Source organism: Homo sapiens, chromosome 1, assembly GCF_000001405.40.
Source record: "Homo sapiens chromosome 1, GRCh38.p14 Primary Assembly".
NCBI classification, from domain to species: Eukaryota; Metazoa; Chordata; class Mammalia; order Primates; family Hominidae; genus Homo; species Homo sapiens.
In genome coordinates this window covers 20,793,588-21,365,840 of record NC_000001.11, presented here as the reverse complement: position 1 = coordinate 21,365,840, position 572,253 = coordinate 20,793,588, and the positions used below count along the sequence as shown (strand labels likewise).

Sequence of the window (572,253 nt, the reverse complement as noted above, 5' to 3'; positions counted from 1 at the left end):
GGATCTCTCTATGTTGCCCAGGCTGTTCTGAAACTCCTGAACTCAAGTGATCCTCCCACCTGCGGCCTCCCAAAGTGCTGGGATTACAGCCATGAACCACCATCCCCAGCCAGCATTTATTTATTTATTTATTTATTTATTTATTTATTTAGAGACAGGGTCTTGCTCTGTTGACCAGGCTAGAGTGCAGTGGCATAAACAAAGCTTACTGCAACCTCCACCTCCCAGGTTCAAGCAATTCTCGTGCCTCAGCCTCCCGAGTAGTTGGGACTACAGGCATGCACCACCATGCCCAGCTAATTTTTGTATATTTTGTGAAGACAGGATTTCGTTGTGTTGCCCAGGTTGGCCTTGAAATCCTGAGCTCAAGCAATCCTCATGCTTCTGCCTCCCAAAGTGGCTGGGATGACAGGCATGAGCCACTGTGCATGGCCATGTACAACATTTCATGTACATATTTGTCAACTGATAGATATTTGGGTTATTTCTACTTTTTGGCTATTATGAATAGTGCTGCTTGATCATACATGAACATGTTTTGTGTGGACATAGTTTCATTTCTCTTGGGTATATACCTAGGAGTGGAACTGCTAGGTCACATGGTAACTCTGTTTAACTTTTTGAGGAACTGACAAACTCAAAGTGTCTGCCTCATTTTCCATTACCACCAGCAATATATAAACATTTTAATTGCTCCATCTCCTTACCTTTTTGATTATAGCCATTCTAGTGGGTGTGAAGTGGTATCCCATTGTTGACTCAGCAAGCTTTTACTGAGCACCTACTATGTGCCAGGCTCCATTCTAGTGCTGGAGACTTAGCTGTGACCAGGACAGAGATGACCTATGCCTTCATGGGGACTCAAGATCTACGATAGATTGAGACATTAAAGGAGTAACAAATACAAAGATAAGACAAGTTCAGGAAGTGGTAAGAGCTAGGAAGACTTGAAACAGCGTAATGCATTGGTGGTGGGGGGTGTAATGCAGGGGGTCAGGGGAAAGGGTCCCTCTGGGGAGGTGACATTGTGATGAAACTTCACAGGTCAGGAAGAGCCACCTGCTGAGCCATGGAGGAAGAGCATCCCAGGTACAAGGAGCAGCAAGGGCAAAGGCCCTGAAACCCGATGACTCCTGTGTTCCAGGAACATCCAGGCAGCCGGAGCTTAGTGAACACAGAGCAGAGTGGGGGAGAGGATGTGGCAGAGGCTGGTAGAGGTAGATCTCATGGGCCTTTGAAAGCTACCATAAATAATTTGAATTTAGGCCGGGCACGGTGGCTCATGCCTGTAATCCCAGCACTTTGGGAGGCCGAGGTGGGTGGATCACTTGAGGTCAGGAGTTCGAGATCAAGCTGGCCAACATGGTGAAACCTCATCTCTACTAAAAATACAAAAATTCACCAGGCATGGTGGTGGGTGTCTGTAATCCCAGCTACTCAAGAGGCTGAGGCAAGAGAATCACTTGAACATGGGAGGTGGAGGTTGCAGTGAGCCACGATGGCACCACTGCACTCCAGCCTGGGCAACAGAGTGAGGCTCTGCCTCAAAAAAAAAAAAAAAAAAAAAAAAAAAAAAAAAAAATATATATATATATATATATATATATATATATATATATATATATATATATAATTTGAATTTAATTTTAAGCTTGACAGAAAGCCACTAAAATTTTGAGGGCAGAATATTCGCACTTTAAAAATCTCCTTCCTGATATACCTATTAGAATGGCCAAAATCAAGAATACTGATAGCACCAAATGCTGGGGAGGATGAAAAACAACGGGAATGCTCATTCGTTGCTGATGGGAATGCGAAACGGTACAGCCTCTTTGGAATACAGTATGATAGTCTCTTACAAAACAAACATACTCTTAACGTATGATCCAACAATCGCAGTCGCTGGTATTTACCTAAAAGAACTGAAAACTTGTGTCCACACAAAAGCCTGCACACAGGTGCTTCTAGCAGCTTTATTCACAATTGCCAAAACTTGGAAGCATCCAAGATGTCCTTCAGCAGATAAATGGGTAAAGAAACTGTGGTACATCCAGACAATGACAAGAGAATGTTTTCCAGTGCTAAAAAAAAAAAAATGAGCTATCAAACTATGAAAAGACACGGAGGCCAGGTGCAGTGGCTCACGCCTATAATCCCAGCACTTTGGGAGGCCGAGGCGGGTGGATCATGAGGTCAGGAGATCGAGACCATCCTGGCTAACATGGTGAAACCCCATCTCTACTTAAAAAAAAATACAAAAAATTAGCCGGGCGTGGTGGCGGGAGCCTGTAGTCCCAGCTACTCGGGAGGCTGAGGCAGCAGAATGGTGTGAACTCGGGAGGCAGAGCTTACAGTGAGCCGAGATCGTGCCACTGCACTCCAGCCTGGGCGACAGAGTGAGACTCCGTCTCAAAAAAAAAACAAAAAACATCTCCTTCTTGCTGCGTGTGGAGGAGGCAGAGCCAGGAGACTGGTAAGGCCATCCACACGGTCCAGGTGAGAATGCTGGAGGCCGTGGTGGAGGGGCTGGGGCTGGGGCTGGGTGCACTCTGGAGATCGAGCAAAACGATGTGCTGGTGGATTGGATGAGAGAAATGCAGGAAAGAGAGGCATCTTCCTCCTTCTGACCTCTCTTATTTACAAATATGCCTTGAAGGGCTGGGTGCAGTGGCTCACGCCTGTAATCCCAGCATTTTGGGAGGCTGAGGTGGGTGGATTGCCTGAGCTCTGCAGTTGGAGACCAACCTGGACAACATGGTGAAACCCCATCTCTACTAAAATACAGAAAAAAAAAAAATTAACCGGGTGTGGTGGTGCACTCTTGCAGTCCCAGCTACTCGGGAGGCTGAGGCACAAGAATCACTTGAACCCAGGAGGTGGAGGTTGCAGTGAGCCGAGGTTGCACCACTGCACTCCAGCCTGGGTGACAGAGTGAGACTCCATCTCCAAAAGAAAAAAAAAATGCATCGAGGCCTCCATGTGCCAAGTTGACCCACTGGATTCACCAGGACCAAGACAGATACATCTCTGCCCGCAGCCTGGAGAAGCAGGACGCTCTGATGGGAAATTCCATGGTGGTGGCCAGTCTTTGTTAAGTTCTTACGGCATCTGAGGTCTTACCCTTGGCACTATGAGGGCCTGAATAAGATGCCCATCCCTGTCCTCAGGCGTTCAAGCCTCACACCAGCCTCACTCTGGCTACTGGTCATCCAGAACATGCAATCAAGTTCATGTCCCACCCCCGCAACCCCACCCACAGCCCCTCAGCAGTCCCCCAGTCCCTAGCAGCACTTCCCAAATGAATGATTTACAAACAGGCTCTCCAAAAGGATGAAGGTTCTTCTGGCCAGACAGTGCTGATTCTAATTATTTTGATTATACTGTTCCTTAAAACATAAAACTAGGTACAAACTCTTCAGGACTCTACACTGCCATAAGACCAGATTAAATACAAATATGGCCACAAATTTAGATAAACAACATCCATTGAATGTGCTGGATGACATCACTTTGCAGAATCAAAATCACATCCTTTGAATGATGAGTGTTTTGCAGGCTGTGCCAGCGTGCTGTTTGCTGCCTGGCCTTTGTTTTTCCCTTGGCACTCCTGCACTGCTGCGTATGCTGATTCAATTTGCCCAGTTCTTTTCCAGTTTGGGTGAAGGGGAACCACTAAGGGGGTGAGCACAGCAGTTCGCCATTTGGCCTTCTTTGCTGGGATTCTATCCACCCCTCTATGCTTTAAGGAACTTCATAGTCCTCCAGCATCCCTACCTTTGGAGACTCCACTTCTCCCCTTACCAAGCATATTAAAACACACCCACATTCCACATCAAATTTTTTTTGCCATGAAAATATTCATTTGTATACTTTTGCAATTGAAATGATTTCTATTCAATTTTATACTTTCACAACTGAAATGATTTCACATGCAGGGTGTGCGTGTGTGTGTGTGTGTGCATGCAAGTGTTATTTTGGTCATTGATTTTGGTACTGTAGAGTCATTACAATTCTTTTTTCAAGATTGGAACATCTTTCAGGCCCTTGGAATTCTCCCAGGCCCAAGCGCTGAGCTCATGGGGCTGGAGAATAAACCGGCCAAGCTGAGACCTGCTCCTTTCTTTCCTCATCTGCCCAAGACAATCAAAGTGGGGCAGCTGGCATCAACCTGACCCCAGGCACAAACCAATCCAGGCCCTGAAATTACATTGGTGGCTCTGGATTATGGCTGAGTCATTCAGAGAAGTCAGGATATGCTTGTACTCACTGTTTAGAGACGATCACTAAAATGAAGGCCCCAAATTATGAAAATCTTGGAACCAGATTCCCGGGAGTATGCTTGAGGCTCCCCAGTGGCCATGGACCCCAGTTTGAGGCCCCATGGCCTTCAAGGTCAAGTTGCAGCTCCTCGGCCTGGCACTCAAGACCTACCACCTTGCCCCCAGCTCCCCTTTCCAGCAGTTTTTCTTCCCATCCTTCTCCTGTCTGATATCCCATGTTCTGGCAGCTTCTCCACAGCCAGGCCTTGGCCTCTGCTGTCGTCTTGGCCTGGAATGCCCCCTCTACAGCTTTTCTATATGCCTTTTTTGTTTTAGGTTTTAAAACATTGAACAGGTAAGACATGTTCACCACAGGAAAATCAGAAAATATAGATATGCAAACGTAAATAGGAAAACAAATATAATCAGTCATCTCATCACATGGAAATCATCATGATTATTTGATACATATTCTTTGTTTTTATTTATTTTTTTTTTGAGACGGAATTTTGCTCTTGTTACCCAGGCTGGAGTGCAGTGGTGCAATCTCAGCTCACTGCAACCTCTGCCTCCCCGGTTCAATCGATTCTCCTGTCTCAGCCTCTCAAGTACCTGGGATTACAGGTGCACGCCACCATGCCCAGCTACTTTTTGTATTTTTATTAGAGATGGGGTTTCACCATGTCGGCCAGGCTGGTCTCAAACTCCTGACCTCAGGTGATCCACTCGCCTCGCCCTCCCAAAGTGCTGGGATTACAGGTGTGAGCCACTGCACCTGGCCTTGCTATACACTCTTTAAATTACAGTTTTTCCGTTCATTCGTTTATATTAACAAGAAACAATGAAAGCTGTTTTTCAGATGAAGTATTGTAAGCAAACAAAAATCCAGAGACTACTATAACATACACTCATACTCATAAACAAGTTTTGACAAATCCTAACATTTTTAGCATATTTGCTTCGGCTGTTTTTTTTTTTTTTTTTTTTTTTTTTTGAGATGGAGTCTCACTCTGTCGCCCAGGCTGGAGTGCAGTGGCACAATCTCAGCTCACTGCAAGTTCCTCCTGCCGGGTTCAGGCCATTCTCCTGCCTCAGCCTCCCAAGTACCTGGGACTACAGGCATCAGCCACCACGCCCGGCTAATTTTTTGTATTTTTAGTAGAGACGGAGTTTCACCTTGTTAGCCAGGATGGTCTCGATCTTCTGACCTTGTGATCTGCCCGCCTCGGCCTCCCAAAGTGCTGGGATTACAGGTGTGAGCCACCGTGTCCAGCTTTTTTTTTTTTTTAAATAAAAACTAACAGATACGGTTGAAGCCCCCTGGGTGCCCCTTTGCAATCCTTCTGCTGTATTCCTCCCCAGAGTAAATCTCTCACAAATTTGGGGTTTATCATTCTTATTCATGCACTTGATATGGTTACGCTTCAAATAAATGGCATGGTTCCACACATATCCTTTTGCTAGTTGGTATTTGGGTTTGACATTATGTTGTAGAGGTGTGTTCACATTCATCTGTGTTCATTCATTCATCCTAGTTCATTCCTTTTGCTTTTGCAAACTGTGCTACACAACATTCTGGCACAAGTCTTTATTTGTGTGTGTGAGACAGGGTCTTGCTCTGTCACCCAGGCTGGAGTGCAGTGGTGCGAATATGGCTCACTGCAGCTTCAACCTCTGGTCCTCCTGTCTCAGACTCCTGAGTAGCTGGATCTACAAGTGCACAACATCACATCTGACTAATTTACTTTTGGTAGAGACGGGGTCTCACTATGTTGCCCAGGCTGGTCTCAAACTCAGCCACTGCACCTGATTACAAATCTTCATATGTATTAAACACAAGAATACAAATTTTTCTGAGATAAAGACCTAAGATAGAATTGCTAAGTTGTATGGCACATGCAATATAAAAATTATCCTTTTGCTTAATTCAACCACAAATCATGAACTTTCCATTTCTTTTTTCTTTTTTTTTTTTTTTTTGAGACTGAGTCCCACTCTGTTGCTGGGCTGGAGTGCAGTGGTGCGATCTCGGCTCACTGCAATCTCCGCATCTCGGGCTCAAGCGGTTCTCCTGCCTCAGCCTCCCAAGTAGCTGGGATTACAGTTGCCCATGCAATGCCCGGCTATTTTTTTTCTATTTTTAGTAGAGCCAGGGTTTCCCCATGTTGGCCAGGCTGTTCTCGAACTCCTGACCTCCAGTGATCCGCCCACCTTGGCCTCCCAAAGTGCCAGGATTACAGGCGTGTGCCACCTAGCCCAGCACATTTTTCCATTTCAATAAATAAATGACATCAATATATTTTAATGGCTGTGGAGATTCTGCCAAAAATTACTCAACGTTATTATGATAGGCATAATGAGTTTCTATTTTTTTCTATCATAATCTAGTCTGTGAGGGCAAATTTTTGTAGTTATACTTTTATGCATACTTTTAATTATTTCCATAATTAAAGGAATTCCTAAGTAGAACTTCTGGGTGAAAAGTGATATGTTTTTAAGACCAACTGTCCTGAGAATTCTTGAACCAACTCTTCCTTCCACCTGTAGGGTAGGAGGGCCTGTTTCCCCCAAATCTGCTCCACTTACCTCCTGACAAGCATTTGCCTCCGGAAATCTTGCCTATCCTTACGCTCTCACCTCTCCCGTCCCTTCTCCTGTTCTCAGCAGATTCTGAGCTGTGGACTCCTGCAGCCCTTACTAATTGCCAGTGCAGTGGTACAAACATGGCTCACTGCAGCCTCGGCCTCCTGGGCTCAAGCAATCCTCTCACCTCAACCTCCTAAGTAGCTGGAACTGCAGGCATGCACCACTGCCCCAGCCAATTTTTTTTTTTTTTTTTTTTTTTAGACGGAGTCTCACTGTCGCCCAGGCTGGAGTGCAGTGGCGCGATCTCGGCTCACTGCAACCTCCGCCTCCCGGGTTAATGCCATTCTCCCGCCTCAGCCTCCTGAGTAGCTGGGACTACAGGCGCCCGCCACCACGCCCGGCTAATTTTTTGTATTTTTAGTAGAGATGGGGTTTCACCGTGTTAGCCAGGACGGTCTCGATCTCCTGACCTCTTGATCCGCCCGCCTCGGCCTCCCAAAGTGCTGGGATTACAGGCGTGAGCCACCACGCCCGGCCCGGCTAATTTTTTATAGAGACAGGGTCCCACTATGTTGCCAGGCTGGTCTCAAACTCCTAACCTTGGATGATCTGTCTGCCTTGGCCTCCCAAAGTGCTGGGATTACAGGCATGAGCCACCGCACCTGGCTCCATTTATGTGAAATTTCTAGAAAAGGAAAAACTAGAGAGACAGAAAGCAGATCAGTGTCTGCCTGGGGATGAAGACAAAAGCAGGGATTACCTGCAAGTGGCTAGGAGGGATCTTTAGGGGGCGATGCGAGTGTTCTTTTTTTTTTTTTTTTTTTGAGATGGAGTCTCTGTCACTCAGGTTGGAGTGCAGTGGCGCGATCTCAGCTCACTGCAACCTCCGCCTCCTGGGTTCACCCCATTCTCCTGCCTCAGCCTCCTGAGTAGCTAGGACTGCAGGCGCCCGCCACCATGTCCGGCTAAATTTTTGTATTTTTTTTTTTTTTTAGTAGAGACGGGGTTTCACCGTGTTGGCCAGGATGGTCTTGATCTCCTGACCTCATGATTTGCCTGCCTCAGCCTCCCAAAGTGCTGGGATTACAGGGGTGAGCCAGCCGGCAATGCGAGTGTTCTAAAACTGGCTTGTGGTGATGATGGCACAATTCTGTGAATTTACTAAAAATCATTGAACTATACACTTAACATGGATGAATGGTATGGTGTGCAGGTTACACCTCAATAAAGAGACATAACGAGTCGGGTGCAGTGGCTCATGCCTATAATCCCAGCACTTTGGGAGGCCAAGGAGGGAGGATCACTTGAGGCCAGGAGACAGAGACAAGCCTGAGCAGCACACTGAGTCCTCGTCTTTACTAAAAATTAAAAAATTAGCCAAGTCTGGGTGTGGTGGCTCACGCCTGTAATCCCAGCACTTTTGGAGGCCAAGGCAGGTGGATCACTTGAGCCTAGGAGTTCATGACCAGACTAGGCAATATAATGAGACTCCATCTCTACAAAAAATAGAAAAAAAAAATTAGCTGGGCATGGTGGCACGCACCTGTAGTCCCAGCTGTGTGAAAGGCTGAGGTGGGAGGATCACTTGAGTCTGGGAGGTTGAGGTGGCAGTGAGGTCGACCTGGGAGCTCAAGGCTGAGTTATAATTATGTCACTGCATTCCAGCCTAGATGACAGAGCGAGACCTTGTCTAAAAAAAAAAAGAAAAAAAGAAAAAAAATAACCAGGCGTGGTGGTGCCAGTTACTCAGGAGGCTGAGGTAGGAGGATCGCTTGAGCCCAGAAGTTTGAGGCTGCAGTGAGCTGTGATTGCACCACTGCACTCTAGCCTGGGTGACAGAGTGAGACCTTGTCTCTCAAAGAGAGAGAGACATGACAACATGACAAAAGGACAGTCCCTACATTTGCTTTGTAATCTGATTGGAGAGCTAGACAAGTAACGAAGAAACTAAGTGTAGAATTAGGAATTCTGATAAGTGGCTGGGTGTAGTGGCTCACACCTGTAATCCCAGCACTTTGGGAGGCCGAGGTGGGTGAATCACCTGAGGTCAGGTGTTCGAGACCAGCCTGGCCAACATGGTGAAACCCAGTCTCTACTAAAAATAAAAATTAGCCAGGCATGGTGGCACGTGCCTGTAATCCCAGCTACTCGGGAAGCTGAGGCAGGAGAATCACTTGAACCCAGGAGGTGGAGGTTGCAGTGAGCCAAGATTGTACCATTGCACTCCAGCCTGGGCAACAAGAGCAAGACTCCGTCTCAAAAAAAAAAAAAAAAAAAAAGAAAGAAAGAAAGAAAAAAGAAATTCTGATAAGTACAATGAAGGAAATGAGGTGGGTGCAGTGAGGGAGAAGAAAAGGAGAGTCCCCTTAGAGAGGGTCGACAAGAAAGGCCTTTCCGGACAGTGACATTTGGACTGAGACCTAAAAGGAAAAGTGATGGGGGAGTCAGTCCAGATGAGGGGCAGCCTGGTCTGACTCTGTTGGGGGAAAGAGCTTGGTGTTCTGGAGCTCATGGGAACCCCATGAGCCATGCTTTTACACACATGTTATAGACTGTCAAAGCGGTGCAGGGACTTGCCCAAGACCACAGGGCACAGGAGCGATGGGGTGGGTGTTTGGGAAAAGGTCTGCTTGTGCCTTGAGTTGGCATCAGCCTTCCTGTCAGTGTGTTCTTGCAGCCAATGCCAACACCCCAATCACACACAGGCTGGCCAGCTTGTCCACACTGGCCTGTCACTGCCCAGGGCTTGGGGCACCATAGGTGGTGGAGGTGTCTGGGCACGTGCTAGGCTAGGAGGCAGCAGAGGTGTGAGAAGCGTGGGAGGTGTGGGTGACTTCATGCTGCCCCAACACCTGCTGTGAAAACAGTGTGAGTCACAGGCAGGGATGGCTTTGGGATCCCCAAGACAGGCCCCACCCAGCTCTCAGGTCTGCCAGTACAGACACAGGCTCCAAGCGGACCTACCTACCCACCCACACCTCCTCTCTTTGTCTAAGACCCTCCTCAATATCCTGCAATTGCGGAGCGCAGACCGGGATTGAAACCTCCACAATGCCACTTCTTCGCTGCAAGACCTCAGACTTCACCAGCCTTGCTCTCCTCTGCTCAACGAGGATGTTGATGTATACGAAAGAACAGACCTGGGATCAGAACCCATGCCCACTTGGCTCCACAGCCCTGGTCTTTCCATCATGCCAGGTCGAGGGGCTTCCTGCAATGGGCCTCACTGAGGGGCGAGTTTAGTGTTCTTAGCCCTCTCCAGCATCCAAATCACCTGGGGGGACCTGCCTTCAGTTATTTTGGTTTAATTGACCTGAGGTGGGATGCAGGCATCAGTACCTTTTAAGAGCTCCCCAGGTGATGCAAATGGACCCCTAGAGCTGACAATTGCTGATCCAACCCCTTCATTTTACAAAGGAGGAGACTGGTGAGGTGTGGTGGCTCACACCTATAATCCCAGCACTTTGGGAGGCCAAGGTGGCTGGATAGTTTGAGCCTAGGAGTTGGATACCAGCCTGGGCAATGTGGCAAAAACCCGTCTCAACAAAAAAGTACAAAAAATTAGCCGGGTGTAGTGGTGTGCACCTGTAGTCCTAGCTACTTGGGAGGCTGAGGTGGGAGGATCACTTGAGCTCAAAAGGTTGAGGCTGCAGTGAGCCATGATCTCGCACTGCAGCCTGGGTGACAGAGCAAGACTCTGTCTCAAAAAACAAACAAACAAACAAACAAACAAATAAAAAAAAGGAGAAGTCTGAGGCCCAGGGACCCTGAGTGACTTTTCCCATGCCCCAGGCCCCCTGATCCCCCACTCATAGGCAGCTGTAGCTGGAGTCCTCAAGTTCTTCCCTCCACATGAAAGAACTACAGTGATGATGTACAAAGCCATGGTGGAGAGCAGGAACTTTAAAATCAGACAGAGTTGGGTTCACATCCTTCATTGCCACTTACAGGCTGTGTGACCAGGAGCAAATCAATTCACCCCTCTGACCCTCAGGATCTTCATCTGTTAAAATAGTGGTCATGTGAGTGCCCCATGAGATAGTGTATGCAGAGAAGAGGTGCTTATTAAACAAGGCCTCATTTCCTACAAGAGCCTTTCTGTAGAGTTTGATAATTTATGGAGCATCAACTATGTGCTGGTCCCTGTTTCTATAGCTGGAGTTGCAGAATTGGGCCTAGGTAGGGGAGACAAAGAGAGTAAACAGACTGAAGAAGACAGAGAGAGGTGCTACATTAGCAGTAATGCAGGGGGCTGTGGGGGCACAGACGGGGAAGGCTTCTTAGAGGAGGAGATGGTCTTACATTCAGATAGCTGTTTAGTGTTAAAGCAAACATTATAAAACATTAATCTAAAAAGACAGATTGAGGCGGAGGGTGGTGACTCACACCTATAATTCCAGCACTTAGGGAGCTGAGGTGAGCGGATAACTTGAGGTCAGGAGTTCAAGACCAGCCTGGCCAACATGGCAAAACCCCATCTCTACTAAAAATACAAAAATTAGCTTAGCATGGTGGCGCTTAGCTGATTACGACTGTAATCCCAGCTACTAAGGAGGCTGAGGCAGGAGAATCGCTTGAACCCGGGAGGCAGAGTTTACAGTGGGCCGAGATCGCACCACTGCACTCCATCCTGAGCCACGGACTGTGACTCCATCTCAAATACATAAATAAATAGAGAGATGGAAAGCCATTGGAAAAAGATAGAGATAAATCTATCAGGTGCCTGGACTGAGTTTGTTACTGAGGTTGAATATATAACCTACCTAAGGGCTTCCTAGCAGCAAAGGCAAAACAGGAAATATACTTTGTTATAGTAGTTTGGCTCTGGGGGAACTTGTTTCTTTGAAATAACGTATTTTTACTCCCTCAACTTGGAAGGGCTATACATAAAAGAGCTGATATTGTAGTGAGGGCATTTGAGGAAATGGTTTTCCACTCTGCCTGCATTCCTGTCCCCTCTGGCAGTCCCCCTGTGCTCATCCCAGCTAAGTCTCAGGAATTCCTTCCCCTTCACTGCTCCACCCTGGCCTACTTTCTCAGCTACATTCCCCTCCTCTGTGCTCTCTGCAAAACCAAGTCTCCCATCAGCGGAGGTGTTCACACGTGGGCCAGGTGACACCTGTGGAGGAAACTGCAGTGGAGCTTCATAAACTAAAACAGGGACTGGAATGGATAACTTTGGACATCTCGTCCAGGTCCAGCCTTCAGGGTCTGTGAATCTGTACCAGGGTAACTGAAATGCAACCCTACTCCTCACCGTAGTAATTCCAGCTTCTGTATGATTCTTCAGAAAAAAAAAACAAAAAAAAAACAAAAAAAAAAAACCGCCCAGTTCAAATCCCACAACTTAAAAGCTGCCTTCTCTAGATTAGTGCCCACGTCCCCCCTCGGCTTCAGCTTCTTAACACAGATAACGGCAAGGAGTTGTGGGGTGGCTTCATGATGGTGCATGCCTATTATTTAGGTATATCCTTATTCTATCACGAACAGAAAGGCATTTGCAGCAACTCACAAAAAACAAATAAAACAGAGCCGGGCGCAGTGGTGGTGCATGCCTGGAGCTCCAGCTACCCAGGAGGCTGGGGCAGGAGGATCCCTTCAGCCCCAGAGTTTAAGATCAGCCTGGGCAACATAGTGAGACCCCTCTTCACTAAAAAAATTAAATTAAATTTAAAAATAAGAATCTTCTGGCTGGGCGCAGTGGCTTACAACTGTAATCCCAGCACTTCGGGAGGCTGATGCGGGCAGATCACTTGAGGTCAGGAGTTCGAGACCAGCCTGGCCAACATGGTAAAACCCTGTCTCTACTAAAAATACAAAAAAATTAGCCAGGCATAGTGGCACACACCTGTAATCTCAGCTACTTGGGAGGCTGAGGCAGGAGAATCGCTTGAACCTGGGAGATGGAGGTTGCAGTGAGCCAAGATCACATCACTGCACTCCAGCCTGGTCGATGGAGTGAGACTCTGTCTTAATCAATAAGAATCTTCCTTAAGGTTCTTACAGCAAAATTAATGAGTTAATTAATTTAAACAAAACAACTGTGTTTACCAGAAAGTTAAGATAATAGACAAATTGCCTCATCCCAGCTCTCCCACTTGGAGGCTGTGTGATCTTGGGCAAGTTGCTTCATCTCTCTAAGCCTCAGTTTCCTTGTCTGTAAAATGGGATAATAGTAGTAACCACCCCCATTGGGCTATTGTAGAATTAAATAAATGAATACAGAGGAGTACTTAGCACAGTGCCTGGCATACATTACTTAGACAAGATATTTTATCAGTTTTTATTTTTATTTTTATGATGATGATGTAATCTAGCTTTCTGTGTATAAAAATGTAATCTGGGTAAAGCTGAGCCACCCAAAGCCAGTCTCAGCCCCCTGTTGAATTAGAAACACTATTTCCTCCTCTGAACAAAACAAACAAACAAACAAACTGCAAAGCAATTTAACTATTTATTCAGTTCTTTTGAGAATGTTAAAGCAGACATCATCCATAATCTTAGTAAAACTTTCTCCCGTGTCCTGCCTGCTGCTCTCTCTCTCTCTCCTCCGCCTGACCCCTCACTCTTTTTCAATATCTCACAGCACAGCAGCCCCCAAATCTGCGTCTGGATCCCCCAAACACTCCCTCAAAGCTCAGCCTGCGCTGGCTTTGACCCACTTCATCCCCTGCTCCAGCCTCTCCCCATCTTTCCCACCCCACAACCTCTGCCCTTTCTCTTGTAGTTTGTTTCTTTCTCCCCCACCTCCACCCATTACCCAGATTCACAGGGTAAAGCCCGGGCTGCAGCTGCCTGACACACCAAGTTTCCTTCCTCAGAGAGGACAGGGAGGAAGGAGGCTCTGAAAACGTTAATAACGTTTTCCCTCTTCCCAAAATGGACATAAATCTGTCAATTCAGCTAAATACAGAATCACATCAAAGAGTTTCCAATGGTTAATATCTGAGGAGCGATATTATAGGGACTATTTCTTCCCATTGTATTCATTTCCGCATTATCTATTTTACTTTTTTCTCTGTTTTTTTTTTCTTTTTGAGACAGGGTGTCGTGCAGCAGTCTTGAACTCCTGGGCTCAAGTGATCTTCCCACCTCAGCCTCCCCAGTAGCTGGGATACAGGCTTGTGCCACCATGCATGACTTTTTTTTTTTTTTTTTTTTTTTTTTTTTGAGACAGAGTCTTGCTCTGTCGCTAGGCTGTAGTGCAGTGGTGCGATCTCAGCTCACTGCAACCTCCGCTTACCAGGTTCAAGTGATTCCCCTGCCTCAGCCTCCGGAGTAGCTGGGACTACAGGCGCATGCCACCATGCCCAGCTACTTTTTTGTATTTTGGTAGGACGGGGTTTCACCATGTTGGCCAGGATAGTCTTGATCTCCTGACCTCGTGATCCGCCCACCTCGGCCTTCCAAAGTGCTGGGATTACAAGTGTGAGCCACCGCGCCCAGCCCCAACTAATTTTTTAAAAATATATTTAGTAGAGGCCAGGTGTGGTGGCTCATGCCTGTAATCCCAGCACTTTGGGAGGCTGAGGCGGGCGGATCACTTGAGGTCAAGAGTTCGAGACCACCCTGACCAACATGGTGAAACCCTGTCTCTACTAAAAATACAAAAATTAGCTGGACGTGGTGGTGGGCACCTGTAATCCCAGCTACTCTGGAGGCTGAGACATGAGAATTGCTTGAATCTAGGAGGTGGAGGTTGCAGTAAGCCGAGATCACACCATTGCACTCCAGCCTGGGCAACAAGAGCGAAACTCCATCTCAAAAAAACAAAAACAAACAAACAAAAATATATGTATGTATATATATATTTATATTTAGTAGAGACAAGGTCTCACTGTGTTGCCCAGGCTGGTGAACACCTGACCTCAAGCAGTTCTCCTGCTTCGGCCTCCCAAAGTTTTGGGATTACAGGCCTGAGCCATGGTGCCTCGACCCTATTGTCTGTTTTACAGTGACCATGTATTACATTTGAAATTTGAAAAAATAGAGATTTTTTTTTCAAAATTAATTAAGGAAATCAGGGCAGAGGGAAGAAAAAGTAAGGTAAAAGCAGCGATAAAGTAAGTATCCTAAGTATATTCCATTGCTCTTGTATTTAAATCAAGTGAAGTTCGAAGTATGGCGCCTGGAACAGACTCAATAAATAGCAGTGAGTGCTGGACTTCATGGGTCTCTGTCCTTCACAGAAACTCAACTGCCCAGTTGAATCAGAGTAATTGGTGGCCCAAGGAGACACGAGAGGGGGGTCAGGGGGGATAGCCTGATCTCCAGTCTTTCACCAGGGGCCCAGGGCAGGGGGAAGGGTCCTGGCTACCTCACTGCAGGGTTGGATGAGTCAGGAAGAGCCTCATTGGGCCTGACAAGCTCTGCCTGCCTGTACCCTGCCTGCACCCTGCATCTGAGCACGGAGTCCCCTCCCCTGCCAGCCTCTTCAGAGCTTCTTCTGCCATTTTCATGACTGTATCTTCTTAGACAGGCTGGTTACTGTTCCTTGGAGAGTCTGGTGATTTCCTCGGGTGCCCTAGACAGTATTTCAGCTCAGTTACGGAAGACAAAACAACATTAAAAATTAAAAAGCTCTTACAGCGAGTCTCATTCTGTCTGCATGCCTGTGGGTCGCTCAGTGTGTCCAGCCTCTGTCTGACTTGGCACGTGGTATTACTCTCAAAGCAAAAAATCAGCCAAACAAAAGGGATTCTCTGGGCACCTACTGTGTACTAGTCATTACCAAACACCTATTCTGTACAAGACGATGACAGAGGCAAAGCGGAGGAAGAATAATGCCAGTGATAGCCATGGCCACATATATTGAACGTCTGTGACTCATGTCTCTCCACACATTCTGGGAGATTCCTTTTGGATCCTGGTGAGTCCTGAGGCTGCATGGCTGGAAACCCACACCTAAACTACAATGCCAGGTATCTCCAGGGTCTCACTTCCTGGCTAATCAGAACCCTTGGCCACAGTGATTGGCAGAGGAATTGACACATGTCTCAGTGACAGTCGACAAGACTCAGTTTTGGGAATGTTAATTAGAACTGTAGGAAAAAGTGAGTCCCTGTTTCCGCTGGGAGTTGATAAGAGAGTAGGATGTGAGCCACTGCTGAGGGCAGCCATCTTGTCATCATGAGGCCAAGAGGTGAGGCCAGCAGGGAGGGAAGCGGTCTTCAGAGATGGAGTAAATGAGACTGAATCCTAATGTCATCATCTGAGCTCCTCTTGGAGCCATGCCTAAAGCTAGCTCTGCCCCTGTACTTTGTAGTTACACAGGCTCTGTGTAACTCAATTGGCTCTGGCCAATTCAGGTTGGTTTTCTGCGTTTGAGCCCTGATGCTCCGATGGGGCAGACCCTGTGCCCAGAGGCTTGAGTATTTGGAAGGGGCAACTCCCCACATCTCATCCAGTCTCCAGCAGTCTAACAGGGGACACCTTCTCCTGTCATGAAACCACTTGTGTCTGTCAGAGGGCATGGCGAGCCCATGAATACCAACAGAAGCAGCTGCATGCCAGCAAAGGAGCAAAGCCCCTCAAACTAGCTGTGTCTTCTCGGGCAAATCACTTTCCCTCTCTGAACATTGATTTTCTCACCTGCAATATGGAGGTGATGTGGGAATCCTAGCACCTACCACATAGAATTGTGAGAATCACTCAGATAATGCTGCAAAGCACCTGCCACCATGTCTGGCACATAATAAATGCTTAGCATTTGTTATGGCTGGCCGTTCCCAGAAAGCTGTTTGGATGAGGTGATCTCTGAAGATCCTGGAGGAGTTGGAGGTAAGGGTCAGAGTCGGCAGCAAACCTCACTTGCTTGCTTCCGTTTGAGCAGCATAAGACCAGGGGCTGCGTTTTCTGGAGCAGCCTGGTAGAATGGAAAAGACTCAGCCATCACCTTGGGAGGCCTTGGTTCTAGTCCTGATTCTGCTGTCAAGCCGGGTGAGTGGCTTTGGAGTGGGTTTGGGCATGCTGCCCCTCACTCCCTGCCCGCCCCGCCCCATCCTTAATGTGCCCCTTTCAGAAGCAAGAAAGCCACAGCCTTTCTCCTCTGCTTTCTTCATAGAGCCAGGAGAACCACACCTTACTCAATATAGTGTCCCCAGTACTCTGCCCTGAGCTGATACAGCATTCCAGAATGTCCATTTTATGAGTGATTAAAATGTGGTCATAATACCTATACCTGACCTTCTGATTTTTTTTTTTTTTTTTTTTTTTTTTTTTTTTTGCCGGATTCTCACTGTCGCCCAGGCTGGAGTGCAGTGGCTCGATCTCAGCTCACTGCAACCTCTGCCTCCCACGTTCAAGTGATTCTCCTGCCTCAGCCTCCGGAGTAGCTGGGATTATAGGCACCCGCCACCCTGCCCAGCTAATTTTTGTATTTTAGTAGAGATGGAGTTTTGCCATGTTGGCCAGGCTGGTCTCAAACTCCTGATCTCAAGTGATCCACCACTGAGCCCTGCCTTTTTTTTTTTTTTTTTTTTTTTGAAATGGAGTCTCTCTGTCACCTAGGCTGGAGGGCAGCGGCGTGATTCAGCTCACTGCAACCTCCGCCTCCTCGGTCCAAGCGATTCTCCTGTCTCAGCCTCCTGAGTAGCTGGAATTACAGGTGCCCACGACCATGCCCGGGTAATTTATTTGTATTTTTAGTAGAGACGAGTTTTGTCATGTTGGCCACACTGGTCTTGAACTCCTGACCTCAGGTGATCCGCCTGCCTTGGCCTCTCAAAGTGCTGGGATTACAGGTATGAGCCACTGCACCTGGCCCTTTTTTCTTTTGGAAACTTCTTGTTAGAGAGTAACAGAGACAGAAAAGCACATAGATCCTAAGGAGACTGCTCAATTTTTCACAACTGAACTACTCCCTCCTCCGTACCTAACCCTTACTAGCACCCAGAAGCTTCCCTGGTGCCCCTTTCCAGTCATTCCCTCCCCAAAGATAACACAAACCTAACTTCTGACAGCACAGGTCTAATTTTGCTTATTTTTTGAACTTTTTGTAAATGGAGCAATGCTTAAAGGCTTTCTAGCGGTTTGTTAAGTTACAAAAGGCCCACGAGGTATATTAACTCCTTAAATCTTTACAACAGTACAGTGAGGTGGGTAAGAATTATGAACACCATTTTACAGAGGCAAAAACGGGAGCTCAGAGAGAAGAGAACATAATCACATTGCTGGCAAGTGGAGTGCCAGGATAACTGGGTTTCATTTTTGTGTGTCCCTGGATCTTCAATGTCTCTGCAGGCATCAGGCTATGATTCTTAGGAAGACACTTGAGGAATAGTCAGGAATCGGACACCAGGCCAGGGCAGCTGATAGTTTAAGTACCCCATGATGGAGGGGGGCTCTGGACCTTCAGGTCTGGTCACCTTGCAGACACGGCCAGACCCTCCCCCCTTCACCATGCTCCCAACTGCTGCACTCAAGGAGCTTTTCGACCTCCCTGAGTCCTCCACACTGAAGAATTTGGAATGCTGCTGGAAGGAAGGAGCAACATAGAGTTATTTCCACAGAGCCCCTCCCCGCCCTCCAGGTTCCCAAACAAACTGCCCAGGAACAGATGGTCCGCTTTAGAATGACTCTGTGTGCCCAGACGCATCCAGGGCCACTCTGGGTCAGCACCTGGGCAAGGGTTGCAGTCAGTTGCTCCTCCTCTTCCTTGCTGGCAGTAGGTTCTGTTTCCAAATTCACCCTGGTCACCCACCACTACAGCCTCCTCACCCCCGTTGGCTGATAGGCAGGATTCCCCGGATCTTTCCCTCTGGCCTCACGAGCATTCTGTCTGGCCTAATGAACTCTTAGACATCCTTCAAAGCCCAAATCCCAATGCCGCCAGGATGTCTTTCTCCTGAACATACACTCATTATGCCCCCTACACAGTAGTTTCTCTTTCTCAGCCCAACCCAAATATAGATGATCACAAAAGTCACACAACAGTCACACACAAAGACCACAGTGTCACCACACACACAATGTTTTTATCTCGATGTCTCTTGCAAACTGGGTTACACACAAAGTTGTACCAAATCACAGCCATGTCCCTCTTTTGTGTGGGCACGTACAACACACGCAAACTACACCACAAAAACCCAGGATTTTTTCACAACTTGTTTACAACAGGGACACCACATTTCTTTCTACCACATTAACATGCATGTACAACAGGACCCAAAAGTGGAGATCACACATCACACACACACACAGGCAGGCTGTCTTCTGTTCCTTCCTCCTTCCCTTGACCTCACAAAACCTACACGTGGAGACAGTGTCTCTCCTGGACCTGCAAATTCACACGCCTAGAGAGCCACGGCTCCTTCTCTCTGCTTTGCTACCATTCCCTCCCTCACCCCTCTATCACGGGGACACACACACACACAGCAACAAACCCCAAATACAGCGGACACACACACACAGCAACGAACCCCAAATATAGCAGACACACAAACACACAGCAATGAACCCTAAATATAGCGGAGACACACACACAGCAACAAACCTCAAATATAGCAGACACACACACACAGCAATGAACCCCAAATATAGTGGACACACACAGAACAAACCCCAAATATAGTAGACACTCACAGCAACGAACCCCAAATATAGCGACACACAGACACACGGCAACAAACCTCAAATATAGCGGACACAGGTTGTCCTGAAGTCCCTGGACGGCAACGAATCCCAAATAAATCAGTCAGGGCTTTCCTTCACATATAAACACACGGGCACGCGGAATCCACCCCTCCCCCACTTTCTGTCTCCTCATCTCTCTTCCTCTCTTACACACACACACACACACACACACACACACACACACACACGGCAACAAACCCCAAATATACCGGACACACACACACAGCAACAAACCTCAAATACAGCGGACACACACACAGCAACGAACCCCAAATATAGCAAACACACACACGCACATATACACACAGAGCAACAAATCCCAAATATAGTCAGGACTTTCCTTCACACATAAGCACACGGGCACGCGGAATCCACCCCTCCCACCGTTTCTGTCTCCTCTTCTCCTCCCTCTTACACACACGCGCGCGCGCGCGCGCGCGCGCACACACACACACACACACACACACACACACACACAAGCAGCTGCAGCGCCCCGGGTCACACTCCAGTGCAGGAGCCAGGCAGGAGACAAAGGTCGCCGAGGCTCCCGGCGGCCCCACCGGACACAATCGAGCCTCTTCCCGGTTCTGCTAGCTCCCAACGCCGGTCTCGGCAAGGTCTGGACCCTGCGCCCCGAAGCAACAACTCCCGCCTGCTCCTGCCCTCCAGGTTCCCCGCGCAGCCCGGGCAGCCGACTCCCAGCGCGCCAAGGGTTAAGGGCCCGCGCGGGCGCGGGGAGTGCAGCCTCAGGCCGTGATTGGCTGCGCCACCCAGGCCCCCGCGCCCTGCCATTGGCCCCGCGGCGGCCCCGCCCCTCCGGCACTCGGCGCCGAAGCCGCGAGCTCGCCCGCTGGAGCTGAGCGCGCCGCCTGGGCCAGGCAGCCGAGCCGTCCGAGCAGCTGGGCTGGGAGCAGGGAACCCGGAGCTGGGAATCGGGAGCCGGGCGCGGGGAGCTGCGCGAAGCCGGGGCGGAGCACGCGAGCTATGGTGAGTGCTGCGCGCGGAGGTCTGGTCCGGTCCAGCCCAGCCTCGACGGTCGCGGGCAGCGGTGCCGCGGGTGGCACCCGGGGCCGCCCTGGCTCGCGGGGGGCTGGGCGCCGGCTGCAGCAGCAGCCCCCGCCCGGCTCTCGGAAGGCGTGGAGTCGGGGAGCGCCCGGGCAGAGCGCGGCTCTCCCGGCGGCGCTGCGCTTGGTCCCGTCGGGGGCGGCCGCGCCGAGCTTGGTTCTGGTCCCAGCCGGATGTGGGGGGCTCGGGGTCCCCGGTTCGCTTTGGGGACGGTTGCTGCGGTCTGTTTTGGGTTGTTCTGAAGTCCCTGGACTCAGCTTGGCTTGGAGACCCAGGGCAGCCGGGCTGGGTCGGGCTCGCGGGTGGCGGCGATTTCGAGGTGCCTGGATGCAGCTGGACCTGAGCGTCCCGGGACACTGAGGTCGGTCTGGGGCTCGCCTTGGGGCACTGTGGGTGGCCACGCCCGGCGCATTCGGAGGGCTAGGTTGCGGCCCTCTGGGACTGCTGATCCAGCTGTGGCCTAAGGGGTGTATGTGGTGGCGACGCAGCTAGGTCGGTGCTGTCAGAGACCAGGGGACACTCAGGGGCCCTGCACCCAGCGATCCGGTCTCCCCAGCATCTCCCGGTGATGGGTCCTCAGAGGAGGGGCTTGCTGAGGCCGAGTGCTGACTGCGATAGGCAGGAGTACCAGGGAGAAAGGGAACTGGGGAGGGGCGTTTCATGGGGCTCTCTAAAGCCCCAGAAGAGAAATCCATTTGATCCAGGCTGGGCTTCCTGGGGGGGGGCTGTTGGGAGGGGCATTGTCCCTGGACCCCAAGAGCAAAGGCCCTTTGTCCACTTGTCCAGGGCCGGGTGCCGGCCTCTCCATCACGGGAAGGGAGCCATCTACTTCTCTTTGGTTTCTTTCCCTATAGACGAGCCACTCGGATTCCCTCTCCTAGTTCTGTTCTGTGCCCTGTGAAGTGGGTCAAAGTCACCATGTAGGGCTGAGGAGGGCATGTGCCTGGGATGGTGGCTGCCAGTACCTGTGATCCAGCCCCTCCACTTCTCTGTGATGATGCTGCCAAGCCCGAGGGCGCCTGGATGGGAGCAGGATGGGACCCCCTGTAAAGCCGAAGAGTCCCACAGTGGTTCCCAGCCCCTGCTGTGCCCAGAGCTGGAGTCCCCTTACAACCCGCCCCCCCATCTCTCCCTTCCAAGGCCTCTTCTCACCCAGCTAGGGTCTTCTTTGCTTAGGCACCGCCAGTTGCCTCACTAGAGTCAGAAGTGGTGGAATTATGGCTTAGTTCTATACCTGAAGGTGCTTAGAGACCACGTGAGACTCAACCTACCTCCTCCATTAGGAATCTCCCCTGTAATGCCCCACCCAGACCGTTTCCGACACAGGGAGTGCACTATCTGTGGACCAGCACTGGATTTAAAGTCTCAGTGTATGGGCACCAAAAGGCCGTGAGACTTTGAGGTTGTATGATCCCCTCTGCCTCTAAGCCCACCCTGAGTTACTCATAAAGAAAATTTTTTCTTCCTTAAAAACCACCAAAAAAAGAAAGAGGTCCCCTCACTTTGCCTTGGTGACACTTTATAGATCCTTACAACTGAAGAAGCCCACCAGCCTATTGTGAAGAGTCCAGGCTTTGACGTCACACCAATTTGTGTTTGAACCCCATCCCCTCCACTTCCCCACAGGGACTTTGGTCTAGGTGAAGCATCACCCTTGAGTTTCAGTTTCCTCATCTGCAAGATGAGATGATAACACTTACCTCCAAAGGGTGAGATAACCCAAGTGAGAGTGCTTTGCTTCAGTACTGCTTAGTTTTCTTTTCCAAGCTTGAGCCCACGCTGGGAAGTTCTACCTAACATCTAACCTATTTGCCCCAGGGGTTGTCTCTGGAATCCAAAACAAAAGTCTGTCATCCATCTGTCCAGGGCTATGGGCTGGCTTTTCCAGCACAGGGACAGAGGCCACCTATTTGCTGGTCTGGAAGACGAATGAAAGTTTATCATGTTGTAGGGAGGAGACCGTGATACTTTCGTCTGTCATTTAGCCAGGACGTGTTGAACACTTACTCTAAGCCAAACCCCATGTGAGGGAGGAAAGAATTGACTGAATAAACAGTGTTATGGGAGCTTCCACCAGGCCATAAACGTCTGCACTGGTCCTCAGACTTTTTGGCACGTCCTTGGAGAGGTAGAAATATGCCAGGCAGGGGCTCTCTCCAAGCTGGAGAGACGAGAGAAAGCTTCATGGAGCAGGTGACATCTGAACTGGAAGGGGTGTCCCGGGAGGGGGACCTGTGTGACAGAGGAGCAGAGGTGTGAGTGCACAGGACAGGCTCCTGGAAAGGCCAGAATGGGGCTGGTCTGGCACCTGGCTATGAAAGGGTCAGGAAACAAAAGAGAAAGAGGGCAAAAAGGTTGCTGGGGCCAGAAAGTACTAGGCTGAGGAAGTCCACGGTGGATTGTTGACCGGCGGTGCATGCATGGGGTGGCGGCTGATGTCAGGCCTCCCTGGCTCCTGTCATTTTAATTTCCTCTAAACATTGGTTCCTGTGCTGTCATTCCTGAGGCAGGGGTGATTCGGGACTGATCAAGTGTTTATTCCCTGGATCTCCTGCTCCGCGGCTTTTAAACAAATCCAGCACTCACTTCTTTGCAGTGTGGCCAAGTTGTCCTTGGCCCCTGGGTTCCTAATGCGGCGCGTTTGCAGGGCGTGTGTGTGTGTGTGTGTGTGTGTGTGTGTGTGTGTGTGTATCTGTGTGTGTCTGTGTGTCTGTGTGATGTGTTTCCTGTTGTCCTCACTGAATCTCCCTGATGGTCACCAGCTCCCCACCCACGTCTCTAACCCCTTGGCAGGGAGTCAGTGCTGTTCTTAAGGGCCTCGGATGGACCGTCTCCCCCTGTTTTCTCCCAGTGCAAGCCGTGGGCCGAGGGTTCTGAGGAGGCTTTTTATGTCTCCTGCCTCCGGTTGTACTCAAACCACCCTGCAGCAGGCACAGAGAGGTGAAGGAGGTTGCCCAGGGTCACAGAGCAAGATAGTACCAGAACAGGCACAAACCTCCTGGACTTTTGGAGGGGTAACCTGGCAGACAGTTGGGGGAAGGAGACCCAACCCATCATCCCCCATCTGCAGCTGTGGCACCTTGAGAATGTTCCTTCACTTTCCAAGCTGGGGCTGAGTTGAGGCTACCGCTGAGGGTTGGGAATGCTCTTTACTATACAGCAGTTGAGTTGAGAACAGGGCCCAGGGTTTTGGTTTGAATCCTGATGTACTACCAGCTTGCTGTGTGACCTTGGGTCAGCCATTCCCCGGCTCTGTGCCCCCTTTCCTACAAAGTGGGGCAGATTTGCTCCACTTCTCCAGATATTGTGAGGGTACAATGTATGTAGAAACACTGTGGGAACTATTAAGAATGTGAGGGAGTCCGGGGGCAGTGGCTCACGCTTGTAGTCCCAGCATTTTGCGGGGGCGAGGCGAGAGGATCACTTGAGGCCGGGAGTTCAAGATCAGCCAGGGCAACATAGTGAGACCCTATCTTAAAAAAAAAAAAGGTAGGGAGAAGCGTTACTGTTTGAAGATAGGAGACTAACCACATGCCCCCACGTCACTCTGGTGCCTCTCAGCCACTCCAGATGGGGCTCCCAGAGCACAGTGCGTACTTCACCCTGGGCAGCCTGTGCCCCTGCTGGTGACTGGGCTACTGAGGCCTCCTTACATTGCTACACTCTTTTGGTAAACAAGGATGTTGTTACCTTTTGTTAAAGAATAAATACATTGTTTTCCCTGCAGAGTTGGGGAGGCCAGGGGAAGAACAGGATTTGAGGCATGAGAGGGCTACAAGGTGGGCTTGGCAGAATGTTCTGGGCGTTAGCCCAGAAAACCAGCTTGGCCAAGTCCACACTTTCATGTCTACGGTGAGAGAGGAACCATGAGCAAATGTTTACAATTTTTTGTGCTTCTGCTCAATTTTTTTCTCTCCAATTGACTGGGTAAGCCTCCTGCCATAGTCAAAGGGCTTCATTCATTTGTTCATTCACTCACTCACCAAACAAGTCTGTCTGGCACAACACGAGGCATGGGGGCCGTGGTCAGTGTGAGTGAGACTGATAGGTCTCTCTCTCCCACAGTCTGATGGACAGGCAGGCAGACAGATACAGAGCAGGAAATTACAAGCGCAATTACTGTTGTCAGGGAGACACGCGGGGGGCTGTGGGATTGGACCGGGAACCTGACCTGAGGATCAGAAAAGGCTCCCTGAGCACATGGCATTAAAATCATAACCTAAAGAGCGAGTGGGACTGGGAAGAGTGTTGGGGGGCGGGGGGTGGAGGGAGCAGAATGTGCAAGAGTACAGACCGCTGTGCCTTCAGGGATGGTTCATCTGGAGGCACGGAGGACTGTGCTTAGGAGGTGGCCCGGAGGGTGCACTCAGGGATGGTCATATGAAGGACCTGGGGCTCAATCCTTAGGGCAGTGGGGAGCCACTCAGGAGTTTATTTTTTAAATTTAATTAATTTACTTATTTATTGAGACATAGTCTTGCTCTGTCACCCAGGCTGAGTGCAGTGGTGCAATCTCAGCTCACTGCAGCCTCAGCCTCCCTGGTTCAAGTGATTCTCCTCAGTCTCCCGAGTAGCTGGGATTACAGGCGTGCCACCATGCGACTAACTTCTGTATTTTTTTAGTAGACACCGGGTTTCGCCATGTTGCCCAGGCTGGTCTTGGACTGCTGACCTCAAGTGATCCACCCGCCTCAGCCTCCCACAGTGCTGGGATTACAGGTGTGAGCCACCGCACCCAGCCTACTGAGGAGTTTAGAGTCAGGGGAGTGACACGGTCGGATTTGCATTCTGAGATGGTCACAGGCTGCTTTGTGGTGATTGAGTAGAAGGAGTGAGGCCGAAGGCTGGGAAACCAGTGAGGAGGCACCTGAAGTGGCCCTGGGAGAAAGGTGGTGCTGCAGGCACCATCCAGTCCTCCTCTAGCCCAAACCACGCCCCTGGCATGCTGCCCAGAGCAGTCAGTGAAGACAGAAGGAGGCTGTGGCCCCAGACAGAGGTCCCAGACAGCCCCTTCTCCTGAATGTATTGACCCTTCCCCTCATCCTTTCAGGCAGATAACCAGCCGAGGGCCCTGGTCTCCAGAGCCTTTAATAGAGGAGAAAGAACAAGTTCCCAGATCGCTCTGAAATAAGGTAGAAAATGCTATGTGCCAACCTGGGGATGCAGCTCCAGAGTCATCCTGCCCATAGGTGTGTATCAGGGAAGCCTTCCCAGAAGAGGTGTTAACACTTGGTGGAATGCTTCCTAGACGCCAAGTTTTGGACACATAAAAAATTAGGAGGGGGGTTCACTTGTCCTTGAAGAGTTAATAGTCTGAGGGGCACAGTTTAATGAACAACCAGTGCTGGCGGAACCCCACTGTCAGGGTGGCACTGGAGTCCAGGACCTGGGGCCTGCCCTTTCCTTGGGCCCCTGAGGGCAGAGTGGCTGGGATGCCCCAGGCCTGTCTTGGTGGGCTGACAAGCCTAGGAATGGCTCCCTCCTCCCAACAGGGCCCCTTTGGACTTCCTGGGGGGAGGTGTAAACAGGGGAGCAAGTTTCTAGAGAGCATTCAGGAAATCGGCTAGGTGGGGATCTAACATCAGGGAGGTGGGCCTGGCTTCTGGGCCTTCTAAAGACGCTAGAGCGCTTGTATGAAAAGGGGATTAGGAACCACCAACTTCGAGGCCCCTGTTTGACAAGTGGGAAGACTGAGAGACAAAATGAGCATCTACTATGTGCCTGGCACTTAAATGTAATCTCTGCTCTTCACACCAACCCCAGGGAGGAGGGTGAGCCTTATTTCAGAGTTGTAAAAGCTGAGGCTCAAAGGTCACTTAGGGAATTAGGGACGGGAGCTAGACAGTGGCTCCCCGATTCCTCTAGATTATTATGGCTTCAGTCCCAAGCTGCCACTCAGTTTGGCAGAAACTTGGCCTTCCTGGGAAAGCCCACTGGGACAGGGATAGGACTGTTGAGCCGGTAGCCAGAGGCGTTGAGAGCTCACTGGGGCTGGACACTGGCCAGGCTCAAATGCTGGTTATTTATTGTTCACCTTTGCACCGCACTTGACAGTTAGACCTTTTCTTCCCCATTCACCGACTGTTCTTGGATTCCCACTGCCAATCAGTAGCAGAACTAGAACTTGAACTCAGGCCTTGTGACTCCCAGCCCAGTCCCCCGCCCTGAGATCCCCAGCTCCCCAGCTCAGATAACAGCCCCTCCCTGTCTGGCACCACCTGGTCCCCTGGCCTGGGTCTCCACTAACCCCCACCCCTAACACCTGATGTCCCAGCCTTTCTGACCACATAGCCCTCTAAGCAGGAGGAGCAGCCCCTGGCCCAGAAGCCTCCTCTCCCCATCCTCCTCCCACAGCTCCCTTCCCTCCTTGGCTGGGAAGGCAGGAGGGTGGGCCTGGGGCAGCAGCCAGGCAGAGTTAGGTTACAGCGTAAACACAGTCATGTCAATATTTACCTCTGCCTGGAAGCAGAGCCTCCCACCTCCCTGCCTGACTCCCTCCAGCTGCCCATCCAGCTGCACATGGCCCGCTCCCAGGCTCTGATCTGGTCATTGAAAGCAAGGCCAGGGTGGCTTCCAGCCCAGGCTCTGCCACTAATCCTTGTCCTCCTGAACCACGGTCTTCCTTCGTGGGCCTCAGTCTTCCCATCTGTGAAATGACATGGCTGGAGCAGACTGACTCCAGGGCCGTCTTCAGTAATGACATGCAGGATGACAAGTATAATACTCTCATTCAGAGGATAGACTCGAAGTTGTGCAAATCTGGGTTTGAATTCCAGCCCCACCACTTCCTCACTGTGAGACTTGGGGCAAGGCACCTAACCCCTTTGAGCTCCACTTTCTTCCTCTGTAAAATGAGAGCCTAGCAGTACCCATTTTGTTTGCTGGTGAGGATTCATGAGCTATGTTTGTAGCACTTGGCACAGGATAAGGTTTGATTAAATGGTCATGGTGGTGGTTGTGATTCCAGATAAACATTTTGCGATTCTCTGAATCCAGACACTTGGTTGCGTCACTTGGAAACTGGAGCCAAGGGTGGGGACTCTAACCTCATGTCCTCCTGGTCCTCTGAGAGGCCACAGGCTGGGCTGGGGTGTCCAGGGGTTGAGAAAGCTCCTTGGTCAATACCACACACACCCCCAGCTGCCTGGCCATTGGAGTCCCTTCTTATTGGGCGGAGGTCCAGGGCTGAAATGTCCTCAGAGCTATGTGGCCATGAGAGGGATGAGGGAGGGCAGAGGGGGCAGAAGGGGAAGGAAGGACTCATTTCCTCAGCAGCTCTTTCACAGAAGCTTCGAGTCCATTACACACATGAGCTGTTCCTTCCAGCACTGGAGAGGAGGGGGCGAGGGGCGAGGACTGGCTGCCTCCAGGTGCCACATCTGAGCAGGCAGTGTGGGGAGGAGAGGGCAGGGAGGCGGGATCTGCCCGTGCAGCAGGAGTGGGCCTTGGAGACTGATGGGCCCAGGTTCAAACCTGGCATCCTCACTTTTTGCATTGTCACCTTGGACAGCGTGTCACCTCTCTAAGCTTTATTCTCCTGTCTCTAATATGGAGCTCCTGGGGCAGTATTTTGCCCAGTAGTTAGAAACGCTCAATCAGATCCTGTTTCAGAGTAGCCCAGCTGAGGGCTGGCACATACAGAGGACTCAGTCGGTGTCACCTGCTGTTATTGTCATGACTGTTACGATGATGACACAGGATGCCAGACTGGACCTCATGAGGGCAGAGATTGTACGTTTCTAAAAATTGTGGTATAGTATAATTTACTTAAGTAATGTATGCATATCTTGTACAGCTCACGTTTTACAAATGCACACACCTGCATACTACCTGGACCAAAGTGTGAACCATTCCCACAGTTCCCGTGTGCCTCCTCCATCAGTCCCCTGCAGCAGGTGGCCACTGGCCCTCTAGTTTGGCCTGGTTTTGAGCTTTCTCTGTGTGGATTCATTCATGTGTGCTCTTTTGTGCCTGGTTTTCTTCAGCTTTGGACAGCAAGGAATGTTTGAGGTTTGTCCGTGTCGCCTGTACCAGCATCTGCTCCTTTTTAGGCTGAGTCGTGCCGCATTGGGTGGATGTACGTGTAAATGTCCGTGGCTGACATTTGGGTTGATTCCAGCTTGAGGCTGCTGTGACATTCTCGTATGTAACTCTTTGCAGACCTCAGCACTCATTTCTTTGGGGCACATACTTAGGAGTGCAACTCCTGGGTCAGAGGGGCAATGTGTGTTTAACTTTCTTTTTTTGTTGTTGTTTTTTTGAGATGGACTTTCACTCTTGTTGCCCAGGCTGGAGTGCAATGGTGCAGTCTCGGCTCACTGCAAGCTCTGTCTCCTGGGTTCAAGCGATTCTCCTGCCCCTGTCTCAGCCTCCCAAGTAGCTGGGATTACAGGCGTTTGCCACAACACCAGGCAAATTTTTTCTTTTTTTTAGACGGAGTCTCGCTTTGTCCCCCACACTGGAGTCTCGCTCTGTCGCCCAAGCTGGAGTGCAGTGGCGCGATCTCGGCTCACTGCAAGCTCCACCTTTTGGGTTCACGCCATTCTCCTGCCTCAGCCTCCTGAGTAGCTGGGACTACAGGTGCCCGCCACCACGCTTGGCTAATTTTTTGTATTTTTAGTTGAGACAGGGTTTCACTGTGTTAGCCAGGATGGTCTCAATCTCCTGACCTCGTGATCCGCCCACCTCGGCCTCCGAAAGTGCTGGGATTACTACAGGTGTGAGCCACCGCGCCCGGCCACAGCCGACTAATTTTTTGTATTTTTAGTAGAGACGGGGTTTCACCATGTTGGCCAGCCTGGTCTCGAACTCCTGACCTCAGGTGATCTGCCCACCTCGTCCTCCCAAAGTGCTGGGATTACAGGTGTGAGCCACCACGCCCGGCCTCAGTGAATGTTTTTTGTTGTTTTGGTTTTGAGACAGGGTCTCTCACTCTGTCACCCAGGCTGGAGTACAGTGGCATGAACACAGCTCACTGCAGCCTTGAACTTATGGGCTCAAGTGATCTTCCCACCTCAGCCTCCTGAGTAGCTGGTACCACAGGTGCACCACTACACCCAGCTAATTTTCTGATATTTTTTTGTAGAGACAAGGTCTCACTAGTTGCCAAGGCTGGTATTGAACTCCTGGGCTCAAGTGATTCATCCACCTTAGCCTTCCATGGTGCTGGGATTACAGGTATGAGACACTGCCTGTCTCAAGTGTTTTTTGAAAGAAGGAAGAAATTTGAGTCCTTTCTTTGTCTTAATGCCCCAGATTCACTCTGTAGCCCTGCCCCTGCCCCCAGGGCCTGGCAGTTCTGGGCTGGCACTCTGCCCAGACCCTGGGCTTTGGGCTTCGCCTGCTGTTCTGCAGGGTAGGGAAGGGCCTCCCTCCCTGGAGACCCACTGATTGGCTGTGTGACCTCAGGCAAGTCCCTTCCCCTCCATAGTCCTCACTTTCCCCTTCCGTCAAGCACTGGGTGGGTCGAAGCTTCCCAGCTCCCTGTGTCTGTGGTCTCCCTCATTTGGGAGCCTTTGCTCCTGGTGTTTGGTGCCTCTTCACCCCCAGGGTCTCACCCACCCCAGGCAGGAGCTCAGCTGGCCTGTAGCTTGCAGAAGGACCATTTGGGAAAGCTGGTGGGCCCTTCATTCTTGGTACCCGCCCTAAGAGCCTCACTGCGACTCTGTCCACCCTGGGTGAGAGCCCTCCAGAGTAGGCCCCCAGCCGTGAGAGCCCCCCACCCACTGAGGCTTGGCATCAGGTCGCCCTCGGTCTGAACCCTGCTATTCCCTGGCTCTGGGACTTTGGGCGGCTCAATCCACCTCTCAGGGCTGCAGCGTCCTCATCTTCAGGGTTGTGAGCACCCAAGGAGGCCCTGCCTCATTGTGGGGACAGAAGAGAATGGAGCAGTCACATGCCTGCCCCTAAGGAGCTGCACTCTAGGGGAGGAAGCTGGAGACCAAACAGGCAAAGCCACCCACCAGAAGGATCGCTCCGAGAGAAGAAAGGAGACAAAACAGGGCGATGTGGTGGAGAGTGGCTGTGAGGGGAGGGGGCCGCTCTAGAGGAGCGGCCAGGAAAGGAGGTGATGTCTGAGCTGGGACATGAAGGTTGAGGAGGGGGCAGCCGGGCAAAGACGGGGGCGGGGGAGATGAGAGTTCCCGGCTGCCGGAACAGCAAGTTTGGCACATGTAGGGGGTGAACGCTGGTGTGGCCGGGCAGAGGCAGTGGAGGGTGGAGGGAAGGCTAGGGAGAGGTGGGCCTGGAGGGGCAAGCCATGGACAGCCTTGTCTGTGGGGCAGGGGTCAGCATTTCGTTCTAATAGTGGTGGGAAGCCACTGGAGGACCCCACGTTGAGGGGCGACTGGGCTTGGTTTCTGTTTGGAAAGACCTTGGCTGCTGTGTAGAGCATGGACTGTAGGGGGCAGGAGGGAGGCAGGAGCGCGGGCCTCAGGATATTCGTCTGTCCTGAGGCTGAGGAGGCGTAGGTTTCTGCAGGATCTGGGATTTTGGCTGCTACTTCAGGGATGGGAGAGAGGTAGCCAGGCATCCCAGATGCTTCGAGACCTTGCTGGCAGCAGAGCACAGTGGGCAAAAGTTACCTGTGGAGCCAGACAGACCTGTCTGAACCTCCACTTCAACTCAGCCTTCCGGGGTGGGCTTGGGATTCTCCCAGAGTGACCAGTTCCCACCGTCCCAGCCCCTGGGGACCCAGAGAAACAGAGCCAGAGGGCATTGAGCTGGAGCCTGCCTCCCTCGCTTCCGCACACCCTGCCGAGAAGTGAGGGCATAGGAAGTGATGGCCGCAAGGGGATGCCCAGCCCCTCTGCTCCAGGGCTGCTGTTCACACGGCCACGCTGGAGGGAATCCTGTGGCTTTGTGGTTCCTTGTTTCCTGGGCTGGTCTGGTGGAAGATGGCCATGAGAAAGCGGCACTTCATCTTCCTTCGCCCCTGAGTGTTCAGTGGGTGGTTACTCGGCATCCTGTTGGGCTTCCGGTGTGGTGGCTGGGAGCCAGAGAGAGGAGGGCATGAGAGCTCACAGAGTCACAGGAGGTGGGACTTGGAGGTCATCTAGGCCAACTTCCTCATAGGGCAGACCAAGGCTCACAAAGGGAAAGAGACTTACCTGAGGCTATACAGCAGGTTAGAGGCAGGACTTAGACCCTGATTCTAGACTCCTCATCCAGCACTCTTTCTAGATAAGATGGAGGTATGGAGGTTTTGGAGCCAGACAGATGTGGGTTGTAGTCCCAGCTCTGTCACTTAGTCCCAGCTGGGTGACCTTTGGTGAGTGACCATCTCTGAGCCTCGGTTTTCTCCTCTATGAAATGGGATGATGGTAGCACCTTTCTCATAGTGGTGTTGTGAAAAGTGGTTGATAATTTATGACAGGTTGTAAAGCTCACAGGACGGTGCACGGAGTTGGCCCTTGGGAGGTGGGAGCTGTTATTACCTTTGTGGCTCCGTCATTTTTTTTTTTTTGAGACGGAGTCTCGCTCTGTTGCCCAGATTGGAGTGCAGTGGCACGATCTCAGCTCACTACAACCTCCACCTCCTGGGTTTAAGCAATTCTCCTGCCTCAGCCTCCCAAGTAGTTGGGATTACAGGCAGGTGCCACCATGCCTGGCTAACTTTTGTATTTTTTAGTAGAGACGGGGTTTCACCATGTTGGCCAGGCTGGTCTCGAACTCCTGACCTCAAGTAATTTGCCTGCCTCGGCCTCCCAAAGAAGTTGGGATTATGGGCGTGAGCCACTGCGCCCAGCCCGTGGCTCTGTCATCCTAACCTCCTGAAGCACCGGAAAGAATGGCTGCGTGCTGGCCCTCACATATGCTGTTTTCTGATGAACGCGGTTAGGGAGGGAAGATGAGAATGGGCCATGGTTGGCCCATCTCTCTGCTACTTATTTTATTTCCCCACTATATTTGAGAGACTCCTTAGCCAGGCCACACTACTACCCACCCACCCCCCCGCCCCCCCCACGGCTCTGGTGGGCTGGAGCTGTGCTGTCTGCCTTCAGCCCAAATAGGGGTGGGGGAGGCGGAGGCACTAAGTGCAGGTCCCGGGTGAAAAACTGGGCAGCTCCCCCCACCTTCTGCATCAGATCCCTACCACGCACCACCAATACCTGTTTGTTCAGTGTGACCTAGTGGTTAAGACCAAGGGCCATGGGATCAACTTGAGCTTGAACCCTGGATCTGCCATTGAATTGTCACCAAGGACTTTTAGCAGGCGTGTCTTCCTCTCTGAGCCTTGGATTTCCCATCTGTGAAGTGAGGATAAGTCCCTCCCAGGAAGACTGCAAATATTCAGTGAGAGGAGCAGCACTCAGAGCATGCATGGTGCATATCTGGTGCTAGACTCCAAGAATTGGATGGCACTAATATTGTAACAGTGTTGACACATGTCCCAATTGTTTCTCTTTCCATAGCTGTTCTTAGAAACTTACTTCACCATCCGCCCACCCCACCCCCATCCTGTGTTCCCGCAGCCCCCTTCCCTCTAACTCCTCGCCTGACTGACTTCTCTCAGGGTCACCTTGGACTGAAATCTTTCTCCCCCTCCCCTCCCCTCCCCTCCCCTCCCCTCCCCTCCCCTCCCCTCCCTCACCTCCTCTCCCCTCTCCTCCCCTCTCCTCCTGTCTCCTCCGCTCTCCTCCTGTTTCCTCCCCTCCCCTTCCCTCCCCTCTCTCTCCTATCTCTCTCCCCCCCTCCTCCCCCCTCCCCCTGGACTAACACAGATCAAGAGTTCAAGCTCTGGCCCAGCCTGCCTGGGTTTGAATCCCAGCTCTGCCATTTACTGGAGCAGCCTCAGGCAAAGTACTTAATTCTTAGCCTCTATTTCTGCATAAGTAAAATGGGAATAAGGATAGTGCCAAGCTTAGAGAGTTGTTTAAATAAGCGACGAGATTCTTGTAAAGTGCCAGGATCAGTGCCTGCAGTACACTAAGTGCCTAATAAATGTCACCTGATTTATTACTAGGCAGGGTTCTGATGGAGCAGAGCCCCTGCCTTTTCACCTCTGCGTTCCCAGTGTCTGGCAGGGATGGGACTGGAAGGGATGCAGGCTCTCTAGGGGTTTGTACTATGGCATTGGAGAGTTGCCTTCCCAGTGAAGCAGGCCTCTCCAGAAAGGGGAAGGGACTCGGGCCACATCTTAAGCATGTCTGTCTGGCAGATATTTCCCACAACCCTGCTGCACACCACTGGGTGCTGAGGATGGGGTGGGGGAGGGTGCAGTAAGGCTGCCCTTAGTGAGCTCAAGTCCACGGAGGAAAGTGGGACAAAACGGCCCTGATACTATCAGAGAATGACCAGCCCAGGGCTGGCAGGTTGCTTCTGAGGAGGCTCCTGGGAGTGGTGATGTTTGATGTTTCCTTGTGGGAGTGACATAGTAGTAACTTCTGTCTGCATTAGGGCTTTATTCAGTAATCCTCCATTCTTTCCTGCCCGCGGTGTTTTACTAGTCTTAGCAGTAATAATAATAGCGTTTCTTGAGTGTTTGCTGTGTGCCAGGTACAGCACTAAATATTTTATGTTATAAATTTACTTAATCTTCACATCAACCCTGTGAGGTACTTATTATTGTTATTCCTGTTTTGTAGGTGGGAAAACTGAGGGACAGAGAGGTAATGTATCTCTCCTCTCAGTCAGTAATTGGCAGAGCTAGAGTGGAACCTGGGCAGTTTTGGCTACAGAGTCTATGCTTTTTTTTTTCTTTTTTTTAGCGAAGTCTCACTCTGCCTGTCACCCTGGCTGGAATGCAATGGCACCATCGTGCATCATGGCTCACTGCAACCTCAACCTCCCAGACTCAAGCGATCCTCCCACCTCAGCCTCTCGAGTAACTGAGACTACAAGCGTGCACCACCATACCCGGCTAAGTTTTTATTTTTTAATTTTTTAATTTTTTTGAGACAGAGTCTCACTCTGTCGCCAGTCTGGAGTGCAGTGGCATGATCTCGGCTCATTGCAATTGTCACCTCCTGGGTTCAAGCGATTCCTCTGCCTCAGCCTCCTGAGTAGCTGGGACTACAGGCGCTGCACCACCACGCCCGGCTAATTTTTGGATTTTTAGTAGAGATGGGGTTTCACCATGTTGGCCAGGGTCGTCTCGATCTCCTGACCTCAAGTGATCCACCCGCCTCGGCCTCCCAAAGTGCTGGGATTACAGGCATGAGCCACCGTGCCTGGCCTAATTTTTTTGTAGAGACAGGGTTTGCTATGTTGCCTAGGCTGGTCTCAAACTTCGGGCTCAAGCGATCGTCCTGCCTCGGACCCCCAAAGTTTGGGATGACAGGCGTGAACCACCACCCCTGGCTGAATCCAACTTGTGCTTCCTCCATAACTGACTTCTACCCAGCTGGTCGTAGTCCTTATGATCAGCCAGTCTCATGGACTCTGAGTGCCTCACCTTCCATGAGAGTCCTTTGCAGCCAGCAAAGGGAAGAAATTAATCTTAGGTCTTCCTGTACAGCCTGTGTTCAGCATCAGCTCAGGGGTGAGCGGATAGGGACCTTCAAGGAAGGGGGTGTGGAAGTTTAAGACCCAGAAAGGAAAGGACCTGAGTCAGGGGGAGGAAGAAGGATTAGCCTAGGAAGCATTTAATGGGGAGAGAAAGGAAACTCAGAAGGCTGAAAAAGTTGGCATTCAAACTGAAGCAACATTTGCTGAGTACGTTTCCTGTGCCAGGCATGGCAGTGTCTGTGCCTTCCAGGAGCTCCCAGGCCTGTGGGAGAGATAGATAAATTAGCAGGTAAATTGCTGAATAGTATTTGGTGAGGTCAGCTAGGGGCGGTAGCTCACACCTGTAATCCCAGAACTTTGGGAGGCTGCGATGGGTGGGTCACTTGAGGCCAGGAGTTCGAGACCAGTCTGGGCAACATGACAAAACCCCATCTCTACAAAAAATACGAAACAATTAGCTGGGCATGGTGGCACGTGCCTTTGGTCCCAGCTACTCAGGAGGCTGAGAATCACTTGAACCCGGGAGGCAGAGGTTGCAGTGAGTGGAGATCATGCCACTGCACTCCAGCCTGGGTGGCAGAGGGAGACTCTGTCTCAAAAAAAAAAAAAAAAAAAAAAAAAAAGTATTTGGCGAGTATGTGGGCAGGAGCCTTTAAAGGCCCAGAGGAATAGGACCTGGGAGACTCTGTCTCAAAAAAAAAAAAAAAAAAAAAAAAGTATTTAGTGAGTATGTGGGCAGGAGCCTTTAAAGGCCCAGTAACTTGGTCCAGGGAGGTGATGTTTGAGTTGGGTCTTGAAGGATGGGTAGGAGTTTGCCAGCCAGGCAAAGCTAGTAGTAGCAGAGCCAAAATTTAAACCTGAACAGTCTGGCTCCAGACTCTGTGTTCTTTCCTGCAGCATGCTTGGCCCTGCTGCCCTACAAGGCCTAGCCTTGGGAGGTGAGACTCTGGGTCCTGGGTCACTCCACGTGAGCCCTAGACCATTTTCCCATCCAATTCCTGCTTTTGCTCTTCACAAACTCCCACTCTCTCCCCCTTCTGCAAAGGTGGTTGGGAGTTGACTAGCCTTGTAGGCAGTCTGTGTCTCTCTAAGTGACTAGGATTTGTGGTGTGCTGAGAAGGGTACACAGATTCTACCCTCAGTTCTCCTGTGGCAGGTAGGAGGCACAGACAGACAGAGAAGCATTTCCTGGTTTGTTTTTCCACTGTTTGCCCCGAGCACATGAACTGTGCTTTGCATAAGGCACCTCCTCAGATCATTGCAACAACCCTGGCAGGTAGAGGTAATTTACTGCCGTTTTAAGCATGAGAAAGGTGACTCACAGAGGTTGAGCCATGTGTCCAAGGTCACACAGCTAAGCCAGTAAGTAGAGGGACTGGAATTTGCACCTCAATCTAACTGCAAGGCCTGTACTCGTGTTTTTAAGCCATCAGGAAGAATACCAGGTTATGAAGGCCACGCCCCTTTCTGGTGAGTCTCACCTCTGTGCTGGTAATCAGGACACCCAGGAATTGCAAGTCGGCGGTAGCAAGCATAAGGTTGCATTGATTTCAGTGCTTCTCAACGGACATGTGCATGAGAATCATCAGGAATGCTGGTTACAAATGCAAGTTTCATTGCCCTCATCCTAGAGGTTCTAACTCAGTAAGTGTCGGGGGGAGGGTCCAGGAACCTACATTTCCAGCAGAATGCCTGATTCTGATGCTGGTGGACCATAGAATATGCTAGAAATCTAATTTATTACATGTCTTCTCTGGGTCCAACACTATCCTGGGCATTTTATTTGGTCACTTCAGCCATCAGAACATCGCCTGGTAGGGGGAATGGATGCAAAGGGAGGTGGGAGTCTAGAGAGAGATTCGCAGCAGTCATGATGAACAGCCAGCATGTCCATTCCACCTTTAGATCAATTGGATAAGGAAACTGAGGCTCAGAGAGGCGGTACCTTGCCCAAAGCTTGTGGTGGCAGAGCTGGGATTAGAAAGCAGACCCTCAGCAGCCGAGGCCTGTGTTCCTCCTAATACCCAACGTGGTTGCTTTTGCAGACTTCCACACAGAGATTCTTTTTTTTTTTTTTTTTTTTTTCGAGATGGAGGTTCGCTCTTGTTGCTCAGGCTGGAGTACAGTGGAGTGACCTCAACTCACTGCAACCTCCATCTCCCAGGTTCAAGCGATTCTTCTGCCTCAACCTCCTGAGTAGCTGGGATCACAGGCGCCCGCCACCATGCCTGGCTAATTTTTTGTATTCTTAGTAGAGACATGGTTTCACCATGTTGGCCAGGCTGGTCTGGAACTCCTGACCTCAGGTGATCCACCCACCTCGGCCTCCCAAAGTGCTGGGATTACAGGCGTGAGCCACTGCACCTGGCCTACACACAGATTCTTGGGGACATCTGCCAAATATCAGCATAGGTAAATGTGGGATGATCAGTGGTGGCAATATCTACCATTTACTGAGGACCCACTATGTGCCAGGCACAAGGTCTAGAATGGTTAGCAAGCAGGCATGGTCTTGGACAGTTGCACAGATCTCTAACTATAAGCAGGTTGCTATGGGAGTTTATGTCAGAGGAGCCATCCCTGGCAGAGAGCAGGAGCAGGGAAGACATCCCTGAGGAAGAAGGATTTGAGAAGAGATCTGAAAGATGTGTTAAGTGTTAACCAGGCAAATAAATGGAGAGAAAAAGAGTCTAGGCTGTGAGAACAGCATGTGCAAAGGTCCTGGGGTGAGTGACCTATAGCAGCAATCTCCAACCTTTTTGGTGCCAGGCTTCGTGGAAGACAATTTTTCCATGGACAGGGTGTGAAGAATGGTTTCCCTTATGAGAATCTAACTAAGCCCGATGATCTGAGGTACATGAAACTGTTCCACCTCAGTTCATGTTAGTTAGATTCATCACCTTAGTTAGATTCTCATAGATTCTCATAGGAATGCACAGCCTAGATCCCTCGCACGTGCAGTTCACAATAGGGTTCGCGCTCCTACGAGAATCTAATGCCACCGCTGATCTGACCGAAGGCAGAGCTCAGGCGGTAATGTCCACCCACAGCTCACCTCCTGCTGTGCGGCCCGGTTCCTAACAGGCCATGGACTGGTACTGGTCTGAGGCCCGGGGGGCTGGGGACCCCAGCTGTGTAGCTGGAGTAGAGAGGAAGGGTGAAGCTGAAGGGTGGTCAGGGCTGGGTCCCGCAGGGCCGTGCAGACCAGGTGAGGCTTTATTTTCCTCTATACCAAAAGACTCCATTTGTGCCCTCAAAGTAAGAAAAGGCAAAAATGTGTAACAAGCAGGGTGGAGGTCTCCCGGTTCTCGAAGGGGTGTCAGCAGGGAGCTAAGATGATCCAACTTGACTTGAGTGGGGAGGGCAAGAGTGGCATCAGAAAATGGTGGTGGCTTTGCCCAGGCCAGTGGTAGTGGTGAGGGAGAGGCAGACAGAGAAACTGAGTAGAGTGGGCAGGGCCTGGTGATTGATTGGAGTGGGGCAGGGGATCAGCCCGTCGCTTTGACAAATGAGAAAACAGAGCCCAGAAAGGTTGCATGAGCCACCGGAGTCACACAGTCCAAGCGTTAGAGCCAGACGCTAAGCTGGAGCCTCCCATCCCAGGGCCTTCCAGCCAAACATGGACTCCAGGCCCCAGATTCCTGGCAGCTGCTCTGGCAGAGTCCCTCTTCCCAGTCTCCTGGTGGCTTCGTCCCTCCCCATGCCCTGCTGCCTGCAGAGTCTGGCAGCTTCAAGGGAGTGGGGTGCTTTGAAGCATCTACAGGGAGGGCAGTGCTGTGACCTCCAAATTCTTTCCATGTGACCTATGCGACCCCAGCGAGACCAGGGCCCTCAGGACCCTGCCCTCCCCAGGCTTTGACGGAGTCCACAGAGGTGGGGTTTAGGGGCCAGAGCCACTGTGCAAACACAGCCCCTTGCTGGGGAGCGGGGGTGTTTCCAGGGACCCGAGCTGATGCCCTGTCATGAAGAGAAAGGAGACGCAGGGGCCAAAGGCTGGGGAGACCCTCTCTGTGCTCAGTGGGGTCTCCCCAGCAGCGGGGAGCTGCTTCCCCATCCAGGCTCCGTAACTGCAGGCTGCTGGCTGCTGTCTTAGGATTTCTGTTTTCTTCCCTGATGTCACCCCAGTTGGCACCTAAGACCTCTGAGATGCTGCTCAGTTAAATGGATTCTTAGCTCTGCAGGCCTCGCCCCACCTCCCTACGCTGCTCCAAACCATCCCCCTCCTGAAACCAGAAATATAACCCCCCTATTATGAACCTCATCTCCTCGAACCTGAGCCCCTATTTTCCTTAAGATTTGGATCTCTCTTTGGGGTTCAGGCCCCCCTTTTTTCTCACTAGGTTCTAGGACCTGCTTCCTGCTTAGGCACCTTCTTCTCCCTGGACCCCTTCTTCACCCTTAGACCCTGGACCTGGGTCTGATCCCTCTCTGGGGACTGGAGGCTCTGCTGTCTTAGAGACCAGCACCCCCGACACACACACCCCACGGTCTCCCAGGTTTCTCTAACCCCCAGGGGCTTCACCCTTCTCAGCTTGACACACAGTAGGCACTCAAGAGACAAGCTTGATCCTGCCACCCCTTCTCCCAGCCCTCCCCATTTGTGGCCCCTCCTGTACCTCCCCACCCTCCCCCGCATGGGTATTTTTGCTCAGGGAGCTCGTGCTGTGTGGCAGCTGAGTCTGGGAAGCAGCTATTGTTGGCTGAGAACGTGGGGCGGCAGAAGGATGGGGGCTGAGAGGAGGCAGGAAACATGCTCATAGGTCCAGGCCCAGCCCCCTGGTCCCCACACCCCACTGGGTCCAGGTGAGGCCATTTTAGGACAAGTCAAAGAAAGCCCCCTTCCCACAGCCGGGAGCTCCGTTGTGGAAATCACTGCGCTAGGGGAAGCTGGCAGCAAGTTTGGAAACAAGGTGGCTGGCGAAAGTGCCACCGGCAGCTTCGGAGAGCAGCCGGGGCACCCCTTGAGCCTCTGGGTGGCGTCGGGACAGTAGGCAGGACTCCCTGTGTGTTGATGCTCTGCTGCCGCCCCTTCTCGTTGCTTCTCGTACCTGTTTCATGTCTGCTCCGTGGAGCAGGAGGTGGGAACCACAATTTATTGAGCATTAACTTTGAGCTAAGCTGTGTGCTGAGCAATGAATGCATTGACTCAATTCATACCTCAGTCAGCTCCAAGGAAGTGGGTCCTATTGTGTCCCCATTTAATAGGTGAGGAGGCTGAGGCTTGGTGAGGTGAGGTGACTCGGCCAAGGCCACACAACTCCTGACTCTGTTTTTGCAGGCTTCTGTAGAGCATCTGACTTCAAGGCTGAGTGTGTTTTGCTTGTGGCTGAAAAAGACCAGGGACAGCGAGGAGGGAGGAGGCCAGCAAAAGAGGATGAGAAGCCTGCATGGGGAGCAGGGAGTGCCCTTTCTGGTGTGGGGACAGGCAGCTGGAAGCAAATTTCAATCTGGATGAGGAACTGGCACTGTTCTGTCCTCTGGCCCCTCTTGCCCCTTAATTGTGACGTTACTTCTCACCGCTGAAGGGGAACCGCTCGAGACGCTGGCTTGTCCTGGCACCTGCCTTGAGCAGAAGCTCAGAGAAAGATGCATGGAGGGAAAGAGTGGGGAGCAGAAACAAGCCATCAGGTACCAGGTTGGTGGTCCTGGAGCCAGTTTATGGTTCATCTAGTCACAAGGGCCCCGTCTCTGTGTTTAGTGTCAGCTAATGAAGAAATTGAATCCAGTACACAAAATTGGATTTTGCAGTTTTGCAACCAGTCTCAACCCCCCTCTATTGTGTAACGTGTTTCTTTAGAGAAGGAAACCCACAACAAAACATGTGTGCTTTCCTCCTGGCGACCTCTGATACCTCCATTGAAGACATGGCTTAACGAGAACTGTTTTTCTCCTTCTTTCGTGATTTGTGACTTTTCTTGCAGGCTCCAGGTGGCAGTGAGTCAGCCATAAAGCTCGTTCAGGAAAGTCCAGAGGAATTTTTCTTCTGCATCAGGTTCAACTTGAGCAGTGCTGGGTGACGCCCAGTGACACACTCGGTTGGGGAAGGAGAGGCTGGCACACTCCACTAGCTGCTTATCTCTGCCACCTCCGCCTCCATTTGTCCCTGGCTTCCTGGGGCCCAGAGCCATCTCTGCCAGAGCAGGGAGGCCGATTAAGTGACCCGCGGGCTCCTTCTGCCTGACTCAGCTCAGCTCCAGCCCTCTCTGGGGAGAATGAGTCATTTTTTCAACCCTGAAATGTTTCTCTTCATGTGGGAAAGGGGCGGGGGTGGGGAGAGCCCCTCCTGGTCCTCTCCAAACTTGTTCCTCAGCTCTGAGGGACACTTCAGCCACAGACAAAGGGATTCTAGGGCAGCTCTGGAGAGGGCAGTCAGACCTGAAGTCAGTAAACCACAGCTGTGGCAGCCGTTGGAGTCTCCCTGGACAGAAGCACACTGGGCTGAGTGGGTGGAGTGTCCCTGTCAGTCCCGCACTGATGGATGGTTTCTCCCTTGGGGATGGGCCTCTGCCCCCTGCTTCCTCTGCCCACCCAGTTAAGAAGCTATATGAGCCCGGGTGTGGTGGTGCACATCTGTAGTCCCAGCTACTTGGGAGGCTGAGGCAAGAGGATCGCTTGAGCCCAGGAGGTCAAGGCTGCATGAGCTATGGTCGAGGCTGCATGGGCTATGGTCAAGGCCGCACTCCAGCTTGGGCAACAGAGTGAGACCTTGTCTCTTTAAAAACAAAACAGGCCGGGTGAAGTGGCTCATGCCTGTAATCCCAGCACTTTGGGAGGCTGAGGCAGGTGGATCACTTGAGGTCAGGAGTTTGAGGTCAGCCAGACCAACATGGCAAAAACCCATCTCTACTAAAAATACAAAAAAATTAGCCGGGCATGGTGGTGCATACCTGTAATCCCAGCTACTCAAGGAGGCTGAGGCAGGAAAATAGCTTGAAACCCGGGTGGTGGAGGTTGCAGTGAGCCGAGATTGCACCATTGCACTCCAGCCTGGGCAATGGAGTGAAACTATGTCTCAAAAAAAAAAAAAAAAGAAAGAAAATTGCCCCCATCTCCCATTTTCTGTCTCCCTTCACTACCTCATTGCTCCCCTTAGCCCCTCCCACAGTCTAACATGCTGCATATTTGATTTGTCTTATTTATTCTGTCTCCTACTAGCATATAAGTTTCATGAAGGCAAGGCTTATTTTATTTTATTTTATTTTATTTTATTTTATTTTTAGTTTTTTGGGACGGGGTGCCACTCCGTTACCCAAGCTGGAGTGCAGTGGCACAATCACAGCTCTTTGCAGTCTCGAACTCCCAGGCTCAGGTGATCCTCCCATCTCAGCCTTCCAAAGTGCTGGGGTTACAGGCATGAACACTGCACTTGGCCCAAAGGCAAGGATTTTGTCTGTTTTGTTTCCTGCTATATCTGTCGAGAACAGTGCTAACACGTAGTAGGCACACGATTTTAAAGAGGGTAAGAGGAAAATGAATGAGTGAATGGATGTGAGCCCCTGGCAGAGTATCCGGCCTGCAGTCAGGGCTATTGTGTATTTTGATCCATAACCCTCCCCCCGCCGGTTCCAGCTGTGTTGTTCTGGGAGGCTAGGGCCTTTCTCCACCTACGCCCTCAAGGTCAGCTTATCCACTCTTGAGGTTTCATGCTTAATTTTTATATTTGAGCTTCTCATACCAGTGTGTGAGATTGCCCTGGGGATCAGAGTAGGGTACTTGCATCATAAAATAAAAAGGTACTATTTTGGAGCAGAATGCAGAATTGGCATGAATTTTTGAGATTCAAAAGGAAATGAGACTTAAGCTTTTTTCACAGCTTTTAGCTGTGTCCTCAGTCCTGCCAGGGCACAGGTTGACTCTCCTCTGCCATGTGGGTGCTTTGGGAAAGTGTAAGCAGCCTTGTTTTTGGAAATGACCCCAACCCCTGAGCCCTGGGACCTGCCCTCCCTCCAAAGCCCCAGTGAGGGGTTTTCACCAAACATGCACAAATTCCAGCAGAGGGCGGATCCATGTGCGTCCTCTTCCGGGGGCCATGCCCACTTCCCTTCCCGGCCTCCCCGTTTCTTTCTCTCAGCAGAGTGCTAGATCAGAACCTCTTGTCCTTCCTGACAAGAGGCCCTTGTCTGTCTGCCCCCTTTCCTGTGCCTCTCCTCTCCATCGCTGGGTTTTCTTGTCCTTTTCCCCAGCTAGGTGGTTAGATCAACTTCCAACCCCTCAGGGCCAAACAGTGCCACCACACTGGTGTCCCCATCCCCTATGCCAGCAGTGGCACTGCCATTTTGGTCACAGGCCTGGGGCCCTGGAGTGTGACACATGTGGGGGGCCTGGCACAGCCCCAACCTGTGCCTCAGCCTGCGCCTTGCACTGGCCAGGTGAGAAGGGCTGGTTGCTCTCCTGCCCCCAAAGAACCCACTGGTGTTTCCATGGCAACTGTGCAGCCAGGCTGCCTGGGCGTCTGCTGGGCTAAGGGCTACCAAGTCCTCCACAAGGTGCCCATGGTTGTGGGAATGGAAGCATTTGCTAGAGGTGGGTGGCACTGACCTGTCCCCAGCCGTTAGGGAGGGAGCTGCACTCCGGGCTCAGGTGGGGTGTGGGGTCTCCTGGTTTTATCCACACCCCCATCCCCACTCCATCTCACTGAGAAGCCGCCTTGCCACTTCTTTCTGAGCCCCTGTTTCTTCATCTGTAAAAGGGGCATATAATGCTGACTTCAGAAGTTGTTCCAGCTCCTGACATGAGCCAGGTGGGGCAGCAGTGAGGGAGCTTCAGGCAGAGGAGGAGGGAGACAAGACCAGACCAAAGGGTGGCCGGGGACGCAGCTCTGTTTCATTCGGACCTGGGAATCACACCAACTGGCCCCTTCCAAGCGGTCTTAGATCCTGAGGAAGCATTCTTCCCTCTCTCAGCCTCAGTTTCTCCTTCTCTAAAATGAAAATAGGGTGGGCACGGTGGCTCATGCCTGTAATCCCAGCACTTTGGGAGGCCAAGGTGGGTGGATCACTTGAGGTCAGGAGTTCGAGATCAGCCTGGCCAACATGGTAAAACCCTGTCTCTACTAAAAATACAAAAATTAGCCGGGTGTGGTGGCACGTGCCTCTAATTCCAGCTACTTCGGAGACTGAGGCAGGAGAATCGCTTGAACCCGGGAGGCAGAGGTTGCAGTGAGCCGAGATTGCGCCATTACACTCCAGCCTGGGCAACAGAGCGAGACTCCATCTCAATCAATCAATCAATCAATCAATCCTGTGTGACAGGACTGCAGAAAGAATGGAGAAAGATAATAAGTGCATGACAAGCCTGGTGCCTGGCCCAACACACCGTAGGTGCTCATTCCATATTGATTACTTGTGAAGGCACCCATGGGCCACTGCACTGGAAATTGTCTTTCCTGTGGTCAGGCCTAGGTCCCCAACAGACCCTCTTCCAGGACATGGCTGCTGGGGGCCCCAGGGCTGCTCCTCCCAGTGGAGAATTCCTCTTATGTTATTCACACAGAGATTTCCCCAGGAAGTCTGAGCCCCTCTTTGTGTATCTTCCCAGCTGTTATCTGGGCCTCCTGAAGGCCTGCCTGGCTTTCTGGTTTATGTTAGGGTTGTTTATATGGGGTCTTATCTCTCCCAGGAGCAGGGGCCAGCCTGGGGAGCAGCAAGATTGTGGGCTTTGAGTCAGAGCAACCTGGGTTTGAGTCCCCAGCTCCGCCACGCACTAGCTCTGGGACCCTTGGCAAGTGACACCACCTCTTGGAACCTCGGTTTCCTCCTCTGTAAAGTGGGGATGGTAGTACCTCCAGCACAGGGTGATCATGAAGATTATGTGGGAAAATATCTGCGCGGTGCCTGGCATGGGTTAAATGATGAGTTACAGACAGCTCCTTTCCCCTTTTCCAAACCAGGAGGTTCTGCAGCAGCAGGATCCTAGAGGCTCAGACCCAGGGCAAGGGAAGACCATCACAGCTCCTCAAGGCACCACCTCGGCAGTAGGCAGGGGAGGCTGCACAGCCGAGCTCCACGCTGCTGGCAGCTCCCAGGACTCCATGGCCTAGAGGAGGCTGGGGACCTCAGGAACCCTCCGCAGAATGAAGGAAGGGTGGGGAAGAAAGACACAGAGATGAGGCTGCGGCCCCTATAGGAGCTTGGGTGAGTGTGGAAGATAAGAGCACAGGCTCTGGAACAGACACGTGCGTCCTTCAGGGAGCTGTGTGACCCCCTGTGAGTGACTCAACCTCTCTGAGCCTCAGTTCCCTGTCTATGCAAATGAAGGATGATGGCATACCATATCTCCTGGGGTTGCTGCGAGGCGTTGATAATACATGGAAAGTGCTTAGCACAGTCTGGCCAAGAATTTTCTACTTATTTTTAGGTTGTATTCTCAGGACCCACTGACTTCTGGCCAAACTCTTCAATTACTCATAAAACAGTATTAAATTTTTTTTAAAAAGCTTATTTCTCCAGCACCTTCCATGAGCCCTGCAGGCAACGTGCTTAGCGCCTACCTCTCATTATCCCATTTGATCGTAGCAGTCCTCTGTGGGGTTGGCCCTGTCACCATCCCCATTTTATAAATGAGAAGTCCGGTGACCTGTTTGAGCCCATACAGCTGTTGACGGCTGGAGCCTGGAGATAGTCGTGGGCGGGGTTAGTGTCTCACCAGGTATCAGCTGGACGCAGCAAACCTCAAACAGAATCCATGGGGAGAATCTGTGAATGAGCTTGTCCAACCTGCGGCCCGTGGGCCGCATGTGACCTGGGATGGCTTTGAATGCGGCTCACCACAGATTCATAAACTTTCTTAAAACATTCTGAGATTTATGCATGCACCTTTGTTTTTTAGCTGATCGGCTATCGTTGGTGTATTTTATGTGTGACCCAAGACAATATTTCTTACATTGTGGCCCAGGGAAGTCAAAAGATGGGACGCTGCTGCCGAGTGTAAACAGAAGATCTGGAGTGGGGTGGGGACACCTGTGGACTCAAGACAGCCTGGGTGGCGAGTGGTGTGTGGGGGCTGGCACTAGAAGCCATGGGACCGCGTGTGTTTGTTCAGCCTGTCTCAGCTGAACTAATGTAAACACCCAGACTGCTTGTTGGCCCTCTGGGGGACCAAGACAAACTAGGGAACAGTGAGCCGTGCCTCCCGGTGCCTGGTAGGGAGTGGCGAGAATGAGGAGCCAGGTCTCAGGAGAGGCTGAGGAGAGTTGGACAGGGATGGAGCCTGGCTTTCCTGCCCAGTTCACAGAGGGGAGGGCACAGCTGCTGGCTTGGAGGGCTCCCAGGAAGGCCAGGAGCAGAAAGTCTGAGAAGCAGATTGGGGGCAGCAGAGGGAGTCTGGCCCTTGGTGCCGGGGGTGCCCTGGTGGACAGAGGTGGGGGCAGCATGGAGCCGGCATTTATGGAGGCCCTAGTATGTACCAGGCCATTTAGACACGAGGTCTTATCATGTCTCTAGAAAAGCCCTGCGTAGTCCACTTTATGATTATGATTATGATTATGATTATGATTATTATTATTTTGAGACGGAGTCTCGCTCTGTCTCCCAGGCTGGAAAGCAGTGATGCGATCTCGGCTCACTGCAACCTCCACTTCCCGGGTTCAAGCGATTGTCCCACCTCAGCCTCCCAAGTAGCTGGGATTATAGACGCACACCACCACGCCTGGCTACTTTTTTGTATTTTAGTGGAGACGGGGTTTCACCATGTTGCCCAAGCTGGTCTCGAACTCCTAAGCTCAGGCAATCCACCCACCTTGGCTTCCCAAAGTGCTTGGATTACGAGCTTGAGCCACCGTGCCTGGCCTCACTTTATTATTTTGACTTAGCTGATGAGAAAACGGAGCCCGGGAGATTGTACAGACCCAGCTCCACTGAAAACCCACAGAATTTGGCTTCCTGGGAGGGTGAGTTTACGGAAGCATTTTCGGATAGTATTCCTTCGCATCTGCCTCTGCTGACGTCACATTTCCCATGCTGACTTTCTTCTGACCCTCGCTCAGCGTCTCCCCCGACAGAAGTGCGGCCTCTGGGGAGCTGTAGCTCTTGCTGCAAATCCCCTCCCCCGTCCGCTTTTTGGCACACTGCCTGGGGGCCTGGCCAGGCTGAAGTGACTGTCAGGTCGGGTTAGCTCCTTGGAAGGCTGGTGTGACCAACTCAGGGGTGTCGCCTGCCTCTCACCCAGGGAGGAGGATTTTGCCACCTCTGCTTGGATAGGCTTGTGAAGTGGGCCTCAGGAAGGCTCACTGGTTCTAAATCTTCAAAAAATGGGATTTTAGAAGTTGCTAAGGCCTGAAATATCACCCCACCCATTTTACAGATAGAGAAACTGAAGCCCAGAGCGGAGAAATGTCTGCCCCAAAGACAGTGAGAGGCTGAGGCACAAGGGAGGGGAGGTCTCCAGGGAGGACACCCCTAGGCCAGGCTGACCTTTGTTAAGGGAGTGGGACAGGGTCAGGAAAGGGCAGGGATGAAGGAAATAAGTTCCCCAACTGCGTCATGACCTGAAACCCAATTTCACAGCTGCTCCCACTCTGCTGCCCTCCCCAAGCTGTGCCCTGGAAATGTCCTTGGGCCCTCAGGAACGCTGATCAGTTCCTGCACATGCGCCAGCAGGGTACTTGTTTCATTGGGTTTGGGTCTCTGCGAGTCCACACGAGGGCCTCCTGCTCCCCACTTGCCACGCCAGGTCTTGCCCACTGCTCTCCCCCACCGTTTCCCTCACTCTTGTTCATCTCCGAGTCCAACAGCTATCACTTGAGTTGTGCAGAGCTGGGAAGAATCGTTTAACCGTCACAGCAGCCAGCGAGGGGACCTCGTCCATGCCGTCTGATACCTTCAAGGTGCACCTTGGAGGGGCAGGCCCTGCTTTGCATGTGTTTTGTCCCCACTTCGAGAAAGAGATCGCGGTGGCTCTGATTTAAGTTCAAGAACATTGGGGTCACACCCCGAGCCTGGATTTGAACCAGGAGACAGACACTGGCACCCCACACCTTCGGCCACACCTGCTAAAGCCAGGGACCTACAGAAGTCACATGACCTGTCTGAGCCTGCACAGCTCTTGACTGCCCTGACCCACTCGTGCGTCTCCAGAGGATCTGTTTGGATGCAAGGTGGTTAGGACCCCACCTTGAGTTGGGGAGCAGGGGCTCAGGAGAGGCCGAAGAGAACTGGGCAGGAATGGAACCGGGCTTTCCTGCCTAGCTCACAGAGGGGAGGGTGTGGCTGCCAGCCTGGAGGGGTCCCAAGAAGGCCAGGAACACAAAGTCTGAGAAGCGGGTGGGGAGCAGTAGAGGGGCTCCAGCCAGCCTGGGCCCATGACTCCATCCCGGTCAGGGGACCAAGATTGCTCAATCCCCAGAGCTGCAGATGCGTCACCAGCTCAGCGTCGCCGCGGGCTGGACTGGCCTTGTGACAAGCAAACCCTTTTCCCCATCTGAGGCCTGCGAGCTGGCCTTCCCCTCTGTCTGTTCATTTTGGGAGACCCTCCCAACAGCAGCAGGAACAATGGCAGCCACCGGATGCCAGGCCCTTTGCAGACACGACCTTGTTTAATTCTCAGAAGAGTCCCGGGAGCTAACAGTGGGCGATAGGATTCCCACTTCACAGAGAAGACTAGGATCGCATGGCAGCAAAGCACAGGGCTGGCTCGAAGCCCAAGTCTGTCTGACCTATTCTGGTGGGTAGCAAAATATCTCAGACATATTAAAAGCATCAGGCTCAGTAAAACCAAACACTGGTATGTAAGTGTTCAGCTTAAGGAATAAAACATCCCAAATGCAGTTGAATCCCCCATACCCCCACACCCCCAGTCCGTTTCTTACCACTCTCTCTCCCAGGGGAAGAGACTGGGAGAGACTCTTCAGTGACTGTCTTGATACTGTTACTCCTGACCTCAGGTGATCCGCCCACCTCGGCCTCCCAAAGTGCTGGGATTACAGGTGTGAGCCACCAAGCGCAGCCTGATTCTGCCTCCCTAAATGATACATAGGTATGATGTTGCTCACTGTTTTTGAACTTTCAATAATTGATTGGAGGCTCCATGTTGACTTCTGCAGCTTTTCTGTCTTCCTGTTGTTTGAGTTGCAGCCACTTGGTTTTCATTACCGTGTAGTATTCCATCCCATGATGTGGCTCTCCTGTGGTTTATCCAGGCTCCTATAGATGGGCATTTAGGCTGTTTCTCATTCACAACCACAGCACATGCTGTGTGGGACTTCCATATTCATGTCTCTTGGCGACCACAGGAGAGTTTCTAAGAAGTATGTGTGTTATGTATGTTAAGAACTGGAATCAGGCCGAGGATGGTGGCTCACACCTGTAATCCCAGCACTTTAGGAGGCCGAGACGGGTGGATCACCTGAGGTCAGGAGTTCGAGATCAGCCTGGCCAACATGGTGAAACCCCATCTCTACTAAAAAAAAAATACAAAAATTAGCTCAGTGTGGTGGCGCACGCCTGTAACCCCAGCTACTCAGGAGTCTGAGGCAGGAGCATTGCTTGAACCCAGGAGGCAGAGGTTGTAGTGAGCCGAGATCGTGCCACTGCACTCCAGCCTGGGCAACAGAGCAAGACTCTTTCTCAAAAAACAAACAAACAAACAAAAAACTAGAATCAGATAAACCCACGGCATCATGGGATTCCTCACTGAGAGAACAGGCCAACAATATTGGGGTTGCTGTTCTGAGGGTGAAAAACCCCTTAAGGACAGTAATGTTCTTCTGATTTGCTGCTGTAAACAGCACCAAGAACAGTGTCTGGCGCATTGTGTGCGTGTAGTAAATCTGTTCCCTAGACAAGAGGACATGTGCCAGCTACTGTGGCAGGTACTCAACTTACACAGCCGCACTCAGTCACTGTGAGGAGGGGTTCTCCCAAATCACAGGTAAGCTGACTGTGGCACCAGAGAGGTTAAGTCCCATTCTTAAGGTCCTACAGCCGGTACCCAGGTTGACTGACTCCAGAACCAGCACTCTTTCCTGACGCTGCCTGTGTAGACAGAGGGAGTGGATTCATAGAGCCCTAGAATCCTAGAATATGGGGAAAATAGGGCCAGCTTTTTTTTTTTTTTTTTTTTTTTGAGACAGAGTCTTGCTCTGTCACCCAGGCTGGAGTGCAGTGGCACACAGCTCACTGCAACCTCTGCCTCCTGGGTTCAAGTGATTCTCACACCTCAGCCTCGCAAGTAGCTGGGATTACAGGCATGCGCTACCACACCTGTCTAATTTTTGTATTTTTAGTAGAGATGGAGTTTCACCATGTTGGCCAGGCTGGTCTCAAACTCCTGACCTCAAGTGATCTGCCTGCCTTGGCCTCCCAAAGTGCTGGGACTACAAACCTGAGCCCCCATGCCCGGCCAGGAGCAGCTTTTAATGCCTAGTTGCCTATATACAAGCCCCTAGGACTTTCCAGGTTGTCCTAGACGCCGTGAGGGTGAGGTGGCACCAGCTGGTAGATCACCTTTGGCCTGGGATACCCCAGACATTGGGGCTGAGTGACAGCTCATCTCTGAGGTTGATCCATTGGGGAACTGCAAAGGTTGGGACCCCAGTAGGCATCGGATTCAGCTGCAGTTGGATGGAGGTGGCAGCCTGAACCAACCAAAGAATTATTTGCTTGGGACATGAGCAGACCTGGGCTCAAATTACAGATCTGCCACTTATTAGCTGTGTGATTTTAGGCAAGCCTCTTAACCTTTCTGAGCCTTATCACCCCCATCTGTTAAATAGGTATTGACTCTGGCTTGCAGAGAGATAGATTTGAAATTAATGAGTGTGACAGTCTTAACACAGTGCCTGGATAGTAGTTATTAATTACAGTACAAGGGAGGGTTTTCTACTGGGGATACATACAAATCACTACAGATACATACAGATGGGGCAGCATGGGACACAGAGGAAGACTTCATAGAGGAGATGACATTTCATCTGGGTTTTGGAGGGTGAATAGGAGTTCTCCAAGCCAAGAAGCAGACCATAGGTCAAACAGTTTCTATGCGTCCTGGACTAGATTTGGTATTGAGAGGGATAAGCACAGTGTTGTTTACAAAAACAACAACAAACAAACTCAAGTTGCTTGCAGTAGATAAAGATACATGATCCCATGGAAATGGCACAGGCCAGGTACTGACTGAATAGACAAAGAATCAGTGGCGTTGGGGTCTTAGGAACACGTGAAAGCTGTGAGCCAGGACAGTCAGGAAGTTCCCTGGAGGGGAGGTTGGATTTAGATGACAAAGGAAGATGGAGAGGGGCTGTCTGACCCTTGATTTCCTGACTGGGCTGGGTTAGGAAAGGGGTCACCCAGCTTGGCAAGGGGCTGGGGACATACCTAGTAGGTTCTGTCAGAAGCCCCACTGTGTCCCTGTCACCAGGGCTGGGGCCGATCCCTGCCTTGGAAGAAAAGAAAAGTTGTTCCTAATTGTTAATTGTGCAATGGCAGATTGGCTCCCGAATGGGACTGAACTGAGCCAAGCCCTGGAGGGAGAGGAGGAGCTCAGGCTGTATCACTACCGAGCCAGGAATTTGGGGGCCCGGGAGGGGGTTTGGGAATGTGGCTGCGTGAGTGTCCCAGGAAGGGCCTAGCCAGCGCCCCCTTCCCAGAACTCCCACGCCATTCTGCAGGCTCCCATAATGCCTGAGTATCGGGTAGAAATTGGGTTCAAATTTGATCCCATCTTTTTACCAGCTGTGCAACCTTGGACTTGTTACTTAACCTCTCTGTGTCTCTTATTCCACATCTTTCACGTGGGGTTGCTGTTATGGTTAATTAGAAAACACACGTAAAGTGCTTAGCACGGAACCTAGAATGAAGTCATTGCTCAAGATGTGGCTTTTGCTGGTGCCATGTCGTTGGTGTTACCGTTTAGCAGCTGCAGCCTCAGCACTGTCATCATTGCCCCTACATCTGTAACCCAGGCCACACTACTGCTCAGGTTGAACCCAGGGTCATTCCAGCTGCTCGTACCCGTTCTCCGTGAGCCGGGACATTCCTGTGCCACAGGCATTACCTTGGCAGTGCCTCTCTTTAGGAGGCAGCACTTGAATTCCCCATGTGCCTTTTCATGGATTATCGCCTTAATTCCCACCATAGCCCAGTGAAGTAGGTTCACATGTCCCCATTTTATAGATGAGAACACATGCTCAGAGAGGTAAGGCAACTCACCCAGGGTCACACAGCAGTAAATTACAGAGAGTCCAGCTGAGGTCTGTCTGTTCCAGAACCTTTGTTCTTTCCACTCCAAGGTTGAGGGAGCAGCTTGTTCTCATTGGATCTGAGCCTGGTGCTCAGCCCCCTGCTCCCCCACTCCCACCTGCATCATGTATTCCTCTCCCTAGTTCTCATCCCCGCCCAGCTCTGCTCTGGGCCTGGGACCACTCTGGACCAAGACTGCAGCTAGGGCAGCTCCTGTCCTCCTGAGCCAATGCAGTCATCATTCCCCCACTGTCAGCTGGAATCAGCCCTCCTCTCCCCAGCCAGGCGTTTCCTCCCGGGCTCCCTCCATCCCCCCAGGCAAGCATGACACATGTGTCTTGAGGGGGATGGAGTGTACTGGGGACCAGATGGGAAGCTGAGCCTGGGGTGGGCTTGTCCAGCAGATATGCCTGGTCACCGAGGCAACGCCAGCTCAGCAGCATCTGGTTTGGCTGCAGGTCCACCCTGATTGGCTGGGGCTAGACAAGGGGAGTTGGCCTTGGCATTGTGGGCAGGTGAGGGGACAAGCACAGAGGCATCAGAGTCCAGGAGGGAATAGTGGGGCGCAGAGGGCAGAGTGGAAACAATAAGTAGTTTAGAGTCAGACAGACCTGGTGTCCAGTCCTGCCCTGTCACTTTCTGGCTGTGTGATCCAAGCAAGTCACTACCCCTCTCTGAGTTGCAGTTTTAGCATCTGCAAAATGAGAGACAATGATAGTATTTACCTTACATCTGCATGAGAGGATCAAATAGCAGTGCTGGTGATCACAATACTTTGTGTCTTTGAACTATTTTAATTCTCATAGCTACCTATGAGAGTGGGGCTATTATTAGCTTTGTTTTTTTAATGATAAACCAAGGCACAGGGAGGTCATATCACTTGCCCAAGTCAAACAAATAGTAGTAGGCAGAGCTGGGATTTGAATACAGGCGGTATAGACCCATGTCCACCACACTCCAGCCTGCTGCATCCTCCTACCTCTCAGTGACAGGACAGCACATGGGACACGTGCTGTGTCAGCTGGGGATGCTGCTTGCTCTTTTTATTTATTTATTTAAGAGACAGGGTCTTGCTTTGTCACTAAGGCCAGAGAGAAGTGGCGCAATCATAGCTCACAGTAACCTTGACCTCCCTGAGCTCAAGCGATCCTCCTGCCTCAGCCTCCTGAGTGGCTAGGATGATAGGTGTGTGCCACCACACCAGGCTAATTTTTTAAATTTTTAAAATTATTTTTTTGAGACAGGATTTTACTCTGTCTTTCAGGCTGGAGTGCAGGGATGCAATCACAGCTCACTGCAGCCTCAGCCTCCTGGGGCTCAAGCAATCCTCCCACCTCAGCCTCCTGAGTAGCTGGGACTACAGGTGCCCCCCACCATGCCCAGCTAATTTTTATATTTTTTGTAGAGACAAGGTTTTGCATTGTTTTCCAGGCTGGTCTTGAACTCCTGAGCTCAAGCGATCCTCCCGCCTTAGCCTCCTGAGTAGCTAGGACGATAGGTATGTGCCACCACACCAGACTAATTAAAAAAAAAATTTTTTTTTTTTTTTTTTTGAGACAGAATCTCACTCTGTCGCTCAGGCTGGAGTGCAGTGGCATGATCTCAGTTCACTGCAACCTCCGCCTCCTGGGTTCAAGCAATTCTTGTGCCTCAGCCTCCCCAGTAGCTGGAATTAGAGGCATGCACTGCCATGCCCGGCTAATTTTTATATTTCTAATAGAGATGGGGTTTCACCATTTGGCCAGGCTGGTCTTGAACTCCTGACCTCAAGTGATCTGCCCGCCTCAGCCTCCCAAAGTGCTGGGATTACAGGTGTGAGCCACTGTATCCGGCCAATTTTTTAAATTTAAAAAAATTTTTTTTTGAGACAGGATTTCACTCTTTCAGGCTGGAGTGCAGTGGCACAATCACTGCTCACTGCAACCTCAACCTCCTAGGGCTCAAGCAATCCTCCCACCTCAGCCTCCTGAGTAGCTGGGACTACAGATGTGCACCACCACGCCTGCTAATTTTTATATTTTTTTGTAGAGTTGGGGTTTTACAATGTTGCCCAGGCTGATCTTGAACTCCTGAGCTCAAGCGATCCTCCCACCTCGACCTCCGAAAGTGCTGGGATTGCAGGCATGAGGCACTACACCAGGCTAATTTTTTTTTTTTTTTTTTTTTGTGGAGACAGGGTCTCACTATGTTCCCCAGGCTGGTCTCAAACTGCTGGTCTCAAGCGATCCTCCTGCCTCAGCCTCCCAAAGTGCTGGGATCACAGGCGTGAACCCCCATGCCCGGCCCGCATGCTCTTTTCTCACTTGCCCTGGAAGCCTGCGCTGTTGGTGGTGCATGGGACACGCCTACTGAGTTTATAAATGGGTGGACAGAGGAGGGCACAGATGCTATGAACATTCCTGCATGTTGGGCAACAAAAGGGAGGCACTGGGGGTGTGACCCTGCAGGCCCTGTGGTGTGGGCAGCCAGCCAGACCCAGCCATGGCCCTGAGCTGGCCAGGGAGCCCCACTCTGAAAACAACAGCCCCCATTCATCAAGTCCCTATTGTGTGCCACACACTTTGTCTACATTCTCTCATTTCATCCTCACTACCAGCCTGATTGCCCACGATGGCAGAATGTGTCTTTGACAGAAGCTGGTTTTGAATGTAGGTCCAGCTTTCCTCACAGGGGCACTGAGCTGGGGCCATCTCTTGCCTCCTGAGGGGTGGGTGATGGTTTCCTTGTCAACATGTTTTTGTAGGATATGTTGCTGATTGTGGGTTGAGGGAGGAGGCTGCAGGGTAGGGTTGGAAGAGCCTAGATGAAGATTTTCATCCTGGTTGGCCCCTTACACAACCCCTTCTATTCCTTGATCCTTCGTTTTCTTCGTTCGTCAAAAGTAGTTTATGATCAGGGACAGAGCAGAGGGCTGGGAGAGCCAAGGTGACCAGAGTCTTGGCCCTTTAAGACTTCATCGTCCAGTGGCAGGGACAGTCACCCATACCCAAGTACCCAAATCATCCCTGGAAGCTCGGGTGGGGTCTGCTGGGGGTGTGTGCAGAGTGCAGTGAAAGCACAGGGCCAGAGGTGGCAGGAGGGATGATGTGGACACAGGTTGTTTTGCCTTTCTTCTGCTAACAGCAACCTCCTTCCTTTGGGAATTGTTCCTCCCCAATTCCTTGTGGTGCATGGGACACGCCTACTGAGTTTAGCCGATTAACCAGGCTGTCAATCACAGCATCAGGCCCCACCTCTACTAAGTCACAGGGGAGGGCACAGGAAACAGGCCTGGCCAATCAGAGTTCTTCCCTGGGACTTTCTAATTCAGCCCAGGGAGAGAGAAGGTTTTTTTTCTCTAGGGCTCTCAGCTACCACAAGGTAAGCCTGGCCGAATTCTCTGGGTGTGAAGGATGTCTAATCTCAGAGATGAGAGTGAAGGTAACACACAAGGGGAAGATGAGGCATGGAAGATGAGGCAGGGGAGAGAAATCTAGCAGCAGCATCTGAACTCCTGGATCGTCTCCTGCCTGATGATCCTCCCTCCCTCCCTCTGAGGCAATGTGAGCCAAGATGTTTGTTTTGTTAGAAAATCCAGCTGGGGCCTGGCACAGTGGCTCACGCCTGTAATCCCAGCACTTTGGGAGGCCGAGGCGGGTGGATCACGACACGAGGTCAGGAGATCGAGACCATCCTGGCTAACACGGTGAAACCCCGTCTCTACTAAAAATACAAGAAATAGCCGGGTGTGGTGGCGGGCGCCTGTAGTCCCACCTACTCGGGAGGCTGAGGCAGGAGAATGGCGTGAACCCGGGAGGCGGAGCTTGCAGTGAGCCGAGATCGCGCCACTACACTCTAGCCTGGGCGACAGAGCGAGACTCCGTCTCAAAACGTCTCAAAAAAAAAAAAAAAAAGAAAGAAAAAAAAAGAAAATCCAGCTGGGTTTGGTTTTTATCATTAACAGCCCTGAGGGTCCTGATTGAAGAGGCTTCAGAGAGGAGGTGGCATTTGAAGCATGTGTTGAAGGAGTTCTTGGGACTAACAGCAATGGTGAGGTTATGCCAAGCCAAGGAAGCTGGTGGGAAGGATGTGATCATGACCTGCTTGGGACAATGGCAGGTGCTGATGTCCGGGCAGATCCTGAAGGGCCTCGTGCCACAGAGCAGAGCTCCGACGCATTGACTCATTCCTTCATGCACCCATTCATTCACCCAACCAAGCCAGCGCTCACTGCATACCAGGCACTACTCCAAACACTTTCTGGGTAACTAACTGCATCCTCCCAACAACTTGGTGGGACGGGTACTGTGATTCACCACTTTACAGGTGAGAAGACAGAGGCACAGAGAGGTTAAGTAACTCACTCAAGGTCACAGTTGGTAAATGACAGAGCCAGGGTTTGAACGCCAGCAGTCTGGCTCCAGAGTTTCTGTCCTTAACCACAGAGGGGGAGTGACCATCCTCCCCTGACTCCAGCCCAGGGTTCTTTCTGTGTCTCATATCCCAGTGGGGACAAGACTGCAGTGCCTGTGTCTGGGATGTGGCCCTAGAACTCTGGAACCCCAGTGTGCCTGAGTGAGGGGAAAGGAGAGAGGGAAGGCCCTGTGGATCCTTTTAGAGGACACGAGGTGCTGTCCTGGCCCAGTTCCAGTCCCAACTAGCGAGGAGCCTGTGCCAGATTCCTGCTAGGTGCCCTGCTGTTTCTGCAAACTGTGATAATCTCCAGAAACAGTGAATGATGGGCTCTGGCTCAGTCCAACTAAGCCTGCTGCAGGAGATGGGGAACTTTAAGAAGCTGTGGCTCATAGCCCAGGTACTGGGGAGTTTTAAAACTGCTCCTAGCAAGGGAAACCCTGGGCAGGCAGGAAGGGGAGGGGGCTCTGAGACACGGCATCAGAGAAGGAGCCCTGGGGGACTTGCAGCATTCGCTCAGGCCCCAGCTCGCCCCTCAGTACCCAGACTCAAGCCCCTCCCATGCACAAAGGCTGTTCACCGTCTCATTCAGAGGTTGGGGGTACTAGCCCTGTTTCACAAATGAGGAGGTTGAGGCTCAGCAAGGGCAAGTAACTTGCTTGAGGTCACCCAGCCAATTTTCCTGGGTCCATGTCCAGGGCCCTGGACAGCCTCATGAAGGCTGCCTCTTTGATCTTGTCTCTGATCCCAAAGGGTTTCTGGAACACACGCCAGAGCTCCCTCAGGCCTCCTGGCCCCTCCCTCTCACAAGACGCCCTTCCTCCCTTCCTCTTGTTACTCCCAATTCCAGAGAAGGGCTGTTCCCCCAAATAGAGAGTGCTTTGCCGTTTGTGGGGAGGATCCTGGCAACCCCTGGGGGTCCTACACAGGTGGTCTCCGGGGTGGGGGCTGGAGGGTAAGACTTCCGGTTGTCCCTCATTGGCTAGGCCCTAGCAGGGTGTATGAGGGCAGGACAGCCCATCTCCAGAGCATGCACAAATGCTTGTTAAACTAAAGCTGGGGCAAAGGGAGTGCCATTTCAGCTGAGACTCAAAAGGTTGGCCATTTTCTGACAGCACAGCAGAGAGTGAGGTTTACCAGGTGGAGGAAACAGCATGAGCAGAGGTCTGGAGGTAGAGAAGTGGAAAATGTCTCCAGGGGAAGGGCAGCTGCTTTCCATGTGGGTGGGAGCAAGCTCGTTCATGGTTCCAAGCTAAGAGTGAGCCAGGGAGGTTTTGAGGGGTGACCCCATTCTAGACCTTCTGGGGGGATCCAGAAGGCGTGTGACCCATTGGGATCGCAGCAAAACTGAGCCAGGCACCTCCTCTCTTCTGTCCTGCCCAGATCTCTGCCTGACAAGGATGCTCAAGGCGGGGCCAACCTCTCAAGGGGGCAGGGCCTCCCTCTCAAGGGGGCAGGGCCTCTTTCCTGTGCCTGGCCACCTTTCATAGAGGCTTATCTGTCCCTTCCCATTTTCTGTCTGGAGCCCAGTGCCCTAGGAGCAGTGGCCCTGCGTGGGTACAGCCTGGCCGCCACAACAGGTCTGGTCTTGCCAGCCAGGCAGAGCTTCCACTTTGTACCTCAGAGGTACAAAGAAGCCCCAGCCCCAGACCCAGTGGGGACAAATGACAGGAATGCCTCCTGGGGTGCAAGAAAATGTCCTCTGGAGGCCCCTCTGCTGCTGACGTCCTCACATCAATGACTGTAGTGATCATGTTTAAAACTTGCTTTTTATGAAATACTTAATATGTGCCAGCCACTGTGCTTGGCACTTTACACAGACTCTAGTGGTGTCTCACTAGATGCTCATAACCCCCGGCAAGGAAGCCACTGCCACCCTCACCATGCAGAGGGAGGAAATTGAGGCTCCGAGAGGTGACATGACTCGCTCAACATCACACAGCTGCTAAGCAGCCAAATGTGTCTGACCTTGAGATCTATCTTCCACCCATGATGTGGAGATGCTAGCTCCAGCCCCCCAGAGTCGCTGTGAAGAGCAAAAGTGAATTAAAGGGAACGAGCCCGCTTTGGAAATGTTAAAGCCAGCATTACAGGGCCCGGGCTGGGGTAATGTGGACAGGAGTTCTAAGCAGGGAGCAGTCTGGGAGCTGAGACCCATGCTGGACCCAGAGGAAGGGGAGAGTCTTGAGTGCAGGGAGACGAGGGAGTCCTCGGTGGACCTCAGTCATCCTAAGCCCAAGAGTTGGCTCAGTCCTCGCTGCCAGGCCCTTAGCATTTGTGGCACAGTTGCAGGGCTTTGGAAGGAGCACTGGGCCGGGAGTATAAAAGCCTGGCTTCTAGTCCTGACTGTGTCCCTGACTCAGCATGTCCAGGGGGCCTCAGTTAGTTCATCTGTAGATTGGGGGGGTTGGTCAGACAGGGCTCATGGAGACCTTCCTCGACTCCTCCCCAGAGGCTTGAGCACACCTCGCTGCTGCCCTGTCTTTGTAACACTCATCGCTCTCTGCAGTGAGGCCATCACTGTACTGGTTAGGGTCAAGTTGGAGTCATATTGCCTGGGTTCAGATCCCAAATGCCTTAGAGCTGGATGATCTTGACTGTAACCTTTCTGTGCCTCAGCTTTCTCACCTACAAAATAGGGTCAATAATATGGCCGGGTGCAGTGGCTCAGGCCTGTAATCCCACTTTGGGAGGCCGAGGTGGGCAGATCACCTGAGGTCAGGAGTTCGAGACAGCCTGGCCAACATGGTGAAACGCCGTCCCTACTAAAAATACAAAAATTAGCCAGGCGTGGTGGTGGGCACCTGTAATCCCAGCTACTCAAGAGGCCGAGGCGGGAGAATCGCTTGAACCCAGGAGGCGGAGGTTGCAGTGAGCTGAGATCACGCCATTGCACTCCAGCCTGGGCAACAAGAGCGAAACTCCAAACTCCATCTGAAAAAAAAAAAAACAAAAAAACACTTAACATATAGTATGTGGCACACAGTAAGCACTCAATAAATGTAAGATGCTATTGTTAATATTGCGACTCTTAGTAACATTGTTTATTGTCTCTCCCTGTATTACAATTCAAGCTCCTGACAGCAAACGCTTTGTTTTGTTTAATGTATTCCTGGTGGGAAGCTCATTTTTTGGCACATAGTAGGTACATAATAAATATTTGTTGAATGAATGAATGAGCAAATGAATACACAGACAATGACATTGACATCCCCAGCGTCCAGGAGGCCCCATATGGCTGGATGTGGAGAAGGATGGATGCTGGGAAGACAAACCCAGGCCAGCTGCTTGCTCAGGGCCCAGCCAGCCCTCTTTGTTCCTAGCAGCCCTTGGGGCAGGCCCTGTATCAGTCTGCCCTGATGGGGGGTCCATTCCACTCAGAACAGAGGGTTCTCTCTGGGGATCGAGGTGGCTCCCTGTCCTGCCACCATGACCACAGCGGTATTTGTGGGTGTCTGATGCTGTTTTCCAGCTCAGATTCCAGCCACCAGGCATGGGGGCGAACGTAGATTTTTCCCTGTGCTCAGCAGCCCTCCCTCCCAAACCCACAGAGTGGAGCCCAGCCTGTTGTCTCTTTACCACCCGTACCCGCCCTTTCCAGAGGCCACTCTCACGAACTGAAATGCTCCCACTGCCCCTTACACAGCTCCCTTGCCTCCCTCCTGTTCTAGAATTTCCAGATGGGACTGCTGACACAGCGGTTCTCCTGTGAGTCCTTCTTGGCCCCGGTGGTCTGAGCGACCCTGAGGACGTTGGTGTATGTGCCCAGTTTTGAGAGTGAGGGACAGATTGTTATGCCATTCTCTATACAGAGAAAACGAAAACTCAGAGGAGAGGTTTGCTGGAACATTTACAGTTGTCGGAGGCCTGAGTTGGGATTCACTCAAGTCTGTTTATTTCTTTTGCCTTCATTCATTCATTCAACTCGTATTTCCTGAGTACCTGCTCTCTGTCAAGCACTGCACAGCAGTGTTCATGGTGCCTGCCTTGCCCAGGGATCCAGATGTTAATCAGACCAGAAGTTAGCCTGGCTTTGTAGACTGTGTGTACACCAGTGTTGTCCAGTGGAACTTTCTGGGATGATAGAAACGGCCTGTGTCTATGCTGTCGAGCCTATGTGTGGCTATGAAGCATTTGACATGTGGCTAGTGCAAAGGAGGGTTGAATTTTTCACTTTATTTTTAATTAATTTGATTGAAATAGCCACATGTGGCTCATGGCGCTTCTATGTTGGATGTCGTAGTTCTGCATAGATCTTTGAAGATGTCGTTCAAGGCCTTAACCTGTGGGTCTCAAACTCAAACGTAAGCAGGGACCAAGGATGGGACCGGGCTGATTTTGCAGAGGCATCTTCAGTTGTGTCTTCTTTCCCAGTCGTCAGTATGTTCAGCACTACAAAGGAATCAGTTTCTGTTTTCCTTGAAACATGAGCCCCTCCAGACCTATCTTTCAGTTTTCCATTTTTTTTTCTTAATAAGGTGTAATTTCCATTACAGTGAAATGCACAAGTGAGGGCTGAGGAGTTTTGACAAATGTAGACACCTGTGTAACCACAGAATCAAGATAGAGGGTATTTCCAGGACATTCTCATTCCCCAGAACATTCCCTCATGTGCCCTTCCAGTAAGTCTCATCCTCGGAGGTGGCTGCTGTTCTGATGTCTGTCGCCATATGGCTTAGTTTTCTTGTTTTGAAGCTGCATGTAAATCATTTCACTTTTGACCAAGACAAGGATATGAGAAATATTTCTCTCTTTTTTAAAAGTAAGAAACAACATTGACATGATGAAAATTGGCAGCTCACCCTGGGGCCACAGTGAGGAGGAGATAAGGGGTTGGGGTGGGCTGTGGAACCCCAGGGACTCGTGGCCTGTCCAGAGGAGGTGGCCACTCCTCAGCCCCAGCCACCACGTGGAGAATGTGGTCCCAGCATTGGCGTATCTTTTTTTTTTTTTTTTTTTTTTTTTTTTGAGAGGGAGTCTCGCTCTGTTGCCCAGGCTGGAGTGCCGTGGCGCGATCTCGGCTCACTGCAAGCTCCGCCTCCCGGGTTCACGCCATTCTCCTGCCTCAGCCTCCCAAATAGCTGGGACTACAGGCGCCCGCCACCACACCTGGCTAATTTTTTGTATTTTTTAGTAGAGACAGGGTTTCACTGTATTGGCCAGGATGGTCTCGATCTGCTGACCTCGTGATCCGCCTGCCTCAGCCTCCCAGAGTGCTGGGATTACAGGCGTGAGCCACTGCGCCCGGCCCTTTTTTTTTTTTAAGGAAAATGGAAACTATTCATTTTTTTGAAATAATATCCCCAAAGTGTTACATTTCAAAAACTTTTCTAAGCCAGGCACGGTGACTCATGCCTGTAATCCCAACACTTTGGGAGGTCGAGGCAGGCAGATCACTTGAGGTCAAGAGTTCGAGACCAGCCTGGCCAACATGGCAAAACCCCCTATCTATTAAAAATACAAAAAATTAGCCAGGTATGATGGCGCATGCCTCCTAGTCCCAGCTACTCGGAAGGCTGAGGCAGGAGCATTGCTTGAGCCTAGGAGTCGGAGGTTGCAGCGAGCTGAGATGGTGCCCCTGTACTCCAGCCTGAGGGACAGATTGAGACCCTGTCTCAAAAAACAACAACAACAACAAAATTCCTAGTGCCGTAGGCCAAATAATTCACATCTGTGGGCCAGATGGCCAGTTTGTGAGTTCTGCCTTGGGCCAGTTGGAATGTTAGTAATAATCACAGCTGGTATTTCCTGAGTGCTTCCTTTGTTTCAGGTCCTGTCCTAAGTGCTCTCTATTAGTAAGTCATGTAATCCTTGTAACAATTTATTAATAGATCCACTTTACAGATGAGTAAGCTGAGCCATAGAGAGGGATTAAGTGATTTGCCCAAGGTTATGGAGTGAGTGCTTGGGAGAGCCAGGATTTGAATTCTGACTGTTTCTCCACAATCTGTGTTCCCCACCACTACAAATGTTCCTCTCGAGGGCAAGGGTGGAGGGTGAGGCCGCTGGGGATGGTTATGCCACTTGGGCGGAGCTTTGACAGCCACCACGGTGCCACCTCCCTGAACAGGTGAGGAGAGAGTACCACGGCCCCACCCTGCTGGGATTGCCCTGGCTCGGGCACTTTGCATGTCTGGGCACCTTGGCTATCAGTTGGTGGAGCCCAGTTTTAGGGAGTTCTGGGAAAGCAGCCAGTGGTGGGGCTGGGTAGATGGAAGCCTAGTGGATGAGGAGCCATGAGAGGCATAGAAAGCACTGGGCAAGTGGGGGCAGAAATAGCAGGAGCCTGGCTGGGTAGAGCCCAGGCCCGGGGGGTGGCAGGGGAGAGCTGGAGATGAGGATAGAGAAATCAGCCAGCCCAGGCCCAGGGCCACGGCAGGCTGCTGCTGCCCAGGGGCCAACAGCTGGGGCATTCCTGCCCCCTGGTGATTCATCTGGACAAGCCTGTCATTTGGGGAAGGTACGGGAGGGGAATATAAACATCACCAGGCAAAACACTGCTACATTTCCGTCATCACCTTCCACCTCCAAAGGGGGCAGGGCGGGCCAGGGGAGGAAACTGAGGCCCAGGGAGCACTCGGCTTGAACTCATGCCAGGACTTCTGGCTCCCACTCTGGCGTTCTGTGCATTCCTCAGGGCAGGGGGTTGGGAAAAGGGTCTGTGGTCATTTCTGGAGCCTGAAAAGGGGCATGGCAGGAAGGGGCCAGCAGACACATCCAGATCCTCTCTGGCCCTTATCTTACTTGTAAGTCACCGAGTCAGGGCCTGATATGCAGTAAGTGCCAAATAAGTATTTGCCATTATTAACGGATTTTCCTAATTTGATCCTCACACCCAGTTCTGAGATATGAGCTGTTATCATCACCGTTTCACCAATGAGAAAGTCGAGGCTCAGACAGGTAGACTCCCCGGGTCACAGAGCCAGAAAGTTGTTGGCAGGATTAAAAAGAGTGATGTGTGTAGGGCGCTTAGCACCACCCTGGTGCACAGCAAGGGGCTTGGTGTGGGGCCTGGGCCAGAAGAGGGGGAGGTGGCAGGACTGTTCAAAGAGGGCCTCCTGGAACAGGTGGCGTGGGGCTGGACGTGGGGAACTTAGCCTGTTAAGCTGCTGGTTCCTTTGGGGCTAAGGTTGGTTTCTGACTAAGACCTAATACCCGCTGGGTCTCCCCACTCTGAGAATGCACTGCCTGCTAGAATGCCATGCAGTTTTGGGCCGCACTTGGGCCTCACGTGCTTTCCTGCAGCTCCACATCAGGGGAGCCTAGTGAGCCTGGCCTGGAAGGGGCGGTCTGGCCTCAAGGTGGCCATGTCACCTCTCTGAGCCTCAGTCTCCTCATCTGTCAAATGGGAACAGTGCTACCTACCACACAGGGTTGTGGTGAGGGCCTGGCATCACAGAACTTGCAGGAGATGGCTGTTGAATTGGCCTTTTTTTTTTTTTTTTTTTTTTTTTTTCTGAGACAGGGTCTCACTCTGTCACCCAGGCTGAAGTACAGTGGTGCAATCTCGGCTCACGGCAACCTCCACCTCCTGGGTTCAAGTAATTCCCCTGCCTCAGCCTCTTGAGTAGCTGGAACCACAGATGTGAGCCACCACGCCACCATACCTGGCTAATTTTTTGTATTTTTTTTTTGTAGAGATGGGTTTTTGCCCTGTTGCCCAGGCTGCTCTCTCCTGAGCTCAAAGCAATCCTCCCACCTCAGCCTCCCAAAGTGCTGGGATTATAGGTGTGAGCCACTGCACCCAGCATGAATTGGCTTTTTGTTTGTTTGTTTGTTTGTTTGTTTTTTGAGACGGAGTCTCGCTGTCGCCCAGGCTGGAGTGCAGTGGCGTGATCTCGGCTCACTGCAGGCTCCGCCCCCTGGGGTTCACGCCATTCTCCTGCCTCAGCCTCCCAAGTAGCTGGGACTACAGGCGCCCGCCACCTCGCCAAGCTAATTTTTTGTATTTTTAGTAGAGACGGGGTTTCACCGTGTTAGCCAGGATGGTCTCTATCTCCTGACCTCGTGATCCGCCCGCCTCGGCCTCCCAAAGTGCTGGGATTGCAGGTGTGAGCCACCGCGCCCGGCCCATGAATTGGCTTTTTAAGAACAGAAGTCAGACATAGCCCCAAGCCAGCCTAGGGAAGCTTGGTCCATGTGTGAGCTCAGAACCCAAACATTCTCACTCCTGCTTTTCACCTGTGTACTTTGAGAGGGTCAGGAGGAGACACACCCTCTTCAGCTTTGTCTACACTGGGTCAGGAGGAGACACACCCTCTTCAGGTTTGTCTACACTGGACATGAGTGCTAGGGAGCAAGTTTGCCATTATTGTCCTCCAAACCCAAGAGCAGCAAACACTTATGGAGCACTTGCTGTGTACCAGGCACTATACAAAGCACCTTATATTTTCATTGTACTCCTAGGAAACAGGCTCAGTAGCTGGATGTTGAGCAATCAGCTAGTGATGCTGGAGTGGAGACTTGAACCTATGTAGTCTGGCTTCAGAGTCTATGCTCTTAAGAAGAAAAAAAAGTCTACCAGAAGGGAGCAAAAATAGTAATTCAGGGCTGGGCACGGTGGCTCACACCTGTAATCCAAGCACTTTGGGAGGCCAAGGCGGGCAGATCACTTGAGGTCAGGAGTTTGAGACCAGCCTGGCCAACATGGCAAAACCTCATCTCTATGAAAAATATAAAAAATTAGCCGGGTGTGGTGGAACATGTCTGTGGTCCCAGCTACTTGGGAGGCTGAGGTAGGAGAATTGCTTGAGCCCAGGAGGCGGAGGTTGGAGTGAGCTGAGTTTGCACTACTACACTCCAGCTAGGGCAACAGAGCAAGACTCTGTCTCAAAAAAAAAAAAGTCATTCAGGGCAGTCTTTCCGTTGCAAAGCCTTTTCACATGTGTGATGCAATTTTGTCCTTAGGACCCCTGATGAGTGCAGTGTTACCATCCCTCTCTTAGAGGTGAGGAAAATGGGCCCCAGAGAGGGACACGACCTGCCCAGAGCCACCCACCTGACTCCAAGCCTGGTGTTCTTCTCCCTGCTTCTCAGCCGCCTCCTGGGGATACTGTTGTCCAGCTGGAATGGTGGCAGCCAGCAGGCCAGCAGCAGGGAACCCTGCGTGTCCCACAGCCCCCATGTGCTGCCTCCAGTGGGTGAGCAGCATCCTGGCCCATGCCATGGTTTCCTGCTTCCACCCGACCCTGATCTCAGCTTAGAGCCACCAGTTCTCAGAGACAGTTGAGTGATTTTTCAAACTCCATTCCTTAGAACCCCTGAGGGAGCTGGGTTCAGGGTCAGGATATGAGCTCATTGAGTGCCTAAGTGGCAGCTCCACTTACATCTCTTTTGTATTTTGGGTTGCTGTGTTTAGTTTTTTAAATAAAGGACTCTATGGAATGAAAAAAAATCTGTTTGCAAACCACTGTTCAGATCCAGCAACTACTTCCCCATTTTACAGATGAAAAATGGACAGCAAAGCTCATTTTTTCCCCATAAATGACAATAATATTCAGGCATTGTTCTAAGTCTTGTTACTCGTTTTATCTTCACAAGCCTATGAGGGAGACACTGTTGTCATCTCCATTTTACAGATGAGGACACTGAGGCTCAGATGGTGAAGTAGCTTGCCCAAGGATTAGAATCCAAGGAGCCTAGCTCCCAAGTCCACACCCTCAGCCGTCTGCAACCTGACAGACATACTATCTCTTTGTATCCTGAAGAGGGATGCTACTTGCTGAGGCCCAGGGTAAGGCAGTGTTAGAACTGGGACCGAGATGTGGATCTCCAGCCTCCCAGCCCTATTCCTGTTCCTTCTGCTGTCCAAGACATCGCCTGGGCTGAAGAGGGAACCCTGGCTCTGTCATTTTCTAGCTGTCTGATCTTGGACAAGTGAATGGACTTCTCTGAGCCTGTTTTCTCACCTTAGAAGAGAGATAACAGTACATCATGAGGTCATCATGAAGGTTAGACAGGATCAACCACATGAGTTGGCTGGCATGGGGTTCATGGATCCAAGGAGTCCCCAGAGCTTCCTGCCCCACCCACTTCCTCCTCCCTCTGCCCAGCCCTCACCCACCCACTCACCTGTGTAACACAAATACTAATTACAACTGACTCCATGAGCTGCTTCCTGGTTGAGCACAATTACTGGGCAGCTCAGTCATCACCATTATACCATATCATTCAATGAGACGGGTTAACTTTGTCTTAAGTTGTACGTGATTAGATCAGCACATTGTCAGAGAGCGCTTGGTCTCTTCAGATTGGGACTTCCCCAGCCTGGTCATCACACAGTCCAGGACATCACACAGGAGCACAGGAGCATGAGGAGGTGCAGGGGCATCTGTGGGTAGCCCTGGAGTCAGGACCAGCTGCTTTCTGGTCTGCTTTGCAGTTTGTGCTTGGAGAAGATCAGAGTGGACAACTCAGCCCCTTAAACCCAGCTGGGAGGTGACACCTGAAGTCGTAAGGATGGAGCAGGTGAGGCAGGGTGGGTTAGAAGGAGGTGGTGATTGCCGTCTTATCTGATGTCATGGGAAAACCTGGGTTCAAATCCAGGCTTTGCTGTTTACCAGATGTGTGACTTAGGGTGAGTTACTGATGCTCGCTGCACTCCAGTTGTTTCACACTTGCAAGGAGCTGACATGTGCCACCGAGCCCCAGGTCTAGTGCCTGGCACACCACGGGTCTTCTCTGGTCGTTCCTTCCCTCCCATGTGCTGCTTCTCTGCTAGGCACTGGGCTGAGGCCTTTCCGTGGCTCACTTTTTTAAGACGTGTAAGGATCCTTTGGGGTCGGCACCATGATCATCTCCATTCACGTCCGTGGAAAGATGTGAAAGCCAAAGCATAAAATTGAAGTGAAATGACTTGGTCAGGGCCACACAGCCGCACTTGGCTGCTCTTCACTGTGTTGGGATGAGATGCCAGAAGCATGCTGCCGCGGAGCACCGAGGAAGGGTCACTGCGAAGCCCGAGAGAGCTGCCTGGAGGAAAGCGCGTTAAGCTGAGGAGCCAGCCGGAGAAAGAAGGCAGACTCGAACTCCTGAGGGAGTCGGGAGGGAGGGTTTAGCAAGCCAGGCCAAGGTTCATGGGCTTCATCCTGCCAGCTCCAGGGAGTCTGTGTGTGAGGCAGTTCCACTTGAGAAAGTCCTGCCCAGGCCAAGCATGGTGACTCATGACTGTAATCCCATCACTTTAGGAGGCTGAGGCCGGAGGATCGCTTGAGCCCAGGAGTTAGAACAGCCCGGGCAATACAATGAGACCTTGTCTCTACAAAAAAAATGTTTAAAATTAGCTAGGCATGGTGCTACCCACCTGTGGTCCCAGCTACTCAGGAAGCTGAGGCAAGAGCATCACTTGATCCCATGAGTTTAGAGGCTGCAGTGAGCCATGATCACACCACTGCACTCCAGCCTGGGTGACAGAGCGAGACCTAGTCTCTTAAAAAAAAAAACAACAACAACAAGAGCCATGGCTCACATCTGTAATCCCAGCACTTTGGGAGGCGGAGGTGGGTGGATCATCTGAAGTCAGGAGTTCGAGACCAGCCTGGCCAACGTGGTGAAATCCCATCTCTACTAAAAATACAAAAATTAGCCGGGCATGGTGGCGGGCGCCTGTAGTCCCAGCTACTCGGGAGGCTGAGGCAGGAGAATTGAATTGCTTGAACCCAGGAGGCAGAGGTTACAGTGAGCCAAGATTAAGTGACTGTACTCCAGCCTGGGTGACAGAGTGAGATTCTGTCTCAAAAAAAAAAAAAAAAAAAGAAAAAGAAAAAAGAAAGTTCTGCCAGGAGCTAGCCAGGAGCTGAAAGACTAAAGGGAGCTACAGTAGGAGATCAAGGGGGTCAGGGGGTCACCGGGGAAGGCATGCCGAGGGGACAGAGCCCAGTGGGCCTGGACAGAGGACCAGAGATGATTGATGGAGGTTGCCAGGCAAGTGGACAGGGTGGGCAGGTCAGTGGCCTGTATCAGGTAGGAGTGAGAGGCTGCTGACCAGGTTTGGGGCTTGGGCATGGGGTGGCCTCCACAGCAGGCACTGAAGAATGGGCCAGCAACACTAGGTAAGATTCCCGGTGCCCCCCAGGGCCTCTGGCAGTTGAGTCAACACTGGGCCATGTGAGTGAGTGCTTCCCAGCGCTGTGTGTGTGGAGGCAAGTCTCCTGCTGCCAGCACATTCACGGGAGCCCAGCCCTGGGACTCGGGGCCACGCCAGAGTGGTTGGCTCACAGGCTGGCAGGGCTGCTGCCTTCTCCAAGGGGCAGTTAGCAACCTTGACCTCCTACCTCTGCCCTGTGCCCTTGGCCTTCCAGTGTCTCCCTGAGTCTCACCTTGAGGCCTCCCCAGCCCCTGCCCACCTGCTGCCTTCCCCTGCACAGGCCCTCAGTTCCATCTGAGCCCTTGGTACAAAGGGGAGTCTCCCTCTCCAGGCCCCAGCAGTTATATCTGTCCCTATTTCCCACATCCCAGATGGGTGGCCCGTAGCCTCTAAAGGAAGTTAGCCTACAGAGCCAGGCCCCGGGTAGGAGGCACAAAAAAAGGAGGTGAGGCCCTGAGATAACCAGGAAGATCTGGGTTTGGGCTCCAGCTCTGGCAAGCTGCTTCCTTTCTCTGAGCCTCAGTCTCTGCATCTGTAAAATGGGGATCCCAGGACTTATCCCACATGGTGATTGTAAGACACAAGAGTAAAAGAGCCTTGAGAACTGGGCAATGTCAAGGTCAATGACTCTGTTTTGTTTTGTTTTACTTTATTTTATTTTATTTCTCTCTCTTTTTTTTGTAGTTGAGACAGGGTCTTGCTCTGTCACCCAAGCTAGAGTGCAGTGGCGTGATCTCAGCTCACTGTAGCCTCAACCTTCTAGGCTCAAGCAATCCTTCCACCTCAGCCTCCTAAGTAGTGGGGCCACAGGTGGATGCCACCACACCTAGCTAATTTTTTTTTTAAATTTTTTGTAGAGACAAAGTCTCACTGTGTTACCCAGGTTGGTCGCAAACTGCTGGGCTCAAGCAATCTGCCCACCTCGCCTCCCAAAGTGCTGGGATTACAAGCATGAGCACCCGGCTGAAGGGTACATGATTTCTATTAATAACTCGTATTTGACTTCTTGCTGTTGATATTAACCTCCATCACCTGGGCAATCTGTTATTTTCACTGAGTTTACAGCAGGGCTAGAGTAACAACAAATGTTGGCTGAACAAAGGCCAAGACTGGAAAATCTGGATGAGGGCAGAAGCAAATGGGAGGGGTGGTGAGGAAGACAAGAAGAAGCAAGCAGAAAGAGGTGGCCTGCGCAGGATGTCCCTCTGGTGTGGTTCACGCAGGCTTGGGCTGCTGGATGCCAGGCAGTTCATGTTCTAGCTTACTCGGTATTTACAATGGCCCTTTTACGGATGAAGAAACTGAGACCTGAGGGTGAAAACAACATGTCCGAGGTCACATGAGCCAGGAAACCTGTGAGTGGGCTCAGGTCTGTCTTAATTGCCTGATAAATGTTGTTTCTAACTCTGTTCCACAAAGGATTCATGATAGGTTATAAATAAAATACATTCAGTAAAACGACATGCAATACCAAATGGAAAATCAGAATCACGGAAAACAGAGTGGAAAATGTGGACAAGGAAAAAGCTGAACCTAAAGGCCAAGAAAGTGCCCATAGGCGAGTTTCTGATTTGGCTATGAGTTTCCTGGCAGCCAAAGAAAAAAGAGATACAAGCTGATTCCTGTTATTAAAAAGTAAAGAAGCAGTTTACACTTTCAGGAACTTCATAGTAAATTTTAAAATAAGCTAATCACATGGAAATTTCTCTGGTGAAAAATACTGGGAAATATAATGGATAATGTAATAATAATAAATGTCAAGTGGCATATCTTTAGAAATGATAGCCATATTTTTATATCTTATCCCTTGCCCAAAGTTGTGTTACTTGGGTTTGTTTTTGTTTTTGTTTTTTTGAGACAGGGTTTTGCTGTGTTTCCCAGGCTGGTCTTGAACTCCTGGCCTCAAACAATCCTCCGGCCTGGGTCTCCCCAGGTGCTGGGATTGCAGGCATGAGTCACCATGCCCAGCCAAGCACTTTATCTATATTAACTCATTTAAGTGTCACCACAGTCCTATGAGGGAGGTACTATTGTTATCATCATCCTCCTCATTTGACAGATGAGTACTGAGGCACAGAGAGGCTGAGTCACTTGCTCAGGGTCACAGAGTTGGGAAGTTCAGACTGGGGATCTGAAATGAGGTTTAGATCCAGAGATTTTACCCACTACATTATAGCATCTGTGAAATATAAGTGTTTAGCTACCAGATAATATGAGTGTGTTTTAGATGACATGTAAAGATTGAACAGATCCCAGCCAATTACCAGCACCAAAAGTAGTAACTGATGGGGACTTCGGCCACAAAGGGCAGCGTCTCTAAGGAGCTGAGGCTTAGAGACAATGTGAAAGTAGCTGTGGAGGGTGTGGCTCAGTCCCAGGCCTCAGAATTTCACATGTGGGGCTTCCCTTTTCCACCTCATCACCCCAAGATGACTTAACAATCCCCCGCCTTTGGCCAACCAAACGCAAGAGCCATATGAGTGACTAATGTCGTCTGGGCAAAGGGGGTCATGCCCAGGTGCTACCAGGCCAGGAGGCTTTTGTCGCCAGAAACCTGTGCGTGTTTATATTTCTCGTTTCTGCTCACCACAGGCCTTTGATTTACAAGGGTGGAGTTTCCAGAGCTGGGCACTGTTGCACCTTCATCTGGCTGTCATCACTTCCTCTGTGCAGCTGGGGCACCGGGGACTGAGGACGGGGCAGTCCACAGGGAGCTGTGGTTCCACCCCTTCACTCTTGGTTTCTGCCAGGCCCTCCTCTTGAACACTAGACCCAGATTCAACCCAGATTTCTCCTCCACGGCTGCACAGTGCCAGGAAGGGAACTGAGAAGACCAAAGTGGAGGTTCTTTACCTTCCCCAACACACTCGGGGCCAGGCGTGGCACCCACAACTGCAAATGAGACAATTAGGGAGAATAAGTGCTGGCTGCCCTGTCAGCCCAGAGCCTCAGTCTGCCCAGGGCACCCAGACTCTGTGAGGTTCCCACCTGAAGAAGCAGTTCCATCTTCCACAAGGAGCACAGGACCAAGAGTCCAGGACCCAGGTTCGAGGCCCAGCTCTACCACTTTCTCGCCGCGGGGCTCGGGTTCTCTGGAGGCAGCGTAATGGAGTCAGTGGGTTTGGCAAGGGGAAGATTCGCATTATGGCTCCCTCAGTCTCCAGGCAGGTGACTCAGGGCTGGGGGGAGGTCCTTTCTCCTCTCTGACCCTTGGTCATCTCATTTGTAAAGCGGAGGTGATGATTCTCATCTCAGGGACGAGGCACTGTGGGGTTAGGAGAGAATTTGTCAAGTGGCATGGTTGGTTTTTGGTCTGTCTAGGCCCCTCCCCCTCTCTGTAAGCTGGAAGCGGTACTTGTGAGGCTGAGGCTCTAGGTGGGTGTGGGGAGCCATTGGGGTAGTGAATGGAAGGCCCTGGGCGAAGGGCCCCAGGCAGCTGTTGAAATGTCACTCACCCACTGTGGACTTCCCACCAAGCAGAGCCCGCCAAGCCTTTCCCGTCTGAGGTGGGTTCAGTTTCACTACCGGGCTGAGGCAGGCATCTCAGGAAGGGGCCCTCGGCTTTTGTGTGCTGAAAAATAACCAGGCTCCATCTCTGCTGATTTCTGCTTGGGAGTTCCGTGAGCTTCCTGCATCATCTGTCCACAGACAGGCTGCCGCAGGGTGGACATCAGAGTCCCTGGGGTGGCTTCCGGCCTCCCTCCCTTGCCTCCCGCCTTTGCTCAAACATCTGTAGAGGCTCCAGCCCCAGACTAAGCCCTTAAGGAGACAGGGTCCCGTGAGACCCAGCCTCTGCCATCAGGGTTCTCCTGTCTAAAATGCTGTGTGCCTCAGTAAAAGGCAGCATGGGGTAGGGTGGCTGTGTGGGGACACAGAGCCAGGGACCAAATGCTGTCTGGGGTCCCTGGAGGGTGGTCAGGAGAGCTTGCCAGAAGGGGGAAATCTCTGAAATGAGACAGAAGGAGGAGGAGCCATCGCTTAACCACACCTGGGCGAGTTAACTTCCCCAAGCCTCAGTTTCATTCTCTGTAAAAGGAACCAGTGATACCTGCTTCTGAGGGAAGGGTGAGAAGCTTAAAAGAGATGGTATAAAAGAACTGACAAATCCCGTACACCAGCCGGGTGAATCCCTTACACCACCCACATGCCCCGGGGAGATGTTCTGTGAACTGAACTTCTTTTTCAAAAGTCTTTTCCTCTGGCAATCGACACCTGGTAACGTAGTGTAACCAAGTGTCCTGTTCTAGAAAAAGCCCAGCTGCAACCCAGCAGTAAGTGAAGCAGCCTCAGAGTCCCCTCTCTCTCTGGGATGGGTAATGGAAACTCCTCCACCCAGTGGGAGTGAGGCAGAAGTCTCCAGAATTCAGAGCTTTCCCATGCACCCTGCCTCCCCAGGGCCTGTGACCTTTAGATGTGTTCCCTGTTTCTGTAGGCATTATGAAGTTAGATGCAGGAGAGTTCTTGAGAACTTGAAGGCACTTCCCCTCTACTTGTCCCCCCTTTGATTTTAACAACCGTTTGTTGAGCACCTACTCTGTGCCGGGTGATGGAGAGTCTCTGTTGGACAGGCCAGACAAGGTCCCAGCCCCAGTAAAGCTGTGGATTCTGGAGAGGGACAGAGACAGTGATGATAAAGACATGGAAACAAAACAGTCTGCAACAAGTACTGTAAAGGAAAACAAACAGGATGCTGTAACAGAGAATTTGGGGGACTGCTTAGGGTTCCTGGGACATTTGAGGAGCTGGTAGGCTGAGATCTGAAGTTGGAGCTGACCATGGGAAGAGTAGAGAGGAGGAAAAAATGTTCCAGATAGAGACAACAGCAGCTACAAAGGTCTTGGGGGAAGAAGAAACTTGTAGAAACTGAGGAGTTGTGTGAGGAGGTTGGTGGGGGAGGGGGCGCTGGCAGCACAAGATGAGGGCCCAGAGTGGGCAGGGGCCATGGGGCCTGGTGAAGGGTTTGGATTTCATTCCAGGACAGTGGAGGGTTTTTAAGCAAGGGAGTGGTAATATCAGAATTTTTTTTTATTTTATTTATTTACTCAGACAAGATCTTGTTGTGTCGTCCACGCTGGAGTGCAGTGGTGCAATCACAGCTCACTGTAGCCGCCACCTCCTGGCTTCAAGCGATTCTCCCACCTAAGCCTCCCAAGTAGCTGGGACTACAGGCGCATACCACCACGTCCTGCTAATTAAAAATATATAATATATAAATATATATATATATATTTTCTTTTTGTAGAGATGGGGTCCGTGTTGCCCAGGCTGGCCTAGAATTAGACTCAAGTGATCTCCTGCCTCAGCCTCCCAAAGTGCTGGGATTACAGGTGTGAACCACTGAACCCAGCCAGATTTCTGTGGTTTGTTTGTTTGAGATGGAGTCTCACTCTGTCACCCAGGCTAGAGTACAGTGGCACAATCTCAGCTCACTGCAACCTCGACCTCCTGGGTTCAAGCGATTCTTCTGCCTCAGCCTCCTGAGTAGCTAGGATTACAGATGCATGCCACCAGGCCCAGCTGATTTTTTGTATTTTTAGTAGAGATGGGGTTTCATCATGTTGGCCAGGCTGGTCTTGAACTCCTGACCTCAAGTGATCTACCCAACTTGGCCTCCCAAAGTGTTGGGATTACAGGCGCGAGCGAGCCATGGTGCCTGGCCTCAGCCAGATTTCATTTTAAAGGCTCATCCTGGCTGCTGAGGGGGCTGTCAGAGGGCAGGAGTGGAAGCCAGGAGACCATCTGGAGCCATTGCCCTCACTGTCCCTGTGACGTCAGGCCCCTCACCCCTCTAAACCTGTTTATTCACACATATGTGTGACTGTGAGAATCAAATTTGGAATGAGCAGAAATGCACTTTGCAAAGCTGAAAAGTACGCATAAATGCAGGGATTCCCGCCTTGCTAGAAGCGGAGAGTCCTTTGGAAATCTGCTGGGTTAGACCTCTCTGGGGTTCTTGGTTGGGACAGTGCTGGGCCTGAGTCCCTAACTGAACACCTCATATCCGAGAGAGCCCCCTTTCCCTGCCTAGGGTTATAGGAGAGGGCTCAGGGGCTGGGGAGGGGGGCACCTGGCTGAGGCTCCGAGTCTTGAGGGGGAAGATGGGAAAGAAGGGTCCCCTTCCTGGCTTCTGACTCCCCCTGGAGCAATGGTTCTCTTGTGTTGCAGGGAGGGCGACACCTTTGAGCACGGGGGTGACCACCGGACCACCCTGCAGCCATCCAAATGCACACACACAGCTCCTTTCATCCCGTGTCAGGGAGTTCTCTGAAATTTTCTGAAACTCATTCACGAACTCTGGCTTAAAGGCCTCTGAGCTAGAAAGGGGAACTGAAAGGGGACACCTACCTTTTTACCCCACCTTTTTTGTCTGGTCTTTCTAGCATTAACCCCCTAGACACACCTAAGGGCTGATGCCGGGGGGAACCTGTCTTGATTGCTCTGGGCCACATCGAGGGCACCTTCCTGATACTTTTGTTATCTGCCACTGGGGACCCGGTTGTTGAAGGGGGACTTAAGATTTTCTCGAAGGAGGGGTCACTGTGAGGGCCTTTCCTGCCTGCTAGGGGCTTCAGTTTGGGGGCCCCCACTCCCGACCTCCGGGGAAGGGAGGGGTCCCCATCTCCCCCGGGCCTCTCGGGTCTTGGGGTCTCCCCGGGAGGCCGGAGGTTGGGAACCGGGCGCCGGCGAACCGATCAGGCCCCGCCCGCGAAGGTGGTGCAACGCCTGGCCCGGCCCATCCCATCCCGGCCACCCGGGCAGCGGGACCAGGCGTCTGGGGCACAGCATGCGGGGCGTGTGGCCGCCCCCGGTGTCCGCCCTGCTGTCGGCGCTGGGGGTGAGGCGGGCGCGGCCTGGAGGGCGGGGGCGGGAGGCGGGCGGGACCCCTCCCCGCGCGGGCCGCTCCGTGGGCCGGTCTCGGTCTCGGGTGTCCAGGCCGGGGCGGGGCGCGGCGGCGGCGGCGCCAGGGTCGGGGCCGCTTCCCCATTCGGGCGCGAGAGCCATGGAGGCGCTGAGGGAGTCCGTGCTGCATTTGGCCTTGCAGATGTCGACGTACAAGCGGGCCACGCTGGACGAGGAGGACCTGGTGGACTCGCTCTCCGAGGGCGACGCATACCCCAACGGCCTGCAGGTAGGCGCCCTCCGCTCCCTCCCGAGGTCCAGGCGCCCCGGGCCCGGGCATGCGCGCTGCCGCTGCCGCGCCCCCCGCCCCTACCTACCCCGCCTCTTCCCCTCCCTTCCCCTCCCTCGTCCCGGCATCCGGGAGGGGCCGCGCCTCCCCGCAGCTGGAGCTCCGCGCTGAGAAGCCTTCCGGAGCCCACCAGTCTCCCCTCACCTGCCCCCGCCATCCCTAGAGCCTCCCGGCCACCTGCTTCTGGGGCCACAGCCCAGGTGGCAGAGTTGAAAGCACCCCCGAGACCCGAACTGGTCCAGTTCCCTTTCCACAGAAGGCACAGTTTGTGCATGTCCCGGGACTTGCCCAGGCCCTTTACCGGCAGAGTCTACGGCTGTTTCTGTTTTAGCGTGGAAAGCCCTGCATCCCTGGAACCCACTCCCCCAGTCCGGGGCAAACTGGGAAAGTTGGTCACCTTATCCGGGAGGCAGTACCACCCTCTTCCTCTTGCCCTCCCAATACCTGAGTTTCCTGGGGCCAGAAACCTGTTCTCTGCCCCCTCTCCCTGCCCCTTTTCCAGCCTACTAAGGAAGTCCAATTCCTCCCCTCCCCAGGGTCTCCGCCCGTGGGCATCCCATCTGCCCACTCCTGGGGAGGGCCCCACCCCCGTCCCTGCCTTGTAACAGGACATTGAGCAAGGCTGCTTTCTGCCCTCCCGTCCCTGGGGGGCTGCACTGGGACAGTTGTGGCCAAGACCTCAGTGCTGGAGGGGTTTGGAGCCAGCCAGGTGCGTGGGAAGGTGCTGGAAACGCTGCGGACACCCTAGGAGACCCAGTGATCTGGCTCTTGAGAAGCCAGTGTAGAAAGAGGAGCTGGGGCACCCCAATTCTCGGAGGACTTCTGCCAGGTAGACCAAGGGAAGTATTTGGGAGAATCTTGGGGCCACTTGGTGAACTGGCACACAACTCTTCCCAAAGGCGAGCTTAGGATGAATGGACGCTTAGTTGCCAGGCCCACTCCACTCAGATACGCCTCTTAGAAGCGGGAATAATCCTCCCAGCGCAGGGAGACACCATTGATGGAGTTCCTCCTCCAGGGTCACATAGGCCCAGGGGACCCAAACTCACAGTCCCAAGGGCTCTACCCACTGGGATGTGTGGTACCCCTGCTTAACCTTCAGGAACACCCCTGAGACCTGTAGGGATTACTGTCCCCACTTACAGATGTGGAAACTGAGGCTCTGAGAGGGGCAACCACTGGCCTTCGGTCACCGAGCTAAAAATCCGAGAGCGACACGTCAAACCCTGTCTGTCTCAAACCTCTTCCCAGTGGACTCTTCTTAAGAGGCTGAAGCCAGCAGGAAATTAGATTTCTGGGGCAGGTGCTTTTCCCTTCTCAAATCAAAACAGAATCTAATCAGCAATGTTTTTCAGTCTCATCTTCCACAGAAGGGTCTAAATATATCAACACAAAAGCATTTCAGAATTCACAGCAAAGTAATAATGCCATGTTGCTGTTATCCTCACAGCAGCCTGTTTGGGGTATAACCTTTTTCAGATGAAATAGCACATTTCTCTGGGGAGGGCCCCCGGCCAAGCAGGAGGAGCCCCGTCTCTGAAGCCAGCGACCCGGGTTTGAGTTCTTACTCCACTCACGACCTTGGGCTAGTGGCTTAATCTCTTTCAGTGGTGATGGCCTCACTGTGAAATGGATGTTAGAGAAAGTGGATGTCATACATATTATATGCAGCCTGCTAGGATTATTGTTTTATGACCCATGAAGTAAGGGCTGGCGTGGCCACATTATTGATGATAAAGGTGAGGGACAAAGAGAGGTTAGAGACATTCCTGGGGTCACGTCGCTGTTGTCTATGGTTGGAGTTAGTGTCCTGTCCCCAAATGGATACATTTTCCACTTTCCTTGCAGGAAAAGGCAAAGAGGTTATGCAAGGATTTGGGGCATTTTTGTGGGTACCCAGCTTGGCTTGTGTGGTGTTGCCACAACTTCCCCAAAGTGAACATGAAGTAGCCAGTGCTTGCTTTTCTGAGTCAAGGACCCATTCATCTCCATTTATGAGGCAGAGTATTCTATTAATTGAATGTTTTCAATCATTGTTTTTTTTTTTTTCCCCAGTGTAAAAGCTTTATATGCTCACTTGGGGGAGAAAAAAAGATAGTCAAGTATAAAAAGGAATTAAAAACGGAGCAGTAATCCTGCCACTTGGAGATAACGGTTTCTAGTTTTTCACACTTGTATGTATGTATTTTTAAACATAGTTGAGCTCACTGTAAATACACAATGTTATATCCCGCATTTTTCATTCAGCATCTTCTACATTGTCAGAAACTTCCGAAACATGCTGCCATTAAAAATCATAACACCTCATGGTACCAACATATAAAAATATATTTATTCAATCCACTGTAGTTGGACACTTAGGCGCAACTGCTGTCACTCTGTGGGTGACCCATTTTTAGCTTTTCAGATTATTACCTTTGGGCCGGTTGCTAGCGACACAACTTCTCTCTCAACTTTATTTATTTATATTTATTTATTTATTTTGAGACAGAGTCTCTCTCTGTTGTAGAGGCTGGAGTGCAGTGGCGCGATCTCAGCTCACTGCAACCTCCGCCTCCCAGGTTCAAGCAATTCTCCTGCCTCAGCCTCCGGAGTAGCTGGGATTACAGGCGCACGTCACCACGCTCGGCTAATACTTGTATTTTCAGTAGAGACAAGGTTTTGCCATGTTGGCCAGGCTGGTCTCGAACTCCTGCCCTCAGGTGATCTGCCTGCCTCGGCCTCCCAAAGTGCTGGGATTGCAGGCATGAGCCACCACATCCAGCCTGTGCTCTCAATTTTAGACTTTTTAAAACAGACCCTTCATCCCAAATCTTTTCTCTTGATGGACAGCTAAAAAATAAGCTATTTGATTTTTCAAGATTTTGAAGTCCATTCGTTTTAGGAAGTCCCAAGTGATCAACACCAATAACTAATAAATGAACACTTCCATTTTTCAGCCAAACTTGACACATTTGTTACTTTATTACTTGCCACATTTATTTATTTTTTATTATTGGACCTGCTGGCCAATGTTGAATTTAACCAGAGCAAAATTCTACCTGTACCTCACCTGAAAGGGTTTTTCTTTTTCTTTTTTTTTTTTCTTTTTTTTGAGACAAGGTCTCACTCTGTTGGCCAGGCTGGAGTGCAGTGGCGCAATCTGGGCTTACTAGCAGCCTTGACCTGTGATTCTCTCACCTCAGCCTCCCAAATAGCTGGAACTACAGGCATGTGCCACCATGCCTGGCTAATTTTTTGTATTTTTAGTAGAGATGGGGTTTTGCCATGTTGCCCAGGCTGGTCTCGAACTCCTGGCCTCAAGTGATCCTCCTGCCTCAGCCTCCCAAAGGGCTGGGATTACAGCCACCGTGCCTAACCTGTTCTTTTTCTTTATCCCATATTTTAGGCACAGATTACTTGCAGTCTACTAAAGTGAGTCACTCTGAACCAAGCACAGAATTCAAAGGAAGCTGGCTCTAACTTGGAGCCCCAGCTCTGTCTCTCCTGCGCTGTGAGACCTGAAAGCAACTCACTTCCACAGCTTTCTTTGTAAAATGGGGTTAATATTATTAGCCCACCTCTCAGAGCTGTTGCAAAGGCTCAGTGGGACAGTATGAGGGAAAGCATTTTGGATAATGCTTAGAAAATGGATTTGGTTATTAGGTTATTACAAGGATTATTACAGAAACTCACTATGAGTGACATGATATAATAATATACATCTAAATATGCTAGCTTTTGCTCTGAAGCCTCTTGCTCTGCCAAAGCCAGCTGCCTGATCTTCCCACACCTGAACATACACCATTTTCAGCGGCAGGAAGGGATATAGCTGAAGTTACACCTGCAGCCTGAACTGAGGAGCAGATGGCCATGTCTACCAAAACCTTTGAAATTCATTCAATTACTTCTAAAAATCTTTTTTTGTTGTTGTTAAGAAAAAAAGAAAGGTGAGATATTAAATTCTTAGTTATAGTTTTCTCATTTTTTTCCCACCTTGCACAGGGCTCTCTTCTCTTCTCTTTTTTTTTTTTTTTTTTGAGACAGAGTCTTGCTTGTTGTCCAGGCTGTAGTGCAGTGGCACAATCTCAGCTCACTGCAACCTCCACCTCCTGGGTTCAAGCAATTCTCCCACCTCAGCCTCCCCAGTAGCTGGGATTACAGGCGTGCGCCACCATGCGTGACTAATTTTTGTATTTTTAGTAGAGATGGAGTTTTACCATGTTGGCCAGCCTGGCCTCAAACTCCCGACCTCAGGTGATCCACCTGCCTCGGCCTTCCAAAGTGCTGGGATTGCAGGCATGAGCCACTGTGCCCAGCCTTTTTTTTTTTTTTTTTTTTGAGGCAGGGTCTTGCTCTGTTGCCCAGGCTGGAGTGCAGTGGCGTGATCATGGCTCACTGCAGCCTTGAATTCCTGGGCTCAAGCGATCCTCTCACATTGGCCTCCCAGAGTGCTGGGATTACAGATATGAGCCGTCATGCCTGGCCAAAGCTGTCTTTCCAGGGTGATTTCAGGGACAAGCCCGCTCAATACTTTAAAAAGACATGTCTGTTTACCTGGAGTTGTTATCAACTCTGTTTGCCTATTATATAGCCTTGAGGTTTGAGAGTCTGAGAAGTCACACCTGGGACCTCAATCAGCCTCCTCATTTTAGAGATGGGAGACTGAGGCCCAGAGACTGCCCAGCAACACACAGTGGGATATTTGACTTCTCAGGGTTACCATCTTTCTCCCATGCTGTGGGGAGCTGGGTGTTCCTTCTGGGAAGCGATGAAAGTTGGAAAGTACTTGTAAATATTAGCCTTTGATTCTTGCTAAGATGTGAGGAGTGCCCTCCCCTACAACGGATCATATTTTAAGCTGTTACCAGTCATTTAAAGTCAGGCATCTGGGTGGGGTAGCAGACAAGGCTCAGGCAGAGACAAGAGGACACAAGGACTTGAGAATTTTGCTCTGGACTGACCCCATTGCCTCAGCCAGAAGGCCACCTCATGGAAACTTTACTGGAAGAAACTTCCCCAAACTGACTTTGGGGAACTTTCGGAGGCAGGGTTCCTCGCAGGCTGGGCTGTCACAGTCGACTTGCTCTCAAAGGCTTACTCCAGGGAGCCTGGTGCCCCTGCCAGCGCTCCCAGGTGGCTGGGTTTCTGGGCTGCAGAGGGGTGGGATCCCTGCCAGACCCTTGCCCAGACCACTCCCATTGCTGCTTCGTGCAGCCCAGGTTGCTGGGTTCTGCCTTCCCTTCCGACCTGACTCTGAAAACCTGGCTTCACCTGGCTCCCCACCCTTTCTGCTCCCGGCTTGTCTCGTGGGCCCCAGGCAGCAGGCCCCATCCTCACCTGCAGAACTTGTTCTTGCTGTAAGCCTAGGTGAGCCAAGCACTCACTTCTGTAACCAAATATGTGTCCCGGATTAGGGCTTTGTTCCCTTGGCTGTGGAAACCCTGGGAACTCCTGGCTGGATAGCGCTGCTCTTTTTCCCTTACTCTAGCTCTCTCGCTCTTTCTGTTTCTCTGGCTCTCTCATTTCTTTGTCTCATTCTCCACCTCTCTCTTTTGAGGGCACCCCCTCCTTCTCATTCTCTTTCTGCCTCCCACGACAATAAGTAGGAAATTAAGCCCACCAGCGAGCTGAGCATCTGCAGTGATTCTGCATCTTCCAGGCATCAGCGCTGCCTCTTAGCGGATGGCCATTTCACAGTCCCCTCTCCTGAGATGGACTGGGCTGCCTGCCACCAATCCTCCTACCCTCCAAGCTGCTTAGGCCAGTCTCCCATGCTTGACGGGACCTCATTTCCAAAAGAAACGTAAGAAACCAGTCACATCTCCCCATGCTGTGACCTCATCTCACGGATCCCCTCCACAGTCCCATGAAGGAGGCTGGGCAGGTGCGACAGGGATGCAAAGAAGAGACTCAGCCGAGGCCAGCGGCCATTGGAAGCAGATCGGTGCCCTGACTCACGGCCCAGCCCTTTCCATTGCACCCAGGAATTGGCCACCCTGCCCTGGAGAGGCCTCCTGATCCTGGCCTAGTACCTCTAGGTGACTTCTCCTGCCCCAGGGTGAGGCATCTGGATTCGTTCTGCCTTTAGAGACAAGGCTTATCCAGAAACCATGAGGCCCGTAGCCGATAGTACAAGTCAAGCAAAGAACAAGACAAAGGTTAAAAACTCCATTTTCAAACTCCATTTGCCATTCTTGCCTGGAACTATGAATTTTTAATTCAATTCTGGCTTAATTTTAATTTAATTTTGCAGTGAACACCATCTGTTTAGATTCAGCACTTTGCATCAAACAGTGAGGGTCAGCTCCACTTCCTGTGGTAGGTCTGCGGCTGCCAGTCCTGGAGACGTGGGTTGCCTCACTGTTCTCTCTCCTCTCTCCTTGCCTTCATGCCCCGACTTCCTGGGTTTCTTCTGGAGCTAACGCTAATACCTACTCTTAGGAATGTTGTGAAGATAGGCTGGGTGCAGTGGTTCACGCCTGTAATCCCAGCACTTTGGGAAGCTGAGGCGGGCAGATCACCTGAGGTCGGGAGTTTGAGACCAGCCTGGCCAACATGGTGAAACCCTGTCTCTACTAAAAATACAAAAATTAGCCCGGCGTGGTGGCGGACACCTGTAATCCCAGCTACTCGGGACGCTGAGGCAGGAGAATTGCTTGAACTCGGGAGACAGAGGTTGCAGTGAACAGAGACCTCTCCACTGCACTCCAGCCTGGGCGACACAGTGAGACTCTGTCTCAAAAAAAAAAAATTTAAAAAAAATTCAAAAAAAGGAATGTTATGGGCCGGGCGCTGTGGCTCACGCCTATAATTCCAGCATTTTGGGAGGCCAAGGCGGGTGGATCACGAGGTCAGGAGATTGATTGAGACCATCCTGGCTAACACGGTGAAACCCCATCTCTACTAAAAATACAAAAAATTAGCCAGGTGTGGTGGCATGTGCCTGTAGTCCCAGCTACTTGGGAGGCTGAGGCAGGAGAATCTCTTGAACCCGGGAGGCCAAGGTTGCAATGAGCCGAGATGGCGGCACTGCACTCCAGCCTGGGTGAGAAAGCAAGACTCCGTCTCAAAAAAAAAAAAAAAAAAAAAATAATGTTGTGAAGATAGAATTGCACTATCAAAATAGAATTAATATGATCCCAGGCCCTTAGCACTCAAGTATTTATTTGCTGCCATTGTTCTTTTTTCCCTTTCCTATCCCTCTGTTTCTTTCATCTTCCCCTTCTGTTCCTTTCTTCTCTCCCTTCTCTCCGCAGATGGCTTTGCTCCTTGCTCTTAGCTGTCTCCTTGTCGCCCACACCATGACATTTCCCTGTACATTTAAGGTGAGGTTTTCCTGCATCCCAAGCCTAGTGGCTGCATCCTTTGGCTCCCTGGAGCCAGCACCAGGCACAGGGGTACCTCTTTTCTTTTCTTTTCTTTCTTTTTTTTTTTTTTTTCAAGACAGCGTCTCACTCTGTCACCCAGGCTGGAGTGCAGTGGCGTGATCTCTGCTCATTGCAGCCTCCAGCTCCCAGTTTCAAGTGATTCTCTCACCTCAGCCTCCCCAGTAGCTGGGATTACAGGCATGAGCCACCATGCCTGGCTAATTTTTATATTTTTAGTAGAGACAGGGTTTCACCATGTTGGCCAGGCTGGTCTCAAACTCCCAACCTCAGGTGATCCGCCCACCTCACCCTCCCAAGGTGCTGGGATTACAGTCATGAGCCACTGCGCCTGGCCTCTTTTTTACTTTTTTGAGATAGGGTCTTGCTCTGTTGCCCAGGCTGGAGTGCAGGGGCACAATCATGGCTTACTGCAGCCTCGACCTTCCGGGCTCAAGCAATCCTCCCACCTCAGCCTCCCAAGTAGCTGGGACTACAGGTGCATGCCACCATGCCTAGCTAATTTAATTTAATTTTTTTTAAGAGATGGGGTCTGACTGTGTTGCCCAGGCTGGTCTTGAACTCCTGGGCTCAAGCCATCCTCCTGCCTCAGCCTCCCAAAGTGTTGAGATTATAGGCATGAGCCACCATGCCTGGCTGATGGGTACCTCTTAAACCAAGGTCTCATCCAGGTGCAGTCCAGCACTTTGGGAGGCTGAGGCGGGTGGATCACGATGTTAGGAGTTCGAGATCAGCCTGACCAACATGGTGAAACCCTGTCTCTACTAAAAATACAAAAATTAGCCGGGCGTGGTAGCACATGCCTGTAATCTCAGCTACTCAGGAGACTGAGGCAGGAGAATCGCTTGAACCCGGGAGGCAGAGGTTGCAGTGAGCCGAGATCGTGCCATTGCACTCCAGCCTGGGTAACAGAGGGAGACTCCATCTCAAACAAAACAAAACAAAACAAAACAAAACACTGTCTCACGGCCTCCTTGTGCCCTGTGAGCTGAGCCATGATAATGGGGACATGAGAAGCCTAAAGGAGGAAGGATGAAACAAATTAGGGGCAGCAGGACACATACGTCAGTGTCCCTAGGCAAGGCAGTCCCTGCTTCAAGTCCTTGGGACCCCTCTGAGTACCAGAGACCAAGGTAAAGTGTGTGAGATAACTGATTACTCTGAAAAAGCACTTTATAAACATTTGAGTACAGTGTACATGTTAGCATCATACCAGGCTGTCTCTCTCTGCACCAGGCCCTCACAGCCTGAAGTTTTAATTCATGGTCTGAAACTTTCATTGCTCACTTTTTCAGAAGAGATTCTTGAGGGATTTGAGCGGGCGGCATCCCTCCCACTGCCTGACCCAGCTGCTTCAGTGTCTGAGCCTCCTGGGCCTCCACGGAAGTGTCTCTAAGCCCCAAGATCCTTTGCTCAGTTTTGTTTTGTTTTGTTTTGTTTTGTTTTGTTTTCCGAGACGGAGTCTTGCTCTGTCGCCCAGGCTGGAGTGCAGTGGCGCAATCTCAGCTCACTGCAACCTCCGCCTCCCGGGTTCAAGCGATTCTCCTGCCTCAGCCTCCCGAGTAGCTGGGATTACAGGCGCCTGTCACCACTCCTGGCTAATTTTTGTGTTTTTTAGTAGAGATGGGGTTTCTCTATGTTGGCCAGGCTGGTCTTGAACTCCTGACCTCAGGTGATCCTCCCACTTCAGCCTTTTAAACTGTTGGGACTACAGGCATGAGCCGCCGTGCCCGGCCCCTTTTCTCAGTTTTGGAACCCAGTTTTTTTTTTTCCACAGAAAGTGCTTGTGTTCCTCCATCTCTGGTGCAGCAATTCCCAGTCATTTCCTGCCCAGTAAATACCTAACCATGGCCACGTGGCTTCTCAGTACCCTTCCCTCAACTGACCCACTTCAGATCCCCGAGTGCCAGGGTGGGACTCCCTCAGGGCTCTGACCCGGCACCAGGGGCACCCCTCAGGCTGTTGGTGGGGCCGTTGCAGGTCAGAGTCTGAGTCTCCTCATCTTCCCTGACAGCTTCCCCTCTTCCTGGCAAGCCTTGCTCCCTCCACCCTGCCCTTCCCAAAGGGTAAATCTAATCATGTCACTCCAGTCCTCAAGAGGAAGTCCAGGCTCTTAACCTGGCTTTCTGTGCCCCTTAGGATCTAGGCCCTCCTCTCCTCTCCACTTCCATTCCTTCTTATCTGGCCAGCTCCTACTTATTCTGACTGACCCAGGCCAGACATCACCCGTTCCAGGAAGCCCTCCCTGATTGAACCCCTGCCCACCCCAGTCTGTTTCTTTATCTGCCTCCCTGCTGGGCTGTGTATTTCCAGCATGGCCCTGAGTTGGTGCTCAGCTGTTAGCACATGACACGGTGTCACTGAACACGTTACCCCACCTTCAGGAGACCCTTCCTGTCTTGTGGGTGTGGGTTTTGCAGGAAGCATCTCTTGGAACAGAGGAGAACCCCAAGCTGCCTTGGGTGTGAGAGGCCTGGGCTGTCGGCCCCCATTGCTGCTGGCTGGTGTGTCCCTCCTCGGGCAGGGAGGGCCCTGCCACACCCTGCACTTCCTCTCATTGTGCCTCCCTTCCTGTTTAGCTAGACTGTTAGGCTGGAGGGATTTTTCCTCCCTTTCAGGACCTGAATGGAGCTATTTCTCCTTGCATCTCTGCCAACATCTCCCAGGATCCACCTCTGATCCACTGGTGGGCTCGGGCATCAACAGCTTTGGGTTCCAATCCCAGCTGTCCCCATTCAGCTGGGTGGTGAGAAGCCAGGGTCTCACCTCTCTGGACCTCAGTTTCCTCACTTGTAAAAAGAAAAATAACAAGGTGGCTCGCGTGTTTTTGCGTGGGATTATGAGGGTTTAATGAGCTAAGGATGTCTGTGCTTCTGGGAAGTGTGAGCCATGGCTGTGTCACCCTTGTCCCTGACCCCGCTGATGTGGGGGCTCTGCAGAGAGCCCAGCTGGGTACTCACTGGATGCCTGCAAGTCCAAACATCCTGTTCTTTTTTGAACTCCTCACTGGAGAAACAGGGAAAAGCTGTAGTTTTTTCCTTCCACTCATATCGAGTGACACAAAAAAACAAGCCTGTCGGGGCCGAGCTGCTTGACTCTCTGATGTTTGGGAGCAGATCCGAGCAGCTGAGCAGGGTGGCTGTTCCTTTCCTGGATTAGGGCTGAATCTGTGGGAACCAGACCACCCCTGAGACAGGAGGCAGCCCTGATGCCTCTCCAGGGCCTGGGCCTGCAGCGGAACCCCTTCCTCCAAGGGAAGCGGGGCCCGGGGCTCACGTCTTCCCCGCCCCTCCTGCCTCCTTCCCTGCAGGTGAACTTCCACAGCCCCCGGAGTGGCCAGAGGTGCTGGGCTGCACGGACCCAGGTGGAGAAGCGGCTGGTGGTGTTGGTGGTACTTCTGGCGGCAGGACTGGTGGCCTGCTTGGCAGCACTGGGCATCCAGTACCAGACAAGTAGGTGCCTTCGTGTTGCATGGTGGGCTTGACTCACTCCTGCACCCGGCTCCGTCAGCTCGGGCGAGGGGGGCTTCCCTGCTTAAGCCGGGGCAGGGCTCTGAGGCTAAGGAGGGAGCCAGGCCCAGGGGGGTCTGGGTGCTGAGATAGACCAAGACCCGGGAAGTGGGCAGCGTGGGTGATATAAAGGTCTCGCACTTGAGTCCACATCCTGTCCCAGCAACTTACTGGCTGTGTGACCTCGGACAAGTCACTTATTCCCTCAGCCTGTGTCTTCTCTAATTTAAATGGGAAAACAGTACCCAACTGGGGGATGGGTCTGCGGACTAGAGATAACATATGTCCCATAGCTGGTGCCTCGTAGGACTTCTTCAACTTTAGCTCTGGGTACTGTTGTTGCTAGAATGTGGGGTAATTACACACATAGGCTGACATTGTCTGCTATCTCTAGTTCCAATAAAATAACAATAATGCCCTCTGTTTACTGAATTATTTCCTCGGACCAAATACCCAAATACCACACCCCTCGCTTCAGATGCAATCTCATTTCCTCCTGGAGGCAGCCCTGTGAAGTGTGGTTACTTTTGGCCCCTTTTCCATATTAGGAAACTGAGGCACTGAGATAGAGTGACTTGCTAATCCAATGCGGAAGTTGGAATTCACCCACAGGCTACTGGGCTCAAGCCCAGGCTCCACCTCCCTTTGTAATCCAAGTACGCTCCAGAGCGCATTACACCCCCAGGAGAGCTGCCCTTCCAGATCCAGCTGCCCATCGTGTTCCTTGATCGGTGCCTTTGTCCCACTTTGAATGGTGATACAATTGGGCCACTCTGATCCTGCTGTAGGGGTCTGAGACTGGTTCTCTGTTTCCAACTAAGTGGATCTAGCCAGCTGCCTCACACAGAGTTGATGCTCAGTAAACACTTAAGAAGTGCGAAGGGGTGGATCCAAGTTAGAAATAAGAATGGGGAATTAGCCAAAGCCAGGGCCTCTCAGTCCCCTGTGCCCCAACATCTATTCTTCTGATGGCAGATGGTTCACCTAGTTGAGCAGCCTCTGGGGGCTCTGCTCAGCATCCCACCCACTGACTCGGTCGCTCACCCCATGAGAGAGATTAGGAGCTTTCACAGGATCTTGGAACATCCACTACAGGCTGTGTGGAGCCTTCCCTCTGTGAAGTTGCTGGTCTGTGAGGGTGGCCACGCTGCGCTGGGGTGGGGAGGGGACTCAGGGGCCTAGAAAAGAGCAGGGCCTTCATCTGAGCATTCTTCCATCCCTCCTGGGTAAGGCACACAGGTATTCATTCATTCCACAAAGATAGGTTGTACTTAAGAAATAATTGCTTGATTAGTTAACTATAATGGTTTGTAGGTGTTTTACCAAATGTGCCTGGCTCAGCAGGTGCTTAATGCATATTTGACTAATTAATGACTAGTTTTCAGGCCCTTAACCAGATGTGCTTAGCATAGTGCCTGTGCCATAGGTGTGCAGATAGTAAAATGAATAAATTAATGTTTGAATGAACGAAGGGGTAGGAAGGAAGATCAGGCTGGGAACAGCCTTTCTCTGCTGAGTGTATGTATATTGTGTGATCGTGTCCTGGTGTGTGTGTGTGTGTGTTTGTGCCTCCTCTGCTAACAGGACACAAGCTCGTCATCCTCTCCTGCCACTGCCATGTCGCCTCAGCCTAAATCAGCTCTAGTTCTGAACCCCCTCCTGGTCAGTGTGGACCCTGGCCAGCACGTCTGCACAGCTCTTGGCTCAGAGCAGCGGGAGCTGGCCAGACTCCGGCAGCCAGTGTTACCCTGAGACTGCCCCTCGGAGCTCCAAAGATATGTCTTCACCAGAAACCAGGGGGGAGTCCCCACGGGCCAGCTCCTGATGATCAGACCCAAAACATTTCTGTTGTTATTGCCCAGTGGGGCCCCTTGGGAGGAATCCTGCTTCTGCCTCTGTTGTGTCCCTCTCTGGGTCTCAGAAGGGTTTTCTCCAGCCTGGACCTGGGAGAGGAACATTCTTCCCCTGGAGTGGAGCTGGGCAGAGTATCAGGTGACCCCTGAGCCACCTGGGAAAGCAGTGACCACCCCAGATATTAACAGTAACCTCATTACCCAGGAGCAGGTGCTGGTGCTGGCCACATCTGAGCAAACATCAGGCCAGTCAAAGCAAATCTGGCCGGGCGCAGTAGCTTACGCCTGTAATCCCAGCACTTTGGGAGGCCGAGATGGACAGATCACCTGAGGTCAAGATGTTCGAGACCAGCCTGACCAACATGGTGAAACCCCGTCTCTACTAAAAATACAAAAATTAGCCAGGGATGGTGGCGCACAACTGTAGTCCCAGCTACTCAGGTGGCTGTGATGGTGCACACCGGCTACTCGAGAGGTTGAGGCAGGAGAATCACTTGAACCTGGGAGGCAGAGGTTGCAGTGAGCCAAGATGGCACCACTGCACTCCAGCCTGGGCGACAGAGCGAGACTCCGTCTCAAAAAAAAAAAAAAAAAAAGAAAGCAAATCTGATGATTCTGAAGGCCAGCCTCTGGGAATGTCTGGACACATAGTACGTGTTTACTTACCTTCCTGCTATGCTTCCTTTCCAGAAACATGCTGGTGCTTTGCAAACAGAGGCAGCAAAACAAACAATACATTCTCCAAGAACATATTTTAAAGAAAGCATTCTACACAGTTTTGAGGCCAGGCTGTCCAGATGAGTGTCTGTAAATTAAATCTAGGATCTGTTTCTGCTTTCTCAATTGATCACGCATGTCCCAACGGAAAGAAATGTTTGCTGCCTCTGCAGGTGGTGAACAAGTGCTGAATAAGGCCTTTCATTCATTCGGTTGTTCATTCAAAAACACGTATTGAGGCCGGGCGCAGTGGCTCACGCCTATAATCCTAGCCCTTTGGGAGGCCGAGGCGGGTGGATCACCTGAGGTCAAGAGTTCAAGACCAGCCTGGCCAACATGGTGAAACCTCGTGTCTACTAAAAATACAAAAATTAGCCAGGCGTGGTGTTGGATGCCTGTAATCCTAGCTACTCAGGAGGCTGAGGCAGGAGAATTGCTTGAATCCAGGAGGCAGAGGTTGCAGCGAGTCGAGATTATGCCACTGCACTGGGTGACAGAGCAAAAACTCTGTCTCAAAAAAAAAAAAAAAAAAAAAAAGCACGTATTAAACAGCTGCTAGTTGCCAAACACAGTACTAGACAATGGAAATATAAAAACGCATAGGATATTGGCCTGCCCTGAAGTTCACATTCTAGTAGGAGAAATGAACAAGGAGATGGTCGTGACATAGCACAGTAGCAGAGCAGGCACCCAGGCCGCTGAGGGGCCCAGAGAGGGAAGGGGGTCGATGAAGGTTTCCGTAGGAAGAGGGGGCCTTAGATGAGGGGGCCTGGAAACCATGAGGTCATCAAAATGCATGAAGCACTTCCTGGGCCAGGAATATTTCATGAAGTTTCTGCAAACCATTAAATAGTTAAATAATCAAGCCATTGCTCCTTAAGCACCTCGTAGGTCCCTAGCCCAATGTCCAGCAAAGTAGGCACTTAGTGAAGAACTCAAATTTCTGAGACTGCTTTATTTATTTATTTGAGACAGAGTCTCACTCTTGTCGCCCAGGCTGGAATGCAGTGGCGCGATCTTGGCTCACTGCAATCTCCGCCTCCCGGGTTCAAAAGATTCTCCTGCCTCAGCCTCCCAAGTAGCTGGGATTACAGGTGCCCCCCATCATACCTGGCTAATTTTTGTATTTTTAGTAGAGACAGAGTTTCACCATGTTGGCCAGGCTGGTCTCGAACTCCTGACCTCAGGTGATCCGCCCACCTCGGCCTCCCAGAGTGCTGGGATTACAGGCATGAGCCACCGAGCCCGGCCTCTGAGACTGACTTCTGGGACTAGTTTCTTGTTTTGTTTTTAAACCCAAGTCCCTGTGTGATAACAGCAAAAACCTTTATCAGTTAATTAATCAGTCTGTCTCTCTCTCACACACAGACACATACACACAGATTCTGATGCGTCTTCCCGCGTTAGGCTCACTCTCAGCCTGTCTCCTGGGCATCTCCACCAGCCAAGATGTTGTAAAATTTTCCTTCCTGTGGTTCGATGTGTGAAAACAATAGGTATTCTTTTCCTTCTCTAAGTATGGAGTTATATCGTAATACTCAACAGGCTCTTTCAACCTACATGGAAATTCTTTCCCTGCCCCATAAAGATTCTGGTGCCTTCCCCGAGTTTGGGAGTGGAGCATGCAACTGTGATTAAGATGATTTGATTTAGAGATATTTAAAATGGCACCATCACCCCCACCATTTCCTTTCTCTGTTTTCATGTGTAATGGCTCCATAATTTTTTTATGGCACACCTCTCGGCTGTGAACAATAATTTTTAATTGTTGTGTGATTATCTCAAAGTCAGATCACCCTGATTTTCCTGCTGTTGTGCAGCTGCTCTGAGCCCTTTGTCAGCCACCCATCTGAAGGACTATGTGTTTGTCATCAAATGTTACTAATTCCACAAATGAACCTCTGCCCACTGGCCTTATGTTCCTGAGTGAGGGGAACACTGCCCATACTAGCTCGTGCGTTCTTTGCTGCTCTCTAAAGACTGGCCTGAAACTTCAGACCCTGAGACTTGAGGAAGCTGAGCCCCCGTGCCCAGCCATGGCCATCATCACTGTGAAATCTGTGAAATTGGTCCTACCTTTCTTCCTAACTTTTAGATGGATAAACTGAGGCATGGAGCGATGAGGTCACTTGCCCAAAGCCCCACTGGCAAACGTAGAAAGCTGGATTTGAACCCAGGTCTAGTGGCCTCCAAAGCCCACCCTGCCTCACTGCCTCCCTGTGTGGTGGGGAAACGGATCTCAGCAGTCAGGCTGCACCAGCCCCTCGTGTGACTGGCAGAGAGGTGGGGAAGGAAAGCAGAAAAACACAGCCTTGGCATGGCTGGACCAAGACAGGCCTGGGCCCAGCTCTCAGCTCTCCGCCCTCCCACATAGCTGGGCGACCTTGTTCCGTTCACTCCCTCAGTTTCCTCTTTAACTAGGGACATGATGCCTGCATCTGATGACTTGTAATGAGTTAAATGAGATCCTGAATGTGTGCAAAGTGCCCAGTACACGGCCACGTTCAGTAAAGTCCCTTTGGTCATCAGCACAGCCTGGGTAAACGGACGATGGGGCTGGGCCTGTGATTCTCGATCCTGCACAGTCAGCTTCATGTTGCTGCCTCAGGCCAGGCCTCTGCGTAGGCCACCCAGGCTTTGGGTCCTTTGGGAGAGCTCAGCCGCCAACCTTGAGGCAGGGCTCTGGCCCTTTCCTCTTGCCTCTGGCAAACCAGTCTCCTCGCTCTTATCCCCCAGGATTGAGTGCAATGGCTCGATCTTGGCTCACTGTAACCTCCATCTCCCGGGTTCAAACGATTCTTCTGCCTCTGCCTCCCAAGTAGCTGTGATTAAGTCGGCCTCCCAAAGTGCTGGGATTACAGGCGTGAGCCACGGCACCTGGCGTAGCCTTTGGGTTTTTGAGGATTCCCTGAGGTCACTCACTCTCCTGCTTGTACGTAGGAGTGATTTTTCCTATTTCCTCCTTCTATTTCTAATAGGCTTTCCTCCTTCCTATGTCCTGTCATCCATACTGTCTACATCACCCTTTTGGCACATAGTAAATGTTCAGTTTATTTTTGTAGAAAGGAGGACAGACATTTCTCCTACTGTTCCATTTTGATTTATGTGTATATCCCCAACTGAATTGTTAGCTCTTGGATTAAAGGACTCTGCCTTTTTATGCCCAATACCCCAGTACCCTACACACACACACACACACACACACACACACACACACGCACACACGCACGGGCACACACTTTCACGCAGGTGCACACATGCACACACACGCACTCCATACTCAGCAGAGAACCTGGAAGGTAGTCATTATCTTGCTGAATAAATGAATGCATGCGTGAATGAATAAATTTGTTGAGCATCAAGGAATAATAAAGAGTCAATGAATATTTATGGAGGAGAAGGTTGATTAAGAGAAACACCTGGGTTCTGGGTACCTTTTAGCCACAGGAAGGATTTTAGACAGCTGAGTAGAAGTCTTGTGTTATAAGCGGAAATCATTTCTCTGTAGGGGTCTAGTGACCGTCCAGTTCCAAATCTGTGTGGTCAGGGCCAGGGTGGGACATGTGGCCCCTGGGCCCCAAGCCCCCTTCTCTGCCCTCCCTGCTTCTTCCCTGCCTGCCCTTCACTGGCCTCTTGTCCTTAACCCTTCCAGGATCCCCCTCTGTGTGCCTGAGCGAAGCTTGTGTCTCAGTGACCAGCTCCATCTTGAGCTCCATGGACCCCACAGTGGACCCCTGCCATGACTTCTTCAGCTACGCCTGTGGGGGCTGGATCAAGGCCAACCCAGTCCCTGATGGCCACTCACGCTGGGGGACCTTCAGCAACCTCTGGGAACACAACCAAGCAATCATCAAGCACCTCCTCGGTAAGCATCCAGCATGGAGACCAATAAATGGGCCACAGCGGGGAGCTGTCAGCTGGCCCAGCCAGCTTCCCAGCTGCGCCTGCTTAAAGGAGGAGCTTGGCAGAATGGGCCGGGCACGGTGGCTCACACCTGTAATCCCAGCACTTTGAGAGGTCAAGGTGGGTGGATCACTTGAGGCCAGGAGTTCAAGACCAGCCTGGCCAACATGGCAAAACCCTGTCTCTACTAAAAATACAAAAATTAGCTAGGCATGGTGGCGTGCGCCTGTAGTCCCAACTACTCGGGAGGCTGAGGCAGGAGAATCGCTTGAAACTGGGAGGCAGAGGTTGCAGTGAGCCGAGATCGCGCCACTGCACTCCAGCCTGGGCAACAGAGTGAGACTCTTGTCTAAAAAACAAGAAAAGAGGAGCCTGGCAGAATGGAAGACCATAGACTTGGGAGTAGGTGAAGCTGGGTTAGAATGTCTGCCCTCACTCATTGTATGATCCTGAGTAAGTCACATATCTCTGAACCTCAGTTTCTTCATCTGTAAAATGAGACTAATAAGACCCAAGGTACAGAGTTTTGAGAACTAGAGAGCACATGTGTAAAGCATTAGCATGGTGTGTGTGGCATGTAGGGTGTACACAAGAACTGGTGGCTGTGGTCGTTACTTTTGTGGCTTCAAGCTTGGCGTAGCTTTTGACTAGTATTGACTGTGAGTTTTGAAAGTTATGAGCAAAAGGGATCGAGACTGAACACACTAGATCAGATTCTAAGGTTGTGATCCAATGAAAGTTCTAACAACAGCTTATCAGAGGATTAGTTATTCAGTGTAGGCGGGAATCATCCTTAGCCTCACGGTGATCGGGCTTGCACGATAAGCCCTCTGGTCAGAGTTCTCTTTGCACTTCACTAGGCCTTGGGCACCTCTAGTTCACCCCTGTGTTGATGGTTTTTCCTCAGATTAGAGCTCCACGTTGTCTTGTTTGCAGCTGTATCCTTAGTTAATGTTTGTTGGATTCCCGTCTGCCCACTGGGCTCCTCCCCCAGTGTGAAATCATGACACCTGTGCTGTACCATAAAGCTGCCCACCTTAACCCTCCCACAGCTGGGACCATGGCTGTCTCCCTCTGCTGCTGTCCCCTGCTCCATCCTGGGACCCTAAATGCTGGGAGAGGCTGCATTCTGAAAAGTCAGTCAATTTATCCATCAACAACAGAACCTAGATCCGACAAATACTGATTGTTTTAAAAAACTTTAAGATATTCAAAGGCAGGTACAATAGAAGATACCCAAAAGGGGACAGATCTTCTTAAAGGGACACGAATCTTAAGAGACAGGAAATGATTCTAAATGGACAATTAACAATTTAAGGCAACTGGGTCTTTTAGATTACAGGGAAAGTAGGCAAACCAGGTGAAGGAGACCTTTCCTTTCTTTCCTGCCCCAGCCCCACAGAGCAGAGCCGCCGCTAGGTAAAACACACCCACCCTTTCTCCTGGCCTCCGACAGCTCCTGAAGCAGCAGCAGCAGCTGCCTTCAGCCTAACTTCCTGAGGATGAGCAGGGTGGTGTGTATGGAGGTAGGGTTGAAGCTCAGTATGTCCGAAGCAGCAAAGCCCCAGTCTGAGATGTCCCCCTGCCTGCCTTATGCCACCAAAGTGCCTTTGAAAGGGCATGCAGCTTTTCATTTTAGAACCAGACACTTAAAAGGCAAATATGTCTATCATTGCAAGACTGGAACTCAAGGACGACCCTTCTCCAGTGCCTAACATCACAGCTGGGGGCTTGGCAGGGCCCATAGTCCAGGTAGTATAACAAGGTGGGTCGGTTCCTCTGCTTCAGACTCACCAGGACCTGGGTTCGAATCTGGACTCTGCCACTTACTATGAGGTCTTGGGTCAATTACATCACCTCCCTGGCTTGTTTTCTCATGAGTACAGTGGGAACCATGCCTCCTCTGAATTTTGAAAATTAAATGGGAAATACATTTAAATGTATTTAAACCATGCCTAGGCTTGGCATGTTGTGGTGGCTGCTGTTTGTATTGATGCTACTGTTATTCACCCTTGACCTTTGCACAGCATTTGACAGGTTACAGAGCTGTTTTGTAGACACCATCCCACTTGATCCTGCAGGGTGGAAGCTGGGAAGGTGTTGCTCACTCTGTTGGTAGATGAGGAAAGCGAGATCCGGAGAGGTCCTCATGATAGGCTAGTGAGTGGCAGAGCTGAGACTTGCTTGATGCCTGGTCTTGTGCCCTTTCCTCTGTCCCACACCACCTCCTTCAGGTACAAGGGACAGACATTAGCTCCCTTTCCGCAGTGCCTGCAAGAACCTGCAGGGGGCGCAGAGCCTGAGGGCCTGAAGGAAGGAGAGACACGGATGTCCGCCGTGCGCTGTGCACTGTACCATGCTCTTTAGAGCCACTGCTTCCTTAATCCTCACAACCCCAGACTTCGGAATTGTTGTTCCCATTTTATAGATGCAGCAACTGAGGCTCCCAGAGGTTAAGTGACTTTGTCAAGGATATACCACCAGTCCAAAATGGTGAGGGGCTCACTCTCTGGGGAGCAGTTAGCATTTAGAGGGGATGGGGCAGGACAGTGGACAGGCCCTCTAGCTTCCCAGTGAGGCCCAGAATGGGCTCTTGTGCATTGTGTGGGTTCTGGTCTGACTGGTTCTGGGGCTGGTTCTCACTGGGAGAACCTTAGGTCTGAGCCAAGATTGAGTCCATCCCCACTGTTCCTGACAATCAAGCCGTGGGTGGGGAGCTGCATCCAATGGGCCATGGAACAACCCAAAATCATGCATTCAACCCTGACCCCGAGGCCAAGGTCTGGTGATACCAGGAGGCCAGACCGCAGAGTTCTGAAGTCAAGCAGTCCTGGTGTGCTAGCTGCTTATCACTCGTGTGGCCTTGGACAAGTGACCTGGCTTCTCTCCCACTTAGTTTCATTATCTGTACAGTAGGGATAATGATGCCTCCTAACACATACAGTTACTGTGAGTATTGACTTGCCTGGGATGGTTCAAAGTGCTGAGCACTGGAATACATCGGAATACTAGCCTGGCACCTAGTAGGTGCTCGTCAAAGCACAGCTGCCCTCCTTGGTGGTGGTAGGTGAGTTCCAACCCAGACTTCTTACAAACAAGCTGTATGACTGCAGAGAGGTCACCCAGATTTTTAGGTCCTCGGCTCATCACCTATAAAGTGGGAACTAACTGAAACTCAGCTCATTAGTAGGGATGCTCTAAGGGTTAATTGGGTGGGCAAAGAACAAAGTCATTATTTCTTATTTATTAGAGAAGCGCTGGTATGTGGACCCAGTTGTCAGGAAGGAGGTGCAGAATACAGCTATGACACACTGAGCATCTCACTTGTATTATTTCATTGAATTCTCATAGTAAACTCATGGAGTAGGCTGCATTTGCACATTTTACAGATGAGACTCATGAATATGAAGGAAATGTATTTCCTAGGAAATGGTGAGGCTGGGATTAGACCCAGAGCTGTGGGACCTCAAAGCCTGTATTCTTTCTCTACTCACTCTACTGTCAGATTCAGCAGGGAGAGGCCCTGGGTCGGCACTGCTGGCAGGGAGAGCAGCCGAGAAGTGTGGTTCGCCTGCCTCCTTTCCCCAGCGGCTGCTCCACAGAGTTCTCAGCCCAGGCCAGCCAAGCCCCAGCCCAGGTCCAGTGAACACAGGAGCTGGGGTCACCCCCATGTCATACTGACTAGGGGCTTCCCCGGAAGACATATCCTGGGGTCCTCTCCCTCAAGGCTCAGTCCTCGGAACTAGTCTGGAAATGGCCCCTCACCTGTGGGCTTGATACCTGGGACTTTGATACATGGAAACTCCTGAAGAGGCAGATGGCAGGTGAGTGGGTGACAAAAAAATGCAGGAGTGTGGGCCAGTGCATTCTTGGGCTTAAGGCCAGGCTGGGTTCAGCGTCTCCAAGACAAAGGGGTCAGCCAACAGGCGTCGGAAGGGAGCCAGAGCTGATGGGCACGGGAACAAGCCGGAGGTGCCCAGGCCACTCTGACCTGCTGAGGCGAGGGCTTCCCTCTAGGCGGAGAGGGGAGAAGGGACATTTAGAGTGCCAGTGTGGATTGTGTCAGCCGATCCGGCAAGATAGTTATTACCATCTGCTTGTGTGACCTTGGGCAAGCCATGCATTTCTCTGCCAGGTGAATTCATGCTAGGCTCCTCAGAGGCAATCCAGGCAGTTCTGTAGCAGGTGGGCCGAACTAGGCCAGGTGCCACTGTGGCATGACCTGGCAGTCTGCCAGCTGGGGATGCTGACCTCAGCTGCAGGACACACAGATGCCTCGCACCTCACTCTGCCACTCCCCCAAGTGGCCAGCATGGGCTGTCCTTGTAGGTTTTGGGGAGATGAGAGTGGGTGGCCTCACTTCATCAGAGGAAGGAAGCAGCCAGGCCCTTCAGCCCTTAGACTTGGCCCTGCCTTGGACTTTCCAACTGTGCTTGTAGCTCAGATTATTCTACCAGCTAGAGAGCCTACACCACCCCCTCCAAAGCCTCCGAGACTTTTCTCAAACCTGCTGCCTCCATTGTCTTCTGTGGCTACCAAAGGGCCTCTCTAGGCTTGAGCTACAAGTACACTGTGTGCACCTGTCCTGTTTGCTTTACTGTATTTTATACTGTAAGATGAACGCATACAAAAAAATCAATGCGTGCTCATTGTGACAATTCAAGCAACACAGATTCCATAAAGAAAAAACTAGCAGTCTGCCTTCCAGTCTCCCTGGGAGATAGACATACAATATTCCAATAGCGTTAAACGTGTCCATGTCGGTGATGTGGCAATTAATCATGTCACCCTGTGACATCGCTCGTATTTTTATTTTGACATATTTTCCTAATACCTGCTGTCTAATTGAGTTTCATCTTCCTGCGCATATTGGAAGGAAGCCATCTATGGACAGCATCTGCATCATGAATGCTTTCTATCCAGTATGGTGTCTACAGGAGTGGGTGCTGCCTTCCTGTTTGGGGAATGGTTACGTGGATTGATTGATTCTTAGTCTGTTTGTGCTATTGTAACAAAATACCACAGACTGGATGATATGGTTTGGCTGTGTCCCCACCCAAATCTCATCCTGAATTGTAGCTCCCTCAATTCCCACATTTTGTGGCAAGGACCCAGTGGGAGGTCATTGAATCACGGGGGCGGCTCTTTCCCGTGCTGTTCTTGTGATAGTGAATAAGTCTCACAAGATCTTATGGTTTTAAAAATGGGAGTTCTCCTGCACAGCCTCTCTCTCTCTTTGCCTGTTGCCACCCATGTAAGACGTGACTTGCTCCTCCTTGCCTTCCACCACGATGGTGAGGCCTCCCCAGCCACGTGGAACTGGAAGTCCATTAAACCTCTTTCTTTTGTAAATTGCCCAGTCTTGGGTATGTCTGTATCAACAGTGGGAAAACAGACTAATACACTGGATAATTTGTAAACAACAGAAATTTATTTCTCACTGTTCTGGACGCTGTGAAGTCCAAGATCAAGGCACGGGCTTGTTCAGTGTCTGTTAAGGGTTGCTCTCTGCTTCCAAGATGGCACCATGAACTGTGTCTTCACATGGCATATGGGACTGAAGAGGGGGGAACTGGCCCCCTCAAGCCCTTTTATAAGACACTAATCCATTCATAGAGCAGAGCCCTCATGACCTAAAGGCCCCATCTCTTAAAACTGCTCCTTAAGGATTAAGTTCCAACATGAATTTTGGAGGGGACACAGACATTCAAATAATAGCATTGACTCAACGATGTGAGGATGGGAGGGAGCGTCCAGGGCTTCTTAGGGCCAGCTGGGCTGCTTCAGCTTCACCTCCGGTTTTCTGAGCCAACCTGCAGGAAAGGACAGGGAAGCAGAAAAGGCTTAGGCTCCAGTCCTGGCCACAGCCACTTTTGCGACCTAGGACGAGTTACCCAACCTCTTACTTGTAAATGGAGTGTGATAACAGCCACTGTGGAATGGTCAGGACAAGATGCACACACAGCCATGCCTATGCCCATCTCAGAGGAAGCAGTTCACTTTCTCAGGAAGGCTTAGAAGTCCAGCATGCTACCCGCTAGCTCTGCCTTGATAGGCCAGTTTCTTCACGCACCTGGGCCTCATTTTCCTTGTCTCTGAAATGGGATGGTGATATCCGCCTCAGGGGACCAGGGTGAGGTTGTGACAGCAGCACAGGGCCTGCTGTAGATGCTGTGAGCGGTGGCAGTGGTGGAATTATTTTTGTTCTGCAGAGCAAGGCGTCTCCTTTATCAGCACCCCTTCCCCCCAGCACAGGATGGGGCTCCTGAGGCCTGTGACTGTCTGAACGGAGTCTAGTTTTATCTAAAACAAACACTGGTCCTGCCCTGGTGTGGAGTCAGGGCCCCACAGGCTCCTGGCCAGATGGTCCCACTGCATCAAGGGAGGCCGCACGATTCCCAGACACCCCTATCCCAGCAGCATGTGGGGGATTCCCAGACACCCCTATCCCAGCAGCGCGTGGGGGATTCCCAGACACCCCTATCCCAGCAGCATACGGGGGATTCCCAGACACCCCTATCATACCCCACAGCTCTGCCTGCCTGGGCGTTCATTTCCTCCCTGAGGAGTGATGTGGAGAGGGCATTCCAATGAAAACTCCCAGAGGAAGAAGCGGCCGATGAAATGGTGCTCTGTCTTCCTCTCTGGGACTTTGGGGTAGGGACTGAGGAAGCTTCTGGAACTCGGGGCCCCTAGAAGGAAGTACCCAGGCAGTGTGGAGCTCTGTTGTGTGGCCCTAGGCTGCCAAAAGATCTTCATAGTACAAGGAGGCCGCAGAAGTGCTGCTGTCTCCAAAATGTGTCCCCAGCATAGTGCCAGGAGCCACACTGTTGGGTGTTGGCTTCTTCTTTGCCTCCATGAAATCTTCTGGGAAGTAAACATGAGCCAGGGGTGTCTTAAAGGAGACCACAGCATCAAGCCCTGGTCTTGCTGAACTCAGAGTGACAGCCCCGAAAGGGGACAGTGCCAGCCTGGGGCTAGTCTGAAAAAAGATACCGAGACGAGCACCCCTTGAGAGGCAAGGTTGGGGGCCTGAACGAGGGGCTATGGAGGGTTGGCACAGTCCTAGAGACCTTTTTCTTATTCAGAAAAAGGTCTGTGCCTGATTTCACTTTGTTTTGTTTTGTTTGAAACCAAGTCTCGATCTGTCGCCCAGGCTGGAGTACAGTGGCGCTATCTCGGCTCACTGCAACCTCCGCCATCTGGGTTCAAGCGATTCTTGTGCCTCAGCCTGCCGAGTAGCTGGGACTACAAGCACCCGCCACCACACCCGGATAACTTTTGTATTTTTAGTAGAGACAGGGTTTCACCAGGTTGGCCAGGCTGGTCTCAAACTCCTGACCTCAAGTGATCCACCCACCTTGGCCTCCCAAAGTGCTGGGATTACAGACATGAGCCACTCATTTCACTTTGAAGCCCAGTCACCTCCCGCAGGCTAGAGTGCTACGTTTCTCTGTCATTCATTCCTTTATTCACTCACCAATTATGCATCAGACACTTTCTGTGTGCCAGGCATTGCTTGGGGCTGGGGATTATGTAGGAATAAGACAGTCTTTTCTTGTGGAAGTTACATTCCAGCAGGGAAGACAGACAGTAAACAAATAAATGACTAAATACATGATAGGATTGTAAAGAGAAGGGCTCAAAAACATCAAGTAGGGCATGGGGCCAGAGAGGGAAGAGGCGATTGTAGCTGCAGCGATCAGGAAGGGATGGGCTTTCTCAGAAGGGATGTCTGAGCAGATGCTTGAGTTAAGGAGAGAAGAGACCAGCCAGCCATGGGGAAGAGTGTGGGGCAGGAGCTGGAGACAGGTGGGAGCGCAGACCCCGTCACCCAGGGTGGCATTTCTCAGCCTGCAGTTATCATTACGCCTCCATGAAATGTTAATGCCACAGGTACTCTGGATGTCTGTTGCTATTCTTAGTCTGTATACACAGAGTAAAAAGCGTGAGATGCTTTGTCCTGCAAGAATAAATTCCTGGGGGCAGTATTGCCCCTGTTGGGGATGCGTGATATAGAGCCTTCTGGCCAATTTCAGGAATTGGGGCTGGGTGCGGTGGCTGACGCCTGTAATCCCAGCACTTTGGGAGGCCGAGACAGGCAGACCACCTGAGGTCAGGAGTTTGAGAACAGCCTGGCCAACACAGTGAAACCCTGTCTCTACTAAAAATACAAAAATTAGCCGGGCGTGATGGAGGATGCCTGTAATCCCAGCTACTCGGGAGGCTGAGGCAGGAGAATCACTTGAACCCAGGAGACGGAGGTTGCAGTGAGCCAAGTTCGTGCCACTGCACTCCAGCCTGGGCGACAGAGCGAGACTCAGTGTCAAAAAAAAAAAAGGGGGGGGGGGAATTGGTATATTCCAGTGCCTATTTGGACTAAAAGGAGTTCAAGACAATGCACTCTACAGACTCCCCAGACCAGGGCTCCCCTTGGGTGTCTCATAGAGGCCTCAAACTTCGAGTGTCTGGAGCTGAGCTTTAGGCAGTAGCTGTGTGCACTGAAGCTCCTTCCTAAGCCTGCCCCTCATCCTCAGGCTGCGGTTCCCCAGTGTCAGCAGCTTCTCACTCAGGCCAAAGAAACTTGACTCCATTCTTGACTCTCCTTTCTCTCATGTTCCAAATACTTCTCGCCCCCTTCTCTGCCGCCATCCTGGCCAAGCGCCCACCTTTGCTCACCTGGTCCCCTGCAGCAGCCTCCCGCCTGGCAGCCTCACTTGGGCTCTTGTCCCCTGGAGCCTGCAGGATAGTAGGTGCTCCCTGAGTGAGGAGGAAAAAGAAGAGGTGGGAGAGTGTGCCGTGGGTTGTCCCCGTGGGCTCCTGGAACCAGGGGGAGGAAGAGGAACCGTACCTTCTACCAGGGCTCCTGCCCCAGCCAGCATTGGCAGTGGGGATACTGATGACACACACAGAGGGGGCATGAACACCAACTCCTGGCGGGGCCCCCTCATCCTGTCCACTCCTGCCCCACCTGCCCGATTTCCTTTAAAAAAAAAAAGGGAATCTTGGCCAAGCATGGTGGCTCACGCCTGTAATCCCAGCATTTGGGGAGGCTGAAGTGGGCAGATCACACGTCAAGAGATTGAGACCATCCTGGCCAACATGGTGAAACCCAGTCTCTACTAAAAATACAAAAATTAGCCAGGCGTGGTGGTACACGCCTGTAGTCCCAGCTACTCGGGAGGCTGAGGCAGGAGAATCACTTGAACCCAGGAGGTGGAGGTTGCAGTGAGCCGAGATTGCGCCCCTGCGCTCCAGCCTAGTGACAGAGCGAGACTCTGTCTCAAAAAAAAAAAAAATAAATATAAAAAAAGGAAACCTTAGGTGGGCATCCGGCCTCATCACCCTCTCATCTTCCAGATGTCCTTCCTCTCCAGAAAGGGACACTGGGCTCTGTTCTTGCAGCCACCACCTGTTGCTAGGGGCCTACTAGGTCCCTATCCAGGGCTGGTTCTGGGGCTGCAGGGACCACTAAGACATGGAATGGCGGAGGGGCAGCCCAGGCACAGCCCCTGCTTCTACTCCACATTGAGTTCATCCTTCAGCCCGAAGCTCAAACGAAGCTTCCCCGGGGCCTTGCTTGGCTTCCCTGGTCTCCTCCCGCCCTCCCCTTCAAGGCCTCTGGGATGTTCTCACAGCGTTCACCCCGTGCGTAATCAGATGCTCCCGCGAGTCCTTGGCTGCCGTTTGCCTCACTCACCACGCTGCATGCCTCACGTGGACAGGCCTCCAGTTATGTTGCCCACTGTCCCCCACACCCGGCCTGGCGGTTGCCAGGCAAAAGGAACTTTGTAAACAATGTGGGAAAGCAAGTGAGCGTGGCACCCAGGTGGTGGGGGCCAAAGGAATGGAGTTTGAACCTGGCCTGTGGCAGCCTCTCAGCGAAGGAGCAAGGGAGGCTGTGTCTGAAGGAGGCATTCCTTCTCCCTCCCGGTGATAATTTGGGGCTTGCAGACAGGTGTTAGGGAAGAGGGCCTCGGAACTCGCTGTGATTAGCACAGCCAGGCTGCTCCTGGGAGCTGTTCTTTAGGCCTCTTATCTTTGTGGCCTTGGGGGAGGGAGATGCCAGGCTCACTCATGGGCCAGAGCACACAGAGTGCCTTCCCCAGCGCTGGCCCTGGCATTTCAGGGCTTTGGCCGGAGCCAGATGTGGAGGGTGAGACGCTGCATCTGAGGCCTGGGGAGCAATGACGATTCTCCTGCTTTTTCTTCCAAGAGCTTCATTGGGAGTGTTGCCATAGGAACGAGGCCCCTGGGAGGGGCGAGGCACTCCCCTTTTGCTCTCCCTGATCTTCTGTATCCCAGCTTCCCCATTTCCGCCCTCCCCTCACAGAGTCCTCTTCTCAGAGCTGCCGTGGTGCCTGGGGGACATGCAGGTGTTTCCAGCACTTAGCAACCCAGTAGCCCATGGTCTCCAGGGCTGTACGAACCCTCCATAGCCCCTCGTTCAGGCCCCTGACCCTGTCTCTCAAGGGGCTCTCTTGTCTCTGTGTCTTCCTTCAGACTAGCCCCAAGCTGGTCCCGTCCCCCTTTCAGGGCCATCACCCTGAGGTCAGCAAGACCGGGGCTCGATGCTCTGATCAGTGAAAGCCATGGTGCTATTTATGGTGAGGATCGGGGGGCAGGGAGCTCTCGGGGTGAGGCTGGGAAAGCTGATGAAAGACTGGCCAGGAAGTGACTCATGTCCTTTGCTCCAAGTGACTACGCCAGACAGCTTTCTTTTCTCCAAGCAGTCCGCCTGCCCTTTCAGGCATCCCCGCTTGTCCCCACACTGTCCTGTCCTGCTCCGCGCAACCCAGTGGCCTCTCCCCTCCCTTCCACCTGGTGAACAACTTCAGCTTTCAGAACCAGCTCAAATGGAACGCCCTCTGGAGACCCCTCTTCTCCCCACCCCTCCGAAGGGAGTGACTTTTCTCTGTGTTCCATAGCCACGTGCGTTGTTCATAGCACTGTCGTGTCTTGTGGTCATTTCTTTGAGTTTCTGCTGGGTGCCAGGCACAGGGCTGGGCTCTGAATTTTATAGGCATAAATAAGACCCGCTTTCTGTCCCAAGGAGCTCACGGTCTAATGGTGGACACAGGTATGCAGAGCGGTGAGGGCCTTTGGGAATGAACATCTTAGGAGAGCCTTCATCAAAAAGATGTCCCCGTAGAGGCCTTGAGGTTGAGTAGGATTTTAACAGGGTCCCATGCAGAAGCTCCTTGGGGACAGGGATGTTTTCTCTTGTGTCCCACAGCTTACACAGGGCCTAGCATAGAGTAAGCATCTAGTATCTGGTCAGAGGGTGGATGGATACAGTTCTGCCAGGAAAGTCTTTGTGAAGGAGCTGGGGTTTGAGGGATCTTTGAAGGAGGCAAAGGAAGGGGCTTCAGGGCCAGAGAGAAATGAACATGAAATGAGGGAATGTGTCTGGAGCAGTGAGTTTCCCAGAGGAGGCAAGAGGGACAGATGGAATTGAGGGGTTTAGAGTATCTGGCATGGCCTGGAGCAGGGCTCTGAGAAGAAGGCTCATGCACAGAGCCCCAGTATATAGTGGGTCCCTTGTGGACCTGAGTGGCAGGAAGCGGTCATCTTCACCAGGTGCACCCACCGGAGCATTGCCTTTAGCAGGTGGCATCTGGACCAGGGCACTGAGGTGAGGGAGAAGGGAACAGAATCTCCGGGTGTCTGGGGTAAGGTCTGAGAAGCCACTGCAGGAGGGAGATGCTGCTTGCTGGAGTTGGCAAGGGCGGTGGAAAACGGCCCCAGGAGTTGGCTGTAAGCCTGGTGAACGTGCCTAGCCCCTCCAAGGAGGAAGCAAAAAGTAAATTCATAATGAATGAGCCTTTTGAGTTTCCATCCAACTTCAGTCTTTATCACAAGAAAGATCATCTGGTATCTGAAAACCAAGACCGGCCTCTGTCCCATGCACCAGGCAGGGGTGTTCGTACCACACGTTATCCACAGGGGAAGAACACTGTCCTGCTGGTGGGCACGTGCGGTCAACCCGGGGACACGTCTGTGAACCCAACTGGCAGAGGGAGAGAAACGTGGTCGATTCTTTTTCTTTGCAGTCAGCAAAATTTCGGGAGCGCCTTCAGCTTGCCAGGCTCTGTCCAGGGGCCCTCACATACTCACGGTGACGGCATTCCTCACTGCCACTCCGACAGGCAGATGTCAGAGCTCCTTTGCAGCTGAGAACACCAAGGCTCCGAAAAGAGGGACTGCCCCAAAGCCACCCAGTGGGCAAGTGGGGCCGCATTGCAAACTCCACTGTCTGTTGTTCCAGAAAACTCCACGGCCAGCGTGAGCGAGGCAGAGAGAAAGGCGCAAGTATACTACCGTGCGTGCATGAACGAGACCAGGATCGAGGAGCTCAGGGCCAAACCTCTAATGGAGTTGATTGAGAGGGTGAGTGCCTCGGGCTCTCCCTCCCCAAGCCCCGGCCCATGCCACCTGCCCGCCCCCTGGCTTCCACTCCAGCCTTCTGGTACCACTGGCCCACCTCATACGTCCAGCCGGTAGCACCAAGAGAAAGACAGAAAGAGAGAGAGCGAGTGTGCGAGAGCACATGTGAGTGTGAGCACATTGCGTAGCTGCGTGGGTGGGTTGTCTGTGCATGTGTTTGTGTGAGAGTGTGTGTCAGCATCTGTTGTAGATGTCTGTCATCTGTCTGTGTGTCTCTCTGTGCATCTGTGTGTGGGATGGGGGCCATGTTTAGAGGGAAAATATTCCTCCACGTTGCTGCTGTTTTTTCCTCAGGGGTTATGTTTGTGTGTGTGGAGGGGTGTGTGCCTGTTCCAGAAAGACCCACAGAGAGTCTTGGCCCAGAACCAGAGCCCTCCCCGTGAGCAGGGACCCAGGCCACTCTCCTATACCTGCTTACTCCTGAGCAGGGGAAGACATCTTTCTTGCTTTCTTGGGCACTTCCCAGACTCTGAGGCTTCCTGGTGCAGACAGTAGGTGTCTGTGGATGTTTTCTGCCTGCCTCGTGTTCCCTGGACAGCCCTGCCTCTTAGCTTGGCTCCAGGAAAGCATTGCAGCAGGGTTGGTGGCTGCATGCGCTGGGGACTATGCTAGTCCCCTCCTCTCTGGACAGGTCCCATGTGCCAAACCAGGGAAGACCAGGGAGATTTTTTAAAATCCCAACTTTCTCGGGAGGCTGAGGCAGGAGGATCACTTGAAGCCAGGAGTTTAAGACCAGCCTGGGCAGCATAGCAAGACCCCATCTCCAAAAAATTTAAAAATTAGCCAGGTGTGGTGATACACACCTGTAGTCATAGCTACTTAGGAGGATGAGGTGAGACAATCACCTGAGCCCAGGAGGTGGAGGCTGCAGTGAGTTGTGATGGCCCCACTGCACTTCAGCCTGGGAATCAGAGCAAGACTCCATCTCAAAAAAAATTTTTTTAAAATCCCAACTTTGAGACTAAAGTAGACCGTAATTTACCAACCTTCTTAAACATGTGGAGCCTTTTTTATCCCAGAGGCACAATTGAATTTATGTTTTGATATAATCACATTCACACAATTCATTATCCAAAATATAAACCGTGAACCGGGAAAAGTCTCTTTCCCATTCTCATCCCAGCCACCCAGGGAGCGGCTGGATTCATGCCTGGCTGCTTGGCTTGTCTAGGATAAGCCTTTGCTCCATCCATGGGTCTCCAGCTCATGGGTCGGAAACCCCCGATGAAGACCAATCCTTTCCTTTGCTCTTGAGGCTCAGAGAGGTCAGGCGACTGCTCCAGGGTCACAGAGCAAGTCAGCGGCAGAACCAGAATTCACATCTGGGTCTCCCCGCCACCTCATCACCTCCCTGCCTGCTCTCCCTCCCCACAGCTCGGGGGCTGGAACATCACAGGTCCCTGGGCCAAGGACAACTTCCAGGACACCCTGCAGGTGGTCACCGCCCACTACCGCACCTCACCCTTCTTCTCTGTCTATGTCAGTGCCGATTCCAAGAACTCCAACAGCAACGTGATCCAGGTGAGCTAGCTTGAACCTGCAGCGGTCGAGGGGGCGGGCACGACCTCTTCCTGTTTTGAGTTTAGCAGGACCTGGGGTGGGAGAGGGGCTTGCCCTGGGTGGGACGGCGGTCTTCTAGTTTCTGAGCCTGGGTTATTTCCAGAGGCCCCACTGGTGAGATCTTTGCAGGCTGCTGGCCTTGCGTAGATGGGCACTGCATACAGGTGAAACTTTGGGTGCTGATGGGTTTCCGTGGGCCCCAAGAATGATGTCAACTCCTGGGCACAGCTGAACCCACATCCTGGTTTCCCCCTCCTTAGCGTCTGCTCTTTGTAACTCTTCTTGGAATGGGTTTGAATCCATCTCTCCCTGTCAGAGCATGCCCCAGACAGAGGCTCAGCCTGCCCAGGGGAGCTCCAGCACTGGTCTGCCCCAACCTCCAATGCAGAAGTGAGAAACCCAGGCTGGGGGTCCTAAAAGCTGAGTTCCCAGCCCATCTCTACCATTCAGTCACTGTGTGACCTTGGGCAAGTGCCTCAACCTCTCAGAGCTACAGTTACCTTATAAATCAAATGGATTGCAATAACACCTGTCCTAGGTATGCCAAGATGTGGCCATGGGTGCCAATAGTAGCAAGCAGAATTTGACCCTCCCCTCCTGCTTGGCAGGCACTTGACCAGCACTGTCTTCTTGAATCCCCATTCTAGCTCTGAAGGTTAGGTTTTATTTTCCCTATTTACCTGAGAAGAAACCTGAGAATCAGAAAGGTTCAGTAACTTGGCCAAGATCACACAGCTTTTGAGTGACTCTTAACCACCTGGAAAGCGTTGGGGAGATAGAGGCACTTTGCCGAGGCAAGTAGCTGTTTAAAAAGGAGGGTGGCTCTGTCCAGCCCTTCTGAGGAGCCCAGGAGCCCTGCGGGGGGGGGCCACGTGGACAGGCAGGAATGTGTCATCCCGTCCCTGAGTGGGCTTCTCAGTGACTGTAGCCAGCAGTCCTGCTTCTCCAAGGGCCTGAGCTGGGCCTCTGCTGCCATGTGCCAGCCATTCCCAGGGCAGGAGGCCGTGCAGTGGATACACGCATTGCAACACGAATTCCCTCTCATGCCTGCTTCTCTTGCCAGGTGGACCAGTCTGGCCTGGGCTTGCCCTCGAGAGACTATTACCTGAACAAAACTGAAAACGAGAAGGTAAGCGTGCCTCTCCCCTCCCAGCCTGCCTCCCAGCACGGTCCTTCCTGCTCCGTGTCCACACCCACACCTGTGCAGGTCTTTGAAGCTAGGGGAGCCCAGGGGTGTCAGTGACCTGATGGGTGAAACAGGCAGACCCTGGCAGGGGAGGGACACCCCTAGGCTGGCTGTGTCACTCAGGCATCATGGACACAAGGGGCAAGAGACAGGTATCATTTGTCCTGGTTCTAGAGAGAGGCAGAGGCAGCAATAACAGCTACCACAATTCGCCTGGCCCTTTATACATCACCTGTGACCCTCCCATTAACCCTGCAGATACTGAACTTCATTTGCCTCATCTGTCAAACAGGAATTAGTTTTGTCTTGCCTTTTACAGAAGAGGGTATCAGGCTCAGAGATGCTAAGTGATCTGCTCAAGGTCACATAGCCAGTAAATGACGAGCCTGAGATTCACATCCGGATCCACGTGCTCCGAAGCCCATGGCTCTCCCTCCCCCTGGCCTGCCTCTTGTGATGCCTCTTGGGGCGACCTCACCTGGAACTCATTCATCTGTCCTTTCATCCTTCCGCCGGCATGTACTTGACCAAGCGCCCACAGAGTGCCTGATGCTGGGGAGATGGTAGCAGACAAGACCACCATAGCCTTCGTCCCACAGGGCCTGTGGTTTGGTCGGCGAGGCGGATATTATTTAACTAAGAGAAAGTGAAGCTGAGAAAGTCTACCGTGGAGACCTAATTCAGATCTTGGAACACGGGTGGGGGGTGGTCAGAAAAGATGCATTCTAAGAATGGAAAGACAGCCCCAGGACAAGCCCTGGAAGACAGGGACCAGCCCAGGTGGGGACCTGTGAGACGAGCCAAGACTTTGGGCTTTCTCCTGGAGGCTGTAGGGAAGCAGCAGAGAGACACGGCCCCGAGATCATTCTCAATGCTGTGTCTCCCACGGGTGTCTTCTTCTTTTTTTTTTGAGACAAAGTCTCTCTCTGCCGCCCAGGCTAGAGTGCCATGGCGCACAATCTGGGCTCACTGCAACCTCCTCCTCCTGGGTTCAAGTGATTCTCCTGCCTCAGCCTCCTGAGTAGCTGGGATTATAGGCACCTCCCACTATGCTCAGCTAATTTTTGTATTTTTAGTAGAGACGGGGTTTCGCCATGTTGGCCAGGTTGGTCTCAAACTCCTGACCTTAGGTGATCCACCCACCTCAGCCTCCCAAAGTGCCAGGATTACAGGCGTGAGCCACCACACCTGGCCCCACGGGTGTCTTGGGGGCACTGTGCAGCCCCCTGGCTCCCTGTGCCGGACTTGGCTGGCCAAGCCCCCCACCAACTCTCGTCCAGTGGATAGTGGGGGGGCAGCCACTGACAGTTTGGGGTATGGGCCCTGCAGGTGCTGACCGGATATCTGAACTACATGGTCCAGCTGGGGAAGCTGCTGGGCGGCGGGGACGAGGAGGCCATCCGGCCCCAGATGCAGCAGATCTTGGACTTTGAGACGGCACTGGCCAACATCACCATCCCACAGGAGAAGCGCCGTGATGAGGAGCTCATCTACCACAAAGTGACGGCAGCCGAGCTGCAGGTAACTTGAGCGCCGGCTGCTAGGGAGGCTGGGATGGCCTCCAGGTTTCAGACAGGGCCCTGGACTGGGGGCTTTTATACTCATTTCATCTAGTCCTTGAAACTATGTGACAAAGGAAGGATGGTTGTTATGCCCAGTCCACAGATGGAAAAACTGATGCTCAGAAAGGTCAAGTTACCTGCTGAAGGGCACACAGCTAGTAAGTGACTCCAAAATAGGCGCCTGGCCGACACCAGGCTGCTTCTCTGTAATTAATAGTGTTTACTTGGAGGCTCGGGGTCATGACCACACCAGCTTACATTGACAGCGCCTTTCCAGTCTCTCCAGCACCAAGCACATCGAACTTGGTTACAGTGAGCACTTAATAAATGCATGGTGTGGATTCTGTCATTACTTTTCCCTTTTCTGAGCCAGATCAAGGTCCGGAGGCTCCTAAGTGGCAGAGGAGCCAGCCGCAGATGGGCTCACTGTACAACAGGGCGTTAGATCTGTGATGCTCTCTGTCACCCATTGGAGAAGCCCAACGTCCAAGGGCTCAGCCTCTGCCAAAGGCTGCCCTCTGGTGGCTGCTTGGTTCTTGAGGGTCCAGAGAGAATAGCTTGCTGGTTCCTTCTTTCCAGAGCATCAGCTGGCATTGCAGAGGGATCAGCAGAATGGCCACCACCGATCTTGCCGTTTCTTGACATCACCCAGGAATGCGTGGCCAGGCCTTGCTTCTCTGCTGAGGAGGGGCTCCCGCAGAGTGTCATCTCCCTCCTTCCTTACCTTGTGACCAGCCGAATTTGACCTGTTGTCCGTTCCTTCTACTTTCAGGAAGAACACTAGGTCCCTGCCCTTTACCCTCCTCCAGCTGACAGGTGTATATGGGTCCGTCTTGGGACCTTGCGCTTCATGTGCTTCCTGGCTAGTGGGGGACACCAGCTAGAAACAACCCTGTCTCATTGCTGAGTGCTTTGGGCAAAAGCAGCGGGCCCTGGGAGCCAGGGGTGGGGAGAAGTCAGGGAAGGTGAGTCTAACGATAGATGAGCATTTCCAGGCCAACTGGGTGTCCCAGGCGGAGATGCAGGCCGTGCTAGGGCCCACGATCAGGGTCAGGGGAGCCTGGCCTCCTGCTGGTGCTGGCTGCCCTTCAGCTCCCAGAGAAACTGGCCTGAGGCTCAGTGGTGCTGCTCAGACCAGGATGGAGATCAACAGCTGCTGTTAGATACCATCTGGCACTCTTTTCCTGCTCTGAGGCCAGGAGGCTGAGGGTGATGTTGTTTGTGCATTATAATTTGGTTTGTTCCAGCCGATTTCTCAGCCTGAGGGGCCCCCGCAGTGCCTCAGCCCCCTACCGTGGCCATGATGCCAACTGTCTGTGCCAGGAATAGCGGAGAAGGCACAGGAGCCCTGAGCACATCAGCCCAGCATGGCCACCAGGTTCCCCCCAGGCATCCTATCACCACTGCTTCTGCTCTCTTCTTCCAAGCAGAGGAAGAAAGGCTTTTCCTGCCTCCCAGCTGCACAGCTGCCAAGGTGGGGGGAGTTTAGCAGACTCAGCAGCTTGTAGTACACAAGCCCTGGGCTTAGATTCAGAGGACTGTAAGCCCCTTGGAGCTCTAAGTGCTGGGATTATAAGCATGAGCCACCACGCCTGGCCAAACAGCCTCTGTGTTCTAAGTACCCAAAGTTCAATTAAGATCTTTAGGAAATATATGGATTCTCTCGAGTTTTTACAGATATTTCTGATTAAATTCTAATGTGAATTTGGCTGCCTTCCTTGTAAAATGGGCTTGGCTCGTTCACTCACCCCAGCTGTGTGCCAGAACACAAATGAGACATAGCCCTTGCCCTCACAAGGGACTGTGGTTCCTCTTTTTTTTTTTTTTTTTTTTTTTTGAGACAAAGTCTTGCTCTGTCGCCCAGGATGGAGTGCAGTGGCATGATCTCAGCTTACTGCAACCTCTGCCTCCCAGGTTCAAGCGATTCTCCTGCCTCAGCCTCCTGAGTAGCTGGAATTACAGGCAGGCACCACCACGCCCGGCTAATTTTTGTATTTTTAGTAGAGTCGGGGTTTCACCATGTTGGTCAGGCTGGTCTCGAACTCCTGACCTCATAATCCACCCGCCTCGGCGTCCCAAAGTGCTGGGATTACAGGCATGAGCCACCGCACCTGGCCTGTGGTTCTTTTTTTTTTTTTAATTTGAGACAGAGTCTCGCGCTCTCGCCCAGGCTGGAGTGCAGTGGCGCCATCTCGGCTCTCTGCAAGCTCCACCTCCTGGGTTCACGCCATTCTCCCACCTCAGCCTCCCGAGTAGCTGGGACTACAGGCACCCGCCACCACGCCCGGCTAATTTTTTTGTATTTTTAGTAGAGACCGGGTTTCACCGTGTTAGCCAGGATGGTCTCGATCTCCTGTCTTCGTGAGTTGCCCGCCTCGGCCTCCCAGAGTGTTGGGATTACAGGCGTGAGCCACCGCGCCCGGCCTGTGGTTCTTAACTTTAAGTCACAGAGTCCTTTGAGAACAGATCAAAAACCATGGACTATCTCCCAGAATAAATGGGTATATATGCATATTTTTAAAATTATGTCTGACATTTAAAGACGTCCTGGCCGGGCATGGTGGCTCAGGCCTGTAATTCCAGCACTTTGGGAGGCCGAGGCAGGTGGATCACCTGAGGTCAGGAGTTCAAGACCAGCCTGACCAATATGGTAAAACCCCGTCTCTACTAAAAATACAAAAATTAGCCGGGTGTGGTGGTGTGCGCCGGTTGTCCCAGCTACTCGGTAGGCTGAGGCAGGAGAATCACTTGAACCCAGGAGGCGGAGGTTGCATTGAGCCAAGATCACACCACTGCACTCCAGCTTGGGTGACAGAGCGAGACTCCGTCTCAAAAAAATAAAATAAAATAAAATAAAATAAAATAAAATAATAAAGAAGTCCTGGCCCCCTGAAGCCTGTGTTCTAAGTAAGAATCTCTTCCTGGCCTGCCACACAGGGTTGTTGGAGAATAAGTTGAGGTAAAGGATGAGAGTTCATTCAGTAAACTCATTTGCACAACCCAGTACAAGCATAACATATTATATTCATCATTATTGTTACTATTCCTTTGTTATTAGCGATGTCACCCAGGAACCCAGCACTAAATCAATTTGATTCATTCTACTCTGGGACAGAGAATGTCTTGTTCCCTGGTGTCTGGAAATGGGGTTTTCTTCCCATACTCCAGGTAACTTAGGGAAAAGCACGCCAGGTTTCACAGTGTGGTTCTAGGCTAGCCCTGCTGGGGTACAGAATGCTTCCAGGCTAGTCCCCAGCAGAGTCTGAACTCAGAGCTGTGAATCAGACACTCTTCCATTACTTCTGGGGGCCTGAGGACCTTCCCCTTCCTTTCTAGGACCCTCACGCCAAAGGCTGTTTGGGCCTGAGCCCCATTTTCTACCCCATTTCTCCAGCTGAGATGAAGCTCAGAAGCATTCTTCTCTTCTCTCCCAGTTTCAAACCTATTTGAATTGGTTGGTTTGTGACCCACAGTACTCCTTGGCTGCAGGTGTGGAAAATGGAGCTCACTGGTGTGCCCCAGAGGGTGTGAGTCACAAGTGGAATGTCCTAGTCAGTTAAAACAGCCGTCTCCATGGAGATGGAGCTAGGCACATGTGTTTAAGATAGGAGTTCACTAAAGCAGCCAGGATGGAAAATGTGAAAATCCTGGTATTCAACACATCTTATCTGACAGTCATGGGAACTTCCCTGCACAGAACACCTGCTTTCCCTAAAGGGCCAGGGTTGTGTTGAAGAGTACACAGGGATTTCTCACCGTCTTATATCTGTACCTTGATCAGAGAGTTCCAGTTGTCTGCAGTTTATGGAGCTCTCGTCCACTGTGTAAACACTGACAGTTTGTAAACTTGTCGATTTTCCCAAGGCCTTTGCCAACAGGTCATGCAGTCAGGTGGCTCTAATGGTGGAACCCTATTTGAGGATCTCACAAGCACAGCTCCAGTTTTTGTAGTCACAGAAATGTTAAAGATTAGCCTCAGAGGTTACCTGCCTGAGGGCCTCCTACCAGGAGGAGGGCAGAGAGGACAAGGTAAAGAGAAAAGAAACTCAGGGTTATTGGGCAAGCAGGTATAAGAGGCACAGATCTATCAGCTCTGGGAGGGGAGGCTGTTTTCCCCTTTTTAGAGAAAGAACGGAAAAAGGCTGGAGGTCCCAGAGCTGGTTCCTCCTGGGGATGCTGATCCAGGTCTGCTCATTCTTAGCTCATTCTTAGCCCAAGTGGCTCTTCCCAGCTCACCTAGCTGGCAGGGATGCACTGGAGCCCCCTGGCCCCCAAGTCCGCTGCGCACATCTCTTACCAGCTCCGCAGGTATTTTACCATCAGCCACGGTGGGAAGAGTTACCCAGAAACTGAGAGCCAGTTGTTAACTGTTTTGTTTTTGTTTTTGTTTTGAGACAGAGCTTCGCCCTGTTGCCCAGGCTGGAGTGCAGTGGCATGATCTTGGCTCACTGCAGCCTCCGCCTCCCAGGCTCAAGTGATTCTCATGCCTCAGCCTCCCAAGTAGCTGGGATTACAGGCGTGCACCACCACGCCTGGCTAATTTTTTTATACTTTTAGCAGAGATAGGGTTTCATCATGTTGGCCAGGCTGGTCTTGAACTCCTGGACTCAGGTGATTCTCCTGTCTTGGCCTCCCAAAGTGCTGGGATTTACAGGCATGAGCCACCGTGCCCGGCGCAGTTGTTAACTGTTTACCAGCACGCCACTGCCTTCAGGACCTGCCCTCCTCACAAATTCACCTGTCCTTTGAGGTCCTTGTTCCCCAGCAGCTGAGTTGCCCTTTTAAACCCAAAGAGATGAGTGAACCTGGGTTTTAGACCTCCACAGTGGCTAGTTAACTATGTGACCTCAGGAAAGTCACCTTACCCCATCTGCAAATTCAGCATCTCTTTTTTTTTTTGAGACTGAGTCTCGCTCTGTCGCCCAGGCTGGAGTGCAGTGGCGCGATCCCCGCTCACTGCAAGCTCTGCCTCCCGGGTTCATGCCATTCTCCTGCCTCAGCCTCCCGCGTAGCTGGGACTACAGGCGTCCACCATAATGCCCGGCTAATTTTTTGTATTTTTAGTAGAGATGGGGTTTCACCCTCTTAGTCAGGATGGTCTCCCTTTCCTGACCTCGTGATCTGCCCGCCTCGGCCTCCCAAAGTGCTGGGGTTACAGGCGTGAGCCACCGCGCCCGGCCTCAGCATCTGTTAAGCGGGGGTTTATGGCTACCTCCCTCACAGAGGGTGTCATCAGTATATACCAACAGGCTATAGACTGGTCTTACATTACAGATCAATTTTACTTTATTGATTGATTTTTCCATGTGAAGGCCATATGTGGAGCCTCTCTCACCTCCTTTGTCTTGCATTTTGTCCTTTTTCAAGAAAACAAAAGAGAATTTGGAATTGGACAGGCCCAGGAACATACATGGGAGACCTTGAACAAAGATTGTAATGGCCAATATTGATGAGTTGCTTGCTAAATGCCAGACATATCCATCTAAGTGATCGACATGTACAGGCATTTTTGCTGTAGCAGTATATATAATTCCAAAAAACCTTGTGTTCTGTAAAATCGCACACTAAAAATAGCAGTACGTGTGGGGAAAATAGAACAAGAGCAGAACAAAAGTTATGCAACTTTACTTGAGGATACTGTGCTAAGCGAAATAAGCCAATCACAAAAGGACAAATACTGCCTGATTCTACTTATATGAGGTACCTAGAATAGTCAAGTTCATAGAGACAGAAAGTAGAATGGTAGTTTCCAGGAGTGGGGGTTGGGGCCAGTGGGAAGTTATTGCCTGATGGGTAGAGTCTCACATTTGCAAGATGAAATCTGTGGGGCCAGACGCGGTGGCTTATGCCTGTAATCCCCTCACTTTGGGAGGCCAAGACGGGTGGATCACCAGAGGTCAGGAGTTCGAGACCAGTCTGACCAATATGGTAAAACCCCGTCTCTATTAAAAAAAAAAAAAAAAAAATTAGCCAAGGTGGTGGCATGTGCCTGTAGTCCCAGCTACTTGGGAGGCTGGGACAGGAGAATCACTTGAACCCGGGAGGCGGAGGTTGCAATGAGCTGAGATCGCACCACTGCACTCCAGCGTGGGCAACAGAGTGAGACTGTGTCTCAAAACAAAATAAATAATTTAAAAAAGCAATCTGTGGCTGGATAGTGGTGGTGATGGTAGCACTGCAGTGTGAATGGACTGAATGCCCCTGAACTGTGCTCTTTTTTTTCTGAGGCAGGGTTTCACTCTGTCAACCAGGCTGAAGTGTAGTGGTGTGATTTCAGCTCACTGCAGCCTCGACCTCCCAGGCTCAAGCAATTCTCCCACCTGGGACTACAGGCTCAGACCTCCATGCCTAGCTAAGTTTTAAATTTTTTTTTGTAAAGATGGGGTGTCACCATGTTGCCCAGGCTGGTCTTGAACTCCTGGGCTCAAGCGATCTGCCCACCTCAGTCTCCCAAAGTGCTGGGATTACAGGCATGAGTCACTGCTCCTGTCCTTGAACTGTGCTCTTAAACATGGTGAAGATGGTGAATTTTATATGTATTTTACCACAGCTTTTTTTTTTTTGAGATGGAGTCTCGCTCTGTTGCCCAGGCTGGAGTGCAGTGGCGTGATCTTGGCTCACTGTAACCTCTGCCTCCCTGGTTCAAGCGATTCTCCTGCCTCAGCATCCCGAGTAGCTGGGACTACAGGCATGTACCACCACGCCCAGCTAATTTTTGTAATTTTGGTAGAGACAGGGTTTCACCATGTTGTCCAGGCTGGTCTTGAACTCCTGACCTCAGGTGATCCACTGGCCTCGGCCTTCCAAAGGGTACCACAATTTTTTTTAAGTTGCGCAACTTTGTAATCAGAATCCTAACAAAACAATAATTAGAAACTTGAGGAGTACCTCAGCATGGCTGGAGGCTGCCGTGGGGAAAGCACCAGCTGGGAAATGCTAGCTGTGGACACCAAGACCCTGCAGATAAGACAGGGAGCTCTGGCCAGGTGGGGTGGCTCAAAGTGCTGTTAATCCCAGCCCTTTGGGAGGCCGAGGCAGGCAGATCATGAGGTCAGGAGTTCGAGACCAGCCTGACCAACATGGTGAAACCCTGTCTCTACTAAAAATACAAAAATTAGCCAGGAGTGGTGGCTCACACCTGTAATCCCAGCTACTAGGGAGGCTGAGGCAGGAGAATCGCTTGAACCTGGGAGGCGGAGGTTGCAGTGAGCTGAGATCACGCCACTGCACTAGAGCCTAGACATGAGAGCAAGATTCCATCTCAAAAAAAAAAGAAAAGAAAAAGAGAGCTCTGAACAAGCGCCTTTAGGGTCACAGAGAAAGTGCAACCTGCTGGAGGCTGAGAGTTACAGGTCTGGAAGGCGCCTCTGTGAGGAGAGGAAGCCCCAGGCGCGAGCGCTCATTTTCAGTCATCTTAAAATAGAGCAGACCAGGCTGGGTGCGGTAGCTCATGCCTATAATCCCAGCACTTTGGGAGGCTGAGGCAGGCGGGTCACTTGAGGTCAGGAGTTCAAGGCCAGCCTGGCCAAGATGGCAAAACCCCATCTCTACTAAAAATACGAAAATTAAGTGGGCATGGTGGTGGGTGCCTGTTGTAATCCCAGCTACTCGGGAAGCTGAAACAGGAGAATCACTTGAACCCTGGAGGCAGAGGTTACAGTGAGCCAAGATGGCACCACTGCACTCCAGCCTGGACAAGAGAGTGAGACTCCGTCTCAAAAAAAAAAAAAAAGTAGAGCTGACCAGCCTGCTGTGTGCATTAGCTGAGCTGAGGGCTTTTCCTTTCTTGCTGAAAGTTAATGTTCAACCCTTCCCGATCCCATGCCTGAGAAATATCACCTTCGGACCAATGCAGCTCAGAAGTTATGCTGCTGTCTTCCTGAATTTACCAATCATGTAGAAGTTCACTGATGTTACTTACAGAATCCCATGTTGAATAGAACAAACAGCATAAGCTTGTTCAGTCCTCACAAATAACCCAGTGAAGTGGGTTCTGTTATTATGGTGATCCCCACTTCTCAGACAAGATACTGAGGCCCAGAAGGATGCATTAACTTACCCAGGGTTACACAGCTAGCAAGGAAGAGAGCTAGAAGATGAGCCCAGGCAGTTTGGCTGCAGAGTCTACAAGCTCAACTGTTTCAGGCCTGTCTAAAGCTCAGTCTCCTCATCCATGAAGCAGGGATAATAGTACCTACTGCTTGGACTCGCGTGAGGACCAGGTGGAATCATATGCATCAATCATTTGCCACGGCTCCTGGCACACAGGAGACGCTTGCTGAATGGTAGCGGCAGCTGCTGCATCTTCTCATTGCATCCTCATTCCATTTCAGGTTAAATTTTGGTGTTGGACTCCTTAGAATTCTACCTACAGCATCTCTGACAAAAGCCCGCCAGGCTCCGCTTGACTCTCTGCCCGGTGCGCTGTCAGATGGCGCCAAGCCCAAGCTCTTTCCTTTGCTTCCTGTAGAAGCCCGTCCTAGAGCCCTGGGCTGTGAGGAGGAGCAGCCCCACAGGGTCACACTGTCCTTTTCCCTTGCAGACCTTGGCACCCGCCATCAACTGGTTGCCTTTTCTCAACACCATCTTCTACCCCGTGGAGATCAATGAATCCGAGCCTATTGTGGTCTATGACAAGGAATACCTTGAGCAGATCTCCACTCTCATCAACACCACCGACAGATGGTAAGAGGACCCCCAGTGGCCTGGGGCACGCCTCTCACAGACAGCCCTCTTCTTGGGCAGGTGGGCAGGGGTGGGGATGACAGTCTGACTCAGGAGAGTGGGACCTGGGCGGGCTTTTACGAGAGGCAGCAGGACATCCTGGTTACAGGCACAGGTTTAAATCCCAGCCTCTTTCAAACTACCAGCTTTGTAGCCTTGGGCAAATTTCGTAACCTTTCTTAAGTTCATTCTCCTCCTTCATAAAATGGTGATACAAATATCACCTGTGGCCGGGCATGAACGCCCGTAATTGCGGGACTTTTGGGAGACAGAGGCAGGAGGATCCCTTGAGTCCCTGCGTTTGAGACCAGCCTGGGCAACATGGCGAGACGGTGTCTCTACAAAAAATAAAAAATTAGCCAGACATGGTGTCGCGTGCCTGTCACCCAGCTCCTTGAGAGGGAGGCTGAAGTGGAAGGATCTCTTGAGCTCAGGAGGCAGAGGTTGTAGTGAGCTGTGATTGCACTGTTGCACTCCAGCGTGGGAGACAGAGTAAAACCCTGTCTCAAACAAAAAAACCTAGCACCTACCATTTAGGGCTGTTGTGAGAATCAAGTGAAACAATCCATATGAGGTGATTTAATAGAGTGCCTAGCATATACTGGGACTCAGTAAATGTTGGCTATTATTTTTAGTTAATACTTACGATTTTCTTTCTTTTCTTTTCTTTTTTTTTTTTTTTTGAGATGGAGTCTCACTCTGTCACCCAGGCTGGAGTGCAGTGGCGCGATCTCAACTCACTGCAACCTCTGCTTCCCAGGTTTAAATGATTCTCCTGCCTCAGCCTCCCAAACAGCTGGGATTATAGGCGCCTGCCACCACACCGGCTAATGTTTGTATTTTTAGTAGAGATGGGGTTTCACCATGTTTGCCAGGCTGGTCCCCAACTCCTGACCTCAGTTGATCTGCCTGCCTCAGCCTCCCAAAGAGCTAGGATTACAGGCATAAGCCACCACACCCAGCAATACTTATAATTTTTAAAAAATTTTTTGAAAACTACCAAAAAAATAGGGAAAAAAATTTATCGTATTTAACTTATTTTTTTCCTAACTCCCCAAACTTACTTGTTAAAATTTTTTTAATGAGATGGGGTCTCACTATGTTGCCCAGGCTGGTCTCAAACTCCTGGTCTCAGGCAATCCTCCCACCTTGGCCTCTCAAAATGCTAAGATTACAGGTGTGAGCCACCTCACCAGGCTCTGAAAAAATTTTAAATGACTCCTGTTGATCTTGTGGTATGTGTGTGTGCATATGTAGAGAGAAAGCATGGGGGAGGGCAGGAGAGAGGAGGGAAAGAGAGATCGGTTTTCTAATATGTGGTCTTTTTTTCCCATTATCATAACTAAATGTCTAGTCTCCTTTTCCCTTGACCTGTATCCTGAACATTTTCCCCCTTGTCATCTCAAAACCTCTGCAAACATCATTTTTCATGGTTGCATAGTACTCCGTCGTGTACAAATACAGTTCTTTACTTCCTCCTTCTCATTATCAGGCATTTTGGTTGATTCTGATTAGAGGTTAGATGTTCACTACAGTCTCAAGGTGACTTCTTGGCAACGGTGGCAACAGCTACAGATAGGTTCCCTGTGCCCTGCAGGTGGGGCAGTAGGAGCTGTCATCATGGAAAGCTTGGCCTGGCTGGGCTGAGCTTCTTTTCCTGCCCCTGCTATTCTTAGCCTCTCTGGCCTTCTGGCTGGGGCACCTCCAAGCTGTAGAAGTGGTAGTCACCTCTCCAGCCCAGCCCTGTAGCATACACCATTGGGGTGGGTCTCCATGCTGGGGCTTCATAGCTTCCAGACACAGAGCAGCTAGGCAACAAGCATTTATTGAGCACCTGTGGTATACAAGTGACTGCACTCAACACTGAAGCGTTTCCTATGGTAGAAGACCCAGGCTTTTCCCTTGAAGAGCTTACATTGCACGTGCTTAGGGAGCAGTAACCCACCAAGCCCCCGCAGGCTGGAAGGGGCCTGGGGTCACAGGCCAAGTTTGAGAGCCCCCTAGGGGCCAGCAGGGGAAGGGCCGCAATCCTCCCTGCCTAGGTGTCCCTGAGCCTCTCTGGCCTCCTCTCCCCGCAGCCTGCTCAACAACTACATGATCTGGAACCTGGTGCGGAAAACAAGCTCCTTCCTTGACCAGCGCTTTCAGGACGCCGATGAGAAGTTCATGGAAGTCATGTACGGGACCAAGAAGGTGAGCCTGCTACTGCGTATGCCTGAATATGGGCTGAGCGCCTACTTTATGCCAAGGTGTCTATGGGAGCACAGGAAGGGACCTCAGCCAGCTGGGGGTGGGTAGAAGCTTCCGGAAGGAGTGCTTATGCCAAGTAAAGGGTAAAGAGGAGTCCTAGCCACTCAGCCAATTTATAGCAAAAAGTAGTTGCCAGTAGTGATGATAGATGCTCCCCTTGAACAACTCATGATCCTCACAATGCCTGTGAGGTGAGTACTGTTATTAGCCCCACTTTGCACAGGGGACCACCAATAGTATTACTTCTTCCCCGGAAACGTAAAACACAGAACAGCACCTGGTCCTTAGAAGCACCACGCGACTGTTCAGTGTTATTATTTTCCTCCCAGTTTGTATTCTGGGAAACCCCAGGCCAGGTGGGCTCTACCTGCCGTTAAATGCCCCTGCCAGGAGCCCTGAGGGTCCATTCTTCCAAAGGCTTCAGGGACCTTCCCTGCCCTCCCACAGGGGAACCTACCCCCAGTGGAAAGTTCCACAGCCACTTCCACCTTCTCCCCAAGGAAGTGGCTGTCACCCTCTCACTCATGCAGCCGACTAATGGTTACTCATTGAACTCCTGCCATCGCGTGCCAGGCTCTAAGCCCAGTACGGGAATACTGAGACAGGTGAGCTGGGGTCTGTACCCCGAGAGCCCACACCGGCTGAGGGAGGTGATAGGAAATGACCAGTTCTCGTATGTGCTGATGGGATACATCACGCTCGGGCCCCAGAGAGTGGCTGGAAGAGGCCCCGCTACAGAGCAGTAGAGGCTGGTGTGCCAAGCTCACCTGGCACAGCTTCCCCAACCCAGACAGCAGCTAGCAAGACCCCAACAATCCTCCCCAGAGAGGAGGCAGAGCTGACTCCAGCTGGACCCCACTCCTGCAGCCCTTCCCAGAGTCCAATCCAGATGAGGATTGGCAGAGAATGGCAGGATGTGGGCTCCTGCTTCGAGCCCTGGAATGCATCCTACACGTCCTCTCTCCCATCCCCATGCAAACCTACCTCTGGCAGGAAGGGGACTGAGGGAGAAGGTAGCTGGGAACAAGCCCCATTTCTAACCAGAGGCACTTCCAAGGGCACCACCAGACCTTGGCCACAAGAAGCATACTGCCCTGCAGAGGACAAAGCGGGAGCAGTGGGTTGGCTGCCCTGCCTGGCCAACTTGCCTTCCTGCTCCTCCTGCATCTACCTTGGACTGGCCCTGGGTTAGAGATGGGGCCAAAGCCAGGATTCTGTTCCCTGCAGAACTTGGCCTCCCAGGGGACTTCCTACAGAGAGATTTGATCAGGACCCAGGATGATGGTTCCAAAGATGGTCTGTGTGTGGAACATACACCCACATATTCTCTCACCTTCCCAGGTTACAGATGAGGAAACTGAGGCTCAGGGAGGTGAAGGGACTTTCATAGTCACCCAGCAAGAAAGCAGCAAGGGCCTGGTGTGGTGGCTCACGCCTGTAGTGCTAACACTTTGAGAGGCCGAGACAGGTGGATCACCTGAGCCCAGCCTGGAAAACAGCAAGATCCTGTCTCTGTTTTTTTTTTTTTTTTAATATATTTATGTGTTTATTTTAAGAAAAAAGAAAGCAGCAAGCTTGAATGAAAATCCCAGATCTGATATTTACAACTTTGAGGCACTTTCAGCTACTCACTTACATAATGATGATAATAACCAAAGATACCATTATTGGATATCTACCTTTTATAGGCATTATGAATTCCTACTACCGCTGTTATCCTCTTCCATTTTACAGATGATGAAATCGAGGCTCAGTGAGGGAAAGGGACTTGTTCAAAGTTGCTTATAAGTGGAGAGGAGGCTCTGAAATCCAGCCTATCTGATTCCATAGCCCTGAGCTCTGTACCACTCAGCCTCTGCTCTGCAGGAACCAAAAGTTAAGGTCAAGCTTCCCTGTGGTTGCCAAGGGCTGATATGGAGGAAGAGGGATGAGGAATTATTGTTTAATGAGTATAGAGTTTCAGATTTGCAAGATAAAAAAGTTCTGAGCCAGGCGCAGTGGTGCATGTCTGTAGTCCCAGCTACCCTGGAGGCTGAGGCAGGAGGACTGCTTGAGCCCAGGAGTTTAAGGCTGCAGCGAGCTATCACTGACTGCACCACTGCACTCCAGCCTGAGCAACAGAGCAAGACCCCATCACTTTTTAAAAAATTAATTAATTAGTCAGTAATGGAGTGAGCTTCCCTGGGCCACCTTCAAAGCACAGGGTGCTGCTTGAATATGGCACTTGGAGCAAGTGGGGCACAGGGAGGCCTCAAGAGAGGCAAGGGCAAGTGGGAACCCTGAAGTGGGAGGGTCTGAGCAGGGGTCTCTGGATACCCCAGGGCTGATGGGTGAAGGCTGCTGCTCACCTGTTTCTTAATCTCCAGCCCTCCCCACTCCCCAACTGTGACAGAGTCTGGGCCCAGGCCAGGTCCCTCCTCCTTGTGTTCAGCCCAACTCAAAGCCACCTCCTAGCTGTGTGACCTTGGGTAGTCCTTACACCTCTCTGAGCCTCAGTTTTTTTAATCTGCAATTGGAGATCACTCCTGACCTCACCTCACAGGACTTTTGTGAATGGCCTTCATTCGGGAAAAAGCATAGAGCATGGGAAGCAGTGTGGTGTGTGCGTTTGTTCATCCTGGCAGGGAGGGAGCCTGCTGTGAGGAAACGGCATGGAATTTGGAGTCAGAAGATCCAAGTTTGAATTGTTTCTTCTAATCACACCTTAGGCAGATTGCCTCACTGGGGCAGGGGCTCAATCTCCCATCTGTAGAAAGGGGTAACAGATCCCTGCCTTGCTTATCCAAGGGCCGCCTAAGATTAGACGAGGGGATCCCTGTGAAGTCTCTTCTGACTGCTCAAGCGCTGCATGCAGCCGTTTCTCATCAGCTATCACCCATTTGTGACTTGAGACTTCCAGCAGGGAGGAAGGAACCCCTTGCTGAGTGCTCCTTGTATTACAGTGAGGAAGAGGTTAAAAAAAAAATTGCAGCCAGGTCAGGGTGGAGGAGGCTGCCTGGCTGCTCTTCATCTTCCCAGACCTGACTCATAGATCTCCTGCAAGATGCAGGCTTCCTGACCGGTCAGATCGATCAGACCCTCGCTCCTTTTGGAGATTTTCTCACCATCCTGTAGTACTTCCAGGACTTCGTGACCTGTAGGCAGAGAGCGTGGCCTCTTTGAAGGAAGACATTGGAGCCGGACTTTCTGAGTTCAAATTCCACCTCAGGCCGGGTGCGGTGGCTCATGCCTGTAATCCCAGCACTTTTGGGAGGCCAAGGCTGGTGGGATCACCTGAGGCCAGGAGTTCAAGACCACCCTGGCCAACACGGCAAAAGCCCGCCTCTACTAAAACTACAAAAAATAGCCAGGTGTAGTGACACACACCTGTAATCCCAGCTACATGGGAGGCTGAGGCAGGAGAATTGCTTGAACCTAGGAAGCAGAGGTTGCAGTGAGCCGGTATCACACCACTGCACTCCAACCTGATAGACGGAGCAAGACTGCATCTCAAAAAAAAAAAAAAAAACACCTCAACCACTTACTCCCTGGGTGATCCCTTTGGCCAAGTGATTTAACCTCTCTGTGCCACAGTTTTTTATCTGCAAAAAGAAACAGACTGGGTGCGGTGGCTCACACCTATAATCCTAGCACTTTGGGAGGCTGAGGCGGGCAGATCACCTGATGTCAGGAGTTCGAGACCAGACTGGCCAACATGGCGAAACCTTGTGTCTACTAAAAATACAAAAATTACCGGGGGTAGTGGTGGGCACCTGTAATCCCAGCTACTCGGGAGGCTGAGGCAGGAGAATCTTACTGTGAGCAGTATATGCAGTAGGGCCCGCTCTCACTCCACTGCTACACTTCACTGTGATTACTGCTGTGGATGGTGCAATTACATGTCTGTTTCTCTCACTGGATGTTCTGGGCATTTCAGTTGAGACCCAGGAGTACAGGCTCACTGTTGATTCATCTCTAGCTTCGAAAGACCTAGCACAGTCAGGATGCAGGGCAACTGCTCACAGAACGCTGGATGCGTAAATGAATGAAAGCTCGTGTGAAGGAATGGGTTTATCCAGAGAATCTCCAGAGAAGACGACACATAAGAAAGTCTGTCTGTGATTCAGCCCTCACAGCCTGGAGCCTCCACGGAGCTTCAAATTAGAGTCCCCCTCGTCCTGACATCCTGTGTGGTCGGCCTCGGCCAGACACAGACCATGTGTCCAGCTTTGGGCTTCTCAGCCGAGGGAGGGTAGGCGCGGGAGGGAGGGAAAGGCTGAGGGCAAGGCATCCAAATGGACACGTAGTTGGGAAAACTAAAAAGAACATGGGTAAGAAGAAGAGTGGCCCTTCCTTTCTTTCTTGCCTAGAAGGAATTTTTGTAGCTAAGGCATAATTTACATACAATAAAAATGCAGTGTACATTAAGTATTCAGTTCAGTGAGTTTTTGGTTTGGTTTGGTTTTGAGACAGAGTCTTATTCTGTCACCCAGGCTGGAGTGCTGTGGTATGATCTCAGCTCACTGCAACCTCCATCCCCAGGGTTCAAGCGATTCTTGTGCCTCAGCCTCCCGAGTAGCTGGGGTTACAGGTGCCTACCACCACACCCGGCTAATTTTTGTATTTTTAATAGAGATGGAGTTTCACCGTGTTGGCCAGGGTGGTCTCGAACTCCTGACCTCAGGGGATCCACCCACCTCAGCCATCCAAAGTGCTGGGATTACAGGTGTGAGCCACCATCCCGGCCTTTTTTGTTTGTTTGTTGTTTGTTTTTGTTTTCAATTGAGACAGTCTCGCTCTGTCACCCAGGCTGGAGTGCAGTGGCCTGATCTTGGCTCACTGCAACCTCCGCCTCCCAGGTTACAGCTATTCTCCTGCCTCAGCCTTCTGAGTAGCTGGGATTACAGGCATGTGCCACCACGCCTGGCTAATTTTTGTATTTTTGGTAGAAACAGGGTTTCACCATGTTGGCCAGGCTGGTCTTGAACTCCTGACCTCAAGTGATCCACTTGCCTCGGCCTCCCGAAGTGCTGGGATTACAGGCATGAGCCACCACACTTGGCCTCAATGAGTTTGACCAATGAAGTCACCCATGTAACCATCACCACAGTCAAGATAGAGAATATCCCCTTCTGCCTTGGGCATAGCATGCTAAAAAAAAAAAAAAGAAAGAAAAAAATGTATAAAAAATTTTAGAAAGATAGAGAACATTCCCATCATCCATTTGTCCAGCGCCCTCTGAGCAGCAGGTACCCTCATGCCCCTTTCCTGTCAGCCCCCAGCCCCCAAGGCTGGTGCAGCTGGGTGTGGACGGAATTATACACGATGTGCCTGGCTGCTTTTGCTCAGCTTGAGTCTGTGGAATTTATCCATGCTGTCGTATATATCAGTAGCTAGTTCATTCCTTTTTGTTGCCAAGTAGTATGTTGCTGTATAAAAATACCACATTTTGTTGATCCGTCTGCCTGCTGATGGGCATTTTGGCTGTTGTCAGTTTAGGGCCATGATGAATCAGACTGCCCTGAGCGTGGGTGGTTGTTAACCACCTGTTCTTTGGGGTTAAGAGGACATCACTTCCTCTGTCGTACGAGGGATTTATGTGAGCAGGGCCACCACACGTGGTCATATATACTGTCCACAGAGGGATGCCTGGCCGGGGAGTGACTGGGGCTGACATTAGCCCAGCACGCGTCCCTGGGCCATGCCCAGGAGGTTGCAGCCCACAGACGCCTATTTCCGGTTTGCACAGAGGGGTTGTATGGACTGTTGGGGCTTGTAGGCAAGACCAAGAAAGAATCAAGGCATTGCAATCCCGCGGTGAGCCAGGTGTGGTGGCTCACGCCTGTAATCTCAGCACTCTGGGAAGTCAAGGCAGGTGGATCACTTGAGCCCAAGAGTTCTAGACCAGCCTGGGCAACATAGTGGGATGATGTCTCCACAAAAAAAAAAAAAAATTTTTAAATAGAAAAAATTAGCCAGGCATAGTGGCCTGCACCTGTTGTCCCAGCTACTCGGGAGGCTAAGGTGGGAAGATCACTTGAGCCTGGGAGGTCGAGGCTGCAGTGAGCTGTGTGATCGCACCACTGCACTCCAGCCTAGGTGACAGAGCGAGACCCTGCCAAAAAAAAAGAAAAAAAGAAAAAAGTCCTGCGGTGTTGCTGTGGTGTTCTCATTTGAGGAGATCTTCAATGGCATTGGAGCCCTGGCCCTGGGGCAGTTTTTTCTGTGACTCAGGGTAGACCAGTCACTCTCCACCGCTCTTTGCCTCCAGGACTCCTGCTCTTCCCAGGAGGCAGGACGAGATGGGGGTAGGTAGGAGCATAGGATGTGGAGTCAGGCACGTCTCAGTTCTCATTCCAACAACACTTGTCACTCGTGGGGCACCCTGGGCCAGCAGCTGCTCCGTGCCGAGTGTGTTTCCCCATCAGTCAAACGGCTTGTAAGCCCCGAGGGTCATTGAATGGCTCAACGGGACACTATTTGTGAAGTCCCAGCACAGAGCCTGGCATTCAGGAAATGGCAGGGGGTGGGAGTGAGGGTATCAGTGGCCTCTTGGTCCGGTGACTAAAATAACTTTACTGGGTCGGAAAGCTCTCCCTGAACTTCCAGAACAAAGCATGGGCCCCACATGGTGCTACCTCCCAGCAAGAAAGGGGTTGGGAAACAAAGGGCTGGGGCCCAGCGAGCCCCCTGACTTGTGTTTTCCAGACCTGTCTTCCTCGCTGGAAGTTTTGCGTGAGTGACACAGAAAACAACCTGGGCTTTGCGTTGGGCCCCATGTTTGTCAAAGCAACCTTCGCCGAGGACAGCAAGAGCATAGTAAGTGCCTTCCCCGTGGACACAGGCTGTGAGGTCACACTTGTTGTGGCCTGCACAGACCTGCCAGTTCACACTCCAGCCCACCCTGGGCCTTTCCTGCTCCTGGGCAGGGGACCTTAGGGCCACAGCCTCAATGCAGAGGCTTCACTTCCTCGAGCCCTGGGTAATGGGAGTCTCACGAGGGCAGCTCTTCAGTGCCAGGCCCTTATCTGCACGAGCTCATGTGATCCTCCCAGCAGCCTGCAAGGCTGTGACAGCCATCCCCACCTCCAAGGGCTGTGAACGACCCAGAGAGAATGTTGGCAGAACAGCTCTGGCCCAGAGGGTGACATTTTTCTTATTTTGTGGGTGACAGGTTTGTTCTAGACAGGCAGAGGAGTGCCATGGCAGAGCGCCTTGGAGACAGCCCGGCCTAAGCTCAGATCCTGGCCTCACCGCTGGTCGGGTGGCCTGGGACAGTTCTTACATCATCTGCAATGTGGAGACGGGGGCATTCCTCCCACAGAGAGAGATTAAATGAGATGCCACACACTGGGCACCGGCATACAATAAGGGTTCAGCTAATGGGAGTGGTCATTTTATTGTTACAATCTTGATGACAAATAGTATTCATTATGTAGCTGTCATCTGCAGCCGGAGGTGAGCCAACCGCAATTCAAATCCATTACAGTGACTGGCCTGTGAGCAGCTGGGCAGGGTCTGAGTTGGGGTCTGCTGGCCCCTCTGCTCTTGTTGCCGCACAGCTCTGCCTTCCCCTTCTCTAGAACCTTCAACTTTCCATCTTCGAGCTTGTCTGCTCATGACATTGTCTCCCTCAAGAACACCTGTCTATATCCAGCCTGAGCATGGTATTTCCGAAGCTGCTCCTCGGAACATGAGTACTCTAGATCTTAAAGCCCGCTCCATCAAAAAGGAATGCTGTGGTCCAATAAGGCAATAAGGCTGGGAGAGGCTGTGTCTTCTCCCCTCTCTGGAAGAATCACGGTGCCTATTATTACCATATTAAAGGCTCTGAAAAGTACCACAGCAGAGACTTTTCCAACTTTCCCGAAGCTCATCCTAAGCTTATTGGAGCATGGAGCCCTGTGTGTGGAAGGCCAGTCCTGTCTTGCAGGGTGTTCACGTTAGGAGCGTGGTTTGGAAGCACAGCTGTGGCTCCCCTTCTCACCCAGCCTGACGCTTGGAAAATTGAGTTTAATCTCTGGCCATCATTGTTCTGCACGGGGTGCCTGTTGCATTTACCTGAGACCAGTGCGCAGACCTTACTGCTGTGATGTGTATCTCCTCAGGCCACCGAGATCATCCTGGAGATTAAGAAGGCATTTGAGGAAAGCCTGAGCACCCTGAAGTGGATGGATGAGGAAACCCGAAAATCAGCCAAGGAAAAGGTGAGGCTGGCCAGGCACTTGGAGGGGGTGCTGCGGCGTCCAGCACAGATAGAGGAGGGTGGGGGAAGGAGAGGCCGGTTTTTTTGTTTGTTTTTTGAGGCAGAGTTTCGTTCTTGTTACCCAGGCTGGAGTGCTATGGTGCGATCTTGGCTCACCGCAACCTCCGCCTCCCGGGTTCAAGCGATTCTCCCACCTCAGCCTCCCGAGCAGCTGGGATTACAGGCGTGCGCCACCACGCTCGGTTAATTTTGTATTTTTAGTAGAGATGGGGTTTCTCCATGTGGGTCAGGTTGGTCTCAAACTCCCGACCTCAGGTGATCGACCCGCCTTGGCCTGCCAAAGCGCTGGCATTATAGGCATAAGCCACCGCGCCCGGTGAGGCCAGTTCTGTCCGGCAGCACAGCCTGGATGCTGTCTCGCCTTCAGCGGGTGAGCGGTCTAGGCCTAGCAGGATTCGGGGTAGGCCTCAAGCACATGATTGCTTGGATGTCTGTAGAAGACAAACCTCGCTGAGTGTACGGGGAAAAGGTGCAGGAAAACGCAGCACGTCCCGTGGGTCGGGAAGGCTCTGGCACCCTCCAGTGGGATGGGAGTCAGGGAAGACTTCCCTTGGGAAAGTGACATTTAAACAGAGACCTAAGGGATAAGTAGAAGTTTTGCAAGGGGGAAACCTTTCCAGAAAAAGACATGAAAGCCCAAGGCAGGCAGGGCCTGGCTCTGGTTCCCCTTGGCCCAGACTATGAGCCCAGCACCCAAGTTGCTCAGGCTGGCCTGGTCGATGTTGCCGGGCACTCACTTCCTCTGTCTGTCCTGTCCAGGCCGATGCCATCTACAACATGATAGGATACCCCAACTTCATCATGGATCCCAAGGAGCTGGACAAAGTGTTTAATGACGTGAGTAGCTGCTGCCCTGCCCCCTTGCGTTCCTAAATGCCCCCTTAGAAAAGGGCCGAGGCAGGGCTGGGTCCAGATGGGGTGCTAGAGGCAGCATGGTTGTCAAAACACACAGGGATGATGTGGTGTGGGGCTTGGGTATGGGTCAGGCATGAGGAAGCCTCTTCTTCTTCTTAATTTGGCTCCTGGGTCAGCTGGAGGCCCTGCCTCCCCATAGCCACCATCCATCAGCAGTGCCCACCAGTCAGTACAGAACCCGTGCTGTGTGCCCCCTGGAAGTGGTCAGCTCCATTTAATATGTGGGAAATAATGGAGGAAACAGACCCCAGAAGGTGCAGAGAGAATTGGTGGCCCTCAGACATCAGGGGTGGGGTATGAAGTGGGAAAACCCCCACACCACCTCCTCCCTCCCTGGTCGTGCTTCCAGTTACCTCCTGTCCCTGCGGCCCTCCTCCACCTCCCCAGAAACCCGGACCTCTGATTTTGACTTTGAAATGCTAATGGGAAAGAAGCAGCTTAAATCCAGGTGCATTTTTAAGCTTGGTTTGGGCAATGGAGGTGGTTGATACATCCCTGCTTATTAGAACTTTTGGCAAATCACTCAGTTAGGTGGATTGTGCTTCTGCCTCAAATTATGAAGTTTTATATCTTCTTGTGATTGAAATACTTGAATTCAGGTATTTAAGAAAAAATTTTTTTTGAGACAGGGTCTCATTCTGTTGCCCAGACTGGAGTGTAGTGGTGCTATCTCAGCTCACTGCAACCTCCGCCTCCCAGGCTGGCTCATATTCATGAGCCACCATGCCCAGCCTGAATTCAGGCATTTAAAAATCTAATAACCTCTCGTCATGGTTATATTTAGAACCTAAGACTATAAAGACTCATTCTGAGATCATGAGACTCATTCTGCTGCCTTTTCCTTGAGAATCATTTAAGATGCTCCAGAGTGTCATGACGCAAGATCCTTGGGCCTCTGGAGGCATCCTGGGCAGAGCCCAGGATCCATGTCCTGTCCCTGAGGCTCCAGCGTTTCACCAGAACCAGGGAGAATTTTGCACCTGTCAAGAGCTGAGCCAGGCGCAGTGGCTCATGCTTGTAATGCCAACACTTTGGGTGGCTGAGGTGGGGGGATTGATTGAGCTCAGGAGTTTAAGACCAGCCCGGGCAACATAGTGAGACCTCATCTCTACAAAAAATGTAAAGATTAGCTGGGCATGTTGGCATGTGCCTATAGTCCCAGCTACATGGGAGGCTGAGATGGGAAGATCACTTATGCTCAAGAAGACAAGGCTGCAGCAAGCTGTGATTGCACCACTGCACTCCAGCGTGGGCGACAGAGCAAGACCCTGTCTCAAAAAAGCAGAAAAAAAGCTAGAAAGCTGGGCCGAGTAGTGAAAAGGGTGTACAGTGATGCCCTTGACAGTTCAGATAGATTTCTACTTTACTTATGAGATCTAGTATGGTAGCTACTAGCCACAGGTGGCTATTTAAATAATTAAAACTTAAATTAGTTTAAATTAAATTTAAAAGCCACACTTGCCACATTTGAAATGCTTATTAGTGGCCGGGCGTGGTGGCTCACGCCTGTAATCCCAGCACTTTGGGATGCCAAGGTGGGCTGATCACCTGAGGTCAGGAGTTTGAAACCAGCCTGGCCAATGTGGTGAAACCCCGTCTTTACTAAAAATACAAAAATTAGCTGGGCTTGGTGGCATGCGCCTGTAATCCCAGCTACTCTGGGAGGCTGAGGCACGAGAATCACTTAAACCAGGAGGTGGAGGTTGCAGTGAGCCAAGATCGTGCCATTGCACTCCAGCCTGGATGATAGATCAAGATTCCCGTCTCAAAAAAAAAAGAAAGAAAGAAATGCTTAGTAGTCTGCCATACTGGACAGCGCAGGCATAGAGCACAGAACATCCATCATCGCAGGAGGTTCTATTGGACAACATGGGAGATATTTCTTGCCTGGGCCCAGGCACTGCTGTAGGCACATCCTGCAACGGTGTCATTCCATCTCGTGCCCCAGGGTGAAGGCCAAGAGAAGAGCTGACCCTGCAGCCCCAAGCCCTGCATTCCGGTCTCCAGCCTGCAGATTAATCTCTTAACCATGACAGCCCTTGGCTTCCTGTCTTGGAAGATGCACACCACCGAGGGCACACTGTGATTGACTCCACTTCTTCTTTTCTAGTACACTGCAGTTCCAGACCTCTACTTTGAAAATGCCATGCGGTTTTTCAACTTCTCATGGAGGGTCACTGCCGATCAGCTCAGGAAAGCCCCCAACAGAGATCAGTGAGTTCCCCCAGGCCCTGCCGGCAAGGTGCCAGCTCCCCACCTGTGGGCAAGCCTTGGGACGAACTGGCCTTCATTGCACCCTCACTGTGCACCCGATCAGCTATCACGAGAGCCGTCTGAAGAGTGGATGCCCTTGTTATCCCACTTTTCAGATGAAGAAACCAAGGGCAAAAGAAGTATGGCCCAGCTAGGAGCTGGGATGGGCTTGAGCCTGCCCAGCCTGTTGGCAGGGTGAGCCTGGCCTCTGGAGCGGAGCCGATCTGGCACCTTGTCTCCGCTCCACTGCTTTGGGATTTGGAGCCTTCATTTCATTTTCCGCAGAATAGGATGGGAGGAGCTGGTTCTGGGGTCCTCATGGCAGTCAAATGTGAGGACCTCTGGGGAGCGCCAGACCCCAAGGAGGCCCCAGCAAGAGCAGCTTTCCCATTGTTCCTCACTACCACGAATGGTGGGATCTCAGGACAGGGAGCCCACAGAGGCCTGGGGAAGGTTCTGGATGGGCTTGACAGCTGTGCTTCCCAAAGCTCACTGCACATCAGAGTCCTCTGGGGAACTTTTTCAAAGATACAGCTTCCTGGCCGGGCGTGGTGGCTCACGCCTGTAATCCCAGCACTTTGGGAGGGCAAGACAGGTGGATCACCTGAACCCAGGAGTTTGAGACCAGCCATGGTCAACATGGCAAAACCCTGTCTCTACTAAAAATACAAAAATTAACCGGGTGTGGTGGCGCACACCTGTAGTCCCAGCTACTCAGGAGTGAGTAGCTGAGGCACGAGAATTGCTTGAACCCGGGAGGCGGAGGTTGCAGTGAGCCGAGATCGTGCCACTGCACTCCAGTCTGGGTGACAGAGCAAGACTCCATCTCAAAAAAAAAAAAAAAATACAGCTTCCTGACCTTAAATCAGGATAACCTAGAATGAGACCTGGTCTTTGTCCTTTTTATTACTGTCTCCTCAGGTCAATCACAGTAGCTCAGGCCTGCAATCCCAGCACTTTGCAGGCTGAGGTGGGCAGATCGCTTGAGCCTAAGACTTCAAGACCAGGTTGGGCGACATAGGGAGATGTGGTCTCTACAAAAAATTTTTAAAATTAGCTGGACGTGGTGGCACGAACCTGTAGTCCCAGCTACTGGGGAGGCAGAGGTGGGAGGATCACTAGAGCCCAGGAGGTCGAAGCTGCAGTGAGTCAAGATCATGCCACTGTACTCCAGCCTGGGCAACAGAGCGAGACCCTGCCTGAAAAAAAAGAAAGAAAGAAAAAAAAAAACTGTCTCCTCAAAAAAATTAGATGTAGTCAGCCCAGTTCCAGTCTTCAGTCCAAGGTCCTTCCATTCCTCAGTGCAAACATTTGGGATAAATCTTAGGGAAGGGTGCAATCAACTTCTCTTTGCCTCTGGTGCCCCCTGGTGGACTATAGGGGTTCAAACATCTCTATTTCCTTCATTTCCAGCCTCCAACCAGGACACCCCGCTATGTACAAGAAGGTGGGCTTTTACCTTCAGAACATGGCATAGGCTCTGTTGCCAGTTTATCTGAAGTATTTTAACTTAGCTTGAATGTTTTTATTTAAATTTCCTTGCCTACCCATTGAAGTATTTGTGATTATTTGAATATAAATATGATGTTTTAAATTCCTCCATATGGCCAGGTACAGCGGCCCACGCCTGTAATTCGAACGCTTTGAGAGGCCAAGGTGGGAGGATCTCTTGAGCTCAGAAGTTTGAGACCAGCCTGGGCAACATGGTGAAACCCCATCTCTACAAAAAATTTAAAAAATTAGCTGGACGTGGTAGCATGCGCTTGAGCCCAGGAGGTTGAGGTTGCGGTGAGCTACAGTTGTACCACTGCACTCCAGCCTGGGCTACAGAGCAAGACCCTGTCTCTAAAATAAATAAATACATAAATAGAGTTCTTGGCCAGGTACGGGGGCTCACACCGGTAATCCCAGTACTTTGGGAGGCCAAGGCGGGTAGATCACTTGAGGTCAGGAGTTCAAGACCAATCTGGCCAACATGGTGAAATCCCGTCTCTACTAAATATACAAAAATTAGCCACGCATGGTGGTAGACACCTGTAATCCCAGCTACTTGGGAGCCTGAGGCAGGAGAATCGCTTGAACCCGGGAGGCAGAGGTTGCAGTGAACAGAGATTGCACCACTGCACTCCAGCCTAGGCAACAGAGTGAGACTCCATCTCAAAATAAATAAAGTTCTCAGTATGTTCCCATGGCTGTGGGGCTCACCTGGAGGAGGCAGAGTGACTGTCTAGGCTCTTAGAGGAAATGTGGTACCCATCTCACTGCACTCCTCACTCACCCTTCCCCTCTGTACCAGAGAAGTCATTGAAATGCCAAATACCTCATGACTATATACCATTACTTTCAAAACCTTTTTTGGTCTTGGGATCCTTCTACACTCAAAAAAATTATTGCTGGGCGCGGTGGCTCACGTCTGTAATCCCAGCACTTTGGGAGGCCAAGGCGGGTGGATCACCTGAGGTCGGGAGTTCAAGACCAGCCTGACCAACATGGAGAAACCCCATCTCTACTAAACATACAAAATTAGCCAGGCATGGTGGCACATGCCTGTAATCCCAGTTACTCAGGAGGCTGAGGCAGGAGAATCGCTTGAACCCGGGAAGCAGACGTTGCGGGTGATCCAAGATGGTGCCATTGCCACTGCACTGGCCCTGATTTTTTTTAAATTTTATGGAAAATAACTATTTTCAAAAAATTAATGAGAAGAGAGGTATCGTTTTACTTTTTGCAAATTTCTTTATGTCTGGCTTAATCAAAGACAACTGGATTCTCATATCTGATTCTGCAGTCAATCTGTTACCATATGTTGTTTTTATATATAGAAAGAATTCTTGGCCAGGCGTGGTGGCTCACGCCTGTAATCCCAGCACTTTGGGAGGCTGAGGCGGGTGGATCACGAGGTCAGGAGTTCAAGACAAGCATTGCCAAGATGGTGAAACCCCATCTCTACTAAAAATACAAAAAATTAGCCAGACGTGGTGGCGGGTGCTTGTAATCCCAGCTACTCAGGTGGCTGAGGCAGAGAATTGCTTGAACCCTGGAGGCAGAGGTTGCAGTGAGCCAAGATCACGCCACTGCACCCCAATTGCCCTCCAGCCTGGGTGACAGAACAAGACTTTGTTTCAAAAAAAAGAGAATTCTTGCCTCACATAGGAATTTAGTTGGGAAAGGGAGGGATGAGGGATATTTTAATAGTCTTTTCTGGTACTTGTGCACGTTCTTCTGATACTACACCAAAACTCGAAAAGTGATAATTTTTTAAAGGTTAATTGCACTATGGAATCTGAAACCACATCCATGAACTTTATTTTTTTCTTTTTTCTTTTTTTCACTGTATCACCCAGGCCAGAGTGCAGTGGCATAATCTCAGCTCACTGCAGCCTCAACTTTCCCAGGCTCAGGTGATCCTCCCACCTCAGCCACCTGAGTAGCTGGGACTACAGGTGCACACCACCACACCTGGCTAATGTTTGTATTTTTTGTAGAGACAGGTTTCACCATGTCACCGGGGCCGGAATTTTTGTAATTTTTTTTTGCCCAGGCTGGTCTCAAACTCTTGGGCTCAAGCAGTCCTCCCACCTCGGCCTCCCAAGGTGCTAGGATTACAGGCATGAGCCACCATGCCCAGCCTTCATGAACTTTCATACTCTGTTACACTAAATTCCATTGGTCTGTCCTGCACTTTGAATGGATCTTTTACCCAGGCGTGATTTTGTAACATCATGTCTTAGTCATTTGGAAAACAATGGTTCACTGAGTCTTACAGATCTTCCAAATGGTTATACTTCCAATATACAATAGCAAAAAAATCCACATTTGTTAATATCACTGCTGACCTCTTGAGAAAAACCTTCCATTATTATTGGTAAGGTGTCAAACTTGTGGTGGCCAATATAAGTTTTTCAAAATTTTAATTTTAGCCTGAAACTTCAACATTTTTTTAAATCTCATATTTTTATCATTGGCAACAGATGGCTTGAGTTGTTTTCCTTGAGGTGATAAGCTCACTTTATTCATTTTAAAGAAAATGTCTGCCAGATGTCCACGTCTGAAATTCCATAGTTTACCAGTCATCCTAAAAGTACCAACAGGGTTCCAGGAAAGAAGCAGAATGCTTTATATGTGGATTTAATGTTACTCCACCTCTGTAACATTAAAAAAAAAAAAATTAGCCAGGCATGGTCACGAGTGCTTGTAGTCCCAGCTACTTGAGAGGCTGAGGTGGGAGGATAGCTTGAGCCCAGGAGTTTGAGGCTGTAGGGAGCCATGATCATGCCACCGCACTCTAACCTGGGTGTCACAACAAGATCTTGTCGCTTAAAAAGAAAAAAAAAAAAGTCTTGTATTCAGGGGTTGAGATGTAATGAAATTAATCATTATGACGGCGCAGTGGCTCATGCCTGTAATCCCAACACTTTGGGAGGCCGAGGCAGGCGGATCACGAGGTCAGGAGATCGAGACCATCCTGGCTAACACGGTGAAACCCCATCTCTACTAAAAATACAAAAAATCAGCCGGGCAAGGTGGTGGGCGCCTGTAGTCCCAGCTACACGGGAGGCTGAGGCAGGAGAATGGCGTGAACCCCGGGGGGCGGAGGCTGCAGTGAGCCGCAGTCGCACCACTGCACTCCAGCCTGGGTGACAGAGTGAGCTCCGTCTCAAAAAAAAAAAAAAAGATACTCTTCAGTGGTGACTTTTCAAAATCTTTTTCTTTTCTTTTTTCTTTTTTTTTTGAGATAGCCTTGCTCTGTCACCCAGGCTGGAGTGCAGTGGCTCAATCTCAGCTCACTGCAACCTCCACCTCCCAGGTTTAAGCAATTCTCGTGCCTCAGCCACCCACGTAGCTGGGATTACAAGTGTGCGCCACCACGCCTGGCTAATTTTTTTTGTATTTTTGGTAGAGACAGGGTTTTGCCGTGTTGGCCAGGCTGGTCTTGAACTCCTGGCCTCAAGTAATCCACCCACCTCAGCCTCCCAAAGTCCTGGGATTACAAGCATGAGCCACTGTGTGCTGATATTTCAAAATCTAATGGCCCTTCCTGCTCTTTGTAAGAACCTCAGTATTCCACCGTGTGATATGACATCATTAATTAACTGATTCCTTATTTATAGACAGTCAGGTGTTTTCTAGTTTTCTCCTAAAAAGCAGTCCTGCACCCAGGCACAGTGGCTCACGCCTGTAATTCCAGCACTTTGGGAGTCCGAGGCAGGAGGATGGCTTGAGGCTTAGAAGTTGAGGCTGCAGTCAGCCATGATCACACGACTGCACTCCAGCCTAGGCGACAGAACGAGACCCTGTCTCAAAACAAACAGTCCTTCTGTAGATGTCCTTGTACTTGTGTGCACTTGGGCCTGGGGTCAAGGAGAGTCTGCATTTTTAATGCCCTTATTCCCGATCCCCAAGCAGCGCTCCAGGCAGGCTGTCCCCACCTGCCTCCCGCCCTGTGCTGAGACCTCCTGCATGTGTGTTGCTTGCAGGTGGAGCATGACCCCGCCCATGGTGAACGCCTACTACTCGCCCACCAAGAATGAGATTGTGTTTCCGGCCGGGATCCTGCAGGCACCATTCTACACACGCTCCTCACCCAAGTAGGCTGCCTCTGGGGCCCCTACCCCAATTCTTTTCCCCCAGCCCAGCCCTGGGGCCCATACGACCTAAGCCAGTCTCACCATGTGATCTTTGCCCCAGTGCTTCAGGTTGCAGATGTCAGAGATGTTGCAGAGGAAGCAACATCCTCACCCACTTTCCTTCCCTCCAGTGAGATCTGGAAGCCCTGCACAGTGGGGTATTGGGAGCATCTCATGGAATCAAGAGCCCTACCTCAGGGAAACGCCCCTCTGACAATGTTATAACACAGTCAGAGCTGGGGAGTGGGGAGGGTTAAGGCTGCTGTCTCAGTTTGAATCCCAGGTCTGCTATTGGATGATTGTGTGGTCCTTGGGCAAAGCAATTGACCCATTCCCAGCCTTGGTCTACTCATAAATAGAGCTGGTCAATGGCGACCATTGCTAACGCTTTCGCAATGACTGAAGAGGACAGTTAGGTCTGTAGAGCATCTAGCACAGCGCATGGTGCCCAATAGGCACAGCTGACCACACAGACTGTGCCCAGCCTCCCTCTGGCTTCAGGGGCCTTGCTGGAGACTCAGGCCATGACCACACCCTTATCCACACAGAGCCCTGTGGAATTTTGCTATATCTCTAAGCCCAGGAAGTGAGGGTCACATACCTGAGCAAGAGTGAGAGGCCCTCCTCTCAAAGCATCATCTCTACCTTTGTGTCTTTCCCTCCAGGGCCTTAAACTTTGGTGGCATAGGTGTCGTCGTGGGCCATGAGCTGACTCATGCTTTTGATGATCAAGGTACGAATTCCAGCTGGGCACGATGGCTCATGCCTGTAATCTCCGTGCTTTAAGAGGAGGATTGCTTGAGGGCAGGAGTTTGAGACCAGCCTGGGCAACATAGCAAGACCTCCATCTCTACTAAAAAAAAAATTAGGCTGTGCATGATGGATTATGCCTGTAATCCCAGCGCTGTGAGAGGCCAAGGCTGGTGGATCACCTGAGGTCAGGAGTTCGAGATCAGCCTGGCCAACATGGCGAAACCCTGTCTACTAAAAATAAAAAAATTACCCGGGCATGGTGGCGGGTGCCTGTAATCCCAGCTACTCAGGAGGCTGAGGCAGGAAAATCGTTTGAATCTGGGAGGCGGAGGTTGCAGTGAGCTGAGATTGCGCCACTGCAGTCCAGCCTGGGTGACAGAGCGAGACTCCATCTCAAAAAATAAAATAAAATAAAATTGTATCTACTAAGAAAGTAAAAATTTAGCCAGGTGTGGTGGCAAAATTTTAATAGTCCTAGCTACTTGGGAGGCTGAGGTGGGAGGCTCACTTGAGCCCATGAGTTTGAGGCTACAGTGAACTATGATTATGATTGCACCACTGCCTGGTACAGGTTCCTTGGTCCCCTTTAGACTGGGCCAATCATCTTCCAGGCCCCACTGCCTCTGCTTTCTGCATCCTTCACTTCTAAGGGTCTTAGCTTTGGAGGCAGAAGGATCTGGGTTCAAATCCTTGCTCTGCCACCTGCCGATTATATGAAGTTTAGCAAGCGCTGTCATTTCTCCAGGCCCCCATGTCTTGTCTGTAAAAGGAGCGTGATGGTTCCACCCTCCCGTGGTGATTGGGAGGACTGTGTGAAGTGTGTAGTGAGGTGCCCTGCTCGTGGAAGTTGTCCCGCTCTTGGGGTTCCTATTAGGTTTAGCAGAGAGTGGACATTCCTCCACCACTCCAGAGACTTCTCCAGTCCAACTGCAGTCAGGGGGCGTTGAATCAGTCCCTCCTCTCCAACTAATGTCCAAAATCCTCCTCATTGCCTCCTTCCTTGGGCACTCCCGGGCGGAGATGGAAGAAGCAGAGACCTGGGTGGCCTGGGCCTGTCTTGTGATCCTAGGTCAGCTGGCTCCATCTGCCTCTTCCTAGGCATCTGTTACTCAGGGTCAGGGGCCCTTAGCCAGTGTTGAAAATAAGCCAGGCACGGTGACGCACACCTGTAATCCCAGCACTTTGGGAGGCTGAGGTGGGCAGATCACTTGAGGTCAGGAGTTCAAGACCAGCCTGGCCAACATGGTGAGACCCCATCTCTACTAAAAAAAAAAACAGAAATCAGCTAGGCATGGCGGCATGTGCCTGTAATCCCAGCTACTCCAGAGGCTGAGCACAAGAATTCCTTGAACCCAGGAGGCAAAGGTTGCAGTGAGCTGAGATTGCGCCACTGCACTCCAGCCTGAGTGGCAGAGTGAGACTGTCTCAAAAAAAAAAAAAAAAGAAAGAAAACAAAGCAAGCCCCACTGAGCCTCGGGCCACGCTGGAGCTTTTCCCGATTTCTCTCCTTCATCCTCTCCCGCCTCTGACTGGCCACCACATCCACGTCCCTCGGCACTCACAGGGACCTCGTCTCCCCATGGTGGCTGGAGGACGGGGGTGGACGGATGAACCGCTTCTCACCAGGAGCAGGGAGGAGCAGCAGGTCCCTGCTGTGCCCCTCCCTCCCTTGACATGACGCCTCCCTCTGACCCACAGGACGGGAGTATGACAAGGACGGGAACCTCCGGCCATGGTGGAAGAACTCATCCGTGGAGGCCTTCAAGCGTCAGACCGAGTGCATGGTAGAGCAGTACAGCAACTACAGCGTGAACGGGGAGCCGGTGAACGGGCGGCACACCCTGGGGGAGAACATCGCCGACAACGGGGGTCTCAAGGCGGCCTATCGGGTGAGAGCCCCGCTCCCCACACGCGCACGGTCCCAGTGCTGGCTCCTTCCAGATGCCTGTCCGTAGAGGATCATCACGGACAACCAGGGCAGGCGCAGCAGCCGTGCGAGCTTCCGTTTCCTCTTCTGCGAAATTGGGGGTGGCGAGGACCAATCGCGATGCCGACCGTGGAGGCTCCCCCACCACAGGGCTTGGCACCAGAAGGCTTTGTGCTCTGAGTCTGGCCTGACAAAGACACAGGAAGGGGCTCGGGCTTCATCCGCCTGAAGAGCCTGCCTGTTCTCATCTCTGCAGGGGAAGCTACCACCAAGTCAGCCAGCTGTGGGTCTGGGAGGCCCCTGAGGACTAAGCAGCCAGGGCAAGGAGCACTGGTCGTGGAGCCAGTTCTGGGTTCAAGTCCCGGTTCTGGAGTAAGTCACAGAACCTCCTTGAGCCTCACTTGACTTGGCTCTGATTAGCTACTACCTGCATTATTGGGTTGTTGGGAAGATAAAACAAGATGATTTAGACACGGGCTGACCCAGAGAGACACTCAGAGATGCTCGCGGAGTCAGATGGGAGAGTTAGTAACAGAGGCCACGAGAGAAAAACAGTAGGTGTCTGTCAGAGAGATTAAGACAGGGCTTCCTCCCAACCACGGCAGTAAGAGCAGAAATCCATAGAGCTGTCATTTATTGAGGCCTTCTTAAGTGCCAGGCTTGGAGTATTCCCAGCAGCTTTACAATTAGGTATTATAATCCCCGTTTTGCAGATAAGCACACTGAGCCCAGAAACCTTGGATAGGTTGCTTAAAGTCCACGAGTCAATGAAAGGTATTGAGAATCTACCTAGCAGGGGCTGTGTTTGAAGCTCATCCTGCTCTCTAAAAGCTTATACTCTTAGTGGAGGCTGGAAGGGGAAGAAAGGCAAATAAATACATCATAAATCTGTAAGATAATGTCAGCTATTGAAAAGGTGACGAATATAAACTGGGGCGAAGTAATGAGGAATAACGGGGGGTAAAAGGAATAATGGGGAGGACGCTGGCCACGGCAGGCCTTCTCTGGGGTTATGACATTTGCATAGAGACCTAAATGATGAGGAAGAGCCTGGGAAAAGCTGGGGAAAATGGTCTCAGCAAGAGGAAGAGCAAGTGCAGAGGCCACGAACTAGACACAAGCCTGGCACGTCCAAGGATGGGAAGAAGGGCAGGGCAGAGTGTAGGGAATGCGGGGACCAGACCACTCCAGGCTTCTGTCGGCTGCGGCTAAGGAAGGACCTTTGGTTTTGTCCTGGTTATGATAGAGAGACACAATATAGGGTTTTAAAATAGAGGAATGACATGATTCAACCTACCCTTTAAAACAGGGGTCAGCCGGGCGCAGTGGCTCATGCCTATAATCCCAGCACTTTGGGAGGCCGAGGTGGGCGGATCATTTGAGGCCAGGAGTTCAAGTCCAGCTTGGCCAACATGGTGAAACCTCATCTCTACTAAAAATATAAAAATGGCTGGGCACGGTGGCTCATGCCTGTAATCCCAGCACCTTGGGAGGCCTTGGTGGGTGGATCACGATGTCAGGAGTTCAAGACCAGCCTGCCCAAGATAGTGAAACCCCGTCTCTACTAAAAATACAAAGATTAGCCAGGCGTGGTGGCAGGCGCCAGTAATCCCAGCTACTCGGGAGGCCGAGGCAGGGAATTGCTTGAACCCGGAAGGTGGAGGTTGCAATGAGCCAAGTTCGCGCCACTGCACTCCAGCCTGGGCAACAGAGCAAGGCTCCATCTCAGAAATATGTACATATTTATATATAAAAAATAGCCAAGTGTGGTGACGCATGCCTGTAATCCTAGCTACTTGGGAGGCTGAGGCATGAGAATCTTTTAAACCCAGGAGGCAGAGGTTGCAGTGAGCCAAGATTGTGCCACTGCACTCCAGTCTGGGTGACAGAGCGAGACTCTGTTTCAAAAAAATAAATAAATAAAAATAAAACAAGAGTCCTCTGGGTGCCGTGGCTCATGCTTGTAATCCCAGCACTTTGGGAGGCCAGGGTAGGTGGATCACAAGCTCGACTTCAAGACCAGCCTGGGCAACGTGGTGAAACCCCGTCTCTACCAAAAATACAAAAAAATTAGCTGGGCATGGTGGCGTGCATCTGTGGTTCCAGTTACTCAGGAGGCTGAGGTGGGAGGATCGCTTGAGCCTAGGAGGTGGAGGTTGCAGAGAGCCAAGATTGTGCCAGTGCACTCCAGCCTGGGTGACAGTAAGACCCTGTCTCCAAAAAAAACAAAAACAAAAACGAGTCAGCACACCTACAGCCCATGGGCCGAATCTAGCTGTGAGGCTGTTTTTGTAAATGAAGTTTCTTGGCGTTGCAGCTGGCTCCATTTGTTTCCATGTCTGTGGCTTTTTTTTTTTTTTTTTTTTTTTTGAGACAGGGTCTCACTCTGTCACCCAGGCTGGAGTGCAGTGGCGCAATCTCGGCTCACTGCAACCTCTGCCTTCCTGGTTCAAGTGATTCTCCTGCCTCAGCCTCCTGAGTAGCTGGGATTACAGTCATGTGCCACCGCACCTCGGCTAATTTTTGTATTTTTAGTAGAGATGGGGTTTCACCATGTTGGCCAGGCTGGTCTCAAACTCCTAACCTCAGGTGATCCACCTGCCTGGGCCTTCCAAAGTGCTGGGATTACAGGTGTCAGTCATCGCACCCGGCCATGTGGCTGCTTTCATGCTGCAATAGCAGAATTGAGTCATTGCAGCGGTGACCATTAGCCCACAAATCCCAATGTGCTCACTCTCTGGCCATCCACAGAAAAGGTTTGCCAGCACCTGCTTCCTAAGGTTCACTGAAGTTGCTTTGCCAGGAGGGGAATGGAATTGAATCAGCCTGAGTCAGAAGACTGATTAGAAAGCTGTTGTGAGGTTGTCCAGGCAAGAGACAGGGTAGAGCAATGGGAAGGGGGAGCGGAGCAGTGGTCAGTGTTTGATCTGAGAGAAAGAGAAGAATTGAAGAAGCGTTCTGGGTTTGGGGCCTGGGATGATGGATGGTGGTACCATTGACTATGATGGGAAAAGTTGTGTGTATGTGTGTGTGTGTGCATGCACACACACGATGTGGCTCTGTTTATACCATGTTAAGTTTGAGATGCATCTTGGCTGTCCAGCTGGCACAGTTGAATATACACATCAGGGAAGAGGCTGGAGCAGAAGGTGTAAATGTGAGAGCCATCAGTGCGTAGAAGGTATTTTAAGCCATAGGGCTAAACGAGTGCACATCAAGAAGAGGGCTCCCCTAGGCTGAGCCCAGGCCCAGATCCCCAGAAACTAGTCCTTGCCCCAACACGGGGGAGCTCCCTGAGACCTCCATACCAGTCCCCTCCTTCACCACCTGCCATGGGAACCCCTGAGCTTTGGTTTTCTCTCCTCCCAGGCTTACCAGAACTGGGTGAAGAAGAACGGGGCTGAGCACTCGCTCCCCACCCTGGGCCTCACCAATAACCAGCTCTTCTTCCTGGGCTTTGCACAGGTGAGTCCATTAGGAAAACATGCCACACATGGTACATTCTGCCATCTTGATGTTTCAAGAGCCCAGAGAGCCGAAAGGCAAGTTCCCCACAGATTGAGAACTTCCCAAGTCACTGGACTGTGCACAGCACATGTGCCCTGTCATTAGAGAGATGCACGGAAGGGCCCAAAGTACCAGTGAAGGGATTCCTGGATCTGGTGAATGAGAAGACGAGGTGATCACCCAGGGCCCTTCTGGTTCTAGGGTTCTAGAGGTTTCTTAAACTTAAGATGACCAGCCAGGCACAGCAGCCCACGCCTATAATCCCAGCACTTTGGGCGGCCGAGGCAAGTGGATCACCTGAGGTCAGGAGTTTGAGACCAGCCTAGTCCACATAGTGAAACCCTGTCTCTATGAAAAAATACAAAAAAAAAGTCAGGCATGGTGGTGGCTGCCTGTAGTCCCAGCTTCTTGGGAGGCTGAGGCATGAGAATCACTTGAACCTGGGAGGCAGAGGTTGCAGTGAACCAAGATCACGCCACTGCACTCCAGCCCGGGCAACATAGCAAGATTCTGTCTTGCTGTGATCATCCCAGATCATCCCTTCAGTCGGCATTCATCTGGTAGCCTTCTGCTGGCACTCAGAGCTACCAGGCCATTAGACAATTTGTTCTGCCCAGGAAATGAGAGATCTGGACTAAATCCAAGCTTTTCCAACTGGTGTTTGGACACAGTCCTTTGTTCAGATGGAATCGAATGCAGTTGCCTCAGAGATGCTGCGCTGGCTGAAGGAGAACAGTTTGGAGACAACTGCGTTAGAGGCTGCTGGCATGGGGGGTGGCACACCAGCCCTACACCAGCCCACTGTCTCTTCCTGACCCGCTCAGGGGACCCTCCTGACTCCCCGGGATCTCAGGATCAGGTGGGGGGCTTATCTCCCTGGTGTTGTATTTTCTGGGTTTTGTTTTTTTGGAGCCGGAGTCTCCCTCAGTCACCCGGCCTGGAGTGCAATGGTGTGATCTTGGCTCACTGCAACCTCAACCTCCCGGGTTCAAGTGATTCTCCTGCCTCATCCTCTCATGTAGCTGGGATATAGGCACGCACCACCACGCCCATCTAATTTTTGTATTTTTAGTAGAGACAGGGTTTCACCATGTTTGTCAGGCCGGTCTCGAACTCCTGGCCTCAAGTGATCCACCGCCACCTTGGCCTCTTAAAGTGCTGGGATTACAGGTATGAGCCACCACACCCAACCTTGTTTTGCTTTTTGAGACAGGATCTCACTCTATCACCGAGGCTGGAATGCAGTGGCACAATCACAGCTCACTGCAGCCTTGACTTCTCCAGCTCCAGTGATCCTCCCACCTCAGCCTCCCCAGGAGCTGGGACCATAGGTGTACACCACCATCCCTGGTTAATTTTTTTTTTAATTTTTTGTAGAGATGGGGTCTTGCCATGTTGCCCAAGCTGGTCATGAACTCCTGGGCTCAAGCAGCCCTTCCACCTTGGCTCCCAAAGTGCTGGGATTACAGGTGTGAGCCACCGCACCTGGCCTCCCCTGCTGTTATAATGGGGGCAGTCTGGCAGCCCGAGGGCCCCACAGTGACCCTGGCCTCTCCCTGTTGCCCCTTCAAAGGTCTGGTGCTCCGTCCGCACACCTGAGAGCTCCCACGAAGGCCTCATCACCGATCCCCACAGCCCCTCTCGCTTCCGGGTCATCGGCTCCCTCTCCAATTCCAAGGAGTTCTCAGAACACTTCCGCTGCCCACCTGGCTCACCCATGAACCCGCCTCACAAGTGCGAAGTCTGGTAAGGACGAAGCGGAGAGAGCCAAGACGGAGGAGGGGAAGGGGCTGAGGACGAGACCCCCATCCAGCCTCCAGGGCATTGCTCAGCCCGCTTGGCCACCCGGGGCCCTGCTTCCTCACACTGGCGGGTTTTCAGCCGGAACCGAGCCCATGGTGTTGGCTCTCAACGTGACCCGCAGTCTGATCCCCTGTGAAGAGCCGGACATCCCAGGCACACGTGTGCGCCACCTTCAGCAGGCATTCGGGTGCTGGGCTGGTGGCTCATCAGGCCTGGGCCCCACACTGACAAGCGCCAGATACGCCACAAATACCACTGTGTCAAATGCTTTCAAGATATATTTTTGGGGAAACTATTTTTTAAACACTGTGGAATACACTGGAAATCTTCAGGGAAAAACACATTTAAACACTTTTTTTTTTAAGGAAAGAATTGGTATATTTATTATGTTCTGTTTTTCTAAATAACCTGTGGACAAGGGAAGCCCCACTGATTTACTCCCTCTCTTCCCCACTCCCTGTGAGGCTGGGCTGAGGCACGGATCCCTGGGCCACAGAGCAAGTCTCCAAATCAGACAGCTGCCTCAGCCCCTGGGATGTGTGATTTCAGCTCCTGTCACCTCATGCAAGGGCGTGGAGACCAGTAGAGGTGTGGAGGCCAGGCAGAGAGAGGAGCCTGCTCTGCGGGGGGCCCAGCTCATGGGCACTGCCCCTTCAGCTAGCCTGCCTCCGTCCCCTGAGTCCAACAGTGGGAGCCCTAGCTGGGAAGTTCTGATCCCCAAAGCCACAGCAGGGGACTGATGGCTATAGCAGAATGAGGTCGGGTCAGGACCCTCAAACACCATCTGGGAACACCAAGCACCCTGAATCGAGACTGCAGGAGCCCTGCGGGGTGAGACTGTGTCAGAGATACACTGCTGGCCACAAGTGTCCCCTCTCAGTCCCACCTTTTCGGGCTGTCCCATGTCTATCTCAGGGGCCCGTTACCTCTCTGCAGCAGTCCCCCATCCCAGCCACACCAGGGTCTGTCCGGCCAACCCTCTTCCCCAGGGAAAGGAGAAAAGAGAAAACAGGCTGGGCCCGGTGGCTCACTCCTGTAATCCCAGCACTTTGGGAGGTTGAGGTGGGCGGATCACCTGAGGTCAGGAGTTTGAGACCAGCCTGGCCAACGTGGTGAAACCCCATCTCTACTAAAAAAAATTACAAAAATTAGCCGGGAGTGGTGGTGGGCACCTGTAATCCCAGTTACTCGGGAGGCTGAGGCAAGAGAATCTCTTGAGCTCAGGAGGCAGAGGTTGCAGTGAGCTGAGATTGCGCCACTGCACTCCAGCCTGGGTGACAGAGGGAGACTCCGTCCCAAAAAAAAGAAAAGAGAAACAGCTGTCACCTCCCGCAGGACCCAAATCCTCTCTCTGAGCACCGTCATCCACCACATGGCTGGGCCTGGCTCCCAGGACCAGTCCAGTCCTCTAGTGCCTTATCTGAGGCTGCAGCCGCCAGTCTCCACCCCAAGGAGACAGCCCCTGCTCCTAGATGCCCTTGGCCTCCGCAGTGCAGCCCCCAGGTGTCCTGACTGAAGCACAGGCCATAGCCCCATTTCCCCGGTGCCTGCAGGGCTAACCTCCACGGGAGCCCAGGAGCTCTGGCCGGCAGGTCCATGGCACAGGGCATCGGAAGACTGCAAAACTGCTGGACTTACCCTGGGCTGCAGTCCATTGTCGGCCCCTGGGTTGAATCAAGATAGTACTTGCAGCTAGATGGATGCTTTTAGCCAGGGGACATTGTGAGGGGAAGATTCCTCCACCCAGTCTGGCCTGTGGTGTCTGTCTCCTCCCTGAGACCACAGCTTCTCCAGTAGCAGACTCATGGGCGCCACCAAGTGGAAGCACCTGGAGCGGCCTCTGCCATCCAGTGGGGAAGCCAGGCCCCGAGACGGAGGTGGGGGCAGCACGTGCCCTCCACAGCCACCGCTTTCCCGCCTCAGCAGCCCAGGCCTCCTGGCCCAGCCCTGCCTGGACAGTGCTCTCCCCTCACCCGGGAAGCTGGAATCCTCCTGCCCGAGAGGAAGCAGACGGCACAGGGACACCCCTGCCACCTTGGGATCTGCCTCCAAGCTGGTGCAGGGTATCGAGAGTGGATTCCAGATGGAGGTCCTGGTCCCAGCACGCAGCAGTCCTGGTAGCTCTGCAGAGGAGACAGGAACCCGAGAAGTAGCTGAAGCAGAAGCCAGCCGCAGTCCCCTTGCCACATAGAGGCGGGCTTCTCCCAGCCATGGTGTCCCCTCTGCCTCCCCTCCCCCGACCCTCCTGCCTTCCGCGTGGAGGGTGGTGGTCCTGTAGTGTCAGCACCAGCACCATGGGCTTGGACCCCCTCCCTGGACACAGGCAGGTGTCCTAGGGCTGGGGGTGCAGCCCGAGGGAATGGAGACCACACTCATGGCTCAGGTCTGCCGGGGCCGGCAGGGGGTTGGGGAAGAAGAGGGCTCAGGCCCAGCAGGGGTGGAAGCCCCTGCCACTGCCACTACCCGCTCCAGAGCTTTAAGGAAAATGAAGTGAGACCCCTCCCCTTAGGCCTGGGGAGCCATAGGGCTGGCTTCTCTGTGGGTGCGTGGACGTGGGGTTGGGAGCTGGGAATCTATTTTTTGTATTATGTTTTGAGCTACTGTAGTTTTGGCGTGGCACTATTGTAATGGAAATAAAATACTTGTACGGAGGGCCATGTGTCTGGGTGTCTGTCCTCCCAAGGTGCTGTGTGTCCTTTGAGGCCGGCACAGGGCTGTCCACCCTAGCTTCTCCAGGGCTGGGCGCATCTGTCCCTGAGAGCAGGGGTCTTGGACCCTGACAAATGCCAGAAGGTTGCTCAGTACCTGTGCCCCCAGCCACCCTTCCTTCACCTACAAGTGTGTGAGCACCCCCTGCTGGTGAGAATGATGCACATCACCACCTGGGTCCAAGAGGCCTCCTGGTAAAAATAATTTTTCTGTTATCTTCGAGCAAGGGAGTTTCCAGGTCTCAGATGTTTGGGCAGGGCAGGCAGTAGGGAAAATCAAAGAAAGGTTCAAGGAGGGCCAGGTGCGGTGACTCATGCATGCAATCCCAGCACTTTGGGAGGCTGAGGCAGGTGGATCACCTGAGGTCAGGAGTTTGAGACCAGCCTGACCAATGTGGTGAAACCCCAGCTCTACTGAAAATACAAAAATTAGCCAGGCATGATGGAGCACACCTGTAATCGTAGCTATTTGGGAGGCTGAGGCAGAAGAATCGCTTGAACCTGAGAGGCGGAGATTGCAGGAGCTGAGATTGCGCCACTGTACTCCAGCCTGGGCAGCAGAGTAAGACTCCATCTCAAAAAAAAGAAAAAAGCAGGGCACGGTGGCTCACGCCTGTAATCCCAGTACTTTGGGAGGCTGAGACGGGTGGATCACTTGAGGTCAGGAGTTCGAGACCAGCCTGGTGACCATGGCGAAACCCCATCTCCACTAAAAATACAAAAATTAGCTGGGCACAGTGGCGCACGCCTGTAGTCCCAGCTACTCAGGAGGCTGAGGCAGGAGAATCACTTGAACCTGGGAGGCAGAGGTTGCAGTGAGCCAAGATCATGCCAATGCACTCCAGCCTGGGTGACAGAGCAAGACTCTGTCTCAAAAAAAAAAAGGAAAGAAAAGTTCAAGGAAGAGTCTCTGATGTACACTGTGCCTCCTGGGGTTTGCGTGTGTTCTTCACTCTGCCTGGAATGTTCTTGCCTGATAAACTACCCATCCTTGAAACCCCCAGCTCAGCTTCTCCTCCTCTAGGAAGCCTTCCTAACCTCCCAGTCAGTATCAAACTCACACAAGGCTTCCTTCTCCTATCACAGTGTATGGGTTTGCTAGTACCTAACAAAGTACCACAAACTTGGGGGCTTGCACAACTCTTAGTTCTGGAGGCTCAAAGTCCAAGATCAAGGTGTTGGCAACATTGACTCGGTTCCAGGCTCTCCTAGCTTCTGGCAACCTTTGGTGCTCCTTGGCTTGTAGAAGCATCACCCGGGCCTCTGCCTTCATCTTCATATGGCGTTCTCCCTGCACGCGTGCCTGTCTCTGTCCAAATTTCCCCCTTTTATGAAGACACCAGTCATACTGGATTAGGGCCAACCCTAATGACCCCGTTTTAGCTAATTACATCAGCAATGACCCTATTTTCAATTTTTTTCTTTTTTTTTTCTTCTGAGACGGAGTTTCATTCTCATTGCCCAGGCTGGAGTGGGGTGGCGTGATCTCGACTCACCGCAACCTCCACCTCCCAGGTTCAAGCAATTCTCCTGCCTCAGCCTCCTGAGTAGCTGGGATTACAGGTACGCGATGCCACACCCGGCTAATTTTTTGTATTTTTAGTAGGGATGGGGTTTCTCCATGTTGGTCAGGCTGGTCTCGAACTCCCAAACTCAGGTGATCCGCCCGCCTTGGCCTCCTTCCTCTTCCCCGCTCTGAGACCCTGGGACCTCTCACTCCTCCTCTCCTCCTTTTCCCTTCTTTGTTAACAATAGATCCTACCCCCTCCCCACCCAGCTCCGTGCCTGCCCCACTCCCCAAGCAGGAATTAAAACCCCAGCCTGGCCCTTCAGGGATTTACCCTGCAGCTAAGCAGATGGAAATACGTGCAGGATGCAAGTTAGGAACAAATGGAAAATAATAAATTGTATAAGGAAAAGGGAGCAGCAGAGGCTATCCGTAAGGGTGAAGTTGCTGCAGAAGGGAGGGACCAGAGAAGAGTCCACACTTTGAGAATCTAATACAAAAAGAAACCCAGTGAGAAATGGGCAAGTCCTTTATAAAGGAAACTATGCAATTTTCCTGAAGAACATAAAAGAAGACCTGAATAGGCCGGGCGCGGTGGCTCATGCCTGTAATCCCAGCACTTTGGGAGGCCGAGGCAGGCAGATCACGAGGTCAGTAGATCGAGACCATCCTGGCTAACACGATGAACCCTCATCTCTACTAAAAATACAAAAAATTAGCCGGACGTGGTGGCGGGCGCCTGTTGTCCCAGCTACTCAGGAGGCTGAGGCAGGAGAATGGCATGAACCTGGGAGGCAGAGCTTGCAGTGAGCCAAAATCGCGCCACTGCACTCCAGTCTGGGCAACAGAGTGAGACTCCGTCTCAAAAAAAAAAAAAGAAGACCTGAGTAAATGCAGGTAAACACCCTGCACTTTCCATGGATGGAAAGGTTCAATATAATAAACAATACCTGCCGGGTATGGTGGCTCATGCCTATAATCCCAGCACTTTGGGAGGCCGAGGCAGGCAGATCACCTGAGGTCAGGAGTTCAACACCAGCCTGGCCAACATCATGAAACCCCGCCTCTACTAAAAATACACACACAAAAAAAAAAATTAGCTGGGCATGGCAGTGGGCACGTGTAATCACAGCTACTCGGGAGGCTGAGGCAGGAGAATAGCTTGAACCCAGGAGGCAGAGGCTGCAGTGAGCTGAAATCGTGCCATTGCACTCAGCCTGGGGGACAATGCAATTATTTGCAGATTATTATTTATTAGATTTATTATTATTTGAGACTCTCTCTCAAATAATAATAATTCTCCCCAAAATTAATTTGCTGTTGCAGTATACTCTCAACCAAAATCTCAAGGTAATTTTTCATGGAACTTGAAAAACTGATTCACATAGAAGATCAAATGCACAAGAGTGGCCAAGCAGACCAGGCACGGTGGCTCACGCCTATAATCCCACCACTTTGGGAGGCCGAGGCAGGCAGATCGAGGTCAGGAGATCAAGACCATCCTGGCTAACACGATGAAACCCCATCTCTACTAAAAATACAAAAAATTAGCCAGGCGTGGTGGTGGGTGCCTGTAGTCCCAGCTACTTGGGAGACTGAGCAGGAGAATGGTGTGAACCCGGGAGTGAGCTGAGATCGCGCCACTGCATTCCAGCCTGGGCGATAGAGCAAGACTCCATCTCAAAAAAAAAAAAAAAAAAAAAAAAAAGGAATAGCCAAGCAAAGACAATTCAGAAAAAATAGAACAATGAAGTAGCTGGCCTGATCAAAATATGTTATAAAGCGATAGTGAATTACATATATGGTATTGGTGTGGGAATAGAGAAACTGAACACTTAGAATGGATTAGACAGCAAGAAATACTTCTGTGTCTGTGTGGGAATTGGTATAGGATAAAGGGGGCACTTGTGCAGTGGCACACACCTGTAATCCCAGCACTTTGGGAGGCCGAGGCAGGAGGACCACTTGAGCTCAGGAGTTCGAGACCAGCCTGGGCAACACAGCAAGACACCTGTCTTTACTAAAAATACAAAAATTAGCCTGGTGTGGTGGCACATGCCTGTAGTCCCAACCACTCAGGAGGCTGAGGTGGGAGGTTTGCTTGACCCAGGATGCAGAAGTTGCAGTGAGCTGAGATCACGCCACTGCACTCCAGCCTGGGTGACAGAGTGAAACCCTGTCAAAAAAAAAAGGGAGGCTGTGACTCCATCTCTTTAAAAGAAAATAGGGAAGCTGGGTGCAATGGCTCATACCTGTAATTCCAGCACTTTGGGAGCCTGAAGATTGCTTGAGCCCACGAGTTTGAGGCCAGCCTGAGCTTCATAGCAAGACCCTGTCTCTACAAAAAAATACAAAAATTAGCAGAGTGTGGTGGCACGTGCCTGTAGTCCCAGCTACTCTGGAGGCTGAGATGAGAGGATCACTTGAGCCCAGGAGGTCAAGGATGTAGTGAACTGTGATTGCACCACTGCACTCCAGCCTGGGTGACAGTGAGAGTCTGTCTCCATCAATCAATCAATCAATCAATCAATCTAGTAGGAAAGACAACTAGACTCAGGCTAAAGAAAAAAGTTTTAAAAATCATGGAAGAATTTTAATTTTCCTCATTGATATCCTTAAACCACACTTCATTTCCAAATACACACAATAACAAAGTCATACTTAAACCTAACATGATACAGCTATCCTGGATGCAACCAAAAACACACCAACCCTTCCCCAGGAGAAGATGCAAAATCCTTGGATAATGCTCATTCTTCTCTTTTGATATCCTGTAACCTAAATACCATAATATAAAGTTTACTATTATTTTATTTATTTATTTATTTTGAGACAGGGTCTCACTCTATCACCCAGGCTGGAGTGCAGTGGTGCAATCTCGGCTCACTGTAGCCTCCACTTCCTGGGCTCAGGTGATCCTCCTGCCTCAGCCTCCCCAGTAGCTGGGACTACAGGTACACGCCACCACCCCCAGCTAATTTTTTGTATTTTTTGTAGAGACAGGGTTTTGCCATGTTGCCCAGACTGGTCTCAAACTCCTTGGCCTCAAGCAATTGCCTGCCTTGCCCTCCCAAAAAGCTGGGATTACAGGCGTGAGCCACCACACCCAGCCTAAATTATTAATATATCTCATGTTAGATGATAAGGGAATAAGAGGGAAGAAAACAAAAATATTTGGCTAATCTATATACAAACATTCATAACAAAATAAGGAAGAAATACTCATAGTTATTACTGTCCTCATTTCTGCAACTGGTCATGTGGTCAGAGCTGGTCTTTATAATTCCTCTTCCTCCACTGCCCTTTCCATATTCCTTTTCCCTTAGCAAGCACCTCATCTGGTCATGGTTCTTTGCCTGGTGGGGTGACCCAAACCTTCATTCCTGAAATTCCTGGACCGTTAATAGTCCTGCCTGAACTGGGCTGTTGTCGCTTTTGTTTACTTTAGTCACAGGACGTGGTACTGATGCTCTCCACTTGCAATGAGGTTATGTCCTGATAAATCCATCTTCTTTTTTTTTTTTTTTTTTTTTTTTGAGATGGGGTCTCACTCTGTCACCCAGGTTGGAGGGCAGTGTGCAATCTTGGTCACTGCAGCCTCAACTTCCCAAGCTCCGGTGATCCTCCCACCTCAGCCTCCACGCACTATCACACCTGCCTAATTTTTTTGTATTTTTAGTAGAGACAAGGTTTCACCATGTGGCCCAGGCTGGTCTCGAATTCCTGGGCTCAAGCGATCTGCCTGCCTTGGCCTGAGTGCTGAGATTACAGGTGTGAGCCACTGCACCTGGCCCTGATAAATCCATCTTAAGTTGCAAATATCCTAAATTGAAAATGCACTTAATGCATCTAACCTACTGAACATCATAGCTTTGCCCTGAAATGTGCTCAGAACACTTCCGTTAGCCTACGGTTGGGCAAAATCATCTAACACGAAGCCTATTTTGTTGACTAGATATGTTGACTATCTCACGTAATTTATTAAATACAGCACACTGTAGATTACAGTATCAGCTGTCTACCCTCGTGATCGTGTGGCTGACTTGGAGCCGCGGTCGCTGCCACTGCCCAGCATCATGAGAAAGCATTGTACTCCATATTGCTAGCCCAGGAAGAGATCAAAATTGAAAATTCAAAGGATAGTTTCTACTGAATGTGTATCACTTTTGCCCATCATAAAGTCAAAAAATCATAAGTCAAATCATCGTAAGACAAAGACTGTCTATATTAACAGATGCCCTAAGGGAGCTCATGTATTCCAGATATACTCTCCCTTACCTCTGTTGTGTAGCAGCAATACAATTTTCCCTTAGTAATCAAGACCAGTCATCCCAGCCAGTACAGTGACCTCCTTCTTTGCCTGTTAATTTTGGGTATGGGGAGCGCAACGCGACTGAGTGGCAGCCTCAACCTCCAGTTCAGTGTAATCATTGTGTTGCCTAGTGGAAGCATTTCTCCCTTTGGAACCAACCTCTAAACTAGCAGAGCCTAAGGTCATGGGGACGGGAAGCAGAAATGCTGCTAGTGCATCAGTAGGGATAAAAGTGATTGGGGGCCAGGCGCGGTGGCTCACGCCTGTAATCCCAGCACTTTGGGAGGCTGAGGCAGGCAGATCACAAGGTCAGGAGATCAAGACCATCCTGGCCAACATGGTGAAACCCCATCTCTACTAAAAATACAAAAATTAGCTGGGCATGGTGGCACGTGCCTGTAATCACAACTACTCGGGAGGCTGAGGCAGGAGAATCGCTTGAACAAAAGAGCCGGAGGTTTCAGTGAGTCGAGATTGCTCCACTGCACTCCAGCCTAGTGACAGAGCGAGAGACTGCCTTAAAAAAAAAAAAAAAAGGTGATTGGAGTCACTCCTAATCTCCTAATTTCTACCCTTTGACTCCTGGCCCCATGAAACTTGGATGGTCTCGATCTCCTGACCTCGTGATCCGCCCACCTCGGCCTCCAAAAGTGCTGGGATTACAGGCGTGAGCCACTGCACCTGGCCCCACTTGATTATTAAAATCCTCTTCTGCTAACTGGGTGTGGTGGCTCACGCCTACAATCCAGCCTGGCCAACATGGCAAAACCCCATCTCTACTAAAAATACACAAATTGGCTGGGCATAGTGGCGCATGCCTGTAACTGCAGCTACTCAGGAGGCTGAGGCAGGAGAATCGCTTAAACCAGGAGGTGGAGGTTGCATTGAGCCAAGATCACGCCATTGCATTCCAGCCTGGGCGACAGAGTGAGACTTGGTCAAAAAAAAAAAAAAAAAGGAGAGTAGTTATCCACAGAGGATGGTGGGGCCGTGCTTCAAAATCCTAAGGGTCTGCACTGTGATTCACCTAGAGGGGTCTACCGAAGACTGAAGACAACTCTATCTGCTAATGACACTCCAAGTGCCATTGGATCTGCTGTATCCTATGGCCCAAGTGGCAGTGCAGCTTGCACGGCAGCCTGGACCTGTTTCAGAGCCTTCTCTTGTTCTGAGTCCCACTCAAAACTAGCAGTTTTTTCCCATTCCAGAGAGTGTAGCTATAAATAAATAAATAAATAAATAATCTAAAACTAGCAGCTTTTCAGATCACTCAGTAAATGGGTCAGAGCAAAATACCCAAATGTGAAATACATGGTCTCCAAAATCCAAAGGGACCTACCAGGCCTTGTGCCTCTTTCTTGGTTGTAGGAGGGTCCAGCTGCAACAATGTATTCTTCATCTTAGAAGGGTTATCTCCTTGAGGTCTGCAGTTCAAGACCAGCCTGGCCAACATGGTAAAACCCAGTATCTACTAAAAATTCAAAAATTAGTCAGGCATGGTGGCACATGCCTGTAATCCCAGCTACTCAGGAGGCCGAGGCAGGTGAATTGCTTGAACCCAGGAGGCAGAGGTTGCAGTGAGCCAAGATCACGCCGTTGCACTCCAGCACTCCAGCCTGGGCAACAGAGTGAGACTTCATCTCAAAAAAAAAAAAAAAAAAAAAAAAGGAAGGACTAACTCAACATGCCTGAGACCACTGGATCCTTAGAAATGTCACCAGAGTAGAAGGCCCCTGAATTTTAGTTACCATGCAGGCTGAGCTCCCAACATGAACTGGGTGTTGAATTTACCAATAAGGCTAGAGTAGTTGCTGCTTCTTGCTAACTAGGTGCATTCAGCACAGTATCATCAATGTGTAGGCTGATATGGCATCTTGGGTAAAAGGGAAAGCAATCAAGATCCCTGTGAACAGCTGGGTGTGGTGGCTCACGCCTGTAATCCTAGCACTTTGAGAGGCTGAGGCAGGAGGACTGCCTGAAGCCAGAATTTTGTATAGATCCCTGCCAAAAAGAAGGAAAAAAAAAAATCTGTGAACTAAATTATGACAAAAAGGTGGAGAGTTGGCCAGGCATGGTGGCTCACACCTGTAATCCCAGCACTTTGGGAGGCTGAGGCGGGTGGATCACCTGAGGTCAGGAGTTCAAGACCAACTTGGTGGCCAACATGGTGAAACCTCATCTCTACTAAAAATACAAAAACTAGCTGGGCGTGGTAGCACACACCTGTAATTCCAGCTACTCGGGAGGCTGAGGCAGGAGAATCACTTGAATCTAGGAGGCGGAGGTTGCGGTGAGCCGAGATCACGCCATTGCACTCCAGCCTGGGTAACAGGTAAGACTCCATCTTTTTTTTTTTTTTTAAATTGTGACAGAGTCTCGCTCTGTCACCCAGGCTGGAATGCAGTGGCACAATCTCAGCTTACTGCAAGCTCTGCCTCCTGGGTTCGCACCATTCTCCTGCCTCAGCCTCCCAAGTAGCTGGGACTACAGGCGCCCACCAACACACCCGGCTAATTTTTTGTATTTTTAATAGAGACAGGTTTCACTGTGTTGGCCAGGATGGTCTCGATCTCCTGACCTTGTGATCCACCCGCCTTGGCCTCCCAAAGTGCTGGGATTATAGGCATGAGACACTGCGCCCGGCCGAGACGCCATCATAAAAAAAAAAAAAAAATGCTGGAGAGTTGAAATATCCTTGAGATAGGACAGTGAAGGTGTTGCTGAAAGCAAACTGCTTCTGGTGGTCTTTATGGACAGGGATGGAGCAAAAGGCATTTGCCAAGTCAGTAGCTGCATACTATGTATCAGGGAACATGCCAATTTGCTCAAGCAATTAAACCATATCTGAAACAGCCGTGCAATTGAGTTACTGTCTGATTAAGTTTACGATAATCCACTGTCATTCTCCAAGATTCATCTGTTTTCTGCACAGGCCAAATAGGTAAGTCGAATGGGGATGTGATGGGAATCACCACTCCTGCATCTTTTAAGTCCGTGATGGAGTACTCATCTCTGAAGTCTCTGCGAATGCAGAGTGGTTTTGGTTTACTAATTTTGCGAGTAGAGGCAGTTCTAGTGGCTTCCATTTAGCCTTTCCTACCATAATATCCCTTACACCACAGGTCAGGGAACCAATGCAGGGATTCTGCCAGTTGCTGAGTATGTCTATTCCAATTATGCATTCCAGAGCTGGGGAAATAGCCACAGAATTGATCTGAGCATCCACTGGGCCCACCATAAGTAGGACCTGAGCTAAAACCCCATCAATCACCTGACCTCCATAAACCTTTACTGTGATGATGGACCACAGTGACATTTTGGGTCTCCAGAAAAAAGTGTCAATTCAGAGCCAGTGTCCAATAATCCCTGGAAAGTCTTACTACTTCCTTTTCCCCAATATGCAGTCACCCTGGTAAATAGCCACAGGTCCCTTGGGGAAGACTGGGAGAAAGACTAAAGGTATATGTTTTTGGCAATGTAGTAGATCTTTCTTAGAGCATCTGTCCTCCCTTTCATTCAAGGGATTCTGGTCTCTAAGTCAAGTGTAGAAACTGGTTGAGAGGCCATGTTTCTCTGTTTTGGTGATTCAAATTAGACTTCATTCATTCCATAACTCTTCTGCTTATTCAGCTCAAGTAAGAATTTAATAGGACATGTGCAGTGGCTCATGCCTGCCTGTAGCCCCCAACACTTTGGGAGGCCAAGGCGGGAGGATCAGTTGAGGCCAGGAGTTTGAGACCAGCCTGATAAATAAAGTAAGACCCTGGCTCTACAAAATATATATAAAAATTAGTGGCCGGGGGCTAGGCGCGATGGCGCATGCCTGTAATCCCAGCACTTTGGGAGGCCGAGGCGGGTGGATCACCTGAGGTCAGGAGTTCGAGACTAACCTGACCAACATGGAGAAACTCCATCTCTACTAAAATTACAAAATTAGCTGGGCATAGTGGCACATACCTGTAATCCCAGCTAGGCTGAGGCAGGAGAATCACTTAAATCCAGGAGGTGGAGGTTGCAATGAGCCGAGATTGTGCCATTGCACTTCAGCCTGGGCAACAAGAGCAAAACTCTGTCTCAAAAAAAAAAAAAAAAAAAAATTAGTGGCTGGGCGCAGTGGCTCACACCTGTAATCCCAGCACTTTGGGAGGCCGAGACGGGCAGATCACCAGAGGCCTGGAGTTCGAGACCAGCCTGACCAACATGGAGAAACCTCGTCTCTACTAAAAATACAAAATTAGCCAGGCGTGGTGGTGCATGCTTGTAATCCTAGCTACTTGGGAGGTTGAGACAGGAGAATTGCTTGAACCCGCGAGGCAGAGGTTGCAGTGAGCCGAGACGGTGCCATTGCACTCCAGCCTGGGCAACAAGAGTGAAACTCTCTAAATATATATATACATATATATATACACACACACACATATATATGTGTGTGTGCTTGTGTGTGTGTATGTATATATATGTGTATATATACATATACGTATATGTATATATACATACCGTGTTAGCCAGGATGGTCTCAATCTCCTGACCTCGTGATCCACCCGCCTCAGCCTCCCAAAGTCCTGGGATTATAGGCATGAGCCATGGTGCCCGGCTGAGACTCCATCTTAAAAAAAAAAACATAACTGGAGAGTTGATATGTCCCTGAGATAGGACAGTGAAGGTGTTGCTGAAAGCAAACTGCTTCTGGTGGTCTTTATGGACAGGGATGGAGCAAAAGGCATTTGCCAAGTCAGTAGCTGCATACCAGGTATCAGGGAACATGCCAATTTGCTCAAGCAATTAAACCATATCTGAAACAGCCGTGCAATTGAGTTACTGTCTGATTAAGTTTACGATAATCCACTGTCACAGATGAATCTCCAAGATTCATCTGTTTTCTGCACAGGCCAAATAGGTAAGTTGAATGGGGATGTGATGGGAATCACCAGGATCACTTGACCCCAGGAGGTCAAGGCAGCAGTGAGCCATGATTCTGCACTCCAGCCTGGGTGACAGAGCGAGACCCTATCTGGAAAAAAAAAAAAAAAAGACTTTAATAGATTACTCATATTCTTCTTTTCAAGGGATGCCGTGATCAACTAGCCAATGCATGCATAGGTCTCTGTGAGTCAGATCATTCTGGTTACTACTTTGGCTCTGTGTTCATTACAGTACCTGTGCACTGTGGTTTTGGCAAGTAAGTACTGCCACTTGACCCCTGCTATCCCAGGATCTCATTATCCACATTGTATTTAGGGATCCCAGTTCAATGGGAAATTATAGCAATTCCCACTGTAATTTCTTTCTTTCTTTTTTTTTTTTTTTTGAGATGGAGTCTCACTCTGTCGCCCAGACTAAAGTACAGTGGCAGGATCTCGGCTCACTGCAACCTCTGCCTCCCAGGTTCAAGCCATTCTTCTGCCTCAGCCTCCCAAGTAGCTGGGACTACAGGTGCATGCCACCACGCCCGGCTAATTTTTGTATTTTTTTTTTAGTAGAGATGGGATTTCACCATGCTGGCTAGGCTGGTCTCGAACTACTGGCCTCAGGTGATCTGCCCGCCTCGGCCTCCCAAAGTGCTAGGATTACAGGCGTGAGCCACCTCGCCCGGCCCCCACCGTAATTTCTAACTAAAAGAGAAAAAGACCACAGAGCTCTTCAAGGATGCTGAAGCTCCTCTCAGAAATGTATTCACCACAGTGGTGAAAGGTGTGTCCTCTGGATCCTCCCACAGTGGGTAAATAGGTCTTCCAAGAAGAATGCACTCTGCATTCCAACCCCCCTAAGCCTTTGGATCCTTCTCTTTGCAGGATAGCAGGGCAATTCTGGTATTTCAGCTTCATTTACTCATTTACCTTCGGGTCCACATTTCATACAACCAACCAACCAACCAACCAACCTGCAAGGGCCTTTTTTTTTTTTTTTTTTTTGAGATTATTTTCACTCTTGTCACCCAGGCTGGAGTGCAATGGCACAATCTTGGCTCATTGCAGCCTCCACCTCCCGGGTTCAAGCTATTCTCCTGCCTCAGCCTTCCGAGTAGCTGGGATTACAGACATGTGCCACAATGCCCAGCTAATTTTTGTATTATTAATAGAGATGGGTTTTCACCATGTTGGCCAGGCTGGTCTCGAACTCCTTACCTCAGATGATCCACCCACCTCGGCCTCCCAAAGTGCTGGGATTACAGGCATGAGCCATTGCGCCCAGCCTGTGAAGGCCCTTTAACCCCTTGAGCAAAAACACTGATTCCAGAATCTCTGCTTAGTGGACCCATAGTGCACTGGTTGGCAAACATTTTCTCTGTAGATGGCCAGATAGTAAATATCTTAGGCTTGGCAGACTATTCTGTCTCTGTCACAATTACCAGGTTCTGCTGTTGGAGGACAAAAGCAGCCATAGGCAATACACAAATGAGACAGCACGTTCCAATGACATTTTCCTTATGGACACTGAAATCTGAATTCCATATGATTTTCATGTGTCATAAAAGATGATTCTTCTTGGCCGGGCATGGTGGATCATGCGTGTAATCCCAGCACTTTGGGAGACCAAGGTGGGTGGGTCACCTGAGGTCAAGCGTTCGATACCAGCCTGGCCAACATGGTGAAACCCCGTCTCTACTAAAAAATACAAAAACTAGCTGGGGCGGTGGCAGATGCCTGTAATCCCAGCTACTTGGGAGGCTGAGGCAGGAGAATCACTTGAATCCAGGAGGCAGAGGTTGCAGTGAGCTGAGATTGTGCCACTGCACTCTAGCCTGGGTGACAGAGCAAAACTCCATCTCAAAAAAAAAAAAAAAAGAATATTCACAATTCATCTCTTTCATCTTTTGTGTATTATTGTCATATATTTATTATTTATTTATTTATTTAGAGATAGAGTCTCACTCTGTCACCCAGGTTGGAGGGCAGTGGCACGCTTTTGGCTCATTGCAACTTTTGCCTCCCAGGTTCAGGTATTCCTCCCACCTCAGCCTCCCGAGTAGCTGGGACTACAGGTGTGTGCCACCATGCCTGGCTAATTTTGTGTTTCTAGTAGAGAGGGGTTTTGCCATGTTGCCCAGGCTGGTCTCAAATTCCTGGGCTAAAGGGATCCTCCTGCCTCGGCCTCTCAAAGAGCTGTGATTTCAGACATGAGCCACCACACCAGGCCAAAAATTGTATACATTTATGGTGTACAACATGATGTGTTTTTTTGTTGTTGGTGGGGTTTTTTGTTGTTGTTGTTGTTGTTGTTTGAGACGAAGTCTCACTCTTGTCCCACAGGCTGGAGTGCAATGGCGCGATCTCGGCTCACTGCAACCTCCACCTCCCAGGTTCAAGCGATTCTCCTACCTCAGCATCCTAGTAGCTGGGATTACAGGTGCCTACCACCAGGCCCGGCTAATTTTTGTAATTTTAGTAGAGACAGGGTTTCACCATGTTGGCCAGGCTGGTCTCGAACTCCTGACCTCAGGTGATCCACACGCCTTGGCCTCCCAAAGTGCTGGGATTACAGGCATGAGCCACCGCGCCCAGCCCAACATGATGTTTTGATATGTGTATACATTGTGAAACTGCTACATCAGATTAATTAACATATGCATTACCTCTCACACCATTTTATTTGTGGTGAGAACTTTAAAAATCTACTCTCTTAGCAATTTTTAAGTATACAATATATTGTTGTTAACTATAGTCACCATGATGTACAAAAAAAAAAAACCTCTTGAAATTACTCCTACTAACTAAAATTTTCTGTTCTTTGACCAATATCTCCCCTATATCTCCACCCTGCTCGTATTTTTCCACATCTATAAATCAACAATACATTGTTATTATTATTATTATTTTGAGACCCGGTTTCGCACTGTCACCCAGGCTGGAGTGTAGTGCCACGATCATAGCTCACTGACACTTCAGCCTCCTGAGCAGCTAGGACCACAGGTAGGCACCACCGCACATCCAGCTAATTTTTAATTTTTTTTTTTGTAGAGACAGGGTCTCACTGTGTTGCCCAGGCTGGTCCTGAGCTTACGTGATTCTCTTTCCTTGGCCTCCCAAAGTGCTAGTATTACAGGCATGAACCACTGAGTCCAGCCCACATTGCTGTTATTTTTGCTTTAGATTGTCAATTATCTTTCAGGGTAATCAGAATTTTTTTTTTTTTTTTGAGATGGAGCATCTCTCTGTCGCCAGGCTGGAGTGCAGTGGTGCAATCTCAGCTCACTGCAACCTCCACCTCCCAGGTTCAAGTGATTCTCCTGCCTCAGCCTCCCAAGTAGCTGGGAATACAGGTGTGCATCACCACACCCAGCTAATTTTTGGCCAGGATGGTCTTGATCTCTTGACCTCTGATCTGCCCACCTCAGCCTCCCAAAGTGCTGGGATTACAAGCGTAAGCTACCGTGCCTGGCCTAGAAATAATTTAAACATGTCTTTTGGCAGGAGGTGGTGGCTCACACCTGTAATCCTAGCACTTTGGGAGGCTAAGGAGGGAGGATCACTTGAGCCCAGGAGTTTGAGACCAACCTGGGTAACATAGGGAGACCTCACCTCTATAAATAACTTTAAAAATTAGCCAAGTGGCCAGGCACGGTGGCTCATGTCTGTAACCCCAGCACTTTGGGAGGCCAAGGTGTGCAGATCACCTGAGGTGAGGAGTTCGAGACCAGCCTGGCCAACATGGTGAAACCCTGTCTCTACTAAAATTACAAAAATTAGCCAGGCATGGTGGTAGGCGCCTGTAATGCCAACTACTTGGGAGGCTGAGGCAGGAGAATCGCTTGAACCTGGGAGGTGGAGGGTGCAGTGAGCCGAGATCACACCATTGCACTCTAACCTGGGAGACAGAGTGAGACCCTGTCTCAAAAAAAAAAAAAATTAGCCAAGTGTAGGGGTGCGCACCTGTGGTCCTAGCTACTCAAGAGGCTGAGGCAGGTGGATCACTTGAGCCTGAGTGGTCAAGGTTGTAGTAAGCCATGATCACGCCTCTGCACTCCAGCCTGGGCAACAGAGCAAGACCCAGTGTCAAAAAAAAAAAAAATATATATATATATATATATCAAAGCATGGTGGTATATGCCTACAGTCCCAGGTGCTTGAGAGACTGAGGTGGGAGGATCACTTCAGCCCAGGAGGTGGAGGCTGCAGTGAGCTATGATCGTGCCATTGCACTCCAGCCTGGGCAACAGAGTGAGATCCTGTCTCAAAAAATAATAATAATAACAAAATAAATATACCTCTTTATTTTAAAATAAATGAATCTATACAATAATTATAGATTCATAGGAAGTTGCAAAAAATAGCATCAAGAGTCCTGCTTACCCTTCATCTAGCTTCTCCTAATGGTAACATTTTACATAACTATGTACAACATCAAAACCTGATATTGTCAATTCAAGAAACTGACATGAGTACAATGATTTTAAGCAGAATACAGACCTTATTCAGATTTCACTTATGTGAGTTTTTATATGCATTCCAGTGTGTGCATGTAGAGTTCTGTGCAATTTACACCATGTATGAATTCGTTACCAGCACCCTCATTTTTCAAATCAATTCTTGCGACATATAGAATTCTGGGTTGATGGTTTCTTCAGCACTAAAGATGTCGGCTCATTGTCTTATGCTTGCATGGATAGTTTCTGATAAGAAGTCAGCTATAATTCTTTGTTCCTCTGTATGTAATAATGTGTTGTTTTTTTCCCTTTGGCTGTGTGATGATTAATTTTAGGTGTCGACTTGACTGAGCCATGGGGTGATCAGATATTTAGTCAACAATTATTCTGGATGTTTCTGTGAAGGTGTTTTGGATGAGTTTAATTCAGCATCAGATTCAAATCAGTAGACTAAGTAAAGAAGTCTGCCCTCCCTAATATGAGTGGGCCTCATCCAATCAATTGAAGGCCTCAATAGAACAAAAAAGGTTGACTCTTCCCTGAGTCAGAGAATTCTTCCCATCTGACTGCCTTCAAACTGGGACATCAGCTTCTTCCTTTCCTGCCTCAGATCAGAACTGAAATATCAGGCCAGGCGCAGTGGCTCATGCCTGTAATCCCAGTACTTTCGGAGGCCGAGACAGGCAGATCACCTGAGGTCAGGAGTTCGAGACCAGCCTGACTAACATGGAGAAACCCCGTCTCTACTAAAAATACAAAATTAGCTGGGCATGGTGGCGCATGCCTGTAATCCCAGCTATTTGGGAGGCTGAGGCAGGAGAATCTCTTGAACCCGGGAGGTGGAGGTTGCAGTGGGCCGAGATCGTGCCATTGCACTCTAGCCGGGGCAACAAGAGAGAAAAAAAAAAAACTGAAAAATCAGCCCTTCCTGGGTCTCAAACTTGCCAGCCTTTGTGCAGAAACCATACCGTTGGCTTTCCTGATTCTCACGCCCTCGGACTGGAACTAAACCATTGACTGTCCTGTGTCTCCAGCTTGCTGACTCATCCTGCAAATCTTAGGACTTGTAAGCCTCAATAATTGCATGAGGCAATTCCTTATAATACATCCCTATCTATCTACCCATCCATATCTTATTGGCTCTGTTTCTCTGGAGAACCCTGACTAATACAGGCTGCCTTCATAATTGTCTCTTTATCTTTGTTTTTTTAAAAATTTTTAAAATTTTTTATTTTTATTTTTTGAGACAGAGTCTCCTTATGTTCCCAGGCTGGAGTGCAGTGGTGTGATCATGGCTCACTGAAACCTCTGCCTCCCAGGCTCAAGGGATTTCCCATCTCAGCATCCCAAGTAGCTGGGACTACAGGTGCACACCTCTACTGCCAGTTATTTTTGTGTGTTTTGCAGAAGCAGGGGTCTCGCCATGTTGTCCAGGCTGCTCTGGAACTCCTGGGCTCAAGCAATCCACCCACCTTGGCCTTCTGAAGTGCTGGGATTACAGGCGTGCACCACCATGCCCAGCATATCCTTGGTTTTTAGCTTTTTGACTATGATGTATCTAGGTATGGTTTTTGTTTTTTGTGGGGATGATATCTATACTATTTAATATTCTCTGTGATTTTTGGACATATGTTTTGATGCCTTTCACTATTTTTGGAAAATTCTCAGCCATTATCTCTTCAAACATTTCTTCTCCCTATTCTCTTTCTCTTCCTTCTGTGAGTCCAATTACATGTATATTTGAAAACCTGATGTTGTCCCACAGTTCTCAGATGCTCTGTTCTTCGTTTTTTCACTTATTTTTCTTTCTTTCTTTCTTTCTTTTTTTTTTTTTTTCAAGACAAGAGTCTCACTCTGTCATCCAGGCTGGAGTGCAGTGGAGCGACCTCGGCTCACTGCAACCTCCGCCTCCCAGGTTCAAGTGATTATCCTGCCTCAGCCTCCTGAGTAGCTGGGATTACAGGTGTGGACCACCATGCCCAGCTACTTTTTGTATTTTTAGTAGAGACGGGGTTTCACCATGTTGGTCAGGCTGGTCTCAAACTCCTGACCTCGTGATCCGCCTGCCTCAGCCTCCCAAAGTGCTGGATTACAGGCGTGAGCCACCGTGTCTGGCTTTATCTTTCTGTTTGTATTTCAGTGCAGGTAATTTCTATCAACCTATTTTTCAATTTTTTTAGATTCTTTCTTCAATTTTGTGGAGTCTGCTGATATAGATACACCCTTAGAAGGCATGCATCCTCTGTTACCATGCATTTATTTCCAGAATTTCCACTTGACTCAAATAGTTTCTGTCGCTGCTGAAATTGCCCAGCTGTTTATGTTTGTGGTCCATTTTTTCTACTAGCATCTTTAACATATAAATCATGACTAAAATTCCTGTCGCTTTCAACAACTGCATCATTTTTTAGCATTGCTGGCTTAGTGGATTACTTTCTATATTGTTTGTTTATTTGTTTGCTTGTTTTGAGACAGAGTCTTGCTCTGTCATCCTGACTGGAGTGCAGTGGCATGACATTGGCTCACGGCAGCCTCGACCTCCTGGACTCAGGTAATCCTCTCATCTCAGCCTCCCAAGTAGTTGGGACTGCAGGCATGCATCACCACACCCAGCTCTGCTTTGTATCTTGATGGTGGATTGTTATTTTATTTCTTGATTTTTAGTGTTTTATAATTTTTGAATAAGTGCCTGACATTGTGTGTAGGACAGTTGAGACTTAAATAGTATTCATTCCTGGAAACGGGCATGTAGCACTTAGTATTGGAGCTGAAGTTAGTCTAGTCAGGAGTTGGGCAGGGTTTGGATTTCGTTGTTGCTATGGTTACCTTCATTGTTGCTATGGTTACCTTCATTGTTGCTATGGTTACCTTCATTGTTGCTATGGTTACCTTCATTGTACCACTGGCTCTCCAGTCTTTTAGCATCATCCCAAGCTGAGGATGAGGGCTGGGTTGCTGGAGGGATTTACTCCGTGTTACTGCTCTACCTGCCAGCTTTCCACCCCTAAGTTAGATTGCTAGTGCTTGTTACTTGATGCTTGCTAGCCTTAGAAAGCGGGGGTGTCTGTTGTCCTGGTTCAAATTCAATCTTATGCAAACTCCGTCGCCCTAGGTCTTGAGAGTGGGGCTTCCTCAGTGATCTTGCTCCTTCCCCCTTTCCACAGCACCAAAACTCTGCCTAGTACGTTTGGCAGATCCTATGTGAGAGTTTCTTGCCCCTTTCCCAAAAGTAGGAACCTCGTAATGGTATTGGCATACAATCCTGGGTCGAGGATAGTTTTCCATCCCTCCCTCTTCTCCCAGCTGCAGTGGGTCTTCACATGTGCCCTGGGGGTGAAGGTTCACTGCCATTTCCCTGCAGCCTAACACTTGTGTTCTACAAGGGGAAAGGGCCTTGTTGAGGCTGAGACCTCCCTGCATTCCTGCAGCAGCAGCCCCTTCCTGCTGCCAGACCTGCATCTGATGGTGCAGAAATACAGATGCAAAGTGGCCACCTCTCTAACTTCAGTGGTGAAGACTGTATAGTTAGTTGTGAGATAGTGGGAGACCATAAAATAAGGTTGCCATGGTCATTCGCTGGCTTGTTCTGGGTGATGATACAGTCAGTTCATTATGAGATATGAGGGAAAGTAAGTTCTGGAATAAACTCCCGTGGTGCTGTGGTGAGACACAATCTATTTTTACCTAAGGAATAATACCTTGAGCTAATATAATAGGAAAGTAACTAGTTCCTGATTATTAGCCACGCATATGACTTTAAGCAATGGATAAACTGCAGCTGAGACTTACACGGATGAGATATTGCAGGATCCCAAGCGACTTCTGAATTCTCAAACGGCTTCCAGTTCTTTGGCTTGCTGTCTTCACTCACTTATTCATTCAACTAATATTCAGAACCTACCATGTGCTAGGAATTGTGCTAGGTGTTGGGAATACAACATGGAATGAGATAGGGTTCTTGTTAGTTATGAAGTAAGGTTGGGCCGGAACTGGTGGCTCACGCCTGTAATCCCAACACTTTGGGAGGCCAAGGCAGAAGGACAGCCAGGAATTTGAGACCAGCTTGGTCAGCATAGTGAGGCCCCGTCACTATAAAAAAATTAAAAATAAGCAAAAGGCAGTCACCAGACAAGTAACTACAATTCCAAAGAATACTCTAAAACTGGAAGTGCAGGGCAATATAAAAGTGTATTTCTGGACTGGGTGGGGTGGCTCACACTTGTAATCCCAGCACTTTGGGAGGCCAAGGCGGGTGGATCACGAGGTCAAGAGATCGAGACCATCCTGGCCAACATGGTGAAACCCCGTCTCTACTAAAAATACAAAAAAATTAGCTGGGCATGGTGGCATGCGTCTGTAGTCCCAGCTACTCGGGAGACTGAGGCAGGAGAATTGCTTGAACCCAGGAAGCGGAGGTTGCAGTGGGCCAAGATTGCACCACTGCACTCCAGGCTGGTGACAGAGGGAGACTCCGTCTCAAAAAAAAAAAAGTATCTCTGCCAGTTGTAGTGGCTCATACCTGTAATCCCAATACTTTGGGAAGTCAAGGTAGGAGAACCACTTGAGGCCAGGGGTTCAAGACCAGCCAGTACAACATAGGGAGACCCCCGTCTCTACAAAATCTTTTTAAAATATTAGCCAGGAATAGTGGCATGCACCTATGATCCCAGCTACACAGAAGGCTGAAGTGGGAGAATCACTTAAGCCTGAGAGGTTGAGGCTGCAATGAGCCATGATCACACCATTGCACCCCAGCCTGGGTGAAGAGTGAGAACCTATCTCAAAAATTAAAAAAAAAAAAAGTGTATCTCAGCCAGGCATGGTGCCTCACACCTGTAATCCCAGCACTTTGGGAGGCCAAGGCAGGTGGACCACGAGGTCAGGAGTTCAAGACCAGCCTGGCCAAGATGGTGAAACCCCGTCTCTACTAAAAATACAAAAATTAGCCAGGCGTGGTAGTGGGGGACTGTAATCCCAGCTACTCGGGAGGCTGAGGCAGGAGAATTGCTTGAACTTGGGAGGCAGAGGTTGCAGTGAGCCAAGATCGTGCCACCGCACTTCAGCCTGGGGGACTGAGTGAGGCTCCATCTCAAAAAAAAAAAAAAAAAAAAAGAAAAAGAAAAAAAAAGTGTATCTCTAGGGAAGTACCTTTAAACTGAGACTTGAAGAACAAGTAGGAATTTTCTAGGTGTGCCAGGCAAAGGGAACAGCATTTGTAACGCCGAATTAGGAAGAGGCTTGGACATATGCAAGCAACTGGAAGAAGGCCCAGTGCAGCTGAAGATGATGGAGAGAGGGGGGATGGAGAGAGAGAGAGGCAGGGGCCATTCGCTGCATCCTACGGGTCATAAGAGGACGACTGGACTTTATCCTGAGAGCAATGGGAAGCTACTGGGGAGTATAGGCAGGGAGCGAGTCACATGATTAGTTTGGGTCTTTGAAAAGCTGTTCAGCAGGCTGCACAGAGAATGGATCGGAGGAGAGCCAGAGTGGAAATGGGGAGAACAGTCAGGAAGCAGAGAAAAAAGGGGAGCATGGCACATCCAGGGCAGCAGGGAGACTGAACCTCAACCCTTTTTTATTTTACTTTTGTATTTTTATTTATTTATTTATTTATTTATTTAGATGGAGTTTCGCTCTTGTAGCCCAGGCTGGAGTGCAATGGCGCCATCTCAGCTCACTGCAACGTCCGCCTCCTGGATTCAAGCGATTCTCCTGCCTCAGCCTCCTGAGTAGCTGGGATTACAGGTGTCCACCACCATGCCCAGCTAATTTTTATGTGTATATATATATATTTTTTTTTCTTTTAAATTAGAGTCGGGGTTTCACCATGTTGGTCAGACTGGTCTCGAACTCCTGACCTCAGGTGATCCACCTGCCTCAGCCTCCGAGTTAGAATTACAGGCATGAGTCACCATACCCAGCCAACTCTTTTATTTATTTATTTATTTATTTTTATTTTTTTCAAGACAGAATCTTACTCTGTCACCCAGGCTGGAGTGCAGTGGCATCTCAGCTCACTGCACCCTCCACCTCCAGGGTTCAAGCAATTCTCCTACCTCAGCCTCTCCAGTAGCTGGGATTACAGGCGCCTGCCACCATGCCCAGCTAACTTTTGTACTTTTAGTAGAGACGGGGTTTCACCATATTGGCCAGGCTGGTCTCAAAGTCTTGACCTCAGGTGATCTGCCCGCCTTGGCCTCCGAAGTGCTGGGATTACAGGAGTGAGCTACTACACCCAACCTATTTATGTATTATTTTTTTGAGACAAGGTCTCGCTCTGTCACCCAGGCTGGAGAACAGTGTTGCAATCACGGCTCACTACAGCCTCAACCTTCTGGGCTCAAGCAATCCTCCTGCCTCAGCCTCCTGAGTAGCTGGGACCGCCTGGCTAATTTTTTAGTTGTTATAGAGATGAGGGTCTCACCATGTTGACCAGTCTGGTTTTGAAGTCCTGGGTTTAGGCAATCCTCCCACCTTGGCCTCCCAACGTGCTGGAATTACAGTGTGAGCCACCATGCTTGGCTGCCTCAACCTCTTGTACCATTTCCATTTTTTTTCCCAGAGCACTAAGGCAAAAACTTTGTTCTACAGAGGAAGCGTGCTGGGAAGTTCAGGCAAGCTGTTTCTTGCTAGTTTCAAGATTTACCACCAGAGGGCAGAAAAACCCAAAGAGACGCTTGGAATAGGCCCCGGGTCCACCTCCTGGAGACCGAATCCTGGGATGCAGACAGCTGAAGGGCGTACCCTCTCCTTGCCCAGTGAGATGGCTGACTCGGGCTGACAGGAGCCAGTCTTTCTGTTTTTTAGATGTTGGTTAGAAGGCAGTGAGTAAGCTGAAGGAATTCTGGACTGGGTGCCTGAAAATGTGAGTTCTAGTTCTTGCCCCTCAGTTTCCTGACTTGGGCAAGTTACTTCACATTTCTCAGCTCCTGATATCTGCAAGAATGGAGCTGATAATCCCTGCCCCACGCCCTTGGCCCTAAGTTCAGAAGGAGACTGAGTAATGTGTTCAGAATCTGGTGTTTGAGTGACCTGGGTTTAAACCCCACCCCAACTATAAACTAGTTCTATAAACTTCATCAAGTGACTTCGTTTTTTCTTTTTTTTTTTCTTTTAAAGACCATCTCACTCTGTCACCCAGGCTGGAGTACAGTGGCGTGATCTCAGCTCACTGCAACCTCTGCCTCCTGGGGTCAAGCGATCCTCCCACCGTAGCCTCCCAAGTAGTTGGGACTACAGGCACATGCTACCAAGCCCAGCTAATTTTTGTATTTTTGGTAGAGACAGGGTTTCACCATTTTGCCCAGGCTGGTCTTGAATTCCTAGGCTCAAGTGATTCTCCTCTCCTCAGCCTCCCAAAGTGCTGGGATTACAGGTATGAGCCACCACGCCCAGCCTTCAGAGCTGCAGTTTCCCTTTTTGTTAAATGGGAATTCTAACACATCTTTTGCATATTTTTAAATTGTAAATGAGATAATGTCTATGAAGTACTTAGCACAGTTGCTGGCACGTAATAATTGTTCAATATATGTTTATTATTCACATAGAAATTTAAGAAATTTAACTCACTTATTAAGTGCTTACTTAATGGATTTCTGGGACTGGAGTTCTGCTGGCAATTTCTTTTGTAGCTTTTAACAAGATTCCTTCCCTTTTCTGAGCCCCAGTTTCTCCAACAGAAAAATAAGGGGTTACCATCAATCAATGAGTGGATAAAGAAATACACACACACCACACACACACACACACACACACACACACACACACACACACACACAATAGAATACTACTCAGCCATAAAAAAGGAAAGAATTAATGGCATTCACAGCAACCTGGATAGGATTGGAGACCATTATTCTAAGTGAAGTAACTCAGGAATGGAAAACCGAACATCGTATGTTCTCACTCATAAGTGGGAATTAGGCTACGAGGATGCAAAGGCATAAGAATGACACAATGGACTTTGGGGACTCAAGGGGAAAGGATGGGAAGGGAGTGAGGGATAAAAGACCACAAATTGGGTTCAGTGTATACTTCTTGGGCGATGGGTGTACCCAAATCTCACAAGTCACCACTAAAGAACTTACTCATATAACCAAATACCACCTGTTTCCTAAAAACGTATGGAAATAAAAAATTTCTAAAAAAAAGAAAGAAAGAAAAAGGGCTGGGCTTGGTGGCTAACACCTGTAATCCCAGCACTTTGGGAGGCCGAGGTGGGTGGATCACAAGGTCAAGATATAGAGACCATCCTGGCCAACATGGTGAAACCCCGTCTCTACTAAAAATACAAAAATTAGCTGGGCATGGTGGCGCGCGCTTGTAGTCCCAGCTACTCGGGAGGCTGAGGCAGGAGAATCACTTCAACCCGAGAGGCGGAGGTTGCAGGGAGCCGAGATTGTGCCATTGCACTCCAGCCTGATGACAGACCGAGACTCCGTTTAAAAAAAGAAAAAGAAAAAGAAAAAGAACAGGTTAGATTAGACTGGATACTCATAGGAGCCCCTCCAGCTCTGACATTCAGGCTGCTTCTCTTCCTCTCTTTCTCCCTCCCAGTCTTCTACTTACCCATCAATTACCCATTCCTTCAACAATTATAAACTGAGTATCTACTAGTCCAGGTACAGGAAACAAAACCGACCCACATCAAAACAGGTGTAATCAACGGAAGCCAGGCCTTTGGAAGTGTATTTGTTCAAAGCCTTTATCGTCTTTTCTCCAGCAATCAATCCTTGTAGGTTATTTCATGTTTGGAACAGGAAAAAATTGTGCCAAGAGTTTATTTCCATGCATCTCTGTGTGACCATGTACACACAGGAGCACACACACACATTTATATATAACATTTGCAGCAGTGTTGTCATGGGAACCATTTTTTGGTGTCTCTAGGCATGAGGGATGCCTGCGAGTGGAGGAGCTTTTATGGAACACCCCCTGCATGCACTTTTGTATGGCATGAAATCCCGCTGGGATAGTTGCCCCAAGAGCCTTGGTCGGCCCTTTTGATCATCGCTGCCTATTTTTCTCATTGATCTTGTCAAATGTGAGTGAATTTGACTGAGGGAGCTGAAGGTCAAACTTGGTGACTGGCAGAGCAAGATCCTCTGGGACATTTGCCAACAGAGTGGTCTGGATAAGTCAGCTTGGGCTTTTTGTCTTTTGAAACCCTTGATTTGGGGATGTTTAAAGGTTTGGGGAAGACTTGGATGGAAAGACAAAAGCAACCAGGGGTGTATTTTCAGAAACGACAGCTGCAGCAGCCGCTTTTGAACTTGGTGGGCAGTGCCAGAGTGGGGAGGGGGCAGAATGGCAGCAGGAGAGTGAGGAAGGGAGTCACTGTCCCCCAAGCATCTCCTCTGGACCTGGCCCCATCCCGAGTGCTTTGCATATGTTATCTCCTCTAATTCTCAAATCAGCTCTGTAAGATAGACGTTGTTGTTCTTAGCAGGAAACTGGAATATGGAGAGGAAAAGGAACTCAGCCAGGAAGCTGCAAAGCTCAGATTCCAACCCAGGTTGGGCTGGACTCCAGAGCCTGGGCTTTGCCCACTATTCAGTGTCACTGGACAACTTTCTGCAGCTTGGTTTTCCTTTACTTCTAGGCCAGAAATAGGGTGAGCGGTCAGGGAATGGCAGTCCAGAGATTCAAGTCCTGACAAACCCAAAGTCACTGTGGCAGATCCAGCCATGGGCGGCTATGAGGATGACCAAACTGAGTGTATGCGAGGTGTTACATTCACCTTGAATACAAGAGCTGGCTCAAGTCTTGGTTTTGTTAGGGCTTACTGCACACAAGGCACTTTCTCACTTACTCATTACGAAGTCTTATGAGGCCGGGCGCAGTGGCTCACGCCTGTAATCCCAGCACTTTGGGAGGCCGAGGCAGGTGGATCACGAAGTCAGGAGATTGAGACCCTCCTGGCTAACACAGTGAAACCCCATCTCTACTAAAAATATAAAAAATTAGCCGGGTGTGGTGGCAGGCACCTATAGTCCCAGCTACTCAGGAAGCTGAGGCAGGAGAATGGCGTGAACCTGGGAGGCGGAGGTTGCAGTGAGCTGAGATTGCGCCACTGCCCTCCAGCCTGGGTGACAGAGCGAGACTCCATCTCAAAAAAAAAAAACAAACAAAAAAAAAAAAACCAATGTCTTATGAGATCAATGCTATCATTATCGTTACTATAATGCAGATAAAGAGACTGAAGACCGGGCGCAGTGGCTCACGCCTGTAATCCCAGCACTTTGGGAGGCCGAGGCGGGCGGATCACGAGGTCAGGAGATCGAGACCATCCTGGCTAACACGGTGAAACCCCGTCTCTACTAAAAATACAAAAAAAATTAGCCGGGTGTGGTGGCAGGCTCCTGTAGTCCCAGCTACTCGGGAGGCTGAGGCAGGAGAACGGCGTGAACCCGGGAGGCAGAGCTTGCAGTGAGCCGAGATCGCGCCACTGCACTCCAGCCTGGGCGACAGAGCAAGACTCTGTCTCAAAAAAAAAAAAAAGAAAAGAAAAAGAGACTGAAGAAGGCCAGGTGCAGTGGCTCACACTTGTAATCCCAGCACTTTGGGAGGCTGAGGCGGGAGGATCGCTTGAGCCCAGGAGTTCAAGATCAGCCTGGGCAACATGACAAAACTCCTGTCTCTACCAAAAATACAAAAATTAGCCAGGCATGGTGGCATGTGCCTACAGTTCCAGCTATTTAGGAGGCTAAAGTGGGAGGATCACCTGAGCTCAGGAGGGCAAGGCTGCAGTGAGCTGTGATCATGCCACTGCATTCCAGCCTGGGCAACAGAATGAGACCCTGTCTAAAAAAAAAAAAAAAAAAAAAAAAAAAGACTGAAGTAGAGAGAGATTAAATGTTTTGCTCAAGGTCACACAGCTAGTGAGCTGAGATTTGAACCCAAGCAACCTGCCTCAAGAGCCTGAGCTCCTAACCACTGTGTCTTTCTGGCCATGAGTTAGAGCTGGGTGTGAGTTAGAGCTGGGTGTGGGTTAGAGCTGGGTGTGAGTTAGAGCTGGGTGTGGGTTAGAGCTGGGTGTGAGTTAGAGCTGGGTGTGGGTTAGAGCTGGGTGTGGGTTAGAGCTGGGTGTGGGTTAGAGCTGGGTGTGGGTTAGAGCTGGGTGTAGTTCTACAACTGAGCTACATGGAATTTCCTCTCCCGAAAGAGCGTCAGGAAAGATGAGGAAGTCTTTGTGAACCCTGAAAATCTGACACAGGTCTCAGTTAATTTAGAAAGTTTATTTTGCCAAGGTCGAGGATGCACACCGGTGACACAGCCTCAGGAGGTCCTGATGGCATGTGCCCAAGGTGGTAGGGGCACAGCTGGGTGTTATCATTTTAGGGAGACATGAGACATCAATCAAGATGCGGGACAACTGGAAGTGGGGAGGGGGCTTCCAGGTCATAGGTAGATATGAGACAAATGGTTGCATTCTTTTGAGCTTCTGATTAGCCTCTCCAAAGGAGGTAACCAGATATGCATTTATTTCAGTGAGCAGAGGGGTGACTTTGAATACAATGGGACGTAGGTTTCTCCTAAGCAGTTCTCAGCTTGATTTTTCCCTTTAGCTTAGTGATTTTGGGGCCCCAAGATTTATTCTTCTTTCACAACTGTTAGGGAGAAGAAAGGGGATCCATCCTTCTTTCCTTCCTTCCTTCTTTCCCCTCACTCTCTCTCTCTTTCTTTTTCTCTCTTTTTTTTTGGAGTCTTGCTCTGTTGCCCAGGCTGGAGTGCAATGGAACTGTCCTCATTTCTTGACCATCTCCTATGTGTCCAGTATTGTGCTAGATCTTTCTACCTCACATCTTTGCTGGAACACTGGAACTACTATAATCCCCTTCATAGAGATGAGAGAAATCAAAGCCTTCAGGGTGACTTAACTAAGGTCTCAGAACTTGGATTGGAGCCAAGGTCTATTGTTTTCTAAAACCTATGCCACAGAAGTAGAATAGACCTGGGCCCTTCTTCTCCCATATTTCTCAGTTATGATGCCAAAGAGAGGGGCTCAGGTGTTCTCCTAAGAGCAGGGAAGTCCACTCCAGAAACTCTTGTACAGGGAAGTCCACTCCAGAAACTTTTGTACAGGGAAGGCCACTCCAGAAACTCTTGTACAGGAGAGAACTCCAACCTCCCCAAATAGAAGGTATTCCCCACACCTGCCAGAGTAGGGTTACACCCAATACCTCAATCAGCATCCATCCCTCCAGTGTTTATGGAGGACCTCTTTTGTGCCAGGAACTGTGTTGGACATACAGCAGTGAAGGTGGAGGTCACAGTCCCTGTCGTTGGAGCTTACTCTCTAGCAGGGAACAGCCATGATACAAGTAATTACAAGCCTGAGAAGTGAAGGGAGCTCCAGGCTGATAACAGATATGGGCGTTTTACATGTATTTATGGGTGTGGGGGCCCTTTCCAACACTTTCGGTTGAGAAGGCCAAAAATGTAACTTAGTGTTCTTGGCCAAAGCTGAAAGCCAGCCATGCTATGGCATGAAATGAAAGAGGTTTCTATTTTCTTTATGTTCAAAGAGCAAGTTGTGATAGTCTCCCCAGCCATTTCCAGCTTCATAGAAGAGATAAATAAGCTAATGTTTATTGAATACTTCCTATGTGCCAGGTACTAGGCTACATAAGCTTTTTATTAATATAGTGCGATAGAATCACAAGAAAATAATGTCTCAGCACAAAAGTAGCAGGGGGAGCGGGACAATTAAGTCTGTCTAGCTGGGAGGAGGGAACCTAGGAAAGTTTGTCTCAGATGCCACCTGAACTAGATTTTGTTTTGTTTTGTTTTTTGAGATGGAGTCTCACTCTGTCACCCAGGCTGGAGTGCAGCGGCGCCATCTCGGCTCACTGCAACCTCTGCCTCCTGGGTTCAAGCGATTCTCCTGCCTCAGCCTCCTAAGTAGCTGGGATTATAGGCTCCCACCACCACACCCAGCTAATTTTTTTTGTATTTTTAGTGAGATGGGGTTTCACCATGTTGGCCAGGCTGGTTTAGAAATCCTGACCTCGGGTGATCCACCCACCTTGGTCTCCCAAAGTGCTGGGATTATAGGTGTGAGCCACTGCGTCTGGCCTTGAGCTAGGTTTTAAAGGATAAATTGGAACTTCTAGGCAAGCCAGGAGCAGGAGATACTCTAGCTGGAGGGAATAGCAAATGGAAAGACTCAGAGACATGAAAATCCATGGCTGTTCTGGGTGCATGTCAGTGGGAGAGGGCTGGGAACTGAGGCTGCAGAGATTGGCAAGAGCCAGAAGTGATGGGGCAGCAGGTGCCCAGCTGAAGAGGCTGGACTCTATCCAATATCCACATACCCTGCATGAAAGGTGAGAACCAAGCATCTTCTTCATCTTCTTTATTCAAGTAGAAGAAAAGGCATGCAATGAAGGTGGAAAAAACAAGGAGAGAAGGATTGCCAAATTTGGGAAACCGAAAAATGTTCATCTGCAGAATTAATTCTAAATCACTGCTATTTTCACTCTCCTGCTGGTGGGAAAAGGCAGAGCATAGCAACGCTTCAGTCTCTTTCCAGGTGTCTGGAGTATGGGCAGGCCAGGCCAGGCTGGCAGGCTGGCTCCCACAGAGATCACTGGAGCCAGCCTGGTGCTTGACGCCAGCTGTGGGCATCTGGAAATCCAGCTTCCTCTTCTAGTCATTAGATAGGAGGTAAATCAGTGTCCAAGGTTTTCTCAAGGCAGCAAGCTTGGCAGGATATTTAAATGGCATCAGGTTCAACCAGGGCCAGGGGAAGGCTGTGCCACCCAGGGTAGAAGAATGTGGTTTCCAGATTCAAGATGAGAAGTGCGGGTGAGTGGGTGAAGCCCCTTGGCTTAGAGACTGCTGGAGGCCTGTTAGGCATGTATTAGAGACCTTCACTGAGCCAGGCTTGGTGGAGGTGCATGTCGATTTCAGCAACGGGGTAGCTTAGTGGATTTGGTGTATGTGAGGGTTGTGCTAATAAGGCCTGGCATCAGCAAGGTCTAAGGCTGCCTTGCCCCAGGTCCAGCGGCTTCCTCCTGAACATGCTGGGTGATTAGCCAGAGGAAAAAATGAAGCCCCTGCCATGGCTCACCTCCTACATGCAGGTATTATTAACACACAGAGCCTGATTAATGAGTTAAGGCATGTCAAGAGCTTTGCCTAATGCCTGGCACATAATGAGTGCTCAGTCAACGTTAGTTGTTGTTTTTATCGGACAGACACACTAGTGGTTGGTTTCAGCTTGCTAGCTTACAGCCCTCACAATAACCCTTGGAAGTAGTAGAAATTAATAGAGTTTTTAATATGTTTTGTTTGTTTGTTGAGACAGGGTCTCACTCTGTCACCTAGGCTGGCTGAAGTGCAATGGGGTAACCAGAGCTCACTGCAGCCTTGATCTCTCAGGCTCAAGCAATCCTCCCACCTCAGTCTCCTGAGTAGCTAGGACTACAGGTGCACACCATCATGCCCGGCTAATTCTTACAATTTTTAGTAAAGATGAGTCCAGGCTGGTCTTGAACTCCTGAGCTCAAGTGATCTTCCTACCTTGGCCTCCCAAAGTGCTGGGATTATAGGTGTGAGCACTGTGCCTGGCCAAAATTTGTGTTTTTGCAATTTAGTGAACTGAGGCACAGTGCCTCAAGGACACACAGATAAAAGTGGCAGAGCTGGAAAGAACTTCTACAACTCAATAATAGCAACAACAAAATAAACAACCTGATTAAAAAAATGGGCAAAGAGGCCAGGCACGGTGGCTCACGCCTGTAATCCCAGCACTTTGGGAGGCTGAGGCGGTCGGATCACTTGAGGTCAGGAGTTCAAGACCAGCCTGGCCAATATAGTGAAACCCCCATCTCTACTAAAAATACAAAAATTAGCTAGGTGTGGTGGCAGATGCCTGTAATCCCAGCTACTTGGGAGGCTGAGGCATGAGAATCACTTGAACCTGGGAGGCAGAGGTTGCGGTGAGCCGAGATTGTGCCATTGCACTCCATCCTGGGCAACAGAGAGAGAGAGTCCGTAAAAAAAAAAAAAGAAAGAAAAAGAACCTGAATGGTCATTAAAAACACAAAAAGATGTTCAACATCACCAATGATTAGGGAAATGCAAATCAAAACCACAAAGAGATATCACTTCACAACCATTCAGATGGCTACTATATATTAATTTTTTTTTTTTTTGAGACAGAGTTTCGCTCTTGGCTGGAGTGCAGTGGTGCAATCTTGGCTCACTGCAACTTCTGCCTCTCGGGTTCAAGCGATTCTCCTGCCTCAGCCTCCCGAGTAGCTGGGTCTACAGGCATGCGCCACCATGCCCGGCTAATTTTGTATTTTTAGTAGAGACAGAGTTTCTCCATTTTGGTCAGGCTGGTCTTGAACTCCCGACCTCGGGTGATCCACCCGCCTCAGCCTCCCTAAGTGCTGGGATTACAGGCATGAGCCACCGTGCCCAGCCTATTATGTATTAATACTATATATTATAACTATTCAGATGGCTCATGCCTGTAATCCTAGCACTTTGGGAGGCCGAGGCGGGTGGATCACTTGAGGTCAGTAGTTCGAGACCAGCCTGGCCAACATGGTGAAACCCCGTCTCTACTAAAAATACAAATATTAGCCGGGCATGGTGGCACGTGCCTATAATCCCAGTTACTCGGGAAGCTGAGGCAGGAGAATTGCTTGAACCCAGCAGGCGGAGGTTGCAGTGAGCCAAGATCGCATCATTGCACTCCAGCCGAGGGGACAAGAGCAAAACTCCGTCTCGAAAAAAAAAAAAAAAAAAAGCAAAACAAAACAAACAGAAAATAACAAGTGTTGGTGAGGATGTGGAGAAATTCGAACCCTTGTGCCTTGCTGGTAGAGATGATGTAAGATGGTACAGCTGCTACGGAAAACAGTATGGTGGTTCCTCAGAAGGTTAAATATAGAATTACCATATGATCCAGCAATCCAATTTCTAGGCATATACCCCAAAGAATTGAAAGCAGGAATCCAAACAGGTATGTGTACACCTATATTCATAGCAGCATTATTTGCAATAGCCAAAAGGTGGAAACAACTCAAATCTCCCCTGGTGTATGAATGGATAAACAAAATGTGGTATATCCATACCATGGAATATTATTCAGCCCTAAAAAGAAATATATATATATTTTATTTTTATTTTTATTTTTTATTTTTAAGAGACAGGAATTAGCTGGGCATGGTGGTGGGCGCTTGTAATCCCAGCTACTTGGGAGGCTGAGGTAGGAGAATCACTTGAACCCGGGAGGTGGAGGTTGCAGTGAGCTAAGATCGCGCCATTGCACTCCAGCCTGGGCAACAAGAGTGAAACTCTGTTTCAAAAAATAAATAAATGAATGAATAAATAAAATAAAATAGAATAAAAGAGACAGGGTCTTGCTCTGTTGCCCGGGCTGGAGTGTAGTGGTGCTGTCAGTTCATTACAGCCTTGAACTCCTGGGATCAGGCAATCCTCCTGCCTCAGTTCCCTAAGTAGCTGGGTTTGTAGGTGGGAGCCACTGTGCCCAGTGACGACTTTTTTTTTTTTTTAGTTGAGATACGGTCTTGCTCTGTTGCCCAGACTGAATTGCAGTGGCACAATTGCGGCTCACAGCTGGGCTCAAGTGATCCTCCAACCTCAAGTAGCTGGGACTACAGGAATGCACCAAACACACAGATACTTTTTTTTTTTTTTTTTTTTTGTAGAAATGGGGTCTTGCTATGTTGCCTAGGCTGGTCTTGAACTTCTGGGCTTAAGGCATCCTCCCACCTTGGCCTCCCAAAGTGTTAGGATTACAGGTGTGAGCTACAGCAGGATACCTGGCTGATCCCACCTTTTTTTTTTTTTTTTTTTTTTTTGAGAGACAGGGTCCCGTTCTGTCACCCAGGCTGGAGTGCAGGGGCACAATCATGGCTCACTGCAGCCTCGACCTCCTGGGCTACAGTGATCCTCCTACCTCAGTATCCCGAGTAGCTGGGACCACAGGGGCGCACCACCACTGCCTGGCTAATTTTTGTATTTTTAGTAGAGACTGGGTTTTGCCATGTTGCCCATGCTGGCCTCAAACACCTGAGCTCAAGTGATTCACCCACCTTGGCCTCCCAAAGTGTTAGGATTACAGAAGTGAGCCACTGCGCTCAGTAGGATCCTACTTCCGAATGAGAGGATAGGATCACATCGTGAGAGACACCTTAGAGAGGTCGTTCCGTCTTGGCCCTGCTGCTCACTTGCTTGAGGAAATCCTTTTCCAACTCTGTGCTCTGTGCCTAAACCAGGAGCCTGAGAAAGGTAATCCTTGAGGGTGTTTCCAGCCCGACCAGTCTCTGTAATACTTGTTAGAAATTGTGCTAAAACACACATAGCAACACTTACCATCTTAAGCATTCTATGATAATACTTTTTGCTCTCTTTTGCATCCTAATGAACCTGAACTATCTAAGGCCACTGTGGCTGGAAGGGCTGTGGTCAACTCTAGGAATTGCTGACAGCTGTAAGAATCACACGTGCTGTGGGCAAAGAGGTAGGACAGCTTGGCTCCAGAAGTGAGAGTGATGTTAAATCAAAGAAGCTGAAACTTCACCCTGAGGGGAATAGGGAAGGAAGTAAGGGTTGCTGAGCTGCCTATTGTGCCCTAGGCCCTGTTGACAGTCTCTGCAGACAAGTTCCTTTACTTCTTGTTCTAATCTGTTAGAGGCTGACTTACCTTCATTTGGCAAATGGTCCACAGAAGTTAGGAAACTTACTTAGGGTGGTACAGCTTGGTCTATAAGGTTAGAATCTGGATCTGTCTTATAGCCATAAAAGGAACCACCACCCTCACACACCACCATATATCCCTGGGCCCTAAGGCATTTGGAAGGGCCAACTGGCTCAGCTCTATGCAGATGAGCATTTGTGGCCCATCATGAACGTACTTGCATACGGGGAATGGAGCTAAATCTTTACTTTTCCTACTGGGGTTTCTCTCCTTCCTCCATGTCTATTTCAGGTGGGAGCCCCACAGTCTCTTCTTCCTTTATATTTATTTTTTAAAGACAGGGTCTTGTCTTGTAGCCCAGGCTGGAATGTAGTGGTGCAACCATAGCTTACTACAGCCTTGAACTCCTGAGCTCAAGAGATCCTCTTGCCTCAGCCTCCCAAATAGCTGGGATTATTGGTGTGTACCACCATGTTTGGCTAATTATTTATTTTATTATTTACTTATTTACTTATTTTTGAGACAGGGTCTTGTTCTGTTGCTCAGGCTGGAGTGCAGTGGTGCCATCATAGCTCACTGCAGCCTCAAACTCGTAGGCTCAAGTGATCTTCCTGCCTCAGCCTTCCCAATAGATGGGACTACAGACACGTGGCATCATACTCAGCTAATTTGTAAACTCTTTTTGTAGAGAGAGCAACTCACTAGGATGCCCAGGCTGGTCTTGAACTCCTGGTTTCAAGTGATCCTACCCCCTAGGCCTCCCAAAGCATTGAGATTACAGGTGTGGACCACAGTGCCCAGCTTCCTCCCCGCCACCTCCTTTTTTTTCTCCTCTTCCTCCTCCTTTTTCTTCTCCTCCTTCATCTTCTTTGTTTTCTCCTCCTCCTGCTTATCTTCTTCCTCCTTTTCCTCCTTCTCCTCCTTCCTTTTTTTTTTTTTTAGACGGAGTCTCGCTCTGTTGCCAGGCTGGGGTGTAGTGGCGCAATCTCAGCTCACCACAACCTCTGCCTCCCAGGTTCAAGCGATTCTCCTGCCTCAGCCTCCTGAGAAGCTGGGACTACAGGCATGTGCCACCACACCCAGCTAATTTTTGTATTTTTAGTAGAGACGGGGTTTCACCTTGTTGGCCAGGATGGTCTCAACATCTTGACCTCGTGATCCATCCACCTTGGCCTCCCTAATCCCAAAGTGCTGGGATTACAGGTGTGAGCCACCGCACCCGGCCGTCCTTCCTTTTTAATCTCTTTGGCCTCCCATCTCTATGCCTTAATTACCTTGGGTCTAGATGTATTCTCAGCAGGCCTTGGTGGACGTTTGCGTATTTCTGTGCAGAGCATCTAATGATACTCAAGTCTCTCTGGGCTAATACAAATGGCTTCTCTTGGCATAACATGGCTTGCTTTTAAAGGCCAGTCCCTCCAGGAGGAAAATGAAAGGGTCAGAGAACTCCAACTTGCCACAACATTTTGGAAAGTTTTTTATTTTTATTTTTATTTTTTTGGGGGGGGCGGGTGATGAACTTTACCCTTAGGGACTGGAAAGTTTAGATTACCAAGTCACTTTGTTCAAAAAGACTTTGTTGCCAGGACACAGCAAACCAAGGCTCATGGACTTAATTAAGAAACTAAGTAGTCCCCCTGGGTCCAATTCTCAGCTCACTGAGGCAAACAGAGCCATGATCCCACATGGTAACAAGCAACACACCATCACCCAGCTATGAGGAAATGTACAAGCTTATAAGCTGAGTCTTCATCTGTCATCTAGCTCTTTGGGAATGTTGGTCTTTGACAGAGGCTGCACTGGGCTCTGGGAACAGTAGATGGCTGGTCAAAGACACAATGCCCGTCTCGTGGGCTAGCAGGGCCTGCTCTAGGATACTCTTGCTTTTCTCTCTCCCTGTGCAGTGAGACTCAGTCTGGCCTCTTGTGTGACTCAGAACTTCTCCAGGGTAACACCAAATCTTTAGGCAATTCACGATTATTCAGTCATTCAGCAAATTTCACATCCTATTTATTGAGTACTAGATGTCAGAGATATTTTAAATGACTAAGTAATCTCTGGCCGGGCACGGTGGCTCATGACTGTAATCCTAGCACTTTGGGAGGCCGAGGCGGACAGATCACCTGAGGTTGGGAGTTTGAGACCAGCCTGACCAGCATGGAAAAACCCCGTCGCTTCTGAAAATACAAAATTAGCTGGGCGTGGTGGTGTATGCCTGTAATCCCAGCTACTTGGAAGGCTGAGGCAGGAGGATCACTTGAACCTGGGAGGTGGAGGTTGCGGTGAGCCAGAGATCGTGCCATTGCACTCCAGCCTGGGCAACTAGAGCGAAACTATGTCTCAAAAAAAAAAAAAAAAAAAAAAACAAAAAGGCTAAGTAATCTCCCTGCATAAATGAAAAAGAAATAGCTAAAACTTATCCAAGAATTACTATGAGCCAGGGACTGAGCTAAGGGTTTTGCATTTGTTTTATTAATTAATTAATTAATTTCTTGAGATGGAGTCTAGCTCTGTTGCCCAGGCTGGAGTGCAGTGGTGTAATCTCGGTTCACTGCAACCTCCACCTCCTGGGTTCAAGCGATTCTCCTGCCTCAGCCTCCAAAGTAGCTGAGATTACTGGCACCGCCACCACGCTCAGCTAATTTTTTTATTTTTAGTAGAGATGGGATTTCACTGTGTTGGCCAGGCTGGTCGCAAATTCCCGACCTCATGATCTGCCGGCCTCGGCCTCCCAGAGTGCTAGGATTACAAGCGTGAGCCACTGCGCCTGGCCACATTTGTTTTATTTTTTATGATAACTCTAGGAGGTAGAACCTCTTTATTTTACAGATAAGAAAACCAAGGCTTGGAGAAATTAAGTGCGTTCTCCAAGATCATACAGCTAATCAATGGTAGGGCTAAGAATCAAACTCAGGTCATTTGCTTTCAGTGGCCGCACTCGTGGAGAGTGCCCTGAGAGTTTTAAGCATCCACTGCCAAGGGGATCTAGAGGAAGGGTCCCTAGTTCAGCTTGGGGAGTGAAAAAAGGCTGCCTTGAGGAGGTGATGCTTGAGCCAAACCTTGAATCAGGAATTAGCCAATTGGCTAAGGGGAGTGAGGACGGTTTAGGGATACAGGGAGCAGCAGCAGGCTGCACATGGGCCCCAGGGCAAGGAGAATGGTTTCATTTCCAATAGACCAAGGTGGCTGCAGCTCTGAATTTGAGGTGGAGTGTGGCAGATTGGAAGCAGAGCCCAGACTCTGAAGGACTTTAGATTTAGATTGGATCCTGAAGGTGATGGTAACAGGAAAGTTAACAAAATCAGCTTTTCTTGTTGACAGTACCTCTGGCCATAGTGGGTAGGTTGCTATGCTGAAGGCAACCTGGCAAATCAGACCTAGAGTCAGATGCCTTGGGTTTGAATCCCTGTACATTTACTTAAAAGTTATGAGAATTTTCACATCTTTGAATCTCAGTTTTTAAATTTGTAGAAGCAGGGAGTGGTGGCTCACACTTGTAATTCCAGCACTTTGGGAGGCCGAGGTGGGCAGATTATACTTGAGCCCAGGAGTTTGAGACCAGCCTGGATTACATGGTGAGACCCTTGTCTCTACAAGAAAATACAAAAGTTAGCCGGGCATGGTGGTGCGAACCTGTAGTCCTAACTACTCAGGAGGCTGAAGTGGGAGAATAACCTGAGCCTGGGGAAGTCGAGGCTGCACTGAACCGTGATTGAGCCACTGCACTCCAGCCTGAGATCCTGTCTCAAAAATAAATAAATAGGCCAGGCACGGTGGCTCATGCCTGTAATCCCAGCACTGTGGGAGGCCGAGGCTGGTGGATCACTTGAGGTCAGGAGTTTGGGACCAGCCTGGCCAATATGGTGAAACCCTACTTCTTCTAAAAATACGAAAAAATCAGCTGGGCGTGGTGGTGCACACGATAATCCCAGCTACTCGGGAGGCTGAGGTGGGAGAATCGCTAGAACCCAGGAGGTGGAGGTTGCAGTGAGCTGAGATCGTGCCACTGCACTCCAGCCTGGGAGACAATGAGACTCTGTCTCAAAACAACAACAATCATATATATATATATAAAATATATATTATATAATATATAACATATATATTACATATAATGTATATATTATATGTAATATATTACATATATTACGTAATATATGTTATATATTATATGTAATATATAACATATATTACGTAATATATGTAATATATTATGTAATATATATTATATATAATATATATTATATATAATATATAATATATATTATATAATATATTACATAATATATTACATATATTATATATTATATAATATACAATATATATTATATATATTATATATTATATAATATACAATATATATTATATATATTATATATTATATAATATACAATATATATTATATATATTATATATTATATAATATACAATATATATTATATATATTATATATATTATATATTATATCTGCTGCTTGATATATATAATATATAATATATATTATATATAATATATTAAATATATAATTAATTAATTAATTAATAAATTATATAATATATATATATATGCAAGTGAGGTCTAGACTTGAGCAAGGCCATTCTTTGGGCTGAAAGAACAGAGCTCTACCTTTTTGACTTTGTTCCCTACAAACTTCCTCCATTGATTGCCTGTGGCCAGAATCTTATCAGGGACTTTTACATTATTTTGCCCAAGGTCTATCCATTTTAAAACAGATAAGTTTCATAAAGTGCTTAGCTAAGACTGGCACACAGTAATTGTCTGATGCTTGTAGCTATTATTAAGTTAGAAAATGAAGCTAGCTCAGAAAAGAATAACAATTAGGCAATTATCGGCCTGTTATCACCCTAGTGTAAATGAGAAGTCAAATAATTTCCTTGGAACAGGTTTTGATTGGGATAAGGATGCCTGAGATTCCAGAAAATGAAAGGAGAATCTGGGGAACTGAAGGACCACTAGGGAATTCTTCCTGGAGTCAATTATATGTGGAGAGGAGCAGAAAATCCCATCCTAAATAATCAGGTGTTACAGGCCGGGCATGGTGGCTCACGCCTGTAATCCCAGCACTTTGGGAGGCCAAGGCGGGCGGATCACGAGGTCAGGAGATCGAGGCCATCCTGGCCAACACAGTGAAACCCCATCTCTACCAAAAATACAAAAAGAGAAAAAAAATCAGCCGGGCACGGTGGCAGGTGCCTGTAGTCCCAGCTACTTGGGAGACTGAGGCAGGAGAATGGCGTGAACCCAGGAGGCAGAACTTGCAGCGAGCCAAGATTGCGCCACTGCACTCCAGCCTGGGCGACAGAACGAGACTGTCTCAAAAAAAAAAATAAATAAATAAAAAAATCAGGTGTTACAAATCCAGACAGTTTAAGATGCCACAGTATGAAGTAGCTGCTGTCTTCCAGTCTGGAGATGGGGATGAGGCATCCTTTTCAATGTCAGAAACTGTGGAGCTCTAGCTAGAAAGACGCCGTAGGGGGGTTGTGGTATCACTCTCTTTCAGATGCTCTTTTATCCTAGAAGGAGCATTTGGGGCTCCCAGGGATTGTCACGAATTAAGCATCCACTATGTGTAGAGCTTTATATGAATTAAAAACAACAATAGGCCAGGCGCGGTGGCTCACGCCTGTAATCCCAGCACTTTGGGAGGCCGAGGCAGGCAGATCACCTGAGGTTGGGAGTTTGAGACCAGACTGACCAACATGGAGAATCACCGTCTCTACTAAAAGTACAAAATTAGCCAGGCGTGGTAGCGCATGCCTCTAATCCCAGCTACTCGGGAGGCTGAGGCAAGAGAATCGCTTGAACATGGGAGGCGGAGGTTTCCGTGAGCCGAGATCGTGCCATTGCACTCCAGCCTGGGCAACAAGAGCGAAACTCCGTCTCAAAAAACAGCAACAACAAAATAGTAAGGCAGTGTGTGAAGCAGGATAGCAGGAGTCAGAACTAGACTCTAATCTTAGCTCTGCCAGCCACACTGTCGGTGCGACCTCGGGGAAGTCTTTTGTGCGTTTTGAGCCTCAATTTTCTCAGCTTTTCTGTGGTTTGATGGTATTGAGCCTCCCCAGTCTCAGTTTATTCATTTGTAAAATGGATACTACCTATTTCACAGGACTGCTTGAGATAATGAAGGGTACAGCGCTTAGTGCCATGTCTGGTAAATATTATATTAAAACTTGATTGCTCCATGACGCCTGCCATTTTTTTTTTTTTTTTGAGACGAAGCCTCACTCTGTCGCGCCCAGGCTAGTGTGCAATGGCACTCTCTCAGCTCACTGCAACCTCCGCCTCCTGGGTTCAAGTGATTCTCCCGCCTCAGCCTCCCGAGTAGCTGGTGCCTGCCACCACGCCTGGCTAATTTTTGTATTTTTAGTAGAGACGAGGTTTCATCATGTTGGCAAGGCTGGTCTTGAACTCCTGACCTCAAGTGATCCACCGGCCTTGGCCTCCCAAAGTGCTGGGATTACAGGCGTGAGCCACCGCGCCCGGCCGATGCCTGCCATTCTTTCCCACTCAATGCCACTGTGCTTAGGACAAGGCACCTGCTAAGGAGTGGGGTGTGCGGGGTTGGGGGTGGGAGTGATCTTGGCAGGTCTAGCTGGGAAGAAAATCCTTATCAACAAATGTCACCCAGCATAGGACATTGGGGAGCTGATCACTGGCTGCTGGTCAAAGGGCGCTCCAGTCCTGGGGAAGGCCTAGGTTTGAATCCATCCACAGAGCTCAGTTAAGGCTGCTGATTAGATATGGCGGCTCAGGTCATGTCCCCAGCCAATATGGGAGGCGGCAAGGTTCATCCAGATGAAGGTGGCATTTAGATTTAGGCTCTGTCCTTTCCCGATAGGGTGACCTTGGGCTAGTCACTTTTCCTCTGTGTCCTCTGGAAATGGGGCTCCTCATTCACCTCTCAGAGCGTCTGAGGAAGTGTCGACACAATGGGTGTGAAATGCGTGGGTTACAGGCCGGCGGGTGGCATTGGTTACGCGAAGTCCCCGCGGGGGGTCCCTATCCAACGGGTTCCATTCCGGTTAAGCGGTTCCTTCTCCAGGGGTTTTTCGCCTCGCCGCTGCCTCTCCGCCCCTGCGAGCGGGGCTCAGCGAACAGCCGACTCCGGGGCCATTACCATTGTTCTTCGAGGCTGGGCCGCAGGGGAGGACTCTCGCAAGCCAGACCTCGCCTTTGGTCTTTCCCTCCGCCCCGCACCCGCGCCGCTGTAAGCCAGCGAAGCCTCCCTCGCCGATCTTTGCCGAGGAAGCGAGTTAGCCCCTGAGCCCTCCCGAACGGCGGCCGAGGACGCACCCGAGCGTCTCCGAAGAATCCCGACCCCTAGCAGTCTCCGGAAAGAGCCGAAGAGGCTTCCCACCCTCGGTTTCCCGAGCCATTCCGAAAAAGTCCGAAGTTTTCCGAGCAGCCGTCCTGCCGGACTGCTGGAGGCGGCCACAGCGCCATGTTGGATGCTCTGCTCGTTGAGTGAAGAAAATCCACCGGCATCGCCTGAGCCCCGCTACCGAGAAGGGCGCCGCTTCCTCCGGGGAGGGGGATAAAGATCCCCCGCCGCCGGCCCATGAGGATATTGCCGTGAAAGGTCCGGTCTCTCCGCCTCCTGCCCCCGCCGGGTCCGGCCCCCCCCCTGGGGTCGCGTTGTCACGGAGACCGGCAGCCGGTGGTGCTGGCCCGCGGGGCGGCTGCTGCTGCCGGCGGCGGCGGCGGCGGAGGCGGCGGCGGCGGCGGCGGCGGCGTCGGGCGTGTGTGACCGGCCCCGGCCCCCTCCTCCTCCTCCCCCCAGGCTCCCCCCAGCCCCCCGCTCCCGCCGCCTCCCCGGGTCTGCCCCCATCCCGCCCCCCCGCTGCCCCCGGCCCCTGCACCCCGGCGCGCCCGGTCCCGCTCTGGGGGGGTTGGTGGCTTCGCTTTGCCATGAGTTTACCGCAGAAACCGGCTCTGAAATCAGGCACAGCGACTGCAGCAGGAACCGGACCCGGCACCGGAGCGGCGGCGGCGGCGGCAGCAGCGGTACCGCCTCCTCACCCGGCGGCGGCAGCAGCGGCGGCGGCGGCGGCGGCGGCGGCGGCGGCGGCAGCGGTCCCCCCTCCTCACCCGAACATCAGGGCCCTCCAGACTCAGGCGCCCCAACAGTATCCTTTTCACCTTCCTGTCGGCCCTTCGGTTCTCGTCGTCGCAGTCCAGGGGGACCCCGCAGCCCAGGGGACCCTCCTGCCGGCCGCCACAGCCCAGCCAGGAAAGGGACAGCGGCTCAAGCCCCTGCATCGGGCTTGGGCGGAGCTTTTGGGGTGCCCCGGCAGCAGCACTGCGGGGGGACCCCCAGACCCTCTGCAATACTGTGAAAGCTAGCCCCACTTGGCCATGCTTCTGCAGCCCCTTCCTTTTAGAGCTTGGGGTCCCTTCTCCCCTCCTCCCCTAAGGTACCCTCCCCCCCTTTATTGGGCAGAATTTGCTTGGTGCCTGGGACCAACCCTGCAGGGAAGGCTTTTCTCTGGTTGTTGTGAGGATTACACCCTCCTGCTCTTCACCTCCCCTCGGCTCCCCCTACAGCGGGACACAGTGGGCTTCCATAATTATTATTAGTACATAATAAACTTTATCGGTAAATTTCTTGTTTGAAACCAATCAGCTCGTTTCCGAGGTATGTTGGATTTTCAGTCTAAGGTGAAAATGTACAGAAAGCAGTTCCTCTGGATAATTTTTTTTAGTAATGGGAGAGTTGTGATGTGGTTTGTGGTAGAGATCTGAGGAGGAAATGTGACGCCGGACGCTTCCCTGTCTTTGACCTTTTTAAAGGAAGAGGAAGTTCACCGACATTACCCATCACCCACAAAAGTCTCACTTCTTGGAAGATTTGTGTTAGGCTGAATATTTTTAATGGGCTTTAATTTACTCCTCATAGGCCTGATGTCTAGAGAGTTACCAGGGCTTCTGGAGGAAAGTCTAGTATTGAATGTTTCTAATTTCATGTTATTTGCTCGATTGTAGAATTTTGGAGAGCTTTGATTGAAAAGACTTGGTGATGGGGTATTTTAGTCAAAAACTAGCCGGTGAAGGTAAAACGTTGAATTCATGTATTCCACGGAGATTTAGAAAGGTATTGCGTACCTGAGAATAACATTTCATCATGCATCACCTCCTCCCTACACCCACTGTATTTGTGTAAATCAATAAATAATGATTGGATGTTAGATGTGTTGTGTTTTTATGTTTGTGTCATCGTGCGTTTGACTTTTAGAGATTGTAGGATGTTTGAGCAAGTAAGAAGCTAACTGCTGTGAGGTCCCCAGATTATTTCACAGTCTGTAGTTTGATTCTTGTCTGTATAGATTACTTTGAGAAGGGAAAGCAATCTCCCTTCTAGAGTCATTTCAGGTCATTGTTTGTTTTCTGCCAAGTGTCATTTTCTCTGTTCTTTAAACCTAGTTCGTGATTTTCAATCCAGGCACCGCGGTGCAGTGTAAAGATAAATTCCATTCCAGTGTGACGTGTGTACTGATTTCATAATGTTTTTATCCTGCATGATTCTGTTCAATTAGGAATTGTTCACCGATGAGAAAGTGTGGTGATAACTTAGCGTTGCTTATGGAAAACCTGGTTGGTTTTGTTCAGTGTCTCTGGGGTGGGGGAAGATTGGCTGGTTTGCCTACTTAAAGGCAGAGTTCAGTGTTGAATCTTTTAAACCTGTCTTTGCTTACTACTTTGTGAGTTTAAATTCCTTTCTAATTTCATTTTTTACCTTGATTGCCTATACTCGGTTAGGACTTTTAAGTTTCTGAATTGTGCTACCACGTAAATTACTCATTACCTGCATCTTTGAGCTGTTTTGGCAATTGAACAGAAATAAAAGGAAACCTGTAGTAGGTGTCCTTGATGTACAGAGTAGTAAGGACCACAGTGCTGAATGTGACACTGTTTGGTGAATTGGGTGGCTTTTTGGGATACAGCTGTGTTTCAAGTATGCTTTTTCTCAGTGCATTTCATAGAAGGACTTATAAAAGCTCTGAGTTGGTTGCAACATTCAAGTAGTTACAAAAGCTGAAACTTAATTTTCTTTTGAATAAAAAGCACTTGTTAAAGAGATAAATTTAAGTGTAAGTTCCAGTGTAGATAATTTTAAACCAATTTTAGTCATATGGAACACTTACTTTTGTGTGGCTTTAAGTTTTTACTTTGCCTCATGCCATTGAAGCTAAAATTAATCTTCCTCTTGATGTGTTTCACAGCTCTTATTGTTTTCTCTTTGCTTTTACACACTGAAAGGTTACAATTGCTAAAATAGAAAATTTTATTATATAAACAGTAAAGGAAGTATAGGTTGTAGATTTCATCAGACATACCAGTGGTGAAGTGTTATCAACTGGTAATGGGGTATTGATTAAAAAAGGATTGAAATAGAGCAGTTCTACTTTTCTACCCTGAGGGAGTATGGGAATTTGTATTTGACGCAAGTGGTCATTGTTCAATAAGTGGATAACATTTAAGCATCTTGGCAGGAGTGCATAGCTGGAGTTAGCACTGTTCATGGCTTGAATAGATCTCCAGACCCTCAAAGTATGTGGGTATAGTTGTGTTTGCATTGAATTAATAAGTTCAGACAGTTTTATTTATTTATTTTTGAGACAGAGTCTTGCTTTGTCGCCCAGGCTGGAGTGCAGTGGTGTAATCTCGGCTCACTGCAACCTACGCCGGCTGGATTCCAGCCATTCTCATGCCTCAGCCTCCTGAGTAGCTGGGATTACAGGCGTGTGCCACCAGGTCCAGGTAATTTTTTGTAAGGCGTGATCAGACTGGGTTTCACCATGTTGACCAGGCTGGTCTCGAACTCCTGGCTTCAGGTGATCCGCCTGCCTCAGCCTCCCAAAGTGCTGGGATTACAGGCATTGAGCCACCGCACCTGGCCCTGATCTGGTGAAACCTGGTCTCTACTAAAAGTACAAAAATTAGCCGGGCGTGGTGGCGCCTGCCTGTAATTTCAGCTACTCAGGAGGCCAAGGCAGGAGAATCGCTTGAACCCACGAGGCAGAAGTTGCAATGAGCCGAGACTGCACCACTGCGCTCCAGCCTGGGTTACAGAGTGAGACTCCACCTCAAAAAAAACAAAATCAAAGGTCTTCTAGAAAATGTTTGGAACCCACGTCTTTTTTTTTTTTTTTTTTTTTTTTTTTTGAGATTGAGTCTCGCTCTGTTGCCAGGCTGGAGTATAGTGGCATGATCTTGGCTCACTGCAACCTCCGCCTCTTGGGTTCAAACGATTCCCCTACCTCAGCCTCCTGAGTAGTTGGGACTACAGGTGTGCGCCACCATGCCTGGCTAATTTTTTGTATTTTAGTAGAGACGGGGTTTCACTGTGTTGGCCAGGATGGTCTTGATCTCCTGACCTTGTGATCCGCCTGCTTCTACCTCCCAAAGTGCTGGGATTACAGGCGTGAGCCACTGCACCCGGCCGAGAACCACATCTTAAGTCAATGGAGAGGATTCCTGTAATCCCAGCACTTTGGGAGGCCGAGGTGGGCAGATCATGAGATCAGGAGATCGAGACCATCCTGGCTAACACGGTGAAACCCCGTCTCTACTAAAAATACATAAAATTAGCCAGGCGTGGTGGCAGGCGCCTGTAGTCCCAGCTACTTGGTAGGCTGAGGCAGGAGAATGGCGTGAACCCGCGAGGCGGAGATTGCAGTGAGCCGAGATCGCTCTACTGCACTCCAACCTGGGTGACAGCGAGACTCCATCTCAATAAATAAATAAATAAATAAATAGGATTGCCACATTTTGCCATTTATATTGAGGCTTCAATAGATGTGGCAAGTTTATGAATTCATTAATTCAGCATCCACTGTGTGCTGCTACACTCAGTGCTAGATGTAGGATTGAAGAGCTAAGGTAGAAATCTTTGCCCTCAAAGAACTTGGTCCTTTTGGTTAGAGGTGGGTAAACAAAACGTCATGAGGCAAGTACAGTGATAACTGATAACTCTGCTGTGAGAGTAGTCTGGGGAAGGAGGAATTAAGGCTTTCTAAAAGAAGTTGACATCTCAGCTAAATTAGAAGAATGAGTAAGAATTAACCCAGGTTTACATAGCTTTCTCTTCTGCCGGCCTGCTTTTTCCAATTCCATTGCTGCTCCATAGAATTTTAATAAATGGATTTCAGTCACGTTTCAGGCTTTTTTTTTTTTTTTTTTTTGCTAGAGGAGGTACCAGAGAAAGTGACAGTCAAACACAAGCTAAAAATTCAAAGTATTTTCTGTATCATAATCTAAGGAATTAGTGTATGAGAAGGAGATACATACCTGATCTGATCTGTGGTGGGTCTTTTCCTGGTCTCCTTCCCAGTGCATCTCGTAATATCCTTGCCCTTTTAATACTAGACTTTGGCTTAGAAACAGTACTTGCTAGTCTTAAAATAGAAGTAGATTTACCTTGGTGTATTGAGAAGTGTACCTGATTTGGAGGCAAAAAATCTGGTTTTGAGTTTGGCTCTTTCATTGTAGTAGATATCTTATCTTAGACTAACCATGCAACTGCTTCAGGCATTGGTTATCCCTTCTCTGAAATGTAGGGTCTAGACTCATTTATTCAGTGACCTTCTTGAATTATAATTGCTTATGATTGTCTTTTGAGATTTGTGTTATTCTTGCAAGTGGAGAGGAGGGATTTACAGAAACCAGTTAATGTTTTCTTTGTCTGATGGTAAGTGACATGTTCTGTGGTGGCTTATTGATATTAGAAGATACTAACATGGGGCAGAGGCAGAGGCAAAGCAGCAGTTTGCTCATATAAGCTACTTCTGGTTTTTGGCTTGTTAATGTTAGATTCAGCCACAGAGACAGAAGCACCTCTCTAACTTCAGTGGTGAAGACTGTATAGTTAGTTGTGAGATAGTGGGAGACCATAAAATAAGGTTGCCATGGTCATTTGCTGGCTTGTTCTGGGTGATGATACAGTTAGTTCATTATGAGATATGAGGGAAAGTAAGTTCTGGAATAAACTCCCGTGGTGCTGTGGTGAGACACAATCTATTTTTACCTAAGGAATAATACTTTGAGCTAATATAATAGGAAAGTAACTAGTTCCTGATTATTAGCCACGCATATGACTTTAAGCAATGGATAAACTGCAGCTGAGACTTACACGGATGAGATATTGCAGGATCCCAAGCGACTTCTGAATTCTCAAATGGCTTCCAGTTCTTTGGCTTGCTGCCAACCAAAGGAATTTTTCAATCTCCTGTAGCTCAGCTGAAATTTGAGAAAGTTAAACTATTTTAAGTGCATTTGAAATTTGTTGGTTTTTACGACTTTTTTTTTTTTTAATTTATTTTTTTAGACAGGGACTTGCTCTGTCACCCAGGCTGGAGTGTGATCTTGGCTCACTGCAACCTCTGCTTCCTGGGTTCAAGTGATTCTCATGCCTCAGCCTCCCAAGTAGCTGGGATTACAGGTGTGTACCACCACACCTAGCTAATTTTTGTATTTTTAGTAGAGATGGATTTTGCCATGTTGGCCAGGCTGCTCTTGAACTCCTGACTTCAAATGATCCATCCACCTTGACCTCCCCAAGTGCTGGGATTACGGGTGTTAGCTACTATGCTCTACCATGATCTTTATTAACTAATAATTGTTTTGTACTTTTTTTTGAGACAGAGTCTCTGTCGCCCAGGCTGGAGTGCAGTGGCGCAGTCTCGGCTCACTGCATCCTCCACCTCCTGGGTTCAAGTGATTCTCCTGCCTTAGCTTCCTGAGTAGCTGGGATTACAGGTGCGCGCCATCACACCCATCTAATTTTTGTATGTGGGGTACAGGTGGGGTTTTACCATGTTGGCCAGGCTGTTCTCGAACTCCTGACCTCAAGTGATCCACCCATCTCAGCCTCCCAAAGTGCTGGGATTACAGGCATGAGCCACCACACCTGGCCTGTTGTGTACTTTTTTGAGCCCACTGTGTGCTGCCTGACTTTATAAGACATTGAATTTTGTTAATAGAATGTAAACTCCATGAAGGCAGAGATTTTTGTTTATTTTGTTCACTGTGGAATTGCTAGCACCTAGAATACTGCTTGACAGACAGTAGGCAGTCTGTAAATTTATTTGTTTGTTTGTTTGTTTGTTTGTTTATTTATTTATTTTTGAGATGGAGTTTCACTCTTGTCGCCCTGGCTGGAGTGCTAGTGGCACAATCTCAGTTCACTTCAACCTCCGCCTCCTGGATTCAAGTGATTCTCCTGCCTCAGCCTCTAGAGTAGCTGGGACTACAGGCGTGCACCACCACGCCTGGCTAATTTTTGTATTTTTAGTAGAGGCGGGGTTTCACCATGTTGGTCAAGATGTTCTCAATCTCCTGATCTTGTGATCCGCCTGCCTTGGCCTCCCAAAGTGCTGGGATTACAGGCTTGAGCCACCGTGCCTGGCCTGTAAATATTTATTAAATAAAAAGTGTGTTGGACTTTGGGAATCAATTTGAAGATAAGTTTTAGGATTAATATAGATGGCATCACAACTCACTTACAGCATTCAAAGCTGCCCTCAAATTATTTTGCAGGGATGTATAATTGAATTGAAAATAATTCTGTAATTTCCTTTCAGATGGAATAGCATTGACCCAGTTTACAAAGCCATCTGAAGTGCCTGAGTTGTATTTGAAGTACATATTGATACTGAGGATTAGGGTTGGTATGAAGGCCAAAGAGGAACAACATCTGTAGTCAAATATTATTATTAAAAACTTATGATTATAAGAGCAAGACATAATTAAATGAGAAATTTGGAAAAATATAGAAAAGTAAAAAATCACTCATAATCTTATTAGTGGAGACAACCCCTTTTATTTTATTTTATTTTATTTATTTATTTTTTTGGGGGGAGAGAGTGTTGCCCTGTTTCCCAGGCTGGAGTGCAGTGGCACAATCTTGGGTCACTGCAACCTCTGCCTCCCGGGTTCAAACAATTCTGCCTCAGCCTCCCAAGTAGCTGGGATTACAGGTGCATGCCATTATACGCAGCTAATTTTTGTATTTTGGGTAGAGGTGGGGTTTCACCATGTTGGCCAGGCTGGTCTCGAACTCTTGACTTCAGGTGATCTGCCCACCTCGGCCTCCCAAGGTGCTGGGATTACAGGTGTGAGCCACCGCGCCTTGCCACTTTTTTAAAGAGGTGGGGTCTTACTCTACCTCCCAGGGCATGGTCATGGCTCACTACAGCCTTGACCTCCTGGGCTCAAGCAATCCTCCCACCTCAGCCTCCCAAGGAGCTCGGACCACAGGTGTGTGCCACCACACCTAGCTAATTTTTTTGTAGAGATGGGGTTTTGCCATGTTACCCAGGCTGGTCTCGAACTCTTGGGCTCAAGCCACCTGCTCACCTTGGCCTCCCAAAGTTCTGGGATTACAGGCATGTGTCCCAGTGTGTAGCTGTGATAACCACTTTTAACATTTTGGTGTATTTCTGTCCTGATTTTTTTTTTTCTGTGGATTTTAATATTAGTGGTCATACATTTTTGTAACATAAAGTCAGATTATGTACCTAGTTTTGTATCTTGCTTAATTTGCTACCTAAGTATCTGCCATGAAAAGTACTTTTTTTGGCCAGGTGTGGTGGTTCATGCCTGTAATCCCAGTACTTTGGGAGGCTGGGGCAGGAGGATCACTTGAGTCTAGGAATTTGAGACCAGCCTGGGCAACATAGTGAGACCCCATCTCTAATAAAAATTAAAAAATAGTTTGCCAGGAGTGGCAGTGCATGCCTGTAGTCCCTGCTACTCAGGAGGCTGAGGCCGGAGGATTGCTTGAGCCCGGGAGGTCAAGGCTGTAGTGAGACCTGATTGTGTGATTGCACACCAGCCTGGGTGAAAGGGCAAGACTGTCCCCCAAAAATAAAAAGAGATACTTTTTTTTTTTAAAAAATTGAGACGGAGCCTCGCTCTGTCACCCAGGCTGGAGTGCAGTGGCACGATCTCAGCTCACTGCAACCTTGGCCTCCCGGGTCAAGCAATTCTCCTGCCTCAGCCTCCTGAGTAGCTGGGATTACAGGTGCCCTCCACCACGACCGGCTAATTTTTTGTATTTTTAGTAGAGACGGGGTTTCACCATGTTGGCCAGGCTGGTCTCAAACTCCTGACCTCAAGTGATCTGCCCACCTCAGCCTCCCAAAGTGTTGGGATTACAGGCGTGAGCCACCACACCCAGCCAAGAGATACTTCTTGAATAGTTTTATTCTGTATCTACTTGAAATATAAGTGAACTTTTTGTTTATTTGGAATGCTTTTCTTGGGAATATTTTTTCACCTTTGGCTTTTAGCTTAGAAGTTATGACTGCACATTACAAAGGGGAATGTTCAAACCTTTATCAGTAAGTCAAACATCTTTTGAGTTATTGTTCCTGTAATGTTTTGCATTATTTGCAAGATTAAAACTCAGTGTAACATCACAAGTTTTTTTCCCATACAATTATTTACATTTCTTTATTATCTCTTTAAGTTCATCTTTATATGTTCAAGTATACTAAGTTTTTAAAAAAGGCTGGGAGCCAGAGTCCTAATTTTTTTTTTCTTTGTGACGGAGTCTCACTCTGTTGCCCAGGCTGGATTGCAGTGTTGTGATCTTGGCTCATTGCAACCTCCACCTCCCGGGTTCAAGCGGTTCCCCTGCCTCAGCCTCCTGAGTAGCTGGGATTACAGGCACCCGGCACCACGCCTGGCTAATTTTTGTATTTTTAGTTGAGGCAGGGTTTCACCATATTGGCCTGGCTGGTCTTGAACTCCTGACCTTGGCCTTCCAAAGTACTGGGATTACAGACGTGAGCCACTGCACCTAGTGTATTTATATATTGGCCAGGCTGGTCTCGAACTCTTCATCTCAGGTGATCCATCTGCCTCAGCTTCCCAAAGTGCTGGGATTACAGGCGTGAGCCATCGCGTCTGGCATTTAGTTGGTTTTCAGGAAGTGTTAGTATCATGAGGAGTGATTGAAGGAAGGAGGAAAAGACCACAGGGATTCATGCGGGATGAGGGAAAGAGGATTGAAGTGTGGGAACAAACATAATTTTGGAATAAGGAGAGAAAATTAAGTGGGAATAGAAAATGAACACAGCCAGTTTTAAACCAGAATACTATTTTTACATTGAGAATGGAAAGGACTGAACCTTGAAGGTTAAATGAGATGATTCCTGACCTTTTTTCTAGGTCCTAGTAATTAGTATGTAAGAAATAGAACTTGGTCGGAGAACTTGGCCAGGTGCAGTGACTCATGGCCTGTAATCCCAGCACTTCAGGAGCCCAAGGTGGGTGGATTGCTTGAGTTCAGGAGTTTGAGACCATCCTGGATGACATGACAAAACCCCGTCTTTACAGAAAATACAAAAATTAGCCAGGCGCGGTTGCACGTGCCTGTAGTCCCAGCTACTTGGGAGGCTAAGGTGGGAGGATTGCTTGAGCCTAGGAGGTTAAGGCTGCAGTGAGCCATGATTGCACTGCTGCACTCCAGCCTGGGTGACAGAGTGAGACCCTGTCTCAAAAAAACCCCCCAAAACAAACAAAAAAAACCCTTAATTCATTTATTTATTTTATTTATTTATTTTTTTGAGACAGTCTTGCTCTGTCACCCAAGCTGGAGTACAGTGGTGCGATCTCCATCTCAGCTCACTGCAACTTCTGCCTCCTAGGTTCAAGCAATTCTCATGCCTCAGCCTCCCGAGTAGCTGGGGATTACAGGTGCACGCCACCACATTGGGGCAATTTTTGTATTTTTAGTAGAGATGGGGTTTCACCATAATAGGCCAGGCTGGCCTCGGACTCCTGACCTTAAGTGATCTGCCCCTCTCAGCCTCTAAAAGTGTTGGGATTACAGGCGTGAGCCACTGCGCCCAGCTTATTCATTTTTTCGAGATGGGGTCTGGCTGTGTCTTTCAGGCTGGAGTGTAGTGGCATAATTATGGCTCACAGTAGCCTTGACCTGCTGGGCTCAAGCAGTCCTCCTGCCTCAGCCTCTTGTGTAACTGGGACCACAGACACACTCCGCTATGCCTGGCTAATTTTTTAATTTTTTTTTTTTTTTTAGAGATCTCAGTTTGTTGCCCAGGCTGATCTCAAACTCCTGGGCTCAAGGGATCCTCTCGCTTTGGCCTACCAAAGTGCCGGGATTACAGGTATGAGCCATTGAGCCTGGCATGGAAGTATGAATTTTTAAAAGGAAAAAAAAGAGTTTAAGACTATAGTCAGGGTTTAGATAGGCAGAGGTGGGTGGATTATGATGAGTGGGTGATCAATATGAACAAAGATTTGGGCCTGAAGCAAGTGTAGTGTATGCTGTGTTCTAAGGATTTGGATCTGTGTGCTTGGAATGGAGGATTCTCATGGTAGAATATTCAAGATAATGGATCCAGATTCTAGAGCATTTTGAATAAATAAGAGGAAGTTAGACTTCAGCTGTGTGAAACCATTACTTTTTTAAAAAACAGCTTTATTGAGATGTAATCCACATACCGTATGAGTCACCCATTTAGAGTGTATAATTCAGTGGTTTTGGGTATATTCAAAACCAGTTGAGAATTGTACAACTACTACCATAATTTTAGAATATTTTTGTCACTCCCCAAAGGAACCTGTTTGACTCCCCATGACTCCCCATTTTCCCCCAATTCTCCCTGCCCTAGGCAAGTCCAAGTCTATTTTCTGCCTCTATATATCTGCCTATTTTGAACTTTTTACGTAAATGGACTAATGTATTTTTTGTGTGTGATTTGTTTCAGCATAATGTTTTCAGGGTTCGTCTGTGTTGTAACCATGTATTAGCACTTCATTTTTAAAATTATTGAGTAATATTCCATGTACCATGGACATTTGGGTTGTTTCAACTTTTTGGCCTTTGGATAATGAATAGCCAAAAGGTTGGATAAAATTTCTGGCTCTGAATGATGTTGCTGTGACCGTTCATGGATGTTTTTATATAGATGTTATGTTGTAATTTCTCTTGAGTATATACCTTGGGGTATAGTTGCTGGGTTATATGAGGTAACTCCATGTTTAACATTTGGAGGAGCTGCCAAAATGTTTTCCAAAGTGGTTACACCATTTTATGTTCCTGCCAACAATGTATGAGGATTTCAGTTTTTCTGCATCCTTGCCAACACCTGTCATTATTTGTCTTTTTGATTATAGGCCATCCTATTGGGTGTAAAGTGGTATCTCATTGTGGTTTTGATTTGCGTTTCCCTGATGGCTAATGGAGTTGAGCATGTTTTTGTGTGTATTTGGCCATGTTTGTGTGCATTTGGCCATTTGTCAGTTACGGAGAATTATCTATATATATCCTTTGCCCAGTTGTTAATTGGGTCATATGTCTTTTTATTGTTGAGTTGTAAGAGTTCTTTATATATTCTGAATATAAGTTGTTTAACAGATACAGGAGTTGCAAGTATTTTCTCTCATTTAGTGGCTTATCTTTTCATTTTCTTGAGGTCTGTCTCTGTCACCCAGGCTGGAGTGTAATGGCATAATCAGATCTCACTGCAGCCTCGAACTCCTGAGCTCAAGGAGCCCTCCCACCTAAGCTTCCCAAGTAACTGGGACTAACTGCATGTGTGCGCCACTACACCCAGCTACTTTTTGTATTTTTTGTAGAGACGGGATTTCACCATGTTGCCCAGGCTGGTCTCCAACTCCTGGGCTCAAGTGATCTGCCTACCTTTGCCTTCCAAAATGCGGGATTATAGGTGCGAGCCACCACTCCTGCCTAGTTTTTTATTTTCGGTAGAGACAGAGTCTCACTGTGTTGCCCACTCGTGTCTCAAACTCCTGAGCTCAAGTGATTCTCCTGCCTTGGCTTCCCAAAGTGTTGGAATTACAGACATCAGCCACCCCGCCCAGCCTTGTGCGTTAAGGTTATATAATCCATTAAGTGCTTGAGATTTAGTGAGGTGTGCTATTTATAAAATAAGGCCTATTGGATAAACGAACTTTGACCATTTCTATCCTTTTTTATGCCCGGAAAACAAGTGTTGTCTGCTTTTATTATTAAGATAAATTACTATTAGGCAGTGGTAGTTTTGTAAAAAATAGAGTATAAGCATTTGACTGTTTTGCTGTCCTGTGAATAATTGAAATTATGAGTTACAAATTCTTAGGTTTTTGGATTTTGCATAGTGTTAGTTCTGTCAGGTTAAAATTGGTTGTTGATTGATATGAGGTTATACTCCCAGGCTATTCTAATGTATATGTTATTATAAAGAAACAAAATTGGAGCTGGGCACAGTGGCTCACACTTGTAATCCCAGCACTTCGGGAGGCTGAGGCGGGCAGATCACCTAAGGTCAGGAGTACGAGACCAGCCTGGCCGACATGGAGAAACCCTGTCTCTACTAAAAAAATACAAAAATTAGCCAGGTGTGGTGGCACGTGCTTGTAATCCCAGCTACTTGGGAGGCTGAGGCAGGAGAATCGCTTGAACTCAGGTGGCGGAGGCTACGGTGAGCTGAGATCACGCCACTGTACTCCAGCCTGGGCTACAGAGCCAGACCCTGTCTCAAAAAAACAAAACAAAACAAACAAAAAACAAAATTGGGAAATACTGCTTAATCTCTTGTTTAGCAGGATTCTTTTTGCTATTTAGGAAAAGACCACATTAAAGAAGAGGTTATTTTGTTACCCTTAGGTGTAATAAAAACAGTTTATTTGTTTTGGATAAAGACTTTCCACAAAAAAACTCTTCAGTTGCTTAACATTGGGAAGTGGGAATGAGTGGAGTTGCTGATTTTGTAAGATTGTATCTGCTTTAAGTTTTAAATTATTATGCATGTCTCCAGCTTAGCTCTTACTCAATATTCAAAGGAAGTGGGTCTTAATTAGTCCATGTATAATTTTAATGGCATCAAGTACCTAATTAATAATTGTTGAATCTTTGAGGCTAATGTAGTCAGCTGATACTCCCTGTGTTACATTGTTGATCTTTTTCAGAAATATTAGAGTTTGAAAGTAGTCCAACTTCCTGGAATAAATGCTGTTTCAAAAGCAGACTACAGAGCACTTGACCTTAGCTTATTACCTTTTATATTGTGTGACTGAGTGAGTGTATTTAAATGTGGTACATTTTAGGTAAGGCAATGAAAGCTGAGTGTGGCTCTGGAATGTCATTGATTTCATTCTTGATCTTCATTAGAAAAATCATAGTTAAAGGATCCAAACATAAGTATGCATTAGCTTATTTTTCCTTTACACATAGTAGACAGTAAATTTAAAAAGAAGTGTCTTTGAAAGGTGCCACCATGAGCCAGTGATTTTTCTAAGCTGGAAAGGAGTTTGGGGATTTTTCTGGTTCAGCTTTCTGCCCCCTCTCCTACCTTTGTTCTAGAGGCTGAGGGGAGGTTAGGGCAACTTGCCTAACCATAAAGTTCATGCCAACTCAAATTTATTTGAGGTCTTTAACAACACTGACCAGTGACCTACTAATAGATCCTGTTTCTCCTGTAATGGTCCTGGTTTGGATAGTAAATTATATGGATACCCCCACCTGGTAACCATTACATAGCTTAGACAATTAGGAATCTTTTTATTTATTTATTTTTTTTTGGAGATGGAGTCTCGCTCTGTCCCCCAGGCTGGAGTGCAATGGCACCATCTTGGCTCACTGCAACCTCTGCCTCCCAGGTTCAAGCAATTCTCCTGTCCTTCCTCAGCCTACAGAGTAGCTGGCATTACAGGTGTGCACCACCACACTCAGCTAAGTTTTTGTATTTTTAGTAAAGACAGGGTTTCGGCATGTTGGCCAGGCTGGTCTTGAACTCCTCAAGTGATCCACCCGCCTCGGCCTCCCAAAGTGCTGGGATTACAGGTGTGAGCCACTGTGTCCCACCTTTTTTTTTTTTTTTTAAGATGATGTCTTGCTCTGTTGCCCAGGCTGGAGTGCTGTGGTGTGATCTCAGTTCACTGCAACGTCCACCTCCTGGGTTCAAATGATTCTCCTGCTTCAGCCTCTGGAGTAACTGGGATTACAGGTACCCACCACCACACCTGGCCAATTTGTATTTTTAGTAGAGACGGGGTTTCTCCATGTTGGCCGGGCTGGGCTCGAACTCCTGACCTCTGGTGATTCTGCCTGCTTTGGATTAGTTTAGATATCATTAGTTTATTATAAAAGACAGACATGGAAATTATTTACATGATGAATGATTTCAGAACTTTAGTGGAACGGGCAGCTTCACGTTGATGCCATTTCAATAGTGATTTATTTCAGTTTACATACTTTCCAAGAGTGTCACCATCTCTAAATGAATAATCCTTGTCATGTAGAGCTGCTTTGGCACCTCTATATTCTGGAAGAACTTTATCTCCAACTTTTTTTTTTTTTTTGAGACAGAGTTTCGTTGTTGTTGGCCAGGCTGCAGTGCAATGGTGCGATCTCGGCTCACTGCAACCTCCACCTCCCGGGTTCAAGTGATTCTCCTGCCTCAGCCTCCTGAGTAGCTGGGATTACAGGCACTCGCCACCATGCTTGGCTAATTTTTGTATTTTTAGTAGAGACGGGGTTGCACCATGTTGATTAGGCTGGTCTCGAACTCCTGACCTCAGGTGATCCACCCGCCTCGGCCTCCCAAAATGCTGGGATTACACTGGCGCATGAGCCACGGCGCACGGCCTATCTCCAACTTTTACACTGACTGGTTGAATCTCTCTCTACCCTTTCGTTCAGAGCCTGACCCAGCAGCTACTGCTGTTGCTTGCCATACTTTTCTTTGAGATTTTTCTGAAAGGATAATGCTTCCTTTGGTTACGATTTCAGTGGCACTTGTTTTTCTTTTTCTTTTCTTTTTTTTTGAGATGGAATTTTGCTCTTGTTGCCCAGGCTGGAGTGCAATGGTGCGATCTCGGCTCACTGCAACCTCCGCCTCCCAGGTTCAAGCGATTCTCAAGCCTCAGCCTCCTGAGTAGCTGGGATTACAGGCATGCGCCACCACGCCCTGCTAATTTTGTATTTTTAGTAGAGGTGGGGTTTTGTCATGTTGGCCAGGCTGGTCTTGAACTCCTGACCTGAGGTGATCCACCCGCCTCGGCCTCCCAAAGTGCTGGGATTACAGGCATGAGCCATTGTGCCAGGCTGGCACTTGTTTTTCAACCAACGCTCAGTCAAAGAGGAAGAAACTTCTTTATGAGATGGAGTCTCTCTCTCTTGCCCAAGCTGGAGTGCAGTGGTGCGATGTGTGCTCACTGCAGCCTCTGCCTCCCGGGTTCAAGTGATTCTCCTGCCTCAGCCTCCTAAGTAGCTGGGATTATAGGTGTGCACTACTGCTTCTGGCTAATTTTTGTATTTTTATTAGAGACGGGGTTTCACCATGTTGGTCAGGCTGGTCACGAACTCCCGACCTCAAGTGATCCACCCACCTTTGCCTCCCAAAATGTTGGGATTACAGGCCTAAGAAACTTTCTAAATGCTTTTCCTGCCATGACTCCCAGCACTACACGTCCTACTCTGCCCTCGTACTGTGCTGGAAGGAGAGACCCCTGATGTCCTTTTTCTGTTTCAGGATTCTAATTGCATTTAGTTATTTCTCTTTATTCTCTTATGGTTTGTAACGATTCCTGTGACTTTCCTTATCTTTTGTGACTTTGACACTTTTGAAGATTGCTGATCCATTGTTTATAGGGTGTCCCTCGTTTTGGATTTGTTTGATGTTTTCTCATGAATGGGGCGAGGTTATGCATTCCTTCTCATTGCCCCATATCAGGAGATTCATGATGTCAGTATGATGATGATTACCTTGACTACTTGGTTAAGTTGGCATCTTGCTGGTCTTTCTATTGTGGAGTTATTCTCTTTCCTTTTGTAGTTGATAAGTATCTTGTGGGAGATATTTGATGAGTTTGCAAACAATGTTAGAATCTTCTCAAACTTTGGTTCTCAATTTTAGCAACTGATGGAGCTTGTCTGCAACATTTATTGCTTTTGTGGTTGCCCAATTGTGACTTTCTATTTCACTCTTTCCTTCTACATTTATTGATTATAATTCTATGAGGAAAAGCTTTCTTTCCTCCATTTGTTTATTATTCATATCACTATGGACTCATGGGTATATATTTTATTTTATGGGTTAAAATCCAGTAACTATCATTGTTTGTTTTCTTACTCAGATTGTTCTAGCTTTGGCCATCAGGAATTCCTTCAGGTTGATTTCTGTGTTCTTTCAAGAAGCCATTATCTTTTTTTTTTTTTTTTGAGATGGAGTTTCGCTCTTGCTGCCCAAGCTGGAGTGCAATAGCACAATTTCGGCTCACTGCAACCTCTGCCTCCCAGGTTCAAGCGATTAGCTTGAACACAGCCTCCTGAGTAGCTGGGATTACAGGCACCTGCCATCATGCCTGGCTAACTTTTTGTATTTTTGTATAGACGGGGTTTCACCATGTTGCCCAGGCTGGTCTTGAACTCCTGACCTCAGATGATCCACCCGCTTGGCCTCCCAAAGTGCTGGGATTACAGGTGTAAGCCACCGCACCTGGCATCTGGATAATTTTTCAGTTTTTTGTAGAGATAGTCTTACTGTGTTGCCCAGGCTGGTCTCAAACTCCCAGCCTCAGTTGATCTTCCAGCCTTGGCCTCCCAGAGTGCTAGGATTACAGGCATGAGCCACCATACCTGGCTCACTGCAGCCTCCACCTCATGGGTTCAAACAATTCTCCTGCCTTAGCCTCCCAAGCAGTTGGAATTACAGGCGTGCGCCACCACGCTTGGCTAATTTTTTTTGTATTTTTAGTAGAGACGAGGTTTCGCCATGTTGGCCAGTCTTGTCTCGAACTCCTGACCTCAGGTGATCAGCCCGCTTCGGCCTCCCAAAGTGCTGGGATTACAGGCGTGAGCCACCGCGCCAGCCTTTTTTTTTCTTTTTTTTTTTTTTAAACCCTTGCTCTGTCACCCAGGCTGAAGTGAAGTTTGATCATAGCTCACTGCAATCTCAAACTCCTGGACTCAAGGGATCCTCCCATTTTAGCCTCCTAAGTAGCTGGGACTACAGGCACACACCACTGTGCCCAGCTAATTTTTAAAATTTTTGGAGAGATAGGGATAGGGGTCTCACTTTGTTGTCCAGTCTGATCCCAAACTCCTGGGCTTAAGCAATCCTCCTGCCTCGGCCTCCCAAAGTGTTGGGATTATAGGCCTGAGCCACTGCACCCAGCCCTTGTTTTTTTATTTTTAAGCTTTGCCAACATCTGAGTTCCCCGACAATCGTGTTCTTAATTCTTGTTAATATGTTATTAGAGTTAGAAAGGATTCCTTCTTATATTGCAGATAAAAGAAGGAAATGTGTAGAAGGTTTTTTTTTCTTTTTTTTCTTTTTTTGCCCTTTTTTTTGTGCCTCAAATCTGAAGGCCTTTTATGTATAGATTGTACTAGGACCTGCAGATCTAGTGTCTTTACTCATCATAGGTAACAATTGGATTTAGCGAGAAAATATAGGTATTTCTGTTTTTGAGTTTCGTTAACAGCAAATTGTTTAGATGGGATTAAAGGCCCAAAATGTACTCTAGTTATCTTTGTGGAACCCATGGATGAACACCTATATATATAGAGAGAGAGTGTGTGTGTGTATGTATATGTATGTACGTGTGTATACTCACCGTTGGACTCAAACTCAGGTAATTCTACTGCCTCAGCTTCTTGAGTAGGGGGGATTACAAGTGTGTGCCACTGTGCCTAGTTTATGTTGTGTTTTAGTGGTGTTAAATCTTGTGTACCAGGTCAGAATAATTGTTTTAGTTGGAGGAGCTAAGTTGAAATAAGTATTTGGTTATCATAAGTTACAGTTCATAAGCACTTTAAAAATAACCCCTTTTCTTCAATTAACTATATATTGGCTTGGTGTGTTGGCTCACACCTGTAATTCTAACACTTTGAGAGGCCAAGGTGGGTGGATTGCTTGAGCTTAGGAGTTTGAAACCCCCCTGGGCAACATGGCAAAACCTCGCCTCTACCAAAAATACAAAAATTACCTGGGCATGGTGGTATGTGCCTCTGGTCCCAGCCACTCAGGAGGCTGAGGTGGGTGGATTGCTTGAGTCCGTGAGGTGGAGGCTGCAGTGAGTGGAGATCGCACCACTCCACTCCAGCCTGGGTGACAGAGTGAGATCTTGCCTCAAAAAAAAAAAAAAAAAAAAAAAAGCTATGTATTTGTTAAAGAGAGAGTTTAGGCACAGAAAGGAAGTCTTCTCATGCTTTCAGTGCTTTCAGTGACATTGAAGGCTTTGGTCAGTTCATAAGGGCACCAGTGTGAAATTAGTTCATGATAAGGACAATTGTGAGAAACCTCCAGTTGGTCAAATAGCCTTCGGAAACTTACTGCTCATTATTCTTTCTGATTTTTCTTGGAATATTTTGAGAGAAAAGTCATTATTCCCTTGTATTTCAGAATCACGTTAATGAGGTAGCTTAACTGCTATTCAGCTGCAGGCTCAACTGAGTGAAAAAGGACAACTAGTAATGGTAAACTGAAGGAAAGACTAGTGGAATCTTGAGAAAGAATAAGAGAAAAAAGAGAAATGTTATTGTTTTGATATTACAGATTAAGCTAACCACAGTACCTGATTCTTAGCAGGTGCACAATAATTATTTAGTCAATAATTAATGGAGCAAATATTTATTAAGTAACATTGTATGTCTGTGCTGTCTATTGAAGAATATACAAAAGAAACCTGAGGCTGGGTGTGGTGGCTCACACCTGTAATCCCAGCACTTTGGGAGGCTAGACAGAAGGAGCACTTGAGCCTAGGAGTAGGAAGACCAACCTGGGCAACATAGGGAAACCCTGTCTCTACCAAAAAAAAAATTAGCCAGGTGTAGTGGTGAGCAGGAGGGTCACTCTAGCCCAGGAGGTTGAAGCTGCAGTGAGTTGTGATCATACCACTGCACTCCAGCCTGGGTAAGAAAGAGAGCAAGATCTTCTCTTAAAAAAAAACAAACAAAAAAAAACTACAAGAAAAAAACAGTACTCTCAAATGGAGGTACGAGATCAGAACCTTGAAAGTCAGTGAGGACTAGGGGAATAGGAAGTAGTATTTGGGCTGACTTGAAGTTGAGGGGAAGGACATCTACAGTTGAGGGAAATGGTATGGGCAGAGTCGTGGTCAGTGGTTAGGAAATGGTGTATGGTGTATATGGGGTAGTCCGAAGATCCACTGGGATAAAATAGAAAGCAGCAAATGTGCATCTGACAATTTTGGAGAACCTTTGGATATCTAACTGTATAATTTATTATTCATTTATTATTATTTTTTGAGATAGGGTCTTGCTTTGTTGCCTAGGCTGGAGTGCAGTGGTACGATCATGGCTCACTGCAGCCTCGACCTCTCAGGCTCACGCAGTACTTCTGCCTCAACCTCCCAAGCAGTAGGGACCACAGGTGGTCCCAGGTTGATATTTTGTAGAGACGAGGTTTCACTATGTTGCCTAGCCTGGTCTTGAACTCCTGGGCTCAAGCGATCCTCTGGCTCCAGCCTCCCAAAGTGCGGGATTAACAGATGAGAGCCACTGTGCCCGGCCTAATTTTTCCAAGGTTTTCCAAGGTTTTGCTGAGGTACATCCTGTCTAGAGGGAAATGAAAAGGAAAGGGTGATCATATCATGAAAGCTATCATAAAGGAAGAAAAATAGGGATTTGACTATCTTTGATTTCTGAAAGAAGAGTTAAAGTTGACTCCAGGGTTTTGAGACTAGAAAATGATGCTGTCATTGATAGAGTAAGAAAGATGTAGGATTTAATTTTATACGTTGTTTTGAGATAGTGGACAGATAAATTCAGTTTAGGACATGTTGGATTTGAAATGAGTGAAATATCCAACTCATTTTACAAACAAATGGAGATAACTGAAGATGTTTGGAAATAGGGAGATGGAAGTCAGATGAGCAGAAATGGTTGGAAAAACAAATCTGTGATAATATAAGCATAATGGAGAGAGGGAAGAGAAAAGCAAAGATTATTAGTCTATGCAGTGTCTGGTTACTTGAGGAAGATGAGGAAGCTTACAGAAAAGAGAAAGAAGCTGCTGAGAGGAAAGAGGAGGATCAACGCAGCACAACCTTTAAACTATCCAGAATAGATTCCCACTGAGTTTTGTTTATGTAATTGGAGGAAGTGACATTTAATCCTTGATAGCTAGTTTTTGATTGAAAGCTCTTGAGTTTTTTTTTGTTGTTTTTTTTTTTTTTGAGACAGAGTTTCGCTCTTGTTGCCCAGGCTGGAGTGCAATGGCGCCATCTCAGCTCGCTGCAGCCTCTGCCCTCAGGGTTCAAGCGATTCTCCCATCTCAGCCTCCCGAGTAGCTGGGACTATAGGCATGTGCCACCACGCCCAGCTAATTTTTGTATTTTTAGTAGAGATGGGGTTTCACCATGTTGGCCAGGCTAGTCTTGAACTCCTGACCTCAAGTGATCCTCCTGCCTCAGCGTCTCAAAGTGCTGGGATTACAGGCCTGAGCCACTGCACCCGGCTTTTTGTGTGTTTCTTTACAAGTCTAAAATTAGTTCTTAAAGGGCTTTGGTTTGGAGAGTTACATTTAAGTTTATACTTTTGCTTATTTTCTATAATCATATATTTTAGAAATAAAAAAACTTCTCAAAATATTTATTTATTTATTTTTTAGATGGAGTTTCACTCTTTCACCCAGGGTGGAGTGCAGTGGCGCTGTCATAGCTCACTGCAAACTCCCAACTCCTGGGCTCAAGCAATTCTCCCGCATTAGCCTCCCAAGTGGCTGAGATTAGAGGTGTGAGGCACCGTACCTGACTAAAACTTCAAAAATATGTAAATCACTTGCTGTCTCCCTAATAGGCTGCTGTTGGGGTTCTGGGCAGTAGTTACTGTGAAATCATTAATTTGAACCTGGAGTTTTCAATAAAAGATTTTAATATGCTAATCAGGAATTGAACAGAGCATGATAAACTCCATTACTATCCTTAGTTGATAAATTTTAAGCAGAAGAAAAGGAACTGTTTCAGTTAGCTTGTCTTTGCCTCATTATTGTGGATTGATGTATAATTTCTTTCTTTCTTTTTTTTTTTTTTTTTTTTTTTTGAGACAGAGTCTCGCACTGTCTCCCAGGCTGGAGTGCAGTGGCACGATCTTGGCTCACTGCAACCTCCGCCTCCTGGGTTCAAGCGATTCTCCTGCCTCAGCCTCCCAAGTAGCTGAGATTACAGGCACCTGCCACCATGCCTAGGTAGGTTTTGTATTTTTAGTGGAGATGGGGTTTCTCTATGTTGGCCAGGCTGGTCTTGAACTCCTGACCTCAAGTAATCCACCCGCCTCAGCATCCCAAAGTTCTGGGATTACAGGCGTGAGCCACTGTGCCCCGCTGGCCTATATATTTAAAAAATATATTTCTGGTTTCAGTTTCAGCCTTTGTTTATGGTTAGTCACAGGTTTGTAGTAGATAGTTTATAAGTGAGTAAAATTGAGGCATATTGTTTCAATACTCAAATAATGAGACAATAGTGAAAATACCTGCTCATCAAAATGTAGGACATCTTTTATCATACTGCTAAAGAGATATATAGATGGAGAGATACATAGATGCATAGATACATAGCATATATCTGCATCTCCTTATTAATAGTTCAGCTAGAATTTGAAATGTTAGGTTAAATTGGCTGCCTTTGAATGAAAAAGGAACTTCTATTTGTGTTCAGGGTATAATGCTCAGATGAACCGTTGGATATGCAACCAGAAAGCAGTTAGGAAGTGTTTTTCAGTTTAGTCTTTCACTGGAAACCAAAACTTTGAAAAATATATTTGGAGCGGAGGCTACTTATGACAGAAGGATTCTTAAAGTTCAACTACTTTTGACTCAGAAGGAAAACTAAGTTGAAAATACTCAAAACCAGAAAAATAGATAATTTCGTAGAATGTTGCAGGTTGTTTTGCCTTTCTGGCTCTCACAAAAAAGGTTAGTGATTGATACTGTATCTGCATATTTTCTATTCCTTTCTCTGTACTTTAGTTAATAGCATTTTGTGATTAAAAAAAATACGCCCTTGACTTACTTTTCTTGTTGTTATTGAAAGCAGTTTTTCCTGTGTCTGAGCATGTATAACATTAGTGATCTATATAGAGAGTTTGTTTATTGCAACCAGAGGCACATTCCTAGGGAAGAATGGTTTTTGAATGTTCCGTTATCTTATTTCCAGTAGGACATCTTTAGAAATGAGCAAATTCCATTAAACTAATAACCCTGATTTTGGTGGATAAGCACTTATACTAATTCTGCTTTGAGAAAAGAGATTGTTCACTCTGCTTTAGGAGCTGCTGGCTAAGTCTGGTGCTTCTTAACCTTTAACTAAGAAAAATGAGGCTTGCTGACAATAGGTAGTTTTTACTGGCCTGTGAAACCCAACAGCATGTTCAGCAATGTAAACCACAGCAGCTATCTTTTGCTGGCTTCACTGTTGTTTGAAGTATAATGAAATGCTTCTTGGCCGGTCTCGGTGGCTCACGCCTATAATCCCAGCACTTTGGGAGGCCAAGGAGGGAGGATCACCTGAAGTCAGGAGTTCGAGACCAGCCTGGCCAACATGGTGAAATCCAGTCTCTACTAAAAATAGAAAAATTAGTCGGGTGTGGTGGCACATACCTATAATCCCAGCTACTCAGGAGGCTGTGGCAGGGGAATCACTTGAACCTGGGAGGCGGAGGTTCCCCTGAGCCAAAATTGTGCAATTCATTGCACTGCAGCCTGGGCTACAAGAGCGAGACTCCGTCTCAAACAAACAAACAAACAAAAAAAAGCTGCATCTCACAAATTGCTGTACCTGCTGACTCATCTTCAAGCCCCTAAACAACCATAGTATCCAGCATTATTGAATGCTGGGACTTGAGAATAAAGAGAACCAGAATCTTAGAATGCGAGGGTTAGAATGGATTATGGAAATCTTTTAACTCACCTCCTTCTCAAATGGTCTCAGCTATTAAAAATAAATGTTACTGTGGTAGCTGTCATAGTAGATAGTTAAAAGAATGATAGTGCTATTCAGAATGCCGTTAGAATCTTCTAGATGAGTGAAGACTTTTGTCTGTCTAAGAGTCTTTGAGATGTAGTCTTTGAGATGTAGTACTTTTTAGCTTCCCTTCAAAAATAACACATCCTGAAAGTGGCCGAAAGCTACTAGGGGCAGCACACATCAGTGTCTGCTATACACTTCAGGAGAACTGTGGGAAGAAGTAAAAATGAAGAGTGGCCATTGTCCCTGAAAGTTTCTTAATCTAATTAGAAAATAGATTTGAGAAAGGAGGGAACTTTGGAGCATTTAGGAATCATTTTGTGATTATTTAAAAATTATTTTGGAAACAGCATATTCCTTTGTTTCCCAGGCTGGAGTGCAGTGGCTATTCACAGATACAGTCACAGCTCACTGTAGCCTCGAACTCCTGGCCTCAAGCCATCCTCCTGCCTCAGCATCTTGAGTTGCTAGGATGACAGAGTGTGTACATCGTGCTTGGCTTGAATGGATCTTTTACCTGTGTGTGATTTTGTAATATCATGCATTGGTTATTTGGAAGATTATACCATTATGCATCAGTTATTTGAAGATAATTGTTCATTAAGTTATGTAAATTTTCCAAATGTTGATATATTTTATTATATGGCATAAAATAATGTTATTAATAGCTAATACCGCAATGACCTCATAGGGAAAGTATTTTGGGAAGCTCTCTGGGTCATGGTAGTAGATACCAGCTCACTGTGACTTGTAATGACTGGAAAGGTAATTGAAGTTGCATTAGGAAACAGTCTGGGAGTTGAAGGGAAATGGATTTTACTTTTATAAAGAAGCTTCATGTTGAAGGCCCTGTAAGGGGGCGTTTTATTTTTCTGGTTTTTTTTTTTTAGTGTTAGCAAGTTTGATTCCATCTAAGGAGTACGTAACAAAAAGTAGTTGGCCTTTTCAAATTTGTGAACCCAAAGATTTTTTTAAAAATTTTATTTGCTTTTTTTTTTTTTGTAGAGACAGGGTCTCGCTCTGTTGCCCAGGCCAGAGTACAGTGGCATCATCTTGGCTCACTGCAGCACTGACCTTCCAGGCTCAAGCAATCCACCTGCCTTTGCCTCCCAAAGTCTTGGGATTATAGGCGTGAGCCACTGTGCCTGGCCCAAAGGAATTTCTGTGATGGAATGTATAGTGTACTTCTGAGCTTGCCTGCTTTTTCTAGGTGCTTGGTTCCCTGTCAGTTATAGATCCGGGAGTCTTTAGAACTTCTTCTGAGCCTTTTAATCCCTCCATTCTCCAGTCTGAAGCTAGACCTCAGAATTGTCTGATTAGAGTCCTGGATCAGTCTTACCTCATGGAATTGGTTTCACTTTTTCCCTAGGCTTAGTTACTGTCTTCTTTTGTTTGAACTTGTCTTTTATACTAAACTAGTATCTAGAGTGAGACAGGGATTAGGATGAATCTCTTTTTCCAAGTGGAGTGGGTGAGACAGTTTGACCTAGGAGTTTCTTGTGGCCCTAGGTAATGTAACAGAAACTGGACTGTTGTTGTATTAAATTTTGTTAGTATTCTAAGAGATTTTTTTAACATATATTCAAGGAATACCTTGAAATTAGCCCTGTTTTTTTTTTTATTTAATACAATTTGCTTTTATAGAATTATACTTTGAAAGTTGGTATTCAAGTAAGATTCTGATTGTTCTCATGTCATCTTTCATGACATGAGTAAACCTTTTGAAACATGCTGAAGGCCTAGTGATAGGACATTGGGCAAATTACAGACTATATAGGTATTGAAATACTATATAACCATTAAAGCTGGGCATGGTGGCTCACGCCTGTAATCCCAGCACTTTGTGAGGCCAAGGCGGGCGGATCACGAGGTCAGGAGATCAAGACCATCCTGGCTAACACGGTGAAACCCTATCTGTACTAAAAATACAAAAAATTAGCCAGGTGTGGTGGCGGGCGCCTGTAACCCCAGCTACTTGGGAGGCTGAGGCAGGAGAATGGCGTGAACCCGGGAGGCAGAGCTTGCAGTGAGCCGAGATCGTGCCACTGCACTCCAGCCTGGGTGACAAAGCGAGACTCCATCTCAAAAAAAAAAAAAAAAAAAAGAAAGAAATACTATATAACCATTAAAAATGTTGCGGAAACATTTACTGATATAAAAAAGTGCACATTTTCTCCGTGGAAGTCAGTTAAAAGTAGCATGTATATTCAAATTTTATTTAAAAAATACATTAGGAAAAAGTGCTTGGTGCTTGGTTATGCAACAGTGTTCATGTGGTTACTGGTTGCTGGTGAGATTAGGTCATTTGATTTTTTTCTGTAGTAAGTGATATTTTGTTTAATCACTTTATTTATTTGTTTATTTAGAGACGGAGTCTCACTCTGTTGCCCAGCCTGGAGTGCAGTGGTATGATTCTGACTCACTGCAACCTCTGCCTCCTGAGTTTAAGCGATTCTTCTGCCTCAGCCTCCCGAGTAGCTGGGATTACAGGCATGTGCCACCATGCCCAGCTAATTTTGTATTTTTAGTAGAAACGGGGTTTCACCATGTTAGCCAGGCTGATCTCGAACTCCCGACCTCAGGTGGTCCACCCGCCTCGGCCTCCCAAAGTGCTGGGATTACAGGCCTGAGCCACCGCACCCGGCCAGTTATTTTTATAATTAGCAAAGTAAAGCTACTTCTATTTTGGAAAGTGAAATCAAGTTAAAATTTGATTCTCTGTGAGCTCTTCATTCAGCAAAGATTAAATTACATTATTTTAAGAGAGTGAAGAGGAATTTGAAATGCGTTTAGATTTTCCACAGGAATCAAGGGAGTTGTTGTTAACTGTTAGTTGAGTAGAAAACTAAACTCATTAAGCATTGTTTTCCCCATAGTGTCAGTATAGTGCTGATCTCACATTGTGATGAATTAGGTTCCCTCAAATTTTTCATGACGCCATGAAAAATGGTTTAAAGTACTTGAATATAGGCATCTTTTTTTAAAGCCTTATTTTAAATGACATGGCATATTATTGCAACATTTTTTATGATGCTTGCTTCATTGTTATTTTTGTTAAGAGTTTCCATTTTAAAAGTCCTTTGCCATCTTGTCCTTGCCGTCCTGGCTTTCATCTGGGACTGCAGCAGGGCTGAGCCAAAAATGGCTGCTGCTGCAGCAGGGGCGGGCATAGTATAGGACTTGGCTGCTGTGGTTCCTGTGAAGAAGCAGGAGGGGAAGCTTGGGGAGAATGTCCTGGCTCAGGATTCTCTTAATGGTTGTGGCCACAAGAATTGGGCTTTTCTTGTGGAAGAATTTCCATACTGTAGATTCTGCTGTTTGGAGGGAATGACACTGAGTATTGGAATTTACAGCATTAGTGGGGGGACCCACCCATTCTCTGCAGTAGAAGAAATCTTAGCTGATGCTGTCATTCACTGAGCAGGATTGGCTATTTTCAGAAAGCAGCAAGGCTTACCTGTCTGTGTCAGTTGATGACAGATACATGTCCAGAATGATGGTGATTTCTAGCTTGGTGGGTGAACATACTTAAATGCGAATTATCTCTCAGAGATGGAGTGGGTGGCATATAGTAGAGGATTAAAAAGGTCTTCCCTTTCGTGCAGCTTGTGTGAGGAATACTGTTCCATATAAAAAATCTGCTTGGTATGTTAAGGTGAGAGATGGGGAGTGGTTTGAGTAGAGAATTAAAGTTGCTGTGTGTGCTCTTTGGACCACTCCCAAGAGGAAATACACTGCCATTTGGATGGGGTGAGTTTGTGCCTGAGTTCCTGTCCTTTCTGCCTGTGACTAGAGATAGGCATGATGTAAAAACACCAGGATCTGCTGCTTAGCAACCAGTAAAATACCGTATATCTGGATAGGCAGTAACACAGTACTTCATTCATTTCTCTTTCAGTGTGATGAAGAGAAAAGGCTTTTTTGCTTGAGAAACAGAAAAGCCCCCCTTCTCTAGAAAAGCCATATGTGATCATTATGGAAAATACAGGGAAAAAAAAAGAATAACAGTTTACTCATAACTCTAACTCATTGATGTATTTCGATAAATTTCCTTGAAGGAATTTTTTGTTTATATATGTATACATATTTTTGTACATATTTATGTACACATAGGTTGGCATATATGTGTTTATATATATACATACACATTTGCATAGCTGCAAATCATACTGTAAATGTAACTTTGTATTATTTTTCCTATTTTAACATATTGATATATTAACATTTCTTTCTTTCTTTTTTTTTTTTAGAGATAGAGTCTCTGTTGCTCAGGCTGGAGTACAATGGCATGATCATAGCTCACTGTAACCTCCAACTCCTGGGCTCAAGCTATCCTCCTGCCTCAGCTTACCCAGTTGCTGGGATTACAGGCATGAGCCACCCTACCTGGCCAGTATAGTCACATTTCAAAAAACATTCTGAAGGCATCTTTAATGGCTTTATAGTATTAGATATATGACTGTGCCACAATTTACTGAAAACACATTCCTTATTGTTGGATTTTTTTTTTCTTTTTTTGACATGAGGATCTTGCTGTGTTTCCTAGGCTGGCTTTGAACTCCTGGCTATCCTCCCACCTCAGCCTCTCGAGTTGCAGGGATTACAGACATGCACTTTTTTTTTTTTTTTTTTTTTAAATGAGACAGAGTCTCACTCTGTCGCCCAGGCTGGAGTGCAGTGGCGCGATCTCGGCTCACTGCAAGCTCCGCCTCCTGGGTTCACACCATTCTCCTGCCTTAGCCTCTCGAGTAGCTGGGACTACAGGCACCTGCCACCACAGCCAGCTGATTTTTTGCATTTTTAGTAGAGATGGGGTTTCACCGTGTTAGTCAGGATGGTCTCGATCTCCTGACCTCGTGATCCGCCTACCTTGGCCTCCCAAAGTGCTGGGATGACAGGTGTGAGCCACCGCGCCCGGCTGTTTACTCGATTTTTAAGTTAACAGTTTTGCTATTGAGAAGAATGCTGAGACCAGGCAGGGTGGCTCATGCGTGTAATAACCAGCACTTTGGGAGGCCAAGGTAGGCAGATTGTTTAGACCCGGGAGTTCAAGACCAACCTGGGCAACATAGCAAGACCTTGTCTCTGTGAAATTAGAAAAAAAATTGGTGAGGCATAATGGAGTGTGCCTGTAGCCCTAGCTACTTGGGATATTGAGATGGGAGGATTGCTTGAGCTCAGGAGTTTGAGGCTGCAGTGAATTATGATTGTGCTATTGCACATTCCAGCTTGGGTGACAGAGCAAGACTCTTCTCTTGAAAAGAAAAAAAGCCATGCTGGAAACCATCTTTGTGCATAATGCTTTTCAATATTTCAGATATTTCCTTAATAAAAGTAAAAATTACTGAGTCAACAGGTGTGAACACTAGGAAAATTGATGTATATTACCAGATATGAATTTTCACTTTACCTGCAGTGTACCCTAGTGCCTGCTACATTTTTAAATTGTTTTTATTGATATATAATACATGTACATATTTTCAGGGTCTACTCTACTTTTATCAGCATTAAATATTGCAGTCTTTCAATTTTTGTTGATTTGATAGGTGAAAATGATAGACGATTTTAGTTTGTATTTCTTTTATTACTTGTAAGGCTTATTTTTTTCTCCCTTGTTTACTAGGTTTATTTCCTGTTTTGAAAATTATTTGTTCATGTCCTAGGCTCATGTATTTTTTGAGATTTTGGTTTAGGTTCAAAACTTAGCAAAGGTTGGGTGCGGTGGCTCACACCTGTAATCCCAGCACTTTGGGAGGCTGAGGTGGGCAGATCACGAGGTCAGGAGTTCGAGACCAGCCTGGCCAACATAGGGAGACCCTGTCTCTACTAAAAATTAGCCAGGCGTGGTGGCAGGAACCTGTAATCCCAGCTACTTAGGAGGCTGAGGCAGGAGAATCGCTTGAACCCGGGAGGTGGAGGTTGCAGTGAGCCGAGATCACGCGATTGCACTCCAGCCCAGGCGACAGTGTGAGACTCTGTCTCAGAAGAAAAAAAACAAACAAAAAACAAACAAACTTAGCAAAACAGTGCATGTGTTTTATAAATAATACAAATTATATAGATTTATTTATTTATTTATTGAGATGGAGTCTTGCTCTGTCTCCAGGCTGGAGTGCAGTGGCACGATCTTGGCTCACTGCAACCTCCGCCTCCCGGGTTCAAGAGATTCTTCTGCCTCAGCCTCCTGAGTAGCTGGGATTACAGGTGTCTGCCACCATGCCTGGCTAGTTTTTTGTATTTTTAGTAGAAATGGGGTTTCAGTATGTTGGCCAGGCTGGTCTTGAACTCCTGACCTCGTGATCTGCCCGCCTCAGCCTCCCAAAGTGCTGGGGTTATAAGCGGGAGCCACTGACCCGCCCAAATCCTGAAATTTCTGAAACAACTATATCTTTAGGTAACTTACTAGCTTTTGAAGAGTTCAGGTTTGCCTTTTATTACAATTATTGCATTGATACTAGTAGTATTTTATAGACTTTCTTGTGTGAAATGAAAAGCTCCTTGTGACTATTAATTTTTCTTATTCCAGTTATTGAATTGCTATTGTCACCATATAATATGTAATTTTATTTATTTATTTATTTTTGAGATGGAGTTTTGCTCTTGTTGTCCAGGCGGGAGTGCAATGGCATGATCTTGGCTCACTGCAACCTCCACCTCCTGGGTTCAAGTGGTTCTCCTTCCTCAGCTTCCCTAGTAGCTGGGATTACAGGTGGCCACCACCATGCCCGGTTAATTTTTTTGTATTTTTTAGTAGAGACTGGCCATGTTGCTAGGCTGGTCTTGAACTCCTGACCTCAGCTGATTCACCTGCTTTGGCCTCCCAAAGTGCTGGGATTACAGGTGTGAGCCACCCCGCCCAGCCAATTTTAATATTTTTTAAATATAAAATTGCCTTTCTGATTTGTATGTCATTAGTTATTGAAATTAACTGTTAATAGCCATATGTTTGCCCTTCATTTACTGTACTTTAAAGTTTTTGAGACAGGGTCTTGCTGTATTGCCCAGGCAGGAATTCAGTGGTGTAGCCATGGCTCACCTCAGCTTTCAGCTTCAACCTCATGGGCTCAAGCGATTTTCCTGCCTCAGCCTCCCAATTAGCTAGGACTACAGGTGCACACCCCTATGCCTGGCTAATTAAAAACATTTTTTTGTAGAGACTGGGTCTCACTATGTTGCTCAGACTGGTCTGCGATTCCTGGGCTCAAGTAATCCTCCAACCTCTACTCCTCAATTTTTTTTAGTTTTGGAGACAGGGTCTTGCTGTGTTTCCCAGGCTGGAGTGTAGTGGCACAATCTTGGCTCACTACAGCCTCGAACTCCTGGGCTGAGTTGATCCTCCTGCCTCAGCTTTTTGTGTAGCTAGGACTACAGTCCTGTGCCCACCACAATCAGCTAATTAAAAAAAAAATTTAAAAATGTTTTTTGTAGAGATGAGGTCTTGCTGTGTTGCCCAGGCTGGTCTCAAACATTTGGCCTCAATGATCCTCCTGTGGTGGCCTCCCAAAGCACTGGGATTGCAGATATGAGCCACTACACCCAGCCCATTTACTGTAATTTTTAGCCTTTGAGAATTTTGTGATATTGGCTAGATTTTGCCATAGAGATTTGTAAGTAACCAAATTTTATTCCTAACATTGACTACTAGATAACTGAATGGTTTTGGTGAGACTTTACCATTCACACTTGAATATTTATGTTTTCTTTAAGGGAAATCACAATGTATATAAGTTTTTAATTTTGTTTCAAATGAATTCCATTTGATAAAACACGTAGCATAGCTAGGTGGGGTGACTCAAACCAGTAATCCCACTGAGTCAGGGGCCTGAGTGGGAGTATCCTTTGAGGCTACGTGTTTGAGACCAGCCTGGGAAACATAGTGAGAACCTGTCTCTTAAAAAAAAAAAAGGCATAAAATAAACTGGACACTTTTAAGAGGTATGTTGGTCCGGATCATTGGTTTTAGAAGATAGAGCAAAACTTGAGAGTTAAACCCTAGGGTTTTTTTTGTTTGTTTGTTTTGTTTTGTTTTTTAGCTCTGATTCTACTAGAAGTAGTCATGTCATCTTTGGCAATTCTCTTAATGTAACATTTTGGAACTTGGTTTCCTTGTCTATATGAGAGAGTTGATGATACCTTACAAGTTGTACTGAGGATTACATGAGCCCTCCATGCAAAATACTAAATACACTGATACAGATATGGTTGGTACTCAAGAAATAATGGCATAATTTTTTTTTTCTTGCTATGTTGCCCAGGCTGGTCTCTTAACTCCTGGCCTCAAGCAGTCCTCCCACCTTGGCTTCCCAAAGTGCTAGAATTACAGGCATGAGCCACCATGCCTGGCCAAGAAACAATGCTGTTATTACTCTAGCTAGCAGAAAACAAAAATCATTTTCTGGAGAATTAGACTATTTAACAAGGCACATGCTTATCAGTACGTGCGTTACCTCTTCTAGTGTTCTGCTGTGTTGATATTAGTGACCAAGATCTGCATAGTTTGAGAACCCTCTATTTCAAGGATTAGGAGGTAGAAAGCTTATGAGAAAGAAATCTGGCCTGGTAAAATGCACCTTCGTGGGCTTTTTGAAAGATGGGACTCATTCTTTGTCTTTCAGTGGTTTATTATAATCTATTAAAATTTACTTTATGACCTGAGACAAAGCCATTTTACTATTTAGGCTCAGTTTAACATTGTTAAACCTGTCTACTATTCAGAGTGTACCAAGGTGCTTTTATTTCTTAAGAGTTCTGTTGTATTTCATCCATAAAAATGATTGAAGCAGGGTCAGGAACCAGTGGCTCATGCCTGTAAGTCTAGCACTTTGGGAGGCCAAGGTGGAAGGATTGCTTGAGGCCAGGAGTTTGAGACCAGCCTAGGCAACACAGCGAGACCCCATCTCTACGAAAAAAAAAAAAAAGATGGGTGTGCTGCTGTAGTGTTAGTTTATAGTCCTAGCTGCTCAAAGAGCTGAGGTGGGAGGCTCCCTCAAGGGGATCCCTCAAGATTGAGGCTAGAATGAGTTATGATTGTGCCAGCGCACTTTAGCCTGCACAACAGTGAGACTCTGTCTCCAAAATAAATAAATAAATAGATTGAAGCAGATAACTGATAACTGTTATTGTTATGGGAGGGATGTTATCTCCCAAAGATTACCCATAGATACTTGGAATTAATTTTTGGAGCTCTATTTGGACTATCAGAGCTCTCTTAAAACATGACATTGCTTGCACCAAAAAAATAGAAGCCAAGGGGGCAAAAAACATGAAATTGCTTCATTTAGTTATTTGCTTTCTTAAAAAATATTTTGGGTCTGGCATAGTGTCTCATGCCTATGAACCTTGAGACCAGGAGTTGGAAACCAGCCAGGGCAACTTAGGGAGACCTCATTTCTTTTATAAATAAGTTTTTTCTTTTTTTGGAGACAGAGTCATGCTCTGTCACCCAGGCTGGAGTGCGGTGGCATGATCTTGACTTATGGCAGCCTCCACCTCCTGGGTTCAAGTGATTCTGGTGCCTCAGCCTCCTGCGTAGCTGGGACTACAGGCACATGCCACCACACCCAGGTAATTTAAAAAATATTTTTAGTAGAGATGGGGTTTTGCCATGTTGGCCAGCCTGGTCCCAAACTCCTGGCCTCAAGTGATTTGCCCACCTCGGCCTCCCAAAGTGTATAAATAAAAATTTTTGAAAAATATTTTGTATGTTTAATAATTTGTTCATTATAATGAAATTTATTTTGTGCTACAGAAGAAATAAATGTATCTTACTGTACATTATAGACATAACGTTAGTAAATGGAATTCCCTGTAGTTGCACACCTCCTTGGTTAACTGTTTGAAGTCTTTCTCCAGACTTTCTATGCCCATTACAGCATTTTAAATTTTAACTAAAATGTTGTATACTGTTTTATAGTATTCTTTCTTAGTTATCCTTTTATAGTTTTCTTTCTTTTCCTTTTCCCCTTTCCTTTCCTTTCCTTCTCTTTCTCCTTCTTCTCCTTCTTCCTTTCCTTTGCTCTCCTTTCTCTTTCTTTCTTTGTCTCTCTTTCTCTCTCCCCTCCCCTCCTCTCCTTTATTTTTTTCCTTTCTTTCTTGACGAATTCTCACTTTGTCGCCCAGGCTTGAGTACAGTGGCGCAATATCGGCTCACTGCAACCTCTGCCTCCCAGGTTCAAGTTATTCTCCAGCCTCAACCTCCCTAGTAGCTGGGATTACAGGCACCCACCACCACACCTAGCTAATTTTTGTATTTTTAGTAGAGACAGGGTTTCATCATGTTGGTCAGGCTGGTCTTGAACTCCTAACCTCAAGTGATCTGCCTGTCTCGGCCTCCCAGAGTGCTGGGATTACAGGCATGAGCCACCACATTTGGCCTATTTTTTCTTTTTAATGTAATTTCTTTAGTAACAGTTTTATGTTTCAGTAATAGATATCTATTTCCATTTTTTGGAAATGACTAGAATTACTTATGGATGCTGCTTAATTTATTTTTATGCAATTCTTTCTAATCTACTTGAGTTATTTCTGTTTTTCTTATATTATGAACCATGCTGCACTCAACATTTTTATACAGCTTCTTTTACTTGAATGGATATTTTTGGGGATAAATTATAGAAGCAGATCAAAATGTATGAAGGGAAGTATGTCAGAGTATGAAGTGGGTAAAAAGGTTGTGGAAATTAAGTGTTAGCTATTATGAGTTTTAAATGGTTTGGTTCCTGATTCCATTTAGATCTTTATTGTTTTTCTTCATTTTTGTTTGTATTTACTTTGTATTATTTTGCTTTGTTGCATGTATTCTAGTTAGCCACTTAAAAAAAATTTAATTTTTGGGGAGCTAGGGTCTCACTCTGTCACTTAGGCTGGAGTACGGTTGTACGATCTCAACTCACTGCAACTTCCACCATCCAGGCTCAAGCGATCCTCCTACCTCAGCCTCCTGAGTAGCTGGGACTGCAGGCACATGGTGCACCACACTGGCTAATTTTTGTATTTTTTTTTTTTGTAGAGTGGGGGTTTCATCATGTTGCCCAGGCTGGTCTCAAACTCCTGGGCTCAAGCAGTCCACCCACCGCAACCTCCCAAAATGCTGGGATTACAGGCATGAGCCATTATGCCTGACCATTAGCCACTTTTAGATTCCTAATACATGTTTTTTCCCTGAGGTGAGGTCTAACTGTGTTGCCTAGGCTGGCCTTAAATGCCTGGACTCAAGTGATCCTCCCACCTCAGCCTCCTGAGTAGCTTTATGTTTCAGTAATACATATCTATCTCCATTTTTTTGGAAATGACTGAGATTATAGGCACATGCCAGTGTGCCACGCTAAATTCTCTTTATAACAAAATTAGGGAAATATTATCTTGAATCTTTGGGTGGTACTGATTAGCATTTTGTTTTTTTTTTTGGAGACAGGGTCTTGCTCTGTTGCACAGGTTGGATGGAGCGTGGTGGCATAATCACAGCTCACTGCAGCGTCGATTTCCCAGGCTCAAGCGATTCTTCCCCTTCAACCTCTCTAGTAGCTGGGACTACAGGCCCACACTACCACGGCTGACTAAGTTATAAAAATTTTTGGTAGAGTCAGGGTCTCACTATGTTGTCCAGGCTAGTCTTGAACTCCTAGGTTCAAACGATCTTCCTGTCTTGGCTTCCCAAAGTGTTGGGATAACAGGCATGAGCCACTGTTTCTGGCCTAATTAGAAAATTTTAAAAACATTTTTCTATTCCCTGCACCATTTCTCTCCTACAGGGTTGGATCTGTTTTTTGTCTTGTTTCTTCACTTTCTTAATGTAAAATAGAAAACATACTGTAGTGTTGTAATTACTAAGTAAGCAGGATCTTGTTTTTTTTTTTTTTTTCTCTTGGTAGGAAAAAAATACAAAAGTTCTTTTGAAATAAAAATCTTTCTCACACTTTTTTTTTTTACATAGAACTACACATACACACACACACACACACACAAAGAAAAAATATTTTTCTCAAATAGAAATGGTAATGTTCAATTCAAACACACATGCTATCCCACAGCATTTCTTCTTCATTCAGTGTGTTGTAGATTCTTCTGTAACATGGCACAGAAAGAGAAACAGTTTGGTGAGTGGTTAAGAGCCCCAGTTGGAGTTGGTTGACACCTCTTCGTTTATGTAGTATGACCTTGGGCAGACTGCATTGCTGCTGTGCACTGGGGTTTTCTATTTTGAAATATGGGAATTATAATTGTTCCTAGGATTTTTTTGAGGGTTAACATTAACTTGTGAAGTTCTTAGAACAGTTGGTTCAAGATATTTAGCTGAATAAATATAAACTGTAATGTAATGATTATAATATAATTTTCTCATTTAAAAAATATATATGTTACGGATTTATCACATTCATTAAGTCATTCTCAAATTGATGTGCAGAAAACTTTATTTTAGAACACGTTATTTTTCCCTTAGATGTTTTCAAAGTGATGGTTTTTATTTTAGTAACTGGTAACAAGTCTTATTTTGCTCTTAGTTCCTTCAGTGAAGAACGTAATTGAAGCTTCAAAGTGTTTATAAAATAGGGAAGTAATTAACTGCTTTTCATTCCTAACCCTGGATATGTCTGCTTTTCTCAGGTTCTATTTTGTATAGTTTTTACAATATAGTCTTGTTTTCAAATAGTAGTCTTCACATCAGCCATTGCTGAAAACTGCTTACTTTAATTTTATCTTTTTATAACCTGCTGCATAAATAATTTTGCCAAGGCCAGGTGTGGTGGCTCACGCCTATAATCCCAGCACTTTGGGAGGCCAAGGCAGGCGGATCAAATGAGGCCAGTTCAAGACCAGTCTGGGCATATGGTGAAACCCCATCTCTAATAAAAATACAGAAATTAGCCATGCATGGTGGTGCATTCCTGTAGTCCCAGCTATTTAGGGGGCTGAGGCGGGAGGCCCACTTGAACCCAGGAGGCTGAGGTTGCTGTGAGCTGAGATCACGCTACTGCACTCCAGCCTGGGCAGTAGAGCAAGACTCTGTCTCAAAAAAGAAAAAAAAAATTTGCCCATGCTACTGGGACCTTCAATTTTAGTGAAAGGAAGAACATTTTATTGTTCCTATTCTGTTTTTTCTGTAGGTTATTGCCTTCTTTGCAATTGGAAAATCAGTTTCATGATGATTTTGTTATTGTGTTGGTTATCCACAAATGTCTAGAGAATACTGTATTTTCCTGAGAAAGACACATTATGACATACTGTTACAGAGAGAAGACAGCCTCAACCAAATCTGGAGAAGGTTTTTAAGAATGTGGGAAATGCTTGCTAACTTTTTAAATCACTGAGCAAAGTTAGTTAATATTTTCATTAGACTTGGGTGACCCAAGTAAGGAATCCTTTACATTTTTTTCTAATGGAAGAAAATACTGTCTTAATCAGGATAATTCTAGGGATGGGGTAAGGCTAGGATAGTTGTACTCAGTGCTAGCTGTTGGAATCAGTTTTGTAGTTTAAATTATATAGACCAGTGTGGGCCTGTAGTCCTAGCTACTCGGGAGGCTGAAGCAGGAGTTTGGCTTGAGGCCAGGTGTTCAGGGCTGTCTTTTGTGATGATCGTGGCTGTAAATAGCCACTGCACTCTAAGTTGGCAACATAGTGAAACCCATCTTAAAAAAAATTAAATAGATCTGAATCAGATTTTGCAGCTTTAGTTTTAGATATACCATATAGTTAAGACCCCTAGCTTAAGAGAATTAGGATGCTCAGTAGTGAGTTCATTTAGGTCTTGCATATAATATAAAGGATATTAACTTGGTTTTTGCCTTGTTATTTGCACAATACCTTTTTCGAAAGCTTTGAGTTACCAGCATGATGCTGATTGTTGGATTTAGAGCCTATTGTTTAAGTTTTTTTTGTTTTTTTCCGAGACAGGGTCTCACTCTGTCACCCAGGCTGGAGTGCAGTGGTGAGATTGTAGCTTACTGCTGCCTCAAACTCGTGGCCTCAAGCGATTCTCCTGCCTCAGCCTCCCAATGTTCTGGGATTACAGGTGTGAGCCACCACACCCAGCCTTCTTGTTAAGATTTTTGGCTTGTCATGATCCAGAAATAAGTTGATTATTTCTCAATGGATATATTCTTTTAGTTTCTTTTCTAGAGTAATAGTATAAACAGGGTTTGGCAAATGAGTAGAGGAAGATGTTTTTTCCCTTTGAAGTGGATTTGTTTTGGGACCTGATAAAGTGCAAACCAAGCATGTTGTACTTGACATCTTCTTAGAACTTGGAATATTTCATTACCAGTTATCTAATTGGTCAAAGTTAGAAACTAAGTTGGGCATGGTAGCTCATGCCTGTAATCCCAGCATTTTGGGAGGCCAAGGCAGGAGGATTGCTTGAGCCCAGGAGGTCAAGGCTGCAGTGAGCTGTGATCACACTGCTGCATTCTAGCCTGGGTGGCAGGGTGAGACTTTGTCTGAAAAAACAAAGCAAAAAAACCCAAATTAATGGGCAATGATAGTATTTAGCTATTTTTTTTCCATGAGGAAGTGATTTTTTTTCTTTATTTTTTTGAAACAGTCTTGCTCTGTTGCCTAGGCTGGAGTACAGTGGTGCAATCTCGGCTCACTGCAACCTGGGCCTCCCAGGTTCAAGCGATTCTCCTGCCTCAGCCACCTGAGTAGCTGGGATTACAGGCGTGTGCCATCATGCCTGGCTATATTTTTAGTAGAGACGGGGTTTGGCCATGTTGACCAGGCTGGCCTTGCGCTACTGACCTGAAGTGATCTACCTGCCTCAGTCTCCCAGGGTGTGGGATTATGGGTGTGAGCCACTGTGCCCCACAGGACATCTTGATATTAATTAAGATCATTCATATTTCCTTTGGTTTGGTCTGTGCTGAACCTTCTGACATGTACAACCTCCTTGGTTTGGGGAAGGAGGGCTTAGGAATTCTCTCTTTTTTGTTTGGAGTGAACTTGTGCATTTTTTACTCTGTTCCACATTTTTCTTCAGGTCACTCTTGAGGGACTTGGGTCATTGTGATTCATGTACCTATTGAGTTAATTTTCGTGACTTCTTTCTAGACAGTGAAGAGCCAGAGCTCTGACTTTTAGCTTCGGGGACTGATTCTATAAATATGGATGGACAGGTCATTTAAATGGATTGCATTAATACAGTTAATGGCGTTTCCAGGATGTTTTGAAATTTTCCCCTCTGTGTTTCTTATGCAAAGAGCTTACGTTTGATGTTGTGGTCTGACTTTGATGAACTGTGTTACCTGGGCTATTTCTAGTGTAATTCAGTGCAAAAGGAGGAGGAACAGTTTTACTCCATATCAGTTAATTCAGAAAAGTAGAGTTGTGGTTTTAATTTGTTGGGTTAATGAGTGTCATTGTCACACCATGAATGTGCCCAAGGTAGTTAGGATTCTGAGAGCGTAGGTCTTTTCTTTGTTTGCTTTTTAAAAATATTACATTTAGATTTAGTTATGGATTACTTTAGTTAATTATTTTTGAAGTTTCAATCTGGGATTCACATTTAACAATCTTTTTTTTTTTTTTTTTGAGACAGGGTCTTCTGTTGCTTAGGCTGGAGTGCAGTGGCCCATTGTAGCTCACTGCAGCCTTGACCACCAGGCTCAAGTGATCCTCCCACTTCAGCTTCCTGAGTAGCTGGGAGTACAAGTGTGTACCACCATGCCTGGCTATTATTGTTATTATTATTTTTTAATTTTGTAAAGATAAGGTCTTACTATGTTGCCCAGGCTGGTCTCAAACTCCAAGGCTCAAGTGATCCTCCTGCCTCTAACTCCCAAAGTGTTGGGATTACAGGCATGAGCCACCATGCCTAGCCAGCTATACTTTGTTGAATACTTCTGAGGTGCATTATGTATATATTTTAATTTTTTTCATAGATGATGGTGTCCAGTATATAATTTGAGACCAGGTGCAGTGTCTAATGCCTGTAATCCAACAATTTGGAGGCTGAGGCGGGATCGCTTGAAGCCAGAGTTTGAGACCAGCCTGAGCAGTGTAGTGAGACCTCGTCTCTACAAAAATTTAAAATTAATTAGCCAAGTGTGGTGGTGCACACCTGTAGCCCCAGGTAGTCATCAGGCTGAGGCAGGAGGATCACTTTAGCCCAGGAGTTCAAAGTTGCAGTGAACTATGATTGTGCCACTGCAGTCTAGCCTGAGCAACAGAGTGAGACCTAGTCTCCAAAAAAAAAAAAGGAAAAACAAACAAACAAAAGCAAAGTAATATCATATGAGCCACCCATGTAATTTTAGATTTTCTAGTAGCTACATTAAAAAGTAAAAAGGGAAAAACAGGAAAAATCAATTTTAATAATATTTGACTCAATATATAAAAATATTATTAAGACATCATATAAAAATTATTAGTGAGATACTGTATTTTACATTCTTTGTACTAAGCCTTTGCACTTCAGTGTATGTTTTACACTTACAGTAACAGCACACCTTGTCTTGCACTAGCCAGATTTCAAGACTTCAATAGCCCAGCGTTCCTGGAGGCTACCTATTGAACAGTGCAGTTCTGTAATATATTCAAGTGTAAATACTGTTTTCTGTCTGCTTTCAGAAAGAATCAGAATGAGCAGATTTGAGGTGCAAGGGAAAGGATGAAGAGGCAGAGCTATATGACAGGCAATACCTATCAGTATTGTGATGGTTCATACCATTTCCTTCCTGGGTTAGTTACTCTACTAACAAGTGTGGGTAACTTTGTCCAGGCATTTGGGCACTGTATTGTGATTTTATTATTTATCAGTTTTTCCCATTAAACCATGTAGTTAAGGCAAGGGAGTATGGTTTTTTGTTTGTTTGTTTTTGTTTTTTTTTTGATACGGAGTCTCGCTCTGCCACCCAGGCTGGAGTGCAATGGTGCGATCTCGGCTCACTGCAACCTCCGCCTCCCAGGTTAAAGCAATTCTCCTGCCTCAGCCTCCAGAGTAGCTGGGATTACAGGCATCCACCACCATGCCTGGCTAATTTTTGTGTTTTTAGTAGAGATGGGGTTTCACCATGTTGGTCAGGTTGGCCTTGAACTACTGACCTCATGATCCACCTGCCTGGGCCTCCCAAAGTGCTGGGATTACAGGCGTGAGCCACCATGCCCAGCCTGTTCTTTTTTTTTCCCTTTGGCAAGGGAGTGTGTTCTTTTTTTTTTGAGACGGAGTCTCGCTCTGTCGCCCAGGCCGGACTGCGGACTGCAGTAGCGCAATCTCGGCTCACTGCAAGCTCCGCTTCCCGGGTTCACGCCATTCTCCTGTCTCAGCCTCCCGAGTAGCTGGGACTACAGGCGCCCGCCACCGTGCCCGGCTAATTTTTTGTATTTTTAGTAGAGACGGGGTTTCACCTTGTTAGCCAGGATGGTCTCGATCTCCTGACCTCATGATCCACCCGCCTCGGCCTCCCAAAGTGCTGGGATTACAGGCGTGAGCCACCGCGCCCGGCCTGTGTTCTTTGTTTCTGCTTTCATAAGGGTCTGTCTATGCTAGTAATAAAGTAGATGCTATACTTATTATTAGAAGTCTTTCTGTTGATAACAGGGAGCTCTGGCATGATTGATTATATGTCTGGGACCCGGGTGTGTTACATTACCCATATTAGTTATACATGAATTCATTCCCAGGCTTATTCTACAAATTGGGAGTTGGAAAATGTGTACACCATCAGTAGTAAGACCACATGTGAGGACTCTAGTGTTATTAAATACTGACACATGGTCTTGTATTTTTGCATCTTTATAGGTTAGCTTTTGCCAGTAGTAATAACTAACATTTGATGAAAATATTCTGTGTGGACTATTCATTTTTTACCCCATTTAATTTTCTTTGTTTTTATTTTTAGTTTTTGAGACGGAGTTTCGCTCTTGTTGCCCAGGCTGGAGTGCAATGCCACGATCTCGGTTCATTGCAACCTCTGCCTCCCAGGTTCAAGTGATTCTCCTGCCTCAGCCTCTCCCGAGTAGCTGGCATCACAGGCATGCGCCACCACAGCCAGCTAATTTTGTATTTTTAGTAGAGACGGGATTTCACCATGTTGGCCAGGCTGGTCTCGAATTTCTGACCTCAGGTGATCCACCCGCCTTGGTCTCCCGAAGTGCTGGGATTACAGGCGTGAGCCACCATGCCTGGCCTACCCTGTTTAATTTTCACAATTCTGTTGTGACTCTGCGGGTGGTGTTGACCTCATTGTATAGATAATGAAAATGGGTTTTAAATATCTTCTGTTACAAAAGGCATTTGCATCTCATGAATGGAATTTGTGTGTAAATTTAGTGTATGTGGTGGGACGTATTTCTTTTCTTAGAATCTATAATAGTAACATGATGATGATGATGTATTACGTGAAATTTATGTTTGTGTTTTAGGCAGATGTAAAGTGGCACATCTGGTTTGAAAACCTAAAACAATTGTATTTTAAAATATTGCATATATATCTGAGATTGGTAACTGTTAGAGAATAAAACAAAAAAAAAACACTGCATAGTACTATATAAAAATACACTATAACATAGCAAAGCAATGCATTCATCAGCTGGCTTCACAAACAAAATGTAACTAAAGTCTCTTGCATGTACCCTCCTTGATCACTTGCTCCTCTCTTTCACCAGAGATAAGTGGTATCCTGAATTTGGGATTCATTAGCCCAATGTATTTCTGTTATTTTTATTTTTGTTTTTTTTGAGATGGAGTCTCACTCGGTCGTCCAGGCTGGAGTGCAGTGGTGCGATCTCAGCTCACTGCAACCTCCGCCTCCCGGGCTCAAGTGATTCTCATGAATCAGCGCCCGAGTAGCTGGGACTACAAGTGTGCACCACCATGTCTGACTAATTTTTGTAGTTTTAGTAGAGATGGGGGTTTCACCATGTTGGCTAGGCTGGTCTTAAACTCCTAACCTCATGTGATCCTCCTGCCTTGGCCCTCCAAAGTGTTGGGATTATAGGTGTGAGCCACCACACCTGGCCAGCCCAGTGTATTTCTATATTTACTATATATGTATAGCTGAGTTTTCTAGGTGTCTTTTTATTTCAGCTGAAGAAGAAATTGGAATTATTAAATCTCAATTTTGACATGTGTATATTTTTTCAGCCTGTAAGATATTTTCTGAACTTAGCTCCAACATTGTATTTCTGGAGAGTTATTAAGTCTCATTATGACTGAGATACAGGAATGTGAGGTTTGAAAGAGCTAATCTTAGTATTAATACCCAATATTTTGAGCTGTTAAGATTTTAATCTTATAAAGGGCAGGAATAAGACTGTTTAAAATTATTTTGCTCAGTGAAGTAAAATTCTAATGTGAGATTTTATTAAATAGGGTCTGCTTTACTATATTTAGGCGTAAGCATAGAAGCAGCAAGTGACATTGAAATCCATGGTGTAAATCTCCGCAGTAAGTACAGTTCAACGACTGAGAACATTGTGATGATGGTGACCTTTAAGCATCTGAATTCTGATGATACTTATTTATCTATAAATGAGAATGACAATACTTAGATTATTAGGATAATGGGGAGGACTAGGGGAGGACTAGAGTATATAAAGTGCCCGGAATCATCCTGGGTGCTGTCTTAGTGTATCAGATATATTTCAAACCTTAGTATTTGTGGCCTTTGAATTTAAACAGTTGCTGTTATTAGCTTCAATTGTTAGAGATAGTGTCAATGAGTGGAATATGTCAGCTAGAAGCTACTCCTTTTAGATTTTCCACATTCTGAAAGGTAGGACTATGTTTCCTTTTTGATAGTTGCATCTTCACTCTCCTATAGGGAGCCAGTGGGACTCCAAACCAATAGCATAGACAACAGTCATTAAGAAAGAAGGCTTAGGCTGGGCGCGGTGGCTCATGCCTGTAATCCCAGCACTTTGGGAGGCCGGGGTGGGCGGATCACGAGGTCAGGAGTTTGAGACCAGCCTGGCCAATATGGTGAAACCCTGTCTTTACTAAAAAAATACAAAAATTAGCCGGGCGTGGTGGCACACGCCTGTAGTCCCAGCTACTCCGGAGGCTGAGGCAGTAGAATTGCTGGAACCTGGGAGGCAGAGGTTGCAGTGAGCTGAGATCGTGTCATTGCACTCCAGCCTGGGTGACACAGCGAGACTCCGTCTCAAAAAAAAAAGAAAGAAGGCTTTGGAAGGCTTTGTGCTTGAACCCAGCCCTATCTGTGAAGTGTAATATTATTTAAATCTGCTACATTGTCATTTTTGTTTAATAGGATATTTTTCCATTTGAAACAAATGTAGTAAATGTTCATAATGAAAAATTTGGGGCCGGGCATGATTGCTCACACCTATAATCCCAGCACTTGGGGAGGCCGAGGTGGGTGGATCGCTTGAGCCCAGGAGTTCAAGACTAGCCTGGACAACATGGTGAAATCCCCATCTCTACTAAAAATACAAAAATTAGCTGGGCGTGGTGGTGCACACCTGTAATTTTAGATACTCGGGAGGCTGAGGCAGGAGAATCTCTTGAACCTGGGAGGCGGAAGTTGCAGTGAGCCAAGATCATGCCACTGTACTCCAGACTGGGTGACAGAGCAAGACCCTGTCTCCAAAAGATAAAATAAAAATTTTTTTAAAAAAGGAAAATTTGGAAGTTTTAAAAGCTATGAAAGCTGGGCATGGTAGCTCATGCCTGTGCTTCTAGCATTTTGGGAGGCTGAGATGAGAGGATTGCTTGAGCCCAGGAGTTTGACACCAGCCTACACAACATAGTGACACCCCATCTCTACAAAAAAATAAAAAATATGCTTGGTGTGGTGGCATATGCCTGTGGTCCTAGCTATAATACTTGGGAGGCTGAGGTGGGAGGATCAGTTGAGCCCAAGAAATCCAGGCTCTGGTGAGCACCACTGCACTCTAGCCTGGGTGACAGAGCAAGACTCTGTTTCAAAAACAAATAAAAGCTATGAAGAGACAAACCCTAATTTCACTATTCAGAAAGAACCTTTTCTTTTTTTAATTCAGCATTTTTTCCTAGGCTTATTTAATTTTCTTTTTGTTGCTTTAATTAAAGCAACAAAATGCTCCTCCAGAGCATTCCAAGCTATAGATGGACAAGCAGTATCTGAATTAACAGGGAGGATTTTTTTAGAATGGTGTTTAGAAAATGATAAATTTTTATTTGAATGTTAAGGAAAATGTTTGAATCTCTCAGTTTTTAAACCTCATTTCAAGGACAAATATCACTTTGGCTATGTTTATTGAGTTTTGAATAAAAATATCTAACAATATGTTTACTTTGATACGGAGAACATTATTTATATTAATGATATTGATCTTTCTATTGCCTTCATTTTTGAAAAATATTTTTCCTCACATAAAATTCTGTGTTGACAAGTATTTTTCTTTCTTTTTTTGATTATTAAAAAAATTTTTTTTTTGAGACAGTGTCTCACTGTTTCCCAGGCTGGAGTGCAGTAGTATGATCATGGCTTACTACAGCCTTGACCTCCTAGGCTCAGGTGATCCTCCCACCTCAGCCTCCCAAGTAGCTTGGACTACAGGCACACATGACCACACCTGGCAACGTTTTCTGTTTCTTGTAGAGATGGGTTTTGCCATGTTGGCTAGGCTAGTCTCAAACTTCTCGGCTCAAGCTATCCTCCAGCCAAAAGTGCTGGGATTACAGGTGTGAGCCACCATGCCCAGCCACACTCTTTTAAAGTAGTGCAAATGTCATTGTTTTCTGACTCGTATTGCTTCTCACAAGGTCTGCTGTAATTCTTACCTGTTTACTTAAGTATATGTAATTTTTTGTTTTCTTCTTCTTGCTGCCTTCATGCTGTTTGATTTTGATGTTTCCAGGCTTGTGTGTTTGTTGGTTTGTTTTATATTTACCTTGCTTAGGATTTCTCTAAACTTCTTGGATCTGTGGTTTGGAATTTTTTTTTTTTTTTTTCTGGAAAATTCTAGGTCATTATCTCAAGTATTTCTTTTTTTTAGTCTCTTTTTTCTTCTGTGAATCCAGTTATACATATATTATACCATTTGATACTTTCCCACATTAGTGGAACCTCTTTTTTTTTTTTCTTCCCTATGTTGTAGTTTGAGTAATTTCTGTTGATACATCTTAATGTATCTTTAAGTTCGTTGATTTTTTTTTTTTTTTTTGAGGCAGAATCTCACTCTGTTGCCCAGGCTGGAGTGTAGTGGCATGATCTTGACTCACTGCAATCTCCATCTCCTGGGTTCAAGTGATTCTTGTGACTCAGCCTCCTGAGTAGCTGGGATTACAGGCGCGCACCAGCATGCCTGGCTAGTTTTTGTATTTTTAGTAGAAATGGGGTTTTGCCATGTTGGCCAGCCTGGTCTTGAACTCCTGATCTCAGGTGATCCACCCACCTTGACCTCCCAAATCCCAAAGTGCTGGGATTATAGGTATGAGCCACCGTGCCTGGCCCAAGTTCGTTGATTCTTTCATCAATTGGGCCCAGTCTGCTGACATTGTATTTTTTATTTCTAGCATTTGCATTTAGCTTTTGAAATTATTTTCCATCTAAAAATAATTTTTCTTCCTGAAATTACCCATCTATTCATGTATGTTGTCTCCTTTTTCACTGTCCTTTAACATACTAATCATTATTACAGAGAAATCACTGTCTTCATTTTTCTAGCTTCTGTATCATCCCTGAATCTGGTTGTATTTATTGCTTTTTTCTCTTCACTAAAGGTGGTTTTTTCTATATGTGTGTCTCCTAAGTTTTGATTAAGCGTTGAACATTGTATAGAAGAACAGTAGAGACTGAGATAAGTAGCATTTATGTTTGGAAATGGGCACGCCACTTCTTCCTTCAGGCCTTTACCGTGAGATATTGGGTGCTTAGTTAAGCTAGCTAGCTCACGCCTGTAATCCCAGCATTTTGGGAGGCTGAGGCAGGTGGATCACTTGAGGTCAGGAGTTCAAGACCACCCTGGCCAACATGGCAAAACCCCATCTCAACTAAAAAAACACAAAAAAATTAGCTGAGTGTGGTGGTGGGCACCTTTAATCCCAACCACTCGGGAGACTGAGGCAGGAGAATTGCTTGAACCCCGGGGGCAGAGGTTGCAGTGAGCCAAGATTGCCCCACTGCACCCTAGCCTGGGCGACAGAGCGAGACTTTGTCTCAAAAAAAAAAAAAAAAAAAAAAAAAAGAGATGGGGTCTCCTGTGTTGCCCAGTCTGGTCTTCAACTCTTGGGCTCATGTGATCCTCCCGCCTTGTCCTCCCAAAGTGCTGGAATCACAGCCACTGCACTTGGCTCTAGCTTGGGTTTTTATTGTTGTTGTCATTACCTTTGGTGTACCACAGGCTTTAGAGTCTTAAAATGGTAGCTAATTTACCCACAGTGTAGAATACCGTTGCTTGGTACTAGGTGCTAGGATTGTGCTAGGGGCTATTATCCTGATCCACCCTCATCTCAGCCTTATGCGGACCTGGTGTATCTGGCCTCATAGATGTGGCTTTGTCAGTGTTACCTCCCCTCTTCCATGTAGCAGCCAGTTTGTCTTATATTTGTGGTAGTTCTCGGGTTGGAATTTCTCACCCCTTGCCCTTGCCAATGGTAGCAAACTTCTGCTTGATGGATCAGTGTGGGATCCTAGGCCCAAAATGGTTTCCATATTCTTCCTCACTGGAATTGGGGTGGGGGGTTGTTACTTCTTCATCCTGGCAACGGTAGATTTTGGAAATGTCCTGGGGGAGAAAAGGGTTTGCTGCTTTCTCTACAGGGACCTCTGCTTCATAGCAGAAAAGGACCTGTGGAATCTCTTCAGGCTTTGTGCCTGTTCCTAGCTGTGGAGGATCTACCTCTTGCACTCCTGTTCCATCAGATGGGACTCTCTCCAGTTTCTGTCATGAAGCCAGTCTTTCTTATGAGCAACTGTGAGAGATGTGTAAAGGTCTTGCTCATGTGGAGATTTGTAGTGAAGAACTTGCAAGTGAATGTCGTACTTACCAAGTGCATTGTGTCTGGGCATTCACTTCGGAAACTGATATGCCAGTCCACACTTAACTTTGAGGAATTTATTAAACTTTTAGCAGTTTTTTTTTTTTTGAGATAGAGTTTCGCTCTTGTTGCCCAGGCTGGAGTGCAGTGGTGCAATCTAGGCTTACCGCAACCTCTGCCTCCCAGGTTCAAGTGATTCTCTTGCCTCAGTCTCTGGAGTAGCTGGGATTACAGGCACCCGCCACCACGCCTGGCTAATTTTTTTGTATTTTTAGTAGAGATGGGGTTTCACCATGTTGGCCAGGCTGGTCTTGAACGCCTGACTTTGTGATCCACCCGCCTCGGCCTCCCAAAATTGTGGGATTACAGGCATGAGCTACCCCGCCCGGCCAGATTTTTTGTATTACAACCGACCATCTCTTTCTCTCATGGTCTGTCCTTTGGAATTCAGTTCATTTTGTTTTCTTGCAAGTTCAGCTCCCTAATGGGCTAAAGAAAAGTTACGTTTTATATTATGTGGCCTTTTCTCCTTTTAAAGTGAGTGTGATATTCTCTGCAGCTTTCTTTTTCCTAAGCAGAAACAGAAATCTAATAGTAATCTTTCAGATTAATCTGTGTCAAATTTCACTGCAAGAAACATTCAAAGTTGTAATCATTCCAAGAAGGATTACAAAAATACTTGAAATACCAGGTGAAAAAACTAGATTTAGGAAATCAAGGCATTGAGAAAATATTAATAAGAATAGAGATTAAAAAATAACTCGAGCTAGGTAGAGCCATGAGCATTATACAGAAATGAAGGCCAAAGAACCTGGATAATTGCTGGATGTGGGTTGGAGTTATGAATCTGAGCTTCATAATGACCAAAGCAAAGTTATATAATTGACAATGTTGAAACTTTTTTTTTTGTTTTTGAGATGGAGTTTTGCTCTTGTCACCCAGGCTGGAGTGCGTGGCACGGTCTTGGCTCACTGCAACCTCCACCTCCCAGGTTCCAGCGATTCTGCTGCCTCAGCCTCCTGTGTAGCTGGGATTACAGGCACCCGCCACTACACCTGGCTAATTCTTGTATTATTTTTTAGAGACGGGGTTTCACCATGTTTGCCAGGCTGGTCTCAAACTCCTGATCTCAGGTGATCTGCCTGCCTCGGCCTCCCAAACTGCTGGGATTATAGGAGTGAGCCACCACACCCAGCCGAAACTTTTTTTTTTTTTTTGAGACGGAGTCTTGCTCTGTCGCCCAGGCTGGAGTGCAGTGGCTCGATCTTGGCTCACTGCAAGCTCCACCTCCCAGGTTCACACCATTCTCCTGCCTCAGCCTCCCGAGTAGCTGGGACTACAGGCGCCCGCCACCACGCCCGGCTAATTTTTTGTATTTTTTTTATTAGAGATGGGGTTTCACCGTGTTAGCCAGGATGGTCTCGATCTCCTGACCTCGTGATCTGCCTGCCTCAGCTTCCCAAAGTGCTGGGATTACAGGCATGAGCCACCGTGCCCTGCCCACTGAAACTTTTAATTTATTTCCATGAGTGGATTTTAACTAGGAAGAAATATTTTTTGCTTTACTGGCAGATCTAGTGGAGTGAATTGTGCAATTTATAAGACATCTATCTTTAACATAGATACTGTTTTTCTTGTGTTACATTTTAAAGTGTATTGTCTGTACTTTTCTCATATTTTGTGCTGGGGGAGCTGAGATAATTTCTTGAATATTAGTGCCTTGTAGTACAATGTAAGATGCTAGTTATAAGATAGTTGTTGTTTGAATCCCAGAGTCCTCAAAACAATCTTTTATTGCTAGGAAGCCAGAATGGCCTTATGCACAGGTAGGGTTAAGGAATGCATTCATTTGTTCCTTTATTCAACAAACATTAATTGCATGTCTGCTGCGTACCAGGTATTGCATTAAGAGCTGAGGATATAGCAATGAATAAAAACAAGTCATTTTTTCACAAAATTTATATTGTATTCAGATAGAAAGGTAGTACCCAGACATAATTGTCAGATGGTGATAAGTGCTGTGTAGAAAAAATAATGCAGGCCAGATGCGGTGGCCCATGCCTGTAATCCCAACACTTTGGGAGGCTGAGGCAGGTGGATTGCTTGAGCTCAGTATAATTTTGAGTCCTGAAAAAAAATTTAAAGGAGGCCAGGCATGGTAGATCACGCCTGTAATCCCAGCACTTTGGGGAGGATTGGTGCAGCCCATGGCTTTGAGAACAGCTTGAGCAACATAGTGAGACCCCATATTTACAGAAAATATAAAATTAGCCGGGTGTGAGGAGCTTGCCTGTAGTCCCAGCTACTGGGTGGGGTAGGGCGCTGAAGTGGGAGGATTGCTTGAGCCTGAGAGGTCGAAGCTGTGGCGAGCCATCATTTTGCCACTGCACTCTGGCCTGGCAACAAAGTGAGACCTTTTCTCAACAACAACAACAAAAACACCAACAATAAAAATTATAGAAATAAAAAAATACAGTATAATAACTCTTTATACAACATTTACATTGTATAAATAATCTAGAGATGATTTGAAGTATGCAGGGAGGATATGCATAGGTTTTATGCAAATACTAGATCATTTATATCAGGGAATTGAGCATCTTTGGATTTTAGTATCCACAGGACTCCTGGAACCAATCTCCTGTGGATACAGAGGGACAACTGTACTTCATCAATTGACCTAGATCCATCTCTATTAATGTGTTCTCTGATACTTGATGCCTTTATTTCCCTTATCTTTTTTATAATTGTTAGTTTTTTTTTTTAAAGGGTCTGATTCTGTGGTAGCCCAGGTTGGAGGAATGCAGTGGCATGGTCATAGATCACTGTAACCTGAAACTCCTGGGATCAAGGGATCCTCCCATGCCATTCTCGGGAGTAGCTGTGACTACAGGCAGGTGCTACCCTGCCTAGCTGTTTACTTTTTGTAGAGATGGCGGCTTGCTGTGTTGCCCAGGCTGATCTTGAACTACTGGCCTCAAGCAACCTACCTCGGCCTCCCAAAGTAATGGGAATGTTTCCCTCGACTTGACATGTTTGTTTAAGTCTCTTAAGCTTAAGAATCAATACTTTATATAAATTCAATGTAGTATTGTGGTTAAGAGTATGGACTCTGGCCTCAGAATACATAGGTTCAAATCTTAGTCTTGGGTAAGTTTTTGCCTTTTCTGTGCCAGCTTTTTTTTTTTTTTTAATTTTAATTTTTATATACATTCTTGAGACAGGGTCTCAATCTGTCACCCAGGTTGGAGTGTAGTGGCATGATTATGGCTCGCTGTAGCCTCGACTTCCTGGGCTCAAGCAATCCTCCTGCCTTAGCCTCCTGTGTAGCTGGGACTACAGGTATGTGCCACCACCACGCCTGCCTAATTTTTGTAATTGTTGTAGAGACACGGTTTTGCCATGTTGCCCAGGCTGGTCTCAAACTCCTGGACTCAAGTGATCCTCCCTCCTTGGCCTCCCAAAGTGCTGGGATTATAGGCGTGAGGCACTGTGCCTGTTCTGTGCCTGTTTTTTCATCCTGAAATAGGAATAAGTAATAGAACATTCCTCCTAAGTTTGTTGTAAATGAATTAATGTGCATAGAACAGGGTCTGTCATACTTAGTGCCTAATAAGAGTGTGTGTGTGTGTGTGTGTGTGTGTGTGTGTGTATATATATATAAAAAAATTATATATATTTATTTATATATATTTATTTATTTTCGATACAGAGTCTTGCTCTATTGCCCAGGCTGGAGTGCAATGGCACAATCTCGGCTCACTGCAGCCTCTGCCTCCCAGGCTCAAGCGATTCTCCTGTCTTAGCCTCCCAAGTAGCTGGGATTACAGGCACCCGCCACCATGCCTGGCTAATTTTTATATTTTTATTAGAGACAGGGTTTCACCGTGTTGGCCAGGCTGGTCTCGAACTCCTGACCTCAGGTGATCTGCCTGCCTTGGTCTCCCAAAGTGCTGAGATTATAGGCGTGAGCCACTGCTCCTGGCCTATTGCCTAATAATATTAGCTATTATTATTGTATGGAATATATAACCCTGGAACTTCTCTTTTAGGGGCTGTTGTCATTAAGAAAGTGAGGGTACTGTTTCAAATGTTTAAATAGAGTTTAAACATTGTTTCTGAGACTTCCCTATTTTCGTTTCCCAGTAACTTTATCAGAAGTTGAATATCATTTAGAATTCTCTCATCTTTTTAAAAGCTTTTCTTTATATCTCATATGCTGCATACGTAGAACCCAGATTTGGTCTTTTTTACACACTAACATTGTACTGGATACAAAGTTATTGAGAAATCAGCAGCTTTAAGTGGGTATGTAATTAAAATAAATTTCTTCCCTTCAAATTTATACCATTGTGGTAGCTGATACTGCCTGTTTACATTTTTTGGTAATGTGAGGGCTGAGTCACTTTTGATGAGGAATTGTGGAACTTATTTCTAAACCTGGATGTGTTGAAACAGTTAATTGAACTGGAGGTGATTTTAGATCTCCTTGGTATTAAAGAGGGATAATCAGCACTGTGGTAACAGAAAATTATGATGGAAATATTAATTCCCCTTTTTGATTAATAATTGAGTAAATTTTTCCTTAGTATTTGCTTTCACAAAAATGAAGTTCTTTAACTTGACTGGTTTAAAATGGTTATTCTCAATCTTCTTGAAAAAATTGTATTATTTAACTGTTTAGGTATGTACTTTGTTGGCTGACCAAAATAAATGCCATTTTTATGCTTCCTTTAAGAAGGATTGCACAGAAAAATTAAAAAACCAGCACATTGGGATACCAAACACTACTAGGTGGGATAGTTTGAGATTTCAAAATTCTGAAGAATTCTCATTTCCTCTACCTTATAGTCCCATGAAGGCTTCTGACTATTCCCAGAAGTCAGTCTGGCCGTCTTCTTGTTTATGTGTCAGTGAGTTATCCTCTTATAGAAGCAAAATAAAGCCTACCCTTTAGATTTCCATAATAAAGTATCAGCTTTGCTGGCTCTTCAAGGTGTTTGAAGCCAGTAGTGCCCATGTAAGAAGCAATCTCACATCTTTACTGCTTTACTGTTGGACAGTGGTTTGAATGTGTGCCAGATGAAGGACATTTCTTGAAAGCTTTGTACTACACCTTGAATTTTTTTTTTTTCTTTGAGACCGAGTCTCGCTCTTGTCACCCAGGCTGGAGTGCAGTAGTGCAACCTTGGCTTACTGCCTCCGCCTCCTGGGTTCAAGCACTTCTGCCTCTGCCTCCCAAGTAGCTCGGATTACAGGCGCCCACGACCACAGCTGGCTAATTTTTGTATTTTTAGTAGAGATGGGGTTTCATCATGTTGGCTAGGCTGGTCTGGAACTCCTGACCTCAGGTGATCCACCTGCCTCGGCCTCCCAAAGTGCTGGGATTACAGGCGTGAGCCACCATGCCTGGCCTACACCTTGAATTTGAGGAAGAGATACGTAATGTTTAAGATATTTGAAGAATATCTTAAACACAGTATCATGTGTTTCCAACTCCTAAATTGATCCCTAGATAGACCATCAGAAGGCTGTGTGTACCATAGCAATTCTGTCTCTTAGAAATGCCTTCCATCTAAAGCCTGCTCTTTGTCAACACTGGAATTACAGCACTGGATAAGGTTTGTGTATTTTTTATAGGACCTATGTGGCAGAATTTTACTTAATCATAATCTAGGAAGGAACTCTGCAGATAAGTTTGTTTTCTGTGGTTTAAAAAGTTATCCACTACAATTTGTCTTTTCCTGCCACTCACTTCCCTTTTTATTTTAACCTTAATGCCAGTAAATTTTAAGACAAGTTTTTGGCCCAAATGCTCTGATCTATTAATACTTTTTTTTTCTTTCTTTTTTTTTTTTTTTGAGACAGTCTTGCTGTGTTGCCCAGGCTGGAATGCAGTGGTGCAATCTTGGCCCACTGTAACCTTTGCCTCCCAGGTTCAAGCGATATCTCGTGCCTCAGCCTCCTGTGTAGCTGGGACTACAGGTGCGTGTCACCAAAGCCAGCTAATTTTTTGTATTTTTAGTAGAGACAGGGTTTTGCCGTGTTGGACAGGCTGGTATTGAACTCCTGGTCTCAAGTGATCTGCTCATCTCGGCCTCCCACAGTGCTTGGATTACAGGCTTGAGCCACCGCATCTGGCCTCTGAACTTTAGATATTGAAGGCATCGCATCTTTCTTTTTTTGATGAACTGTTTTTCCCACAGTGTTATGTCTTGTATTATTTAAGCCTACCACTGTCTCAGAGTCATTGTGGACTAGGGCAGATTAAGAAAATTGGAGATCCTTTTGTGACTAGACAGATGTCTTACAACTTTTAAATATTTTGATAATTTACCATTAAGAAAGAACGGCAATGATAATGGAAGACACAAGAGGAAAAGCCTGGCCATCAAGCTGTATAGCAGTTTTCCAGAGGCTTTTACTTTTTATTGGGATTGGATTATATTAACCTTACATTCATGTTCCAACCGTGTAATTTTGCCCTAATACATTATTTTAACTTTTCTCTAGCTTCTGTAGACATCATGATTCCTGTCTTGCTTGAATCCGAATCTGTATAGCTTGAAACAGCATTATTACTAGTATAAGTGCAATTACACATCATCCATATGTGTAATACAAACTGGCAGACTAAGACCCCAGCCGATATGTTAAATGCATTGGAAAGGAGTTTTTCACACATTTAAATTGTGTTATTTTCTTACATGAAAGTGCTCGATATTATTGGTTTGGGCTATAATAATTGAATCACAGTTGAACTTGAATTCACCCAAACTGAAAAACATCTCGTTTGACCTGTTCTGTATCAGTGTGCTAACTGCTGAAGGTATTAAAACACTAGGTGTGTGAAAGCATATTAAATAAGGATATGTTTATTTAAAAAGCATCCGGTTTAAATTTGCAACTAATTTTCCAATTTATGACATGCAAAAAAAGTAATTCTCCTTTTCTGTCACCTTGTAATTTATAAAAATCAACAGAAAAATAAGTTACATGGTTTGAATTAGTCATTTAGTTTTTTGGTTTTCCAGTATATGGGAGGATAGAAATTATTTGACTTCTTGCTTCTGTTTACATGATTTTGCTCTGAGTAATTACAGTTTATTCTTTTCGTATAAAGGAGTTTTCATATCTTGAAAATTGTCCATCTGAGGGTAAGCATGGTATGAATGTAATGCAGTAGAAATACTACATTGAGAGCTCATCTAAACTCTTTCAAATTCAAATGTGTCATTGTTTTAAGCAGAATTCTCTCTAATCCTAATGTTTATTGTTTACATATGCATGAATTCATTCCAGAGGGGGAATTAGAGGATGGTGGCTATAGGCTTTGTTGGGACTGGAGCTCATGTGACCTGGGTTCAGTCTTGGCTGTGACTCTCACCAGGTGTGCGAACCTGGGAAAACCACCTAACCTCTTTGTTGCTTAGCTTCCTAATCTGTAAAATGGGCTTAATAATAAGCCCATTACCTCATAAGGTAACCTACCTTACAGGCTGTTTTGAATCTTCAAGGTTGGAAGGCAGTGAAATGTGTATAATGGCCAGTGTATACACACGTGTTGTAGTTAAGATACATTGTAAAGGAACCTGAAGGTTTCCTCTCCCATTTTTGTAGATTGATGGATTAGTTTTTTTTTTTTTTTTGAGACGGAGTCTTGCCCTGTCACCCAGGCTGGAGTGCAATGGCATGATCTTGGCTCACTGCAACCTCCGCCTCCCAGGTTCAAGTGATTCTCCTGCCTTAGCCTCCCGAGTAGCTGGGACTACAGGTGTGCACCACCACGCCTGGCTGATTTTTGTATTTTTAGTAGAGACGGGGTTTCAGCATGTTGGCCAGGCTGGTCTTGAACTCCTGACCTCATGTGATCTGCCCGCCTTGGCCTCCCAAAGTGCTGGGATTATAGGCGTGAGCCACTGTGCCCGGCTAGGTGGTATTTTTGATAATTTAGGTCATATATTAGGTTCAATACTCAGTTCGCATATTTCTTAAAATTTAATTTGCACTCATAAATTGAGGAAATGAAATATACATGTATTTATTTTAAACTTTTGAAATTACACTACAAACTCTGCTTTTTGAGTAATTTTGTGTTTGAAATAATATAGGAAGTATTTACATTTATTATAACATATGGAAGCTCTCCTTTAATAATAATTGTGATACCATTTGTTGAATGTCTACTAATGTCTACTAGGTGCCAGGGTTGTTAAGAATACCATTTTAGACTGGGTGTGGTGGCTCACACCTGTAATCACAGCACTTTGGGAGACTCAGGAATTTGAGACCAGCCTAGGCAACATGGTGAGACACTGTCTGTATAAAATATTAAAAATTAGCTGGGCATGGTGGCTCACTCCTGTAGTCCCACCTACTTGGAGGCTGAGGTGGGAGGACTGCTTGAGCCCAGGAAGTTGAGGCTGTAGAGAGTCAGGATCATGCCACTGCATTCCAGCCTGGGTGACAGAGTGAGACCTTGTCTCAAAAACACCCCAAAAACCATTTTACAGGTTAGGAAACTAAACTTGTTGGTCTGACTTAAGTTTATGCTGCATATTCCTTAGGAAGCTAGTAAAAAGTAAAAAAGAAGGTAAAGTTCATACTCGTGCTCTTATACTGAGATGCGTATTAAGTAATGTGAGTTGAGATTCATATTCGGTGCCATAGTCTTTTTTCTTAACCCCATCAATCAATTGGGATATGCATATTTATAACTGGTATCTTGGATCTATTAGGACATATTTACTGAAGACTATATGTATTTGTATAATAGTATGTTAGATTTTTTTTTTTTTTTTTTTGAGATGGAGTCTCACTCACTCTGTTGTCCAGGCTGTAGTGATCTCGGCTCGCTGCAGCCTCTGCCTCCTGGGTTCAAGTGATTCTCCTGCCTTCTGCTCAAGTAGCTGGGATTATAGGCATGCACCACCATGCCCAACTAATTTTTCTATTTTTAGTAGAGACGAGGTTTCACCACATTAGCCAGGCTGGTCAGCCTCCCAAAGTGCTGGGATTACAGATGTGAGCCACTGCGCCTGGACATAGATTTTTATTAGTTGGTTTTTTTACATCAGGACATGGAGTGCTATTGTTAGTTTATGATTTGACCTAATTTTGCTTACAAAGGAGTGATTACTCAATTGGAACAGACTTAATGATGTGTAATTGAGAGGAAATAGAGGAAAAGAAGATGGACTGGATTGATAAATTGTTGTAAATTTATAGATTATGTAACTTGTCAAAAGTGACAGCATCATTTATCTAGTATGTATATTTTAATTTTCTCCATTGTGCGAAAATAAATGCTAGAAACGATCTTTGCAGATGGACTATTGGGCCACAGTCTTAAGAATTTGGTATATTTATATTCCGTGTTATAACTTTCACCAACAGTCTTCATCATATGTTTTCATAATTGTGAATGAGACCCATATTTTAGAAATTTTATTTTTATACCTATAGAGCTGACATTTTAGATAATTTTAGAACAATCACAATGATTAATTTTAGAAATAGTTTTTAAGAGTCGTTAAATCGATAAATGTGTATGTGTAGAAAATTTCTGGAAAGATGCTTAAGAAACTTGATAGTGGTTACTTTTGGAAGAAAAAGATTGGATGATGGAAGATACTTTCTACCTTACATCCTTGTATCCTAGTCCTTTCTCTTTTATAGCCTCCGTACTATATAAATGTTTTTCTTTAACAATAATTCAGTGATACTTAAAAAAAGTAATAGTTAATAGCACAAGCCACCTGCAGATCTATAGGTTATGGTTATATCTATAGTTTCTTTGTCCTTTTTCAAATTACATAATATTTACTTTTTGTTTGCCAAATAAAGTTAACTTATTCTTTGTGTATCTTTTTCCTTTTATTCTCACTGAAATACCATTTTCTTTCACTAGTCAGCATGATTTCCAGAAAATATGGTGGCCCTTTGGGGCTATATTATTCATTTGCAAATCATGACCCGGGAAAATTAGGTTGCAAACTGTACATGAATTTGGTATTTTATTCTCCGTAGTCATTTTATAAAGGAAATTTAGCTATGTTACCTTCAATAGGTTACTTTATTTCTCAAGTCTTTTTTTTTTCCCCTTTTATTTAGTCAGACATTCATTTCATAAGATTATCTCCCAGGGCTCTTTCAAATCTCTCATTCTATAAGCATTTCATACCCATTTCAGCTCAAAAGATGGCATTCAGTAGTTCTTAAAGTAGTGTTATAAACAAAATTTCTTAAACTAGATAGGCTTCAGAATAATCTTTAATTATTAAAATGCATTTATTTGCAATCTAATTTGTCTTACAAGCTAATTCTAATGTAGCTCTTCATAAAGTCAGCCATATACATACTTAAAATCTCAGTCATGGAGTTGGATTTTTAAAAGAAAATTTCCAGTAATGCAGATATATTAACTTCATATATATGTATTTTTAAAAGAAAATCAAAATTTCTTCTCTTTTTTTTTTTTTTTTTTTTTTTTAATAGAGCTTGGTTCTCAGTATGTTGCCTAGGCTGGAGTGTAGTGGCTATTCACAGGTATGATCCTGGTGCACCTATAGCTGGAACTATAGGCATGTGCCACTGTGCCCAGCTCTCAGCATTTCTGTTTCTTTTTTTTTTTTTTTTGAGATGTAGTCTCGCTCTGTCGCCCAGGCTGGAGTGTGGTGGCACGATCTTGCCTCACTGCAACCGCTGTCTCCCAAGTGCAAGTGATTCTCCTTCCTCAGCCTCCCAAGTAGCTGGGATTACAGGCACCCGCCACCATACCCAGCTGATTTTTGTATTTTTAGTAGAGACGGGGTTTCACCATGTTGGCTAGGCTGGTCTCAAGCTCCTGACCTTAGTGATCTGCCCGCCTCCGCCTCCCAAAGTGTTGGGTTTACAGGTGTGGACCACTGCGCCGGGCCCAACATTTCTATATCTAATCTTAATACTAGAGAATGAGCCTTTTCTTTGTTTGGAACCTGAAAGGAAATGATGCTTTATGCTACCTGTAGCTTCACAGATAATTACACAGTGGGTTATCAACCAAAGCTAATTAAACTATGACAGTTTCTTTCGTTAATTGCATTTTAGTTGGTTCAGTTATGGCAATGAGGAAAATAGTTATGATCCACACCCTGAGGGTTTACTATTTTCAAAGTGTTGTATACTGAAATACGGAGGTGTCTGGTTATGAACCTGTATTACTTGTTCATATGTGAAGTGCTTAGTGAGACAATGAACTGTTAACTTCATAGAGAACTGCATTTGGTTATGCGGCCTTTGAAAAATGAACAAAATCATGAAATTTCTTAATAACTTTTCTAATGTCTTCTCAAATAAAAGGAGTGGGATTATCTTTGCTGGAATCCAAATTGCAAGCCAAAAGACTGTGTCCTCTGTGGATTTCTCAGTGAACTAGTTTGCAGGGGCCAATGTGAGATAAAAATGCAATTCCTGGAATTTGGTTTAAGAGTAAATTGAAATGTAGTATAAGTAGGGTACATGAGTCCTTTTTTTGGCTGGTCTGTGTTGAACAAAGACCTAGTAGCTGCATGCTTGGAAAGCTTTCCTGTGTTCATGCAATCTTCGTCCTTATTGTAGCCAGGCAGCTGAGGAGATATCCCCTAAAGAGGCGAACTCCCCATCCTCCCACTTCTGCTTTTAATTTTTTTTTTTTTTTTTTTTTTTTTACTATATACTGGGACAGTGAAAGGCCTTCCATTGACCAGAATTACAAAGAGTGCTTTCATGCTCAGGGTTTAGCCATACCCAGTGTACAGGGCTTTTGTTAGGGCTTGCACTAGTCCTTTCTCTCTTACCTCCCTCAGTCTTATTATTCATACTTTGCAGCAGCAACTGTATCATTTTGAGAATTTTACTTCCTTATTTAAAAATAAATAGTTGCAAAAGAAAAATTCAGTTTTTTATAATGAACAATGCAAAGCAAAGCTTTTATTGTGTTTATTTGGATAAAGAAAATACACTGTTATAGCTGAGTGCCACACTGCAGCATTTGGTTTTGTTGAAATTACTCTTTGTCATTTAAAAAGTACAGTCAAAATAAACATTATTTTTTTGTGTGTGACCGTATCTCATCTAACTCATTGTTGGTGCTTGATACTCATTCATGAGATACAAGAATCTTTTACCAGTGCCAGGTGATTTTGAAAATATTAATGTTTTTATGTTAGATAAGATGAAAAGGAGAGTTTAGACAATTATGTGGATAATTCAAAAATGCCTTTAGCCTCAGTTCAGATTGACATATCTCCTTAAGATTAATCTTGTTAGTATTGTCTTTGTCCTTCACCTTTCTTGTATAGAAGTTAACCATTAAGGTGAAATAAAAAAGTTATTATTTAATAGATATTACATTTGGATATGTAGTCTTTATCAGATAGAGCTGGACTATATTTTACAATTTTATTTCCAATTTGCAATACCCAAGAGTTCTCTTTCATTTTTTTATGCAAGTGATTAATCTTTTAATGAAATGTTTAATGCATATGGAAAATTATAAAAATAATATAACAGATACTTGTGTGCCTGCCACCCAGCTTTGTTGTATTTGCTTTTTTTTTTTTTTTTGAGAAGGAGTCTCACTCTGTCGCCCTGGCTGGAGTGCAGTGGTGTGATCTTGGCTCACTGCAACATCCGCCTCCTGGGTTCAAGCGTTTCTCCTGCCTCAGCCTCCTGAGTAGCTGGGATTACAGGTGCACGCCACCACGCCCAGCTAATTTTTGTATTTTTAGTAGAGACAGGGTTTCCACTATGTTTGTCAGGCTGGTCTCGAACTCCTGACCCTGTGATCCGCACCCCCCTCAGCCTCCCAAAGTGCTGGGATTACAGGTGTGAGCCGCCGCGCCTGGCCTGTATTTTGATATTTTAAACGAGATTTTGGAGGATTTTGTTGATCCTAATATCCGAATCTGTGTCTTATTTATGGTTATTTTATTTTCTCATTTGTCTCAAATTTCCCTCCTAGACAAGTCATTTGTTAAGATAAACCTAGTGAGTACCCTTGATTACCCTTGATGTTACATGGTTTCTGCTGGAAAGTATCAAATAGAACTTTCAAAATTGTATTTAACAATCTCAATATTAAACAAGCTGATATACTAAATTTTTAGATACTAAAGCTTGGTTGTCACATATTCTAAGAAGGGAATATAATGTATTACACATGGTGAAAATTTATTTCAGATATGTTATATGGACTGTTGTACAAATACAGGATTGAAGTCTGAGAAATTTTCTGTTATTCTGTCATTAATTCAGCTGCTATTGAAGTATTGTACCTCATTTTGACCTTTATTATTAGACGATTGCTCTTAGAGCTCATAATAGTAGCAGTGGTTTGTTGTATGCCTACAATATACAAGGCCCTGGGTATCCTTTAAATTGTCTGGGCACAGTGGCTCACACCTGTAATCGTAGCACTTTGGGAGGCTGAGGCAAGAGGATTGGTTAAGGCCAGGAGTTCTAGACCAACCCGGGTAACAAGATGAGACTCCTGTCTCTACAAAAAATTTAAAAAAAAATTAGCTGGGCATGGTGGTCCCTACCTGTATATTCCTAGATACTTGGGAGACTGAGGCAGGAGGACCGTTTGAGCCCAGGAGTTCACGGGTGCAATAAGCTGTGATCGTGCCATTGCATCCTGCCTGGGCAACAAAGTGAGACTCTGTTTCTTTAAAAACAACAACAACAACAACAACAAATTATTCTAATAAATCGTCTCATTTAACTGTATACAGAGAGCTGTATATCAGCTCTCTGAAGTAGTACACATTTTTTTTCCCCTTCATTTTGCAGGTGAAGAAACAATCTTATACAGACACATTTCACTTTATTTCACCTCAGTCTGTTGCACTTCACAGATAACTTGTTTGTTTGTTTCCTAACAAATTTAAGGTTTGTGGCAACTGAATGAAGCAAAGCTTTTGGCATCATTTTCAACAGCATGTGCTCACTTCATGTCTCTTTATAATTCTTTTTAGTGATCTTTGATCTTACTATTGTAATTGTTTTGAGGTGCCATGCTCATGTAATAAGGAAAACCTAGTAAAAAATACTGTGTGCTGATTGCTCCACTGAAAGGCCATTCCCCTCTCTCCCCATGGACCTTGCTCTTTCCTGAGATATATTGAAATTAGGCCAATAACCCTGCAGTGTCCTCTGTGGGTCATGTGAAAGGAAGGGTTACATGTCTCACTTTACAATAGCTAGAAATGATTAAGCTTTGCAAGGAACGTGTTAGCCAAGTTGTGAATGCAAAGGAAAAGTTTTTGAAGGAAATTAAAAGGGCTGCTCCAGTGAACACATGATAAGATTATACTAAGATATTTTTTGCCCTTATTTTGTATACATTTTCGCCAACTGTGAAAATGTAAACTGTAATTGTAAATTAAAAAAAGGTTTTTTTCCGTAGAGATGGGGTCTTACCATGTTGCCCAGGTTGGTCTAGAACTCCTGGCCTTAAGTGTTCCTTTTGCCTCAGCCTCTCAAAATGCTAGGATTACAGGCATAAGCAAAGTGACTTGCACAATTGATTTGCTGCTGGCACCTTAGCACAAATCAAGGTTAGTGGTACCAAACCGAGCTAATAATAACGATTGAGTTTTTCCCCAACATGCACATTGAAAACAAACAAAATGTCAGTTTTACTTTTCACTTAATATCTTTGATGAAACAGCAAAAAAAATTTTTTTTATTAAGTGTTGGCCTTCGAATATACATCTTCTTAATATTCTGTGTGATAAAATGGGAAGTACACATAAAGCAGTTCTGTTGCATAATTGTCCAACAGTGGTCTTAATGAATAACACTTGTGTGAGTGAGTGGCAAGCCGAAATGGCTTTTTTCAAGCATCACCATTTTGAAATGATAAACTGGTTATTTATGCTTGGATATTTTCCAGATAAATTATCAAAAATAGATGACTGTGCTTGTGATTTCAAGGAAAACTGTTGCCAGTGGTAAAATTACAGCTTTCAAGGGCCGGGCACGGTGGCTCACGCCTGTAATCCCAGCACTTTGGGAGGCCGAGGCGGGTGGATCGAGAACATCCTGGCCAACATGGTGAAACCCCGTCTCTACTAAAAATACAAAGAGTAGCTGGGCATGGTGGCATGCACCTGTAGTCCCAGCTACTCGGGAGGCTGAGGCAGGAGAATGGCTTGAACCCGGGAGGCGGAGGTTTCAGTGAGGCGAGATCGCGCCACTGCACTCCAGCCTGGCAACAGAGCGAGACTCGTCTCAAGGAAAAAAAAAAAAAAGTACAGCTTTCAAGTGAAAATTAGAATTTTGGACAGTTGTATCCACCACCATGAACTTGACAACTTTCCAATACTTAATAGACTTTTCTGATGAGATCAGTAGCGATATGAACAGATAAGATTTAAAAAAATTGAGACAGGGCCTCACTGTATCACTCTGGCTGGAGTGTAGTGCTGTGATCATGGCTCATTGCAGCCTCAACCTCCTGGGCTCAGGTATTCTTGCCACTTCAACCTCCCAAGTAGCTGGGAATACAGGCATGTGCCACCACATCCAGCTAATTTTTTGTATTTTTTGAAGAGACGGGGTTTTACCATGTTGCTCAGGATAGTCTCAAACTCTTGGCTCAAGGGATCCTCCTGCCTCAGCCTCCCAAAGTACTGGGATTACAAGTCATGAGCCACTTTGCCTGGCCCAGATAAGATTTTTGATACTGTACAATGAAATGTGTCAAGGAAGACCTGTATAACAGTGCACCAGTATTTTCCAGGTGACCAATGAATGATGTTACAAAATCATGGACAGGTGAAAGATATATTTAAAATGCAGTATAGACCAGTTGATTTTACTGTAACAGCACATGGAAAGTTGATTCATTTGGTTTTAGATTAGAAATTTCACCTAAGTTTTAAAAACTATCACTCATTGAATTTTGGTGTAATTAAAAAAAAAGCCCAATATTTAGGAAAGAGTGTTAAAATACTCTTCTTTTTTCCTGGTCTAAGACCAGGTTTTTTCCACAGACTTCAAAATAACATGTAACAGATTAAATGCAGAAGCACATGTAAGAATTCATTCTTCTGTCTGAATCCATTTGATAGAATTTAAAAAAAAAATCATTCAGCCTAAGAAAGCTTATTAAAAAAAGAAAACAAGAATTCAGCTGGTCTACCATTAAACCAGACATGAAAGTGATTTGCAAAAAATGTACAGTGCTACTCTTCTCCCTGCATTAAAAAACATTACATAGCTCTTTTTTTTTTTTTTTTTTTTTTTTTTTTGAGATAGGGCCTCTATCAGCCAGGCCGGAGTACAGTGGTGCAATCATAGCTCACTGCAGCTTCGACTCCTGGGCTCAAGCCATTCTCAGCCTCCCAAAGTGCTGGGATTACAGGCATGAGCCACTGCACTCAGCCCTTTTTCTAAATATTTATATGTTTCTGATTTTTACCACTCACATTTATTTTAAAGTCTTTATAAGTTGGCTATCTTTGAGAAATGGCATTTGATTTTTCAAAACTTTTTTTGGTAGAGTTTTAAATTTGGACTTACGATACTGGATAAGTAGTGATTAGATTGTGCTGAAATTTATGGAAGAAAGTCACTTTGAGTATGCCCCTTCTACATAAGAACATAGAATGTGCTGAAAAGCTTTCTATTTGAGAATATTTTTATTATAACATGCTTTCCTTTAGGCGTTTTATTTTGAAATGAAATGCTGCTGAATGCTATAAGAAAGAAAACATCTTTGTGGGAATTGGGTATATCTAGAATGAGAAAGTAAAATATTGCCTGTAGAATTTTTATACCTCAGAAAAACCAAATAAAGTAACATTGACTTCACATGGGTATCCATCTTAAGAAATTATGTTTAGAGTTTTGATAGTTTGTAGGATTTTTTTTTCTCAGTAAGGGCATTTTAATTGAATTTAGGAAGTAAATTATAAATGATGTAAAAGTTTGTATTCTTCCTGTTAATGTTATAACCAAAAGCTAAAAGATAATGTAGTTCACTGTTTTGCTTAGTGATCAAAAATTTTATTTTGTTTATTCATTGCTGTTCACTGGAAGACCTGCTGTCTTGGGTGGCTCTGAGTGGGGTGAGATTGACTTGTAGAATGGTTTTCAACTCTTACTGGTTGTGAATTTACAAATACAGGTAGTGAGGAAAAGTTTTTCCAGTGTACTCTGATATTATTGAGAATGATGACTACAGGATGAAGGAAGAGAATTATATTTTCTGAGTGGTGGTAGCTAATATTTTATGTTACTGTTGATAACCATCAGATCATTCTTCTTTAAGGGGAAAAATAGACTTAATTAAAAAGTGTAAGTGGAGGCCTTTGGAGAAGAGTCTTGCTAATAAAGGGGGTAATGATTTTTTCCATAATTTTCCTTCATAGCTGGCATGGTGAGAACAAGTATATTTAATAAACTAGATCTTTGGCCTGTGACAATTGGGTGAATTAATTTGGCTAATGACACTAGTCATCTAGATGTAAGAAAAGCAGTTTTCTCTCTGACCCTTCTGTGAAAAATACTTTGAGCAGAGAACTGTTATTATTCTGTAGTTGATAAGCTGCTCACCTTGGGAATAGCTGTTAAATCAGAATTAACAGCTTTCATGGCAGAGAGACATTCTTTCAGGAAGTGAATAAATGCATGTAAAAGTTCACCATGCAAAGTAGCAAAAGTCAATCAGTATCTTTCAGAATTTTGTCAAATGTGTAGCAGATTGCATTCTTTTTAGTTTCTTTTTTGTATGTCATGATATGTATATATCTATCTCACATGCTCCCACGGACCTACTTTTCCTTGTAATAATATTTTATTGTAGCTTTTCTAAGCTCTAAAGAATGAAGTTAGGAGATCCGTTGGTGCTCTTAATTAGGAATCTGGGAGAGATGTCTTAAAGGCTGTGTCACCTGGATAGTCCACGGAAAGGAAAACTCATGATCTTTATGGAAGAGCTATGTATAATAATGAAATACTGCTTAGTATGTGCTAAGCCCATCATAAGCCTTATTTTGCTAATTCTTTCCAGCAATCCCACAGAGTATTGATGAGGAAACTGAAGTTTGGAGCGATCACATCATTTTCCCAAGGTAATCTAGCTGGCAAACGAATCTAGGATTCAAATTTTTGTCTTTTCCAGCTTCAAAGTCTATGCCTTCGTAGAGTGCCACTTGTTAGTACTCAGGAATGTGCAACACATTCTAAAAGCAACAGAAATTGTTCATTTTGTCCTGAAATGTATCCTGTGTTTACATTCAGTGACAGATTAAGTTTATAGCCCATGTAATTAAATTTTCATTGTCTCATTTAATAAGAGCCTGAAAGTTCCTTTTCTGTACATATTTTCCTGAAAGATAAATTATCTAAGATTAGTTCAAAGTACAGTCTTAGATGAACTACTTGTATTAGTGTTTTATGTTCTTCATAGTTTAACAGAGAAAGTCAAGTGTTTTGGCATAGATTGGATGCAGACATTAAGGAAGAAACAAAAGTGTTTATTAGTTGCAATGGTTGAATAATACAGTATTTTCAAAAAGTTACTCTGGGTCTGGGCGCAGTGGCTCACGCCTATAATCCTAGCACTTTGGGACGCTGAGGTGGGTGGATGACCTGAGGTCAGGAGTTTGAGACCAGCCTGGCCAACATGGTGAAACCCTGTCTCTACTAAAAATACAAAAAAAGGCTGGGCGTGGTGCCTCACACCTGTAATCCCAAGCACTTTGGGAGGCTGAGGTGGGTGGATCACCTGAGGTCAGGAGTTCGAGACCAGTCTGACCAATATGGTGAAACTCCATCTCTACTAAAAATACAAAAATTAGGCCAGGCGTGGTGGCTCACACCTGTAATCCTAGCACTTTGGAAGGCCGAGGTGGGCGAATTGCCTGAGCTCAGGAGTTCAAGATCAGGCTGGGTAACATGGTGAAATCCCGTCTCTACTAAAATACAAAAAATTAGCTGGGCGTGGCGATGTGCTCCTGTAATCCCAGCTACTCAGAGGCTGAGACAGGAGAATTACTTCAACCTGGGAGGTGGAGGTTGCAGTGAGCCGCGATTGCGTCACTGCACTCCAGCCTAGGCAACAGAGCGAGACTCCGTCTTAAAAAAAAAAAAAGAGAAAACGTTACTCTGAAACCTGTGCTGAATTATAGCATTTAGATGCTGAAATAAGAGCTCCCTGTAGAATGTTGGTTAGATTTGAATATGAATTTACCTGCCTTGTCATCAAATTATCCTTTTAAGAAATTAAAAAAATATAGAAGTTATCCTTATGATTGTGCACATTTATATTTCACTTTACTTTAAAGTTTCTACTTTACAATTTGTTGGCCGGGTGTGGCGGCTCATGCCTGTAATCCTAGCACTTTGGGAGGCTGAGGCAGGTGGATCACTTGAGGTCAAGAGTTTGAGACCAGCCTGGTCAACATAGCGAAACGTTTCCATCTCTACCCAAAATACAAAAATTAGCTGGGTATGGTGGCATGCACCTGTAATCCCAGCTACTTGGGTGGCTGAGGCGGGAGAATCGCTTGAACCTAGACGGGGGAGGTTGCAGTGAGCCAAGATCATACCACTGCACTGCAGCCTGGGTGTCGGAGTGAGATTCTATCCCAAAAATAAAAAATTTGTTACAGTCTCTGTTGAAATGGGCCATACACTTCATTTCAGTGTTGTGTTAGTCCTCAAAAATTAGCAATAATTCCTAGAGGAACTGCTACATTCAGATGCTTCCTCTGTTCCTTACATTAAAAATTGGGAAATACATAAATTATACTGTGGCCACCAGGAAACTCTGGAACAAATTAATGGCCCAAGTTTTTGCAATATTGTAGGAATTTATAGACTGCTAGTCTTTGTCTTATTTACTTATTTACTTTCATTTAAATATTCTTTTTCTTCTTGTTGTTGTTTCTTTTATACTTATTTTAATTTTACAGAGACAAAGTCTTGCTAGGTTGCCTGTGCTCGTCTGGAACTCCTGGGCTCAAGCGATCCTCCTGCTTCAGCCTCCCAAAGTGTTAGGATTACAGGCATGAGCCACCATGTCCAGTCCCATTTAAATATTCTATTATTTGTGTTTTTTGTAAGCTATCTCAGATCCATTGTGGAATAAAGCAAGACATAAAATAGTGGAAAAATAAACATCATGAGCAGGGCTGAAACAAAGTAAGGGTACAAAACCCTTGTAGCTTTTTCCTTGAGACAGTCTTGCTCAGTTGCCCAGGCTGGAGTGCGGTGCTGTGATCTCAGCTCACTGCAACCTCTGTCTGCCAGGTTCAAGCAATTGTTGTGCGTCAGCCTACTGAGTAGCTGGGATTACAGATGTGCACCACTATGCCCAGCTAATTTTTGTATTTTTAGTAGAGATGGGGTTTCTTCATGTTGGCCAAACTGGCCTCAAACTCTTTGCCTCATGCGATCCACCCGCCTCATCCTCCCAAAATGCTGGGATTTACAGGCATTGAGCCACCACACCTGGCCCCTTGTAGTTTTTTTTTTTTTTTTTTTTTTTGAGATGGAGTCTCACTCTGTCGCCCAGTCTGGAGTGCAGTGGCGCGATCTCAGCTCACTGCGACCTCTGTCTCCCGGGTTGAAGTGATTCTCCTGCCTCAGCCTCCTGAGTAGCTGGGATTACAGGCATGTGTCACCACACCCAGCTAATTTTTGTATTTTAGTAGAGACGGGGTTTTGCCATGTTGGCCAGACTGGTCTCGAACACCTGAGCTCAGGTAATCTGCTTGCCTTGGCCTCCCGAAGTGCTGGGATTACAGGTGTCAGCCACCACACCTGGCCTCTTGTAGTTTTAAAAGATAAAACATTAATTTCTTTAACATCTTTAAGCATTTATATTAGTCCTTATATTTAAGCCTTCATATTCAGAAAATAATGAAATGAAATACCTTACTAAACTTAATAGCGTCCTACACTGGAAGGATGTAATAGAGTAAAATTGACAACCCGTTTTATCAACATTCCCCTCCTTTCTCCATTGTCTAGTAATCTTACTAATGATGAGTGAAAAGACAATAGAAGTAGTTATACATGTTTATATATATTACATATAAATATGTACAGTAGTTTATATGTAATACAGGGAATTGATTTCTGAATAATAGGGTTGATTGTACATCTGTTTTATATACCTAGCTTATTTTAGACCTTCCTCATGGATATTACCTAAGAGATGGTTTCTTAGCAAGTGGTCAGATTTTCTTTGTTTATTCTTTCAAAGATTGTATTTTTTGTTTGTTTCTTTGAGACAGGGCCTTGCTATGTGCAGTGGTTAGAGTGCCCAGGCTGGAGTGCAGTGGTGTGATCTCAACACTGCATCCTCTGCCTCCCAGGCTTAAGCGATCCTTCCGCTTCAATCTCCTAAGTAGCTGGGACTACAGGTGTGCGCCACTGCGCCTGGCTAATTTTGTTATTATTTGTAGAGATGAGTTCTCCTTGTGTTGCCCAGGCTGGTCTTGAATTCCTGGGCTCAAGCAGTCCTCCTGCCTTGGCCTCCCAAAGTTCTGGGATCGCAGGCACAAGCCAACCTGGCCAAAAAAGAATTGTTATAACTTGTATAAGCTGGGCATGGTGGCACGTGTCTGTAGTCCCAGCTACTCGGGAGGCTGAAGCAGGAGAATTGCTTGAGTCGGGGCAGTTGAGGCTGCAGTGAGCCATGATTGTACCACTTCACTCCAGCCTGGGTGACAGCATGAGATCCTGTTTCAAACAAGAAGAAAAACAGAAATCAAATAACTTGTATGAATAGCTGTAATGCTCACACTAATAGTATCACTTGTTTCATTAATAAAACTTTATACATTGGACAGACCTATTAAGATTATAGCTAACTTGTGGAGACCCCTGCTCTGGAACCTCAGAACTCATCTCTTAGCCAATACAACTTGTGACTGTAAATGCTAAGCTATTTTTAAAAATTGGATAGTTTTCAGGTTGGGCCCGGTAGCTCATTCCTGTCATCCCAGCACTTTGGGAAGCTGAGGCGGGCAGATCACTTGAGGTCAGGAGTTTGAGACCAGCCTGGCCAACATGGCCAGTCTTTACTAAAAATACAAAAAAATTAGCTGGGCATGGTGGTACACGCCTGTAGTCCCAGTTTTTAAGGAGGCTGAGGCAGGAGAATTGCTTGAATTAAGAGGCAGAGGTTGCAGCGAGCCAAGATGGTGCCACTGCATTCCAGTCTGGGTGATAGAGTAAGACTCCATCTCAATAAGTAAATAATAAAATCAAAAATTGGATAGTTTTCTAAATAACCACTATGATAGTAACATTTATTGAGCTTTCCTATCTGCCAGACAGTGTTAGATGCTCTGAATATATTATTTCTGTTCCAGGAGAGAGTTTGCATTTTCCCATACTTTTTTTGTTTTAAATGCTGAAAGAAATTTTAGCAATATATTGTATAGAGTACAGTAGCCCACGTGGTGTAAAACTTGATTCTCTGGTTTTCTGTAGGGCTGATAGGTAAGTTGCCCTTGTCCTGATGTGTCAACAGTAGAGTGTAAAGTGTGAAGAGTATTTTGAATACAATAGTCATTTCTGTGAATGGCTACCGTAACATCTGTTGGTTTTCCTCCAACCTCAGTGGCCACTTCTCTGCAAGTTGCTTTACTAATTCCTCCTTTGTCTTATTGTCAGGTGCTTTACCTTCTTCCTTTTTTTAATTTTTTAATTTTTTTTGGCATTAAATGCTATTTTTATGTTCATTACTTTCAAATTTGTATCTTTGGATGAGAGTTCTAGCCTGAATTGCATATTCATATATTCACTTTGTGTATTTACATCTCCTCCTGGATTTTTCATAGGCATTTCAGAATTTTTATGCTCAAAATAAAACTTTTGATTTCCTTTCTACTTCTATTTCAACTTGTTCCTTTCCAGTTTTGGCGAGTAGTACTGCTGTCTGCCTAACTACTCAAGATACACTATCTGTAAACTATTCTTGGTTATTCCTTTCCTTCATGCCTCTTATGCAATAGCTATTCCCCTTGGTTTTACTATCTAAACTAGTCCTTTTCTCGCCATTCATTTCTGTTATCCTACTGTCTTCTAGGCCACTACCTTTTATTTGGACAACTGCTATAATCTCTCAGCTTTTTTTCTTTCCTCTCTTACCCTTCTCAGGTTTATTTTTTATAAAAAATGAATGGTCTTTAACAGTGCTATTATGGATCTCCTCTGTTTAAATTCTCCCATTGTCGCCTGTTAAAAGAATTCATACTGCTTACCAGGCCCTACAAGCCTCTCAGTGATGTAGCTTCTGCTTAAATTTCCAAACTCTAATTGCTACTCTCAGCATAGCTCCCTTGATCCTTTAACAAAAAAAAAAAAAAAAAGAGACAGGGTCTTGCTCTGTCACTTAGGCTGGAGTGCAGTGGCACATTCATAGCTCACTGTAACCTTGAACTCCTTGGCTCAGGCGACCCTTCTGCCTCAGCTTCCTGGGTAGCTAGGACTACAGGCACATGCGACCATGCCCAGCTAATTTTTTATTTGTATTTTTGTAGAGATGAGTTCTTGACAAGTTGCCCAGGCTGGCCTCGAACTCCTAGCCTCAACCAGTCCTCCTACATTGGCCTTCCAAAGTGCTGGGATTATAGGAGTGAGTCTCTGTGCCCAACCACTCTTATCATCCTTGATCACAGCTGTTTCCCACCTAAAACCTGTACCCCAGATGCCTACCTTCCTGGAATGTTCTTTCCCTTTCTCTTCATAGGATGGGCTTATTTGTATTACTCAGATTTCAATTCAGAAATTACTTCTACTTTATCTAGAATACTATTACCTTCCTCTCATGTCATTTAAAAAAGTTTTCTTCATACCATTTTCACTATTTTATTTTTTATGTATTTTATTTAATCTTAAAAAAACATATTTTAGGTTCAGGGGTATATATGCAGGTTTGTTTATATAGATAAATTGCATGTCATGGTGGGGGTTTGGTGTACAGATTTTTTTTTTTTCTTTTTTTTTTAAGACGGAGTTTCACTCGTTGCATAGGCTGGAGTGCAATGGCGCAATCGCGGCTCACTGCAACCTCCACCTCCCAGGTTCAAGTTATTCTCCTGCCTCAGCCACCTGAGTAGCTGGGATTACAGGCTTGCGCCACCACCTATGGCTAATTTTTGTATTTTTTGTTTTTAGTAGAAATGCGGTTTCACCACGTTGGCCAGGCTGGTCTTGAACTCCTGACCTCAGATGATCTGCCTGCCTTGGCCTCCCAAAGTGCTGGTATTACAGGCGTGAGCCAACGCACCTGACCTGTACAGATTATTTTATCACCCAGGTAATAAGCATAGTACTTGATAGGTAGTTTTTCAACCCTCACTCTCCACTCACACTTCACCCTCAAGTAGACCTTGCTGTCTATTGTTCCCTTCTTTGTGTCAATGCGTACTCAATTTTTAGCTCCCACTTGTGAGAACATGCAGTATTTGGTTTTCTGTTCCTTCATTAGTTGTCTTAGGATGACTTTCAGCTCCATCCATGTTGCTGCAAAGGACATGATCTCATTTTTTTTTTATGGGCGTGTAGTATTTCATGGTGTATATATACCACATTTTCTTTAGTCTACCATTGAAGGGCATTTAGGTTGGTTGTATGTCTTTGCTATTGTGAATAGTGCTATGACAAACATACCTGTGCATGTGTCTTTTTAGTAGAACGATTTATATTCCTTTGGGTATATACCCAATAATGGGATTGCTGGGTCAAATGGTTTAAGTTCTTTGAGAAATTGGTAAACTGCTTTTCACAATGGCTGAAGTAATTTACATTTCCACACTAGCAGTATATAAGCATTCCCTTTGCTCCGCAACATAGTCAGCCTCTGTTATTTTTTGACTTTTTAATAATGGCCATCGTGACTGGTATAAGGTAGTATCTCATTGTGGTTTTGATTTGCATTTCTCTAATGATTAGTTATGTGGAGCATTTTTTCATATGCTTGTTGGCCATGTATATGTCTTCTTTAGAAAAGTGTTTGTTCATGTTCTTTGCCCACTTTATAATTTTTCCTATTTTAATTGTCTCATTTGTTTACTGACTTTTGGTCTGTTTGCTCCCAATAGAATGTAAGTGCCACAAGTTGTTTGGTTTAGTACTTTGTAGCTACTCATAAAATATTTGTTGAGGATGGATGAATGAAGAAGGATGTTACTAGTGCTTTCAAGAAGACTTTTAAGCATTTGTCTTTCTAGTACCACTTTCCTGCTCATGATCATATCATATTACTTCTAGTTTGAGGGCCAGAAAGGGGAATTAACAGATTGAATGTCATGTAGCCGGCATTGTTCAGAGTATTTCATGTAGGGATTTAGTTAATACTCAGAGCAATTTATGGCTGTTTTTGCTATCACCATTTTATAATTGAGGAGCTAATACTTTGAGGTTAACTATGATTACACAGTTTACTAAGGGATAACGTTAGAAATGGAACCCAAGATTGTCTGACTCCAAGACCCCTGCAGCATGAAATGGTAAGGAATTCTGTGGACAAACTGCTATACGAACACAGAATTTTGGTCACTTAAAAAGGGAGAGATGTTTTTTTTTGTTCTGAGACAGAGTCTTGCTCTGTTGCCCAGGTTGGAGTGCAGTGGTGTGATCTTGGCTCACTGCAACCGCTGCCTCCCAGGTTCAAGCAATTCTCGTGCCTCAGCCTCCCAAGTAGCTGGGACTACAGACACATGCCACCACACTCGGCTAATTTTTGTATTTTTTGTAGAGATGAGGTTTCACCATGTTAGCCAGACTGGTCTTGAACTACTGGCCTCAGATGATCCACCCACCTTGGCCTCCCAAAGTGCTGGGATTATAGGCATGAGCCAGTGTGCCCAGCCTGGATCTTGTTTCTTCATTAATTTTTCCTCTTTCATTCTTCCACTGCTGTAAGTTTATCCTCATAGTCACCATTTACCCATTCATCTCCAGATAAAATGAATCACACTCAATATTCTCTAGGGCATTATTTATAATTTTATTTTATTTTTACAGTTCTCTTAAAACAGGATTTGTAGAAGTTAAGTGATATGGAGTAGGGAAGATTTAGGATTCCTTTTTGGTTGCCTCCTTGCCTCCTTGCTGTGTAAATAGTGAACATTTGGTGTAGGGGACTGGGTAGATGGTAATAGTCAAGAGTATGGAAGAGGGACAGGGAAAGTGAATAGAAAGCAGTATAGGAGTAGAGTTCAGCTGACCAGATGGACTGGGTTACCAGACTGCAATTTTTCAGTCTGTTATTATAGTACATTAAATCAAACAAATCACACCAATGCTTATATTAAAAGCATTAAGGAGCTTTAGTGAGACATTGTACTATGAGGAGATCCATGTGCTTTTACAAATATTATCAATTTAAAAAATACATCCAAATATTTCCCCCTTATAGTAACTTTGTCAGAATTAAAGCATAATATAGTTGGTTTCAATATAAATTTTTAGTACTAGTAAAGGTGGTTTAATAGGAAAGAGAATTGAAATGGAATATATTTGTGATCCTGTTCCTTTTGCTATGGATGGATACGTTAATTTTTTTCTCTTGACATTTGTTATTTTAATTTTTAAGTTATTACTTGAGGTTATAGAATAAAATTAAGAATTTGCTGCCATTATTACTGAATTAACATTTCACTGGACTATTGGCATATCAGAAATTGCTTTCATTATTGATGACTATAAAGAATACCTGGAGAGGAGGAAAAATAGGAGGATGGAGTGGAAGAGATGACAAGAGTCAAGGTGGTGGGAGGGTGTCAAATAATAAAGAAATTGTTCTAATTATTAAGAACCTAATCCTGAGTTTAAGCCATATGTATACTGTGTTTCAAATAATACCATCAAATTTTTATTAATGATGATTTTAAGAATGTCTCTTTAGCATTGTCCATTTATTAACATAGCACCATAAGTGCGTCATGGATGAATTTAATTAATGTTTGGTAACTTAAGGTTTGTGTTATCAGGTGTATTATATAACCATAGCATTTATAATTTGAAGTTGGCAGTCTGGTACAAAGTGTTGGGGGAAAATTGTTTTATTAGGTAAAAATCAGGGTTTGCAATCTGTGGCCCACTGGCTGGCTACCTGTTTTTATAAATAATTTTTGTATTTTTAATGGAGACGGGGTTTCACCATGGTGGCCAGGCTGGTCTCAAACTCCTGACCTCAGGTGATCAACCCACCTTGGCCTCCCAAAGTGGTGGGATTACAGACATGAGCCACTAAGCCCAGCCAGAAATACCTCCATTTTTAAAACTATTTCCTTTTTGGTGTTTGTCTTTTTTCCTCAGATAGCTTACCATATAAAACTGCAACATTCTTTAGTTGCTTTCTAGGCCTGAGAATTCACAGCATCTTAATTGGGCTTTGGTGCATGTTTCATAAATCTTCTCAAGCTTATCCCATTTTTTAATTTGTAATTTATGATTTCATTTATAAGTTTTTTGTATATAACTTATAACTTTAACAGATGGCCGAGCTCTCAAGTGTGATGAAAAGAAAGGTTTTTTTTGTTACCAGTTATACTCTGAAGGTCTGGGTGTACTTTATTGTAGTTCCCTGCCTGTGTTGCAGAATACAAATTATTTGATTCAAGAAAGTATTTATGATACGTTCTTGGACAATATAATGATGTAATAAATATAATAATAACATAAAGGTGAAATTTGTAGCTGTTTGATCAGTTTCACTCAAAGTGGTATTGATTACATTGATTTAAAGTTGGAGGAATGTCTGTTGGAATGAGTCCCTCCCTCCCACCCTCCCTTCCTTCCTTTCTTTCTTTGTTCCTTCCTTACTCCCTCCCTCCCTCGGTTTTTTTTTGTTGTTTTTTTTTTTTTCCTGAGACCCTGTTGCCCAGGCTAGAGTGTAGTGGTGCAATCTCGGCTCACTGCAACCTCTACCTCCTGGGTTCGAGTGATTCTACCACTTCAGCCTCCTGAGTAGCTTGGAATTACTGATGCCCACCACCATGTCTGGCTAACTTTTGTATTTTTTGGTAGAGACAGAGTTTTGCCACGTTGGCCAGGCTGGTCTTGAACTCCTGACCTCAAGTGATCTGCCCACCTCAGCCTCCCAAAGTGCCGAGTTTACTGGCGTGAGCCACCGTGCTCGGCCCTATTGCATATTTTATCCTGCAGTGATTTAAATTAAGATGAAATTCTTGACCAAGCACGGTGGCTCATGCCTGTAATCCCAGCACTTTGGGAGGATGTTTTTCATTGATAGTTAACCATGATTTTTCACTTTGTGAAGTTATTTTTACCGTTAAACTTTGATCTCTTTTTTATCTGAAAATACGTCGACTTATTTCTAGGTACCGTAACTAAATCTCTCCTTAGGTATATTGACAGTCTTCATCTGATTTAGTATAAGCGTGCTTTGACTTGGGTTTATTGGCTGTGGAGAAGGATCTTTTCTTGATACTAGTGAAGAGAGAAGTTTGTCAGGAGTAGTGTCAAAAAGCAGGTTGGGTGGTTTCCATCTTGTGAAGTCATTAAGCAAGATTTGAGGAGTGTGGATGATCCTATATTGCTTTTTTCCTGTCATTGAAAAAGAACGTAGTTTGCCGCCCAAGCCCAGCTGTTTTCCTGTGTGGTGCCTGTTTTACTGTTACTGTTGCATAACAATTCTCTTTGTTTGTGTAGATTCGCAGGATAAGCCATACTACTTCTTTTTTTTTGTAAGAGATGGGATCTGCCTGGAGAGCAGCCTGGCATAATCATAGTGCATTTCAGCCTTGAACTTCATGGGCTCAAGGGATCCTTCTGCCTCAGACTCCTGAGTAGTTGGGACTATAGGCACGTGAAACTGTGCTTGGCAAGCCATACTTTTTTTAAGTCTATTGAACCGGATCATGATGATGAAACATTTTGAGTTTATGACTTCTTTCTGCAATATTCTGGATCCTGGGGTGAGAGTGGTAGAACAGATAAGATGCTTGTCTCACCATGGAGTTCTAATATTATTTTTAAATTACATGCAATAATATTTACTTTTTTTGGTAACAGCATTATTGAGATATAATTCACACACCATAAAATTCAGCCAATTAAAATGTACAAATGTACAGTTAACTGTATTAAATTATACTTAATATCCAGAGTTGTGCATCCATCACCACAGTTTTAGAATGTTTGGTTTATCTCAAAAAGAAACCCAGGATCCTTTAGCAGTCACCCTCCTTCCTCCCACCTCTCCCTTCAGCTTAGGCAACCACTAATCTACTTTCTGCCTCTATGGATTTACCTATTCTGGACATTTCATATAAGCAGAATCACATGATATACAGTCTTTGGTGATTGGCTTCTTTAACTTACCATAATGTTTTCAAGGTTTATCCGTAATGTACATGTATCACCACTTTCTTTTTATTGCCAAATAAAATTCCATTGTATTGATATGCCACAATTTGTCCATCTAACAGTTGATGGACATTTATCTCCACTTTTTTGCTATTATATATAATGCTGATGTGAACATTTGTGTACAAGTTTTACATGGACATGCTTTTTATTTTTCTGTTGAATACGTGCCTAGGAGTGAAATTACTGAACCATATGGTGACTCTATTGCTTAACCTTTTGAGGAACTGACTATTCATTTATTTTGGATATATAGTTTCTAAGTTCTGAAAAATGAATGGTTTTTGTAACCTACTGTGTAGAAGACACAGAAAACTTCCATTTACCCTGTTATATTCCTTCAATGATGTCCCTTTGTGGATAAACTCTGCCCCCAACCTCTAGGCCCTGGCAAGCACTGATCTGCTTTCCATTTCTACATTTTTGTCTTAACTAGTATATTATATAAATGGACTTACAGTCTTTTTGAGTCTAGCACTCCCTCAGGGACAGGGTCTCACTCTGTTGCCCAGGCAGGAGTGCAGTGAGTCTAGCTTCTTTTACTTAAAATAATTAGCATTTGAGATTCATTCATGTCTTTGTGTTTATTAATAGTTAATTCCTTTTAAATGCCTACTAGTATTCCATTATATGGATGTACCATAGTTTGTCTATTGGCCAGTTGAAGATATTTGACTCATTTCTAGTGTTTTTGGCCATTATGAATGAAACTGCTGCAAGCATTTGTGTTCAGGGTTTTGTGTAAATTTAAGTTGTCATTTATGTTGGGTAATACCTATGAGTGGGACTGCTGAGTCATATGGTTAGTGTATGTTTAATTTTATAAGAAACTGCCAAACTGCTTTCCAAAGTGACTATACCATTTTGCACTCTACCAACGTGTGAGATTTCCAGTTGCTCCTCATCCTTATCAGCACTCATTATTGTCATTTTTTTATGGTTTCAGTTAGTGTAACAGGTATAGTGATATCTCGTTTTGGTTTTAATTTGCATTCATTAATGATGTTTCATTAAGGAAGTAAAGAGCCTTTTGTGTCTTTATTTGTGACGTGTATATTTTCTTTGATTAGGTGTCATTCATTTAAAACTTTTCCCCATTTGAGGCTAGGCACAGTGGGTCGTGCCTATAATCCCAGCACTTTGGAAGGCTAAGGCAGGAGCATTGCTTGAACTCAGGAGTTTGGGACCAGCCTGGGCAACATAGCGAGACTTCATCTTTACAAAAAATGAAAAAATTAGCTGGGCATGGTGGCACATACCAGTTACAGGTTGAGCTGGGAAGGTTGCTTAAGCCTGGGAGATCAAGGCTGCAGTGAGCCATGATCCTGCAACTGCACTCCAGTGTGGGGCAACAGAGCAAGACCCTGTCTCTCAAAACAGCAACCACAGCAAACTTTTGCCCATTTGAAAAATATTAGGTTGTTTGTTGTCTTGTTATTGAGTGTTTAGTTTCTTTCTTCTTCTTCTTCTTCTTCTTTTTTTTTTTTTTTTTTTTTTTCGAGACAGGGCCTCGCTCTGGTTGCCCAGGCTGGAGTACTGTGGCGTGATCTCTGCTCACTGCAGTCTCCACCTCCTGAGCTCAGGTGATTCTCCCACCTCAACCTCCCAAGTTGTTGGGATTACAGGCTCTAACATGCCTGCCTAATTTTTTGTGTTTTTAGTAGAGATGCAGTTTCACCATCTTGCCCAGGCTAGTCCTGAACTCCTGGACTCAAGCAGTTCACCCACCTCAGCCTCCTAAAGTGTTGGGATTATGGGCATGACCCATTGGGCCCAGCCTAGTTTCTTCATGTATCCTAGATACAAATCCTTTATCTTATTTACGTAAGTTTTAAAAGTATTTACCACAGTCTGTATCCTGTCTCTTTGTTCTTATAACAATGTCTTTCACAGTGGAAATGTTTGTAGTTTTGATGATGTTCAGTTTATCAATTTTCTTCTTTTTAAAAAATATTTTGTAGAGACAAGGCCTTGCTTGCTATGTTGCCCAAGCTGGTCTCAAATTCCTGGACTCAAGTGATCCTCCCACCTCGTCCTCCCAAAGTGCTTTGATTACAGGCATGAGCCACTGTGCCTGGTCATATCAATTTTTTTTTTTAAATACATCATGCTTTTGATGTGTTATCTAGGAACTCTTGGCCTAATCCAAGATAACAGTTGTTTCCTCTTATTGTTTCTTCTAAAAGATTCATAGTTTTCTGTTTTACACTAGATCCACACATTTTGAATTAATTTTTGTACAAAGGGTGAGGTGTTGGTAGAGAGTGTCATTGGTTTGCATATGGTTTTTCAGTTGTTTCAGCACCATTTGTTGAAAAGACTATTTCTCCACTTAATTGCCTTTGCACCTTTGTGAAAAATCGATTCACTACATTTGTGTGGGCCTTCTTACAGGTTGAATATTCTGTTCATTGATTTGTTTTTATGTCCTTTTGCCAGTACCACACTATTTTGGTTTTCAAGTGTTAATTTTAAGGTTGGAATGTTTTGTCTAATGCCCCCTTCCTTTTGGTTTTTCAAAGTTAAAAACTTCATTTTTCCTATCATAAAAAACAGACATTTTATTTTACCTGAGGTGACATATAGCAATACCTCAAATTCATGAGTTACTCCTTTCTTCCTATCTGGATTGTGAACAACAGTTTGAGATACTGAGGTAGAGGATATGTCAAGTTGAAGATGCTGTGGATGACTGCGTGTCCTTTTTCCTAGGGATACCTACTGAAAGTGGTTGCATTGTGTACAAGTCTGATCATTAGCTGCATCATCTTAGCACACAGCACCTTTTTTCGATGAAAAGAGTCTCACTCCTTTTACTCCAGAAAGGAAATACAAAATTGGAAAGATCGTGTATCCTTGATAGAATCTGCACACTATTTGTACAGAATAGTAAAGCCAAACTTAGAAGAATCTCCTCTGACTATTCCATAGTCATGGTTCTTTTATCTATTTATTTTAAAAGTTTATTTTTTGTGGTAAAGTATACATAACACAATATTTACCATTTTAATCATTTTTCGGTGTACAGTTCTGTGGCATTAAGTAAATTCACATCATGCAGTCATAACCACCATTCATGTTCAAGATTAATCATGATTATTTTTTAACCTAAGTTCCATCACTGAAACTTCTAGCACATTAAAGTTACATTCACTTTTTGAAATTACATTTTAACAATGCTCTAGCATTTCAGGTCAATCAAGGCCTTAACATTTTTGTAAATCTTATAGTTATACCCATAAAAACTTTCAGCCAGTAGTATAACTTCCAGCAAACTTTGACTTTCGTCATATGTGAGTAGCATTCAGTTAGTCTTTAAAAGATAGCTTTTTAAAGTCTGCCAAATGTATGTAGCTCACCTATTATTATCCCCATCTATGTCCAGAGGAATTTGGCATATCAGCATGTTTTATTTTGGTTATTATCAAGGCCATTTGAGTGGTTCAGATGTAGGACCCAACTGGAATTGTTAACTTCAACTTGTTTTTGTTACTGATATTTCTTCACAGTGGGCAATTAAATTTATGGGGGACAAGTGTAATTTTGTTCAATGGATATACTGCTGTAGTGGTGAAGTCAGGGTTTTCAATGTGTCCATCACTTGAAAAACATATGTTGTACCCATTAAGTAATTTCTCATCATCCCCCTACTCCTTGTGAGTCTTTGTTTTCTGACATTCCACACTCTACCTCCATGTGTATACATTATTTAAATCTCAACAGTAAGTGAGAACATGTGATATTTGTCTTTCTGAGTTGTTTCACATAAGATCATGGCTTCCAGTTCCATCTATGTTGCTGCAAAAGAATGACCTCATTTTTTTATGGTTGAATAGTATTCCATTGTGTATATATACTACATCTTCTTTATGCAGTCATCTTCTGATGGACACTTAGGTTGATTCCATATTTTTGCTATTGTGCAAGGTGGGCATTTTTGAGGAGAGAGGCTTACTTTGTTGCCTTCTGCCTTTGCTTTGCCATATGGATTGATTGTATTTGAATCTGAATTGGGCATTAGAAAACACTGTTAAAGCATATTAGTCTGTTGTAGAACTAAAAATGTGAGGGCATTAGAAACTTCATTTGAAACTTTTGTGAGTGTATCATTCATTTTTGCATATGAATATCATTTTGTCTCACAGAAAATGTGTATGTGTATTTTTATCTTGTGTAGAAATAACAGCGTAGTCAGCAGCCATTGTTGCATAGTCTCTGGCAATATTGTTTTGTTTTTTTTTTGTTTGTATGTTTCTAAACTTACAGGATATGTTTCTGGGTAAACTTAAAAATGACTAGCAGGAAATCAATTGGCAATATGTGCTGACTTGTATCTGAGTTAATAGAAAATCAGAGCCAGAACAAGGGGTTTTCTGGCTAAGCTCTTTGAGACTAATGTTTCTGGATTTGTTAAAAATCTAATATAGGTCAGGTGTAGTGGCTCATGCCTGTAATCCCGGCACTTTGGGAGGCTGAGGCAAGAGGATTGCTTGAGCCCAGGAGTTTGAGACTAGCCTGGGCAATATAGGGAGACACCATCTCTACCAAAAAATTTAAAGATTAGCTGGGCACGATGGTACACACCTGTAGTCCCAGCTACTCTGGTGAGTGAGGTGAGATCACTTGAGCCCAGAAGGTTGAGGCTGCAGTCAGCTGTGAACCCAACACTGTACTCCAAAACAAAACAAAATCTAATATAATGGTTTCTAGTTGTGTACGTTCCAGAGATACTAATTGCAAAGATTCAATGATAAAGAATAGTATAGTCTTGCAATTCTAAAATTCCAAGAGCTTGGAAAACTTATTCTTTTTCTTGCATTGGTAAATTTCTGGACAGAAGGGTAGAAGTTTGAATATTCATATATTTTGCTGTAGAGATATTAATGTGTTTGATTAAGGGTGCTGCCTAGATTCTGCTAGGCGTGTTAAGTAATATACATAACCACTGTATTTGCTTTCCAATAGGGTTTTTGGACCTGAATTAACAGCCAGCATTAAATTGAGTTGAAACAGAGTTTAAAATTGGTTAGTTTTATTTCCCTAGATCTCAATGGTAAAAGGTAAGGAGAGCAAAGGAAGAATTGCCCAGGTGAATATTTGGGCTCGAGGGATCCTGTCATCACAGCTTTCTTAGTGGCTGGAACTACAGGTATGCACCACTGTGCCAGGCTCTTTTTTAAAATAGGTTATTTTTTCTTTTGTAGGGGCTATTTACAAAAAGAAATCCTGGCTTTTATTATTATTATTATTATTATTATTATTATTATTATTATACTTTAAGTTCTAGGGTACATGTGCACAACGTGCAGGTTTGTTACATATGTATACATGTGCCATGTTGGTGTGCTGCACCCATTAACTCGTCGTTTACATTAGGTATATCTCCTAATGCTGTCCCTCCCCCCTCCCCCCACCTCACGACAGGCCCCGGTGTGTGATGTTCCCTTTCCTGTGTCGAAGTGTTCTCATTGTTCAGTTCCCACCTATGAGTGAGAACATGTGGTGTTTGGTTTTCTGTCTTTGCGATAGTTTCCTGAGAATGATGGTTTCCGTCTTCATCCATGTCCCTACAAAGGACATGAACTCATCCTTTTTTATGGCTGCATAGTATTCCATGGTGTATATTATGTGCCACATATTCTTAATCCAGTCTATCATTGATGGGCATTTGGGTTGGTTCCAAGTCTTTGCTGTTGTGAATTGTGCCGCAATAAACGTATGTGTGCATGTGTCTTTATAGCAGCATGATTTATAATCCTTTGGGTATATGCCCAGTAATGGAGTGGCTGGGTCAAATGGTATTTCTAGTTCTAGATCCTTGAGGAATCGCCACACTGTCTTCCACAATGGTTGAACTAGTTTACAGTCCCACCAACAGTGTAAAAGTGTTCCTAAGGAAATCCTGGCTTTTTTTAAAAAAAAAAAAAAATTTTTTTTATTATACTTTAAGTTTTAGGGTACATGTGCACAACGTGCAGGTTTGTTACATGTGTACATGCGCCATGTTGGTGTGCTGCACCCATTAACTCGTCATTTACATTAGGTATGTCTCCTAATGCTATCCCTCCCTCCTTCCCCCACCCCATGACAGGCCCTGGTGTGTGATGTTCCCCTTCCTGTGTCCAAGTGTTCTCACTGTTCAATTCCCACCTATGAGTGAGAACATGTGGTGTTTGGTTTTTTGTCCTTGTGATAGTTTGCTGAGAATGATGGTTTCCAGCTTCATCCATGTCCCTACAAAGGACATGAACTCATCCTTTTTTATGGCTGCATAGTATTCCATGGTGTATATTATGTGCCACATTTTCTTAATCCAGTCTGTCATTGATGGACATTTGGATTGGTTTGAAGTCTTTCCTGTTGTGAATTGTGCCACAGTAAACATACATGTGCATGTGTCTTTATAGCAGCATGATTTATAATCCTTTGGGTATATACCCAGTAATGGGATGCCTGGGTCAAATGGTATTTGTAGTTCTAGATCCTTGAGGAATCACCACACTGTCTTCCACAATGTTTGAACTAGTTTACCGTCCCACCAACAGTGTAAAAGTGTTCCTATTTCTCCACATCCTCTCCAGCACCTGTTATTTCCTGACTTTTTAATGATCGCCATTCTAACTGGTGTGAGATAATATCTCATTGTGGTTTTGATTTGCATTTCTCTGATGGCCAGTGATGATGAGCATTTTTTCATGTGTCTGTTGGCTGCAAAAATGTCTTCTTTTGAGAAGTGTCTGTTCATATCCTTTGCCCACTTTGTGATGGGGTTGTTTGTTTTTTTCTTGTAAATTTGTTTGAGTTCTTTGTAGATTCTGGATATTAGCCCTTTGTCAGATGAGTAGATTGCAAAATTTTTCTTCCATTCTGTAGGTTGCCTGTTCACTCTGATGGTAGTTTCTTTTGCTGTACAGAAGCTCTTTAGTTTAATTAGATCCCATTTGTCAATTTTGTCTTTTGTTGCCATTGCTTTTGGTGTTTTAGACGTGAAGTCCTTGCCCATGCCTGTGTCCTGAATGGTATTGCCTAGGTTTTCTTCTAGGGTTTTTATGGTTTTAGATCTAACATTTAAGTCTTTAATCCATCTTGAATTAATTTTTGTGTAAGGTGTAAGGAAGGGATCCAGTTTCAGCTTTCTACATATGGCTAGCCAGTTTTCCCAGCACCGTTTATTAAATAGGGAATCTTTTCCCCATTTCTTGTTTTTGTCAGGTTTGTCAAAGATCAGATGGTTGTAGATGTGTGGTATTATTTCTGAGGGCTCTGTTCTGTTCTGTTGGTCTATATCTCTGTTTTGGTACCAGTACCATGCTGTTTTGGTTACTATAGCCTTGTAGTATAGTTTGAAGTCAGGTAGTGTGATGCCTCCAGCTTTGTTCTTCTGGCTTAGGATTGTATTGGCAGTGCGGGCCCTTTTTTGGTTCCAGATGAACTTTAAAGTAGTTTTTTCCAATTCTGTGAAGAAAGTTATTGGTAGCCTGATGGGGATGGCAATGAATCTATAAATTACCTTGGGCAGTATGGCCATTTTCATGATATTGATTTTATGAGGCCAGCATCATCCTGATACCAAAGCCTGACAACAACAAAAAAAGAGAATTTTAGACCAATATCCCTGATGAATATTGATCCTCAATAAAATACTGGCAAACCGAATCCAGCAGCACATCAAAAAGCTTATCCACAGTGACCAAGTGGGCTTCGTCACTGGGATGCAAGGCTGGATCAACATACACAAATCAATAAATGTAATCCAGCATGTAAACAGAACCAAAGACAAAAACACATGATTATCTCAATAGATGCAGAAAAGGCCTTTGACAAAATTCAACAGCCCTTCATGCTAAAAACTCTCAATAAATTAGGTATTGATGGGACGTATCTCAAAATAATAAGAGCTATTTATGACAAACCCACAGCCAATATCATACTGAATGGGCAAAAACTGGAAGCATTCCCTTTGAAAACTGGCGCAAGACAGGGATGCCCCTCTCTCACCACTCCTATTCAACATAGTGTTGGAAGTTGGCCAGGGCAATCAGGCAGGAGAAAGAAATAAAGGGTATTCAATTAGGAAAAGAGGAAGTCAAATTGTCCCTGTTTGCAGATGACGTGATTGTATATTTAGAAAACCCCATCGTCTCAGCCCAAAATCTCCTTAAACTAATAAGCAACTTCAGCAAAGTCTCAGGATACAAAATCAATGTGCAAAAATCACAAGCATTCTTATATACCAATGACAGACAAACAGAGAGCCAAATCATGAGTAAACTCCCATTCACTATTGCTTCAAAGGGAATAAAATACCTAGGAATCCAACTTACAAGGGATATGAAGGACCTCTTCAAGGAGAACTACAAACTACTGCTCAACGAAATAAAAGAGGACACAAACAAATGGAAGAACATTCCATGCTCATAGATAGGAAGAATCAATATCGTGGAAAAAAAATTTTTTTTTAATAGAGGCAGGGTCTCTTGTGGTCTAGGCTGGAGCTGGCTTGTTTAAATTGCATTTTTTTAATTTTTGAAAAACATATTCGTGTGGTTCAGAAGTAATGTTAAAAGACTGTAGCTATGGTCAGGTGCGGTGGCTTATGCCTGTAATCCTAGCACTTTGGGAGGCCGAGGTGGGTGGATTGCCTGAGCTCAGGAGTTCGAGACCAGCCTGGGCAACATTGCAAAGCCCCATCTCTACTAAAAATACAAAAAATTAGCCGGCTGTGGTAGCGCATGTCTATAGTCCCAGCTGCTTGGGAGGCTGAGTCACAGGAGGCTGAGTCACGAGAATTGCTTGAACCTGGAAGGCAGAGGTTGCAGTGAGCTGAGATTATGCCACTGAACTCCAGCCTGGGTGACAGAGCGAGACTCTGTCTCAAAAAATAAAAAATTAAAAAAAGAAGACTATAGCTGTTTCCAAAGTAACTGTATTTTAAACAGTACATGTTTTGAGAAATCCTGTTCGGTATCTTTGTGAAATAGGGTATAGTTTAGAAATTCTGCCATTACTTTATGTATTATAGAAGTTAACTTCCTTTTTTATTTCAGAACTATGTAGAAATAAGAAGTAGAGAAAGCATAAATTGACATTGACATCTTGGCCTAAATAAGAAATAATATAGAAAAAGACCCTTTGCATTATTTTTTTATCTCCTGATATTAGTTGCCTATTTTACCTATAAATCAGTATTTATTTGATGACATTTGTATCCTTGATCTTCCTTTCAATGAGGAAATGATAACTTGAGTCTTTCACTTTAAGAATATTGCTTATGCTGAACATTAGAGCAGTAGTTTTTCTTGTAGTGGAGTGGGGCAAGGTTTAGGAACGTTCAGCTGGGAATTATAAATGGAACATTAGTGTTTTGGCAGACTGAAAGACAATTTCTGTTTATTTTCACTTCTTCTTTTCTACTTTGTGCAAATCCACCTTTTAAGGAGGTACTGACTGTAAACAACCCCAGTGCCAGACATGATTACCATTGATCAAGAAGGTTTATTTTGAAGAGAGTTCATCCTTCATGAAGTTTCATAAACATTTGTTCTTTAAAATGTATTGGTCCTCTCTTTTCTGCATAAGTAGGAAACATTCATATCAGTAATACATGTCATGTAATATCCTCATGGATTCTTGGATTTCTCTGATGAAATTTAGTCTTTGCAAGTGTATTTGCCTAGTTGGCATTTGTTGTAGCATGTATGTAGTGAGTACTTTAATAATCAGAGTCTTTAACCATCAAATTATATTTATTTCTGAAATTTGTCTTTTGTTATTATTCTACTAGAAAAAAGAAAGAGGAGAATTCGAAATTTTTTACATTTATATTTCTACTTAGAGTCTTAATTCAGTATTGCATACCATCTATGTAATCTTACTAATAGTTTTGCTTGTACTTCCTAATGATATAAATCACAGCAATTTGAAATACAGAAATATCAAGTGGATGTACTACTGTATTTCAATCATGGGTTATGAAAAATCAGCATGTTCTGGATTATTGTATGTGCATGTTACACTGCTCATTTATTGAATTAGAATTTTAAGTAGCACTATGAAAAGCTGTTTTGCCTGTATCTTGAGCTCAGAGGGAAAGAAACATCCAATGATTTATGCTTGGAGATACAGAGTTTGGTGAGAACTGGTAATAAGCACAATGGCAGGCAGAATTAGGAAGGAAGTATGTTGTAGTGTACAGAGTTTTACATGGGTCATTTCTTTGAATTCAAATTCTGTAGAAAATTTCTGGCAGTTCCTGTCTCATGCTGATTTATTTAGGCTTTTTTTTTTTTTTGGTAGAGAGGTTTGCTAATTGCAACTTGTTAAACTCCTGTGCTCAAGTGATCCTACCACCTCAGCCTCCCGGAGACTACAGGTGCTGGCAACCACACTCGGCTAATTTAGTAGAGATGAGGTCTTGCTGTGTTGCCCAGGCTTGTCTTGAACTCTTGGGGTTTAAGTGATTCTCTCAGTTTGACCTCCAAAAGTGTTGGGATTATAGGCTTGAGCCACTGTGCCCAGCCAGTTATTTTTAGTACAAAGTAAAGGTGGCAGAGTCTCATCATGGGTCTAAAGTTTGGACACTTATTGTATAGTTGTGTTTGTTTTGAGATTCCATGGAATGTTTATCATGGGAAGGCTTTTGAAGAGATTGATTTAGTCATTTTAGGACATTTGAAACATTTGGTTTTTAGTTTTAGTGGAGAAGTATATAACTCACTAATTGGGTGAAAATGCTTAGGTCGTTGGTGGAATTTTGTGGTTGCAATTTTCTCTAACTATTAAGCATCCATTTTTGAATTCTCTTATCCTTAACTCGCTCTTCTAGAATTCCTAGAGGACCTGTGCAACAACCTCTTGAGGATCGAATCTTCACTCCCGCTGTCTCAGCAGTCTACAGCACGGTGAGTGTCTGAAGGTTGTCAAATTGTGTGTGTGCTTTTGTGTGTGAATCCTTGGTATTAATTATAGGCAGTGTTTGTTTGATTGACACATGACAAATTTTTGGCAAAAAGTTCAATAAAATTCTGAATAGAATGATAGGCCCTTTCCATATCATCTTAATCTAAGAAATGGAGTGAAACAAATACTGTGTTAAGATAGAGAGACCTGTCTTATTTTTCCTTTCTGTAAATATTCACCTCTGGCCTTATTATTATTATTATTTTTATTATTTTGAGACAGAGTTTCACTGTGTCACCCAGGCTGGAGTGCAGTGGTGTGATCTTGGCTCATTGCAACCTCCGCCTCCTGGGTTCAAGCAATTCTCCCTCCTCAGCCTCCTGAGTAGCTGGGACTACAGGCACGTGCCACCACACCTGGCTAATTCTTGCATTTTTAGTACAGATGGGGTTTCACCGTGGTGGCCAGGCTGGTCTCAAACTCCTGACTGCGGGTGATCCACCTGCCTTGGCCTCCCAACGTGCTGGGATTATAGGCAGCTTTGTATTCTTTTTGGACTCTTGAGTTTTATTTTCTTTCTGGATTTTTTTTCTTAAAAATTTTATCAGTTTTACATTTTCTAAACTTTAAATTTTTTAAGTTTTACTTTTTATTCTCCTTGATTACATATTTTCAAAATGCTGAAAGTTTAGAAGAGTGAACACTTTTTTTTTAAATTTTGAGATGGAGTTTTGCTCTTGTTGCCAGGCTGGAATGTAACGGTGTGATCTCAGCTCACTGCAACCTCTGCCTTCCCAGTTCAAGTGATTCTACTGCCTCAGCCTCCCAAGTAGCTGGGATTATAGGCGTGTGCCACCATGCCCTGCTAATTTTGTTCTTTTAGTAGAGACAGAGTTTCACCATGTTGGTTGGTCTCGAACTCCTGACCTCAAGTGATCCACCACCTCAGCCCCTCAAAGTGCTGGGATTACAGGCCTGAGCCACTGTGCCTGGCCATGAACACTGTTTTTAACAGAAGGAAATTTAATTTTTTTTCATTTTTAAGAGATCGGGTCTCACTCTGTCACCCAGGCAGGAGTGCAGTGGCATGATTATGGATTACTGCAGCCTTGAACTCCTGGCCTCAAGTTATCCTCCTGCCTCAGCCTCCCAAGTAACTGGGACTACAGTCACATGCTACTGTGCATGCTAATTAAAAAATTTTTTTGGCTGGGCACGGTGGCTCATGCCTGTAATCCCAGCACTTTGGGAGGCCGAGGCAGGTGGATCACGAGGTCAGGAGATCGAGACCATCCTGGCTAACACAGTGAAACCCCGTCTCTACTAAAAATAGAAAAAATTAGCCGGACATGGTGGCGGGCGCCTGTAGTCCCAGCTACTCAGGAGGCTGAGGCAGGAGAATGGCGTGAACCCAGGAGGCGGAGCTTGCAGTGAGCTGAGATCGTGCCACTGCACTCCAGCCTGGGCGACAGAGCGAGACTCCGTCTCAAAAAAAAAAAAATTTTTTTTGGTAGAGGCAAGGTTTTATGATGTTGCTCAGGTTGGTCAGACTCCCGAGCTCAAGCAGTCCTCCTGCCTCCACCTCCCAAAGTGCTGGGATTATAGACATGAGCCATTATGCCCAGCCCATTTAATTTTTTATATTAGATGATTCAAATTCATAAATGAAGGGAAAATAATTATTTTGAGGATTCTTACTTGGTTGAGCAGGCTGGTTTCAAATTCCTGGGCTCAAGTGATCCACCCACCTTGGCCTACGAAAGTGCTGGGATTACAGGCGTGAGCCACCATGCCCAGCCATATGAAAGAAAATTTAAAAGTTAGAGGATGAAGCTAATAATATTAGAAGTAAATTTTAGGTGTTTTACAGTGAACCTAAGGTAATTTAGGGGAATTAGGGAGTGAAACCTATCTTTTAAATATTTCGGTTCAACATACCATTTATTCCTGTGGATATAGATAGGATACCTTAAAAGGACTCATAGTCTACTGAGGGAGATAAGAAAATAAATAATTCTAATATAAAGTGATATGATAGAGAAGTGATTCCTATTATTTTGGGTTGTGAATCACTTTTAGAATCTGAAAATAGTTGTAATGCTCTCTCTTTCAAGAGTTACATATACATAGTGTTTACATATAATTTCAGAGTTTCCCAGATGTCCATCAGGCCATTTCTTTTTTTCTTTTTTTTTTTTTTTGAGAAGGAATCTCACTCTGTTGCCCAGGCTGGAGTGCCGTGGCTCGATCTTGGCTCACTACAACCTCTGCCTCCTGGTTCAAGTGATTCTCCTGCCTCAGCCTCCTGAGTAGCTGGGATTACAGGTGCACATCACCACACCTGGCTAATTTTTGTATTTTTAGTAAAGATGGGGTTTCACCATATTGGCCAGGCTGGTCTCGAACTCCTGACCTCAAGTGATCCGCCCACCTTGACCTTCCAATATGCTGGGATTACAGGTGTGAGACACTGCGCCCCACCTCATCAGGCCATTTCTAAGCTCCAGATTAAGAACCTTTGATTAGAGACAGGAACGTGTTAATTGCATGCGAAAGGAAGAGGTGACTTCATTGAGAAAGTGACACTTAAAGCAGAAGATGCAAGACTTCTGTAGGTAGAGAAGAGAAGGCAAAGCCTTCTAGGAAGTGAAGATCCAGAGGCGTGGTTAATGGAATGGCCAGTAGACAGTTCACTATGACATAATATGAAGTGAAATAAAGAGTATGTAGGTTGGTTGGGGGGGTTTTAAGCTGATCTTTGTATATTTGCAAATTAACCAGGCATGGTGGCATGTGCCTGTAGTCCCATGTACTTTGGAGGCTGAGGCAAGAGGATCACTTGAGGCCAGGAGTTAAAGGCTGCAGTAAGCTTTGATCAAACCTCTATGCTCCAACCTGGGTGACAGAGTGAGACCCTCAAAAAAAAAAAAAAAAAAAAAAGAGTATCATGTAGGTAATGGATATTTTTCTTGGTCTGTCTGAAGGCTCAGTAACACCTATTGTAGATCAATTAATTATTTCTGCAGCCCCATTCACTCTTAGAATTGACCCAGTTTCTGTTATAAATTATCTGGTCACCCTAATCATTAGGAACCTTCAGTTCATTGAAAAATAACATTTTGAATAACACTTTGAAAAATAACCTTTGGGCCAGGCGCGATGGCTTACTCCTGTAATCCCAGCACTTTGGGAGACCAAGGCAGACGGATCACGAGGTCAGGAGATTGAGACCATCCTGGCCAACATGGTGAAACCCCATCTCTACTAAAAATACAAAAATTAGCCGGGTGTGGTGGCGTGAACCTGTAGTCCCAGCTATTCGGGAGACTGAGGCAGGAGAATTGCTTAAATCCAGGAGGCAGAGGTTGCAGTGAGCCAAGATCGCGCCACTCCAGCCTGGCGCCAGAGTGAGACTGTCTCAAAAGAAAAGAAAAATAACCTTTGGCTGATTGTGCTGTCTCCTACCTGTAATCTCAGCACTTGGGGAGGCCAAGGCGGGAAGATTGCTTGAACCCAGTAGTTTGATACCAGCCTGTGCAACATAATGAGACCCCATCTCAACAAAAAATAAACTAGCCAGGCATGGTGGTGCGAGCCTGTAATTTTAGGTAGTTGGGAGACCGAGGCAGGAGAATCACTTGAGCCCAGGAGGTCGAGGCTGCAGTGTGATACATGATTGCGCCTCTGAATTCCAGCCTGGACAGTAGAGCAAAATCCTGTGTCTTAAGAAAAAAGAAAACTTAAAATATTTTTTTCTGGCACAACCTTTCTCTAGGTCTTAGTTTTTTATAGTTTTTTCAAAAAGTACTATGCAAAAGAACAGCATCATTGTCAGAATCCCTCTTAAAATACGATAATGTTTTCTAATTACCTAAGTATACTTTCACCATTTAATTATTATTTTTAAATTAAGATAAGTAAAAATGAAAACTTCTAGTAATCCTGAGTGATTTATGGAGGCAAATACTATAACCATTTTTGGAGTGTAGCTTGTCTTTCTTGTCTTTTTTTTAGACCCTATGCTTTATTCTGTCCCTTTATCTCGTATCAGCTTTTTGTATGCCATTCCTTAGATAACATTTCTTAAATAATAAATGGTTATATATTGTTTATTATAAAAGAATTTAATCACTCAGCATTGAATACTTAAGCTTAAGCTTTTACTGTGTGTCATGCAGTGGTCTAGGTGTTCAGGATATGGTAATGGAGCAACACAGACCCTCAGCCCTCATGGATATTACATCTTTATGGGATAAGAAGACAGCAAACAAATATATATACAGTATACTATTGGGTTTTAGTAAGTAACTTGATGAGAATAAAGCAGGATAAAGGGATAGAGAATGACTGGCCATTCTACCTTAACTAATTCTCTCAGGGAAAGTCTCTCTGAAAAGGTGGCAATTAAGCTGAAACTGAAGATTTCTAGGAAAAAAAAAACATTTGTGGTAGAAGGAACATCAGTGCAGAGGCCCAGAGATAGGAGTGAGCTCAATGTAGTCTTAGAAATGGAAGAAAGCCAGTGTGGCTGGAATGGAGGGAGGTTGGATTTGAGACATCAGATTATGTGGACTGGTATGGTTTGGCTTTGTGTCCTTACTTAAATCTCATGTCGAATTGTAATCCCCAACAAGTCAGGGGAGGGACCTGGTGGGAGGTGATTGGATCATGGGGGCAGATTTTCCCCATGCTGTTCTTGTGATAGTGAATGATTTTTCATGAGATCTGATGGTTCAAAGGTGTGGCACTTCTCCCCTTGCTCTCTCTCTCTCTCCTGCCATCATGTAAGACGTGCCTTGCTTCCTCTTCGTTTTCTACCATTATTGTAAGTTTCTTGGGGCTTCCCCAGCCACGTGGAACTGTGAGTCAGTTAAACCTCTTTTTTTTCTTTCTTTTTTTTTTTTTTTTAAATTACACAGTCTCAGGTAGTTCTATAGCAGTGTGAGAATGGACTAATACATGGACATTACAGACCATAGTAAAGATTTTGGATTTTAATCTAGATATAATAGAAAGCCAGTGGAGGATTAAGAGGAGTAGGTGTGAATTTACTTTTAAAAGGTCACTGTGGCTGCTGTATGGAGAATAGACTGTGTGATGTGGACATGTGGTGGTGATTGAAATGGGAGTAAGGAGAAGTAAAGTCAGTAGAATATGTTGATGTCTTGGATGTGGGATGTGAGAGAAAAGAGTAAAGGTGGTGTCGTAGATCTTGGTTTGGGCAACTGAGTGGTCCTATTTGTGGAGATGAATACTGAATGAGGAACGAGTATTTTGTTGAAAAAACCTGAGTTATAAAACCTCATAAATGAGGACATGTAATTCTGTAATTTTATTACTTTGGAGAATAGATCATCCAAATCCTGTGAGCAACAGCACACTGCCTGTCATGCAGTTTACAGGAAATATTTGAATCTAAGCTTTTGAATGTATTTTTTTAGTTTGATCTAATTTGATTTTTACTATTTAAAACTACTGTCATATTTGTAGTCCTTTGATCAGTTTTAAAAAATCGAGACCAGGCATGGTGGCTCAAACGTGTAATCCCAGCACTTTGGGAGGCTGAGGTGGGTGGATCACTTGAGCTCAGGAGTTTGAAACCAGTCTGGGCAACATGGTGAAACCCTGTCTCTATTAGAAAAAAAAAAAAAAGTGTGTGTGTGGCTGGGTGTGGTGGCTGACGCCTGTAATCCTAGCACTTTGGCATGCCAAGGAGGGAGGACTGCTCGAGCCCAGGAACTTGAGACCAGCCTGGGCGACAGAGTGAAACCGTTGTCTCCAAAAAAAAAATGTGTTTGTGTATATATTATGTTTTATGCCTATTCTGGAAGAAAGGTTTTTAGGCAGCTAAAAGTTACCTTAAAGTGTGATAGTCTCCACTTTTTATTTATTTATTTATTTAACAGAGTCTCACTCTGTCGTCTAGGTCAGAGAGTAGTGGCATAATTACAGCTCATCGAAGCCTTGAACTCCTGAGTTCAAGTGAACCTCCTACATCAGCTTCCTAAATAGCTGAGTAACTAGGATTACAGGCACAAGCCACCGTGCCCAGCTAATTTTTTAAACTTTTTTTTTTTTTTTTTTTTTTTTTTTTTTTTTTTTGAGACAGAGTCTCGCTGTGTCTCCCAGGTTGGAGTGCAGTGGCGAGATCTCGGCTCACTGCAAGCTCCCCCTCCCAGGTTCATGCCATTCTCCTGCCTCAGCCTCCCAAGTAGCTGGGACTACAGGCGCCCGCCAACACGCCCGGCTAATTTTTTGTATTTTTAGTAGAAACGGGGTTTCACCGTGTTAGCCAAGATGGTCTCGATCTCCTGACCTCGTGATCCGCCCGTCTCGGCCTCCCAAAGTGCTAGGATTACAGGCGTGAGCCACCGCGCCCGGCCAATTTTTTAAACTTTTTAACAGAGACAGAGCCTTGCTATGTTGCCCAGGCTGGTCTCAAACTCCTGGCTTCAATTGATCCTCTCACCTCAGCCACTCAAAGTGCTGGGATTATGGTGTGAGCTGCTGCATCCTGCCGGTTTCCCCTTTTTTGTTGTTTTTTTGTTTGTTTTGAGGTGGAACCTTGCTCTGTCACCCAGGCTGAAGTGCAGTGATGCATTCTTGGCTCACTGCAACCTCCATCTCCTGGGTTCAAGTGATTCTTCTGCCTTAGCCTCCTGAGTAGCTGGTATTACAGGCACGTGCCACCACACCTGACTGATTTTTGTATTTTTTAGTAGAGAAGGAGTTTCGCCATGTTGGCCTTGCTGGTCTTGAACTCCTGATGTCAAGTGATCCACACGCCTTGGCCTCCGAATATGCTGGGATTATGTCATGAAGTAAAAGTTAACCCTCAGTTCACCTCCTACTGCCTTAGCATATGGTGTCCATATGTCACTTTCATTGAGTTGGTTAAATTCCTTGAAAGGCTCCTGGCCAGTCTCAAAATTACACAAAGATTATGCTTTTTTGTATCTGGTATGCAGGCTTTTTACACTAATGTCCGTCATTTTACATAATAGGGATTTGCTGATAATCAAAGAAGCATTAAAAGTCAGACTTGGCCAGGCACGGTGGCTCACACTTGTCATCCTGGTACTTTGGGAGGCCAAGGTGGTGGGAAGATTGCTTGAGCTCAGGAGTTTGAGACCAGCCTGGGCAACATGGTGAGACCGTGTCTCTGTATTTTTAAAAAATTAAGAAAAAAAAGTTGGGGCTGTGCGTGGTTGGCTCACTCCTGTGATCCCAGCACTTTGAGAGGCTGAGGCGGTTAGATCACTTGAGGTCAGGAGTTCGAGACCAGCTTGGCCAACATGGCGAAACACCGCCTCTACTAAAAATACAAAAAATTAGCTGGGTATGGTGGCGTGAGCCAGTAATCCCAGCTACTTGGGAGGCTGAGACATGAGAATTGCTTGAACCCGGGAGTCAGGGGTTGCAGTGAACCGAGATGCACCACTGCACTCCAGCTTGGGCAATAGAGCAAGGCTCTGTTTCAAAAAAAAAAAAAAAAAAAAAAAATTGGACTCATCTTCTGGAATGTGTTCATGTTACATTTAGTCTAGTTATTTTGTATTTGTTTATTTTAACCTGGTTTTTGTAAGTTTGCCCTGGGAACATTTATCAGATATGAGAGAGAAGCTTATGTCATTATTCCTTATTAGCCATAATTGAGTGATTGATCATATGAACAAAAAAAGAATCAAGCACATATATATATATTTTGAGATGGAGTCTCACTCTGTCGCCCAGGCTGGAGTGCAGTGGTGCGATCTTGGCTCACTGCAACCTCCGCCTCCCAGGTTCAAGTGATTCTCCTGCCTCAGCTTCCCGAGTAGCTGGGACTACAGGTGTGCACCATCCATGCCCAGCTAATTTTTTGTATTTTTAGTAGAGACGGGGTTTCACCATGTTGGCCATGATGGTCTTGATCTCTTGACCTCGTGATCCACCCGCCTCGGCCTCCCAAAGTGCTGGGATTACAGGCGTGAGCCACCACGCCCAGCCCAAGTACATATTTTTAAAAGGTCTAGTGAGAGCTGCATATGTTAAATGGGGGAGGGAAAATGTCAAAACTAAAGAAACATAGGTTAATTTGAAATATTAATTGATAACTTTCTTATATTGGCCTGCCTCTGCAGTATAAACTGTGGAATTTTACTATGTTCTATAATTTTGTCGTATATATTTTACTTAGAGAAATTAGATTTTATGACTATCAGGCTAGTATTTTTAATATAATTGCAGAGATGAACTTAATAATAGAATAATGACATTACTAAAAGAAGGAGAAATTTATATTCTGTGAGGTTGGAAGGGTTATCTTAGTAACTGCTTATGAAAAATTCACAGCTGGGCCCGGTGGCTTATGCCTGTAATCCCAGCACTTTGGGAGGCTGAGGTGGGCAGATCACGAAGTCAGGAGTTTGAGATCAGCCTGACCAACATGGTGAAACCCTATCTCTACTAAAAATACAAAAATTAGCCGGGCATGGTGGCGCACACCTGTAATCCCAGCTACTCAGGAGGCTGAGGCAGGAGAATTGCTTGAACCCCGGAGGCAGAGGTTGCGGTGAGCTGAGATGGCGCCATTGCACTCGAGCCTGGGCAACAGAGTGAGACCCTGTCCCCTCCAAAAAAAATAAAGGAAGAAAGAAATTCCTATAAATTATTTAAATTACTTCTTAATAAATAGCTCTTTTTTTTTTCTTTTTTTTGAGACGGGGTCCTCCGCTCTTGCACAGGCTGGAGTACAGTGGCATGATTTTAGCTGACTACAGATAATTCCTCTTCAATGCCATAAAATTTATTTTCTTCTTTCTCTCTCTCTTTTTTTTTTGTTGAGACAGTGTCTCTCTCTGTTGCCCATGGTGGAGTGCAGTCGCACGATCATGTCTCACTGCAGCCTTAAACTCCTGGGCTCAGGCTATCCCTCCTCCCTTAGCTTTCCAAGTAGCTAGGACTACAGGCATGCATCACCATGCCTGGCTAATTTTTTTTTTTTTTTTAGTTGGAGTCTTACTCTGTCACCGAGGCTGGACTGCAGTGGCACCGTGTTGGCTCACTGCAACCTTTGTTTCCTGGGTTCAAGGAATTCTCTTGCCTCGGCCTCCCGAGTAGCTGGGATTACAGGCACCCACCACCACGCCTGGCTAGTTTTTATATTTTTGGTAGTGACGGGGTTCACCATGTTGGCCAGGCTGGTCTCGAACTCCTGACCTCAGGTGATCCACCTGCCTCGGCCTCCCAAAGTGCTGGGATTACAGGAGTGAGCCACCGCACCCGGGCCATGCCTGGCTAATTTTTAAAATTTTTGTAGAGATGAGATCTTGTTGTGTTGCCCAGGCTGGTCTCTAATGTCAGGGCTCAAGCAATTCTCCCGCCTCAGCCTTCCAAAGTGCTGGGATTACAGGCATGAGCCACCATGCCCAGCTATGCCATAAAATTTCATGAGTTTTTTTTTTTTTTTCTTTTGCGACAGGGTCTTACTGTGTCATCCAGGCTGGAGTGTAGTAGCTCAGTCATGGCTCGCTGCAGCCTCAACCTTTTAGGCTCAAGAGATACTCTTGCCTTAGCCTCCCAAGTAGCCAGGACTACAGATGTACATCATGACTCCTGGCTAATTAAAAAGCATTTTTTTTTTTTTTTTTTCTGTAGAGACAAGGTCTCATTATGTTGCCCAGGCTGGTCTTGAACTCCTGAACTCAAGCAATTTTCCTGCTTGAGCCTCCTAAAGTGTTGGGATTATAGGTGTGAGCCACTGCTCCTGGCCTCATGATACATTTAGCCATTTTATATTTTATAAAATCTTGATTCTTTTACCCTAAAGCTTTGTTTAATCTAATTAGAGAACCATGCTTTTATTTCTTTTGCCAGGCCACTGTTGAGTATTTGCCAGGTCACTATTGAGTAGGCTAGGATTTCAGTGGAGATACCTCGCCAGAGACAAAAGTTTAGCTTGGGTTGATCAATATTCTTTAGGCAATGGTGTCCAGCCAGATGTAAATCTGTTTGATTGTCCTATCATCTAGCACAGATGGCAAATATATCATTTAAACTAAAGATTTATTTATACTTTTTTTAGAAGAATCATTTATCTTTACATCTCTGCTTTTAAAAATTGATACTTAATAATTATTTGTGGGATACATGTGCTATTTTATTTATTTATTTGAGATGGAGTCTCACTGCGTTGCCCAGGTTGGAGTGCAATGGCATGATCTCAGCTTACTGCAGCCTCCGCCTCCTGGGTTCAAGCGATTCTCCTGCCTCAGCCTCCATAGTAGCTGGGACTACCGGTGCACGCCACTATACCCGGCGAATTTTTGTATTTTTAGTAGAGACGGGGTTTCACCATATCGGCCAGGCTGGTCTCGAACTCCTGACCTCAAGTGATCCACCTGCTTTGGCCTCCCAAAGTGTTGGGATTACAGGCATGAGCCACCATGCCCAGCCACGTGTGTTATTTTGATGCATGCAAGTAATGTGTGGTGGTCAAATCTGGGTAATTAGGATATTTATCACCTCAAATATTTATCTTTTGTGTTAGAAACATTTGAAATCTTCTAGCTATTTTGAAATATACAACAAATGAATGTTAACTATAGTTGCCCTACTCTGCTAACGCTAGAACTTATTCCTTTTATTTAACTGTATGTTTGTACTCATTAACCAACCAGTCTTCATATGTCTCACCACCCTTCCATGCTTCCCAGCCTCTGGTAACCATCATTCTACTCTGTACCTACATGAGATGAATTTTTTTTTAACTCCCACATAGGAGTAAAGACATGATATTTTTCTTTCTTTGCTTGGCTTATTTCATGTAACATCATGACCTCCTCTTCCATTTCTGTTGTTGCAAATGGACGTGGTTGAGTGATATTTCATTGTGTATATATGACACATTTATATTATCCATTATTCTGTTGATGGATACTTACATTGATCCACATCTTGGCTATTGTGAATAGCGCTACAGTAAACACGGGTGGCAGCTATCTCTGCACTGAATTCATTAATAAATAAATGAATGCTATAAATTCTAAATGCTGTAGAATTCACTTATAATTTTAATGCACTGATTTCCTTTCTTTTGGATATGTACCCAGCAGTGAGATTGCTGGATCATATGGTAGATCTATTGTAGTTTTTTCACGAACCTTTATACTGTTCTCCTTAGTGGCCTTACTAACTTATGTTCCCAGCAGCAGTGCGAGCATTCTCCTTTCTCTGCTTTCTCGGCAGTGTCTTTTTGTTGTTTTTTTTTTTTTTTTGAGACGGAGTTTTTGCTATTGTTGCCCTGGCTGGAGTGCAATGATGTGATCTTGGCTCACCACAACCTCCGCCTCCTGGGTTCAAGCGATTCTCCTGCCACAGCCTCCTGAGTATCTGGGATTACAGGCATGCGCCACCACGCCTGGCTAATTTTGTATTTTTCGTAGAGATGGGGTTTCTCCATGTTGGTCAGCCTGGTCTCGAATTCCCAACCTCAGGTGATCTGCCCACCTTGGCCTCCCAAAGTGCTGGGATTACAGGAGTGAGCCACCACGCCCGGCCCGTTTTTTTTTTTTTGTATTTTTAATAATAGCCACTTTAACTGGAGGGAGATGAAATCTCATTGTGGTTTTCGTTTGTGTTTCCCTGATGATCAGTGATATTGAGCACTTTTCATATACTTGTCAGCCATTTGTATATCTTCTTTTGAGAAATGTCTGTTTAGATCATTTGTCCTTTTTTTTTCTTTTTTTTTTTTTCTAGACAGGGCCTTGCTCTGTTGCCCAGGCTGGAGGACAGTGGTGCAATCCTGACTCACTGCAGCCTCAACATCCTGGGCTTGAGTGATCCTCCTGCCTCAGCTTCCTGAGTAGCTGGGACTACAAGCATGCTGCCTCCATACCAGGCCAATTTGTTTATTTATTTTTGTAGCTATGGGGTCACACTATGTTGCCCAGGATGGTCTTGAATGCCTGGGCTCAAGCAGTCCTCCTATCTTGACCTCCCAGAGTGGGATTACAGATCACTGCCTGCCCATTTTTAAATTGGATTTTTTTCTTCTTTTCTTTTTGCTGTTGAGTTGTGTTTCTTATATAGTTTGGCTGTTAATCAATTGTCAAATGTATAGTTTGCATATATTTTCTCCCGTTCTGTAAGTTGTCTCTTTACTCTGTTGACTGTTTCCTTAAATTTGCAGAAACTTTTTAATTGGATATAATCCCACTTCTCTAGTTTTGCTTTTTTCTCTTTTTAGATTTTACCCAAAAGAAAAATCTTTTTTCAGACCAATGTTCTGAAGCATTTCCTTGGTGTTTTCTTGTATTCGTTTCATGGTTTCAGATCTTAACATTTAAATATTTAGTCCATTTTGGTTTGATTTTGGTATATGGTTAGAGATAGGGATCTAGTTTCATTTCTCTGCATGTAGATATCCAGTTTTCCCAGCACTGTTGATTGAGGAGACTGTCCTTTCTCCTGTGTATATTCTTGGCACCCTTAAAAAAATGAATTGGCTATAAATAAATGGATTTGTTTCTTGATTCTCTGTTGTCTTCCATTGGTCTATGTTTTTAGTCCAGTATCATGCTGTTTTGGTTACTGTAGCTGTGCAGCATATTTTGAAGTTAGGTAGTATCATGTCTCTATTTTTTTATTTTTTATTTTTATTTTTTGAGATGGGATCTTGCTCTCTCTCCCAGGCTGGAGTGCAGTGGGCATATCTTGGCTTTTTTGCTTTTCTGCTGCTTTGCTTTTGCTTTTCTTTCTGCTTTTTTGATGTAGGTGTTTATTGCAATAAACTTTCGTTTTACTACTGCTTTTGCTGTGTCCCATGGATTTTAGTATTTTGTGTTTCTACTGTCATTTATTTCAGGAAATTTTAAAATTTTCTTCCTCATTTCTTCATTGATCCATTGTTCATTCAGGAGGATATTGCCTAATTTCCATGTATTTGTACAGATCTATTTCCAAAGATCTTTTTGTTACTGATTTCTAGTTTCATTGTATATCGGTCAGAAAAGATACTTGGTATGATTTTATTTCTTTTAAATTTGCTGAGACTTGTTTTGTGGCCTAAGTGGTCTATTTTGGAGAACCCGTGTGCTGATGAAGAGAATGTGTATTCTGCAGCTGTTGGATGAAATGTTCTGTAAATGTCTGTTAGGTGTCTTTCGTTTAAAATGCAGTTTAAATCCAACGTTTGGTTATTTATTTTCTTTCTAGATCATCTGTCCAATGCTGAGAGTGGGATATTTAAGTTGAATAATAGTTCAAGTCCCCAACTATTATTTTATTTTAGTCTATCTCACCCTTTAGATCAAATAGTACTTGCTATATATGTCTGGGGGCTCTTTTGTTACGTGCATATGTATTTATAATTGTTATATTTTCTTGCTGAATTGATCCGTTTATCATCATATGGTATACCTTTTCTGTCTGTTTTACAGTTTTTGACTTATAACCTGTTTTATAAGGCAGGAGTAGTATAGCTACTACTCCTGGTTTGTGTTTGTGATGAGTAACTTTTTTTGTCTCTTCACTTTTAGTCTATGTCTGTCTTTTTTTTTTTTTTTTTTTTTTTTTTTTTTTTTTGTGAGTTGGAGTCTCACTCTGTTGCCCAGGCTGAAGTGCAATGGCATAATCTCGGCTTGCTGCAACCTCCGCCTCCCGGGTTCCAGTGATTCTCCTGCCTGAACCTCCCAAGTAGCTGGGATTACCGGCACCCACCACCATGCCTGGCTAATTTTTGGATTTTTAGTAGAGATGGGGTTTCACCATGTTGGCCAGCCTCATCTCAAACTCCTGGCCTCAGGTGATCTGCCCACCTTGGCCTTCCAAAGTGCTGGGATTACAGACATGAGCCACCCTGCCCGGCCCTATGTGTGTCTTTACGGGGAATTTCCTATAGGCAACATATAGGTGTGTAATGTTTTTTAATCCAGCCAGTCTATATTTTTTAATTGGGAAATTTAATTCATTTACATTCATGGTTATTATTGATAGATAAGTACTAATTCCTATCATTTTGTTAATTGTTTTCTTGTTGTTTTGTATATCCTTTGTTCCTTTTTTCCCTCTCCTTGTTTATTATTTCAGTTTGTTGGTTTTCTGTAGTGATAAGATTCGATTCTTTTTTCTTTCTTCTTTGTGTATCTGATCTATCAGTGAGTTTTATACTTTCCCATGTTTTCATGATTGTGATTATCATCTTTTCACTTACGGTAACCACCCCGGCGAATACTTTACTTTTTGTAGAGGCAGGGTCTTGCTGTGTTTCCCAGGCTGGTCTCGAACTCCTGGGCTCAAGCGATTCTCTCACCTCGCTCGGCCTCTCCAAGTCCTAGGATTAAAGGCATGAGCCAGTGTACCTGGATTAGTTTTCTTTTTTAATACAACATTGTATTGGAAAATATTTTTCCAAGTTATTACACAGCAGTTATAATCTTCCTAATTCTGTAGGAACATAATAATTAGGAATTTTTAAAGAACTTTCTTCTTAGCCATTTAATCTTTTTTTCCTGTTTAATGCGTTTGAATTATTTGGTATGGAAAAGTAATGAAATTTTCTTGATTGTTAAGACAGAAAGGATTTGGTTGTAAGAAGATTTATGTATATAAATTATTATTATTTTTTTCTCCAGTAGCATTTATGAATGATAACTGACCATAGTTAGAAATCCAGATTTTTGTATTTGATAAATTTAAATACGAGATGATAGCATTTAGATATTTTCATAATGTTAGGCATTCTTATAATGTTTAGCTTAGAATTTGCCAGTCATTTGGAAATACCTAAGTCAGTTGTTCTCAACTGGAGGTGAGTTTACCCCCAGAGATATTTAGTTATGTGTGGAGATGTTTTTGACTGCCACAGCTGGTGAGGGTTGAGGAGATGGACAGAGGATGCTGCTGTCATTTAGTGGGTAGAGGCCAGGTAAGTATCTAAACATCCAAGTGCATGCAACAATCTCATGATAAAGAATTATCCTGGCCCTAATGGCAGTAGTGTCACTGTTGAGAAACTTGAATCTAGATTTTCTCAAACGTTAGGCAAAATTATTAAGATTGGTTAATATTATTAATATTTATTCATCTAGCCAGTATTTGTTCAATACCATCTATGGTACTCTACTAGATGGTGGTAGAAAAACATATGAAAGTAAAAAATAATGAAAATTGTAGTGTTTAGAAATAGAGAAACAAGATTTAAAACTGATCATTTCTGTTAAGATATGAGAGAAGGTGGAAGGATCATTTGAGCCTCAGAGGTCAAGGCTGCAGTGAGCCATTATCACACCACTGCACTCCAGCCTGGACAACAAAGTGAAAACCTGTCTCCATTAAAAAATAAAAATATCTCTTCCAGGGACGTTGTCTACAGGCACTCAGAATGATCCAGCATGTGACAATACCATCATAGACTTCCCTACAATACAGTCTCTAACAAAACTAGGCTGTCATGAGCCCTTGGTAATAGAATTGTCGACCTTTATACCAAGAAGGTTGGGAAAGCACCGAAATCTGCATGTGGCGTGTGCCCAGGGAGACTTAGAGGGGTCCATGCTGTGAGGCCTACAGTTCCTGTGAGAAGATGCCATTTTAGGTGATACCTGAACCATGAAATGTATTCAGCTGTTCATGGATGAAGAGGAAGAGCATAAACCTTCCCAATAGATATTGCAGAGCTCCAAGGCCTTAAGGTGGGAGCCTCCTGATGATTGGTGGCTCAGAACCGTGCTGTCCAGTAGAGCATTTCCTTTTGAGCACTTGAAACGTGGTTAATGCAATTAAGGACCTGAATTTTAAATTTTATTTAATTTTCATTAATTTAAATGTGAATAGCTGCAAGGGCGTTTGAAAATGCCCTTCTAGAGGCTGACAAAATCTAGGTCATGTAATTTTGTAAGATTTTGATAAAGTATTTGGGTTTTATCTGATGTATAGAAGGAGCTGTTGAAGAGTTTCTACTAAGGGAATGACATAATATTTAAATCATGAAAATACTCATATTTATTAGCAGATGAATTGGAGTTTATAGGTTACATGGGGAGCAGAATGTTAAGAGCAGCTAAGTGGCTCTGGAATCTGACCAAATGAATTCAGATCCTGGCGCTTCCACTAGCAGCTGTGTGTGTCATTGGGTAAGTTTCTTGCACCTCAGTTTCCTTCCTCATGAGTAAAATGGAGATAATAATAGTGCTGATCTCCAAAGGTTCTTAAGAAGGTTAAATGAGACAAATCCATTTAAACCTCCTAGAGCTTGATACACAGTCATCACTCAGATATGTACCAGCAGCTGCTGCCACCATCAGTAAGTATTCTATTCTTACAACTACAATGAAGAAACTATTCATACCGTTTATTTGATATGAAATCTGAACAAGCTTAGTGTGGTGTTAGATAAAACGCTTATGACTTTCATTTCAATAGTGTTGCTTTTTTATTTTTAAAAAATATTAAAGGCTAGGCGTGGTGGCTCACGCCTGTAATCCCAGCACTTTGGGATACTGAGGCGGGCGGGTCACGAGGTCAGGAGATCGAGACCATCCTGGCTAACACAGTGAAACCCCGTCTCTACTAAAATACAAACAATTAGCCGGGCGTGGTGGCAGGTACCTGTAGTCCCAGCTGCTCAGGAGGCTGAGGCAGGAGAATGGCGTGAACCTGGGAGGCAGCACTTGCAGTGAGCCGAGATAGCACCACTGCACTCCAGCCTTGGCGACAGAGTGAGACTCCATCTCAAAATAAATAAATAAATAAATAAAATAAAAAAATTAAATGTCTTTTTCTGTATAGACATGGGATCTCCCTATGTTGCCCACACTGGCGTCAAACTCCTGGGCTCAAGGAATCCTTGTACCTTGGCCTCCCAAAGTGTTGGGATTACCGGCATGAGCCACTGCACCCAGCCAGTGGTGTTGCTTTTCAAACTTTAGTATTTATCATCAATACTTATTATATATTTGTCATCTTGGAATGTCCAACTTTATTACCTTAGAAAAGTAAACTCCTTTAATAAACTACTAGATGTACATGATACAAAACTTAGGAAGTTAAGGGATAAAAGACTTGTAGTATAATTATCCATGTGTTAAATATATTTTCTCTTTTGACTTAACCGTTGCCATATTATTAGACCCATTGTTCATTTTTAATAATCCCATAGGAAGTTGTTTGTAGAAATAATATAATTTTAATAGTGTTGCCTAGGTGTAGTTGTAGATTATTGTCACTTTATGTTTAAAAGCTACTTCTCTCTCTCTGTCTTTAACTTATTTGGGAAAATAGCATTTGGGAAGTAGCTGTTTAAGTGCTTTTCTTCTTCTTTTTTTTTCCTCTCTCTCTTTTTTTTTTTTTGAGACGGAGCCTCGCTCTGTCACCTAGGCTGGAGTGCAGTGGCGCAATCTTGACTCACTGCAATCTCCGCCTCCTGGGTTCAAGCGATTCTCCTGCCTCAGCCTCCTGAGTAGCTGGGATTACAGGCTCGCACCACCATGCCTGGCTAATTTTTGTATTTTGGTCAAGCTGGTCTTCAATGCCTGACCTCGTGATCCACCTTCCTTGGCTTCCCAAAGTGCTGGGATCACAGGCGTGAGCCACCGTGCCCGGCCGTGTAAGTGCTTTTCAAATGCCAGTTTTTGCAGATGGTAGTAGTGGATACAGTTTTTATTTATGGAACCTTCTGTGGAGTGTCAGGACTGCACTGGAGGATTACATGGAGTGGATGTGTTTCTCTTTGGTTTTTTGGAGACAGGTTCTCACCCTGTTGTCCAGGCTGGAGCATGGTAGCATGATCATAGTTCACTGTAATTAACTTTGAACTCCTGGGCTCAAGCAATCTTCCTGCCTCAGCCTCCCAAGTAGCTGGGACTACAGGTGCATGTCGTCATGCCCGGCTAATTTTGTTTTGTTTCATTTTCTGTAGTGACAGGATCTCACTATGTTGCCCAGGCTGGTCTAGAACTCCTGGCCTCAGATGATCCTCCTGCCTTAGCCTTTCAAGGTTTTGAGATTACAGGCACGAGCCATGCCACCTGGCTAACATGTTTCTTATATTAGATCAATCATTTATTTTGGCTACTAAAGCTAATGTGAATTTTCAATTTATTCTTTATATCTGATATGAATTGCATTAGCTAATGTTGAAAATCAGTCATTTGCACTGAAGAACCTATTGTATGCAGGGTATGAGGGGGTGGTAGCGGTTGTACCTACTCTCAAGAAATGGAATGAAATATAATAAAATGAACTTACTAGACAACAATATCAATTAGTCCACTTTCAAGTTCTTTGGAAGTTTCTTTTTACACTTACAAAAAGATTCAGTCTATTATTACTAGTTAAGAATTATTATTGTGCTGTCAAGAATGTTTATGGAATGTCAGTTTACCTTTGATATTCTAAAACTGCCCTCTCTTCAGTTTTTGGGTGGTTCCAATTTATATTAATTGACATATCTGAAACTTAGCAAAAAGAAGGTAGTTTGTTTTTTATTTTATGTTTGCACATACATGTTTGGCTCTTAAAATGTTAGTAGGTTATATAGTTCTTTTCATTAAGGAGTTTTAAAAAATTAATAGTTAAGAAGAATGTAGTTATATCTACACCATGAAGTACTACTTAAACATTTAGAACAAGAATGAAGTAGGTATGTTTATTGACTTGGAAAGATCTCTAATGTTTTGATAAGTGGAGAGGAAAACATGTCATTGAATATTTATTATTGTGTTGTTGCTATTATTTTTACACATTTGTAAGTGTATAGAAAGGTTTGTAATAATGTGCTTCAGAGTATTAATCATTTTGCCATAGGGAGTGGAGTGGGATTTGAAGGGTAAAGAGGGCACTACTTTTTCTTTTTTTTAACAAAAATCATGTTTATACATTATTGTAGCAATTAGAGAAAGTAAGCATCAAACTTTTTTTTTCCACAGTCTTAGTTGCCACTGCCTGATATGCAAATTGGTAATAATTCTATCCTGATTCAATCACTAGATGCAAATGGTTTTCCACAGTGGCCTTAAAATTTTCCTAGATTATTGAAAAATAATATTGTATTAGCAGTAATAAGTTGTGGCTTGCCGTTTTCCTTTGTGGTCTTAAATTTATTTTTCCAAAATTTTAATATAGGACAGTTAGCTGAGTTCAAGTCTTGCATTACTTTGAAAGATCATCTTTGACTGAATTCTATAATGATTTATAAGATAACCATGATTGAGTATATTTCATTTCTCTATTCTTCCTGTGCTCACCTTTTACGTAAAACAACAAAAAAAATCTCATTCTTACCCATGATTAGCTCATCCTCTTTTCTTTCGACAAACCTCACAGTCAGTGTCATCAAATATTTGTGAAATCCAGATGCTGCTGCTGCTTTCCTACCCCCTCCTCTCCCCCGGTAAAAATTCCTACGAGTTAGACTCAGTCTTTTTTCTGTTTGGCCTTTCTTTCTAAATAGAGAACAGCCTTTCCTGTTGTGACAGCCTAAAATGTGTTTGAAGTTACTTTTCTGTGTTTTCCTAAGTACAAAATAACTGAAAGATCCTCTGGCCTCTTGGAGCTTGCTTTTCCAGGGGACTAAACATTGGAGATGTTGCAGAGCTTTTAAGAATATTGAGATAAACTTAATTTAGAAAACATATATTGAATGAGAGCTATATGCAAGGTTTTGTGCCTGGTAATGTGAGAAAGCAGTGGTGGACACTATGATCCTTGTCTTTAAGAGTGCTCATTTTACCAGGCAAGATGGTGATACGTTGTTTTAAGTACATGTGGGAATGTGAGGAAGAGACATTAATGATTATGTAAATGAGAACAAAAATATGTAAATAAGTAGTAACATTTACTGGTATAGTTTTTCTGGGTTCTCATTAAGCAAAAGTACTTGGAGGAGTGAAGCATGGTTAAACAGAGAAAGATGGTATCTAGATGAACTCTAAGAAGCCATAAAATGTAGGTGGGCAGCAAGTTTGGACTGCATCTTACAAGATATTGGAATGAGTGTACATACATCAGTTAAAGCCTTTGAGGTGGAGGATAAGGTTACAGCTACATAGTGTAATGAGCCATGAAATAGATAACAAAAATTGACCAAACCTAGGCAGAGGAGTTAACTGGTGAAAAACTCAACAGAACAGTTTATACAGGTTGAGCATCTCTAATCAAAACATTCAAAATCTGATATGTTCTAAAACCTGAAACTTTTTGTGTACCAGCATTATTCTCAAAGGAAATGCTCAATGGAGCAGTTCAGATTTTGGATTTTCAGATTGGGGGTGCTGAACTGGTAACTGTTTGCAGGTGTTCCAAAATCTGAAATCTGAAACATTTCTGGTTCCAAATTTTTCAGATAGGGATACTCAATCTGTAGAACATTTTCTTTATTACTATAAGTAACACTTACTGTGTAACAGTTACTTTTCTAAGCATTTTATGTGTATTAACTCAATCCTTATGACAACTGTATGAGGTAGGTATAATTACATTCCCCATTGTTAGTTGGCAAATAGACACAGAGGTGACGTATCCTGCCCAAAGTTATCCAGGTAGTGTGTGGTAGAGGTTGGATTTGAACTTTGGTGGATCTTTTAACATTTATTGAGTGACTACAGTGTCCCAGACACTGTGCTAAATGCTTTACATTCATGATATTATTTAATACTTATGACAACCTTTATTTACAACAAAGGAAAATGGGACTTGGAGACATGTAATTTGAATACAGGTCTGTTTTGAATCTACAAGTTCATGTGAAGTATTCTGTTTTTTTTTTTTTTTTTTTTTTTTTAAAGACAGAGTTTCACTCTGTCGCCCAGACTGGAGTGCAGGTGCAGTGGTACGATCTCGGCTCACTGCAACCTCCACCTCCTAGGTTCAAGCGATACTCATGCCTCAGCCTCCCGAGTAGCTGGGATTACAGGTGCCTTATGCCCGGCTAATTTTTTGTATTTTTAGTAGAGACAGGGTTTCACCATGTTGGCCAGGCTGGTCTTGAACTCCTGACCTCAGGTGATACACCCACCTCGGCCTCCCAAAGTGCTGGGATTATAGGCATGAGCCACTGTGCCCGGACCCTTCTTTTTGTTAAGATCACAAATAAGGTCAAAAGCAATACTCAATTTTTGGGGGATTAGGGCCCTTTTGAAAATCTGATGAAAGGTATGAATCTACTTTGCAGAACAGTAAACATACAAACATAGGGGTTTTCTTTTTTTATTTTATTTTTTGTTTATTTATTTATTTTTTTTGAGATGGAGTCTCGCTCTGTCACTCAGGCTGGAGTGCAGTGGCGTGAGCCACTGTGCCTGGCCTCTTTTTTTATTTTTTAACTGCAGTTTTAAGAGAGTTCAATAACTCTCACTGATAAGATTCCTTATTCTAGTCTAGACAGATTTTCCCCTTGCAGTGGTGCTGTGTTGCACTTTGAACCTGATTCCTAGGATTTGGAAATAGCTCAACTTCGACTTTACGGTGTATTAAATGGAGAGGTATCTTATTAAGATTTTATTTACCCTTCTATTTTGAAGTATTTTTCTTAAAAAGCATTTATACATGTGGTACTCAGTTGTATTCTGGTTATTAAAAATTTTATGTCTTTTTCTACCCATCATGGTATCTGCTTGCTGATTAATAACATTTATGAAAGTTAGGATTCCTTGTTGTTAATATTTAATGTGAATTTGCTCATTAAATGTTAAATCAGATACCTTGTTAAAATATTATTTAATAAAAGCCAGACGTGGTGGCTCATGCCTGTAATCCTAGCACTTTAGGAGGCTATGGTGGGCAGATCACCTGAGGTTGGGAGTTCGAGACCAGCCTGGCCAACACGGTGAAAACCCGTCTCTACTAAAAATACAAAAATTAGCCAGGCATGGTGGTGGGCACCTGTAATCCCAGCTGTTCGGGAGGCTGAGGCAGGAGAATCCCTTAAACCCCAGAAGCAGAGGTTGCAGTTAGCCAAGATCATGCCATTGCAATCCACCCTAGGTGATAAGAATGAAACTCCGTCTCAAAAAAAAAAAAAAAAAAGAAAAGAAAAAAATTACTTAATATGTATTTACCTGATTACTTTTCTTCAAAAGAAGGATTAACCTTAAAGATACAAGGGTATGTTATTTTGTTAAATGCCAGTTATAAATGTCTTTTGAATTTCTGGGATAAGAAAACAGTAGAAATAATAATAAAGTTCTTTAATGTTTGAAAACTGAAAATGTGTTTCTTTGAACTGTGGGATATTCCCTTCACAGCAATTTTACAAAGTATATGTACTGTTTTTAAAAATAAAACAACTGATATGGACCACGTTTAACTAAAATGAGTCATAGGAAATTAGATTTTAATAACTAGTTGTGTGGTAAATGGAGTTTTAATTATTTTAAGGAAAAGGAAAGAAAGACCATTAGTATCTCCAGGCATGGATTTATTATTGCCATGAAGTTGTTGTCATGAATAGAACGATCAGTTTTTACTGTAAACTTTGATAGACACTGGAGCATTTAACTTCAACTTTATACAGTTCCCTTTTTATCTTTTAAAAGCACATCTGGCTGTCGGGAATTCTGTAGGCAAGAAATTGTGAAGGATTAGAAACTGTTCTTTGTGCATTTAAACTGTCATTCTGTGGTTGCTTAATTGCCATATAGAATGCAGAATACTAGATTAGAAAGGTGTTTAGTTTCTTTAGCTGTTACAGATCCCAAAGAACTTTTGACTCTGTTAATTTCTTATGGCTATAACATTTCTATGTTAATTTTTTACATATCTAATGTAAAATCAATGGTATATTGTTATTCTTTGTTCAATAAGCATTTGTTTAGTAACTTTATTTTTTTTAATGTTTTTATATTTTTTACTTTTTTTTTTTTTCCTCCAGGAGTGGACTGAGTCTGATGAGGCTGCAGGGCCTGGCCCCTCATCCCTCCCCCTCCCGCCATAACTCTTTAAAAAATTCAGAAAAATCAATTAGGATGAGGTGTCAAGTATTTAGTTATTTGTTATTATTAATTTTCTTTTGAGACAGAGTCTCGCTCTGTTGCCCAGTGGTATGATCATGGCTCACTGCAGCCTTGACCTCCTGGGCTCAGTTGGCCCTCTCCCACTTCAGCCTCTTGAGTAGCCACAACCTCTGGCTAATTTTTGTATTTTTATTAGAGACAGGGTTTTGCCATGTTTCCTAGGCTGGTCAAGTATTTATTTTAAACTTGCTTAAAGGATTAGACTTTGCAAACCACAGCTTTAGGTTTATTGTAACACTCTCACCCCCATTTGTATAAATGAAAATCAAGCAGGAATCATTTCACCCCAAAACTGTCTTACACTTACTGGCTTAATATTAGGATTTTAAACCAACAGTTTAAATATTTGTAAATAATTAAACACACTTTTTATATACTAGGCATTATGATAAATATTATCTTAATGTGTTGAATAAATCAGCATGATAAGTCCTTACTTTTCACTTTTACAGAAGAGGAAACTAAACTTAAGTAATTTGCTTATATAGTTTCTGTATAGTAGAGCCAGAATTCAAACTTAGGTCTCTGACACCAAAACCCATTCTCATTTTTTTCTTTTTTTCTTCCCCCCGCCGCCCCACCACTGTTTTTTTTTTAAGATAGAGTTTCAGTCTGTCTCCCAGGCTGGAGTGCAGTAGCATGATCATAGCTTGCTGCAACTTCTGGGCTTAATCCTTCTCTCCCAGCCTCCCTAGAGCTAGGACTACAAGTGCACACCACCATGCTAAATTTTTTTTTTTTTTTTTTTGGTAGAAACAACCCCATGCTCTTTTATTGATGCTGTTTAGCCTACTTGGATGCCTTGAATCTGTTTACCTTCTGTTTATGTTCCTTCTTTCAAGTTTGTGTTTGGAAAGTGATAATTCGTGACTCAGCCTCAGAATGGAGGCATATATCACACATCTTACATGATTTGGATCTGTGTCAGAGGAACTTAATATTGTGGTTTTGATAATATAATTGAATTTATGCTTATAGTTGAATACTAAAATCTGAGATTTATTAATACCTTGGAATTAAAATAGAATTCACTTACCTTGGATCAGTTAAATAACTAGTTGATTAGCAACTGACTGAAGATCAACAGGAAAATAGTAAGGCATTAGTTTTAAAAAATTAAGTTGTAAGTTGGTAAATGACTAATTCCATTGCAGTCACTGAATGTATATCAGTAATCTCCAGACTCGCATACAACCTTGTCTTGGTGGAAAGCTCTGACTATGGATTTTGAACATAAGAAAGAGAATGTGAGTGTCTGTTAAAAGCCATCACTCCTCAGATGATGTTAAAAGTCTTCACTCCACATCTTCTGAGGAGTTGTCAAGTGTTCCTGCTTCTGACCACAAGGACAGCAATTGGCCTGTAATATATGTATTCCTTGAAAAAGTAAGGAGTTAATTTGTTATGCTTGTGTAGACTGTTACTAATTTTGTGTAGTTTTACTAAATGATTGGATTTAGTAGAATAGACAAACCTTACCACTCTTTTTTTTTATTCAAGACAGTCATTCCTAACTGATCAAGGTTTTGCTGTTGAACTGGGAAAGGACCTTGGAATCATAATATAGTGCTACACGATTCTATTAGCAGTGAAAGAAATAAAAATGTTTTTACTATCTTGGCTTCCTCCCTTTACGCTGTAAAGCAGCCCTGGCTACCTGATGTCTTCATGAGTTGATATTCTAAATAATTTTACCCTCAAATAGCCATATAATAGTAAGATTTGGTTGAATTAGTAACAGAGAAAATATTTATAGTTAAACATCTGAGTGGCCACTTGTCTGCAAGTACTGTCATAAGTACTCATTAAATCCTATTCCTGTCCACAAGGATTGCAAGGGCGCAAACAGATGATAAGAATCAGTGATCACTCACTGATTGTGTCCTTGCAGTCTCTGGGTGGCTGCAGGGCACAAAGGATAGCATGAACCTCGCCATTGGCTGCAGGGCACAAAGGATAGCATGAACCTCGCCATCCTCAACTACATCATTGGCTTAAGCAGGATTTTATAAGACAGTCTGGATACCTCACTGCCAAGTTCCAAATAGCAGATTTTGCTCACTATAAAATTAATGTGTCTGCTAGAAAAATGGAAACACAGAGAAAAGTATGACAGGAGGCTGGGCATGGTGGCTCATGCCTGTAATCCCAGCACTTTGGGAGGCTGAGGCAGGTGAATCACTTGAGGTCAGGTCAGGAGTTGCAGACCAGCCTGGCCAAGGTGGCAAAACCCCATCTGTGATAAAAATACCAAAAAAAAAAAAAAAAATTAGCTGGGTGTGATGGCATGCGCCTGTAATCCCAGCTACTTGGGAGGCCGAGGCAGGAGAATTGCTTGAACCCGGGAGGCGGAGGTTGCAGTGAGCCAAGATTGCACCACTGCACTCCAGTCTGGGCAACAGAGTGAGACTGCGTCCCCCCCCCCAACACCCCCCCCCCCAAAATGAAAAGTATGACAGGAAAAACATCCGTGATGTTGTTAACAAAAGACTCACACCACCCATTTTAACGTGATCCTTCAAGTTGTTTTGCTGTGCACTTAAAAAAAAAAGTTATTAGTGCACCACCGATTTCTGTCCTGCTTTCTTTACTTAAAATTATACCATAAGCAACTTCTCATTTTTAAAACACATTTTTCTAAATATATATTTTAAGAATGTATTTACTTGTTCTCTAATGAGTTAGTATTTTTTACTCTTACAGTGTTCAAACAACTGTCACATAGTTTCTTGGCATCCATAAATTTTCTATTTTTTTTAACGCTCTCTCAGCAGAATCAATATTCTTTTCAAAATACTGCCTCTAACTTTTGATCTGAACCCTTGTTGTTCTCAAAGTGTAAGTCAGGTGCCACCAAACCCTTCCAGATTCTTCTCAGACCTGGTTACTTTTGATTTTTCAGCAGTACTTTAAATACATCTCCTATTAGCCGGGCGTCGTAGCATGTGCCTGTAGTCCCAGCTATTCAGGAGGCTGAGGTGAGAGGATTGATTGAGCTTGGGAGGTGGAGGCGCCACTGAGTTGTGATTGTGCCACTGCATTCTAGCTTGGGTGACAAAGTGAGACCCAGCCTCAAAAAAATTAAAAAAATAAATATATATTCTATGGTATTTATCACATAATTCATTTATGATGACAGAGTAGGTGAAATTAGGAATCATATCAAACTGGTTTGGATTGCTGTGTGGTATCCTGCCTATCCTTTATATTCTGTCCCAGCATCAGCAGACCCATTATTTAAAATATATATATATTGGCTGGGCACCGTGGCTCACGCCTGTAATCCTAGCACTTTGGGAGGCCAAGGTGGGCAGATCATCTGAGGTCAGGAGTTCAAGACCAGCCTGGCTAACATGGTAAAACCCTGTTTCTACTAAAAATAGAAAAAATTAGCCAGGCGTGGTGGCACGCACCTGTAATCCCAGCTACTTGGGAGGCTGAGGCAGGAGAATCGCTTGAACCCGGGAGGCAGTGGTTGCAGTGAGCCAAGATTGCACCGTTGCACTCCAGCTTGGGCAACGAGTAAAACTCCATCTCAAAAAAATAGGTATATCTATATCTGTATCTATATCTATATCTGTGGATATATCTACTGCTTACGTCTTCTCCGTGGTGCTAGATCCATATCAATCCTGAGACTACTGACATTGGTTTGATTGTTCCTTAGTCACCTTTTGCCTATATTTTGAAATTCTGAGATTCTGACTTTGATTTAATTTTAGTTTAGGATATTACTGATTTATTCTCTGATGATCTTGTTTATTTTCTTTTAGAATTATAAGCAGAGGCTAGGAGTAGTGGCTCATGCCTGTAATCCCAGTACTTTGGGAGGCTGAGGTGGGAGGATTGCTTGAGCCCAGGAGTTTGAAGCCAGCCTGGGCAACATAGTGAGGCCCTGTCTCACCAAAAAATAAAACAAATTAGCCCAGTGTAGTGGCACACACATGTAGTTTTAACTACTTGGGAGGCTGAAACGAGAGGATTGCTTGAGCCCTGGAGTTTGAGGTTGCAGTGGGCTATGATCGCACTACTATGCTTCAGCCTGAGTGACAGAGCAAGACCCTGCCTCAGAAACAAACAAACAAAAAGCAAGCAGAGAGACTGGGTGCGGTGGCTCACGCCTGTAATCTCAGCACTTTGGGAGTCCAAGGTGGATGGATCACTTGAGGTCAGGTATTTGAGACCAGCCTGGCCAACATGGTGAAATCTTGTCCTATTAAAAATACAAAAATTAGCCAGGCATGGTGGCATGTGCCTGTAGTCCCAGCTACTTGGGAGGCTAAGGCAGGAGAATTGCTTGAAACCAGGAGGTGAAGGTTACAGTGAGCCGAGATCGCGCCACTGTACTGCAGCCTGGGTGACAGAGTGAGACTCTGTCTCAAAAAAGAAAAAAAAAAAAAAAAACAAGCAGAGAAATAAACCATATTGATTACATAATGAGAGTGAGCACAACCTTGAGTATGTAACAATTGACATTGACAAAATTGATCCAGAAATAAATTTTAGCTTTGCCTTTTGCCATCTTCCTCTCATAAGTTTCAGACTTTTTCATCTGAAATTTGCTAGTTTTGATAATTAGCTTAGATGCTATGTGGAATGTTGGTAATGAACCTACCTCTAGATTTACTTGCTTGGCCCTGACTGCTCTCCTGAGCTTAGATTCATGTATTCAACACACTACTTATTATTTCCATTTGAATCTCTGATAGGCATCTAAAACTACTTGTGGTTATCCCTTTCCCTTTGTCTATTCTGCCTCTAATCCTGTCTCACAGTAATAACAGGTTGAACATCCCGATCCAAAAATATACAATGCTTCACAATCTGAATGTTTTGGAGTGCCAACATGATGCTCAAGGAAAATGATCATTAGAGCATTTGGATTTTGGATTTTTGGATTAGGGCTGCTGAAGTGGTACAGTGCATATATTCAAAAATTAAAAAAAAAACCTGAAATACTTCTGGTACCAAGCATTTTGGATTAGGAATACTTTCCCTTCTTCCCACCTAATCTTTCAAGCCATAAACTTAAAATCCATCCCTGATATCCATAATCTATCACTTTCAAGTATACTATATAATTTATTTAAGTATTATGGCTGTTAGTATTTCAGCTAGACCATAAACTCCAGGAATGCAGGGATTTTAGTCTCTTTTACTGATGTATTCCATGCACCTAGTACAATGCTTGGTATAAAGTTCTCAATAAATATATGTTAAATGAATGAATGAATCAATCAGTCTACATTCCTTTCTGTTCCACCTGCTCAAACAAAGTATCTTGTTACTACCGTGTTCTAAGCCACCATTAGTTGTGGCCAAGATGATTGCAGTAGCTTTGTTTTTTTTTTTTTTTTTTTTTTCTTAAGAGACAGGATCTTGCTGTGTTGACCAGGCTGTGATGCAGTGGCTTTTCACAGGCATGATCATGGTGCCTTACAGCGCCGAACTGTTGGGCCTCTTGCCTTACGCTCCCAAGTAGCTGGGACTGCAGATGTGAGCCACTGTGGCCTGGCATGATAGCTTTTAACTAATCTCTGCTTCTATTCTTGTACTCTTCAGTTCTTATTCTTACAAAGCAACCAAAATGATCTTTGGAAAACATTCGATCTTTTCACACTCCTGCTTTTAAAACTTCCAGTAGGTTCCCAGTCATGTTAGAATAAAACCCTAAGTCCTTACCATGCCAACAAGGACTTAAATGTGTGTTGTTTTAAGCTGTTAAGTTTGTGATTTGTCTCTTGATTAATTCAGATAACTGATAAATTACCTAGCCAGATCAGTGTTACCCTATTATATTCACTGGCACCCCTTATTCTTCAGAGGAGGGAATTATTCAGGGTGTGTACACCAAGTACAGGAATACTGAGAGCCATCTTAGATTTGAGTCCACCCTGGCTGGATGCAGTGACGCACGCCTGTAATTTCAGCACTTTGGAGGGCCAAGGCAGGCGGACCCCTTGAGCCTAGAAGTTAAGACCAGCCTGGGCACCATGGTGAAATCTTGTCTCTACAAAAAATAAAAAATTAGCCGGGCATGGTAGTGCATGCCTGTAGTCCCAGCTACTCAGGAGGCTGAAGTGGGAGGATCACTTGAGCCTGGGAGGTAGGTGGAACCTGCAGTGAGCCGAGATCGGGCCACTATACACCTGCCTAGGTGATACAGACCCTGTCTTAATAAAAAGAGTTTGCCCTGTGGCCCTCAAGGATTCACATAGGGTCCACTTTCGTTAACCTTTGATACCTAGACATTTTTGGAAGTGCTTCTTTCTTATTCGTTTATTTTTTCATTTGTTAGCATTGTTACTGACCCTCCAATTTTAACAACATTTTCTTGTTTCTATTGGATAGTTACTAAATAAGAAAAGCAACCCTCAGAATTAAACCCAGTGCTGACAAAGTCCATAGTAGAACATACATGGTATGTGTTTGCTTGAGTTTTTAAGTATTACTTGAATCATATAAAATTATTTTTCTTTTTTAAGGTTAAAATATACTTGAATATCTGTAAATCTGGAATTTCATGTAATTCAACCTATTAAGTATAGGTAAGAGTAGAGCAAGGAGGAATGCCATTTTCTTTTTCTTTCTCTTTTTTTCTTGGTGGTTGGGGATTGGCAATGATATTAACAGAATTCAAATGGTGTCATGTATAAGTAAAACTTCCTTCCTCATATCCACTGTAGTGCTCCTTTTAGTTGAGCAGACCAGCTTTTATTTAGTTCTCAATATCTGTAGATTTGGGGAAATAAATGACCTGAAGGAAGAACTAGGATGATACAAAATATTAATGAAGGGAAAAATACTTGACTTATCTATTCTGCTGCTTGAGGAGCATAAAGTATAGAAATTACCCACATAAGAAAAGCTTTGGGATCTTTCAAAACTACCCAGAATTGAACTTTGTTATTTCTGTGTATGAGTTGCAGCTGCTGAAATGTTTTGAGATGACCTCACTAAATAAACTTTATCTTGGGATTTAGAAAATAAGGGATGTCACACATATAAACCATGTGCCTTTTACCTTTATAGGAATCATTTGTTGCTGAAAAATTAATTTACTTGATAGGAATCCTGGAGTTTCCTGTTATTCTTTTAGTAACTGATTAATTACTATACTTTTTAAAGCAGTATGTTTTCATTCATATTATATAAAATATATAGAATAAAAACAGTGGTTTGTGTGTGTGTTATATTTAACAATATATCTATTCAGTCAATGCCTGTTTGTGTAGAATCCAGTCACAAGTCTATATCTGAGTATTTATAGAAAGTTTGGCCAGGTGTGGTGGCTCATACCTATAATCCTGGCACTTTGGGAAGCGGAGGTAGGAGGATCACTTGAGTTTCAGAGTTTGAGACCAGCCTGGGCAACACAGTGAGAACTTGTCTCTACAAAAAAAAAAAAAAAAAAAAAAAAAAAAAAGAGAGAGAGAGAGAAGAAGAAGAAAAATTACTGGGCATGGTGGCATGTACGTGTAGTCCCAGCTACTGTGGAGGCTGAGGTGGGTGGATTACTTAAGCCTGGGAGATGGAGGCTGCAATGAGCTGTGATCACACCAATGCACCCCAGCCTGGGCAACACAGTGAGACCCGATTTCATTAAAAAAAAAATGAAAAAGCAAGTTTATATTTGATGATGATCATGAGATACCCCTAGAGCCATGTCCACACTCTGGCTGCCTGTGTTTTTAATATACCAATATATGGTTTATTTGGCTTGTAGTGTGTATGGGAAGTCAGGACAATTTCATGCAGAAAGCCTTATTTTTGGTTACTCTTGAAAATTTTGAAGAAGTAGCACTGCTTATCTGGAATTCCTGCATGCCAGTACTTGACTACAGGAGAGTATCTCAGTATCTGCTGCCCTCTGGGGAGTGGCCATTCTCTTATCGTTTTCCATAGTCCCTAATCTCTGTTGTTTACATCTGGCCAGTTTTTTCCCATTTTGTTTCCTCCAGGGGGTATTTCTCTTGCTCTGGAGTCATGTAAGAATGATCATGTTAAGGAAACTTTGTTTTCCATATTTTATTTATTATTTGAAAATTGTGGTTTATGTATGATAGCTCTTAATTGGCCAGAATATAATCAAATCCAATAAGTTAGTGCTAGATAAATAAACTTTATACCTAATGACTAATCCTAATTTGCATGATCTTTATGGTCTACCTTAAATTTTTAAAAAACTCTGTCAAGTTAATATTGGTCACCAACCACCAAATATCATTAATTTTATAGGAGATTATTTTTTGGTGGAAATCTTGAATGAAAATTCACTAGCTACCTGAAGTTTCCACTGAGTCAAAATTTTAGAGCTTTTCTTTCTTGCAGCAGTATTTCTTTTTAAATTTTCTTTCTTCTATGCAGAGTAACAGTATAATACCAATGTAAGTGATATTTTATCACAGGTGTTAGTAGTTTGCTTGTTTTTGTCTTTAATCTTGTTTTTGAGGTAGGTGGTGTGGAAGAGGATTAAAATACACGTTCATATAAGTACATAAAACTTAAAGGTAGAGTTTAACAAATAATTTTAAAGCAAAAAAAAAATTTTAAACCAGCTTTAAAAAAATCACATGCCCTTTCTGTCATAATTTCCTCTCTCCCCAGAAATAATACTATCTGCCTTTTAAAAGTCATTTTCCTGCTTCTCTTTATAGTGTTGCTAAACATGTGTACATCTATTGACTAATACGGTCAAGTTTTGCCGGTTTTGGATATTTGGATAAATGGAATCATACTTTATATATTCTTCTTAATCTTTTACTCAGTACCATTTGTGAGGGTCATCTAAATTGTGTTATGGTAGTTTTTTATTCTGTTTCTGTATAGGAAAATTTTCAGTGTATGAAAATTTCATTATTGATCAATTCTGTTAATGAACAGTTGGGTTGTTTCCAATTTTTGGTTATTAAAACAATACAACTATGAACATTTTTGTTCATGTACCCTGGTGCACGTTTTCATTGTTTTCAACCAGAGGTATACCTAGGAGTGGAATGGCTGGGTCATAGGGCATGACTGTTTCCAAGCTTACCAGCTACTGCCAAATTGCTTCCCAAAGTGGTTGTACCAGTTTACATTTCTACCAGCAAGAGAATGAGAATTTTGGAAGCCCCACATTGTTACCAATGCAAAAATATAATATCTGTAAGAAGCAAAAATGTTTCTCGGGCATATTTTCTTTTAAATGCAATAAGCAGTACACACAAACATATATTGCACTACAAGAAATGGTTGATGTATTTTGCTTAGGATTAATATTATAGAAAAGACAACAGTCTGTTTAGCTTTGGAGGTAGTTAAGTAGTTGCTGTTTTCAGCTGTTCTACACCTCTGCTCCCTCCCAGCCTTCATAATTGAGAAGGTAGCAATATCTTTCAAATAATGGGAAAACGTACTTGTTTTCTTTGTATGAGAACTTGTTGCTACTCCCTTTAAAGAAGATGGATTTCAACAGTATGACCTGAAATTGAACAGTTTACCAAGAGAGAAGAACCCTTAGCTAGATAATAGAGGATTCAGTAATCATTAATTTAGGAATATTTTGCAAGAGGTATTTAAATTTTAGTGTAAATTTGATTTTTATCTATGACAATTTTATTAGCCTTTGTGCCATTTCTTTGGGATAGGATTGTGCTATTTCTGTTCTGTATAATTTCTAGTAAAAGATGGTATACCTTTTTCCCTGGCAGAGACATTAAGCCCTGTAACAAATACACTAAAAGCGAATATGGAATGCCTAATGCAGTGTGACATATGTAATAGAGGATCTTATTTGAATTGAATAGAGCACAGTGAAGCTGAGAGATTTTTATTATATGTAACAGCCTGTTTCTAGGAAGAATTTCTTAGAAATTCTAGTTCTTCTATTATTTTGATACAGACTTATTTTCTTTGGCCTGCTTTTATTAGTAGACATCCCCAAATTTAGGAGGAAGTGCCTTTTTAGAATATCTGATACCAAAGGATTACCAGTTTGGCAGAACTATTTAGAGTTGCAAAGGATGCATACCATAGGGATATACCCCTGAAAGTTGTTTTTCATTGGTGTTTCCTTTAAGGAAGCTTTTTATGTAGAAAGAACAGCACTTTAGGCTTTGGCACAATGCTTTTTCTCTTTCTCTCAAACATTTGTGTTTTATGGGGCAATATAATAGTTTTCTGACAAACCAATGGATACTAATTTTATGTGTAATAATTTAAATTGTTCTTTCAGTATTCTTTAGTATATGTCAGTACCTCTTTACAGTTCTGTAAGAAACATAGCTTACAGTCTTTACAACTCTGCAGATGTATTTTTCCTTTATTATTCCTAATTATTTCATATATTTCTGTTGATACTAGTGTACAGGTTTATATTTTTTATGTATTTAGTTCAGTTGTGTTACTTCATTTTCTCATTGGTTGCTATTTCTACCTGTTTTTGCCATCATATGAAATGCACTGGATATATCTTTAAGTTCCTAATTTTTGAGGTGAGATTTTCTTTAGGGTATGTACTCTAAAGTGAAATAATTTTGGGGTGATGGTTTTGAAGCACTTGGTGACACATTGCTCTGTAATCCTGGGAAGATAGTAAAGTAACCCATTCACAGTATTTTATCTGTGTCCTGTTTCCTTAGATCCCTGCCAATAATGGGGCAAAGATTTTATTTTAACTTACTTTTGTTAGTTTAATTGATAAACATACAATGTATTTTAATATTTTTTATCAATAGTATTTTAAAAATTTACTATGATTTAATTGTCATGGGCAAATTTGGTATTTAATTTTTATCAGAATAAATCATAAAACTGGTCTAAGATAGATTTTATATAGTTAACTTCTTTGCTCTCTTTTTATTTTCACTTTATTTCACTGTACAGAATTTTTCCCGTGTTAAAAATGTGTATTCATATTGAGGTTTTTACTTTAGCAAAATATCAAAATAATTAATTCTAAAACATGGGAAATAATATAAATTCATAAGCTTTGTTGTAAGAAATTTTCTTATAAGAGCTCTTCATTTCTGATTATTAATTTTCTAAAGTAGATGTTTAAATAGCAATCCAACTTTTCTCCTTTGAAAAATTTCCTTGGTGAGATTTATATATGCTGTTACATTTCATGGTAAACTTTATGCCTTTATAAATGTAATAGTCACTCAAAATTGGAAACAAAATTTTCCCAAGAAAATCATAATCAAAGTTATTTAAAAAACAAGGATGAAACTAGATACAATTATTTTAAGTGTTAATCTTTGGTCATATGGTAGCATCATTTATGTGTCTTTTAACTCGTAAGCTTTTGGTTCTAGTTAGTTCTGTGTGAGTCCATTTGATTTCAGTATTGGGATCAGGTAGCTGATCCTGAAGATGTTTATATCTGTTTAGAGAGTTATAAGTGATTTGAAGGTTAGAGTACCAGGGACTAGATTTTCTTCAGACCTTTTGACTGAGTGAATTCCAGGCCATTTTCCTTTTTCCCTGAGCAGAGTTTTTAACTTTATGATAAAATTCAGAAGACCTATGAACTGAAAATAGAGAATATGTCTAATGATGAATTTTAGCATTTCTTTGCATTATGAATATAGACAACAATTGCCATTAGTTATTATTTTTAACGCACCACTGAAGAACATATATTACTATGTCAGGAATTTGTTTTTGTTTTTTTCTTTTTCTTTTCTTTTTTTTTTTATTGATCATTCTTGGGTGTTTCTCGCAGAGGGGGATTTGGCAGGGTCACAGGACAATAGTGGAGGGAAGGTCAGCAGATAAACAAGTGAACAAAGGTCTCTGGTTTTCCTAGGCAGAGGACCCTGCGGCCTTCCGCAGTGTTTGTGTCCCTGGGTACTTGAGATTAGGGAGTGGTGATGACTCTTAACGGGCATGCTGCCTTCAAGCATCTGTTTAACAAAGCACATCTTGCACCACCCTTAATCCATTCAACCCTGAGTGGACACAGCACATGTTTCAGAGAGCACAGGGTTGGGGGTAAGGTCACAGATCAACAGGATCCCAAGGCAGAAGAATTTTTCTTAGTACAGAACAAAATAAAAAGTCTCCCATGTCTACCTCTTTCTACACAGACATGGCAACCATCCGATTTCTCAATCTTTTCCCCACCTTTCCCCCCTTTCTATTCCACAAAACCGCCATTGTCATCGTGGCCCGTTCTCAATGAGCTGTTGAGTACACCTCCCAGACGGGGTGGTGGCCGGGCAGAGGGGCTCCTCACTTCCCAGTAGGGGCGGCCGGGCAGAGGCGCCCCTCACCTCGCAGACGGGGCGGCTGGCCGGGCGGGGGGCTGACCCCCCCACCTCCCTCCCGGATGGGGCGGCTGGCCGGGCAGAGGGGCTCCTCTCTTCCCAGTAGGGGCAGCCGGGCAGAGGTGCCCCTCACCTCCCGGATGGGGCGGCTGGCCGGGCGGGGGCTGACCCCCCAACATCCTTCCCGGACGGGGCGGCTGGCTGGGCAGAGGGGCTCCTCACTTCCCAGTAGGGGCGGCCGGGCAGAGGCGCCCCTCACCTCCCGGACGGGGCGGGTGGCCGGGCGGGGGGCTGACCCCCCAACCTCCCTCCCGGACAGGGCGGCTGGCCGGGCGGGGGGCTGACCCCCCCACCTCCTTCCCGGACGGGGCGGCTGGCCGGGCAGAGGGACTCCTCACTTCCCAGTAGGGGCGGCCGGGCAGAGGCGCCCCTCACCTCCCGGACGGGGCGGCTGGCCGGGGGGTGGGCTAACCCCCCCACCTCCCTTCCAGACGGGGCGGCTGTCCGGGCGGGGGGCTGACCCCCACCTCCCTCCCAGACGGGGTGGCTGCTGGGCGGAGACGCTCCTCACTTCCCAGACGGAGTGGCTGCCGGGCGGAGGGGCTCCTCACTTCTCAGACGGGGCGGTTGCCAGGCAGAGGGTCTCCTCACTTCTCAGACGGGGCGGCCGGGCAGAGACGCTCCTCACATCCCAGACGGGGTGGCAGGGCAGAGGTGCTCCCCACATCTCAGACGATGGGCGGCCTGGCAGAGACGCTCCTCACTTCCTAGATGGGATGGCGGCCGGGCAGAGACGCTCCTCACTTTCCAGACTGGGCAGCCAGGCAGAGAGGCTCCTCACATCCCAGACGATGGGCGGCCAGGCAGAGACGCTCCTCACTTCCCAGACGGGGTGGCGGCCGGGCAGAGGCTGCAATCTCGGCACTTTGCGGGGCCAAGGCAGGCAGCTGGGAGGTGGAGGTTGTAGCGAGCCGAGATCACGCCACTGCACTCCAGCCTGGGCACCATTGAGCACTGAGTGAACGAGACTCCGTCTGCCATCCCGGCACCTCGGGAGGCCGAGGCTGGCGGATCACTCGCGGTTAGGAGCTGGAGACCAGCCCGGCCAACACAGCGAAACCCCGTCTCCACCAAAAAAATACGAGAACCAGTCAGGCGTGGCGGCGCGCGCCTGCAATCGCAGGCACTCGGCAGGCTGAGGCAGGAGAATCAGGCAGGGAGGTTGCAGTGAGCCGAGATGGCAGCAGTACAGTCCAGCTTTGGCTCGGCATCAGGGGGAGACCGTGGAAAGAGAGGGAGAGGGAGACCGTGGGGAGAGGGAGAGGGAGAGGGAGAGGAGGGAGAGGGAGAGGAGGGAGCTAGGAATTTGTTTTAATATTTTTATACCTGTATTTCAATATAGATCATTTGTTGTCATAATCCTATGTATTTTATGTATTTAATAACACGATTCTGAGAAGTCTGTATTTTATGCTAGATTGGCAAAGGGTTTGTGTTCCTCTCAAATTTAAGAACTATTCCTTAAGGAGAATGACTTCTTTCATTTTAGCAGAGGACAGAACTGCCCATAATTCATGAAAGTTTGCAAAACCATCAGTGTTAAGTCTGCATTAGTGTATGAGAGGGAAGAGCTGGCTAGGATTGATTGGTAGACACTTCCACTAGGGGTCTGAGTAAAGTGGTTTCATATCCGTAATGGGCTGATGAGCAATTTATTGCCTGCAAAAAACGGAGAAAATGAAATTTTTGGTTACGTAAAAACATGCTGATTATTTTTCAGTTGTATAAATTTGTGATTATTGTATTATATTAGAAAATATAAATGAGAAAATAAATACCTGTAATGCTTTCTGTTAAGATTTTGGTATATCTCTTTACAGATCTTTAAAAATATTACATATACATGTTTTTAGATGTATGTGTGTGTATTATATGCATACGTAAACAAATAATGTATATAGAAATATTCCTACACATGTGTATGTATATGTATATTTAGATGTCCTTTTTAAAAATTTTTTTGTATTTAAAGAGATAGGGTTTTCCTCTGTCACTCAGGTTGTAGTACAGTGGTGTGATCATAGCTCACTGTAAGCCTTGAACTCCTGGGCCCAAGCAGTCCTTTTGCCTCAGCTTCCCAAGTAACTATTTCTACAGGTGGATGCCACCATGCCTAGCTAATGAAAAAAAAATTTTTTTTTATAAAATACAGTTGAAGTCTTGCTATGTTGCACAGGCTGGTCTGAAACTTCTGTTCTTAAGCAGTCTTCCTGTGTTGGCCTCCCAAAGTGCTGGGATTACAGGCATAAGCCACAGCATCTGGCCAGATATATGTTTTTAAAGACAAAAATGAGATTATGTCGTATAAGTAACTTGCCATTTTTGGAGTTTAGATTTATTGAGATGTAATTTAGTAAAATTCACCCTTTTTAGTGTATACGTCCATAAGTCTTGACAAGCAGAGACATTCAATTCTCACTATAAGCATGATACAGAACAGTTCTGTCACCCTCAAAAATCTCCTTGTTCCTCTTCTGTAGTCATCTCCTTCCTCTTTCAACCATTTATTTCTTTTCTGTTCCTTTTACAAAATGGTATCATACAGTTTGTAGTTTGAAGTATTGTTTCTTTCCTGTAGCATGTGTTTTCCTTTATGATTTTTGGTTTTGAGATCATGCTTCAAGAATCTTTTATCAAATTGATGAGAATATTCATGTATATATTTTTAAAGAATTCTGTTTTTTTCAATTTTAAAAATTTTAAGTGTTTGTTCAGTCTCGTGCTTATTTTAGTGTAAGTTGTGAGGTAGGAAATCCAATTAAAAATCAGATAGTTCAGCTGTATTTATTAAGATTGATTTACTAATATAATGTTCTTACTAAATATTGATTTCCTCACAGGTAACACAAGTGGCAAGACAGCCGGGAACCCCTACCCCATCCCCTTATTCAGCACATGAAATAAACAAGGGGCATCCAAATCTTGCGGCAACGCCCCCGGGACATGCATCGTCCCCTGGACTCTCTCAAGTAAGATAAACCTTTTTTAAAAAAATAAGAAATGTCCCTGTAAAGGCATCATTTTTGTTTTTCTAAAGAGACTCCTAAGCAGTAACATAAAACATTACTTGTATAGTAATTTCAAGTTTGTCTTTGGCATCTTTTCAGACTTAACCGTTCATAAAGATGGCTACTAACAAATTTCACACATTTCATTTTGAAGTCATTAAAAATTAACTGTTGGTGATATTTAGTTTTCATTTTCATTGTTTAAGAAGTTAGAGTTTTATTCTAAAGTTTACTGGAAAACCCCCCCACAAAGCACTGATTTGCTTTTCGATGCTTAATCTGCTACCGTCTCGCACCCCTTTCGGGTGAAGCATTAATGGTTATTTTCTACTTATGTGAAAACTTGGTGTCTTCCCCTCTTGAGTAGCATCAGTGGGATTTTTTGTTTGTTGGTTTGGTTGTTTTGTAAGTCGATTATTGTAATTTGATAGGCTTAAGTTTTTGTTGAACTGTTAGAAGAATTGTGAACTCCTTAGTGTATTTCTACTTAATAGTAACAACAGACGTTCAGACACTGTTTAAGGAGGATGTTCCTATGTGTTCCTTGCACTTAAGCTGTTTGCCAAGATATATTGTTTAGCTTGCACCGACCTACTGTTGCAAGCTTGTTTGGATTTCCTTGTGGTTAAAAGTTGGCTAGAGTTATAAAGTCCCTTACAGAATGTGGACTGAGTCAAGCCAATAACGTTGATCTAACTGTGTGAGATTATCAGTATTTACATGTAACAGCTACTCTTTTGATAATGAAAATCATTTTTATAACATTATTTGTGATTTTAGCCTCCATATTTTAGGCCTTTTAGAGATTGAATAATAGGAGAGATCAGGAATTACTAAAAATAATGCTAAAGGTGGTGATTATAAGTTAAGGGCTGATTTTATTTTTTATTCTTCATTATTTTTTAGGGACAATTTTTATTCCTTATTATTTTTTTAAAGACAGGGTCTTGCTCCGTGGCCAAGGCTGGGGTACAGTGGCATGATCATAGCTCACTGTAACCTCTAACTCCTGGGCTCAAGTGATCTTCTTGCCTCAGCTTCCCAGTTAGCTGAGACCACAGGCTCATGCCACCATGCCCGGCTAATTTTTTTCTTTTGGTTAAATTTTTTGTAGAGATGGGGTCTTGCTATGTTGCTCAGATTGGCCTTGATCTCCTGGCCATGTGCTGATTAATTATATTTTAGACTATAGAATGTTTGGAAAAGGAATGTACAGTTTGCCAAACCATGACTGAAATAGCCCTATTAATGAATATAAGTTTGTCAAGAACTTAGTGCTATACCTAAACTTAGTCTAAATCATTCCTATATAATTTGGAGTTTTAAACATTGAAAACAAAACAAAATGAGCTCCTGATTGTTTAAATGAGGTTCCTGTGTTGGGTTTCTTAGACTGAACACAACCTCTCAACTTACTATTAAGGTGTATTAATCTGAGTCTAATCAGGAGAGAAAAACTATGCACTCTCAAGAATATAAGATATAAAGAGCAAACGCTTACCTTAGGGCTGAGTAGAGGCTCAGATAGGGAGCCTTTCTCTGTAGGGTTGAGCCAAAGGCTGTGGTAGAAGAGCCACTGTGGTGCTGTTCAGAACTTGCTGAAACTCTTTGTTCTGGAACTTGCTGGAAATGTGCCCTATGAAGTATTGGGGAAAGCTTTCTTCTCCAGCACCAATCTCTTATAGCCAAGAGCTGATGCAGGGCACAATGGCTAAAAGGCTCCTTACTGCATATCTGTTTCCCACAGACAATTCAAAACATTAGATCCACTGGATCAGAAGTCCCAAGTGGTAGAGCAGCTTGCACTGCCCATCCCAAATTTGCTGTATAACCTTCGTATATTGTGTTCCCTACTCAAAATTGGAAACTTCCTAGGTGACTCTGTAGTCGGTTAAGGTGGCACATTCAGATGTAGTATATATGTTGCCTCTACATCCAAAAAAGGCCTACCAAACCTACGTCTTATTTTTTGTGGTAGTTTTAGGTGAGAGACTGCTACCCCTACCCTGGGCTAAGATCTTGACCTTGTTGGAGAGGGCACGGTGTGGCTTTCTGAATGGGAGTGGTGCCATTTCAGTGGAAGTTACTGAAAATCCACCCTCAGAACTTGTGAGAATTCTGCCCTCTAGGGTGCCGAGGGAAAGCTGTTCGCAGGGAGGTTTCTTAGAAAAGCCACTGTGCTGCGTGTCTTCCTGAGGGAATACCAGGGGTAGCTCTTGGCTGCTGGGTACTGTTGCTTGCTGTGCACTGAAGCAGAAATCTTGCTCTGATGAAGCTATGTCCATGAGGGGAGCTAGTCACTAGAGAAGCCATCTTTTGGAGAAGCTATCTGGGCTGCAGGAGCAACCAGGAACCAGGAACCAGGAACCAGGGAGCAAAACCCTTTCCTTCTACATATCTCTAGAGCCTTCTACTGACAAAACTTAATGTTGTGTCAGCTGAAATGTTAAAATATTTATAGAGCTCAGATCCATTTTCTTATTACAGGCAAACAGTGAATTTTGATATGAAAGACAAGCAGTTGATAACTGGCATGTAAGGGAAATAGCTTAGTTTTCCATTTGAAATTCTTACTGTTTCAAGTTGTGATTTGACCCAAGCAGTTGGCCCAAAGGACTTAAGTTTTCTGAAAGATAGGCTGCTCGCAAATGCATAGTTTGCATTTAAGAAAAGATGGTCTCCTAGCATCTCACTTGTTAAATCCTCAAGTGCTGTTCTATATGCCATTTTACCAGGTGCCTTTAGAAACCAGAGTACATGAATACCAGGGAGAATGGCCACCAAATATTGTGTTGCATTCTTTTGTGGTCTGTTTTGCCACCATTTTGCCTAATCTAATGAATGAACCCAGTAAATCACACCTGGTTCAATGCCCTTTTTTCCCCTCCATCCTTTCAGACAGAGGGAAGCCTCTATGGATTCATCTGTCTCCTAGCAATATGTTAACACTTGTTGATATGGTGAGGAAGTTTTTCTAAACTAGCATACCTGGAAAAATGAAGAGTTCCATGGGAAACTCAAGTTTTTTTTAGGTTTCACAGTTGAAACAGTTTGTAGGGGCAGATGCAAAGCTTCCCTTCTGCCCACTCTGAGGGTTTGCTGAAATGCTGATGATAGATTAATAGGAGAAAAAGGCATACAGATTTATCAATGTGCGTGGACACATGAGAGTCCTACACATATGAAACACGAAGAAGGGAGAGAAGGTTGAGGGCTTGAGTACCCTCTTCATAGGGAAGAGGGAAGCAGGGTGGGGAATGGGCTATCGGGAGTTTTAGAGGGGAAGTAAATGGTTTTTAGGTGAAATGAATGAGTCCAAATTACAATAGTCTTAGACAAAGTTCCTCTGAGCTCCTGGGAGGTGGCGGGAAGGTGAGGAATGAGACTTCAGTGTGAACAAAGGTTGTCTTATTATGAAGGTTAAATCTCCTAAGAGTTACCCCCAAAAGTAAAATGAAAAGTCTGTCTTGATGTGGTGATGGCTTTAGTCTCTTCTGTTTTCCATGATTAATCTTTTGTGATTATTTGATGAGCTTCCATGGGAGGGTGGTCTTAAGACAATTGTGTTTCTTTTGGAAAGACATTTTCTTAGTCATATCTCTGTGCCCCACCAAGTTCATGGATGGTAATGGAAAGAAGAGCGTTCAAAATAGAGGGGAAGGGATTATAGGCTTGAAGTCAAACCATAGGTTCTAGGGCTGGCTTTGTTACTTTCTGGTTATATGATATTGGATAAATTATTTAATATCTCTGGAACTTCGTTTCTTCATCTGTCATATAGGGGGAAATTAGAATTCTACTGCCCTGTAAGAGCGTTGTTATGATGGTTGTGTAAATTCCTGCCTCAGAACAGGATTTCCTAAATTTAGTAAGTGCATTTATTATTTGTATTCCTGCCAGACTTGGTTCTCCTCAAGATTTATATATATGTATGTGTGTGTGTGCATGTATCCTTGCCTGCTAATTCTTTTATTTGGCTACCTGTCGAGATTTAGTGTGAAACTTAGAAGCTATCTCCAAGAGTTTGAAATGTCTTCCATGTCTTTTCTGATGTTCGGATAAAAGTAGGATATTAGGCTTGGTTATTTTCTGTTGGCGGTAATTTGTTTTATTCTTCTATACAAAACAGATTCAGTCAACTGAGGATAAGATCAAAGAAACTATTTTTTAGCTACATGTCCTTTTTGATGTGACAGTCTCCCCTTCTTCTGTGAATTAAATCTTTTTGTCCAAAGTAACTACCTATGTCTGTGACTCAATGTTTGACCCTCAATCTACTAAGGTCTAAGTGAAAGAAGCTAAGCTGAAGAAAAGTGAACTTCATAACTTTGAAACGTGAAAGAGGGAAAATGAAGAATATTGTTTCCAATGTCCTCTGCAATCTCATTACCTGCTTCTTTGTTAAGACAGGATTTTACACATCCACAGGTGCTTCACCACACCTGTGTATGTGCCAAGTTTTAAGGCGTAATGTGCATTTCCCTTTTTTACATGAGCTGTAGTTCTTTCTAGCTTCGTCCTCTCTGGAGATTTTGTTTAATTAGTCAAAGACTTTAGACTATGACATTTCAGACAATGGTAAATTGGTGAGACAGAGTCTTTATAGGCATAGATTCTTTTCAGTTTCCCTGAAATGGCAACACTTTTGAACAATCTTGAAACCCAGCATGTCTGTTCTCTGGGAAGAGTAAATAGTTTGGAATTTAAAAGTACCTTTTGGTGGCAGATTGCAAAGTAAATCTCCCTGGGGAAGTGCACTCTAGGGAGTCAGGAGAAGAGACTCTCTAATTTAGAGTTCCAACCCTCCTACCACTGTTTTATAATTTAACCTATGGAAGTTCCTATTAATGCCCAGTTTTCTTCTTTGTGAATGAGCAGCTTTTGTTAGATGAGATCAGAATTTTCTTTAAGACTTCCGTGGGTTTTGGACACTAACTTGAAAGTAGCCAGTTGTTGTTATGGAAAATTATAAAACTATTTTAGATTTAAAATTACCCAAACTTTGCCTTGTTTCATTCTGTTTTTTTTTTTAAGAGAAGTTTGAATTATTTAAAATTACTTCTCAAGATAAGTAAAAACAAAAGAGACTCCTACTTATTGCTTAATTGGTGATGCACATTTGCTTTAACTTAGTTAATTTTCACGAAGTAGCAATTACAAAACAGACCAAACTGGCGCTGATTAACTAGGATCAAAATCTAGGTCTTTTTTCTCTTGGCATCATTGTCTAGACTTCCAGGCTTTTGGAGCTATATTCACAGTAATTAAGTGAGAAGACATGCTCAAAATGATGCCAAAGAAGTGAGGTAATAGGTGTTATCTGCCTGCTGTTTCTGGATTTCATTTGGCTCTCTGTTTTTTTCTGGGAGAGGAACTCCTTCTATAGCATATAATATATAGTAGCTGAGATGGTGATGGTATATGATCCACTGGTTAGATACTTTATTGTCTCTGGAAATACTAAGCAGAGTTCTTCACTGAGGAGTATTGCTTGATCGTGATGCTTATTGTTACACCACAATTTTCATCATTAGTAAAGGATGAGTTTCAAATGATGAATGGTCCCAACACCCATTTTTGCTTTATCCAGCTTCCGGGAATCTTGTTTTATTTACTAAGGAGAATTTCTCTGTGTTGTCTCATAATTGTTCATTGACTGACTGCTCCAGCCTTTGTAAGCTGTTTTTTTATTTATTTTTTATTTTTAGAGACAGGACCTCACTCTGTCACCCAGGCTGGAGTGCAGCAGTGTGATCATAGCTCACTGCAGCCTTGACCCCCTGGACTCAAGCAGTTCTTCAGGTAGCTGGGACTGTATGCGAGCTCCATGATGGCTGACTAATTTTTTAATTTTTTGCAGAGATGGGACTTGCTTTGTTGCCAAGGCAGGTTTTGTTTCTAAATCCTGGCCTCATACAGTCCTCCAGCCTCAGCCTCACAAAGTAGTGGGATTATAGGCTTGAGCCATGGTGCCCTTCTGAGACCCTGTCTCTACAAAAGATGTAAAAAATACTAGCTAGGTGTGATGGCACACACTTGTAGTCCCAGCTACTTGGGAGGCTGAGGTGAGAGGATCGCTTGAGACTGGGATGTTAAGGCTGCAGTGAGCTGGGATCACACCATTACACTCCAGCCTGGGTGGCAGAGTGAGACCCTGTCTCAAAGGAAAAAAAAAAACAAAAAAAAAAACGAATGAAGTTTAATAGTGATTTTTCCTTACTACATATGCTTTTTTTTCTTTTTGTTACCTTTTGTGAAGAATATAAATTCTGAGTTTGATGCACACTTGTTAACCATGATAAAGTAGAGGAAGCTGTGAAAATTTGCTTTAAGAAAACATCACATTTCATTGTTGAAATAGATGAGTATGGAATTTAATTTAAAAAAAGCAAAATGTATAGTTTTTACACTCCCCATGGCCCCCACTTTGAAACACATCATGTCCATCTAAGGCAGTATTTGAGCTTACCAGGATTCTTTAGCATATCACAAATATAAATATGAATATTTTATAGGCCTTTGTAACTTTTAATGACATTTGCAAAGTCATGTTATTTGTAAAGTGTTTAATGACAATATTTGTTGACACTTTTAAAAAAAAGTAGATTTTTAAGAACTTACACATATTATCAACTTAAAAAAACCAAATGGAGGATTTGTCACCAAGGGGACCAACTCAGTGCAGTCAGTACTGCAGGTGTCCAAACCCACACCAAGTCCCCATGTACCATGAATGCAGCTTCCAAAGAATCATGGTAGGCTTTTCTAATTGTTGAGATTTATTTTAATGTGATACTTGATTGGAAGAGTGTTCAGCTCTTTTGGTCATTTTTTGTTTTTATTTAAAAAATTAGTTGCAACCATATTTATAAAGCAACCTTGACCAAATGTTTTTCTAATAGGTGTTTCATCTCTCTCTCTCTCTCTTTCTTTCCATCCTTCCTTTTTTTTTTTTTGCGCCAAGGTTTCACTCTGTCACCCAAACTGGAGTGCAGTGTGTTTTCTGCTCACTGCAGTCTCCACCTCCCAGGCTCAAGCTATCCTCCTGCCTTAGCCTCCTGAGAGTAGCTGGGACTAACTGACTTTTTGTATTTCTTTGTAGAAACTGGGTTTCCTCATGTTGCTCAGGCTGGTCTCGAACTCCTGAGTTCAAGCAACCCACCTGCCTTGGCCTCACAGAGTGCTAGGATTACAGGTGTGAGCCACCGTGCCTGGCCTAGGTGTTTAATCTTTTATGCAGTCCTGTAACTTACCTTGAAATGTGCCTAAAGCAGCTTTTATATGTTTGATTATACTTCTCTTTGTATTGCCTGTAGCCGAAAAGAATTCCATTTATTTTCTTTTGACATTTCTGTGGTTAGTTTTTAAATGTTGCTGCAAGAGTGATGGTTAAGTACAATTATTTTTCAGACTTCTCACCCTAAGTTTTACATTCTGTTTGGCAAATTCACATGGCTGGAACCCACATTTTATCTAAGTATTAATTCAGCACTATTACAGCAAGCTAAAGAATTTTGTAAGAACCAAACTGATTGTGATTTTGTAAGCATTTCTTTACTTCTGTTTTATGTAGGCTCAGTCTTTTGTTGATGATGTTCATTTTCACTTAAATCCTGTCAAAGGCAAAAGGTTTAGGATTTTGTCTTTTACATTTGAACAGCTGTTTCTTTTGGATGCATCCTGGGAGACTCTTGTTTATTTCTCTGGCTACCTCTCATCTGTTTTAAGAAGTCATGAAAAACTCTGTCAGCGTTTTTCTTGCCAGTTTACCTCTTGGGAATATCACACTTCATTTATTTCCCACAGATTTGGGGGAAAAACTCACTTTAGTGCCACTAATTTATTTTTTATCTGGTTGTGACATTCAGATTTTTAGATTTTTATGGTTCTGAAAATTGCTAATTCAGTTCAGCTGCAGAGATTAGCATGTGTCAGTAAATTTTAGGATGAGAAACAGAACAGGTAAGTTTTAAGAATAATGAAGAAATTGTGCAGTTTGACTCTTCAATTTAAAGTGCTTGTGATAGTTCCTGCAAAAATGTATATGTGATTCAGAGCGTGTTGTGGGGGAAGTGAGCAGACAGAACTCTGAGGGAAAGCTCAGCAGAGAGGTTAAGTACCATAGTAGACATGTATAATATTGTCTTGAGTTTAGTCAGGCAAATGGGTATATATGTCTTTTCAGATTTATTGTAGTGGACGGGAGCATGCTGATTGCTGGGAGAGAAATGAGAAGACAAGCTTGATTCAGGACTGTTTTTATAAGGGATCAAATGAAAAAATTTACTTAAAAGTCACAAACTATAAAATGTAGTGTACAAAGGCTAGCTATCTTTATAGAACTAAGAACTGTGAATTTCAGTGACTCAGCAATCAATAAAAAGTCAATAACACACACATCTTGTAGATGATGGTCATTTTAAATTTTCTCAATGAATAGTAAAGAGAGATTAACTTAGTTATATTTAAAGCAAATAGAATCAATTAAGTATAAAGAATGAATATTATAAATTGATATATAGAACGACTATTAGAAAATAAAAATGTTGGGCTGGGTGAGGTGGCTCTTGCTTATAATCCCAGCACTTTGGGAGGCTGAGGTGGGCAGTTCACTTGCGCTCAGGAGTTTCAGACCAGTCTGGGCAATGTGGGGAAACCCCATCTCTACAAAAATTAGCCGGGTATGGCGGCGTGGGCCTCTCGTCTCACCTGATTGGGAGGCTAAAGTGGGAGCATCCCCTGAGTCCAGAAGGTCAAGGCTGCAGTGAGCCATGCTTGTGCCACTGCACTCCAGCTTTGGCGGCAGAGTGAGACCCTGTCTCCAAAAAAAAAAAAAAGAAAAGAAAAGAAATTTGTTATAATTTACTCACTAAACCAACAAACTTTTTTTCTCAGTGCATACATTTATTTACGTTTTTTTCCCTCTAATGTCTAGTCATGCTTATAATGTAACACGAAGGGCTAAGTCTGATTTCCAAGCTTTTCATCAGTTGATGGACCCTTTTCTCTGTGAAGAATGATGAACTCTCAAGCTATCTAAATTCTGTCTCCCTTGTGTGTGTGTTCTCTGTAAAGTAGTTTGTTTCATAGAAAACCCCTAAGTAGGTGACATATTGCAGAAACCATGTTGCCAACATTTTGTTATACTTTTCATGTAAAACATATTTCCATTTCTCTTCACTGCCAGTGTTTCTCCAGTTTCAAGTACTACACTATATTATTCAAAATTCTGTTTATTACTCCACATCTTACTACTCTTAATCACCATGAAAATTGCCCATCTTCTTTTATAGTTCAGTTTCAAATTTTCACATGCCTGTTTAGTGCAGTTGTCATAGTCTTAGTAAGAAATAAATTACACTAAACTATTTCAAATGGAGAGGATTTTTAATACATGAATTTGTTATACTGGCTGAATGATTAATAAGGGGGATGCTGAGGCTGGGCATTGTGGTTCACACCTGTAATCCTAGCACTTTGGGAGCCTGAGGTGGAAGGATAGCTTGAGCCCAAGAGTTCGAGATGAGCCTGGGCAACATAGTGAGACTTGGTCTCTACAAAAAATAAAAATAAAAAGGAGGATGCGGAGGTAATCTAGAGATTAATAACTGCAGAAAGCAGCTGACATCCCTGAGAGAAAGTCAGGAAAGGGGAAATACAAAGTAAATGTGATAAGACATCTGGACTGTGAAACATATTCATAACTGTTAAAATTAAAATGTAGTCGAATTAAATTTAAAGGAGTTTAATTGAGCAGTGAATGACTGGTGCAGGCATCCCCCAGAATCACGGCAAATTCATAGAGACTCTAGGGGTACCTTCTGATCAGAACAAATTTATAGACCAAAAAAAGGGAAAGTGTTAAAAAAAAAAATCAGAAGTGAGGTACAGAAACACCTGAATTGGTTACAGGGTGACGTTTGCCTTGTTTGAACACTCAGCAGTCTATGATTGGTTGAAGTATGGCTGCTGGGATTGGCCAAGACTCAGCTGTTTTTACAGCTGCATACTCTTTAGGTTTTCAGTCTTGTCTGCCTTTTAAGCTGAGTTAGGGTTCATCCACAGGGACTCAGATTTAAAAGTACGGAGTCCTTCTCAGACCATATTTAGTTCGCTTTAACAGAACTGTAATAACAACACAGTTAAATTATCTCAATTCATTGGTCAAATCTCAACTCAAATTGGTCAAAAACCAAAATCTAGGAATATGCATTTAAACTTGACACAGAAAGATTAAAAACATTCCTCTAGACTGCCTTCCCACCCCTTCAGATACCAGCCATACGTCCCGGCCTCTGGAACTTTTGACTGACTGGCTTCAATTTGGGGATCTCATGATCCCCTCTTTGGGTTTGATAAATTTGCTGGAGCAGCTTACAGATCTCAGGAAAACATGTTTACTTGTTTATTATAAAGGATATCACAAAGGATACAGTTGAAGAGATGCCTATGGTAAGGTATGGGGGAAGGGGCACAGAGCTTCTCTGCCCTTCCTTGGTGCACCACCCTCCAGCAACTTCCATGTGTTTGGTTACGTAGAAGCTCACTTAACCGTGTCCTAGGTTTTTTGGAGACTTCATTATGTGCATGATTGGTTAAACTGTTGGCCACTGGTGATCAACTTGACCTTTAGCCCCTCTCCTTCCCCTGAGGTTGGGGGTCCGACTGAAAGTCCCAACCCTCTAATCATGCCCTTGTGATGATCAACTCTAGCTGTCAGTCAACATTAGCATACAAAAAGACAGACGTTGGCGATTCTAAGGTTTTTAGAAGTTGTGTGACAGGAATCAGGATGAAGACCAAATATGTATTTCATAATATCACTGTGGTGGTGTCAGAAACTTTACATGCTGAGGTGTGAGCAGAGAGAGTGTATCTATAAAATGTTTGCATGTCACTAACGATTATTGATTTAGAACATCTTTTAAAGTGCTTATTGGCCATTTGTCTATTTTTGGAGAAATGTCTATTCAAAGCCCTTTGCCCATTTTTTAATTGGGTTGCTTCTTTCGTTGTTGTTGAGTTGTAGGAGTTCTTTATATGTTCTGGATATCAATTCCTTATCAGTTATGTGATTTATATATATTTTATCCTATCCTGTCAGGTGCCTTTTCACTTTGTTGATAGTGTTCTTTACAGAAAGTTTTTAATTTTTGGATTTTTTTGAGACAGGTCTCATTCTGTACACCAGTCTGGAGTTCAGGGTGTTGGAAATAACTCACTGTAGCTTCCGTCTCTGGGATACAAGGGATCCCCCCAGCTTATCCTCCCAAGTAGCTGGGACGACAGGCATGTGCCACCATGCCTCGCTCACAAGTTTTTAATTTTGATAAAGTCTAATTTATCTTTTGTTGTCTGTGCTTTTGGTGTCATATCTAAGAAAACATTGCCAAATTTGATGTTCTGAAAGTTTCCCCCTATGTTCCTTTGTTGGAATTGTATACTTTTAGCTCTTACATTTAGATCTATGATTCATTTTAAAAATTTTGTTTTTCTGTGTTCTCTCACAGAATGGAACTATGATTCATTTGATTTAATTTTTATGTATGGTTTAAGATAAAGGCCTGGCTTCGTTTTTTTGGCATGTGGCTATCCAGTTTTTCTAGCACCATTGGTTGAAAAGACTGTCCTTTACCCGTTGAATAGTCTTGGCACCTTTGTCAAAAATCATTTGACCACGTATGTGAAGGTTTATTTCCGGGCTCTTTTCTTTTCATTGCTCTGTATGTCTGTCTGTATGCCAGTACCATACTGACTTGATTCTTGTAGCTTTGTAGTAAGTTTTGAAATCCAGGTTTGAGACGTTTAGGTTTGTCCTCCTTTTTCGAGATTGTTTTGGCTATTGGGGGACCCTTGAGATTCCATATGAATTTTAGAATGGGCTTTTCTATTTTCCCAAAATTTGTTTTTGGGATTTTTATAGGATTCTGTGTATTTAAAAAAAAATATGTTTCATAATGGACACAACATTCTTTTTCTAAGTAGGTGAAGAAAGCATCATTGCTTGAGAGTGGAATTAAGATGTAGTATTCACCTTAATAAAGAACTTATACATAACTTTTATAGACACTCCCAAGAACTGGGAATGTTCTAGTTAATGATTCCCTTCGTAGGTACTTAAAAATCTAATTTGAAGTCCTAGTTCTAAGAGAAACAGAGAGAGAGAAGAAAGAAAGAAATTAGTGGAGTAGGAGGTGGTCTGAATTAGGGGTATATCAGGACCTAGAGTGAAGATTATGTCTAGTGGTCTCGTGTGACAAATGAATGAGAACTCTGGCTAGGGATGTTTTAGCTGAGATGTAGAAGAAGAAACTGACAGGAAACCAGAGACTATGTAAAGGTGGGAGAAATGAGGGGAAGAAATTAGTAGAGATAATCGTGGTGGCTATCAGTAGTAGGTCCAGAGAGGGTCCTAAATAGCAGCCATTGAAGTAGGAAGTGGAGAGCCAGCATTGCAGACATTGTAGAATACTTTTGTTGGGAATTCAGTGAACCAACAGCATCTCTTTATCAGTACACTGGTGCTTTTAGCCCACAGTCTTGGGGGAACTGGTCCTGGGATTGGAGAGAAAACTGAGTTGTCATGCTGTATAAGTAAAAGCTAAGCTTTGAATAGTATAGTTGCTTTTGAGAGAACACAAGTAGCCTGTGATCAAGCTATCCTATTATGTGAGTCTATTATTGTCTTCTGAGGGGCAGAAAGCCATAGCATTTCAATGTTGAACTAATTATAAAGAGTACAAAAATGGTGATGATTTCAGTAGTGTTTCCCTGCTCCATATAGTATCACTGCTCAGAAGTGAGAAAGAGTTTGATCAGTGGTTTTCATTTCTGCCTTCCCACTTAGAATCACCTGATGCCTGGGTCCCCTTCTCCAGAGATTCTCATTTAATTGCTTGGGATGAGCCTAGGTAATGCTAATGTGCACCCAGCATTGAGACAAAGCTGTGGAACAGTGCCTTTTCCCTCCTCTAATCCCACAGCCGATTAGGAACAGTGCCTTTTGATACATATTGCCCAAATGATACTTTATAGGCTTTGTTTGCTGAGGATGGTTTTCACTGAAAGGAGCAAGATGCCCCCATTTTCAGATCTTATACAAGCAAAGTGAATTGGGCTAGTCTTAATTTAGGGAAAGTAGCTCTGGTGATTGAGAAGACATTTCTGTTCAGTAGCTAAAACAGACTGTTACAGCTTTTTTACAGATAATATGCTTTGCATCGTGGTCTGTACTCAGAAGGTTTTTACGGTATTGATTTTATATGCCAATTTATTTTGGTGATAGAACCAAATTATACCCTGCCAGGTACTATGTAATTGACTCTTCTGATTCACCCAGAATAAGAGTGGGTGTTTTTTGCTTCCATACAATCAGATACGCCTAGATTTAAAGTTATACTATAGTGTTTTCAAACTGTTAAAAGCAGCCAAACTGCTTCCCCCCATATGACGAGCAGTGCCTGATCCATAGTAAGCCCCTAAATAGTTGAATGAAAACTAGCTGTAAATGAAATTTTCCAGAAGTGTCACTTTTTGGCTGTTTGCAGTGTGGATGCTTTATTTGGCGCAATAGCTTTTTTTTTTTTTTTTCCTTTTTCTGACTGGTACTGTTAATTTTGTACAGTTCAGTAAAAGTTTACCAGTACAAGCTTAACTTAAAAAGAGCCAAATACTCTAAGCCACCCTTAGAGACCTTATTCTGTGAGGGTCTGGGAATCTTAATATTCCAGCTGTTCTGTCATTGTGAATCAAATAATTAAGACTTAATTGCTAAGCTGGAAAAGTCTTTTTTAGGATGCCATGACAGAGATTTAGGTCTTTTAAACCAGTTCAGTACTATACTGAATAGAGAATTTCTTACTTTTTCTGAGTAGGTGATCTCATTGTTTAGTATGAATATTTCTAGAATGTAACTCATAAATAAGCTTTTATTTTATTATTTTTTTAGAGGTGGAGTCTCACTCTGTCTCTAGGTTGGAGTGCAGTGGCACGATCTTGGCTCATTGCAACCTCTACCTCCTGGGCTCAAACCATCCTCCCACCTCAGCCTCTCAAGTAGCTAAGACTATAGGTGCATGCCACCACACCTGGCTAATTTTTGTATTTTTTTGTAGAGACGGGGTTTTGCCATGTTGCCCAGGCTGGCCTTGACCTCCTGAGCTCAAGCAATCCACCTGCCTCAGCCTCCCAAAGTGTTGGGATTACAGGTGTGAGCCACTGCGCCCAGCCCACAAATAAGCATTTATATAGAGACATGGTATGGTGGCTAGGTATAAAGAAATACCATCTCTGTGTAACTGATTTTAAATATTAAGGTGTTTAAAGAAAGGTAATGAGAGATGATGATTCATGCTCTTTTTTTTGTACTAACATTACGGGATCTTTGGGGTGTCACTTTTCTGGCCAGAAACCTCTGTGGCCTGTGGCACCTTTGCCTGAGTTCTTGTCCTGCGTCCAGGAAGATTGAGGTATGCAGACAAGTGTAGAGTGTACAAGATGAAGAGGAGCTTTACTGAGTGTCAGAGCAGCTCAGAGGAGACCTGCAGTGGGCAGTTCCTCTCTGTAGGCAGGTCATCTTGTTGAGTGTTCGACTCTCGGCAGAGAGGAGGCCCTAGAGTGGGTGGCTCCTCTCGTCAGCCAGGTTGTCCCATTGTCTCTGCAGCTCTCAGCAGAGAGGAGGCCTGCAGTGGGTGGCTCCTCTCTGCCTTTGGTCGTCCTGATGTCTGTTGCTCTCAGCCAGAGAGGAGGCCCTGGAGCAGGTGGCTTCTCTCTGTAGGCAGGTCATTCCAGTGTTTGCAGCTCTCAGCAGAGAGGAGGCCCTAGAGAGGGTAGCTCCTCTCTACAGCTGGTCATCCTGATGTCTCTCCTTCCTCTGCCCTGCTCTGGTTGAGCCTGAGGCTTTTATGGGCCTTACAGGGGAGGTGGTGCATGCCAGTTGGTCCGTGGGCAGCCCAGAAAAGGCACCACAAGTCCCCACTCTGGTCCATGGGATGGGTAGCCCACCCCTAGCCTTCAGAACCTCCCTGGCAAAAGGTGGGGCCTCACTGAGGACTCGCCCCTTCTGGCACAGGAGCCCATTTGCCTCCCACCACTGCCTATGGCCCCCAGGTTACTTGTGCCAAGGGATGCCCACAGGCTATCGCTGAACTGCCCCCCTGCCCTATCTTGGCCACTCTCCTGTGGTCTTTGGCACCCAAAGTTTGGAGGGGCCAAGCTGGAAGGGACCCAGCGGGTCAGTGCTGCCCTGAGCCTATGCATACCTGGCTGGGCTGCAACAGTGCCCGGGCTTGGCCCCAACCCCAATTGGAGACCAGAGCAGATGCTGGGAGTGGGGAGAGGCCAGGCAGCAGGAGCAGACACCCCTGAGCCTGTGGTGACAGGGGCTCTCCCAGGCCCCTGAGAGCATTGAGAGGCCTGGGCCCACAGCCATGACCTGAGTGGCTGGAGCTGTGCCTGGGGAGCTCCTGCCCTGCCAACTCAGGAGGGGTGGGACTCCTGCCTGTCCCCGGCTGCAGAGTACACAGCCTTAGCTGTGCTCCTTCTCTGTGTCTTCCCATAGCCACGGCAGGTAAGGTGCAGGTGGCATGGTGGCCCTGGCCAGCCCTGCACAAATGAACCTTTGGCTCCCAGGACACGGCCAGAAGTGAGGTTGAGGCTGCAGTGGCCTCAGGCCTGGGAGTGGGTCCTACCCAGCTGTGCCAGGGTGGGGGTGGCACAGTTGGCTTCCTTGGGGACATGGGCACAGGGGTCCTACTGCTGCTCCTACAGCCACTCCTGCTGCCCTGTCCCGCCTCCTTGCCACCTGGGGTGGGGCTCCAGGCCCTCACCGGGCCTGGACTGGCATCCAGGGCAGGGGTGATGTCGTTGCAGGGTCCCCCTGCAGCCCCAGGGCTCCCCCTTGCCTGGCTTACGACCCTGCCAGGGTGGCGCCTCTGGGAGCAGATTCTGGGCCCAGGCCCAGCCACCAGGAGTGCCAGGCTCAGCAGACACCCTGACATGGGGCAGATCCTGGGGACACGATCTCCGGTGGTGCCAATCTGAGCCTACTGCCGAAGTACGGGAACCTGGTACCATCCCAGGGCCACAGGCCCCATGTACCATTCGCCTTGGTGTCTATACCTGAGCACCTGTGGCCTGCGGCCGCACCCCACCTCTGCCAGTGCCATGTCAGCAGCCACTTTGTATGGTCCATCACTGCAATCACTAAGATAGTATTTCAGTTTACAGAGTATTATGTGAAATTGGTTTACTTGGCAAAATTGTCTCATACTATAATTCTGTTTTATAGTGATAAATATTTTTAGAGTTTGGTTGATAGAATGGCATCACAAATACAGCTGTTGAATGGGTGATGAATAATATTAAAGTGTACTTCAATTTGTGTAGAGTACTGCTCATTAAATATCTGTTTTTGAAGTAACAGAGTAAGAATAATTGGATGGTCGTAATGTAGAATAAAACACATACTGTGACTTAAATGAATGTTTTGAGTTGCTTAAAACATTCATTAAAAAATTTCCAAAAGTTACAATTAAGTAAGAGCAATATTTGTGGTAGATAACATTTAAAATACAGCCTTTTTTATTTTCAAGTACTAATGTCCCTGGTGTTGAAAAGAGATCCCATTCAGAAATAAATAATCTCTCTACTGGAGCTCTTCTTGAAGAGTCCTCAAGTACAGCCCAACAATTGAACTGTGATAAATTCCCAGAAAAAAATTTTCTTTGTTACTTTCAGACAGTCTCCCTCTGTCATCCAGGCTGGAGTGTGTTGTCATAATCATAGTTCTTGAACTCCTGGGCTCAAGGGATCCTCCCATCTCAGCCACCCTCACCTCAGCCTCCCAAGTAGTTAGTACTACAGGCACATACCAGCACACCCAGCTAATTTGTAAAATTTTTTTTTATAGAGGCAGGGTCTCACTGTATTGCCCAGGCTGGTCTTGAACTCACCTTAGTCTATCCTCCCTCCTTGGCCTCCTGAAGCGCTGGGATTACAGGCATAAGCTATCACGCGTGGCCTTTTTATTCTTATTGATCTAACTAGAAAGATTGATCATACAGTATTCCCGATGTTCTCTTCATCACCACCTTCAAACTATAAACTGTGGAAAAGAATTTTCAGTTTGCTATAGTATAAAGGCTGCATTACATAAAGTGAAGTATGTTTTCAAAACAGAGACCTGGCTGTGAATCACAGTTCTATCACTTACTAATTGTGAGATCTTTCATAAATTGAACCTTATTCCACGTGGAAGTCCTGCCATTTGTTCAATAGAAATAACAGTGCCTGCATCATAGGATGCTAAATAAATGTTCCTTGCCTGTCTTTTGTTGCAGTAGCTTTGGCGTATTTAACTTTTTTTTTTTTAAGTTCAGAATTCTAGAGAATGAATTCTTTATCTGCTCTGCTGTTAGGTTTCAATATCATGTTTCTGGAACTTTTTCTTAACTCTTTCATATCAGTTTATGATACTTTAATCATCATTACTGAAAACCAGATGTTACTAATAGGTATTTATATCATGAAATATTATTTCCTAATATTGTTAAAAGATTTCATTAGTTTGACTCTTACCGTATTTATTATGTGTGATTTATTTTTCCTGCATTGTTGTTTAAAAAATAAAAACAACAAAAACTTACACATCAGGTAAAACTGATATATAGAGTAGTTTAGAAATCCCAGGATAACCACTCAGAAAGTCATGGTGATTACCTTGATGTCATCTAGAAACATAGTGAGGTTACTGTGTAAAGTTTTCCAGAAATCATTCAGCAGTGTTAGCTGTTAAGCAAATATTAGAGCACATGAAAAGGAAAAATTCTGACTTAGTAGGCATATCTGTTACTAGTTTCTTTGAGAAGCAGTCCGTCATTGTATTATGATGGATTTGGGAAAGAGTTCAAGTGCTAAAATAGTTCATAAGGAAAAGAATTCATTTCTGGTTTATGTATGCCAGCTTTTATTTTGTGAGGTGGATTATGGCCTCTTGATCGTTATTCTGTACCATATTTTCACTCCCTTTTTTCACTCCGTTTTTTTTAAAAGCTATTTTTGTTCATAAACTCTGTAGAATTGTAGGCAGAAGAAATTACACATGACATCTGATCCATTGGTATTGCTTTTTGTTAGTAACTCTTCATAAATAGAATTCAAGATGAAAACATTTGAAGAACATAACCTGAAATAATGGTTTGGCCTTTCTGAAAAGTCTGGTTTTGCCCAGTCTTATTGTAAATCAGTATAAGACTTTTTTTTTTTAATGGCTGAAACATTTTTTCCTAACTAAATCAAATAAAACAATAATTTTTCATCTTCAAGGTAGATATGAGGAAGAAGATGAAGAGAGGATGCACTATCTATTAATATTTGGCTAGATTAATTGTATTTGTTTACATTGAAGTTTGATTCACATTTATCCCAAGTCATCCATTAGAACCATGCTGAGGATTAGATAGACTTTGAATTGTAATGTACATTTTTTAATTTATTAGATGAGCAGTGTCATGAGGAATGAATAGTTCTGCCAAAGATAACTAATAATTACTATTTTTCACCTTTCATGCCTATCCTTTTGCTGGATTTTATGAGGATAAAAAATTATAAGCAATCGGCTTGTCTGCAGGGAAACATCTGTGCTATAATTTCCAGCGTTAATGGATATAGTAGAAAAGTTGGAAATGATTTAAAAAGATGAAGTCCATGGAGGTTTATTTTGGTAAATAGGATTTATGTGTTTTGATTTCTCTTTAAACCTGTTTTTAAAGCTATTTTATTGAATACGTTTTCTTCCTCTCCACCTGAAGCAACAAATAGCAAGATTCTTTTAGAGGTCCATTCTTAATACAACTATTTGGATGCCTGGTATTTGTAGAGTACATACTGTATGTTAGATGTAAATTGATTTATTTGGGAAAGACCACCACACAAAGTTATTATTTTCCTTATGAACTGCCACTTGTATATTTAAGTCATTTGTTTCTCTGAGAAGAATATTCTAAAGTTTATGTGACTTTGTATTCTAAATTTCAGAAGAATTAGGAGCTTAGTCCTAGAATCAAGAAATTCTGCTTCTGCTATTTATTAGTTATCTGGATATACTTTTTATTTTATAGGGGTGAGATTGCTTGTAGAATCTCTCTCTGCTAACATCCTGTTACTGGACTTTTTGGCAAGTCCTTTTTGTTGTCATATTTTTTCCTTACACACTTTCTTTGAACTCTTCCTCCATCTCCTTACTCTGTGGAAATTTATGTAACACTACTTTCCTTAGAAATCCTTCCACTTCAACATTGTTAGTGTTCTTATATTCTTTATATCTTGGAAGGCAACTCAGCAACCTCCTGGCCCTTCACCGCTTTCTGTAGGTTGTTTGCCTGCAACCCTTGTGCCGAAAATGCATAAACAGCTCTCTCTCCCTCTTTTTTTTTTTTTTTTTTGCCATCATTCCTCATTTTTCTGGACCCATTTTCTCATTGTTTGAGAATTTTAGTGTCTGGCTCATAATTTACTTTTCTGTTTTGCTTTCTGCCATCCACAAAGATGACTTGTGACATTCATTGTTGTGCTGTCCAACCATTGCCTGTGGGCTCCTGGATCTACCCTGTTTGTTGTTGTTGTTGTTGTTGTGTTTTTTTTTTGAGACAGTCTCACTCTGCTGCACAGGCTGGAGTGCAGTGGTGTGATCTTGGCTCACTGCGGCCCACACCTCCTGGGTTCAAGTGATTCTCCTGCCTCAGCCACCCAAATAGCTGGGATTACAGGCATGTGCCACGCTGCCTGGCTAATTTTTGTATTTTTAGTAGGGGTGGAGTTTCACCATGTTGGCCAGGCTGATCTTGAACTCCTGACCTCAAGTGATCCACCCACTTCAGCCTCCCAAATTGCTGGGATTACAGGCATGAGCCACCACACCCGGCTGATCCTTTTTTCTTCCCATTCTTTGCCTCCCAATAGCAACTGTATATAGACACATATTCAGCAATCTATATGGACACAGTCTAGATCTGCACTGTCCAATGTGGTCGCTATTAGAGCCACTGTGGCTTTTGAGCACTTGAAACATAGTTTCTGCAAATTGAGATGTTTTGTAAGTGTAAAACACAAAATTAATTTCACCAGTTTTAAGTTTTTCTAATCTGGTGACCTAGAAAATTTTAAATTACTTACTTGTGTGGTTTGTATTGTATTTTTTATATTTTTGTTACGAGCACTGGCCTGGACCTGGTCTCTACTGATGTATTAGTCCATTTTCAGGGTGCTGGTAAAGATATACTTGACACTGGGCAATTTACAAAAGAAAGAGGTTTGTTGGACTTGGGCTCCACATGGCTGGGGAGGCCTCACAATCATGGCAGAAGGCAAGGGAGAGCAAGTCACATCTTACATGGATGGCAGCAGGCAAAAAGGGAGCTTGTGTAGGGCAACTCCCATTTCTAAAACCATCAGATCACGTGACACCCATTCACTATCAAGAGAACAGCACAGGAAAAGACCTGCCTCCATAATTCAGTCATCTCTCACTGGGTTCCCCCCATAACACATGGGAATTATGGGAGCTTACAAGATGAGATTTGGGTGGAGACACAGAGCCAAACCATATCAGCTGAGAACTGCTCTGCCTTTGAATTCTTGAAGTCTAAAATTTCTCCAACCAGCCCAGTGGCTCATACCTGTAATTCCAGCACTTTGGGAGGTTGAGGCAGGATGATCACTTGAAGCGAGGAGTTTGAGGCCATCCTGGGCCTCAAACATCTGGTCCAGCAAAGCAAGACCCTGTCTCCACAAAAAATTTTTAAAAATTAGTTGGGCATGGTGTTTTACACCTGTAGTCTCAGCTACTTGGGAGGCTGAGGTAGGAGGATCCCCTGAGCCCAGGAGTTCATGGCTCACTGCAGCATGATTGTGCCACTGTGCTCCAGCCTGGCAACAAAGTGAGACCCTGTCTCAAGAATAAAAAATAAAATAATAAATAAATAACATTTTTCTGACCATAGTCTTTGTTCCTTTTTCCTATCCCATGCCAGTCCTGTTATACCTATTTCACAGCCTACAACCTTTTAATTCTTTAATCCATTTCTTTTCTCAAGATGGCAGCCCCTTTCTGCCTTCACTTTCTCTTATTTACCCTTGATCCTATCACTAACTACTATAACTTTATTTTTATAAAACCACTAGTTCTCTTTGTTTTAAAAAAATCAAACTAATGGTTTATTTTGTAGTGATGAGGTCTTGCTATGTTGTGCAGGCTTGTCTCAAACTCCTGGCTTCAAGTGATCCTTCTGCCTTGGCCTCCCAAAGTGTTAGGATTACAGGCGTGAGCCACTGCACCTGGCCCACTAGTTCCCTTCCCCCCCCCGACTCAATTTCTCTTTCTTCCCAGTTCTCGTCCCTGAATCTAACTCAGCAGGTCTTTTCCTCTGTTCTTGCTCCCAGGATGGATGGCTCTGCTTTGGAAATTCCATTACCTGTGTTCGTGGAGTCTAATTAAAACTTTATGATTGGGGCCAGGCATGGTGGCTCATGCCTGTAATTCCAGCACTTTGGGAGGCTGAGGCAGGCGGATCACGTGAGGCCAGGAGTTCAAGACCAGCCTAGCCAAAGTGGTGAAACCTTGTCTCTACTAAAAAATATAAAACATTAGCTGGGTGTGGTTGTGTGCACCTGTGGTTTCAGCTACTCGGGAGGCTGAGGCATGAGAATCGCTTGGACCTAGGGGGTGGAGGTTGCAGTGAGCCGGGATCACGCCACTGTACCCCAGAGCGAGACTTTGTTTGGGCCAGGCGCATTGGCTCAAGCCAGTAATTCCAGCACTTTGGGAAGCTGAGGCTGGAGATTCACTTGCGGCATCCAGGAGTGAGAGGTTACGATGAGCTGTGATCATGAACTCCCGCTTGGGCAACAGCAAGACTGTATCTCAAACAAAAAATTAATGATTTATTAATACAGCTGGTCTAAACTCTATTTAGGTATAATATAGCTACAACTTAGCTGCTTGATAATCTTTTTAGTAATCACTAATTGACTTTCAGTCATATCCTGAACTGTGCTTACTTCAGTACTAGGTTGGTCACCAACAGCTCGACAGGCCATACACTGTATATAGCTTGTGAAGTTATGTATCATGAGTAGCTCTGCTTCACCTTGTCTAATTCTGCTGCTTACTGTTTGTTGAAACACCTGTGTTTTACAATTTATTATGACATGTTTAAGCTTATAAAAGTATATTGTAACGTGTTTGGTTTGAAAGGATAATCATAACACAACCAACCACCACTCACCTTAAGTCGATTATCAATATCTTTGAAGCCACTCTGTATTCCTCCTTTATCTCAGCTGCCTCTTTCTCCCTAGTGGTAACAATTATCCTGAGTTTTGTATAAGTAGATATTTGTTTTATAATTTCACTGGTGTCTGCATTTTGAGGTTTACATTTTGAATTAGCCATCATGTGTGACCTTGGGCAACTTACTTTATTATCTCTGAACCTTTCTCTTTTTTTTCCCAATTTAAAAAATTGTGTTAAAATGCAAATAGCACAAAGTTTAAAATCTTAACCCCATTTTTAAGTGTACATTTTAAGTATACATTGATAATATGCAGTGATCACACGATCCATCTTTATAACTCTTTTCTTTCATCTTGTAAAACTGAAAGTCTATACCCATTAAACAATAACTTCCCTTTGACCCCTCCCTTTGCACCCTGGCAACAGCCATTCTCCTGTCTGTCTGTGGCTTTGGCTATTCTTTAACTACATCATATAACTGTTATCATACAGTAGTTGTTTGTGCCTGGCTTATTTCACTTAGCATATTGTCCTCAAGTTCCATCCATTTTGTAGGATATGTCAGAATTCCCTTTCTTTTTAAGGCTAATGTTTCACTTTATCTATGGTACCATATTGTGCTTATCTATTCATTTGCTGATGCATACTTGGTTGGCTTTCATGTTTTACCAGTTATGAATAATAGTGATATGAATGTGGATGTACAAAGAACTCCCTTAAGACCTCGTTTTCATTTATTTAGAGTGGATACTTGGAAGTGGAATTGCAGAACTGTATGGTTATTCCTATTTTTTGTGAAAATGCCATACTGTTTTCCACAATGGCTGTACCTATTTTACATTCCTACCAACAGTGTGCAAGAGTTCCACTTTCTCCACATCTTTTACAACACTTTTCCTTTTTTTTGAGATGGAGTCTTGCTGTGTTGCCCAAGTTGAAGTGCAGTGGGGCGATCTCGGCTCACTGCAACCTCTGCCTCCTGAGTTCAAGCGATTCTCCTGCCTCAGCCTCCCAAGTATCTGGGACTACAGGCCCGTGCCACCATGCCCGGCTAATTTTTTGTATTTTTAGTAGACACAGGCTTTCACTGGGTTAGCCAGGATGGTCTCGAACTCCTGACCTTGTGATCTGCATGCCTTGGCCTACCAAAGTGCTGGGATTACAGGCACGAGCCACTGTGCTGAGCATGGTGGCACGCACCTGTAGTCTCAGCTACTTGGGAAGCTGAGGCAGGAGAATCACTTGAACCCGGGAGGTGGAGGTTGCAGGGAGCTGAGATCTTGCCACTGCACTCCAGCCTGGGCGACAGAGCGAGACTCTGTCTCAAAAAAAAAAAAAAAAATTGTATGTGTGTATGTACACATATATATACTAGCCATCTTGGTGTGAGGAGGTGATATATACCAATATAGTATTGATTTGTATTTCCTTAGGATTAGCATATTTTCATGGGCTTGTTGGCCATTTGTGTATGTCTTTTTAATAGAAATGTCTATTCGTGTCCTTTGCCCATTTCTGAATCTGATTGTTTGCTTTTTTGTGATTGAGTTTTAGGAGTTCTATATATTCAGGATATTAACTTTTTTTTTTTTTTTTTTTGAGACAGTGTCTCCCTCTGTCACGCAGGCTGGAGTGCAGTGGTGCGATCTCAGCTCACTGCAACCTCCGCCTCCTGGGTTTAAATGATTATCGTGCCTCAGCCACCTGAGTATCTGGGATTGCCATTCCTGGCTCATTTTTGTATTTTTAGTAGAGACAGGGTTTTGCCATGATGGTCAGGTTGGTCTCGAACTCCTGGCCTCAAGTGATTTCCCCACCTTGGCCTCCCAAAGTGCTGGGATTACAAACAGGCCATGGTGCCCAGCCCAGGATATTAACTTTTTAACAGGTGTACAGTTTACAAATATTTTCTCTTCTTCTGTAGGTTGCCTCTTGACTCTCTTGGTGTAATATCTTTCGATGCACAAAAATTTTAAATTGTTAATATGCCCAAGTTGTCTACTTTTTTTTTTTTTTGCTTCTGCCTTTGGTATTGTATCTAAGAAGTCATTGCCAAATCCAGTGTTTCAGAGCGTTTTCTCTCTGATTTCTTCTCAGATTTTTTTACTTTTAGCTCTTACATTTTGGTCTTAATCTATTTTGACTTAATTTTTGTATTTGGTGTTAAGTGAGGGTCTAACTTCATTCTTTTGCATATGTATATCTAATTTCTCCCAGAACCATTTGTTGAAAATGTCCTTTCCCCATTGAATGGTTTTGGTACCCTTTTCAAAAATCGTTTGAACATATATTTGTGGGTTTATTTCTGGGCCATTTTTTCCCATTTCTAATTACTTTTGGTTTATTTTTACACCAGTACTGCACTTTTCATTTTTGCAGATTTGTAATTTTGAAATCTGGAATTGTGAGGCCTCCAGCTTTTTTCTTTTCAGCTATTGTTTTGGCTATCCAGACTTCCTTGAGAATACATATGAATATCAGGATGGGGAGTTTTTCTGTTTTTGTAGAACACACCATTGGGATTTTGATAGAGATTGCATTGAATCTGTAAGTCACTTTGGGTTGTATTGGTATATTAACAATATTAAATCTTCCAGTTCATGAACAGGGGATAATTTTTTGTTATTGGGTTTTTAGGTTATCTCATCCACTCTCATGGCAAGGACTGTTGGTTATGTTTGCTGATTCTTAGTTCATTCTGGGTTGACTCTGCTCTCTTCATGCCTAATTACTCTGTAGACTTTTGTACCTAGAGATCTCTTTGACATTAAAACTCTCCATAATATAAATGAATTCATCACTTTTTTATTCAAAGCAGAGAAAACAACTATTGCAGAAGCCTTGAGAGAAAAAAAAGTTGATATATTTGAGAGAATAAAATAAGGCCAGTATGGCTGGACAGTAATGGTATGTGAAGTGAAGTCAATGATAGCCTGGGACCCAATCATTTTGGGTTCTGTAAGCATTCTTCACCATCTAATCCTCAAACCTTGGAGAAGCAGCTTTCTTCCCCTTATATTTAGGTGCTCAGAAAATCCTGCTGTTTCTATAATATATGAATTAACTCCCAAATCTGCCTTTTTTTTTTCTGTCGAGATCCACTGCTGTTATCAGGCCCTTATCACTATGTACCTGGGCTGTCGGAATAGATCCCTGTTTGATATCTTGACACCAGTATCTTCACTAAGAGTTCATATTGTTGTAATGGCTCTCTTTTTTAAACAAATTGGATGATATTTCTGCCCTGTTCAACATCTCCTAGGATTACCTTCATGGCGAAGTCCTTACTTGACCCGTCTTTTTAGTCTGGCCCTAATCTAATCCTCTGATGTCACCTCCTCTCACTCTACCTCATGCACTTCTATTCTCTGGCATTACTGACGTGTTTATGGTTCAGCAGACGTGCCCTAGTTTTTCAGGTCTTTGTGCTTCTGTTTAAAATATTCCTTGTTTTGCCTACACATGATCTCCTCTGCTTTTTATGGCTGACTGCAAGCTCACCATCTATCACTGTTGATCTGCCACCTTTGGAGGCTCCCTGGAACTCTTCTCCCAGGAAGAATTAATCACATTCTGCTCTGTACTTCTTGATATATTATTCATACTCCTTACACCACTTTCTTTTTTTTTTTTTAAATTTATTTTTTTATTGATAATTATTGGGTGTTTCTCACAGAGGGGGATTTGGCAGGGTCATGGGACAATAGTGGAGGGAAGGTCAGCAGATAAACAAGTGAACAAAGGTCTCTGGTTTTCCTAGGCAGAGGACCCTGCGGCCTTCTGCAGTGTTTGTGTCCCTGATTACTTGAGATTAGGGATTGGTGATGACTCTTAACGAGCATGCTGCCTTCAGGCATCTGTTTAACAAAGCACATCTTGCACCGCCCTTAATCCATTTAACCCTGAGTGGACACAGCACATGTTTCAGAGAGCACAGGGTTGGGGGTAAGGTCACAGATCAACAGGATCCCAAGGGAGAAGAATTTTTCTTAGTGCAGAACAAAATGAAAAGTCTCCCATGTCTACTTCTTTCTACACAGACACGGCAACCATCCGATTTCTCAATCTTTTCCCCACCTTTCCCCCCTTTCTATTCCACAAAGCCGCCATTGTCATCCTGGCCCATTCTCAATGAGCTGTTGGGCACACCTCCCAGACGGGGTGGCTGGCTGGGCAGGGGGCTGACCCCCCCACCTCCCTCACGGTCGGGGCGGCTGGCCGGGCAGAGGGGCTCTTCACTTCCCAGTAGGGGCGGCCGGGCAGAGGCGCCCCTCACCTCCCGGACGGGGCGGCTGGCCGGGCGGGGGGCTGAACCCCCACCTCCCTCCCGGATGGGGCGGCTGGCCGGGCGGGGGGCTGACCCCCCCCCACCTCCCTCCCGGACGGGGTGACTGCCGGGCGGAGACGCTCCTCACTTCCCAGATGGGGTGGCTGCTGGGCGGAGAGGCTCCTCACTTCTCAGACGGGGCAGCTGCCGGGCGGAGGGTCTCCTCACTTCTCAGACGGGGTGGTTGCCAGGCAGAGGGTCTCCTCACTTCTCAGACTGGGCGGCCGGGCAGAGACGCTCCTCACCTCCCAGATGGGGTCGTGGCCGGGCAGAGGCGCTCCTCACATCCCAGATGGGGCGGCGGGGCAGAGGCGCTCCCCACATCTCAGACGATGGGCGGCCGGGCAGAGACGCTCCTCACTTCGTAGATGTGATGGCGGCCGGGAAGAGGCGCTCCTCACTTCCTAGATGGGATGGCGGCCGGGCGGAGACGCTCCTCACTTTCCAGACTGGGCAGCCAGGCAGAGGGGCTCCTCACATCCCAGACGATGGGCGGCCAGGCAGAGACACTCCTCACTTCCCAGACGGGGTGGCGGCTGGGCAGAGGCTGCAATCTCGGCACTTTGGGAGGCCAAGGCAGACGGCTGGGAGGTGTAGGTTGTAGCGAGCCGAGATCACGCCACTGCACTCCAGCCTGGGCACCATTGAGCACTGAGTGAACAAGACTCCGTCTGCCATCCCGGCACCTCGGGAGGCCGAGGCTGGCGGATCACTCGCGGTTAGGGGCTGGAGACTGGCCCGGCCAACACAGCGAAACCCTGTCTCCACCAAAACCAGTCAGGCATGGCGGCGCGTGCCTGCAATCGCAGGCACTCGGCAGGCTGAGGCAGGAGAATCAGGCAGGGAGGTTGCAGTGAGCCGAGATGGCAGCAGTACAGTCCAGCTTTGGCTCCGCATGAGAGGGAGACGTGGAAAGAGAGGGAGACCGTGGGGAGAGGGAGAGGGAGGGGGAGGGGGGGAGGGGGAGGGGAGGGGGAGGGAGAGGGAGAGCCCTTACACCACTTTCTATGTCATTTTTACTGTTGTTAGGTAAATTGTAAATCCCTGTGCATAGGAATCGTGTCTTTTTCAACTTGATTTCCATGACTTAGAATTGCTACTGCAAACAAAAAAGAAAAACTCACAAACTTGTTAGATTGCTACATCTGAAGTCAAGTATAGTTTGAGAGTTTTTTTCATTCTAATGTGAGTAAAAGTTTTTGCGTGCCTAATGTTTTTAACTGAGGGTACTACTAATTAGCATCCTCGAAGGAAAGAAAACTGAAAGTGATTTTGCTTTAAAGCTTGTTATTCATAGTAAAAGAACATTTACCATGTAATTCAGGGAAGCTTTAGAAAGAAAACCTAGGGGATCTGTTGGCCATATCAAAAAAGTACAAGCTACATGGACAGTGAGGTGATACTGTAATACTTCCACCTGTAGGTCAACTGGAGAGACTTGGTTTTTTCCAAATAGACCTAGCTTAATTGTGATGACGCATGCCAACCTAATTAACCTCCTAATGTTACTTGTCTTTGTTTTTGTATTGTCAGGAACTTGGTGTGTGGGTTGGGAATATTAGAACATAATAGAACTATGTGATGTCTAAATTGAGCTTTAACACAAACTGGTTGGTGTTATTGAGGGAAAGTATAACTTATTAGTGGGAATGGGAAAAGAAGCCTGATGTTGTGGTGAGGTAGAAATTTCCACTGTGTTACTGTGAACAGGAAGTAAAGGGCTAATGGTCGGTGACTCAGCTGTTTTCTGAACCTGTCTCATATGATTCAGTGTGCATGATGTCTGTTTATTCTCGACAGAGTAAGTACTACGGGAGTCACATTACACAGGCAGACATAATGTTTATTTAACCAACTCAGTGATGACCTAAAAATAACTTGTGGGGTTTTTGTACTACATTTAGCATAATCAGATAGAAAAATCATAATGGACACCCATCATTGAGTGCTTTCCCTTATAAATAACTGGATATATAGTCAGCCAGTACTATTTCATTTCTTACATTGTTAAGGTGCAATCTTTGGTATTTAAATGAAAGGTAGCAAAAGAAGATAGCCTTTAAATTATCCATAAAATAATTCTGTACCATTTTAGATTATACTTTGGACAGATATGCATTTTCGGTGCTTAGTGCCATCGTTGAGGTATTTTTGCACCAAAATTTTCATATAGGAACCTTTTTGTGAGGCTATAGCAAATGTTGTTTTGAAATAGAAATTTACGTATTTGCTGGATTTTATGTTAATATTAAATTATAGTAGCAATAGTTTTACTTTGATTTTCTTGATTTATTCATCTTGTACTGAAGGTTTGTGCCTACCATGTACTGTAATTGAGTCTTAAATATGTCAGAGCCGGGCACGGTGGTTCATGGCTGTAATCCCAGCACTTTGGGAGGCTGAGGCAAGTGGATCACCTGAGTTCAGGAGTTCGAGACCAGCCTGCCCAACATGGTGAAATCCTGTCTCTACTAAAAATACAAAAATTAGCCAGGCATTGTGCTGCGCGCCTGTAGTCCCAGCTACTTGGAAGGCTGAGGTAGGAGAATCGCTTGAACCCAGGAGGCAGAGGTTGCAGTGAGCCGAGATTGCACCCCTGCACTCCAGCCTGGATGACAGAGCAAGACTCTGTCTCCACATAAAGAAAAAAAAAGAAAGAAAGAATCTTAAGTATGTCAGAGTATGGTTACTGTTATGCTGTATACCTGTTACATGCTTGGCTTTGAAGGAGAGAGCACTTGGAAGCCTGAGCTTACATAATAATCATAATCTGCTCATTGTCTGAGAAATTGTGAGTTGTTATGGTTTATTCTTTTTGACATTTGAGTATTCTTGCTCTCAGAGGTGCAGCATTTGTAGCATGTAAACTTTAATCAGAGATTATTTCAAAAGGGAAAGGGAAGCTAGAGTCACTAAGAAGAAATAGGCTGGGCACAGTGGTTTATGACTATAATCCCAGCACTTTGGGGGGCTGAGGTGGGCGGATCACTTGAGGCCAGGAGTTTGAGACCAATCTGGCCAACATGGCAAAACACTGTGTCTACTAAAAATTCAAAAATTAACTGGGGGTGGTGGTGCATACCCATAGTCCCAGGTATTCGGGAGGCTGAAGTATGAGGATGGCTTGAACCTGAGAGGTGAAGGTTGCCGTGAACAAAGGTCTCACCACTGCACTCCAGCCTGGCTGATAGAGGGAGACTCTGTCTCAAAATTAAAATAAATACATAAATAAGAAATAAATGCCAGCATTCTTTTTACAATAATGCTTTATGTAGTGGGAATGTGTGATCAATCTAATAGTCAGTAGAACTACCCAGTGGTTGATGCTATATATAAAGTAGGAAATACGTACCCTTTCTATAATTGATTTTAAAAGTTTCTGCATTAAGCTTACACTCTTTTATTTCACTCCATGTTTCAGTAAAAATCACAGGACTTGTTTTTATTTACAATATTATACCATTGTTTGAATATTTAATGGGATTTATATTTTAAAATGTTTTAGTTGGTATAGTTATTAGATATTCTGTATTAACCTAGAATGGAAAATTAAAGTATGTATCTTCTGATTCACTGCATGTAAATAGGACCTGACTTGGACATCGTTTGAAATGTATTCCAGTAATCGCGCTGGCTATACATGGTCCCATACCTGCCCTTATCCCAACAGATAAATGGTATTCTTCTTTATTTATTCATTTATTTATTTATTTATTTTTGAGACAGGGTCTCACTCTGTTGCCCAGGCTGGAGTGCAGTGACATGATCTTGGCTCACTGCAACCTCCTCCTCCTAGGCTGAAGCAGTTCTTCCACCTCAGCCTTGCAAGTAGCTCAGACCACAGGCATGCACCACCATGCCTGGGTAATTTTTAAATTTTTTTTGTAGAGACGGAGTCTTGCTGTGTTACCCAGGCTGGTCTTGAACTTTTAAGCTCAAGCAATCTTCTCACCTCCGCCTCCCAAAGTGCTAAGATTACAGATATGATCACTGTGCCTGGCCCCGCAAATTGGTCATTTCTGATGGTTGTCTGGGCCTCAAAGCCTGAGTTCAGCATAGTGTTTTGGCACGTTGCAAAGAATAAGTAAGAAAATGTTGTTAAGTGGACGCAACTATTCCACATGGGATGATGTTAGATTTGAAGAAGGAAAAAGTGGTTCCTCAATTCCTTTCAGATTGGCAGTTGCAATAGTAACAGAACCCTCATTGACATGAAGAGCCAATGTTTTCCTGTAGTAGAGGAATTATTTTCTTGTTTTATTTAATTATTTATAGTGTTTCTTGATTATGTTCATGGGGGCATTTTGTTTTGTTTTGTTTTGTTTTGAGACGGCGTCTTGCTCTGTTGCCAGGCTGGAGTGCAGTGGTGCAGTCTCGGCTCACTGCAAGCTCTGCCTCCTGGGTTCAAGCGATTCTCCTGCCTCAGCCTCCCTAGTTGCTGGGACTACAGGCATGTGCCACCACGCCCAGCTAATTTTTTGTATTTTTAGTAGAGACAGGGTTTCACCATGTTGGTCAGGATGGTCTCGATCTCTTGACCTTGTGATCCGTCTGCCTTGGCCTCCCATGGCATGTTGTTTTTAAATAACTTCTCTTGCTCTATGAGATGAGAAAATATGTATTCTGTTTGGGACTTTCTTACTCTCCCTCGATAATAAAAGATAAAAATTTTTATTTTTCATTCACTGAAACATAAAAAAGGCATCATGTTTTGTGCAGACTATTAAATGTTGATTTTAAGATCTGTGTTGGATGGTTTTATATAGCTGTCTACCATTTATGAGTTTCATGTGGAATATACTACCATATCAAGTTTTCATTGTTTAAACAGCTCTACTTTGTCAAGTATTGTTTACAATTCAACAAGAAACAAGCAAGCATTTACAAATATACGTGCAAATATGTATTCGTCTGACAACCAATTAGTGAAATTGAATAAGTGCTCTTGAAACAAACTTGTTTGATATCAAGCTTTTGTGCTAGAGTAATATTGTTGTTTTGACTACTTTAAAAGTGTTTTTATCTGGATGTGGTGACTCGTGCCTCTAGTCCCAGCTACTTGTGAGGCTGAGGCAGGGGAAGATCACTTAAACCCAGGAGTTCTAGGCTGCAGTGAGCTATGATTGTGCCACTGTACTCCACCCTGGGCAACAGAGTGAGACCTGTTCTCTTAAAAAAACTTTTTTTCAGTTGTGGTAAAATACACAAAATTTACCATCTTTCTGAGATCATTTGCTATAAAGGAATACCTAAGTCTGGATTATTTGGGGGTAAAAAAAAAAAAAGAGCTTTATTAGTCTCATGGTTCTGTAGGCTATACAAGAAGCATATTGCCAGACCAACACCTGCTTCAGATAAGGGCCTCAGGAAGCTTCTACTCATGGCAAAAGGTGAGGGGGAGGTGTGTTCAGAGATCACATGATGAGAGAACCAGGTGACAGGCTCTTCTAAATAACCAGTTCTTAAGGGAACTAAGTGAGAACTCACTCCAGCAAGGATGGCAGCAACTCATTCATGAGAGATCAACTCCCTTAATCCAAACACTTCCCATTAGACTCCAGCTCCAACATTGGGGGTCACATTTCAATATGAGATTTGGAGGGGTCAGTATTCAACCATAGTACCACCTTAATTTTTTTTTTTTTTTAAGAGAAGGAGTCTAGCTCTGTTGCCCAGGCTGGAGTGCAGTGGCGTGATCTCAGCTCACTGCAACCTCCACCTCCTGGGTTCAAGCGATTCTCCTGCCTCAACCTCCCGAGTAGCTGGGATTACAGGCATCCACCACCATGCCCTGTATTTTTAGTAGAGACTGTGTTGGCCAGGCTGGTCTTGAACTACTGACCTTGTGATCCGCCCGCCTCGGCCTCCCAAAGGGCTAGGATTACAAGCATGAGCCACTGTGCCCGGCTCACCTTAACCATTTTTAAGTTTATAGTTCCGTGGCATTAAGAACATTTACATTTGACTGGGCACATTGGCCCATACCTGTAATCCCAGTATTTAGGGATGTCAGTACAGGGGCATTGATTGAGCCCAGGAATTTGAGACCAGCCTGGGTGACATAGCAAGAATGTGTCTCTATAAAAGATTTTTTTTTTTTTTAATTACTGGGCATGGTGGCACATGCCTGTAGTCACAACTACTTGGGAGGCAGAGGTGGGAGGATCGCTTGAGCCTGGGAGATCAAGGCTGTGGTGAGCTATGGTTATGCCACTGCACTCCAGCCTGGGTAACAGAGTGAGACCTTGTCTCAAGGAAAAAAAAATATGTAATTGTCAACACTGTGTATCTTCATACCTCTTTTCATCTTGCAAAACTGAAACTTTTTGTCCATTAAATACAGATCTAGTGTCCCTTATCCAGAATGCTTGGGACCAGAAGAGTTTTGGATTTCAGATTTTTCTGAATTTTGGAGAATTACATTATTTACAGGTTCAGCATTCCTAGTCTGAAAATCTCAAGTGCTCCAATGAGCTTTTTAAATTTTTTTGTTTCATGCCAACTCTCACAAATTTACAGATTTTGGAGCATTTGGATTAAGGACACTAAACTTCTTTTTTTTTTTTTTTTTTTTTTTTTTTGAGACGGAGTCTTGCTCTGTCATCCAGGCTGGAGTGCAGTGGCACGATCTTGGCTCACTGCAAGCTCCACCTCCTGGGTTCACGCCATTCTCCTGCCTCAGCCTCCCGAGTAGCTGGAACTACAGGTGCCCGCCACCACGCCCAGCTAATTTTTTGCATTTTTAGTAGAGACGGAGTTTTGCCATGTTGGCCAGGATGGTCTCGATCTCTTGACCTCGTGATCCACCCACCTCGGCCTCCCAAAGTGCTGGGATTACAGGCGTGAGCCACTGCGCCCGGCCAAGGACACTAAACTTCTAACTCCCCATTATCTCCTCTCCCCATCCCTTGCCAACCACAATTTTATTTTCTTTCTCTGTGATTTGCCATGGTGTCGGTACCTCATAGAAGTGGAATCAAACAGTATTTGTTTTCTTGTGACTGGCTTATTTCATTTAGAATAATGTCCTCAAAGCTCATCCATGTTGTAATGTGTGAGAACTCGCTTCTTTTTAAAGGATGAATAATATTTTTTTGTATGTATGTGCCACATTTTGCTTGTCCATTCATCTGTCAGTGAACACTTGGGCTGCTCCTACCTTTTTAGCTATTGTGAATAATGCTGATATGAACATGGGTGTGGAAATATTTATTGTTTTGTTTCGTTTTGTTTTGTTTTTTAAATGAGAGTCTCGCTCTGTCACCAGGCTGGAGTGCAGTGGCGTGATCTCGGCTCACTGCAACCTCCGCCTCCTGGGTTCAAATGATTCTCCTGTCTCAGGCCCCCGAGTAGCTAGGACTACAGGTGCACACCACCATGCCCAGCTAATTTTTATATTTTTTAGTAGAGATGGAGTTTCACCGTATTGGTCAGGCTGGTCTTGAACTCCTGACCTCAGGTCTTGAACTCTTGACCACCTATCTCGGGCTCCCAGAGTGCTGGGATTACAGGCATGAGCCACCGTGCCCGTCCTTTTATTGTTTTTTTTTAAGACAGGGTCTCATACTGTCACCCATGCTGGAGTGCAGTGACGCGATCATGGCTCACTGTAGCCTTGACCTTCAGCCTCTGGAGTAGCTGAGACTACAGGAGTACATCACCACACCCAACTAATTATTTATTTTTGGTAGAGTTGAGTCTCACAGTGTTGACCAAGTTGGTCTCCAATTCCTGGGCTCAAGTAATCCTTCCACCTCCACCTCTCAAAGTGTTGGGATTACAGGTATGAGCCACCACACCTGGCCACAAGTATCTTTTTTAAGAGTCTGCCTCATTTCCTCCCTTACTGCCTTTTGTTGTGCTTAGTTGAGTTTTTGTAGTGACACATTTTGATTCTCTTTTTGTTTCATTTTATGTGTAGTCTACAGAATTTGTTTGGGATGATTATCAGAGGGATTTCATGTAAAATCATGAAGTTATAAATATGTATTTTAAGGTGATAATAATTTAACATCAGTTGGTTACAAAAACCGTACTTCTTTTCACCTCAGGCCTCTCCAACTTTGTTATTGATGTCACAAATCGCATCTTTATATAGTGTGTGCCCTTAGATTTTTATGCTTTTGTCTGTTAAAATCCTGTAAAAGAATAAAAACTGGACTTATGAACCAAAATTTTAATAATAGAGGCTTATATATTTGTCCATGTATTTATCTTTGCTGGAGAACTTTATATTTTCATACGGTTTTTAGTTACTGTCTAGTTCCCTTTCTTCTCAATTTGAAGAATCTTTGGTCATTTCTTGTAGGGCATGTCTTATGGTAATGAACTTTCTCAGCTTATTAATTTCATTAATTTAAAATTTGGGAATGTCTTAATTCTTCCCTCATTTTTGAATTAAAATTTTGCTGGATATAGAATTCTCATGTGATAGGGTTTTTTTTTTTTTTTTCTTTCCTTTCAGCATGTTGAATAATGTCATTCTACTACCTTCTGGTCTGCAAGTTTCTGCTGATAATCTTATTGAGGATCCCTTGCTTGTCATGATTCAGTTTGATCTTGCTGCTCTCGAAATTCTTTTCCATTGTTTTTTACCTTAAAAATTTGTTTTTTGTATAGACAGGTTCTTGCTGTGTTCCCCAGGCTGTTCTTGAACTCCTGTCTTGATCCCTCCAAAGTGGTGCAATTACAAGCATGAGCCACTGTACCTAGCCTGTCTTTTACTTTTGACATTTTGAATATGTGTTTCCATGTGGGTCTCTTTGGTTTTTTTTCCTATGTGGGGTTCATTGAGTATCTTGCTATCATATATCCATGTCTTCAAATGTGGGAAGTTTTCCCCCATTATTTTTTTTGAAATAATCTTTCTGTTCCTTTTCCTCTCTCTTCTTCTGTAATGTGAATATTGATTTGCTTGATGGTGTCTCATAAGTCCCTTCGGTTCTGTTACCTTTTCTTTATTCTTTTTAATTTTTGCTTCTCAGACTGGATTATTTCAAATAACTTTTCATTAAGTTCACTAATTCTTTGTTCTGTTATTAGAGACTGCTTTTGTACTCTTCTAGTGAATTTTTCAATTCAGTTATTTTTTCAGCTCCAGAATTTGTTTCTTTTCTTCCCCCCCTCCTTTTTTTTTTAAACTATTTCTATCTCTTTGTTAATATTCTCTATTTATGTATCTTTTTTCTGATTTCATTTAGGTCTCTCCTCCCCCCCACCACCTTTCTTTAGCTTATTGAGTGTATTTAGGACAGTTTAAAAGTCTTTGTCTAGAGGCTGGGCATGGTGGCTCACGCCTATAATCCCAGCACTTTGGGAGGCCAAGGCAGGCAGATCACTTGAGATCAGGAGTTCAAGACCAGCCTGGCCAACATGGCAAAAACCCCGTCTCTACTAAAAATACTAAAACTAGCCGGGTGTGGTAGTGCATGCCTCTTATCCCAGCTACTAGGGAGGCTGGGCAGGAGAATTGCTTGAACCCAGGGGACAGAGGTTGCAGTGAGCCAAGATTGTGCCACTGCACTCCAGCCAGGGTGACAGCATAGGACTCCATACCAAAAAAAAAAAAAAAAAGGTGTTTGTCTGGAGCTGAAAGCCATTATCCTAACTGAACTAACACAGGAACTGAAAACGAAATACTGCATCTTGTCACTTACAAGTGGGAGCTAAACACTGAGTACACATGGATGCAAAGAAAGGAACAACAGACCTTGGGGCCTACTTGACGATGGATGGTGGGAGGAGGGTGAGAATCAAAAAATTGCCTACCAGATACTGTGCTTATTACCCAAGTGACAAAATATCTGTACACACGCAACCCCTGTGACACACAATTTACCTGTTTAACAAAGCTGCACATGCACTCCTGAACCTAAAATAAGAGTTAAAAAGAAATAAAAACCAAATACCCCAGGAACTTGTCTTTAACTTTTGAACTGGGCCAGACAACCACAATCACAACATCCTTGAAAACAGCTGAATTATGCCAGCGCCTCCACCGGTGATAATTCTTTCAGAACAACAACAACTTGTTTTGTTTTGAGATGGAGTCTCGCTTTGTCACCCAGGCTGGAGTGCAGTGGCATGATCTCGGCTCACTGCAGCCTCCACCTCCCAGGTTCAAGCAATTCTCTTGCCTCAGCTCCCAAGTAGCTGGGATTATAGGCACCCACCACCATGCCCAGCTAATTTTTATATTTGTAGTAGAGACGGAGTTTCACCATGTAGGCCAGGCTGGTCTCGAACTCCTGATCTCAGGTGATCCACCCACCTCAGCCTCCCAAAGTGCTGGGATTACAGGCATGAGCTACTGTGCCCAGCCTATTTCTATACTTTATGATATTTGTTCAAAGTCGAGCACTTAAATAGCCAGCTGTTCTAATCTTTGTGGACTGATTCCATGATGGGTAACATCAGGAGTATCAGCCTGGTGTGAAGGCTTAAGGTCTTGTTGACCTTTTCTGTGTTTGTATATTCACTGGGCCTATGTGAACACTTTTCCCCAGATTCCTGGGATGTATCAGTGCTTTTAGCTGCCTTGATCTAAGAGTGGCATGTTAGATGTTCTGTTGTGTTCCTCTGCCCTTTGTCTTTTGTCCCTCTAGCACTGGCAGATCGGTGACATCCCTGTAGCTCTCAACTAAGCCACTCTTCCCATCCGAACTTTGCATCAGGTGAAACAGTAATCAGTCCCATGAGCAGCACCCCCAGACAAGCCAGAACGATGCAAACAAGTTCCACTCTTTTCCTTCTGTCATGATGGAGCATCTTAGAATTAGGTGGATTCCTCCCAACTTGGCCTCAATGAGGAGGGATTGGAGCAAGGGCAACCTCTAAATATACATACATATATACATTAAAAAAATTTTTTCTGTGGCTGCCTTACAAATTATTGTTCTTTATTTTAATATTTTAAAAAATTTCCTATATTGTTTTGAGTGTGGCTTTTTCTCGATGGGGCATTTAGTTGGCTGCCGCAGATTCTTAACTGCTTGAGAGAGTTTGCGTCTGGTTGAAATTATTACACAGTTGAGTTGGCAGCTTCTTTCACACTGTGATCCCTCCCAGATTCTGCCGGCTTCCTTCCCTGAGGGCCCCTCTGAGATATAGTCAGGGATAGCTTCCCTGGACTCTAGCTGGAGAATGTGAGTGCTTACAAAGCTCTTCTTGCTACTGCTTCTACTTTCATATTCCGCACTAAATCTGCTTTAGTTCTAGGTAAGGTTAAATCCTTCTCCTGTAATCTGGATTTTCAGTTTTTTCAGTGGGAATGTGTGTTCGGAGGCGGGTTTTCCTGCTTTTACACTTGGGGAACTCACGGTTTCTCACCTGTCTTGTGGAATTTACAGCGGCGTGCCACTTCTTTTAGAGGATCTGTGGATTCTTTCTGTTTTCCCGATATGTTCCTATGGTGGTTCTTGGCACAAAAGTCCATGGTGTGAATCTCCACATGTTGTTCTGTCCATCCAAGTGGGAGCTGCACGTTAATCCTGTCTCCTATCCGCCATCTTCCTCCCTACTTTTTGTTGGTCTGGACAGGGAGCTTGTTTGTTCAGTCACAAAAGTTTATTCTTTGTGAATCCTATTGGCTTCTGTTCTCCAGTTCTCCAGGTTCTTACCGGTTTCTTGAGTTTTTACAAAGGTACTTTGGTCGGTATGTTGTTCACTTGGTGTTTTCATTGGGTGATGTGGACCTGGATCATCGTAGTCTGTTATCTTGGTGATGTCCTGTGTTTTTGAAGCAGATACACATGTTTTTGAAGCAAAAAGTGTCCTGCTTTATGAAGCAGATATGCATCAATAGAATTTTTGCTACTTCTCTTATTTCAAGCATTTTATTGCAGTGGGATTTGAAATGTGCACTAATTATACAGACTTGGGGAAAAAATTTCTCATGAGGTTGCAGGTGCCTCTAAGCAATGTGAATGGAAAACCATTTTAGGGTCACAATAAAATAATGTGCCATACCTGTGGAAATATGGAATAGTAAACGACTGTCCCGAAACCCTTAGGAATGAGAATGTTGGATTTTTTTTTAAGACAAAAACTTAAGGATGGATAATGTAAATGTTTAATAATTAAATAGCAAGAGGTAAAGGAGGAAAACTTTTAGTTCTAATATCAATATAGGCCAGTGTTCTCAAACTTTTATACTTCAGGATCCCTTTATACTCTTAAATAGAACTCTTTGGGCTTCTCAATCCTATGTGCATTGTATCTACTAATAAAAATGTCTGCCACATACCCATGTGTATAAGCATAGTTTATCCTTCTTTCAAGTAAAATGGCATTGCAAGAAAAAGTGGCTAGTTCAGTTTATAACTCTAATGGTGTTACAAGTGCTTTTCCTTAGTACTACTAATTTACCTCTGAACTGTTTTATGTCTTCTCACTTGATCAATACAGTATACTAAAAAGACATGCTAAATTTTGTTAGTTTACTGTTTTATTTATATAACATTCTTTAAATGACCAAATTATAGAGATGGAGGATAAATTTGTGGTTGTCAAGGGAGAGGAGTGAGGCAAGAAGGAAGATATTTGTGGCTATTAATAGGGTAGGTAGGGTAGGGTAATACCACAGATCCTTGTCAAGGAATATTTTGTATTTTGACTGTAATGGTGGTTATATGAATTTATACATGTGATAAAATTGCATAGAACTAAATATACACACAGATGTGCATGCATCTGTAGTGAAACTCAGGAAATCTGAATAAGGTTGATGGATTGTATCGATGTGGTTTTTCTGGCTGTTGTACTGTACTGTAGTTAGATATTACCATTAGGGAAACTAGATGAAGAGTATATGGGAGCTCTGTTTTATTTCTCAAATTCCGTGTAAATCTATAATTATTTCAACTTAAAAAGTGATACATTCTGTTACAGAAGTGACATTCTTTTGTCAATTACCTGTAGAATAAGAAAAATTGAAAAGTTAAATAAAGAAGTGACATTCTTAAGAACTGGCTTTTTTTTTTCTTTCCTTTTTTTTTTTTTAAAAAAAAGTTTAATTTGTCGTGAAGGCTTAGGGATGAAGAATACAATGACTATCATTGCCTTGGTTTTCACTAAGTATATGTAAGATTTACTTAGTGAAATCTCAGATTTCCTGAGTATATATTTAAGATTTACTAGTAGCTACATCCACCTTGCTTTTCTATCATTGTTGAAAATATCAGCACAGGCCTGTGACATCTTAGTATTTATTTTACGAAAATATTTCACCTCCCACACCTGCTTTAATAGCATTACAGAGATGCCCAGGACTCTGTGGACCACACTGTGATAATCAGTAGCTTAAAGCTTCAGTCTTTATTAGCTGAGGAAAACAAGTGCTATGCTTAAGACTGTGTAGGAAATTCAGTGATAGGTCTCTGTCACTGTCTCCAGCGTTTTATATTGTGGTCTTGTTTGTTGGATATTATTGTACTTCTATGAAAGTAGAGTTGCAGAAGTTTAGAGTGATATAAAATATAGAACTCATAAAAGCAAAACATGGGAATTAACAGTTTGCTATACCTGTGTTGTGCAGTATGTTAGCCATGGGCTATGTATGTGGCTATTTACATTCTAAGGATTAAAATGTATATAAATACAATTTAAATGGAAATCAGTGGTTATAGAGTTTGTTTTTTGCAAGAAGAAAAAGTTCTAGACATCTGTTGTACTATGTGCATATAGTTAACAGTACTGTATACTTAGTGGTTAAGATAGTAAATTTTGTTACATGTTTTCTTTTTTCTTTTCTTTTTCTTTCTTTTTCTTTTTCTTTTTTTTTTTTTTTTTTGAGACAGAGTCTTGCTCTGTCACCCAGACTGGAGTGCAGTGGCACTATCTCAGCTTACTGCAACCTTCGCCTCCTGGGTTCAACTGATTCTTCTGCCTCAGCCTCCCGAGTAGCAGGGACTATGGGCGCAAGCCACCATGCCTGGCTAATTTTTGTATATTGGCCAGGCTGGTCTCGAACTCCTAGACCTCGTGATCCGCCTGCCTTAACTTTCCAAAGTGCTGGGATTACAGGTGTGAGCCATCGTGCCAGGCCTTGTTACATGTTTTCTACCACAAAATTTAAATTGAATAAAATTCATTTAAATAAACATTTATTTTTTCAGTTTCATCAGTCACATTTCAAGTGTTCAGTAGCCACATGTGGCTAATAGCTACCATTTTAGAGAGAGTAAATATGGAACATTTATAATTATCCCAGAAAGTTCTATTTGCATTGGTTGTGTAGCACTTAAGAAGACAGTTTTCAGCTGGGTGGGGTGGCTCACGTCTGTAATCCCAGCACTTTGGGAGGCCGAGGCGGGCAGATCACAAGGTCAGGAGTTTGAGACCAGCCTTGCCAATATGGTGAAACCCCGTCTCTACTAAAAATAGAAAAATTAGCAGGGTGTGGTGGCACGCACCTGTAGTCCCAGCTACTTGGGAGGCTGAGGCAGAAGAATCCCTTGAACCCGGGAGGTGGAGGTTGCAGTGAGCCGAGATCGTGCCACTGCACTCCAGCCTGGGCGACAGAGCAAAACTCCGTCCCCCCACTACCCCCCCAGCACCCCCCAAAAAAAGAAGAAGAAGACAGTTCTCAAGAGGTTGAAGGTACTTGGTCTGGACTTTAAGGTGCTATTTTTGTTTCTCTGGCCAGATTTAAGTGTCAAACATTTGTTAGGTGAACGAGTTTCTCTCAATTAATTTGTACCCTATAATATCTACTAATGAGAATGAACGGGGCTGGATGTGGTGGCTCACCCCTATAATCCCAACACTTTGGGAGGCTGAGGCAGGAGGATTGCTAGAAGCCAGGAATTTGAGACCAGACTGGGCAACATTGGCAAGACCCTATCTCCACGAAAAATTCAAAAATTAGTCAGGCATTGTGGTATGTGCCTATAGTCCTAGCTACTTGGAGGCTGAGGCAGGAAGATGGCTTAAGCCCAAGAGGCTGAGGCTGCAGTGAGCTGTGTTGGTAGCACTGCACTTTAGCGTAGGTGACAGAGCGAGACCCTGTCTCCAAGGAAAAAAGAAGAAAAATGAATAAACACACTTATATATGCATAAAGAGAAGTTTATAAAGAGAAATTTTAAAGCAAAATTAAGAACTTGTATAAATTAATAGGAATAGCCTATTTTAAAACTTATTGGTATAGCTATGTAGTCTTATTCAGATTTTAAGATTTTAAGTCTTTACCAGCTCTAAGATGATAGAGATAGATTTGCATCTAGCCCCTTTACAATTTCAAATTTTACATTCCAACATTGTAATCAATCTGGAATTTCTTTTGGTATAATGAGTTGAGGATGGTTAACCACCTTTCTTCTAAATGATTATTTAGTTTTCTCAACACAATTTATTAATTTTGGTATTTTTCTATTAATTTGAAATGTTTCTAATACATTCTGCATATATGTGGGATTATTTCAGCATTCTCTGTATTACTCATTCCATGTCATTAAATGTTCTTCTGTATCTTTTTTAATGACTGCAAAGGATTATACACTGTGGCTGAGTAAGTGCTTCTTACATCTATATCTCTTTATTGATTTAATAATAAATTTCTTAAAGATTAAGTAGCCAGGGCGCAGTGGCTCACGCCTATAATCCCAGCACTTTGGGAGGCTGAGCCCGGTGGATCACCTGAGGTCAGGAGTTTGAGACCAGCCTGACCAACATGATGAAACCCCATCTGTACTAAAAATATAAAAAAATTAGCCGGGCGTGGTGGCATGCATCTGTAATCCCAGCTACTCGGGAGGCTGAGGCAGGAGAATTGCTTGGACCCAGGAGGGGGAGGTTGCAGTGAGCCAAGATTATGCCATTGCACTCCAGTCTGGGTGACAGAGTGAGACTCCGTCTCAAAGAAGAAAAAAAAAAAGATTAAAATAAGTGAAACAGTCATCTATCTTAGGCCTTATTTACGCACATAGCCCACAGCACAGTGTTTTCTTTGTGCTAGATTTCTGCTAATGCTGTTGATTTAATTTTTATTATCAAAAATTATTTAGAACTCTATAAAATAGCAGACTTCCTACTGGATATTCTGGTTTGCTTTGTATTTTGTTTGTTTGTTTGAGACAGGTTCTCACTCTGTCGCCCAGGCTGAAGTACAGTGGCACAATTACAGCTCACTACAGCCTGGGGTCAAGTGATCCTCCAGTCTTGGCCTCCCAAAGTGGGATTACAGGCATGAGCCACTGCACCCAGCTTGCTTGGCATATTTGTATTTCATGCAGGAGAAGCTGGAGGACAGAGGTTTTCTTTATTAAATTTTTATTATAAAATAATCCTACTGAACATTGGAAAGTAAAAACATAATACAGAAGTATATAAAATAAAACCTATAAGTTGTATCCTGTACACTCTTTATAACCGTCTCTGAAGTAGTCAATTTAAAATTTGCTACATATTTTCTTAAGACATTTATCTTCCTTGGTTGTTGTGTGTACTATGTGCATATATATAGTTTTTAAAGTTAAGACAGAGTCTTTTTATACTTAAAAATTCTACAATTTGCTTTTGTCACTTAATATTATTATGGACATCTTTCCATGATGTATGTTGACTTGATTCATTCTAAAGATTATTCTAAATTCTCTCAGTGACTAAGTACATAATCTCACCTTTTTTATATATAGACATTTAGAATATTTCCAGTTTTTTTGTTTTTGAGTGTGTTTTTTTTTTTTTTTTTTTTTTAAGGAGGGGCCCATTGTGAATATATTCACATAGTGAGCTCCCTGAAGTGGAATCATAGAATCAAAGGGATAAGCATGTTTAAAATGTGGTCAGTATTACCTTACAGTTTTTTGTTTTGAGATGAAGTTTCGCTTTTATCATCTAGGTTGGATTGCAGTGGTGCGATCTTGTTTCACTGCAACCTCTGCCTCCCGAGTTCAAGCAATTCTCCTGCCTCAGCCTCCCAAGTAGCTGGGATTACAGGTGCCCACCACCACACCCATCTAATTTTTGTATTTTTAGTAGAGACGAGGTTTCACCATGTTGGCCAGGCTGGTCTCGAGCTCCTGACCTCAGGTGATCTGCCTGTCTCTATCTCCCAAAGTGCTGGGATTACAGGCGTGAGCCACCACACCTGGTACCTTATACCTCTTTGAAAATTTGGCAGCTTAGTTTTTTAGTCAGATTTATGTTTGTTCACATACAGTGTGTACAATATTGAGTTTAATCTTTATGGCTGAATTTAGTTTAGGTGATGGCAGAATCTTAAAACGAGAAATGGCATTTCATCTCTGACTTATATGTAAAGTACTTAGAATAGTACCTGAAACCTAGTAAAAGCTGTATAAATGTTTTATGTTATAATTATTTTTGTTAGCTTATGTCCATTGTACTACATTGTGAAAATAGGAAATACAGATTAATTTTTTCACATGTCTATGGTTTGAAAACCATCACATCTGGAGTCTTGTTATACTTGATATGCTGTGTTTGTTTTGTCTTATAATGGAATTCACCATTTCTGCCTGTGGTTGACTGTCCAAATCACTGTTTTTAACATCATCATTAGAGATTTAAGGGTTATATGTACACCATAAGGACTGTTCTCATTGGCTTTTCTTCAGTAACATTATTAATTTACATCATTTGCTTGGTTTGCTGTCACTATTGTGTTCTTATCTCCCCAACAAATAAAAAGCATTCAAAAAGGTTTATTGAAACATAAAATTAATAATGAAAGTGAGAACAGATGTCTGTAACTCATCAACTTGGACAGTATACTGGATTGCAGAGTAAATTCTGTATGTTCACCCATATGTCCTTGAAGAAGTAAATATTTGGGATGACTTTGAAATTATTCGAAAAGGGAAAGTACAAACAGATGCTCTGATTATTATTGAAATGATCCTTCATTGATCTGTCCCTAGTTTTCTGTGCATTTGACATGAAACATGGTCAAAGTATGTTCCCACTGAAATTTTGCATTGTTTTTCAACAAAGCATGGTAGTAAATTAAGGAAATTATTCTAGAATAAGTCATTAAATGCAGAGAAGAGATCAAAAGAGTAGAGGCATCTTTTACAGTTGCACTGCTTACAGCAATGATAGGTAACAAGTCATACTGTTCCTAAGAAGTTTCTAAAGGCATCCACAGAGAATGGAAAAATGCTCTGAACGATCGTTGAATGATCTATTGGCAAAATTTCTTTGTCATGTGCCACCGTTAAGCATTCCATATTGCTAGTGGTATAATGGCATACATTGTGACAGAACAATTACTTGCATATGTGGCTGCATTAGAGATTGTGCTTTCCATTTGATGAAAGTACTTGTGTACAGAGTCTGAATTAGCTCTTGGCATATGTGCAATGTAAATATAAAAAGAAGTACTAGATTTTTATTTTTTAAGTCTGTTTAGAGTAGAAAGCCTATATAGAAAATAATTCTTTGTTTTTTTTAGTAATCACTTTCAGAGCAATGATATAATCTGGAAAAAGGCACATTGGGAACATTGTTGACAGAGCCCCAGCAATATCTGTGATCAGGAAGGGTGTTCTTTCTGAACAAAAGAACTTTATCTTTGAATGCCAATTCACATATTGCATTTTCAGTTGGCTCTATGTTCCCTTATTTGGCTTGAGTGTTGAAAATGTTGTTAAAATTTTGAGTGAAGTCAAATAAGGTTGTCATGTATATTTTTAGCATCTTCAATGAAATACAGTGGATTCCCTTTCTATTTCAATAGTACGACAGCTATGAGAGAACAAAGTGTTCCTCTAATTGAAGTATAGAAAGAGGTAACATTTCTTTATGTTTTTGTAAGTGATATATTTCAGTGTTATATTTAGTATCTTGACAGCTAGAAACTCCTGCTTCAGAATACCACCAAATTAAATGTGAATAGTGTCAAAATATATCCTAAGATCAAAGAGCCTCATTACTGAGAAATGACCTTATGAATACTTGATTTTTTTAAATTTAATGAAGAATTAAATTGGTGCTCTCTTTTAAAACTATATTCAGATTCTCAAATAGAAGTTGAAGAAATACTTTCCCTATCTCAGTGGAGCCAGAATTAATAAGAAATTCATTCCCTGTGTTTTCTTAAGTTAAAATAGTCAAACTTTCAGCCTTTCAGATTTCGGATGTGATACATACACATAAACGTTGTGTCTGAAACAGTGCTGAAACTAATCCATGATAAGAAAACTTTATTTTTAGATCCTGTTTGACCCATTTATTAATTATTTGATAGACATGAGATACTTTGCTGCCATATTTTTAGGTTAGTGGCTAGATTTAGTAGAACTAGAGTAGGAAAGGAAATCAATCTGATGTTGAACCTTAGTGTCAGCTACAGAGATGGCTATATTAAGATTACCACGTTGAAAGATTGCCGGATAGCCTCTGTGTCTAATATGAAGCCATTAATTTTGTTTTTTATAACTCATTAAAAAAAAGAAAAAGAAATTTTGTTTTGTTATTTGGAACGTATGATGAATCCTGTCAAGTATTTCCTTTAAAATTGGTGATCCCAGCTAAACGTTAAATGGTCAACAGATGCTAATACTTTCTAGATATATTATTTACTTTGTTATCTTAGGTAAGATACTTAAATTTTTCAGTCCTTGGTTTCCTCATTCATAGACGTGGGATAGTGATAAATAAAGGTGATTTGGGAATATTTTATCTCATTTAATCTTCACAAACTGCCTTGAGAGGTAGGTGTGTTGTTCCTTTTTACATTCGTGGGAAAGATAAATGAGTTGCCCAAACTAACAACAGTGTTCAGTAGCAATTGTTAGGATTTCAGTCCAAGTCTTGTGGATATGTCCATTGTTCTTGGTGGCATTTCATTTTAAATACGTTACAAGCAATTTTTTTATTCAGTAGCACACAGTATATTAGTCTATAACATTTGGCATGGATTTACAATGAAAAGCTTATGTTTTTATCTTCAGAAAATATATGGTAAATGAGCCGTGTGTATTACATTATCACTTATTCTAAGGTTTTATATAAGGTTCTTATTGGTTATTGATTTTTATGGGATCATGTAAAAGGATTAAGGTATGTAAGCTTTGGCAAGATTACAGCAATATATAACAGTTAACTGTGTGGACTGCTAATTGTGGCTCTGAGATGTCTTCCTCAAGGAAAGCACACCGTAGCAATAGCAAGTTTTCTCATCCATGTTTGATTTTGTTTGTGGTTTGGGCTATCCATTTCAGAACTAGATGAATTCACAGTAGGTCCTCTTAGCATTGATAATTTCAAATAATTGTACCTAGTCTTTCCTTCATCTTTTTGTGCTGCCATAATCGTGTATATGAATGTTCTGGTTGATGCTCTCAGGAGCGTCAGCAATACTGAATAGAGAGGTAACCACCAGAGTCTTACTAGGTCATGCTTTCCTGTTTCTAACCATGATGATGAGGCATGATAAGGCAATTTACATTGGCAAATTTGAAATCATTGATGATCAGAGAGCAGGGAAAATTGTTGTGAACCTCACAGGCAGGTTAAACAAGTGTGGAGTGATCAGCCTGAGATATGATGTGCAACTCAAAGATCTAGAAAAAAAATGGCAGAATAATCTGCTCTCATCCTGTCAGTTTTGTTTCATTGTACTGACAACCTTAGCTGGCATCATGGACCTTGAAGAGGCAAGGTGAAACACATAGGAGGGAAAGTTCTGGGATTCTTTTTCTAGCAACATAATACATACTTGTAAATAAAATGCCTTAATGCACAAAAAAGGAAAAATGGTTACACCTAGATTTTGGATTGCTAATGTCCTTTTATCAGGAGATTTATGGTAACTTAAAAAGTGTTGCATTAGCTGGTAAAGAAGCTCTTGCCTGTAGTCCCAGCTACTCAAGAGGATGAGGCGAGAGGATCTCTTTGAGCCCAGGAGTTTGAGACCAGCTTGGGCAAATATCAAGACTCTGTCTCTTAAAAAAAATTAAAAAGTTGTTCAGGTGCTTTGGGAAGCCAAGGCAGGAGTATTGCTTGAGGCCTGGAGTTTGAGCCCAGCCTGGGCAACAAAGTGAGACCCTGTCTCTGAAAAAAAAAAAAAAAAAAGAAAAAAATTAGTCCGGCACAGTGCTGCGTGCCGGTAGTCCCAGCTACTCCAGAGGCTGAGGTGGGAGGATCCACTTAAAACCATGAGTTTGAGGCTGCAGTGAGCCGTGATTGTGCCACTGCACTCTAGCCCGGGTGACAGAGCAAGACCCCAGTTCATTAATTTAAAAAAAAAAAAAAAGAAAGAAAAGGAACTGTACTGATTTTGAGTTACTGGATATTGTAATAAAGTTAAATTTTTAAAAAGTAGAATATAAACCACATTAATAACCACTTCTGTAAACTTTTATAAAACATCTTGAACTAGAATTGCCATGCCATATTTTTTCAAAATATTATATTGTTCTTGCCATTTTTTGACAGACCCCTTATCCCTCTGGACAGAATGCAGGTCCAACCACGCTGGTATACCCTCAAACCCCTCAGACAATGAATTCACAACCTCAAACCCGTTCTCCGGTAAGTAAGCAGAAGCTTGAACCAAATTACATTCTCTACCTGTGTTTGTGTGTGTAGTGGCTTGGGTTTCTTTGGCAAATATTTTTACTGGATTTTGGAAGTTTGTTCCAAAGATGATTTATTATTATGACTCCTACTATTATTTGTTAGCTTTGTATTTTCAGACCTTACCTATAGCAATAATTAAATTTATTGAGAAAAAGAAGAGGTGGAGCTTTTAACCCTCCACTCCCTTTTAATACTTTTCTATAGCATGATTTTTAAGTCTGGTTGCATTCAAGTTTACTTTATTTCAGCTTATAATTTTTGTTAGTTGTACTGTTCAAAATTCAGGTAAGAGTAAAATACAATGATTTTAGGAGTAAATTGAATTTCACTAATTAAATTCTCAAATTCCAGTGGTTTTGGGAAGCAGGACTTTTGAATCAGTGTTATTAGATCTGTTCTAACCATTTAACAGTGTGGGTATATGCATGACATATACCAGTGAGTGTATTCATTTATTCAAATGAGAAATAAATTGTGATACAAATGTAAATGCTATCATCCTCTTTGTTCATCCTTTACATGAATTGCAATAAGTACTGCCAAGACTGAGAATTTACACAAGGTTCATCCTTTGTTTCACAAAAGTATACAGTGGCTTCAGCTCTCCATTCCTTAGAACATCGTTTCCTGCCCTGCATGATTAGCTTTGGCTAGAAGGTGCTTCTGTAACATCTCACATTGTGTATCTCACATCCCTCTTTGTACCTCAGCTCTGTGTATTCTTCAGAATTCAGGGATATCTTTTTGTTCCCTGCCCCTGCCTTTTTGCCTGGAGTGCAGGAATACCTCATTGCATTAGCTCCTATTCATTTCATTTTATGCATGAACTTACAATTGTTTAAATATACCAAAGACTTACTTAAAGAACTAGGAGAGCATAGACTGCACCAAAATGTAATCTCTTTCTTATCCTTTTTCTATTTTCCTTTTCCCTGTTGCCCTGTTCTCCAATACCTGTTCTTAGATCCTGGTTCTCCCCAGTGGGTGGAGGAACCATTCTAAAGAGGTGGGACTTTGGTCCTAGTTGCCTGTTTGCTTGTCTCTTTTTTTGCTGAAATGGTCAATAAGATGTCTGATACAAGTTTTGTTATGAGAGTGGTTTGGGGATGTGTACACTTGACTTACTTGGGCCTGAGATCTCACCAGATCAATTTAGATAGGCCCTGGTTCTAATAATTAAACATGGAACATTATGGTAAGCTCCTATTGCAAAGAATTCTTTGGCCCTCTTTCTGTATACCCCCAACCCTAATTTCTGATTATCAAAAAAGAAAATGAATTAAATTTACATGGTTAGAACTGGCGCAGAACCTGACTGAAGAGCTGCATCTCTAAACCAGTTTTTTTGACAGCCCAGCAGAACAGTGCCAATACATTGCACAGACAACTGGAAGAGGAGGAAGGTTTTGGAACAGACTCCCGTTTACAGGTCCTTGGCTGGAAGAGGCTGGATAAAATACTGCATTGTAAGCAATATAACAAACTGTACTTCTTGCAGGCAGTGGTGCCTCTGGCACTTAGTATTTTTGACCACATCCATTTATTGGCTGATGAACAGAAATGCATTGATTGCTTCCTCTCTGAAAGTCTAACCTAGCATGGCAGTTTCTGCCAGGCATAGTGGGGAAAAGAATAACAAATTGGGTGGGTGTTCTCTATTGGGAATTAGTCAGGAAGAATTTGGGGGTTTAGATTTTTCTTTATTTTAAACTTGAAGTGAGATATCCCTTTCAGATAAATTTGAATTTAAAAGATAAATTTCGAGGCTTCTTTTTACTCCCTTTCAATTTTATAATTGAATATTAAGGAGGAAATTGTCTGTAGTTGTCAGCCATTTTTCTGTGGTCATAAACTCTTCAGATACTATCCTCTATACAATTTTTGCCATCTGCTCTGCTAGTGACCATTACCCACCCCATTACTAAAAATCACACACATAACATTCCATTACATACCCTAAAACAAGTGCAAGACTAGCAGACCCCAGACTACTCTTGCTTCTTGTTTTAGGTTTGATTTTCTTTATTTTGTTATGGGGTTTTTTTTTGTTTTTGTTTTTTGTTTTTTTTTTGTGCTGGGAGGGTGAAGTTGGGGTCTGAAATTTGGCAGGATTGCATTTTCTGTTTACGTCCCAAGTTGTCATAGTCTAGTCTCATCCATCTCACAGCTGTCCCATCTGGTGAGGAGAGGTAAGCTGTTACATTGAGGCAGGGCCTCTTCCTGTGGCTTTGTAGAGCAGCTAAAGCTTACTCCATTCTATTTCTGCATTAATAGGCCATTGGCAATTGCGCAGTTTTAGGCTTTTCTGTTCTTCCCTGGACAGCTGCCTTTGCAATCCAACTGGCTTCAAGTGGCCTCTGTCCTTCCTTCAGGTTATCTTTGTGCCTGTCTTTCTACTTGATGCTTAGAATCTTAGTTAAATTCATACTGTGGAAAGAAAATCTTTTTTAAAAATAATAACAACACTGATAAGCTATCTGTTCCATTTTCTCGTTTTACTGGAACTTTTAAACAGCAGTAGTTGTTTTTTTTTTTTAATAGCCTGTCTAAAGTAGTGAAGCTATTAAATACTTAATTTGGAGAGGGAGACAGTTTGGCTTTTGTAGTAACGTAACCATTGATTATTTTTATATTTTGTGGTGTTAAGTTTCAAAATTACATCAATGTTATGTTGGCCATGCTCAGTTACCAACTGTGCCCAGAAGGGGTGAGTAAGTGGGTGGGTGGCATTAACACTGGATCCAAGTTCACAGAAGGCTGCTTTCCTTTATATCAACAGTCCTCACCATCTTAAAGACCCTTCTTTAACAAAAAGAAAAGAAAAAAGAAAGAAAAATTTCTAGTTTTAATATGAGCCAGCAGCGACTACAGTTTGTTCTGTTGCTTACAGCTACCCATAGGATTAAGACTATTGTCATTTCAAATGAAAAACTCAATAGCCAATGGTGACTAGTGCAAAATAGACTAGGGTACTTTCCTAGGGCACTTTCCTACTAACTTAAGTTGGGGTTTTCTTTTTCGCTTTTGTTTTTATATATATGTAATTTTATAAGATACTCTTCTTGTTCATAGAAAATTCTCTTTTGACTGGAACATTCAAAATGTACAAAGTTTTAGCTTTTATTTTAGAGCCTTGAAAATGGGACATTTTCTGTGGAACAGTGATAAGACAGGTACTGCCATACTCAGGTTAATTTTGTAACATGGCCCCTCTCTTCCATTTTCTTCAAAAGTGTCATAAAGAAACATTTCACTCCACTCCCTACTTTCATACCACATGGGTGGTATTGCCTGTTCTTGTCCATAGTAGAAGTATGATGTTTTCTTCTCCTAATTGGAAAACTGAAAATACAAGACCTCAATTTCTTTGAAGAGAAAATTTTCTGCAAGAACTGTAACTGCCAGTTATCATCATTCTGAAAAACTATATTATATTGATTAGCCAAGTATGATGGCTGACCTAACATAACCCAAGCTTGTAGGTCATTAATGCACTTTTCATTACTTGAACAAAAGGTGACATTTTAGCTTCTGAGGTGAATTCTTGACAGAGCTGTTTTCAGCTGTCTCCTACATTGTGGCCATGTGTTCTACTGTAATTTGTTGAAATTTTAAAATGTGAACTAATGGTAGTTGGGGAAGTAATTCCAAATGTTTTGCAAATCACTATTGCACATAACTTAAATGCTGAGCATGAGAGATTGTTTCTTAATCTTCAATCTAATTCATCTGTAGTGTTAAGCTGACAGAAGGAAGTCTCTATAGAGGAAATAAGAGAGCCAAAGACATATATTTTTGCTCCTTAAATATATTAGATAAAAACCCTGTATATGGTTTACATTAAACACTGCTTTCTAAATATTTTCTTTTACTATTAAAGGGAGTGGTTAACATTACAATAGCTAACGTATTAGTATCCACAATATGGCTCTACATACCCCGGTTAATATTACAATAGTTAATGTATTAGTATCCAGAATATGGCTCTACATACCCCAATATTTTTGTCTGTTCCTTTCAGTTAAAATGTATTCAAACCCAAATTTGGCCTGGTGAATTGTTTGATCCTAGAGGTTTAGCAGTTAAAATTTGCATAGGTGAAAAAACTTTTTATTTTCTTCTGAGTTAGTAGAAGAGTTGGAATATATATTAGCCACTTTCAAGTACTCTATGATTTAGCTGAGGAATTACATTTCTTTGTGCTTTATTCTTAGGTAACAATAGGTACATATACACAGTGCTTTGCTGTTGTCTATAGTAATTAAGAGATTTGACTTATTTACTCTTTTTTCTTATCAAGCCTATAAGAATACCACTTGGATTAATCATGTTAGAGACTGATGTTCTTTACTAGCTGTTTGCCTTGACATGCCTTGTATTAAATTATATTAGTTAACCGCATTTAAACTTAAACTTGTGTGTGTGTGTGTGTGTGTGTGTGTGTGTGTGTGTAAAGTCATAAAAGATTTTTCTTTAACTCCAAGAAATTAAGATACTGAAACTTCCATTTCATGGATAAGATATCCCATTTAACTTAAGAAAATTTGCAGTTAATTGTGTTACGTTTTTTACTTCCTGCTGGACTTTATAATTATCTCCTGGCTAGGTCTTGTAATGTAAAAGCTTTCTCATTTCCTCCAGCTGTATCAGTTACATACAGCATACTTGATTTTCATGTTTGTCTTAATATAACCACTTAATTTTTCAAACTTGCTTTTGCCTTATTTTAGGGTTTTTTTTTTTTTTTAAATAATCCTATCAGAGAGTACCTTACATGCCTAACAGCATAGCCTGTTTCTCTCCCAGTTGATAAATGACAAACTATTCTGATAGTGCTGTTAACCTGTTGAATCTTAGTACCTGTCTGTCACTGTCCTGCAGCAAAGCTTTGACTGTTTTGTGTGTTGTTTTTTATTTCCCCACTGTGGGTTTTTTTTCTTTTGGCATATTGTGTGAAATTTTGGTTTTTGTTGTGGTGTTTCTGACTCTTTGTGCCTTTCCTTTTGTGTTTGTTTTCCCTCCTTTTCTCAGTTTGCAGCGGGGCCTCGACCTCCCCATCATCAGGTACTGTACCCTTGCCCCTTCACTATCACCCTTAACTAATAGATGGGGGCTTTAGTAGCTGCTGACTCTTAGAATGCTGCCATCCCATAGAACTACTCAAATTACTCATTTCAAGAGTAGCTTTTATCTGATATAATTCAGCTTTCTTTGTCCTTCATTAATCTCACTGCATTTTGTTATTAACAAATCCATTTGCCTCTGTTTATGGCACATTTAAAAAATGCTACAGTTTTTTTTTTCTTGCCAAGCATTGTTTTTAAATTTTACAATTTTGAAAAATTTAGATACTAAGTGTTTATAGATTTTGTGGATATTTGTAGTAAGTTAAATTTAACTGAATGAAGCAGGCAGCATTCTATGGGTTTTCTGTTAACATTCCGATATAACCTGTATTGATGTGTATAAAATAGCATTAGTATTTCTAAAACCACTTAAACTCAGTTACTAACTTAGATCTAGTAATAAATTGATTAAAAATCATGTACATCCATTTGCTGGATAGAATTATTTTTATTATTAGAACACATAGAAAATAGATATCTTAATTAATTTAAATAACTTTATCCTATTGGTTTTTTAAATGAAATAATTTTAATTTTTTAAATGAAATAATATTAATTCTATCCTATTGGTTTCATACTTCTATCCTATTGGAATCTATTTAGAGGTGGCAAGACAGAAGGACTTGCAGGGTTCTCCCTCCAACCCCCCAGTAGCTTTTTATGGGGTATTCTGAAACATTTTCTTCTGCTGAAAGAGCTTTGGTTTAGTCTGTTCATATTACAAGCTTTACTATGTAACCAGCTGGTTAGGCAAGTCTTTTTCTGCATCTTTGTTTCCTCATATGTAAAATGGAGATAAATAACCTCTGCCTTAGAAATAGTGTAAGCATCTGACACAAAACAAGCAGTCAGTAAGTGGTAACTGTCTTTAATATGATTGTTATGGAACAAAGTCTGGTTGGATAAAGTAAATGTTACCAGTATTTGCCTGTGTTATCATATTTACAATTCTTATTACTGAGTAAATGGATATTGTTTAGTTGAAGGCTTCCAGTGATTTAATACCTGACTCTGTTTTTCAAAATGTATTCCTTCCAATCTGGAGGATGTAAAGGCAAAGCAAATCTGAGTTATTAAAGGTACTTTGCAGGAGGATGGCTATATGGGGTGGATGGCTATTGTTTGGGTTTCATAGTGAAATAAAACCTCAGGGTATTTTTTTTAATTCAGAGATAATATTGTAAAGTATTAATACTTTAAGAGCTTGGACTTCGCCATCAGCTAGATCTAGGTTTGATTCTTCCATGTTAACCAAGTGTTCTTGGATAAATCATTTACTGCTCTCCACCTTAGTTTTCTCACCTGTAAAACGGAGACAGTAATACCATGTTGAAACTATTATGAAAAGTAAATTAGATAATGAAAATAAAATGATTAGCGGGGTGTTTGGCACATAGTAACTAGGACATAGAATTAGTATTACTACTACTAATAATAAAAATATTAGTTTCTTATGTAAAAGAGTGTTTATAATTGAAAATTTAGTCCAGTGCCATAGAAGCATGGCTTAAATTTTAATCCAGGGACAAGGCAAATACTCCTAAAAGAGAGAGACGTTGGGGATCTTTACTCAAGAAGCAGAGTGAAAAGAAACTATTTATTTGAGAAATAACTGCAAAGGAATTAGGGCAAAAACGTTTTCTGATCTCCTTTATGTAAGGCACCTGTTAATTTCTTTGTTCACATGCTTGTGTTTTTCAAACCTTGGTTTATTTTCATAAGTCATTTCAGATAAGCTAGCCTAAGGTAAACTGTTAGTAGAGGGAATTAACGTTACCATTGACCACAATTATTTTGGTGGATTTTATACACTGTAGATTGATGGAATGATGAGTGAATTTTGAAACAAAAACAGTATTGCTGAATAGGCCAGGTACGGTTGCTCAAACCTGTAATCCCAACACTTTGGGAGGCTGAGGTGGGTGGATCACTTGAGGTCACGAGTTCAAGACCAGCCTGGCCAACATGGTGAAATTCCGTCTCTACTAAAAATGCAAAAAGTAGCCGGGCGTGGTGGTGGGCACCTGTAATCCCAGTTACTTGGGAGGCTGAGGCAAGCGATCACTTGAACCCTGGAGGCAGAGTTTGCAGTGAGCCAAGATCACACCACTGCACTCCAGCCTGGGCGACAGAGCAAGACTCCCATCTCAAAACACAAAAACAAACAAAAAGAACCATGTTACTAAATAGCCTGGGCCTTTCTTATTAAGACTAGTAACTCTTTTAAAGACTGTTGATCAAAAAATTTAAGTTCTTAATGAAAATAGAAGAAACTTTAAGGTTATGTTTCTGCTACTTGGGTTCGATAATAGTGGTTCTAAAATTAGGATATTGTATTTAAGCATTTGTAGTGAGCTTTGGGAAATTCTGTTCTCTAAGAAAACTTTTATGAGCTTTAAAGTTATGTGGTACATTTTGTCTTTCTTTAATTCCAACAATCGGGGAAAATGTTCAGAAATCTCTGTGAGAAAAGGTTGATTTCAGCCCACATTTTCATGTGCAGTAGGACTCAGTAAAGTGTTAGCAGATTAGTCGTTTAACTGTATGATACTGCTCATGAATTTATGGCTAGTTTTGATTATTTTAAAAATAGAAGTATAAGCTGGATGCGGTGTTTGATGCCTGCAATCCCAGCAATTTGGGAGGCTGAGGCAGGTGGATCGCTTGAGCCCCAGAGTTAGAGATCAGCCTGAGCAACATGGCGAAACCTCATCTCTGCAAAATAAAAATAAAAATACAAAAATTAGTTGGGTGTGGTTGTGCATGCCTGTAGTCCCAGCTACTCTGGGAGGCTGAGGTAGGAGAATCACCTGAGCCCAGGTGGTCAAAGTTGCAGTGAGGTGTGATTGTGCCACTGTACTCAGCCTGGGTGAAAGAGTGAGACTTTATCTCAAAAAAAAAAAAAAAAAAGTATATATGTTTATTATATTTATTATTTATTTCTTACCAAGAAACATAATTATCATCTAACAATAGTTCTTGGAGGTAAGTTCCTAAGATACAGTATAAATTCAGAGCAATGATTTTTAATTCAGAAAATTCAGGTAGCTGGCACTTTTTTCTTTGTTATCCTTTTTTTCCTGAACACCAGTTAAATTCTTTTCATCATATCACAGAGAATTGAATAAGGATGTCTGTACCCTTGCCTCAGGCAGCAACAGTAATTACCTTGAATAGAGGAGAAGAAAGACATGGGGTTGGAGTGGCATAGCTGAGCAGGGCTAACTGAACCGGCATTATGTGTGGTATAGGATAAATTGTTAGAAAGAGTTTGCTATTTTGCATCCACAGGAGATGTGGGGTCAATTTGGTTTGTTTCACTATGGGATAGGTATTGGCATTTGGGTGGGATAACCAGTTATCAAAGCTGCCGTATATAATACAATTAATTTAGCATCGTTTGGGCTTTAAATGCCAGTAGAATTTCCCTAGTGACAATTAGAAAACAAAGCAAAACAAAAGAAAACCACCACTGTACATTTCCAAATACCCTCCATGGAAATGACAGCATTTCCCATTTGAGAATCGCTTACTGAATCTGTATTTCACAGTATCTTCTCTTCAGATCTAAAGTCAGGTAGCACCTAAACCCTGAAAGATTTACAGAGGAGTTGCTCATAATACAGAACAAGACATAGAGACTTGCATAATGAAATGAAAGCTGTTGGAGGAAACAAACATTGAGTGGTATACAGAGAATATACTTTTAAAGGGAAGACACTCATGTCCTGGGATATTTTGGGTTTTACATACTTAAGACTTAAAGTGGAATTGAAGGCAGAAATGGTTTTTTCATCGGTGGTAGTTTGCTTTGGCCAGTGAATAGATTTCTTTTTTGTCCTTTATTGCATTATTCATCAGTGGCTGCCTTTCTGATCACTTTACGTCCTTTCATGCTTTGATCTCAATTTATTTTTTGAAGGAATTTGTTGTTGGATGATGTTTTTAATGATTGTTGTTTCTAAAGTCCAATAGCAAATATAGTAACTTTTTGTTGATGCTTAGTAAAAATTGCAAAGTATGTTCTATAGCTGTTGCAAAGAAAAAATACAATTATTTAGGTAGGCTTTTTGGAATTAATTGCTTGTGAAAAGAAAACATCATCCAGTTTAGTAATCTTAGAACTTAAATATTTTTTCTGTGTAAGATGGAGTTACTTGAATTCAAGTAAACAAAAAATAACAAGATTTTAAATGGTAAACATTTTCTTTGTTCTTAATGGAATCAAGAAACTGCTTTGAGTGTATTCCTTGGAACTTCTTTTATTTAAAAGGTCTTTTAACTCTGTTTGGAGGGCTAGAGCTCTTTTTGAGTCCCCACAAATCAAGTGCGCCATGCTCCAGTTAGGATTATTTCAGCCACATCTTCTTCCTGATATTACTATTAGTTTTTGTCTTTTGTGGAGATTCTTCAGATTAATAAGGATGTGCTATTCTTTTGGCATTTTATAACCTGAAGAGCTTTTAGAATTACAGTTTTCTTCAAAGATAAAACAAGAAATACTAAGTCATTTTATATGCAAAACACTCTTGGCTTTAGAAATATGTCAACTATTTTTGCACTGATGCTTGAAAATCCCAAGGTAATTAGAAACTGAAAGAACAGAAAGTACACTCAGAATTATAGCAAGCCACTTGGTATAATTTGGATTCTGGCCTGTGTTGTTTATTTTGTGTATTTGGTCATTAAAATCTGTGTAGTTCTGGTTTAAAGTTACTTATGTTCCTGTCCTTATTTTACTTTGGGGTTTCACAATAGAGATCAAGTGTTGGTTATATACTATGACTAAGTAGTCTTTTCATTATGAGAAAGACCAGGGAAATAGTATTTTAAAGTGTTCATAGGACAAAACACTGTGCAGTTTTTTGATATATGATTTTGGTTCACATACTTTTCACAAATGCTGAAAAATATGCTGTATTCAAAGCAGTGGGATTTAGTGTAAACAAATAATGAGCTTCATAAAACCAGCGTACACTATCAGCAGGAGGAGGAGGAGGAGGAGTATGTGCCATAAAGAAATGTCTTACTTGGTGGCAAGCGTTGAAATTGTGCATGTTTTCCTCTTGTGGTTTGGTTCTTTTTGTGAAAAAGAAACTTTTGAAAAGAACTGCTGATTTATGTAGATTTCTTTTTCATTATGATCCCTAAAGGTTTCTTTACTGAAAGTTTGTGATGTTATATATTCCTAGTTGAGATATATTTGTGTTACTATAGGCAATTTATTAGATTTGGAAAGTAAAATAAATGGGCCAGACCTGGCACAACAGAGTTAAATGGATATGAATAGCAAGCCATCTCAAGCATCTATACGACCTTATGACATCTTAAATTATGATCTTATGAACTTTTTGTTTTTTGGAGCTTGGTACAAGTGAGTGATGGGTGGTTTTATCTGGTATCTCATTCACAAGGAGTTGTATAGTAGCAGCATAAATAATGAAGAAAATATATGTTGGGAGTCAGTAAAACTGGGATTCAATTTCAGCTTCACTACAAATTATCTTTGGGCCTCAAGTTTCTGATCTTCAAAATGGGTAAAATATGCTAATAAATGATATAATACTGAGATGTTTTAATAACTGCATATATTTCCTATGGGTGTGGTGAGGATAAAGTACCTGCCTATCACAGTGTCTGAAATGAAATAAGTCCTTGGTAGGTGTCAGTTTCCTTTAGCAGTGAGACTACCTGCCTTTCCCCTTTTCCCAAGCTATTTTTTAGCATGAGTGAAGTATTTTATAAGGATGCTCATTTCCAAGACTCTCCCTTATGATCTGACAGAACACCTCCTGTTCCTGACATAAACCTCTAGGGTAGCACTGTGTAATAGAATTTCTGTGATGATGAAAATGTTCTGTACTTGTGCTTTTCACTGCTGTAGCTCTACTAGCTATATACATGGCTATAGAGCACTTTAAATGTGGCTAATGCAGCTAAAGAACTGAATTTTTTCTTTTTTTTTTTTTATGAGACAGAGTCTCACTCTGTCACCTAGGCTGGAGTGCAGTGGCACGATCTCAGCTCTCTGCAACCTCCTCCTCCCAGGTTCAAGTGATTTTTGTGCCTCCGCCTCCTGAGTAGCTGGAACTACAGGTGTGAGCTACCACACCCTACTAACTTTTGTATTTTTTGTAGAGTCAGGATTTTGCCATGTTGGTCAGGCCAGTCTTGAGCTCCTGAGCTTAAGCGATCCGCCCATCTTAGCCTCCCAAAGTGCTGGGTTTAAAGGCGTGAGCCACTGTGCTTGACCCGGAACTGAATTTTTAGTACAAGTAGTTAAGTATGGCTTGTGGCTCCTGTATTGAACAACTCAGCTCTAGGGCTTCCATATCCCGATTCTTAGTGAAACCTAAATTATATAATATTGACCACATGCCGGGAAATATAGAAAAAATTTAGAATGGAATAATCTCCATTATAAATTACCATGGATTAACAGATTATCAAATTGACACCTGAGTGATGTCCCATTATGTGGACTCTTTAAAGCTTGTCCCTTTCTAACTTGCCAGCAAATCATAGCACTGTTCTTCAAGAGTACTTCAGACTTTTAAAAGATATTCACCAAGGAAATTTCTAATTGCAGATGTTAGTTTTTCATCTTCTAGTAGGCTGACCTATATACTGAAGCATATTTTGTATTGCTTTGCAAGTTAATAAATATAGGCATGCCTCGGAGATATTGCAGACTTGGTTTCAGACCACGACAATCAAGCAAATAACTGCAATAAAGCAAGTCGTGAATTTTTTGGTTTCCCAGTGTATATATGTTATGTTTCCACTGTGCTGTAGTCTACTAACTGAACAGTAGAATTATGTGTAAGAAAATGATGTACATATAGTAATTAAATACTTTCTCTTTTTTTTGAGATGGAGTCTTGCTCTGTCGCCCAGGCTGGAGTACAGTGGCGCGATCTCAGCTCACCGCAGCCTCTGCCTCCCGGGTTCAAGCAATTCTGCCTCAGCCTCCCGAGTAGCTGAGATTACAGGCATGTGCCACTACACTGGCTAATTTTTGTATTTCTGGTAGAGACGGGGTTTCACCATGTTGGCCAGGCTGGTCTTGAACTCCTGACCTCGTGATCCGCCCACCTCAGCCTCCTAAAGTGCTGGGATTACAGGTGTGTGCCACCGCACCCGGCTGGTAATTAAATACTTTCTGGCTAAAAAATGCTAATGATTTTCTCAGTCTTCAGTGAGTTGTAATCTTTTTGCTGGTGAAGTGTCTTCAATGTAGATGGGTGCTGACTGATCAGGGTAGTGGTTGCTGAGGATTGAGATGGCTGTGGCAATTTCTTGAAATAAGACAAAGTTTGTCACATTGATGGACTCTTCTTTTTTTTAATTTATTTGTTTGTTTTTGAGATGGAGTCTTGCTCTGTCACCCATGCTGGAGTGGAGTGGCATAATCTCTGCTCACTGCAATCTCCACCTCCTGGGTTCAGTTCTCCTGCATCAGCCTCCTGAGTTGCGGGGACTTTAGGCACATGCCACCACATCTGGCTAATTTTTTGTATTTTTAGTACAGCTGAGGTTTCACCATATTGGCCAGAGTGGTCTTAAACTCCTGACCTCAGGTGATCCGCCCGTTTCGGCCTCCCAAAGTGCTGGGATTACAGGCGTGAGCTACTGCACCCGGCCAGTGGACTCTTTATTTCATGAAAGATTTCTCTGCAGCATGTGATGCTGTTTAACAGCATTTTACGCAAAGTAGAACTTTCTTTTATCATTGGAGTCAATCTCAAACTCTGCTGCTGCTTTATCAACTAGGTTTATGTAATATTCTAAATCTTTTGTTGTCCTTTCAACAATGTTCACAGCTCCTTACCGGGAGTAGATTCCATCTCAGGAAATCACTTTTTTTTTGCTCCTCCATATGAAGCCAGTCCTCATTTGTTCAGGTTTTATCATGAGATTCTCATGATAAAGTCAGTCACATCTTCAGGCTCTACTTTTTTTTTTTTTTTTTTTTTTTTTTGAGTTGGAGTTTTGCTCTTGTTATCCAGGCTGCAGTGCAGTGGCATGATCTCGGCTCACTGCAACCTCCACCTCCCAGGTTCAAGTGATTCTCCTGGCTCACCCTCCCGAGTAGCTGGGATTACAGGCATCTCCCACCATGCGCAGCTAATTTTTTGTATTTTTAGTAGAGATAGGGTTTCACCATGTTGGGCAGGCTGGTCTCGAACTCGGGACCTCAGGTGATCCACCCGCCTCCACTTCCCGAAGTGTTGGGATTACAAGCGTGAGCCACTGTGCCCGGCCCAGGCACTACTTCTAATTCTAGTTCTTTTGCCATTTCCACCGTATCAGCACTTACTCCTTCCATTGAAGTCTTGAATCCCTCATAGTAATCCATGAGTATTGGAATCAGCTTCTTCCAAATGCTTGTGAATGTTGATATTTTGGCCTTCTCCCATGAATCACAAATCTCTCCTCTCCTCTCCTCTCCTCTCCCCTCCCCTCCCCTCCCCTCCCCTCCTCTCCTCTCCTCTCTTTTTGGGGGAATAGGGTCTCACGATGTTACCTGGGCTAGCCTCAAACTCCTGGGCTAGAACAATTCTGCAACCTCAGCCTCCTAAGTAGCTGGGACTCCAGTCGTACACCACTGCACCCAGGAATATTCTTAATGGCATCAGCAATGGTGAATCCTTTCCAGGAAGTTTTTTATGTAGTTTGCCCAGAACCATCAGAGAAATCAGTATGTGTGGCAGCTGTAGCCTTACAAAATATACTTCTTAAATAATAAGGCTTGAAAATCAAAACTACTCCTTGATCCATAGGCTGCAGAGTGGATGTTGTGTTAGCAGGCATGAAAGCAACATTAATCTCTGTATACATCTCCCTCAGAGCTCTTGGGTGACTAGGTGTTTTCCCAGTAAGCAGTAATATTTTGAAAGGAATCTAAGCTCTCTACAATGGCCTTAAAATAGCCAGCAAACCATGCTGCAAACAGATGTGCTATCATTCTGGCTTTGTTATTTTATTTATAGGGCATAGTCTGAGTAGATTTAGCATAATTCTTAAGGGCCCTAGGATTTTCCAGATAGTAAATAAGTATTGGCTTCAAATTAAAGTCACCAGCTACATTAGCCCCTAACAGTAGAGTCAGCCTGTTGAAGCTTTGAAGCTTTGATGCCAGGCATTGACTTCTCACTAGCTGTGAAAGTCCTAGCTAAAGAGAAGTCAATGCATGACATCTTGTTTCAATAGATGGCTGTTTCATCTACACTGAAAATCATGTGTTTAGTGTAGGCACTTTTATCAGTTTTCTTGGCTGGATCTTCTGGATAACTTGAAGCAGTTTCTCCATAAGTACTTGCTGCTTCACCTTGCACTTTCATGTTATGGAGACAGCTGCTTTCACTAAACCTCATGAGCTAAACTTTGCTAGCTTCAACTTTTCTTCTGTAGCTTTCTTACCTCTCAGCCTTCACAGAATTGAAATGAGAGTTAGGACTTTGCTTTGGATTACATTTTGGCTTAAGGGAATGTTGTGGCTGGTTTGATCTTCTATCCAAACTGCTCTTTCTCCATATCAGCAATAAGGCTGTTTTGCTTTATCATTTGTGTGTTCACTGGAGTAGCACTTTAAATTTCCTCCAAGAACTTATTCTTTGCATTTACAACTTGGCTTTTGAAGTAGCTTTCAGCCTATCTCAGCTTTTAACATGCCTTCCTCACTAAGTTTAGTCATTTATAGTTTTTATTTAAAGTGAGAGATGTGACACAAGACCATATAGAGGCCACTGTTCAGTTATTAATTTCCATATAATGGCCTAACTTCAATATTATTGTGTCTGCTGAATAGGAAGGTCTAAGGAGAGGAGAAAAATGGGAGAGGCGGGGGGACAACAGACAGTAGGTGGAGCAGTTAGAACACACAACTTTCTTAAGTTTGCTGTCTTCTATGGGTGCAGTTCATGGCGCTCCCAGTTACAATGATAACATAAAAGGTCAGTGATCACACATCACCATAACAGATATAATAATAATGAAAAAATTGAAATATTGGGAGAATTACCAAAATGTGACAAACACGAAATGAGCACATGCTGTTGGAAAAATGGTGCTGATAGACTTTCTCAACACAAGGATTTCACAAACTTTCAATTTGTAAAGAATGCAATATCTATAATGCACAATAAAGCAAAGCAGAATAAAATGAGCTATGCTTGTACTCAGAGCTTTTCCCCACATGGGAATATCTAATGTGATTAAATAGGATTTTTCTAGTTGCTGAAAATGAAAAGATGTTTTTCAGAGAATTTCTGTTATATAATTTGTTAGAGGTGTTTTTGTCTTTTCATGCTTTTACTGAGCAAAGTCATGAAAAACGATATTTCATAATTGCCAGCACGTTCAAACACCATTTGTTAGACGTTTTTGATGAGGAAGCTTTGGGTAATGATATGAATTATTGCATCTTTAGAAGGATTTTTCGAGAGGAAACATTTTTTATTCTGGCTTCTAGAGTGTTTCTGGGAAAGTAAGCAATTATAAGTATGCTAAGTTCAGCCTCTGTTTTAAAAGTATCCTATCTTGTTGGATCTGCCCAAAATACTGCCTCAAATGAGAGTTTTCACCTTCCTCTGCCATCCTTCTGGTGTATTAATAATAAATCCTTGAAAGATGAAAGAAGTAAAACAGATTGAAATGAAGTTTAGGAGGTGAATTTTATGTTGTACATGGCTCTCTTTTCTGTGCCTAGCTCTTTGCAGCATTTTTATCAGTTACTTGGATAAGTGACATTTATGTCAAGTTTTCTTTTTTTTTTTTTTTTTTTTTTTTTTTGGAGACAGAGCTCTGTCGCCCAGGCTGGAGTGCAGTGGCATGATCTTGGCTCACTGCAAGCTCTGCCTCCCGGGTTCACGCCATTCTCCTGCTTCAGCCTCCCAAGTAGCTGGGACTACAGGCGCATGCCACCACGCCCAGCTAATTTTTTTTGTATTTTTTTAGTGGAGACGGGGTTTCACCTTGTTAGCCAGGATGGGTCAGGTTTTCTAATGATCCTGTAGTTTGACACTGTCATGCAGTCGGTACAATCTGAAATGATGGCTTGTTTAGCCAGATAAATTTTCATAGTTACAAACTACAAAATCCTCTATATGAGCTTCAAAACACAATTGTAAGAGTACACACTGAAGTGAAGAACACAGCTTATTTAGCCAGGTTATGTATAAAGAGGATTTAAATGCTTTAAATGAGTGTCAGTACCAATCAGTAGTAAAATATCAAAACTGCTCCTGTGATTCTTGGTTTCATTAATGGAATTGGAGCTGGCAGGAATAAGAGAGGTATATTGCCTTTTCACTCAGCAACAAATATTTTTTTAGTGAGTGCCAGGTACATTCTGGGCAGACCCCACCTCGATACCTTTGTGTTGGAACAAGATTGAAAGAAAAGATCAAGCTCATTTGGGAATTAAAAATCTTGGTTGGAGGGACAGGATGCTAGGGAGAGGGTTATGATTGACTTGAAACAAAAAATAGTGGTGTGAAAATTGGCAGTAATGGCAGCGTTCACATAACTTAGTGGTCTGTTGCTGATGGAGAAGGATTTGACATCTGTGTGGTTTTAGGGATGGACACGAGACAAGTGGATAGGTGATATAGGGAGAAAAATTGGGGGCCAGTAGAAGGAAGAGTTTTACAGTATTAGAACTCCATTTAATTATGAAAAGAATTTGTATCTTAAGTTGCTGAAGTTTCTTATCCCTAGTGGTATATTATAAAAGATATTCAGACTTTAGGTGGATGGTGAGACTAAATGGCTCCTTCCATTCAGGAGAGTTTGACTCTTAATGATTGTTCATCACTCAGTTGAGAAGAAAAGAAATTTGAAGGATTGCAAGCAGTTTGGGAAATCCCATTTATATATTCCTTTTAATAACCTATGGATTACTGCTATGCTTGCCCAACTGAGAATCTGAATTTCTTGCATTACTATTAAATCTAATTATGCATTTGTAATTGAATGGTTTGGAAGGAGTACAAAAAGGATATATATTTTTTTTTTTTTTTGCATTTCTAGTCATTACGGCTTTTCTAGAATCTCTTCTGGTGCACGTGTGTGTGTGTAAGTGATCCTGTACTTTTAAGTGGAAAACACAAGCTCCAGATAGACTATTGTTGTAAAAAGTATTAATGCAGTGAAGTTGAGCAAAAGTAAGTCTGTAAAATGGTATGCCAAGGATACGCTTTTAGCATATGAACAAGTTTCAGTCACTTTTTGGGAGATAGAGAATTGGAGTTGTGTAGGTAGAAGAAATTTGTTTTCGTGAGTAAGCATGTGTTTTGTGAAGTAACTTGATGGAAAATTTTTCTTACCAGGAATCAGTCATGATTGAGGGACATGCCACCCGTTAGTATAGTTGGATAAAGATCCTGCTACATCCTTTCAGTGTTTGTAAAGAAAAGATTTCTGCTGGTTTATGTGAAAATATGGGGGTATTCCATTTCATGAGAGGTAATATGTGTAACAGTTAAAAGTACATGCCTATAATCTGACTGTGTTTTAGTTACAGATGGGGGAGGCTTCCAGCAAGTTATTTAATCTCCCTGTTCCTCAGTTTTTACATATATCTTATGACCTGTTAATAATAGTACTTGCCTTCAAGGTCATTTATGAGCATGAGTTAACATATATGTTGACTGGGCACGGTGGCTCACGCCTGTAATCCCAGCACTTTGGGAGGCCGAGGCGGGCGGATCACGAGGTCAGGAGATTGAGACCATCTTGGCTAACACGGTGAAACCCTGTCTGTACTAAAAATACAAAAATTAGCTGGGCGTGGTGGCATGTGGCTGTAGTCCCAGCTACTCAGGAGGCTGAGGCAGGAGAATCACTTGAACCTGGGAGGTGGAGGTTGCAGTGAGCCAAGATCACGCCACTGCACTCCAGCCTGGGAGACAGAGCAAGACTCCGTCTCAAAAAAAAAAAAAAGTGTATATATGTGTGTGTGTGTGTGTGTGTGTGTATATATATATATATAATGCTTAGGTTGGTGCTTTACAAATACATTTCTCTTTAGCTTCAAAGCTGAATTCTTAGTGTATAAAAATTAGTATATTGGCCAAGCGCAGTGGCTCATGTTTGTAATCCCAGCACTTTGGGGGAGGCCAAGGTGGGCGGATCCCAAGGTCAGGTATTCGAGACCAGCCTGGCCAATATGGTGAAACCCCGTCTCTACTAAAAATACAAAAATTATCCAGGTGTGGTGGTGGGCACCCATAGTCCCAGCTAGTCAGGAGGCTGAGGCAGGAGAATCGCTTGAACCCAGGAAGTGGAGGTTGCAGTGAGCCAAGATCAGCCACTGCACTCCAGCCTGGGCGACAGAGCAAGACTCCATCTCCCCCCGACAAAAGAAAAAAAAATTAGTATATCAATATAACTACATATTTAGTGGCTTTTTTTGGTTCAGCTATATGTTAATATTAGGAATATCATTAGAAACACTGTTTTTACTTCAAAGTTACTGAGGAAATTAGTTTCATACTGTTCAGAAACCTCATTGAATAAGATGTAACCTCAGTTATTCTGGACAGGCTGGTTAAAAGTTTTATCAGAACAGCTGGAAAATAGTGGTAAGAAAATATTTCACATACAGACTGTTAAAATTTTTGGAAAACATTGCCCGTATCTATTTTTCTTACTCTGCATAAGTTAATGGATTCATTTTCTTTCTCCTCTCCTTACCACCCCGTAACACCCTATTTCTTCAGGCAACATAGGAGTATTTTGACATTATTTGATGATAGTGTTACCATAATAGATGATCACCTGTGTTCATTTGATACGCCCTTTATCTTGGCTGGGCTGCCCTCTACAGTTGATTTCAAAGGATCTTTCAGTATTAAGATTTTTATCCTCTGCCTGTGTTATTTAGCAATGCCCAGTAAGTTGAACAGATAATGACTCTTCTCTACTTGAGGCTTGTATCATTCTTGTGGCTCCTGATATTAACTACATTATAAAAATACTTAAGTTTGTTCCTGAAGTGTTGTTTACAGATCACATGCATTGATGCATGATAGATTCTGTTTGCTTTGTAATTACGAGAAATGCAGTCCAGTAATGGGAGGTTTACTGCTTTATTGTTCCTTTTAGCAGCCAACAAAAAAATGTTGTCACCAAAACTGTGTCAGTGGAGATAACTAGAAGATGGTTCCTGTAGTTGTATTGCATCCCAGGTTCCTATGTTACCAACTTTGCCTCCTGTGCTTTCTTTTCATCTCCATCACCTACTCTCTGTGGCCTGCCCCTTTGGTTTCCCCCATTTATTCCGTTCTCCTGCTATACCTTTCTGGCTGTTGTTTTTCTGTGACTTAATTTCTTTAGGGCTATCTTTGCCATGGGGTAGGAAGGCTGAATGGGGATGAGCCTTGGACACTAGATCCCAGTTCTTCCTTTTGAGCACAAGATCAAGTTACTTATACCATCTGTGGGTGGTTTGATGCCTAAGAGTAGGACAAAATAAGACCAGAGTGGGCCCAAAGGTCGAAGCTTGGCTTTATTTGGACTGATAGCAACGAATATTTTGCTGCTTTATTTATTTTGGTGCAAGACCACATTTTAAGATTGTTATTATAGTTCTCCATTTTAGAGCTATAAGTGCCCTCTTATATACCTGATTAGTTAAAAAGAGCAAGCAAGTCTCTGTCATTAAGAGTCTGATATATATTGAAAAGTTTATTTCTTAGGACTTTTACAAAAATAACAAATGACACAGATGGCAAGTAGATCACAGAGATGCTAGACAATGCCAGATCATGAAATGGGTGATCATGAGATCCAAGAGTAAGAACCAGTAGTCACAACTGTACTTGTGCCACCAAGCAGACATTTCCTTGCACACTACTATAACTTGTGGCTATTAATAATCATAGAGGATTTTTGCCACTGGATTTCAGTTAAATGTAACTTGATTCTTTGATTCTATGTGTGGTTAAATTCTCAAGTGAAGAACTGTCATTCTGATTTTCTAGTCTTCTTTCTTCTCCTATTATTACTAAATAGAAAGATATTTTTGTTGAGCTGCATGCTATTTCCTGTCCCTTCCAACTGATCTGTAAGCTTTTCCATTGGCTTTCTTTCTGTTTCCTGCTGCTTTCTTGCTTCATATTTGAAGGGAGGATTCAGACCTATCCAGGTAACAAACTACTGGTTCTGCATGGCCTCTTTATAACTCAGTCTGCTTATTATTACATTGAGATTGATTGCTAATGAATGGATACATTCACATTGGAAATTTACTATTGGTATATTGTTTCAAGGCTTTTAATCTTGCAGTGAAAATTATAACTACAGGTACTGGTTGCCATTTTGAGAAATTTGAACTCTGCTGATTCCAGACCATTCTTAGGCCTGTCTAGATTGTCCACTTTTATTGCAAACTATTCTAGAAGGCTCAGTTTAGTATGGGATTGTGCCACCTTTTGGAGAGGAAAAAAACTGCTTAGTTCAGCATGTGACAACCCTACAGATGGTTTAATTTAGCTTGACCCTGATGGACTGGGTAAATATTTTATGATCAAAGAGATTCCTTGTTCTTCTAAGTATTTTATAAATTACTTGAACAGCAGTCTTTTAGGAGGCTACTTTTAATTTTTAATGATTTGATAATGAACCACTTACTCTTTATCAGAGTCAGTTCTTTTATATAATAGAGAAATATCAATATTAGCTACCCCTTTTGTTATACTTTATTATACATATATGTATGTATATATACAGTATGTGTGTATACATATATGTATGTATATATACAGTATGTGTGTATACATATATGTATGTGTATATACAGTATGTGCGTATACATGTATGTATACATACAGTATGTGCGTATACATGTATGTATACATACAGTATGTGCGTATACATGTATGTATACATACAGTATGTGCGTATACATGTATGTATACATACAGTATGTGCGTATACATGTATGTATACATACAGTATGTGCGTATACATGTATGTATGTATACATACAGTATGTGCGTATACATGTATGTATGTATATATACAGTATGTGCGTATACATGTATGTATGCATATATACATACGTATATATACAGTCGGGTCGAAACCACCCTACTGTTTTCAAATATGTGATGATACTGATAAGAGCTTGCCCTAGTGTGGTATATTTTTGGGAACCCAGCAATAGGTAATTTATTCTTTTTATGCATATTGTATTTGTAATTCAAGTTGACCAGATTTTTATTAGTGAAGAAAAGGAGACAGTAAAATTTATATATTCCCCTGTGTTAAAAAAAAAAAAAAATTTTTTTTTTCTCCCCTTCCCAGTTTTTCCAGAGGCCTCAAATACAGCCTCCTAGAGCTACCATCCCGAACAGCAGTCCTTCCATTCGTCCTGGTGCACAGACACCCACTGCAGTGTACCAGGCTAATCAGCACATCATGATGGTTAACCATCTGCCCATGCCGTACCCAGTGCCCCAGGGGCCTCAGTACTGTATACCACAGGTAAAGTATCTTTGAGGCCTAGGTGGTCCAGCAATAGAGTGGAAATTAACCCGGATTCACATCAGAGGGAGCTGGGTGGATGAATTGTGGTATTAGTTTTCGGTGACGTGTGAACTGTTTTGTTGGTTACAAATCTAGCCCTTTTGTGATTTTTCATTATGCTGTGTGAAGATATTTCTACATCTGTTTACTTAAAATTTTTTAAAATGATAAATTGTTTTTATCTACTTGCTTTCTCCCATCCCTTTGCCACAACCAACTGCTCTAAAATGGACTCAGTGATTATGCTGTTCCTGAAATCCTTTAATGTCATTGAAAAGCTACTAGCCTGAGATTATTTTACAGTGAGCTGATGTCTGCCTGTGCACTGATATGTTGTATGGCTTTACTAAGCTGCACCTTTCTCTTCATTCTCATTGTATCTTGATGGCAAGCAAGCATTTTTAATGTGTTTGACCCAATCGCTTTACCTCATTTAAATGATTCTCTTACACAGAGAACTTTACTTTCTGTAGTAAGCTACTTTCTTATTATTTTATTATGTTTTTCGCCCCCAGATACCATATTATTTATAAATATTCATACTTTCTCTTTTCTAGTACCGTCATAGTGGCCCTCCTTATGTTGGGCCCCCCCAACAATATCCAGTTCAACCACCGGGGCCAGGTCCTTTTTATCCTGGACCAGGACCTGGGGACTTCCCCAATGCTTATGGTAAGTAGGAAAAGTCAAGACATTTCTGCTAGTTTTTTGTGTTTATTTAATTTTGTTGCTTGGTGGGTTGGTTTATACAATGAGGTTTAGTGGTAAGAAGGATTTTTAAATAACATGCTGCTAACAGTTCTTTCTTGAAAGCTACTTTTTTTTTTTTCTTCCAGAAATGGGAGTCTCATTATGTTAGTCAGGCTGGTCTTAAACTCCTGGGCTCAAGTGATCATCCTGCCTTAGCTTCCCAAGTAGCTGGACCTACTGGCACATGCCACTCTGCCCAGCTTTAAAAGTAATTTTTTGGCTGGGCGCGGTGGCTCACGCCTGTAATCCCAGCACTTTAGGAGGCCGAGGCGGGCGAGGAGATTGAGACCATCCAGGCTAACATGGTGAAACCCCGTCTCTACTAAAAATACAAAAAATTAGCCGGGCATGGTGGCGGGTGCCTGTAGTCCCAGATATTCGGGAGGCTGAGGCAGGAGAATGGCTTGAACCCGGGAGGCAGAGCTTGCAGTGAGCCGAGATCACGCCACTGCACTCAGCCTGGGTGACAGAGCGAGACTCCATCTCAAAAAAAAAAAAAGACAGAAAAGTTACTTTTTAGAGAGTGGCTTACAAGAGGAGTATTATAGAAATATATTTAGTTAATGACATCTTCTTTACAAGCTGATAATTCTACTGGAAAGAATCATGTTTCAGAGTTCTGACATCTTCCACCAGTTCACTGTTACCTAGATTTTTACTGGATTTTTGCCAGTGGCATGAATATACCTTATCCTCCTTTCACAATCTCTTTTTCTCCAAACATTTCCTACCACCTTACACCTTAAAGATTTTGTTAATGTCTTTCTTAGTAGAATGCAATTTCCATGAAAGTAGAGATTTTTGTTTTGTTCACTGCTATATCCCCAGCCCCTAGAACAGTGACTGGCAGGCACTTGGAGAATATACATGCCATAACTAAATATAACTCAGTGAACCTGTGATTCTCCGCAAAATTGTGATAAGATCTATGGCATGGGGGAGGTTTTGGGTATTAGTTCCAATGAAAATGCCTTGAAAAATTAAAAGTGTTTTTAATTTAGAGAGAGCTGGGTTGCCAAGATTATTGGCATATGCGCCAATGCTGAACTAAAAATGATAAAAATTACTTACTTCATTCAACAAATTTTTACTTCATATTACATTTCTCTTATTCCATGGAAGGTGAATAATAAGGGATAAAATTAGTAGATACTAGAAAAATTAAGTTTTGAGATTCAGTAAGCATTGATCTGTTATATAACCAACAAAGCAAAAACTTATTAAATAATCTTAATATAACAGGATAACTTATCCATTAACCAGTTTCCTAAAATTGGGATTGTCTCAGTTAAGATTACAGCAGAATTGATTTGATTCAAGTAGCCCAAGAAGGTTTTTTTTTTTCAGTTTTGAGGTGAAGTAGGCAAAGCAACCAAATGTTACGTGGCTTTACTTCTTTTAGAGAAGGGAAAAGTTTTCTGTTACCTTGGTTGATATTGTCTTGGGAAACTGCTATTTCAAAGTGATACGCAATACCCTTCACTTATCCTCAGGGAATACATTCCAAGACCCCCAGTGGGCATCTGAAACCTCACATAGTACCCTATACATACCATGGGTTTTTTTTTTTTTTTTTTTGATCTGATAAAAGGGCTACTAAGTGACTAATTGGCATGTAGCGTGTACAGCATGGATACACTGGATAAAGGGATGATTCACATCCCTGGTGACATGAAGCAGGACAGTGCAAGATTTTATCATGCTATTCAGAATGGCTTGCAATTTAAATCTTATGAATTGTTAATTTCTGGAATCTTTTGTTTAGTATTTTCAGACTGGTTGACTGCAGGTAACTGAAATTGCAGAAAAGGGATTAATACTACATTTTATATAACCTCACTAAATGTCTCAAATATGTTTATTTAACTCAGCTTTATTAAGTTGTATCATTACTATGAAATTTGATATTTTCAGAACAATAATGTGTTACATATATGTGAGTTTAAAAGTTACACAATATATATATATATCACCCAATTTTTGACAGCATATTGCAAGTGCTGTTGAAGTATTCCTTGTGTAATCCTTGGACTTACCTTTGTCACCATTTTTATGTAATTCTAGTGCCTTTATTCTAGGTCCTTATTCTGAAAACTTAAATCCAAGTAATTATTTTTGAGAGTAACAATGGTTGTTACTATCTAGAATTTTTTAAATAGAAAACAATGGGATTATTAATCAGCATGAACATGCTGAAATAGACAGTGTCTCCCGTTAATTTCTGTGTTGCAAAGGGAATACAATTAGTCTTCTAATTTACAACATCATTTTTAAAGATGTCTTACTGAATTGTAATCTGCTTTTTTACTTAGTGATTATGCCAATCACTTTACTCAGAAAATGTCATCATTAAATTTCCTGCTGTAAGTCTGTGCCAGCCCTCTTTATTGCTTTTAATACTATTGTACAATATGTATAGAAACAGTAATGATGAATTTACTAGTAGAGACATAATGTGCAGATTTGAATGTACAATATTATAACATTTTGGCTTTATTTCTATTAGATATATACCATTTTTATTCATTTTTATGAAAAAGCAGTATGTTGAGGTATAATTGTATCTCAGATATTATTGATGTCTGTTCCCTTTCATAGATATGCTTTCTTCCCCAGTAAATTCTCATGCAGATCCAGTAGACATCAAGTGGGCAGTTAATCATCTAGATTAAAATATTGTTTCTCTAGTTTTCTTAATATTAGAAAAACAATCTTAAAATAATTTATTTCATTATGAAAGTAACTAAATTAATGATAAAAATTTAAAAAGGCCGGGTGTGGTGGCTCATGCCTGTAATCCCAGCACTTTGGGAGACCAAGGTGGGTGGATCACCCGAGGTCAGGAGTTCTAAACCAGCCTGGCCAACATGATGAAACCCCATCTCTACTTAAAATACAAAAATTAGCAGGGTGTGGTGGCGGGCGCCTGTAATCCCAGCTACTCGGGAGGCTGAGGCAGAAGAATTGCTTGAACCCAGGAGGCGGAGGTTGCAGTGGGCAGAGATCATGCCCCTGCACTCCAACCTGGGTGACAGAGCGAGACTCCATCTAAAAAAAAAAAAAATTTCAATAATATAGAGTGCATAAAGTTGAAATAGCCAGTTTCTCTCCCTTCCCATCCTTTAAAGCAATAACATTTAACAGTTTGATACGTATTTTTTTTTTCATTTATATTTAACAAGTTTTTTTAACTTAAATTAACATGGAATATTTATAGTAGTGTAAATAATAAAACTTCCTGGTTATTGTTTTCCTTTCATACTATATTCATGGGCATCTTTCTATTTCATTATCTATAGAACTTCTCTCATTTCTTTTAAAATATACATAATCTATTTTTGGAATGAATCACAATTTATGATACCTAATTTTTAGTACTTTAGTAGAGATGGTGTTTCACCGTGTACCAAGGCTGGTCTTGAACTCCTGAGCTCAGGCATTCTGCCTGCCTTGGCCTTCCAAAGTGCTAGGATTACAGGCATGAGCCACTGCGCCTGGCCATGTTTATTATTGTTTCTATGGAAAATTCAAGGTTTTGAATTTTTTTTAGAAGACAGGCAGTGTGCTAGTTATTTTGTGGAATACAGGTGTTAAGATACTCTTCCTGCCATTCAGTTTCTTATAGTAAGTCTGTTAGATATTGTGCTGAGGTTTAAACAGTGAGAAGAAATCTAAATATTGACTGCACCATTGGTTTCACATTATAGACAAGTAAAATGAATAAAAAGTAGAGTAAAATAAAGTAGAAAACATACATGACTATTAAATTTATAATTTGGCCAAGAAGACCTTTAAAGAAAACTGCCGTTTACTGCCAGTATCATTTCATGTTTTAACAACAAAAATCATCAAATAGGAGCAGTCCTTTATACAAATTTTAAGTTGTTAAACCTCTGTGTGACACTGGGGCCTGTTGTGGGGTGGGGGGAAGGGGGAGGGATAGCATTAGGAGATATACCTAATGTTAAATGACGAGTTGATGGGTGCAGCACACTAACATGGCACATGTATACATATGTAACTAACCTGCACGTTGTGCACATGTACCCTAAAACTTAAAGTATAATAAAAATAAATAAATAAATAAAATAAAAATACAAACCAAGGTTCACATAAAAAAAAAAACCTCTGTGTGTGTGTTTGTATTTCATGATTGTTATTGTATTCATTTTGCAATACATCATTGACACTTTTTATATAGACTGAGGTTTGGGAACCACTGATTTAGAACTGGGATCAGTAAACTTTTTTTTTCAGTAAAGGGCTAGATAGTAAATATCTCAGGTTTTGCAGGCTGTATGGTCTCTGTTGCAGCTGTTCAGCTGTGCCACTGTGATGTAAAATCAGCCATAGACAGTTGATAAACTACTGTACGTGGGTGTCTTCCAATAAAACTTTATTTAAAAAAATAAATAGTGGTGGACTAGATTTGGCTCTTAGACTGTAGTTGACAGATCTTTGATCTATACAAATGTACTTCATTCCATGCATAAGAAATTTGAGGTCCAGAGACATTAATTAACTTAACTAATTAATAAATGGTATGTAAAAATTACTCATTTCTAGTGGAATAAAAATGTTTTTAAATGTTTCTGACTAGCTTATTATAAATATTATATATTTATAATAATATACTATTATATTAGTAGTATAGGCAGTAGTATATTAGTAGTAGTAGGGCAGATTTTCTACTCTGCTAGAGCTCACAGTTAAGAAGACTTAATGTTTTGCTAATTGCATTTAATCCCACTATATTGAGATTATCTTGTTCTGTCACATTTATTGGATTAATGTGATATACCAGGCTCTTCCCCAATCATGTAGGCTCAAAAATGTTTCATGAGAAGAATCCAGGTTTTTTTTTTTTTTGTTTTTTGTTTTTTTTAAGAGATCACCTTTTGGATCTTATTTCACTTACCTCAAAAAATATGGTGAAGTGAGCAGATTGTGTTGCTTGCCTGGCAGCATTTGAAACCAATTTTGGGGATTTGTTTTCTGAGTTAATTTCTGAGCCAGTGACATAATAAAGTAGCACATAATTGCTAATTTGAGTTCTGCTTTGAGAATAGTTTACTCATTGTTAGAGGATGACTGAGATTTTTTTTTTGGTCTTTTTACATTGAACTTACTGAAATCATAGTCATGCCCTCTGCTTAGATCTTTTCCAAATCTGATTCAGCAAACCTGATTGATACCTACAGAATTCTGGTACTGCAAATCATGGTGCTTCCAACAACTTTACACTTGAAAAGTGTTATGGTGGTAGTGGGGATGTTGATGGTGATAATGAAAGTGGGCCAGCCTTATTTGACTGTTTGCTTAGTACCAAGGATTTTACCTGTGTGAACTACCCTCGTACATATTTTTTTCCTTCTTGTTACGGTGAATCAATTATCCATGTTCTATGGAAAGCCAATCTTTTATGTGTGTACTGGATCCCATCCTGTACCCATTTAAGGCTATTACTCTAGCAATTCTTTCTTTCCCACATTGACAATTTTCCCCCCTTCCTCTGCTGGATTAGTGTCATCTGTATATAGGAATAGGCACACTGTTTCATTGACATATTAAGGAAAGTTTTTCTGATTCCATATTTTTGTCCAGCTATAGCTCAATTTTTCTGCTTTTCTTTTACGGCAAAATTTTTAAGGAAAATATTTGTACTCATGGTTTTCATTTTCCGTCTTCTCTTTCACTATTGAACCCACTCAAATCAGGCTTCACACTCTTCACCTCTCTGCCCAAACAACTTTTGTCAAGGTCACTGGTGATTTGTACTTTGAAAAATCTTATTTGACCTCTTCAGCACCATTTGATGTGGTTAAGCACAGCCCTCATTCTTGAATAATTTTCTTGATTTCAACCACTGCCTTGGTTTTCATCTCTTTGGCTGGAGTTTTCCCAATTTCTGTGACCTCTAATAGACATGGAATGCCCCAAGATTTAACCACTGGGCTTCTTTTCTATCTGTATTCATTTCCTGAGTTATCTAGTCTTGTTTAAATGTTGTTTATATTCTGTGAATTCCAGAATGGATAACTGTAACTCATACCTATCCTCTGACTCCAGATTTGTGTCACTTTCTAACTACTTGATCTGTATTTGAAGATCTGGTAAGCACCCGAAACTTGACCTGTCTAAAACTGAACTCTTGATTTTTCTGCCCCAAACTCTATTCCTTCAGCATTCCTCATCTTAGCAAGTAGTACCTCTGTTCTTTCACTTGCTCAGGCATAAAACTGAAAGAGTTTTCCTTGAGTCTTCTTTCTCTCACACCAGTATCCAATTCATCAGCAAATCTATAGGCTCTACCCTCAAACCATCCAGTATTTGACCCCTTCTCCACACCTCTACTCCAAACAATTTGGCTTGATAGTAATTATAATAATAGTCTTAAGTTTTGAAAGTTAAAAACAGCTCATTGGGAGTACAAGGAGTGGGGGAAGAAGATAATTTCAGGCAGATGGGCAGTACAGTCAAAAGTTGAAGAGATTGGTGTACTCAAAGGATAGGAGTTAGGAGTAGGTTATAGCTAGAACAAAGATGTGGATTCAAGAATGATAGAAAATGTAATTTGGAACCTGGATTCTAAGTATCTGGACTTTATCTTAAGGCCATATGTTCTGAGCCTTTTTTCCACCCCAGTATTCGGAAATTTGCTAATCCTTTATGTACCTCCCTATGGCAGTAGTTCCCCATGAGTAAGGAGAAGAATTAGATCACCCCTACTTTCCAAGATGATCAGATATATTCCCTTCTGTCCCTGACAAAACCCATAAACAAACATACACATACACCCTTGTGTGAGAGTCACAGTTGCATGTGGTAAGCCTCAGAATAATATTTTTTAAAAGCATCACTATAGCATGATCCATGTTTTAGAAAGACAACTGTGGTGTGGATCTGTAGGAACCGAGTATTTAGTGGTTTTCATATTGGATGTTTGTGAATGTTTGAAGACATTACATATTTTGGGAATAATTTCTTGACCACTTCAGTAACTGGAGGAGAGCTAGTGGAAAAAGATGATGAAGAATGCTTAGTGTTTTTGTTTTTACCCTTTTAAGGGGATTGTGCAGAGACACAGTGTCATTGCTAGTTCTGTAGTGTTTGACAAAATAACTGAATGCCTATTTAATTTTTTCCAACTTTTTAGGAACGCCTTTTTACCCAAGTCAGCCGGTGTATCAGTCAGCACCTATCATAGTGCCTACGCAGCAACAGCCGCCTCCAGCCAAGAGAGAGAAAAAAACTGTAAGAGATTTTTATTACTTTTTCTTATTTTAAATCTAAAATCTATTCACTTATCAGATAAGTTTACGTAGTCATTATTCATCTCAATTCACAAATTACTGTGCCTTTTTTTTTTTTATTCTTCCCTTATAGTCACACCACTTCACCTGGAGGATTTGTATGGGCATGTAATTAGAAGTTGTTCATACCATTTGCATAATATCATCTTTAATTATTCACTGAGCTAGGTTTGCTACATGACAACATGTACTCCACCTTTAGAACTGGGAGGGTTTAGTGGGCTAAGGTTTTACTCAGTGTGAGGAATTTAAGCTCAGTTCTCACATCTAGACTCTCCTTTAACACCAGTCTTTTTCTTTTTTTTTTTGAGATGGAGTCTCACTCTGTAGCCCAAGCTGGAGTGCAGTGGCGCGATCTCAGCTGAACTGCACCCTCTGCTTCTGGGGCTCAAGCGATTCTCATGCCTCAGCCTCCCAAGTAGTTGGGACTACAGGCACAAGCCACCAGGCCCGGCTAATTTTTTGTATTTTAGTAGAGGTGGGATTTCGCCATGTTGCCCAGGGTGATCTCGAACTCCTGAGCTCAAGCAATCTGCCTACCTTGGCCTCCCAAAGTGCTGGGATTATAGGTGTGAGCCACCGTGCCTGGCCAACACCAGTTTTAATCAGCTCTCCATTCAAGTATGAATTGACAGAAGAAAAAAATAGCACAAGGAAAAAGAACTGAGATATTAAGGATAGCAAGAAAAATCCTTCCTGTGAAATAGATATCTTTTAAGAAACAAAAAACAGAGTTTAGAAAATGTATTCTAATTGTTTTTTATAATTTATAGGGGTTTTGTCTTTGTCTAATGAGGCAGGCCCAAGAGAATTGGAGTGTAGTAATATAAAAGTCAAATGGCAGAAAAATTGTAGAAGAGTGGCTTGCAATTCCTTACGCAACAGAACAGACAAAATGGGTGATCTTTTTATTCAAGAGAGACTCCCACATTCACACGAGTAAGATAGGTGGGGTGATTTATAGCAATACTCTTGAATTACTCTAACTTAATAAAAATTAATGAGGTTCAGGCCGGGTACAGTGGCTCACACCTGTAACCCCAGCACTTTGGAGGCCGAGATGGGTAGATCACTTGAGGTAAGGAGCTCGAGACCAACCTGGCCAACATGGCGAAAACCCATCTCTACTGAAAATACAAAAATTAGCTGGGTGTGGAGGCTCGTGCCTATAATTCCAGCTACTCGGGAGGCTGAGGCACGAGAATCACTTGAAACTGGGAGGGGGAGGTTGCAGTGAGATCGTGCCACTGCACTCCAGCCTGGGCAACAGTGTGAACTGTATCTCAAGTAAACAAACAAGAAAATAATAGTGAGGTTCAAGACTTTGGTTTAAAACTTGTTTTTATCATTAGAAACAAATTACTTGTGCATATATCATAATGAACAGGACATGACAATGTATCATGACACTACAGTCAAGAAACTATATGCTTTGGTAATGTTGAATCAGCATGATAGAAGTTGGACTTGAAGAACACTCTCAGAATGCAGAAAAATGAATAGAAGAAATGAAACCGGAAGACAGTAGTTACAGATGTTTCTAAAGAAGAAAGTAGAATAAATGAATTAAAGCTATACTTAAAACTTTATTAGAAATAATTTTCCATACCTAAACAATAGCTGGCATTAGAAGTCTTAATTGAAGGACTCCCCTAAAAGCGTCCAGATCCAGGTAGTTTCATTAGTGAATTCCTTGAAATTCTCAAGAAGTGTGGACTGCCTTGATTAAGGTATGGTGGTAATAAACAACAGTGGGTCCTTTATATCTTAGCACTCTCCCAGAATAGAATGCCTAGTCGCAGACACTTACCTCCTTTACAGCACCAACTCCACTGACATCTTTAAGCATAGGGTAGCCTTTAAAAAAATTAAAATAAGACCATACACACTTTGTGCTTATTGCATTTTTTCACCTACCAGCACATCTTAATGATTATTCTGTGTCAGTTCATGTAGATCTGCCTCATTCTGTTTTTTTGAGACAAAGTCTCGCTCTTTTCCCCCAGGCTGGAGTGCAGTGGCGTGATCTCAGCTCACTGCAACCTCCGCCTCCTGGGTTCAAGCGATTCTCCTGCCTCAATCTCCCAAGTAGCTGGGATTACAGGCGCCTGCCACCGCACCCAGCTAATTTTTGTATTTTTAGTAGAGACAGGGTTTCACCATGTTGGCCAGGCTGGTCTCAAACTCCTGACCTCAGGTCATCCGCCCACCTCAGCCTCCCAAAGTGGTGGGATTACAGGCATGAGCCACTGCGCCCGGCCAGATCTGCCTCACTCTTTTTACTGGCTGTTAAGTATTTAATTGTAAGGACGTAAGATAATTTTTTTTTTTAAATGGAGTCTTGCCCTGTCGCCCAGGCTGGAGTGCAGTGGCGCGATCTTGGCTCACTGCAAGCTCCGCCTCTCAGGTTCAAGTGATTCTCCTGCCTCAGCCTCCTGAGTAGCTGAGACTACAGGCATGTGCTACCACGCCCAGCTAATTTTTTGTATTGTTAGTAGAGATGGAGTTTCATCGTGTTAGCCAGGCTGGTCTTGATCTCCTGACCTTATGATCCGCCCGCCTCAGCCTCCCAAAGTGCTGGGATTACAGGCGTGAGCCACCGCGCCTGGCCGACGTATGATAATTTTTGAGCTATTCTGTTCTCGATCAACCTTTTTCCAGTCTTTGCTGGAAAAGGCATGATTGCAGTCAGCATTATTACATTTGTATATAAGGTTGTTGTCAGAATAAATTATTCCTAACTCGTAGGGTATTTATATTTTTTATTTTGGTAAAGAACTTCAGAGAATTATTTACAGCGTTTAAAACTTTATTCTACGCCAGGTACCGTGGTTCACACCTGTAATCCTGGCACGGGAGGCTGAGGCACGAGAATCGCTTGAACCTGGGTGGCGGAGATTGCAGTGAGCCGAGATTGCGCCACTGCACTCCAGCCTGGGTGATAGAGCGAGACTGTCTCCAAAAAAGAAAAAAAAAGGAACTTTTATCTATGCAGTAACTTTCATATATTAAAAGTATTTTATGAAACTTGTATGTTAAATATGGTAAATAAAATCAGTCTTACAGGTTCTTACAAAACAAGTATAAATATTAATAGTTTGCCTTTTTGACCTAGAAATCCAGCCAACTAGGTTTCATTTTAGCTTGTTATTCTAATTAGTTCATGTCAGAGCTAATGGCCTACATTTATCTGATGGATCTGTGATTGAAATAAAGTCAAATGTGGTGATTATCACCTTTGATATTTGACAGGTTTCCCAGTTTGCACCTTTAACTCACTTATATGCCTATAAATTTGCTACACAGACACTCATCTGTACATATGTCATTTTATTTAACCTTATAGATAAGAATTCGGGATCCAAACCAGGGAGGTAAAGACATAACAGAGGAGATTATGTCTGGAGGTGGCAGCAGAAATCCTACTCCACCCATAGGAAGACCCACGTCCACACCTACTCCTCCTCAGGTAAGACAGAGTGAGCTGTAATGGATGGCACTATTTGTTCACTAACCTCTACTGAACTCTTCTTTCTTCTATAGCCACTTTCTGTACTTTTCATTTCCATCAGTTGTCTCGCAGCCTCGAATATCTAAATGGTATTTAAACAGACATGTTTTTTCTCTTTGCAAATTATAATATTTTTAAATTTTTATTGGTAATATATTTATGTATTGTTTTCACAATCAGAGCACAGGTGAGGTGCTGCCACTCTTCTTAATGAACTATCGCATGATGCCAAAAGGAGCTGCATTCTTGTAGAAACCTCATCATTAAATGAGTATTTCACATTTCACATGGAACCTTAGGATTTAAGTGCTGCACCTTTTGTTAACGCAAACATTAAGGTTGAGAATTTAACATTTTTACCAAACAGTGTTGCTTGAGATGATTTCCTGTGTTATTGAGAGCATATTAGGATGTATAACAGGTATACTTCTTACCTTTTAGAACTACATAAATGAGCTTCTTGAGTGCAGAGTGTCTTCTTTAATTACAGTCATCCCTTGGTATCTACAGGGGATTTGTTCAAAGATGCCCCCTCCACAGTACCAAAATTCGTGGTTGTTCAAGTTCATTATGTAAAATGGCGTAGTATTTGCATATAAACAGTGCACATCCTCCCATATACTTTAAATAATCTCTAAATTACTTATAATATCTAATACAGTGTAAGTAGTTGTCATACTGTAGTATTTTAAAATTTCTATTGTGTTTTTATTTAAAAATGTTTTTTTCTAAATATTTTTTATCCACCGTTGGTTGAATCTCTGAATGTGGAACTTATTAATAAATTGTCAGTTAGGCACCTTTTTCTTCCTGGTGAAGAATGTGGTTATCATAATCTCCTAAGATGTTACTTTCTTGTTTTTAGAAATCAAGATATTGTAGAGGAAACTGGAGTTTAGTAAACTATAATAGAGATTAGATTCCGCAAATCTGACAAGATTTGTATTTCAAGGCCGGGCGCGTTGGCTCATGCCTGTAATCCCACCACTTTGGGAGGCTGAGGTGGGCCAAATCACCCGAGGTCTGGAGTTCGAGACCAATCTAGCCAACATGGTGAAACCCCATCTGTACTAAAAATACAAAAATTAGCTGGGCGTGGTCGCACATGCCTGTAATCCCAGGTACTCAGGAAGCTGAGGCAGGAGAATCGTTTGAACCCAGGAGACGGAGGCTGTGGTGAGCCGAGATTGTGCTGCTGTACTCACCAGCCTGGGCAATAGAGAGAGAGAGACTCTGTCTTAAAAAAAAAAAAAAAAGATTTGTATTTCATTCCTCCTATGTCACTTTGCATTTTGATAAATGATATAGAGACACGTGGTTTTCAGATCTTAAAAATTATCTAAAGTGAAGCCAATTGCAGGTGCAGTGGCACATGCCGATAGTCCCAGCTATTTGGGAGGCTAAACAGGAGGATCCCTTGATTCCAGCTTGGGCAACATAGCAAGATCCTGTCCCTTAAAAAAAATTGTCTAAAGTGAAAGCCTAATGTCTAGAAACAGATAAAAAGAAAGCTATTAAGGAGTAGGGGGCTGCTCTCTTTGCTCTTTTATGCCTGGATGGTAAAGGGGTTCCTTGGAGCCCAGTTTACAGACAAGTGATATGGATGATCACATAGAAAGCATTTCAGAATGATAGACTATTGACTTCATTTTAGTAGTACAGACAAAAATAAAAAGTTCATAAAAATATTCTTAAATATCAAAATCACAAACAGCTGGCTGAGTTTAGAGCCCCTTGGAAATCTGTGGATTTGAGAAAGACTTAATTTTGGTCCTTTGTTGTAATGATATGTTTTCTCTTGGAAATGATGGTATCTGGCTGACATTTATCTCAGTCTTTCATTATCCAGATGAGTATATATGTCCATCTGGACATGTGTGTTGTAAGGTCATGTTAATAATTCTTCATCACTCCTCATTATTCCCCTAGGGACATTCCAATTTTGGAATGATTAAGCAGGTCTTATATTTAGTCTCTTCCCTGGAAGTGAGCATGGGATAAGCAAAATTTTCAAATTGAAGTAATCTATATATGTGCTCTGTTAGGTGGGGGCACACTATAGCAAAACTTTGCAATTAGTTGATCAGTGCAGTCAAATTTTAGTCTGTATTTTCAAACATATTAAAATGTTACTACTGTCAAGCCAGATAAAGGATAGACAATCCTTTGTTGATTTCTGTTTAAATTCTCAATTTGGACATGTATGTGTCTTTTTGCACTTAAATGCCCTGTGGGGTGTGATTGGTTTTCTGTAACTTTCCAAGCTTGGTTCCCACCCTCTTCTGGTATCCCTCTGTGTTTAGCTACAGACATCTTTTTGTTCTGTGTCTTTCCCCAGAGACTGTGGTTCTGAATATGAGTGTATATTTCTCTATAATCATAAAGCACATCGAATCTACACTTTCAACAGATGAAGGCCATCAGTCAATAGTAGTAATTTGGTAGTTCTTTTTGGGAAGTGTAACATCAGTTATAAAGCATAAGTTTATTAGGTGAATTTCATGCTTTTAAATCCAAATGCATGAAATTCATGGAATGAACGAATAGCTTTTTAACAGAGACGTGTACTAGAGATATTTCATTTTCCTCTTAAGAAAAACAGTAGCACAAGCATAATGATGACAACTGACATTTGACCTCATTTTCTGGAGCATCATAGAAAGGATGCAGTGGCTCACACCTGTAATCCTAGCACTTTGGGAGGCTGAGGCGGGCAGATCACTTGAGGTCAGAAGTTCGAAACCACCCTAGCCAACATGGTGAAACCTTGTCTCTGCTAAAAGTACAAAAAAACTAGCCAGGGGTGGTGGCAGGCACCTGTAATCCCAGCTACTCGGGAGGCTGAGACAGGAGAATCGCTTGAACCCGGGAGGCAGAGGTTGCAGTGAGCTGAGAGCACCACTGCATTCCAGCCTGGGCAACAGAGAGAGACTGTGTCTCAAAAAAAAAAAAAAAATGTTGACCCATTGTTTCAGAAGAAGCTAGAAATGTTTAGTTATGTGTAAAAAAGCTGCAAGTTATAAATATTGGCAACTAATTTCCTTAACAAAATAGCAATCTGCCAGCCAAAGAAGACTCATTAGATTTAACTTCAGTTTTACTAGTTTTCAATTTTGACATCAATCCAGATAAATACAGAATCATATCTGGTTAGAAGACTACAGATGAGACAGCCCTCTGCATCAGAATTTAGGATTCAACAGTAAATACTGTAGTATTGGCCTTAAAGTACCTGCTTTGAGTTAGACATAATTGCTTATGCTGTGGATAACCAAGCCTTTCCCTATCACCGAGGGAAGTCCCAGTCTCTGTAAAGGGAAACAGAAGACCTGTTACTAAGATCTGACTGGTGCAGAGGTGACCAAGTGGGGCAGAATTGTAGCACAGATACCAGAGACCCATTAATGGTGGTGGTACATGTGAAATAGAACAGGGAAGAGGTTTAAAACTTTGACTTGGAATCAGACATAACTGGGTTTCATGTGTGGGTTCCACTGCTTAGCTTTGTAACTTTAGCCCAATTACTTTATCCCAGAGCATTGCTTTCTACATTTAAAAAGTAAAACCTATCACACAGAGAGGATTAAATGAGACAAAATACTTAAAAATTGTTTAAGTTCAGTGCCTGGTGCGCAATGAATATTCAGCAAATATCTATTACTAATATTACAATTATTATTATTTCAGGAGGCACAGAGAATGACTGGAAGAACGTGGGAAGGCTTTACCACAGAGACACCATTTGATCTAATTTTCATGGGTATTCACAAAATGAAAGGGAAAGGGGTATTGAGGCAGAGGAACAGCATGTGCAAAAATGGGAAATTAGATGAAGGGAGGCTATTATTATCATATTTCAGGTGAGAAATTCATTGAAGGAGAGGAAGCCAGTTGGAGAGATGTTTAGCAATTAGTTACTAACTAGATAAGGACTCTAAAAAGGATGACCATATAATTTACCATCTAAATTGGGGTGATTGTGGAAATGAATGGCAATGCTATTGTTAATGCCAGCACAGCAGGCGTAATCAGTACTGCACATGTAAATGGGGATGCAAGTTTTCTCCAGATGTAAGGGAGAGAGAGAGTCAGGGATGCCTCTTCATGTTTAAAAATACGTCTTTTGTAGTGAAACATAATATTGAGTATACATGGGGAAGTTTAAAGAGCGGGATATAATGAGTTTGCTTTTGGCAGGTGGTCAAGCCATTGTGATTTTTATCTAATTTGGTCTTGAGGTTTCTCTGTCAAGAGTGGCCATAAACCAGGATAGCCACTCTCTAAGAGAGCCCTGACCAGGGAAAAGTTATGTTTGGGTGTGTTTGTCAGGTGAGACATAATGAGGAAGTGAAACCAAAATGCATGAAACAGAAAAAAATTTACTACTTCCTAATCCCAGAGAGGTTAGCAGTGCTGATGGGAGGCTGATAGGGGAGCTCTGAAGACAGCAGGGAACTCACCCAGCAGGTGGAGAGAGAGAGAAAGACGACTCGTGGGACTGTCCCTTTATTAAGGTCCATGTCCTCCCTTAGGCTTCCCCACTGGAGTTATGGATTTGCTAGTTTGAAGAAAACACTTTCAAAGGGTGAACTTACTTACAGGACTCTGGTGTTAACCATTAGGTTTTATCATGGTCAGCAGCTATGGGATATGTTGTGTTTTGGGTCAGTGAGATGAGGAACAAACGGCCTCTTTCACAAGCAACTACACAGGAAGGAAATATTTGAACTAGGCCAAATGTGAAAGGGTTTCAAAAACATATGCTAGCCCTAAAAGTGGATGCCGAGGGAGCAATTATATTAAATTTGTGACACAAGCTATGAGTTAATTGAGGGAAACTGCATTGGGTTTCTGTGAGGAGAATGGAGAGGAGAAACAAATTTTTGCTGCTGCTGTTTTTACCCTAATGAGAAGTAGACAGAATTTGAAACTGTTCTTCAAAGTCTTAAAATTTTCTGTGGGTTAGCTAGTAGAGATTTTGTATCTCACATATTTAGGAAATATGCATATGTGTATATACATGTTCCCTGTATATACACATTGGATCCCTGTATATGCACAGAGGATCACAGTGCGTAGATGGAGGTGCATGGCTGGATATCATGGCTCACGAGAACACTTGCTGCTGGTTTTCACTGTGTTACTTAGATTTATGACCTTGGGTCAGAACATTAAGTTCTTAAAACCCCTATTTTTTCATCTGTAAAATGAGGAATTGTACGAAATAATCTGAGAGTTCCCTTTTAGTTCTTACCTATTAAAGTGGGAAAGAAGGAAGAATTTTGTTACTCGCTCAGTATCAAATCTCTCAACTCCTGATGATGACAGTAAGGCATAAGGAATATCCCTGTATTTAGAAATATGCTAGCTATTATGCCTAATAGTCTTCATTGAAACCCGGTAGTGTAAAAATAAATACATGATGCCATGTCAAGATTGTCTACTTCCAAATAGGATGAATGGTGGATCAAAAATCACTTAATTTTTTTTTTTTTTTTTTGAGATGGAGTCTCACTCACTCTGTCACCCAGGCTAGAGTGCAAGTGCGGTGGCACAATCTCGGCTCACTGCAGCCTTTGCCTCCTGAGTAGCTGGAATTACAGGCATGTGCCACCACGCCAGCTAATTTTTGTATTTTTAGTAGAGACAGGGTTTCATCGTGTTGACCCAGGCTGGTCTCGAACACCTGACCTCAAGTGATCTGCTCGCCTCAGCCTCCCAAAGCTCTAGGATTACAGGCATGAGCCACCATGCCCGGCCAAAGATCACTTAATTTTTAAAAATGAATTATGTACCTTTCTTCCTTGATATACTCTTTTTCCCCCCTGCTTCTAGAATTATTATTGTAATGAAACACAGTTATGACATGGGAGAGAGTCCTATGCTATGGGGCTTTGGGGTAGGAAATTATGGATTGATAGCGTATCTTAGGAAAGATACAATCTCTCCTACCATTTGGGAAAATTACTAAAGTCAGCAGGTTATTCAGTCTTTTGTTGAGCTGCTTATGAAGTTGATACCTGCAAACCTTAAATTCCATGACCATTTATTAATTACAGTTGACCCTTGAACAAAATGGGTTCGTTTATATGATAATTTTTTTCAGTAAATACATTGGGAAATTTTTTGGACATTGTGATAATTTGAAAACTTCCAGATGACATATTGCCTAAAATTATCAAAAAAAGAAAAATTTAGGTATGTCATGAATACACAAAATATATGTAGATACTGGTCTGTGTTTTCATTTAGTGCCATAAAATATATACAAATCTATTATAAAAGTTAAAATTTATCAAAACTTAGGTACACAAATACAGACCATACAGAGAGACCATACAGACCATACAGAGAGAAGTGTCAACAGACACAAATATGCAATCTGGACATGGTGGTGCACGCCTGTAATCCCAGCACTTTGGAAAACTGAGGTGGAAGGGTTGCTTCAGCCCAGGAGTATGAGACCAGCCTGGGCAGCATAGCAAGACCTTGTCTCTCAAAAAAAAAAAAAACAAAAAAAAAACAAAACTACAAGAGGCAATATTACATCCTAACTTCATAAAATTAACTGTAGTACATACTGTACTAATGTAATTTTATAGCCACCTCCTGTTGCTATTTTAGTAAGCTCAAGGGTTGAGAGTATCCGCTTAAAATACCCTGTGACACTAATCATCTCCAGATGAGCAGTTCATCTCTCCTGTAAATTGTGCCTCATAGTAAAAAGTAATTTCTCTTTGTTGTTACATATTTTTTCATTGTGCTTAGTGCATTGCCATAAACCTTGAATAACACCATGGGACCCATACAGAGTGCCACCAGTGATGCTGGCAGTACTTCCAAGAGGCAGAGAAAAGTGCTAACATTACAAGAAAAAGTTGAGTTGCTTGATATCAACTTTTTGATATCAAGATATGCTTGATATCTACCATAGATTGAGATCTGCAGCTGTGGTTGACCACCATTTTAGACAGATGATTTATTTTATAAACAGATGATGTAAACTTATGATACTGATAAATACAGCATAGTATTGGAAATGTATTTTCTCTTCCTGATGGTTTTCTTAAACACATTTTCTTCTAGCTTACATTATTGTAAGAATATAGTATATAATATATAAAACATACATACTGAGAAAAAAATATGTTTTATCGGTAAGGCTTTCAGTCAGCAGTAGGCTGTTACCAGTTAAGTTTTTGGGGAGTCAAAAGTTATACACAGATTTTCAACTGTGTGGGGTCAGTTCCTCTAGCTCCTGAATTGTTCAAGGGTCAACTGTAGTTCATTTCATGGTTTAGCAGTAATAGTTTCCTAGAATTGGGTCTATAGCTTCGGTTATGATATTCATGTTATATGTTAATATGTGCAGTAAATAGTTACATTCCTGCATGAAGAATTTGAAGGTGATACCTAGTATAATGTAAACAAATCCAATCTTTTAAAATTTCATTTTGTCATCTCAGTCATAGGCACTGATAAATTAATAGCATTCTGTACCTTAAAGCATACAGGTATGGTTTTTGTTTTAGTGGTGACTACGATAAAAATAGTGGTTACTAAATTAAATTATATTTTTCTTTATCTTTAATGAAATAACTTATCATTAGTAACCTCCCTTGACTTAAATGGTTCTTTTCAATAATATGTAAAGCCTTGTAGACTTTAAATAGGTATCTAAACTGGGGTGGATTCTCTCAAAAGTTTTTAAATGGGACATTTGAAAAGTGTCCTATTCTCTGTTCGTCATGATGAGCAGAGATCCTTGCTTTGTTATGCTGTTTCATAGATTAAAATGAATTTGTATACACTATATGGTTTGATAGAGGAAATAAGATCTAGTGTTTGGTAGATCAGTAAGGTGACTATAGTTTACGATAATCCATTGTACATTTTGAAATAGCTAGCAGAGAAGAATTCAAATGCTCCTAGCATAAAGAAAAGACAAATATTTATCTTTGAATTATGTGAATGTGTTAAATTTTTGTGGGTACACTGAAACTGTGTACATCTGTTACGCAGTAATAAAAATTATTATTATTATTTTTTTGAGACGGAGTCTTGCTCTGTCACCAGGCTGGAGTGCAGTTGTGCAATCTTGGCTCTCTGCAACCTCTGCCTCCCTGGTTCAAGCGATTCTCCTGCCTCAGCCTCCCGAGTAGCTGGGATTACAGGCATGCACCACCATGCCCAGCTAATTTTTGTGTTTTTAGTAGAGACGGGGTTTCACCACATTGGCCAGGATGGTCTTGATCTCCTGACCTCATGATCCGCCCACCTCGGCCTCCCAAAGTGCTGGGATTACAGGCGTGAGCCACCACACCTGGCCAATAAAAATTATTTTTAAGGAATTTGCACACAGACCATCAAAGACCTACTCATTGCTTATCTGACAGAATAAAAAACAGTATCTTGTTTAATTTTTGTGTATTCTGTGAAGTTAAGAAGTTTTCGATGTTCACCAGTTATTTGTGGGTGTATGAATTATCTGTTGTACACGTTTCTTTTGGGTGATGATTTTTGTCTGACAGATTTATAAGAGGGCTTTACATGTTAAATAAATACTTTGACATATGTTAACATTTTTTTCTTGTTTGATGATTGTGTTTTAGCTTTGTTAATCGTGCCTTCTGTCATACGGAATTGTTAAATTTTCTGTTTCATTTATTTTTTTGAGACAGGGTCTTGTCTGTTGCCCTGGCTGGAGTGCTGTGACACAGTCACAGCTCACTGCAGCCTTGACATCCTGGGCTCAAGCAATCCTCCCACCTCCACCTCAGCCTTCTGAGTAGCTGGGACTACATGCACATGCCACCATGCCTGGCTAATGTTTTTTATTTTCAGTAAAGATGAGGTCTCGTTATGTTGCCCAGACTGGTCTCAAACTCCTGAATTCAAGCGATAATCCTGCCTCAGCCTCCCAGATTTCTGCTATGAGCCACTGCACCAGCTGAATTTTTTTTTTATTTTGAAACAGAGTCTCTGTTGCCCAGGCTAGAGTTCAGTGGCATGATCTTGGCTCACTGCAACCTCCGCCTCCTGGGTTCAAGTGATTCTTCTGTCTCAGCCTCCTGAGTAGCTGGGATTACAGGTGCCTGCCACCATGCCCGGCTAATTTTTGTATTTTTAGTAGAGACAGGGTTTCGCCTGTTGGCCAGGCTGGTTTTGAACTCCTGACCTCAGTTGATCTGCCCACCTCAGCCTCCCAAAGTGCTGGGATTACAGGCATGAGCCACCGTGCCCAGGCAGAATTTATTTTTGATATATACACTTATATATCAAAATGCACTTAGATTAGTTCCACATCTTTGCAATTGTGAATTGTACTGCTATAAACATACGTTTTCAAATCTCTTTTTCATATGATGACTTCGTTTCCTTTGTGTAGATACCCAGTAGTGGGGTTGCTGGATCAAATGGTAGATCTACTTTTAGCTCTTTAAGGAATCTTTGTACTGTTTTCCATAGAGGTTATACATTCCCACCAGTTTTACATTCCCACCAGCAGCATATAAGCATTCCCTTTTCCCCATATCCATGCCAGCATCTATTGTTTTTTGACTTTTTAATAATGGTCATTCTTGCAGCAGTAAGATGGTATCGCTTTGTGGTTTCAATTTGCATTTCCTTGATCATTAGTGATGTTAAGCATGCTTTCATGTTGTTTGTAGGCCAATTTATGTATCTTTTTTTGAGAAATGTCTATTCATGTCCTTTGCCCACTTTTTGATGGGATTATTATTATTATTATTATTATTATTATTATTATTATTATTGCTGATTTGTTTGAGTTCCTTGTAGATTTCCTTCATCAGATGTGTAGTTTGCATCTCTATGGGTTGTCTTTTTACTCTATTGTTTCTTTTGCTGTGCAAAAGGTTTTTAGTTTAATTAGGTTCTATTTATTTGCGTTTTTGTTGCATTTGCTTTGGGGTCTTACTCATGAATTATTTGCCTGGGCTGATGTCTAGAAGAGTTTTTTCCAATGTTATCTTCTAGAATTTTTACAGTTTCAGGTCTTATATTTAAGTCTTTGATCTATCTTGAGTTGACTTTTGTACAAGGTGAGAAATAGGGATCGTTTCATTCTTTTACATGAGGTTTGCCAGTTTTGCCAGCACCATTTGTTAAATAGGGTGTCTATTCCTCAATTTATGTTTTTATATGCTTTGTTGAAGATCAGTTGGCTGTACTTTCTTGGCTTTACTTCTGGGTTCTGTATTCTGTTCCATTAGTTATTTGCCTACTTTTATACCAGTACTACGCTGTTTTGTTAACTATAACCTTGTATGATTTGAAGTAATTGTGATGCCCCCAGATTTCTCCTTTTTGCCTAGGATTGCTTTGGCTACTTGGGCCCTTTTTTGGTTCCATATGAATTTTAGGATTTTTTTTTCTGATTCTGTGAAACGTTGGTATTTTGATGAGAATTACATTGAATCTGTAGATTGCTTTTAGTAGTATGGCCATTTTCACAACATTGATTCTTCCAGTCTATGATTATGGGATGCATTTCCATTTGTTTGTGTCATCTGTGATTTCTTTCAGCAGCGTTTTGTATTTCTCCTTGTAGAGATTTTCACCTCCTTAGTTAAGTATATTCCTAGGTATTTCATTTTATTTTTGCAGCTGTGGTAAAAGGTATTGAATTCTTGATTTAATTCTCAGCTTGGTCGTTGTTGGTGTATAGCAGTGCTACTGATTTGTGTACATTTATTTTGTAACCTGAGGCTTTACTGAACTCATTTATCAAATCTAGGAGTCTTTTGGAGGAGTCTCTAGGGTTTTCTAGGTATACAGTTATATCATCTGCAAACAGTGATAGTTTGACTTCCTCTTTTCCAATTTGGATGCCCTTTATTTCTTTCTCTTACCTAATTGCTCTAGCTAGGACTTCCAAAACTATGTTGAATAGAGGTGGTGAAATGTAGGCATCCTTGTCTTGTTCCTGTTGTCAGGGAGAATGCTTTCAACTTTTTCCCATTCAGTATGATATTGGCTGTGGTTTTGTCATATATGGATTTTACTATTTTGAGGTAAGTCCCTTTTTTGCCTACTTGGTTGAGGATTTTATCATAAAGGGATGCTGGATTTTGTTGAATGCTTTTTCAGCGTCTATTGAGATGGTCATATGGTTTTTGTTTATAATTCTTTTTATGTGATGTATCACATTTATTGACTTACATATGTTAAACCATCTCTGCATCCTTGAAATAAAACCCACTTGATCATGATAAATTATCTTTTTGATGTGCTGTTGCATTTGGTTAGCTAGTATTTTGTTGACAGTTTTTATATCTGTGTTCATCATGGAAATTGGTCTGTAGTTTTCTTTTTTTGTGTGTTCTTTCCTGGTTTAGGTATCAGGGTGATACTGGCTTCATAGAATGATTTAGGGAGGATTCTCTCTTTCCCAGTCACTTGGAATAGTTTCAGTAGGATTGGTACCAGTTCTTCTTTGAATGTCTGGTAGAATTTAGCCATGAATCCATCTGGTCCAGGCTTTTTTTGTGTGTTGGAAATTTTAAAATTACTGATTCAATCTTGCTGCTTGTCATTGGTCTGTTCAGGGTTTGTCTTTCCTCTGATTTAATGTAGGAGGGTGGTATGTTCCAGGAATTTATCCATTTCCTTTAGGTTTTATAGTTTGTATGCATAAAGTTGTTCATAGTAGTCTCGAGTGATGTTTTTTATTTCTCTGGTGTTTGTTGTAATGTCTCCAGTTTCATTTCTAATTGAGCTTATTTGGATCTTCTCTCTTTTCTTGGTTATTCTAGTGAATAGTCTATCTATTTTTTCAAAGAACCAATGTTTTGTTTCATTGATCTTTTGTAATGCTTTTTTTGTTTGTTTGTTTGAATTTCATTTAGTTTTGCTGCAATTTCTGTTATTTCTTTTTTTTTTTTTTTGAGACAGAGTCTTGTTTAGTTTGTGCTTGTGCTTGTTTTTCTAATTCCTTGAGGTATGACATTAGGTTGTCAGTTTGCACTCTTTCAGACTTTTTGATGTAGACATTTAGTGCTGTAAACTTTGCTCTTGGCACTTCTTTTGCTGTACTCCAGAGGTTTTGATAACTTGTATCATTATTATCATTTGATTCAGATAATTTTTCCATCTTGATTTCATTATTAACCCAGATACCATGTAGAAACAGATTATTTAATTTCCATGTATCTGTGTAGTTTTGAGGGTTCCTTTTGCCCCCAAGAACTTTAAAAATCATTTTCTTAAGCCCTCTTAAGTCTGCCTTCAAGCTTTTATTTTGAGTGTCCGGGTTTCCTCTCATCATTTCTGACCTTGGCAACCTTTCATTGCTTTCAAGGATGTTCTCTATTGCAGATGTGTATTGTCTTGTCAGGTCAGTGTTTAAAGAAAAAACAATATTTCATCAATCTGAATGCTGTTAGCCCAAGCATACACCCTCTAGTTTGTTAAGTTGTTCTGTTATTATTTACTCCCTTTTGCATCACATATTAAGGTTTCTGAAGGGATTTGAGTTTGTGACCCCTTCGTTATAAACTATTTCAGGGCTAGGCGCGGTGGCTCATGCCTGTAATCCCAGTACTTTGGGAGGCCAAGCTGGGGGGATTGCTTGAGCCCAGGAGTTCACCAGCCCTGGCAACATATCGATACCCTGTCTCTGAGGCAGGAGGATTGCTTGAGCCTGGGAGTTTGAGGCTACAGTGAGCTGTGGTCATGCTACTGCACTTCAGCCTGAGTGGCAGAGCGAGACCCTGTCTCAAAAAATTGAATAAAATAAAATATTTCAACAGGTGTTTGATGTGCTCTCCTTGTTTTTTTTTTTTTTTTTTTTGTAAATTATACTGTAGTCTACCTAAGTTGCTGAGGTTCTAAGCCTAGGACTCACCTTTAAATCCTCTTAATTTCACTCTCCACAGTCATTACATCAGCAAGTCCCATTTGACTCATTCCCACCACCTTCACTGCTGTTATTGTAGCCTAAGCCACTTTGCTCTCCTTAGACAACAGGAACTTTCTCACTCATCTCTCTGCTTCTGTCTTGCCTCTCCTCTGTTGATTCTGTACACAACAGCCCAAGTGAGTGATCTTTTTAAAACATAAATCATATCACACCGTTTCCCCACAAAATACTATCCAGTGTCTCTTCACTATTGACTAACTGTCCATACAAAAACATACAAAAGTCCATATTCATAGAATTTTTGAGGTGTGTAATGGGGATTATGGGAACTACAAGATGAGATTTGGGTGGGGACAGTCAAACCATATTAGTATAGAAAGAATTAGTATAGAAAGAACTGATCTATGTGGTTGATGCCTATTGTAGTCCTTACATCCTGTAATTCCTGCATTAGAATTCAGTGGAATTATTGTTACCATTATATTATTGCTATGGTCATTATTTATTGTTTTTTATTGCCTTTGTATTAAAGGAGGTGCTTGTTATGGCATGTCATATATTATTATATTATGAGAACACTTCAGAGCTTCAGGTTAGATACCCAATTTTTGACTTGATCTCTGTACTCAGTTATTTCACAAGCCCTACAACCTCAAAACTGGAGTTCATGGTTTTCCTCTAACCAAACCCATGACTTCCAAACCTTATGTCTCCTCCAGTGTTCCCTTTCTCAGACTGGCCCCTATCTCAGAAACCAGAAACCTAATGTTTTTCTTTTTACCCCTCTCTCCTCATAGATACCCTCTCTACCATGTGTCATCAGTTACCTAATCAAGCCCAGTCAGTTTACCCCCAACCTTTAAGTAAAATTAAGTAACTGCCCCCCATTATTACCACCAAAATTATTTCCCTTGGACTACTGAAGTAACCTTGAAAATTGCATTCTTGTAACTGCTGTTTCCTTGCTCTAGTTCATTCTCCATGCAGTGGTCAGAATTATCTTTATAAAATATCAGCCAGGTGTGATGGCTCATGCCTGTAATCTCCGCATTTTAGGAGGCTGAGGCGGGAGGATTACTTGAGCCCAGGAGTTCAAGACTAGCCCAGGCAAAATACTGGGACCCCATCTCTACAAAAGATAGAAGAAAAAATAGCTGGGCATGTTGGTACACACCTGTGGTCCTAGCTGCTTAGGAGGCTGAGGTGGAAGGAACACTTGAACTCAAGAGGTCGAGGCTGCAGTGAGCTGTGATTGCACCACTGCACTCCAGCCAAGGTGACAGAGTGAGATCCTGTCTCAAAAAAAAAAACTAAAAAATAAAACACAAATCTGATTATATCATATTGCTGCTTAAAACCTGGCCCTGGCTTGCCATTGCTATGGGGATAAAGACCAAAAACCCTTGGTCTGGCCTGTAAGGCCTGTCTGCCTGACTCCTGCCTGCCTCATTTCACACCAGATTCCCCTGTTCTTTCTGCATCCCTCTTACCTTTTACATAAGGGAGTTGATCATGGAATACTCTTCCTTTTAGAATCTTCGTACATGTGTTCTCTCTGCATGAGATGCATCTAACTGCCCTTCCTCCTACATGCCAACATTCACATTGATTTTTTGAAAGTCAACCTGAATGTTGCTTACTCAGAATATCTTCCTCACATACGTCACAAAGTCAGAACCCCAGATTATGGGTCATCTTTGTACTCTTAACTTTCCCAGTAAAGCATTTATACCTATAGTGATTAAATGATTAATTTTGTGGTCTATACCATATGTTTCCTTTGATAGAATATAAGCTCTGTGAACCCAGGAATGTTGTCTTAGCCATGAGTAGATTCATAGTGTTTTGTACAAGTTAAACATCAGGAGGAAATACACACATATTGACACACACCGTTCTAATGAGAGAATGGGAGAAATTCCTACGTAAGAAAGAAGCATGTTTTGGTAGTTTTTCCTGGCATCGTTAAGTATATTATTGTTTTGCTTCTTTTTTTTTTTTTTTTTTTTTTTTTGAGACGGGGTCTGACTCTCTCGCCAGGCTGGAATGCAGTGGCGCGATCTCGGCTCACTGCAACCTCCACCCCCCGAGTTCAAGCAATTCTCCTGCCTCAGCCTCCCGAGTAGCTGAGATTATAGGTGCCTGCCACTGTGTCCAGCTTATTTTTGTATTTTTAGTGGAGATGGGGTTTCACCATCTTGGCCAGGCTGGTCTTGAACTCTTAACGTCGTGATCCACCCGCCTTGGCCTCCCAAAGTGCTGGGATTAGAGGCGTGAGCCACCTTGCCTGGCCTTTGTTTTGCTTCTTAGCCTTCATAGTGTTTCTCAGTGGAGGCTATACTTGTTTATCCACAGATTTTATATATGTTAAATACATGAGGTATTTATACAGGATTATTTTAAAGTCATTGAATGGGATTCTTATGATGACAGTAAATCAACTCTTTGCTTATATTTATGTAACTATTTGAAGTCTCTGGCTTTCTCTAAATGAATTACAATACAGGTCAGCAAATATTTTCTCTAGTGGGCCAGATAGTAAATATTTTAGACTTTGCAGCCATATTGTCTCTTTTAGCACTCTTCGATTCTGCCATTGTGGCACAAAAGCAGTTATAGAAAATATGTAGATAGATGGGTGTGTCTCTTCCAATAACATGTTATTTATGGGCACCAAAATTTGAATTTTATATAATTTTCATGTGTCAAGAAATACTGTTTGTCTCTTGTTTTCCCCACCACCCCGCCAACATTTGAAATTGTAGAAACTTACCTTGTGGGCAGTACAAAATCAGGTATATGGCCCCAGGATTGTAGTTGTTGACCCTTGTCTATAACCACCTCTGTACTTAAGTATTCTGTCATTTATGTGATTAAAATAGAAGACAAAAGAAGGTGACCCCTTTTTTGTGCAAAACAATGTGCCTATGTAAAGAAAAATGAATTTTGAATTGTGCAAAGAAGTATTAAAGAACAAATTTAGATTCTGTTGCCTGTTTACTTAATAGGTAAACATTATGTTTTTAAAAAATGAATTCCTCCAGTATGTGGGCCTAAGCTTACCATGATCTCTTGAGGTCAATACTTTAAATTTAGTATATAAATCTTTGAGTAGGTTCTAAAGGAGAATTTATAAAGAATTTTTCTCAAACACTATCAGGAATCTAATATCTTGCCCTCCCTTAAACTCTTTTCACTCTAGTTTATAAGTGAGAAACACTTTATTTTTTTTCCTTGTACCAATCAGAACCTTGATTTTGAAAAATTTGACAGGGGAGTTTACCATTTACATAATTGATGAGCTGTTGCAACAGTGTGCGAAGACTTGCTAAATGACCCTGACCTTTTAACTCTGACTTCCTTAGCATCTTTATTGAGTTATTTTATATTTTGGTAGTGATTGCCTTTCCAGAATGATTTTATAAGTTTTCATTCCCACCAATAGTGAAAGTGACTAAAATGCAGTGGCTTTGAAATTCCTTAAATATATTCTTAACTGTCTAGCTTAATTTCTTCATATGTATCAAAATGCATACAGCATTGGATGTGATGTTTTGTGTCACAGTACTTGGTATGTTTCCTGATTTTTCTGACTTATTGATTAGTAAAATAGTTCATCATTATTTTTTCTTTGGGAAGATAAGGAACTCCTTTGTTATAGACTGTTTGTTTGTTTGTTTGTTTGTTTGCTTGTTTTCGAGACGGAGCCTTGCTCTTGTTGCCTAGGCTGGAGTGCAGTGGCGCGACCTCGGCTCACTGCAACCTCCACCTCCTGGGTTCAAGCAATTCTCCTGCCTCAGCCTCCCGAATAGCTGGAATTAACAGGCACCTGCCACCACTCCTGGCTAATTTTTGTATTTTTGGTAGAGACGGGGTTTCATCATGTTGGCCAGGCTGATCTCGAACTCTTGACCTCTGGTGATCTGTCTGCCTTGGCCTCCCAGAGTGCTGGGATTACAGGCATGAGCCACAACACCTGGCCTGGTTGAGTTACTTCTTTAGGAGAGAAGAGATGAAATTGGAGGTTAAACTACAATTTGACAAGATTATCCTAAATTAAAACTAATTCTGAACAAGACTAAAGTATTGAATTCTGGCGGGGCGCAGTGGCTTACGTCTGTAATCCCAGCACTTTGGGATGTCAAGGTAGGCGGATCACAAGGTCAGGAGATCAAGACCACCCTGGCTAACATGGTGAAACCCTGTCTCTACTAAAATACAAAAAATTAGTTTGGGTGTGGTGGCGCACACCTGTAGCCCCAGCTACTCAGGAGGCTGAGGCAGGGGAATCACTTGAACCTGGGAGGCAGAGGTTTCAGTAAGCCAAGGTTGTGCCACTGCACTCCTGCCTGGTGACAGAGCAAGACTCCGTCTCAAAAAAAAAAAAAAAAAAAGTGTTGAATTATATGTTAATACGTTATGATTTTATTAGTACTGTTGGAGGCTTATAAAATGATAAAGTTGAAGGAGACTGTAGGATCTTTAGTTCTACATTTCATAGCTGTGAGACCTGAGAAGTACTTTCCCAGCATTTGTGGCTATATACCTATGTACTGGATACTTGGATTTCAAATTGTAACTTAACAAACATATTATCTCACTCCTTTCTTACGACTCTTTATACATAGATTCTTTCTAGGACTTTGTTATTTTAAAATGTCCATCTTTTATATGATTGAAGGTATTTTAGATGGAAAAATCATTGACTCTAGTAGCCTTTTACTGTCTTAAACATCTTACTTTTTCTTTGAATGTCATTTTTGTGACCTACTTTTAGCACTTACCCTGCCCCCCCCTTTTTATTTGGTTATTAATTTCCCAGGCAATTGGAGTAGTTAATATTTTTTTCCTTTTAGGTAAATGATACAATTTACAAATCTTTTTTTCCTGGGAAATGTGGTTAACTGCTTAATGAATGCTAAATAACATGGAGTGTTTCCTTTGTTCCAGATCTCTTTTCAGCCTATAGAACTGAAAAATCGGTATTTTTAGTTTTAGCTGTGAACCTTTCTATTGAATTTCAGTAAGGCATTTTTTTCCCACTGAAACTAAGGATTCAGAGTAATTACAGCAGTGCTATTTTCTTTATTTGTCCCCGTGAAAACAGTAACTCTCCATTTTTTTATATAGAAATATAATTTTAGTAGTCTTCATTTAGAATTGTGGAATATGAACATTTTCTTGGTCTAATGAATAGGTGAAATGATAGCATTTTCCCTATTTCTGTCTATTATTCTATATAAGCCTTATATAGTCAAATATAAATTTCATGTTGTACATTCTGAAAAGCATAGTTACTTAAATGATATCTATCATCCTAAATTGTATGTGTCCATTTCATTTTATATTCCCATTTTAAGTGACACTTACTGACTTGAAAATATTTTTTATCAACTCTCACTTTTTAAGTGTCTCTGTTTGCCCACACTCACCCACATCTTAATCTCCCCATCCCTACTCCCCAGAAAAAAAAAAAGTAAAAAGAAAAATAGAATTGTGCAGGGAGCTCTACTCTGATAGCACTGATAGAATTCGTTGTAGGATATTATAGATACCAAAAAAATTGACCTTAGATCTCCGAGGAGAGACACTGCTTTGTTTCGTGGCTTGTGTAACCTCAAATCCTGAATGAATACCTGCCTAGAATGTGATGTAGAATGAATGTTCATGTCCTCTCTTGTGTAATTCTGTTCCCTCTAAGTTGAGCAATAGCTGTGATTTTTCTCAACCTATCCTGCTTGGATTTTGATGGCCATTTTTCATTCTAATACAATGCCTGAGTGAAAATGAGTTTCCTTATATCTCTGAAAAACCCAATATTTTAGTCAAGATTTCTGATTCTGAAAATACCATATTTGACCCAGAACCTGTAGACATTTTATGGTAAAATTGCTTTATTACATACTTTCAAAGTTGCATTTCACCTGTATGATTACATGGATAAGTAGCAGGAATCATTTTTCAATATTGTTTTCTTGAATCTGTAACCGCTTTTCAGCCTCATTACATTTTCTGTTTGTCCTGCTTTGCTAGGTAATTTATACATGAAGTTGACCAAATCCTTCTTGGTCTTTGGGAGGGTGTTAAATTCCTTCTCAGATGTGTCGTCTATTGTTAGGTTGACAAGTCGGCTTGTCCTTAGAAGGAACACTGGGGAATAAATTGTGCTAATGATTGTTGTGCTGTCTTCTCTTGCTGTGGTTAATAGTAATCATTTCTTTTCCTTCCTCTTTTTCTGCTGCCTCTTTCTTTATCTTCCCTGACTTCCCATGTACTTTTGAATTTATTAAATTGGACTATATATTTTTTCCTTGCTTTCCTTTTTTAATTTTGTGATCTCCTGTGCTCTACTGTCTTCCCTACTTGCTTGGGTTCCATGTTGCTAGTTTTTATGTTCGCACGCTCATTATCACCCTTTTTTGTACTTCAAATCCCAGCAGCTGCCCAGCCAGGTCCCCGAGCACAGCCCTGTGGTTTATGGGACTGTGGAGAGCGCTCATCTTGCTGCCAGCACCCCTGTCACTGCAGCTAGCGACCAGAAGCAAGGTTTGTGTATGACTGTTTTCCTCCCTCTTATCTTTAGTCTCTTTTTTATTAATTACATTGCCGTCAGCATTCAAGAGTAAGAGTACAGCATCCAAGGATTATTTAGACACCCACCTTTAAACAAAGCTTTGAGGCAGAAAATTAAAGTATTCTGCCTCTAGGAAACTAAAGTAGGGATGATTGGTAAAATTATTTCATACATTTGTTTAATCTCTCACTGTTAGTATCTGTATACAGTTTAAAGGTTAGCTGCCTTAAACTGCCCTTTAAAACAAGGTGGGAAGTGGAGGGAGAAATCCTAGCATATATTACTTTACAAGAACAATACAGTTTAGCTTATATATTCAGCATGTCCCTAGGTATCTTGCTATTTTAAAAAAGAAAAAAAGATAAAACATTTCTTCTTACAAGTTTGGGCTTCTATAGCCACATTTGGAGATGGAGCCAAGTTCCAATCCCGGCTCCATCATGCACTAGTTATTTGGTCTTGATTGAGCCACTGACCTTGTGTGTCTCAGTTTCTTCACTGATAGAATGGAATAAAGACCTATGTGCTTGACAGGATTACTGTGGGAACATGCCTATCACAGGAAAAGTGCTTAGTAAATTATAGTCATTAATGCTGTATTAAGGAATAGTACACTAAGGTCTCTGCTCCTATTGAACTTGAACATGAAGGTGCCAAATGTTTGTTGAAATAAATACTGTGCCTTTGGGAATATAATAGAAAACTTAAAGGAAATCTAATACCAGAAAGTGGGATATCATAGTCTTTCTTTCCTGCCTAGTTGTATTTTAACTTGACCTTTGCTAAAATTGAGAGAGAATTCTAAACATAGTTCGGGGAAGCAAGTAACTTTGACCCTGCTTTATGTTTCAGATTTCTAAAAATGATTGGATATCAATATGGAAGCCATGTACCTTCTTACTTTCTTGAATTATTTATTCCTCCAAACTATTTGTTTATTCTATAGCTCTATAGTTAGTATATAGATTTTCTAAAAATTATTCTTTTTTTTTTTTTTTTTTTTTGAGACAGAGTCTTGACTCACTGCAACCTCCTCCTCCTGGGCTCAAGCTATTCTCCTGCCTCAGCCGCCCGAGTAGCTGGGATTACAGGCATGCACCACCATGCCCAGCTAATTTTTGTATTTTTAGTATAGACGGGGTTTCACCATGTTGGCCAGGCTGCTCTCAAATTCCTGACCTCAAATGATCTGCCTGCCTCAGCCTCCCAAAGTGCTGGGATTGCAGGCCTGAGGCACCATGCCCGGACTAAAAATTATCCTTTAAAAAATATTTAGGAATGGCCCATAAAATAGATATATTTAATATTAAAGGTTTTTGGGTAGACTGCAAGTTAGTCAATCACATTTATAAACTTTCTGAAAGATGTACTTCTAATACATGATTTCATTGATTTTTACATCAAACAAAGATTATGATATGTGTTTTTAGTATAGAAATTTCATTTTCCCCCTGAGTATTGAGAAGCCTGATACTCTTGAACAGACAGGTCCTATACTGTATTTGTTATATAAGATAGTTTTAAACCAAAAGATAGTTAGTGATCCCTAATGTGGCATGCTTCAAAAAACTGCACTGTCAAGAACTTCTTTCAGCAACATTTTGAGTTAAAGGAGAACTCCTGCATGCTTCAAGCGAATTCTTTAAATAGTAAAGCCATTTACCTTGCGAAATTACAGACTGTAGACCAAATGTGGAAGTCGACTTGCTACCTTCAATGATAAAGTCGTTTTGAGTCAAAATTCGGAATGTTTTTAATCTTAGTGGAGAATAATTCTCAGAGTATTTCCCTTCAAAACTTCATTGCACTTTCGCAAATGTGTAATCTTTTTGCTGGTTAGAATTATGCTAAGCATATTGAATACTTCCCATGCAAAGAGGCCTTAAAATATATCTTCTGTGCAGACTTTCTCTGTAGCTGTGCCAGGATTTTTAAAAAATTTATCACATACTTTGATGATGATAGTTCTGTCCTTCCTGAAGACAGTATTATTGCGTTTGCCATTATTTTGTGAAAAATAATGTTAAAATTTTTAGATTATGAGATCCCTGCATTTTGTCATATTTAGGCCCAGATTTCCAGACAAGGAATGCAGACTTGATTTCCTCTCAGGTTTTTGTTTTTGTTTTGCTTAGTGGAAATTTGAATAACAACATCAACATATCTAACTGGTGTATAATATAGGCTTAATTGGAAAGTATTCAGGTTACCTTGATGAAAAGAAAAACTTGTAGTATTTTAAGTGCATTTCAGAGGTTATAACTAATGCTCTGGAATTACTGTTATCTTCCTTTTAGTACCAACTATTCACCAGAAAACTAACTCTCTTTCTTTGTTTCTCTGTTTCTGCCTTACTCCCTTTCTCTCTCCCTTTCTCTTTCTTTCTTTCTTTCTCTTGCTCTCTCGTTCTTTCTTTCATCTCTCTCTCTCTCTTTTTTCTTTCTTGGCTAGTCAAACAGTAACATTTCTAATTTCTTCCATAGCCTGCCGATAGCTAAAATATTACTGTTTTCAGAGTTTTTTTTTTTTAACCAAATTTATGTAATGTTAGAAAGGGCTCACTATTTTTTTCAGAGAAAATGGTTTTTTTTCTTTACACTGAGGATTTTTTTTTCTTTTTTCTTCTATTTTGAGACAGGGTTTCGTTCTATCACCCAGGATGGAGTGCAGTGACACGATCATGGCTCACTGCAGCCTCCACCTCCCAGGCTCAAGCAGTCCTCTCACTTCAGCCTCCTGAGTAGCTGGAGCTACAGGCATGAACCACCATGACCAGCTAATTTTTGTATTTCTAGAGGCGAGGTTTTGCCATGTTGTGTAGGCTGGTCTCAAACTCCTGAGCTCAAGCGACCTGCCTGCTACGGCCTGCCAAGGTGCTGGGATTACGGGAGCTACCTCAGCCAGCCAAGGAGTTTTTAAAAATTTCCTTCTTCACTGTAGATTCCTTTTGAAATTAGCATATAAAAACTGACTTTTCTCAAAGATTGTTATATTACTCCCAGAAACAACAGTCTCTACATTTTGCAGATTGTTTTTTTCTTTCTCAATAGAAATGTCTTTACTGAGAGTTTGTACTCAGTTACACAATCTCATGTTAACTCTAAAGTCTCCCTCCTGCTTGATTGACTTAAGTACTTCTGTTTCCATAAGCCTCCCCTTTCCTCCAAAAAGTTGGAAGAATGTGGGATTTGAAATCATTCTCAGACTTGAGCACTTGCTACTTATATGACTTTGGGCCTGTGACTGATCTCTAAAACCCTCAGTTTCCTCATATGTAAAATAGGCAAATAATTTCTACCCCAACAATCGTGGTTGTGAGAATTAAAAGGGACAATGTATGTATGGTATTTGACCCAGTTCCTGGCACATAATAAGTGCTTAACAAATGTTAGCTGCCATTATTAAGCTTCCGGTTTCTCAGAGTTTTTGACATGAAGAGCTAGAATATTTACATGAAGGCCAAGGTTCCAGACAAATCTACCATTTTACATTTGTTTGGCACCTTATGAAGACATAGGGAATACTTCACATTGGTTTGTAGAGAGAACAACTGTTGAATGAATTAAAATTTTTGCTTGGTATTGATAGTACACAGCTGAAATGATTGCTATTTACTGAGTGAGAAAGAACATTAAATCCATTGTACTGAGGATATGGTATGGATAATTAAAGGAGTTAGTTGGTGCCTTAGTCTTAATCTTAGTGCCTGTTGAAAGCACCTAGTGTGTTCAGTGAATGGTATTCTGTTTGTAATTCAACCATTCATAGCAGTGTTGTTCATTTGGGACTCTGCTGGCATTTAGGACCTATTCTTTGTCAAGTGAGACTGTACCTCAAATTGCAGGATGCTCAGCATTCCTCTCTCTGCTTATTAAATGACAATAGCATCTTCTCAGTCATTGAGAGACTTGTGACAACCAAAAGACAACCCAGTCTTGGTCATTGATTCCACCACCATATGAGAATAAAAGGGAGCAATTTTATTCTTCTTATAAATTTGGCACTCTTTATGGAAACTACAGCTAAGCAAAATGAAAAAGTATGTGTCTGATTACTCAGAGCCATTATTAATAAGCTGACTTTCCCCTATGCACATATGTTAGTACTAAGCATTTTTTTAAGTTACCAAATTGGGTTCTACATAGAGTTTTGTGCCCCACTAAAAACAAACAAACAAACAAACAAATTCTTGCCAGATGCAGTGGCTCACGCCTGTAATCTAAGCACTTTGGGAGGACGAGGCAGGAGGATTGCTTACGAGGCAGGAGGATTGCTTGAGCTCAAGAATTCAAGACCAGCTGAGTAACATAGCGATACCCTGTCTCTACAAAAAATAAAAATATTAGCCAGGTATGGTGGCTCGTACATGTGGTCTCAGATACTTGGGAGGCTGAGGTAGGAGGATTGCTTGAGCCTGGGAGGTGGAGGTCACGGTGAGCTGAGATCACACCAGTGCACTCCAGCCTAGGCGACAGAGCAAGACTGTGTCTCAGAAACAGAACAAAACATATCTTTTATTACAAACAACTTTCCATATCATTAAATACTCTTTTAAAAACATATTTTAAATATTGCATAGTATGCCATTATATGCCCAGATTATCATTTCTTTAATAAATCTCTATTGTTGAACATTTAGTTGATTTCCTTTTTTCTCCTTTTTTCTTGTATTATAAATAGTGTTGCCTTAAATATTCTAGACATCTATCTTTGCTAACCCTTTCATGATTATTAGAAAAATTCTTAAAGCTGGAATTCCTGCAAATTCCTAAAGATGGCCAAACTTTTTATAATAGAAGTCTTTAGAGGGATAAAATAAGTGTTTTTTTTTTTAATTTAGCTCTACTGTGTTTTTAGCTTTCTGCATTTTCAGCTTTCTGTATTAAAGCTTTAATTAGTGGGTTAAAGGACTTTTATTTTAGAATGAAGAACTCACAATTTGTTTTGTTTTGTTTTGTTTTGTTTGAGATAGAGTCTCACTCCACTGTATCACCCAGGCTGAAGTACAGTGGTGCGATGACAGCTCCCTGCAGCCTCAACCTCCAGGGCTCAGGTGGTCCTCTCACCTTGGCCTCCTGAGTACCTGGGACCACGAATGCACACCACCATGCCCAGCTTGTAGAAATGAGGTCTTGTAGTTTGAGACCTCCTGGGCTCAAGTGATCCTCCCCCTTGGCCTCCCAAAGTGCTGGGATTTACAGGCATGAGCTCACCATGCCTGGCCTAAGTTTTTCAATACTAGATTTTTCTGAAGTGTGTATAGAAGTTTATCAATCATAGGTCTACTTTTGTTTGATTTTTTACTATCAGAAATTGTTTCCCAACATTAATAATTGAATTGACATACTCTTATTAGATATTTAATGTGAGAATCAATTTCTCTTTTTCTCTCTCTCTCTGTCCCCCCACCCCGCTCCCCCTCTCTCCTTCTCCCCACTTTTCTTTTCCCTTTTTCATTTTGAGACAGCGTCTTGCTCTATTGCCCAGGTTGGAGTGCAGTGGCATGATCACAGCTTGCTGCAGCCTCGACCTCCTGGGCTCAAACGATCCTTCCATCTTGGCCTCCCGAGTAGCTGGGTCTACAGGTCTGCGCCACCTCACCTGGCTAATCTTTTAATTTTTTGTAGACAAAAGGTCTCACTATGTTGCCGAGGCTTATCGCAAATTCCTAGGCTCAAGAGATCCTCCCGTCTCAGCCTCCTAAAGTGCTAGGATTACAGATGCGAGCCATCACACCCTGCCCTATTTTTAAATTTACTGCATCTAGGTTTCAGTCAGTGGTCATAAAGGGTGTTAGTCTGATAAGCTTTCACAGTGGTATTATGTAATCTGGGTGACTTATTTACTCCAGTGAGCTGGAAATTATTTTCATCAAAGATATTTTGATAAATACATATTTGTTATATATGGTGTGTTCCATCTAGAACGAACATACACACACACACACACACACACACACACACACACACACACACACACACACACACACACACACACACAAAAAAAATAAAGACAAGTTTTCCTGAAATATTTTTGTCTGTTGCCCTGTCAACTTAGTCTGAGGGATTTGGCAATGAGAGCCTATTGATTCTATTTCATCACTGCAGTAACTAAGAAAAGTCCAATTTTAGAAGCACCAGCTTCTGTGCCTATAAATAAAAGTATATTTTAAGGCTAATAAGTGTCATTACAGTGAATGAATTAATAATATCTTAATGGTAATATTTAATACCTATTTATCTGATAAACTGCATATTTGCTTTCACATAATTACAATTTATTGTAAAGACTCACTTTCATTGATGTATAAAAAATTCTGTTGGAGAAAGTAGTCTCAGTTTAGGTTGTCTTTTAATAGTGCTTGAATCTTTTGTTGTCATTTGATAAACATACTCATGAGTATATGTTTTTCCATGGAGCCTGTTTATTGTGCTAAGGAAGCACAAGGCTGGAAGCCAGTCTAAATCTCCTTTGGTTTCCTCCACTCAGGGATGAATCACATATCAATTTACCTGGAATTTATTAATAAAAATGTGGAAATTATTGTTAATTATTGTTCCTTGTGTTTTTCTGGTACCCGCATTATGATGACCAGCTTCTCTTCTCTCTCCGTCTCATTCTCTCTATATATACACAGATGCATTTTTGTATATTATATCAAACTATTTCATACTATGAAACACTAGTATTTTCATACTATATGTATATTGTTTTCTTTTTCATTGGATTTATTCGTGTATTAACTTTGTTTTCTCCTTAATTGTTTTACATGTAAAGACACAAGATATATTTTGTTTTTTTTGTTTTGTTTAGAGACAGGATCTTGTTCAGTTGCCCAGGCTGGAGTGCAGTGATGCATTCGTAGCTCAATGCAACCTCAAACTCCTGGGCTCAAGTGATCCTCCCACCTCAGCCTTTTGAGTAGTTGGGATTACAGGCATGTGCCACCAAGCCCAGCAATTTCCATTTTTATACCTTACATTATTTCTGGTTATATACTTCCATTGAGAATTGAAGGGTAAATTAATTTAGAAACTGATTTTTATCAGTTACTGAGAATAGTTTGATTTCACTGATAGTAAATTTCATTAAATAAAATGTGATGCTTTATCTTGAGTTTTTATACAAGTAATACTTTTTAAAATAAAAATTATCTCCCCAAATACAAAAATATATAGAATAAAAAATAACATCAGTCCCTTTATAATAATTTAATTTTTAATTGTTTGCCCTTGTACTGTTTTGCCACTGTAATATATCCTTGGAAAAAAAGTTTTTTAGGGAACGAGAAGTGGTAGAAATGAAGGTTTTCCTACCTTAAAGAAAAGCCTCACTCTTAAACCAAGAATGGTTTAGCCTCAGTTTTGGTGAGCTTTTCAGTTGTATTCTTGATATATAATTTTTTGGTGAATAGATTCCTTCTCTTACTCCAAAACAGACTTTATGTATTGGATACCAAGTAAATAGTAGGTTTAAGTAAAAAAAGAAAAGAGACAATGTTTTTGGCATACCAGAATAAGTCTAATATATTGGTCTCTGTTCTGTTACCTGTAATTTAGGGTAAGACATTGAAAGAATTGGCCCAAGGCAATATGTAGTCTCTGATCCAAGAATTATTCTTAAAACTTATTTTTTTTTCCCCAGAGGAGAAGCCAAAACCAGATCCAGTGTTAAAGTCTCCTTCCCCAGTCCTTAGGCTAGTCCTCAGTGGAGAGAAGAAAGAACAAGAAGGCCAGACATCTGAAACTACTGCAATAGTATCCATAGCAGAGCTTCCTCTGCCTCCATCACCTACCACTGTTTCTTCTGTTGCTCGAAGTACAATTGCAGCCCCCACCTCTTCTGCTCTTAGTAGCCAACCAATATTCACCACTGCTATAGATGACAGATGTGAACTCTCATCCCCAAGAGAAGACACAATTCCTATACCCAGCCTCACATCTTGCACAGAAACATCAGACCCTTTACCAACAAATGAAAATGATGATGATATATGCAAGAAACCCTGTAGTGTAGCACCTAATGATATTCCACTGGTTTCTAGTACTAACCTAATTAATGAAATAAATGGAGTTAGCGAAAAATTATCAGCCACGGAGAGCATTGTGGAAATAGTAAAACAGGAAGTATTGCCATTGACTCTTGAATTGGAGATTCTCGAAAATCCCCCAGAAGAAATGAAACTGGAGTGTATCCCAGCTCCCATCACCCCTTCCACAGTTCCTTCCTTTCCTCCAACTCCTCCAACTCCTCCAGCTTCTCCTCCTCACACTCCAGTCATTGTTCCTGCTGCTGCCACTACTGTTAGTTCTCCGAGTGCTGCCATCACAGTCCAGAGAGTCCTAGAGGAGGACGAGAGCATAAGAACTTGCCTTAGTGAAGATGCAAAAGAGATTCAGAACAAAATAGAGGTAGAAGCAGATGGGCAAACAGAAGAGATTTTGGATTCTCAAAACTTAAATTCAAGAAGGAGCCCTGTCCCAGGTAAGCCATTCTGCCATTAATCTCGTGCTTGCTGAACATGAAGAAGAGGCAGTGTTTGAGTTATTTTTTAATTGGCTACTTTCCTTGACTTCCAGAAACATCGAATGAATGCTGAAATTCCTAGTCTGGTTTCTTCAGTGGTGTGTTTGTGTTTTAGTACAACCTGCAAAAGAGTTACTCCATTGTCTAAAAATGCAAATGAGAATTTCCAAATATACAAAATGCCTCCAAGGTATATGTCACGAAACATGTTGGGTTTTGTTGTTGTTGTTGTTGCTATTGCCTCATTCATATGAATTGGTTTCTCAATGCTTAATTTTGCTGCTTTGGGGCTAGAAAACAAAAAACCAGGATGGTCTATAGTCCCTAATTCTGTCTTCCTAGAATTTTAAAACCCAGTCAATCCTAAAGGAACTCTTCTATGCATGACCAGTTTTTAAATCTTGGATGTAGGAAGATAGCAATCAGAACATCAAAGGTTTATAACTATTTTTGAAAATATAATGCTGTTGTTGATTCACTTGCAGGTAAGCTTAACGTTCTCTCACTTTGCCTTTTGAAACAGTTTTATTTTTTGTGTACATTTTTACATGGTCATTAATATCCTTGGAGTATTATATTCTTCCCAGTTCAAATTATTTCTTTTTAATGTAGCATCACCTGGGACCTTAGGAACTAACCATTGGGTTATTGTAAGTTTAATCAAAAGTTATCTGAGGCTTATCAGCTATTCTAGGATAAGTTAGCCCATAGGAATATTGAAGTTTTGGCTTTGAACAATTCAGCACAGCCTATCTTCTGCAACATTGCCCTATGCTATATAATTTCCTTTCTCTGTGCCTGTCAGATTAAGTAATGCGTATGTAAATTGGGCTTTTTGATAAATGAGTGCTCCTCCAGCAGTTGATCCTTGACATGCAGTGAATAGGTTTTGGTCACCATCATCCTCAGTATTTTTGTCTATTTTGAGGTGTATAATAAGGAAATTTGACAAACCCAAAAGCTGATCCCTACTTTTGAGATGTGGCTTTTCTACCCAGCTCAGTTCTTGAGACAATTTCCTCATCAGTGTCTGTAAGAGGTGTCTGGCCTTTTGGAACTGCAGAACATCTTGTAGAACACCATGAGCCAGCACAGGAAAGAAAACAATGCAAGGCAATTGGAACAGTGAGAAATTTTTCATAAATCTTTGTAAATTACCTGTTTCCTCAACTATCTGGCTTCCATTGACATCAGTATTCATAGTGCCATCACTGTTTTAGGAAACTTGTTCCTTGGTGGAGAGATGACCTTAGACCTTGTTTTGTCAGTTACCCTTTAGAAAAACAGCCTTGGGGCCGGGTGCAGTGGCTCATGCCTGTAATCCCTGCACTTTGGGAGGCCGAGGTAGGTGGATTGCCTGAGCTCAGGAGTTCGAGACCAGCCTTGGCAACACAGTGAAACCCCATCTCCACTGACATACAAAAAAAATAGCCAGGCATGGCAGTGTGGGCCTGTAGTCCCAGCTACTCGGGAGGCTGAGGCAGGAGAATTGCTTGAACCTGGGAGGCAGAGGTTGCAGTGAGCCAAGATCGTGCCGCCACACTCCAGCCTGGGCAACAGATCGAGACTCCATCTCAAAAAAAAAAAAAAAAAAAAAAAAACTAAACAACTTGGTGTTGGTGTGGCTGTAGGTAAATGCCCTCCGAAGAAACACGTGTTTGTTGGAGAACAGTAATTTGTTTGACACTTCAATGTTCATTTTCATTTGTAGTGATACGATAGTTACAAAAATGAGAGAAACTAATGAACAAAAATGTTTTTAAAATGTAAAAGCAAAGAAAAACAAAACAATCATAGGAAATATAAGTTGAAGATACAAACCATACCTCAGAATTGAAATAAGTGTAAAGTGAAAAGACCATGCATCAAAATCATACTTCACTCATTTCTGACATATATTCTTTTTTTAAACATCAGTTTGCCACTTAGATGACCTGATATTGCAAGACAGTGCCCAGGGATGGATGGGCAAACAGAATTTTGGTTTAAATAATGTTCATACCATGGTACATTTGTTTGAAATGCAGATGCTCTCAATATTAGTATTGTGAACACCAGCACCTTAATCAAAGAGTATAGACTCTTCAGTGGTAATCCAGAGAGCACTTAGAAAAGAAAGAACTGTTTTTTTAATGACTTGGAATAACAGAGGTTTGTGATGTTGGGAGGTAAAGTTTCTTGGCATTTTTCTAGTCTCCTGATTTTTTAACCTATGTGTTTAAGGGAATTACAAGTTTTATAATTTCCTTGTACATCTTAATAGTCTTCAAAATCCAACAGTAAATGAACTTCAAGAACCCCTGCAACTCTAGCTTTTTTTTTTTTTTTTTTTAATTTTTTTTAAGATGGAGTCTCGCTCCATCGCCCGGGCTGGAGTGCAGTGGTGCAATCTCGGCTCACTGCAACCTCTGGCTCCCAGGTTCAAGCAATTCTCCTGCCTCAGCCTCCTGAGTAGCTGGGATTATAGGCGTGTGCCACCACGCCTGGCTTATTTTTGTATTTTTAGTAGAGACGGGGTTTCACCTTGTTGGTCAGGCTGGTCTCGAACTACTGACCTTGTGATCCGCCCGCCTCAGCCTCCCAAAGTGCTGGGATTACAGGCATGAGCCACCACACCTGGCCAGCAGTTTGTAAATTATAAAGCCTCAGAAGCATTTCTGACCCATTCATTTCTGTCCGAATATTTTTTAATGGTTTTGTCACAAAAGTTAACAATGAAAATTAAAATTACCTCCAGTCTTTAAGTATATCCACCTGACGTGGTCATATGCTTAATGACTATAATTTATTTGCACTTATTCACATAATATTCACTTATTATACCTTGTTTACTTTGAGAAGTTAGTAAATCATAACAGCCGTTTACTTTGAGAAGTTAATAAATTGTAACACCAAAACAGTCTGGTTTGCCTATGAGTCTTTTGGTGGTGACTTTTGAGAATAGTTTTTACTTGTCTCTGCCTGAGGATGAAACACCTCAAAGCTGGCTTCAGAAACCTGATACATAAATAACATATCAGTTGGTATAGAGATAGTTGGTTAAAGCAGTAAAGTTATAACATAAGGGATATGGTATCTTTTAGTTCTGCTGCAAAACATTTTCTTGTAACTATTCTAGATCATATTTCTGAGTGAATAAAAATGCATCAGTTGAGGCCGGGCGCGGTGGCTCATGCCTGTAATCCCAGCACTTTGGGAGGCTGAGGAGGGTGGATCACCTGAGGTCACGAGTTTGGGACCAGCCTGGCCAACATGGTGAAACCCCGTATCTACTAAAAATACAAAAATTACCCAGGAGTGGTGATGCGCCTGTAATCCCAGCTATTCTGGAGGCTGAGGTGGGAGAATTGCTTGAACTTGGGAGATGGAGGCTGCAGTGATCCAACATCGCGCCACTTCACTCCAGCCTAGGCAACTGAGCAAGACCCCATCTTAAAAAAAAAAAGAAAGCATCAGTTGTTTTCGGATTGAAGAACAAGCTCTGTAAAATTAGAATTTGGTGTGTATATATCTTCAGTGTACTCTGAAAAGCCTCAGTTATTGGCCACACTTTTAATATCACCGTCACTTTAGTAATTAAATGCATAAAACTAGATATTAATTGGATGATATATTAAAGTCTTGGGAATTTTTATTGTTTATTCTCTGTATCTGGTGGGAGGAAAAAGGAGTGTTTTGAACTTGTGGGAAAGCATTCCCCATTAATCATCCAGGAGTTTGTTTTCTACAATTTTAGGAATGTATATGATGTATAGTATGTAACATTAACTTTCCCACTTTTTAAAAGAATTGTGACTTTTTTATTTTATTATTTTTACCTGTATCAGATATAAAACCATTATTTAAATTTTCTTAGGCAGAGGGAGATTTCTAATTTTTCTATTTATTTTGTTTTTTTGGCTCTTGCTTATAGTACATTTTTAATGTATATTTTGTAAGTTTGTTTTATGAACTTATCCAGATAAATTTTCCTGGATGTAGATTGATGGCAAGTTATTCTAAAGCAGATTTGTGTTTACTTTATCTGCTGCATGTCTTGGGGAAAGCATTTGCTGGAACTAAATCTGGGTTTAATGTTTGTTAGAACTAAATCTGGGTTTAATGTCCTAAAGCTACAGTTCTATCCCAAAGCCTAAGGACAGCCATACCGTATGGCTTGGATACTAATTTTCAGGGTAACAGCAATCTTCTCTCCATCCAGTTGAAACAACGTCCTTTCTCATCATCACTGTGTTGGTTCAGTGGTTTATTCCCTCTCTCTCTTTTTTAAGCTATCTTTTCACTGAGCATGTCACCCATTTGGGAGTCTCAGAGCTTTATGTGAGCATCTCAGTTCCAGGTTCCCACTTTGCAGGGATCCAAGATCTCTCTTTTCTTATGGGTGTTAAAAATACAAATTCATTGGTTATAGAGACTGGCACACCCTTCTACACCCCCAGGAATGTAAGGATGGCATCAGCCACTGACCTGTAGTTTACCTTATATTCTCGTAAGCTCAGCTAAGGATGTAGAAGGGTTTCCAGATTCTGTAGAATATAACATAGGAAGTTTATTTCTCAAATGGAGATACGATTATATGTTTTGGTAATGTTAACAAAATACTGATCCATGTAGCCAATCAAGTTGCTGCTTTCTCTTTTAGTTTAGACTTACTGAAGTGTAAAGGGAGCATACTTCAGTGCAAGAAAAATATTTTAATAACAACCCTTGCTTTATTCTCAACTGTGAGAGTATTCAGAGTACTTTCAAAGAAATAAACATAGCAAACATAAAACCAGAGATATAAAAGTCTATCAGTTTTCCTAGATTAAACTAAAAATGACTAATCTTTTAAATAATAAAATTTATTCTAACCTTTGCTCAACTTACATATTCTAAAATATATTTGAAATATCTCTGGAAGATTTAGTCGCTGGGGCCAAAAGTAGATTGCCAATGGTTTGAGTATCCTGTTGGCCTAATCACTATACTACTATGCATCCTTATAATTTAGCTTCTACAGAAACGTGTTCTGGAAACATGGAAACAGGACTCCTTACACATTCCTGGTTCTTTGTCATCTACCAAAACAAGCAGAGTGATCCTTAAAGCAAGGACCATTGGCTTCAGTTTTCAGAGGCTTGAGTCTGAGTGATCCTTAGGGATAAATAAAGGTTTTCTCCACCTTGTTTGTAAACTGTTTCCAACAAAGCTGCCTAAAAGGTATGTTTCTGCCATCCCATTCCTATTTTCTTGTTTCCCTCCCCAGTAAACTCTTAGGCATTCCTTGGAAAATACTGATGCTGGTCAAATTCTTTTATATACTGCAGAATGAGCCCAGACACCTGTTAGTTGAGCCTGTTGGCAAGTCCCTTACGTAGTTCTTCCTTGCCTCTTTATGTGGGATAGATTTCCCCATTTTTTACAGTAGTTCATGTCTTTCATCATGAGCCCTAAAGTCTCAGTCATTGGGTATTAACTTAGTTCTACATCTTTCTGAGTAGTTATACTTTGTTCAAAATGTAGCTCCCTTTTCCCCACATTTAGTAACTAATCCTCCTCCATGACAAAGGACTATTGTACTGACCTGCTTCCAGAGAAGGTAATTCAGTCAGCCTAGAGCTGTGCTCCCTCAGTCTTTTAAAGAAAACCTCTACAGGAAAACCTAGTCTTACTATAAGTTTTCCCTTTCTCTAATATCCATCATTACCTTGCACACAGTTGCCTTGAGAACTTTTCCTGATTGCCTTGGAAAAGATAACTTTCCATGTTCCTAACACAAAGAAATGATAAACACTTGAGGTGATGGATACCCCAATAACCCTGATTTGGTCATTACACATTATGTGCTTTTATCAAAATATCACATGTACCCCACAAATACGTATGACTATTATGTATCCTTAAAAATTTAGAATTAAAAAATAAAAGCACAAGTATGCCAAAATAAGGAAGATAAGTTTAGTAAGACTTTATTAAGAAAAAAGATAATTCTCTCTACTAATGCATAAAAATGCCCAAAATACATTTCCTTCAATATATTTCTTTTCTTCATTTTCTATTACTGTATTAAAATACTTGGTAATTTAGTCACAATCATAATAAAAATTATTGTACATTTTTCTGTTTCCAAAGGCTTTCCCAGGCATTTCAAGCATTATTCTTGTGATTTGAACAGTTATTCCTGGATATAGTTATTTCTGTTTTGCTGATGACAAAAATAAGCCTCAGAATGGTAAATCAGCTTTCTCAGGCTCACAGGAGAATTACAGCCCCTTCCTTTATACGTCATGTTTCTATTAATCTTTCAGAGATGGTATGTCAATACAAAATTACCTCAGGATTTGACAGTTATACTTTATGCTTGTGACCTAGGTTCATAGTGAAACATGAAAGCCCACCTGTTTGAACCACAGTAGTTACTGAAGGCCTACTGCGTGTCAGTCATTGTTCCATGCACTTGAGATTTATGAATGAGTAATACAAAGATCCCTGCCCTAGTGATGTATTAGGAAGTTTTAAGTGCTGTAAAAATAATAAAACAGGGTGAGGAATGCAAAGGGGCAGCAGGTTGTAGTATTTAAATAATATGATCAGAGTCATAGGCCTCAGTAGGAGGTAAGATTTGAGCAAAGACGAGGGGGATTATTTGAGCTACCCTGTACAAAATCTGTGATTTTCCTCTTTTTCCTTTTGAAAAACATACCTATCAAAACCCTTGAATCAGTACTATAACTCCTACTTTGTCTATTAAACTCCAGTAGGCAGAGCACTACTGGAGAAGATCACACCACTTACAGTGGTGTGAATGCAACTACAAATTCACACTGTCCATCCCAACCATTATTTTTATGGTTTTTCTGTTGAAAATCCTTTACTCTGCCCAGTGCTACTCACCTGCAGCACATGACCTCGTCTCCTTCTTTATTGAGAACATTGAGGACACTGGGTACGCCTTTTTTTTAACTTTCTGCCCCCTTACAAACCTGGCTATATTGAAACCTTCATCAGACTCTCTTAGTTGTCTCTTACAGTCTCGTATGTATTCACTGCCTCTCTACCACCTTCTTATTGTCTGTCTCATGCCAGAGACGCTCTCTGAGTCCCATATAACCATTTAGCTGCCACTTAAATGGTATCTTTTTCTTCTGACCCAAACTGTTTAAGAATAGTCTACCATGTCTTCTACTATTCTTTTCACTATTCAACTAACATATAGTCTGATTTATGCTCCTAATATGCTAGTGGAATCTTCCTCAGCAGGGTCATCAGTAGACACACATTTATCTTCCTAGTCTTTTTGCCTCATTTTACCACTATTGGTCTCTTTCTCTCTCTCTTTTAAGTTAGGTCGAGTGTAATTTATATGCAGTAAAATTCACCCTTGTTAGCTAGCATTCATTTCTGTGAGTTTTGACTAGCACAGAAAGCCATGTAATCACACCAGTCAAAATATAAAACAGTTCCATCAGCTGGGCGTAGTGGCTCATGCCTGTAATCCCCACATTTTGGGAGGCCAAAGTAGGATTTCCAAATTTTTATCTCTGTCCCAACTCCTCCTCTAAACTTCAATCTTAAATTTCCAATTATCTGACAAATATCTCCACTTGCAGAGTCATCTCAAATTCAGTACATCCAATACTAAACCAGTCACCTATTCCTCTAAACCTATTCTTTCATCTCAGGTTATACACTGGCTTTAATTAAACTAAAACCCTGAAGCCACTGTTGACGAACCTCCCTTTTGAGTCCCCTTTTTTCCCATCCAGTCATTTCACAAGGTGCCCTGTTTTTGTTTTTGTTTTTCCCCCCACAAGATAGAGTCTCACTCTGTTGCCCAGGCTGGAGTGCGGTGGTGTGATCTCAGCTCACTGCAACCTTCCGCCTCCCAGGTTCAAGTGATTCTCCTCCCTCAGCCCCCTGAGTAGCTGGGATTACAGGTGCGCACCACCACGCCCGGATAATTTTTGTATTTTTAGTAGAGACAGGATTTCACCATGTTTGTCAGGCTGATCTCAAACTCCTGACCTTGTGATCCACCCGGCTCAGCCTCCCAAAGTGCTGGGATTACAGGTGTGAGCCACCACGCCTGGCCGGTGCCCTGGTTTTATCTAATGTATTTGTGACATTTGTTCCCTCCTCTCCATTTCCTTCTTCCCCTGCCTTATCCCTGCACTTAGGTGTGGATGCTTGTCATTTCCTTGGTCCCAGTTTTGCCCCCACTTGAAATTGTTCTCCACCAAGTGGCCGAAATCATCTTTTAAAAATACAGATCTAGCTTTGTCACTCCTCTTTCACGTCTTTTTAAGCTCTTCAGGATGCTGTGAAGGATTGGGGGAAATATCCTGCAAGATGAACTCTAAACTTCTCAAGTTTTACCACCAGGTCTTCTGGTATCCATATCCTCTCATACCTCTGCATCGTCAGCTACAGTAATCCACCAGTGTTCTAGAAGCCTGGAGATTATTTCAAAAGCGCCATATAGTAGGAGTCTTCTGAGTATACGGGCATACCTCATTTTATTGCACTTCTCTTTATTGTGCTTTCACTGATACGGTTTTTTTTACAAATTGAAGGTTTGTGGTAACTCTGTGTTGAGAAAGCCTGTTAATGCCATTTTCCAACAGCATGTGCTCACTTCCTGTCTCTGTCACATTTTGATAATTCTCACAGTATTTCAGACCTTTCATTATTATAGGTGTTATAGTGATCTGTGATCAGTGATCTTTGATGTTACTGTTGTAATTGTTTTGGGGCACCACAAACCATGTAAGACGGCCAACTTGATCGAGAAATATGTATGTTCTGACTGCTCCACCAACCGGCAGTTCTTCCATCTCTCTCCCTCCCTCTTCTTGGGCCTTCTTATTTCCTGAGATACAACAATATTGAAATTAGGGTATTAATAACCCTGCAGTGACTTCTAAGTGTTCAAGTGAAAGGAAGAGTCATACGTCTCCCGCTTGAAATTAAAAGCTAGAAATGATTAAGCTTAGTGAGGAATATGTATCGAAAGCTGAGACAGAGTGAAAGCTAGGCCCCTTGAGACAGTAAAGTTGTGAATGCAAAGGAAAAGTTCTTGAAGGAAGTTTAAAGTGCTACTCCAGTGATCACACAAATGATACAAAAGCAAAACAGCCTTTTTGCTGACATGGAGAAAGTTTCAGTGGTCTGGATAGATCAAACCAGCCACAACATTCCCTTAAGTCAAAGCCTCATCCAAAACAGTGCCCTAAGTCTCTTCAGTTCTGTGAAGACTGAGTGAGGTGAGGAAGCTGCAGAAGAAAAGTTTGAAGCTAGCAGAGCTTGGCTCATGAGATTGAGGAAAGATGTCATCATAACGTAAAAGTGCAAGGTAGAAGCAGCAAGTGGTGATAGAGAAGCCACAGGAAGTTATCCAGATGATCTAGCTAAGATAATTGATGATAGTGGCTACCCTAAATTACACATTTTCAATATTTGTTGAAAACCAACAGATACTGATATTGTAGATGAAACCGCCTTATGTTAGAAGAAACCATCTACCTACTTTCTTTTTTTTTTTTTAAGACAGAGTCTTGCTCTGTCTCCAGCCTGGAGTGCAGTGGCACCATCTTGGCTCACTGCAACCTCCGCCTCCCGGGTTCAAGCGATTCTTCTGCCTCAGCCTCCTGAGTAGCTGGAACTACAGATGTGCATCACCACACCCAGCTAATTTTTGTATTTTTAGTAGAGACAGGGTTTCACCATGTTGGCCAGGATGGTCTCAATCTCTTGACCGCATGATCTGCCCACCTTGGCCTCCCAAAATGCTGGGATTATAGGAGTGAGCCACTGCGCCTGGCCCCATCCAGCACTTTCACAGTGAAAGAGAAGGGGAGAAGTCAATACCTGGCATTAAAGCTACAAAAGACAGGCTGACTCTCATTAGGGGCTTATGCAGCCGGTGACTTCTGTTTGAAGCCAGTGCTCATTTACCATATGGAAAGTCCTAAGGCCCTTAAGAATTCTGCTAAATCTATTCTTCCTATGCTCTATAAATGGAGCCACAAAGCCTGGATGATGACACATCTGTTTGCAGTGTGGCTTACCGACTCTTATAAGCCTACTGTAGAGACCTACTGCCCAGATAGCAAGATTCCTTTCAAAATACTACTGCACATTGGCAACACACCTAGTAACCTGAGATCAAAGAGTAATTTTGACTTTCAAGCCTTGTTATTTAATAAGTACATTTTGTATGTCTATAGCTGCCATAGATAGTGATTCCTGTGATGGATCTGGGCAAACTAAAAACCTCCTGGAAATCTGATTTGTTCGTGGCATTTGTTCCTTCCTCTTCATTTCCTTCTTCTGCCTTAGTTAGCCCTGCACTTATGTGTGGATGCTTGTCATTTCCCTGGCTCCAGTTTTGCCCCTACTTCAAATTTATTCTCCACCAAATAGCCAAAATAATTTCAGCATTCTAGATGCCATTAAAAACATTTGTGGGTGCAGTGGCGCACGCCTGTAGTCCCAGCTACTCAAGAGGCTGAAGTGGGATGATCATTTGAGCTCAGAACTTCAAAGTTCATCTGCACAAAAGAGGAGACACCTCAGCAAGATTCCTGTCTCTTAAAAAAAAAATTGTAATTCATGGGACAAGGAGGTTAATATATCAACATTAATAAGCATTTGGAAGAAGTTGATTCTAACCTTCATGGACAACTTTGAGGGGCTCAAGACTTCAGTAGAAGAAGTAAGTGCAGATGTGATGGAAATAGCAAAATAACTAGAATTAGAAGTGGAGCCTGGCTAGGCATGGTGGCATGTGCCTATAATCTCAGCATTTGGGAGGCTGAGGCAGGAGGATTGCTTGAGGCCAGGAGCTTGAGACTAGCCTGGGCAACATAGTGAGACCCCATCTCTAAGAAAACAAAAACATAGAACTAAAGCCTGAAAATGTGACTCAGTTACTGCAATCTCATGATAAAACTTGAATGGATAAGGAGTTGCTTCTTCATGGGTAAGCAAAGAAAATGGTTTCTTGAGTTGGAATCTATTCCTGTTGAGGATACTGTGAACATTATAGACATGACAACAAAGGATTTAGAATGTTACATAAACTTAGTTGATAAAACAGCGGAAGGGTATGAGAGGATTGGGTAAAATGCTATCAAATAGTATCACATGATACAGAGAAATCATTCATGAAAGGAGCAGTCAAGTGTTGGAGCAAACTTCATTGTTGTCTTATTTTAAGAAATTGCCACAGCCACTCTCATGCCTCAGCAACCACCATCCTGATGAGGGCAGCAGCCATCATCATCAAGGTAAGAACCTCCACCAACAAAAAGATTACACCTTGCTGAGGGCTGAGATGATCATTAGTATTTTTTAGCAATAAAGTATTATTTAATTCAGATAATATGCATTATTTTTAGACATAATGCTATTTCACACTTAATAGACTACAGTTTAGTAGAAACATAACTTTTATACGCACTGGGAAACCAAAAATTTGTGACTCGCTTTATTGCAATATTAACTTCATTGCCATGATCTGGAAACAAACCCACAATATCTTCAAAGTATGCCTGTGCCTACACAGGCATAGGATCTGAATGTAGTTTTTCATGTATTTGATTAAACACTGGCAGTAAAATTTAGTGGTAAGATCAAAGCAACAGCATCAAACACTCCTGAGTCTTACCCTTTTTCCTTGTCTATCTCTGTGACCATGGGTGAATTTCCTAACCTCTTTGAGTCTGTTTCTCATCTAGAAAAATGAAGATAATAATAGTATTTACATTATAGAATTGTAAAGATAAAATGTGATGTATGTAAAGTACTTAGCACAACATCTGACACATATTAAGCACTCTGAATGTTAAATAATATTGATAATTCTATTTTCAGCTTGTATTAAGAGCCCAAATGTTCCCTTTGAACTCTGCTAATACACAGAAGAGTTGGATATCATGATCTTTGCCCTGAGGAATTTATCTTCCAAAGAAAGGAAGCTCAAGGAGTTGATACCTTCTGAAATGTTTTTAATAAAATCTGGGACATGAGATGGTGGAAAATCCCTTAGGATAGGCCGTTTGCATGTATAATGTTGATTAAAAGTTTTTGTACCCATTATGTCATTTATCTTCACAGTAGACACATCTCAAGGTGACCTCTGCTGTGATTGGTAAAGGAGAAGGCCTCCTTAGAACAGTGAAGGAAAATCTGTAGTTGAGTTGAGGATGGTAATACCATCATTAACTTCCTGCTTTGGCAGGAGTGGAAAATTAGGAAGAAAGGCAAAGAAAGCTCAGAAGAATGGGGGGGAAAATGAATAGGGCAGCCATAAAGTGGTAACAACCCAAATCAGTTTATCAACTGATGCATGAATAAACAAAATGTGATATATACATACCATGAAATATCGGACCATGATAAGGAATGAAATTCACATGGTGTACAATGGATGAACCTTAAAAACATTACGCTAAGTGAAAAAAGTCACAAAAGACCACATTTTATATGATTCCATTTGTATGAAATGTCAGGAATAGGCAAATCCATAGAAGCAGAAAATAAATTAGTGCTCACCAGGGGTTGGGGAGAGAAGAGAGTGGGGAGACGGTGCTAATACATACCGAGCTTCTTTCTGGGGTGATGAAAATATTCTAAAGTTATATAGTGGTAGTGGTCACACAACTGTGGTTATACCACAGACCATTAAATTGTATAGTTTTAAAAGGTTAATTTTATGATACGTAAATTATATGTCAACAAATATTACATATATATTTTAAAAAGAGGGGCCTGGCGTGGTGGCTCACATCTGTAATCCCAGCACTTTGGGAGGCCGAGGGGCGGATCACGAGGTCAGGAGATCAAGACCATCCTGGCCAACATGGTGAAACCTGTCTCTACTAAAAATAGAAAAAAATAGCCAGGCATGGTGGTGCACGCCTATAGTCCCAGCTACTCAGGAGGCTGAGACAGGAGAATCTCTTGAACTCGGAAGGCGGAGGTTGCAGTGAGCCGAGATCACACCACTGCACTCCAGCTTGGACAACAGAGTGAGACTGTCTCAAATAAAAGAAAAATGAGTATGATATGGTGGTGCCACCAGCATCTATATAAGGATTTGCTTAGGGAAGTTATAGCTTAGAAATTGAGGAAGTAAATTTCAACAAGAACACCACAATTGACAGTATCGGAGATACAGGAGTATTTGTGTACAGCCAAAAATTATATCATCTTTTGACACATGCTATTGTTGTATAAATAAATTTATACAACAATTACTTATATAGTGTATACATAAAAACTGTATTGTTTTTATTCTGTCTTATTACTTTACTACTAGTTAAATTTTACCTCAGTTTGAGAGGGTGTTCTCAGCTTGGTATTGAATGTACCACCTGTAGAGTTCAAGACCAGCCTGGGCAACATATGGAGACCTTTCGTCCCTACAAAAAAATAAAAAATTAGCCAAGCATGGTGGTGTGTGCTTGTAGTCCCAGCTACTCTGGAGACTGAGATGGGAGGATTGCTTGAGCCTTTGAGATTGAGGCCGCACTGAGCCATGTTCACACCACTGCTCTCCAGCCTGGGTGACAGAGTAAGACCCTGTCAAAAAAACAAAACAAAAAACACCTGTAGCAATCATTCTAGAGGCATTGCTCGATGTCACAGATATGAAATATCCAGTTGGGCCGGCAAAGCAGAGTGGTTCTTCATGATCAGAACATAAGGGATCTGTGTTTTGGAAGTAGTGATTCTGCTGTTTCTTTGTTTGTAACTTGGTCCCTTATGTTTTTGGCCCAGTTCAGCCACCCTCTGTAACTCTTCCTTCAACTCTCCTACCTGAGACCCTTCTGGATCTGTCTCTTCTTTCCAGCTATCTAACCATTCATTTATTCACCCATCTGTTCAATCCCCATTTCTTTTCACTCCATTTCACAGACTGTCATTATCTTACACCTCAGCTATTACAACTCTGCTTTCAGACTTCTCTGGAAAAGTAAAGTGCACATTTTCCAGAAAATTCTTTCAGAGAAAATATTGCTGCTGGATGCCAGATATCTGTCTAAGACCTGTAGAAATAGTCGTTTCAAGGGTACAAGATCCAGGCTCCCAGATTAGCCTTGAAACTATCATTATTTCATCCTAGCTTTGCTTAATATTATTTTTTAATCTTTTTGCAAATCTCCCACACCTGTTTGATGAGTGTTAATTCCTGCATTGTTTCCTTGATGCTGTCTTCAACCTAGACCACATTAAGGAACCTGCTCAATTCAGTTAGCTGGGTGTGGTGCCTGGCACCTGTAATCCCAGCTACTCAGGAGGCTGAGGCAGGAGAATTGCTTGAACCCAGGAGGCGGATGTTGCAGTCAGCCGCAATTGCACCAGTGCACTCCAGCCTGGGCAACAGTGAGACTCCACCTCAAAAAAAAAAAAAAAAAGTATTTTTTTCAATTTTTCAATATGACTCTATTCACAAGGTTTTCTATTCTGATAATTCCTCGAACCCTTAAACATATAATTATGTCAATTTAAAATACTCGTAGTACTTTATGCATATTGATATGTGTACATTTTACCTCTCCAACTTCTTTTACATCTCCAGGATTAGTAAAGCTTTTATTTTTCTGTTATCCCCGAGAGCTTTTATTAAATGTTTATTTACTCATTTCTGCAAATGTATAGATTTGTGTTGTTTTTGTTGGGTTTTTGTTTTGTCTTGTTTTTTAGGGATCTGATAGTAACAAATCAGGTATATTTAAAATCACCACCCTGGTAAGAAAAAATTGTAGTTTTTTTTTTTTTTTCTTTTCTTTTTTCTGAGACAGGGTCTTGCTCTGTCACCCAGACTAGAGTGCAGTGGCATAAACATGGCTCACTGCAGAGTTGACCTCCTGGTCTCAGTCTTCCCACCTCAGCCACCTGAGTAGCTGGAACCACAGATGCGTGACACCACACCCAGCTAACTTTTTGTAGAGATAGAGTCTCGCCATATTGCCCAGCTGGTCTTTAACTCCTGGCCTCAAGCAGTCCTCCTGCCTTGGCCTTCCAAAGTGCTGGGGTTACAGGCATGAGCTACCATGCCTGGCCTGTTGATTTTAATAATAGTAGCTATCATTGATTAAATGCTTGCTATTTATTAGACACTGTGGTCAGTTCTTTAACCCTCACAACAACTCTTATCCTTACTTTACAGAAGAGGAGAATGAGGCATGGAGGAGATGATACTTGCTGAAGGTTATATAGTTAATAAGTGGTAGAATCAGAATTCAAATTTCAACTCTACAATTTATACTCATAGCCACGTCTTTATAATATTGCCTCTCAAATTAAGCTACATATCCTGTAAATAAATCTTAGACTTCAGCATTCAAAAGTTAAAATCATTTAAAATAGTTCTTACTAAAATAAGATATTTTTATATGAAAGATGAATATATACATAAAGCTACAGCTGGATAAACAGGTAGATGATAACAAGGGATACAAAGTCAAATGTGCTCACCCTGAATAATTAGGAAAAGCAAAAAGCACAGAATGTATCTTTCCCAGTTCATTAGTTAATACCTCTCTCCAAGTTTCTGCCAATTCCAGAATTCATGCATGTAACCTCGGAATCACCTTAATACTTAATGCAGTGTTTAAGAAATAAAAGTAGGCTGGCTGCTGTGGCTCACACGTATAATCCCAGCACTTTGCAAGGCTGAGGTGAGAAGATCACTTGAGGCCCAGAGTTCATGATCAGCCTTGGCAACAGAGAGACCCTTTCTCTACAAAAAATTTAAACATTAGCCAGGCTTGGTGGCGCATGCCTGTAGTCGCAGATACTCAGGAATCTGGGACAGAAAGATTGCTTGAGCCCAGGAGTTCGAGGCTGCAGTGAGGTATGATGGTGTCACCACACTCCAACTTGGGCAGCATAGCAAGACCCTGTTGCTAAAACGTATAGAAATAAAAATAGAAGTCATTATTTATGTGATAGCATTCAATGAGATGATTAATAGCATCCAAAAACTATTAGGGCTTTTGTAACATAATACCGTTATTAATAGTTGTCATTCATTCAACAGGTATTTATTGAGTCCCAGACTGTCATAATTTATATTAGTTTTTAACAGAATTCAAATAAGATTTGAGTGATATTTGAAATATTTAAATCAGTATACCTGATCATGTAGGGAAAACCTCCCTTTGACATGATATTATACACTGATGTTCCATAAATTGTATAAATCATGAATAACCCCTAAAACATGGCTTTTCTGTATATCTTACAAATGAGTTTTACTCTAATTTTAAAGCCATACCAAGGTGTAAAACAGTACGTATAGTATAAATAAAGGAGAAACCTGTATGCACATTCACATGTATAATGCACACATATATGTGCTTGCATATACACCAGTATTTTCTGAGGATAAGTAGGAAATACTTAATAATGATTTTCTCTGGGGAGAGAGACCTAAGAGCAAGATGGGGAAGACAAGACTTTTTCAGTTTTTCCTCGTTTGTTGTGAAATCTTTTTGTTCATATGAATTACTTTTGTCATAATTAAAGCCAGAAGCAAGTTTAATTATAAATTTTGCAGTAATATGTGTCTTAGGTCTCATTCAAATAATAATTTTCGGGTGGGTGAGGTGGTTCACACCTGTAATCCCAGCACTTTGGGAGGCCAAGGTGGGCAGATCACCTGAGGTCAGGAGTTCGAGACCAGCCTGGCCAACATGGTGAAACCCCATCTCTACTAAAAATATAGAAGTTAGCCAGGTGTGGTAGTGCACGTAGTTCCAGCTACGCGGGAGACTAAGGCAGGAGAATTGCTTGAACTGGGGAGGCTGAGTTGGCAGTAAGCCGACATCGTGCCACTGCATGCACTCCAGCCTGGGCGACCAGAGTGAGACTCCATCTCAAAAAACAAAACAAAAAGAACAATTCTCTCATGATTTATCTGATATATGTGAAACATAGATTGTCAAATTTCGAAAGGTACCTACCAGTCTGTTTTGAATGATTTCTAATATTCCTCAAGATTTGCAGTGCCTCACTTCTTATTAATATCAGTTATTCTTCAGTAATATAAATGCGGAGAACAGAAATATTTCTTAAGAATTTATTTTTTGTATTTCTGATACCATTTGTATCATGATGTTTTCATTAGAGTGCAGAAAAATTCCAGTTTTTTTGGATATAAGATTTAGTATTCAGTTCAACAAACATATCAGCAGATAAAGTTGGAATAAATAGATGCTGACAGTTCTTTAAATTTCAATAACAGACTCTAGATCTTCTCTAAAATGTCATGTTAAAATGAGTTATAAATTAGAATACCCTTTTGACTGCCTATTCTCCATATTTTGGGACACATTAGAGAAGATATTCAAACTGGAAACTGTCATGGAAAACCAAGAAATATGAATGACTTAACCATGAGTTTTTATGATGTGCCAAAAGAGATGTGATAAATCCATGCTTCACTATGTTTGGTACAAAATCCAGAATTAAATTGGTTAATAGATTGATTTCATTTGTTCTGGCAATGCTAATTTATATCTACCATGTGACAGGCCCTTTTCTGACCTCTAGCACCACAGAGATGAATGAGGCAAAGTCTTTTTCCACTGAGAACTTGATAATTTTGTAGAGAGACAGATAAATATATATATATATATATATATATAGGGATGGGTAAGGTGAAGAGAGGAGGGAGGAAGTGATGGTCCCTGTTAGAGTGTATTTTTTATTATTCATAGTAGCTCCCACATATTAAGGTTAAAGCAAATTTCTCTGTGCTTTGCAGTCTGGTAATGTAGACTCACTGATGGTCAGATGGAAAGTAGATTTTTTTTTTCCATCTAGAGTTATATATTCGAGGCAGTGAGCTGTAGCATTTTATTTGGAGATGAAAAGTGTTGAGTAGGTGTAAGGGTAACTGTATTATAGTCTCTTTCCTAATTAAATTACATATTTGTGCTGTAGTGATTGACTTTTTTGCATCTGTACTAGATTTACCTTGAATTAAATTGCAGTCTTTTTTGATGATGGTAGAAGTGGTTCAAAAGTGTCTTATTAAAATGCAAAAGTGCCTAAAACACAGAGCAGTAAAAACAGAGGCCTAGAAGATATGCCAGTGGTCTCATTGGAGTCATCTTTGTTCTCAGTGTCGACAATTGCTTAATGGACTGTCCTCCACTGAACTTTTTGGAGCAAACCTACTTAGTGTCACTTTGCCATTTTATTTTTTTAATGACATACTGTGCTGTTGGGGCAACAAACTGCACATCCTGTCATGCTACAAAAGCAAAAGACAACTTTAACCAAGATAAAAATGAAGCTGGAATTCAGGCAAGAAAGTGAAGGATAAGGCAGACTTGAGAGGTGGGGTATTGAGTGGGGAAGCGTTTTGAAGTTAGATCTGTGTTTCAGTTCTAGCCCCAACCTTTACTCTCTGTAAAGGGGAAACTTATAATCTCTCTGTTCTTCAGTTTCCTCATCTCTGAAATGGGAATACTGTAATACTACCTACACAAAGAGATTTAACCAGTATTGTTGTTCTAGAGAGACATTAACCTTGGGTTTAATTTTGATTGCAGGTCATTTATTCATTAACAGATTTGCCAGGCACTGTATTGGTTGCTGGGTAGATTGAAGAGACCAACAAAATACAATCCTTATCCTCAAAGAACTCAAACCCTAATAATTATTCTTAGCTTGTATCCAAGTCTTTGATTGTGTAGAGTAGCAAGGGTGCACACTAAGTGGGTTGGTAAAAATGTTGAAACTGTAGAGCAGTAAATGGGCCTGATGTTGACCAAAAGGTAAAAGCCAGATTTCTAACTTTGCTGTGTATCAGAAACCAGAGAAGCACATGTTCTTAAATAGGTAGACCTTGAATGCTGGACGTGGTGGCTCATGCCTGTAATCCCAGTACTTTGGGAGGCCCAGGCGGGCGGATTATCTGAGGTTGGGAGTTTGAGACCAGCCTGACCAACATGGAGAAACCCCATCTCTACTAAAAATACAAAATCAACCGGGCGTGGTGGTGCATGCCTGTAATCCCAGCTACTTGGGAGGCTGAGGCAGGAGAATCGCATGAACCCGGGAGGCAGAGGTGGCGGAGATCACGCCACTGTACTCCAGCCTGGGCAACAAGAGCAAAACTCCTTTTCAAAAAAAAAAGAGATAGACTTTGAAGCTAGTAGTAGAATCATTCTCATGCAAGTGAATTTACGTCAAAATTTTTGGATTTAAGTGGCACTTTGATAAGTATTTGAGATACCAAAAATTAGAGTTCAGTCAAGAGAAATTGATGTTTGAAACAAGATAGAGAGGTCTTCAGATTCTAAGAAGTTATGTTCGATATGGAAATAGGAAAAGCAGGACTTGGAGACTGATACGAATATAGGCCTAAGAGAACTTTTCAAAAAGAGTTTGTATCAGACAATACCAATACCAAATGCTGCAAAAATACTTGAGTGTAATGGTGAATTGAAAGGATGTTGAATTTGTGATAATTTTGTCATTTACTACTCTGAGACAAATTCCATCACCTAAGCAGATATAAGCACCAAAGATTTGGAGAAAGAATAGTGAAATCAAGAAAATAAAGATACAGGTATGTCCATGGCAGGGCAGAAGCCTGGGGATGTCAAAATACACACTGGACCTGCTGAAGCATGATGAGAAAAGCAGAAGCAGGTGCACGTTTTCTTCTACTTTCCATGCCACTTTGGAAAAGAGTCCAAACATTTAGCTAAGCGGGGGCTTTTAGGCTGCATACTTAAGTAAGCATTATCTCCTCACCTGGCAATATCAGAAGCTGGAGTATAATGACAAAAAATTGAATTCAACAGTATTCTTCCAGTTTAGCATATATGGCTGTGGAATCACCAGCTCAGATCTTGGTATAATTTGAGGGTCTGGTATCTAGTCCCTGGTACAGATGTCTCACATTGCAATCCTGTGACATAATCCATGACCTTAAAATCATGGTTTGGAATCCAACAGCTGTTCTTTCGGAATGGTCAAGGACTGAGGTCAGTTTATATAATGAGGCACACTGTTGGTTAAGCTGATACACCGCTTCAACACTGCATTCAGATTAATGGTTTCTATTGAGCCACTTCTTTTCTCTTTGCCTAACCTTGCATCAATAGCACAATTACCTTCGTTACTTTAGTTTTATAATATCCTAATATTACAAGCCCACTACCTTTAAATTCTACATCAAAATTGTATTGGCTTTTCTTGGCTTTTGCTTTTTCATTTCCAAATAACAACATATGGAATTGTTCTCTGCACAAAATAGGTATTTGATCAACGGAAAAATTAGAAGATTTTTTTTCTTTATGCATATGGTATATTTAGGGTTTCATATAGATTAACAATTTTCTTATAAATGTTTACATCACATAATTCTTAGAATTTTCAAACACACCCAAATATAATTTATACATAATTTTTATAAACAGTTCTATTATATAAAATAATTATTGCTGTTCAAATGAGTCAGTTATGTTGTTTGGAGGAGCAACAGAGAGGCAGACTTACTAAAATATATTTTAGCAGAAAAGGTTTTGAAAATAATATTGGGACTTTAGCTTTCTCTATAAATGGATGGTTCCTGCATTTACTATCAGGAAACCTGGGCCACTGCCATTCTGAAACAGTATTTCTAGAGAGTGACCAAAGAGAGTTGGTGTAAAAATCCTAAAGGCCCAGAACTGAGGTTAATGGGGAAAAAAAACCCAAGCTCTCGGTGGAAGTTTTGGTCAGAATAGGAGATGAAACAGAGTACAGTGAGAATCAGGTAGCTTCTGATCAGTAAGAAAGTCTACCATATATGTTACTGGAATTTTTAAGCCTCTTTCTCTTAGAATTCTCTCAGTTCCTATTACATGGTAGATTAATCGAAGAAAGTCATTCTGACTTCCTGTTCTTGGCAGTAGGAATCACCTTTCTCACTTAAAAGCAGAGAACAAGCCTAATATATTCTATTATTCTATTCTCTCTTCTATCCAACCACCAGTCATAATGTGATAATAATTTTCAGTTTTAGTTGTTGCCCTTTCTACTTACTTTTGTGCCATAATGATGCCTTATTAATAGGCTATCTCATATCTTTACTAATAAAAAAGAATGTGAATAAAATATATTAAATCAAAGTTTGCTTGAAAATTTACAGGAATTTGTCTACTTGAAATATGTGATTTAAAACATAAATTGCCTATTTTAAAAACTTAGTTAAATGTCACTATCAATTTTATTTGTACAATAAAATATCTCGACCGGACGCAGTGACTCACGCCTGTAATCCCAGCACTTTGGGAGGTCGAGGCGGGCAGATCACCTGAGGTTGGGAGTTTGAGACCAGCCTGACCAACATGGAGAAACCCTGTCTCTACAAAAAATACAAAATTAGCTGGGTGTGGTGGTGTGTGCCTGTAATCCCAGCTACTTGGGAGGCTTAGGCAGGAGAATCACTTGAACCCGGGAGGTGGAGGTTGTAGTGAGCCCAGATTGCGCCATTGCACTCCAGCCTGGGCAACGAGCAAAACTCCGTCTTAAAAAAAAAAAAGAATTATCTCCAGAGGGCTAACTGAAGTCATCACAAGAGAAAATAACATTCTGACTTTGGTGTCTTTAGAAGGATAGCCTACATCATTACAACATTCTGATTTTCTTCTCTATAAAAGGGTCTCTAAAAAATAGTATTGCTTCGTGATTCTCAAAATTCATAGCTAGAGTAAAATAGCTGAGGAGAAACATGCCAGATCATAGGCTTTGTAGACGCTGTGTCTCCCTTCTAATTTACTTTATGATATATATTAAAGGCAAGAGAAAAAAGACTTTTCCTTGCCTTAATTTCAGATTAGTTAAAATGGATATTTTCTTTGATTATTTTTTCTTTTGGTATTGTTTTCAAAGTTAGCATATATTGATTAGAGAAAATTCAATATAAACTGATGATGATAAGAAAAATATGGGGTCAGGCTTGGTGGCTCACACCTGTAATCCCATCACTACGGGAGGTCAAGTTGGGTGGATTGGTTGAGCCCAGTAGTTCAAGACCAGCCTGAACAATATAACGAAATCCTGTCTCTACAATACAAAAATTAGCCAGGTGTGGTGGCATGCACCTGTACTTCCAGCTATACGGGAGGCTGAGGTGGGAGGATCACCTGAACCAGGGAAGTTGAAGCTGCAGTCTGCCGTGATTGAGCCACTGTTCTTCAGCCTGGGCGACTAAGTGAGACCCTGTCTAAAAGAAAAGAATAAATAAATGTTGGGTTTTGTCTTGGCAGAAAGGAAATCAAAAGACAATATGTATAAGTTTAACCTGTCTGTAGGAAAATACCTGTCGGTTAAAAAGAAAACAAAGCATCTAATAAAAGATTGGATAAAGGATGAGAATAGGAAATTCACAGAAAAGAAAGAACAAATAACCAAAAACAAAAAAAGGAAAAAATGCTTAACCTCATTAGTGAGTGTAGAAATAGCCCATTTAAGCTATTAGTTTGCCAAATATAAAGTACTTGTGAGAATGGAGAAAATCCAACACACATTTATTTGTGAGAGGAGTATGAGTAACCTTTGTGGAACCAAATCTGACAATATCTATATTTGGAAATAAAATTACTAGTATAGGCTGGGTGCAGTGGCTCAGACCTATAATCTCAGCTGCTCAGGAGGCTGAGGCAGAGGATTACTTGAGCCCAGGAGTTGAAGACCAGCCTGGGCAACATAGTGAGAACCTGCCTCTTTAAAAAAAAAAAAAAAAAAAAAAAAAGATACTAGGAGGATATATTTAAAAGTTTTCGTGGTAAGAAAAATAGCAAAAACGTAAGATTTTTCAAAAGAAATGTTGCATACTAGTATTTGCATAATGACTACATGCTAGGAGGGATTTTAAGTGAAAATAAAGCATGTTGAAGAATAACTCATATAGTTATGACCCCATTTTTCTGTTTAAGATAAACTTGTGGCTAGGTGCTGTGGCTCATGCCTGTAATTCCAGCACTTTGGGAGGCTATGACGGAAGGATTGCTTGAGGCCAGGAGTTCGAGACCAGCCTAGGCAACATAGGGAGACCCATCTGTACAAAAAAACAAAAATTAGCAAAGTGTGCTGGTGCGTGACTGTGGTCCCAGCTACTCAAGAGGCCAAAGCAGGAGGACTGCTTGAACCCGGTAATTCAAGAGTGTAGTGAGCCGTGACTGCGCCAGTGCACTCCAGCCTGAGCCACAGAGAGATACCCTGTCTAAAAAATAAATAATAAACTTGTATATAGGGTTGTGATTATTTGTATGAGCCATGATGGTGTAGAAGACTATATATCAGACACAGAGTGCTGAGGCAAGGTTCACCTCAGGCAAGTAGAAATGGCTAGTTGGGAGAGAGGAATATTACCTTTGTTTAAGTGGACACATTTGTCATTAAAAACAAAAAGTAAAAGATAAAAGGCAACAGAAATTAGGAGGAAGAAAAAAAGCCCTTGGAATCCCACTACTTAGATGTACAGATTATATATTTACCTTTGTAAACGGAAAAATAACTATATATAATTTTAAAGCCTTGTAAAAACAGTATGTCATAGAAATGTTTTTATGTCAGTAAACATACATTATCGTATTTTGATAGTTGTGTAATAGATATATGGAAATGCTAATATTTTAGGTACTTCAGAAACCACCCAGAACACTTCAGTATTTCTATTGAGGTATAGTTGATGTAAGGTTAATGTACACATAAAATATTTGATCACTTTTAACAGGAACATGCTCTATATAAACGATAACTATAATCGTATTTATCACCCAAAATTTTTCTTATGCCTGTTTTGTAAATCCCTCCCTCCTGCACTACTACCCTCATCTTCATCGCCAGGCAAGCACTGATCTGTTTTTTGTCACTACAGATTAGTTTGCATTTTAGAAATCTTACGTAAATGAAAGCATAAACTGTTTTTTGTCTGGCTTCTTTCTGAGATAGGGTCTCACTCTGTTACCTAGGTTGGAATGCAGTGGCACGATCACAGCCCACTGCAGCCTTGACCTCCCAGGTTCAACACATCCTCCTGCCTCAGCCTCCCAAGTAGCTGGGACAACAGGCATGCACTACAATGTCTGGCTAATTTTTTGCTGTTTATTTGTTGTTGTTTGTAGAGACCGTTTCGCCATGTTGCCCAGGCTGATCTCAAACTCTGGGCTTAAGCAATCCACCTGCCTTGGCCTCCCAAAGTGATGGGATTAAAGGCATGAACCACCATGCCCAGCCTGACTGGCTTCTTTCATTCAGCATGTTTATATATGTTGTTGAGTATGTAAAGAGCTCATTTTTAAAAATTGCCGAGTATGGATTTGCCACAATTTGTCTGTTTGTTAACCTATTGATAGACATTTTGGCTGTTTCCAGTTTGGGGCTATTACAAATAAAGTTGCTGTGAGCACCTATGTACAAGTCTTTGTATGGACATAAGCTGTCATTTTTCTTGGGTGAATATGTATAGATGAAATGGCAGGGTTATATATAGGTGTATATTAATTTTTAAGAAATTGTAAGTCATTTTCCAAAGTACATTTGCCATTTTATATTCCCACCAGTAATGTCTGAAAATTTCAGGCTATCTTGTTTCTGCTAAATCTCCTTTGTACCACTTCTATAAATACGTTGTGCATACATAATGAGAGTCGATTGAATGGATTCTCTATTTTTTTCAATTGATCCGGTTGTCTTTTCTTGTTGCTCATACCACACGGTCGTGATAAAGAAGCTTTGTAATAAGTCTTAAAATCCGAGTATTAAGCCCTCCAACTTCATTCTTCTTTTTCAAAGTTGTTTTGGCCATTCTAGGTCCTTTGTTTTTCTAGATTCATTTTATAATCAGTTTTTTTCTATATTTTTTCCTGCAAAAAAAAGACAGTTGAAATTTGATTTGCATTGACACTGTAGACAGAATTGACATCTTGCAATATTGAGTCTTCTGACCCATGAACATGGTATATTTTGCTTTTGTTTTTTGTTTTTGTTTTTGTTTTTTTTTTTGAGACAGAGTCTCTCTCTATTGCTCAGGCTGGAGTGCAATGGCACGATCTCGGCTCACTGCAACCTCCGCCTCCCGGGTTCATGCCATTCTCCTGCCTCAGCCTCCCGAGTAGCTGGGACTACAGGTGTCCACCACCACGCCCGGGCTAATTTTTTGTATTTTTAGTAGAGATGGGGTTTCACCGTGTTAGCCGGGATGGTCTCGATCTCCTGACCTCGTGATCCGCCTGCCTCGGCCTCCCAGAGGCATTTTTTAAAGTATTCTTTAATTCTCTAAATAATGGTTTGGAGTTTCTAGTGTATAGGTTTTTTGTATCTTTTGTCAAATTTATATCTTTAGATGCTTGTGTACATGGTATTTTTTATTTCAATTTTTGTTACTAGTATATGGAAATACAATATATAATAGATTTTTATATATCAGTTTCATGTCCTGCAACCTTGCTAAGTATACTTCCTAGTCTTGTTAGCTGTTTCATAGAGATTCCTTTGGATTTTTCTATATGGATAATCATCTTGTTTGAACAAAGACAAATTTACTTCATTTCCAGCTGGATGCACCCTTTATTTCTCTTGACTTACTGCACTAGCTGGAACCTTCAATACAATGTTGAATAGAAGTGGTAAAAGTAAACATTGTCTTGTTCTGATCTCAGGGAGAAATCATTCAATCTTTTACCGTTAAGTATGATGTTAACTGTCAGTTTCTTATTATCTAGATGAGGAATTTCGTTTTTATTTCTAGATTGCTGAGAAATTATTTTAGTCAAGAATATAAATTGGATTTTATCAATTGCTTTTCCTACATTTGTTAGTAAATCATATGGTTTTTTTTGTTTATTAACTGCTTATTTGAAAATATTTGACATTTGAATATTAAACCAACCTGCTTCCCTGGGATAAAACTTGGCCATCACATTTTTTTTCTTTTTCTGTATTGTTCAATTTTACTTGCTAAAATTTTATTTAGTGTTTTTTTTTTCGGGGGCGGAGGGTTTGTATTTAAATTTATAAGGGATGTTCGCCTGTAGTTTTCTGGTGATTGTCATGTTTAGGTATCTGGGTAACGACGCAGACCTCAAATGATGAGTTAGTGAGTTTTCTCCTTCAATATTCTGGGAAAGTTGGTGTAAAATTGATATTGTTTCTTCCTCAAGTATTTGCAAAGAATCCAAACAGTCTCTAACAGATAAAAAAGACAAGGAAATAGATTCTTCCACAGAGCCTCCAGAGGAGTCACAGACCTGATGATATCTTCTTGCTTTTTGGCCCAGTGACACCATGAAAACAATATGACCCATGATGAGGAGAAAACAAATCGATTGAAACTCACAACTGACATGCTTAGAATTAGCAGACAAAATCATTAGAGGGTTATTAGATACGGTTGCTATAACTGTATTTCACATATTCAAAAAGTAGAGATAAGGAATCGACATAACTGGAAAACACAGAATTGGTAGAACCAGTAAACAGAAAACTAGTAAGGACCTAGGAGCTGGAATAGCATAGTCAGCCAACTTGATTTAATTGACTAAACATTCAAACAGTAGATACACATTCTTTTCAAATACAAATTGAAGATTTACCAAGATAGACCATATTGTGGTTCCAGAAACGAGGCTTAATAACTTTAAAAGGATTCAAGTTGGAAATCAGTGAGAAAAATATCTCTGGAAAATCCCCCATATGTTTAGAAACTAACACACTTTTAAATAACGCAGAGGTCAAAGAAGAAATCAGAAATTATAAAATATTTTGAACCGAATGAAAATGAAAACCCACCCATTTTCTATTTTCTATTGCTGTTGTAATCACCACAAACATAATGGCTTAAACAATACACATTAATTATCTTACAGTTTTGGATGTCAGAAGTCCAAAATGGGTTTCATTTGGGCCAAAAATCAAGGTGTCATCAGGTCTGTGACTCCTCTGGAGGCTCTGTGGAAGAGTCTATTCCTTTGTCTTTTTTATCTGTTAGAGACTGCTTACATTCTTTGGCTGTGTCCCCTTCCTCCATCTTCAAAGCCAGCAACACAGCATCTTCAAATCTCTCTGTGTTTCTCCTACCTCCCTCTTTTGCTTGTAATGAGCCTTTCGATTACATTGGATCCACTGGGTTAATCTAGGATAATAGTCTCCTCATCACAAGATCCTTTATTATCACATTTGTAAAGTCAGTTTTGCCAGGTAGGGCTACGTATTCACAAGGTTAAAAGCATTAAGACATTGGCATCTTTGGTGTGGTCCATTATTCTGCCTACCACACTGCTAAAGCAGTACATAGATGGAAATTTACATCACTAACCGCAACTGTTAGAAAAGAAAAAAAAAAAGGCAGGGCGTGGTGGCTCATGCCTGTAATCCCAGCACTTTGGGAGGCCGAGGCGGGCAGATCACGAGGTCAGGAGATCGAGACCATCCTGGCTAACACGGTGAAACCCCGTCTCTACTAAAAATACAAAAAAAATTATCCAGGCGTGGCGGCATGCGCCTGTAGTCCCAGCTGCTGAGGAGGCTGAAGCAGGAGAATGGCGTGAACCCGGGAGGCGGAGCTTGCAGTGAGCCGAGATCGCACCACTGCACTCCAGGCTGGGTGACAGAGCAAGACTCCGTCTCAAAAAAAAAAAAAAAAAAAAAAAATTCTAATAATTGACCTCAACTTTCATCTTAAGAAATTATTAAAAGAAGAACAAACACAGAAAAAGTAGAAGAAAGGAAATAATACAGATAGGAAACAAATGTAACAAATAACAAGAAAACAGGGAAAAAATTTATAAAACCAAAAGGTGGTTATTGAGGATATAAATAAAATTACTAAACCTGGATTTGACTTTTACTTTGATATTTAACATGAAAGCTAGAAGTAAAACAATTTAAATTGTGTTATAGATATCTGGCTTCGTTGTTTTTAGAGACAGGTTCTTGCTCTGTCACACAGGGTGGGGTACAGTAATACGATCATATAACCATCAACCCTTGGGCTCAAGCAATCCTCCTGCCTCAGCCTCCTAAGCAGCTAGGACTAAAGACACATGCCACCACACCCAGCTAATTAAAAAAATTTTTTTTGTAGAGATGGTGTCTCACTATGTTGCTCAGGCTAGTCTTGGAACTCCTGGCCTCAAGCAATTCACTCACCTTGTCCTCCCCAAGTGAAATGGCTGTTTTTGATAGAATTTAAGTCTAGTTTCCTCATTTTATTATACTGTTTTGTTTCTAGTGCTAGGACCTCACCAAACTAACTCATGTAATTCAAGCTCTTTGTGAAGTAGTGATAGAGCAGAAAGATTTTGTCATACCATGGGAAGCCTAATTACCAAGTCAACATACATTTCAAATAACGACCTCTGAGAAGATGCGGAAAAACACTAGACCTAACTCTCAAGTGTTTCTTTTGGTTGCCATCTCTCAGTGGCCCATCATTCTTACATATTTCATCGCCATTGTTATTCTTTTCAGGTCATTACATCTTCATTGTAAAATTTATCCTCTCACCTGGGTTTCTTCTTTGTGCCACCTTAGTTTCTTAGATAAATCATCATATTTTCCTAGATTCCCATGAAGATCTGTGAAAGGAAAAGAGGTGGTGATTTGGGACAGAATAGGATTCACAGCCTATAGGAACTCTAGAGGGACAAAGTTCTTGCATATTATCTAATCAGAATGATTTAGTGCCAACTTGTAGATCTCAAAACTTGGAAAAAAGTAAAAATTGTCAAAATATATCAAGAATGGATGAGAAGGGATTAAAACCAGGTGATAAGGATGGGAACTCTCACTGAAAGTTCCATTATTAGAACATTCTACTTTGTTTATGCACAACTCTGTGGCAATGCACCGGGGCTGTTCCCTGAGCATTAGTGAAGTGTCTATAGTTGGAAAGTCTTCGCAGTCTCAGTTTTGTGTCACTTCAATCTAAGAGACCCAGACTCTGGACACATTAATTTCAAACCTTGGAACTAGGGAGTTTATGTTGTATTCCAAAAGCATGTGGAGCTACAAGGGAGACTTTTTTGTAATTCAGAGTCTCTTACTTAGCCGTTATGTGGCCACAAGATCTTCAGCTAATCTGCACAATTCAGGCGCTTCAGGCCAACCCAGAAAATTATCTCCACAAATGTAGAAAATAAAACAGCTTTATTAATTTTTTAAAAATTTTATCTTGAGACCAAGTCTCACTCTTTCACCCAGGCTAAAGTGCAGTGGTGTGATCACAGCTCACTGCAGCCTCAATGTCCCAGGCTTGGGCAATCTTCTTGCCTCAGCCTCCTGAGTAGCTTGGACCACAGGTGCATGACACTATACCTGGCTAATTTTTTAATTATTCTGTAGAGATGGGGTCTCCCTGTGTTGCCCAGGCTGGTCTTGAACTCCTAGGCTCAAGCAGTGCTCCAATCTTGACCTCATGGTGGCATGAGCCACCATACCTGGCCTTATTTTTTTAGAGACAGAGCCTCACTCTGTCATCCAGGCTGGAGTGCAGTATATTTTATTTTTATTTTATTTTTTTAAGTGACAGAGTCTAGCTATCTATATTTATATTTATATAAGGGGTAGAGGAAGTGTTTGCAATTAACCACAGGTGTTCTTTAGCTAAAGATCTAAGAAAAGGGAGAGAGAAAGGAAATAAAAGGAAAATAAAGATCTCTTTATTATACCAAGGAAATAGAAAAAATGTTAAACTCTTACAACTTACTTGGATGACTACCTGATTAATAAATAAGTTAGTAAAGAGAAGCAATATTAAGTTTATCTAAAAATTGCTGTCAGATTTATATTGTTGCATAGCTAATAGTAGGATACTCTGGGATTAAAGATTTACCTGTCTTATGTAGTTAGCGCTTTTACATTCTTTTTTTTTTTTTTTTTTTTTTTTTTTTGAGGCAGGGTCTCAGTCTGTTACCCAGGCTAGAGTACAGTGGCACGGTCATAGCTCCCTGCAACTCCAACTCCTGGGCTCAAGTGATCCACCTACTTTAGCCTCCTGAGAAGCTGGGATGACAAGCTTGTACCCCGTGCCTGGCTAATTTTTTAATTTTTTGTAGAGGTCTCACTTTTTTGCCTAGGCTGGTCTTGAACTCCTGGCCTCAAGCAGTCTTCCCTCCTCAGCCTCCAAAAGTGTTGGGATTACAGGCATGAGCCACTGCTCTCAACCTCTTTTACATTCTTTTAACCTACGTGGAATGATGCTATTTTTGGTTTTTCGTTTTTTCGGGTATAAAATGAGTACTCTCTATGAACTCCGTAAGTTCTCCAGATCCTCTGGAGATCAGAATCATACACAAAATTGTAATGTGCCCAGTAAAATTAACTGTTTTAAGAATGTGTTCCAATAGTATTTTTATAAAGAGCAATCTATCCTACAATCTATAACAAGACTAAAGTGGATTAGTCATACAGGATAAAACAGAATTTGAAATAGTGAATGAAAATCAACTTTAAAAGTTTTACTTTTTTATTTCTCCCAATTTAAAATTATCATTACAAGCATTGAAGAACAAAGAGAAACCACTTATTGTTCAAGTATGTAGCCTGCATATTAGCGTTAAACTTTTCTTTGTTTCCTTCCAGTTTTTACATAAATATTTTACATGATTATAAATGAAGTGTAGGTATAATTTTGTGTTTTTTACCCTTTTCTGTTTTTTAACCTTAACCTACTCTCTAAAAATCCCATTTAGTCTCATTAGCCTGAATCCAAATCCTTGCTACTAGAAGTGGCTCATAAAAATCTGTGCTGTGATTTGCCTGTTGACAGTAGATGTGAAACTTGACCAGTTTAATTTTATCCTTATGTGGATTTTCTAAAGATAATCAAGAAGGTTTTTGTTTTGTTTTGTTTTTGTTTTTGTTTTTTTGAGTCGGAGTCTCACACTGTCGCCCAGGCTGAGTGCAGTGGCATAATCTTGGCTCACTGCAACCTCCACCTCCCAGGTTCAAGTGATTCTCCTACCTCAGCCTCCTGAGTAGCTGGGATTACGGGGGCCTGCCACCACGCCTGGCTAATTTTTGTATTTTTAGTAGAGATGGGATTTCACTATGTTGGCCAGGCTGGTCTTGAACTCCTGACCTTGTGATCTGCCCACCTTGGCATCCCAAAGTGCTGGGATTCCAGGCGGGAGCCACCATGCCCAGCCAAGAAGGTTTTTTTAGTTCCTATTTACTTTTGAATAAAATGTCTTAATTTTTAGAATCATGTACATTTAGCTCTTTTATAGTTCTTCACTGCCTATTCATCTTTTTAGAATCTTTTTTAATTTTAATTGTCTCCCTATTAATTGATTGCTTTCAAATTATCCTGCTACGTAGCACTAATTACGAGCTTTTAACCACTTAATCAAAATTTAGCAGATTGGGTCAAGTGTGGCAGTGGCTCACTCCTGTAATCCCAGCACTTTGGGAGGCCAAGTCAGGAGGATCACTTGAGCCCAGGAGTTTCAGACTAGCCTGGACAACATGGTAAGAGACCATTTCTACAAAACATTAAAAAAATTAGCCGGGCATGGTTGCGGGTACCTGTGGTCCCAGCTACTGGGGAGGCTGAGGTGGGAGAATCACTTGGGCCCAGGAGTCTGGGGCTACAGTGAGCCAAGTTCATGCCACTGTACTCCAGCCTGGGCAACAAAGGAAGACCATGTCTCCAAAAAAAAAAAAAAAAAAAATTAGCAGATTGACTATATAAGAATTTTAACAGAGTTAATTTGTTGTTAGGACAGTCCCAAAGACCAAAACTATAAAGCTTAAATTCTTGTTTGAAGTTTTGTGGGGGAAAAAAACAAAAACAAACAAACAAAAAAAACAGTATAAAACTAAATAGGTGATGTGCCTATAATTATGCTTTTTAAATCTCGGAAATAAAATAACCCAAAATGTTTACAATGTCTCAAAAGATAACACATAGGTGTTTTTTTTAACTTTATATCTGTCTATACTTTATAAGTGCTCTTCAATGGGTGTATCTTTTTATGATTAGAATAAATAAATAATCTAGATAAAGGGAGATTATGCCAGTGATAGCAGTAACGTTTGTCATTCTTGTACTTACTGTGTAACATTTCTGAGTCAGGATTTTAGACTAAAAACCATGACTTAACTATTAGCAGTTTCTTTAAGAGCTGATATTTCTGCAAAGAAAAAGAGAGTGCATGTTCTAGATCATGTGTCTACACAGAATAGTTCCTCAGGATGCATTATATCCCTGTCTCTTAACTACTCTTGACTCTGCTATCCCTTTAAGACGTACAACAATTTTACATAAAAGTTTTTCTCCATATTCTTTTTTTTTTTTTGAAATGGAGTCTTGCTCGATCGCCCAGGCTGGAGTGCAGTGGCGTGATCTCTGCTCACTACAACCTCCATCTCCCAGGTTCAAGCGATTCTCCTGCCTCAGCCTCCCGAGTAGCTGGGATTACAGGCACATGCCACCATGCCTGGCTAATTTTTGTATTTTTAGTAGAGGCACGGTTTCACCATGTGTTGGCCAGGCTGGTCTCGAACTCTTGACCTCAAGTGATCTGCCTGCCTTGGCCTCCCAAAGTGCTGGGAATACAGACGTGAGCCACTGCGCCCAGCCTCCATATTCTAACTACCTCAGACTTCAGGGAAAACTATTTTTAAAAACACATGTGGGTTTTATAAAAACCGGTAAGTTTATGAAACTTTTACATTAGCCCTAGCCCTCAGTCTCCAAGTCCAGTGTTTATCTCTTAGGTTGTATAGGGATAGTTGTTAGGTCTTAATTTGCAGGAGTAACAATTTGAATCCAGTTAAGCCCACATAAAAAGTAAATGAAAAACTAAGAGACTCTTCCATTTATGGGGATGACTTGTATTACATCCTACAGATACCAGAAAAATGTTACTGTAAGGTGCGCTCTTTTTGAAATCTTAAGATGAAGTCCTTTCCAGTTACAGAATTTTTGATGTAACACATCAAAAATTGTTTCCCTCCAATTAACTGTAGGAACAGTAAACTGTAGCACAGTTTTAAAACTTACATAGAGAGAAGACAGAGAATCTCCCTAAAGCCCAATGATTAAACATGTCTGTTAATTTGTCCATTAGACGTTTTACAAAACAGCTCTGAAGAAAAACATTTTGTTCCAATAGCATAAAAATTTGCAAAAATCAACCTACTCATCTGACAAAGGGCTAATATCCAGAATCTACAATGAACTCAAACAAATTTACAAGAAAAAAACAACCCCATCAAAAAGTGGGCAAAGGATATGAACAGACACTTCTCAAAAGAAGACATTTATGCAGCCAAAAAACACATGAAAAAATGCTCATCATCACTGGCCATCAGAGAAATGCAAATCAAAACCACAATGAGATACTATCTCACACCAGTTAGAATGGCGATCATTAAAAAGTCAGGAAACAACAGGTGCTGGAGAGGATGTGGAGAAATAGGAACACTTTTACACTGTTGGTGGGACTGTAAACTAGTTCAACCATTGTGGAAGTCAGTGTGGCGATTCCTCAGGGATCTAGAACTGGAAATACCATTTGACCCAGCCATCCCATTACTGGGTATATACCCAAAGGATTATAAATCATGCTGCTATAAAGACACATGCACATGTATGTTTATAGCAGCACTATTCACAATAGCAAAGACTTGGAACCAACCTAAATGTCCAACAATGATAGACTGGATTAAGAAAATGTGGCACATATACACCATGGAATACTATGCAGCCATAAAAAATGATGAGTTCATGTCCTTTGTAGGGACATGGATGAAACTGGAAACCATCATTCTCAGCAAAATATCGCAAGGACAAAGAAAACCAAACACCACATGTTCTCACTCATAGGTGGGAATTGAACAGTGAGAACATATGGACACAGGAAGGGGAACATCACACACCGGGGACTGTTGTGGGGTTGGGGGAGGGGGGAGGGATAGCATTAGGAGATATACCTAATGCTAAATGACGAGTTAATGGGTGCAGCACACCAACATGGCACATGTATACATATGTAGCAAACCTGCAGGTTGTGCACATGTACCCTAAAACTTAAAGTATAATAATAATAAAATTTAAAAAAAAATTTGCAAAAATCTGGAAATCAGCATTACCTTTTTGTATTTTTGTTTTTATTCATATTTTAATGTAGTTGAAATTAAATGTGTCTGTAAGAGTTTAGTTCTTAGGTGGGGGAGTCCAGGTAATTATGAATCCTATGCAGAGACTGTCGCTTGTCCTGTCATGCTTTAATACAAGACAAGGAGGAAACAATCTATGTCTTTGCCTTGGGAAGTTTAATAATACTGCCTTTGCCTAGAACTGCTATTATTTGTTCAGTCAACAAATTCGAGTGCCCTCCCTGTGCAATGAACTAGAAAGTAAAGAACGAATCTAAGACAGTATCTTAAATTTAATTCCCCCATTCTAGTTTAATCAGTGTTAATTATCATGAAAATCTGTGTCACTCTCTGTCTTCCCTCTCCCTTTTTCTTCCTGACTGCTTCCCTTCTACTCCCTTTTCTCCCCCTTCATTCCTCAGCACACCCAAATTTTACTGCACCTTTCTATCAGTAATTGTAGGAGAAGGGATATATGCCCCAACCTCACTGGGCATTAGGGGTGTGTGTGTGTTTGTGTGTGTGTGTGTGTGTGTATCCAGTTTTTTTTAAGGACTAAGTGTCTCCTAAAGAAGTCTGTGCTCTTTCTGTCCCTCTTTTTCTGAATTATTGTTTTAAATCAAGACTTTAAATAGCCACTTAAACAAGATGAGTAACAATTCTCACTGGCTCAGTAGCTGTTTTTTTTCCAAGTATGTTAAATATGTTATATTACTGAAGGAAGAAATATTTTGTTTCATGTTTTGGGGTTGAGTATATTTGATATATTTGTGGAAAGAAAAGTTTATCTTTGTTTTTTGTTGTTTAGAGGAAGTTCCTTTTGAGCTTATATTTGAGCCCCAAAAATCCTCCAAAAAATTGTTCTTCCTCTTTTCCATGAATGAGATTTAGAGCTAAATTCATACAAATGCAAAACAAAATAAAATTACAGATTCTCTGAACTCTATAACTCCTAAAAAGATTCAGCTATGGAAGCAGAGTTGAAAATCACAAGAATTTTGGAGGAAATGCATTAAACAGACTGGTTATATCAAATCAGAAGATCCACAAAAAATGCAAAGAGACAACTGCTGAATATATGTATTCAGTAGAAGCCTGTGAGACAATAGCAAATTTAAACCCACCCATGGTTTCCATCCTTTGAAAAAATTTACCTTGAGTAGGACACAAAGGAAGAATGTCAGCTGGTCTATTAGTGTTTCCTTAATGGTTCCTGAGGGGAAGAAAAAAGAATAATTGGTGTGAGATGTGTATAACAAAGAAGACATGCAGAGTATTTTTTAAGATGGTACAGTAATTTTGAGGAAAAAAATTAATATTAAACGTCTCCTTTTTCTTGTTCCCCCAAAAAGTGTGTGTTCCACCAAAAAGTGTGTGTGCACGTTCTACTGTCATACCAAAAAAGATGAGACTGTCCCAGAGTCTCAGTGAATTATCTTATATTTCTGTAGGGAATCAGATTAGATGATACCCTTTAGCTTTGTGTTTATTTGCTTTTGGTAATGTTCCCTATTAAGTGGCCTTTCTTTAACTCTTCTCCTTGTTCATCCTTCTATAGTACCTCACTCTTGTCTATTGATTCATAAGTTGCCCTCTGTAGAAGCAGTTTAATATCATCAGCTTACTATCTGATGGTTAAAATGTCTTTCACTTATACACCCATGATTCTGTGGAATTTGTAAGCCAGATGAATTTTTTAAAGCCCTTTGTAAACTTAATCCTTTAATCTAGAAATCTGAAACAATGGAATAATTCAGTAAAAATTATCTATTTTCTTAGTTTTCACTCTATCAATATGAAAGGCTAGGCAAACAGTCCTGATCTGAGATGAAAACAGAATGTTTCAGAAATGCTGCCTATCTAATGAAACCTTAATTGAAGTATCCTTTTGTTGTCTAGAAAACTTAAAAATAACAGAATCCTGAGCGTATTATTTTTTATTGCTTGAAGTAACTTTAGATATCTAGTCTCACTCTTATACTTTATAGCTGAGTAATGTAGGGGCCTGAGACCTGTGACTTGCTTAAGTTCACATAGTTGATGAATAGAAGTAGACCCAGGTCTAGAACTGAATCACAAGTCAGTTTTCTTATGTATGTACTCATCACATGTTGAATTACATGCTGGGATATTTCTAACCATGAAATGGGAAGAACGCAGGCCACTGGTTAGAAAGCTACGAGTTTGTACCCACAACACTTGATGTTGCAATCTCTGGGCTACTACACAATTGTTCACTTGATCAGCCAACTATTTGTTTGGTATAGGTAAAGTTCTCTTTTATCCTGCTTAATTTGAATATAGGTATCACTTAGACCTAATATTTCTCAGAATGACTTTGCAGTGGCAAGTAATGGGCCTGATCTTGTATTTCAGCTCAAATAGCTATAACTGTACCAAAGACATGGAAGAAACCAAAAGATCGGACCCGAACCACTGAAGAGATGTTAGAGGCAGAATTGGAGGTAAGCAAATCTCTTAAGTTCATATTCAGAGCAGTGGTGCCATTTCATAGACAGGTATGTGTTTATACCTATTTATTGAAATAGTTTTCCAAGCAAAACTTAATATATCAAGCTCAGAGACTAATTGTTTTAAGTCCATTTTATATTAGAATTTTAAAAAGATTTTTAGTAACATGTTTGATTTCATTGAATACTTATTTTTCTTTCAAAATACCTCTTTTAAAATAACAAACTTGGCCAGGCACAGTGGCTAACAACTGTAATCCCAGCACTTTGTGAGGTGAAGGCAGGATGATCACTGCAACCCAGGAGTTTGAGACCACCTGGGCAACATAAGGAGACCCTGACTGTACAAAAATGTTTTAAAATACTAGCCACACATGGTGGCGCATACCTGTGGTCCCAGCTACTCGGGAGGCTCAGGTGGGAGGATTGCTTGAGCCCTGGAGGTGGAGGCTGCAGTGAGATGTGATCATGCCACTGCACTCCAGCCTGGGCAACACAGTGAAACATTATCTCAAATAAATAAATAAAATGACAATTTTTGGTTAACCTTCCTCTTCCCCCAACTAGAACTTTTGTTTGTATTAACTGGATAGAAAGATAATCTGGTAAACAAAAATGGAGAGTTTTTAAAAATACCATTAGTAATGGTGGTAGAATTCATCTAGTACATTATAAAGGAATTGATTTTGAATCTGTCATCTGTTAACTGCATCCCAGAAACATAACTTTTCTTCATATGGTTGTCTGTCTTAAAATAAGCCATGCGAGATTTTGCTTCAGATTAAAACATACCAAGTCCAAGAGATGAATGTGAGGAAGAAAAAGGACAAATCAGTCCTAAGGATTACTCTAACAATTTCCTTGTCTGTAATCTCAACATCCTTAGCATTATGTATTGAAGCTTATAAATGAAGAGCAATGTAAATCTGTATGTAGCTTTTTCCCTTTTTTTGACTATTCTTTTAGCTACTTTATTAAAATAATTTTACTCAAGGTTTAACATGATAAAATTAAAATTTTACTCAAGGTTTAACATGATAAAATATAAAAATTATCTTAAGATAACTTTGAGTGTGTTTACTTCATTCGGCTTTTTTAGCAAGTTATAATTCTTACCTTCTTTGGGTATCTAACAGTACCCCTTGGTTACCTCCCCTGTGCCTTCATTGCTGTTACATGATGCTGTGTTGATGTCACTGTTAGTCCCATAGCAACCACTAAAATGTTGATCGTTGTGATTTCATTGTGGTTATTAGGGTGTAAAACTTGGCAGTAAGGTATAGAGGTGCAAATAGTCATTGCACTCCTTTTGCAGCTGAACCTGAAAATGTTCCTCCTACAGAGAATAAAATACCTTCCAGAGGCATGGGAATCACATACATTCCTGCTGTGGCTGTTAAGAGCTTCATTAACTTCTTTCTTTTTAGATTCAGCTGGTTTTTTTGTTATTTTTCTTCTGTTATACTTCATGTTGGATTTCTAAGCATTATTGAATATTATATAGGCCACTCCTCCATTGCCTTCAAATATTCATCCTAATCTTCAGCTTGAGGTTCACCAAACTTTTTGTGTAAAGGTCCAGATAGTAAATATTTTAGGCTGTCACAATTCCTCAAATTTGCCGCTGTAGCTTAAAAGCAGCCATCAACAATGTGTAAATGAAAGAAGCAAGGTTGTATCTTCACAAAACTTTATTGGTGGACATTGAAATGTGAATTTGTATGCCAGGAAATATTTTTCCAGATTTTTTCAGATATTACAAATATAAATATCATCCTTACCTTGTATGCTGTGCAAAAGCAGGCGGTGAGCCAGAATTGGCCCTCGGGCCAGAGTTTGCTATAAAGCTTCTTTAGCTTGTTACTCTTGAAACACAAGAACTGTTTTGACTTATTTTGAACCAATCACTTTTTCTTAACTTTATAGTTTAAGACAAGGCTGGGCGCAGTGGCTCATGCCTATAATTCTAGCACTTTGGTAGGCTGAGGCAGGAGGATCACTTGAGGCCAGGATTTCGAGACCAGCCTGGCCAACATGACGAAACCCCATCTCTGTTAAAAATACAAAAAGTAGCTGGCCGTGGTGGCGCGCGCCTATAATCCCAGCTACTCAGGAAGCTGAGACAGGAGAATCACTTGAACCCAGAAGGCGGAGGTTGCAATGAGCCAAGATTGTGCCAGTGCACTCCAGCCTGGACAACAGAACGAGACTCTGTCTCAAAAAAATAAAATAACCTAAAAAATTTTTAAAAACTAAAGCAAGACAAAAAATATTTGCTTTTTACATAGTGACTTCTTTCAGAAATCCTTTTTTCTGTCTTTCCTAAAACTGAGCTTTTGTTGGCATAGTGTAGTAAATACTGGATGCCATTGTCTTCATTTCCACTAATCAGGCTCCCCCTTTCTTAGATTTATTTTGTCAGCTTTTAAAATAATTTGTTTCTGGTATCAGCTTATTTGGGTTACATATTAGGTTGTTGCATTATTAAAGATATTTATCAAAATTATAGTCTAGAGGCTGGGCATGGTGGCTTACGCCTGTAATCACAGCACTTTGGGAGGCCAAGAAGGGCAGATCACGAGGCCAGAAGTTTGAGACCAGCCTGACCAACATGGTGAAACCCTGTCTCTACTAAAAATACAAAAATTAGCCAGGCGTAGTAGTGTGCGCCTGTAATCCCAGCTACTCAGGAGGCTGAGGCAGGAGAATCGCTTGAACCTGGGAGGCGGAGATTGCAGTGAGCCGAGATCGCGCCACTGACTCCAGCCTGGGTGACAGAGCAAGACTCCGTCTCAAAAAAAAAAAAAAAATTATAGCCTAGAAAAGTAAGGATGAAGGATGATTTCATATTAAAATTGCTTGGCAAAGTATCTTAAAATAAGTTTTAAAATTTTAGAGCATTTCATCAATTATTATATACATAGTTGCCAGTCTGATTTTCTAGCACTTTTAAAAAACATTGCATTAAGCACAGAGTTCTGTCAAGTGAATTCTTAACAGATTCCTATAAAAGGTTTACCTTTGGCTGTCCAGCCAATGAAGTCATCTCTTTCTTAAATCTGTTTCTGCATAAACAATTTAGGAACTGTACAGACTAGTTGACTAGGATTTTATCCTGCTTTAAAAAAAACCCATAAATATTTAATTAAGCTATTTTTGTTATTCTCTTCAAATACCCCTCATAGTAATACACCTCAGATAATTCAGTGATTCTGTGTTCTCTGAATTATGGTTTGTTATTCATAGAACTAGTTTCTTTATACTTCTTTTTCCAGTTAGAAATTAAATTTCTAAGTAATACAGCCTCTGTTTATATATGATAGACTGTTGTTGATTGTAGGTACAGAGAAGAGGATGCACTGTATTCTCTAAAAAAAAGTTTCACATTTTATAAGATCTGAAATAAGAATTCTGTATAATTGTATAATTTGGTTATGTTGCTCTTTAATAAGTTTAAATACCATTTACATACTGATATCTCAGATTATTAAATGTCTTCTTGATGACCTGTACTTAATTATGAGATGGTATTATAAGATTATTATAATTAGACTATAGTAGAGTCTAAAATTTTTAAAAATGAGGCTGCTGATTCATGATTCAAATTTGGTAGATCTGGTTTTTTCAATGTTTAAATGATACCTACTTTCTGCCATGCTTTATAAAATAAATTGTTTCCAAACTTATTTTTTTGGAATATTATGTCTGTCTGTCTTTTGAGGGTTTTTATATACTATCTTTTTCCATGAATTAGTCGGGGGAATAGGTGTGGGGTGGTGTTTGTGCATATTTGCATGAACTTTTTATTTCCATTATTAGAAACAGAGTCTAAAAACCATCTGTTTCTGTTGATAACATTAAACAATTTATTGGCTTTTCAACCATGATCTGTTATATGGTAAAAGAAAATTTACTAGTATTATATCTGTTTTAATACTATCTAACAAAGAAGTATTTGTCACTCAAAAATTGTTTTAAACATAATTTCATAGATTATTTGGGGTGAACTTTTTTCTGCTATATATGACACTACTTTACACTATCCTCTGCTGAACCAGCTCCAGTTTTTGGCTCTTCTCCTCGTGTGAATTTATCAATTAGAACACCTCTGAGTAGTTGTTTCAGAGGATTGTTTTCAGAGTGCATACCCATCGTGAAAAGAGTTCACAGAGAACTTTGCCTCAAGGAGTTTTGAAGATTCATGAGGCCTTTACAGAGCCATTTGTGTTTGATATCTGACGCTAAGATGGTCAAAAATAATCTAGGGAATAACTTCAATTCTTTTTCGCCTTCTGAAAATAGGTGTGATACTCCATAACCCAGATTTCTCTTTTTTTTTTCTCTCTCTCTCTTTTTTTTTTTTTATATACAAGATTTTTCTATATGGTCACAGCCTCAGAGAAGTCTAAGAACGAATAACAAAATAGATTTTAACTAGCAAGTGGCCTTTTTGTAAAATGAGATATGATCAGTTTTATAGGACTTAGATGTTTTAAGCTATTCTCCAGACTGTCAATTTCACAGCCAGAAGACAGTGTAAAAAATACCCTCCAGTGTTTCTTTTTATATTTGTTGAGCTTTAATGGCAAGGGTAGTGTAGTGCTTGTTTTAGATTCTGACTAGGACTCTTTCATGTTCATAAAGTTCCATGGATTAACAGTTCTTTCCATTCTAACCTTTGGTATATTTGGATATTATTAGTCTCATGTTAAAGCATTTCAGCAGCCATTTGAATGGTCTTCCTTTTCCTAGGTGCTGAAATGAGAAAAGTATTTTTTTTAAACTCAGCATTCTAATACCACATGCTGAACACAGACATTCTTACCTTGAATGACATGTTTTCCTTTGCTTTTTGAAGGGAGTAGATGTAGGTTTTTATGTATATTTACACCCGTGGAAAAAAATGTAACCTCTTTGTTCATTTATTATTTAGCTTAAAGCTGAAGAGGAGCTTTCCATTGACAAAGTACTTGAATCTGAACAAGATAAAATGAGCCAGGGGTTTCATCCTGAAAGAGACCCCTCTGACCTAAAAAAAGTGAAAGCTGTGGAAGAAAATGGAGAAGAAGCTGAGCCAGTACGTAATGGTGCTGAGAGTGTTTCTGAGGGTGAAGGAATAGATGCTAATTCAGGCTCCACAGATAGTTCTGGTGATGGGGTTACATTTCCATTTAAACCAGGTAAGTTTATACCTGCCTTCCTATGTACCTCTTTATCCCTCTACTGCAACCTTAGAGAAATGTTGCCTCTTTTTAGAGAGATACTGGATGGAAGAAAGAGGTTTATCACAATATAATATTTACAGGACAGATCAGCAAGCCCAAGTTAGTGACTAGCAAATCCAGAGAGTTCTGTATTGCTGGAAATGATACCCGACACTGGTATTCCCCTTTTACTGGCATTGGAAGAGCATCTGGCAGAGGGAATCAGACAGTGCCATGCTAGTGGGTGCAGTTTGATTTTAAAAATTATTGCATTCGTTTTAATTGAAAGGGATATAGAGATATTACCACATTCCTCGAGATGGCGTTAGTCATCTTTCATAAGACTTGATCTCTGTTGACAGAAATCACTCTGTGGAACTGAATTCTGAAACAATGTATTGAGTACCTGCAGTATGGGAAGTTCCCTGTGGTAAATATGTATGATAAACAAGTAAATAAGGAATATATATGATAAACATATGGTAAACAAATATAAACCCTGGAGGATTTTTTTATCTTCAGATACCATCAAATGCATTAAACCTCTGTCATAATGCTATATAAACTGTGACTGACTTTGAGATATATGGAGAGATTTGGTATGGATCTGTAAGGAAAGATGGTTCCTTTGACAGAAAGTTTGGGCTGGGTGCGGTGGCTCACGCCTGTAATCCCAGCACTTAGGGAGGCCGAGGCGGGCGGATCACCTGAGGTTGGGAGTTCGAGACTAGCCTGACCAACATGGAGAAACCCCGTCTCGACTAAAAATACAAAATAAGCTGGGCGTGGTGGCACATGCCTGTAATTTCAGCTACTTGGGAAGCTGAGGCAGGAGAATCGCTTGAACCCGGAAGGCAGAGGTTGCAGTGAGCCAAGATTGTACCATTGCACTCCAGCCTGGGCAACAAGAGCGAAACTCCATCTCAAAAAAAGAAAGAAAGAAAGTTTGGAGTAGGTGAAAAGTTTTCCTTAGTCTGCCAAATCTAGACTAAGTTTTGCAGGAGGTGGGGTTTGAGTGTAAAATACCAGACCTCAAAGGTAATCTAGATCAATATTTTTCAAACTGTTGGATTTAATACATTTAATAGATTGTGAAATTAATAGGTCACAACCAACATTTTAAAAAAGGATAATATAATAAAAAATGTCAGTCTATTACATGTAAGTAAGAATAAGTATTGTTTTTAGAAACTTTGTAGTTATATATGTGTTTATAATTGTCCCGGGTCATGAAGTCATTATGTCTTACTGTGAGTTGTAGTCAGAGATGTTTGAAAACCAATGACTAGTACTTACCACTTTATTTTATATTATTTTTAAAAGTTTTTATTTATTGTTTATTTTTTACAGAGGGAGGGTCTCACTATGTTGCCCAGGCTGCTTTCAAACTCTTGTGCTCAAGCAGTCCTCCTGCCTCAGCCTCCCAAAGTGCTCCCATGCCCAGCCCTTACCACTTTGATATACTGATCTTTCACTACCAGTAAAATCCTGTTAATGGGCTTTATGAAATTGTAAATTTATGCTATCATAAAACTTTTTTTAAAAAAACCCTAGGACTCAGTGTACTCAATTGCTTTTGTCAACTTAGGCTTGTATACTGTGTTCAAAAATAAAGAAAAAGATCTAGGCTTGTACCAGGTCACAGAGTACTTGTAGCCATCACCAATGTGTCTTAAGAAAATGGAAACACTATTGCTATTTTTAGACTATGCAAATTATATTTTTATATTAATTTATTTTATGTTTTAATATTTTGTATATTGCATAATTTATGTTACTTATATTTTATATTATATTTTAATTCTTTTCATCCATCAGTTTTACAGTATAGGCCCTGACTATAATTGACCAACTACCTTTTGCCCTTGTAATATTTAACAGCAGTAATTGGAAAAAAGACAATAGTCATTGGAAAAAAAACAGTTTGAAATTTAGATCCCAATAAGCTGTCTACTTTTTAATAAATATAATAGGGTAATAAAGATATGGTGGAAAACATTTGGAATATTCTCAAAGACCCATCAGCGGGTCTATAACCTACACATTAGGAATCTCTAATGTAAGAAGGATCCAATCTGCTATCAGGAAGTAATCTGGAGTCTGATTTTGATGAGTTTTATTAATTAAAATAAGAAAACTGTGATTTTTTTTTAGATGAAATTATAGGCAGGAGAAAAAACTTAGTATCTAACTGCATAGACAGTTCATTATCTTAAATAAGTTGTTTCTGTGTTTTGTGTCCTTTTGCTTTTTTTTTTTTCTCTAAAATAACATTTCCTAGTGAACAACCAAAGTAGCCTTTTTTATGAAGCCAAGGGTTGTATCAGGTTCCTTATTTCTTAGTTATTTAAGTTATTTAGTTATTTAAGTCTTATTTCTAAGTTATTTATTTAATGAGGATTATTACATGTCCCTGGCCAAAGGTTACTTAGTGTGTATGTGAAGTGATTCCTACTTGCTTTAGATTATTTTACTACTCAAAGGTATTTAGAAGGGATGAAAGAACAAGTGATGGTTTAAAATCTTTACATATTTTCTGACTGTATTTCATTGTTCCCTTCTATTTTTTGTTTGTTCATGAAGAGATAAATACTGGAATGTGGTTTGTACTCTTAGGGAATGTAGGTCATGCATCATTTAATGACGGTGATTTGTTCTGAGAAATGCATCATTAGGCAATTTCTTCCTTGTGCAAACAAAAGAGTATTTGCACAAACCTAGATGTTCTAGCCTACTACACACCTAGGCTGTATAGTGTAGCCTACTGCTCTTAGGCTGCAAACCTGTACAGCATGTTGCTATACTGAATAGTAGGCAGTTGTAACATAATGGTAAGTATTTGTGTATCTAAATATAACTAAACATAGAAAAGGTATAGTAAAAATACTATATAAAAGATTTAAAATGGTACACTGTATAGGGCACTTACCATGAATGGAGACTGCAGGACTTGAAGTTGTTCTAGATGAGTGGTGAGTGAATGTAAAAGCCTAGGACATTACTGTGTGCTGGTGTGGATTTTATAAACATTAGGGCACACTACATTTATTTTAAAATGTGTACTTTCTCTAATAATGAATTAATCTTAGCTTACCTTAATCTTTTTACTTGATAAGCTTTTTAATTTTTTAACTTTTTGACTTTTATAATAATATTTAGCTTAAAACACACTGTATAGCTATGCAAAAATATTTCTTTTTCCTTTTTCTTTTTCTTTTTCTTTTTTTTTTTTTTTTTGAGATAGAATCTCACTCTGTTACCCAGGCTAGAGTGCAGTGGTGCAATCATAGCTCACTGCAGCCTCAGCCTCCTGGACTCAAGTGATCTTCCCACCTCAGCCACCTGATAGCTGGGACTACAGTTGCATGTCACCATGCCCAGCTAATTTTTTAAAATTTTTTTTCTAGAGATTAGGTCTTACTACATCGCCCAGGCTGGTCTCAAACTCTTGGCCTCCCAAAGTACTGGGATTATAGGTGTGAGCCACCATCCCTGGCCTTGTTTCTTTATATCCTTATTCTATATGCTTTTTTCTATTTTTAAAATTATTTATCTTTTTACTTGTTAAGGATTTTTCTTAAAAACTAAGACACAAACATATATTAGCCTAGGCCTATACACGGTCAAGATCATCAACATCACTGTCTTCTACTTCCAGATCTTGTCTCATTGGAAGGTCTTCCGGGGCAATAATATGCATAGAGCTGTCATCTATTATAACAGTGCCTTCCTCTGGAATAATTCCTGAAGGACTTGCTTGAGGCTGTTTTACAGTTAACTTTTTTTAATAAATAGAAGGAATATACTCTAGTGATTTAAAAGTATAGTACAGTAGATACATAAGCCAGTAACGTAGTTATTTCTTGTTACTATGAAATATTATGTGTTATACTTGATTGTATGTGCTATACTTTTAAATGACTGGCAGCACAGTAGGTTTGTTTACACTACCATTAACACATACATGTGAATAATGCATTGTGCTGCCACATGAGGATAGTTACAGTGTCATTAGGCAATAGGAACCTTTCAGCTTCATTATAGCCTTATGGGCTATAATGTTGTATATGCAGTTGTATATGCAGTTTGTTATTGATCGAAACATCGTTATGCAATGCATGACTGTATATAATGCCCTACAAACAGTGTCTGCCTATATTCCTCTTTCTAGAATCCTGGAAGCCTACTGATACTGAAGGTAAGAAGCAGTATGACAGGGAGTTTCTGCTGGACTTCCAGTTCATGCCTGCCTGTATACAAAAACCAGAGGGCCTGCCTCCTATCAGTGATGTGGTTCTTGACAAGGTAAGCTGCGTACTCAGAGAAAACTAGTTCTTTTTGGTGGGAACTGATTTTAACTATAAGAGCAAATATGTGAAGTATGAGCAGTTTTTAGTAATTGTTAGACCAAATGATGTAAAAATATCTAATGTTTAAGAATTTGTTTCCCTAAACACTGTTGGATTTTGAGTTTCTTATAGGTTACAGTCATTTTGGGATTTGGCCCATGTTGGAGTGGTGGTTTTTTTTAATGTTTATTGATTTATCTGCTTATTATGGCTGTTTTTTGGTGAAATAAAAAATTTTGTGTTTGTTGGGGGAAACATGGCTAAATTGATACGGAGGTCTTTCCTCATTGTTCTAAAAGTTCATTATGGAATTCTATTGGCATTGAAGACAGGTCAGAAATCTAGGAAGGTATTTGGCAGATCAAACATAAGTGAGAGTCAACATGATTCAAATAATATGTATCTCAAAGTTTCCCTAATAGATACCTCCAGTGATTGAATTCTCCAATCTTGTGCAAATAGGCATCCTTCCTCTTTGCATCTGATCTTTATGGTGCACACAGCAAATTAGTACAGTCAGTATTTGTTTACTAAATTAAAAGGAGTAAAGTCAGATCTACTAAAGTAATTTCATCAGAGCTGATGATTAAGCTTGAAGTATTTTTGTTTTGTAGAGGAACAGAAATGTAAAAGTAGAGATTAACTATCTTATGGAATCATATCTACCTCTTAACCGATTTATGCCTAGTGTTTCATTATTGGAATGCTAAGTTTGTGAGAGTTATTTATATCCTACTCTTCAAGGTCATAACCAAGGTCTGAATTTTCACGCAAAAAAATTTGCAGCCTCCGGCATAAATGGGTTAGTAAAGATGTCCAGCAGCTGCTTATCCAGAACTCATTTATACTATTTTACTTTCTTATAGCAACAGGTCTTCTTACTTCTATTGGTGGTATCTAAGTCTTCTCTCCTAGATACTTATGTGAGGACAGCTGAATGACTGATTAATGGTGCTAATTTGAGGCTACTTCAGTACCTCAGAAGTCAAGTGTTATATCCACCAAATTCAATTATCCTCTTAGAAAATATTCCTGCCTGTCCTGCTGCCTTATCTGTTTATGACTTTGGCCACTAATTAGTTGATTTCTCACTGATCTGCTTAACTTTATGTTGTCCATGGTCACATTACATGCTTATTCAAAGTCAGATATCTCAGATTAACAAGGCAGACAGTGAAATTTTAAATGAATCATCACCTATGAAACATGTCTCCTCTAAGACTTATTGTCCACTCATAGTACATTCTTTACTAACCATAAGTCTACAGCATCAAAACTAAAATGAGCAGTAGCAGGATTCGTATAGGCAAGTGCTCTATATCCTGATGAATATTTTTTTTTAATTCTAAAATTTGACCCTAGTATAGAGGATCTCAAAATATCTTGTCTTGTGCCATTCAGTTGGTCCTCAGTATCTAGTGAGCCAGTCTGCTGATTATGTATAGCCCCTACTTGGAAATTTAAGGCCTAAATCATTCCCAGCGTATCAGAAAACCATTGTTTTAGCCTAATGGCTCTAAGAGTAGCCCAGGAGAAGCTGCCATGGATGAGATTGGACTTCTGCGGGTTCCAAAGCTGGTGCTTACCGTTTCAGCTGATGTAACTTTTCAGTAAAAATTTTTGTTATCTTTTGTGGCAGGGAATGCTCTGGAACATGTATTAAGCTTTCTTTTGCTTTTTCATGCAGATCAACCAACCCAAATTGCCAATGCGAACTCTGGATCCTCGAATTTTGCCTCGAGGACCAGACTTTACACCAGCCTTTGCTGATTTTGGAAGGCAGACACCTGGTGGAAGAGGCGTACCTGTAAGTGCAAGTTCCCTACAACTCACTTAGTTAGACACTGGCACAGACTCCATGAAATCCTACCTCATGGCAAGACAGCAGCTTTTATTCGTTGATTCTAGTCAAGAAGAAGAAGAAGAGGCAAAGACTATCCTTTCCATACTCATATTAAAGCAGATAAAGAATACACTTGAGTTCTTTTTACTTGGCAGAAGCTAGTCTGCATTAATTTGGTCTTGATTTTTTTTTTCCCTATTTTTTCAATTGAGGTGACCTGCAAATAGGTTTAAAAATAGTGCCAACCATGGCCAGGGATGGTGGCTCAGGTCTGTAATGCTAGCACTTTGTGGGGTCAAGGCAGGAGGATCACTTGAGGTCAGGAGTTCAAGGTCAGCCTGACAACAAAGAGAGACCCTGTCTCTACCACAAAAAAAAAAAAAAAAAGAAAAGAAAAAAATAGGCCAGGCATGCTGGCGCATGCTTATAGTCCTAGTCCCAGCTACTCGGGAGACTGAGGTGAGAGAATTACTTGACCCCAGGAGGTCCAGGCTACAGTGAGCCATGATCATGCCACTGCACTCCAGTCTGGGTGACAAAACAAGAACAGGAAGTCCAGGCTTCAGTGAGCCATGATCATGCCACTGCACTCCAGTCTGGGCGACAAAGCAAGACCCTGTCTCTGAAAAAATATATATACAGAGCGAGCCAACCTTGATAAGATTCCTGTTTTGTTTTGAGGTGTCCTAAAATACTGGAGATCTCTGATGACATTCAGCTAATGATCATGTCTTTGTCTTTGTTTCTACAGATTTGCAAAGTGCAGAGCAGGCATGGATTGCCAATTCTGGAACAGAGCAAAGCCCCAACTTGCCCTCCACTGGTGATGTCACACCCACCCATGAAGAGCCTGCCTCTAGGGGTGCGCTGAACACTTTGTTTTTTGTAATAATAGTCTCTGGTGTTATAATATTTTCTGTTACGCTCTTTTTATTTACTATTGATTGTTAAGTCAAAATTTTAACAAATGACATGTACAAAAGAGTGCAGTATTGGTAAACTGCAGATTGCCATTACACCCCCAGTGGCAGGCTCTTTCAGCGGTGGAAGTGGCATCACCAGTGGAGTTATGCTGGGGCACTGCACTGTGCAGGATTCGGCAGGCTCTGCCTACTCCATGCTTTGTAGACTTGCAGAAAGCATGGGGAAAGTTGCCAATGATGTTGAATGTCTCTTTTCCCCAAGTTAGAATGGCATAGAGAGCAATAAATCTAACATTTTGGAGGAGCTTGGGGTTTGATGTACATTTGCAGATAACCGTGTTACTTCATTTTATGTAAGGTGACACTTTTTGTTTCCGCATCACCTTTTTATTTCTGAAATGGCAACTTTTGAAACCTGCTTTGAAATAAGACTACATTGTCTGAAAACAAATGTCACTTTGTAGATATTTAAATTATTTGATTATTTTCCTGCAACCGAACAGTGATGGCGTATACTTGAATGCCTACAGTGTGTTGGAGGCTTTGTAAAACTACCGAAAACCACCTGAATTTGAAGCATACTGTTTATTGAGCCATTAATCCATCACCATTTTAGAGACCTGTGTATGTGAGATACTCTGTTTCTCACACATTTATCTATTTTCAGGAAATACTAAATTAAAATTTTTCTAAATCTTGAGTTACCTCACCAGAAAGTCTTAGAAAGCAGCTTTCTAGAAACCATTTTATACCCTTTTTTTTTTTTTTGAGACAGAGTGTCGCTCTGTCGCCCAGGCTGGAGCGCAGTGGCGTGATCTCCACTCACTGCAAGCCCTGCCACCTCCTAGGTTCACGCCATTCTCCTGCCTTGGCCTCCCGAGTAGCTGGGACTATAGGTGCCTGCCACCACGCCCAGCTAATTTTTTTTTTTTTTTTTTTTTGTATTTTTAGTAGAGACGGGGTTTCACCGTGTTAGCCAGGATGGTCTTGATCTCCTGACCTCGTGATCCACCCGCCTCGGCCTCCCAAAGTGCTGGGATGACAGGCGTGAGCCACTGTGCCCGGCCCATTTTATACCTTTTTTTTCAGTATTATTTCCCTTTTTAATGTTGAAATTTTTATTTGTGTTACTGTTCATTTTGGTTTTGGTTTATATCTTTGTTTTGCCAAATATTTGAAATAATGTTGATGCTATTTTGAATATTCTGTGGATAATAGCATCTGTGGTTATTATCATATTGCCCAATGTTGTTGATATGTGACTCACAAAATGTATAAATCCTCTTCCAGTGTCACTTTTCACTAACAGCTTGCTAGTCATTGTTTGCTAATAACTAGTTATAACAAAAAGGAAATATTGTGAGTTTAGAATAAGCAATGTCTCTTTTAAATTATTGAAAATAGAAAATGATTTTCAAAAGTAACTTTATCACAGCATATACCACTCCTCTGTATACCTACGTATGTGAGATCAGTGAGTTATTCTGGTACACTCAAAGTAATGTGACTAGAAGTGAGATGTTATCTAGAATTTGTAGTAGCTCCAAAAAGATCAACTTTAATTATTTAATTTACTTTTATTAAGCAGCTTTGTTCTGTGTCAGAAGCTAGTTTTTAAGAGAAATTTTGATGTCTCAGGGTAATGTTGATATGTTAAGCCTTAACACAAGTTATTCTTCCAGCCTATCTCCTAGATAACAGACATTCTCCACTTAATTTGCCCAGCTTACCTTGGTATATTGATGTAGATACAGATGGGAATGTCATAGGACATAAATATCAACATATAAAGGAACAAAAATGGCCAGGCACAGTGACTCATGCCTGTAATCCCAGCACTTTGGGAGGCCAAAGCGGGTGGATTGCTAGAGTCCCGGAGTTCAAGACCAGCCTGGGCAACATGGTAAAATCCTGTCCCTACAAAAAATACAAAAATTTGCCGGGCATGAGGGCACACACCTGTAGTGCCATCTACTTGAGAGACTGAGGTGGGAGGATTGCCTGAGCCTGGGAAACAGAGGTTGGAGACAGAGGCTGCAGTGAGCCAAGATTGTACCACTGCACTCCAGCCTGGGCAACAGAGTGAGGCTCTGTCTCAAAAAAACAGGACAGAAATAATGCTGTTTGGAAAAAAGCAACAGCCCTACTCTTTGCAGTTTCTGATTCCATACTTCAAATAACTTTTTCCAGTTCTCCAAATTATCTTATAATTAATTATCACTTAATGATATTAAAATCTATGAGGTATGCCCCATTATTATCTTAAGTAGCCATGACTTCTAATATAAACTTTTCTACAGCTCATGCCTGTAATCCCAGCACTTTGGGAGGCTGAGGTGGGCAGATTACATGAGGCCAGGAGTTCGAGACCAGCCTGGCCAACATGACAAAACCGTGTGTCTACTAAAAATGTGAAAATTAGCCAGGCGTGGTGGTACATGTCTGTAATCCCAGCTACTCAGAAGACTGAGGCACAAGAATCGCTTGAACCCGGGAGGCGGAGGCTGTAGTGAGCCAAGATCACGCCACTGCACTCCAGCCTGGGTGACAAAGCAAGACTCTGTCTAAAAAAAAAAACAAAAAACCAAAAACTTTGCTGTAACAGACTTGCTATAAAATATTTTTAATGTATGCCAATGATTTTAAAATGTCATATGCAGCTACGTAGTTTTCAAACCTAAGTGTCCTTCACTGGATAGTAAAGTGCATATCTGTTGGAAATTACCATGAAATATCATGTCTTTAGTTATTTTTAAAATAAAATTATGGGCCGGGCGTGGTGGTTCACGCCTGTAATTCCAGCACTTTGGGAGGCCGAGGCAGGTGGATCGCAAGGCCAGGAGATCAAGACCATCCTGGCTAACACGGTGAAACCCCGTCTCCACTAAAAATACAAAAAATTAGCCGGGTGTGGTGGCGGGCGCCTGTAGTCCCAGCTACTCGGGAGGCTGAGGCAGGAGAATGGTGTAAGCCCGGGAGCTTATAGTGAGCCGAGATCGTGCCACTGCACTCCATCCTGGGCGAAAGAGCAAGACTCCGTCTCAAAAAATAAAAAAAATAAATAAAATTACTTATCAGTTGTGTTAGTAGTCTTTTTGCGGACATCACAGAAAGCACTCCAAAAAATATATCTTAAGAGGAGCATTGGACCTATATAAGTAATTTGCCATTTATACTTATTTTAACTAACTTTTGAGATAAACTGATCAATCATAAAAATCCTAGCAGCAAAGAAGAATCCTAGGAGTAAAGTCTTTCTTTAAAGGAACACTTGGTTGTCTTCCTTCTTTAAAAATTTAGGTGTATATTGATTCTCTTTTCTTTGGTTATCCAAGTAGGCAGTGGAATTTAAGATTACAGTCTCTGAATAAGATAGGAATGATGTATATTAAATTGCAAAACGGAGATGGGTATAATTTCATAATACATTTTTGAAAACTGACAGTGGGTAAAAAATGCAAACTTTAACGTCACCTGAAAAAAGAAAATGGCTCACTAATCAACCCCAGACTTTGAGATTTTTAGTTTTGACATTGTGGACCTTGAGCACATTATACCTTAAAGTTCCTTAAAGTACTGTCTTTCAAAGAAAGAAACCAGGTGTCGTTTCTTTTTGTGTAGCCCATACCTCTTAGCACAGGATCCTAGATTTTTTGTGTGTTTAGTATATAAATCATTCATCATATGTTGCTACTTCTGAAGGATACCATAAATTTGATTATCTGTATTAAGATTTTCACACACAAAAAGGGACATGAAATGTTTAAATTTATGTATCAGTTTTTTAAAAGTTCCTTTTGATCCTTTGGTGTTGATGATAATATAGTTTTTAGGGTCCTTTTACATGGTTTATATCCTATAATCACAATAATGTTTTCAGGTAGGGCTGGCATTGTATATATGAGAAAACAACAAAACTAAGAGACTTGCCTATAGTAACTTTGCTCATATATAGCAGATTTGGACTCTAGATTCTGATTCTTTTGTCTCCTAAGTTCACTACACCACAGTTTTCCAGGCATTGCTATTCCAAACAGTGAATTCATTCTCAGAGTGTAAATATGGGCACATTAGAGATTGATTAATTGAACATATTAAGAATTTGTAAGTATAGTAGATCTATTAATAGCTAGATAAATATTTGAGAACAGTGTCTTTATCTTAGTTATAACCAGAGATACAATTATAATTTAAAATTTTTTCTTGGGTGCTTTCACGTGGGTTATAATTTTAACTATTTTATCCTGGACTAACAATTTATCAGTTAGCTTTTCAAAGTTTTTTTTCCTTTGAAGCATTATTGTTACTTTCTCACGTCTCTCTGTTGCTCATTTGAAACTCACACATATTTGTCTTGGGTCAGGTAAAGAGGTGTGGAATAAATCATATTGCCATTTTCCAGATTCAAATCTCAAGGCATATTTATTCATTGGTGTTTGCAGTAGGTTTTGGTAATGGGCATTTTCTGACTTTGTCTCCTAATGTGCATCTATGGCTCTTAATTGGTTTTGACATAATTTCCTTTCATTGCATCCAGAAACATTTGTTCTTGACAATGTTTATGTACAAATGCATGGATTAAATTAAATATCTTGTGATATAATTGTTTACCTGAGGTTTAGCCAACCATTTAGTAAGTTATTAATCCATATAAGTCAACACTAGAATATAACTTGAATTATAAAAATCAGGCATTACTTGATTACCACATTTTTCTATCAGAATTGTTTCTTCTGGGCTACTATATTAAAGTTTCAGTTACAATTTATGTTCTTATAGTAGTACTGTCTGGTTTAACAACTGTTCCCTGTTGGTATTTTTCCAATCTGATGATCTTTATTTCCTTTCAGTTATACCATGTGTCTCATACCTCTGGGTTTATCTGACCTGTTTGTTTTTTTTTTTTAATGTTTATCAAATAATCTGTGATATCATCAGTACTGTATCCTTAGCTGGATGCATTTGACAAGATTGGTGTGAAATTTTGCAGAAACCCTAACTTTTGATCCTGATGCATTCTTGATACTACCATTTCTAATTGGGGCAGATGGTGAAGCATAAAGGAATAATTCTGAGAATGATTGATGTGTAAAGGTGTTTGAGCTTATCAGCTTAGGCCCCAGACTGTGTTATCGCCTAGAAACTGTATTTTTATGTAATGAATGACATTAAAGTCTAGACTTTTTTCTCTGAAGCGTTAAATGAATTCAAAAGGGCAGCATTGGGGCCTTAAGTGAGAAATGATTCTCATCTATGTGTGCTTTGTATGAAGTTTTTATTCTCTCTTGAAATCTAATGGCTAGCCCTTCAGTGCAACTCAGAAAGAAAAAAAAAAAAATCTGGTGGCAGTATTTGCCCAGCACTAACAGAATGATATATCAGAAAAAGTAAAGGTTGTCAACATGCAGCAGGTCTGCTTGAAGGTAGCAGAGCTTAGTATCAACCCAAATATTTAACCTTGAAAAATTATTTCCAAGCATTTAAGATAGTAATTATGAATATTTTGATACACAAAATGCAACTTTTAACTTACTCTGTTATCTCTACTTAGTGTGCTGGCAGTATAACATGGCAACATACATTGGTTTTAACATAAGGGTATAGTGGGAATCCAGCAGGAACAGAGCAGACAAATAAAAGGAAGCCTTTTTTTTCAGGGAGTAATTTAGTTTGACTCTCATTGATGATATATAACGGGCTTATTTTAGTATTTCTGACCCAGCATAATGAGTGGAATCTTTTATGATCTACAGTAAGGCTTAGTGATGATATTAAATTTGCATTTTACCCTGGGATTGTAGAAACCCAGTTTTAGCAGATTTGTAACTATGATGATACCTACCTGTGAATTTTTGTAATTATTGAAGTGACCAGTCCACAGTTATTCAACTAATAAAAGATAAGCTTAAATTAGGACTAGTCTTTCTCATTAGAAGTAACGGCTTTGTCAAACATCTGGTTCAAAAAGGCCTCTTGTTCAAAAGTTGTAGTGGTGGAGAACATTACATTGATGGTATTCTGAAGTTATTTTTTTTACCCCCAAAAAAGATTACCTCCAGTTTGAGTACCTAGTACCCAATCTTTGCATCTAGCATTGCTTGGCGTAGTCATCAGACTTGACTTGAACAGCACAACAAAGCCAATAAATTGTAAGTACTCTGAATAGCTGTAATATTCTTGTCCTAGTTGTTGAATGTTGGGTCACGAAGATCTCAACCTGGCCAAAGAAGAGAACCCAGAAAGATCATCACAGTTTCTGTAAAAGAAGATGTACACCTGAAAAAGGCAGAAAATGCCTGGAAGCCAAGCCAAAAACGAGACAGCCAAGCCGATGATCCCGAAAACATTAAAACCCAGGTGAGAACAAAAGCATATCCTAACATTCTTTTGAAATTATATTGATTTTGTTTTAACTTATTTTGCTTTGCTAATGTTTCTAGAGATAATCAGTTTAAGACTTTTTATAACATTTTCCTATTAAAAGAATTATTCTAAAAGCCATTATGGATGCCAGGCAACCTACTGTTTTCTCTTGAAATTGCTTTATGTGTATTTTTTCAGAATAGTTACCAGGTCTAGAGGGTTCATGTGTCATAGACTTATGTAATTCAGGCTTAAGTTAATATTTGCTTTTCTTTAAAATACATTTTTAGATTCTCAGTGATTGAGTCTCTTTATCCTATTTATCCTAATTATTACATTGCTTTATGTTCCTTGTCAGGCCTTCATTGCCAATAAGCTAGAATTTAGAAACTCATCTTGTTTTGAAGCCTTTTGGAATAAAATTTAATTCTTTGAATCTTTTTATGCATATCCTGCCCTCAGAACTATGAGGATAAATTGAATGGATTTATTTTATTGACACAAAATTAATTTTTATGTATCAGATTATATAAAGCCTTTATTTATCTTTTGCTTTATACACAATGTCAATTCCTATCCCCAAGTTACCTCTGCGACTTGAGATGTTTTTGCTTCTAGGCACCAAAACTGGAGTCTCTTAAAATTCACACTTGTACCAGAGCCAGGCATCACAGATCACATACTAACTTTTCAGCATCTGGATTCCTTATATATCTTTTCTCTCACCATGAACAGTTAAGTGTAGCAGTTCAAAGTTCCAGCTCTGGAGGCAGAGTCCTGACTCTGTTAGGCAGGTTCTTAATCTCAACTATAAAATGAAGTTACAAACATTGAGTGCCTCATAGGGCCAGTGTTAAGATTAAATGAAATAAATATAAACCATTTGGCATGGTTCCTGGAGCGTGGTTAAGTGCTCAGTACGATGATGTCCCTGAGATCAGAGATGTGCCTTAGATATCTTTTTGATTCAGTACCATCACATAACCTCAGAGAGCAGGGGATCCCCAACCCCTAGTACCAGTCAGTGGCCTGTTGGGAACGGGGCCACACAGCAGGAGGTAAGTGGTGGCAAAAGAGCATTACCACCTGAGCTCCGCCTCCTGTCAGATCAGTGGCAGCCCCAGATTCTCATAGGAGTGGAACCCTATTGTGAACTGTACATGGAAGCGATCTAGGTTGCACGCTCCTTATGAGAATCTAACTAATACCTGATGATCTGAGGTGGAACAATTTTATCCTAAAAACCACTTTCCTCTTCCCCGCTCAACCCCACCCCCAACCCTGGTCTGTGGAAAAATTATCTTCCACAAAACCAGTTCCTAGTGCCAAAAGGTTGAGGACCACTGTTAGAGAGAGTAAATTCTCAGTAAATAATTGTTCAGTAAATAAGCGAACCCACAGAGTAGTTAATACAAAACAAAGATGAAGATGAGGCAATCCAACAACTAGCCATGCTGTCAAACTGTACTTGGCGGTTTGCTTTTGTTTATCTCTTTAGTGATTATCCCCAAACATTTGCCACAGGGTTCCTAAGGACATCCTTCATCACATTGCTGAGATAATTCTCTCCATTTCAACATATCTCAACCTTTTTTGGAAAAAAGAAAAAAAAGTCTTTTTTGTCCTTCTCTCCAATCTCCGTGAGAAATGCTTAATGATAATGGGCCTAAATGGCTTATAAAGATAGTTAAAACTTCCTACTGGATCTTCATCATTGACAGTGAAGATGTATTTAAGGCACTTGGATTAATGCTTTACTTTATTAAATTCTTACTGTACCTATAATGAGGAAATAGATGTTATCCTTTTTTTTCATGAGGAAACTGAAGCTTCAAAAGTTGTCAAGCGTCATGAAAGATACTAAATAGTCCAGTTGTTATAACTCGTAATCTGTTTCTGTTTATAACAGAGTCCTCTCCGTTATTGTCTTATTTCAGAAACAGAATAATTATCTTGATATGAGGCAGCATTAATTAATAGGTTTTCTTTAGTAAGTAGATAAAACAAATCTAATGGAGAATTTTTAAAATTCCTTTACAGAGCCAGTACAACCTTCTTTTTTCTTGACACTTTCTTTTAAATATGGACTTGCTTTGTTGCCTTCCCTTACGTTCCTACTACTATATTAAATCAGCATTGTGAACGACCACTGTTGATGACCTTATTCTCATCTTCTTGAAGCATTTTTAGGATATCATTGCCTCAGGACATGTCTGGGCTTCTACCCCTAGGATTCCCTGCATTCTCTTTCTTCTTTCTCCTCTATTACAACATTTCTACTGATGCTGCCTGAGTCATCTACCTGAAACACTGATTTTTGTCTTTCCATTCGAGCTTTTTAACCTAGCATTCAATATGTCATTTTCACTCACAGCCAGTGAAAACTAGTCTTCTGATATTTCCAGCTTGTTCTCTCAATTAGCAAGCTAGAAAATCCTCATTAACAATTCCTTCCTAAAGTGTTTTCTCCTTCATAAAATATCTACTTTATTTTTTTTCTTCCCTTTACCTAGCTCTTTCTGTCCTTTATTATCTGGCCCAATTCTCATTTCCTTCTTTTTTTTTTTCTTTTAAGATGGAGTCTCGCTCTCGCTCTGTCACCCAGCCTGGAGTGCAGTGGTGCGATCTTGGCTCACTGCAGCCTCCGCCTCCCAGGTTCAAGTGATTCTTCTGCCTCAACCTCCCAAGTAGTTGGTATTACAGGCGTGTCCACCATGCCTGGCTAACTTTTTATATTTTTAGTAGAGACCAGGTTTCACCGTGTAAGCCAGGATGGTCTCTATCTCCTGAACTCGTGATCTGCCCACCTCGGCCTCCCAAAGTGCGGGGATTACAGGCGTGAGCCACCACCCCCGGCCCTCATTTCCTTCTAAAGGCATTCCTCGACTAATCCAGTTCCTCTGACCTCATGTACCTAAACTATTCCCCTTTCTGGTCTCTAATCAACCCTAGTACTTGCTTTATCACTTCGTTTTTAAATGTATTGTCCCTGCAACTAGATTTTGATTCTGTAGAAGGCAATAACTGTGTTTCGTGCTTCATTTGTACCTAACACAGAATTTACTGGACATCAACTAGATATTTAGTTATAGCGAAATGTTTTTTTTTTTTTTGAGACAGGGTTTCACTCTGTCACCAAGGTTAAAGTTCAGTGGCTCTGTCACAGCTCACTGTAGCCTTGACCTGCTGGGCTCAAGCGATCCTCCCTCCTCAGCATCTCAAGTATCTGGGACTACAGGCATGTGCCACCATGCCTGGCTGATTTTTTTGTAGAGACCAGGTCTCATTCTGTTGCCCAGGCTGGTCTTGAACTCCTGGGCTCAAGCGGTCCTCCTGCTTTAGCCTCCCAATTGCTGGGATTCCAGGTATGAACTACCATGCCCAGGCTTTTTTTTTTTGAAAGAGGGTCTTAAATCTATTGCCCAGGCTGGAGTGCAGTGGCACAATGATGGCTCGCTGAAGCTTCAACCTCCTGGGCTCCCACCTCAGCCTTCCAAGTAGCTGGGACTATAGGCATGGACCACTATACCTGGCTAATTTGTTAATTTTTTTTTGTTTTTTTTTGTTTTTTTTTGAGATGGAGTCTCACTGTGTCGCCCTGGCTGGAGTACAGTGACGCGATCTCAGCTCACTGCAACCTCCGCCTCCTGGGTTCAAGCGATTCTCCTGCCTCAGCCTCCCGAGTAGTTGGGACTACAGGCATGCCCCACCATGCCCGGCTAATTTTTTGTATTTTTAGTAGAGACGGGGTTTCACCACATTGACCAGGCTACTCTGGAACTCCGGGCCTCAAGTGATCTGCCCTCCTTGGCCTCCCAAAGTGCTGGGATTACAGGCGTGAGCCACTGCTCCTGGGCCTAAAAATTTTTTAGAGGCAGTGTTGCCCAAACTCCTGGCCTCCTGCAGTCCTCCTGCCTTGGCCTCCCAAAGTGTTGGGATTACAGGCATGAGCTCCTGTAGCTTATCCAATAAATGATTTTGTGTGTGTGTGTGTGTGTGTGTGTGTGTGTGTGTGTGTAATTTTTCTTTTTTTGGAGACAGGGTCTCACTGTTACCCATGCTGGAGTGCAGAGGCATGATCTCAGCTCACTGAAGGCTTGACCTCCCAGGCTCAAGCGATCTTCCTGCCTCAGCCCCACAAGTAGCTAGGACTACAGGTGCTTACTACACACCCAGCTAATTTTTGTATTTTTTATAGTGATGGGGTTTCGCCATGTTGCTCAGGCTGGTCTCGAAACCCCTGAGCTCAAGCAATCTGCCCTCCTCTGCCTTCCAAAGAGCTGGGATTATAGGCATGAGCCACTGCACCCGGCCTCATTTCATTCTTTCAGCAGTGTCTTTCACAGAGCAGTTGTTTTTATTTTTATTTTATTTTATTTTATTTTATTTTCATTATTATTATTTTTTGAGACAGGGTCTCACTTTGTTGCCCAGGCTGGAGTGCAGTGGCACAATCACAGCTCACTGTAACCTCAGCCTCCCCTGGCTCAGGCAGTCCTCCCTCCTAAACCTCCCAAGTAGCTGGAACTACAGGTGCGTGCCACCGTGCTCAGCTGATTTTTGTATTTTTTGTAGGGACAGGGTTTTGCCATGTTGCCCAGGCTGGTCTTGAACTCCTGGGCTCAAACAGTGCACCCACCCCAGCCTCTTAAAGTGCTGGGATTATAGGCATGAGCCACCATACCTAGCCTGTTTTTAATTTTGATAATATTGAATTAGTCAACCTTTTCTTTCATGATTGTGCTTTTGCTGTCATATCTAAGAAATACTTGCGTAAACCCAAGAAAACAACACTTTTCTACTATGTTGTCTTTTAGAAGTTTATAGTTTTAGGTTTCACATTTAGCTTTGTGATCCAGTTTTTGTTGAGTTTTGTACAAGGTGCAAGATAATAGGTCAGGGTTCTTTTTCTCCCCTTTCTTGTGGATGTCCAGTTGTTCCAGCACCATTTGTTGAAAAGATTATCCTTTCTCCATTGAAATGTTTTGGCATCTTTGTTGAAAATCAGTTCATCGTATATGTGTGCATCTATTTCTAGACTCTACATTCTTCTTCATCTAGCTATGTGTCTGTCCTCTGGCCAACACCACTCTGTCTTTATATAGAAAGTTTTGAAATCTGGTTGTGTGAATTCAATTCTCCAACTTTTTGTTTTTCTTCAAAATTATTTAGGCTCTTCTAGGGTTTTGTATTTGTGTGTGTGTGTTCATATAAATTTTAGAATCAGCTCCTTGTTTTCTACCCAAAACAAAAAACAAAAGGCCCTATTAGGATTTGGATTATGATGATATATCTGCAGATCACTTTGGGGAAAACTGACATCTTAACAATAATGAATCTTCTAATACAAGAACATGATATATATCTTCATTTATTTAAGCCCTCTTTGATTTCCTTCATCAGTGATTTATAGTTTTCATATTTTTTTCCATCTTTTTTGTTTTGAGACAGAGTCTCACTCTGTTGCGCAAGCTGCAGTGCAGTGGTGCGATCTCAGCTCATTGCAACCGCTGCCTCCCAGGTTCAAGTGTTTCTTCTGCCTCAGCCTCCCGAGTAGCTGGGATTACAGGCATGCACCACCACACCCAGCTAATTTTTCTATTTTTAGTACAGATGGGGTTTTGCCATGTCGGCCAGGCTGGTCTCGAACCTCTGGCCTCAAGTGATCCACCCAACCTCGGTCTCCCAAGTTGAGATTAAAGGTGTGAGCCACCACGCCTGACCTTTTGCTAGTTTTTGGCTAAATATTTTGTAGATTTTGGTGCTGCTGTAAATGGTACTTAAAAAAATTAATTTCTGGTTATTTATTGCTAATACATAGAAAAGCAGTTGATGTTTGCATTTTGACATTGTATCCTACAATTGCTAGACTGACTTATTCTGGTCTTTTTGCAGATTCCTTATGATTGTCTATGTAGACAATTATATCTTCTCTGCATAGAGTTTTATTTCTTCCTTTACAATCTACGTACCTTTTATTGCTTTTTCTTTGCTTTATTTCATTGATTAGGACCTCTGGTATGATACTGAATGGGAATGGTGAAAAGAAACATTTTTTGCATTATTCTCAATCTTAGGGGCAAAAATCATTTTGCCTTTCACCTTTAAGTGGAGTTGTATATCTCCTTTTACTAGTCTAGGAAGATCTCTTCTATTCCTGTTTTTTTTTTTTAGAGTTTTTACAACATTATTTTAAAAGACTCCTGCCTAGTGTTTCATACCATTATTTATATTATACCATAATTTAGACAAATTTCTATTTTTTTACATCAAAGTTATTTTCTGTAATGAGTTATGTGGCTAAAGTATTTTTACGTATCTCTAAATATAAATACATTTCTAAAAGTGTAATTACTGGTTCAAAGGTTACATACACAGTTTTAAAGCTTTTGATACACGTTGTCAAATTGCCCTTAGAAATGTTAACAGATAATGCTCCCACCAGCTAAGTGTGTATATACCTATTTCTAGAATTCTCCTCAGTAGTGAAAAGAAGGTAATTTTTGACTATTTGTTAAAATAGATTAGTTTAATTATTTCTGTCACTAGTTCACAGTCCTTGTTAATAATTTGAGAAGTTGAACTTATATATTATTTTTAAAATTAATCATTACAGAAAGCACCATATTGTCACAGTTACTCTAATGCTTTTTTCTTTTTTGTGGCCCTTCTAGGAGCTTTTTAGAAAAGTTCGAAGTATCTTAAATAAATTGACACCACAGATGTTCAATCAACTGATGAAGCAAGTGTCAGGACTTACTGTTGACACAGAGGAGCGGCTGAAAGGAGTTATTGACCTGGTCTTTGAGAAGGCTATTGATGAACCCAGTTTCTCTGTGGCTTACGCAAACATGTGTCGATGTCTAGTAACGGTAAGAAGAGAGGAAGGAGTAAAACGAGAAATCTTCAAGAGGTATATTCTCCCCTCACTACACATTCTTCCCAGAAGTGTTATTGGGGCAACATAAAGGGGAGAATATATTTTTAGTATTTATTGATATAATATTCTCATTATTAAAGACAATCTTGCTTTATTAAAACGTATACTCCCCTCTGGAGGGGATATGAAGTCTGGACTGAAATGGGCATGAGATGGGCCCATTCAGCGTAAGAAAGATAGAGTCAGGTTTAAATTAGTAATGTAAAATTATCGTCATGGGCAACAAATTTTTCCCGTGTGTCTCTTATGGAAAGCAAGCAAATGCGTGCTTTCACATTTAATTAAGTTTGAAATTTAAAAACACGTTGATTCTAATTCTAATCTCTGTGAAAATGAAAGGATAGTTGTTCTGTAGTCAAAAAGGTTTCAAAGCTGATAATTTCATGTCATAGAAACTGTTAGGTTTCTCTCCGTTTACATTATCTGAAGCCATTTAATCTCCACAGCCTGTCAAACCTAGGGCAAGACAGAGAGGGAGACCAAAGAGCTTCTGGTTAGTGTTCATTGTCCTCTATTCCACAGTCATAAACTGCCATGTATCATCTGTTTTCTCTTCCTGTTATTGTTACCGAGGTACTTGTGTCAGAAATGTCTGTCCTTTAACATTTGGATTTTTTCTTAATTATTACAACTCATTGTCGTGCCTTGCTGCTTAGAAACAAGCTATGAAAATGCAAAATTCTCTCATTCTACCAATATTTTTGACTACCTATGTCAAAGGTAGGTAAGTCTTTTGGGGTTTGGAAAAGTCACATCTTCTGTCTTAAAGGAATTCAAAATCCATTTGAAAATAAGTATTTCCAAGAAAAAAATTACTTAAAAGGTATTTTGTGATGTAGCAGTATCTCAATGCCTGAATGGATGGTTAGACCGAAAAATAAGTTGGAAGAAAAAGAAAACACTATGTTGGTGGGAGAGTCACAAAACTTTTATAAAGCAAATAGAGTTTGAGTTGGACCTGACACAATGGGGAATACACATTTGGAGAAGAAAGAACACATTCTAAGCAGGCTCAAGTCTGAAGCAGTAAGTGTGGCTTTGGAGTCACAGCTCTAGGTTTAAAATTTAAAGTTTAAAATTAAATTCCAGGCTGGGCAAGGTGGCTTATGCCTGTAATCTCAGCACTTTGGGAGGCTGAGGTGGGCAGATCACCTGAGATCAGGAGTTTGAGACCAGCCTGGGCAACATGGGGAAACTTCGTCTCTACTAAAAATACAAAAATTAGCTGGGTGTGGTAACAAAAATTAGCCAGGCATGGTAGCGTGCGCCTGTAATCCCAGCTACTTGAGAGGCTGAGGCAGGAGAATCACTTGAACTCAGGAGGCTGAGGTTGCAGTGAGCAGAGATTGCACCACAACACTCCAGCCTGGGCGACAAGAGTGAGACTCTGTCTCAAAATAAAATAAAATTGAGATAAGAGAAGATAGTTTCTACTCTGCCACTTCCTAACTTTATGACCTTAGAATAGTTACTGATCTCTTTAAGCCCCTGTTTTTAATCCATAAAATGAGATTAATTCATACCACTTGTAATATTATAAGGATAAAATTAATTAAAATAAATGAGATTACAAAATTTCTAGCCCAGTGTTTGGCCTGTAGTAAGCCCTAAATAAATTGAAACTATGTTAGACCTTTTAGGTCCAATTTGTGAAGGTTTTGAATGTTGGCTATAGAATGAGGATGATTATTATAATAAAAATAGTCTATTCAGCACCTACTAAGTTGCAATATGGATAGAGGCTTTATATATACATATTATTTTTAATGGTTATTCTAATCCTGAATGGTCAGTGTTACTAGCCCCACTTTATTGAACCAAAAGCTGAGCTTGAAAAGGAAAAATAACTTCTCAGGGTGATGTAACTAGTAAGTGGCATTGCTAGAATTCAAATCAGGGATTATTTAACTCAATCACTTGCCATAGTGCCTCCTGATGTGCCATAGTTATATGGAAGCAAACTAATTCTCCATTTCTGGGCTCTCATTTTCATTGTGGTAGCCATGACATCCATGACTCATTAAAATTAGGACTAGATCCCAGATCCTCTGGATCACACTTTAATGCTCTTTCCCAGTTTTGAATTTTATCAGATAGGCAGTTAAGTGGTGTTTAGGTAGTTTAATGGAGGAGTGATATTGATGAAAATGGCCTTTGAAATGATCTGGCAATAAGTACAAATTGGATTGGAATATGAAGAAATTATAGACAAGCCACCCACTTATGAGACTTTTGAAAACTTTATTGGATTGTTTTATTTATGTATTTTGCTTGAGACAAGGTCTTTTGCTCTGTTGCCCAGGCTGGAGTCCAGTAGCATGATCATAGCTCACTGAGGCTTCAAACTCCTGGGCTCAAGCAGTCCTCCTCCTTGACTATAGGCACACACCACCACCAGGCCTGGCTATTTTTTTATTTTTGGTAGAGATGAGGTCTTACTATTTGCCCAGATTGGTCTCAAAAACTCCTAGGCTCAAGTGCTCTTCCCGCCTTGGCCTCCCAAAGTGCAGGGATTACAGGCAGGAGCCACCTCCTGGCCTCCTGGATTATTTTAAATTATAAGATAACAACCTATTTGAACAAGTCAAATGGTATAGTTAATACAGTTATTACTCTCTGCTTGCAGCCCCAGCCAGTTAATCTTCCTTCCCTATCAGATGGTCACTGTGAATGGTTTTGATGTAATCATCTATAGTTTTCTTCATGTTTATAAAATCACATGAAAATATGAGTATGTATAAAGAGGTTTTTTTGGTTTTGCTTTAATTGAATTATATAAATTATTTTCAGTTTGTTTTTTTTTTTTTTTTTACTTAATAAATGTTTTGGGCAGCCGTCTAGGTCATTACAGATAGATTTTACTCATACTTTTATACTAATTGCATAATATTTCATAATATGCATATACCATAACTTGTTCAACCATCTCTCTTCTCTCTCTATCTCTCTCTCTCATATGTTCATTTATCCTTGTATTCTGGAGCCTGCCTCCCTCCCTCCTTGTCTTTTTTTTTTTTTTTTTTTTTTTTTTTGAGACAGGCTCTCACTCTATATCCCAGGCTGGAGTACAGTGGTGTGATCACAGCTCACTGCAGCTTCAAACTCCTGGGTCCAAGCAATCCTCTCATCTCTGCCTCCCAAGTAGCTGGGACTACAGGCACATGCTCAGCTAATTTTTGTATTTTTTTGTACATGTAGGGTTTTGGGGTTTCGCCATGTTGTCCAGGCTGATCTGGAACTCCTGAGCTCAAGTGATCTGCTTGCCTCAGCCTTCCAAAGTGTTGGCACCATAGACGTGAGCCACCATGCCTGGCCTCTTTCTTCTTTTCCTTCCCCTTCCCTTTCCTTTTTGTCTTGCTCTGTCACCCAGGCTAGAGTGCAGTGGCAGGATCTGGGCTTACTGCACCCTCAACCTTCTGAGGTCACATGATCCTCCCACCTCAGCTTCCTGAGTAGCTGGGACCATAAACATGCACCACCATGTCCAGTTAATCTTTAAATTTTTTATAGAGACAGAATCTCAATATGTTGCCCAGACTGGTCGTAAACTCCTGGGCTCAAGCAATCTTCCTGCCTCCTTCCCAGAGTGCTGGGATTATAGGCGTTAGCCATTGCACCTGACTTTTATTTCTTTAGTGTATGTTTTTAATGTTTTAAACTTTTTTATTGAAATATGACTAACATATGTGCTTTCTGGGTTGAAATTCTTCATTTGTTGCATTTGCCAAATTTAATGATGTAAATGCTGTCCTCAGGACTATTTGTAATCTACTGACAGTTTGACAAGACTCACAAAATTACTGTTAAACAGTTGTCTGTCATAAACCAATATGAACCAGCTTCAACACACCAATGCAACATGCTTACAGAAAGGTATACAAATCATTACTGTACAGCTCATTGTATGTCAGTGAAGTGAATACACCTTAGACCCTTTTCAATACTCTTTAGTCTTTTTTAAAGGTAACTAGGACCAGGTGCAGTGGCTCATGCCTACAGTGTCAACACTTTGGAAAGCTGAGGCAGGAGGATCGCTTGAGCCTAGGAGTTTGAGGCCAGACTGGGCAACATAATGAGACTCTGACTCTACAAATAAAAAATTAAAAAATGAGCCAGGCATGATAGTAGTCCACCTGTAGTCCCAGCTACTAGGGAGGCTCAGGTGGGAGGATCCCTTGAGTCCAGGAGGTCACGGCTGCAGTGGACCATGATAATACTATGGTACTTACTCCAGCCTGGTGACAGAGTGAGACCTAGTCTCAGGGAAAGCAAAAAAGGTAACCACTGTCCTGACTTCTGACACTGTAGTTGATTACTTTTGAGGGATTGAGAGACTGAAATAAAATGGTAACAGTGAACATAGAAACATAGAATCCTACTACACACATCAAACATTATGGGATTATTAAATATCTAAATTTGAAAAGCTAACCTTTTATAAGAATATCAAGGAGGCTATTTTCATGAACTTTTGAGTAGGGAAAGATTTCTTTAGCAAAATTCAAAACATGAAGGATAAAGGTATAAGATTTGACTGTTAAAATTTATAATCTTTGATGCAGCAAAAGATACTATAAATAAATACAAAGATAAAACCACAACCTAGGAGTATCTGTTTGGAGTGCATTAACTGACAGAATATTAGAATCCAGGATTAAGGAAGAAAAAGAAGCAAATCAGTAGGAAAAAAACAGCCTAATAAAAATATGGGCAGTTCATAGAAATGAAAATCCACTGGGTGATAAACTTTAGAAAAGATAATCAATGACAGCACTTCTCAAAATAAGACATTTACGCGGCCAACAAATATATGAAAAAAAGTTCAACATCACTGATCATCGGAGAAATGCAAATCAAAACCACAATGAGATACCATCTCATGCCAGTCAGAATGGCGATTATTAAAAAGGAAACAATAGATGCTAGCAAGGCTGTGGAGAAACAGAATGCTTTTACACTGTTGGTGGGAACGTAAGTTGGTTCAACAGTATGACGATTCCTCAAGGATCTAGAACCAGAAGTACCATTTGACCCAACAATCCCATTACTAGGTGTATAATCAAAAGAATATAAATCATTCTACTATAAAGACACATGCACACGTGTGTTTATTGCAGCACTATTTACAATAGCAAAGACATGAAACCAACCCAAATGCCCATCAATGATAGACTGGATAAAGAAAATGTGGTACATATACACCATGGAATACTATGCAGCCATAAAAAGAAATGAGATCATGTCCTTTTCAGGGACGTGGATGAAGCTGGAAGCCATCATCCTCAGCAAAATAACACTGGAACAGAAAACTAAGCACTGCATGTTCTCACTCATAAGTGGTAGTTTCACATTGAGAACACATGGACACAGAGAGGGGAACAACACACACCAGGGCTTTTTGGGGGATGGGGGTTGAGGGGAGGGAACTTAAAGGACAGGTCAGTAGGTATAGCAAACCACCATGGCACATGTATACCTATGTAACAAACCTGCACATCCTGCACCTGTATCTCGTGGTTTTTTTTTTTTTTTAAGGAAAAAAAAAAGACATTCAATGTTATTCATTATTAGGGAAGTGATAAACTAAGAAAAGATAAACCATAGTTCTGTAAAATTCACCCCCACTAGATTGAAAAAAAAATCCCATTTTAAATGTTTTTAAAGACGAATATAACCATTTATGAGGGCAATTGGGCAATAATGTTGAAGATGTTCATGTACTATGCAATAACATCAAATTGCTAAATGTACCAGATATTTACAAACGTGAAACAACAAGAACTCTCGCATACTGATTGCAACAGCCACTTTGGAAATTGTTTAGCATTATATACTAAAGCTGAAGTTTTTCTGCCATAACTAGCATTTCAATTCTTAGGTATATACACAACCAATAAACATACATATCTCATATGCTAGGAAATATATACAAAAATGTTGTAGCATTTTTTATACAGGAAAGAAAAATGAAAAAATGCCTGTTGATAGTAGAATGGATAAATCGTAGCATGTTTATACAAGGACAGTGAATCTGAAGTACAACTACATGGGCATGGATTCTCACAAGAGTAAGTTTGAGTAAAAGAGGGCAGACCCAAAAAGATACTACATGATTTGTTATTTAATGTTCAAAAATGAAACAAAAACTAACTTTGGTGTTTGGGGATACCTGTCTATAGTGTTAAAGGTTGCATGTTTTCTTTGTGAAACAAAAGCAAGGCTGGGCGCAGTGGCTCACAGCTGTAATTCCAGCACTTTGGGAGGCCAGGGCAGGCGGATTACCTGAGGTCAGGAGTTCAAGGCCAGCCTGGCCAACATGGTGAAACCCCATCTCTACTAAAAATACAAAAATTAGCTGGGCATGGTGGCGCATGCCTGTAATCCCAGCTACTTGGGAGGCTGAGGCAGGAGAATTGCTTGAGGCAGGAGAATTGCTTGAGGCAGGGAGGTTGAGGTTGCAGTGAGCTGAGATCATGCCACTGCACTCCAGCCTGGCCGACAGAGTGAGGCTCTGTCTCAAAAAAAAAAAAAAAAAAAAAAAGGCAAGAAAGTTATAAAAGTCTAGGAGGCTTTTGTATAACTTTGGAGACAAGGGGTTGTGGATGTGCTTTGGAAGGAAATTTAAGTGGAGCTTCTGAGAAGCTTTCAGTGTTCTGTATCTTGACCTGGTTACCATACCTGGTGGTATTTATGGAGTTTGCTTTTTCATAATTTATTGCTGAACCTTAAAAAATTTTTGAAACAAAAACAAGCAATAGAGTGAAAAGCTTAAAAACCACTATAGGCTTTTAAGTTTTACTGTAATATTTAGTTTCTTAAAAACTGAAAAAGTGGCCAGCTGTGGTGGCTCATGCCAATAATCCCAGTTGGGGAGGTCAAGATGGAAGGATCACTTGAGCCTAGGAGTTGGAGACCAGTCTGGGCAACATAGTGAGACCCTGTCTCAAAAAAAAAAAAAGTGTGAAAAAGCTGGGTGTGGTGGCATGCACCTGTACTCCCAGCTACTCCAAAGGCTGAGGCAAGAGGATCACTTGAGCCCAGGAGTTCAAGGATGCAGTGAGCTATGATGGCACTGTTGCATTCTAGCCTGGGTGACAGAGCAAGACCCCGTCTCTAATATATGTGTATACACACACACACACAGATTTTTTTTTTAAGCAAAAGATCTAAAACAAATATGGCAAAATGGTAAGATTTGACACATTTGGACAATGGATACCTGAGTGTGTGCTATGTTATTTTGTACTGTTGGAAAAGAAATGAATTAGCTGGGCATGGTGGCGCATGCCTATCACGCCAGCTACTTGGGAGGCTGAGGCACGAGAATCACTTGAACCCAGGAGGTGGAGGTTGCAGTAAGCCAAGATTGCACCACTGCACTCCAGTCTGGGTGACAGAGCGAGACCCTGTCTCAAAAAAAAAAGACAGAGAAAAGAAAAGAAATGGAGTCTACCCAATTGCTTTTTCAAGATGACATGTCCACGGGCCAGTGTTGCCCAAAAGTGAAATGCCCAAAATTGAGCTGTTAGTATGTGTTTCAGCAATGCTGGCATAAGCAGATTTGTTTCCTTCAAGCCCCTGTTTACTATGCTAATGTTTCCTGTGAAGTCAGACAGGAAAGATCTACTGTATACAACATTTTCCAAACCTCTAGACCACAGGCATTTAAAAGAATTCCCTTAAGGTAATTATTAGCTTGAAAAATAATACCTCCCAACAGAATCAAAGAAACTGAAGACAGTGAATAAAAAATTGAACTAGTATCTGGGAGTCTGATCTCAACCAGGGACATTCCCTCCCACCCCCACTTCAGGACATTTGGCAGTGTCTGGAGGCCTTCTTGGTTATTGGTATGGCATCTTAGTGGGTATGGGGTGAGGATGCTGCTGAGCTTTCTATAGTGCACAGGAGAGCCCTCCACAAGAAATAATTATCCTACCCCAAATGTCAGTAGTGTTGAGGTTTAAAAACCCAGCCTAGATTGTTGAGATTGTAAGATTTAGGAGAATATGTGTTCTCATTGTTTAGAGCAGTTGTTAAGCCATTTTTCTCTTTCCATGTCATTCACATTGATTGCACACCTCCATTTAAAACCTCTTTTGTAACTTTGCAGTGATTAGGTGAATCCTAGAGTATAAAATTATTTTGTTTGTTAATTTTTTCTTGAAGTCTTAAAGGGTAGGCCTTTAAGAAAGATTCTTTTAGATTTATAGAGGAAATTGATATAATGGATTCAGCTTTCCCTCGTTGCTCTGTAGTACTGTATACACACACATACAGATACATATGTACATATCCATCCATATATGCAGCTGCCTGTGTCCACCAAGCTCTACTAAGGCATACCATACAAGGCTTGAGGGAATCATAAGACATGGTCAACTCCACCTCTGGAGTATTTTGCTGCTTCTGCTAGTTCAACTGGAAATGACTGAAGAGGCCTGTGAGACTCCCTTCATGAATAATAAAGCATTTAACTAGAATTCAGCATTTCTTTTTGGAGGAGGACATCTGAATTAAGTGGCAGGTGAGGAAGAGTGGACAAGAGAAATGTTGTCCTGTATCTAAATCTGTACTTAAGTACAATTTTAAATTGGATTATTGAAACTTTAAATTGCTGTGCTTTTGTCTTAATTATAATTGAAATGAGAATCCTCATCTCAGAACCCCTCTAGAATATAAACTCCAAGGAAAGGGACTTTTTCTGTTTTGTTCACTGCTGAATTCCCAGTGCTTAGAATGATTCTTGGCAGGTAATAGTTGTGAGTGAGTAGGTAAATGCCTGAATGAAAGAATAACCAACTTGAATGAGTTTCTTTTATGCCCTGAGACTGTAGTTTTGTTACTTTTTGTCTGTGCTGTGGGAGACATACATACCTCAGCTACAAAGAATGGCACTAAAGGCAGATTTTTAAGCATTCTGTATACTGTTATGCCAGATACAGAGCTTGTAGTATTGCCACTTTAAGTGTTTAAAAGCAAAGCATGAGGAGAATGACAGGACTGAGAATAGGAAGAGACACCGAGAGAAAAAGAGAGGCAGTTAAATCCCATAAAAAATAAAGCCCGGAATTGCAGACATGACAAGTCAGCCTTGGGCAACAGCGAGTGACCGGTCAACTGGAGGAGGAGGGATTTGTAACTGTCCTGATGGAAGATTTTATAATGTGTTGAAGAAAAAATGATCAGAGATGACTTATACTTTCATAACTGACCACTCCCTTTTGAATCTTGTGCATATCCTTTAACACTATACCTCTTCAGGTATATCTAACAGAGATCCATTTTGATAGATGTGTTCATAGTATGCAGAGTATTATGTACAGTTTTGGCAGGTTAAATTGCCTAAGGTCACGATATAACCACTGATAGAAAATAGTATGTCACCATGGACCTGAGAGTTATGTTGGTTTATTAAACAATTTTTTTTTAATTACCATATTGCTGTTTACTTCACTTTTTTTTTTTTTTTTTTTTTTTGAGACGTAGTCTTGCTCTTTCACCCAGGCTAGAGTGCAGTGGCACAATCTCGGCTCACTGCAAGCTTCGCCTCCCGGGTTCAAGCCATTCTCCTGCCTCAGCCTCCCGAATAGCTGGGACTACAGGCGCCCGCCACCACGCCCAGCTAATTTTTTGTATTTTTAGTAGAGACTGGGTTTCACCATGTTAGCCAAGATGGTCTCAATCTCCTGACCTCGTGATCCACCCGCCTCAGCTTCCCAAAGTGCTGGGATTACAGGCGTGAGCCACTGCACCCGGCCTATTTACTTCACATTTAAGAGCAAACTGTCCTTGGCCAGGAGTAGTGACACATGCCTATAATCCCAGCTACTCAGGAGACAGGTACTCAGGAGACAGATGGGAGGATCACTTGAGCCCCGAAGTTTGAGACTAGCCTTGGCAACATAGGGAGACACTGTCTCCAAAAAAAAAAAAAAAAAAAAAAAATTTTAAAGTAAACTATCCTCTAGAAACCAGAGTTTTAGAGTTAGCACAGAGGTGCCATTTGCTTACATTATCCTATTCATTACAAATACTTTACTTCAGACTAGCACATGATTTGGGGGCAAAACTACTGCTGGGCCATGGGTTGCCATTAACATCTTTATGTTCTGAGACAGCATTGAAAATCCTGAACATGCCAAGCCAAGGCCAGGACTTACCATTCCATTTTCATTTCTGTTTGATTACCATAATTACTACACTGCTGACAACCCTTGATGATTCTCTAGAATTTGATCCTTTTGGGGATAAGCATGTCCACCCTCAATACTAACAAATATGTCAGCAGTATAGGCCCTGTTGCTTGAAGAAAATTACTACCTGATGCTGACAACATTCATATCTAAGATTGCTGAGTGACCTGTATGTGGATGGGTCTCTTTACACTAATGCCACATTGTTAGTTTACTACTGTGTAAAAATAAAAAGCTAGGTGCTTTCTAGTGAATTCAGCTTATCAAGCAGCCTTCCTAAAACATTCTCACCGACTCCCTTGCTCCCTGAGAAAAAGAAACCCGTCCCGAACAACCCATTTAAACACACACATTTTAGTGCTGATCATGGACTGTTAAGTGAAAATTGCAGTTGTCTAAATAGATCCTTTTCCCACTGTCACATACCTTTCATTCTTGCTATTATCCATGATCATATTTGCATGCATCTGCCTTGTCCACTGTTGTGTCTCTGAAAAATCATAGTTTGAAGCCCTGACTCTTACTATAATTACATTAGGAGGTGGGTGGGGGGCAGTAACTAGGTTTAGTTGAGGTCATGAGGGTGGAGCCCACACAATGGGATTAGTGCCCTTGGAAGAGGAAACACCTGAGCTGTTTCTCTCCCTGTCATGTAAGGATACAGTGAGAAGTCAGCCATTTACGAGCCAGGAAGAGGGTCCTCACCAAGAACTTAATCTGCCAGTACATTGATTTTGGACTTCGCAGCTTTCAGTACTATGAGAAATAAACTTCCATTGTTTAAGCCACCCAGTCTATGGTATTTTGTTATAGCAGCCCAAGCAGATTAAGGTATCCACTCTTCATGTTCTGTTCCAACTAACCAATCTCAGTGGGTCTCTTGACCACCCAGTGTCCAGCAGACAACAAGTGCTCACTTACAGCCCTGTCAAATTTACCATCCCCTAAGGACAAAAAAAAAAAAAAAAGAAAATCACCATGAATCACTATTCTCAGAGGATATGTTCTCACTGGCCCCTTTCCATATTTCCACAGCCCTGTTAACCATCCCCAGAGGGTATTAAGATCATATTCCAAAACAAGTCTTCAAGGAGCTGTATAGCTAGGTATTCATTCATTCAGAGATACATTTTTGTAAATCTGTAGTCATTCTGCTAGTTATTCAGTTTTAATACTTCCATGTGAATATATCTGAAAAGTTTATGCATGATTACATGTTCTTTATGCCCCAATTCATGTGAAATTCCTCTTGACCATTATTTTGGGATAGCAGACTTTTGTTTCTCTTGCATTTTGTGATTTTCTCTTTATTGCTTAGTGAGCTAACTTTGCTTTATCCTTTCTTTGATAGCTATGTTATTACAATATACGTTACTCTTAATGTTTAATCATAGGCCTGTCAAATGAAGTGTTTAATATAGCCATACTAGTTGTTTATTGGGCCCTTACTGTGTGTCAGCCACTATTTGCTTTTCCTTAGATACCTCATTTGATCCTCCCAATAACACCTCCTAAGAGATAGGTATAATACCTCACCCCATTTTTGAAATAGAGGTTTGGGGAAACTGAGTGACTTGGCCAAAGTCACATGGCAGAGCTGGGATTGTGACTATGTCCAGAGCTCCCTTTTCACCAGCTATTTTATCATGTTCCTTAATCTACAGTCATTTTGGAATATCTCATTCTGCAGGTGTAGGGGCTGAGGTTCAGTGAGGTAACTTGCTCAAATTTACATAGTAGATTAAAGAGCTGGGATTCAGTTTCTGATTTTGTGACTCATATTCCAGCACTCTTTCGATTTCAGTTACAGCTTATTTATCTGTGGCTTATTAAAGTGCTTCCATGCTGAATGCTCAAGCTGCCCTCTCAGATGGACATAGAGGCTGTACCTCCCTTGTTTTAGATGACAAAACTGAAACTTGGATTAAAAGAATTGCCTTTGTTTATATAGCAAGTAAGCAAAACTTTTGATACTTAACCCAGCTCTTCTAAAATAGTCTTCCCTGCACTTCTCACCATATGGCAGTGGCTTAGATTTTCATATTGTTTGTTGTCCTCATTTCTCTCTTTTCTACACAGTAAATCTGTAATGTAGGAAACTTCTCTTTAGAGATGATAGATTGTGGGCCGGACTATTATTTTCTTGTCAGTCAGTTATACACTTAATGTCAATACAGATGATGGAGGTAAATATGCCAAGATGCTGGCTAGGATTTTGTGGCTGGTTTAACTTATGTTCCTATAAAGCAGCAAATTGGATATAACTGCTGATGTTTAGAACCTTTAGTTCTAAAATCTAATGTCATGTTGGTGCTCTTGTATGCCAACCTGCTTTTGAATATACTTCTTGGTTCTCTTTTGTATTTCTTAGTCCATTATTGTGTATTCTGGGTCTTATATAAGAGAAGGTAGAATCAACTTTTGGCTTTTGCTTTGGAAAACTCTTGCTTTCATGTAGCATTTCTTTTCTTGAAGGCTGACTTGTGTGACTTTAGAATAGGCCTGACTGTGAAATTATCTATAGTTGCTTGCATTTATGTAGCCTAAATTTGGAGTTAAGGATACAGTAGCCTTTTCTCTGGTTGTCTAAAAAATTATCTGAAAATGTTCCCCTCTTCCTAAGATAATGTCTCCTGCTGAAAGGAAATATGCAGTGTAACACATGGTTGATTATTACTGGATCTGTTAAATGATCTTTCATACATCGTAGGGAATACATTGGAGAGTGTGCCATCAGTTCTAGTACAAATATTCTAGCATCATCATCGTCAGTTCTCAGGAAGTTTCTCTAGCCATCCAGCCTTGATCAACAGCTGACCAAGTGCATTCTGGTTGATAACATTAATTATTTTGTGAGTATGGATGCAGTGTACCCAGTTTTCACAAAGATCTTCTGTTATACCTAGGGCAAAGACCATACATACATTTCAGAACTTTGGGAGCCACTTTGTCATCCCAGAAAAACTGTTGTATCATATTATGAAATAGCTGTTCAAAATGGTGCTCAGAGGGATGTCATCTGTAAATTAGAATATTTTAGTAGAATCCCTGCTGCAGTCTACTGTCTTTATATTCTAAATATGTTCATAAGAATGTCTCTGTGTTTGGTTACAAGTAACCTTGAGCTATTACAACTATTAGAAAACAATTATTATTGGATTTGGATGGAAACCTTGTAAGGATCTTGCTTCCAAACTTTTGGAGAACTAGTATATTCTCATGGCACATAAGCAATAAGCAGTAAACATACTATATTTATAGTCAAGGTAAGTGCTAACATTATGACATTCCCCAATGAAAAGATATCTCAAAAATCCCCCAGTATCCCAACTTCTGCATAAATACAATAAGGATCTCACCTACAACAGTTTTGCGATAACCAGCAAATTCTCCCTTGTCTTATGTCATTTTTGTGTGTTCTATTAAACCAAAATACTTATTACAACGGTACTTCTTAAAAAAAGAAGTAATAACTCTACACAGTTTTTTTTTTTTTTAAATAAGGTCTAGATAAGTTCAGAGTTATAGTTGCAATGATATGACAAGGGTTTCCATGTTAGCTAGTAGCATGGCTAAAAAAGAGTACATTTATATGAGAGGAATGTGTGTCTTTTCTAAATAAAATTTAAGACATATTACTGTTGAATCATGAAATGCCTGAAGCTATATTGTTTGCCTCTTATAGAATGCTTACCTGTGGTTCAGTCAGCATTATTTCATACAATAAAGCAAACAGATATTTTTAATGTCTTTAAGTAATCTTGTTGATTTTTTTTATTTTCCTGTCTGGATGTAGCTGAAAGTACCCATGGCAGACAAGCCTGGTAACACAGTGAATTTCCGGAAGCTGCTACTGAACCGTTGCCAGAAGGAGTTTGAAAAAGATAAAGCAGATGATGATGTCTTTGAGAAGAAGCAGAAAGAACTTGAGGCTGCCAGTGCTGTAAGTATTTTCATAGAAAGACAGTGCTTGTACACTTTGAGCACTGTAAAGTAGAAATTTCAGGAAGCTAGATACAGCATCTCCCTGCTACCTTAAGAGGGACCTATGGCCTTTTTTTTTCCATGTAGAAACAACATATTAATGTTTAGGGGAATGCTTTGTTCCTTTTAGTGCCTAATATAGGGGACAGCTAAATTTTCCATGCCAGCCATTCAATCTAAGCCTGAGTCAGGTCACTGAGTTCCAAAAATCTGAAATGGATGGGTATAGTTCAGTTTTCTGAGCAGTAGATTCTACACTTGCTATCAGATTCTCACGGGGATTCTGACCCCATGAATCTCAGTGTTTATTGTGCAGTACAACTTTCATCATCAAGATGCTATTATTCCTCCTTACACAACAGCCAGAGGAGAGGACAAGGCTTCATGATGAACTGGAAGAAGCCAAGGACAAAGCCCGGCGGAGATCCATTGGCAACATCAAGTTTATTGGAGAACTCTTTAAACTCAAAATGCTGACTGAAGCCATCATGCATGACTGTGTGGTGAAGCTGCTAAAGAACCATGATGAAGAATCCCTGGAGTGCCTGTGTCGCCTGCTCACCACCATTGGCAAAGACTTGGACTTTGAAAAAGCAAAGGTAAAAATCCAAAAGCTCAGAAACCTTCGCAAAGGCTCCTTGTCAGTTGCAAAAGAACTTAGACTGTCAACAGAATAGTTCTATCTTTTCCCAAAGGTCTGGGCTGTTTATTTTTCTTCTTTTGCCCGTCTCATTGTCAGTGTTCAACCATCGTGCTCCTTACATTTCCATCAGAGTCAGAGATGAGGAGGGTCCCAAATTGTGTAAAAGCCAGTTTGTAGATTCTTCAGATTATTTGTCCCATATTCTTTTTTCTTCTTCTGTAACCATTTCCCAATTTGGGAACAGAAATATGCAAAGAAAAACTATGGCCTAAGGGTAGTGCAGAAATGAAGACCCAGTAGTGCTTCTAGAGTTTATACTCTAATTGATGACACAGCCATCTAACCATAATATAAGAAATCATTAAAAATACTGTAATAATGTATGCTATTTAAGGGGTATAGAAATTAGAAATGCTTCAAAGAAATAATGTCAGAAACGCTCCATAACATCTGATTCAGCTAGGATTATGCTTAGCTGTGACAGAAAACCCAGTGGTTTATACAAGATTGAGGTTTACTTCTTATTTATGTAAACAAAGCTCTGAGGTAAGTCCTTTCAGCTTAACATTCTGTGACTCCTAAAGTTTAACCCTTGTCCTAATTATTCTCACCAGAGAAGGTAGGAAAAGGGGCAAAAGACACAGCCACCTCTCTCTCTCTCTCTTTTTTTTTTTTAAGTAACAGGGTCAGCCGGGCACGGTGGCTCATGCTTGTAATCCCAGCACTTTGGGAGGCTGAGGCGGGCAGATCACCTGAGGTCAGGAGTTCGTGACCAGCCTGACCAACATGGAGAAATCCCGTCTCTACTAAAAATACAGAATTAGCCAGGCATGGTGGCGCATGCCTGTAATCCCAGCTACTTGGGAGGCTGAGGCAGGAGAATTGCTTGAACCCGGGAGGCAGAGGTTGCAGTGAGCCAAGATTGCGCCATCGCACTCCAGGCTGGGCAACAAGAGTGAAACTCCATCTGAAAAAAAAAAAAAAAGGAAAAAAAAAAAAAAGGTAACAGGGTCTTGCCCTGTCACCCAATTTTTTTTTTTTTTTTTTTTTTTTACTTTTTGTAGAGATGATGGGTCTCACTTAGTTGCCTAGGCTGGTCTTAAACTCCTGGCTTCAAGCAGTCCTTTTGCCTTGGCCTCCCTAATTGCTAGGATTACAGGTATCAGTCACTATGCCTGGCCCCTCTGGTCTCTTTAGGAAGGCCCTAGGAAGCTATAGCATAACATTTCCATTTATATTATTGCCTATCATTAATCACGTGACCAAAGCCAGCTGCCAGGAGCCTAGAAAAATGTAGTCTTTATTTTAGGTGGTCATATGAACAACTAAAAATTCTACCATATGGCCGGGCACAGTGGCTCACACCTATAATCCTAATACTTTGGGAGGCTGAGGCAGAAGGATTGTTTGAGCTCAGCAGTTTGAGACCAGCCTGGGTAACATAGTGAGATTTCCTATGTCCAAAAAATCATACACACAGAAAAATTTAGCTGGGTGTAGTGGCATATGCCTGTCTGTGGTCCCAGCTACTTGGGAAGCTGAGGCAGGAGGATCACTTAAGCCCAGGAGATTGAGGCTGCAATGAGGCATAATTGAGCCATTGCACTCCCAACTGGGTGACAGAACAAGACCCTGTCTCAAAAAAATACAAATAAAAATTCTACCACATTATATTTTGGCTATAAATTGATATTCCTAGACCATTTAGAAAACTACATGGGCTGGACGCAGTGGCTAATGCCTGAAATTCCAGCACGTTGAGAGGCCAAGGCTGGAGGATTGCTTGAGCCCAGGAGTTCAAGACCAGCCTGAGCAACATAATGAGACCCTGTCTCTACAAAAAATTAAAAGATTAGCCAGGCACGGTGGCACGTGCCTGTAGTCCCAGCTACTCGAGAGGCTGAGGTGGGATCGGTTGAGCCTGAGAGGTTGAAGCTGCAGTGAGCCGTGATTGTGCTACTGCACTCCAGCCTGGGCAACGGAGTGAAACCCCATCTCTAAAAAAATAAATAGATAACTACATAAATAAATAACTGTAAATTGGTAAAATTACGTTTAAGTTTCTCAGACAGGAGTACTAATGATTTTGTCTCTTGCAGCCACGTATGGACCAGTACTTTAATCAGATGGAGAAAATTGTGAAAGAAAGAAAAACCTCATCTAGGATTCGGTTCATGCTTCAAGATGTTATAGACCTAAGGCTGGTGAGTGGGAAAAAAAATAATAATAAGCCTGCTGGTCCAGTCTCTTTAAAGGAATTGGGTTGGGGAAGGATGTCCTGTTGTTTACATGTGTAAAGATAGTGCTTTTGCTTCAGGACTCAGAATTTGGATTGGCAAACTTTCCGTGGGAGAGTTCTGAGAAGGGACAAAAGGCCTATTGCCAGTTACGTGCTTCTTCTCCTTATTCTGATTATCAAACCATATTGCAATTTTGTTTGCGCTTTGTTTTTTTTTTTGAGATAGAGTCTCACTCTGTCGCCCAGGCTGGAGTGCAGTGGCTCAATCTCGGCTCACTGCAGCCTCCGCCTCCCAGGTTCAGATGATTCTTCTGCCTCAGCCTCTGGAATAGCTGGGATTACAGGCACATGCCCCCACACCTGGGCAATTTTTGTATTTTTAGTAGAGACAGGATTTCACGCTGTTGGCCAGGCTGGTCTGGAACTCCTGACCTCAAATGATCTGCCCACCTCAGCCTCCCAAAGTGCTGGGATTACAGGCGTGAGCCACCACGCCCAGCCACTTGCAATTTGTAATCAGCCATTCTGAATTCAAACTCCATTCAAATGTAAATTCAATTAAATTTAGTCTTTGTGAGCTAAATAATCAGCAAGTCTCATCTCCACAGTAAATACCTTTAACTCTCTGAGCCTTACATTTTTAATCTCTAAAATGAGGATGTTGCCTACCTTGCAGATTTGTTGAAGAGTCAATGGAATAATTACGTAAGGTGCCCAGCTCAGATATTGGTGTTTTCTTCTCTTTCGTTTTTCCTGTGACCCTCCTATTCTGCTGCTGGGTTTTTTTTGTTTTTTTGTTTTTTTGTTTTTCTCATTTCTCTTACCGGGTGCAGTTTTTGTTACTACTACTTTTCTCTGTTTTAAGTTTAACTCCTACAGGGAGTTACTCTTTTGTAAGTTTCACTCCTACAGGGAATATACTACATCAAGCCCTACACTAGAGAAAGTGAACAAAGCCCTACCTCTTATTTCTCCTCCACCCAGGCCAGATAGCATTGATGATGATTCTTTATCTTGCTAAGACTAGATGTGGTTGTCTTCACCCATGTTATCAACCACTTATATCAGATGTTGGGACTGTTGCTAGAAAGAGAAGGGAGAAGTATAAAGTGACAACTTATTTTGTCCTTAATACAGGGGATAACCAAAGGGCAGAGTGGTATGGACCTTTGTGTAGAATATCAGAACCATGATATTGGAGAAATAAAAGCATGAGTCATCCTTGACTTAGAACCCCTATGGAATGTGATATGATCTGAGTAGTAATCCCACAGATTAAGGCAAGGCCAAGGAATCCTCATCATTTTTATTTTTCTCTCCTCCTTTCAAATGTACAAAATACTGATACAGATAAAATCCATTTAGTCCACAGAGAAATATATGCCATGCTTAAAAATATAATAATAAATTTGGGCCAGTCTTTCACCCTGTTCTTTGTATCCATTGGCTATTGGAATATGTAGTATACAATTGGCCAGTTTTGACTGAGAAGATTTTAATCCTTCAGCTCTAATCCTAAACTGCTCATAGTGTCATCTATAAGATACATGAGAAACTGCCATAATACAGCTTTTGTAGGTATTTTGTACTTTTCCAGTAGTAAAAATTGCTAATTTTTAAATTTTAAAAAATGTTCAGTTTATCTGGCAGATAACCTTATTTTCTGCTTTTATAGTGCAATTGGGTATCTCGAAGAGCAGATCAAGGGCCTAAAACTATCGAACAGATTCACAAAGAGGCTAAAATAGAAGAACAAGAAGAGCAAAGGAAGGTCCAGCAACTCATGACCAAAGAGAAGAGAAGACCAGGTGAGGCCGGAATCCACCAGGGTTTAGAGAACTTGGAAGTTTCAGGAATACATATTAAGAATTATGTATTTAGGTATAAAATGAGATCAGAAAGAACAGCCCAAAGAATAGAGTGGTGATTGTTAGGTGAAGCAGTTTCACCTGAAGAGTAAAGTTACTGAGTAAAAGTAGAGAATGCAGGAACAAAGCATGATTTCTTTCACTACTTAAAAGCCAGTAAGCAATAAGACTTTATTGAGCATCTTCTATATACTCAGAATTGGTGAGACGAGAAAAGGAAGTGGAAAATGTAGTTACTTCCCTCTCAAAGTGTACAGTTTATCTGGTAAGGTAAAACTTTTGACAAGCAAAAGAGGAACATTTGTTAAGCAAATGGAAGATAGTATATCAATTATGAAATGTGTTCTCCATTAACTGTTAAAATTTAGAGAAAAAGAAGAGAGACAGAAAGCTGAAAGAAAACTTTATTTAAGAAAGGGGCACTTTGTAGCAGGCCGGACGCAGTGGCTCATGCCTGTAATCCCAGCACTTCGGGAGGCTGAGGTGGGTGGATCAATTGAGGTCAGGAGTTTGAGACCAGCCTGACCAACATGATGAAACCCCGTCTCTACTAAAAAATTTGCTGGACATAGTGATGTGTGCCTGTAGTCCCAGCTATTCAGGAGGTTGAGGCAGAAGAATCACTTGAACCTGGGAGGTGGAGGTTGCGGTGAGCCGCGATCGCGCCACTGCACTCCAGCCTGGGGAACAGAGTGAGACTACATCTCAAAACAAAACAAAACAAAAATAGAGACATGCAAAAAAAGTGAAAGATGAAGTAGAAGGCATTTTAAACCTGAGACGATAGTCCATTTACTAAGTTTAGGAACGTTGGAAAAGAAAACCTTTTTCAGAGGGAAATGATAATTTTCTGGCTGATAGTAAATACTCAGTAACCATTAGTTATTGTCACAGACACAGTAGAGCTCATAGTGAAGTTGTTAGGAGAGATGAATTCTGCATGGAAGAAAGTTTACTTTTAAGTTTCTTGAGATACCACACTTACCTTCCTCGCTCTAGTACCTAGTGCAGTGCCTTTTGGGTAATAACTTTTATTTATTATTGAACCAGATTGAGAGGGAAAAGGAGAAGATACCAAAGCCTAATTCATGGAGGATATTCACATATGACTAAAGGAAGAAAAGAACTCTTGGAAAAGTGCCAGACAAGTGGAGAGAAAGGACTAAGATACAAGTGTCATAGAGACAAGGAAGAAGCAAGTCTGTTTATGATCAGTAATATCAGATAGCACGGAGAAAATCAAGACGTTATGTTAGGACCAGAAAAGCTTTTGGATAGACAGTTCGGTGATCTTTCAATTTATTAATTCATTCAGCAAGTATTTTTTTTTGAGATGAGTCTCGCTCTGTCGCCCAGGCTGGAGTGCAGTAGCGCGATCTCGGCTCACTGCAACCTCCGCCTCCCGGATTCAAGCAGTTCTCTGCCTCAGCCTCCCGAGTGGCTGGGATTACAGGCGCCCACCACCACGCCTGGCTAATTTTTTTGTATTTTTAGTAGAGACAGGGTTTCACCATCTTGGCCAGGCTGGTGTTGAACTCCTGACCTTGTGATCCACCTGCCTCGGCCTCCCAAAGTGCTGGGATTACAGGCGTGAGCCACCGCACACGGCCCTCATTCAGCAAGTATTTATTGTCTGTCACTTAACAAGGCACTCAAAGTCCCTTCCATCATGCGGCTTACATCTTATGGTAGAGGGGAGAGAGGAGACAATAAATAATAAATACTTAAATAAAATATATCATTTGTCAAATAAATTTGTAGAAAAACAAAGAAGGGAGAAGGGACTAGGGAGTGCAAATCTTGGTGAGTAGGGTGCAGTTTTAAACAGGAAAACTGGGGAAACTATAAAAGTTGGTATTGTTTGAGCAAAGACCTGAAGCAAGTGAGGGTGTTAAATCATGTGGAAATCTGGGGAAAGAGACTTTTAGGCAAAGGGAGTAGTAAGTACAAAGACCCTGAAGCAGCATTTTCAAGGAATAGCAAGGGGGCCAGTGCAGCTGAACCTAAGAAGGGCCTGACGGGGAGAGTGGTAGAAGATGGGGACTTAGAGGCAGCAGGAGCCAGATTATTTAGAGGCCATTTGTAAGGAATCTTCTCTTTTTCTCTGAATGAGACAGAAAGGTATCAGAAGTGTTTTGAACAAAAAAGTGACGAATTTTGTACTTTACTAGGATCACACTGGCTGCCATGATGAGCACAGCTGAAGGTAGAAGCAGGAAGGCCAAAACACGTCTCTGCAGTAATCTAGGAAAGGGGTGTTGGTGGCTTAAACAAAACTGCTAATGTTGGTAGTAGATTCTGAATGTATTGTATAGGTTTAACTGGCAAGGTTTACTGACAAAAATTGGATGTGAAGTGTGAAAGAGGAGTCAAGGTTTTCCACCTGTGCAGCTGAAATGTTGGAGAAGCAGATTTGGGAAATAAAGCATACTTCTGTCATTTGATCCCATTAAATACAATATACTTTAGAATAAATAATTTCCATCTGACTTCTCCGAAAGTGTTCTAGTCATTAATTCTGTGAATACTGGATTTAGCCCTGCCTTCTCCAGCACCAGGTATTCATTTGTGTCAGTTGTTTGTTTCTAGGTCAGTAATGTTTCATGGGTGATCCAAAATAAGCAGTGCTTCTGCTGATACAGGGTGCTTCTGCTGATACAGGGTGCTTCTGCTTATATTTTCCTGCCATGGGATTAAAGATATTGTCATCAATGCTTTAACATCTTCTGTTGTCTTTCTCCTTGGTTTTGATGAAAATATTGCTCACTCTTTCAATGTAAAACTGACTTGAGACAGATGAGAGACTCCCACTCTGTTCTCCCTGCAGGTGTCCAGAGAGTGGACGAAGGTGGGTGGAACACTGTACAAGGGGCCAAGAACAGTCGGGTACTGGACCCCTCAAAATTCCTAAAAATCACTAAGGTGAGTCTGACATTTAAAGTACAATTTACGCTCTCCTTTGATGCCTTTGATATTAAAACACACACACACACACACAATTTACAATAGTTGCAAAACGTGTCTCAAAAGTACTTATTAAAGTAAAACAGCAATATTGCAAATCCATGGGGTGGTTATTTTTTAATGCATTTTTCTTCAAGTTACTATTGATCAATGTATTCTACAAACTCATTTCTACATTTTCTTTTTTTTTTTTTTTTTGAGATGGAGTCTCACTCTGTCGCCCAGGCTGGAGTGCAGTGGCACGATCTTGGCTCACTGCAGGCTCCACCTCCCGAGTTCACAACATTCTCATGCCTCAGCCTCCCAAGTAGCTGGGACTACAGGTGCCCGTCACCACACCCGGCTAATTTTTTGTATTTTTTAGTAGAGACGGGGTTTCACCGTGTTAGCCAGGATGGTCTCGATCTCCTGACCTTGTGATCCACCCACCTCGGCCTCCCAAAGTGCTGGGATTACAGGCGTGAGCCACCGCGCCCGGCCTCATTTCTACTTCTATAAGGATTTACTAAAGAGGAAAAGACTAGGTTACTTCTTAGACATAAGATGCTTAATATACAAGAGGTAATAACAAAGATATTTTAGAAGCCTAAGTCAATTGCAGGCTTTTACACAATGTATCCGTAGCTCTGGGGAAAAAAGCAATCACCTGTTTAAACCTAACCATGAAAGATTTGCCTTATCCAAGGCGTAAAGGAAACCACAGAGGGCCTACTAGAAATCATTCTGTAATAAGGATTTAAGAGACTCTGTCTGCTTTCCTCTCTTTTTGAGAGTCTGTGGGCAGTAAGAGGAAAAAACTTTCTGTAGCAGGTATTTTCAGCAGTAAAAGTTGATCATTGTAAGGAGGATGAAGAACTTTGGAGAATGTAGAGAAAGCAGAATTAAATATGATAAGAGTGGAAACTTCTAAAGTCCAGTGGGTTTTCCAAATCATTTGCAAGTCTAGTTTGATCCTTATACTTCCCATAGTTCTGAAAATCGGCACCCTGCTAGCAAAATACTGAAGACAATCAAAACTAATGTGAAAATACTACATGAAAGAAGATAACTGACAAGAAGTATTAAGAAAAGTCTTTAAGAAAATTGGAATAAAATGGGCTATGTCATTTGCATCTTCACAGTTTTGTCAAAGCTTTGCTTCATGATAGAAAATTCTCCTTCTGAATCTCTCTTAATAATGTAATTAGCTAGGATCCTTTTCTCCAAGATTCTGGTACTTTCTTCTAGTTGTTTATATCTCAGAGTAGGAATTCCATTGCTGAATACAATTTGAGTCTTACCCATCTCCATTTCCATCTAGAGACAGTTTTAACTAAAAGTTTATGTTTAAAGAAGTCCTCCAGCATTTTGAAAAATGTGTCGGTATTTAATAACAACATTTGTATTTTTAAATATTATGCTTTCCGTGCTTGGATACTATAAAAACAGTGCTGGTATCAAACCTCCAACATTACTACCTTAATATTTTTAAGTATGTAAATTGCTAATAAACTTTGTGTATTCAGATAGTTATACTGGAGGTACTATACATGGGTATCCTAGAACAAAACCGTTATACATATTTATTGTTAATTGGGAGTGGTTTGTGTGAAAGCATATTACATAGCATAGCAACATATATATTATGAGCTGTCAGACCATAGAAATACCTTTTTTACAAAGCGCTACATTACAGCTTTTATGTTATATGTATTTTATAATAATATGCATTACAGCGTAATTTTATTTCACTTGTAGTAAAGTTGTGCTTGGAAGATTAAACATGAGATATCAGGCACCTTAACTTCCTGTGCTCCCTGCCTAACATTCCAATCTCTTTCTTCTTATTCTTTATTGAATACTCACATCCCACTGCCTGTCTCTAGCCAACATGAAATTTTTATGTCTGTTGATCTGTTTTCTGACAGTCATGTAAAGACACTAATGAATTAATTTTGTAGTATTTGTATTTTTTATTTTTAAAATTAATGGGTATTGTACAAGAAGAATGATTAGAAACTGCTTATTACAGTTAGCAAATTCATAAACCATCTTAAACAGGAGGACCTGGATGCATTCTCTAGACCAAACAGTTTTTTGTGGAAACTGGAGTCCAGGGAAGTGCTTCAGGGGCCACATGGATCCCAGTTTAATGAGAACAGCTCCAATTTCTGTTTCTATTAAATTGGCATTCCAAACAAATTTTTGTTGCTAAAATTGGTTCTACTTCACTGAAGAAGAAAAAAATAAAAGAAAAACTATTCTTCTAGAATATTTCCTATAATTGACTTGTGGTCCCTTATGTTACAGCCTACAATTGATGAAAAAATTCAGCTGGTACCTAAAGCACAGCTAGGCAGCTGGGGAAAAGGCAGCAGTGGTGGAGCAAAGGCAAGTGAGACTGGTAAGTGTGTGTGTCCCTTCTCAAACCTGGCTGTGGCTTGTTAGCATTTGCCTTACAGCGCATTCCCATAGTCATCGAATGATGGTTTTTGGGAAAGATGTGTAGACTAATCATGCCTAAAATTTTATTGGTAGCCCTTTCCTTTCAACATAGATCCTTTCTCAGGATCCTTAAATAATTTTAAGTATTTTTTTAATTTCAATTCATTCATTTAGACTATTTAATTAAGACCTTTATTTATTTATTTATTTATTTATTTATTTATATATTTTTGAGATGGGATCCCGCTCTGTCACCCAGGCTGGAGTGTAGTGGCATGATCACAACTCACCACAGCCTCAACCACCTAGGTTCAAGCAATCTTCCTGCCTCAGTCTCCTGAGTAGCTGGGACTACAGGTGCACGCCATCACACCTGGCTGATTTTTTTTTTTTTTTTTAATTTTTTGTAGAGATGGAGTCTCACTGTGTTGCCTAGGCTAGTCTTGCACTCGTGGGCTGCAGTGATCCTCCCACCTTGGCCTCCTGCGTGCTGGGATTACAGTTATGAGCCACACTCAGCCACTAAGACCTTAATTTTTTAGGTTCCCTTTTTGTTGTTGTTCACAAATTTAATATAGCTAGAGAAATTACTGGGACCCTAAATTAAAAGGGAAACTCATTATGCTGATAAAAGAATCTTAATATGCAGAGCATTTACTATAATTTTAGGGAGCTGTAAAAGAATAAAGAAACATTGTTCAAAATCTTTTTCGAAAATCAGATTTTGAGAGATTTGACCTCAGGACCAAAGATGTTTGGATCTCACAAACACATCTTACTAGCTTGAGGAAGCCCAATGGAAAGAAAAAAAATTTAATGTTAACCTACTTCCTATATGTCCCTTCTACTAAGTAATTTCAACCTTTTTTTCTTTAAATTTTAAAAAATGTCATTATTCAGTAAAACCCACATGCATATTTGTGCACAAATGAGATTGGAGCATTTGTGCTGGTTAGCTTTGTTAAAGTTTTGTTCTGTTTTCGCTTGCCTTCCTCCTCCTATATGCCACTCCCACCCCTGTTTACTATGTTTTTAAAGGAACCAATGGTTGAAATAAATAAAGACTTCTAAACTCTATTATGTGCAAATTCCCTCTAACACTTTGCTTCTCAGAATATGGTAGAGGGACCAGGAGATGGGCGTCACCTAAGCTTGTTAGGAATGCCTGGTCTCAGGCCTCACCTAGGGATGCAGATGACTGATTATTTGCATTTTAGTCATGTGATTTGTATTTTTTTCTAAATCCTCGACATGTGTAGATGCCTTACGGTCAAGTGCTTCCAGTTTAAACAGATTCTCTGCCCTGCAACCTCCAGCACCCTCAGGGTCCACGCCATCCACGCCTGTAGAGTTTGATTCCCGAAGGACCTTAACTAGGTGAGAACCCTGCTTTTTATGTCTACTCAAGGCTGGCCCGCTTGCCAGTATGTGTGGCAAGATAAGAACAAGGGTTTTGATAGCAATCCTTATGGATGCATTCCTTTTATTCCTAAAGTTGATTTCTTTAATCTTCACACACTATAATTTCTAAGATAGGAACATAATTGGGTGGTGAATTTGGGATGGGATGGGAGGGAAGGGATTCTTAAGAAAGCTAGGCCCACCCAAACAGCCCTGGAGGCATGTCTAGGGGCTCCGCAAGCTAATCCTCCAGATGTTCTAGAAGCACCTAGCATTCTCAACCATGGGAATTAAAGAACATGACAATCCACCCATACATTTCTCTGTCACACTCTTCATGTTATATTTGAGGTTGTCCTTCAGTTTTTGCTAGTCTCCATATTTCACTATCTTTCTGCTTTTGCTTTTCTAGGATTGATACAGTCAAGTATCCTGTTGGCTGGTTTACATAAAATGAATGGGCACCCTGTAGTGCAGTCACAAAAAATAACATTTTTTACATAAGCACTTTCAGAATTGAAGTTTCTTTAAGCTCTAAAACTTTTTTTTTTTAATTATTATTTTTTAGAGATGGCATCTTGCTATGTTGCCCAGGCTGGCATTGAACTCCTGGTCTCAAGCGATGCTCCCATCAGGCTTTTTATTATTATTATTGTAATAAGTTTGATTAGGTAGACTTTGTAAACTGTGTTCTTATTCCCTTGACTTCTATTGAAACAAAGTATAGTTAGCACAAGGCAGCTTTTCATGATGATTCAGGTTGTCATTGAGTATCACTTGTGGCGCTTTGCCCTGTCATAAATGTCCCCTAATGGTTCTGCTTCCTAAGCACTTGTGTATGTTCTTTCACAATAGTTAGACCATTTTCCTGCCCGAGTCTCTCCTTTTCCCTTTTAATTTGCTGCTTCTGGTCTGCCACGGGCCAACGAACTGTTTGCTCAGCTGGTTAGAATTGTCTAAAAGAAGACGAATCAGGAAATATGGAGAGTCTCTCTTAAAAGGAATAAAATATATAGCGTTGGCTAATCCAAGACAGCTTCTTCTTGATTCTCAAATATTTTCCATATGTTTAAAGATTCTAAATAAAAAGGTATCATTGCATAATTTCTGAGATAGTGATACCATGTTCTTATAATATTTGTTTCCCTTTCATTTATGTAACTCATACTTTATCATTGTCTTCTTTATTCCTGAAAGATTTTTTAAAACTAAAAAAAGAAATTGCCAAAATTAAGGCCGGGCACAGTGGCTCACGCCTGTAATCCCAGCAGTTTGGGAGGCCGAGGTGGGCAGATCACCTGAGATCGGGAGTTCGAGACCAGCCTGACCAACATGGAGAAACCCTGTCTGTAATCCCAGCTACTCAGGAGGTTGAGGCAAGAGAATCACTTGAACCCGTAGGCGGAGGTTGCAGTGAGCCGAGATTACGCCATTGCACTCCAGCCTGGGCAACAAGAGTAAAACTCCATCTCAAAAAAGAAAAGAGAAAGAAATTACCAAAATTATCACTGGCTTTTTTTGAGACAGAGTCTCACTGTCACCCAGGCTAGAGTGCAGTGGCGCAATCTTGGCTCACTGCTACTTCCTCCTCGCAGTTTCAGGCCAGTCTCATGCCTCAGCCTCCCAAGTAGCTGGGATTACAGGCACCCGCCACCAAACCCGGCTAATTTTTGTATTTTTAGTAGAAACACAGTTTCACCATGTTGGCCAGGCTGGTCTTGAACTCCTGACCTCAAGTAATCTGCCCTGCTCGGCCTCCCAAAGCGCTGGGATTACAGGTGTGAGCCACCATGCCTGGCCACCACTGACATGTTAAAGTGTTAAATAGTATCCCTTCAGAGAAAAAAGTTAAAACATCTTAATAAATATTCCCTTTAAAGCACTCTTTTACTTGTTTGTTGAATAAACTTTGAAATATAATTGGTGCCTCACACATCTAATGTTATCTGTGAAAAATTCTGTATACTTTCAGAAAGTCTTAGTGTTATTTTATAATTTGAATATGTGGGGGACATGGGCTTGTCTTTCCTTTGAAAAGTGTTGTTTTGTCTTTTAAGTCGTGGAAGTATGGGCAGGGAGAAGAATGACAAGCCCCTTCCATCTGCAACAGCTCGGCCAAATACTTTCATGAGGGGTGGCAGCAGTAAAGACCTGCTAGACAATCAGTCTCAAGAAGAGCAGCGGAGAGAGATGCTGGAGACCGTGAAGCAGCTCACAGGAGGTGTGGATGTGGAGAGGAACAGCACTGAGGCTGAGCGAAATAAAACAAGGGAGTCAGGTGAGAGACTTGGCTTAAACAGATGCAGATTTGGGTTTTAAATTTGGAAGGAAAAATAAAAAAGAGACTGTGCCTGAGTAGATTTTAGAATTAACACATAATAGCAACACATACCAGCATCTGAAGAGTTAAAGGGTACTTCATAGTTTTATAACAGTTCTCATTCCCTAGGTATGCCTTAGCTGAACAGTTTGTAAATTTTCTCCTTTCTCTATTAAATGTTATGGTGAGGAGGTCCTCCTGCTGTATTTTAAGCAATCTGAATTTCTTACAAGTCCCTGTAACATCCCACACTTGACGTTGCTGTTAGATTGTGTATGCTGTGTAGAGCTCCTCAAATGTGTGAAAATTCTCATTGAGCCACTGCAAGACAAACCAAAGAGAAGGTATTAGGTTATCTTTAGCTGACTTCATCTTCCGTGGTAACCTGTTGTTTTTGTATGCATTTAGCATGTATATACTTAGAGGACTTGCTCGGATAATGCTCTAAAAATTGCTTCATGTATTTAACCTGTGTTTCAGTTTCCTTATCTGTTAAATGGGGATAAGTTGTACCTACCTTTTCAGGATATTATGAAAATTAAATAAGAAGTTAATACACGTAAACACTTAGAACATTACGTGATAAATACAAGGTTTTCAAAAAGTATTAAATGTTGTGATGACGAATATAGCAATGGAAAACAGTTTAAATTGAAGATTATTTTCAGCCTCTTTTAAATATTAGTCATGAAGTAATAGCAGTTTTAGTTTTTTAGTATTTATATAGCTTTCTAATTTGTTTCACTATATAAATTGTATCTCTTAACTGTAGTCCCTAAATGGATCTCAGAGACAAATTGAAGTGTCTTCTCCCAATTGGTGTAACTTTAGATAATACAGCTTTAGGGACATATGGCTTTTTTAAAATCTGTGCTAGATACTTTTGAAATATAACAGGATAGGACATAAAATATCTTGGGTGTAATGAATAATGTAGCACAGCTGCCCTATGTGTTTTTATTGTCTGGTTCATTTGTACACTTACCAGATGCACAGTGAATGTGAGGCCCTTGATCCCTGTTCTCGGCCTTCAGTCTGCTGAGTCAGAAAGACCTTTTTTAGTAATTCCACGAAAGACACAAACTGAGAAAGGTGCTATGAAGGAAGGAATTTAGTTCTAAGAGAATACTTAGAACTATCTGGTACCAAGGAGCTATGTAGAATAGGGGCAAGGGGAGGTTTCCTTCATCCGAAGGACCAGTAGGAATGAAACAGGTTCGTAGGCAAGGATGGGTGTGAAACAGAGGGAAAGAGCACTCCAGACAGGATTACTGTGAGCAGAGCTGTAGTAGGAATAGCCACGGTTTGTTCAAGCAGCTGCCCAAGATCAGTGTGGCTCAAGCTTAGTGGCGAGCAGGGCCCTGACCTGTGCAGGATTGTGAAGACCTCATGTACTCTTCATCTTTGAAGCAATGGGGAGCAATCATAATACAGAAAGGAACAAAAAAGCTTTAATTAGGAAAGTTTATCATGTTCCTAAATCTTGTTCATTGTTATTGTAGATTATAAAGTTACTTAGTGCGAATCTATTCTAAAACAAAAGGTTTCTGTATTCTGTTTTTATCTATTAAATGTCTTGTAGCTATTAAAATAATGTAATAGCACATAATATTGTCAACCATAATCTCACTATTTTAATAGTAATTTTTATTATTTTTACTTTTTTTGGGGGGCCTCACTAATAGCAAAACCAGAAATTTCAGCAATGTCAGCTCATGACAAGGCTGCATTATCAGAAGAGGAACTGGAGAGGAAGTCGAAATCTATCATTGATGAATTTCTACACATTAATGATTTTAAGGTAAATGAGATTAAAAAAAAAACACACACACAGTAAGTCCTTTGATAGTATAGAATAACTTGGTTCTGGTCTAAATCAGGTGTCATTGTGAACTGATAAGACTTAGGTTGAGTAATACAAGTCCTACACAATTCAGTTTGCTTAACGCTGATGCATTTCTGCCAAGTACTCTCTTTTAATTTGATACTATAATTTACAACATAGAGTGGTGGGCAGAGAGTATGAGTACCAATCCATCCCCACTAAGGGAAAACCAAATTGATTTCTATATTAAGGAACAAAAACAACACATTATCATTATGAAGCATTTCTGGCACCCTGTATATAGCTGTCATGGTCTTTTTTTTTTTTTTTTTTTTTTTTTTTTTGAGACAGAGTCTTGCTGTGTTGCCCAGGCTGGAGTGCAGTGGCACGATCTCGGCTCACTGCAACCTCCGCCTCCCAAGTTCAAGCAATTCTCCTACCTCATCCTCCTAAGTAGCTGGGACTACAGGTGCCCGTCACCATGCTGAGCTAATTTTTGTATTTTTAGTAGAGGCGGGGTTTCACCATTTTGGCCAGGCTGGTCTTGAACTCCTGACCTCAAATGATCACCCACCTCGGACTCCCAAAGTGCTGAGATTACAGGCGTGAGCCACCACACCTGGCCTGTCATGGTCTTTATAATCATTCTGTTATCATTCTCATATTAATCTTGAAATATGGCCAGCATTACTTTTTCTTTATTTCATAAAACTGAGGCATAAAGAAACAAGCAATGTGCCAGGTCAGACAGCCTAAGCCAGAGATTTCAAGACAAGGCCTTGAATTTGCCCTTTAACCCTTACCTTCTCTTTAATCTTCATTTTGAGATAGTAGTGAATAAGACATTTCTACCTGACCTTGTGAACCCTATAGTCTAGTGGCAGAGACAAACCATAAACAAATAACTCCACTAGCAGTTACTTAACTGTAGTTATGATAAATGCTAGTAGACCTATAGGTCTTAGGAGAAATCCATTAATGGGATCTGATTAAGTGATGTGAGGTCAGGAAAGGCTAATCTGTTAAAACAGTCTTATCTGTTAAAGTATTTGTCAGATATATTAACTACTTTTGCTGCTTTGGCACTATATTATTAAAAATTCTTTCAAGATTATTTGTTTTCTTGGCCGGGTGCAGTGACTCATGCCTGTAATCCCAGCACCTTGGGAGCTGAGGCAGGAGGATCACTTAAGCTCAAGAGTTTGAGACCAGCCTGGGCAACATGATAAAGCCCCATCTCTACAAAAAATACAAAAATTAGCCAGGTGTGGTGGCACGCATCTGTAGTCCCAGCTACTCAGGAGGCTGAGATGGGAGGATCACTTGAAGCCCGGGAGGCAGAGGTTGCAGTGAGCCGAGATCATCCACTGCATTCCATCCTGGGTGACAGAGTGAGACTGTCTCAAACAAACAAAAAAAAAGAAAATATTACTTGTTTTCTTAACAGTGTAATCATCATCTGCTTTCCACATATAAAAATCACCTTGGTTATCTATAGTTCAATCTTCTAAAGCCTTCAAGCCTCTGAAATTCTTCAAAATTCAGAAGAAGTAGAAGGAAGTTTTTGATGATGAGTGAGGTGGAGGTGAGTGCTTTGCAGAAACTGTTGGAAATGTACCAAAGTAAATGAACATTAACGGGAAATAGCCAAAGAATAAACCTGATGTACTGTGATTCATCAGTTAGCCTCCTGGAAAATTAGGGGTATTCTTATAAATTGGCAGCATAGCCTTTTTCTTGCATGGAAGTAGGGAAATGTGAACGAATTGCAAAAAAATTAGAATGGCCAAGAAAGATGAAACGCCAAGACAGTAAGGAAGAAAACAGTGGAGATTGGCTTCAGATGTAATTTGAAGGATGTACAAAGTCAATGAATAACCCTTTAAAAGGGGAAAAATATGATCCTGTGATGAACTGGAGGTATAGGGAGTAAAAGACCTTAGTAACACCTAAAGAGTACAATAGGAGGACTCTTTGGAGAATCATGAGCCCTGGGCCAGGCTTGCAATACAGAAGGGGCAGAATCGTTGTATCTTTAGAATTTCATTGTGCAGTGTACAAAGCAACTGTGCCTGCAATATGGTTAAAACAGGTATTAACATTGGGCATTTACTGAGGACTTACTCTGCGTTGGGTGCTGTTGTACATATTCGGCATGTATTAGTTTGTATTGTCCTCGTAACATTCTCCTGAAGTTGATGTTATTATCATACCCATTTTTCAGATAAGGAAACTGAGGTGCAAAGATGTAAATCAACTTGTTCAAAATCTTAACTGCTAATAAGTGCCAGATTGAGGATTCAAAGCTAAGTTTCTAGCTTCAGAGGAGAAAATGCTTTATCTCATTACCTTTGGGGTATTAGTGTGTCAGGCTAAAGACTTAAAGAGCTGATCTTAAAAATATTTTTTCCAAATATCTTCCTATTAGGTGCTATTGTTTTTAACAGTGATTCAAATTAATATTTATTGAGGGTTTATTTTGTGCCTGGCACTGTGCCAAGTTCTTATACCTATATTTTATATACATTCCTCACGGTAACTCTAAAAAGTTAAGCCCAAGAGATTAAGTTAAACTCCTAAACTCTAAAGTAGTAAGTGGCAGAGCCAGGGTTCAAATGCACCTCTGTCTGACCCCACCGTGCATGTTTTAGCCTCTATGCTATTTATTTATTGAATACCTAAGTGTGCTAGCCACATTTTAGGGGTTATGACTGGGTATACCATATTTGTAGTGAACAACAAAATCTGCTTCCATGGAGCTTACATTCCAGTGGGGAGATACAGACAAGTCTGGCCCTAAAGATAGGTAGTAAATTAATAAATAAACAGTAGCTACCAAAAAAATGTTTTCAGTGCCAAAAACTAAAATTATGTGATTTGATGGAGTCAGGGAAGACAGGAAGTATCATTTCAACTAAAAGCTCAAAGACAAAAAGAAGCAAACCATAAGAAAACCAGATGGAAGGGCGAGGTTATGAACTGCTATGACACTGTGAGTATAATGATATAGCTGGAAGTATTACCCTTGAAAACCAGTGCAAGACAAGAATGTCCTCTCTCACCACTCCTATTCAACATAGTACTGGCCAGGGTAATCAGGCTAGAGAAAGAAATAAAGCATATTCAGATAGGAAGAGAGGAAGTCAAACTCTCCCTGTTTGCAGATGACATGAACCTGTATCTAGAAAACCCCATCATCTCAGCCCAAAAGCTTATTAAGCTGATAAGCAACTTCAGCAAAGACTCAGGATACAAAATCAAAGTGCAAAAATCACTAGCATCAGTCAAGCTGAAAGCCAAATCTCCAGTGAACTCCCATTCACAATTGCCACAAAAAGAATAAAATACCTAGGAATACAGCTAACAAGGGAAGTGAAGGATCACTACAAGGAGAACTACAAACCACTATTCAAAGAAATCAGAGATGACACAAACAACTGGAAAAACATCCCATGCTTGTGGATAGGAAGAATCACTGTCATGAAAATGGCTATGCGACCCAAAGCAATTTATAGATTCAGTGCTATTCCCATTAAACTCCCACTGACATTCTACAAAGAACTAGAAAAAAGTATTTAAAAATTCATATGGAACCAAAAAAAGGAGCCCAAATAGCCAAGGCAGTCGTAAGCAAAAAGAACAAAACTGGAGGCATCACACTGCCCTACTTCAAACTATATATATGTATTTTTTTTATTTTTTATTTATTTATTATTTATTTTTTTTCTTGAGATGGAGTCTTGCACTGTTGCCCAGGCTGGAGTGCAGTGGCGCGATCTCGGCTCACTGCAAGCTCCACCTCCTGGGTTCACACCATTCTCCTGCCTCAGCCTCCCAAGTAGCTCAGACTACAGGCGCCCGCCACCATGCCCGGCTAATTTTTTGTACTTTTAGTAGAAACGGGGTTTCACGGTGTTAGCCAGGATGGTCTTGATCTCCTGACCTTGTGATCCGCCCTCCTTGGCCTCCCAAAGTGCTGGGATTACAGGCGTGAGCCACCGCGCCCAGCCTACTTCAAACTATATTACAGGGCTACAGTAACCAAAACAACGTGGTGTGGTACAAGAACAGACACATAGACCAGTGGAACGGAATAGAGAACCCAGAAATAAGACTACACACCTACAATTATCTTATCTTCAACAAACCTGACAAAAACAAGCAATGGGGAAAGGATTCCCTTTTTAATAAATGGTATTGGGATACCTGGCTAGTCATAAGCGGAAAATTGAAACTGGAGCCTTTCTTTATACCATATACAAAAATCAACTAAAGATGGATTAAAATGTAAAACTCAAAACTATGAAGAAGAAAACTTACACAATACCATTCAGGACATAGGCACAGGCAAAGATTTCATGATGAAGATGCCAAAAACAGTGCAACGAAAGCAAAAATTGACAAATGGGATCTAATTAAACTATAGAGCTTCTGCACAGCAAAATAAACTATCAATCAACAGAATAAACAGACAACTTACAGAATAGGAGGAAATGTTTGCAATATACACATCCGACAAAGGTTTTTTTTGTTGTTGTCTTTTTTTTGTTTGTTTTTTGAGATGGAGTGTTGCTCTTGTCGCCCAGGCTGGAGTGCAGTGGCGCAATCTTGGCTCACTGCAACCTCTGCCTCCCGGGTTCAAGTGATTCTCCTGCCTCAGCCTCCCGAGTAGCTGGGATTACAGGCGCCCGCCACTACACCCAGCTAATTTTTTGTATTTTTAGTAGAGACGGGGTTTCGCCACGTTGGCCAGGTTGATCTCAAACTCCTAACCTCAGGTGATCCGCATCCCAAATACTGGGATTACAGGCGTAAGCCACCATGCCCGGCCCCCGACAAAGGTCTTATGTGCAGCATCTGTAAGGAGCTTAAACAAATTTACAAGAAAAAAAAAACACACACTAAAAAGTAGACAAAGGACATGAACAGACAGTACTCAAAGGAAGACATACATGTGGCCAACAATCACAAGATAAAAAAGCTCAATATCACTGATTATTAGAGAAATACAAATCAAAACCACAATGAGATACCATCTAATACCAGTCAGAATGACTATTATTAAAAAGTCAAAAAATAATAGGTGTTGGCGAGGTTGTGGAGAAAAAGGAACACTTTTACACTGTTGGAGGGTAAATTAGTTCAACCATTGTGGAAGTGTGGCGATTCCTGAGAGACCTAGAGACAGAAATACCATTTCACCCAGCAATCCCATTACTGTGTATATACCCAAAGGAATATAAATTGTTCTCTTATAAAGACACATGCACACGTATGTTCATTGTAGCACTATTCACAATAGCAAAAACATGCAATCAACCTAAATGCCCATCAACGATAGAGTGGATAAAGAAAATGCGGTACATAGACACCATGAAATATTATACAGCCATACAAAGGACCAAGATCCTTTCCTTTGCAGGGACATGGATAGAGCTGGAGGCCATTATCCTTAGCAAACTAATGCAGGAACAGAAAAGCAAATACTTCATGTTCTCACTTATAAGTGGAAACTAAATGATGAGAACACATGGACACGTAGAGGAGAAAAATGCACACTGGGGCCTACTGGAGGACAGAAGGTGGAAGGAGAGAGACAGGATCAGGAAAAATAACTAATGGATACTAGGCTTAGTATCTGGGTGATGAAATAATCCGTACAGCAAACCCCCATGACACACATTTACCTATGTAGCAAAGCTGCACATCCTGCACATGTACCCCTGATCTTAAAAGTTTAAAAAATATATATCATGATATAGCTAATTGACCCTTTATGCAAACACAGTGAATGAATTCCCATTAGAAGACATTTAATCACTTCCATTTAAATACTGAGGAATGATTTTTATTTATTTATTTATTTATTTTTTGGAGACAGAGTCTCACCGTGTCGCCCAGGCTGGAGTGCAGTGGGGTGATTACAGCTCACTGCAACCTCCGCCTCCCGGGTTCAAGCGATTTTCCTGTCTCAGCCTCCCGAGTGGCTGAGATTACAGGCGTGTGCCACTACACACGGCTAATTTTTGTATTTTTGGTAGACACGGGGTTTTACCTTCTTGGCCAGGCTGGTCTCATACTGCTGAACCTCAAATGATCTGCCCGCCTTGGCCTCCCAACGTGCTGGGATTACAGGTGTGAGCCACCGCTTCCAGCCTGAGGATTGAATATTTGCATTCATTTACAAGTCCTCTTGAAAAGGCATAACAATGATGTTGATTGGCTTAAAATAAGGTTAAAAAACCCACAAGGGGCCAGGTATGGTGGCTCACACCTGTAATCCCAGCACTTTTGGAGGCTAAGGCTAGAGGATCACTTGAGCCCAGGAATTTGAGACCAGCCTGGGCAAGATATCCATCTTTACAAAAAAATTTTTTTAAATTAGCCGGGCATGGTGGCATGCCTGTGGTCCCAGCTACTTGGGAGGCTGAGGCGGGAGGATTGCCTGAGCCTGGGAATTTGAAGCAGCAGTGATCTATAATCATGCCACTACACTCTAGCCTGGGTAACTAAGTGAGACCTTCTCTCTTTAAAAAAAAAAAAAAACTAAAAGACCCACAAGGATGAAGAGACCAGGGAATAGACAGAAGCAACGTTCTGGAAGTTGGAAATAAGAAGGATGAGTGGTAATTTATTTAACAAACTAAGACTGTCTGTGAGGTACAGATGTGGCCAGAAACAAAAGGGAATTAGTTGGTTAAAAGCATATATAAGAAACATTTTACAGCCGGGCGCGGTGGCTCACGCCTATAATCCCAGCATTTTGGGAGGCTGAGGCAGGCGATTACCTGAGGTCAGGAGTTTGAAACCTGCCTGGCCAGCATGAAGAAACCTTGTCTCTACTAAAAATACAAAATTAGCCAGGCGTAGTGGCTCATGCCTATAATCCCAGCTACTTGGGAGACTGAGGCAGGAGAATCTCTTGAACCTGGGAGGCAAAGGTAACAGTGAGCCAAGATTACGTCATTGCACTCCAGCCTGGGCAACAAGAGTGAAACTCTGTCTCAAAAGAAAAAAGAAACCATTTTACATGATAATTGTCTTGAATGTTTCAAAAATGGCAATGTCATGAAAAGACAAAAAAGAGAAAGGACGATTTTAGATTAAAGGAATCTGAACAACATAACATGTAAAGTCGGGTTCTCAACTGGACTCAGCAACAACAAAAAGCTATATTAGACATTCAGAGACAGTTGTGGAAATTTGAATATGTACTATATATCAAATATTTTTATTGACATTATAGTAAATCTCTTGGACATTCAGAAAGAAAACAACAATTGATGAATCTAAAAGTGAAGATATGTAGTTGTATATTGTATGACTCTTTAATTTTTCTGTAGGCTTGAAATTTTGTTAGATAAAAAGTTAATGTGAGGGAGGTATTAAATAAAGGAGCAGGGAGGAAAAAGCGGCAGTGGTGAGACACCTAGATGAGCCTTCTCCCTTCTGCATCAGTTCATCACCCTTCCTACCTACATCCTCCCCCTTCCTACCTACATCCTCCCCCTTCCTACCTACATCCTCCCCCTTGGAAGAGCTACTTTGCTGCAAAGGTTGAACCAAAAGATTGTGAATTCAGGGCACCAGACTAATTTCCAGTAGCTGAGAACAGAGAGATACACTGCTTTATTGGTGTATCAGCAACTCTGGCTGACCGACTTTCACCCTTCAGACCAAAGATATTGACTTGGCTGGATACTCTATAGTAAACACCAGTTAACAAGCACAAATTAAGAAGCATACCACAAGAACTTACTAAAAGAATTTTAATGCTTAACCTAACCATATCACTTAAATTTAACTTTCATATGAAGGAAGACCTTTTTCATTGAAGATTGTGCAAATATTAACCTACACAGACACAGTAACCTCTGTTGACACATTAAGGCTTTTGAATCATGACATTAAATTTCTATTTCATAATATACCATTTTCAATTTTTTAAATCAGTGATCATAAAATAAGTAAATATTATGTAGAAAAATACATTTGACTCACCCTTTGAGTGATGTTTAATAAAATTGTTAAACTAAACATGTTAGCTTTGTAAAGATGCATCATTATAAAATTTTTTTTATTTATAAAAACAGTTCTCTGGTAAAAACTGGAAAACCTACTAGATAAATTTGAAAAGGGCTGTAATGCTCTTTTTTTGTATGACTTTTAATATTGCCCATATCAGCCTGTAATTTACTGAGCTATAAATTATGTTAAACAAATATAAACTTATATTTGAAAACTGTCCTGTTCATGGAAGTTTCTACTGATTCTGTTGTAAGTAAAAGATTTTAAAGTTATCTTAACATTCTGGTAACACTATTCAGATTTTGGAGTAAACCTTTCTTTGCTGTTGGAACAGGAAGCCATGCAGTGTGTGGAAGAGCTGAATGCCCAGGGCCTACTACATGTTTTTGTGAGAGTGGGAGTGGAGTCCACCCTGGAAAGGAGCCAGATCACCAGGGATCACATGGGCCAATTACTCTATCAGCTGGTACAGTCAGAAAAACTCAGCAAACAGGACTTTTTCAAAGGGTCAGTATCCTCTTCAAGAGTGGTATTCAGTTACTAGGCTCTTGGGTACCAGTTAATTTTCAAAGTACTTACCTCTTTAAGTATTTAGTTTTTTCCATAGATGAAAATTGTATCCACTGTAATATGTTGATATGATGCAATTAATATATTGATATGTTGGTTGATGTGATGGCATTTTATAGATTGTGCTAGGGCATAAAGGTTATCTTTTGGTTTTCTGAATATTATTGTTAGATCTCTATCATGATGTAAGTAAGGTAACAGAGACCCCTTAGCCTCAGGGAAACTCTGAGGCCTTTAGCAGCCCATTTACATGTGATCCCCAAATGTTCTTTGAGGAAAAAAGCTTTTCTTTGTGAGAACAATTCTGAAAAATTGTCTTAAATTTAAAAACCATATTCTTTCAATAAACCATGGTTATTGTGGCTAGGAAGCACTTGTGTGCCCACTCTAGCCTCATGGAGAAGGTTATGTAACTTGGTGTTCTTAATGATTTAGTCTATTTCAGGTTGGTTTCATTATGATTCTTGTCAATGGATGGTTTGATAAGGTCTGCCTATCTGCCTGTCACTGGTGGTGAATCCTCATTTGATCAGGTTCTGGTATATTTGTGATATACCATCATCACAAGTACATGGATCAGGTTCCTTGTGGTTCAGCCACAAAATCTTACCCAGGCATAGGGTGTATAACCAATGTTTAAAGTGAAATTTGCATTGGTAAAAAATTTTGTTTTAGGAGCCATGTTGTATCAAATATAAACACAGAGTCACACCCAGCACTGACAGATGCCCACTCTCTAAGGGAATAGCAACTAGGATCTCCTAAGGTCTGGACATTGGATTAACATCTGCCATCTCATCCTCACCTGGACATATGCTTATTGAATCAAATGGCAGTAAGAATTCTGTACTACTTGTAATTTTCCTCTTTTTTTTTTTTTTTTGCCAAGCTCATGTTCTCATAAATTAAATGCACATATGATTAAATGCCACTGTATATTTTTCCGTAGTCATTTCACATATGGCAATCCTTTTAGAATAAGGTAACCATTAAATGTCATTGTTGGCCAGGTGCAGTGGCTCACACCTGTAATCCCAGCACTTTGGGAGGCTGAGGCGGGTGGATCACTTGAGATCAGGAGTCTGAAACCAGCCACGGCCAACATGCCAACATCTACTAAAAATACAAAAATTAGCCCAACGTGGTGGCGTGAGCCTGCAATCCCAGCTACTTGCGAGGCTGAGGCATAAGAATCGCTTGAACCCGGGAGGCAGAGGTTGCAGTGAGCCAAGGTTGCACCACTGCACTCCGCCTGTCTCAGTCTCTAAAAAACAAAAAAGTCATTGTTGAATTTATTCGTTTGACTTTGCAAGCAATGACAGCGTTGTCTTCTAGGTCCTAGAAAATTTATACTTGCCCCTAGGACCATTAAAAAGTTTTCTTGCCAGGCGTGGTGACTCACGCCTGTAATCCCAGTATTTTGGGAGGCCGAGGTGGGCAGATCACGAGGTCAGGAGTTCGAGACCAGCCTGAACAACGTGGTGAAACCCCGTCTCTACTAAAAATATGAAAATTAGGCTGGGCACCGTAGCTCACACCTGTAATCCCAGCACTTTGGGAGGCCGAGGCGGGTGGATCACAAGGTCAGGAGATCGAGACCATCCTGGCTAACATGGTGAAACCCCGCCTCTACTAAAAATACAAAAAATTAGCCGGGCGTGGTGGCACGCACCTGTAATCCCAGCTACCCGGAGACCAAGGCAAGAGAATCTCTTGAACCAGGGAGGTGGAGGTTGCAGTGAGCTGAAATTGCGCCACTGCACTCCATTCTGGGCGACAGAGCAAGACTCCCTCTCAAAAAAGAAGTTTTCTTTCAGGCTGGGCATGGTGGCTCACACCTGTAATGCTAGCACTTTGGAAGGCTGAGGCAGGAAGATTGCTTGAGCCCAGGAGTTTAAGACCAGCCTGGGCAGCATGGTGAAACTCCATCTATACTAAAAATATAAAAATTAGCTAGGCATGGTGGTGTGCCGCTATAGTCCCAGCTACTTGGGAGGTTGAGGCAGAAGGATTGCACCTGGGAGGTCCAGACTGCAGTAAGCCATGATCACACCACTGCACTCCAGCCTAGGTGACAGAATGAGACCACGTCTGGGGAAAAAAAAAAGTTTTCTTTCAGCAATAAGCTAGATTGCTCTGAATTAAGGCCATTTGAACCAGTTAGTAAGACACTTTGGCAAAAGTTGCTGTGGTTATTGGTTTTTAAGGCCAGGATGGTTTCCCAGTTTTAAAAGAGAAGCCTCCAATTCAGTCCAGTAACTAGCCAGTGCAAATGGTAAGAGCAAATAAAGGTATGTACACCCTCACAATCAGATTGAATATGGTCCTCCCAGCAGACTTGAAACTATAATTTCCTAGAAATAATACTGTTGGAGTGACGAGGATATCCATTTATAAATAGTTACTTATTACCCAGATATTATGCTACATTCCTCAGAAAATTCTGGAAATGATAATGGTAAATTATCATTTACCATTTTCTGTCTCTTCAAACTATACTCGGAAGTTGATTCATATCTATAAAGATGCCCAGAAGCATAGTCTACCTTTATTGGCTATAATTGAACTTGTGAGATACTAGCTTAGTCTCTCGGATATCTCAGACATTTGCATTTCTCCCTTTGTGGGATTCTCTGAAGAAAAAATATCATAACCAGACGTGGCTACAGTTTTGTTGTTGGTGTTAGAATTGCTGTTGCCGGCAATAATTACCACACTACTACCTTTTATTTAGACATAAAATGAGGTTAACACTTCTGTGTCTCAGCAATTACTTCATGTTTCACCATACCTGCTTCCGTCTGCAGCTAGAGGCAGTGCAGTGACTCCAGGCCTAACCTTCGATGCTTAGACCTAACCAGTCTTGGACCTTAGACCAAGACATGTAAAAGTTGTACTATTTTATTCTAAATGGAGAGGCCTGACAATTTAGTGCCACCTTTTTCTAAGAGGGAAATGTAGGGATTGCTTCATGTCAGTGTCCACCAAGAGCTTTCTTGCAAGCAGATCAGAATTTCACAATCCCTTCTAAAGCCTGAGTTATAAATGGTTCATACTGTCTAGAGAGGCCATTTCATTGGAGCCATGAAGATACCCTGTCTTTTGCTTCTTTATTCTTAACCTACAAAGATAGTATTGTCCTTCCATAGTATTGTGGAAGAGCCTCTGAGATCAGCTGTTTTGGGTGCTGCTACTGCTTAGATGTCAACTTCTGAACAGTTGGGGAAGCAGTTTCTGCCTAGCTCGCCAAGCCAATGATAACTCTGGGAAGGTTAGAAAGCAGAAAGCCAGCCAGGCGCGGTGGCTCACGCCTGTAATCCCAGCACTTTGGGAGGCCGAGGCAGGTGGATCACGAGGTCAGGAGATCGAGACCATCCTGGCTAACATGGTGAAACCCCGTCTCTGCTAAAAATACAAAAATTAGCTGGGCATGGTGGCGCATGCCTGTAATCCCAGCTGCTCGGGAGGCTGAGACAGGAGAATTGCTTGAACCAGGGAGTCAGAGGTTGCAGTGAGCTGAGATTGTGCCATGGCACTCCAGCCTGGCAACAGAGACTCCTTCTCAAAAAAAAAAAGAAAAGCAGAAAGCCTCCAGGTATACTGGTCCCTGGTGAGGTAGCTACTAATCTGCCATTTCTCCCTATAGCTCTTTAGAGTATGCACTGCTGCAAAGTAGTAAAATAGACAAAAGTTTCAAATAGGCTTTATGAATATAGCTTTTAGGTCCTTTGGAATTTTCCTTACAAGATGTTATATCAACTGTGAGCATAATAGTTGCTGTATGTGAAACATATCTCCGCAAAGAAAACATCAAGCCATCGTCCTGATATTTTCAGGACTTGAATCTAAATACTTTATGACCCTAGTTAGGTTGGTAGGTAGATAGGTAGAAGCATTATTGTATAGGTACATGCACTTCAAACAGTGTGTTGATAGTCTTTTTATATCATGATTTCAGAAAACTTCTTTTTAAAAACTGTCTAGTAAATATAGTTGAGTGCAGTTTGCTGTTAGTCACAGAACTGGAATGACTTTGAAAGTATAATAAACAAATGAAGACCAAGGTTGTAAAAATTAGAGTGGACAATAGACACAAAATATGTACCCTAGAGGAAGATTGATACATTAATATTTCACTTTGGGAGATGTTTTGTTAGAGAGGAAATTCTTATCTCTTCCTTGAATACTTTTCTGGAACCTTTATTACTGCTTACGGCAATTCTACATTGGTAAAAGACCCTATGTAGGCTGGACACAGTGATTCATTCCTGTAATCTCAGCTACCAGGGAGGCTAAGATGGGAGGATGGCTTAAGGCCAGGAGTTCAAGACCAGCCTGGGCAACATAGCAAGACCCCATCTGTAAAAAAAATTAACAAAAAAATTGGCTGTGCATGGTGGCACGTGCCAATAATTACAGCTACTTGGGAGGCTGAGGCAGGAAGATTGCTTGAGCCCGGGAGTTCAAGCTGTAGTGAACTGCGAGAGCATCACTGCACCCCAGCCTGGGCAACAGAGTGAGATCCTATCTTTAAAAATAAAAAACACTTTGGGAGGCCAAAGTGGGCAAATTGCTTGAGCCTAGGAGTTTGAGACTAGCCTGGGCAACATGGTGAAACCCTATCTCTACCAAAAAATACAAAAACTCTCTGGGCATGGTGGTGGGTGCCTATAGCTGCAGCTACTCAGGAAGCTGAGGTAGGAGGATTGCCATACTGATCTTGTAAAATGACTTGGGAAGTATTTTCTCCACTTCAATTTTTTGGAAGAATTTGAGAAGAATTTGTTCTTCTTCAAGTGTTTGGTAGAATTCAGCAGTGAAGCCATCTAGTCCTGGGCTTTTTTTTTTTTCTCTCTGAGATAGGGTCTTGCTCTGTCACCCAGGTTGGAGTGCAGTGGCTTCATCGTGGCTCACTGCAACCTCAACCTCCTGGGCTCAAGTGATCCTCCCATCTCAACCTCTCAAGTAGCTGGGACAGTAGGTGCATGCCACTGTGCTCAGCTGATTTTTTATTTTTTGTAGAGATGGTGTCTCACTATGTTGCCCAGGCTGGTCTTGCACTCCTAGACAAATGATCCTTCCACCTTGGCCTCTCAAAGTGCTGGGATTACAGGTTTAAGGCAGTGCACCTGGCCATGATTCAGTCTTGATTTGTTGTATATATCTATGAGTTTATCTGTTTTTTTCTAGATTATCCATTTATTGTTCATAGTAGTTTCTTATGATCCTTTGTATTTCTGTGGTATCAGTTGTAATATCTCCTCTTTCATTTCTTATTTTGAGTCTTCTGTCTTTTCTCCTAGTCTAGATAAGGGTTTCTTGATTTTCTTCATTTTTCCAAAAATACAACTCCGAGTATCATTGATTTTTTTCTTTCATTTTTTAAGTGTCTATTTCATTTATTTCTGTTTAGATGTTTGTTATTTCCTTCCCTGTGCTAATTTGGGGCTTAGTTTGTTCTTCTTTTTCTAGTTCCTTGATGTGTAATGAATGGTATATTGTTTGAGATCTTTTTTCTTTTTTGATATAGATGCTCATTGCTATACATTTCCCTCTTAGGAGCACTTTTGCTGCATTCTATAAGTGTCGGTATGTTGTGTTTCCATTTTCATTTGTCTCAAGATATTTTTTAAAAATTCCTTTCTAATTTCTTCTGTGACCTATTGGTTGTTTAGGCAGATGTTGTTTAATATTCACATATTTGGATATTTTCCAAGGTTTCTCCTGTTAACTGAGTTCAAGTTTTATTGCATTGTGATCCAAAAAGATACTTGATATGATTTCAGTCCTCTTAAATTTGTTAAGTCTTGTTTTGTGGTCTAACATATGATCTATTGGGGAGAATGTTTTATTTGCACTTTAGAAGAATATGTATTCTGCTGCTGTTTAATGGAATGTTCTGTATATTTTTGTTTGGTTTAAAGTATAATTCAAGCCCAATGTTTCCTTACTGATTTTCTGTCTAGATGAGTTGTTCATTGTCTAAAGAAGGGTATTGAGGTCCCCTGCTCTTGCTGTATTGTAGTCTGTCTTTCCCTTCAGATAATCAATTGCCCTATGTTTTTAGGTACTCCAATTTGAGGTGCATATGTATTTATAACTGTTATATCCTCTTAGTAAATGGATTCCTTTATCATTACATAATGACCTTTGTCTCTTTTTATAGTTTTTGACTTAATGTCCTTTTTGTCTCATATAAGTATAGCTACCCCTGCCCTCTTTTGATTTCTATTTTCATGAAATATCTTTTTCCTTCTCTTCCTTTTCAGTCTATGAATGTCCTTAGTAGTAAAGTGAATCTCTTATAAGCAGCATATGGTTGGATCTCATTTTTCATTTATTTATTTTTTAGATTTTGTGAGAGTCACACTCTCTCACCCAGGCTGGAGTGCAGTGGCGCAATCAAGGCTCACTGCAACCTCTACCTTCTGGACTCAAGCAATCCTCCTGGGTAGTTGGGACCACAGCCATGCATCATGATGCCTGGCTAATTTTTTTTATTTTTTTATAGAGACAGATTCTCCCTACAATGCCCAGGCTGGTCTCCAACAACTAGGCTCAATTGATCCTCCTGCCTTGACCTCTTCAAGTGTTGGGATTACAGGCATGAGCCATTGCGCCTGGCCGGATCTTATTTTTTAATCTATTTAGCCACTCAGTCTTTTGATTGGAAAATTTAATCCATTTACATGTGACATAATTATTGATAGATAAGGACTTGCTACTGCCATTTTGTAATTTGTTTTCTGGTTATTTTTGACAATACCACTTTCAATTGTGGTAGCATTATTTTGCTTTTTTGAAAGATTTCTTATCAGAACTTTACTGCGTTAAAATTTTTAAATATTTTTCTTCCAACACTATGTTGAATAGGAGTGGTGAGAGAGGGCATCCCTGTCTTGTGCCCGTTTTCAAAGGGAATGCTTCCAGTTTTTGCCCATTCAGTATGATATTGGCTGTGGGTTTGTCATAGATAGCTCTTATTATGTTGAAATACGTCCCATCAATACCTAATTTATTGAGAGTTTTTAGCATGAAGCGTTGTTGAATTTTGTCAAAGGCTTTTTCTGCATCTATTGATATAATCATGTGGTTTTTGTCTTTGGCTCTGTTTATATGCTGGATTACATTTATTGATTTCCTATTCAACATAGTGTTGGAAGTTCTGGCCAGGGCAATTAGGCAGGAGAAGGAAATAAAGGGTATTCAGTTAGGAAAAGGGAAGTTAAATTGTCCCTGTTTGCAGACGACATGATTGTATATCTAGAAAACCCCTTTGTCTCAGCCCAAAATCTCCTTAAGCTGATAAGCAACTTCAGCAAAGTCTCAGGATACAAAATCAATGTACAAAAATCACAAGCATTCTTATACACCAACAACAGACAGAGAGCCAAATCATGAGTGAACTCCCATTCACAATTGCTTCAAAAAGAATAAAATACCTAGGAATCCAACTTACAAGGGACTTGAAGGACCTCTTCAAGGAGAACTACAAACCACTGCTCAAGGAAATAAAAGAGGATACAAACAAATGGAAGAACATTCCATGCTCATGGGTAGGAAGAATCAATATCGTGAAAATGGCCATACTGCCCAAGGTAATTTACAGATTCAGTGCCATCCCCATCAAGCTACCAATGACTTTCTTCACAGAATTGGAAAAAACTACTTTAAAGTTCATATGGAACCAAAAAAGAGCCCGCATCGCCAAGTCAATCCTAAGCCAAAAGAACAAAGCTGGAGGCATCACACTACCTGACTTCAAACTATACTACAAGGCTACAGTAACCAAAACAGCATGGTACTGGTACCAAAACAGAGATATAGATCAATGGAACAGAACAGAGCCCTCAGAAATAACGCCGCATATCTACAACTATCTGATCTTTGACAAACCTGAGAAAAACAAGCAATGGGGAAAGGATTCCCTATTTAATAAATGGTGCTGGGAAAACTGGCTAGCCATATGTAGAAAGCTGAAACTGGATCCCTTCCTTACACCTTATACAAAAATCAATTCAAGATGGATTAAAGACTTAAACGTTAGACCTAAAACCATAAAAACCCTAGAAGAAAACCTAGGCATTACCATTCAGGACATAGGCACGGGCAAGGACTTCATGTCTAAAACATCAAAAGCAATGGCAACAAAAGACAAAATTGACAAATGGGATCTAATTAAACTAAAGAGCTTCTGCACAGCAAAAGAAACTACCATCAGAGTGAACAGGCAACCTACAAAATGGGAGAAAATTTTCGCAACCTACTCATCTGACAAAGGGGCTAATATCCAGAATCTACAATGAACTCAAACAAATTTACAAGAAAAAAACAAACAACCCCATCAAAAAGTGGGTGAAGGACATGAACAGACACTTCTCAAAAGAAGACATTTATGCAGCCAAAAAACACATGAAAAAATGCTCATCATCACTGGCCATCAGAGAAATGCAAATCAAAACCACAATGAGATACCATCTCACACCAGTTAGAATGGCAATCATTAAAAAGTCAGGAAACAACAGGTGCTGGAGAGGATGTGGAGAAATAAGAACACTTTTACACTGTTGGTGGGACTGTAAACTAGTTCAACCATTGTGGAAGTCAGTGTGGCGATTCCTCAGGGATCTAGAACTGGAAATACCATTTGACCCAGCCATCCCATTACTGGGTATATACCTAAAGGACTATGAATCATGCTGCTGTAAAGACACATGCACACGTGTGTTTATTGCGGCATTATTCACAATAGCAAAGACTTGGAACCAACCCAAATGTCCAACAATGATAGACTGGATTAAGAAAATGTGGCACATATACACCATGGAATACTATGCAGCCATAAAAAATGATGAGTTCATGTCCTTTGTAGGGACATGGATGAAATTGGAAATCATCATTCTCAGTAAACTATCGCAAGAACAAAAAACCAAACACCGCATATTCTCACTCATAGGTGGGAATTGAACAATGAGATCACATGGACACAGGAAGGAGAATATCACACTCTGGGGACTGTTGTGGGGTCGGGGGAGGGGGGAGGGATAGCATCGGGAGATATACCTAATGCTAGATGACGAGTTAGTGGGTGCAGCACACCAGCATGGCTCATGTATACATATGTAACTAACCTGCACAATGTGCACATGTACCCTAAAACTTAAAGTATAAAAAAAAAAAAGAAAAAGTAAGATGATTGGAAGGAAAACAATAAAATGATCCTTATTTTCTGGTAACATAAAAAAAAAAAAAGAAAAATGCAAAGGCAAAGAATCGATCAGGTTGGCAGAAGCTGTTCCCTGGCTTATGGGCAGGAGGGAGCTGGTGAGGCTTTGGAAATTCTATTGCTAACACTAACACGGGAGATCTTTCTGGCCTTTCTGGTTTTGGCAATGGCTCTTTTTCTCCTGCCTTCTAAGGTACTACAGGAAAAAATATTTCCTCTACCTCCATCCCACATTGCCCAGGAACATTTTAAAGATTGAAGGCTTTCTCAAAAAAAAAAAAAAAAAAATTAATATTTTTCTTTTAATCATGTATCCCTTTCTTCAATTAAAATTTTACACAAAAACCCAGTAAATAAAATGAAGTGGAGCTTTTGTAGTTGAAATGGGCGGAGGGATATCTGCAGTCTCATCTATGTAGACCTTACCAAAGTTCAGTCCAGTGGCTGTGGTTTTTTCCTTCCACCCAAAGAAAAGCCTGACAGTCCAATGACTGTGATGGTCACTACATGCCAAGAGGCAAGGGTATGATGTAGCTCTGTTTCATTTTTTCAGCTTTTAGAAAATAACGTGTGGTGCAAAGCATTAATATAGGCTATGTAGTAGTGCAAAGACATAAAGACAGTTATTACCTAGGTGCTTCAGCACACTCAAGATTTTTCTTTTAGAATCATGCAACAGGATTTAAGAACTGTAAACCTGAAAAAAAAATAAGCTTCTTACAGGCTTGTTCTATGGAAATCCTATGTTCAGCCAAAAAAGTTTTTTGTTAGCAGTATAGATTTGACCACTGATTGTGTTCTGTGGACTGTCCCATGATGAACTGACTGATCAAGGCATAAAAAACCAAAGCAAGAATATGGGTATATTTTATTTGTAATGAGATAAAATATATGAGATAAAAATAGCAGCAGGTACACTGCTGAAAGACCAGCATGGCTACAGTTGTCTCTTGGGCCCATTAAACAGCTTAATTTATGCTGCTAGCCCACAGAGCATGAGTTGGCAGGATCAGGTGGTTAACCTAGAAATCCTGGAGTCCAGCTAGATTATATTTCATCAGTGGTACATTAACTGAACCCAAAGTATGCACATAATGAGAGAACCTGCAATTATTTGACATCTATTTGCCATAGCACAGACACCGTCCTCGGCATCAAATAATTGCAAGCTGTGAGGTCAGAAAGTTGGAATTAAGGATTCATGAAGCCCAGAGTTAGATAATATGGCTGAGCTGCAAACTGTTTTGAAGTGGCAGCTTCAGAATGGTGACCCTGCCTATGGTGGTAGCTCTTTTTAAGTGAAAAGTTTTAGTGAGATGTAGGCCTCTGAAAAAAGGGTGGCATACTTTGGCTAGAACCTGGAACTGCAGTGGAAAAGCACACGTTTTACAATTGTAGAGATCTGAAAGGGCATGCATACAATTACCACCTGCTCTTAGCTCTTCAATTCATTCCTCCCTTTCCTTATGACTTGCAATTATGTGTATGTCTCCTGTAGTTAAATTCATTTGCTTTTGTACTTTATTATATATTGTATGTGGAAATAATTAACAAAGTCTTGAGTTGTTTGTTTATACTTCCAAATGAACAGCTATGATTTTTAGCCTACATAAGAGTGCTGGTATTTTATATTTGATTTTCCTAAGTTTTATATTTAATTCCCATTTGCTTGACATTGAGAAATATTTATAATTCATAGCACAAAAGCCTGAAACCATTAGCTTTTCTGTAGAGATAGAACAGTTCGTAACATGTAATAATGATGATAGTGTTAGTAATGTTGCCAGACTCTTTTATATCCATCCAGTTTTTTCCCCATTGTAAGATTCCTCAAGGACACAGATTTTTGTGTTTTACAGTAAGTGTTTAGTCAGTGCTTTTGACTGACTCAGAGAATATGATATTCAACTGTGGTGAATTCTTTATAGTGCAGGATTAAATGGATAATTTTTCCCCTAGAACTTCACAGGACTGTCCTTCTTTTCATCATTTAAGGCTTTCAAATGTCACCTTTATATGGAGGTATTTTCTGACCTCCTTCTTGTACATAGTTCATGTTCTTCAGAGTATTAGCCCTATTTGCAAGTATGCTTTTGTCTGTTCTAGTCTTTTTCCCCCACGCTAACATAATCTCTTTGAGAATGGTAATGTATTTACCAGTCACTTTGTGGCTAGACTGTACCTAACATAGCAGGTGATTAATATGTATTTGTTGACTGATTTTTTATCTCTTTATTTAATTTTAACTTTTGAATTACATTTGCATGTGATTTTTACCCCCTGTTCCTTTTCAGTTTTTCAGAAACTTTGGAATTGGCAGATGACATGGCCATTGATATTCCCCATATTTGGTTGTACCTTGCTGAACTGGTGACCCCCATGTTAAAAGAAGGTGGAATCTCCATGAGAGAACTTACCATGTAAGTTATACTTGTTTCTCTTGATATATATCAGGTAGAACTGACTAATAACTCACTTGCTAGCTCTCTATCATAGTACTGTCCCATTATCGCCTTTGGAGACTCATGAATGCAGGCTGTGACTCTTTAAGACTTCTGATTTCAGTGTAAAAATGTTACCTTATGCTAGGTCTACACCTGAGATATTCTGGGGATATGATAGCCCTGTGGTCTGTTGAGGGTAGTGGCGATGATAGATTGGCTCCAGAATCGTGTAACTGGAAGATGACTGCTTCTAGAAGCTTAATGTTCATCTGGCTTTTGTGTCTATCATTGCAGTAGTGCTGTAAGTAGTTATATTTTCCCATTGTAACTTGTCAGACTGCATTACCCCATAGTACATGCTCATGATTATAATAAAAGGATGATTATAATAAAACAAACTGAGATCTCAAGTATTCCTACGTTTGGATGTGAGTGGGGAATGGATGCTACGTTATATAGACCGGTGGTTCCCAAACTCTGTTCTTCGAAACACTAGTGTTTCCACAAAAGTTGTTTATATAGTCAAACTTTGCACATGGTCATGTCCCTTTTCTTTGAGATTAACAAAACATACTTAGCATATTAAAGTTTATGACAGTCCTATAGTAAAGCAATAAATAAAAACTAGTTAGCTTTGTTTAATTCAGCATTGCCTCACTTAGAGTATAGATATCCTATGGAACACAGTTTGGTAAATGCTGATTTAGACTGTTACAAAATTGGCCCCTTTGCTGTTTCATCCATAATTTCATCTATAAAGAAAAGCTTCCTTTCTTAAAAATACTTTATATATGGCCAGACGCAATAGCTTACACCTGTAATCCCAGCACTTTGGGAGGCCGAGGCAGGCGGATCACAAGGTCAGGAAATCAAAACCATCCTGGCCAACATGGTGAAACCCTGTCTCTACTAAAATGCAAAAATTATCTGGGCATGGTGTTACGTGCCTGTAATCCCAGCTACTTGGGAAGCTGAGGCAGGAGAATCGCTTGAACCAGGGAATTGGAGATTGCAGTGAGCCAAGATTGCGCCACTGCACTCCAGCCTGGCGACAGAGTGAGACTCTGTCTCAAAAAAAAAAAAAAAAAAAAAACTTTATAAAAGCATCACAACTCCCTGTTACCTAAGGTGCTTCTCATTTTAGCTTGAAGCAGAACTTACATAAACAAACAGATTACCACATCTGATCTTTGTGTTGCTTCTGTCACTGAAGTGGTTAAAGAAAAAGGTAAAAACCAAGAACTCACATGTACCTTTTCAGGAACTTCTCCTGAAAATGACTTAGAGCATGTCCTGGAGCTTTGGCTTGCCCAGTATTATGTAGGTTGCACAGTATCTGGTTTTTGGTCACACATTGTTTGCCTCTTGTTCTAGAAGAAAGGATTTCTTTAGAGATACTTAATCACTGCTCCTATCTTTTACAGAGAATTTAGCAAACCTTTACTTCCTGTTGGAAGAGCTGGGGTCTTGCTATCTGAAATATTGCACCTACTATGCAAACAAATGGTGAGTGTTACACTGAGTGTCAGACTCAACAGTATTATTAGGAAGGGCAGTGATCTTGATCTTGGGTTATCTGTGAATAGCTTAGGTCTCAGGGTGCAAGTAATTAAGAATGAGGTCTCTGCTTCAACCCAGTTTCTTTCTGAGGTGCATTTGTCCTTCTGTTTGCTAATATCTTGGGGCAGAATTATCAAATCTCGACTAGATTTGGTATAATTCTAAAGAATCTCAAGTCATGTTTTATTTGTAGTTGATTTTTTCTTCCTTTGAAACAAAATGGATATATCATTTATATGTTTTAATAGATTTCAACGAAAAGCTCCATAGAGCTGGAGGCTGTCAGTCTATGGCAGGCTGTCAGTCTATAAAGTGGGAACAGATAAATCTAAACCAATAATTTCAAAAGAGTGAAAGTGCTTTGTTAGAAGTCTAAGAGGTTTGGGGAAGTGTTGTGGCATCACAAAGGGAATAAAATGTCTAGGATGAGAGGGATGAGAGATGTCAAAACAAAACAGAACTCAGAAATGAAGATTCTGGAGTGATTTCTGACTTACTTACGCCTGACTCAAAGATATTGGATGATAGATTTTAATGTTTAAAGTCAGTGTTTCATTCCTCCCTCTGATACAGAAGTCCTTCTGTATCCCATTTGTGTGGTAGTTATTCATAAACAGATGTACTAAATATCCTGGTCTCTAGTTCTGTTGACTATTTGTTAATACTACTCTTTGCTTAATGGCACTAAAATTTTTACTGAACCCTAGTTTTTATGTCCAAAATTTCCTCCTCTCCGACCTACTTGACTTTAGTCCTTATTTAAAACTCACATTCTGGCCGGGCGCAGTGATTCACACCTGTAATCCCAGCACTTTGGGAGGCCAAGGTGGGCAGATCACGAGGTTAAGAGATCGAGACCATCCTGGCCAACATGGTGAAACCCTGTCTCTACTAAAAATACAAAAATTAGCCAGGCATGGTGGCACGCACCTGTAGTCCCAGCTACTTAGGAGGCTGAGGCAGGAGAATAGCTTGAACCCGGGAGGCAGAGGTTGCAGTTAGCCGAGATCATGCCACTGCGCTCCAGCCTGGCAACAGAGCAAGACTCTGTCTCAAAAAAAAAAAAAAAAAAAAAAAAAAAGAAAGACTCACATTCTGGCTGGCACAGTGGCTCACGCCTGTAATCCCAGCACTTTGGGAGGCCGAGGCGGGTGGATCACTTGAGGTCAGGAGTTGGAGACCAGTCTGGCCAACATGGCAAAATCCCATCTCTACTAAAAATACAAAAATTAGCCAGGCATGGTGACAGGCACCTGTAATCCCAGCTACTTGGGAGGCTGAGGCAGGAGAATCGCTTGAATCTGGGAGGTGGAGGTTGGAGTGAGCCAAGATTGTGCCACTGCATTTCAACCTGAGCTACAGAGAGAGACTCTGTCTCAAAAATTAATAATAATAACTAAAAACTCACATTCTTATTAACTTTGATGTGTAGAAACAGCACAACCCTACTTCCAAATAAAACTAAATTCTCATATAGTATAAGCTTTGGAGCCAGATGGCCGAGTTCAAATTCTGGTTCAACTATATTTTCAGCTATGCCTTGGACAAGTTACTCTATGAAGTAATTAATACATACCTCTCAGATGACAGCAACAGCCTCAAACCTGGCATTTTCCGTTGTCACTGTAACTTTCTTCAGGTAGAGGACTTGTACCTCTTCACTTTTTTCTACCTGACAACAGCTCTTCTTTATTCTCTCTCTTGGGCTCAACCTTGTGCTTCTTGCCCTTGAAACACTTCTCATTCCTGGTTCAGGAGCAACAACTGCTTTAAGCCTCCTTGTATCAGGCAGCATGGCTGTGATCTATTATGAAGAGGGATTCTAGTGAGGCTTCTTGAATGGCTTTAATAGCAGATACATACAGAGCTATCTAGGAAAAGACACAGTGTGGAATTTATAAACTCTGTGTATTGGACTTTTTTTGATGTTTATAAATCCCAAATAACCAGCTGTAGCTCCCCAGATTAGTCACCTCATAAATCAATTATTTAATCTTAAGCAGCTGTACTTCAATTATTCACCATTGTATTTATGTGCATTCAGACATCTTAGTTTGAAAGTCACAAGTCTTAAGAGATTAACTTTTTATCAGTGAGGAAAAGTTTGTTTTCGAGACTGGTCTTGCTGTGTGTGTTGCCTGGGCCAGACCTCATACTCCTGGGTGAAAGCTGTCTTCCCACCTCAGCCTCCCTAGTAGCTAGGACTATACAGGTGTGCACCACCATGCCCTGCTGGAAACGTTTTGATTTTTCAGCTTTTTGGGGTTTGCACTGTTTGACTTCAAGCAAATCTTTTTTTTTTTTTTTTTTTCTGTTTCTTCTTCCACTGTGAAAGTAAATGGATTGGATTTATCTCTATTTTAGAGCCATAAGAAAGTGGGAGCCTTATGGAGGGAGGCTGACCTCAGCTGGAAGGACTTTTTACCAGAAGGAGAAGATGTACATAATTTTCTTTTGGAGCAGGTAAGAACAAGGCTTATGTTTTGCTGTTTGATAGTAGTTGATCTATTTCATAGAGGAAGTGAAGGTAATTTCCTTCGTATTCCAGTCGTTAAAATTGCATCAAAATAGGAATCTTGGTAAAGATGTCCTTTTAAGTTCATGCTTTTAAAGCCACTCCAACTGTGTGGTCATCAGATGATTGATATTTAAAAAAAGAAAATGTAAAAGACTTAGCAACCTATAGAAAAACAAGCTACAGCAAGCAGAAATGAAGTTAACAAATAAAGCAGGGTGACAGGGCCAAAGCTGTCTCCTGATTTCTGGGTCTGATGGCAGGCCAGAAGCAGCCAGAAGTTATTCTGTGGGGAATGGAGACCATTAATACCCTTATAAGGTAGAAGATTAGAGACAAGCTTATAGCTTGAAACTACACAGGTAAATAAGTGCAAGGAAGTAGACACAGTCTTATACCCAGAACCTTAGCTATCCTGCCTACTGACTGGTAACTAGATCCAGAAATCTACAAAACAGAAGACCCCATGATCAGTATAATCTGGTCCTATAGGAGGATTTGTGGGCTGTTAGGTTGAGGTAACCATAAAACAAATTAGATCAAGAAAAGTAACAGAAAGAAAACAAAACTCTCTCAAAACGTTACTGAAAATCAAAATCCTAAAACTCATGAGGAAAACTAAAGCTAAGACAGCCAACAAAATCAGGAATAAGGAGAAAAAAAATCACCATAGGTAAAAAGAGAACAAGAATGCAATCTGAAAATGACTTTAAAATAAGTATTTTGTTCTGGATAAAGATATTATATTAGGTTGCTACAGACATTAGCTTTCTTTTTGGTTGTAGTCTGGAACACTGAAGAGCATTCTTGCCACAGCAATAAGAACCTGCATGAAGCATAACTTCTGATGTGTTACTGGACTTAGAAGAGGTGGAAGTAATTTCCTTCAAAGGGACAAAAAGAATTAATGAGGGGGAAAAGCCAGAGATGAAACCTGAACTGTGAATAGTAATTACATGTGAAGGGCATATTGCCCAAAGGACACATAGCCCAGTGGGAAGATACTATTACAAATGCTGTCAGATGTCATGGAAAAAGTTGACTTAGTCCCAGTTCAGTATTACCTTGGCTCCCAGAAGCAGCAAATCAAAATGCTCTTTGGAGAAACATCCTCAACTTAGGTCCCCTTATTTTCTACAAATCCAAATTATTTAAATATATGAGTTGACACTTGGTGTTCATTTAACATACAATTAAAGAAGTAAAGATAAAAGTAAACAGACAATAAGTAGTAGATTTAGACCCCATGGACTTGAGGTAATGGAATTATCATTCAGAGTATAAAATAACACTATAGTAAAAGAAAGAATCACAAAAATGAGCAAACAAGAGACTAGTCAAAATGGTTAAAGAGATTTGAAAAGAAAAGAAAAGGTTGGGTGCAGTGGCTCATGCCTATAATCCTAGCACTTTGGGAGGCTGAAGCAAGAGAATCTCTTGAAGCCAGGAGTTGGAGATCAGCCTGAACAACATAGTGAGACCTGTCTCTACTAAAAAAAAATAGCTAGGTGTATTGGTGCACCTGTAGTCGTAAGCTACTCGAGAGACTGAGGCAGAAGGATCACTAGAGCGTGGGAGTTTAAGGCTGCAGTGAGATACGATCACACCACTGCACTCCAACCTGAGAGACAAAGTGAGAGCCTATCAAAAATAAAAAATAAAATAAATAAACAAAAGCCACACACACACACACCAAAATCTGTAGGTAGCTATCTAAGATATGTTAATATGTTAGGAGATTTGGAGGAAAGAATGAGAGAACATCTAACCTATCTAATTGGAGTCCCAGAAGGAAAATTAGCCTAAATGGAGAAGAGGCAATATTTGAAGAGACAGTGGCTGAGACTTCTAGAAGTGATAAAATATACAAATCTATAATGAAAGCCCATATATGCAATACAGGATAATTATATTTTAGTGAAACTGCATAATACCAAAGACAGATGAAAGATTTTAAAGAAGCTGGGAAGAAGAAGCACATTACTTACCTGCCTCCCCCTCAAAAAAAAAATACACAAAAAATTAGACTTTGCAGTAGCAACCATGAAAGCCAGAAGATGGTAGAATAATCTCAGAGTGCTGAGAAACGAGCAGTAAATGTAGAATTCCCTGTGCAGCTGAACTAACCTTTAAGAATTAGGGCAATGCATACTGAGAAACTTAACAACATACTTCTAAATACCCATGGGTCAAAGAAGAAATCAAACATGATAGTAAAAAACATTTTTAACTGAATGAAAACAAAACCACAACATATCATCGATATTTAGAAAAGAAGAAAGGTCAATAACCTCAGCTTCAACCTTAAAGAATTAGAAAAATAAGGCCAGACACAATGGCTCATGCCTATAATCCCAACACTTTGGGAGGCCAAGGCAGGAAGATTGCTTGAGCCCAGGAGCTTGAGAGACCAGCCCAGGCAACAGAGCAAGACCCTATCACCAAAAAAAAAAAAAAAAGAAATTAGAACAATAAGAACAAATGAAGCTCCAAGCAAATAGAATAAAGGAAATAATAAACATTATATCAGAAATCAATGAAATAGAAAAATTTTTAGAGAAAGACCAGTGAAATCAAAAGCTGGTTCTCCAGGAGGTGGAGGTTGCAGTGAGCCAAGATTGCACCATTGCACTCCAGCCTGGACAAAAGGGCGAGACTCCGTCTCAAAAAAAAAAAAAAAAAAAAAAAAAAAGCTGGTTCTTTGAGAAGATAAAAGTGATAAACCTCTAGCCAGATTGATCGTGAAAAAAAGTTTGAAAAGAAGGTACATATTACTAATATCTGGAATGAAAGCGGTAACATCAGCACAGATTCTATACATAAAAGTGGGTGAGGAAATTTTATGAATAATCTTTATGTCAATAAATACATCAGCCAGGCGTGGTGGCTCATGCCTATAATTCCAGCACTTTGAGAGGCCGAGGCGGGCGGATCACGAGGTCAGGAGTTCGAGACCAGCCTGGCCAACATGGTGAATCCCCGTCTCTACTAAAAATACAAAAATTAGCCAGGTGTGGTAGCACACGCCTGTAATCCCAGCTACTCAGGAGGCTGAGGCAGGAAAATTGCTTGAACCCAGGAGGCAGAGGTTGCAATGAGCCAAGATCACATTATTGCACTCCAGCTCTGGGTGACAGAGCAAGACTCCATATTGGGAAAATAATAATAATAATAATGTAGGGTTTATCCTAGAAATGTAAGGTGGGTTTAATATTTGAAAACTGATGTATACATAATAGGGAAGATGGTGAAGTATACATAATAGAGAAGTATACATAATAGAGAAGTATACATAATAGGGAAGATGGTGAAGTATACATAATAGGGAAGTATACATAATAGGGAAGATGGTGAAGTATACATAATAGGGAAGTATACGTAATAGGGAAGGTGGTGAAGTATACATAACAGAAGTATACATAATAGGGAAGATGGTGATGTATACATAATAGGGAAGATGGTGATGTATACATAATAGAGAAGTATACGTAATAGGGAAGATGGTGAGGTTCCAGGATTCAATCCCTCCACTGACACAACTATTGAACTGGCAAGATCTGTTAGAGCCAACTGTTTTAGAACTGTGGAGTCTCGTTAAATACATGCATTATCAACACCAGGGGATTGCATAATGAAAAAAGAGTCTGATAAATTTCAGTGAATTTGGGAATTTTGCATAGAACTTACCAGTACCCAGCCCAGTGGCAGACCACCAGGAAACTGGCATCACACCATTTCTGGTGCAGCTTGCTGGTGCCAGGTTGAACAATAAGGACTTCATTTTCCAAGGATTGGGGTTGTGTCTTTTAATTGACTTTTAGTTGACTGAGAGGCCAGTGCTGGGGCTGGCTGTTATTTCAACTCTTTCATGCTGAAGTATCTTTTAGGGCTGTGACTATCAAAAGTATTTAAGCAGTAGTGTTAACGGGATCTCTGGAGTGTCGATTTTTTTGGCCAGAAACCTCTGTGGCCATGGCACCTTTGCCCGAGTTCTTTTCCTGTGTCCAGGAAGAATGAGGTACGCAAACAAATGAAGGGTGAAGAAGAGTTTTATTTAGTGTTAGAACAGCTCAGAGGAGTGGGTAGCTCCTCTCTAGTAGGCAGGTTGTCCCATGGAGTGTTCAGCTCTCTGTAGAGAGGAGGCTCTGGAGAGGATAGCTCCTCTCCACAGGCAGGTCGTTTGGACATTTCTGCAGGTCTCTGAAGCTCTCAGAGGAGAGGGTACCTCCTCTCTCCTGGCAGGTCATCTCTGCAGCTCTCAGCAGAGAAGGCATTCTTCTCTGCAGCTGGTCCTCCAATCGTCTCTCTACCCTCTTTGTCCTCTGCCCATCTGCTACCCTGTTCTGGCTGAGTCCAGGGCTTTTATACCTCAGAGGGGAAGAAATGCATGCCAATTGGTCCATAGGCAGCCATGGTTGGGCCTGGAAGAGGCACCATGAGCCCCTACTCCACTCTGCTGGACTGGCATCCCAGCCCCCAGCCTTCAGGTCCTCCCTGGCCTGAGGGTGGGGCCTTACTGGGGACCCTGCCCCCTTCCACCCAGGACTCTGTCTGCCTCCTGCTGCCATTCATGGCCCTGGGGCTTGGTCCCAACCCCACTCCAAGATCAGAGAGCAGGCAACTCTGAGCCTGCAGGGACAGGGGGTCTTTCCTGGGACACCCGAGGGTGCTGACTGCAGAGACGCCCAGGTGCTGCATGCCTAGGAGGGCAGCCACAGCTGCACCCCAGAGCTCCCACCCCACCAACTCAGAAGAGGCAGGGCTCCCCCTTTTCCCGTCCCCTGCCTGCTTTGTGGAACGGGAGGCCCAGGTCTGCAGCCGCAGGTCAGGCAGCTGCGACAGCACCCAGGAGGGGAGATCCTGCCTGCTCCCTCAAGAAAGGCTCGAATCCACAGCTGCAGTTTGGGTGGGAGGGCAGGGCTCCTGCCTGCTCCAAAGAGCAGGAGGCTTGGGTCCGCAGCTATGGTTTGGGTGGCTGCAGTAGCACAGGCAGCTTCCATCCCAACTCAGAAGGGGCAGGGCTCCCACCGGCTCCATGCAGTGTACGGCCCCAGCTGCACCTCCCTGCTGCAGCCAATAGTATCTCTCTCTCTGTCTCTCTCTCTTTCTTTCTGTCTCCAGTCTCTCTGTCTCCTCTCCTCTCCCCTCTCTCCTCTTTCCTCCTTCTCCACTCCCTCTCCCTGAGTCCTCTTTTTTTGTTAATTTAACTTTTATTTTAAGGTCAGGGGTACATGTGCAGGTTTGTTCTATAGGTAAACTTGTGTCATGGGGGTTTGCTTTACAGATTATTTTGTCACCCAGGTATTAAGCCTAGTACCTATTAGTTATTTTTCCTGATCTTCTCCCTTCTCCCAACCTCTGCCCTCTGATAGGTTCGTGTGTGTTGTTCCCCTCTATGTGTCCATGTATTGTCACCATTTAGCTCCCACCTATAAGTGAGAACACGCAGTATTTGGTTTTTTGTTCCTGCATTAGTTCGCTAAGGATCACTTGGCCTGGGAGGTCAAGGCTGCAGTGAGCCATGATAGTGCCATTGCACTGCAACCCGGGCAAAAGAGCAAGACCCTGTCTAAATAAATAAATAAATAAATAAATAAATAAATATGAGACTTCAGTTTAAAAGAAAAAAAAAGCAATCGGAGGTCAAGGCTGCAGTGAGCCTTGATAGTGCCACTGCACTGTAACCTGAGCGAAAGAGCAAGACCCTGTCTAAATAAATAAATATGAGACTTCAGTTTAAAAGAAAAAAAAGGCAAAATAATATATATATAATAAAATGAATATATAAAAATGTTTATAGTTTGAAAAATGAGGTTGAAAAATACTTGGCCTGTATCTTGACTTACAGTTTGCTTAAACAGCTTATGGCCTTCATGTTGTGCTTTTTTGCATATATTGGAGCATCATGGATTGGATGTATAGTTAACCAATACTAAATCAGAAAAATTGTAATATTGAGCCATGTTTCTAAAATCTTATGGAGCTGGGTGCAGTGGTGCACACTGTAGTCTCAGCTGCTCGGGAGGCTGAGGCAGAAGGATCTTTGAGCCCCAGAGTTCAAGTCCAACTTGGCAACATAGTGAGACCCCAAGTCAAAAATAAATAAATAATAAAACCTTATTGGGAAATATAATTTAGAGATGCTACGTAAGTGGTAGAAACGGAACAATCAGATGACAGAACTCAAGACTGTGGTTTTCACTTTGTGGATTGGGGATAGGGTATAGGACCATACCAGAGTATTCAAGAGTATTAGAGAAAACCTTATGTGAGTAATCCTTAATATTTTCATCTTTATGGTTTTTGTATAATGAAGCCACATAAAGCAAGGCATACCTATGTACTTCATTTCTTTAGTCCTTTGAAAATTATGAATAATTTTGATTATAGATTTTTTTTTTCTTTTTGAGACAGGATCTCGCCCTATTGCCAGGCTGCAGAGCAGTGGCACAATGACAATTCACTGCAGCCTCAACCTCCCATGCTCAAGCAATCCTCCCATCTCAGCCTCCTGAGTAGCTGGGACCACAGGCGCATGCCACAACACCTGGCTAATTTTGGTATTTGTGTTGGTAGAGACGGGGTTTTGCCATGTTGCCCAGGCTGGTCTCAAACTCCTGAACTCATACACTCCTCCTGCCTTGGCCTCCCAAAGTGCTGGGATTACTGGTGTGAGCCACTGCGCCCAGCCTGATTATAGATTTTTTAAAACTATGTATCTAAGTGCTAAACAATTATAGCATCATTTCTCACACCTATATTCGAAATGGCCACAACTTAACAAAGCCAAAACTATCTAGTTTTGATAGCTGCTGAGTACCAATACTAATATTAAACCATAGGTTGCAGAAAGAGAGTGAAATTGTACCCTTTTCTAGGGCTCCTATCCTGCCTTAAAGAGCTATGTTGCAGCTAAGGGGAAGATTGAAGCTCAAGATTATTTGCGTGTAACCATAGCCTAGAGATAATTATAGGGGGTTATTACCTTCTTTTTTAAGATACACGGTATGAGAAGTTGGAAAAATATTCAGAAGGATAATGGACTGACAGTTTTTCAAAACTATAATACGAACAGGTTGGGCGTGGTGAGTCATGCCTGTAATCCCGTCTTTGGGAGGCCAAGGAGGGCGGATTGCTTGAGCTCAGGAGTTCAAGACCAGCCTGGGCAGCATGGCAAGACCCCTTCTCTACTAAAAACACAAAAAAATAGCCAAGTGTGGTGGTGTGGGTCTGGAGTCCCAGCTACTCAGGAGGCTGAGGTGGGAGGATTGCTTGAGCCCGTGATGTGGAAGTTGCAGTAAGCCAAACTACTCCAGCCTGGATGACAGAGCAAGACCCTGTCTCAAAAAAAAAAAAAAAAAAAAAACTACAAACATAAAATAGCCTCTGCTGATCATTTTGATTCCATGTAAAATAGAAGACGTAACCTATGACTTTGTTCTTCTCTCAGGATGACAATAACATAGAATTATATTAATATATTAATATGTTCCACCTTTTATGTTTCAGAAGTTGGACTTCATAGAGTCTGACAGTCCCTGTTCCTCTGAAGCACTTTCAAAGAAAGAACTGTCTGCCGAAGAGCTGTATAAGCGACTCGAGAAACTCATTATTGAGGACAAAGCGAATGATGAACAGATCTTTGACTGGGTAGAGGTATAAAGACTATGTCACCTTCCCTGATACCTCTACAGGAAAGATTCTTGTGGGATCCCCTTAATTCGCTTACCTATCAGTTCACTTCATGAATTTTTATTTTTATTTTTTTTTATTTATTTATTTTTTTATTTATTTATTTTTTTTTTTTAATTGATCATTCTTGGGTGTTTCTCGCAGAGGGGGATTTGGCAGGGTCACAGGACAATAGTGGAGGGAAGGTCAGCAGATAAACAAGTGAACAAAGGTCTCTGGTTTTCCTAGGCAGAGGACCCTGCGGCCTTCCGCAGTGTTTGTGTCCCTGGGTACTTAAGATTAGGGAGTGGTGATGACTCTTAACGAGCATGCTGCCTTCAAGCATCTGTTTAACAAAGCACATCTTGCACCGCCCTTAATCCATTTAACCCTGAGTGGACACAGCACGTGTTTCAGAGAGCACAGGGTTGGGGTTAAGGTCACAGATCAACAGGATCCCAAGGCAGAAGAATTTTTCTTAGTACAGAACAAAATGAAAAGTCTCCCATGTCTACTTCTTTCTACACAGACCCGGCAACCATCCGATTTCTCAATTTTTTCCCCACCCTTCCCGCCTTTCTATTCCACAAAACCGCCATTGTCATCATGGCCCATCCCCAATGAGCCGCTGGGCACACCTCCCAGACGGGGTGGTGGCCGGGCGGAGGGGCTCCTCACTTCCCAGTAGGGGCGGCCGGGCAGAAGCGCCCCTCACCTCCTGGATAGGGCGGCTGGCCGGGCGGGGGGCTGACCCCCCCACCACCCTCCCGGACAGGGCGGCTGGCCAGACAGAGGGGTCCTCACTTCCCAGTAGGGGCGGCCGGGCAGAGGCGCCCCTCACCTCCTGGATAGGGCGGCTGGCCGGGCGGGGGGCTGACCCCCCCACCTCCCTCCCGGACGGGGCGACTGGCCGGGCAGAGGGGTCCTCACTTCCCAGTAGGGGCGGCCGGGCAGAGGCGCCCCCACCTCCCGGACGGGGCGGCCGGCCGGGCGGGGGGCTGACCCCCCCACCTCCCTCCCGGACGGGGCGGCTGGCCGACCCCCCCCCCCCCCGCCTCCCTCCCGGACGGGGCGGCTGGCCGGGCAGGGGGCTGACCTCCCCACCTCCCTCCCGGATGGGGTGGCTGGCCAGGCGGGGGGCTGACCCCCCCACCTCCCTCCCGGACGGGGCGGCTGGCCGGGCAGAGGCGCTCCTCACTTCCCAGTAGGGGCGGCCGGGCAGAGGCGCCCCTCACCTCCCGGACGGGGCGGCTGGCCGGGCGGGGGGCTGATCCCCCCACCTCCCTTCCGGACGGGGCGGCTGGCCGGGCGGGGGGCTGACCCCCCTCCTCCCTCCCGGACGGGGCGGCTGGCCGGGCAGAGGGATCCTCACTTCCCAGTAGGGGCGGCCGGGCAGAGGCGCCCCTCACCTCCCGGACGGGGCGGCTGGCCAGGCGGGGGGCTGATCCCCCCACCTCCCTCCCGGACGGGGCGGCTGGCCGGGCAGGGGGCTGACCCCCCCTCCCCCCTCCCGGACGGGGCGGCTGGCCGGGCGGGGGGCTGACCCCCCACCTCCCTCCCGGACTGGGCGGCTGGCCGGGTGGGGGGCTGACCCCCCCACCTCCCTCCTGGACGGGGCAACTGGCCGGGCAGAGGGGCTCCTCACTTCCCAGTAGGGGCGGCCGGGCAGAGGATCCCCTCACCTCCCGGACGGGGCGGCTGGCCGGGCGGGGGGCTGACCCCCCCCCACCTCCCTCCCGGACGGGGTGGCTGCCGGGCGGAGAGGCTCCTCACTTCCCAGACGGGGTGGCTGCCGGACGGAGGGGCTCCCCACTTCTCAGACGGGGCGGTTGCCAGGCAGAGGGTTTCCTCACTTCTCAGACGGGGCGGCCGGGCAGAGACGCTCCTCACCTCCCAGACAGGGTTGCGGCCCAGCAGAGGCGCTCCTCACATCCTAGACAGGGCGGCGGGGCAGAGGCGCTCCCCACTCAGACGATGGGCGGGTCAGGCAGAGATGCTCCTCACTTCCTAGATGGGATGGCAGCCGGGCAGAGACGCTCCTAACTTCCTAGATGGGATGGCGGCTGGGCAGAGACGCTCCTCACTTTCCAGACTGGGCAGCCAGGCAGAGGGGCTCCTCACCTCCCAGACGATGGGCGGCCAGGCAGAGACGCTCCTCACTTCCCAGACGGGGTGGCGGCCGGGCAGAGGCTGCAATCTCGGCTCTTTGGGAGGCCAAGGCAGGCGGCTGGGAGGTGTAGGTTGTAGTGAGCTGAGATCACGCCACTGCACTCCAGCCTGGGCACCATTGAGCACTGAGTGAACGAGACTCCGTCTGCAATCCCGGCACCTCGGGAGGCCGAGGCTGGCGGATCACTCGCGGTTAGGAGCTGGAGACCAGCCCGGCCAACACAGCAAAACCCAGTCTCCACCAAAAAAAAACGAAAACCAGTCAGGCGTGGCAGCGCGCGCCTGCAATCGCAGGCACTCGGCAGGCTGAGGCAGGAGAATCAGGCAGGGAGGTTGCAGTGAGCCGAGATGGCAGCAGTACCGTCCAGCTTTGGCTCGGCATCAGAGGGAGACCGTGGAAGGAGACTGTGGGGAGAGGGAGAGGGGGAGGGGGAGGGGGAGGGGGAGGGGGAGGGGGAGATGAATTTTTAACCTTAATTAAATTAGTTTTTAAATGCTTTTGTTTTGCCTTCCTTAGAAAAGAGTAACATTTTTCTCACCACTTAAGGGGTTAAGTAATGCTTGAGATTAACTTCTAATTCACATTAAAATTAAGATGAAAAAGCAGTGTTGGCACATGTAAAAATAGTTACATGCTTCTGAGTAAGTAGTCATTAAAATACACTGCAGTTGTGGTGTTGTTCTTTCATAGATTGAGTAGATGATCTTAATATGGATTATTTATTGAGGAATAAAATATGTTTTTAAGTGGTTATACTTCCAAATGTACAAGTACATAACACTGTATAATTGAATGAGTAAAGGATAGGCAGTGGGAAGGACCCTGAAAAGTAAATACTGCTAATTCAAATATTTGCACATAGAACTGGCAATAGCCAAATTATTTTTCAATGAATTGGACATTTAATTTTAGCAAGAATGTGCAAAAATGTGATTCATCTGGTCTGGGTGTGATGGTTCATGCCTGTAATCCCAGCACTTTGGGAGGCTGAGGTAGGCAGATCACGAGGTCAGAGTTTGAGACTAGCCTGGCCAACATAGTGAAACCCCATCTCTACTAAAAGTACTAAAAAATTAGCTGAGTAGTCCCAGCTACTCGGGAGGCTGAGGCAGGGATCCTGTAGTCCCAGCTACTCAGGAGGCTGAGGCAGGAGAATCGCTTGAACCTGGGAGGCAGAGGTTGCAGTGAGCTGAGATCGCACCACTGCACTCCAGCCCGGGTGACAGTGCAAAGTCTCAAAAAAAAAAAAAAAAAAAAAACAGTGACTCATCTGTTCTTAGTGCCAGATCAGTCCTGATGTTCAAGAGATCATTTATCTGATACGCAAGGGTATCTTTTTTTGTTTTTTGTTTTTTGTTTTGAGATGGAGTTTTGCACTTGTCGCCCAGTCTGGAGTGCAGTGGTGCAATCTTGGCTCACTGCAGCCTCCACCTCCCAGGTTCAAACGATTCTCCTGCCTCAGCCTCTGCCTGCCACCATACCCAGCTGATTTTTGTGTTTTTAGTAGAGACACGGTTTCACCATGTTGGCCAGATTGGTCTCGAACTCCTGACCTCAGGTGATCCATCCTCTTCAGCCTCCCAAAGTGCTGGGATTACAGGCATGAGCCACTGCACCTGGCCTGTTTTTTGTTTTCTCAAGACAAGGTCTCGCTCTGTCACCCATGCTGGAGTGCAGTGGTGCAGTCATTGCTTACTGCAGCCTCAAACCCTTGGGATCAAGCAGTCCTCCCACCTTAGTCTCCCAGGTAGCTGGGAACACAGGCATGTGCCACCATACCCAGCTTTTTTTTTTTTTTTTTTTTTTTTAAGAGATAGGGTCTTACTATATTGCCCAGACTGGTCTCAACTCCTAGCCTCAAGTGATCCTCCTGTCTCGGCCTCCCAAAGTGTTGGGATTACAGGCATGAGCCTCTGTGCCTGGCTGAGCAAGGTATCTTTAATTGTTTTATTTCTTTTTGACTTCAGGCTAATCTAGACGAAATCCAGATGAGTTCACCTACATTCCTTAGAGCTTTAATGACTGCTGTTTGTAAAGCAGCTATTATAGGTAAGTAACATTTCTGAAGGCAGCTCATAACATCTGAAATCCCCATTATGTCAACTACTAAGTATACAGTTTGATTTTACATTGTTTTCAAAACTTCTCCTATGTAGCTCACTTTTCTGTGCACTGTCCTTTCTGTCTGTGATGCCTGGTTGTCTCAAGCGTGGAGACAAATAGCTGCTCCGCCTACAGAGAACCCAGATCTAACCAGCTACCACATGCCTTGCATGCTCCTTGGGTTGTTTTTCACTACGTTGCGTGTAGCTTTTTCTTTATCTTTTCACTTCTAACATTCAGGGCCGCCTCCTCCTTCCAATAATGAATTATAATGAACAGGTTGAATATTCTTAATCTAATTATCAGTATAGGGTTATTCTCATCAAAAAAGTCATGTTATATAAGTACATACATGAAGAAAAAAATATCAACAGTTTGTCCTGTTCTTTGTTGACTTTATTTGATATGATAAGACAATTTTATTGGCTTATGAATTGTTAATATTGATAGGATTAGGGTCAGTAGAAATCCCAAATATTCCAAGCTGTATACAATGTTTAACATTATTCAATGAAGACATCTCTTTAGTTTCAGATAGAAATTCATACTTCTGTCACTGAAGCGAGAAAAAAAAATTCATCAGTGCAAAGGTGTCTCAGAATTTCAAGTCTGTCTCTATTTTGAAGATGGCTTTCTGCCACTTAATATAGCTTCAGAATTGTAATTTAAGATTTGCAATGAATTTATTTTCAATGTTCTTTAATGAGATAAATAACAAAGCTAAGTAGAAAGTCTTCATGAAATTTTTAAAAATCATTTTCAGTATCCATAGAACCATCATAAGACTTTCATGTTTTAAAATTCGAGTTGGGAAGTCCAAAAGCTGTTTGGTTTTTGTTTTCTTGAGATGGTGGGGGTCACTGTGTTGCCCAGGCTGGACCTGAACTCCTGGGCTTAAGCGGATCCTATCGCCTCAGCCTCTTGAGTAACTGGAATTACAGGCATGAGCCACGATGGCCAGATTTTAAAAGCAAAATCTGCTTTTAAAAACAAAATTGTGTCTTAGTGATAACTTACAGATAATATAAACCCGTATGTGTCTTTGTACTGAGGATGCTTTTCATTTCTCAGCCCCTTTTTATCATTCCTTTCCCTCAAAAGGCCTAGATTAGGTATGTTATCTGCCACTGCCACAGTTAGTTTTTATCCTAGTAATAACAAAATGGTTCCAATTATTTTAGCCTTCTGAAAAGATTTGTATTAAGTGTCACTTTAATTTCCTTTTCTAATGTTGCTTTTTTATGTTGCTTTTTTTAAATACTCACTTGAAATTCCTACTCCATGTTTCATTTATTTTTGATTGACAAATTATAATTGTATATGTTTATGGGGTACAATGTGATGTTTTGATATACATGTCCAATGTGGAATGATTGAATCAAATTAATTAACATATCTATCACCTCACTTACCTTTTTTTATGGTAAGACATTTGATTAATTTTGCTTTTGTAGTTTGTCATAAAACCACAGTCACTGTTTCATTACAATTAAAGATAATTGGGTACGCTACTCCTGAGGGAAACCAGCATTCAAAATGCATCCCCTCCATAGTTTTTATTATTTGTGAGAGAATGTCTCATTAATAATTTCAGAGCATTTTGGATTTCAAAATATTTGCCTTAGACCTTCTTGCCTCCTCTTCTCTTGTAGAGCCATATGGGTCCTTTGTACTCAGAAAATTGAAAATGAGCCAGGTTGCAGTGGCTCATGCCTGTAATCCCAGCATTTTGGGAGGCCAAGGCAGAAGGATTGCTTGAGCCCAAGAGTTCAAGACCAGCTTGGGCAATATAGCGAGACCCTGTCTCTATTATTTAAAATCTAAAATAGAAGAAGAAGAAGAAGAAGAAAGGCCAGGAGCAGTGGCTCATGCCTGTAATCCCAGCAGTTTGGGAGGCTGAGGCGGGTGGATCGCCTGAGGTCAGGAGTTCGAGACAAGTCTGACCAACATGGTGAAACCCTGTCTCTGCTAAAAATACACAAAAAAATTAGTCAGGCCTGGGAGCAGGCGCCTGTAGTCCCAACAACTTGGGAGGCTGAGACAGGAGAATAGCTTGAACCTGGGAGACGGAGGTTGCAGTGAGCTTAGATTGTGCCACTGCACTCCAGCCTGGGCAATAGAGTGAGGCTCTGTCTCAAAAAAAGAAAAAAGAAAGAAAATTAAAGATAATTCTATGTTAACTCCTTAAATGTAATTCCTAGTTCTTCTATCACCTTTAGCCGACTCTTCTACCTTCAGAGTGGACACTGCTGTTATCAAGCAGAGAGTGCCGATCTTACTCAAGTACCTAGACTCAGATACAGAGAAGGAACTGCAAGCACTTTATGCACTACAAGCATCGATAGTAAAACTTGATCAACCTGCCAGTAAGTTTATCTCATGTTACAGTTAATCTAACCAATGAGTGAGATTTATCCAAGCCAGGACTTAGAGATGATTTAGGGTTCGAACAAAGGACAATAAAAGAATCACTAATAACACAAACTCATATAACTAACTTTAATAAATTTGAATTTGGCCGGGTGCAGTGGCTTGCGCCTATAATCCCAGCACTTTGGGAGGCCACGGCAGGCAGATCACTTGAGGTCAAGAGTTCAAGACCAGCCTGGCCAACATGGTGAAACCCTATCCCTACTAAAAATACAGAAATGGCTGAGCACGGTGGCTCACACCTGTAATCCCAGCACTTTGGGAGGCCGAGGCAGATGGATCATGAGGTCAGGAGATCGAGACCATCCTGGCTAACACAGTGAAACCCTGTCTCTACTAAAAATACAAAAAATTAGCTGGGTGTGGTGGCGGGCACCTGTAATCCCAGCTACTTGGGAGGCTGAGGCAGGAGAATCGCTTGAACCCAGGAGGCGGAGGTTACAGTGATCCAAGAGCATGCCACTGCACTCCAGCCTGGCGACAGAGCGAGACTCTATCTCAAAAAAAAAAAAAATACAAAAATACAAAAATTGGCTAGGTGTGGTGGCATGTGCCTGTAGTCCCAGCTACAGCTACTCAGAAAGCTGAAGCACGAGAATCACTTGAACCTGGGAGGCGGAGTTTGCACTAAGCCAAGATGGCGCCACTGCACTCCGGCCTGGACAACAGAGCAAGACTCTGTCCAAAAAAAAAAAAATGAATTTGTTATATGTTTGTATGAAAATATCACAACAAGAAAACTATTTAGATTAGGTTATTTCATCCCCATTCCAGGGCAGGCCTAATAAAACTTTCCACAGTGATGGTAGTATATATCCATACCATTGAGTATGGTAATCATGAGCCACATGTGGCAATTCTATACTTAAATATGTCTGTTGTGACTTAGGAACTGAATTATTGACTTTAAATTTAAATAACCATGTTTGACTAATAGCTTCCATATTGGACAACACAGGTCTAGGGCATGAAAATGGTTAATGATGTTGAGGATGATACTCTAGAATCTTTAGACACCCAACAAAGACCCTAAGTGTAGTGTATTTACCATGCTATATTTACTAAGGAGTTTCAGAATAGTTTTTAGTTAAGGGTTATGATTAATTCTTGGCTAATGAAACAAAGTAACCTGTACACTTAAGTCTTAGTGATACTTGGTGTTAACTAATGATTTTTATTACATCTTGAAAATTCAGTTGGTATTTGTTAAAGCGGGCAGTACATAGCTATTAGAGAGAGCACTCAAGTAGTTCTTTGGTACTTCCTTATTTTCGCTTTTGTAAAATTCCTTCTTTCCTAGTCCTGAATCGCTCTTGGAGATAAAGGAAAAGATGAAAGCAAATTATCCTTATAGTGTAACTGAAGAGACAATCTACCATGAATCAGATAATTTGATAATATTAGCTTAACTAATATAATTACAAAGATAAGTCTTTTTAAAAAAAGGCCGAGGCATGCAGATCACCCGAGGTCAGGAGTTTGAGACCAGCCTGGCCAACATGGTGAAACCCCGTCTCTACTAAAACTACAAAATTAGCTGGGCGTGGTGGCGCATGCCTGTAATCCCAGCTACTTGGGAGGCTGAGGCAGGAGAATCACTTGAACCCATGAGGCGGTGGTTGCAATGAGCCGAGATCATGCCACTGCACTCCAGCCTGGGCAAAAAGAGCAAAACTCCATTTAAAAAAAAAAAAGTTAATACGACTCATGATAAACCTAATATTGATTAGCATTTATTGTTTATTCCACTGCCTCCCTCCATTAATATAAATGATCGGAGAGCTGACTATAATAACTATAAGCTAATAACTTATTATATATGATAACTATAATTCTCAGTTTTACTATGAGAGTAAAACCGAGAATTAAAATCACACGGATAGTTTGGACGTTTAAAACAGTAAATAACAGGTGTAGTTTCACTGGATAAAATCCAGATGAGATAGCTTTTACTCATGTTTTCCATGTGAATGATCACCTCTTGTTCTTTTTTGAGACGGACTCTCGCTCTGTCACCCAGGCTGGAGTGCAGTGATGCAATCTCAGCTCACTGCAAGCTCCGCCTGCCGGGTTCACGCCATTCTCCTGTCTCAGCCTCCCTAGTAGCTGAGACTACAGGCACCCGCCACCATGCCCGGCTAATTTTTTGTATGTTTAGTAGAGACGGGGTTTCACTGTGTTAGCCAGGATGGTCTCGATCTCCTGACCTCGTGATCCGCCTGTCTCGGCCTCCCAAAGTGCTAGGATTAAAGGTGTGAGCCACCGCGCCCGGCCACCTCTTCATTTTTAAAACAACATTACAAGGAATAAAAAGCATATCCTGCCTTTCTCCCTTCCCCCAAATTTTGTAAAAATAATACAGTAAACTTGCAGCGCAGAAAATAGTAAAAAGAAAGTAAAAAACTACTCGTATTTAAATTTTATAGGGTTTAGATTGAGATAAACATGATATGAAACAGCTTCACTGGTATCAGAAGATAGTTCAGATTGGGCCGGGCACGGTGGCTCACGCCTGTAATCCCAGCACTTTGGGAGGCCAAGATGAGCGGATCACCTGAGGTCAGGAGTTCGAGACCAGCCTGGCCAACATGGTGAAATCCCTTCTCTACTTAAAATACAAAAATTAGCTGACTGTGGTGGCCGGCGCCTGTAATCCCAGGTACTTGGGAGGCTGAGGCAGGAAAATTGCTTCAACCCAGGCAGGCGCCTGTAATCCCAGGTACTTGAGAGGCTGAGGCAGGAAAAATTGCTTAAACCCAGGCAGGCGCCTATAATCCCAGGTACTTAGGAGGCTGAGGCAGGAAAATTGCTTAAACCCAGGAGGTAGAGGTTGCAGTGAGCCAAGATCGCACCACTGCACTCCAGCCTGGGGACAGAACAAGATTGTCTCTCAAAAAAAAAAAAAAAAAAAAAAAAAACAGAAAAAAAGTTCAAATTGTACAAAATAATAGGAATAAAAAAGAATTTAGACTGCTTCAATCTTTTTTTCCTCTTCTTTAAACAAGTTGTTGGGCTGTTTATACTGTCAAGAGCAAGTATGGTGAATTGTCATTATTGCTTTTTTCTGGGGGAATTAATGCACATTTATTCAGTCATTCATTATTTTGAAATATATTCTTTTCCTCATAACTACAGTGTCCCAAAGCTTATAGTTTATTTTCACCTCCTTGCAGATTTGCTGCGGATGTTTTTTGATTGTCTATATGACGAGGAGGTGATCTCCGAGGATGCCTTCTACAAATGGGAGAGCAGCAAGGACCCTGCAGAGCAGAATGGGAAGGGCGTGGCTCTGAAATCTGTCACGGCATTCTTCACGTGGCTGCGGGAAGCAGAAGAGGAGTCTGAGGATAACTAAAACTTCAAATACACAAAATGAAACAAAAGAAACAATTTAAGTATTTTTTTAAAAAGTTTCACGTCTTCGCCAATCACAGTGCAGCAAGGCCAATTCTCGCAGAAACCCCCACGTGTGCACGAGTGGGAGAGGGGAAAGAGAAAAAAAGGTGATCATGGAGGAAAAAGGTACTGGATAAAAGTAAACTTCAAACCTTAGGGCGGGAGCACTAAAACCAAAATACATGTATTATTTATAGAAAATATTTTCTGTTTTAATCTTTTCTTTTTAAACAAGGACTCATACTTAAAAAAATGTTTAGCAAAAAAAAAAAAAGTTGAGAACTTTTAATTTATTTTAAGGACTGCAAATGCCAGTGTAATTTTTTAATTTGCAGTTTCTGTAAACAACTTGTATAATAGAAAAGCAGAGAAATAAATTTCCCTCCCCTTCAAGATGCACCTCATGTTTGTTTTAAGGTATAGCATTTAGTCCAGATTTGAGAAAGTTTGGGGTGAACAAGGTAAGAAAGATTTTTTTTTTTTTGGCATCAAATCTTTCTGCCTGCCTCTCAGCTTGCTTCAGAAAATTTAAAAAATCACAATAGTAATCAAAACATACATAACATTGAAACAGAAGGAAATGCTGTGGACCACAGAACTCCAAGAATTGTTTAAAAAAAAAAAAGTGCTACCCTGAGAAAAGTACTCTTAATACTCTTGAAATCTTTAGAGCAACTTTAAGGCTTGTAAATACATAGAACAAATATTTAAAAAAACAAAAAGAAATTGACTCAGTACTATTTCTTTTCACTTTGAAAATATAAAGAACAAAATAAAGACAAACATTGCAAGTTTAAAAGAAAGTAAAGTGACTTCTCCTTTGGACAGCTGCTGCATGTGTGCCCATTCCTGGGGGTGCTGTCTGGCTATTTATTGTCTAATTCAAATCACTCCTGAGGGGAGAGAGATAAAACGAGAGAGAGTGAGAGAGTGTGTGTATGTGCGTGTATGCGCACGTATGTGCATGCACATGTATGTATGTATATGTCTCTACTCACTGAAAAGGCAAGCTACTTTGTGGGTAAGGAGGGCACTTGTGCTTGGGTGGGAATGCCCCACTGGGAGTCCAGTGAAACTTGTTTCCAACACTAACTAAAAATGCATTCAGGACAGTAGGCCTCAAGGGCAGTCCTTTAGATAACTAAGTTTTCCACTCTGTGTATCAGGACTCAGGACAATAATTCACTTTGAGACTGCCACTACCACTGATTTTAAAATCTTCCATCAATTGCCTGCAATGCTTAAGAAACCCAAAGATGTCCTCTAAAGAATGAATAAAACCAAAAGCTATATTATGCTTTTACAAAAGTGGGGGTGGGATTTTTATAAAAGTGGGGGTGGGGTTTAAAATCAAGCCAATACCATGTATGCAAATCACATTGTCTGCCAACTCCAACCTCATTCAAGCCATTCTGGTGAGTATAAAGCTGACTGTGGGCCTCTGCTTGGGCCTCTGCTTCTCCTACAGATATTGGAGTGCTGTGCTTTCTAATTTTCCCACCCTTTCATGAAGTCGCAGTCTCTACAGATGGTTTTCCATTTCAGTTGTTTGTGGGCCATCAACCTACAAAATGTATTTATGAAGAAAGCCAGACTACTCCCAGATAAATAGTCTTTTTCTTTTGTATCTGGATAACAAGAGATTTCTGCTGGCTTCCATCTCTGAAGAAATACCACATTAAGAGACTTGGCAAGACTTGTGAAACACAAGAACAAAATTTTCTATAGCAATAAAATGTTTCTCTGAAGTGTAGTTGAACACAATACAAGATCCCACTACATAAGCCCACAGAGGCCATTTTTCAGTGGTGGAATGCTGTATGCCACTGGTCCCCAATGCACAACCTAGATCCCTCACATGTGCAGTTCACAATGGGTTCGCGCTCCTGTGAGAATCTAATGCCACCACTGATCTGACAGGAGGCGGAGCTCAGGTGGAAATGCTTGCTCACACACCACTCACCTTCTGTTGTGCAGCCCAGTTTCTAACAGGCCATGGACCAGTACGTGTCCTTGGCCCAGGGGCTGGGGACCCCTGCTGTATGCTGCTTTTGTTTTGTTTTGAGACAGGGTGTTGCTCTGTCACCCAGGTTGGAGTGCAGTGGCTTGATCATGGCTCACTGTAGCCTCAAACTCCTGGGCTCAAGCGATCCTCCTGCCTCACCCTCCCCAGTAGCTGGGACTACAGGCACACACCACCACAGAATACTATTGTTGAAGGACCAAGTCCTGAAAGTCTTTTGAAGGGTATGCGACAGCATCAGCTGTAAAAGATGGGGCCTGAAAAGCTGTTTTGGAGCCTGACCACAGGCTTTGCCTGGGATCCCTCAATTGGGAGAAGCAGCCTGGTTCTATGATCAACTGAGTAAACAACCTCCAGAATCAAAGTGCAGAGGATTATGATCAAGGAATCGTCTCTGAGTGATAGAAGTTTTTAGAAGGTATTGACAGCACTCAAGAGGTTGAGGGAGGGGAGTTTAGGGGAATACAGGATGGTAACTGCCTCTTGAGAATCAGTAGCTGTTTTTTGCAGGGGTCTGACCAGGGAGGGATTTCAGGTAGTAGAGATGGCCTAGTTATCAGTATTTTACATATTAACAAGTGTAAGGAATGGAGGAAAGAGAGAAATATTTTTGAAAGAACAATTAAAGGGTTGAAAAATATCTTAAGATATAAACATCTCTAGTACAATGACAGAAATAATGTTTGAAATCTTACCTATAACATGAAGTATGTTGAAGAGACTACAAAGTAAGCTTTGAGTATCTTGTTGCTGTGGACACGGAATGTGTGCTAGGATTAGAAGTTGCCTAATGACAAAATATGAGCAAAGTAAGATAATTGCCCCCTACTAATATCCACTGAACTGCAAAACAGTGTCAAGATTATTACCCTCTCTAGTCTTTTTACTGGAAAATAGGGTTTGGCAATTTTTGTTTTAATATAATAGGTGACATTGCCAACATTGATATGCCAGCACTCCTTTGAGCTGTAGCAAAAGCTCCTTCACCGATTTCAAATTTGGGAGCAGGTCCAATGCCTTTTTTTTTTTTTTTTTTTTGAGATGGAGTCTGGCTCTGTTGCCCAGGCTGGAGTGCAGTGGCGTGATCTCTACTCACTGCAAACTCCGCCTCCCAGGTTCAAGCAGTTCTGCCTCAGCCTCCCGAGTAGCTGGGATTATAGGAAGCGCCACCACGCCCGGCTAATTTTTTTGTATTTTAAGTAGAGATGGGGTTTCACCATATTTGTTTTGCCAGGCTGGTCTTGAACTCCCAACTCCAGGTGAACCGCCCACCTCGGCCTCCCAAAGTGCTGGGATTACAGGCATGAGCCACCGCACCTGGCCCAATACCTCTTTTAGTGCATTTATTAAGGTGCTTATACCTATTTTCTAACCAGTCAACTTATGGCTATTCAGTAAATGAACATTTTTTCATTTCTAACAAAGGAAAATGATACTAATTTTCAAAATGAACTTATTTTGGGTTCTTGTGTAGGCCAATAAGCTAGCCCATAACTGCATCATGAGCTTGTTTTGTTCAACCAATATTTAACTCAACATCTACTGTGCACTAAGTGGAGATAGGATAACAGTGACCACAGTAGGCTCTGCTTTCATGGATCTCATATTCTTCATGAAAACAGAAAGCTAGAGGTCGTTAACATGCTGCATCAGCATCGCATCCCACTAAGAAGTATCTGCTCCTTATTACTTTGGCAGATCTTTGTTTGTTTTTTCTTTATATTTCAAAATTCATTCTAGGCTGTTTGCAACAATTAAATCCAAAGATAGCTTTAAAACCACTCTCCAAACAAGTTATTTTGGAGTTTTTGACATACTATCTTGTTTCAAATGGCTCTTTTTAAGTCAATAGAATTCTAAGTTGGTTGGGGAAAGATCCTAGGCTACTGTATCTAATTCTGTTTTCATCACTCAAGTTTTATTATTTAAAAAAAAAATAGAGGAATCCAGTTTTTCAATTTCAACTATGTCATTAGCATGTACTTCCATATTCTCCATTTTGTAGGGAGTAACATTTTACATTACTTTTTGTTTGCTTTTTCTTTTCTTGAGACAGTCTTGATCTGTCGCCCAGGCGGGAGTTCAGTGGTGTGATCTTGGCTCACTGCAGCCTCCACCTCCCAGGTTCAAGTGATTCTCCTGCCTCAGCCTCCCGAGTAGCTGGGATTACAGGCTCAGGCCAGGTAGGGAGGGATATGCTACATGCCCACTGGCATAAAATATCCCATATGTCCCTCAAAAGGAAAAATGATCATCTGTTAGTTTGGGGACTTAAAAAAAAAACCTGACATCACTGTGTATTACCAAATCATGAGATGATTTATACATTAAGCTACAGAGAATCATATGCCAAATGTTATTCAGTTAAAGTTTTATTTTGAAATAATTTCAGACTTACAGAAAAGTTGCAGATTTTACAGAAAGTTCTATATACCCCTCATCCAGTTCCCTTTATAATAACATCTTATATTGCCATAGGACATTTGTCAAAACTAAGAAACCAGCTTTGGTATGTTGCTTGTAACTAAACTTAAGAGTATTTAGATTTTCACCAATGTCCCTTTTCTGGTCCAAGATGCAGTCCATGATACTACATTGCATCTAAGGAATCATTTCCTTAGTGTCCTCTGGACTTTGACAGTTTTTTGGTCTTTTTCATGACTTTGACAATTTTGAGGAGTAATAATGGGACATTTTGTAGAATGTCTGTCAATTTGTATTTGTCTGGTGTTTTTCTCATGATTAAAGTGGGGTTATGTATTTTGGATAAAAATAACTGTATATTGTAATCCCAGCTCTTTGGGAGACCAAGGCAGGAGGATTACTTGAAGCTAGGAGTTTGAGACCAGCCTGGGCAATATAGGAAGACCCCCCCATCTCTACAAAAATACTTAAAAATTAGCCAGGCATGGTGATGCACACCTGTAGTCCCAGCTGCTCAGGAAGCTAAGGCAGGAGAATCACTTGAGCCCAGGAGATCAAGGCTGCAGTGAGCTATGATCATGCCACTGCATTTCAGCTTGGGCAGCAGAATGAGACCCTGTCTCTAAAAAATAAAAACACAAATACCATATAAATGAAGTTCTCTTCTCATATATCAGCAGGTACAAGATACTCACATGATAACTTTATTTGGCTAAGTTGGTGTTTGCCAGGTTTCTCTATAGTTACTTTTCTTTCCCCCCTTTCTTACTCTAGTCTATATGAAAGCCAGTCACTAAATCCAACCCACACTTGGGAAGAGAGATGGGAGTAAGAGAGAATTAAGCTTTACTTCCTTTCTAGAGTGGGAAGCGTCTACTTAAATTATTTGGAATTTTCCCACAAGGAAGATGTCTCTCTTCTCTATTTGTTTGTTTAGTCACTCATATGTATTTATATGTGTGTATGTATAAATGTACACACATGGGTATGTATATATCAGTATGGGCTCATGTATATTTCATACTTTGAATTATAACCCAATAGTACATGATTTTGTTGTTCACATTGTTCCAGCTTTAGCCATTAGGGGCTCTTTCAAGTTGGCTTATGTGTCCCTTGACATTCCCTGATACTTTTGTTTTTAGAGCACGTACTTTCTGCCATCACAAGATGCCACAGACATATCTTGTATTTTCCCTGCCTCAGTCCTAGAATCAGCCATTTCTACAAGAATCCCTGGTTTCTTCTAGGAGAATGGGATTTAGAAACCAAGCTTTTACTCACTGGGTTTGCATGTTGCTATTGGGGCATCTCAGCCTCTTGGTCTGCCAACATTTTAAACTTCATTTTCTTGCCAGGCGAGTAAGCTGCTTTCACATGGAGCACTATGACCATTAGAAAACATAGTTCTGGGCTGGGCGCAGTGGCTCACCCCTGTAATCCCAGCACTTTGGGAGGCCACAATAGGCGGATCATGAGGTCAGGAGATCGAGACCATCCTGGCCAACATGCCGAAACACCGTCTCTACTAAAAATACAAAAATTACTGTGCATGGTAGCGCGTGCCTGTAATCCCAGCTACTTGGGAGGCTGAGGCAGGAGAATCGCTTGAACCAGGGAGTCGAAGGTTTCAGTGAGCCAAGATCACGCCACAGCACTCCAGCCTGACGACAGAGCAAGACTCTGTCTCAAAAAAAAAAAAAGAAAACATAGTTCTGGTGTGTGTGTGTGTGTGTGTATTACTTTGGGCCAAGCGCAGTGGCTCACACCTGTAATCCTAGCACTTTGGGAGGCCGAGGTGGGTAGATGACTTGAGGTCAGGAGTTTGAGACCAGCTTGTGCAACATGGTAAAACCCCATCTCTACTAAAAACATACAAAATTAGCCAGGTGTGGTGGTGGGCACCTGTAGTCCCAGATACTCGGGAGACTGAGGCAGGAGAACTGCTTGACCCCGGGAGGCAGAGGTTGCAATGAGCCAAGATCCCACCATTGCCCTCCAGCCTGGGTAACAGCAAGACTGTCTAAAATATAATAATAATAAAATAAAACACTCTGGTACCCAAAAGACTCAAGCCTATAGATACTTCATTCATTTTCTGCTCATCTTACATAGGAAAAAGTAGAGGGCCAGGTACTGTGGCTCACGGCTATAATCCCAGCACTTCGGGAGGCCAAGGTGGCCAGATCACTTGAGGCCAGGAGTTCAAGACCAGTCTGGCCAACATGGCAAGACTCTCTCTCTACTAAAAAATACAAAAATTAGTTGGGCCTGGTGGCGCATGCCTGTAATCCCAGCTACTCAGAAGGTTGAGGCACGAGAATCACTTGAACCTGGGAGGCGGAGGTTGCAGTGAACCAAGATAGGGTCACTGCACTCCAGCCTGGGTGACAGAGTGAGACTCTCTCAAATAAATAAATCAATAAATATTGAACTGTTTCTCTCTTTCCCCATTATGATTATTTGTTTTAATTTCCCTTAGCTAGTAATATTTAGAGTCTACTAAGGTACCAATACAGAGCAGTGTTAAAATGTTAACTCAGTTAAACAATAATAATGGAAATCGCGAAATAATGAAAAGTTAACTGATGATAAAAGCGCTGCGTATCAAAACTTGAGATAAACCTAAAGTAAGCCCAAGAGTTCGAGGTTACAGTGAGCTTTGATTGTGCCACTGCACTCCAGCCTGGGTGACAAGAGTTAAGACCCTGTCTCTTAAAGCAAAAAAGCTGAGTAATACTTTTAGGTAAATGTAAAGTCTTTAAATACATTTGTTTAGAAACCATACCAGTTTAAAGTAAATGAATTAGGGTATCAGAAGAACCAACTGGGGGCAGGGGGATGCCACCTAAGTGAATATCAAGAGTTTACTCTTCCTTCTATAGGAAGAAGTTGTGTGCTGAGAGGAAGGAGGTATAGACTAGAATTGGGAGATCTGTGCTCTAATGCTAACATTGCTGTTCACGGAATATTTGACTACCTGCTTGGTATGGGCCTTCCTCTCTTCTCTAGAAAGGGCTTACTCTTGCCAACCATATGAGCACATCCAGAATCACTTTAAATACTGCCTACCAAGCTTAACAAAGACAAAAGGTTTTGGTAATAATAGGATATTACCAGCTTTTCAATGAAGTAAAAATATCAAGAATTTCTGAAATTTCAAGTCACCATGAGTTGAACTTGTACTATCAGTATTCCTTTTCAATCCTTCTGTCATATTTACCTCTTATTGGTAAATACATGTCCTCTGACCTGAAGTCCTGGGAAACTATCTTTGCCAAATTTCAAAAAGCCACCCTGCCATAGCTTCTTCCTACATTGTAGAATAAATAGTGCTCAACACTGGCTGTGTGTTAGAAGTACCTGGAAAGCTTTTAAAAATACAAATCCTGGAGCCCCACCTCAGACTAATTATTTCAGGATCTCTGGGGATGAGACCTGGGCATCTCTCTCTCTCTCTCTCTCATTTTTTAAATTTAAATTCCTTAGGTGATCATAATATGACCCAGGGTTGAGACGACACTGAAATGGTGAAAATAACCTGATTCAGCTAACAATATAGATAACAATTTATATTTTCAGGTATTTCAGAAATATATTTTAACTGCAAGATGTTGGACAAACAAATGGACTTACATATGGCACATACTTTGAAAATACAGTGTTAGGAGAGCATATAATGGGGACCCTGTATACACTGGGGGATTAGGGAATGTTGCCCTTAGGAGTAGAATTTTAAACAAAAATGTGAAGAATCAAATAGTTAAGGGGTCTGTTGAAATAGAGGAGATCTTGTGTGCAAAGTCCATGGTTGGGGGAACGCATGGTGTATTTGAGAATGAAGAAAGGGTGACAGTATGGCGAGAGTTCATTCTCACATGCAAAAGTCAAATCTGAACGTGCCCAGTGACAAATTAATCCAGACAAACTTTTTCTGGACAAATAGAGGGAAAGAACCTTTTTTTTTTTTTTTTTTTTTTTTTTTTTTTTGACAGAGTCTTGCTCTATCACCCAGGCTGGAGTGCGATGGCACAATCTCAGCTCATTGCAACCTCCACCTCCCGGATTCAAGCGATTCTCTTGCCTCAGCCTCCCAAGTAGCTGGGACTACAGGCATGCACCATCACACCCGGCTAGTTTTTGTATTTTTAGTAGAGACGGGGTTTTACCATTTGACCAGGCTAGTCTCGAGCTCCTGACCTCAGGTGATCCACCTGCCTTGGCCTTCCATAGTGCTGAGATTACGGCATGAGCCACTGCGCCCAGCCATGGAAAGAACTTTTGAAAGCTGCCTTATACTTTCACTTAGCAGAATTCACTAGAGATGAACTTTAGTTGGTTTTTTTAATAGTTACTCAGCAAAAAGAATAACGATGCTTTCAATCATTTCCAATTCGCAATTAGCCACACAGCATGTTAGAATAACTGTAGGCTCTTTGGAGTAACTAGTTATATCTAACCTCAGGGTTAGTCAAAGTATGGGCCTTGGACTAGCAGCATCAACATCACCTGTGAGCTTCTTAGAATGCAAATTCACAGGCCCCAGCCTACTAAAACCGAATCTGAAGAGATGGAAGATCCCAAGAAATCGCTATAAGCGCTTCAGATGATTTTTAGGCACACTGAAGTTTAAGAACCACTGCCTAGGAGTATTTCACATCTCTGCCAGAGTATAGTCCTCTTCAAAAAGCTAACACAAAACAAGTTGTATGCTGCTTTTAGAACCTTTCGGCTTGTACTTTCGCATCTACAACACAGAAACAATAAGCCCTTCCTGATTTCCTTAGTAAACTAATAGTAAATTAATTTCCTAGGCAATGCAGGATGGCATCTAATTGGTCTTCATACTAGGCTTCTGACATGTAAGGTGGTGCTGCTTCCTTTTACCAGGTAGGGAACTGAGTAACACAGAAGTCATGTACCTAGCAAGTGTCAGAAGCAAGACTGGCACTTGGTTTTCTGGGAGGCAGTATTGTCCGAAAAATAACTCTCACCACCAAGAGTTTTCTTTTGGGGAAAATGACGTAGTGGATATAGTTTGGAATATTGGCATTGGAAAAATAGGAGCATTAGTATAGCCCTGCTGGGGTTGCTGAAACCTCGGCTTCCATTTATTTATTTATTTTTTTATGAGACAGGGTCTCACTGTCGCCCAGGCAGTAGCTTAGTGCTGTGATCTCGGCTCATTGCAACCTGTCTCCTGGGCTCAAGGGAGCCTCCAGAGTAGCTGGGACTGTGGCTAATTCTTGTATTTTTTGTAGAGATGGGTTTTCACCATGTTGCCCAGGCTGGTTTTGAACACCTGAGCTCAAGCCATCAACCCACCTTAGCCTCCCAAAGTGCTGGGGTCGCAGGCATGAGTTACTGCGCCCGGCCAGTTGCCTCATCTATAAAACAAAAGTAACATCCACTTCATGGGGTTGTCTTGAGGAATTAAAGGAGATCGGATAAAGTGCCCAGCATTCTGCCTGAAATACCTAGGGCCCTTCCTGTCTGCGTCCAGTGTTCTTTTTCTGCCACACTCTTACTACCTTAGTCATAATCAGTTACATACAGTTAGGCTATGCCATTTTCAGAACTGTAGGAGATTATAGCTTACCTATCCACATTTCTTTCTTTTTTTTTTTTTTTTTTTTTTTTTTTGAGACGGAGTCTCACTCTGTCACCCAGGCTGGGGTGCAGTGGTGTGATCTTGGCTCAGTGCAGCCTCCACCTCCGGAGTTCAAGCGATTCTCCTGCCTCAGCCTCCCAAGTAGCTGGGACTACAGGCATGCGCCACCACGCCTGGCTAATTTTTTTGTATTTTCAGTAGAGATGGGGTTTCATCATGTTGGCCAGGCTGGTCTCGAACTCCTGACCTCAGGTGATCTGCCCGCCTCAGCCTCCCAAAGTGCTGGGATTACAGGCGTGAGCCACCGTGCCCAGCCCACATTTATTTAATATTCTATTGATCAAATTTTTAAAATTGTTTTACTTTCCCTAGAAAATACTATGAAGTCTTTTTTTTTTTTTTTTTTTGAGACGGAGTCTCGCTCTGTTGCCCAGGCTGGAATTCAGTGGCACCATCTCGGCTCACTGCAAGCTCCGCCTCCCAGGTTCACGCCATTCTCCCGCCTCAGCCTTCCGAGTAGCTGGGACTACAGACGCCCGCCACCATACCCGGCTAATTTTTTTGTATTTTTAGTAGAGATGGGGTTTTACCTATCATGTTAGCCAGGATGGTCTCAATCTTCTGACCTCGTGATCTGCCCGCCTTGGCCTCCCAAAGTGCTGGGATTACAGGCGTGAACCACCGTGCCCAGCAATACTATGAAGTCTTAAGTGTCTATCCCTACTGCTAACAGACCTGGGAATAGAGGCTTTTAGCTCCCACTTCTCCTGGGATTCAATAGAACATTGCAAAATCCTTTTTTTTTTTTTTTTAACACAAGGATCAATGCTTAGTGTCCTTTTCAAGTTGTTTATTGCCCTACCTAGAAAGAAAATGACTATTTTCCTACAAAATCATAATGAACTCCTAAAAATACCAGGTACTTAGAAATGCATGTTCTGTCACATCCAGCTCTGGCTTTGTTCCTAATTTAGGGGATGCCAACTACTTTGGGCAAAGAGACAGCTATACCAAACAAGCTGGCTGCTCAGAATAAATTCTAGGCCGGGCGCGATGGCTCACGCCTGTAATCCCAGCACTTCGGGAGGCTGAGGCAGGCGGATCACGAGGTCAGGAGATCGAGACCATCCTGGCTAACAGGGTGAAACCCTGTCTCTACTAAAAATACAAAAAATTAGCCAGGCCTGGTGGTGGGTGCCTGTAGTCCCAGCTACTTGGGAGGCTGAGGCAGGAGAATCGCTTGAACCTGGGAGGTGGAGGTTGCAGTGAGCCGAGATCACACCACTGCACTCCAGCCTAGGCGACAGAGTGAGACTCCATCTCATAAATAAATAAATAAATAAATAAATTCCAGCTTTTTCTTATTAAGTGTCATAGACTCAACCAGCAGAGTGTAAAACAGAGACACAAAGATTAGGATAATCATGTGGGGGTTTCTTCTTGCTCAAAATGTTTTATCTTTTGAGAAGAGCAGGAATATCACCAATAAAATGTCAGGTTTTAAAGTTGAACAATCCTGGGTCTTGATATACATGGTTCTCAAGAATTATGCTACTAATTCCAAAGTTTGGATGGTTGAAAATTTACAGCCTTGTGCAAGTGTCTTAAGAGTACTCAGAGCCAGCCAGGCGCGGTGGCTCACGCCAGTAATCCCAGCACTTTGGGGAGGCCGAGGCAGGCAGATCACGAGGTCAAGAGATCGAGACCATCCTGGCCAACATGGTGAAACCCTGTCTCTACTAGAAATACAAAAATTAGGTGGGCGTGGTGGCGTGTGCCTGTAGTTCCAGCTACTCAGGAGGCTGAGGCAGGAGAATCCCTTGAACCCGGGAGGTGGAGGTTACAATGAGCCGAGATCTCGCCACTACACTCCAGCCTGGCAAGAGAGCGAGACGCCGTCTCAAAAAAAACAAAACTCAGAGCCAGTATGTATTGGTTTTTGAAAAGTTTGCATTTTCTCATCACCATGCAGTTGCGTTTTGATTTATAAAAGGAAATGATCCTTTTCATCACCATCTTTTTAAAACTCTTTTCGTCTCTTTATTTTTTAAATAAATGGATCCAATTTCGTGATTCTGATTTTTAAAATTCAATCTTATTCCCAACCACAGATTTTGACTCATGTTTTCCTTTAAATTACTGGTTGTTTTTTTGTTCTTTTGAGACGGAGTCTTGCTCTGTCGCCCAGGCTGGAGTGCAGTGGTGGGATCTCTGCTCATTGCAACCTCCGCCTCCCAGGTTAAAGCGATTCTCCTGCCTCAGCCTCCCGAGTAGCCAGGACTACAGGCGTGCACCACCATGCCCAGCTAATTATTTATTTATTTATTTATTTTTGAGGTGGAGTCTCCTTCTGTCACCCAGGCTGGAGTGCAGTGGCATGATCTTGGCTCACTGCAGCCTCCGCCTCCTGGGTTGAGGAGGCTAATTTTTTTTTTAATTTTTAGTAGAGACAAGGTTTCACCATGTTGGCCAGGCTGGTCTCAAACTCTTGACCTCAGGTGATCCGCCCACCTCGGCCTCCCAAAGTGCTGGGATTACAGGTGTGAGCCCCCGAGCCAGGCCAATTTTTGTATTCTTAGTAGAGACGGGGTTTCAACATGTTGGCCAGGCTGGTCCTGAACTCCTAACATCAGGTGATCCACCCACCTCAGCCTCCCAAGGTGCTATGATTACAGGCGTCAGCCACCGTGCCCAGCCCAAATTACTGGTTTTATTGAAAAGAAAAATATTCCCCTTTACACTTAAACTTTCTCCAACTACTCCGTATCTACAAAACAAATGTCCTAGGGTAGCCAACTTGGTTTGCTGGGACTTTTCTGGTTTAAAAACTGAAAGTCTGGCTGGTTATGGTGGCTCACGCATGTAATCCCAGCAATTTGGGAGGCCAAGGCGGGTGGATCACAAGGTCAGGAGTTCAAGACCAACCTGGCCAACATGGTGAAACCCCGTCTCTACTGAAAATACAAAAATTAGCCAGGCATGGTGGCACGTGCCTCTAGTCCCAGCTACTCAGGAGGCTGAAGCAGGAGAATTACTTGAACCCAAGGCAGAGGTTGCAGTGAGCCGAGATTGCGCCAGTGCACTCCAGCATGGGCGACAGGGCAAGACTCCATCTCAAGGGAAAAAAAAAAAACAAACAAACTGAAAGTTCAACCCCCACCCTACCCTCAATGGATAAACTGGGACAGTTGGTCACCCTGGATGTCACTGAGCTGACACTAATTTCTGGTCACCCTCAGAGGCCTGGTTGCCCTGCAAAGAAGGGAATCCTCCTGCAAAGATTTGCCTGTAAAGCCACAAAGCAGGAGTGAAAGGGGAGGAACAGTGCTGTTAGTACATTTACTTCACATTACACCATCAAAACAAAACTGGATATATTCTGCTTTTAGTAAATCTGGCAAGTAGTGTCTCTTCAGTCTAAAAAGCGGCTGGTTTGCCTCTGGCATTGAAAGCGGGAAAAGACCTATCAACACAAATCCCAGAACCTGACATGAATACAGGCTTGAAAGCAAGTTCCCTGAAGTTTCCCTGAAGATGGCGGGACTAAGTACTTTACTCCTCTTGGTTTTAGATTCCATCCCTATGGAAAGACTCTTGTAATAACATTCTCAAATGTTTCTGTTCCCTTGAGT

The 572,253-nt window shown here is 43.1% G+C and overlaps 2 protein-coding genes, 4 long non-coding RNA genes, 1 other non-coding gene and 3 pseudogenes across 79 annotated transcripts, besides 48 other annotated features; 4 read left to right on the top strand and 6 right to left on the bottom strand.

The window, feature by feature from the left end:
* Nucleotides 9,122-9,621: an enhancer, noted in NCBI's record as "H3K4me1 hESC enhancer chr1:21682713-21683212 (GRCh37/hg19 assembly coordinates)". NCBI's record gives its function as "activates a minimal SCP1, AML or CMV promoter by ChIP-STARR-seq in primed H9 embryonic stem cells {active_cell/tissue: H9 hESC(primed)}" and the evidence as "EXISTENCE:reporter gene assay evidence [ECO:0000049][PMID:30033119]".
* Nucleotides 9,622-10,123: an enhancer, noted in NCBI's record as "H3K4me1 hESC enhancer chr1:21682211-21682712 (GRCh37/hg19 assembly coordinates)". NCBI's record gives its function as "activates a minimal SCP1, AML or CMV promoter by ChIP-STARR-seq in primed H9 embryonic stem cells {active_cell/tissue: H9 hESC(primed)}" and the evidence as "EXISTENCE:reporter gene assay evidence [ECO:0000049][PMID:30033119]".
* Nucleotides 19,931-19,980: an enhancer, noted in NCBI's record as "active region_333". NCBI's record gives its function as "activates an Ori minimal core promoter by ATAC-STARR-seq in GM12878 lymphoblastoid cells {active_cell/tissue: GM12878}" and the evidence as "EXISTENCE:reporter gene assay evidence [ECO:0000049][PMID:35858748]".
* Nucleotides 19,991-20,040: an enhancer, noted in NCBI's record as "active region_332". NCBI's record gives its function as "activates an Ori minimal core promoter by ATAC-STARR-seq in GM12878 lymphoblastoid cells {active_cell/tissue: GM12878}" and the evidence as "EXISTENCE:reporter gene assay evidence [ECO:0000049][PMID:35858748]".
* Nucleotides 20,191-20,380: a silencer, noted in NCBI's record as "silent region_380". NCBI's record gives its function as "represses an Ori minimal core promoter by ATAC-STARR-seq in GM12878 lymphoblastoid cells {active_cell/tissue: GM12878}" and the evidence as "EXISTENCE:reporter gene assay evidence [ECO:0000049][PMID:35858748]".
* Nucleotides 20,337-148,591, top strand: ECE1 (endothelin converting enzyme 1). Of its 8 annotated transcripts, none has more exons than NM_001113348.2 (19): nucleotides 20,337-20,465; nucleotides 75,685-75,771; nucleotides 86,509-86,650; nucleotides 92,930-93,142; nucleotides 105,449-105,570; nucleotides 107,002-107,148; nucleotides 108,251-108,316; nucleotides 109,703-109,894; nucleotides 118,478-118,620; nucleotides 120,738-120,852; nucleotides 127,597-127,707; nucleotides 128,997-129,095; nucleotides 129,914-129,991; nucleotides 132,180-132,283; nucleotides 137,800-137,910; nucleotides 138,615-138,682; nucleotides 140,401-140,591; nucleotides 143,999-144,094; nucleotides 145,710-148,591. In NM_001113348.2, the coding sequence occupies exons 1-19, from the start codon at nucleotides 20,463-20,465 to the stop codon at nucleotides 145,884-145,886; spliced, it is 2,265 nt and encodes a 754-aa protein (NP_001106819.1). In that variant the 5' UTR covers nucleotides 20,337-20,462; the 3' UTR covers nucleotides 145,887-148,591. The 8 variants fall into 8 exon arrangements, with proteins under 8 accessions (NP_001106819.1, XP_011539175.1, XP_011539174.1 ...); XM_011540873.3 differs by lacking the exon at nucleotides 20,337-20,465 and adding an exon at nucleotides 20,566-20,904; XM_011540872.3 differs by lacking the exon at nucleotides 20,337-20,465 and adding an exon at nucleotides 35,756-36,635.
* Nucleotides 20,501-20,610: a silencer, noted in NCBI's record as "silent region_379". NCBI's record gives its function as "represses an Ori minimal core promoter by ATAC-STARR-seq in GM12878 lymphoblastoid cells {active_cell/tissue: GM12878}" and the evidence as "EXISTENCE:reporter gene assay evidence [ECO:0000049][PMID:35858748]".
* Nucleotides 20,741-21,120: an enhancer, noted in NCBI's record as "active region_331". NCBI's record gives its function as "activates an Ori minimal core promoter by ATAC-STARR-seq in GM12878 lymphoblastoid cells {active_cell/tissue: GM12878}" and the evidence as "EXISTENCE:reporter gene assay evidence [ECO:0000049][PMID:35858748]".
* Nucleotides 21,865-21,954: an enhancer, noted in NCBI's record as "active region_330". NCBI's record gives its function as "activates an Ori minimal core promoter by ATAC-STARR-seq in GM12878 lymphoblastoid cells {active_cell/tissue: GM12878}" and the evidence as "EXISTENCE:reporter gene assay evidence [ECO:0000049][PMID:35858748]".
* Nucleotides 22,505-22,554: an enhancer, noted in NCBI's record as "active region_329". NCBI's record gives its function as "activates an Ori minimal core promoter by ATAC-STARR-seq in GM12878 lymphoblastoid cells {active_cell/tissue: GM12878}" and the evidence as "EXISTENCE:reporter gene assay evidence [ECO:0000049][PMID:35858748]".
* Nucleotides 26,398-27,340: an enhancer, noted in NCBI's record as "H3K4me1 hESC enhancer chr1:21664994-21665936 (GRCh37/hg19 assembly coordinates)". NCBI's record gives its function as "activates a minimal SCP1, AML or CMV promoter by ChIP-STARR-seq in primed H9 embryonic stem cells {active_cell/tissue: H9 hESC(primed)}" and the evidence as "EXISTENCE:reporter gene assay evidence [ECO:0000049][PMID:30033119]".
* Nucleotides 31,246-31,465: an enhancer, noted in NCBI's record as "active region_328". NCBI's record gives its function as "activates an Ori minimal core promoter by ATAC-STARR-seq in GM12878 lymphoblastoid cells {active_cell/tissue: GM12878}" and the evidence as "EXISTENCE:reporter gene assay evidence [ECO:0000049][PMID:35858748]".
* Nucleotides 36,112-36,769: an enhancer, noted in NCBI's record as "H3K27ac hESC enhancer chr1:21655565-21656222 (GRCh37/hg19 assembly coordinates)". NCBI's record gives its function as "activates a minimal SCP1, AML or CMV promoter by ChIP-STARR-seq in naive H9 embryonic stem cells {active_cell/tissue: H9 hESC(naive)}" and the evidence as "EXISTENCE:reporter gene assay evidence [ECO:0000049][PMID:30033119]".
* Nucleotides 37,643-38,201: an enhancer, noted in NCBI's record as "H3K27ac-H3K4me1 hESC enhancer chr1:21654133-21654691 (GRCh37/hg19 assembly coordinates)". NCBI's record gives its function as "activates a minimal SCP1, AML or CMV promoter by ChIP-STARR-seq in naive H9 embryonic stem cells {active_cell/tissue: H9 hESC(naive)}" and the evidence as "EXISTENCE:reporter gene assay evidence [ECO:0000049][PMID:30033119]".
* Nucleotides 41,564-42,124: an enhancer, noted in NCBI's record as "H3K27ac-H3K4me1 hESC enhancer chr1:21650210-21650770 (GRCh37/hg19 assembly coordinates)". NCBI's record gives its function as "activates a minimal SCP1, AML or CMV promoter by ChIP-STARR-seq in primed H9 embryonic stem cells {active_cell/tissue: H9 hESC(primed)}" and the evidence as "EXISTENCE:reporter gene assay evidence [ECO:0000049][PMID:30033119]".
* Nucleotides 43,038-43,857: an enhancer, noted in NCBI's record as "H3K27ac-H3K4me1 hESC enhancer chr1:21648477-21649296 (GRCh37/hg19 assembly coordinates)". NCBI's record gives its function as "activates a minimal SCP1, AML or CMV promoter by ChIP-STARR-seq in naive H9 embryonic stem cells {active_cell/tissue: H9 hESC(naive)}" and the evidence as "EXISTENCE:reporter gene assay evidence [ECO:0000049][PMID:30033119]".
* Nucleotides 45,528-46,345: an enhancer, noted in NCBI's record as "H3K27ac-H3K4me1 hESC enhancer chr1:21645989-21646806 (GRCh37/hg19 assembly coordinates)". NCBI's record gives its function as "activates a minimal SCP1, AML or CMV promoter by ChIP-STARR-seq in naive H9 embryonic stem cells {active_cell/tissue: H9 hESC(naive)}" and the evidence as "EXISTENCE:reporter gene assay evidence [ECO:0000049][PMID:30033119]".
* Nucleotides 45,536-45,775: a silencer, noted in NCBI's record as "fragment chr1:21646559-21646798 (GRCh37/hg19 assembly coordinates)". NCBI's record gives its function as "represses an EF-1alpha promoter that drives an FKBP-Casp9 reporter gene in an ReSE screen in HepG2 liver carcinoma cells {active_cell/tissue: HepG2}" and the evidence as "EXISTENCE:reporter gene assay evidence [ECO:0000049][PMID:32094911]".
* Nucleotides 47,164-47,981: an enhancer, noted in NCBI's record as "H3K27ac-H3K4me1 hESC enhancer chr1:21644353-21645170 (GRCh37/hg19 assembly coordinates)". NCBI's record gives its function as "activates a minimal SCP1, AML or CMV promoter by ChIP-STARR-seq in primed H9 embryonic stem cells {active_cell/tissue: H9 hESC(primed)}" and the evidence as "EXISTENCE:reporter gene assay evidence [ECO:0000049][PMID:30033119]".
* Nucleotides 47,982-48,799: an enhancer, noted in NCBI's record as "H3K27ac-H3K4me1 hESC enhancer chr1:21643535-21644352 (GRCh37/hg19 assembly coordinates)". NCBI's record gives its function as "activates a minimal SCP1, AML or CMV promoter by ChIP-STARR-seq in primed H9 embryonic stem cells {active_cell/tissue: H9 hESC(primed)}" and the evidence as "EXISTENCE:reporter gene assay evidence [ECO:0000049][PMID:30033119]".
* Nucleotides 49,893-50,682: an enhancer, noted in NCBI's record as "NANOG-H3K4me1 hESC enhancer chr1:21641652-21642441 (GRCh37/hg19 assembly coordinates)". NCBI's record gives its function as "activates a minimal SCP1, AML or CMV promoter by ChIP-STARR-seq in primed H9 embryonic stem cells {active_cell/tissue: H9 hESC(primed)}" and the evidence as "EXISTENCE:reporter gene assay evidence [ECO:0000049][PMID:30033119]".
* Nucleotides 54,546-55,100: an enhancer, noted in NCBI's record as "H3K4me1 hESC enhancer chr1:21637234-21637788 (GRCh37/hg19 assembly coordinates)". NCBI's record gives its function as "activates a minimal SCP1, AML or CMV promoter by ChIP-STARR-seq in naive and primed H9 embryonic stem cells {active_cell/tissue: H9 hESC(naive and primed)}" and the evidence as "EXISTENCE:reporter gene assay evidence [ECO:0000049][PMID:30033119]".
* Nucleotides 57,930-58,617: an enhancer, noted in NCBI's record as "H3K4me1 hESC enhancer chr1:21633717-21634404 (GRCh37/hg19 assembly coordinates)". NCBI's record gives its function as "activates a minimal SCP1, AML or CMV promoter by ChIP-STARR-seq in primed H9 embryonic stem cells {active_cell/tissue: H9 hESC(primed)}" and the evidence as "EXISTENCE:reporter gene assay evidence [ECO:0000049][PMID:30033119]".
* ECE1-AS1 (ECE1 antisense RNA 1) lies at nucleotides 65,972-72,551 on the bottom strand. Its single transcript, NR_038404.1, has 3 exons — nucleotides 72,098-72,551; nucleotides 71,631-71,907; nucleotides 65,972-67,814 (listed from the first exon to the last, which is right to left on the bottom strand). It is a non-coding gene; the product is annotated as an ECE1 antisense RNA 1 (long non-coding RNA).
* Nucleotides 68,666-69,270: an enhancer, noted in NCBI's record as "H3K4me1 hESC enhancer chr1:21623064-21623668 (GRCh37/hg19 assembly coordinates)". NCBI's record gives its function as "activates a minimal SCP1, AML or CMV promoter by ChIP-STARR-seq in naive H9 embryonic stem cells {active_cell/tissue: H9 hESC(naive)}" and the evidence as "EXISTENCE:reporter gene assay evidence [ECO:0000049][PMID:30033119]".
* Nucleotides 70,474-71,673: an enhancer, noted in NCBI's record as "BRD4-independent group 4 enhancer chr1:21620661-21621860 (GRCh37/hg19 assembly coordinates)". NCBI's record gives its function as "activates an origin of replication core promoter dependent on BRD2, P300/CBP, MED14 and CDK7 cofactors, and independent of BRD4, by STARR-seq in HCT116 cells {active_cell/tissue: HCT116}" and the evidence as "EXISTENCE:reporter gene assay evidence [ECO:0000049][PMID:35650434]".
* Nucleotides 70,975-71,134: an enhancer, noted in NCBI's record as "active region_327". NCBI's record gives its function as "activates an Ori minimal core promoter by ATAC-STARR-seq in GM12878 lymphoblastoid cells {active_cell/tissue: GM12878}" and the evidence as "EXISTENCE:reporter gene assay evidence [ECO:0000049][PMID:35858748]".
* Nucleotides 72,515-72,604: an enhancer, noted in NCBI's record as "active region_326". NCBI's record gives its function as "activates an Ori minimal core promoter by ATAC-STARR-seq in GM12878 lymphoblastoid cells {active_cell/tissue: GM12878}" and the evidence as "EXISTENCE:reporter gene assay evidence [ECO:0000049][PMID:35858748]".
* Nucleotides 75,297-75,476: a silencer, noted in NCBI's record as "silent region_378". NCBI's record gives its function as "represses an Ori minimal core promoter by ATAC-STARR-seq in GM12878 lymphoblastoid cells {active_cell/tissue: GM12878}" and the evidence as "EXISTENCE:reporter gene assay evidence [ECO:0000049][PMID:35858748]".
* Nucleotides 75,527-75,696: a silencer, noted in NCBI's record as "silent region_377". NCBI's record gives its function as "represses an Ori minimal core promoter by ATAC-STARR-seq in GM12878 lymphoblastoid cells {active_cell/tissue: GM12878}" and the evidence as "EXISTENCE:reporter gene assay evidence [ECO:0000049][PMID:35858748]".
* Nucleotides 76,373-76,934: an enhancer, noted in NCBI's record as "H3K4me1 hESC enhancer chr1:21615400-21615961 (GRCh37/hg19 assembly coordinates)". NCBI's record gives its function as "activates a minimal SCP1, AML or CMV promoter by ChIP-STARR-seq in naive H9 embryonic stem cells {active_cell/tissue: H9 hESC(naive)}" and the evidence as "EXISTENCE:reporter gene assay evidence [ECO:0000049][PMID:30033119]".
* Nucleotides 81,342-82,203: an enhancer, noted in NCBI's record as "H3K27ac-H3K4me1 hESC enhancer chr1:21610131-21610992 (GRCh37/hg19 assembly coordinates)". NCBI's record gives its function as "activates a minimal SCP1, AML or CMV promoter by ChIP-STARR-seq in primed H9 embryonic stem cells {active_cell/tissue: H9 hESC(primed)}" and the evidence as "EXISTENCE:reporter gene assay evidence [ECO:0000049][PMID:30033119]".
* Nucleotides 87,155-88,131: an enhancer, noted in NCBI's record as "OCT4-NANOG-H3K4me1 hESC enhancer chr1:21604203-21605179 (GRCh37/hg19 assembly coordinates)". NCBI's record gives its function as "activates a minimal SCP1, AML or CMV promoter by ChIP-STARR-seq in naive and primed H9 embryonic stem cells {active_cell/tissue: H9 hESC(naive and primed)}" and the evidence as "EXISTENCE:reporter gene assay evidence [ECO:0000049][PMID:30033119]".
* Nucleotides 88,132-89,110: an enhancer, noted in NCBI's record as "H3K4me1 hESC enhancer chr1:21603224-21604202 (GRCh37/hg19 assembly coordinates)". NCBI's record gives its function as "activates a minimal SCP1, AML or CMV promoter by ChIP-STARR-seq in naive H9 embryonic stem cells {active_cell/tissue: H9 hESC(naive)}" and the evidence as "EXISTENCE:reporter gene assay evidence [ECO:0000049][PMID:30033119]".
* Nucleotides 91,256-91,755: an enhancer, noted in NCBI's record as "H3K4me1 hESC enhancer chr1:21600579-21601078 (GRCh37/hg19 assembly coordinates)". NCBI's record gives its function as "activates a minimal SCP1, AML or CMV promoter by ChIP-STARR-seq in naive H9 embryonic stem cells {active_cell/tissue: H9 hESC(naive)}" and the evidence as "EXISTENCE:reporter gene assay evidence [ECO:0000049][PMID:30033119]".
* Nucleotides 95,311-95,605: an enhancer, noted in NCBI's record as "tiled region #15718; K562 Activating DNase unmatched - State 25:Art, and HepG2 Activating DNase unmatched - State 5:Enh". NCBI's record gives its function as "activates a minimal TATA promoter and a strong SV40 promoter by Sharpr-MPRA in K562 cells, with weaker activity in HepG2 cells {active_cell/tissue: K562 | HepG2}" and the evidence as "EXISTENCE:reporter gene assay evidence [ECO:0000049][PMID:27701403]".
* Nucleotides 98,590-103,758, bottom strand: LOC124903872 (uncharacterized). Its single transcript, XR_007065530.1, has 3 exons — nucleotides 102,817-103,758; nucleotides 101,860-101,940; nucleotides 98,590-98,993 (listed from the first exon to the last, which is right to left on the bottom strand). It is a non-coding gene; the product is annotated as an uncharacterized LOC124903872 (long non-coding RNA).
* Nucleotides 99,882-100,708: an enhancer, noted in NCBI's record as "NANOG-H3K27ac-H3K4me1 hESC enhancer chr1:21591626-21592452 (GRCh37/hg19 assembly coordinates)". NCBI's record gives its function as "activates a minimal SCP1, AML or CMV promoter by ChIP-STARR-seq in naive H9 embryonic stem cells {active_cell/tissue: H9 hESC(naive)}" and the evidence as "EXISTENCE:reporter gene assay evidence [ECO:0000049][PMID:30033119]".
* Nucleotides 103,202-104,401: an enhancer, noted in NCBI's record as "MED14-independent group 3 enhancer chr1:21587933-21589132 (GRCh37/hg19 assembly coordinates)". NCBI's record gives its function as "activates an origin of replication core promoter dependent on BRD2, BRD4, P300/CBP and CDK7 cofactors, and independent of MED14, by STARR-seq in HCT116 cells {active_cell/tissue: HCT116}" and the evidence as "EXISTENCE:reporter gene assay evidence [ECO:0000049][PMID:35650434]".
* Nucleotides 103,371-103,665: a silencer, noted in NCBI's record as "tiled region #8999; K562 Repressive non-DNase unmatched - State 5:Enh". NCBI's record gives its function as "represses a minimal TATA promoter and a strong SV40 promoter by Sharpr-MPRA in K562 cells {active_cell/tissue: K562}" and the evidence as "EXISTENCE:reporter gene assay evidence [ECO:0000049][PMID:27701403]".
* Nucleotides 129,515-130,015: an enhancer, noted in NCBI's record as "H3K4me1 hESC enhancer chr1:21562319-21562819 (GRCh37/hg19 assembly coordinates)". NCBI's record gives its function as "activates a minimal SCP1, AML or CMV promoter by ChIP-STARR-seq in primed H9 embryonic stem cells {active_cell/tissue: H9 hESC(primed)}" and the evidence as "EXISTENCE:reporter gene assay evidence [ECO:0000049][PMID:30033119]".
* Nucleotides 140,998-141,198: a silencer, noted in NCBI's record as "peak108 fragment used in MPRA reporter construct". NCBI's record gives its function as "represses an SCP1 promoter by STARR-seq MPRAs in K562 erythroleukemia cells {active_cell/tissue: K562}" and the evidence as "EXISTENCE:reporter gene assay evidence [ECO:0000049][PMID:32103011]".
* Nucleotides 147,598-147,803: a silencer, noted in NCBI's record as "fragment chr1:21544531-21544736 (GRCh37/hg19 assembly coordinates)". NCBI's record gives its function as "represses an EF-1alpha promoter that drives an FKBP-Casp9 reporter gene in an ReSE screen in both phorbol 12-myristate 13-acetate-treated (for megakaryocytic differentiation) and untreated K562 erythroleukemia cells {active_cell/tissue: K562 | K562(+PMA)}" and the evidence as "EXISTENCE:reporter gene assay evidence [ECO:0000049][PMID:32094911]".
* Nucleotides 188,944-559,549, top strand: EIF4G3 (eukaryotic translation initiation factor 4 gamma 3). 64 transcript variants are annotated; one of them, XM_011542370.3, is made up of 38 exons: nucleotides 188,944-189,119; nucleotides 189,483-189,666; nucleotides 276,628-276,703; nucleotides 314,847-314,975; nucleotides 363,033-363,128; nucleotides 364,529-364,642; nucleotides 368,208-368,240; nucleotides 383,433-383,453; nucleotides 384,614-384,793; nucleotides 385,393-385,507; nucleotides 392,742-392,839; nucleotides 396,245-396,367; nucleotides 415,730-415,838; nucleotides 423,511-424,350; nucleotides 460,870-460,958; nucleotides 465,898-466,144; nucleotides 470,340-470,473; nucleotides 472,205-472,324; nucleotides 473,112-473,222; nucleotides 479,470-479,640; nucleotides 486,321-486,518; nucleotides 500,579-500,725; nucleotides 501,129-501,365; nucleotides 503,509-503,613; nucleotides 505,324-505,456; nucleotides 508,344-508,438; nucleotides 510,770-510,863; nucleotides 512,164-512,281; nucleotides 514,363-514,583; nucleotides 516,311-516,426; nucleotides 524,813-524,985; nucleotides 536,569-536,694; nucleotides 538,143-538,224; nucleotides 540,643-540,741; nucleotides 548,303-548,449; nucleotides 552,602-552,683; nucleotides 554,957-555,103; nucleotides 558,341-559,549. In XM_011542370.3, exons 5-38 carry the CDS (start codon nucleotides 363,099-363,101, stop codon nucleotides 558,520-558,522), a joined length of 5,037 nt encoding a protein of 1,678 aa, XP_011540672.1. In that variant the 5' UTR covers nucleotides 188,944-189,119; nucleotides 189,483-189,666; nucleotides 276,628-276,703; nucleotides 314,847-314,975; nucleotides 363,033-363,098; the 3' UTR covers nucleotides 558,523-559,549. The 64 variants fall into 64 exon arrangements, with proteins under 64 accessions (XP_011540672.1, NP_001378836.1, NP_001378835.1 ...); NM_001391907.1 differs by lacking the exon at nucleotides 383,433-383,453 and having other exon boundaries at nucleotides 558,341-559,362; NM_001391906.1 differs by lacking the exon at nucleotides 473,112-473,222 and having other exon boundaries at nucleotides 558,341-559,362.
* Nucleotides 188,980-189,029: an enhancer, noted in NCBI's record as "active region_325". NCBI's record gives its function as "activates an Ori minimal core promoter by ATAC-STARR-seq in GM12878 lymphoblastoid cells {active_cell/tissue: GM12878}" and the evidence as "EXISTENCE:reporter gene assay evidence [ECO:0000049][PMID:35858748]".
* Nucleotides 203,760-204,366, bottom strand: HSPE1P27 (heat shock protein family E (Hsp10) member 1 pseudogene 27; annotated as a pseudogene).
* Nucleotides 236,278-236,478: a silencer, noted in NCBI's record as "peak106 fragment used in MPRA reporter construct". NCBI's record gives its function as "represses an SCP1 promoter by STARR-seq MPRAs in K562 erythroleukemia cells {active_cell/tissue: K562}" and the evidence as "EXISTENCE:reporter gene assay evidence [ECO:0000049][PMID:32103011]".
* Nucleotides 297,673-297,843: a silencer, noted in NCBI's record as "fragment chr1:21394491-21394661 (GRCh37/hg19 assembly coordinates)". NCBI's record gives its function as "represses an EF-1alpha promoter that drives an FKBP-Casp9 reporter gene in an ReSE screen in K562 erythroleukemia cells {active_cell/tissue: K562}" and the evidence as "EXISTENCE:reporter gene assay evidence [ECO:0000049][PMID:32094911]".
* Nucleotides 342,931-343,225: a silencer, noted in NCBI's record as "tiled region #2723; HepG2 Repressive DNase matched - State 5:Enh". NCBI's record gives its function as "represses a minimal TATA promoter and a strong SV40 promoter by Sharpr-MPRA in HepG2 cells {active_cell/tissue: HepG2}" and the evidence as "EXISTENCE:reporter gene assay evidence [ECO:0000049][PMID:27701403]".
* Nucleotides 343,297-343,441: an enhancer, noted in NCBI's record as "145 bp enhancer 38 fragment used in the MPRA reporter construct; PK_construct_3869". NCBI's record gives its function as "activates an SV40 promoter by MPRA in HepG2 and K562 cells {active_cell/tissue: HepG2 | K562}" and the evidence as "EXISTENCE:reporter gene assay evidence [ECO:0000049][PMID:23512712]".
* Nucleotides 343,364-343,374: a transcriptional cis regulatory region, noted in NCBI's record as "NFE2L2 motif; enhancer activity is reduced when this motif is scrambled". NCBI's record gives its function as "necessary for full MPRA enhancer 38 activity {active_cell/tissue: HepG2 | K562}" and the evidence as "EXISTENCE:site-directed mutagenesis evidence [ECO:0005528][PMID:23512712]".
* On the top strand, nucleotides 361,877-362,330 carry RPS15AP6 (ribosomal protein S15a pseudogene 6; annotated as a pseudogene).
* MIR1256 (microRNA 1256) lies at nucleotides 377,409-377,527 on the top strand. The gene has a single exon (NR_031657.1). It is a non-coding gene; the product is annotated as a microRNA 1256 (primary transcript).
* LOC105376829 (uncharacterized) lies at nucleotides 433,205-446,570 on the bottom strand. Of its 2 annotated transcripts, none has more exons than XR_947039.3 (4): nucleotides 446,532-446,570; nucleotides 437,707-437,798; nucleotides 436,043-436,108; nucleotides 433,205-433,243 (listed from the first exon to the last, which is right to left on the bottom strand). It is a non-coding gene; the product is annotated as an uncharacterized LOC105376829 (long non-coding RNA). The 2 variants fall into 2 exon arrangements; XR_947038.3 differs by lacking the exon at nucleotides 446,532-446,570 and adding an exon at nucleotides 438,548-438,706.
* On the bottom strand, nucleotides 446,568-462,136 carry LOC105376830 (uncharacterized). 2 transcript variants are annotated; one of them, XR_947042.1, is made up of 6 exons: nucleotides 462,081-462,136; nucleotides 459,648-459,706; nucleotides 456,446-456,524; nucleotides 452,896-452,966; nucleotides 449,030-449,255; nucleotides 446,568-446,607 (listed from the first exon to the last, which is right to left on the bottom strand). It is a non-coding gene; the product is annotated as an uncharacterized LOC105376830 (long non-coding RNA). The 2 variants fall into 2 exon arrangements; XR_947041.1 differs by having other exon boundaries at nucleotides 446,576-446,611.
* On the bottom strand, nucleotides 524,539-524,600 carry RNU7-200P (RNA, U7 small nuclear 200 pseudogene; annotated as a pseudogene).
* Nucleotides 544,971-545,471: an enhancer, noted in NCBI's record as "H3K4me1 hESC enhancer chr1:21146863-21147363 (GRCh37/hg19 assembly coordinates)". NCBI's record gives its function as "activates a minimal SCP1, AML or CMV promoter by ChIP-STARR-seq in primed H9 embryonic stem cells {active_cell/tissue: H9 hESC(primed)}" and the evidence as "EXISTENCE:reporter gene assay evidence [ECO:0000049][PMID:30033119]".
* Nucleotides 545,472-545,972: an enhancer, noted in NCBI's record as "H3K4me1 hESC enhancer chr1:21146362-21146862 (GRCh37/hg19 assembly coordinates)". NCBI's record gives its function as "activates a minimal SCP1, AML or CMV promoter by ChIP-STARR-seq in primed H9 embryonic stem cells {active_cell/tissue: H9 hESC(primed)}" and the evidence as "EXISTENCE:reporter gene assay evidence [ECO:0000049][PMID:30033119]".

Bases quoted from the DNA above. Each gene is read 5' to 3' on its own strand.
- ECE1 (XM_011540872.3), top strand. From the start codon at position 36,561: ATGTGCATGAGAATCATCAGGAATGCTGGTTACAAATGCAAGTTTCAT. The intron at 118,621-120,737 runs GTAAGAGGACCC...CTCTCCCCGCAG, and splicing joins ATCAACACCACCGACAGATG to CCTGCTCAACAACTACATGA. The intron at 127,708-128,996 runs GTAAGTGCCTTC...GTATCTCCTCAG, and splicing joins CCGAGGACAGCAAGAGCATA to GCCACCGAGATCATCCTGGA.
- EIF4G3 (XM_047433231.1), top strand. From the start codon at position 189,449: ATGAGTTTACCGCAGAAACCGGCTCTGAAATCAGGCACAGCGACTGCA. The intron at 466,145-470,339 runs GTAAGTTTATAC...TCCTCTTTCTAG, and splicing joins TACATTTCCATTTAAACCAG to AATCCTGGAAGCCTACTGAT. The intron at 514,584-516,310 runs GTGAGAGACTTG...CCTCACTAATAG, and splicing joins AAATAAAACAAGGGAGTCAG to CAAAACCAGAAATTTCAGCA.